General features: G+C 43.8%; 3 protein-coding genes across 7 annotated transcripts; all 3 read left to right on the forward strand.

Annotated features, from left to right (window-relative positions):
* Window positions 1-13,374: 13,374 nt before the first annotated feature.
* Window positions 13,375-19,149, forward strand: LOC141128626 (D-dopachrome decarboxylase-B-like). 2 transcript variants are annotated; one of them, XR_012241725.1, is made up of 4 exons: window positions 13,375-13,540; window positions 16,362-16,537; window positions 17,915-18,009; window positions 18,841-19,149. XR_012241725.1 is itself a non-coding variant. In XM_073616062.1 (3 exons), the coding sequence occupies exons 1-3, from the start codon at window positions 13,433-13,435 to the stop codon at window positions 18,911-18,913; spliced, it is 357 nt and encodes a 118-aa protein (XP_073472163.1). In that variant the 5' UTR covers window positions 13,379-13,432; the 3' UTR covers window positions 18,914-19,149. The 2 variants fall into 2 exon arrangements, 1 of the variants encoding a protein (XP_073472163.1); XM_073616062.1 differs by lacking the exon at window positions 17,915-18,009 and having other exon boundaries at window positions 13,379-13,540.
* Window positions 19,150-100,565: 81,416 nt separating this feature from the next.
* CABIN1 (calcineurin binding protein 1) lies at window positions 100,566-473,198 on the forward strand. Of its 4 annotated transcripts, none has more exons than XM_073629206.1 (38): window positions 100,566-100,695; window positions 113,479-113,529; window positions 113,613-113,705; window positions 115,123-115,236; window positions 117,049-117,183; window positions 120,333-120,513; window positions 132,489-132,618; window positions 137,012-137,161; window positions 137,254-137,540; window positions 138,306-138,471; window positions 144,809-144,942; window positions 147,884-148,101; window positions 149,232-149,310; window positions 149,418-149,605; window positions 149,758-149,910; window positions 151,701-151,895; window positions 163,086-163,322; window positions 169,312-169,465; window positions 173,855-173,970; window positions 177,780-177,941; window positions 199,966-200,172; window positions 201,656-201,801; window positions 202,203-202,461; window positions 212,666-212,926; window positions 215,677-215,828; window positions 216,032-216,210; window positions 223,402-223,578; window positions 254,682-255,004; window positions 260,091-260,129; window positions 331,557-331,670; window positions 409,755-409,918; window positions 424,560-424,656; window positions 430,070-430,675; window positions 447,545-447,619; window positions 467,480-467,726; window positions 468,048-468,197; window positions 471,860-472,074; window positions 472,506-473,198. In XM_073629206.1, the coding sequence occupies exons 2-38, from the start codon at window positions 113,527-113,529 to the stop codon at window positions 472,647-472,649; spliced, it is 6,450 nt and encodes a 2,149-aa protein (XP_073485307.1). In that variant the 5' UTR covers window positions 100,566-100,695; window positions 113,479-113,526; the 3' UTR covers window positions 472,650-473,198. The 4 variants fall into 4 exon arrangements, with proteins under 4 accessions (XP_073485307.1, XP_073485309.1, XP_073485308.1 ...); XM_073629208.1 differs by having other exon boundaries at window positions 216,032-216,123; XM_073629207.1 differs by lacking the exon at window positions 260,091-260,129.
* Window positions 473,199-553,267: 80,069 nt separating this feature from the next.
* Window positions 553,268-561,206, forward strand: LOC141141938 (T-box protein VegT-like). The gene is made up of 9 exons (XM_073629210.1): window positions 553,268-553,406; window positions 554,102-554,249; window positions 554,798-554,900; window positions 555,898-556,062; window positions 556,312-556,458; window positions 556,622-556,692; window positions 558,218-558,306; window positions 558,408-558,585; window positions 558,705-561,206. Exons 1-9 carry the CDS (start codon window positions 553,391-553,393, stop codon window positions 559,078-559,080), a joined length of 1,293 nt encoding a protein of 430 aa, XP_073485311.1. The 5' UTR covers window positions 553,268-553,390; the 3' UTR covers window positions 559,081-561,206.
* The last annotated feature ends 15,510 nt before the right edge of the window (window positions 561,207-576,716 follow it).

Here is a 576,716-nt window from a genome sequence, read left to right on the forward strand (position 1 = left end):
GGGGCACACCCCAAACCGGTCCCTGTAAATGATAAATTAGGGTGGTATAGTGGCAGGTTATGGTAGTATAAGGTGGTATAGTGGCAGGTTAGGGTGGTGTAGTGGCAGGTTAGGGTAGTATAGGCTGGTATAGGGCAGGTTAGGGTGGTATAGGACAGGTTAGGGTGGTATAGGGCAGGTTAGGGTGGTATGGGGCAGTTTGGGGTGGCATAGGGCAGTTTGGGGTGGTATAGGGCAGGTTGGGGTAGTATAGGGCAGTTTGGGGTAGTATAGGGCATTTTGGAGTGGTATAGAGCAGTTTGGGGTGGTATAGGGCAGGTTGAGGTAGTACAGGGCAGTTTGGGGTGGTATAGGGCAGGTTAGGGATCTATGCAGTGACAGCTTGCAGTACCTAACAGCATAGCTGCAGATGAAGACACTCAAGGCTGCTGTGTCCTGATTCCTCACCTCCTTCAGCCGTGGGATCAGCTAGGGTAAAGAAGTCTGTGGGAGGAGTGGAGGAGTCAGCCACATCCCCAGCTCCGCCCACCATCCCCAGCTGAAGGAGGTATTGAAGATCCCCGAGGGTTAGCTTCACCGACTGAGGAGTATTATAGGCAGCCTCCCTTGCACGGCTATGTGTCCTGCTCACACAGCTCCGCTGCAGCTCTGCAAGTGCACGCAATATAGTGCACCATGCAGCGGCGGCCCGGATGTCACCCCTCTGGCGGGTGTTACCTGGTGTGGGCCTCACTCCACGCTCCCCATAGCAACACCACTGCTCCTATCACAAGGGGTAACTCTACATCCATGCCTGGCCCATCTACATCTGATGGTCTGGTTTATGAGAGGGGAAGGCTGGAGGCCCTAGGCTGTCCAAGTAGGGTCATCTCCACGTTATTAAATGCCAGAAGAGCCAGCACTAACAGGATCTACCAGATAATTTGCAGACTACACCTCTTCCCCTGCAGGGTCTTGCAATAACCCAAAGATACATGATATCCTGGGCTTCCTACAATCGGGCTTGGAACTCTTCTTGTCAGTCAGCTCGCTGTGGGTCCAAGTCTCTGCAATTTCTGCCTTTACAGGCGTTTCCTGGGCTAGACATCCTCTTAGGATCATAGCAAGAATCATGAAACACTTTTATCAAGGTTGCAACGGGGAAAAAAATTGCGATAACGATTCTTGACAATTAATCGTGCAGCTCTATTGCAGCTCTATTGCAGCGCTGCAATAGTACAAACTATAAAGTATAAATAAAATAACAGCTCCCACGTGCCTTTATCTGGAGGAATGAGCCAAGCGGCTGTGGCGGGACCCATATATAGTGTACCAAATGGAAATATCCAATTACCTTGTGTATAGGCAGCTGCAGCGTTCCCGGGACGCCTGCACATGAGCAGTAGAGATGCCTTGTGTTAATGCGACGTGCTGTAAACACACATCGCGCTATTGTGACGCGCTTCCGGTTAAAAACCGGAAGTCGCTAAAACGTGACCGCTTCCGGTCACGGACTAAAGTAAACAAGAAGGACTTCAAGAAAATGGCCGATTAATGAGGACATAATGTTAGGGGGTAGAGGTGGAACCCTCAATGGAATCGATATAGAGCAGGATACAAGAAACAAGCGAAAAAGAGAATATTAGGGGAAGGAATTTTCAATTTAACAGAAGTATCATTTACCAAAGAGGAAAAAATTGTTTTAGATAAAGGATTGAAATATGCTCCAGTAAGAAATATGACCAAGTTTGACATCTACGTAGACATTCAAAAATATGTACGAAAATGAAATATCAAAAAATACATGGTGTCCCAACCATTGGAGAAAAAGGCCATATGCAAAGAAGGAGTTTTTCAACACACAACACTGCGAAATAAGTCTGTATTCAATCCACCGGTTAGTGACAATGGTCACATTGACGTTTTTTAAAAAAATGGTGGTACAGGATTTACAACTCGTCATCCAAACCAAGGAAGTATACTATGCTGAACTCAAAAGACAATTAGAAGACAACGAAACGTATATTCCATTGAAAAGTAATCCTACCAAAAGACATAAAAACAAATTGGAGAATCTTGTGGATAAGAGCATAAAGAAGGGCGTATTAAATAAAAAAGAAAGCACATACTTGGTGCCTAGCACCTGTAGGATCCCAATTATATATACGGTTCCTAAGATGCACAAGGTTAATAAAAACCCGCCCGGATGCCCCATTGTCAATGGAATCCAATCGGTTGGGACAAGGATGGTCAGTACTTGGACTACCATTTGCAACCAATAGCACAGAAAACAAAAGCTTATTTGAGGGACACAAAGCATCTGATCCAATTATTAGAAGAAATTAAACTAGAAGGTTCATGTATATTAGCCACAGCGGATGTCAACTCTTTATATACAATCATGAGCCACCAGGAAGCAATTAAAGCAACCCAATGGGCATTGAAACATTTAAGTGAATTGTCAAGGAAACAGCGGACTTTTTTGTTGGAGATGTCAGGAAAGGTCTCCTCCGCTGGTAATATCGATAATTTGGCATGCAGTACTGAGATCCACCAGCATGTGTCTCCTGGCAGTTCGGAGCTGTCAGAAGAGCTCTTTCCTGCAAGTATTCTGTCACCTTTGGGCAGCAGTACTGGCGTCCACCAGCAGGGGAAACCTGGCAGTATGGAGCAGGTATTCCCCTCTGCAGACAGGTGTCACCTGATGTTAATTAGCAGAGCTGCAGTATAAATACCCGGCAATTACACACTTATGTTGCCCTGGTATTGTCCCTGAGCCCTGAACTGCATCCTGTTACTCTGATTCCTGATCCTGAAGCCTGATTCCTGGAACCTGTTGATCCTGTTTCCTGTCTTACACCCGAACCCTGGACACTGGACTCTGAGCCTTGTACCTGACCCGTCCCTCCTGTGATCCATCCATCCTCTCTTGTCCTGTTTATCTCCCTTCCCAGTTACTGATTCCCTGTTTATGACCCCGGCCTGGCTTGACAACGATTCTGGTACTCCCTCTTGCTACATATGCTGGTTGGTTTAATATCACTGTTTGGTTGTTCACGCTGTATTGGTGGTGTGTTCACATATGCATTTTCCTTAATAAACTTACTTTCACCTATTTATGTCTGGTTCACTCTGTCGCAGTCACACAGTTCTGGTCACATCTGGTTTATGACAGAATACCAGGGCCATCCCTGACCGGAAGTGGCTGCACAGGGCAACCATTTTTGACTCAGTTTGGTTGCAAACATGAATGCCGATGAGGTTATTTATTTTTCTCTGCTGGCATCTGAAAGTTGTGATTATTGCCGCCAGGCTTTGAAAGGATGGTCTAGTGACCAGTTGTTTGCCACTATACGTTTGGCTCAATCCCTGGTCAATCAGGGTTATATATTGTTTGGGGAGGTGCAGCCTTTGATCAAGCTATGTACTGAGCTGGCCCTGCCCTGTATTCCAGAGGGCCGTGATGATTTCACTCCTCCTTTTGATTTGAATCAGGTTGTATCCCTAGTATGGCTTTTTGAAGATGATCCAGCCGATTTTTGTGAGCACTATTCAGCCTGTTCCCCACAGGTGATTGCTGAGTGCATTGTGTCTGCTCAGTCTTTTGTTAGACAGGGAGTTTTTAAAGCACAGTTTGTACAACCTATACTTTCAGCATGGTCTGACATGATGCAATCAGCTCCAGCCAAACAAACCATCTCTGCCACCAAACACCAGCCTACCCAAATGTATGTTATCCTATCACCCATGTCAACCTCAATTGCAGCTCAGTATAGGCTGCTCCCAACCAAATACTCATATCCGGTCTCTGCTCCCTGTACCTACCCTGCATTCAATCCACCTGCCGCTTCTGAGCTGCCTACAAACCCACAGGAACTTCCCCCAGCTACTGTTACCTCTTCTCTACCATATCCCAATCCTCCTTTCCAGTCTGCTGCACCCCTCACCTACAGAGCTTCAGTGGCTAAGCCAAAGAAAAAACGAAAGTTTTTTCCAACCAAGACGATCCTGACAGTAACCCAACCTGCCTCCGCACCAGCTAATCCAATCCAGTCTGACGTCCCAGTGCCTGTTATCCAGTTCGATGTCCTGGTACCTGCCTTCCGGCCGGAGGGGCCAGTGTTCCAGCCAGAGGGGCCAGTGTTCCAGCCGGAGGGGCCAGTGTTCCAGCCGGAGGGTCCAGTGCCTACTTTCCAGCCTGATGTGCCCACTCTCCAGCCTGATGAGCCTGCTTTCCAGCCTGATGTGCCACTGTCTGCTGCCCAGCCTGATGACCCGAAGCTTGCTGCCCAGCCTGTGCCCATGCCCGCTGCCCAGCTTGAAGAGCCCGTGCCTGCTGCCCAGCCTGAAGTGCCTGCTGCCCAGCCTGAAGTGCCTGCTGCCCAGCTTGAAGTGCCTGCTGCCCAGCTTGAAGTGCCCGCTGCCCAGCTTGAAGTGCCTGTACCTGCTGCTCCGCTTGATGTGCCTGTTTCCCAGCTTGATGTGACTGCTGCCCAGCTTGATGTGCATGTTCCTGCTGTCCCACTTGATGGGCCTGCTACCCCACTTGATGCGCCTGCTGCCCAGCTTGAAGTGCCCATGCCTGCTGCCCAGCTTGAAGTGCCCGTGCCTGCTGCCCAGCTTGAAGTGCCCGTGCCTGCTGCCCAGCTTGAAGTGCCTGTGCCTGCTGCCCAGCCTGGTGTGTTCCTGTCCGCTGCCCAGCCTGGTGTGTTCCTGTCCGCTGCCCAGCCTGGTGTGTTCCTGCCCGCTGCCTAGCCTGGTGTGTTCCTGCCCGCTACCCATCCTGATGTGCCACTGCTTGCTGCCCAGCTTGAGGTGCCCGCTGCCCGGCTGGACACCATGGACTTTCCCCAGCAACGGCTAGTTGGAGTGTCCGGAGGTCACTCCTTCGAGGGGGGGGTACTGTCAGGAAAGGTCTCCTTCGCTGGTAATATCGATCATTTGGCGTACAGTACTGAGGTCCACCAGCAGGTGTCTCCTGGCAGTTCGGAGCTGTCAGAAGAGCTCTTTCCTGCAAGTATTCTGTCACCTTTGGGCCGCAGTACTGGTGTCCACCAGCGGGGGAATCCTGACAGTATGGAGCAGGTATTCCCCTCTGCAGACAGGTGTCACCTGACGTTAATTAGCAGAGCTGCAGTATAAATACCCGGCAATTGCACACTTATGTTGCCCTGGTATTGTCCTTGAGCCCTGACCTGCATCCTGTTACTCTGATTCCTGATCCAGAAGCCTGATTCCTGGAACCTGTTGATCCTGTTTCCTGTCTGTTACCCGAACCCTGGACCCTGAGCCTTGTACCTGACCCGTCCCTCCTGTGATCCATCCATCCTCTCTTGTCCTGTTTATCTCCCTTCCCAGCTACTGATTCCCTGTGTATGACCCTGGCCTGGCTTGACTACGATTCTGGTACTCCCTCTTGCTACATATGCTGGTTGGTTTAATATTTTAATATTTAATATGGTTTAATATTTAATATTAGTTTAAATATGTTTGTTTGGTTGTTCACTCCTGTATTGGTGATGGGTTCACATATGCATTTTCCTTAATAAACTTACTTTCACCTATTTATGTCTGGTTCACTCTGTCGCAGTCACACAGTTCTGGTCACATCTGGTTTATGACAGGAGAGTTTGAAGTACTGTCTATCGCATACTTATTTTTGGCATAATAGTAATTATTTTAAACAAATTAAAGGCATTGCCAGCGGGCAAAGTTTGCCCCAAGTGTAATGAACATCTTTATGGCTCAATGGGAAGAAAAAGCCATCTACCAAGACATGCCGAAGGAATTACTCCTATATAAACGATATATCAATGACGTTTTTTTCGGTCTGGAGAGGTACGGAAACCTCACTAATACATTTTCTAAATAAACCTAACTAGAACAATCAGAGAATATCATTTAAGTGGGAACACGATACAAAACAAATACATTTCCTGGACCTCACCATATCAGTGATGGAAGGAAAATTCAAACCTAAAACTTTTTTTAAAACGGTTGACAGGAATGGGTACATCCCCATGAAAAGCCCCCTGGTTATTAAATGTGCCGAAAGGTCAATTTATGAGGCTGTAAAGAAATTGTACGGATGAAGAGGATTATAAGGAACAGGCCATTCTAATTAGCCAAAGATTTCTTGAAAAAGGCAACCAAGAAGCCAATATTAAGCATCAAATAGAAATGGTGAACGCAGTAGACAGAATATCTCTAATAAAAGACAAGCCAAAACAGAATGTTTTCCAAGATCACATGCCCATTTTTCTTAACTATGGAGCACAATATAGAAAAATAGAAAAGTTGTTCAAAAAGCACTGGCCCATACTTACCACAGATAGGCATCTTTAGTCAAATATTACCAGCTAACCCAAAGTTTACATATAGACGAGCCCCAACCCTATTGGATAAGATTGCAAAGAATATAGTAGACCCCTCAAAAGCACCAGATTTTACTTTTTTCTCAGGTTTTTTACTGTGCAGGCAATGTTATGCATGTGTTAGGATAAAGAGAATACTAAAAAGGATAAGTTTGTAGCTACTGCAACATGGAGGGAATATCAAATAAGGGATTGTATTCATGTAGAATGGAGGGTGTGGTCTATGCCCTCCAGTGCCCTTGCTGATATCGGTAACACATACAAAATATTATTAAAGAATACCCTAAGCACAGTATTTCCAAACATTACGCAATACATCACAACAAAGACCCCTCCTCTCTTCTATTTTGGGGACAGAAAAATACCATCCACAATGGAGGGGCACTAATAAGGTCAAATCTTTGAGCCAACATGAGTCCTTCTGGATACATGAGATGCAAACATTATACCCATCAGGACAAAACATTGAATTCGATATTCATTGCTTTATAAACGATTTCTAAGGTCATATTTCTCTATATATTTCAATTCTCTTTTTCATTTATGTGTGTCCTTTCACATTACATATATATAGGATGATTCTAATTACTTCTGGATTGTTATGATATATTCTCTTCATTATCCTGTCATTATATATTTTTTTAGTACCTTTTTTTCATATATTTAGTAATTTTGGAATGGATATAAAGGATATTTAATTTGCGGTATCATGAACGATCCTGTATTACTTTTTATGAAGATCGCTATACATTTTTTTAAACATTTATTTTTGATGATTTCCACTTTTGTAATAGATATTGTCCCGATGTCTACAGATATATTTGCTAATTAAGCTGTATTTATTCATTGTTTATGTTATTCCAAAGATATCTGGTTGATATCGATTCCATTGAGGGTTCCACCTCTACCCCCTAACTTTATGTCCTCATTAATCGGCCATTTTCTTGAAGTAATTGGATATTTCCATATTGTACACTATATATTGGTCCCGCCACAGCCGCTTGGCTCATTCCTGCAGATGAAGCCACGTGGGAGGTGGCAGAACTAGTAGAGATGGAGCCTGGTGGTGGACTTTTAGCGCAACTGACTGAGACTGTTCTGATTTTATTATCAATGCTTTTAATCTTGTAAATAAATGTGAATTTATTGCTAGCTGGGGTGGAGAGGTTTTATTTCGAATCCCTCGGATACTGCACTATAGGAGGCACTTTTCTCGTTTTTTTCCATGTATCTCTGCATCTAACGGTCATAAATGTGGATTAAGGTTTGAAGCAGTGCAGTGGTTGGAAACCTATACCAGTCATAGATCGTTTTTTATTCCTTGAGCAAGTAAAGATCATTGAGGATCCCTTGGAGGGAGTGTTGGCACAAAGCGCAAGGCCTGCTTGAACCCTTGCAGGGGTGTGTAAAGTAGGTGAGCGAGCATTGCATGTGGTGGTGGGAGCACTCTGGATAAGGAGGTTCTTTGAAGAAACATCACATACATTTTTTTCACATCAGTTGAAGAATTTTTCTGTTTTATTATTTGAACTTTTTATTCTATGTAATTATCACACATATATTGCAATCAGCTGTTATTTTGTTTATACTTTATAGTTTGTACTATTGCAGCGCTGCCACACTTTCTTTTCTTATATTGTTATCTGTGGGAGCACAATAGTGACAGCTGCAGCAATCTTAGGTTTATTATCAGTTTTATTATCCATTTATTTCTACTTAATAGAGCGCCACTACTTTCATTTCAGGCTGCATTGGTGGACACGGGTGAGGCTGCATTGGTGGGCATGGGTGAGGCTGCATTGGTAGGCATGGGTGAGGCTGCATTGGTGGACACGGGTGAGGCTGCATTGATGAGCACGGGTGAGGCTGCATTGATGAGCATGGGTGAGGCTGCATTGATGAGCATGGGTGAGGCTGCATTGATGAGCACGGGTGAGGCTGCATTGTTGGGCACGAAAATTTGAAATTTTGAGCCCTGGTATATACTACGGTACACGATATAATGAGTGGACATTGTTAGTCCGCCCACTAGTAACCAACAACATGATCTTCTCCAAGGCAGCCACAACTTTTTTACTCCTTAGCTGGTGTTCTGTGAAAACAGACAACTCGTGTACCATAGTGTATATACGCTGACGGTGTTCTGTAAAAACAGCCAAGTCATTGAAATCTGCAATTACTGCTGCTGGAGAGTCACCAGAAGTGACGTAACTGGAAATTTTGACGAGTTGGCTCTTTTGACAGAATACCGGCACCCGACGATCTGCTCTGCGGATTACAAAAGAGAGCCTTGTGTAGGTAAACAAACACAGGGCTCTCTTCTGACAGCAGCAATGAGCTGTTTTGTTTACTAACTGCACAGCAGGAAGTAAAAAACAGCACATTGCTTAGTAAAAACACCTCACACATTACACGGTAACACATGTTGGCCACACATTTAACCCCTTGATCACTCTAGATGCTAACCCCTTCCCTGCCAGTGCCATTAGTACAGTGGCAGTGCATATTTTTAGCACTGATCATTGTATTAGAGCCCTTTCACACTGGGGCGGGGGCGTTGTCGGCAGTAAAGCGACGCTATTGTAAGCGGTGCTTTACTGTCGGTATGCGGCCGATAGCGGGGTGGTTTTACCCCCCTGCTAGCGGCTGAGAAAGGGTTAAAACCACAACAAAGAGCCTCTGCAGAGGCGCTTTGCCGGCGGTATAGCCGCGCCGTCTCATTGATTTCAATGGGCAGGAGCGGTAAAGGAGCGGTATACACACCGCTCCTTCACCGCTCCGAAGATGCTGCTGGCAGGACTTTTTTTACCGTCCTGCCAGTGCATCGCTCCAGTGTGAAAGCCCTCGGGGCTTTCACACTGGAATTAAAGCAGCGGCTGTTTTGGGTCGGTTTGCAGGCGCTATTATTAGCGCAATAGCGCCTGCAAACCGCCCCAGTGTGAAAGGGCCCTTTGTGTCCCTGGTTAACAAAAAAGTGTAAAAAGTAGCATTCATTTGATTGGCCAGAATAATAAGCTATTCTGATCGCTGAAATGAATTATCGCTCAAGCGCTAAACGTGCCTAGCGTTAACATGCGTTTATGAGCATTTTTAATTGCGTGAAGCATTTTTTTGGTCAAAACACTGCTGCTCCTGGATGCACTGGTCCTGTTTTTTTTTTCCTGCTTGTAAATGCCCCTGCCACTAAAAATTCAAAAATTTTACGTGTGCATAGACACATAAAATAACATGGAGGGGTGTTTGGAAGCAATAAAAAAAATGTGTGCATGAGGCCTAATGATCACAAGGCACTGTGAGATGCTATTGTACACATACACACATTTCCGGCTGGGGTCAGCAGCCAGGCTCTGTGTATATTTGTAAAGGCAACTGTCAGGTTTCATGTGGAAGTGATATGAGCAGTTCTGAAGTCACCATTCTCTTCCACAACTGTTGCATCATATCCCCCCCCAACTGTTGAAGGTGGGGTCAGGGTGGGGTCGAAGGGGACCCCGTCAGGTAGGCTGTACGGGGCCCCATGATTTCTAACAGCCCTGACTGTCTCCATTGAGTTTGCATGTCCTTACATTGGCAGACATCCCAACCTGCAAAAACTCATTTCAGGGAGGTGGCGCTTCGCACCCGTAAACGCCCAAACACCCCCATCCCCCCCCCCCCCCGCGACAAAAGATTTTTGAAATCATTTTTTCAATATTTTTTCGCAGTGCTTCTGGGGAAGGGTGGGTGGCAGTGGACGGTGTCAGTAGTTTTTTATTTTTAATAATTGATTTTTTTACAATTTAATTTGTTTTTAATCTTTTTCACAATGCTTTTTGGGGGGAGGGGGTTGGGGCAGTGGTAGGCAGGGGAGAGTGGTGTCAGTAGTTTATTTTATTTTTTTTACACTTTTTCATTTTTTAGAATTTTTTACAATATTTTTTGGGGGACTTTGGTGTAATTTCAGGGGTCTAAACCGATCCCTGACATCTCCCTTTTGAGACAGACAAAGGGACTGAGGACACATTCCCCAGTCCCTTTCTCAGCACTAAAGATGAATGAACAGGAGACAGCGGCTCCTGTCCATTCATAACCTGAGCAGAGTAAAACACAGTTTACTCTGCTCAGTAATCACAGGACACAGGAGCAATCTCGCTCACTGTGTCCTATTACTAGTTCCCCCCCACATCTGGCAGGAGAGGAGAGGAGGGGAGGCGGCTGCGGGGGATGGAGAAGGACATGGAGGGGGCCGGAGGAGGAGCACACAGGGAGCAGCTGAGGATGATCGGTGCGGCTGGAGGAACAGCTGTGATTACCGATCTCCCTGTATAGCTTTTCAGCCGTCAGCTGCGGGAGGGAGAGAACGAGAAGCGTCTGTCAGCTAAAAATCTATACAAAGGAGATTGTGATCACAGCTGATCCCCGCCGCACTGATCATTCCCGGGAGATCGGGAGGTGCTTGCGGGTGTGCGGAAGCCACCGCAGAAATGCAGGAGTCTCCCGCACCTTCCGGGAGACTTGAGATGTCTGCATTGGTTAACTCCCACACTCTAAAGGCAAGCTGGTAGGTTTGTCTTTAGTTTGTGTTTCTATGTGACATAGGAATCTTAAAGTGGTAGTAAACTAATTTTGTTAATTTGTACATACAGGTAAGCTTATAATTAAAGAGGAACTGCAGTCTGCTCACATAATTTATAATAAAAACATCTTTGCCATTCTGAAGCTCCCCTGCAACCATTTTGCATATCATTTTATATTTACTGTGATTTTGTAGCTGCTGCCTGTTCACTTCCTGGATTAACACAGACACACAGAGGCACACCTCCACCTCTGCAGCCCTGCAGGTTTCATTGGCCCTCTTGTGACTCATCCCCCCTCCCTCCCTGGCAAACTCTCACAAGAGAGAGCTGTGCATGATGTCATAAGCCTAGGCTAATGACCAGACAAGAAACAGGAAGTGGGCTGTATAAGGTATTTACTGGCAGAAAAAAATTGTTTTACTATCCAAAGTTAAAACAACAAGGGCAGAAGATTTAATAGATGGAAAGTTGAAAAAATGACTGAAGGTCCGCTTTTTCAGCTTACCTGTAGGTACAATAAATATATTCTCTAGCTCTGCACCATAAACGAGCCACAGAAAGGTATAGATAGTATAGTATTATTTTAAATTCCTTAAAAGCACTTACATATCATGTGTAAGATACAGCAGATTGCAGCGCAGTTGGGGGAAGAGGCAGAGGCCGGTCCGTCACTCGATTTGTGATTCAAGAAGCGCAGGCAATCTGCTGTATCCAACACATGATATGTAAGTGCTTTTAAGGAATTAAAAACAATACTACACTATCTATACCTTTCTGTGGCTCGTTTATGGTGGAGCCCCATTTTTACAGACTATATGAAGGGGAGCTGTGGATATATATATCCAAGAATATAATTGAATGAGGATTTCATTATTTATGCCATCCATGATTGGATTGAGGTCCGGCTAACTTTGGAAACAGTTGTATAGAGCTGTTTGTGGCTTGGAAGAGTTCAGCCAAAGGAGGAAGGATCCCTTTATTATATGCCTGATGGTCACTTTGTGGCCAAAGATATCTGGTGAGCACATTTATATGACACTTCGGGTGAAGCACTTTATTTCAAAATTTGAAGAACATTGCACTTTAGGAGGCACGGTGTTGGAGTTTTATTTAGAAGACCTGAATTACCACATAGTTTTATTTATAATTTAAATTTTTGTTGGACTTTTTTTGTCCATATGATTTATGATTCACTTGCTGATTTGACACTTTACAAATTTGTTTTATATGGTATTATTTTATGGTTCACTTGCGCCCTTTATCACAGTTTAGTGCTGTATTATTATTTATTATTATTATACACAATTTATATAGCGCCAACAGTTTACGTAGCGCTTTACAATGTAGAGGGGGACAGCACAATTACAGTACAGTTTCATAAAGAAGGGACAGAAGGGCCCTGCTCGTAGAGCTTACATTCTAAAGTGAGGGGGTGGTGGTACAAAAGGTAATAGCTGTGGGGGATGATTTGATGGGGGGCTCAGGGACAGTTCTTAGGTGGAGGTGGGATAGGCTTCCCTGAATAAATTAGTTTTCTGGGATCTAAAGGTAGACAGGGTAGGGGCTGATTGGACATACCAGGGTGGGGAGTTCCAGAGGATGGGAGAGGCTCTGGAGAAATCCTGAAGGCGAGCATGGGAGGAGGTAACAAGGGAGCTAGAGAGCAGGAGGTCCTGGGAGGAGCGAAGGGGACAATTTGGGCGATATCTGCAAATGAGATTGGTGATGTAGCTGGGGGCGATCTTGTGGATAGACTTGTATGTTGTGTTTAGTATTTTGAATTTTATACAGTATACAGTACATGTAGGGTTGCTTTTCTTCAAGCCAAACCCGAACACTTTTGCGGCACAGGGCAATTTTTAAAATTTTTTTTTGCAGTAAACACTATAGTATTATAAAATACCTGGGACAAATTTGGGCGCCCCAAGGGGAGTACTAATGTAGCGCACAGAGTGTGGCCAAGTGGGTGTGGCCAAAAAGCTCTTGCTGACATCATCACCCCGCCCTTCAGTGATGCCAAAACTGCCCCTAAACAGCTGCCCGCAGCAGCAACAGATTTGTGTATGACTATCTCGGTTACTTGGGGAGCCACAACCTGGTCTGAATAATGTGTCTGGGTTTCATGTGGACTGAAACCCGGACACATGATTCAAAACACGAACTGTCCGGGTGAATCCTGGACAGGTGGCAACCCTAAGTACATGCTTGTAATACCTATTATTAGAAAACACTGCATTAATTTTTAACATAAGTTTTTTCTCTATAATCCACCAATCAATAACAAAATATTAACTTATATTGCATTCATGTACTAGATTTCTGTAAGAAAGTATCATCTTTGAGCATGAGGTGGCAGATCTGCCTGTTTCTTTCTCCATAGCTGTGTGTGCCTGCACCCTTAAAAGAAAGAATGCATCGCTTAAGAGGTGTAACAGAGCCCAGCCAATCAGACACTTCCAGTCTGTACTTTATGAATGCTGGTTCAGCTGCCATTCATCTTTCTGTGTGCATCAAAGAGGAGTCATGCCTTTCCTGGAGCTGGACACCAATATTCCCCAGAAAGATATTGCAGAGGACTTCACTGAAAAGTTGTGCTTAGCTGCAGCATCCATCCTCAGCAAACCTAAGGAAGTGAGTAGAGCAGCAGGCCAGTGTACTGATTGTATTGTCATTTATTGGATGAAAAAATCAGAAAATTGGATTGTCTATCAGGAACTGCTGACTGTTGCAATTTATTCATCATAAGCAGCAAGCTTTCAGATTTGGGTAACAATGATTTCTTTTATTTCAGCTGGAGAGGGATAAGGACACCTGTCATGTTTTTCTTGCTGTATTTGTCCCTGATATGCCCCGTTGCGACCTCACAATTTGTAGTCGCAGGCAGAATTGCAGTGATTCTGCCTGTGATTCCGAATTGCAGCAGAATGCATGATGTGCGTTCGTTTACCAGCATCCTGTAATGGCAACCCAAACGTAATTGAACTGCGTGGCAAAACGTGAGTTTAAAAATCGCTCTAAACTTGTTGGCCAAAAAAGGAGCAGGAGCTTCTTTTGGGTGACAAATGCACATAGGGTAGCCCATTGAAGTGAATAAGCAAAATCACGTGAAAAGCGCACAACAAAATTGAAAGTGGGCATGCTTGGTTTTTGTTCTGCGATAAGTGAATGGGGCCTTAGGGAAATTGTCCCTATTTGTCCTATTCAGGCCCCATTCACACAGGAGCCTCCGTCTTGCAGATTCTGCTTGCTGAGTGGGGGGGGGGGATCTGCTGAGCGGGCGGATGACAGGTACCCGCTGTGGACACGGACACAGTCCCGCTCTCCTCTATGTGGGGTTTTTTTTCCATCTGATCTGCCAGACGAATGGAAAATTGGATCACCGTCCTTCTGGATTGTGCGGGCAGGATCAGATCGGATGGCGGCAGATGTCAATGGACTAGTATCCCCTGCTCCATTACTGGAGGGTCCGATCAGGTCCATCTGAAAAACTGACAGGGGGACCTCGTCGGAAAGGACTAGTAGGGCTGGTAAAAGGACTCTAAGGGCTAGTTTACACTTTCTTTAAAACATGGCTTTGGACACACTTTGTTAAAGCTCTCTGAATACCAGTCAAAGCTCCTGTCACTAAATAAAATGGTTAGCTTACAGTCCTGTTTACACCTTGCTTTTGCTTGGGGCTTTGGTGGAGCTTCGATGAGGCTTCAGTGGGGCTTCAAGCAACGTTTGCCATAGACATCTTTGGAGGCTTTGAAGAAGCTTTGAAGATGCTTTGAAGCACCACTAAAGCTACATGGGGTATAATTTTTTTTTTAAGCAAAGCCAAAGCAAAAGCAAGGTCATCCGTGTGCACAGCCTATTGCATTAGGGTGTGGACCTTTAAGTTCAAACACATGCATGTGTATATACTTTGATGGTGTCAGTAGCGCAGTGGACGGTGTCAGTCATTTTTTTTATTTTTTCGAATTTTTTTTTTTAATTATTATTTAAAAAAAAAAAAAAAAAAAAATAGAAGCCCCGTCAGGGGGCTTTGCTGAAATATAAGAGGTTTAAACAGGGTGAATCTGTGCCACACAGGGTGATTAGGGTGTGCCCAGGTACACCTGGCACACCCTGTGCGCACTCCTATGAGCAAGGTGTAAACAGGACTGTAAGCTAACCATTTTATTTAGTGACAGGAGCTTTGAGTAGCGTTCGCAGAGCTTTAACAAAGCGTGTCCAAAGCCTTGTTTTGAAGCAAGTGTAAACTAGCTGTTAATGTGTGTTGAAGCCGAAGCAAGTGTAAATGAGCCCTTAGGGTCCTTTCACACAGAACGGATCCGTGATGATCCGTCCCGTGAACATCCGCTTGCTCAGCGGGGATCGCTCCGTTGATCCCCGCTGAGCCGGTGGATGACAAGGCAGTCCCTGCGCCCTGTCAGATCTTCGCTCTCCCCTATGGGGGGATCAGATGAACACGGACCGTCTGTCCGTGTTCATCTGATCCGCTCTGCAGATGGATAGAAAAATAGGATTTTACTCCGTCTGCAGAATCGGACAATAGCGGGGACGGATGATATCGGGTGTCAGCGGATATTCATCCGCTGACGCCCGCTATCCCATAGGGATGCATGTATGTCCGTATTTCATCTGAAAATGGATGAATGAAATACGGAAATACTGTCCGCACGTGTGAAGGGGCCTTACTGTTATCACTGAGCATGAAGTGATAATCCTTTTTTTCCAATAACTTCTCTTTATGTGATATATTGTACAATATCATTTTATTGCATATAATTATCTACTTTGTACCACTTCTTTTTTTTTTATATTGATCTTCCAATAAAATCTTTAACAAAAAAAAATTAAAAAAAGTTTTTGAATTAGGACATAACCTTCTTTTTTATACTGCAAATAGGTTGCACTGCCTACTGGGCAGTGATAGTGTGGAAATAATTTTCTTTGTTGGGCAATAAATGAGTTGGTAAAAGGTGACTGAAGAAAATCAATTGCAGTTGTGTAATTTCATGACATGGATTGGAGGTTACTGTAGTAGACCCAGACACATTAGTGGTAAAGGTCGGCCTTATCAGAATTAATGTAGAGTACACATGCTGGGTCAGGGATCCATCGAAGTTCTGTATAGTCCTTTTGCTACAGTGAACAGCAGTGCTGCCATATAGTATATATCCTTTGTTCTTAAGTAAAGTATAATTGATACAAATGTTTACCCCTTGATGTGAACCTGCATTTGCTTTAAAATGTGCATAATTTATTTTATTTTTTTTCTGAATCTGTGGTGCGGCCATATTGCTGTTTTTTTAAATGGACAGTAAAAATTTTTATTGCAATGGTTTCCCACTTGAGATAGCAATGGCAGCCCAGACTGGAGACTGAAATGACACAATTGCTAGATTGTCTCTAATTTTATGCATACCAACTTGTTTTTCTTTTTTTTAATTTCGTTTTTCCCTAGAGCGTGAATGTCACCGTCAGAGGTGGAGCCTCTTTGATAATTGGTGGCTCTCCATCACCATGTGTCGAGCTGATAATCTCTTCCATTGGTATAGTGGGAACAGCAGAACAGAATAAAGAGCACAGTTCAAAAATTTTTGAGTTTCTGACCAAAGAACTTGGCCTGACACCTGACAGGTAAAGTACCTGCTGAAAAACATATGTCTTATGGTGAGGTCTCAGATTGAAAGGGTGGGAAGGAACTCTGTAATGCTTAAGCTGGGTACACTCGGGCCGAAAATGGTCTGTTTGGCAGGAACTGGTCAACTTTCCGCCCTTTTCTACAGCTTCTGTTGAATGAGCATGCTGGAAAGAGTGCTGATACGTAGCACAATAGCTCATCGGAGAAGGTCATCAGCACTAACATTGGATGGGTTAGTATGGCGATCTGTACCCCCTTATGTTTTTTGTTCAGCCTGCTGGGTTGAATGGAAAAAAAAAAGTGTGTAGTGTGTACCCAACTTTATTAAACTGACCACCCAATCACATGGAATAATGCAAATTGAGGCTGTGTTACTATGATGCTGTATTAAGATAAACCGCATTCTGCTACCGTTGGAAATGTTATCTTTTAATTGTGAACTGATTGAAAGGAAGATTTTCTTACTTTTCTCCCAGAGATCAGGCATTGCAGCAAGTCACAAGGTGAGAGACTGCAGCATGGGCTAATCTGGATCAGACATATGTAAATACAGCCAACTACTGCACTGGCGCCAGAGTTCACAGGATTGTCATGCCTCAAGCAGCATTTCAGTCTATAAAGTAGTGGTTGACCCTAGCGCTAGGCTCACACCTATGCTTTCTGTTGCCTGCATTTGCGCACTGTGGGCTAAGATGCGTGGGGGTGCAATTTAGAAGAAATGGCAGCCCCGCCCATCTTAAGAACAGCACAATTCCCCCCCCCCCCAGCACAAGTCTGCTCCCCTTCCAAAGCGGCCCTGGGGTGACTCCCATTATTACATGTTACTACACAGGGGTCCCCTCTCCTCCAGTACTCATGGAGCTCCACCCGGCACCAGGCTTATGAAAGTCCCAGGGATCTGGTGTGCTCCACCCGCTGCCATCCCCCTCTGGTGATCAGTATGCTGTCACCGGCACTGCACACTCCTATCCAGTCTCTGTATTGCAGCCAACATCTCCCTGCCAGCTGCAACACAGACAGGATCGTGGTGTATGTGGTACCTCATACATGCTGCACAAACTGTGGGGCAGAGGCAACCGTGCTAGTGCGCCTCCACTCGAGAAATCGTGGGACAATTTGTCCTATTTTCCGTCTGGCAGATCGGATGAAAATAGACAGGCAGTCCGTAATCATCCGATCCCCCCCATAGAGGAGAGAGGTCTCTCTGACAGGTCCATCCCTGCACGGTGTGCAGAGACGGACTTGTCATCCGCTGGCTCAGCGGGGATCAACGGAGCGATCCCCGCTGAACAAGCAGATGAGTGAATACAGATCTGCAGGTCTGAAAGGGGACTTAAGGTTTTATCCTCCTGAATCTAATATTTTCTTTTCAGATGGACACTGGTTTGTTGAATCTACAGTACCTGTCAGCTTCTTATGTCTCTGTGATTACAAAACATCCGCTTCCAGCTACAAGACTATGATAAAGGTGTCGCTCTTTCAGCAGAAGCTATTATTATTATTATTATTACACACAATTTATATAGCCGCAACAGATTTTGCAGTGCTTTACAAAATAAAGAGAAGCACAACACTTTCATTTGGTTTTGGAATGACTGACAATTATAGTGGTGATTTATTAATGTTCCAATGGCAAAAAGCATACAATTGAAGTGCTAGCTTTGAGTAGTGTTGGCTTCCAGATTCTGTACATTACTTAAATGATATTTGTGAAATTTCCTTGTCAAAAGAAGTTTATTGAGTATACAATGTTATAAAGATACATAAAGTAAGTTTACAAGGATCTATAAAGTAAGCTCATTGTTTTACAGTAGGGTTTATATAGGTAAATATCATGAAATTTCAAATATTAAACATTGGGTTCACGTAAACCTAAATTAAAGATATATATCATTTCCTTAGTTACTTTTGTAGGTATTTAAATGATTTATACCTACTATACATATTGTTTACAAGTAGAGTGTATATAGGCCAAATAAATTCTGATAATGAGCTTTAATCGTAAGGTGGAGAAAAGGAAAGAGAAAGAAGAAAAAGGGTTGAAAGGTAGAGGTATGGTCCACAAGGTTGTCCCGCTCGTCAGTTTATTATTCTTTTTAGTTCTCTTTGAAGCCTTAGAATGGGTGTCTCTGTAAATCATTTAATCTGTTACCATGGCAACAGGACAGAGTCATTGAAGTTTGACAGGAACTGTTGTTTTATCCAAGGATGCCAAAGTTTTTCAAATTTTGGAATTTGAGATATTTGTGAAATTTCAACCATGTTCCCTAACATTTACTTTGGCCTTTTTTTCCTGTAGGATTCTGCTGCGCTTTCAACCTCTGGAGCCTTGGCAGATTGGGAAAGATGGAACCGTTATTACATATTTGTGATGCCTTACTAATATCGAAGAGTATACAAGATGTTCTATTGGAAATCATTTCAAGATATTCTTTATTCTAAATATAATATTCATGATCTTTACATAATGAAATTAATTCCTTGCAGATTAGAGAACATCGGGACCAGAAGTTACAAAATCTGTTTGTTGTGCTTTTTATGGCTACATGTCAATGAGGATTTACACACTAACTGTATGCTATGTATATTAATAAAGCATTACAACTGATGTTGCGCATGTGTAGTGCCTTATTATGTCCTTTATTTGCTTTCTCATGCAAACTGCCTTACAGTTCTTCCAGAAAAATAATTGTAAGAGCATTTGAAAATAATGGCAAAAAAAGTTATCCCTAACCAGAAATAGTCTGTAAAGAAACAGGACTGAATCCCCAAAAAATAGGCTGAATGTAACTACATCCATGCAAATTTGGTAGCGTGTCTTATTTGAAGGGCACTTACCATGCAGGAATCATGACATGACCACAACTAGTGAAATCCTAACCAGTTTCCTTGATTCTAAAGAATTTCTATGTACATGTGCCTTCATCAACTGTATTATGGGCTGATCTCAACTAGGAATGAGCCCAAGATACTTGGGTTTGGTTCAACACAGCTTTGGCAATCTGGACCCCAAATGAAGGCAATTGGAACAAAATCTTAGAAATCAGTAATGGCCATGGGAGCAGAACCCCAGTGGCCTGGGTGACAAATATTTTTTACATTTGTTATACTTTAGGGAAATTGACTTTTCAGGCAGGTTAAAAAAAAAAAAATCAATGCACATATTTTTGTTGAAAAAATGTGCATTTATTATTTTTTCTTACAGGCGCCTGTAAAGCCTTGCACCCATGATCAGTGGATCACGGGTGTGATGTCAAGCTCCTGCACACCCTGCCTCCAGCTTCATGCCTGTACCTCAGTTTGGGCTTTCATTTAGAAAGCTGGAGGAAGAGTGGATGGAACTATGATTGCACTGATCGTAGTCCATTGAGCACTACAAGCCATCTGCCTTGGTGTAAGATGGGACTTACTTAATAGTTTATTCATTCACAGATCCCTAAATATAGATGTAATATGTTCTAAAGGTGAACTTGGCATTTAACGTGTAACATTGTAAATACAAACATCCCTTAAATGACATGCTTAGGGGTTTCCTTGAAGCCTGTACGTGGTTTCACTGAACATTTTGATGCTAAAGGGACACTAAATTGCATGTATAATAATTTTTACTTTTACGCCATACATTGGCTTACATGCAGCAGCAGCAACCCAATATGGCTGATTTCCAAAAGAAAATTGCTTTTGATAGGGGGATATTTTTTTTTATTTCTTTTTTCAAAGACACTGATTGCTTGGTGTAGTAGTGATAGACCATAAATGAGCGCTGGAAGTAGCAGGGACAATATAACTAAAATCTATTGCAAATTATATACTTTGAAAAAATTATGCTGACACTATCAACTTCCTACAAATTGCCAAATAGTGTCTAAACCAGTCACTTAGCATAGTATGTGATCATCTTTTCAGTACCACATTGTATTATGTACAAAGTTTAAAGCTGATCTCTGGCTGTATTTTCACATTAAATAGTTTGTTTAGGGGAGCTGGCCCAAACAAACTATTTGCTATACTAAAGCGCACCCGGTGAGTGCACTATATAAACTGTATGTAGCCTCAGCTACAAACAGTAATACAGCAGTGAGTGAGATGAGACTTTCCTGTCTCACACCCGGGAAAAAAAAATAGCATCATGCCGAGTGGCGGTCAGCTATTCATAGGCATCTTTGTATTTTCTCAGGGAATACAAAGCTTCCCCTGATTGGCTGAGTTGGAGAGCTCGGTCAATTATGTCATGATCCCTGACTCTGCCAATCAGAGGAAGCTTAGTATTGATATTTGTCAAAGTTCCCTATAAATGGCTGAGCACTGCTCAGCCCAATACTATTTTGTTTCAGGTCGAGACAGGAAAGTCACATCTCACACCCGAAACTCACTGCTGTATACTATATGTAGCTGAGTGAGTGCACATGTTAGTGTAGAAAATAATTTGTTTGGGCCAGCTTGGCCGAAACAAACTATTTTTAAAGTGAAAGTAGAGCTGGAGATCAGCTTTAAAAAACATGTCAACCTCAATTGCATCAAAAACACAGGACAACATCTCAGAATGTGACAGTTAAGACAAACTAAGAAAATGGCAGTGCCATTTTTAGAGACAACAGCCTGCAAGCTGTTTGATTGGGGTCCGGAGGGGCAATGCAAGAGGGGAGATAAGCAAAACATTTTTTGAACAGAGTATGATATTTCAAGCAAAAAAAGGGGGAGAATAAGATAGTGAAAGCACAGCATCAAAAAGGAAGGCACCATAAACCAAGCAGTTTAATTCAATCAATTACATTTATTGAAATTTGTATAATAACAAATTTCCTATATAGAACACCTTATTACTTAAGAAAACAAAATCATATAACATGTACAAAACATTATTAAAAAGACAATTCGGATTGTCAACCCATATGCTGGAAATTCTTTGATATAAATAAATATCTAAAAAATCTCCAAGAATTCCAGCTAATATATAAAGTGCACACTGACAGCATAAGATGGCAAAGTGCCGATTCGCAGATATTATATGGAAGACAAAAGTGATCAAAAATTTAAATTGAGATAAAAAATTTAATAATTATTATCAAACAAACGCTGATTATAGTAAGTCCACTGGAGATAACTTTTCATGTATAGCAAAATTGCGTCTCCATATAATCATGTGTATTATGATCAATCATATGTTTGAAACAACACGGATTTTTTCAAAGCAATATTTGAATAATTGTATCAAGCTGCAGATAATATTGTTCCAATGTGTTGCAAACAAGTAGTGCCAAACATAAGATATTTCTTGAAAACAAAGATGAAGAGTGGGTCCTTAATTGAAAAGGACATACACGGCTGTTGAAAAAATTGATTTTATCTTCACAGCAGTCAGTTTCTCTCTATGTTGGTTAATAAATAGCAGGATATCTATTTATCACGGCAGCTAAAAATGCAATGTCATTGTTTAACCGTCAAATCACAGAACCCGTTATACTTTGAAATCACAGAGAAAACGGAGATGGAAAATAGATCCCTGTTTATGAGGTGCATACACGGCTATTAAACAGTCTTGTTTTGTTTTCACATTAGTCGGTACATCTCTGTATTAGTTGATAGATATTAGGGTATCTGTGAATGTAGCAACTTCCCAGCAGCTAAAAATGCAGTCATCATTTAACCGTCAAATCACAAAGAACCAATATACTTTGAAACAGTGTATGTCTGCACTGAAGGGGGGTCTGCACTGAAGGGAGGGGGTCTACACTGAAGGGGGTCTTCACTGAAGGGAGGGGATCTGCACTGAAGGGAGGGGGTCTGCAATGAAGGAGGGGGTCTGCAATGAAGGAGGGGGTCTGCACTGAAGAGAGGGGGTCTGCACTGAAGGGAGGGGGTCTACACTGAAGGGGATCTGCACTGAAGGGAGGGGGTTTGCACTGAAGGGGGGACTGCACTGAAGGGGGGGTCTGTGTAACATGCAGGGGGTCCAGAGCTGTGGGGGATGTATAATGTATAGGGGTCCAAAGGTGCAGGGTGCTGTGTAATGTAAAGGGATGCAGAGGGCTGTGTAATGTAAAGGGGTCCAGAGGTGCAGGGTGCTGTGTAATGTAAAGGGGTCCAGAGGTGCAGGGTGCTGTGTAATGTAAAGGGGTCCAGAGGTGCAGGGTGCTGTGTAATGTAAAGGGGTCCAGAGGTGCAGGGTGCTGTGTAATGTAAAGGGGTCCAGAGGTGCAGGGTGCTGTGTAATGTAAAGGGGTCCAGAGGTGCAGGGTGCTGTGTAATGTAAAGGGGTGCAGGGGGCTGTGTAATGTAAAGGGGTCCAGAGGTGCAGGGTGCTGTGTAATGTAAAGGGGTCCAGAGGTGCAGCTGTGGAGAGGGGGTACACAGTAGTGACAAATAGATATTGGGGTATGCAGGGGGCACAGTGGGATGTTTTTACATTTTAACGAGGGGGGTGCCAAATATAGGATCCGACCCGGGTGCCAAATGCTCTAGGTACGCCCCTGCTGTTATGTTGTTTCAAATGAACTGAGGTTCGATGAACCATGGATTGATTCTATTGGATGACTGCCAGAGAAAAAAACACACTCACTGTTTTGTTTTTTCAGTAGAGCTAAGGTTCAATGAACCATTGATTCACTCTGTCAAATGTCAACCAATAAGTTGTATCTCATTCCTCTGAGAGTATCAACTTAGAACGCTGCTATAGGTAGGGTTTTGCTAAATAGAACTAGTTCTCTTTGCGGTGCCAGGTTTGTTCTTTAAGCCAGAGACGGGGCCGGCCGGCCTAATTCAAAAAGTCTCTTTTAGTGGTATTACAGCTTGTGTGTGGGTTCCATTCCCGGATTGATGATGTCACTTGATTGACGTGTTTCGTCCTCCAATCAGAGGACTTTTTCAGAATAGAGAGGGGTTATGCAAATGCTCCTTTTATCTTCCTGGTTTGAACTTCAGTGAGCTCCCAATAAAGTTGATTGTCATCATGTTTTTCCACTTAAATCAGGCACAGACTAGGTATTTACAATGGTAAAGGATTTAGCATACTTATAGACGTTTAATGATGCCATCTTGTGGCCAGATCCCATATTACTTTTATTTATTCAGTTTTTCATATATTGCATGATAAGGAGTACTAAATATCATTTTCACAAATGTTGATAATAAAATAGAAAAATAAATAAATAAACAAACTGAAATAATGACAAAGAGCTAACAGAATGAAATTTAGACAGAGAAAGAGAAATGTTATTAAGTCTAATTTAAAGAGCAAAGTTCATAATTGTTGAATATTTAAATCATTTTAATACTAAAATTGAAATTAAGATTTAATTATCAAGGAATACTTTGAGATTGCATTCAATGTTCAAACCTTTCGGTATCACACTATTTAAGTTATCTATCCAGAATTTTTCTTTCCGTAATAAAACTTTGTCAAAATCACCTTGTCTAGGGGGAAGATCTAATACAAAGATCCATTCCCTTTACTTTAAGGCCATCAGTTTTTCCTGCATGATGATCTTTAAAGTGTTGTGCTAATGGATTTTCTCTTTCTTTGTCACCATCCGTTAAATCCTTATTCGGGGATTTTTTTATATCTCTCAGGTGTTCACCGATGCGGATTCTCAATTGACGCTTAGTTTTCCCTATGTAAATCTTTTTACAGGGACATTCTATCATGTACATCAGCTTGGTTGTAGAAAAATTAATGATTTTTTTTATTTTAACAGTTTTCTGTTGATCCGCATTGGTGAACATCTGAGTCCTGTCAACGAAAGGGCAGATTTGGCAATGTCCGCAGGAGTGCATGCCTGTGAATTTAGGCATATCTGTCAACCAATTAGTTGGATTTTCTCTTTTGTGTTCTGAATAAACCAGAACATCATTTAGGTTAGGTGCTCTGCATGCTGTCATTTGGGGCTTTGGTCCTATTATCTGTGAGATAGAAGGGTTTGCTGTGAGAATATACCAATGTTTTTCTAAGGTAAATCTCAACTTGTCCCATTGTTTTCCATATTTGGTAATTAACCTTATGTTAGTGGAAATACCTTAATCTTTTTTAGTTACCCCGGGACCTAGTAGAGATTCTCTATCTACTTCTATTGCTTGTTTCTTTGCCCTACGTAACACTCTGTGTGAATAGCCTCTGTCTCTGAAGTGTTGTCATTGTTGTTTAATTTTATAATGAATTCCAATAATTGGATTTCAATTCCACCCCAGACGATCAAAATATTGTTGATGTACCTTAGCCACTGTAAAACATGGCCAAGGTACATTGACGATACATCGACGATATTTTGATCATCTGGGGTGGAACTGAAATCCAATTATTGGAATTCATTAAAAAATGAAACAACAATGACAAAAATATCAAATTGACATTTACTTCTGATACCAAAGAAATTTCCTTCCTGGACTTAAATATTGAAATAGATGAAAATCATTTAGTCACACAAACGTTCAGGAAGGAAACAGAAGCAAATACACTTCTCTATGCAGAAAGTCACCATCCAGTTCCTTTGAAAAACAGTATCCCTGTCGGTCAGTTTCTTCGAATTAAAAGAAACTGTTCTGGCATCAATTTCATAAAGAAGAATACCAGATGTATAAACGCTTCAGAGAGAGAGAGGCTATTCACACAGAATGTTACGTAGGGAAAAGAAACAAGCTATAGAAGTAGATAGAGAATCTCTACTAGGTCCCAGGGTAACTAAAAAAGATAAAGGTATTTCCACTAGCATAAGGTTAATTACCAAATATGGAAAACAATGGGACAAATTGAGATTTACCTTAGAAAAACATTGGCATATTCTCACAGCAAACCCTTCAATCTCACAGATAATAAGACCAAAGCCCCAAATGACAGCATGATATCTATCAACTAATACAGAGATATACCGACTAATGTGAAAACAAAACAAGACATGCACCTCATAATCGGTGATCTATTTTCCATCTCTGTTTTCTCTGTGATTTCAAAGTATACCGGGTTCTGTGATTTAACAGTTAAACAATGACATTGCATTTTAGCTGCTGTGATAAATAGATATCCTGCTATTTATTAACCAACATAGAGAGAAACTGACTGCTGTGAAGACAAAATCATTTTTTTTTAACAGCCGTGTATGTCCTTTTCAATTAAGGACCCACTCTTCATCTTTGTTTTCTCTGTGTTTTCAAGAAATATCTTATGTTTGGCACTACTCGTTTGCAACACATTGGAACAATATATTCTGCAGCTTGATACAATTATTCAAATATTGCTTTGAAGAAATCCGTGTTGTTGCAAACATAAGATTGATCATAATACACATGATTATATGAAGACGCAATTTTGCTATACATGAAAAATTATCTCCACTGGACTTACTATAATCAGTGTTTGTTTGATAACAATTATTTAGTTTTTTATCTCAATTTAAATTTTTGATCACTTTTGTCTTCCATATTATATCTACGAATCGGCACTTTGCTATCTTATGCTGTCAATGTGCCCTTTATATATTAGCTGGAATTCGTGGAGATTTTTCAGATATTTATTTATGTCAAATAATTTACAGCATGTGGGTTGACAATCCGGGTTGTCTTTTTAATAATGTTTTGTACATGTTATATGTTTTTTGTTTTTTTAAGTAATAAGGTGTTCTATATAGGAAATTTGTTATTATAAAAATTTCAATAAATTAAATTGATTGAATCAAACTGCTTGGTTTATGGTGCCTTTCTTTTTGATAGTGTGCTTTCACTATCTTATTCTCCCCCTTTTTTTGCTTATAATTAAGGCACAACCACACCGCACAGGTGAGTCAGTGGATTCTCTATCCCTCCTTCAAACGGTTTACCGTTTTTTTTCTTTCCTGCTTTATGATATTTCAGAATAGCAGCCATAAGTATTGTATAGATGTTTTGTACATTATGCAAGCATTATTTCTGGCCACTATATTGTATCCAGAAGAAAAAAAAATCTATTATGCCACAGTTAAGGGCCAGATATATTTCATGGATATACTGCACACCATGTAAGTGTTTTTACTTGGCCTCAATCGAAGATGGAGAGACTTGGTAGGTGACGGCATAATATATAAGTAAATTACAGTGAAAATTAACATTTCCAAAACCTTATAATAAAAAAAAATTGTGTATTTGATACTAACACCAGCTCCCTGTTTCTGTCTTCCTTTTCTAAATATTGTGTGGAGCATATGTGAGCCTTGGCCTGTCTTACAGTTGGTACTGTTTTTGTTAGGAGGGAGCATCAAATGTTTAAAACCAGAGGTAGGGCACTAGTTAAGTGAAGGGATGGACCATCAATATGGGCACTTACCAGTACCTAAGGACTGAAGAATGTAGGGGTTATATGTTAGGATACAATGTGCACAGGGAAGGCTAGGCTGTTCTGGCTGTGTCACTGATATTTTATATCACTTTAATTGCACAGAGATTTGATAAAGAAGCAGGGGTGACTAGGCATTTCCTGTCTTGGAAAAAGATTATATTAATACTAATGTGTATTATAGATTCCTCTACACAAAGATTAATATTCAACTAATATATTGCAAAAATGGAAAATTTATATCAAATACTTACCGTAATTTTCCTTTCCTGATAGGCTCCATGGCAGCAAACGTGTGGGTTAGCCCCCACCTCCATAACTACCCAATAGGATCCCTCTCCCATAAATCTTTGCTCTAGGCTGCTATCCATGTTCCGTAACTAGCCTACTCCAGACATTTGGGAGGGACTCCTGCTGCCATGGATCAGGAAAGGAAAATTATGGTAAGTATTTGATATAAATTTTCCATTTTCCTGACAGGCTCCATGGCAGCATACGTGTGGGGAAATAACTCGCCAAACACACCGGGGTGGGCAAAAATGTTTGAGCAAAGAAACCAAAATTTATTTAACATTGTTAACCGACAATACTTGTAAACCAAAATTAATGGATGACAGAGCAGCTGGTTCAACACAGTAGTGAGAGACAAATTTGTTAATAGAAGACCAAGAGGCCGCTCTACAAATGGTTTCAGGTGCGACATGCTGAGAAGCTGCCTAAGAGGTCGAGATACTCCGGGTCGAATGAGCCGTTACTGCCTCCGGAGGAGCCAAGTCCTTTGCCTTGTATGCCCTCTGAATGGTCTGCACAATCCAGGAAGAAATGTATCTGACCGAAGCTCGCATTCCCTCGTTTTTACCATGGAGAAGGATGAAAAGAAATTCTGTTTGTCTGAAAGGAGCTGTAACCTCCAGGTATTGTTTTAGAGTGTGGCCTACATCAAGAGGATGAAAATCTTGATTATCTGTTGTTTTAAAAGTAGGAAGCACAATCTATTGGTTTTCATAGAGGATTGAGGTCACTTTAGGGTTTGACCCTAACATGGGAATCAACACTGCTCTGTCTGGAAAAAAGGTCAGAAAAGGCTCTTCTAAACCTAAATTTCTAATTTCTGAAACTCTTTTGGCCGAAGTCACAGCTACTAGAAAAGTGGTCTTGAGCGTGAGGTCTCTTGTGGAAAGAAGTTTGTCAGGATCTGATCCGAGATTGGAGAGAAAATCCAAGACAAGAGGGAGGTCCCATTTGGGGAACCTAAGTCTTCTTTGAGGTCTAAGCCTGATAGCTCCTTTAAAGAACTGACGGACCAACGCATGATTTGCCCATGAAACTCCTGTGAAGGCTGAGATGGCTGAAACTTGAACCCTTAGTGAACTGACTGCTAAAGACATGTCAAGTCCTGATTAAAGAAAACTCAGTATGTCTTGTACTGTTGGAGAGTTACAAGGATTCGCCCTGGAAGACATATGATCAATGAATCTAGACCATATACACTCATATACCCTATTAGTACTTTTCCTTCTGGCACTGAGAAGGGTTGGAATAGCTTCTTCAGGACAACCCAGGCCTTCCCCTCTCAAGAACCACACTTTGAGGTGTAGGCAGGATGGACGCGGATGTAACGTTGTGCCTTGAGACAGTAGATCCGGCCTGAGAGGTAGGGGGACTGGGTCTTGATAGCTGAGGAGTGATAACAGAGGGAACCACGGCCTGTTGGTCCAGAAAGGAATCACTGCAATGATCTCATCTTCTCTGTTCTGAGCCTCCAGAGAAATTGAAGAATCACCGGTACCGGAGGGAAGGCATAAGCCTTCTGAAACCTACACTGATCTGAGAGAGCATCTGTCCCATATGCTTGAGGGTCTCTGAACCTCGAATAATATTTGGGCATTTTGTGATTGCATGGGGAAGCAAACAGATCGACCTCTGGAGACACTCCCAGGGTCAGAAGCCACTCGAACTCCTGTCTGTGGAGAGACCACTCGTTGTCCATTTGAACACGCGAAAGGAAGTCTGCCTGTACATTCTGAATCCCCAGAATGTAAACCGCAGAGATGTTGGACAAGTTCTTCTGAGCCCAGCTCATTATTGGCTCTACTTCCTGTATCAGAGACCAGCTGCGAGCTCCACCTTGCTTCTTTATGTAAGCCATCGCGGTTGTATTGTCCAACCTTAACATTACTGATGAATTCATTATTAGATGGCAAAATGCCAGGAGTGCCTGAAAGGTGGCCCTCAGTTCCAGTACATTGGAGACAATCCCTCAAGCAGGGGAATTCTATCTGCCCTGAGCCACTTCTGAAAGGCAGTGAGCGCCCCATCCCCGATTGCTGGCATCCGATGTTATTGTGACCCATGAGATGGGAATGATCGAATGGTGATTGCGAAGATTTTTCCCTTGAAGCCACCATAGGAGAGACGTTCTCAAGGTTAGAGTAAGGTGTATGCACTGGATTTGGTTGGAAGAATCCCAATGTTGAAGGAACCCTTTTTGGAAGGGCCGAGTATGCCATTGAGCCCACTTCACCATAGGAATGGTGGCTGTCATTGTGCCAATTACTTTCAGGCATTGGAGAGCGGAGAGGTGAGACGATGCAAGGGCTGCGTGTATTCTGTCCTGAATCACTCCAATTTTCTCCTCTGGAAGGGAGATGGTGCCTTCCATTGTGTTGAAGTGAGCCCCTAGAAACACCAGGGATTGTGTTGGCCCTAGATGGCTCGTCTCTAAATTCAGAAGCCACCCAAATTCTTGCAGGGTGGAAATGACTAAGCTCTTGTGCTCTAAAAATTGGTCTTTGTTTTGAGCTAGGAGAAGTAGGTCGTCTAGATAGTAGTGTAGACGAACCCCCTTGATGCGAAGAAGAGCTACAACAGATAATAGAACCTTGGAAAAGACCCGAGGTGACGTCGTTAGACCGAAAGGTAGATACATGAATTGCAGATGCTGATCGCCTACCGCAAAGCGGAGGAATTGTTAGATCGATTGAAACCAACCAGTCTCCCAGATACTACTCCAGATGTACTGACTGTTGGATTGTAAGTAAGGATTCCATTTTGAACTTTTCCTTCCGGTTAAAGGAATTGAGATGGGTTAAGTCTATGACTGGTCTCCATGTACCGTTTTTCTTCTGTATCATGAACAGAGGCGAATACATGCCTCTGCCTCGTTCGTATTCTGGAACAGGGATGGCTGCGCCTTTCACCAATAAACAATTCACATAGGTTAACAGGACCTGCTTTTTCTCTTCTGAACCTGGAAGAGTTGTAGGAACAAATCTGAGTCTTGGGGCATTGTTGAAGACCCATTTGTGACCGGAGGAGACCGTCTTGACGGTCCAGTAAGCCCGAATTGAGGCCTCCCAGACATGCCCGAAGTGGCAAAGACGAGCCCTCACCTGGCATGCCTGAGCGGGCCCAATCTCAAAAGGACTTAGTGGAGTCCTGGTTGCCAGAGAAACCACCTTTTGTGTGTTTTTTGAAAGAGGATTGCCTAGATTTCCAGGACCCTGAAAACTCCCGACCAGGCCTGTAGCTGCGCGCTTCCCTAGCGCAATCAGAATTTTGTCTTCTAGGAAAAGATCGTTTCTGATTTTGTAGGCGCTGATCTTGAGGGAGGAAACCAGACTTACCACCTGTGGCCCGGGTTATGGCACTATCAAGCTTGTTGCCAAATAGTGAAGTTCCTTCAAAAGGAATCCAGCACCAAGCTTGTTTGGAAGCCGTATCCGCCAACCATGGACGGAGCCATAAGGCACGACGTGCTGAAACAGCCGCCAACATAACCCGGGACATCAGGCGGATGACATCAATAGAGGCCTCCCCAAGAAAGGCGGACACCAGCCTGATCTCCTGGATAGGAGTATCTTTAGCCGTTTCAACAGAGATACCCCTTAGGAACTCATCCACATTGTCAGACCAAGATTCTATAGCTTTGGATACTGTCGCTATCGCAGGTACTGGCTTGCATGCCATTCCTGACATCAGGTAAATCCTTTTTAGATCTGAATCAATCTGTCTTTCCAAGGGATCTTTAAAAGATACAGTGTCTTCTAAGGGAAGAGTTACATATCTTACTAGTCTCATCAGTGCTGCATCCACCAAAGGAGCTGACTCAAGGTGTTTTACTTCCTCTTCCTTCAAAGGATTCAGTTTCAAGACTTTTGATTGCATGGAACTCTTTTTGTCCATCTTGCTCCATTCATCAGATATGATGTCCCCAGTTCAGAGAGAAAAGGAAAATATTGTCGCTCCTTATTGAGCTGCTTAAAAAAATTTTCTCTGTTTTGGAGGGGAAGTAACAGGGTCTTCCCACTTCAAAGCCTCTCTTACTGCTTTCACCAAAGAAGGGACTAAAGCGTATTCAAACCCCATGCCAGGATCTTCCAGATCCGATTCGCTGTCTGAAATAGGAGCAGAATGGCGACTTGGCTGGGAGGACTCCCATGTCTCCTGTACTGAACCTTCTCCCACTGGAGGGCATAATGGGTCTGATAGGGATTCACAGGGCTGTTGAGCCTCTCTTTCCTGCAGAGATTCTTTCACAACCCGCCTCACCATAGATTCTAACCGCTGGTCTGCACCATCCCTCTCATCTGCAGCTTTAGAGAAGCAGTGATCACAGAGAGATTTGTCTACTGGAACAGGCATCCTGCACCCCCAGCATGATTTTTCTGGTCTCTTGCTAGAGTGAGATGAAGGGGGGTGGGGAGGATTTTTACTGCGCTGTTCAGATCTGGAAGAAGATCTATGATGGCTAGATCTGGAGGAAGATTGCCGGTGGTGTGATTTTGATGACCCCCTTCTTTTATGGGAACTACGGTGTGGATCAGACCTAGAAGGGCTGTATAGAAAGAAGCACAGAAAAGATAGAGACAGGAATCAGCTAGTGTCTTAAAATCCTACTCTCAATCCAGATAGACAAGCATAACTGCAAACATACCTGCTACAAACGGGCTGGCCACTAGGAGGCAGTAAGGAATCCATGGTGTCAACACAATAGGAAACTGCAGAGACAGATTCACACATCAGCTGGCTGACAAAAGACCTCAACCCCCAGGCAACAGAGCTTGTCTTACCTTGAACCGCCAAGATAGTTGCCCTGGGAAGTCGCCGTATCACCCACAAACATTCCCAGGGCTCTGCAAGCTTTCCACAGCTTTTAAAAGTGGCGCCCGTGACGTCATCGACGGCGTCAGACGCGAGACACTTGCGCGCAAGCCTCGACTACGTATCGGGCCCGCGCATGCGCAAAGCGAACGCCGGTACCCGGAAGTAATAGAGAGAGCGGCTGCTGGAACGCAGGAAGCGTCTGCGCCAGCTAGGACACCAGTGATGAGAGAGAAACACAAGAAAAAGGTACAAACAACACATAAACACTGCTGCCATATGTATACATATATAAAAAACGTACCCCTCCACCTACGATCACCTGGGCCGAGGGAACCGCCACACACACACACACCAGACTTGGCAGCAGATAATGGTCGCCTGGAACATTAGGCAAACAGACCGTGTGCACATAGATGAACCAATCCCAATCTTCAGCGCTACTCTGCTATACACTCCATACCCTGCTTAACAGTCAGGGCCTATCGGAGGAACAAATTTGGCACTCGGCTGATTAGATCGTAGGGAGGTTATCTTCAGGTAGGATTACCAACACCTAGTCCTATGGAGGAGGACAAAAAAGGAACATGGATAGCAGCCTAGAGCAAAGATTTATGGGAGAGGGGTCCTATTGGGTAGTTATGGACGCGGGGCTAACCCACACGTATGCTGCCATGGAGCCTGTCAGGAAAATTATTTTTTCATAAGGTGAATTTAAAAGTGCATCTCCCTTGGCTATGAAGCCCCATCTGCTTCCGGATCACGGTCCAGAGGCTACTGACAACCTTTAAAAAAGCAATGCCATGCTTCGTCGAAGCCTGTTTTAACCCCATTTTTGCAATCACTCTACAATTGCGAGGGCTTTTGTGGCGCTTCCCCATTGACTTGAATGCATAGCATATAAGTTGGGTCAACTTAGCCAGAGTTGCAAATTACCACAGCTGTGGCATTTAAACATCCCCCTCAGCCTGTGGGACTGCTGTGAAAGACTGAATCCAATGAGTGTCCAGTCCATGCTGCTTGTGAGACAGTTTCACACTGAGCCGATATTGACGCTTGCCAGAGCCGGTGAGTGTGTGAAACTGTCATGTAACTGAATGCATAAGAAAAAATCAATACAGGGCTGCGTATGGTGTAGGTAAAACAGCAGCCAACACAACTATAGACCCAAGTAGTAAATATAAATGTGAATCTCTACAGATTCCTGTGGCGTCATTTATATATGTGTGCGTTTGGACTTTATTATATATTGGTTCTTACCAATTTGTGTTTGAACTGCTGTCTGTATATTTTTAGTTGGATACTTTGGTGATTTCTTCTCTCAACACTGTCTCACCAGTTCTATGTATTGCACATTTTGCCCAATATTTTTTCCCACTATGATATGACTATACACCTTATATATATCTTTTTCAATTCAGGTTTAAGACACTGAATTTTTATTATAATTTTATATATTTTTTTGGTTTGTTTTGGTTTATAGCGCTACACTGACTGTCAGTGCTGACTGTCAGTGCCCATCAGTGCTGCCAATCAGTGCCACTAAATGCTGCAAATCAGTGCCAATCAATGCTGCCTATCAGTGCTGTCTATTAGCGCCAATCAGTGCAGCCTATCAGGGCCCATCAGTGCTGCCTATCAGTGCCAATCAGTGCTGCCAATTAGTGCCCATCAGTGCTTTCTATTAGTGCCAATCAGTGCCGCTCATTTCTGCCTGTCAGCACTGCCAATCAGTGCACTGAGTGCAGGGATGGAGTGATGAACTCAGCAGCCAGGCACATTATCCATGGGGGGGCTGGCCTGGTGGGGCACAACTGAAATCTGTTGATGTTTATTAATTCCATATGCCGATCTTTAGTATAATAGGTAATCACCATACTATTTACAATAAACTACTGGAGGTAAAATAAAAAAGTGTCAGTAAAAGGCCTGCCGCTAAGCACTGTTTCTCACACCACAAAATAAAAAGTGCAGTGCTAACTTACTGATCAATAACTTTTTTTTTTTTTTCAAATATAAATTTTATTTATTTTTTGAATGCCCAACATGGGCATAGACAATACAATACAATACAATACATACACACAATGGGAACAAGAAGAAAGGGAAAGGGAGGGGCATAATTGATTCATCATATGAAGAGAAGAAGAGGCATGTTCATTTGCATTGCTAGTTATTAGTACACATTAGATAATCTCCAACAGAAGAGAGTAACCAGCAGAAATTCTCAGTCATCCTACCCCTCCACTAACCTCCAATCGCCTTCCACCCTACTCAGGGAAAACCTCAGTGCCTAAGAGGGAAGGGGCATCAGAAAAAAACATAAATAATACAAAAAAGGGGGGGGGGGGGTTAGAGGGATAGAGAAAGAAGGAAGGTATAAGGAGGAAAACGGGGCAGTTGTAGGGAAAGAGGGGGGGGGGGGGGGGCTCTGGTTGATTCAGTACGGCCTCGAATTTTGCAGTAACTGGAGAATTGAACTTATCAGGTAGTTCTAAGGGTGATGCCCTCAGAAGACAGAATAAATTGATGCCACAGTGCCCATGTCTTTTTATACTTTTCCTGTTGGTGTCTCGCAGTAAGCACCAGGTCTTCCATTCTACTAATCTCCTCCACCCTCCGAACCCATCCCGCCACCGTTGGTGGAATTTGACTCTTCCATTGAAGTGGGATACAGGATTTAGTGGCGTTAACCAAGTGACGTACAATGGACTTTTTATATCTTTTAGTTGATATTGTATTCACGTGTAAAAGAAATAAGGCCGGGTCATTTTGGATATTATATTCTGTGAACCTTTGAATGGTTGCCCTGACAGTGGACCAAAAATATGATAGCTTCGAGCAGGACCAAAATACGTGCAATAACGTACCCCTCTCCGCCCGACATCTCCAACAAAGCGCCGAGGTGTTCGGATAGTAGGTATGTAGGGCTTGGGGGGGTTAGATACCACCTCGTCAGGAGCTTATAATTAGTTTCCTGTATTTTTGTACAAATAGAGGATTTTAGCGCAAAAGTTACAATACGTTGAATCTGGTCCAATGTAAACGTACAGTTCAGATCCCTCTCCCACTTACGTAAGAAGGTTAGATGCGTGTCATCCGTCGGGGTAATGAGAAGGTTATACATTACGGACAGCGTTCTCGCGAGTACACCCTCGTCTGAGCAGTATTCTTCAAATACCGTCAAAGGTCTGGCAAACTCTTGCGGGTTAGGTATAGATGCGAGAAAATGTCTCAACTGTACAGCTGTCCAGAATGATAGTTTAAAGGGGCCTGATTGGATGCTTAATGTCTCTACGGAAGGCCGAGAATTGTCTATCAGGAAGTGTCTTGCTTGTGTGCGTTTTAGGTTAGATAAGGCGTTCGTAACCTGGGGGTCTAAGCCTGGAGAGAATTGCGGATTTCTTATAATTGGATAGAGCGGAGAATTAGGCGTAGACAGTGACTGCAAGAGACATGTTTGTGATCCCACACGGAGCGTCGTCCCTGTCAGTGGGTGTCTTTTGTCATTTACCCGAAGATATTCGTAGCACCAGAGAGCTCCCCGTAAGGGTACCTGCACTTGGGCCTGTTCGATATGTGTCCATAATTTAAGGTCCTGGTGACGACACCAGTCTATAATTCTACCAAGATGTACTGCCTGGTAGTACTTTTTCACATCTGGGACAGCCAGACCTCCGGAAATCTTGGGCATAGAAAGTAGGGTACAAGATAGTCTCGGTTTCTTGTTTGCCCATATGAATTTGTTGAATTGGCTATGTACCTTTCTGAAATAAGATGTGGGGATCGTGATTGGGAGTGCCTGTAGTAGATAAAGGAATTTGGGTAAGATGCACATCTTGATAAGATTGCATCTACCGAACCAGGAATGAAGGCCTTTACACCAGGACATCAATAGATTTCGAGTTTTAGTTAATAAGGGAGGAAAATTTAACTTAAAGATGTGAGTGAAATTTGCTGGGACCAAGGTACCTAGATATGTCAGAGCTGTGGATGTCCAATTAAAGTTGAAACTTGAGCAAAGTGTTTGCATTGTAGGTCGTGGTAGTCCTATACCCATGGCCTCCGACTTGTTGTAATTAATTTTAAGATTAGATATATTGCCGTATTCCTCAAATTCCCGGAGAAGGTTTGGATGGGAGATTACTGGGTTTGAGAGGGAAAACATCATGTCATCTGCATATGCAGAGACCTTGTACTGGGCACCCCCAACCGTTAGGCCCTGAATGTCTGGGTTATTTCTAATTTTGCACAAAAGTGGTTCCAACGAGAGGGCAAAAAGAATGGGGGACAGCGGGCAACCCTGTCTTGTCCCATTCGTAATTTGGAAGGGGTCTGATAAAATTCCATTCACTTTAACTTGAGCTGTGGGGGTATTGTAAATTTGGGTAATCCATCCCATCATCTTTTCTCCCAATCCTATATGTCTGAGGACTGCAAACATATATTCCCAATTGACCCTATCGAATGCTTTTTCAGCGTCAGTGTTTATAAAAACTGAGGGCGTATGGGTCTGGTTGGCTATATATATCAGATTTAGTACTTTAATTGTGCTGTCTCTAGCTTCCCTAGTGGGAATAAAGCCCACCTGATCTAAGTGAACTAGAGACTGCATATGGTGAGCTAAGTGGGTTGCTAGGATCTTAGTAAACAGCTTGAGGTCTGTGTTTAACAGGGAGATGGGTCTATAACTGTTGCAGACTAGGGGGTCTTTACCCTCTTTTGGGATGACTGTAATGTGAGCCCGCGTGGTGTCATTTGAAAAGGTTGCCTTGCGTCCTATTGCATTAAAAAAGGATACCATGTGAGAGCTGAGAGATGAAAATAGCGTTTTGTAATATGGGAGGGTAAGACCATCTGGCCCAGGGGCTTTACCAGGTTTGGCCGAGTTAAGAGCTAATGTCAGTTCTTCTTGTGTTATCGGAGTCTCTAGTTCTGCTATCTTTTCTGGTGTTAATGTAGGGATCCGGCTGGAGGACAAATATGCCACCGTCCGAGGCTGTGCCCTTGGTATGATCGGTAAATTGTAGAGATTTTCGTAATATTCTTTAAAGGAGTTAGCTATTTGACGTGGTAGGCTGACTTTCATATCTGTTATCGTTTTAATATGGGGATATATGTTTGCATCTTAAGATCTTTGACTGGTCTGGCCAGGATCTGTCTGCATTTGTCTCCTGATTCATAAGCAATGAGGCGACATCTTTGTAACGCTGCTTTTGCCTTATATCCGAGCAGGTCATTTATTTGATTGCGAATGGAGTTTAGTTCCGCCTCCACCAGGGGGTCGGGTGAAATTTTGTGTTGTGACGCAGTAGTGTGGAGTTTGTTAAGGAGCAGTTCTAGCTGCTCCCCGTTCTCTCTTTTTACCCATGCGCCGTGTTTTATGAATATACCCCTGATAACCGCCTTGTGAGCCTCCCACACCGATCCCGGAGTGCAGTCCGCTGTCGTGTTTGTGTGAAAATAGCATTTCAATTCTCTGTTTACTTCCTCTAGGACTTCCGGAGGCTTTCGTTTAGTCGCCTCCTTTAGTCATTGTCCTTTGGCCTATAGTCGACTCCTTAACAGCATGTAGTTCGCTATGGGGAATCAGGAAAAAGTCTATCCTTGTATGTAATTTATGGGGGGGGGGAGTAGAACGTATAGTCCCTTTCACCCAGATGTTGGAGGCTCCACACGTCGATAAGCTGGTTTTCATGTAGGGTTTGGTGATAAGTTTACGAGCCTTAGTCGATATGGAGGACGATCCCTAAGAGGTGTCCACATTTGGGGCTAACGGTGTGTTAAAGTCTCCCCCCAATATCAGTTGGCCTTCGCGAAAATTAGCTAGTTTAGAGAGGGTGTGTTGCATGAAAGTAGCTTGACCTTCGTTCGGGGCATATATGGTCGCCAGCGTCAGAATCACATCTCCAATAAGACCCTTAATAAATTTATATCTACCTTCCTTATCCACCATAGAGGCCCGAGGAGTCCATTGTATTTTACTTGACAGGAGGATGGAGGTTCCTCTAGATTTAGTCTTGTTAGTAGAATGGTAGGTCAGAGGATAGAATCTATTTTTAAGGACTGGCAACCGGTCCTCTTTAAAATGTGTTTCCTGAATAAAGGCTATATCAGCCTGAGCGCGTCTTAAGTCATTCATCAAAATACGTAGTTTCTCTGGCGTATTGAGGCCTTTTGCATTTACTGAAAATATTTTCAGGTCGTCCATCCTCAACCAGAGCAAGGGACGGGATAAAAGAGGAAAGGAGGGACAGGGAAGGGGAAACTAGCTGCGGGTGTACTGTAAGAGGTCTCTATAAAGTGACCTTAAAAAACAAAAAAAAAAAAAAAAAAACAATATCTTATATCTGAAAAAAATGCAGCTATAGCAGGGGAAACGAACAGTAGGAAGAAGAGGGGGGGGGTATCTACTACTGCAAGCAATATGCTTGCGTTAGCACGTCTCCACCTATCTCAATCAAGAGACCTGCTGGCCTATGTGGGGGAGTAGCTGGAGAAGGCCAAGGAGAGGTGCCCCCGACCCATCCCGCCCAGCTCAAGCCCTAGGAGATACATAAGTTCGGCCTCTCTCATCTTGTTCACCTGTCCTCCCCCAGTTGCCCCCGACCCCCGGTTAAAGGGGCCCAGAGGAGAGGCGAAAGAGGGAGAGAAGAACCCCCATCCAACACCCAGGGTCTCTGTTTGGGTTAGTTTTGCGCACAGAGGCACCCTCACCCTGAACATCCTAGACTAGTTAGGGGCGGTGGAGAGAATATCACGGGCCTTATATGAGCTTCATAGGCATGCATCTATACAGTAAAACCACAATGAGTTCCATTGAGCCAAACAAAAATCAAAACAATATAATAACCAGTGAACACTTTAGCGTTTCCATCTGTAAATAATAAGAGATTAATTGAATGGACTTCAGCCCACCACCTTGTAACAGATTATCCCATAGATATTTAAATATTTGACACAATATAGGTTATCATTCAGCCTAGTGCCGTTAATTAGATGAACAAGCCGGTTTGGCATACTGTAGCATAGGATACTTCACGTAAAAAGGAGTGAGTGGCAGACCAATCATCTCGTGCGTACATGTTACCTGGTGTAATATATTTCCTGAGGCAATCTAACATATACCTGTGTAAAAACGTGAACATAAATAAAACATATAACAAAACCTGTAGTGGAAGAACCATCAAACTAATTGCCGGGTATCCCCGGAGGCAATGAAAACGGGGGGGGGGGGGGGGGGAGTTACACCTCATGGTCATCCCCATCCACACCCCCCCCCAGGATCAGCCACCAGATGTATTGATCCGAATGGTGAAGGCTTCCCCTCCTAAGCTCGACACATTCAAAAGTCAAGTTCACCCCCTAAACCCTGCCCCCCCACAAGACCCCCAGTCTTCTGGATCTCCTAGGGGACAGATACTCCGACCATCCAGGATCTTTTGCCATATGTCCCCGGGGAGGAGGAAGGACCAGCAGCAGTCACAGTTATCTCAGTAATAGATCCGGTAACCCCAGTCTAAGCAAGGTGTATCTGAGACCCCCCACCTCCAGAAACAGGGGGTGTGGTAGTGGGGGATTATTCCTGGCAGGGGATAACTAATCCGTGTGTCTGACAATGGGGCACTCCTGGGGCTCGGAGAAGGGGGGATCTCAGCAGGAAGGGGGTAAACAGTGAAATTGAACGTCCTGCATCAGGGGAAGGTAGCAAACCCTCATGACTCATGTGTCCCGTCCGGTGTAGGCGGCCGAGATCTTCAGCGTTGCCTCTGCGGCCTCGGCTGGAGATTCCTCTGTGATGACTGTGGGCTTGATCGACCCCTCGTTTGTGGCAGGAACGTCAGCCAGTTCGGGATCTGAAAGGGAGGTGTCTCCAGGAATGTAAAAAGGGTTGGTAAGTCCCTCGGAGATCGCAGCTGAAATGATCGTTGTCCTCTCTTGAAAATTACCGATAGTGGGTATCCCCAGCGATAGGTAGCTCCTTGTCGGCGGGCCACCTCTAGCACTGGACGGAGCACAGCTCTCCTCTGCAGGGTGGCTCGGGAGACATCTGGTAGAATTTTAACCAATGCTCCGTCAAAGTCTACATCTCCCATTTTTTCCTTATGGGAGTAATGATGGAGGCGGCATATAACGTCCCTTGGTCTGTTAGGGTCTTGTGATCTCAGACCCAGTGCTCGATGTATGCGGTCGAACTCCATATTCTGTGGAAGCGGGTCACCTGGAAGTTTGAGGAAGATAGATATCGTGGTGACGGCTAAATCTTCTGGTCCCATTGCTTCTGGAAGTCCGCGCAGACGAAGGTTATTACGTCTGCTCCGGTCCTCCATTTCTTCTTGGTGCAGTTGGAGCATCGTAGCAGCGACCACGTGGGCATCCTGGAGATGTTCTAATTCTGAGACCCTTCTCTCTAGGGCTGTCACTGAGGTCTCGCCTGCCGTCAGTCTTGTGGATAGTGAGTTCAGTTCTCCTCTCACCTCCTGCATGTCTTTGCGGTGCTGTGCCTCTATGCGGCCGATAAGGGATTCTATGTCCATCTTAGTGGGGAGGGCTTTAAGCAATGCCCATATCTCCGCATCACCTCTGGCGCCTCTAGAACTTAATAGAGGGGTCCCCGATCCGGATTGCAAAGCGGCAGGGACATCTGAATAGGAATCCGAGTCCATTCCGGGAAGGAAGAGGATGAAGGGGAACTGGCATAAGAAGAATAGACCTGAAAAGTAGGATGTCCTCCACTGTGCTTCACTTCCTAATTATGGGGTAGGGGGTTCAGGGTCCCCGGAGGCGCCCACCCAGGAGGACCAGATTTTGTCGAACTTCCCCGGACATTGCCTACTTTCATATGTCAATCTATATAGGGGGAGTACCATATTCACCGATCTTTTCCACGAGGCCAGTGTAGGAGGCTCTACCAGTTTCCATCCCAGTAAAATTTCTCGCCTAGCGTAGTACAATGTGAAGGTTAGACACAGTTTACTATACCTATCTCCCTCAACATCCTCAAGATGACTGAGCAATAGTATTTGGGGATCCACCGGTAAGTTTGAGCCTATGACTTTGCTCAGTGTGGAGGCAACTGCTGACCAAAAAGGTCGGATTTTGGGACAAGACCAGACCATGTGCCAAAACGTGCCCACTTCCTGTCTGCATCTCTGACAGTTAGGGTTTCTTTGATGGTAAATGCGCGCCAGTCTCTGTGGGGTGAAATACGCTCTGTGTAGGAACTTAAATTGTATGAACCTGTCTTTTGCAGCGATCATGGAGGGAATGTAGGAGATTAAACACTCCTTCCATTCCTCCTCGTCCAAGGAGGGAATATCAACCCTCCACTTTTCCCAGGTTTTAGTTAATTTGGCATCATACTCCACTGTAAGATAAAGATATAGTGTTGAGAGAGGCTTCCCCATCACACTGGAAGTCAAGAGCCGTTCAATGGAATCTGGTTCCAGAATGAGGGGGGCTGGAAACTGCGCTTCAAAGGCGTGTTTCAGCTGCCAGTACCTAAATTGGAAGGAGGACGGAATACCAATGGATTGCCTCAGGGCTTGGAAAGTCATAAGCCTACCACCTTTAACCACATGTTTTAATGTAAGGATTCCCTTTTTCGCCCAGAGAGAGGGGTCCGGTATACTGTAAAAGTGGAGGAGCATAGGGTTACCCCATAGGGGCATGTGAGGTGAAATATGATTGGGCTGCCGATATATTTTCCTAGCCTCCTGCCAGACCCTCACGGTGGTTCGCATCAGAGTTGTCATGGACGGATTGGCCCTGAGTCCACGAAACGGGAGATTGCTCAGGGCAGCAAAGGAGCCCAAAATGGCCGCCTCAAGAGTGACCGCCGGATTCTGTGTGGGCTGGGAGAACCACCACCGAATCGTGACCAGAACAGCTGCCCAATAGTAGATTTGAAAATTCGGCAGTGCCAGACCCCCCCGAAAGCGGGAGATATAAGATCTGCTTGGCCAGCCTGGGTGGCCTCCCAGCCCAGACAAATTGTATCAGCAGACTCTCCAGCCTTCGGAAGAAAGTCCTAGGGATGTGTATGGGTGTGTTACGGAAGAAGTAGAGATACTTGGGAAGGTAAATCATTTTTAGTAAATTGACTCTGCCAACAGGGGTCAGTGGAAGGGAGCGCCAAGCAGCACACCTAGCCGTAAGCTGTGTCATGAGTGGTCGCAAATTGTTGTCCATGTAGTCCTGGACTTTAGCGCTAATTTTAATCCCCAAGTATTTGAAGTCATCTACCCATTTGAGCTGTGGGTGTGGTACCCTGGGGGTCGAGGGATGGAGCGGGAAGAGAACCGACTTGTCCCAATTAATGCAAATCCCCGAATAGCCACCAAATTGGTTAATCAGATCCAGTGCGGTCTGCAAAGAGGACGAGGCGTCCGCTAAATAGAGCAGAGCATCGTCCGTGTACAGCGATATCTTCTCCTCAATTGGACCTACTTGAAGTCCCCTCACCCCAGGATCAGCCCTCAGCAAAACAGCCAGGGGCTCCATCGCCAAAGCAAATAGGCCCGGGGAGAGGGGGCATCCCTGTCGCGTGCCACGAAACAGTCTGAACTTCCCCGAAAGGCATCCATTGGTATGTATTCTAGCTGAGGGGCAATAGTATAACAAGCGGAGCCATTTCGTGAAACTCGGGCCAAACCCGAATCGTGATAGCACTTCCCATAGATAGCCCCACTCGACGGAGTCAAAAGCCTTCTCCGCGTCAAGTGAGGCCACCGTTCCTTTAGTCACCTCGTCTGCCCTGTCTATGTGAGTGTGAAGGCGTCTGATATTAATGTCAGTTCCCTTCCCGGGCATGAAGCCCGTTTGATCCCTGTGGATGAGGGCAGTAATGACCAAGTTAAGCCTATTGGCCAATACCTTTTCCAGTACCTTTGCATCTATGTTCAAAAGGGATATAGGGCGATAAGAGGAACATAACGTGGGATCTTTCCCTGGCTTAGGGATCACCACTATGATCGCTTTGCTCATTGTGTCCGGGAGTTTTTCGAGACGCGTCGATGAAGAGAAAAGGCCCTGAAGTTTATCAACTAGTTCTGTAGCATATTGTTTATAAAACTCCACAGGGATGCCATCAGGTCCCGGAGTTTTCCCTGTCTGCATCGATTTAAGTGACCGGAGTATCTCCAAGGACGTAATTGGGGCGTCAAGCTTGTCATGATACGTTACTGTAAGAGTTGGAATATCAATGTCCTCTAAGTACGCTACCAGATCCTCTCTTCTGTAGTCTACCCTGGACCCGTAGAGAGATTCGTAGAATTGCGCAAAGCAGCCATTGATCCCTTCCGGTGTATGGATCAGCTGTCCCGAGGAGTCCCTAATATGTGAGATGCTCATCCCTCCCACCTGTTCCCTGGAAAGCCAGGCCAACAAACGGCCTGACCTCTCTCCCTGCTCAAAAATCCATTGGGATTGGGCCAACATTTTCTTCTGGGTAAGAGTGGGACGGAGACGAACCACCTCCTTCGTCATAAGTTGCAGATGCGAATAGTGCACAGGATCTCGAGTACGAACAAAAAGAGCCTCTGCACTACTAGCCTCTCTCTCCGCCTTAACCAAGTCCGCCCTACGCTCCCGACGGACTCTGGCAATGATGGTCTGGTAATGTCCCCTCATCGTGGCCTTGAAGGCATCCCACACAACCGTGGGGTCAGCTGAGCCCACATTTACGGGCCAGAAGTCAAGCAGTTCCGTTCTGAATTGGGAGTCTACTGCAGTGTCTGAAATCCAAAATCTGGAGAGCCTCCATATCTTTTCTACTGTGCCCAGGGAAAGGTCCAAGGACAACAACAAGGGTGCATGGTCGGAGATTCCCCTAGGGAATATTTGTATGTCCGTGACCCGTGGGAGGACCGGGATCCCTGCAAAGACCAAATCTATGCGGGAAAACGTTCTGTGAGAGGCCGAGTGGCACATGTATGCCCTGGTCTGGGGGTGACGCCACCTCCAGACATCCGTCAGGCCATAGGTATCCGCCCACTCAGCCAACCCAGGGCAATGATGTCCCGCAGGAGTTAGCCTGTCAAAGTCCGGGTCAGGGACCAGATTAAAATCACCCAATATAACATTATTGTCAGATGCAAATTCAGCCATCTTGCCGGTGATCTGATTGAGCACCAGCAAGGAAGCCGGAGGGGGCAAATATAAGCCCACAATAGTCCACGTTAGAGAATATATTTTAGCATGAATAATAACATACCGACCGTCAGGGTCCAGGGCCAAGTCCAGAAGCCGAAAAGGAAGTGATTTCAATACCAGAATAGTAACACCCCTAGAGAAAGTGGAGTGCGTAGAGTGGTAATGGTGACCCACCCATGGTTTTTTTAGGGCCAGAACCCTACGTCCTGTTAGGTGTGTCTCTTGGAGCACACATATATGTGGGTTATAAGTTTTAATGAATTGGAACACCAGGGAACGCTTGACCGGGGAATTCAGTCCCCTGGTGTTCCAGGAGATGATGTTAAGGGAGGACATGTCTACCAAGAATAATAAGAGTGATAGGAGTAATGCTGGTCACGGCTCCTGAACTGGACCCCGGGACCCGAAACGGACACATCTGGAAACAGTGCAATGCTGATAAGTCAGGTATTTTGGTACAATTATAAAACAAAAACAAAACCAAACTAAAAAATACAGGAAGAGGATACCAATATCTAAAGTAGATAGAACTTGCCCCATTAGGGGAACTTTCCCCACACCCAACCCCCCAAAACTGGGGCGGGTTTCAATCCCAAAAGTATTCAGCTCGCCGGCTGCAACAGGGGGTCCGTGGAAGAGGCGAGCCCACCCCCCCGAGGCTTCACACGGGGAGAGGAAGCAGCAGTTCAAGCGGCTTTCCACACACGAGATCTCCGCTTGTGATACAGCAGGCTGTGAGGACCTAGAAAGTTAGACGAAGGGGATTAGCCCATAATGCGGCCTCACAGTAAAGTCGATCCATCTTTAAGAGGATATACAGAACAGAAACTCCAACAGTCCTCAATGGAAACAGCAAGTGTACAGGAACTGCGTATCTTAACGGTCTCCTGACCAAGTTCTTTGGCAGGGGCATTAACTGAAAGTTTCCCTGGTAGGGATAGTGAGCATCCCCCCTCAGATCCGCACACAGCATAGATTGAACTGGACACAACCTGTGCAACAAAACTGAATCATCAATGTGGTAGTTCGTGTGGTAACTCAGACCTGGGCCCAGGTTATGGTGGGTAAACGGTGAAAAGGGTCATACAACACATACCAGGTAGACCTTCATCGAATCTGTGGTAGGGAGTCCAGCCAGGCAGAGGCCTCTCTCGGTGTAGTAAAAAAACGAGTTGTCTCGCCGTCCTGGACTCTGAGGCGAGCAGGGAAGAGTACACTGTAGCGAATGCTGCGTGATCGCAAAGCCGCTTTAACTTGGTCAAAAGACTTCCTGAGTTTCTGGGTCTCTACCGAGTAGTCCGGGAAGATCATCAGCTTAGTGTTCTGGAATCTGAGGTCCCTGACATTTCTAGAAGCGCGGAGAACTTCGTCTCTGTCTCTGAAGTTGAGGAGACGGAGAATGAAGGTGCGGGGAGGGGATACAGGAGGCCCCGGCTTAGGCGGGATGCGCTGCGCCCTCTCCACCGTGTAATAAGGTGACCAGCGGGCCTCAGGTAGCAGGTCACGCAACAGACCCTCTATGAGGGAGGTAGGGTTATTCCCCTCCACCCCCTCTGGTAAACCAACAATGCGAAGATTATTACTGTTCTCCGCGTACTTGGCTCTGTATTCAAGGGCCTTTACTTTGGTTTGAAGCGTACGGAGTGATACCCCATGTTCCACAATGGTGTCTTCGGTGGTGCTCAGTCTTTGCTCCGTCTCGGTGACTCGCGATCTGATTTTATCTATATCTTGGCAGATTAAACCCATATCCAGCTGGACAGCTTCAATTTTTGTTGTTAGCGTGGATTGGCAAGTGGCGATGGCCGCCATGACGTCCGCCAGCCAGGGGGGCCGAGAGTCGTCCGACTCCATAGTGGTCGTCTGCGAGGCTCTGTGGGCACTGCGCGTAGTAAAATCCTCTGGAGAGGGGCAGGCGGGCGTCTGAGGGGAGTCCAACTGTGGTGGAAAAGTCAACCTCTTGCCCCCTTTACTATATTTTGCGCTGAAATTACTGCATCTCATTCAGGTGTTAGGGGGCCCAAGCCGGGCAGTAGTCAGCAAGTGAGTGAGGGAGCCTGTCTGCAGGGTCAGGGGCAGTCAAGCAGTAGGTATGGTGCAGTGTGTGTCCCTTTAACAGTCTTTCCTCTCACCTGCAGTTATATAATGTAGAAGCTGTCCACTTCAGGCCTCCACAGGCTTATCAGAGTATTCAGCCCAGCCGGCTCCCCCCACAATCAGGAGGACAGGGGGTGAAGGTGCTCCAGAAATTGTTCCTCTGCACAGGCAGATGTCCCCCACCGTCTCAGGGCCTCTTCCTCCAGGCCAGCAGGATCAGGATCTCCCCGACGGGTCCGGACCTTATGGGAAGGCCGTGATTGCGGCCTTGTTACCCGTGGGGGGGAAGGAGAGACCAGGCCCAGAGCACGGCCTATTTGCAGTGCAGGGTCAACTCACCCACCCCCATTCGCAGTCCATGGCAGCCGGTAACGTGCAACAGCAGGGGCGATCGCGCAGGGGTCCCGGCTCGCCGCGCGGCCCATCAGGAAAGAACGCGGCTTCGGCCTAGTCGAGCGGGAGCGCACAGCGGCGCCAATTGCGGCCTGGGAACAGAAATCCTCCTCGCTCCTCACTTGACAGGGAGTGCCTGGGTCCCCCCCGATCAGCTGGGGTGAAGGTTGTGGGCAATTAGGGTCGATGGATCCGGATTTGGAGTTCGGATGTGCGGAGCTCTCTGAAAAAGCCGCCGCTCACAGCGCCATCTTGGCCACGCCCCCCAGTATCACATTCTTAAATGCATAATATATACAGCATAAGGGAATTGGTCAGATTCTAGTAGGTCAGTCGACCCAGAACTGCCCCAGCCCCCACAGCCTGTGGGAATTATAGTGAGTAAATGTGGCGTGGGGGGGGTTTAGAGAAGGGGAGGGAAGTAGGGGGGGAGAGCAAGGGGGCGATAGGGAAGCAGGGGGGATAGGAGGGGAGGGGGGAGGAAGGGCCGGGCCATCCACCACAGATACCCATCTGATCAAATAGTCCCATCTCAGGCCATGAGCATCGATCCAGCCCCACCAGATCTTATCAGACTTAGCCAGCCAGTTTCTGCTCTCGTAAGTAATTTTATACAGTGGCAGCACTCTGTTAACTGCCAGGAGGCCTTTGTGGGAAGCTCCTTGCCCTTCCACCTCAGTAAAATTTCTCTTCTAGCCTAGAATAGAGCAAAGGTGATGCAAAGTTTGGTATATCTATCCACTTCTACATCCTCCAAATAGCTCAGGAGGAGGACCAAGGGATCCATAGGGATCGTCACTCCACAGACGTCTGTTAGGGTATCTGCCACCTCCTGCCAGTATAAGCGAAGCCTAGGGCAAGAACAAACCAAGTGAAAGAACGTTCCCTGTTCCAGGGCACATCTTGTGCAAAGTGGGCTAAGGTAAGGGTAGATTTTTGCTAGCCTCAATGGGGTGTAGTATGCCCTATGTAGGAATTTCAGCTGAATGAAGCATTCTCTGACCACAATCATGGAGGGGATGAATGAGGAGACAGAGTCCTCTCAGGCTTCCTCCTCCAGATCAGGAATATCTGCCTTCCATGTACCCAAGGAGATAGAGGTATTAGCATCATGGTCCACTGTTAGGTTTAAGTATAGGGAGGACAGGGGTTTCCCCATGACACTTGAGGTCAGAAGGTGCTCAATCGAATCTGATTCAAGCGTCACTGGGGTCGGGAACTGCGAGTTGAGTGCATGACGGAGCTGCCAATATCTAAACTGGAGAAAACCTGGGAGACCATACTTCGATCTAAGTTCCTGAAATGACATGACTTTCCCCTGCACCAGCACATGTTTCAGAGTAAGGATTCTGCGTTTGGCCCAGATCATTGGGTCAGGTATAGTGTATAGGTGGGGGGCCGCCTCCAATGTCACCGCCAGGTTTTGCCTGGGTTGGGAGAACCACCATCTCACCATAACCAGCACCGCCGCCCAATAGTACAGGGGGAAGTTCGGAAGTGCCAGTCCACCGCCAGAGAGTGGGAGGTAGAGAATACATCTTGCCACTCTTGGAGTTCTGCCCGCCCAAATAAAAGAGGTCACTACACTGTCCAGTTTCTTGAAAAATTATTTGCGAATAGGGATCGGGGTCTGTCTGAAGAAATACAGGGGTTTAGGTAGGAAGATCATTTTAATTAAGTTCCCCCTGCCTACCGGTGTCAGTGGAAGATTTCGCCATGAAGCACATCTTTTGGTGAGTTGATCTAGTACGGGGAAAACTTTCCTGGTCAGGTATCCCTCTGTCGTGGAGCCTATCTTCACCCCCAAATAAGTGAATTCCTTAACCCATTGTAGTGGCGTTTGTGTGTCGGGGCGGGCATTGACGAGTTGAGTAGGAACAGTACCGACTTGTCCTAATTTATTTTGATCCCCGAGTACTGACTGAAGATATCAAATTCAGTCAGTGCGGAACATAAGGAGGTGGAGACATCAGCCAGATACAACAGGGAGTCGTCTGCATATAAAGACAGCTTTTCTTCCAGTGGGCCACCCGGATGCCCCGAACCCCTGGGTCCATCCAAAGATGAACAGCGAGGGGTTCCAAGGCTAGGGCGAATAACGCCGGTGAAAGCGGGCCTCCCTGACACGTTCCCCTCTCCAAGGAAAAGGAGCCCAACAATGTCCCATTGGTGCGTATGCGTGCTCTAGGATGGGCATATAACATCTGGAGCGAGGAGATAAATCGGGCCCAAAGCCAAACCCGGAAATGTGGGTGTGTAGGCGCCGGATGTTTATGTCAGTGCCCTGGCCCAGCATGAATCCCGTCTGGTCCGGGTGTATCAAGGCCGTAATGAGGTTATTCAACCTGTTGGCAAGAATTTTAGATAATATTTTGGCATCCACATTAAGGAGGGAAATTGGGCGGTAGGAGGAACACTGAGTAGGGTCCTTCCCAGGCTTGGGAATGACCACTATCACTGCATCACTCATTGAGTCTGGGATTAGTCCCGACTCCACTACCTGGGACAGTAGGTTCTGAAACTTGGGGGCCAGCTCCTCCACATATGTCTTATAAAATTCGACTGGAAACCCATCAGTGCCCGGGGTTTTCCCCGCCTGCATCATCTTAAGTGCAGCCTGTATCTCCTCTAGCTTAATGGGGGCGTCTAACTTTTTTTGCCGAAGCAGGGGTGAGTACTGGTATGTCAATACTTTCAAGATAGTCAGTGAGGTCATTCAGGTCATAGGACACACGGGAGCTATACAGTCATTGGTAATATTCTGCAAAGTGGTGGTTAATGTCTTTGGGAGCAGAAAGGAGGACACCATCAGGGCTTTGAATCTGTGCAATAGATGTCACTCCCGACTGCTCCCCGGACAGCCAGGCCAGCAGATGCCCAGTCTGCTCAAAAATATGCTGGGATTGATGAAGTATTTTCTTCTGCGTCAATTTCAAACGGAGAAGAAGGGCCACCTGGGTCAAAGACTGCAAGCGGGCATAGTGTTGGGGGTCCCAAGTACTAACATACAGGACCTCTTGTTCAGTCACCTCTTTCTCCACCCTATCGAGGTCTTCTCTACACCTCTTCCTGACCCCAGCTATGATTAACTGATACTGCCCCCTAGAGTAGGTCTTAAAGGCGGTCCCATATGGTGGTCACCGCAGCCGAGCCCGGGTTTACTCTCCAGTATGCATCCAACTCGCTGCGAAACAAGGGGTCAACCTCCGCATCCGAAACCCAGAACCTGGAGAGCCTCCAGAGTCTTTCGGATGGGTCAGTCGCCAATTCCAGGGTCAGAAGCAAGGGGGCATGATCCAAAATCCCCCTAGGGAGGATTGCAATGTCTCGGACCTCAGACAGGACAGGCGCTCCTACATAGGCCAGATCGATCCATAAAAAGACCCTATGGGATGCAGAGTGGCAGGTGAAGGCCCGAGACAGAGGGTGTCTCCACCTCCACACGTCAGTAAGGCTGTAAATGTCAGCCCAGGCCGCCAGGCCCTGACGAGCAGCCCCGGCAGCCACGCATCTATCCATGTCGGGGTCCAGGACAAGATTAAAATCCCCCATCAACACCGCTCTGAGGGTAATTGCGCCAATTTGGCAGTAATCAGGTTCAGCAGTTTAAGAGAGGCAGGAGGCGGCAAGTATAGACCCACCAGGACCGACGGGATATTGTGGATTAATGCATACACCATAACAAACCGACCCTCCGGGTCAAGTATCATATCTAGGAGTTTAAAGGGGAGAGTTTTAAGCACAAGAATACTAACCCCCTTAGCGAAATCGGAATAGGTGGAATGGTAATGGTGGCCCACCCACGGTTTCTTGAGACTGAGGGTTTTACTTCCAACCAGATGCGTCTCCTGTAACACACATACATGGGGATTGTGTTTTTTGATAAACTGAAACACTAAGGAGCGTTTAATAGAAGAATTCAGACCATGTGTGTTCCAGGAGAGAACGTTAAAGGTAGCCATGGGAATGCAGTGATAAATCACAGTAAGGAGTGTTAGGGTGGATGAACCAGGGGTCTCCCCATCCGACTCGGGGAGGTCCGAGTGGGGAGCCCCGCATTCATAGCAGTGCAGGCAATTCAAGAGAATAAGAAAACATAAAATCGCGCTAAATAAAAGGTGAAAATATGATCACGCACTAATCGATCAAATAAACGATCAATACCTAGTGTGTGATTGAAGTGAAAAAAAGGGTACACATTGAAAATAATTGAAGATTAAGTATCCTCGTGTGAAAATGTCCACCAATGTTCCAACCACAGTGTGATGAACGAAATTGTTAAAATTAACCGCAAAAGAATATCCAATCAACAATCAAAGAATGATCAATAGCAACACGAGGTGACGTCAGTGTGTCGCTGATGTCACCTCGTGTTGCTATTGATCGTTCAGCAGGATGGGTCACCCACCCCCCCCCCAACAGCGGAGGAGAGTCTGTTACCCCAAACAAACACTGGTCCTACGGCCAGACATGAAGGCCATGTGAAAGAGGCGGTCTGCCCCTGTCAATCCAAACAGTCAAAGGTGCTGAAAAAAATTTCCGGCACAGAAGAGGTAGCGTGAAACTCCTGGGGCCCCGGGGGCACAAAACTTAATGGACAGTCAACAGAACTCCAACCAAAAAACAGAATACAAATGGAGCAGGGGAAGGGGGAATAAAGGCAAAAAGTAAAAGCAAAACTTGCGGGACAAAGGGAGTGCCAGCAGGTAGATTGCAGGATATGAGGGGACATTCTGCTGTTCCGTGGTGGGTGTGCCTACCCCCCCCCCACCCCACTTGGCAGGACATTTGGGGTTCAGTAAAAAATGTGTGAGGGGTATCCGGACAATAAAATGTCATGTCCACAACAGTTCACCTCCACTCACCGTGATGACCACTGCAGACGTCAAGACTTCTGGATCCCAATCAGTCAAACAGGACGGTGGAAGGGACAAGAACCAATGAGAAGCAGGGGATCACAGCTATCCCCTCGATCACCGGCCTCCAGGCAATGCACTGAGGAGTCCAGGGTAAACAGGAGTCACATGTGGTCACTCTGGCGACCCGGTAAATGGAGTAGGCAAAGATCCCCATCAGAGTAGCAACTGAGGGTTCAGATCTTGCCTGCTGGTAGGATGTTCATTGATAAAGGCATAGGTGTAGGACATCAGCGTTGCAGAGTGTTGGCCCAGATGGCCGCCTCTCTGGGAGAGGTAAAGAACTGGACCCAGTTGCCATCTTGTACCCGTAACTTGACAAGGAAAAGCATACTGTACTTGACCCCTTTCTCTCGGGAGCATGGCGCGCACCTGGTCAAATGATTTTCGCTGTCTCTGCGTTTCAACAGAGTAGTCAGGGAATATGAGCAGTTTGGCATTTTCAAATTTTAATTCCCCCTGCAAGCGTGCTGCACGAAGCACCATGTCCCTGTCTCTATAGTGGAGGAGCTTAAAGGTAAATGTGTGTGGAGGTGCTCTCTGCGGTTGGCATGCGGTGGGCTCGTTCAAATGGAGAAGTGTGGGGAGAAAGTCGCCCTAGGGAGGAGGGAGGGGAGTAAGCGTTCCATAAAGGCTACCAGATCCAATCCCTCAGCCCAGAAGACGCAGATTGTTGTGGCGGTTACGATTCTCGGCATCTTCCGCCCTGGCCTCAAGGATTTTCACCTTAGATTTAAGGACCTGTAAATCCGCATGGTGTTCTCTTTGTACATCCTCCGTACCCGACACCCGCCTCTCCACCTCGGCCACCCGCTCCCTGAATTTGTCCATGTCCCGGCGGATGAGGGCTGTCTCCGTCTGCACATGGTCTATTTTCACTGTTAGGGTGGATTGGCATGTGGTGATAGCATCAGCATCAGGGCATCAAAGGCTGCGGAGCCGGCCTGAATGGTGCCGTCAGACGGAGCTGGAGTCTGAGTCTCTATGTGGCAGGCCGAGGCGGCAGCAGGCCTAGGCTTTGGCGGGGTACTCACTGCGTCGTTACACTTCTTTTGGAACCCCTTCTTGTTCCTTTTCATTTCCCCCGCACTCCGGAAGGCAGTCCGGAGGGGGTTGAGGCAGATTTTTGTCTTTTTCACACTAGGATTAATGCAGGATTAGATTCCGGAGAGGGAGCCTCACTACAGCACGTCTGCTCCCAGCGCCATCTTGGACACGCCCCCGATCAATAACTTAACAATAATGGTGGAATCCTCTAATGTATGGAAACCTCATTAGGCTTCAATATTACGACAATACCGTCTCTGTTACGCAACTTCACATATAATACACATCAAACTGAAAATAAGACATACTGTATAAAATGAAACTTAGCAGGGATGGTGGAAACCTCTCCTATATATATTGGCTATTAAAAAAAATGTCTTCATCAGGTTAGGCCAATATGTATTCTGTTACATATTTTTGGTTAAAAAAAAATCGCAATAAGCATATGTTGATTGGTTTGCGTAAAAGTTATAGCGTCTACAAAATAGATTTATGTCACTTTTAATCTGCAGCATTTCATTCTTGGGCTAGAAAAGCCCTGTGATGTGTAGTTAAGCACCTATTGGAGGTGATTACAGGTCATGTAAGCAACAGTGTTAATTTTATCGACTAAAACGACTAAAACATTTTAGTCGACTAAATGAATATTATTTTAGTCGACTAAAATACGGCTAAAACTAAAACAACTGAAATTACTAAAATACGACTAAAACTAAAATGGCATTTTAGTCAAAAGACTAAAATGGGGACTAAAACTAATATGCCATTTTAGTCAAAAGACTAAGACTAAAACTACATTGAAGTTTGACCTCAAAATTAACACTGGTCTGTAGTACCTCAATGTAATAATAAATAACATATTAGATTTTTCACTCCAGCAGTATATAATGAGTTTGCAAATTGTAGAGAATTGTTAACTAATGCATTACAAATGAATTACACCCATTAGATTTTAGACAACTAAAATGAGTTTTAGTCAACTAAAATATACTGGAGATTTTAGTCGACTAAAACGTAGGACTAAAATGTACTGGAGATTTAGTCGACTAAATATGACTAAAACTAAAACAATTGCAGAAGACTAAAATGGGACTAAAACTAAAATGCCATTTTAGTCCTAAGACTAATGCCCTGTACACACGGAGCGTGTTGTCAGACATTCCGACCGTGTGTGGGCTCCATCGGACATTTTCCATCGGATTTTCTGACACACAAAGTTTGAGAGCAGGCTATAAATTTTCCGACAACAAAATCCGATCGCGTCAATTCCGACCGTGTGTGGCCAGTTCCGACGCACAAAGTGCCACGCATGCTCAGAAGAAATTCCGAGACGGAACAGCTCGGTCTGGTAAAATTAGCGTTTGGAATGGATATGGCACTTTCGTCACACTGCAATGTTTTAAATAGTTTAATACAGCGCACTCTGTTCATCTTTATAATGTGAGAAGAATGAAGTAGTTTTGCTGCTCATATTCACACAGACTTCTCACAAATTTCTTTCTTTATTCTTTATCGGGATTCCCTCAATATATTTTGATTTGTCACATCTGAACACATTTTTTTCTTGGTTGTTTTTAATTTTTTTAAATTTTGTTTCAAGGCTGTTTAATTTTTTTTTGGGGTTTGTATTTTTATCAAGACTGTTTTTTTTTTCTTTTTTTTTGGTTTTTACTCTAGAATATTTTTGTGTGTGTTTTGTGTGTCAAGTTACCACAACACCATTGATATCTTGTATTATTTAATCTCAAGGAGATTGTTTGGTGTTGGTGTCTCAATGTGTTAATTTCACATTGTATTTTTGAAATGTACCTGCCTCCTCACAAACAAACTGTCCTTTTTGAAGGAAAACACACATAGGCGAGTATAATTGAAACAAAAATTCCTTTATTAAGGGCTCAGAACCAAAGAGGGAGGCAACGCTGGAAAAACAGCTGCAATTGGCAAAGCCTTTGGCCCCCAGGGCACACATCAATTCTTTTCCAGCAAAATTGGTGGCCTGAGGAGTCCATATCTAAGGGAGTGCAGTCTGGTCCAGAAGTCCCAGAGATCATGAAAGCAGCAGATGACATGTATGTTCCCAGGCTGTGGTACTACAAGAGGCTGCATATTAAGCCAGACCAGACTGAACCCAGGGCCATCACTCTCTGGTCTTCCTTAGACGCTTCCTTCCACGCTGTGGCTCTGGTGTTGTAGATGTGGCAGGAGGAGGAGTAGGACCTGGAGGAGGAGGAGGAGTAGGAGTAGGACCTGGTGGAGGAGGAGGAGGATGACTATGTGTGAGGTCACAAATGTGGGTAGCACATGTCATTTGGCCCCTCAAGCCCTTATTGAGAGCTTCCAAAATTAGGAACTCACACAGGAGTCATTGGCCCTCCTCCATCTGCATCATTTTGCAGGCAGTTATGCCAGCAAAGTCCTCCTGCACAGTGTGGGGGGTTCTCAGGGCCTCTGTAGCCTTCCAAAAGAGGCCTATGGCAGCCTCTTCCAGGTTACTCCTCTTCCTGGCACTTTGTCTTTGAAGGTGTAGGAGAGGGACCTGGTTATCAGGCAGCCTGCTTGGCCCGGCCACCTCCTGGCTGAGACTTCCCTGTGTATGAAAAAGGGACATGGTTTTAGTTTTTGCTTCATCAATCACAATCATAAATTAGTACTCCTAACTAACATCTATTTAACATCATTGATTGGACAACCAGCAATATTTAGAAGAATGCTATACCTGTCTCAAGCTGGGCTCCTCCACATGTTGCTGCCTGGAAGGCCCAGGTTGGGTGTCAGAAGCCTCAGCTGGGGGGGGGGAGGAAGCGTGGAAGGAAGAGTGGAGAGTGCTGACATGGGTTCAGTCTAACCTGCCAGAAAATGCAGCCTGTCATAGTACCACAGCCTGGGGACATAGATGTCATCTGCTGCTCCTGATCTCTGGGAATCCTCGACCTTCTTGTGCTCCCTTAGATAAGTGCTCCTCAGGCCACCAATTAGAACCTTCAAATAGGTCATGTCTGCCGTGGGGATCACCGTCTTTACAAATTCCAACAAATTATCCAGCGCTGCCTTCCTCTTTGTTTGGTTCTTATATTCAGGGTGGTTTATCTGCCACAGACAGGGCAGCTCCCTGAACATATCAATGAAGATTGGCATAAAGTCCTTATCTTTCAAGATATCCATTTTCACTGCAAGACACAACACAAGACAAACCCTAATGTCAGCCTAAAGTCTACTAAACTTGTGCAAATACAGGCCTCAATCTAGAAGCAGTATAGGCCCAATGTTAAATCTTACCTTCGCTATCACGATCGGCGCCTCCGTTACTCCTTCCTCCGCTCACAGATCGTACATACTACACACGCGTCTTACGCTTTATAGACACTGCGCATGCGTGAAACTCCGCCTGCCCCGACATTCTTTCTAGTCTATTCCCCATGCCCTCTCGTTCGTCGCAGTGGGGGAAGAGCATATGGCGGAGACACAGCAGGTGTCAGATAATTACACCAACGGGGAGGAGGAGGAGGAAAGCCCGGAGCCTGAAACGTACAGATCCAGAAGGAGAAGATTTAAGGCATCAAATATGTCCTTTTGGGAGATGTTGGAGATGGTCGACATAATGAAGAGGGCCGACTATGACGGGAAGTATGGACCTTACCCCAACCCCAATGTCAGAAAGGCCAAAATCATGGCGAAAGTGGTCAAGAGTCTGCACCGGAATTTCGGGGTACGACGATCGAAAGATCAGCTCAGGAAGCGGTGGTCGGACCTCAGATTAAGGGAGCACGAGCAGTACAGAAAGATCCGGAGAGTGCTGCAAAAAAGTAAGTAATTGTGCTGTGTTGCTATTCTTTTTATGTTTATTACGTTCGTGCTGCTCCATGTGCTTTTCTTAACTGTTATCCATTTCTAAATGTGAACTTTCATGTTCATGGGCACATTATTCGTTAGTTGGTTGGTTGGTTTTATTCCATGGTTTTGTCCATATGCATTTGGCCACATTTTTTAGGGCCTACTTGTCTGAAACTAATTTGGTTGGGTAGATGGGTTTGTAACTAGAATGAAATGCAAACTAGATTCTGTGTAAGGAGAGGACACTCAGCAGCAGTTTTCACATCTGGACGCCGGAGCACTAGTGTGGGACACAAGAACACTCTTTTTATTAGGGGGCCCACACAGGTGCTCCAGTGTATACTATAGGGGTGTCTCCATCTGTGAAGCTTGTACAAGACAGGTAAAGTATTCAAGCTTGACAAAGGACAAGAAAAATGCTACATCTTGGAACTCTGGCCACAAAAAAAATTGTACCCCATTTCCAAACAATGTTTCATATTTATAGTTCTGCCATCAAATATCTGTCTGCTAAGTATACCATTTTTTTTTTACATAGGGGAGAAAAGACTCGGAGGACACCCCTCATCCGAGGAGACCAGAGACCCCCCACCTCTGGAAGAAGGGGAAATCCACCCAAGACAAACAGAGCAGGAGGAGGAAGACGTGGTGGAAATTGGCACCACAACAGGGGAGTGTCTGCGACCACAGGCTCAGGTAAGAGATGGATGCCGGCATATTTATAATACATGTTTTTTTTGGTTTCTATCTTTTTAGGTGATCCAGATCCTTTCACCTCGGAAAGTGCACAGATCCTGATCGGGGAGATCATGGGGTGTAATAGGGACTTGGAAAACATCAAGAAAAACATCAATGATGTTCTTCAAAAAAAAAGGAACATCATTGATGTTTTGGGGAGAGTTTAAAACCCCTCCAAATCCCTTTGTTTTTTGGTGTGCTACAATTTTGTAACATTATTTGTCAAATTGGAGAAAAGCCAAATTTTGAAGAGGCACACAGTGTGTCAACATGTGCTATCTGCCATCACGGGAGATCAATGGACGCGTTTTGGGGGTGCAACCCCTTACTCAATAATAAAGTAGCTGAGAGGAAGGGGTTGCACCCCCAAAACACGTCCCTTGATCCCCCGTGATGGCAGGTCGCACATGTTGACATTCAGCTATTTGTGTGCATCTTCAAAATTTAGCTTTTCTGGGGGTGACTTCACCCCATCTGAACGCAGAATAATCCCTGCGAATATCAAACACAGTTTATAAATACTCATGTCTGATATTGCCTTCAAGTTCTACCAAATGTGAACTTTGTAGGTTCAAGATTTGTGTCTTTCTTGTTGGTTTTAAACATGCCTGTTTTATCTTAAATGGACATTTCTTTTTTTTTTAACATAGAAGTTTATTTAAATTTTCACAACAAAAAAAAACAGTTCGCTTCGTATTAGATTTGATTACAGATGACATGCATAGAACATTTACGTGACTTGGTATGAGTAGGAATCAATTGACACAGTAGTTATCCATTTCAGAAGAAGGTATTAATACACTCATTAAGGATATAGATATATGATGTACGTGTAGGGGATCCCACCTTTCACTTTAGAACATCCTCGCCCATCTGTGTATGGTTTTGAGAAGTCCTGGGAGCTAGTCACCGCCAATCCCCATGGGCCCGAACCCCACATTTCATTCAATAGACAGGTGTTTGGCCCTCACCCATGCTGCCCAGATTTTCTCAAATTTTTTTGGACAGTTCCTGCCCATATACGTCATTTTATATAATGGTAGTGCCTTATTTACCAGAGATAGCCAGAGTTGTTTAGTGGGCGGTTGGGATTGATTCCACTGCAGTAGGATTGCTTTTCTGGCATATAGTGTGGTGTAAAAAATGAATAGTTTCTTCCCCCATGAAACTTCTAGAAAATCACAAATACCTAGTAGAAGAGGTATTGGGCTGTATGGGACTTGCAGTCCCCCTATAGAATTGATATCAGCAAGTATACTTTGCCAGAATTCCACCACTCCGGGGCAGGACCAGACCACATGAAAGAAATCGGCATCCCCAGACCCACATCTAGGGCACCTCGCTATTCTATCAGGGTATATTTTCGCCAGGCGTATTGTAGAGTAGTAGGCCCTATGTAGGAATTTCAGCTGCATGAATCTATCCCTTGCTGAAATTGTCAAGGATAGGTATTGTTGGATTCCCTCTTCCCAGTCCTCGTCCGTCAACTCCGGAACATCCACCCTCCACCGCTCACATAGCTGGGAGACTTTAGACGTATCTCGAGTCACAAGTAGGTTATAGACGGCGGACAGTGTTCTTCCGCCATCCTGGTTTTTCAATACACTTTCTATCGGTGTCTCCTCCAGAGTCAGCGGGCCGGGGAACTGGGATCGGAACGCATGTCTCACCTGGAGGAACCTGAAGAACATATGGTTGGGTAGATCCTTTTCTCTTTTTAAAGCATCAAATGTGACTAGTTGTCCCTGGGCAACTATATCCCCCAGGGTCGTGATTCCATATCTGGCCCACACAACCGGGTCAGGGATGGAGTGAAAGTGAGGCAGGCGGGGGTTACCCCACAGGGGAGTTGCTGGGGACCAATTATTAGGTCCCCGAAATAGCGTATTAACAGTGTCCCATACCTTAAGGGTTGTTTTTATGGGACAGGTCACAACTGGGTTGGATCTGGGGCCTCTATGCACCAAGTTCCTCAACTCTGCATAGGAGCCGATCAGCGCCGCCTCCAAGGAAGCTGCCGGATTAGCCGTCTCTTCTGAGAACCACCATTTTACCGTTACCAATACTGCTGCCCAATAGTAGTTTAGGAAGCATGGTAAGGCCAGACCCCCCAAGGTCCCTGGTAGTTGCAATGTTGCCCTGGCTATTCTAGGAGTTTTCCCATTCCAAATGAATGAGGTGATAATGCTATCTAAATGTCGAAAAAAGGTAATTGATATGGGGATCGGGGTTTGTCGGAATAGGTATGTAAATTTAGGTAAAATTGACATTTTGATTAAGTTGACACGGCCAATCGGGGTCAGTGGTAGGGTTCTCCATGTGTTACATCTTTGGGATAGGTGGTGAACCACGGGGTTTAAGTTTAAGCTGATATATTTTTTTAAGTCTAGGTGTATTTCTACCCCTAGGTATCTAAACTGGGAAACCCTACGGAGTTGTCTGCCCGTCTGCAAGGGAGTAGACCCCGCCCGCAGGGGAAACAGTATCGACTTTCCCCAGTTGATATATATACCAGAGAATTTCCCAAATCTATTAATTACCGAGAGAGCCTCCGGTAGGGAGGCACCGTCATCTTTAAGATAGAGTAAGGTGTCGTCAGCATATAACGACACCTTTTCCTGTAGAAGACCCCTCGGAATTCCCCTAACCCCGGGTGTGGCCCTGAGAAGGGCAGCCATCGGCTCCATTGCCAGGGCAAAAAGGCCCGGCGAGAGCGGGCACCCCTGCCTGGTTCCCCTACCCAAAGGAAAGGTCGGGGAGAGTACTGTACCTGTGCGAACTCTGGCTGTAGGGGCCCTGTATACCATCCCGACCCAGGAGATAAAGACCGGGCCAAACCCGAATCTGCGGAGGACCTCCCATAGATAGCCCCACTCAACAGAGTCGAAGGCTTTCTCCACGTCTAGAGAGGCCACAACTTCGTCTCGGGTATCCTCCTCCCGGAGGCCAGGACAGCAAACAACCTACGGATGTTTATGTCTGTGCCCTTTCCAGGCATGAAACCTGATTGATCTCCATGAATTAGATCAAGTATTATTTTGTTTAACCGCTAGGCCAAAATTTTGGTTAAAATCTTCGCGTCCGAATTAAGTAAAGATATAGGTCGATATGAGGGACATAGTTGGGGGTCTTTCCCGGGCTTTGGCAGGACCACTATGATGGCTTGTGACATGGATTGTGGAATCTCCCCAGTACGCAGGGTCTCTGTAAGCATTGTGTGCATCCTAGGCGCCACCTCGCCCATATACTGTTTATAAAATTCAGGAGGTAGGCCGTCCAGTCCCGGTGTTTTCACCGTTTGTAAAGAGCTGAGAGCCCGTTGGACCTCCTCCAAGGTTATTGGAGCTTCGAGGTCCTCCCGTGCCGCAGCCGTGAGGGTCGGAAGTGTTATTTCGTCTAGGAATTCCAAGAGTTCCTTCTCTGAGTATTGTGCCCTAGATGAGTATAGGGACGAGTAATACTCAGCAAAGCAAGCATTTATCCCCACAGGGTCTGATATTAGGGTGCCGTCATTCTTACGGATACGAGCTATGGTTGACACAGGGGACTGCTCCCTGGCCAACCAGGCCAAAAGCTTACCTGTTTTTTCCCCTTGCTCAAATATTCTTTGAGTTTGGGCTAGTTGGCGTTTGTTTGCCTTGGCTACCCTTAGTAGCATTACCTCCCGATAGGCAACCTTCATGTCTTGTGCTATAATAGGGTTGGCCGTGAGGGTGTATCTGGTCTCTAAGTCTCGGGCTTTGGTCTCTGCCTCTTCCACCAGCATCTTATTATTTCTGCGCTCTCTAGCTATGGATGACATATAGCAGCCTCTGATGTATGCTTTAAAAGTGTCCCATATCATCCCCGGAGTGGAGGAACCCGCGTTGGTCAACCAAAATTGTTTTATCTCTTTTACTATCTCAATTTCTATGGTAGGATGTTCAATCCAGAATCGGGAGAGTCGCCAGATTCTGTCCGCCTGTGGAGTGGAGGTTTGCAGTATGCATAATAGCGGGGAATGGTCAGAAATTCCCCTCGGCAATGTATCAATATTTATAACTTTGGGAAGCATGGGTGAGCTTGCGTAAAGGAGGTCAATACGTGATAATGAGTTGTAGGAGGAAGAGTGACATGTATAAACTCGTTCTGTTGGATGTTTCCAACGCCACACATCCTCTAATCCCAGCACCTGCGCCCATCTAGTTAGCGCAGAGTCTGTAGCTGGGTCCGGGGACATTTTATCTATTGACGGGTTAGGTGTGATATTAAAATCCCCCGTGAGAATTACATTATCTGTGGGGAATTGCGCAATTATAGTAGTGATCTTCTGCAGTAGGGAAATGTTAGCCGGTGGAGGCAAGTATACCCCCACTATGATCATTGCCAATGCTTCTATATTAGCGTGGATTATTATATATCTACCTTCTGGGTCTATGAGAATATCAAGGGGTTCAAAATTGAGTGATTTGTGGATCAATATACTAACCCCCCTGGCGTAATTAGTGTGTCCCACCCATGGTTTTTTTAACCCCAACACTCTGCCCCCCATCAAATGTGTCTCTTGAAGAATACAAATACTGGGCGTATATTTCTTAAGATATTCAAAAACTAGTGAGCGTTTAATTTTGTGATTAAGACCCCTTACATTCCATGACAATATTTTCAGCTGAGCCATATCTCAATGTGGTATATATTTCTTTCGGAAAACCATGTATTATTAGAATATATAGATAACTCCTTCCCATCCCTCCCCCCTCCCTCCAAGGGACCCATCCTCCACCCAAGGACAAAGACCAGTCTGGCAGCCTGAAGTATGTATCCTATGCCTTTGCTATTGTCAAGCCATCTATAGGAGACTTCCCTTAAATTATGAAGCGAAAAACAAAGAACAAAAATTAACTTTAAACAACCTAAACAAAACGTCCCTCCCATCCCTCCCCACACCCCATTAATTAAACCTCGGGGTGTTTGAGTACCCATAACAAGCAAAATAAAAGAAAATAAACAGGAGGAACCTCCTAGGGGGTGGTGTGTAGCAGTTGGCACACCTAGGACTTAATTATCTTAGCGTGAGATCAGAGACCGCACTACTCACTGCATCTGCAGGCCTATGCTGATAATAAATAACGAGAAGGGGAGGGTAAAATAAAGATTCCTTATAAAAAAGGAAGGAAAAACCCGGAGAAGGAAACCAAAACAAAAAGGAGAAGTATCCCCCATATCCAGGGCCCCCTCCCTTCCATGTGGACCTGAGCAACCTGTCTGCGCTAGAGCAGCCATTAGCACTTAGATATTTCTAAGGGTACAATCTTAGTTACAAACTATGGTAGTTTCTATAAACCTAAAAAGTAAAAGAAAGTTGGTTAAACAATAGAAGCAGTCACTTAGCATCCTCTTGAAGAGTCAGACCACTTAACAGAATTCCACCATTAACCCTTCCCTCCACCACCCATCTCCAATAACAGGATGAATATTGGTTATGTGGGGCACTATGTCTCGCATTCTCCCCTTTTCTCTTTTCTTCCCATCAGCCCTGGAGTCAGTAAATACAGCAACAAAGTTCCATGAGTCCATACCGTCTGTCAGGACTGCCAACATCCGAGTAGTCCCTTTAGGGGGGGAGAGAGGAGCCCTAGGACAAAAAAAAAAAAAAAAAAAGAGGGGGGAGGGGAATACATTCCAGCAGTCCATATTTAACGCACCCCCATCAATCCCCCCATTCCCTCGACACAGGACTGTTCAGCAAAGCAAGTATCCATCCCCTATTGCCTGGTTAGTTGTTCGGCAATACTCCCCCCAGATAATCAGGCCCCTCAGGATTCATGTATGCCATAGTGCCCGGACAGCGTGTCATTTACCAATAGAGGTGGGGATTATTAGAGATAGCAAACTGTAAGTCTTATCACCGGTCATCACCAGGTAGATGGAGGGTTAGGCTTGGCGCACTCCATATGCCGTATCAGTGATTGCGTGGCAGGGATTCAAGCCATCTGGCTGCTTCCTCCGGGGAGGTGAAGAATTTAGTAGTTTCGCCATCCACTACCCTGAGTCGTGCAGGGAATAACATGCTGTATTTTAGTCCCTTAACGCGCATTTGGGCCTTGACCTGATCGAACGTCCTGCGTTGCCTCTGTGTTTCCACGGAGTAGTCAGGAAATAGCATTATCTTCGCGTTCTCAGTGCGCAGCTCTCCCACTTTCCGTGCCTCCCTTAAGATCAGATCTCTATCTCTAAAGTTCAATAAACGACATATGAAGGTGCGTGGAGGTGTTCCCGGTGGGCCCCGAGTTGACGGCATTCTGTGGGCTCGCTCCACCGCAAAGTGTGCAGAGAATGGTGCCTGCGGGAGAAGGTTGCGCAGCAACTGCTCCGTGTAAGCCTCCGGGTCTCTTCCCTCCGCCCCTTCCGGAAGTCCCACCAAGCGCAGATTATTCCTGCGATTTCTGTTTTCCTGATCTTCCGCACGCGATTCCAGCGTTTTCATTTTAACTTGCAGTATACGAATGGAGGCGCCGTGATCTCGGATTTCGTCTTCATTCTCCCCTACCCTCCTTTCAGCCTCCGTCAGCCTGTCTCTGTATTTGTCCATATCCCTTCTTATTAGGCCCATTTCTGACTGTATTTGCTCTATTTTGGTAGTTAGGGTAGTTTGACATCTCGTGATAGCCTGCATTAATGCTTGAAACTGATCCTCTCCCATCTGGGAGGACTCAGCCTGAGTGTCTGTGTGATCTGTTTGCGAGGCCATGTTTGAACACACTACTCCCCGTGGGCCCTGTGCTGGTGGCGATGTATTAGGGGCCTTTTGTTTCTGTTTCTGGGCGCCACAGGTTCTTCTTCGCATGCCCAGTTTTCAGTCTGCCAGGTATTATTATGTGACAGGTAAGGGTCCCTCAGCAGCCAGTTTACAGTATATATCCTCCGCCCTCCATATATCCCCGTCTCTCTCACCTTCCAGCAGGTCTTGTCTTTAGTCCCTCCGCCTCTCCCCTCCGGAGGGCACCTCCGCTGGGCGTGTAGCAGCCCCTCTTCCGCCGATCGCGGCACCTGAGGCTGGGGATCGCGAGTGCCTCGTAGGCCTCAGAATGGCGGATCCCTTCTAGATTAATGAGCCGGCCGAGGGCCTCCGAGGCGGCGTGTATGTCTCTTCTCTTCCGCTCCGGGCCTCCCCCTGCCTCCCAGCGGCGCCAGCCACAGCGGATGGATCGATGCGGCCACTCCACGGCCGTTCACGGCACCCGAGGCCGGGGATCGCGAGGCCGCACAGGCCGCAAGATGGCGGAACGTCCCGAGCTGGCCGAGAGCTTACAGCAGCTTCATCCGACGGTCCACACCTACGATTCTCCTGCACTCCGCCGCCGGTAACAGAGCACCGCCACCCCAGGTCAGTTTTTAGAGGAATCTCTCGGGTTTAAGGTAGGATTCCTATGGATGCAGTAAGGGACGGCGGAGCTCCCTCAGATTCCTTGTCCGGCAGTGTCACCCGGGAGCCGAATTGCAGTGTTGCCAACCGCCCGTAGATTTACGGGCAGCCCGTAAAAACGACCCGTTTTTCGGGGCGCCCGTGAATGCCCGTTACGGGCACCGGTGCCCGTAAAAATGATGGCCGCGAGCCGGCCACGCAACTGCGCATGCGCCGTTCCGAAGCCGGCCGGGCTCGGGAAAGCTCGTACGCGCTTGGCCGGGCGGCGCATGCGCAGTAACGTAATACCGCCGCCCGGCGCCATTTTCGAATCGATCGAGCGCGGCCGCAGCAGCAAGGCAAACTGACAGCTGAGCTGAGCCTGGCGACTCTGCCCTGTCATCCAGTGCATGACTTGGCTGGCTGCACACACAGGAGGTACGGAGAGCGAAGCTGTGGGGGAGAAGGGATTGGGATCTAAAGGAGGACATTACTGGGACTGGAGCCGGAAGAAGTAATATGATGGTGAATAGAGCATATCAGTCTCTGTCCCTGGGCCCTGGCTGCATGGCATATGCAGGGGACAGAGACTGATGTGCTCTATTCACCATCATATTACTTCTCCAGTCCACATCAGATTCATCAGTGTGCTGTGTCCTCCTCCTGTACCCCTTTCACCTCTCCACAGGTCAGGGCAGAGGTGAAAGGGGTACAGGAGGAGGACACAGCACACTGATGAATCTGATGTGGACTGGAGAAGTAATATGATGGTGGACAGGGGAGGAGGCTGCTGTGAGGATGTGTCCTGTCCGCAGCCTCTGTCCCCCTCCTGTAGTATGTCCGCAGCCTCTGTCCCCCTCCTGTAGTATGTCCGCAGCCTCTGTCCCCCTCCTGTAGTATGTCCGCAGCCTCTGTCCCCCTCCTGTAGTATGTCCGCAGCCTCTGTCCCCCTCCTGTATCATGTCCGCAGCCTCTGTCCCCCTCCTGTAGTATGTCCGCAGCCTCTGTCCCCCTCCTGTATCATGTCCGCAGCCTCTGTCCCCCTCCTGTATCATGTCCGCAGCCTCTGTCCCCCTCCTGTAGTATGTCCGCAGCCTCTGTCCCCCTCCTGTATCATGTCCGCAGCCTCTGTCCCCCTCCTGTAGTATGTCCGCAGCCTCTGTCCCCCTCCTGTAGTATGTCCGCAGCCTCTGTCCCCCTCCTGTAGTATGTCCGCAGCCTCTGTCCCCCTCCTGTAGTATGTCCGCAGCCTCTGTCCCCCTCCTGTAGTATGTCCGCAGCCTCTGTCCCCCTCCTGTAGTATGTCCGCAGCCTCTGTCCCCCTCCTGCAGTATGTCCGCAGCCTCTGTCCCCCTCCTGCAGTATGTCCGCAGCCTCTGTCCCCCTCCTGCAGTATGTCCGCAGCCTCTGTCCACCTCTTGTAGTATGTCCGCAGCCTCTGTCCACCTCTTGTAGTATGTCCGCAGCCTCTGTCCACCTCTTGTAGTATGTCCGCAGCCTCTGTCCACCTCTTGTAGTATGTCCGCAGCCTCTGTCCACCTCTTGTAGTATGCCCGCAACCTCTGTCCACCTCTTGTAGTATGCCCGCAACCTCTGTCCACCTCTTGTAGTATGTCCGCAGCCTCTGTCCACCTCTTGTAGTATGTCCGCAGCCTCTGTCCACCTCTTGTAGTATGTCCGCAGCCTCTGTCCACCTCTTGTAGTATGTCCGCAGCCTCTGTCCACCTCTTGTAGTATGCCCGCAACCTCTGTCCACCTCCTGTAGTATGTCCGCAACCTCTGTCCACCTCTTGTAGTATGTCCGCAGCCTCTGTCCACCTCTTGTAGTATGTCCGCAGCCTCTGTCCACCTTCTGTAGTATGTCCGCAGCCTCTGTCCTTCTCCTGTAGTATGTCCGCAGTCTCTGACCATCTCTTGTCTCTTATCATGTCTGCAGTCTTTGAGGGGATCCTAGAAAGGATTCAAGAGTGGGAGCGCTGCCGGGATGGGGGTTACGGGAAGAGACAGACACGTGTGGACTGTGGAGAGGAGGCTATAGAATAGCCACCAAGCTGGACCCATCTGACTGAGCCCTGCTGGGTGCACCTGAGAGGAGGTCAGTGACAGCGCCGCCAGGCCAGTCTGGGGGGGTCACTGATGTAAGGCGGAAGTAAATACAATAATGTAAGGGGGCACTGATATAAAGGTTCCCCCCCTATATTAGTAATCCCCCCCTTACCTTAGTGTATTCACACTGCGGAAGGTGGTCTCTGGTCACCATCCTGCAGACTCTGATGTAAGGGGGAACTCTCTGCTGGCCGGGTTATAGTAACCTGACCTTCATGTAAATTGAGAAATATGTTTTTTTACTTTTGTTTAACTTAAACACATTGCTAATAGCACTAGCTATGTGTTTATAGTTCAAATATTAATATTTGCAATGTTTAGCACTAAAAACAGTAATTTTAGGCACTTTTTTTTGCAGTGTCAGTAAAAAATGTGGATCTGCCAGTAAATTTCATGGGTTTTTTTTGCCAGTAAAAAATGGGCACCGTTTGTAAATTTTGACGTTCTGCCAGTAAATTTCACTTCGGGGGGTTGGCAACACTGAATTTGCCACCATCATCCGGCTCCAGCTTTCCCCGCCTCTGTGCCCGGTCTCAGCCACAACCCCACGGGGCAGTAAAAACTGTTATTAGTCCACAAACTAATGGATTTGAAGGCCTGCAGTGTGCGGAGCTCTATCCCAGACGTCCTATCTGGTCGCCATCTTGACCACGCCCCCCCTTAAATGGACATTTCTACTTTTTCTAATGTGACCCCAAAAATTGTTATACAACAAACATGTTGGTTTGTTTTAAAAAAAAAAAAAACCTTTTCTAAATGCACATGTGATTGTGCAGGTATTAAAAAAAAAAAAGATTGTTAATCAAGAATGTGTGGATTATTGTCTCAACGCTACACTTTTGTGGTTTTCTAATTGCTGTTTTCTGTGACAATGAGTGTTATTTCCTAAGGGCAAATCCACTTTGCACTACAAGTGCAGTTTCAAGTGCACTTGTGGTGCAAAGTGTCTTTGCCTTTAGTAAATAACACCCAGCAGTGCTTTGTAAGGTTACACAATCACGCCATTTTCAGGACTCACCACATTTCTGTCAGGGTCAGCTAAAACAAACACAAGCAGTAAATGTCACCAAAGATTTGCTTATTTTTTTTTTTATTTGGAAAAGGTTTTACACATTGTCTGGCATATTGATAGCCCCCCTACCCGCAAAGAATTCAAGGTATCTTAGCCGGACATCACGGGCACTCAGGGGGGGCAAGCCAGGACGGCCACTTTCAAGAGCCGTCAGGGTTGGTTCATTTTGAATTCCGGCCTCAGGCCCAACTGAGCCAGCATAGTTGGCAGAATGTTGCCGTAAAAAGTTGTGTAGAACACAGCACGCCAGGATAATGTGATTCAGTTTGTACTCCGCCATATGTATGGGTGTAAGAAATAGGCGGAACCGGCTGGCCATGATTCCAAACATGTTCTCCACCACTCTTCTGGGTCTGGCCAGCTGGTAATTAAAAACCCTCTGGTCTGGGGTGAGGGTCCTCATCGGGAATGGCCGCATAAGATGGTCCCCCAGCGCAAAAGCTTCATCCGCAACGAAGACAAATGGGAGTCCTTCCACATTGTCTTCTGGAGGTGGCAAGTGCAAGCTGCCATTCTGGAGATGCCTGTAGAACTCTGTCTGGGCGATGACTCCACCATCGGACATCCGGCCATTCTTCCCCACGTCCACATACAGAAATTCATAAGTAGCCGACACCACCGCCAACATCACAATACTATTGAACCTCTTATAATTATAATAGTACGACCCCGAGTTGGGTGGTGGGACGATGTGGACGTGTTTCCCATCAATTGCCCCTCCGCAGTTAGGAGAGTCCCACTGCTGGGCAAAGTGGGAGGCCACAGTCTGCCATTCCTGTGGCGTGGAAGGAAACTGTGGAGTAAAACCAAAAAAAAAAATATTTTTGCACATAAACATGGAAAGCAGATTAGACACAAACATTCTTGGCCAACATCAAGATACCATTTATTTATGGGAAGTTTTAAAGACCAAAGTATAAGGTACACCTATCAGATTCACCCTCCCCCCCCCTCTCATGGGCCATTTGTAACATTATAGAGGGGGGACTCTTGGACAGGTAACCCTCTCCACTTCATTGAGAGATGAATGCCTAAATAATGGGTATTACTTTGGCCAGCCCCTCCTTAGTTATACTATTGACAGCCCACTGGACAGGTAAGAAGTATCATAATACAAAGATATAAATACACACTGTACACATTTGAGCACATTTGGACATTCTGCTATTACCTATCAAGATAATAATAGTATACAAAAACTTGAAACAATACCATTTGAAAGTATACAGGCAGGCCCTTGCACTACATGCTTCGGGGAATTCATCCATAAATCTGAGCACAAAAGAGATGGGTATAGTGTGTATGGGTTTGGCAAAGTCAGCAGATAGATGATTGAGAATAGATAGAGAATTTGTATCAGCTGACTTAGCAGTTGGGGGGAGGGAGGGTTCCAAATGATTTGAGGACCCCCCAAAAAAAGCCTCTGGCTCTCTGCCTGAATTTTAAGCACCAATTACATTTCAAAACATTTTAGGGGTGTTTGGGGTAAAGCACTACTATGGAGCTGATAAAATACATTGTTAAGTGACTACATGAGGTGAATATAGGGCAGGAGACCATGCTGGGGAGGTAAGTGAAGGCAAATATGTATGAAGGACAAAAAAATAATTACATAAAAATCCAGCATGCATGAGGACAAACAGGACATTCACAGCATATTACAATCATGGTAATTAGGGAATGAGGAAAGAAATACAATATATTAGCAAACATTAAATACAATAAAATGTGATGTTAAAGGATAAAGATCTTTTTTTTTTTTTTTTAACAACAAGGTTGGTCTTTATTAAAAGAAGAAGTGGTTCACATTGCATTTACAAGGCATGAAATATTGCAGTGGATACAGTCATGAGAGAACAGTAATACATTGGCAGTGCACAGTATATAACATACATAATGGAAGATCTCAGATCTAATCCCAACTAAATCGTAGGCAGTGTTCTTTTCACCCGTATTCAATAGTGAAAAAGGAAGGGGGGAGGGGGCAGCCAGCGGCCCCACCAGGACAAGTCTAGACATCTGCAACATATAGGGAACAGATGCGTAGATGTACCTACATGATAGTGTGATTTACATAGGTTCAGACCATGGCCTCCACACCTTCTCAAATTTTTGGGGACATCCTCTATTCATATATGTTAACTTGTACATTGGCAGAACGGCATTAACCGAGGCCATCCAAGATCCCATTGTGGGTGGGAGGGGGGAGGTCCACTTCAGCAATATCTCTTTTTTTGTATAAAAGAGTAATAAGGAAAGCAGGAGCTTAGTATACCTAGGTCTTTGGTCATCGTCCTGTATGCCCAGTAGGGCCAACTCTGCCGTCCTAGGTAACTGCAGCTGAAGACGTATGTCCAGAAAATTAAAGATATCAGACCAATATTGAGAGAGTCTAGGACATGTCCAAAACATATGTATATAGGTGCTGTCTGTGGATTGGCATCTTGGGCAATTTGGGGATCTCTGCGGGTAAATTCTGTGCAGTCTCTGAGGCGTAAAGTAAATTCTATGTATGAACTTGGTCTGAGTCAATTTGTCTCTGGATGATATCACTAGTTGGTAGTTATCCTCAAAACATTCCTCCCAAGTCTCCCTGTCCAGAGATGGGATATCAGCTTTCCATTTATCCCACAATATGTCCGCTCGCAGCAGCGTCAAGTATAGTGCTGAGAGAGGTTTCTGAAGGGTTTCCTGAGCTAGGAGTCCTTCCACCGCATCCACCACAAGGATAGGCGGTGTCTGAAATTGAGCCCGCAAAGCGTGTCTCATTTGATAGTAGCGAAACAGCATCCCCATAGGAAGGCCATGCCTCCCTCTCAGGTCCTGGAAAGAAATCAGGACCCCGGAGGAGACAATATCCCCCAGCACCTTAACCCCATAACGGGCCCATAATTGTGGGTCAGGAATTGTTCTAAAATGTGGGAGGCCCGGATTTCCCCATAACGGGCAGTAGGGAGACCATTTATCTGGAGCTAAAAAACATTTCCTAGCCACTCCCCCATACTCGTAAAGTGGCCTTAGTGGGACCTAGAAGGGCAGGGCTAGATGAGGCTCCCCGATATACCAAATTTCCAAGCTCCTTTAAGGAGCCCACTACCGCCGCCTCTAGGCAGACTGCAGCATTGGCCTTAGATTGTTCAAACCACCATCTAACTGTTACCAACATGGCCGCCCAATAGTACACCAACCAATTAGGTAGGGCCAAACCTCCACAACTGATAGGAAGTTGAAGGGTCGATCTAGCTATCCGAGGGGAGGATACTCTCCACAGGAAGGATCCAATGCAGGCATCTATCTCCCTGAAGAAGGACTGGGATAACCATTCAGGGCAGTTTCGAAAGAAATAGTTGAGCTTAGGTAAATAAATCATCTTTAAAACGTTTATGCATCCTAGCAAGTTAAGAGGGAGATTAGTCCATTTGATACAGTGGTCTCTTAAGCGTGAGAGTATAGGTTGAAGATTAAGTCTTCGATAAGACCGTAGATCGCGCGATATTTTAATGCCTAAGTATGTAAATTCCTCCACCCACCTCAAAAGAGGCTGTTCCTTCAAGTCCCTGGCCTGCACGTCCAGGGGGAAAAGCACAGACTTCGACCAATTGATACGGATCCCCGAAAAACGTCCAAACTCATCAAAAATTTAAAGGGCCGCCTGCAGTGAAGAGTCCGCGTCTTGCAAATATAGGAGGGCGTCGTCCGCATAAAGGGATATCTTCTCCTCCAGAGCGCCAACACGGAGTCCCCCAATACGACAAGAGTCACGAACCAGTGTTGCCAGTGGCTCAAGAGCCAGGGCAAACAGACTGGGGGACAATGGGCAACCTTGCCTGGTTCCCCTCTGGAGGAGAAAGGCATCCGAAAGGGAATCATTTACCCTGATTCTAGCTCTAGGAGCCCTATACAACAAACCCAGCCAGTGAAGAAGTTTGGGGCCCATCCCAAACCTTCTCAACACCTCCCATAGATACTCCCACTCAACGGAGTCAAAAGCCTTCTCCGCATCGAGAGAGGCTATGACTCTTGTGCCTGCATTATCATGAGTGGCAGCCAGGTTTAGGAAAAGTCGGCGTATGTTGATGTCGGCACCCTTCCCCGGCATAAACCCAGTTTGATCTATATGAACAAGGTCTTCTATCACTTTGCCAATCCTCCTGGCCAGAATTTTGGCCAGAAGTTTGGCATCAGCGTTAATAAGAGAAATAGGCCGGTAAGAGGCACATTCTTCAGGGTCCCTGCCGGGTTTGGGCACCAACACCACAATCGCCTCAGAGAAAGAGTCCGGTAGTGCATCCAAAGTGACAGACTGCTGCATCAGTGACCTAAACCTAGGCACCAGGAATTCCTGATATACAGAATAGAATTCAATAGGAATTCCATCTGGCCCTGGGGCCTTCCCTTGCTGCATAGATCCAAGGGCTTCTTGTACCTCCTCCAAGGAAATATCCTGGTCTAACTCAGCACTTTTTTCTGGTGTCAGAGAAGGAAGAGGCACCTGGTCTAAATGTTGGGTCAATTGTGAGTAATCAAAGGCTGCTCTAGAGGAATACAAAGTCTGGTAGAATTCCAGAAACCTCGCACTGATATCTGCCGGGGCTGTTAGGAGTCTGCCACTTAAGTCTTTCAGTCTACCAATGCGAACAATGGTATGCTGTTCCCTGGCGAGCCAGGCCAACAGCCTACCATTTTTATCTCCGTATTCGAATACACGCTGTGCACTATCTTTTTTTTTTTTCTTTTTTTAAATCTTTATTTATCGTTTTTCAATACAGATCGTTTCCCACCGGGGGCCTTCCAATAGTACAAATCATTATATAAATTCAGAAAATAAACAAGCTTGCCCCCCGCAACCGCCCCCGCCCCCCTCTACCCTCCCGACCACCCTTCCCTTCCCAACCCTGCAGGACGTTCCTCGGTAGGTGCATATCGCTTCTTACCAGCTCCCTTCCAAATGAAAATCCCTTCCTTGTGATACCATTTTTATATAATCTCCTTTAAATAGGACCATGATCTTTTGAATTTAACCCAACCTGTCCACTTCCCCATATGCTTCGAATCCTCGTCAGGTTCCGTTCCCCACCGGTCTAGGCATTCGACATTAAATATTTCGTTAAGGCCAAAGAGCCAATCTCGCGTTTTAGGGCTTGATGGATTCAGCCAATTTAAAGCGATCTGTCTCTTAGCCACGTCTAGAATTATAGGGACCAGAGAGGATTTGTAACTCTTAACTGAATCCTGAGTCCCATGGAAGAGGCAGGCCTATGGATCTTCCTCGATTTCCCTCCCCGTGAATTCCTTTGCCAATGACAGGATTTTTTCCAAAAGGCCTTAATGACGGGGCATTCCCACCAGATGTGGGCCATTGTGCCCACAGTTGGGCACCCCCTCCAGCAGGTGTTGACCTTTGTCCCATCCAATTTGCTTACTCTGTCTGGGGTGGCATACCATCTTGCTAGGACTTTATAGTGAATTTCCGTTCTCCTATTGTCTAGTGCTGAGTGGTGAGCCAATCTCAAAATTTTTTCTATCGTGTTCCTATTGCACTGTGACCCCAGTTCTTGCTCCCACCTTTTAATGTAAGGGGGCACCACCTCCTCCTGTTCCGCTCTCAATATTCTGTAAATTTGGGCAATGACACCTCCTGAATACTCCTTCGTACAGAGTTTCTCCAGCGGTCTGAGCTCTTCCATACTTCTAAGTGGCTTCGGTAGTTTTCCAATAAAATGGGAGAGCTGGAGGTACCTCCATCTGTCCATCACCCAACGTTCTGATTCTCTGCTCAATTCCGTGAAAGTGCAAATTTTCCCCTTACTAATAAAAATTTTCAGTTGAATAGAATCCTCTTTTAACCAATTCCCTCCCACCTCCCTCATCCCTGGTTCGAAAAATAAATTGTTTTTCATATATAACAACGGTGAATTATATGACCATTTGTGCTGTGTATGTGTTCTATCCCAATATTTAAACGTGTTTTGAGTTAACAAAGATGTGTTAGTGCTGAATATTCTACATTTTGGAGGGTTCCATAGTGAATGTGCCAAATTATTATTACTTAAGGAGAACTCGATGTTCACCCACCGCTTGTCTGTCCCTTTCTTGCTCCATTCAATGACCCGTGAGAGCACTACAGCCATGTAGTACCTATTAAAGTCTGGTACCGCTATTCCCCCTTTTTTTTCCCTCTACTCAGTGTTGCATAGGAGATACGCGGTTTATTGCCACCCCAGACAGCTTCACTGATTAAATTCCTTAAAGCCTTCAAGAAATACCTTGGCAAAGGAATCGGCAACAGTTGGAATTTATACAAAATTTTCGGAGTGATCATCATTTTAACCGCATTAGCTCGCCCAAACCATGAGAGCGGCCTAGACCGCAACCTTCTTACCTCTTGCCTGATTTCATCTAACAATGGGATGTAATTTTTTTGAAATAACTCTTTAATGGTGTTGGCTAGCTTAATTCCCAAATACCTGATCTCCTTTTTCCAGGGGAAGGGAAATACTGCAGTTAAATTGACTTCTTCCTGCTTAGTTAAGCTGATATTTAAGATTTCGGACTTACCCGGGTTAATTTTAAAATTGGAAACTTCTCCGTATAATCTGAGGATTCGGAGCACATTAGGGAGGGTTATTCTGGGGTTTGAGATAAAAAATAAAACGTCGGCGGCGAATGCTGCCAGTTTATGCTCCTCCATTCCCACCCTCACCCCACTGCAGTCAGGACTGTTCCGAATGGAGGCCAGGAGGGGTTCGAAGGACAGGACAAACAAGAGGGGGGAGAGCGGGCACCCTTGCCTTGTTCCGTTTACCATCCCGAAAGATTTTGAAATGGCCCCGTTAACCCTTACAGCTGCTGTTGGGCTACTGTATAGAACCCTGACCCAGGAGATAAACCTAGACCCAAACCCCATGGCTTCCAGTGTATTCATCAGGAACCCCCAGTCTACCCTGTTGAATGCCTTTTCAGCATCTATCGACAGGAATAGAGCTGGGGGTCCCCCGCGTCTACAGAACTCCGACAACAGCACCGCCCGCACCCCATTGTCCCTGCACTGTCTTCCGGGGACAAAGCCGGACTGGTCTGGGTGCACCAGGCCGGCCATACATCCCTTCAGTCTATTGGCCAACACTTTGGCGTATAATTTAACATCCGCGTTTAACAGGGATATGGGCCGGTAGCTTGAACACAGCCTAGCATCCTTCCCTTCTTTCAGTATCAAGGTTATCGTAGCGGACAATGCCTCGCCTTCCATCTCACACCTGGTGCCCAGGTCATTCCAGTATTGACACAGCCTAGGGACCAGTAAGTGTTTCATTTTCTCTAAGTAGATGGTAGAAAAACCATCTGGACCTGGGCTCTTACCCTTCGGGGAATCTCTCAGGGCTGCTAAGATTTCCTCTTCCTCGATTGGTTTATCCAAGAGATCCCTATCCTCTATGGGCAGCGCCGTTAAGCCTGCTTCTTTTAGGAATCCCCTACTCCTGGCTAGCCGGGCACTAACCTACCCCCCCTTTTGTCCTATAGAGTAAAGATCGGCGTAAAATTTTCTAAACTCCTCTGCCATGCCTCCGCTAGTCACTATCTCTTTCCCTCCTGTGCTATTTATTTTCTCGATAAAATTCCGCCCTCTTTTTTTCCTGATTAATCTAGCCAGATGTTTACTCGACTTGTTTGCCCATAGATATTTGTCCCTGGTTATTAAATTGATGGCCCTCTTAGCATCCTGCTCCATCATGTCCCTCAGCTCCTCCCTCCCGGCAACCATTAAACGGTAACGGTCCTGATCCTGCCCTTTGGCCTTTTTGTGTGCTTGTTCTAAACGGAATAAATCCTCTATCAGTTTTTCCCTTTTTTCCTTCCTTTTTTTTTCCGACCTGCTCCTATGGATATAAGAGTCCCTCGGATATAGGCTTTGTGCGCCTCCCATAGAATAGAGGGTGATACCTCACCCGTATCGTTTGTATTGAAGAAAAAATTCACCTCATTCTGGATCTACTCTAACACTTCGGGATCCCTGAACAAGTCCTCATTCAGCTTCCACGAAAGAGAACTTCTCCCCGCTTCTGGGAGCTTCAGCCTCATCGTGACAGGGGCATGGTCTGAAAGGGTCGTTATTTCAATTCTAGTTTCTACAACCCCCTCCAATAAGCTATGGTCCACAAATATGTAGTCCAGTCTGGTGTAGGTCCTGTGCACAGGGGAGAAGAAGGTGTAATCCCTCTCTTTAGCATGTTGCACTCTCCACACATCCATTAACTGGCTGTGGAATAATTTCCGCCTAATTGCCCCTAATGACACCCTCTTTATCCCCTGGGCACGAGACGTACTATCCAGAGCGGGGTCCAAGCAGAAATTTAAATCCCCTGCCAAGACCACCTCCCCTTCCCTGAATCCTAGCAGTTTCTCCAACACTTGTCCCAGGAAAGTAGTTGGGCTTCTATTAGGGCAGTAAACATTAGCCAACGTGAACAATCTTGAACCAATAGAACCTTTTAGAAAAATATAGCGACCTTCAGGGTCTGTTAATCTGTCCCTTACTGAGAAGTTCGATGCCTTAGACAGCCCTATGGCGACTCCCCTAGATCCCCTGTCAGGGGAGTCCCCATAAAACCATTGAGGGATCCTTGGGGAAAACAACCTGACCCCTGTATCAAGGGTCAGATGGGTCTCCTGCAAGAAGACTATGTCCCCACGTAGGAGACACAGTTCCCTCAATATTTTGTGTCTTTTCTTGGGTGAATTTAACTGTCAGGAGACTAGTAGACCAGACTGTGTGGACTGCACAGAGATAACCCAAACGCATGTAAATGAATAAATAATATTTATTAAAAATAAGTGATAACTCAGAAAATACAAACAGTGCAAACCAACACAACAAACCCACAGCAAACAATAGTATATACAGCAAGGGGCAATACCAGAATCACAGATGTCAGCCAGGCCAGGGTCATACACAGCAGGTAAGCAGGAACAAGGGATAAACCAGAAGCATAAACGTTAGCCAAGCCAGGGTCATACACAGGACGTCAGCAGATGGGTAAGGACGGGAAACCAGCAGGAAGGGGAGAGGATGGATGGTAAAGCTGCAGGGTAGGGATCCAAGGGAAACAGGAGGGACAAGAACAAGATGGGCCTGGGATAGGGATCGGATCGGATCGGATCAGAGCAGAGCAGAGCAGGACAGAGCAGGTTCACAAACAGGATACAGGCATCAAGGCACAGGGAGAAAGATACCAAGGCGAGCATGTGAGGGCTTGCCGGGTATTAATAGGGCTGCCTATAATTGGCTTCAAGTCACACCTGAGCGCAGGGAGTGTTGTCTGCTCCATACTGCCAGGATCCATCCGCTGGTGGACATCAGTACTGCGGCCAAAAGATGAAGTGACACCAGCAGGGAAATATTCTCCTGACAGTTCAACACTGCCAGGAGACACCTGCTGGTGGACCCCAGTACTGCATGCCAAACGATATATCTTACCAGCGGATGGACCCTTTCCTGACATTAACCCTTTTACATTATAGGATATAAATTTGATCTCAGGCATAGCTAATGGGGTGAGCGTTTACCTCTGTACTCTGCTCCTCACGAACACATCCTGCAAATACCCCCTCCCACCTCTTATCCCCCCCTCTTATGCCCCTCCCACCCCTTCACCCCCCCTCCCTTTCCCCTCCCCCCACCCCAATTCCCTCCTCCCCATTCCCACTCCTCCCCCTTCCCACCTCCCCCTCCAACCCACCTCCCCCCCACCACCCCATGGCGCTCGCTTCGCCAAAAGCCCGCCCATATGGAAATTCACCCATTCCACACTGCGGAGCTTCTCCCCCAGAGGTGAGCTCCAGCACCGGCGTCCAGCGCCTGCCCCTCCCAAGGAGGGGGAGACACAGGAGATGGAGGCTCGGGGCGTCCCCTCCTGGCGATGCACCCCCACCACCACAACACCCCTCCCACTCGGACCTTATACAAATTATTTTATATTATTTAGAGAAGGCCTTCTAACGGTCGGCCTTCCCAATCCCTGCTTTTTATTCAATTTAAACTAGAGTCCACAGTACATTAGTCCTCGTGCATCTGAGAATGGCCGACCCCTTAGGGGAGGGAGGGGGGGTGAGGGGGAGAGAGAGAAGAAGAGAGAAAACCCCCCCCACACTCTCCTCTCTTCCCCTACACCCCCCCCCCACCGTCACCCCTCCCTCAGTAATTATAACAAATCAGGGACGGGAATGCCCAGGTTGTTACAGAAGTCTTGCATCTCTTCCATGTATCTCATTCTATAGGATCTTCCATCTTTGGTAACTATCAGGGATGTTGGAAACCCCCAACTATATTTTAAATTTGCCCTCCTGAGTTGATCAAGGATTGGTCTCATCTGTCTTCCCCTCTCCAAAGTGCCCGCTGATAGATCAGTGAATATCTGCAGATCTTTGTTTTCAAAGTTTATTGGAGGGGCCCCTTTTAATTTCTTCCAGATTTTTTCTTTGTCCTCGTATTGATGAAATTTGATTATAACATCTCTAGGGGTGTCTTGCTTTATATGGGGGGGCTTCCTTATTCTGTGGACCCTGTCAATCCTTAATACTTCGTCTTCTCGCCTGCCCAGCAGTGGGTTAAAAATCTTCCTCATCTTCTCTCCCAGATCCTCATTTTGTTGTTCCGGGATAGATCTGATGCGTAGATTTTGTCGCCGGCTATGGTTCTCCTGTTCCTCCAATCTAAACGCCAGCAGACGGTTTTCGTTTTGCATCTTCCTGACTTGTTCTTTTAAGTCTGATATGTCCTTGGCTTGAGTACTTGAGGCCTCTTCAGCCTCCTCTACCCGGCAGAGAAGGTGTCCCATGTCGGATCGGACATTTAAAATCTCCTCTTTTATCACGCTTTCTAGTTTTTTTTCCAGTTTAGTGAGCATTTCACTCATGTCTAATTTACTCGGAACTAGAGCCATGATTCTTTGCTCCTCGGCCGCGCTACATGCAGACGCCCCCTCCAAATTCGGCTCTTCGTGAGTTCTGTCACCCTGTCCCCCCTTTTGTTTCTGTTGCTCCTTCCTCTTTATACCTGGGTGTTTCACCTCCATTCCTGGGCTCTTTGCACTTGCTTCCTTTAAATATTTTTGTATAGAGCTGGTGTTTAAGCTCTCTCTTATGGGATTCCGCTGATCTTGATGACCGGCCTCTCATACTTCCGCTCCCTGTCCCGGTTCACCCCTTTTTGTGGTTTAATGAAAAGGCGTTTCACATTCCCCACTCTAAATGCTTTCTGTTTAGAGATCTCCTCCCCCCATCAGACCGTAAGGGTGAAAGGTCTGCTGTACCCCTGGGGGCTGTATTAGGTCTCTGAGGTGGAAGTGCCGTTTTCTTCCTCCTTCCAGGCCACAGAGCGCTGAGAATGGTTATCTTGTGACTACTGCTCTCAACAGATCCTATCCCGGCTCAGGGACCGTGTTCGGGAAAGAGAAAAAAGCCCCCAGCATCAAGGGGGGTGATAGGGGCAGGGCAGTCCCCACAAAGGGCACACTCAACAGATGCTCAACCTCTCAACTCAGATGTCCACTTCTGACTAATAAACAGAGGGGAGAAGCCAGAGAGGCCCTAGTACTCCAGTCCTTTTTTAACCGGGCCTGTGGCAAAAATAACAATGAGCCCTAATTGCATACGTTTTCCTGATCTCCCAGTCTCACATCAGGTGATCCAGATTGAGCCCGCAAAGTTCATACCCAAGCTTATCAGTTAATATACAGTGGGATCAATGAAGCCTCTCCTACCTTGCTTCTTCTTCCCAGACAGCTGAGCGATGCAGTGGATCCTTTAGTTACTTGCTTCCTATTGCAGCGCCCAGCGCTCGGTTTAGACTAAGAGCTGCAGCTCTGCTCTGTGAGCCCCATGACCGGGACTCATGAATTGCTACTACCGGCAGTTCACAGCTCCGGGCGATACAAGGGGGAGGGTACACTGAGGACGGCCTCCACTGATGTCCGTAACGAAAGGACACTTCAGGGCTACTGCCGCGGCTTCGGCGGGTTACGGTGGGGGGGAGAAGTGGGAGAAGTGGGACAGATGGGGAGCCGGACGCTTGCTCCTATGCCGGCCACTCGCGGTCTCTCACCCAGCGAGGCATCTCCGAGGCTCGTTGGCGCCCCGTCTCACAGCTCCCTTGGAGCCGGTGCTAGACTCCTCCCCTGTGCTGACGTCAGACGCACATCACGTCAACAGTGGGCCCCATCGACGCTGTAACGCTCTAACATTGATTTCTTGGTAAGTTCAACCCTACAGAGAGACAGCTCCCTCAAGACATCCTGCCAGTGAACATAATGAGTCTGATCGGGATAACACACAAATTCCGCCTCCTTCTCCCTAGAACATTCCTCCAACAACCTTAGAGACTGCACAGACTGTCTTTTTTTGGCAGATATACGAGTCATGTATTCACCCCTCAACCAAGCCTTAAAAGCATCCCATTGTACCATGGGCCCAGCGGATTCAGCGTTGTTTATCCAAAATCCACATAATGCCTCCTGAAGTTCCTCCTGGATCTCCGGGTCCGCAATCCAGAACCTAGATAGTCTCCATATCCTCTCACCCACCTCAGGAGCAAGTCGGATAGTTACTGAGACAAGGGCATGATCTGAGATACCTCGTGAGAGGATCTCTGCAGAGACCACCCTCTGCAGAAGTTCGGGGGAGGCAAAGGCCAGGTCTACGCGGGACATATTTCGGTGCGTAGTGAAGAGGCAGGTGAACACCCTATCAGAGGGATGAAAGTGTCTCCAGAGGTCTGTCATGTGGAAGGTAGATGCCCAACGAGCAAGGTCCTGTTGCTGGGAGCCAGTATTCTGCATCCTATCCAATCCCCCATCTAAAGTCATATTAAAGTCTCCTATAAATAGGACATTGTTAACGCTGAACAGTGTGATTTGTTGCATCAAAATATGAAGTAGGCCTACGTCCGCTGGGGGGGGGATAAACTCCTACGATGACAATGGGGGTCTCTTCAATCAAAGAGTGTAGGATAATATATCTACCTCCGGGGTCAAGGTGAACGCTTAGCAATTGGAATTGTAGGGTTCTGTGAACTAGCACACTAATTCCCCTTGCATAGTTTGAATATGACGCATGATAGTGGGAGCCAACCCATGCCCTCTTTAAACTAAAGGGTGCGGGAAACCAACAAGATGCGTCTCCTGTAAGATCACCACCTGTGGGTGGAGTTTACGTAGGTAATTAAGTACAAGGGATCTTTTCACCGCCGAGTTTAATCCCCGCACATTCCATGATACCACTAAGCAATCCGGCATGACACAGATGCAAATAAAATAAAAGGAACAAAATTAACACTAAAGCACACTCCCTCTAGTAAGGAAGCACGGCTCCAGCTCCCCGGAGGGGACAAAAAACCCATCCGAGGTCACCGGAGACACGCTCCCCAACATCACACAATACACCCCTGCATAAGGAATGTGCGTGAGGTGGACACGTAACATAGCACATTAGACCAACCGCAACCTGAAAATAAAAAAAGATTAAAGCCCCTAAACAGCTCCCGTTTCCCAAAAACAACCCACCCCCCCACCCCCCACCCCGCACCCCCTGGAACATTGAGGAGCACATGAATCCCATAACCCCAAAACAGGTAACTGGTAACTTAAGTTGAGGTCGTGCAACCAGGGCGAACCATCACAACACCCCTAAAAACAGTGGAGTTAGATTGTGGAGTGATTGTTAAGGAGAACAATAGTGGAATCGTTTCGTTCTTCTCCTGACTAAGCAGGGGCACCTTCTTCATAGTCCGTTACATTAGCATAAAATAAAAGAATGTGGAGCTCAGAAAAATGGAAACCAGTGAAAATAAATGAAAAAGAAAGATAAAGAAACACCAAGCAGTCCAGCATAGGCATAGCAGAGTGGCTGCAACATTAGGCAGGGCTTCCGCAGCAAAGCATTAAGGCAGGTAGTGACGAAGCTGGTTCTACTAGGCCCCAATCTGACTGTAAGTATACAATCCTCCCGGCGTCACTTCTCTGTATAGGAACTCCTTCACAGTACATATATGCAAATAATCCAGGAAAGACTACACGAGGAGGGTCAGTTCATCAATTCCAGGATAGCGAAAGTTAGTAGGACAGTACAGGCTTGTAAAGTAATAAACTGCAAGTTATCACAGGGAGACTTACGGTGGAAGGGTCTCCAGCCACACTGATGCATCCTTAGGAGAGGTGAAGAAGTGGACCGTCTCACCGTCAACCACCCGCAGCTTAGCAGGGAATAGTATACTATATTTCATCCCTCTCCTTCTCATCTCCGCCTTAACTGTGTCAAAAGAACGACGCTGTCTCTGAGTTTCGATGGTATAATCCGGGAACAGCAGAAGTCGCACATTTTTATAAGGGAGCTCACCTGCGGCTCTGGAGGCCCTGAGTAGTTCATCCCTGTCCCGAAAATTTAGCAGGCGGAGAATGAAAGTACGTGGGGGTGAACCCTCAGGTACCGGGCGGGGGGGCACCCGGTGGGCTCTTTCCACCACAAAGTATGGGGAGAGCTGAGCTGCTGGTAACAAGGATCGCAAAAGTTCCTCCGCAAACAGGGCCGGGGAGCGCCCCTCCGCTCCTTCTGGGAGCCCCACAATCCTAAGGTTGTTCCTCTTGCTGTGGTTTTCCGCATCTTCCGCACGATACTCCAGGGCTCTAACCTTCGTCTGAAGAGTGCGGATGGAGGCATCCGCTTCCCCTATCCGCCTCTCAGTCTCCGAGACCCGCGACCTGATCTTATCTAAGTCCTGTCTTATGATACCCACATTTAGCTGAACCTCCTCTATCTTAGAGGCTAGGGTAGTCTGGCAGGAGGCGACGGCCGATTGGCAGGAGTTTATAGCCTCCATAAGGTCTACCAGTCCCGGTGGAGTATCAGCAGGGCCTGCCTCGTGTTCAGTCTGCGACGCCATGTTGCTATGGCGCGCAGGGGATCTTATGGAGCGGGATGTCGGGCTCTCCTCCTCCGGAATATTCGGGGGGAACTACAATTTCTTACCCCTCTTTTGATAGCCCGGAGTCCTGGAAGGCATCCAGATGACTCAGGGATGTTCTAGACCAATAAAGCAGTATGGATCAGATTAGCGGATCACACTCCAGGAGAGCTCAGAGTAGACGTCCGTTCAGTCCGCCATCTTGGCCACGCCCCCAAGGATAAAAATCTTACCTTAATATAATCCTTCTGCAGGACCTGTATGATGGCAGAACAGGTCTCTGGGATAATGATCCCCAGAGCCTGGGGGGAGATGCCTGTCGAGAACTTCAAGTCCTGCAGGCTTCTCCCCATCGCCAAGTACCGCAGGGTGGCGACGAGCCTCTGCTCCGGAGTGATGGCTTGCCTCATGCTAATAGAAGGGGTCAGCAAAGCCAACAAACGGTGAAATACGGGGCCCGTCATCCGGAGAAAGTTCCTGAAATCATCAGGATTATTCTCACGGATCTTACGGAGCAAAGGTATATGACAGAATTGGTCACGCTGAAGCAACCAATTCTGGGTCCATGAACTCCTCCCCACCCTGTTCATGGACTGGGCTTGTGTCAAGGTCAGGACCCCAACACCAAGCCCCCACACATCACGAACTCTACGAGGAGTACGTATACGCACCATGGCTAAAAAACGGTCGGCTGCTCAGAACGAAGTAACAGAACGCACTGAAGAACAGCAAGGCCTGTGAAGAGCGACCTGAAAAACAGTAACGAGCGGACAAGATCGCACTGAATAGTACAATACGAACTGACTGCACGCACTGAAGAGCAGATACAAACCCACAAGCACAAACTGAATGGCAGAAAACGATCTGAAAACCACGAGTCTGAAAAAGCGCAAATTGTCTCTCACCAAACTTTTACTAACACGAGATTAGCAAAAGGAGCCCAAAGGGTGCCGCGCTTGGTTCTGAAATGGCCTTTTCTAGTCTCGTCGTACGTGGTGTACGTCACCGCGTTCTTAGCGAGCGGAAATTCAGACAACTTTGTGCGACCATGTGTACGCAAAACAAGTTTGAGCCAACATACGTCGGAAAAAAATCATGGATTTTGTTGTCGGAATGTCCGATCAATGTCCGACCGTGTGTACGGGACATAAGATTTATGCCCCATACACACGGTCGGATTTTCCGATGGAAAATGTGTGATAGGACCTTGTTGTCGGAAATTCCGACCGTGCGTAGGCTCCATCACACATTTTCCATTGGCTTTTCTGACACACAAAGTTTGAGAGCAGGCTATAAAATTTTCCGACAACAAAATCCGTTGTTGGAATTTCCGATCGTGTGTACACAAATCTGATGCACAAAGTGCCACGCATGCTCAGAATAAATAAAGAGATGAAAGCTATTGGCTACTGCCCCGTTTATAGTCCCGACGTACGTGTTTTACGCCACCGCGTTCAGAATGATCGGATTTTCCGACAACTTTGTGTGACCGTGTGTATGCAAGACAAGTTTGAGCCAACATCCGTCGGAAAAAATCCTAGGATTTTGTTGTCGGAATGTCCGATCAATGTCCGACCGTGTGTACGGGGCATAGAAGTAAATCGAAATTTGCTGCCAAAATTAACACTGGTAAGCAACAATCCCTTGAATTCATAGAGCATGGTGCAGGTAGATTTTGTGAAAGTGTCTCTCATGCATTCTAAAAGTGGTGAAGAATGTATATACCTTTCTAGAACTTGTACTCGAATTTGGCTCATGCTGCGCCACTTTTAGAATGCATGAGAAACACTTTTGCAAAATCTGTCTCAGCCAGTCTTTCTCTCTGTATGCCAAAAGAGAGTTGGTCTTAATTAGCTCTACTTTTACATTTGGCGCATTCAACGAGAATGTAAACATAGTGCATTCAATGGGACACAATGTAAAAGTGGGTCATTTTAGAACTACCTGAAAAGTGTAGCAAACAGTGGCGGCCCGTCCATAGGGGGCGCCTGGGCGACAGCATCTCCCCCTTCTGCCTAGTGTCACTGATCTCTGCTCCCTGTCATCGGGAGCAGAGATCAGTGTAGTGACACACACAGCCCATCCCCCCTACAGTTAGAATCACTCCCCTAGGACATACTTAATCTCTCCCCGCCGCCTAGTGGTTAACCCCTTCACTGCCAGTGTCATTTACACAGGAATCGGTGCATTTTTATAACACTGATTGCTGTATAAATGACAATGGTCCCAAAAATGTGTCAAAAATGTCCGATGTGTCCGCCATAATGTCGCAGTCCCGATAAAAATCGCTGATCGCCGCCATTACTAGTAAAAAAAAAATTATTAATAAAAATGCCATAAAACTATCTATCTATCTATCTATAAAACTACCTATTTTGTAAACGCTATAACTTTTGCGCAAACCAATCAATAAACGCTTATTGTGATTTTTTTAACGAAAAATATGTAGAATATGTAGAAGAATACGTTTCGGCCTAAACTGAGGAAAAAAACATTTTTTTTATAAAAAAAAAGTAAAAAATAATGCGATTTTTTCAAAATTGCCGCTCTTATTTTGTTTATAGCGCAATAAATAAAAATTGCAGAGGTGATCAAATACCACCAAAAGAAAGCTCTATTTGTGGGAAAAAAAAGGACGTCAATTTTGTTTCGGAGCCACGTCGCACAACCGCGCAATTGTCAGTTAAAGCGATGCAGTGCCGAATCGCAAAAAGTGCTCTGGTCAGGAAGGGGGTAAATCCTTCCGGGGCTGAAGTGCTTAAAAAAAAAAAACCCAAAAAAGGTCCTTAAGTGCACTGTGTTCGGACGCCGGACACAGTGCACTTATGGGAAGCACCACGTCTATGCAATCACGAGATTGCAGACGTGGTTTTATATTACAATGTAATAATAGAAATAATGCGCTTCAATCATCCTGACACCATAACAACCATGGTGCCGGGATGATTGAAGCCCTAACACCAGGTGTTTGGAGTATCTTTTTCTGCTGATTGTTAAACTTTCGAGAATATACATATTTCTATTGTTGTGTAGGATCTGGGCCTGCTGTCCCTCCATCCCTCTCTCTCCATCCCTCGTTCATCTCAGACACTAACCACACCACCTTAGAGCCACGCCCACTATTTTGCTGAAATCACGCCCATTTTCACCAAGTGGGAGGGGTCAAAAAGGAAGAGCGGGGTCTGGTGCCCCCCCCATCCTAAAACTTCACCAGCCGCCACTGGTTGCAAATGCTTCATGAATTTGGCACAATACATTAACAAGAGGGCTTAGTGCCAGAAAAGTGGCAGCTTTATTGAATTCCCCACAATGTGTTACATTCTACACTATGCATGGGATTAACCAGCTTAATAAAGAAAACCACACCATACATGCACAGAGTTTGAGGCCTTGTAGTCTAGTGGCCTTCTTCAGGTACATAACATCAGTAAAGATTCTAAAACCTCAACAGACACCTACAGTGATGGGCTAAGATGTGTATTTCTTCATACTCAGCTGTTTGGTATACTTAAAGTGGTGTTCCGGCTGAAATTATACTTTTTAAATAAAAATACCCCTATAATACACAAGCTTAATGTATTCTAGTAAAGTTAGTCTGTAAACTAAGGTCTGTTTTGTTAGTTTATAGCAGTAGTTTGTTATTTTATAAACTTTTATAAACTTGCAGCAGGCCGTGGCCATCTTAAGTGTGGGCATCTGAAGCCAGATTGTATTTCTTTCTGGATCTCATCCTTGCAGATCTCGCACATGCTCAGTGCAGCACAAGCAGTGTAATAGGTTTCAGGTCAGGTTTCCATAGCAACGGCAGTGTGAGAGGAAGTTGCCGCCCCTTCCCAGAAGGCATTGCAAACAGAAAATGATGCGATGGGCCACGGCCAGGGAGGAGGAAGTGAAAAATGAATACAGCAGATCTACAGTAGGTGCTGAGGAAAAAAATTTAAAAATATCCAATTCGTTTACAGTGAACAGTTTAGTGAGGGATGCTGAAGAGGTGTAAAAGTGGGTGGAACGCCACTTTAACTCTTTTAAAGTGGTTGTAAACCCTTACACACCACTTTTCCCTACAGTTAAGCCTTTAATAAGGCTTACCTGTAGGTACTGAAAATATCTCTTAAACCTGCACGGTTCAGGAGATATTTACCATATACACTTGCGCCGATGTCATTGACGCATGCGCACCGAAGAAAGGGCACGATCGTGCCTTTTCTAAATGGCCCGTGTGCATGCGCAGGAGTGACATAATGCAACTCCGGCCAGTCACAGAGCCGGAGTCCACGGCCCTGGAAGAAAGAGGGGTGAAGATGGATGCGGCCACCAGCGGGGACATCGTGGTGTTGCCTTATGAGTTTATGTGAAATCTCCATTAATAGCTGTAAAATATTGTAATTATGAATATATTTTATTTAGCTTGTATCTACGGAAGGCGTGTAACATAGCTTCACAGAACTGTCTGTTAGATAAACAATTCAGTGTCTAAGCTTGTGTATACAAACAATGGGACCCAAACCTCATTGTTCTACACATACTCACTTCAAAGGATCCCATCTTTGAATATGCAATGAGGGGCCGTGGCCAGTCCGTCATGTATACTTAATTTCCCTGAAAATGTAATCTACTTAGAAGGTTAAGTTTTCTGCTCAAAATAGTCTGGGACAAGGATTTGCATTAAAGGGGGCTGACTTATGTAAAGTATAGGGATTGGAGATGTAGCCAGTCCTTACCCAGGATTAGAGAGGCCCACCAATCAGAGCCACGCCATGCCAACCAATGAGGCATCAGCTTGTAATGATATACACAGACTAGATAGGAGGGAAACACACACTCTCTTGTGGAGCGGTCACCCGAATGGAACCTTTGTGGGACATAGCCTGGTAACTATTGGAACTAAATATATTTATCTTACGTCTTTTCTGCCCTACTGTTTGTAGATTAAGGTTTTAAGGAATATACTCTGTATTTCTTCACGTAATCCATGATTTTTACCCTTTTCCTGTGCAATTAGATTGCTGTGCATTAGTCTAGGCCTACTTTACTATATACCAATACATTTTTGTTATTGTGTTAAAGCTTTCACTCTTGGTCAAAGAACTCTCATTTAACCAAGTCATATCTGAGAGATATTAAATCTCAAATATATGTAGCGCTGGTAGATTTCTAATCTACCGCTTATATGTAAATTTAATGGATCATCTGTGCTATACATTGTTCAGGTTTAATCTAAGGTAAGTTTAGCCTCTGTTCCAGCTTGGCTGTGTTGCGTGCAGTTCCACATTGCGCCTGTAGTGTTGTTGTCATCGTGGGTCAATGTTGGAAAGCAACAAGCTGAAGTGTATGAGTGCTCTTCTGTCCTGGAGATAACTCGGCGGAGGTGGTCCTCCGAGATGCATTCTGGGAGAGGGTATTTATGGGGCAGACGCCATGTTTCGGGGAGCTTTTTGCCTCGTGGCCCTCCTGGCCTAGAGGTATGTGTCAGTGAGTGCTATCTCGTAGCCCTCCGGCTTGGAAGGTTACGCCGTTGCAGCCGGGCGGGTAGGCCCAGAAGTCTGTCTGGGGCCTGCTACTGCTGGGATGGTCTTGTGCTGTCTGTCCTGCGGGAAGAAGCTGGACAATTGAGAAGAATCCAGGGGAGGACCCGTCTTGGAAGGGACCATGCGGAGTGCTGGTCTGGAGAGGGGCCTGGTGAGTCAATTGGAGGACGCATCCTAGATTGCCCTACCACACAAGTACTGCCGGGTCGGCTTAAAGGTTCTGGTACTGTGTTTGCTGTTCATCGAAAACTACTACATCCTGTGGCAGAGGATCGTATGAGTTTGTCCCACCAAAGTCTGTGGCAGAGACTTTTTGTTCGTGCTGCGTTCCGGCTGCTAGGTCAGTGAGAGAAACCTATCCGGGCGGGCAAAAATTTAATCCTAAACTGAGGATACATTCATTCTAAAGATTTAAATTCCTTGACGCTATGCCAAGAAAAAGTATTTGAACACCCCTGCAACTCTCCTTCTACCTTTTTCCTGCTACTTCTTCCAGTTATCCTCATTAAAGCATTGAAAAAGTACTTAAGTGACTGGTGCCTACATTGCCTCGCAGTAAGCTCAACGGAGACCCCTAGACCCGGTGTTGGTGAAATTACAGGTAACAAGGTGACGGTAACAGCCCGCTTTAATTCAGCAGCTCCACCGTGAGTTAGTGCTACAATGCTAGACCGAGAGATTGTTGGATATATCGTTTTTTAACAGGACATGTCAGTTCTTAGACTACAGACAGTGGTCATGCATTAGCCTGTACAGAAATTGCTGACAAAGAAATGTGAAGATTTACATTACTAACCAAAGGGAGCTATATATACTTTTTCCTTTAGCCATCTTCATTGGCTGCCACGGGATGATGTCACTCCTGCGCATGCTCCGGAGGCCACCATTCTGGCACACAGAAACAGTGCCTACTTGCTTTAAATTACTAAAATTAATTTAAACATTTTTACTTTGTTTTATCTTGTGATGTTTTTTTTTTTAAATGTTTTTTTTTTTTTAAATAAACAGAAATATTGCTTTGGTTTTAAATTATTATTATTATTTTTTTTTTTTTTTGCGTGCATGAGCAAGTGACTGTTGAAAACGTTTTCTTATGAATCGTTATTTTATCTCACAATAGTCTCAATTCATTAACCTATAATGCATGTGTAATTTGCAATATTAATAATGCTTGTTAATTTCAGCCTGTGAGCATTCTTGTGATGATATTTGTGAACTGATTTTTACACAAAAAAATGTGTCAGATAATAAAATACTTATATATACATATACATAAAAATGTAAGTTATGCCGCGTACACACGGTCAAACTTTTCGGCTACATAAGTCCGACAGCCCGTCTGACAGACTTTTGACGGACTTTTGGCGGACTTGCGGCAGACTTTCTAACGAACGGACTTGCCTACATACGATCACACAAAAGTCCGACGGATTCGTACGTGATGACGTACGCCGGACTAAAATAAGGAAGTTGATAGCCAGTAGCCAATAGCTGCCCTAGCGTGGGTTTTTGTCCGTCGGACTAGCATACAGACGAGCGGATTTCTGGGTCCGGCGTAGTTACGACGTAAAGATTTGAAGCATGTTCCAAATCTAAAGTCCGTCAGATTTGCGGGTGAAAAAGTCCGCTGAAAGTCCGGGGAAGCCCACACATGATCGGATTGTCAGCCAGCTTTGGTCCGTCGGCGTCCGTCGGACTTTTGTAGACGAAAAGTCCGACCATGTGTACGCGGCATTAGTGAAAACACTGCATGCTACATGCTTTTATAAATTGCGCTTGTCCAAAGAAGTGTTTCCTAGTAGAACTTCTCTTGGCACAGTGCGTGTAAGTGACTGTCTGGGGATTTATATCTGCAGATGTTGCTGCGCTCAATTAGACACAGGCACACCATCCCAGAGGACAGTCCTATACTCAGCAACTCTCATGAGGCATTCATCAAATATACAACAATAAAGCAGGATTCCCTTATTTTGCATCCAGTTACTGTGCATTATGTGTGTTGTTTTAAGGCTCGATTCACACCTATGCATGTTGCTTTTGAGCGTTTTTGGAGGTTTTTTTTTCATGCTTGCCGCGTTTTTGAGCCGCGTTTTTGCCGCGTTTTAGCGGCGTTTTTGCCGCGATTTGCGTTTTGCGTTTTTTTTTTTTTCATTTTTTTTTTACAGTCTTACAAAAAAATTACAAAAAAAAAAAAAAAAAACGGCAAAAACGCACCAAAAACGCATCAAAAACGCATCAAAAACGCTGCAAAAAAGGTGCACTTGCGTTTTTGATGCTTGTCCATTGAAAACCATTACATGCAAAACGCTGCATTTTGCATGAGAAAAAGTCCCCGACCCTTTCCAAAAACGCGGAGATACAAAAAAGCATTGATGTGAACATGTTCCATAGGAACCCATGTTAAAAAATTCCCGTGCATTTCTGCAAAATGCAAAATGCATCAAAAAACGCGCTAGTGTGAATGGGGCCTAAAAGTGTATCTAAATGCAAGAAAAAAATTTAAGATATTGTAGATGACCAGTCCTCAGATTTGGTGGCTGCATTAGTTTTCTTTTTTCTCTTATTCTCACCTGGTGATCTTGCCAGTAACACACTTATTGTCTCAGGGTGACAACACTGCCCCACTTTACTGTGACTATGGAGGTGTTGTGTTATCACCCTAGGGCAGGAAGTGTGGCAAAACTACAGAACACCTCTCTCTCTTCTCCTCTCCGTAGCAAAGTGGGAGGTGTTCTGTATTTCACAGAGGGAACTGGAAACAATGTATAACTGATGAGAGTACAGAACTGGCTAACAGCTCACAGGATTTCTGGCAGGATTAACAGGTATTTTTTTTCACTGATCGAACAGATAGAACAAAACACTTTTAGTGTTATACTTAACAGAACAAAAGCAAGCAAATAAATTCATTGTTAAAGCTGTATTTAACTTAAAAGAGAAATACATGTGTGCATCCAGCAGGTAATCGCTAGCTCTGCGGACAGCCATGGATAGCTAGCCACTAACAGGTGGAAAAAACAGCTGTAGGAATCAGGCAGACCCTTGTACTACATGTTTTTGATAAATCTGAAGACAAAAATCTGCAGAAAATCTAATAGTGTGTATGGGGTCAAAGACCTCATTTACAATACAGGGAGCATACTAAACTGTATGTCTGTGGCTGTGTTTTCCCACATGGGAATGCACAAGTGTTCCGTGCATCCCCGTGCAGGCAGTCCCATTGATGTCAATTGGGACACAGCAGCTGCATGGACATAGCTGTTGCTTCCAATTTGATATCCATGTGGGTGCAGGTGTGTGTGCTCAAATGGACACTGTGTAATGCTGGCCATACACTATACAGAAAATCGGCCGAAAAATCGTTCGTATGGACACTTCGTTCGTTTTTCGGCAAGTTAGTGGGTACAAATCGATAATCGTTTGTGACGTTTTTGTGGAAAAAAAACGAACGGCATGTTTGGAAAATTTCTGCCGAACGTACGATAAATTGCAAGGTTAATGTGTTTCCCGTCCGAACTGCCTGCACTAGGTATATGTAAAAAAACGAACACAAAATTATTTATTCATGTCCACTGAACAGATTATCGGTCATTATATGATGGCATGATCGTTTGCGGTCACGGTCGAACGTTCGTTTTTCGAAAATGGGTTCGGCCGATTTTCTGTATAGTGTATGGCCAGCATTAGTTCGAAACACACACCTGCACCCACACAGATGTCAAGTTGGGAGCATTGGCTGAGTCACCATTACAACAGATGCCAGGAACAGGGGCTGGGGCGCTCTCTGCTTGACAGAGGTAGCCCAAGGCATATGGAGCTTTCCTTCTAACAGGACAGTCTCCAATGTTCTGGAACTCCGGGTAGTGTTCTGTGCTCTACCAGCCTTTCACCACTTAACAATAGGAGCCTCAGTCCTCCTAAGACTGGACAACACGATGGCAGTCTCATACATCAAGAGACAGGGGGGTACTTGCAGCCTCTCCTCGTTGAAGGAAGTAGAACCCATCATGTCCTGGGCCCAGAAGAACCTGGCCAACCTGACAGCTGTCTATCTCCCTGGAGTCCAGAACGTTCAGGCAGATTTTCTGTTGAGAGTTTCTCTAGACAACGAGTGGACTCTCCACCCCGAAGTCTTCAAGTGGGTCCTGTCCCTGGGAGTCATTCCGGAGGTAGACTTGTTCGCCTCCCCATGCAACTTCAGACTAGAGAATTACTACACAAAGTCTCGTTTTCCTCCAGGATTTCCGGGTAGATACTCTGACAGACCATTAACGATTCCACGGGGCCTATGCCTTTCCCCCGCTTTCTGTCATTCTCTGGTTTCTGTTGAGGCTCAGGATGGAAGAAGCAGAGATAGTGACAATAGTTCTGTACTGGCCAAACAGGTCATGGTTTCCCCTGCTGATGCAACTCAGCCTCCTGGACCCAGTTCCTCTGCCTTCCAGACCAGATATCCTATCCAATGGCGTCACTAGGGTTGGTGTCACTTGGTGCGGTAAAGCATGGTGTCACCCCCCTGTGTATCCTGCTCAGCGCCCTGCAGGCAGTGCACGGTCATGGGGCGCACCCCAAACCGGTCCCTGTAAATGATAGTATAGGGTGTTATAGTGGCAGGTTAGGGTAGTATAAGGTGGTATAGTGGCAGGCTAGGGTGGTGTAGTGGCAGGTTAGGGTAGTATAGGCTGGTATAGGGCAGGTTAGAGTGGTATAGGGCAGGTTGGGGTGATATAGGGCAGGTTAGGGTGATATAGGGCAGTTTGGGGTGGTATGGGGCAGGTTAGGGTGGTATGGGGCAGGTTAGGGTGGTATAGGGCAGGTTGGGGTGGTATAGGGCAATTTGGGTTGATATAAGGCAGGTTAGGGTGGTATAGGGCAAGTTAGGGTGGTATGGGCAGTTTGGGGTGGTATAGGGCAGGTTGGGGTAGTATAGGGCAGTTTGGGGTGGTATAGGGCAGGTTAGGGATCTATGCAGTAACAGTCTGCAGTACCTAACAGCATAGCTGCAGATGAAGACACTCGAGGCTGCTGTGTCCTCGCCTCCTTTAGCCGTGGGATCAGCTAGAGTAAAGAAGTCTGTGGGAGGAGTGGAGGAGGCAACCACACCCCCAGCTCCGTCCACCAACCTCAGCTGAAGGAGATATTGAAGATCCCCGAGGGTTAGCTTCACTGACTGGGGAGTATTATAGGCAGCCTCCCTTGCACGGCTACGTGTCCTGTTCACACCGCTCCGCTGCAGCTCTGCAAGTGCACGCAATATAGTGTAGCAGCGGCCCCGGTGTCACCCCTCTGGCGGGTGTCACCTGGTGCGGGCCGCCCCCCCTTTCTCTAAAAGTTGCCTTCTTGGTGGCTATAAGATTGGCCAGGAGGGTCTCCGAAATCAGTTCTCTGGGATGCAATGAGCCATTTCTAACCTTTTTTCCTGATCGGGTAGTTTTGATTCCTATGTTGGGTTCAAACCCCAAAGTTTCATCTGTGTTTCACGACAATCAGGAGATTGCTCTTCCAACGTTTAGATCTACCGGAGATTCCAGTGTTCATCCTCTAGATGTCGGGAAAGCTCTGAGTCAGTATCTAGAAGCTACAGCTCCCTTTTGTCAGTCTGACCATCTGTTTGTTCTTTTCATGGGAAGAATAAGGGAATGCGTGCCTCTTCCAGATCTATCACAGCATGGATTGTTCAGGCCATTCAGTGAGCCTACAAGGCCAAGGGCTTGGCGCCTCCAGAAGCGTTGACCGCTCACTCAACCAGAAGCGTGTCTACATCATGGGTGGCTTCACGTCACGTGGCTCCAGACGTTATTTGCAAAGCGTCCTCGTGGTCTTCAATTAACATGTTCATGGTGCACTACTGCGTAGAGCCAGCCTTGTTATCTTCTGTTCAATTTGGTTTGTATCTTGTATGTTGATGGTGCCAGTTAAACCTTTTTTCTTTTGTCCAGCACTTTGCCCACCCGGGTGTGTATGGCTAGTTTATTTCCCACACATAGGCTGTCATGGAGTCTTTCAGGAAAACGGAAAATTTCTATCAAATCTGTCAGGAAAGGAAAATGATGATAAGTATTTGATAGAAATTTTCTCGTGCAGGCATGATCCCAAGGTGCGCTATGTGTGTTCATTGACACACATAGCACCGCGTGGCCCCACCTCCCACCTCCCACCTCCCACCAATGGCTCGATCTGAGGAGAGAGAAAGCTGATGCTCTCAGGTGCAGCATTTTTACATCACAGAGCTGCTGCTCTGAGGTAAAGTTCCCCTTTACATCACAGCCCACAGAGTTCTCTCTTACATCAGAGTCCACAGAGTTCCCCTTTACATCAGGTTCAGCAAGGTCCCCCCTTACAGTGTAAGAGGGAACTCTGCAGACCCTGATGTAAAGGGGAACACTGTAACACCTGATGTATAAAGGGGAATGCTGCAGACTGTGATGTGAAGGGAAACTCTGATGTAAGGGGGTCTCTGGTTACCTTAGCCCACCCCCACTTATACAAGAGTACACAGAGTTCCCCCTTACATCAGAGTCTGCAGGATTCCCTCTTATGCCCCGTACACACGGTCGGATTTTCCGATGGAAAATGTCCGATCGGAACGTGTTGTCGGAAATTCCAACCATGTGTGGGCTCCATCGGACATTTTCCATCGGATTTTCCGACACACAAAGTTGGAGAGCAGGAGATAAAATTTTCCGACAACAAAATCCGTTGTCGGAAATTCCGATCGTATGTACACAAATCCGACGGACAAAGTGCCACGCATGCTCAGAATAAATAAAGAGATGAAAGCTATTGGCCACTGCCCCGTTTATAGTCCCGACGTACGTGTTTTATGTCACCGCGTTTAGAACGATCGGATTTTCCGACAACTTTGTGTGACCGTGTGTATGCAAGACAAGTTTGAGCCAACATACGTCGGAAAAAATCCTAGGATTTTGTTGTCGGAATGTCCGAACAAAGTCCGACCGTGTGTACGGGGCATTACAGTGCAAGGGGTACTCTGTGGACCGTAATGTAAAGGGGAACTCTGATGTAAAGAAAATGCTGCAGACCATGATGTAAGGGGGATTACTGCGAACTCTGATGTAAGGGGGTCTCTGATCACCAGAGCCCCCTTACATCAGAGTCTGCAGAATTCCCCCTTACATCACGGTCTGCAGCATTCCACTTTACATCACAGTTCCCACTTACATCAGGGTCTGCAGCATTGGCCTTTACTTCAGAGTTCCCCTTTACTTCATGGTCCGCAGAGTTTCCCCTTGCACTGTAAGGGGGAATCTTACAAACTCTGATGTAAAGGGGAACTATGATTAAAGGGGGGATGCCAGCAACTTTGATGTGGGGAGTTTCGGCGACAACTCACGTACCATAGTGTATATACGCTGGCGGTGTTCTGTGAAAACAGCCAAGTCATCTAAATCGGCAATTATTGCTGCTGAAGAGTCACCAGAAGTGACGTAACTGGAGATTTTGACGAGTTGGCTCTTTTGACAGAATACCGGCACTTGACGATCTGCTCCGCAGATTACAGAAGAGAGCCTTGTGTAGGTAAACAAACACAGGGCTCGCTTCTGACAGCAGCAATGAGCTGTTTTTTTTTTTTTTTTTTAACTGCACAGCAGGAAGTAAAAAACAGCACATTGCTTAGTAAAAACACCTCACACATTACACAGTAATATATGTTGGCCACACATTTAGCCCTTTGATCGCCCTAGATGTTAACCCCTTCCCTGCCAGTGTCATTAGTACAGTGGCAGTGCATATTTTTAGCACTGATCATTGTATTAGCATCCCTGGTTAACAAAAAAGTGTAAAAAGTGTAAGTTAGGTGTCCGCTTATTCCATAAATATATCCCATAGTTTTTGGACGATATAACTTTTAAACCAATCAATATACGCTTATTGGGATTTTTGTTTACCAAAAATATGTAGCAGAATACATTTTGGCCTAAATTTATGAAGAAATTAGATTTTTAAAAAATTTTTTATTGTTTCTTTTTTTCAACATTTTCGGAACCGCAGAGGTGATCAAATACCACCAAAAGAAAGCTCTGTTTGTGGGGGAAAAAAAGGGACATACCTTTTACTTGGATACAGCGTCGCATGACTGTGCAATTGTCAATTAACCACTTTGCGCTTGCGCTATAGCTGAAAGATGTCTACAGGGCTTAAAATGCAGGGCTTAAAATGCCGTGAGGGCATACATGGATGTCCTCCCATTCTCATGCCGTCCGCGTGCCTTAGCTGATCACAGAGCAGGGTGAAAGGCCAATCACAGCTGGCCCTTTACCACGTAATCAGCTGTCAGCCAATGACAGCTGATCACGGAAGCAAACGGTTTCCGGATTTTTATTTTTGTTGCACCCTCTTAGGTAGGTGCTAGAGGAGAGTATAGTTTTGGGTCTTTCTGCTTACCAGGAAGATGGTCAGGTAAAACTTAGAGTGCTCTCTGCCTACCAGGGAGCAGGATCTATTAGTTAGGTCTGCTCATTGTGCTCAGGTTCAGCTCAGCTTGTTTGACTGTCCTACATTGGTCCAATAGGGAGGCATATTTGACAGTGGGAGGGGACCTTTGTTACAGTCCTGGCTATTGGCAGAGGAAAAGTGCTGCATTGTATGCTGGGATACTGTATAAAAGCCAAGGGCACATGTGGTCAGAATTAGTTGAGTCGAGGAGCAGAGTTCAGGAGGGAGGGGGTGGCTGCCCTCTCCTCCATGGAGACAGTCATGCGGCCTTGGGTGGTCGACCCAAGGGCCTAGAGTCAGAGTGAAGCTGAACTCAGAGGTCCTGCAGAGCTGACTGGAAGTTAAACACCAACAAAGATCTAATTCTGCCTACTGTGAGTACAGATCTGTGTCTTTGGGGCCTGTCAAGTGAGGGTCACCCCCTTCAGCTAGAAGTGTCAGTCAAGCAACCGAGTGGAAACCCTTAGCAACCAGCTGCAGGCAACCAGAGTTACACTCAGCAAGCCCTACTTGGACAGTGCTACATTTTCTTCATGCTGTCAGCATGAAGAAAAGAAACAGCTTCTGTTAGAGGGACATCGGTCCCTTTAGTGATCACCAGTGCTGCTAATCAGTGCTCTCCAGTGTGGCTAATCAGTGCCCACCAGTGCCACCTATCAGTGCCCATGAATGCAGCTGTCAGTCAGTGCCCATCAGTCCCTCTTGATGATATCAGTGCCCATCAGTGCCACCCATCAGAGCAGCCTCATCCGTGCCTCCTGATCAGTGCCCACCAGTGGCGCCTCATTAGTGCCGCCTATCAGTGCCCATCAGTGAAGAAGAAAAAATTACCTGTTTGCAAAATTTTATAACAAAATATGAAAAACATTTTGTTTTGTTTTTTTTCAAAATTTACGGTCTTTTTTTGTTTGTTTAGCAAAAAATAAAAAACCCAGCGGTGCAATCCGGGCCATTTCTGACACATTGCTTCTATATATAAATATCTACTTTTTTTGCTAGAAAATTACTTAAAACCCCCAAACATTAGATAGATAGATAGATAGATAAATAGATAGATAGATAGATAGAGATATATATATATATATATATATATATATATATATATATATATTTTAGTAGAGATCCTATAGAATAAAATGGTGGGTGTTGCAATTTTTTAATGTCACACGGTATTTTTGCAGCGGTTTTTCAAACGCAATTTTTTTGGAAAAAAAAACACTTTCATGAATTACAAAAAAAACAAAGCACTGAAGTTAGCCTAATTTCTTTATATAATGTGAAGGATGTTATTACGCCGGGTAAATAGATACCTAACATGTCACACTTTAAAATTGTGTCTACCTGTGGAATGGCAGCAAACTACAATGCTTAAAATTTTCCATAGGTGACGCTTTAAGCGCCTTTTACAGGTTACCAGTTTAGAGTTGCACAGGAGGTCTGGTGCTAGAATTATAGCTCTCGCTCTGACATTCACAACAATACCTCACGTGTGATTTGCCGTTTACATATGCGTGCGGGAGTAATGTATGCGTTTGCATTTGCACGTAAGCAAATTTCTTATTTCTCTTATTTTTTTTACACATTTTTTTTTTTTGCACTAACTTAATTGCTGAACAACATCCCTCATTAAATAAATAAATACCCACTGATTGGGATTTTAACAGCAACAAAACCACTGATATATGTAAAAAAGAAAAGTATATTGGTACATATAAAATGGATCAGTCACACATGTGATGATCTAACAATCATGAACAAACAATGCAAATAGACACATGGTAGATTCATTGCAAGCAAACAAAATAGGATTCTAGATAGTGTCCGAAAACAACTCTTCTGTACCCGACGCATTTCAGGTTTAAGCCTTTCGTCAGGGGTATTAGATAAGAGAATGTATATTTAAATATTTGTCTATTAAAGAAAAAAGAGACATAGTAGCATTGTGACAGATTGTGGCGGACATGTAAGCTGTGGACATAAACCATGCTAATGGGACACGTACCAAAATTGGATAAAACAATGGTGCAATGTTCTATGAGCTATGCAAGCAGGAATCGCAAGGATCACCGCATAGGATGGCGTCAAATGGAGATCTCCGACACCGCCCCCAAGGGCCAAAAACAAGATGTCCCACGGAGGTCCCCACACTGAATTGGTCACAGATCACAGATGGTATAGGAAACAAGGACAGGGGCTGGATACAAAACAAGAAAAAGAAATAAAAAGAAATAGAAAGAAAATTGGTATAATATTTCCCAGCTGGGTTACTGTGATGGCAAAAAATAATAATAATAATAATAATAATAATAAACAATGCGGCCGTCCACAGACTAAGTGTGACAGTCCGTATAGCATATCAATAGTTCCTAGGTAGATGAACAAATCAAGGGGTGGGAGGCAATATATTTACTGTATAATTTGGTGAGCAGAAACCCCCTTACATCAGAGTTCCTCTTTACACCAGAGTCCACAATATTCTTCCGTTAACCACTTGAGGACCAACCGCCACAGTTATACTGCAGCAGGTTGGCTCCCCTGGGCGAGCCGTCGTAGCTGTACGTCGGCTGCTTTAAAAGCACTAGGGGGCGCATGTGCCCGTGGCGCGACGATGGGGCCGATGTCCACCGGGCACCCATGATCGCTCCCGAGAGAGACAGAACGGAGATCTGTCAATGTAAACAGACAAATATCCGTTCTGTCAGGGGTAAGGAGACTGATCTGTTGTTTCTACTGCTTAGGAGCAGCGATCAGTCTCCTCCCCTAGGCAGTCCCATCCCCCCACAGTTAGAAACACCTCCCTAGGACACACATTTAACCCCTTGATCTCCCCCTAGTGTTAAACCCTTCCCTGCCAGTGACATTTATACAGTAATCAGTGGCTATTTTCAGCACTGATCGCTGTATAAATGTCAATGGTCCCAAAAAATTGCCAAAGTGTTCGATCTGTCTGCTGCAATGTCGAAGTCATGCTAAAAATCACTATCATCGCCATTACTAGTAAAAAAAAAAATAAAAAAATAAAAATGCCATAAATCTATCCCCTATTTTGTAGATGCGATAACTTTTACGCAAACCAATCAATATACGCTTATTGTGATTTTTTTTTTTTTTTTACCAAAAATATGTAGAAGAATATATATAGGCCTAAACTGAGGAAGAAATTAAAAAAAAAATTGGGGGATATTTATTATAGCAAAAAGTAAAAAATATTGTTTTTTTTCAAAATTGTCGCTTTTTTTTTTGTTTATAGCGCAAAAAAGAAAAATCACAGAGGTAATCAAATACCACCAAAAGAAAACTCTATTTGTGGGGAAAAAAGGACATCAATTTTGTTTGGGTACAACGCTGCAGGACCACGCAATTGTCAGTTAAAGCGACGCAGTGCCATAACGCAAAAAATTGCCTGGTCAGGAAGGGGGCAAATCTTCCGGGGCTGAAGTGGTTAAAAAAGAAATTGCCGTGTTCAAGTGTTCGGGTTTGGCTTGAAGAAAAGGTGACAGCCCCATATGTAATTCCCTTCCACAAGCGGTGGTCTCAGCAGGGGGCATTGATAGTTTCAAGAAACTATTATATAAGCACCTGAACGACCACAACATACAATGATATAAAATGTAATACTGACATATAATCACACACATAGGTTGGACTTAATGGACTTGTGTCTTTTTTCAACCTCCCCTACTATGTAACTTGCATGGCAATCAACGTGCTATATCTAGGGCTGTGCTGCATAAATGACAAGACACCATGAAAATGACTTTTTAATATAACTTTATTACTATACACAATAAGTGACCATAACCAACGCAGCAATAGAAAAGAGCATTGCACATGCGCAGTGGCGGAACTGAGTGTCGGGGACGCGCAGTGGGGCGAGCACGTAGGCCGCTGTCTCCTGTACGCTCTTTCCTCAGATGTGTCTTCCGGTTTACGCTGCTCTAGTGGGCGTGTTTCCAAAGAGGGGTCGTTTGATTGGTTCTGTATTGGCCTGACGTTAGCCTACGGCTGCCAGTGATAGTGCTGGGTGAATGTGGTCCCTTATGAATGAGTGCTGGAGGTGGTTGCCGTGGTGACCGTAGGTGAGTTTCCCGGTAATTCTCCGTGGAGGAGACATGAGCGGACACTATAATGTACTCGGACCTCCTGGACGGAAGTGTGAGCCGGGCCCGGGGCTCATCATTGAAGGACTTTGATTGGCTTGCAGTCTTCTTCTGATTGTTCTGTGACAAAGACATGAGTGTGTGCAGCTTAGATAGAACAGACACTATTAGATCAATGTGTGTTCATCATTATCACCTACAGAGCTATGGCTGCATTCTGTCCCTCATAGGACAACTGGACTTATATTGTGTCCTTGCTGTCACCAGTTATGGGGGGGAAGAGCCCTGGTCTCATCATAGTCAGTGTCCCTGGTCTATTCATAATAGTCAGTGTCCCTGGTCTCATCATCTTAGTCAATGTCCCTGGTCTTATCATCATAGTCAGTGTCCCTGGTCTCATAATAGTCAGTGTCCCTGGTCTCATCATCATAGTTAGCGTCCCTGGTCTCATCATAGTCAGTGTCCCTGGTCTCATAATAGTCAGTGTCCCTGGTCTAATCATCATAGTTAGTATCCCTGGTCTCATCATAGTCAGTGTCCCTGGTCTCATCATCATAGTTAGTGTCCCTGGTCTCATCATAGTCAGTGTCCCTGGTCTCATAATAGTCAGTGTCCCTGGTCTAATCATCATAGTTAGTATCCCTGGTCTCATCATAGTCAGTGTCCCTGGTCTCATCATCATAGTTAGTGTCCCTGGTCTCATCATAGTCAGTGTCCCTGGTCTCATAATAGTCAGTGTCCCTGTTCTCATCATCTTAGTCAATGTCCCTGGTCTATTCATAATAGTCAATGTCCCTGGTCTCATCATCTTAGTCAATGTCCCTGGTCTCATCATAGTCAGTGTCCCTGGTCTCATAATAGTCAGTGTCCCTGGTTTAATCATCATAGTTAGTATCCCTGGTCTCATCATAGTCAGTGTCCCTGGTCTCATCATCATAGTTAGTGTCCCTGGTCTCATCATAGTCAGTGTCCCTGGTCTCATAATAGTCAGTGTCCCTGTTCTCATCATCTTAGTCAATGTCCCTGGTCTATTCATAATAGTCAATGTCCCTGGTCTCATCATCTTAGTCAATGTCCCTGGTCTATTCATAATAGTCAATGTCCCTGGTCTCATCATCTTAGTCAATGTCCCTGGTCTCATCATCTTAGTCAATGTCCCTGGTCTTATCATCATAGTCAGTGTCCCTGGTCTCATAATAGTCAGTGTCCCTGTTCTCATCATCTTAGTCAATGTCCCTGGTCTATTCATAATAGTCAATGTCCCTGGTCTATTCATAATAGTCAATGTCCCTGGTCTATTCATAATAGTCAATGTCCCTGGTCTCATCATCATAGTCAGTGTCCCTGGTCTCATAATAGTCAGTGTCCCTGGTCTCATCATCATAGTCAGTGTCCCTGTTCTCATCATCTTAGTCAATGTCCCTGGTCTCATCATCATAGTCAGTGTCCCTGGTCTCATCATAGTCAGTGTCCCTGTTCTCATCATCATAGTTAGCGTCCCTGGTCTCATCATAGTCAGTGTCCCTGGTCTCATAATAGTCAGTGTCCCTGTTCTCATCATCTTAGTCAATGTCCCTGGTCTCATCATCATAGTCAGTGTCCCTGGTCTCATAATAGTCAGTGTCCCTGTTCTCATCATCTTAGTCAATGTCCCTGGTCTCATCATCATAGTCAGTGTCCCTGTTCTCATCATCTTAGTCAATGTCCCTGGTCTCATCATCATAGTGAGTGTCCCTGGTCTCATCATAGTCAGTGTCCCTGTTCTCATCATCATAGTTAGCGTCCCTGGTCTCATCATAGTCAGTGTCCCTGGTATCATCATCATAGTCAGTGTCCCTGGTCTCATCATCATAGTTAGCGTCCCTGGTCTCATCATAGTCAGTGTCCCTGGTCTCATCATCATAGTTAGTGTCCCTGGTCTCATCATAGTCAGTGTCCCTGGTCTCATCATCATAGTTAGTGCCCCTGGTCTCATCATAGTCAGTGTCCTTGGTCTCATCATCATAGTTAGTGTCCCTGGTCTCATCATCATAGTTAGCGTCCCTGGTCTCATCATCATAGTCCAGCCTTTCTCAACCTTTTCAACACAGAGGAACCCTTGAAATAGTTCTCCAGTCTCGGGGAACCCCTGCTAAAAATTAGAAATCTACAACTCGTGATACATTAGTGTGATGGTCAGTGGGAAGAATGGTCCTTACACTTGTGGTCATTGGGAAGAATTACCTCCTTACAGATAGCTAAAAAGATCAATGGTGGCGGTGGGAACTTATCCGAGAGGCAGAAATGGTCCAATTTTGAAGGAACCCCAGCAACCTCTGGAGGAACCCTAGGGTTCCACTGAACCCTGGTTGAGAATCACTGTTATAGTTAGTGTCCCTGGTCTCATCATCATAGTCAGTGTATGGTCATCAGTGCTGGTGGTAGAAGTAACCCTGACAGGAAAGAACTATTAGTACTGTCAGTGTACTGTCCATAGCACTGATGATACAGTATATAGTCATTAGTAGGGATGAGCTCAGGTACAGGGCTGGCGCTACCACTAGGCAGACTAGGCAGCCGCCTAGGGTGCAGCCAGGACCACTGGTTTCCCTACTTTCCACCTGGAGCTTGTCAGTGCCTCGTTCTCCGTAGTTCAGCATGTGGAGGGCACACACGGTGAGAGCACACTACCACGGCCAGCCGCCTCAGCTCCACACACACACACACACAGAGCAGCGTCTTCGTGGGCACTCCGCCCCCAGTCTGCCTTCACTTCCTGGGTTGTTTGTCACTGTTTACTGAAAGTGAGGAGCGAGGGAAGTGTGGCAATCCCTTCCCAATAATAAGGGGAGGCTGTCCCTCCCCGGGGCGGGAACACTTGACGGGTGACCATATGTACGTCATCCTGCCTCTACTTGGTCACTTGAGCCCTGGGACAGCACAACACACAGGTAGCCATTGGCCACGCCCACACCTGCTATTGATTGGCCGTGGCACAACAAGCACATGACTGGCTGCTCTGACGGGCTGTTTATTGCTGACATAGGATTTCATGCAATGTGCCTGCCTCAGCTCTCTCCTCCTTGTTTTTAAGGGCAGCCCTGAGAAGCTGGCACTAACGGCCAACGCAGTGAGTGAAGTTCTGGCACCTGTCCCACTGGCCCCCCCACCACCTGTCACACTCTCCTCCACCTGTCGCATTGGCCCCCCACCACCTCCTGTCCCACTGGCCCCCCACCACCTCTCACTCTCCACCTGTCACATTGGCCCCCACCTGTCCCACTGGCCCCCCGCCACCACCTGGCCCCCCCCTCCACCTGTCACATTGGCCCCTACCTGCCACCCTGGCCCCCACCTCCTGTCACATTTGCCCCCCACACTGGTCCCCCACCTGTCACTGCTGGATTTGGATGTCTCTTTGCTAGATAGGGCTGTCTCTTTGCTGGATTTGGCTGTCTCTTTGTTATATGGGGATGTCTCTTTGCTGGATTTGGCTGTCTCTTTGGATTGGGCTGTCTTTTTTATATGGGGGGTGTCTCTTTGCTGGATTTTGCTGTCTCTTTGGATTGGGCTGTCTATTTGCTGGATTTGGCTGTCTCTTTGATATATGCATGTTTCTTTGCTGGATTGGGCTGTTTTCCTTCTTTTTTATTATTTTTTTTCTGGATTGGGTTCTCCGCTGACAGCTGAATCTAAAGAACACACGCCGATAATTAAAAATTATGAAAAAAACAACCGAGGGGTCTCCCCCCAATGCATACCAGGCTCTTCAGGCCTGGTATGGATTTTAAGGGGAACGCCAAAGTTTTTTAAAAAAAACGGCGTGTGTCCCACCCAAAATCCATACCAGACCCTTATCCGAGCAGGCAGCCTGCCCCCCCTCCTGAACCACACAGGCCACATGCCCTCAACATGGGGGGGTGCTTTGTGGTGGGTGCTCTGCCCCCCCCCTCCAAGCACCTTGACCCATGTTGTTGGGGACAAGGGCCTATTCCCCACAACCCTTGACTGTGGTTGTGGGGGTCTGCAGGCAGAATCTGGAAGCCCCCTTGTTAAATGTGTACATGTACCCCTACTAAAAAAAAAAGTTCCTCGAAGTAGATCCAATGTCAATCACGATACTTGCTAGACCCAAAAAGGAAGAAGAAAATTTTAAAAAATCTCCAGCCCGGACGAAGGCTCCCGCCGACTGCCCGCTCCTCTGTCTGACAGGGCTTGAATAGCTAAGGGAAGGAGTTACCCGCTGACATCACCAGGAGGCTGTGATTGACGTTGGATCTACTTCTATTTTTTTAAAATAAAGGAATAGTCAAAAACTGTGTGTGTTTTTTATCTTTGACACTTTTTGATGAATGAGTAGGGATACAATGTACCCCTACTCATTCACATAGGGGTGGGGCCCGGGATCTGGGGGCCCCCTTGTTAAAGGGGGGTTCCAGACTTTGATAAGCCCCCCCACCTGCAGACCCCCACAACCCTGGGAAGAGGCCCTTGTCCCCCTGCTCCAAAGCACCCTCCTCCCCGAAGGTTGAGGGCATGTGGCCTGGTATGGTTCAGGGTGGTGCTCACTTGTCCCCTCCCTTTTCTGACACGCCGGGCTGCATTAATTTTGGGGGGAACCCTACACTGTTTTTTTAAAAAAAATTATTTATTTATTGTTATTTTTTTTTCATTTTGGCGTGGGGTACCCGAAGGGCCTGGTATGCAATGGGGAGGGACCCCACGCTGTTTTATTTTCAAAATGTTTAATTGTTAATTGCCGGCATGGTTTCTTTACATTCAGCTGTCAGAGGGTTCACCGCAGACAGCTGATGACTCATCTGTTGAGGATGCGGCGGCCAGCTTCCCGGCCCGCTCCTTAGCAACCAGCTACATGCAATAAATTACTGCATGAAAATATGCAGTAATTACCACATTATCGAAACTTTATCACAAAATTCTTCGTGAATTTCACTTTCAAAACTGATTTAATGCAAGAGCTAATTTAATGCATTTTATATATTGTTATTTATCTCTTAAATACCATTTCTGAATTGACCCCTATTTGATTGGTCTTTTTAGGTCTTCAGGGCACAGCCAGAGATTTTTGTTAAATTTGTTTTTAGGGCCATGTCCAATGGGCATTTTCGGGGTCTTGCCTGATTCCGTTAGTGGTGGAATTTTAGCATTAACATAGTTGTATACTGTCAATTAAGGCATTGTACACTTTCAAATGTTTTAGTTGTGGGTATTAGTATAGTTCTATTCCCTGTGTCGTTTGTTTGCTAAGCCATGACACTACAAACTGCAGCCATAACATGTGAGCGATTCCCCCTATGTCTATGCATTAATTTACCTAGCTTGTCCCTATTTACAAAAAGGCAACTTCTTGTTTAAGGTCATTCTCCCATGCAACGGGGCTGTACTGCTCGTTTTGTCTAGTGGTGCACAGAAAGGCTATACTCAAAAAAAAAAAAAAAAAAGGCCCCATACACACTATACAACTTTTGTTGTCTGATTTCCTTTAGATTTACCAAAACCATGTAGTGCAAGGGCCTGCCTGATTGCATACAAATTGAAACTCTTAAGGTTTGACCTCCATATTATATGGTTTTGGTAAATCTGAAGGAAAAAATCTACAGAAAATTCTATAGTGCGTATCCCGCTTTAGATGCGCCACGGATTTGTTTATAATTTGTGACCACAAATTGGAAGTAGATGTTACATAAGGCAAACTGCAAGAGTTCTAAAAGAAACTCATTCCGTGCACCCATCATGAGGTAATTCTGATCTAAGAAGTGTGCTGTGGCAGCTAGGCCCCATGAACGGGGTATTGAAGTATATAGAGATTCTACGTCGATGCTCGCCAAAATGGCCTCAGGTAGTATAGAAAAATTATCAGTTTGCGTTAGGACATGTTTTGTGTCTTGTATATATAAAGATAATTTTGTTACCATTTCTTTTATTAATACCTCAAGGTATTTTCCTGTTTGTTCAAGGGGCCCTTTGATGGCTGAGATTATTGGACTCCCCGGTTGATCCTGTGATGACTTGTGGATCTTTGGGATGACGTAAATAGTTGGTGTATTGTATTCAGACACTGTAAGATGTTCACATTCTTTCTTGGAGAGTAGGTTCGCTTCCAGGGCCAGCTTTAGCTTATAGTTGAGTTCTTGTACCAGGTTATGGAATGGGTTGTAGTCCAGTTTTTCGTATGTAGACTTGTCATTAAGTTGTCTTCTAATTTCACTTTCTTATTTGGTTTCGGATAGAAGTACAATATTTCTCCCTCTATCACTTTTCTTGATAAACATCTGCAGTGCTTCTTTTAGTTCCCGCAGGGCCTGTCTTTCATCTCTGTCAAGATTATCATTGGTCCAGCCTGTCCAGTCAAGGTGGGATAGATTCTCTTGTATCAGGTCCAGGAAGGACTTAAGCCATTTATCTTTTTTGAAGGGAGGCATCTTCGTAGATTTTATCTGCAATTTTGCATTCCTCCTCCAAGGTTCCTGGGAGGCAGCCATTACTTCTGGTTCGTCCTCCTTTCCACAACATAAGGAAGTCAAGGTATACTTGATCTTGAGTAGCATTTTGTTCAGGTGCTATCTCTTCAATGTTAGGTCTCTGATGTACTTGTTTCAAGTAGAACTTTCTTAAGAATAAGACTGTCTTTTATAGACCTCAAAGTTATTCATTGGGCTTGTTGCGGAGAAAGATGGACCTATTTTCAGTAGCTTCTTGTGTCTACTTTGTAGGTTGAAATCTGAGAGATTAATGATGGTGTTGTCAGTTGAGTTCATACTTTCAGGCGGTATATGATTTCTTTCCATTCTATGGTCAAATTTAGTCCTTCTGCTAGCTGTGCATCCCTGTCCTTGTCTATTCCTTCCTGAACTCTCTTTCATTCCTTTTGTCTTTTCTGTTTCCTGCGTTTTTTAGAATTCCCTTTGTTGGTGCAGTCGTTTCTTGTGACGACTGCTCTTCTTCTAAAAAACCCCACATTGCCGTCATCTTCTTGATCAGTGTCAGATACATTAGGGTGTTTACTTGATAATGATCTAGAGCCCAGGGGTGGATCCAGAGTCTAGTCTCGGGAGGGGCACTGCCAGAAAATCCGTTTTTTTTTTGTTTTTTTTTCATGTGGGCAAATTGTGGGAAACGGCTGGTGTTGGCGCTTCACTCATCCCGGCACCATGGTTGTTACGGTGTCAGGATGATTACAGCGCATTAATTCTATAATTACATTGTAATATAAAATGAAATAGTTCAACTCACCATAATGCAGAATCAGTTGGAGCCCTGAGTGTGTCACTTGCCGCGTCACCTGCCACACGTTGTGGATTGTCACTTGCCACACGTTGCGGATTGTCACTTGCCACGTCGCCTGCCACACCTTGAGGATTGTCACTTGCCTGTCACCAGATGCAGATTGTCACTTGCCACATCACCTGCCAAACCTTGCGGATTGCCACTGCGCCACATCACCTGCCACACCTTGTGGATTGTCACTTGCCTGCTAAGGTAGTGTTTTGGTTGTCTCTTGCTGTGTCCCAGACTCTCAGAGTCAGGCAGCAGAGAGATAATGTAATCTCTCTGCTGCCTGCCCAGTGAGGGCAGAAGTTACTACAGGGATGCAGGGCTGGCAGTGAGAGATGATCTCATCTCTCTGCTCCCCCGCCCCTGGCTAACTGATTGGCCAGCTGCCACACCAAGCCTGCTCTCTCACCTGCCAACACACTGAGCCACCTGGCAGCCCGCCCACAAACCGCGCCGCCCGGTCCGCCTGCTATCGGAGCCGCCGGCTATCTCACCCGCCCGCGGAGCCGCCGGCTATCTCACCCGCCCGCGGAGCCGCCGGCTATCTCACCCACCCGGTCGGCAACAAATTTCTCGGGGCTGGCAATTGCCTCATTGCCCCCCCCTGGATCTGTCCCTGCTAGAGCCTCTTTTAGATTTCCTTGATCTGCTACGACCTCTTGAGTTGGAGAGATCAAAGATTTCCCTTTTTTCCCAGTCTTCAACATTCCTCTGGAACTTAGATTGTTTAGTTAGTTTAAGGTTTCTTTGTACCTTGTTGACTTCCTTTTTTAATATCTCATTATATTTGTCAAATTCCTGCTTACCATTAAATGGTTCCAGTTTTTTAAGGCTTTCATCTATTTGGACTTGTAATTCTACTAGTTGTAATTTATCTTCTTCCACTATTAGCTTGATCACCTCAATGCCGTAGTCAATGCAAGTTTGTTTCCATTTTTGAAGGAATCTTTCGTTATGTAAATGTTCTGCAGGGATCACCCCTTCACGTAGTCCTCGTGGGATTATTTTTCTTTCGTTGTATGTTACTAATGACAGAATGTCCCATTTGCGATTCAGTTGTTTAATGATTAACTTTTGATGTTGCTTAAATAGTATTTTAATAGCATCGTCATCTGATGGTATCTGTGCCTGTGGATTACTTGAGAAGGATAGTCGAATTTCCTCTTCAATGTCCTCACCAATTACAAAAGCCATATGTGTTTCTATTTGCCGTCCAGAGTAAAAATCACCTCTACACACACACACAGCCACTGCAGGGATAGATGTAGTCTGCCAATTATTAATATAAATAAATGTAAGGTAGATTTGGTCCTAGAAAATCTGATGTGATCCAAAGGGAATCAAGATATGAATATGTGATGAAGGGGGAGGGTTCAGATCATCTTATCGGACCAAGGTAATGAGTGAGTATATCACTCAGTACATTCAAAGTGCCAACTCACCTGAATAGGGTGGCGTCCTTTCCTATAGTCCCGAACTCGGCGAACATGCAGAAAAAAGTTGAAGGGGAAGAAACCCAAAGAGCTCGAATGGGAAAAGGGGATTGGGCAGGCAGCGGTCTTCTCCTTATGGTATCGAAACGTTTATTAGTATCAAAGATTATTAAAAAGGCAGACTACATATAAATTTAAACATTTAAGAACACTGTTGCCACTGGTACATAGACATACCCAGATTAGTTTGCACAGTGTAAATGTCCATGCACAAGACTGCTGGACCATGCGGAGGAACTGGTCTTGCGCTCGGAGTATTGGTGGATTAGGTAAGTATATCTCCGCTCTGAAAAGTAGCGGACCTCAAAAATTGGATTTTAAAGGCAATTGAAAAAAAGATAAATATGTATGTATATGTGTATCTGTTTACAATTGTATTATAATATAACATTTCCATGTATGCATCTGTGCTTTTCTTGTGGTTTGTTTCTACAAGAATTCTGTTTTTATTTGCTGTATTTTGTAACAATACATTTTTGTATATTTTTTTTATATATAATTTCTTTATTATTTATTTTTTTCTTTTTTTCAAATGCCTTTAAAATCCCATTTTTGAGGTTCAGTACTTTTCAAAGTTTTAAGGGATGATGGCAATCCACACGTCAACCTATGGGAGCCTATTTATTATGTATATCTCTGCTCTTTTCACCCCAGACAAAAACGAGCAGTTACCCCATGTAGTGTGGGCACAGCAGTTCTTCTTTAAAGCATGTGTACATCAATGTCTTGTATTTTCCTGACATGCATTGTTAAGGAATCAGGAACGCATTGTTTGGCTTTCACACTGGATTGTATGAAGCAATGTTCACACGTGCGTATAGTTACTTTTGCATTAATGAGGCAAGAAGCACTCTGAGCTTGGGGTAAGTGCAGCGGAGGTGGCTGAACGGGATGCACTGTGAGAAGAATGTGAATGGAGAAGGCTGGGACAAGAAGTAAGGTTGCCAGGAGAGATTTGCAGTGCAGGTTGCCCTGAGGTAACAGGGTACTTACCTGTCCCCTACTCCATGCAGAACTCTAATCAGTGCCAGCTGATACACGGAAGCCTTCTGTTCCAGACTTCCTATGCAGCTCTTTGTACTAGGCTCATGGCATGTCATATGACCCAGTAAGGGAAGTCAGGGATGTAGTGGTACTGGTGGGCCCTTTACTCATTATTCCAAACACTGTATATGTAGCTGTATTTTCAATGTATATATTGTTTCTGGCCACTTTCCTTATATAATTAGTGAATGGTCACTGGGAATTCCCTGTGAATGCTTGCTACACACAACATCAAAGCAATCCATTTTCACTAAAAGCCCTTACAAGCATACTTTTTGTGCACTCATTTGACTCTAATGCCTGTGTTCCCCGCCATGCACTATGGAAGAAGGAACCATGATGTGTGGCAGTATACACAGGCACCTATCAATCCTAGAAGTGCTGAATGCCAACAGTCTTACTGAGGCTGAAGAGATGGATTGGAGGTAGGAGAAAAAGGCTGCCAGAGAGTTGAGTATACTGTTTACTATTGTTGAGTACTGGTGGTAATATCTTTAGACACCTGACAGTCTCATTAAAGTGGAACATTACCCATAACAGCTTGATAAAAAATAATGTTCTTTAGCAAGGAACATACATTCCACATTATTATGCTACTAAAAAAGTGTGTGCTGTAAATTGCCCCCAGCATTGCTCCTGTCTCTTTTTGCTGGAGGCTGCCATTTTGTTAAAGGCCAGAGCCCCTGAATAGCAGTAAATCATAAAACGGAACTAAACCCATCAATTTAACAGTTTCAAAAAACAGTTACATTTATGGAATGCTGGGGTTGCTGTCACATTTGCTTATGTTCTCAACCAAACTGTCAAACCATCCAATGGCTGGTGTCATAACTGATCACTTGTGCAGCATCATGGCAGTTGCAGATCAAACAGAAGCAGCTTCCTTGGCTGTAAAGGATAGGGGAGTTTTATTCTGCTTTAAGGCCCCTTTCACATGTGACTGTCCATTTTTATTCCTCTGTTTGCTCAGCAGGGATCTCTCCGTTGATCCCCGCTGACCTGGCGCATGACAGGTCTGTCTCTGCACACTGTGCTGGGACGGTCCTGCCAGAGATACCGCTCTCCTCTATGGGGGGATCGGATGATTACGGACCGCCTGTCCGTTTTCACCTGATCTGCCAGACGGATGAAAAATAGGACATCCATCCGTCTGGATTTTGCAGGGTGAGACAGTGTATTAAAGGCTTTAAAACAGTTTAGGCACTTTGTTTGAATGTTTTACATAGCTATACCTGCAAAAGGGGCCAGCCTGAAGTAATAATTCGACCTAATTTTCTGACTAAAGTTCCACTTTAACAGAAATTCTAAAGCACAGATCTGCCTGTTTCTTTAACCCACCCCCTAGGGAGGGTGGGGCAGAGGTGGTTTAACAATAGTTTGGTTAGTTAGGAAGAACTGTAGACTTCTAAGCTCACAAGGGAGAAGAGCGCAGATTAGGGCCCCATGCACACTGTATGCTCCTGAGGCTTTTTTCTCCTACATGAGTTTAGCAGCAGCAAAAATGAGGTAGAAAGCTGCACTTTGCATGGTCATTAATGCACGTTAGCTCATGTTCCGGTGTCTGGTGTTAATACATTCTATTGCCCAATATTCTGGCAATTAAAATGGATTAACGCGGGATCGCACCTATCGCTGATGCGCATTAATGTGCGTTAAGGAGCTTTTGTTAAAAAGCTCTCCAAAATGCACAAGTGATGTTTTTTTTACTTTTTGTTTCTGCCTGTAAACTCCTCTGCCACTAAACTACTGAAAACTCTTACTTCTTCACTAAATGCCTATAGTTTGCATGGACGCATAGGCTAAGTTAACAGTTAAAAAAAAGGTTAAAAACTAAAAGAAGCAGCTTCTTTGAGCTGCACTGTGCATGAGGCTTAAAAGCAGAAGGTTTTTTGATCTTAATGCTTTCTATGCATTAAAATAAAAAGGCTTCTGTGTTTAGCAGCCTCCAGCACCCCCTAATACCTACCTGAGCCCCATCTCTCTCCAGCAATGTCCACGTGCTACTCGACCATCCGGGGCTCTCCTCCTGATTGGCTGCGACAGCAGCGGCGCCTTTGGCTCCCGTGGCTGTCAATCAAAGTCAATTAGCCAATCAGGAGAGAGAGAGGGCAGGGCCGAATGGCAGCTCCATGTCTGAATTAACACAGGGAGCTGTGACTCGGCTCGGGTGCCCCCATAGCAAGCTGCTTGGTGTGGGGGCACTCGACAGGAGGAAGGGCCCAGGAGCAGCGAAGAGGGACCCCAGAAGAGGAGGATCCAGGCTGCTCTGTGCAAAACCAACTGCACAGAGGAGGTAAGTATAACATGTTTTTTATTTAAAAAAAAAACAAGACTTTACAATCACTTAGTGCTCTTAGTGGTAAAAAGTGCTAGTTTTGAGCGTTGTTTGTACTTGCTTTTAGGAGCATTTAGCGTTTTTTTTCTGCACTCCAGAAAAAGCTCACAGTGTATAGTAAAAGCAGAGTACACCATTTCAGTACAGGAGAGGGCCTTCTCAATTATAATAAATTAAAATATAATGAAAGTATTATTAGAATGTGTTGCATGTGTTTCATGAGGGTATTAAAACTTCACAAAGATTTATAATATACTAGTATACCCATATATTTCTCCCTAATCAGACATTGTTTCAGCGGGATATATATGACATTGGTCATACTAGAGCTCCAGGCAGAAGATGAAGAATTTGTCAGGAGTTCTAATGAGAACTGATCATATGAGGAGGAGCAGAGCTGAAGCTGATCAGAAGGGTAGAGGAGGTACAGTAGGACTGGTGGGGGACTTACAAATGAAGATTTATGATTTATACTCCTTTTGTATGGTGTCAGAATCCTCCAGTGAAAACTGAAGTTGCAATATGGAAGATTCTCTGTTTGCTTGTTATAGTAATTACAAAAGACTAATATTTGTAGTTCATCCATATCAAATATCTGTATTTTTTTCCTTTCAGAATGGATTCCTGTCTTTTGCAGTAGTACTGAATACAGAATATTACAAGATGGTAAATCTATTTCTTCAAATGAGCCGGTATTGCGGAATATTCAATAGACCACTTACCCACATTTTGTGTTATTTTTCTGCTAGATCCGAATAGCTGCTTTAAATGCCACTTCTGCAGTGGAAGAAGAACATGAAGAAACTTTAAAAGGTCACAAAACACAGACAAAGGAAGCTCAGGTAATGGAAGTTAATTAAAAAAGGGGAGGGGGGAATTGCGCTAGGTGCTAAACAAAAATGATGGAAATGATGAAATAAAGAACCGTGAAGGAAATCCTGCAGCTAAAACCCCAAAACCCCAATACAAGGGCACATGAAAAGTATATCAAAGATAAAACAGTGTAGTGCTGGACTGGTAATAAGGTGAACATATAAATTATGAACACATGTGAATTATTGTATTACGACCTAAAATTATTAAGTCACAAAATTAGAATATAATAGTGAAAATCAATAAGTAAAATTAGCTAGTGTAAAACCATACCCTAAAAGATGTATACAAAATGAAACACAAGTGCAAATTAATAAAAAATAAAAATGACAGGCCATTTCATTTTCCCTGAGAGTATCCCCTCTACACCGGTGCCCCCGTTATTGCGGATTAACCATCTAGCGAGGAGACTGACAGGAGAATCTGAGGAATCCATTGTGAGACATCTCCAGGAGTCCACCTTCCACTTCTAAGCCTGTTTTGACCCCCCTGAGTAAGGGCGGTCGCAGGCTCTCTGGTAAGCCTCCAACTTTATCATCTGGTGGCGGGTTGTACTAGCGGTGGATCATGTAACTCCGGACCCTGCATTGGCTTTTTTGTGGACTTGTTTTTTTCACTAATCACATTTATGAACTTTATTTTTCACTCATCACATTTATGAATTTTATATTTTATCTTTTATTAATTTGCACTGTTTCATTTTGTATACATCTTTTAGGGTATGGTTTTACACTAGCTAATTTTACTTATTGATTTTCACTATTATATTCTAATTTTGTGACTTAATAATTTTAGGTCATAATACAATAATTCACATGTGTTCATAATTTATATGTTCACCTTATTACCAGTCCAGCGCTACACTGTTTTATCTTTAATGGAAGTTAATTAAAGTGGTTCTAAAGGTACAATGTTTTTTACCTTAATGCATTTTATGCATTAAGGTAAAAAACCTTCTTCAAGCACCCCCCCCTCCCCCCGATATGTATCTGAGCCCAAAATTGATCCAGCATGTGCACAAGAGAAGCGGCTCTCCCTCTCTTCTCATTAGACAGAGAGGCAGGGGCTATTGGCTTCTGCTGCTGTCAGTCACAGCCAGTGAGGAGGAATATTAATGACCACACACAGCTGGCTTGGTATTGAGCACGCATGAGTGCCTCTTGCTAGGGGGGCATTTGGCAGGGGGGAGGAGCCAGGAGCGCCGACTGGGGACCCGAGAAGAAGAGGATTGGGGCTACTCTGCACAAAGCCTTTCACGAAGCAGGTAAAGTATAACATGTTTGTTTTTTTTTGTTTTTTAGCTTTAGAATCACTTACATTTTTTGCATTAATTGGTGTAGTCAACACATCATATAACTTTATCACTTTAATCAATTATGTTTGTAGGAAGCAGAGGCATTTGCACTTTATCACAAGGCCTTGGATCTGCAAAAGCTTGACTGTTATGATGAGTCTTCACAGGCCTATCACCAGCTGCTTGACACCCGTCTTTTGCAGGAAGTGAGTATATTTTGCTATTTGTCTCCAGGATGAAGCCTTTTTTGGGTGAAATGCATTGGAGTGGGTGTATAACAGGCAGGATTTCATGCTGAGGACTTGAATCTGTGTTATTGAAATTAAGGATTTTTTTTTTTTAATGTTTGAGTTCACATGAATCCCAATTGCATGCTATTGTCTTTATTTACTGAGCATGCAGTCATGCCAGAGTCTGTTTACACCAATAAGGCTAAATAGTAACCACAAAGTAGCCAGTAAAGCCTAGTAGTACACACGATCAGAAAATTGGACGAAAAATATCGTTAGTAGCTTTCAAGAGCCGGTCACGAGTTTGTCTGAAATTATCCGAAGGGACAAACATGAAACTTTTTCTCATATGATACCAGATCATACGATTTTCATTTTATCAGCATAGTTTTCGTCTGAAAAAAATCAAAAATACAAGACTATGCATGCTCGGAAACAAAAGAATACATTACAGTATAATACAACACATCTGAAGTTGTATTCTGTTGTAAGAGGATTTTCGCAAGTTGAGTAACCTCTTCATTTTCGATATGAGACTAGCATGCAAGAAAAAAAAAAAACGATCATTTATTCGATATTCTTATTGCCTTAAGACACTCATTAGGAGAATATAACATTGCTAAGGAGAGTGTGTAGAAGGTTGTCATGTTGGCGAGAATAGTGAGCATCGTTATGAGAAAGAATGTTAAAGGATACGTTCACCTTTCAGGGTGTAAAATGTAACGAATGGCCTGCCCCCCACCCTACCTAATTCACCAATCTGACAGGTAGCAGGGCTCTGTCCGCCTGGCCGCGTCACTCATTCAGAGTCCTGTCAATGGAATACTACAAGGTCCCGCAGCCTTTGCGGAGATATAGATCTATACAGCATCTCATGGTCTGGGGCTGCATGATTGCTGCCAGCACTGGGGAGCTACAATTTATTGAGGGAACCATGAATGCCAACATGTACTGTGACATACTGAAGCTGAGCATGATCCCCTCCCTTTGGAGACTGGGCTGCAGGGCAATATTCCAACACAACGACCCCAAACACACCTCCAAGACGACCACTGCCTTGCTAAAGAAGCTGAGGGTAAGGTTGATGGACTGGCCAAGCATGTATCCAGACCTAAACCCTATTGAGCATCCTCAAATGGATGGTGGAGGAGCGCAAGGTATCTACCATCCACCAGCTCTGTGATGTCGTCATGGAGGAGTGGAAGAGGACTCCAGTGGCAACCTGTGAAGCTCTGGTGAACTCCATGCCCAAGAGGGTTAAGGCAGTGCTGGAAAATAATGGTGGCCACACAAAATATTGACACTTTGGACCCAATTTGGACATTTTCACTTAGGGCTGTACTCACTTTTGTTGCCAGCAGTTTAGACATTAATGGCTGTGTGTTGAGTTATTTTGAGGGGACAGCAAATTTACACTGTTATACAAGCTGTACAATCACTACTGTACATTGTAGAAAAGTGTAATTTCTTCAGTGTTGTCACATGAAAAGATATAGTAAAATATTTACAAAAATGTGAGGGGTGTACTCACTTTTGTGAGATACTGAATACTGTGTATATGTACTGTATATGTGTGTATATGTGTGTGTGTGTGTGTGTGTGTGTGTGGTATATATACATACATACCTACCTAGAGGATTTGGTCTAGCTATGTGTCCTTTTTTGTTAATATAGCTCTCTTGTCTCGTTACAATGAACCCTTCACTATGCTGTACTATTTCATTACTTTTTTGTTTATATTGTTTTCTATGAAATATGTAGCATATCAATTATGTCCTGTATTTTCAGGCTGCCCCAGTGACTGATGAGAAGGAAGGTCTTAAACATCCTGGTTTAATGCTTAAGTATTCAACATATAAGAATCTGGCACAACTTGCGACGAAAAGAGAAGATTTGGAAACTGCAATGGAGTATAATCTTGAGGTACAATGTACATTCATATTAATATAAAATTATTTTAAAAAAATATAAAGTTGATTATTTACTAAGGAGGAGGGTTATTTTATTCCTTCATTCTGCTCCTTATTTTATCTTATTTCTTTATAATTTTCTCCTAAAGATGTTTAAGCAATTAATATAACTGTTTGTTATGTACGTAATTCTTATTTTTTTTGCATAAAATGAGTGTTTAACCACTTCAGCCCCGGAAGATTTCTCTCCTTAATGACCAGGCCTTTTTTTGCGATTTGGCACTGCGTCAGTTTAACAATTGCACAGGCGAGCGACTTTGTACAAAAACAAAATTGATGTCCTTTTTTCACCACAAATGTAGCTTTCTTTTGGTGGTAATTGATCACTTCTGCGATTTTTATTTTTTTGCTCTATAAACAAAAAAAAGCGGCAATTTTGAAAAAAAAAAAAAAAAAATTTTACTTTTTGCTATAATGAATATCCCCAAAAATTAAAAAAAAAAAAAAATTCTTCCTCAGTTTAGGCCAATATGTATACTTATTTTGGGTAAAAAAAAATCACAATAAGGGTATATTGATTTTTTTTTTTTATTTATGGCATTTTTTTTATACTTTTTTTTTTTTTTTTTTTTTACTAGTAATGGCGGTGATCTGTGATTTTTATTGGGACTGCGACATTGTGGGGGCCAGATCGGACACTTTTGACACTTTTGGGACGATTTATACAGCGATATAAATGCTATAAAAATGCACTGATTACTGTATAAATGTCAACACTAGGGGGTGATCAAGGGGTTAACTTTTTTATGCATAAAGATAAAAAGCTTTCTGTGTGCAGCAGCCCCCCTTATACTTATCTAGATCCAGCGATGTTGCACGAGAGACTTGGCTGTCTGGGATTCCCCTCCTCAATGCCTAAGACAGCAGTGAGGCGCTATTGGCTCCCCCTGCTGCCAAAGTCAGTGAGCTAATGAGGAAAGAAAGGAGGCGAGGCGGGCCACAGGTCCTTGTCTGAATGGATACAAGGAGCTGCGGCTCGGGTGCTCTCATAGCAAGCTGCTTGCTGTGGGGGCACTCAGCAGGAGGGATGGGCCAGGAGCACCGAAGAGGGACCCAAGAAGAGGAGGATCTGGGCTGCTCTGTGCAAAACCAACTGCACAGAGCAGGTAAGTATGAAATATTTGTTTTTTTTAACAAACATAAAAAAATTAGACTTTAGTATCACTTTAAGGAGGAATAACCTGTGTGGTAATCTTAGTGAATCCTATTGATTCATTGATTGAGTCATTAATGCTGACAGTTGATAGAGATATGTGGAATTTCAGTACCTGCCTGCTAATGAGAAGGATTTTTCATAAACAATCCAGATAGTGGCTGTAAATCACGTTACAAACTAGTTATATGTACTGAGATACCCTGTGCATCTTCTAAAGCAGGCAAGACAAACTAGTGTTTTATGAGCCACATGTATCCCTCTAAGGCTGGGTTCACACTGCAGTACAGAGCGGCTCACAGCAGGAGTCCGGTGCGTCCCTGTTCACTGTTTTCAGGTCCGATTTCAGTCTGAATTTTTGACTGAATTCGGACCTGAAAGGGACCAAAAGACACACAGGACTCCTGTGCAATTTGCACCGGTGCCACTCCGGAGATGTGTGAACTGGCTCCATAGAGAGCCGGTCACAATCTCCAGACATGCGAATTGGATGTGGAGAAATCCTCCACATCTAATTCGCAATAGTGTGAACCCAGCCTAACTCTGCAGCCCTCAGTGTTAATGAATGTACCCCCAGCTGTTTTTCATTTGATGGGGACATTACCCTTCCTTACATAATTTGGCTTCAAAATACTTGAGTAAATGTTTTTTAGTGAGGATTCTCAACTACTTTAGTGTTCTGACTTGGTGGCTTTCAATAAAATCCATATTATTTGATCAGTCTTTTGGGTGGTAATGTGTTACTTAGGTCCAGGTTCCTCTTCTCTGTGACAAATCAAAATATGGATTTAAAATGAGTAGTTAAAGCGGAACTTTACCCATAACAGCTTGATAAAAAATAATGTTCTTTAGCAAGGAACATACATTCTACATTAATAATTATGCTACCAAAATTAGTGTTTGCTGTTAATTGCCTCCAGCATTGCTCCTGTTTTTTCTTGCTGGAGGGGCGACCATTTTTCTGAAGCCCAGAGCCCCTGAACAGCAGTAAATCCACAAAGCGTAACTAAACCTATCGATTTAAATGGTTTCAAAAACAGTTACATTCCTGGAATGCCGGGATTGCTGACTGTTACATTTGCTTGTGTCCTCAACCAAACTGTCAAACCATGAAATGGCTGGTGTCATAACTGATCACATGCGCTGCACCATGACCGTTGTAGATCAAATAGAAGCAGCTTCCTTGGTTGTAAAGGATAGGAGGGTTTAATTCCGCTTTAAGGCTGTCATCGGATCGGCCTTTACAAACATAGCAGTGCCTAACAATAGAGAGCAACTGAGCATGTGCAAAGCAGGATGAGACTGTGTATTACTGAATTTTAAAGAGTATAAACACTAATTTTTAACGTTTTACATAGCTATACCTGCAAAATGGGCCAGCCTGAAGTGGTCTAGCAGGACTTCATTTTATGACTAAAGTTGCACTTTAAAGTGGTGTTCCGCCCCCAAAAAAAAAATTTAAAGCCAGGAGCTACACATACTGCAGCTGCTGGCTTTTAAAAATAGGACACTTATCTGTCCTGGAGTTCAGCAATGTCAACACCGCAGCTGATGTTTCCATCAGCTGTCTGGTGCTGCCGCTGCCATTGCGGGTAAGGATACCCGGCAGTGTAGCCTTACGGCTTCGCGCCGGGAACCCTACTGCGCATGCGCGAGGCCTTGCTCCTCTCTCCTACTGGCCCTGCAACAGGGAGAGGAGGAGGGAGGAGGAGGAAGCCCCAGGGTCATGATACAGGCTGCGGCCCGGACTCCCGGAAGTGGGAACATGTTACCTGTCAAAGATAGGTATCCTGTCCCCCCTCCCCCCCTGAAAGGTGCCAGCTGTGGTGCCGGAGGGGGAAAGGAGACAAAAGAGCGGAAGTTCCACTTTTGGTTGGAACGCCGCTTTTAAGGTTTTTTCCACACAATTTTGTTTACTTTTGCTTGATCATTTTCTGTTTATTTTGCAGGCTGTCATGCTGGACTCTACTGATGTTAACTTGTGGTACAAGATCGGTCAGTTGGCACTTCGCCTTGTACGCATTCCACTGGCACGACATGCATTTGAAGAAGGACTCCAGTGTAACCCTGATCATTGGCCTTGTCTGGATAACCTGGTCACTGTCCTGTATACAATCTACGATTATAGTAGTAAGTTTTGCCCAAACCAATAATTGAACTTAGACTTGGTGAAGGGAAAATTAATTAAAAAATGATGGTATTGATTTTTTTTTTTTGATCAATACATGGCAGAGAAATAAAGGGCTCTAAAGAGCATAGCACTGCACTATGATATTGCTATCTCTCTCTCTGGTGGGCTGAGTCACCTGCTGGTATTTTATACCTCCTGAGGACTCCAGCACTGTGAGCTCCTGTCCTATTACCTAGCTCTGCTTCCACTTTTTGTGGGGGTGTAACTCCCTCATTAAGAGGGTAATCAACTCTCAATGGTGGCTGGTATCAAGCTTGAAACTATCAAACTCACACTATTCGTGTTCTTAAGAGCCAGAAGTGACTGAGGCTAAGCTTAGCCTTAGGCTAAGTTTAGACTTGTGTCTAAATCGCTGCACCTCTGAAAAGCAATTCATGTTGCTTTTTAGAGGCATTTGACAGGCGGCGAGGAGGCGATGTGACGCCTTCTCACTGCCTGTTTTAACCCCGTAATTGCCGCAACAATTGAACATTGAATGTGGTTGTGGGGCGTTTGTGGCTTCCCTATTCACTTCTCACAGGAGCTGAGGAGCTGTGTAAACACCACATCTACTGCTTTTGATTAAAAGGGGGGGGGGGGGGCTAAAAATGCAACTCAACTGCGTGTCCTAACCCCCCTTCACCCCCAAACAGACTAAACAAGCCCTTAAAGGGAGACCCTTGCTTTTCCTAAAGAAGAAAATAATATAGTATATAAACTTGCCATACAAGGTTAATATTTAAAATTGCTTTCCATGTCAATATGCAGTTGCTGTCATTTTCTTACATGCCATGACATTTAGTGCAATATTTCAATTTGGAGGCATTCTGTGCACCATGTATGGAATAACCACAGAAAAGCACGGTAATTTCCTGCTTCTGTGATTGGCTTACTGATTTTCTTTTCTTTGATTTGCTGAGCATTATAAGAATTGTAAAAAGGCTTGTAGGGCTTAGTGCTATGTATAGCAACATGTTAGTTTTTGTAAATATATATCATAATTTATAGGAGCAGCATACAGAAAAGATCAGTATATAGTCAGTTAATTGCAAATCTACAATGGGGACGGAAAGTATTCAGACCCTCTTAAATTTTTCACTCTTTGTTATATTGCAGCCATTTGCTAAAATCATTTAAGTTCATTTTTTTCCTCATTAATGTACACACAGCACCCCATATTGACAGAAAAACACAGAATTGTTGAAATTTTTGCAGATTTATTAAAAAAGAAAAACTGAAATATCACATGGTCCTAAGTATTCAGACCCTTTGCTGTGACACTCATATATTTAACTCAGGTGCTGTCCATTTCTTCTGATCATCCTTGAGATGGTTCTACACCTTCATTTGAGTCCAGCTGTGTTTGATTATACTGATTGGACTTGGTTAGGAAAGCCACACACCTGTCTTTATAAGACCTTACAGCTCACAGTGCATGTCAGAGCAAATGAGAATCATGAGGTCAAAGGAACTGCCTGAAGAGCTCAGAGACAGAATTGTGGCAAGGCACAGATCTGGCCAAGGTTACAAAAAATTTCTGCTGCACTTAAGGTTCCTAAGAGCACAGTGGCCTCCATAATCCTTAAATGGAAGACGTTTGGTACGACCAAAACCCTTCCTAGAGCTGGCCGTCCTGCCAAACTGAGTTATCGGGGGAGTAGAGCCTTGGTGAGAAAGGTAACGAAGAACCAAAAGATCACTGTGGCTGAGCTCCTGAGATGCAGTCAGGAGATGGGAGAAAGTTGTAGAAAGTCGACCATCACTGCAGCCCTCCACCAGTCGGGGCTTTATGGCAGAGTGGCCCGACAGAAGCCTCTCCTCAGTGCAAGTCACATGAAAGCCCGCATGGAGTTTGCTAAAAAAACACCTGAAGGACTCCAAGATGGTGAGAAATAAGATTCTCTGGTCTGATGAGACCAAGATAGAACTTTTTGGCCTTAATTCTAAGCGGTGTGTGTGGAGAAATTAGTCACTGCTCATCACCTGTCCAATACAGTCCCAACAGTGAGGCATGGTGGTGGCAGCATCATGCTGTGGGGGTGTTTTCTTTCTCGAACATCACGGGACACAGAGCCACAGTAATTACTGATGGATTATATAGGGTATCACTGGTGATTGGACACTGGCACACCCTATCAGGAAGTTCAACCCCCTATATAATCCCTCCCCTTGCAGGGATACCTCAGTTTTTACTCCAGTGTCTTAGGTGATGGACGTGTAAAGATGTGCTGTGCTGAGCTCCAAAGGGAATTTCCTATATCCTATACTGGGGCAAGCCAGGCAGACCGGATCCATTCAAAGTGTCCTTTCTAGGCCGAATTAGATGGTACCCGGGCCTCGTGTCCGAAGAAACGAGGTTTTACCTGTAATGCTTCTCTTTTTAGAGAGCTGGACCCCGCATATTAGAAAATTTTTTTCTAGCCTAATTTCTAGCCGGGTGCTTTACGGGCCCAGAACGGCAGGATCCCCCTATTCGTAGGGGGCCCCTCATTCTAGTTTTTTACCGAAGGTGGTTTCTGATTTTCATTTAAACCAAGACATTGTTCTGCCTTCCTTTTTCCCAGATCCCTGTTCTCCGGAAGAGAGATCTCTACATCCGTTGGATGTAGTAAGAGCAGTTAAGGCCTGTCTCGGGGCAACTGCTCAGATCCGCAAGATGGATGTTTTGTTTGTGCTGCCAGAGGGTCCCAATAGAGGACAGGCAGCGTCAAAAGCTACCATTTCTAAATGGATTCGACAATTGATCATTCAAGCTTACGGTTTGAAACAGAAGATTCCTCCGTTTCAGATCAGGGCACATTCCACAAGGGCTATTGGTGCTTCTTGGGCAGTGCATCACCGGGCCTCTATGGCTCAAATCTGCAAGGCCGCAACCTGGTCTTCAGTCCATGCATTCACCAGATTTTATCAGGTGGATGTGAGAAGGCATGAGGATATCGCCTTTGGGCGTAGTGTGCCGCAGGCAGCGGTACAGGGTCCTCAGGTCTGATTGCACCCTACTTGGTCGTGGTTCCCCCCCCCTCAGGTAGCTTTGCTGTGGGACATCCCATCAGTAATTACTGTGGCTCTGTGTCCCGTGATGTTCGAGAAAGAAAATAGGATTTCTTTTCTCGGACATCACGGGACACAGAGCCACAGTAATTACTGATGGGTTATAGGGTATCACTAGGTATTGGACACTGGTCACACCCTAATCAGGAAGTTCAACCCCCTATATAACCCCTCCCCTTCCAGGGATACCTCAGTTTTTACACCAGTGTCTTAGGTGTTGGACGTGTAAAGATGTCCTGTGCTGAAGCTCCAAAAGGAATATTCTAAGATCCTATACTGGGGCAAGCCAGGCGACCGGATCCATTCAAAGTGTCTTTTCATGGCCGAATTGGATGGTACCCGGGCCTCGTGTCCGAAGAAACGAGGTTTTACCTGTAACGCTTCTCTTTTTAGAGAGCTGGACCCGCGGATCAGAAAATGGCTTTAAACTTCCTAATTTCTGGCGAGGTGCTTTACAGGCCCAGAACTGAAGGATCCCCCTACTGATGGGGGCCCCAGTCTCTGACGGTTTTTCCACAAACGGAGCCCACCGTGAGAGGCGAAGGCTGGGTCTGTGTAAACTGAACCCTGCGGCCTGGATAAGGTAAGAGGAGATTCCACAGAATTTTAATTCTAGTGGCTTTTCTCCTTTAAGGTGAATGCATGCTGTGCCTATTGTGACCACCGGGGGCTGCCAAGAGCACAAACCTTTTCATGTTTGATCTGTCTCAGCGTCTGCTGCATTAGCTCTTCCTCCAGCTCCAAAGGTAGATGGTGGGGGGTTTTCTCTGCTGGGATGGTCCCCCCAGGCTAGGGAAAGGCTCAGGTATGCTGTAAGGCGGGTGAGACCGCACTGTCACAGCCGCTGCCGCCGCCGCCACCGAAGCCGCATTGCGATGCAGGGCCCATCACTGCCGGCCTCCTCCTTATTCCCCCAACCCCAGCCTCCCTTCAGGCTTGTCAGAAAGGGTCGGCTCGCGCGGGAAGCGCTCGTTTTTCAAAAACGAGGGGGGGAAGGGGGGGCGGGCCGTCAGCACAGCGTCAGCGTGCCCAGACGCCCACAGTGCCAGAAAGCATGGCCATTTAAAGCACACTGTACAGGTGCTGTGAGCTTTGGAGAGACACAGAGCTGACAGTCGCATGTAAGGTGGGACACAGGCATTCCCCTAGGCTGCATTTACTAAAGAACACCGGACTGGGCATTTGGTAGCAAGGCTTTTAGCCAGACTACATCGCTCAGCAGTCAGTGTTCGCTTTTGATACCTCACACCTTGTTGCTTTGCACTATGGGTAGAAGAGGTTCAAGCACCCCAAGAACCAGAGGCACTAGGGGCTCTCGTTCAGGTTCTGAGGACCCCCTGTCTGCTACACCATCCCCTCCTGAGGGACCAGGGGCAGCTGGACAGGGAGAGCCATTGGGGTTAGGGGCTACATCTGCTGCCGGCACTTCAGCCCCTGTGTACATTACACAAGAAGTTTTTTCCTCAACCATTTCTGGATTAGAGAAAAAGCTAATGGCCGCGATTACATCTTCACGCAGTGAAAGAAAACGCACAAGGCCTTCCTCTGCTTCCCAAGACCCTCAGTCAGAGGAGCTCTGGGATAAAGGAGATGAATTCCTTTCAGAGGATCGGGATGGGACAGATGATTCCTCTTCGGAGGATTCAGGTGGAGAGCGACCCTCTGCGACTTCCCAAGAGGAGAAAGTCTTAGTGCAGATCCTCACTGGTTTGGTCCGCTCCACATTTAAGTTGTCCCTACCTGAAACTACTACAGAAACCTCTTCTGCTTTGGGGTCACTGAAACCTTTCCAAGCAGCACATGCTTTTCCTGTTCATAATTTACTTGAAAAGCTGCTTTATTCTGAGTGGGATCACCCAGATAAGCGATTTCTTCCGCCGAAAAAGTTTTCTACACTTTATCCTATGGAAGAAAAGTTTATTAAGAGGTGGGGAATACCGGCCATTGATGCGGCCATTTCCTCTGTAAATAGTAATCTGACTTGTCCTGTAGACAACGCTCAGATGCTCAAAGATCCTGTGGATAAAAAGATGGACTTCTTATTGAAAGATGTGTTCTCTTTAGCAGGATCAGTGGCCCAACCTGCAGTAGCAGCGATTGGAGTCTGTCAATACTTAAGAGACCATGTTAAACAGGTCATCAAAGTATTACCTGAACAGCAGGCCCAGGGGTTTGCTAACCTTCCTGCGGCTTTATGTTATGCTGTTGATGCCATTAGAGATTCTATCGTGCAAACCTCTCGCCTCTTGCTTGGGTTGGTGCATATACGTAGAATCTTATGGTTGAAAAACTGGTCAGCCGAAGCACCATGTAAGAAGCTACTGGCTGGGTTTCCCTTCCGTGGTGAAAGGTTGTTTGGAGAGGACTTGGATAATTATATCAAGATGATCTCCTGTGGGAAAAGCACTCTCTTACCTGATAAGAAGAAGAGTAAGCGTCCCTCTTTTAAACGGACTCTTTCCCCAGCGCCAGGGGCATCAGCCTCCAGGCAGTCACGAGGGTCTCCTCCGTATGGGGCAAGAAACAAGAGTCAACCCCAGGGACACAAGAAATCCTGGGGGAAAAGGTCTTCTAAGCAAGACACTAAGACCTCTTCATGAAGGGGTGCCCCGCTTGCTCGAGTGGGGGGAAAGACTGCTGCAGCTCTCAGGGCCCTGGCAGAAGGACTTCCAGGACAGATGGGTGACCTCCACGGTAACCTTAGGGTACAGACTGGAGTTCCAAGAATGTCCCTCTCCTCGTTTCCTCAGATCAGGTGTTCCCAGAAAGCCAGAAGAGAAGCAGTCGCTCCTTCTAGCGATAAAGCGACTTTTGTCGCAAGAGGTCATTGTGGGGGTTCCCACAAAGGATCAAGGATTGAGACTTTGTTCCAATCTTTCTATGGTCCGAAAACCAAATGGGGACGACAGACCCATTTTGGATTTGAGAGATCTGAAACGATTCCCAAGGATGCAGTCCTTTCGTTTGGAATCAATTCAGACAGTAATCTCCGTCCTGCAGGGAGGAGAATTTCTGATATCAATAGGCATCAGAGATGCAGGCCTATATGTGCCCAGTTTTCCTGCTTAACTGAAGTGTCTGCAGGCAAAGATCACTGCTCTAAGGGAGCTGATTCTGACAGTCAGGGCCAAGAAGGGTCTTTCTGTCCGCCTTTGTATAAGGCTGCAGGGGAAGATGGTGGCTTCATTCGAAGCAGTTCCCTATGCGCAGTTCCAAGCAGAACTGTTGTAACACAGTATTCTGTTGACCTGGAACAGGAAGGTGCAGGCATTAAACTTTCCAATGCACCTATCGCATGCGATGCGTCAGAGCCTCAGTTGATGGCTCATACCCGAAAACCTACAGAAGGGGAAATCCTTCCTACCAGTTGCCTGGGATCCTCTTGCAGGCAGGACGGATGCGTTGGTGATTCCGTGGCATCGGCTCTCACAGATTTATGCATTCCCTCCCATTCTGCTACTGCCACGGCTCCTTCGCAGACTCAGGCAAGAAGGGAAGTCGGCACTTCTGGTGGCCCCCGTTTGGTCCAGAAGAACCTGATAAGCAGAAATAGCAGGGATGATGGTGGGTTCCCGGTGGACCCTACCGATACACCCAGACCTGTTAGCTCAAGGTCCGGTGTTCCAGCCTGCCTCACAAATGCTAGATTTGACGGGTGGGCTATTGAATCCCACGTTCTGAAAAATCGTGGGCTTTCAGGTCCTGTCATATCTACCTTGATCAAGGCAAGGAAGCCAGCTTCCAGAATGATTTATCATAGTGTCTGGAAAGCTTATGTATCCTGGTGTGAATCCAGGGGTTGGCATCCCAGGAAATATGTCATAGGTAGAATTCTGTATTTTCTACAATTAGGATTAGAGATGAAGCTGGCCTTGAGTACCATCAAGGGCCAGGTGTCGGCCTTATCAGTGTTGTGTCAACGGCCGCTTGCTTCGCATTCTCTGATCCGAAACTTTATACAGGGGGTGATGCGTCTTAATCCTCCGGTTAAGGCGCCCCTAAACCCCTGGGACTTGAACTTGGTTCTATCGGTGTTACAAAAACAACCTTTTGAACCAATACGTCAGATTCCTTTGGTCTTACTGACGAGGAAACTAATTTTCCTGGTAGCTATCTCTTCTGCTAGAAGAGTATCAGAAATAGCAGCTCTTCCCTGTAAAGAGCCTTACTTGATTATACACAAGGATAGAGTGGTACTGCGCCCTCATCCTAGTTTTTTTTACCGAAGGTGGTTTCAGATTTTCATCTAAACCAAGACATTGTGCTACCTTCCTTTTTTCCAGAACCTTGTTCTTCGGAAGAAAGGTCATTACATTCTTTGGATGTAGTAAGAGCAGTCAAGACCTATCTGGAGGCAACTGCTCAGATTCGCAAGACGGATGTCTTGTTCGTGCTGCCGGAGGGTCCCAATAGAGGACAGGCAGCGTCAAAAGCGACCATTTCTAAATGGATTCGACAGTTGATTATTCAAGCTTACGGTTTGAAACGGAAGGTTCCCCCGTTTCAGATCAAGGCACATTCCACAAGGGCTATTGGTGCTTCTTGGGCAGTGCATCACCGGGCCTCTATGGCTCAGATCTGCAAGGCCGCAACCTGGTCTTCAGTTCATACATTCACCAGATTCTATCAGGTGGATGTGAGAAGGCATGAGGATATCGCCTTTGGGCGTAGTGTGCTGCAGACAGCGGTACAAGGTCCTCAGGTCTGATAGCACCCTACTTGGTTGTGATTCCCCCCCTCAGTTGGCATTGCTTTGGGACATCCCATCAGTAATTACTGTGGCTCTGTGTCCCGTGATGTCCGAGAAAAGAAAATAGGATTTTTTATTACAGCTTACCTGTAAAATCCTTTTCTTTCGACGGACATCACGGGACACAGAGGTCCCGCCCCTCTTCTAATACACCTATACTGCTTTGCTACAAAACTGAGGTATCCCTGGAAGGGGAGGGGTTATATAGGGGGTTGAACTTCCTGATTAGGGTGTGACCAGTGTCCAATACCTAGTGATACCCTATAACCCATCAGTAATTACTGTGGCTCTGTGTCCCGTGATGTCCGTCGAAAGAAAAGGATTTTACAGGTAAGCTGTAATAAAAAATCCTATTTTTTTAAAACCGCTTACCTGTAAAATCCTTTTCTTTCGAAGGACATCACGGGACACAGAGGTCCTGCCCCTCTTCTAATACACTATATTGCTTGGCTACAAAACTGAGGTATCCCTGCAAGGGGAGGGATTATATAGGGGGTTGAACTTCCTGATAGGGTGTGCCAGTGTCCAATCACCAGTGATACCCTATATAACCCATCAGTAATTACTGTGGCTCTGTTTCCCATGATGTCCTTCGAAAGAAAAGGATTTTACAGGTAAGCTGTTTTAAAAAATCATATTTTTCAGCTGCAGGGACAGGACGACTGGTTGCAATTGAGGGAAAGATCAATGCGTCCAAGTGCAGGGATATCCTGGACAAAAAACCTTCTCTAGAGTGCTCAGGGCCTCAAACTGGGCCGAAGGTTTACCTTCCAACAAGACAATGACCCTAAGCACACAGCTAAAATAACGAAGGAGTGGCTTCACAACAACTCTGTGACTGTTCATCAATGGCCCAGCCAGAGCCCTGACTTAAATCCAATTGAGTATTTCTGGAGAGACCTAAAAATGGCTGTCCACCAACGTTTACCATCCAACCTGACAGAACTGGAGAGGATCTGCAAGGAGGAATGGCAGAGGATCCCCAAATCTAGGTGTGAAAAACTTGTTGCATCTTTCCCAAAAAGACTCATGGCTGTATTAGATCAAAAGGGTGCTTCTACTAAATACTGAGCAAAGGGTCTGAATACTTAGGACCATGTGATATTTCAGTTTTTATTTTTTAATAAATCTGCCAAAATGTCAACAATTCTGTGTTTTTCTGTCAATATGGGGTGCTGTGTGTACATTAATGAGGAAAAAAATGAACTTAAATGATTTTAGCAAATGGCTGCAATATAACAAAGAGTGAAAAATTTAAGGGGGGTCTGAATACTTTCTGTCCCCATTGTATAATAATTGCAGCACTTCTGTGAACTTGATGATACAATTTCCACCAACTGTAATATAAAAAGTCTACACACCCCTGTTAAAATGTGAGGTTTCTGTGATGTAAAAAAATTAGGCAAAGATAAATAATTTCAGAACTTTTTCCACCTTTGATGTGACCTATAAACTGTACCACTCGGGGTGGTACAGCCCTCTTCAGACCACCCCACAGATTTTCAATTGGATTCAGGTCTGGGCTCTGGCTGGGCATTTACAAAACTTTAATCTTCTTCCTTTGTTGATTTGGATGTCATGCTGAAAGATGAAGTTCCTCTTCATGTTCAGCTTTCTAGCAGAAGCCTGAAGGTTTTGTGCCAATATTGACTGGTATTTGGAACTGTTCATAATTCCCTCTACCTTGACTAAGGCCCCTGTTCCATCTGAAGAAAAACAGCCCCAAAGCATGATGCTACCATCACCATGCTTCACTGGTCGTTTGGTGTTCTTTTTGTGATGTGCAATGTTGTTTTTGCGCCAAACGTATCTTTTTGGAATTATGGCCAAAAAGTTCAACCTTGGTTTTATCAGACCATAACACATTTTCCCACATGCTTTTGGGAGACTCCAGATGTTTTTTTGAAAAAATTTAGCCATGCTTGGATGTTTTTCTTTGTATGAAAAAGCTCCCGTCTTGTCACTCTACCCTATAGCCCAGACATATGAAGAAAAAAAGAGAGGCTCCCTTCATATCACGTAGAGCGTGGTGGCCCCATCCCTATCAATAGGAAAAAAGAAGGTAACCCCCTCAAATGGGACTTTGACAGACCACCCACTCAGAAATAGATAAAATATAATCTTTAATGATATAGAATAAAAGACATATAAAATCTCCATATGACAAAAATGCACAATGTGTATTACATGGAAAATAAAACAAATACTGTACACATGAACGTCATACAACGTGAATGCCCAAATTCCCGACGCGTTTCCGGTATGAAGTGTTCAAATACCTTCCTCAGGGGACGAGGGTTCAAAAAGTTTTTTTACATATATATTGATTCCAGTGTGATGATTCCATGTATAGACAGGCACTGAGAACAGAGAAGTCCGTAATAGTATTACATAGCTCTCAGACTGTAAATATTGGGCAATTCCTGTCAGGGTATGAGGGACAAACAGTCACTGGAGCCTGAAGTATTAGCTGAGTAACCAAGGGATCAATATCCAGATGTCCCACAACGGATATGTCAGGTGTAACAGTCTGGCGTGTAACGTGTGGTGGCTTGATCCGTGCCCCTGAGTGGGTGGTCTGTCAAAGTCCCATTTGAGGGGGTTACCTTCTTTGTTCTAGACATATGAAGAATACGGGAGATTGTTGTCACATGCACCACACAGCCAGTACTTGCTAGATATTCCTGCAGCTCCTTTAATGTTGCTGTAGTCCTCTTGGCAGCCTCCCCGACCAGTTTTCTTCTCGTCTTTTCATCAATTTTGGAGGGACATCCAGTTCTTGGTAATGTCACTGTTGTGCCATATTTTCTCCATTTCATGATGACTGTCTTCACTGTGTTCCATGGTATAGCTAATGCCTTGGAAATTCTCTTGTACCCTTCTCCTGACTGATAAATTTTAACAATGAGATCCCTCTGATGCTTTGTAAGCTCTCTGCAGACCGTGGCTTTTGTGACTAAGAAAATGTCAGGAAAGACCTACTAAAACAACTGAACTTTATTTGGGGTTAACCAGAGGCTCTTTAAATGATGGCAGGTGTGTACTGACTCCTATTTAACATCAATTTAAATGTGATTGCCTAATTCTGAACACAGCTACTTCCCCAGTTATAAGAAGGTGGGAACACTTATGCAACCACATTATTTTATTTTTTTATTTTTACCCCCCCCCACTGAGTTGTACAGTTTATAGGTCGCATTAAAGGTAGAAAAAAGTTCTGAAATGATTTATCTTTGTCGTCTCATTTTTTTTTTACATCACAGAAGCCTGTGTAAACTTTTTATATCCACTGTAGTTGCATGCTGACATTTGGGGTCCATCCTAATGGTAAGCCTCTTTGACCACATTTGGTAAAGGTGGTGGAGACTGGCACCACTGACCAGTCTCACTCATAGTGCTGCATTATTCATTTACTGTGTTAAAGACTGAAGTTGCCTCTACACAGAACACCATTCTCCTTGCATTACACAATTGGTGGAAGTTGTATCCTCAAGTATACAGAAGTGCTGCAGTTATAAATTTACAATAAACCGACTTTATAGTGGTCTTTTCCTAATGCTGCTCATATAATTTATGTTGCATTACTGTTCACATTGATACTATTGGTTTGAACTAGCGCGTTTTAGTTTTGTTAGTTTTTATAATTTGACATTTGTTATGTTCCAGACTTATTTAAAACAGAACTTTACCCATAACAACATGATAAAAAAGAATGTTCTTCAGAAAGGAACGTACATTCCACATTAACAATTATGCTACTAAAATAAGTGTGTGCTTTAAATTGCCTCCAGTATTGTTCCTGTTACTTTTTACTGGAGGCTGCCATTGTGCTGAAGCTCCGAGCCCCTGAGCAGTATACCTTTAGGCTGTCAGCAAATCGGCCTTTACAGTTTACAGGGTGAGACAGTGTATTACCGGATTTTAAATAGTATAGGCACTTATTTTTAATGTTTTATATAGCTATACCTGTACAAGGGCCAGCATGACATGATCTAGCTGGACTTAATTTTCTGACTAACATTCCAATTTAACTGATTTTACAGTTTCATTCTTCAACAAAGTGTGTGTTGGGCAGTACTCTGCATGATAAAAATATACTAAATGTATTGTTTCGCATGAAAATGTTTTCCCCAGACTGTCTGTACTTCATCTGTAAGGCTCTGGAGAGAGACTGTCGCTACAGCAAGGGCCTAGTACTAAAGGAGAAGATTTTTGAGGAGCAGCCATGTCTTAGAAAAGACTCTTTTCGTATGTTTATGAAATGGTAAGCATATCTAACTATTTTAGCCTTTTTTTATGATGGTTCTGGCACTTTCCAATTTCTTATTACTATTAATAAACTACTTAGTGGACTTGAATAGGACTATGAGTGCCCTTTTATTTTGTATAAATGTTAAGGGTTTTGTTTTGTGGTTTTAACAGCTCTCTGATACGCAAATCACTACTGCTTAGGGCATATACTTAAGAGCAAAAATTTAAACCTCCAAATTTTGTCTACATATCTATAGCTCCCAACCATTTTGTATATTTTACTGTATACTAACAGTCTTTGCACAGAACACTAATCACTCCTTAGTTCCAACATTTCTCTGGCTTATACTTCAATTGTACCACATCTACATCTTATTTCAAAAGCTCTTACTTCCCGCAAGACCAACATCCCTTGCACCAGGGGTGGTGTCCAACCTTTTGACTTTCCTGGGCCACATTGGAAGAAGACTAATTGTATTGGGCCACATTTGCTCAGGTGCGGCAGCCCATTCATTTGAATGTGCTGCTGTTTTTGCTTTTCATGCAGGAAAAAGGTTCCTGCACCATTTTTGAACTGCAACGGCCGGAAAATTGCATGGTGCTTTTTCAGTAACGTTTTTCAGTAATGCAAAAAGAAAAACTACAACGAAAAACTAAACAACGACCATCACAAAAAATCGATAGCAGTTGTACATTCCCACAGTACAGTCTTAAAGAGTAGCAACCGCCTTACATTAACGTATAAGTAGGGAAATATCCAACATCAATAATACAGATCAATCAAAAGGAATATACCAATAATGGAGGATCATACTTAGCGCTACTCAGAGCTCTCTACACACATAAGTACAAAGGGGATCAAAAAGGTCATAACAGTTACTAAACAAAAAAACAAAAACAAAGGAGCAGTACCACCGCCGTAGTCAGTGCAAATAAGATATACATTTCAACTAGAGAATGCCTCTCTTCTGTGTGCTTCAGTGACCCACATCCACTAGTTGTACCGCCCAGTCGATCAATGATAAACTTTACCACTATTAGCATTAACGCGTACTGCGATTAAGGATGTGCCATGATGTAACATGGTATGTAGCTATTCGCCAGCACACCAAGGATCATCAATTTCGTCCAAACGGTTTTTATTCAAAGAATGATCACATCACAAAATGGTGCAATGTTTCGGAGCCATGCAGGGCCCCTTCGTCAGGCATGTGTTGATGCCTGAGGAAGGGGCCCTGTGTGGCTCAAACGTTGCACCATTTCTTGATGAGATCGTTCTGTGAATAAAAACCGTTTGGACGAAATTGATGATCTTTGGTGTGCTGGCGAATATTTACATATCGCGTTGGTACCAGTATCCAACTGGCTGTCGCTACAGCACCCAATACCTTCAGAGCTTATTCCTGTATGATGGAAATATGGACTATGATGTAACACGGGGTGCCATTAAGGATGATTGGCAGCCCTGCGCGTCTGTAAAGAGCAGGGTCTTTTGGCTGTGGGTGCAGAAGGAGTTGCGATACCCGCAACCACCAGCAGTAGTGTGAACCTAGCCTAAATTTATGGACAGTTTGTGAAAGTTGTGATTTTTATATGGCTGTGAATATCTGTTATGAACATTCATGGACAGATGTAGAAAATCATTGTTTTACAAACTTTCCTTGAATGGTATTTGCTGTGAGGGGTGGTAGAAGGGAGGTTGTGTGCAGAGGGCTTTGGGGGGAGCAGCTTAGGTCTGGGGGGGCGCAGCCCACCTCAACACAGCATCCTCCCCAGCCCCCCACCTGATACAGCCACATTTACTTGCTTTCCCTGTGCTGCCATGGCTTCTATGCAAATAGGTATACATGGCATCCCCTGCAACCATACATGCTAGCTGCCGTGGCTTCTCAGCTTGCATGCGGTTCTTCCAGACATGCCCTGGGCCACATGCGGGCTGTGGGTTGGACACCCCTGCCCTACACCTAATAGAGACTAACAAATACCTCAAATCATTTGCTGATTGTTCTACTGTATATCCCATGGGCAAGGTGTGGAGTGCCACAAAGCTGCTCTTGGGGATTAGGCACCTTACTAAATACACCCAGCTCTGGTTAAAAAATTCCTTTCCTGAGCTGTTTATACTGGGATTGTTTCCACAATGGAAAAGGACACCTGTTGACACTATCTCTTAAGTTTACAAAGATGGCACCCTTAAAGTGGAACTAAAGGCTGTATTTCAAAAATTGTGAGAAGACAGGTTCCTTATTGCAGCAGAGAAATGCAGTGTCTTCGCTGCAAAAAAATCAACCTACCCGCCTGCTTGCCATCTTCTTTTGAGTGTATACTGAGCTGTGCAAGCACAGCTCCGTTTACATTTTGACACGGATCATTGTGACGTTGTTACTGAACTTGCGGGGAAGGGACCTCAAACCATCGATGGAGGAGCAAGTATTGTAGACTTTAGTTCTGCTCCAAATTGTCCAAATTTCTTCAAATTCCTTATAAACCAGCTGAAATTTGCTTAGTGGAGCTGGGAGGAAAATGTCAACAGCACAGCTGCTGCATCCTGTCAGAATACAAAAGACCAGCAGAAGGATTCATCCTTCAGTGATGTATAGTGTGGATGGAGGTAGATTTTTGGTTTATTCATTCACAGAACTCTGTGAATGAATGACGTGGCCGTGTGGGTGAAGCCACGTACAGCTGCACTGTTTTCAGGATCCCCTGTCCATTGTCACGGAGGGGATCGCAGGGAGATGGGGAGGGTGTTGAAAATGTTACACCCCAAATACAGGTGTAACATGTTCAAAAAGGTGAACTTAGTCTTTAAGTGAGGAATCCCAGTGTCTCAACCAGTTAGTCTGTTGAGAGTTTAAAGTGGTATTAAAGGTTTGGCTTTAAAAAAAAATAATAACAAACATGTTATATTTGCCTGCTTTGTGCAAAGGTTTTGCACAGAGCAACCCCAATCCTTCTCTTCTCGGCTCCTCCGCCTTGACCAGTGCCCCCAATAGCAAGTTGCTTGTAATGGGGGCACTGGTGCCTGCTCACTCACGTTCATAAGACACATAGAACCGCAGCTCGGCTCTATGGCTGTGATTGACAGCAGTGGGTGCCAATGGCTCCCACTGCTGTCTCAGCCTATGAGGAGAGGGAATCCCAGGACAACCGAGGCTCTCGTGCACATCGCTGGATGGAGATGGAGCTCAGGTGAGTTAAGGGGGGGGGGGGTTGTGGGGGGAGCAGCACACAGAAGGTTTTTTACCTTCATGCATATAATGCATGAAGGTAAAAAACCTTCAGCCTTTACAACCACTTTAATTCTCTAAATGTACATATTTTCTGATGCAGTATTCTGCATTTTGCCTGCAACGTAAAATATTGTCTATCAATATAATGTTGGAATGATGCCTCAGATATTTGATGGGAGATGCTTGTTATTTCTTCTTTATATTTCTTCCTTGTTTCCTTTTTGTTTAATTGGTGGTGTTTGGACAGTATATTACATTCTTCTCAATATTTTATATCTACTACATGATATCTAGCCTTTGGAAGCATATTGTTTCCATTCACTGCTGTAACTTGGATATGTGTACTGTCTGTGCTAAGCTGCACACATTCACTATAATTCCATGTATTCTGAATGGTACAGATGGACAGTATTAATAACTTTAAAGTGGTTGTTACCACAAACCTGTAAATCACTACCAGCCCCTCTATTATAGCTAGGCATACTACACTGTATAAATGTTTTATTAAAATGAAGCATGTAAATACCTTTTTTAGAGCTATCTTCAGGTCGGTCATGTGACTCGTGGCCGCTCTACACCTTCGATCCAGGGCTACTGCGGGAGGGACCAAGATCTCCCTCTGTTGTCAGCCAGGGAGGTCACATGGCTACTCAGCCCCTCCCTGTAGCCCTGGATCTAAGGTGTAGAGTAGCCGGGAGTCACATGACCGGCCTGAAGATAGCTCTAAAAAGGTATTTACATGCCTCGTTTTAATAAAAAACTTATACAGTGTGGTATGCCAGGCTATAATAGAGGGGCTGGCAGTGACCATTTCTAATATTTTAATTCTACTAATAGCGGCGGAGGGGAGGGCAGAGACACAGACACGGAGTTGACAGGCAGGGAGGAGGGGGAGAGCAGAGCTGCGGATGACGAAGGGATGTAAACTGACCAAGGTAGTCAGGGCTCAGCAGCCTTGATTATCGTGGTCGGCTCACAGAGGTGGACACAGGAAGTGGCAGGATCAGCCAGGTTTTTTACAGTTTAGAGAGGGGCTAGTTACACAGCACAAGCACTGTGATGTTTAACCTGCTATAAGGGAACAGGATCCATTTTTTTTTATAGGTTAACAAACACTTTAAGTTGTCAGGAGCGTCTGAGTCATAAAATTTTTTTTTTGTATTTACTGTGCAGCGACATTTCTATTCATGACGTGGATGTCGGTGAGGAAGAGGCAAATAAAATTGTGGAGGAAGCATTAGAATTGCGCAGAAAGAGGCAGGCTTTAAATGTGAAGAAGCAGGAGCCTGATTTAAAGCTGGTTCAGCCAATCCCATTTTTTACGTAAGTCTTATTAATTTAACAGAGGTGTTTGTATAAAGGAGAATTTGTAACAAGATTGTCAATTGGGATAATATCTACTTTTTTGTTTGTAGTTGGAAGTGTCTTGGTGAAAGTCTTCTGGCCATGTATCGTCACCTCACAACCTGTGAACCCCCTCGTCCTAGTTTGGGAAAAAGGATAGACTTTTCAGACTACAAAGATGCATCACAACCTCTTCCTGTTCCCAAGACCTCCTCTCCAATAAGCATATCTACAGATGCACCCAGCATCTCGACTCCCAAAACACCAGTTGTCCCAGCACCAGAGCCAGTTTATGCAGTTTCCTCTGTCACTCCTTCTCTATCTTCTCAGAATATCAATGATTTGTCCACTGCACAAGGTAACCAATATTATGTTTTATTTCAAATGTACCAGTGGATCTCACAGAGGTACAGAAGGACACATTAAATGTGTAGTCCTTATAGGAACACATACACTACCTACATTATATAAAAATAAATAGCAGAAAATAAAGGCTCTGCTCACAAGATCTTGCAATCTAGTTCATATTTTTGTGTTTGGGGAAAAATGAAGATCAGTCTTTCTGAAATATTCTGGCCTAGTTTTTCCATAAAATTGTGCTGTAGTCAGACTTCCTCTAGAATGGAATGGCTGAAAATTTAATGCAACAGATTGAGCTCAAGTATTCTGCAAATAATATATTTGATATATATATCTGGTAAGGGAATTAAGTAGGTATATATTTGATAAAATTAAACAGCAGCTCCAGCGACAACTGGTAATGGTCACCTAGTAATGATATCTAGGATACTATGCAGACGTACTAGTCTTTGTCTTCTCAGTTCACCTTAATCTGGTTTTATAAAGCTCCAGTGTAGCCAGATTTAGCATGCTTTTCATTGGGCTTTTGGGTAGTGAGGTATCATCCGATGGGTGGAACCTCGATGAACAGCAGTAACTATTACTAAACTTCTTTTGCAAGGTGCTTGTGTTTTCGTTTATTTTGTCTAGTAACGGGGGTTGCTTTTGTAAAATATTGAATTTTATTAAAGAACCTGTATTGGAGATTTTTGTAGGATCTCTATCAATGTGTTAAGCTACTTAAGTTTCCAAAGTAACATTTTTTATGTTTGCATTAAATTAGATCAATTGGCAAGTGACAAGAGCAAGAAAGGTGTGAAGAGGAAGAGGGTGTCTGAGGATGCCGGGGAAACTGCTAAAAGACGCTCTGCCCGGGTCCGTAACACTAAATGCAAAAAGGAGGAGAGAATCGATTTTCAAGAATTGTTAATAAAATTCTTGCCTTCCAGGTATAATTGTAGTGTGAATTATATAGTGTACTTGCCTCAAATAACTAATGCATTCAACATAAACGTTCATTTAAATGTATTCATAGCAGTGATTGTAAAGGCTAAACATTTTTTACCTTAATGCATTCCCTGTATTAAAGTAAAAAAAAAAATGTCCCAGTCTCACTCGATCCAGTGCTGTGCCGGTCTGTAGCGGGCTGTAGCACTTCCTCTCTCCCTGCATTCACAGATCAGGTCAGTCAAATCCTGCGAGTTGTGGTGGGACCGAGCCATGCCGTGTGTTTCCATAGACACACACAGCCCGGCTCGGCCATGAGTGATGCAGGGAGAAGAGGAGGAGCAAGAGTGCCGGCAGGGGACCCCAGAAGAGGAGGTTTGGGGCAACTCTGTGCAAAACCATTGCACAGAGCAAGTACAGCATGCTTGTTATTAAAAAACAAAAAAACAAAAACCTCCTCAATTTACTTTGTGAGCACCAAATACATTTGCAAACCCTGTTATTTCCTTGTAAAAATTGTAGTGACATCATCACTGTGCTGTGTATAGCCTGAGCAGAGCTGTGGGAGGGACCCACCTACTATAGGCTGCCTGCTAGAAAACTAGAGGAAGGGGAGGAAGCAAGACCAGCCATTCTGCAAACAGAGGGCAGCATTGACTGATCTTTATTACAGTAAACACCTGCACAGAGGCAAATAATCTACAGATCTGGTAGAAATACACAAAGATTCAAGTAATAATATACATGCTATTCATATTTAGTCAATGTTTGATTATTCTGGAGTTAAACTTTAAACCCTTGTCTACCAAGGTCTGTTTATAAACATCCTGGTATTCAAGGGGTTAAAGCAAGCGTATGGCTGCATTTTTTTGTGCGTCCATTTGGGACTGTGCAGACATGAATCTGTGTTTCCCTATTGCCCTGTTAGCAATGATTTCTAGAAGTCACATGTAACAAGTCTCTCGTTTTTGACTGTCTCTTGAAGCATGTCCCCAGTCTCCTGTAGCATGTTCACAGCCACTGAAAGTTTCCTGCAGTATATCCAGTCTCTGACCAGCTCTTGTGTCATGTCCACAGTCTCTGACCATATCCTTTTGTCTGCAGCCTCTGGCCATCTCTTGAATCATGTCTGCAGTCTCTGACTATCTCTTGCATCATGTTTACAGTCTCTGATCATCTCTTGCATCATGTATGCAGTCTCTGACCATCTCTTGTATCATTTCTGCAGTCTCTGACCACCTCTTGTGTCATGTTTTAGGGGAACCCCACACCAAAATAATAATAGAAAAAAAAATGTCATGGGGTCCCCCCCAAAATCCATACCAGACCCTTATCCGGGCATGCAGCCGGGCAGGTCAGGAGAAAAACCAAGAAAAATGGCTATGATATTGTGTGTTTGCACTAAAATAATTTTGGTGTCTTTTTTTATACTCTTTATAGTTAATATACGTCTTATGCCACGTACACGTGGTCGGACTTCTCGTCGGAAAAAGATATGACGGCTTTTCCGACGGGATTCCGCTCAAGTTTGCCTTGCATACACACGGTCACGCAAAAGTTCGCTGAACTTACGACCGTCAAGAACGAAGTGACGTACAACACTGCGACGACCCGAGAAAATTAAGTTCAATGCTTCTGAGCATGCGTCAAATTGTTTTCGAGCAAGCATAGGAAGACAATCACATTTTCAGATAGGAACTTTTTCCGCCCGAAAAATTAAGAACATGCTCTCAATTTTTTGCTGGCTGGAATTCGGCCAGCAAAAGTCGGATGGAGCATACACACGGTCACATTTTCCGACGAAAAAATCTCATCGGTCTTTTGCGGGCTGAAATTTTGATCGTGTGTATGCGGCATTTTTCAAACCTAGTCCAAACATCCTCAAAGCTTGGTAGGGCATCCTGCAACTAGTGTTTCCTGAGGAACCAGTGCTTGCTGTAAAATACTTCTTTAGCTCACAGTACTTAAAGGTTTTTGTTTTTTTAACTTTTGCCTACAAACGTAACCTTTATATCTTGACCATTCTTGAACATCTCCTATGTTAAGTTCCTTCCTCCCTGCTACCCATCTGTGCCTCTCAACCGTCCCCCTCCTCCTTTATTGCAAGCAATTACTAGAGATTGCTGTGTATTAAATAGCAGGAATAGCTATGAAAAAGCAAATGGTCTGCAAGGGTCATTTAGTGACACAGTGTAACAATGTATTGTTACACTATAGTTACTATTTCTATCATATATAGATCAAAGGTATGATATTCGATCTGCATTCATCGTCAATTAAAAAAAAACCTTACAAGTTAAAAAAATATGTAATTAAACCAAATCGCGCATAATGAACTCCTTATTCCCCTTCTCCGCTTTGGCTATTATTTCTCTGCTGATTTTTATTTCAAATTTTTATAGCATATTTATTTTTTTTTCATTATGTTTGTTAATTTCTTCGTTTTGCATCAAATAATGTGCAAAGTAAAAAAAAAAAAAAAAAAAAAAAATATATATATATATATTTGTCAGCACTTCCGGACCGCCCAACGTGTATATACGTCGCTACTTTGACGTTATATACCGTTGTTATGGCAGCAGCTATCTACAATAACCCCGGTATATTTTTCCTGTTTCACATAAAAGTGGTCCCAGTGGCGGATTCACTACAGGGTCACTTTTATGGGCGGCGGGAAAGGTGCCCCCTCTCCTCCCACCACTTCCTGGTCATTTATGCTGCTTACCAGAGAGATCAGCGGCGGGGGGAAACGATCCAATCCGGTATACTGATGGGCAAGAAATCGAGTTAGGGCAAGATGGCCCCCACTCGACTCTATGCCCTTGGAGGACCGGACCTGTCACTTCCGACCTCCGGCCTTAAAGGGTCCATTTTGTTTTATGTATAAAAACAAAATTACATTATTTTTTTTTATTTTTATTTTTATTGCTTTTAAGTGTAAATGTGAGATCTGAGGTCTTTTTGACCCCAGATTTCACATTAAAGAGGCCCTCTCCTGCTTATTTCTATTACAAGGAATGTTTATATTCCTTGTATTAGGAATAAAAAAGTGATCAAAATAATTTTTTTTAAAGGGACAGTGTAAAAATAAAAAGTAAAATAAAAGAATTTAAAGCGCCATGTCACGAGCTTTCGCGCAGAAGCGAACGTATACCCAAGTCACACCCACGTATCTAAACGGTGTTCAAACCACACATGTGAGGTATTGCCCCAATTGTTAGAGCAAGAGCAATCATTCTAGCACTAGATCTTCTCTAACTCTAAACAGGTAACCTGTAAGAAAAATTTAAGGCATCACCTATGGAGATTTTGTCGCCATTCCACGCGCGCGCGCAATTTTAAAGCATGACATGTTTGGTATCAATTTACTCAGTGTAACATAATCTTTCACATTAACCACTTCCATACAGGGCATTTTCACCCCCTTCCTGCCCAAGCCAATTTTCAGCTTTCAGCGCTGTCGCACATACAACTCTGTACCAAAATGAAATTTTTATCATTTTTTTCTCCACTAATAGAGCTTTCTTTTGGTGGTATTTGATCACCCTTGCGGTTTTTATTTCTTGCGCTATAAACAAAACAAGAGTGACAAGTTTGAAAAAAACACAATATTTTTTACTTGCTATAATAAATATCCACATTTTTTTTTTTTAAACAAATTTTTTCCTCAGTTTAGGATGATACGTATTCTTCTACATATTTTTGGTAAAAAATATCGCAATAAGCGTATATTTATTGGTTTGCGCAAAAGTTATAGTGTCTACAAAATAAGGGGATAGATTTATAGCATTTTTATTATTTTTTTTTTTCTACTAGTAATGGCGACGATCTGCGATTTTTATCGTGACTGCGATATTGCGGCTGACATATCGGACACTTTTGACACATTTTTGGGACCATTCACATTTATACAGCGACCCGTGCTATAAGAATGCATTGATTACTGTATAAATGTGACTGGCAATGAAGGGGTTAACCAGAAGGGGGTGCTGTAGGTGTTAATTATGTTCCTAGGGAGTGATTCTAACTGTGGGGGGAGGGGACACACAAGGGAAGGAGACCAATCGGTGTTCCTCTGTACAAGGAACATACCATCAGTCTCCTCCCATCTGACAGGACGTGGATCCGTGTGTTTAAATACACAGATCCACGGTCCTGCTTGGTTACCGGGCAATTGCGGGTGCCTGGCGGACATCGGGGTCACCGGGCATGAGCACCGGGACCCGAGTGACGCGGCAGGTGCGCGTGCCCCCTGGAGGGCCTGGACCGTCATATGACGGCGGCCCAGGATAACAGCTGCACCGTCCCGCCGACATATGACGGTGGGCGGGCAGCAAGTGGTTAAACAAAAAAATTGGGCTAACTACTGTTTTCTTATTTTATTATTCAAAAAAGTGTATTTTTTTTCCAAAAAATTGCGTTTGTAAGACCGCTGCGCAAATATGGTGTGACTTTCATTTTATTCTATAAATATATATATAAAATGTTTGGGGGTTCTAAGTATTTTTCTAGCAAAAAATACTGATTTTAACTTATAAACAACAAATGTCAGAAATAGGCTTGGTCCTTAAGTGGTTAAATAAGTTTGACATACTTTGCACCAGAAACATAATTTTAGCATCATTTTTAATGGGATGAATAGGAAAAAAAAAGTTTTAATCTTTTTGTCTATAGATTCCATAGAAAATGAAATAATTTTTACAAGACAATATTGCCAAAAAAAATATATTTTCCCCCGCCAATAATGTATCTATGTATTTTGTTATATTACAGTGGAAGTCCATGCAAAAACTAAAATCCCTGCATCTATAGCCACCAACATTCTAACATAAACCCATCTAGCCCTGAAAAGAAAAAATGAGTATACATACCTTTTCTGCAGGCGATCCGACCCGATCTCCAGCGGCGGAAGCTCTGCTGAGTACATGTCCGACGACGACTGTGAAATGAATGGGAAGTGACGTCACCCATAGTTACTATGGGGTTTCCGTTGACAGCTCAGCGTGGGATCAGAGCTTCCACCGCTGAAGATCGGGTCGGATCGCCTCCAGAAAAGGCATGTATACAGATTTTTTCTTTTCATGGCTAGATAGGTTAGGGTTATAATGTTGGTGGCTATAGATGTAGGGATTTTAGTTTTTGCATGGACTTCCACTTTAAGTAATGACAACGTTGATGCCAATGCCAAGTGAACAGGCCTATAGTGGAAATGTAAAAATGTATCTGATCCTTAAAGCAGAGTTCCTCCCATTTTCTGCACTTTCTCTGTAATGCATCCCTTTAGCTCATCCTTTTCACAATGTCATTTTTAATTTTTTTTTCCTGTTTGGAAATACCTTTTTTTCTGTTATTTCTTCTTTACTTCCGCCCGTCCCGCCTAGGCAATTACGTCACTAGGCAATTTGCAAGGGTTCCCGGGATAGCGGCGGCATGTATCCCAGGAATCCTTGCGAATCGCCTACTGCCGAAATCTCGCACTATTGGAAGAAGGAGAGCCGCGCAGCGGCATTACTGCGCATGCGCGAGATTGGGAGGTGCATGCCTGGTATCCATCTGCACAGGAAATGAACACAGGAGGGCTTCAGATGCCCACAGCTAAAATGGAACCTGCCTGCTTCCGAGATCTCTGAGTAACAAACTATTTCTAAAGAAAGTAAACGCCCATAAAATATGACATGTTAGTAATGTTCATGTACAATTTTGGACAATTACAGAGCAGTGTTTAAAGAAAAAAATATTTGGGGGACTGGAACCCTGCTCTAAGCAGTATAAAGGTATGAGAGCTGAAGTGGTTAATAGTTAAAAGATCGATGTCTGCAGTATTCTGAGTTTTATATTATTTTAAGGAAGATCCCCATTTGCTTGTGTTCCATCTGCCAGCAGTGAGTATGCAGTTACAACAATGACAAATTATAGATTATGGTATCTCCAAGACTCCTCCTGCTTTCCATGGGCCTTGGTTGTTCATAACTAATGAGCACATGTGTCTGCTATATATTGGTCTATAAACTTTCACAGAGCAGTGAGTTATTATTTAAAGTGACTTCATAACATTAGGACATCTTTTGCTTGCTGCCTGAAGACATGACATGAGACAGATCATATCCAGATTTCTCCCTAAAAATACAAGAGGTCTCTGATATGATATGCTGGTTTCATAGCATGTGTGCGCTAGATAAGATGCCGTTGTTAATGCACATATAACATCAGGTTTGTCTTTGAGTAAATACAGGTGCAAATTTCTTTCAAGGTGTTCACTTTCCCAATAATAATAGCTTTGATTTCAGTTTGGTTAGTCTTGCTGACCTTGTATATTTTATTATTCTGTGTTTCCTCTAGGCTTCGCAAATCTGACTCAGAGGAAGAAGAAGATTTTATCAGCAACTATGAGATACAATCAGGCATAAAACGGAACAAATTCCAAGCTGGTGATCATGTGATGTCAAGTGATTCCACTACATTTATGGAGTCAGGTCTGAGGCAAATTGCATTGCTGTAATATTAAGGCCTCATGCACACAGGACGTTTTTACAGCTGCTGTTAGGGGCATCTGACGGTTTTTTTTTACTGCCTCTAAACGCCCCTTCATATTAGCCTATGTGTCCATGCACACACAAACATTCAGAGGTGTTTGAAGGCATAAGCTTTTAGGGGCAGTAGATAAAAGCAACAGCCTGTGCGATCAGGAGCAGAGGCTGTTGAGCTGTAAAAACGCAAAATGCAAAAAAACTCGGCTAAACGCTGTAACAAGGGTTTAGCGTTTTTAGGCATTTTTACATTATAGGGAGTGTTTTTAGTGAGAAAACTCCCATAAAGGCTATTCAAAAACACGGCTAACAGCATGTTTTTAACGTTTTTTCCTGGCTGGCAGCAGCGCTGGCATTTTTTAAACGTCCTATGTGCATGAGGCCTTAGGCTTGTGTACATGGGCTTTTGCTCAAGTCAGAATTGATTTTCTGTTAATAGTAATTCAAGTAATTGTATACCCAGTGAAGTGAATAGCCTCAGGTTATACACAGAGATTAAACAAATCCTCTTACATACGTTTTACTTGTTTCTCTGCAGTCTTCTATACCTCCCTTCAAAAGTACAGAATTGTGATAAAATCCTTCATCTGTCAGGAGCACAGAGGTTGGGGCAAAGTGCTGCAGTTAGAGCTCTTGTACATTGTGTGAGAGCTGATTGGAGGAAAGGGACACACCCCCTTCACACACAGTGGAGGAACAAAGGAAGGATATAGAGCTGTCCTGAATAGACAAGCTGTGTGCTGAGCTCCCTCATCACAAATTTATCTCAGGTGTCAGGAAAACTTCTTATACGTGACAATTGCTGATAACAGAGGAATGAAGCACCAGAGAGAAATGACACCTAGAGCTTTAGAGAGAGACAAGTAAAGACTGCAGATATACAGTATGTGTTTGGTTCAGATTTCATGACTGATGTTTACAACCACTTTAATGAATTCTCTGCATCAATATAAAAAAGTACAGCTTTCCCTGGCCCCCCTTTATACTTATAAATACCGCTCTATGGTCTTGGCTACCGTGCTGCAGCTCAGTTTCAGGGTCTTAGTAATCTTCTAGCCTTGGCAATCTTTATGTTGAGCAAAAATTTTTTTTTTCCGATCCTCAGACAGTTCTTTGCCATGAGGTGCCATGTTGAACTTCCAGTGACCATTATGAGACAGTGAGAGCAATAACAGCAAATTATTCACACCTGAGACCTTGTAACACTAAAGCCGCGTACACACGGCTGGAATTCCTGACAGAAAAAGCCAGATGGGAGCTTTTGGTCGGATATTCCGACTGCGTGTATGCCTCATTGGACTTTTTCTGTCGGCATTTCCGACAGACTTAGATAGAGAACATGCTTTAAATCTTCCGTTGGAGCTTGTCCCGTTGGCAAGTCCGACCGTGTGTACGCCTCATAACGAGTCACATGACACCCGGAGGGAAAATGGCTAATTGGGCCCAATTTGGACACTTAGGAGTGTACTCACTTTTGTCGCTAGTGGTTTAGACATTAACTACTTGCCACCCGGCCACCTTCAAATGACAGCGAGATGGTGCGGCTCTCGTTCTGGGACACCGTCATATGACGGCGTCCCAGAACAGCCACTCGTCTGCTAGAACACGGCGCGACCCCGATCTCAGTAAAGAGCCGCGTCCGTGGCTCTTTAACTATGTGATCAGTTGTGTACAATCACTGCCGGTCACATGTAAACACGGAGATGCCGGTAATTGGTGCTTCTCGTCTCACACTGACAGTGTGTGTGGCGAGGAGAGCTGATCAGCGGCATCTCCTCACAGGGAACAACAAAACATGTAATCAGGGCACTGATCATCAGTGCCCTGATTACAATATAGCGCCACTATGTCACCAATCAGTGCCAGCAATTAGTGCCCACCATTGCCAGTAATCAGCGCCCACAAGTGCCACCAATTAGTGCTCATTAGTGATGCCAGTCAGTGCTGGCTATCAGTGCCGCCTATCAATGCCCATCACTGCTGTCCATCAGTGCCGCCTATCTGTGCCACTCATCAGTGCCCATCAGTGCCACCTATCAGTGCCCAGAACTGCGGCATATTAGTGCCTCCTCATCAGTGCCATCTAATCAGTACCCATAAGTGCCGCCTCATCAGAGCCCATATGTGCCACCTCATCAATGCCCATCAGTTCAGCCTATTGGTGCCCATCAGTGCTGCCTCATCAGCGCACATCAGTGAAGGAGAAAAATTACTTATTTACAAAATTTACTGAGAGAAACTAAGTACAAAATATATTTTTTCAAAATTTTTGGTTATTATTTTTACTAAAAACAAAACAAAAAACCCAGCAGTAATTAAATACCATCAAAAGAAAGCTCTATTTGTGTGGAAAAAAAAAGTCATGTGGGTACAGTGTAGCATGACCGCGCAATTGTCATTCAAAGTGCGACAGCGCTAAAAGCTGAAAAATGGTCTGGGCAGGAAGGGGGGGTGTAAGTGCCCTGTAGGGAAGTCGTTAATGGCTGTGCTGAGTTATTTTGAGGGGACAGCAAATTTACACTGTTATACAAGCTGTACACTCACTACTTTACATTGCAGCAAAGTGTCACTATTTTAGTCTTTTATTTTTACTCCCCCCCCCCCCCCCCCCCCAAAGATTTCAGTTTGTTTTTTAATTGAGTTGTACAGTTTATAGGTCACAATAAAGGTTGAAAAATGTTCTGACAGTATTTATCATTATCTCATTTTTTTACATCACAGAAACCTGACATTTTAACAGGGGTGTGTAGACTTTTTATATCCATTGGATCTAATTATTTTTATTGATAATATTTGCTTACTCTGTTCCACTGAAACATACATGTTAGGTACACATAGAATTTTGTAAATTAAGCTCTGGCTTCTTTTTCATGTACTGTCATTACAGAAAAGCAAGATGTGCATCAATTTTTGTTGGATAATCTGGAAAATGGTGGTATTCTGGAGCTCTTGATGAGATATCTGAAAGTGATTGCTCAGAAATTCTTAGTGAAGTGGCCCTCAGGTCTAGCAGATGTTGTGCTTAATATTTACAATAGCTGGAGGACGCACAGTAGTGGACTACCCAACCCACTGCTCAGGGATTGCAAGAACCAGCACATTCGGGTAAGAAGGACAGCAATCTTACATAGATTTAGGGCAGCCATGTTAAACTGGCGTTTCTTTTGCTGCCTACAGCACTTATACACAATCAATGGTGTTTATTTATTAAAGCTGAAGAGTGCAAAAATCTCTCACTTCTGCATAGAAACCAATTGTCTTCCAGGTTTTATTGTCAAAGTTTAATTGAACTAGTTGAGGTTAGAAGCTGATTTGGTTTCTCTAAACCTCTAATCTAATCTAAATCGTGTACAATAACAATAAGTGGGCAAAAGTAGTGACAAAACTATTTTTGGAAAACAGTACGGTGCCGCAAAGTTTGCGTCGCACTGATTGGGACCCTCCTATTGCCGGCAATAGGCTTCCGATTCGACATGCGTTTTGACCGGTCGAACGGGGACTGAGCGTCAACATAAGGAAAATTTACTTTTTAAGTTTAGTTTAAATATTTCTTGTAGACATTTGAAAAGGTAATCTTGCAAAAACATAGGTGTAAGACACTCAGTGTAAAATGGTAGGTTTATTGTGCAGGACCAATATCTTTCAGTTAGGTATGAGGAGCAAGAGTTCCTTGTGAACAGTGCTCTTATGAGAGCAGAACTCAGGATTGTCTAATGCATTACAAGATAATTCTATGTTTCTGAAGGGAGGACATGGTTATAAATATCTCCTTTACATTGCTGCGATAGGCAACTTTTTGACTGGCATAAAAGCCCCATTCACACCTGAGCATGTTGTAGCTCAGTGCTCTAAAATGTTGTACAAGCCAATGCTTTTTAAATGGTCCCTGATCACTGTTGAACATTCAGACGGCGGTAGCGGAATGCCTGAAGCTCCAAATTGGCTACTCTTGAAAATAGAATTGGGCATTTTTGTCCTTACTGGCTTCAGTGGGGGCATGCAAAAAAAAAAGTGAGAAAACACATTGCAAACATTTAAGGCGCTCCCAGATTCACAATATTAATGATCTATGGCGTCAAACATGCACAATCCTGGCCCTTGGAAGCTATTGTACAGCACTACACTCCAAAAAAAAATATAACATAAAAAAATGCCTCAAATTTGCCTACATGCCTCCCTCAAGTATGACTTGGGGCTAAATATCACTTATCCCTCTTCTTCACTGTTCTTTACAGGACATGATGGTTATGAGTTTGACTTGCATGGAGCTTCAGCTAGACCAATGGCTTCTATCGAAAGTTAAGAATGGCACAGGTATTGATTCAATGTTGCTTTTTGTACAGAGTAGATTCCACAGTCATATTATCATGTTATGGCACATTTGGATATGTTTGCTTAAAATAGCCTTCTTGTCTGTGTAGCATCTCCTTGGAAGTGTCCTGCTGGAGTTGCTGGAGACTGCTTTGGAGCCGAGTTCTCTGGATCTCACTTTATGGAGGATCAGATGATGATGGCTTTTGCAGCTTCTCAGCGTGACCTGTTTCCAGATGGCTGGCTCAATTATGTAGTGAGAGTGTACTGGCTGAAGGCAAGATTCTTGGCTCTCCAGGTCAGTTGATTGATATATGCTGGTATTGTTTCACTGAAGCTTTTTTATTATAATTATTCTTATCCATTTCATTTTGTTATATTCTTCTTGATGGATTTTGTTTAAAGAATATTATGTTGTTAATTGCCTTCATGGTTGCTATTTCTAATTAGGGGGACATGGAACAAGCTTTAGAAAACTTTGACATCTGCACGGACCTCTTTCAAACTCCAGAAGCTAGAGAATACAGACTGAAAGAAAAGGAACAATCTGTGACAATAAGACTACCAAATCTACAGCTAGACTCTACAATTTCTGTGGAGGAGGTTTGTACTTGATTTACAGTTATTTCTGGCTGCACTGCCAGTTATTGGTGCCAGCAGGACAATATGCGATTGTTCTTGCGTTCTCCCAGATTTATTGTCAAGTGCCTCATTCTCACTTTAGTATTACCTCAAAACTGGGATAGATGCTATCGCTGACCAATAGCAAAATGCAGTAGGGGGCTGGCCCCAGTACTCTATTCTTGGAGGCTCTAGATGAAAGTTGAATTGACATGCGGGCACCTGGAAGTACCTGCTGTAGCATTAGACTTAGATAAACTTATTAAGTACTAACTAGCTAACAACAGACAGTGGTCTTGTGCGCTAAAATAAACTCTCTAAAATTCCCTGTTTGTGAAACCATTTGCTGCTTGACTTAAAATGGAAGTGATGGCATTTTTTTTTTAAAAAAGCTTACAAGTAGACAGACAGTTTATTGCAGAAGAGAAGACAGAAAACAACCCAAAAGTGCAAAACAACCTGCAAAATGAACACTCCAGAATGAGAGCTAAAGTCAATATAATGTACACCTAAAAAGTTAAAAAGGTTGTGAAGCCTATTTTTTTTTTAATAACAAACATGTTATACTTCTGTGCAATGGTTTTGCACAAAGCGACCCCAAACCTCCTGTTCAGGGTCCCTCTCTGTGCCACCATAGGAAGCCACTTCCTGGGGCTCACATGCAGGCATGCTCCCGAGCCAGACTGGGTACGTCTGTAGACACAAAAATCATGTCTGGGCTCCGAAGCCTGCTCTCTGCTAACAAGATTTATTGATAGCAACAGGAGAAAATGGTTCTCACTGCTGTCTCTCTCTCTTCTCAATGCAGGGAGAGAGCCGCTGCAAACAGGTACAGTGCTGGGTTCATACCATCGTCGCATGCGGCTCCCAGCAGGGGTCTGGTGCATCCTGGTTCATCATTTCAGGTCAGATTTCAGCCCGAATTTTTGGCTGAATTCGGACCTGAAACGGACCAAAAGACGCACAGGACTCCTGTGCAAATTTGCACCGGAATGCAGCGGAGATATGTGAACTGGCTCCATAGAGAGCCGGTCAAAATTTCCTGCTATTGCGAATTGGATGTGGAGAAACTGCATCCAACTCGCAACAGTGTGAACCCAGCCTAAAAAGCATTATTAAAACCTTTGTTAATTTTGTATTTTTTTTTTAAGAAACCGTTACTATGAAATACCTTATTAAATCACCTCACGGCTTGCACCAAAATAATAAAAAATAAATATAATAATCTAATGAAACCAGATGTGCAATTTACAGAATGGAATGCATGTCCAGATTCTCATTCAAACCCCAGTGCCATTGTGCCAGGCTTATATATTCAATAGGTTTACTGTTGGCACAACTCAGAAAACCTACCATTTTCTGTCAAGTCTTGTGGAATCTTGCAAAGATTCTAAGGCTATGTTCACATCTATGCATATGCGATTAACAAAAAAGGAGTCTGACCATTGCAGCAAGCAGCATTGGAAGGCAACATATGATATTGAAAAAAAAGCCATGCGTTTTGGAGGCCCGTTTTCCAGCGAGTTTTGTGGGTTTTCTTGCATGCCTTTTTAGTTGTTTTGTGTTTTTCAGATGTGTTAATGTTAAAAACTTAATATAACACCCTTGCTGACTGCTAAATATATCTCTGTGTGCATTAAACAGTTGCTTTGTGAATTTTGCTTCTGTTGTTGTGCTAATTAAGATTTTAATCTAATATGAAAATTATAGATTATCTTTTTAAAATGTTGTTACAGTTGTCTAGTTTTCCACTGATGTGTTTTTTTCTCTAGATTGAGAATAGTCTAAAGTCTCTGGAGAGATGCCAGTCACTGGAGGAGATCCAACGATTACATGAAATAGGGGACTACTCTTCAGTGGTTCGGCTAGTGTGCCCTACGCTGTGTATGAGTGGTTACAGCCGGTCTAAGCACCTTGACTTCATGACCTCCCCTCCTGAACGGCCAGCCCAGCTGCTACTTATGCAGGTGACTAATCATAGCTTTTCTTCTTTATAAAGAGAAGAGCATAAACACTTATGTTTGTGTATGTGACACAACTCATATCCTCTATAGTATTAAAGCTAAGTGACTATTTTACATTCACATGGGGGATTCTGCCTCCAGTTCAAGATCCCACCCCTAGTGCACTCATTAGACTTTCTTCTATACCCTTTGCACTTCTGTCCGTTTTGCCTGCTTCCATACCCTCAGCAGTCCCCTCCTGCACATACTGCCGCTGTTGTATAGTCTGCAATCCCCTTATGCACATACTGCCGCCATCATACCCTCTTCACTCCTTTTCTGCACAGACATACTGCCTACTTGTCATATCCTCCTCACTTCACTGCTGCACACCTTTCTTGCTGTTCTTTTTATTTGCACTCCTCAAGATACTCCATACACAGTAGATATTTATTTCTTCAGCGACTTCACTTAAGGCTTCAAAAATGATGCTTGAGCTAATGTATCCTCAGCAGCAGGAGACAAAACGATTGACCGCACTCCAAGGATAAGGAAAATTGCTTTATTGGTATAAAAACCAATGCTCGCCTCTGTGCTGTCAGGATGCTGTAACCTCGATGGTTTTTCATGTTGGATGTTTTTATACCAATAAAGCAATTTTCCTTATCCTTGGAGTGCGGTCAATCGTTTTGTCTCCGGCATCAGTTACCCAGATCACAGACTGGACCTGCACCTGATCATTAAGGAAGATATTACCATCACCTGGAGCGGCGTTACTCCCGGTTTGTTGTTTGCTGCTATCCTCAGCAGCAGCTTTGGAGGCTGTACCTGGACCCCACTGGACTGGAAGATTGCAGGGTTAGCCTGGAGTATGTCCTTTGAGCACTGAGTTCTGTATTGTGGTGCTTCCTATACCTTCGTGTACTGTTGATAATTAGCAGAGCACTATCCAAATCTAGAGCCATGGCCTCTGGTGTGTCAGTCTTTCAGGACTCTCCTAGAGTGTAAAGCTAGTCGCTACTCGCTACTGTGCAGTTGCAAACTTGTTTTTTACTGCCAGCCGCTGGTTTCACTGTGGTAACCAGTAGGACTGAGTGATTTGAGCACTGATGTCTTTAGTGTGGCGGAGCATTGCTCTGTGCTTTATCTCGCATCATCCCGCTGTTTGTTCTGCTTCTGAAGAATCTTGTAAATCATCTAATCTCTGGTCTTGTTCCACTGCCCACCTATAGTGACTTGGTCACATTCGACCATCTGCGACTTTCATTAGCACTAGCTGCTTGGATTTGTGAGTACGCAAGTCTTTACCTCATCTTGGACCTAATTGTTGTCCGCTACACGTGCATCATGCCTTTTCAAAGACACACATAAAAAGTACTGCTTTGCAGGGTACTAATCCATACAAGAAAAACCTCTTACTTCCTCCAAAGGGTAAAGCCATCCAGTGGAATAACCAAGTAGTATGGTTCAGAAGGGGAAAGGGCCAAATGCTTGGCCCCACCCTTTCAATTCATCTTTCCTGGCCACGTAGGCCGAGTACCTGGATGAGGGTCTGGTATGAAATATAGGTGTAACCCTACACCAGTACACATTTAAACAGTTAAAAAAAACAAAAAACTTTGGGTTGCTCCTATGTTTCACACTAGACCCTCATCCAGGAATCCAGCCTGGGTGGCCAGGAAAGGGTGGGTAGTGGTGTGTGTTCCCTTCCCTCTTGAACCATACTGGGCTACATGCCTAAGAGGATACCTTGCAAAGGTGGGGGGCAGTAAAGAACCCCCCCTCCCCCTCTTTTCAAGGCACCTTTTGCCCATTTACAGGGACAAGGGCCTCATCCCCAAGAGGATGTGGGGGTTTGCAGGGGTGGACTTATCAGAAATGGTAAGGCCCCCAGATATGCAACTCCCCAGGAATATGAGTACAGGATACATTAGTACCCCCCATTACTCATTCCCCCAAAAAATGAATAAAGTAAATAGACACCCACACCACGAAACCTGAACCTGAAGCTCATCCCTAATCACCATGTAATACTTAAATGAAAGATGCATTTTCAGTGATCATCATAATCATTGGAGACTTGTCGGATTTGATCAGCAGAGCAGTTACCCTATGTACAGTGAGGGGAAAAAAGCATTTAATCCCCTGCTGGTTTTGTACGTTTGCCCACTGACAAAGAAATGATCAGTCTATAATTTTAATGGTAGGTTTATTTTAACAGTGAGAGACAGATTAACAACAAAAATATCCAGAAAACACATTTCAAAAAAGATGTAAATTGATTTGCATTTTAATGAGTGAAATAAGTTTTTGATCCCCTATGAATCGGCAAGATTTCTGGCTCCCAGATGTCTTCTATACAGGTAACGAGCTGAGATTAGGAGCACTCCCTTAAAGGGAGTGCTCCTAATCTCAGTTTGTTACCCTTATAAAAGGCACCTGTCCACAGAAGAAATCACTCAATCAAATTCCAATCTCTCCACCATAGCCAAGACCAAAGAGCTGTCCAAGGATGTCAGCGACAAGATTGTAGACCCAGACAAGGCTGGAATGGGCTACAAGACTATCGCCAAGCAGCTTGGTGAGGGGGTGACAACAGTTGCAATTTTTTGTTAAATGGAAGAAACATAAAATAACTGTCAAACTCCCTCAGTCTGTGGCCCAATGCAAGATCTTACCTCGTGGAATTTCAATCATCATGAGAATGGTGAGGAATCAGCCCAGAACTACACGAGAGAATCTTGTCAATGATCTCAAGGCAGCTGAGACCATATCACCAAGAAAACATTTGGTAACACACTACACCGTGTAGGACTGAAATCCTACAGCTCCTGCTAGGTCACCCTGCTCAAGAAAGCACATGTACAGGCCCATCTGAAGTTTGCTAATGAACATTTGAATGATTCAGAAAAGTACTGGGTGAAAGTAATGTGGTCAGATGAGACCAAAATCAAGCTTTTTGGCATTAACTCAACTCGCTGTGTTTGGAGGAGGAAGAATGCTGCCTATGACCCCAAGAGCACCATCCCCACCGTCAAACATGGAGGTGGAAACATTGTGCTTTGGGGGTGTTTTTCTGCTAAGGGGACAGGACAGCTTCACTGCATTAAAAGGACGATGGACAGGGCCATGCACCATCAAATCTTGGGTGAGACCCTCCTTCCCTCAGCCAGGGCATTAAAAAAGGGTCATAGATGGGTATTCCAGCATGACAATCACCAAAACACATGGCCAAGGCAACAAAGGAGTGGCTCAAGAAAAGCACATTAAGGTCCTTGAGTGGCCTAGCCAGTGTCCAGACTTTAAGCTGAAGGTTCGAGTTACCAGACGTCAGCCTCAAAACCTTAATGACTTGGATCTGCAAAGAGGAGTGTGACAAAATCCCTCCTGAGATGTGTGCAAACCTGGTTGCCAACTACAAGAAACGTCTGACCTCTTTGATTGCCAACAAGGGTTTTGCCACCAAGTACTAAGTCATGTTTTGTGAAGGGGCAAATACTTATTTCGCTCATCAACATGCAAATCAATTTATATTCCATTTATTTTGAAGTGCGTTTTTTGGGGTTTTTTGTTATTCTGTCTCTCGCTGTTAAAATAAACCTACCAGTTACTGTAGAGCATGGGTCTCAAAGTACCAGCCCGCTGCCCATTTACGGCTCACGGAGCGGTTACAAATGATCCGCAGCACTTGCCACTTAGCTTGCAGCCACTAGCCCGTGCAACGCCTGCAATAGAGAATCACACAAGCCGCAGAAGTCACCGCCTGATTCCTCCTCCCCATGTCCCCCGCCGCCCGCGGTCGCAGGTGACCCCTACCCTGCTCAGGAAGAGCCTGCTGCTGCTAGGTCACTCGTTAGTAATGTGATTGGGCGGACCTCGGGGAGGAGGTGAGGTTAGCCTTGTCAGTGGACCCATCCCTCTCAGGTGCATGCAGATGTGAGAGAGCAGCACGGAGAGTAAGTCACCAAGTTAGTGTGTGTGCAGCAGTGTACTGCTGAACTGTAAATTGGACTCGCTATATTGAATCTCTTCAGATGGGACAACTGGCAAGCTGACATGATGGAGTTACATTGTGTTCCTGTTACACAAGTGAAAAGAGGGGGGGGGGTTGTGTACGTGTGTGTGCGCGCACATGTCTGTGTACGTGTGTGTGTGTGCATGTCTGTCTTTGTGTTTGTGTGTGTGTGCATGTCGGTGTGTACGTGTGTGTGTGTGTGTGTGTGTACATGTCTGCGTGTGTGATATATACACATGTGGGGGGGGGGCGATTGCATACAGGTGTGAGGGGGGGCTGAGTGCGTACAGGTGTGGGGGGGGGGCTGAGTGCGTACAGGTATGAGTGGGGGCTGAGTGCATACAGGTGTGAGGGGGGGCTGTGTGCATACAGGTGTGTGTGTGGGGGGGGGGGGGCTGAGTGCATACAGGTCTGAGGGGGGGCTGAGTGCATACAGGTGTGAGGGGGCTTAGTGCATATAGATGTGAGGGGGGCTGAGTGCGTACAGGTGTGAGGGGGACTTAGTGCGTATAGGTGTGAGGGGGGCTGAGTGCGTACCTGTGTGAAAAATTATTCTCAACTATGAGGTTTAATATATCTAGAAAAACGTGTTGTGCTGTCTAAATATGTGAATCAACTTTCAAATATAATGAATAATAATCTGGGCCAGAAATAGCGGTGACGTCAATACGCTCGTGAGAGTGCTAGGATGATTTTCGTTTCCAATTCCTGTGATTACAGTCTTGTTGTAAGTAGTTTTTCCCCAATCATCTTTCAGGACAGCACCATAGAGAGACACTGGCTCCTCCCCACTTAGGAAACACTGCCTTTCAATTCAATATTTAAATCTCACCGTCCCACCGGCCTCTCAGTTCAGGTGTTTCCTCCAGTGGGGAGACACTGCTAGGGAGCCGTGGCTGGACAGTCAAAGAGGCTGAATCCAAAATATTCTGAGGAGGAGGGGGGAGTCGGGTCTCTCTACCTCTCTCGCTCTCTCACGCTCTTTTCAGTCAGATAAAGGCTGGGGAGCCGCTGTTACATGTTTAAAACTGGTTTGGCGTGCCTCAGCTTCTCTTGGGGAAGGAGGACAGCTGAGGAGGTCCGCGTTCTTCCACCCAGGGGGGCGCTGTGGGAAGTGCACCGGTTCTCTCTTGCCTGTTCAAGCAGCCAGCATGTGAAGCTCTATGGCCTGGCCGGATGACGGGCGACGTCAGTTCCGGCGAGGGCAGGAACGTCCAATCCCGCGTCTTCCGGTTCTGGGACAGCAAACGGACCAAGCGTTCGGCTGGTGCGACCCTTTTTCTTTGCTGTAGAGTCAGCTGTTGGGGGCACGATCAATCACTATCCTCAGCGGACATGTCGGAGGCAGAGGTCTCACGAACTGCTCCAGGAGACAATAACACTAGCCATGCTAAGGTAAATGGAACCCTGGGGTGGTGTTCCCTTACCTAATCCTGATAGCTTCACGGGTGTGTTCCCCTCACTGGTGATCGGGGGGAAGGGGAGTGTGTCTGGGACCCTGGTGGTGGTTGGTCCTGGGGGGGGGCACTCCTGGTGGTCCTCTGTAAAGGCACTGGTAGGATTGGGCATTTATGGCAGCTCTCTCTCTCTCTTTTTCAGAAAGCCACAGAGAAAAGCAAGTCGCCTCATGGTTACAAGAGAAAATGTCCCTCTTGTAGAGTCAGCTTGGGGGAATCCTGGACCAAGGCACTCTGCAAAGAGTGCATTGAGGATTTAGTCATGGAGCAGGCCGCAGAACAGAGTACAGATCTGGCTGCATCCGTCAAGGAGCTTTCTAGCACCTTTCAGTCCTTTAAAGCACTTTTTTCTAGCTTCCAGTTGCCGCAAGCCCAGAGCAATCCTTCACCAGTGCAGCAGAGTGTTGCACCTAGCCCAGTGGACACTCCTTCTGTTAGTGGAGAGAGACCAGGGGGCTCCAGAGAGGAAATTGAGGAGGAGCCAGACAGCCCCGCTTCAGATTCCCAAGGGGAGTCGGATGCAGAGGAGGTGGATGGGGAATCCACAAGAACCTCTTGCTATAAACTTTCCCTTGACGAAGTGGAGGATCTCTTGGGAGCTATAAAGAAAGAATGTAAAGATCCTGAGAGTAAACCTTTCTTTTCAAGGGCTTTGAAGCAAAGGTTTCCCTTTGCAGAAGAGGAGACTCTAGCCTGGAATAAATCTCCTAGACTAGATGCTGCCTTTTCCCAGGTTTCCAGGCATATGGATCTGGCCTTCAAGGATATGGGGGTTCTTTCAGACCCATGGACAGAAGGATGGACTCTCTTTTGAAGAAGTCCTAGGATTCATCGCAGGGAAACCTTAAGCCTGCCATGGCGGTCACAGTAGTCGGATGCAGAGGAGGTAGATGGGGAATCCACAAGAACCTCTCGCTATAAACTTTCCCTTGACGAAGTGGAGGATCTCTTGGGAGCCATAAAGAAAGAATGGAAAGGTCCTGAGAGGAAACCTTTCTTTTCAAGGGCTTTGAAGCGAAGGTTTCCCTTTGCAGAAGAGGAGACTCTAGTCTGGAATAAATCTCCTAGACTAGATGCTGTCTTTTCCCAGGTTTCCAGGCATACGGATCTGGCCTTCGAGGATATGGGGGTTCTTTCAGACCCATGGACAGAAGGATGGACTCTCTTTTGAAGAAGTCCTGGGATTCGTTGCAGGGAAACCTAGGGTAGGTAAAGCAGAGGAATCTAATGAAACTGTTTGGTCATTTTGTGATTGTATATGAAAGAATCTTTTAAGTGTAAGGTTTCTTATAAATCTGTTGAGATCTTTAAACAACTGGAACAAATTGGGTTGTGTAGTGGGAGAAAAAGTAAGGCCTATACTTAACAGGGAAATATCATCATCTGTTAATGTGTGGGATGATAAATTAAACAATTTTATAGTTTCTGTAGTTTGGTGCTGGTGTTTTTGTTTATGTTTTTGTTTTCTACATTCTCCCATGCATCCTCGTCTATGTATTTTCTTTTTCGACGACGTTTGGGATGGAAGCCCCTGTCTAAAAAAAGGAGAAAAGGACAAGGAAGCCGATTGTGCAGGTATTTCACCATTTTGAAAGTCGCCCATTAGGAGATCAAAGGAAGAAAGGGGAAGAAAATTATTGGTGTCATTATTGTAACCAATAGATGGTGCAATATCAGAAGTATTGGGTAGGGAGATGGTAGAGCGAACAGGGGGAGAAGTGATGGATGAGGCGATAATGGAACAGGATGAAGCAAAATTGGGGGGTGTGTAGAAGATATAGTGGAAGGTATGTCAGAAAGTTCACTGACTGGGGATAAATGACTGTTGGACTTGACAGATGTTGTGGCTTGATTGATGTTAGGTAAATGTTTGTTAGGGGGACCTTGGGGTCTATGTCTAATCTTGGGTCCATGTGTGTGCAATGCTCTTTGAGGTAAAGGATTAACTCTCTGTGGATTAATATCCCTAATAGGCTTTTTAGAGGAGGAGAAAGAACCAGTATTGAGTGTGGTTGCTGAAGGAGATACCTTACGCTTAGTATAAAGCGCTTTATCAGACACCCTGGAGAAGGGTAAACGTTCATGAGGGCCGATATGGAATTATTTTTCTTCCAAGAAAAGATATTTCCTTTGGAGTAGTCATTTAGGTCCCTGTGAAACTTATTGAGTTTGGTTTCAATGAGGGTATTCTCTATGGCTTGCACTTTACACCTTGGTGGTTGCTGTGGTTAAATTCTCCCATTATTCATTTCATTTTTATTTCTATTTTTATTTTATTGTATTTTATGTTGTCCGGGTAGATCAATGGATTTTCATTTTTCATTTTTTATCCAGTTGTAGTATTTATTATTCATTGTCATTGCCCATATATTTTATACATTATCATATATTTACACCACTTTATTGTTTAGCAGATATGGATTAATATTCCATCTTGCATTTCCTTGTCCCTATAATGCCGTGTTTTAGAGATCTTTCCACTTGGCCAACTAGCAATAAGTAGCAGCGCTAATTACCTAAAAAACGTACACCCGAAATGATATATAGAGTGACATATATGATTAAATATATGTGAATACACAACAGCTCATAAACAAAATGGGTTAAATACACATAAGAAAACAACTCTAAAAAGGCATCATCAAGTCCATTTAGATATAAATGAGGAATTATATAATCCTGTGATAGTATCTCCCAAGTGATGTTTGCTGGGTAAACAAATGAGTCCTCCACCGCACCACTGTGATAACACCAGTAAATATATATGCTTACCACAAGGCAAGCTCAAATAAGCTTGTGACCTTAACCCGGTCGGGGCCTTTAAAAAGAAGGGATGAATGGAGGCGATGATCCACCACACCACATAGAGGAGTCGTCCCCGTAAAACTTTTCATAGACACTTCCAGAGCACCGGAACACAAGTTACTCAAGGGGTCCCCTATGCCTCTCACTGCTTCTGCTGCCCCACGAATCAGGCAGTGGCAGTGAGAGGCATAGGGGACCCCTTGAGTCCCCTATGAATTGCAAAGGGGGAGATGCCTCTCACTGCTTCTGCTGCCCCACGAATCAGGCAGTGGCAGTGAGAGGCATAGGGGACCCCTTGAGTAACTTGTGTTCCGGTGCTCTGGAAGTGTCTATGAAAAGTTTTACGGGGACGACTCCTCTATGTGGTGTATCATCGCCTCCATTCATCCCTTCTTTTTAAAGGCCCCGACCGGGTTAAGGTCACAAGCTTATTTGAGCTTGCCTTGTGGTAAGCATATATATTTACTGGTGTTATCACAGTGGTGCGGTGGAGGACTCATTTGTTTACCCAGCAAACATCACTTGGGAGATACTATCACAGGATTATATAATTCCTCATTTATATCTAAATGGACTTGATGATGCCTTTTTAGAGTTGTTTTCTTATGTGTATTTAACCCATTTTGTTTATGAGCTGTTGTGTATTCACATATATTTAATCATATATGTCACTCTATATATCATTTCGGGTGTATGTTTTTTAGGTAATTAGCGCTGCTACTTATTGCTAGTTGGTTTGTTGGGTGTGTATCTCACTTGTAGCGGCAGCTTTTTGGATATAATTTTTTTCAATAATAATATTTTTTCAATATTTGCTATTATTCACTTTATAATTCATCACAGCGCGGTATTTACTGTTTATATTTTCCACTTGGCCAGCTGCGTGTTGTCTCGCAGCCGGCGCATATAAATGCCTCTCCTCCTATTCCCTATAACTACACTTGAGAAAGGAGCGCGCATGCGCCCCATGGACGTTGCGAATGCTCTGAAACGCGCTGTGTTTCCCTCACTCAACTGACGTCACACGCTGGCTCCGCGAGCTGTCTCTTCCTTCCCCTGCATGATCGGCTGTTCCCGTCCTGGTTCCCTGCCATCATTGCAGCCACGGACCCATGACACTCTTCGAGCTTGTGTTTGAATTCGCAGCCATACCATCTGTTTTCTACCTGTGGAGAGCTTTGTTCTTTGCTAATATGTAAGTGGCTACTTTTCTTTCATTACATGGAATAAAGCACTTTTACTTAGAGGCGCTCCTCTCTCTCTTTTGTTTTTCTAGTTTTCATAGAGGTCAAGAAATTGTTTTACCTACCTTCTGTTCGAATCCTGTGAGGGAACAGGAACATATTTTCCACAAATTGGACATTAGAAGGTGCGTCCTTCAGTACTTAAATAGTACAAAACAGTTTAGGAAATCCAATTCTTTTTTTTGTGTTATTTTTAGGGGCTAGGAAAGGGTCCAGAGCCTCTAAACGTTCGATAGCCAGATGGTTGAGGTTGGCCCTTAGTCAGGCTTATGTAATCGTGGGTTGGAGCACCCAGAAGGGTATTAAAGCACATTCCGCCAGGGCCGTGGCGACTTCTCAAGCAGAGTGGGCTGGTGCTTCTCCGGAGCATATCTGTAGAGCTGCATCGTGGTCCAGTTTTGCCACGTTTGTGAAGCACTACAGATTGGACCTGCTGTCAGCCAAAGACCAGGCCTTTGGGCGTAAAGTGCTGCAGGCAGTAGTCCCTCCCTAAGGTAAGGTGCTCGATTATCCTTTCTATGGTGCTGTCCTGAAAGATGAATGGGAAAAAACTGAGTTACTTATCGGTAACATCCTTTTCCAGGAATCTTTCAGGACAGCACAGGTACCCACCCAAATTGTTGGCTATCTATGAGAACTCATTGCATGAGAGCGTCAGGTAAGATAAAGATTTCTATGACGTATTCTTCTGTCTCCCCAGTTGGCCGGAGGTACTCTTGAAGAACTGAGGGGCCGGTGGGATAGTGAGATTTAAATATTTAATTGAAAGGCAGTGTTTCCTAAGAGGGGAGGAGCCAGTGTCTCTCTATGGTGCTGTCCTGAAAGATTCCTGGAAAAGGATGTTACTGGTAAGTAACTGTTTATTTAATAAATGCCAGTTTTTTAATTAGGACGCTGCGCAATGAGTTTCCTTTTTTTCTTATGATCGCTGATTGAATCGGCCTCTGAGGATATCCTGTGGCTACATCTTTGGCTCGTTTTCACCGATTCCCTGCTGGGAGGCTGGATAAGTCAAGCTGATCTGCACCTAATGGGAGGGGTAATAGAGCTCACAGATGCAAGTATAGACCTTGATAGGTCTTTGGATCTGGTAAGGAGACAATTTTGCCGGATATATTCAAGCACTGGATGTTGCACTTGTTTAAGGATGTTTGCAATTTAATACTATGGACTTTATTGTTTATATGATTATTCATTATATTTGAAGGTTGATTCACACATTTAGACAGCGCAGCATGTTTTTCTATATATTTTTGGATGTTGCTGGGTACAGTGTTGTGAGTGCTGCTGTTTATAATTTATTATTAATTCATTCATTTTATTCACATACACCAAGCGCATTATATATTTTTTATCCATTAATAAATCTAGCACCAGGTCTAGGCTAACTGTTGCCCATCTCTGGGCTGTTTTTAGGGTCTCAACTGCTAACTCACTTAAAGCAAACTTGGCTCATTTAACACAGAGCAAACACTGCCAAGCATCTGGCAGTAAGCAGTGACTAGTAGCAAGCAGTAATTACCACTGTATATAGTTTAATGTTGTTTTTGAAGTTTGAAAGTTTGCATGCAGCACCCATGGGATATGAAAACTTGTCCAGTGGCCCTCAGGTAATTTGAGTTTGAGACCCCTGCTGTACAGGAAATTAATCAAATACTTATTTTGACTTGACTCCCTTGTTTCTTCTTTTTAGGATTCCTTACTGAAACTCTCAGATTTCAGACAATGCTTTGAGTGTTCAGAGGTTGCACTGAATGAAGCCATCCAACACATGATGAGCCCGACATCTGGCTCACCTAAGGAGGAATGGGTTGCCACAGCAACACAGTTACTCACGGGGATCGAACTGACTTTATCATCTGACAGCTGTACTTTGCAGGAACCCACACTGACTCCACGTCTTGTGCGTCTCAGCAACAACCTCATACAGGTAGTAAAGCAGAGATGCACATAGCATGCTTCTGCATTGAAATAAATACAGCACATCTAACATATCCGTTATCAATATAAAGAAGAGAACCTCTTTAATCAGTGGTAAAAAGTGTTGTGGTTTTGTACATATTATCTATCTTTATTTAGTATTGTCAGTACTTGTAAAATATCAAACATCAAATATGAATTTTCTCTAGTCTTTGATTCATCAGGTAGGTGGAGCTCTTTTAATTCTTTTCACATATTGCTTTTAGCATGTGTAGTAAAAAGCATGCTCCCAGAGATAAAAAGCTCATCATGACATTTACATAAAAAGGTGAATGAATCAGAGAATTGACTTCCCCCTAAAAATCTTCAGTCTCTAGGTTTGTCAGATAGTATTTCCACTGCTGGTCATTGTGGTTCCTGCAGTCACTACATCACCACTGTGTTCTATAGTTACATATGAGTTATTTGTAGGAACCGCAGCATCCAGCAAAGAGCATGTTACCTGACACACCTGGAAAAAGGCAGTTGTTCAAGAGAGCAAAGACTGCCCATAGGAAAGATGAGTATAAGTTATGGACTCGTAACTTCAGGTGATTGGACATTGGCAAAACTTGAGGACACACCCCCTGGGTGCCCTGTCTTTAACCCTACCCCACACTGTAAGTCCACAACTTTTTGCTAGCTCCATAAGATAATGGTCCTCATCTTCCATAAAAGAAATCTCTCTTAACCACTTCAATACCAGACACTTTCACCCCCTTCCTGCCCAGGCCAATTTTCAACTTTCAGTGCTCTCACATTTTGAATGACAATTACTCATGCAAAAAGTGAATAAAAAAGTCAGGCGCTTACCACACAACCTCAGCTTCTCAAAGCAAATCCAACATAAACCACATAAATATAATATGTTCTATACATCAATCCATAGAAATCACTTGATATGCAGAAAAAGAAAAAAGTCCATAAAAAATATGAATAGTCCTTTCATAAGAATCTCCAACCACCAAGTCTTCTGATTATAAAGCGCATAAAACTCCTTCAATTAGTGCTCCACCAAAGTGTGTACAAAATGCACATTTACCAACCATACATGTTATATATGCCTTGTATGCTCTTTTAAGGGTCTCACCCATTTTTGTTCCTCAAATCACAGTTGTGATAAACCACAAGTATACGGCCACATGCAATTGCACCAACCACTGGCCCTCCGGATCTCCTTTTCTCATTCCCAACCACCGGGACCTAGGAGAAAAATGTCATTTCTGAGCTAGCGTGATATTGTTTAATAAAAGTTAAAGAAAATATAAAAGCAATTTTGCACTTACATTGTATGGTGCTAACGTCAGCACCAACATATACAAGTATATAGTGTGGAGAAAGGGCAACACCGCTGCAGGTGATATTAATCCTCCCACTAATGACTGGGTGCTGGTCCAGTCCCTGGTCTGAGCAATCCAAATAAGAAAGAAAGAGTGATGAGCCTCAATGCACCAGGAGCTTCCTGATGACGCTGGTATACAAAATTCATTGAGGCTGTGCGGCCGCCATCGTTTACGCCACTTCCTGTTGGGTTCGGATTAGCCTTTCCGGTTGTTGGAACGCATGCCGGCTTGGACCGTGCGGCCTGCAGGACAAAAAACCAGGCTGTATATGTTGGTCCAAGCAATCCAAATAAGAAAGAGTGATGACTGCACTCCAGAATCAGAGGTACAAAATTGTGTTCCCTTTTATTCCATAAAATCCAAAACCTAAGTCATAACACAACGTTAACCTTGGCTGTGTCTGTCTGTATCGTTTTATGACTTGATTCATGTTTTGGATTTTTATTGAATAAAGGAGAACACAATTTTTTACCTCTGATTATGGAGTGCGGTCATCACTCTTCTTTCTTATTTGGATTGCTCTGACCACGGACTGGACCAGCACCCAGTCATTAGTGGGAGGATTACTATTACCTGCAGCGGTGTTGCCCTTTCTCCACACTATATACTTGTATATGTTGGTGCTGACCTTAGCAAAAGTACAAAATTGCTTTTATATTTTTTCTTTAACTGTTGATAAACTATGTCACACTATCTCAGAAATTACATTTTTCTTCTAGGTCCCGGTGGTTGGGAATAAGAAAAGGAGATCTGGAGGGCCAGTGGTTGTGTAAATTGCATGTGGCCATATACTTGTGGATTTTCACAACTGTGATTTGAGGAACAAAAATGGGTGATACCCTTAAAAACATCCAAGGCGTATATAACATGTATTGTTAGTAAGTGTGCATTTTGTACACACTGAGGTGGAGCACTAATTGAAGGCGTTTTATGCACTTTATAATCAGATGACACGGTGGTTGGAGATTCTTTTAAAAGGACTATTCATATTTTTTAATGGACTTTTTAAATTTTCTGCATATCAATTGATTTATATGGATTAATGTATAGCACATATTGTATTTATGTGGTTTGTGTTGGATTTGTTTTGTGAAGCTGAGGTTGTATGCTATTTTGAGGTGGATATCCACTTAAAGGGGCAGCTTCACGCATTAAAAATTATTATGGTTGGTGCCACAATTTACACACATTTTTTTACAAATTACTCGTGCAATACTGTACCCAAATGATATTTTTATAATTTTTTTTTAGAGTGAGATAGAGGTTCTTTTGGTGGTATTTAATCACCGCTTGGTTTTTCATTTTTTTCTTATATAAATGAAAAAATACCAAAAAGAAAAATATATATATATATTTTAGTTTCTGTTATAAGATTTTGCAAATAAATAATCTTTCCTCATAAATTTAGGCCAAAAACGTATTCTGCTACATTTATTTGGTAAAAATAACCCAAATCAGGATATATTATTTTGTCAGTGTGAAAGTTTTAGAGTCTACAAACTATGTTATATATATTTTAAAATGTATAATTCCTGATGTACTGTGGCCTATCTCATTTCTTGAGGCCCTTAAATGTCAGGACAGTACAAATACCCCCCAAATGACCCCATTTCGAAAAGTAGTGAGTCCAAGGTATTTAGTAAGAGGCACGGCAAGTTTTTTAAGTTGTAATCATATGACTAGTGTGGCAGTGATCATGGACACTAACTGGTGACAGTATTAAAAAAAAAAAAAAAAATTATATATATATATATATATATATATATATATATATATATATATATATATATATATATATATATATATAATTTTTTTTATTATTATTTTTTCACCTTTTTCAAAATGTTTTTAGTATTTTTTTTTTATTTTTTTACATACTGTGACCAGAGCAGTACAGTTTCACCATAGTCTCCTCTCGCATTATTAACTTACTAACTGACATATCAGCATGGATGTCGCACCACTTCCTTAAACTAAATCTCTCTAAAACTGAGCTATTAATATTCCCCCCCGCCTGTGCCCCCCTTCATGACTTTTCCATCAAAATCAATAATGCAACCATCAGTCTCTCCCCTCACGCCAGGGTACTAGGTGTAATCCTAGACTCTGACTTGTCATTTCAGCCTCAAATCCAATCGTTGTCAAAAGTTTGTAGAATTCACCTCCGTAACATCTCTAAAATTCGCCCCTTTTTAACAAATGAAACCACCAAGCTCCTCATTCACTCCCTTGTTATCTCTCGCCTTGACTATTGCAACTCCCTTCTCATTGGCCTGCCTCTCCATAGGCTATCCCCTCTCCAGTCTATCATGAATGCTGCTGCCAGACTTATCCACCTTACCAACCGCTCCGTGTCTGCCAACCCTCTCCTCCAATCCCTACACTGGCTCCCAATCACCCAGCGAATTAAATTCAAAATACTAACCACAACATACAAAGCCATTCACAACTCTGCTCCGAGCTACATCACTAATCTTGTCTCCAAATATCTTCCAAATCGACCTTTACGCTCCTCTCAAGACCTCCTACTCTCAAGCCCTCTCATCTCCTCCTCTCATGCTCGTCTCCAGGATTTCTCCAGAGCCTCTCCCATCCTCTGGAACTCGCTACCTCCACCTGTCCAGCTATCCCCTACTCTTGCTACCTTCAGGCGATCCCTGAAAACTCATCTCTTCAGGAAAGCCTATAACGTCTCTAACTAATCTTTTACCACTTCCATCAGCTCATTCCCCACAGTTACAACCTTTTATACCACCTGCCCCACCCTATTAGATTGTAAGCTCTTCTGAGCAGGGCCCTCTTAATCCTCTTGTATCTTATTGTATTATAACTGTATTGTCCCCCTTTTATATTGTAAAGCGCTGCGTAAACTGTTGGCGCTATATAAATCCTGTATAATAATAATAATAATACTGCTCTGAGAAGGTGACCAGGTGTTTTGTTTTGTTTCACTATTGCAGTGAAGATCACTGTTATAAGCGATAATTTTTATGAACGGCATCCATTCATGCGCAATTGTGTACTATTGTGATAGCTGTGATTGGCCAGAGCTATCACATGATACATGTCCACTGTGATTGGCCCCTGTAACATGTGATCACTGTGACTAGTCACAGAGATCACAATAGTACACAGTGAATGGCTATGAATGAAAGCCATTGTGTACTATCGACATGTGATCGATGTGATTGGTCAAAGCGATCACATGGTAGTGGAGCCGGCCAGTACATAGATCTGTCATCCAATGTGTCCCGTGGACACAGCCTGTGACAAATTGTACTGCTGCGTGGCCCCTAGGGTGCGCATGAGGCGCATACCTGGAGGATGTCATATGACGTCCACCCAGGGTGGTAGTGCTACTGCCTGTTCGTTATTTTATGTAATTTCTTCAATCAGCTATTCGCTGTCTTCTAATACAGCAATAGAAGTGATGCATCTGGATTAGTGCAACTTCAGTAAAACCTTGGGAACTGTGCCTGAACCCCACGCTGTGAGGATGGTCTGTAATGTTGCATAGAGGCACTGGATGCTGCATGGAAACTTTGTGCAAGCTGTAAACGCTTCAGAAGACCCTTTCTGTGTGAAAACTTTGCTGTTTTCTTTTGACATGCTGCAATGAAGACAAACTTTTATCTGCATAGCAAGTGCTGCTTTCATCTTTTAGAACTAACTTGTCAGCTAATGATTTGATTCAGCCATGGCATGATCATTTACAGTAGCTATCCTGGGTTACAAGTGTAGTGATTATACGAATGCTACTGAATTTGATAATCTGTCGGGGTGCATTGACTTGCCCTCTAATGGCATCCAGCTAAATATTACCACATACGGTGCTGTTGGGAGGTCATGATGGCGTGTGCACCCATCAATATAATAAAGGGTGCATCTCTGCCTGTATACTGTTGTGATCTTTTGGACCCGGAGTGTGCTTATACATTTCACCGGTCAAAACCACTTTCATACTTTAGCATTCGTAATCTTCAAATGATTTTCAGCCATAGAAGCATTGTACAGTAGTTTAAATAGACTAAAGCAGGGAAGAAGAACTCCAGGCAAAATAACTTGTTAAAAATCTGCTGGGTTACAGATAAATAAAAGCGGAACTTCACCTACTACAGGAAGTTCAACTGATTTTGTTTGTCTCCCACCTCTTCTGTGTGTATTATATATTTTATTTGCCTTTGCCTTTGTTGTGGTTGGTAGGAGTTGTGGGGTTACATTGTAAAACTGTAAAACCTCTATAAAAAATATCTGAAAAAAAAAATACATACATGTGAACTTTTTTTTTTTTAACCTGCCAAAGGATTTGTTATAGTTGGCCTGGGATCTCTCGGAAATCTGTCCTCTATGAAACCTATTTCCTTGTTTAGCTTTGCAGCTTTCAGTTCTGCCTCTAGTCCATTTGTTAAATAATTAAGCAGAAAGCTGTAAATCTGAGGAAGAAAATTAAGACTTTCTTGACTATGCAATGTGGTAAAACATTTATTCTTGTAAAGCAAAAGAATTGCCAAACTAACATATTCTTTGGCTGGTAATACTGCTGCTCTGCTGAAGTTTTACCTTGCAATTGCATATTTCAGCCAGTCGCGATGACATTTTTTATGTTCTTTTTCTCAGCTAATAGACTGCAGTATGGCTGTGCAGGAGGATACTAAGGAGCCATCTGTGTCTTCCGTCCTGCCTTGGATTATCCTCCATCGAATTATCCAGTATGAAGAGGAGAACTTTCGCTCTATTTGTCAGCGGCATGGACGGGCAGGCGATAAGGAAGGTAATGTTAAATTGTAATAAAAATGGAAATTGAAGTGTCAAGCTACTGCTAAGAGGTCCAGATACAACTTTATTCCAATAAAAATTGTTGATTGAACACAATGTGAATGAACTAGAAGGGAGGTTTGGTTGCTGACTGGATTGTCCCTTCAGTTTCTGTTTTTGTTACATTGCACTACAAGCCAAGGAGACAGTGGGAATACTCTGGGGTGTAGAGGCCACTTCCCCAGGAACCAGGTTACAGTATTTACATCAACAGCAATACTTTAAGATAGCAATAACCATTTGCATCCAGTGTTATTTTTCCACTCTCCTCAACTGTTTTAAATTGTGTCCTCCATATAAAGATGCAGCATTGCTAGGTACAGAAAATGAAAGCACATCACAAGACTATAACGCAGTTCATTTCCAGCTAGATCTTTACTAGTGATTTGCACATATTCATAAGGAAGCATTAAAGCGGATTTCCACCCGAAAGTGGAACTTCCGCTTATCTGCCTCCTCCCCCCCTCTGGTGCCACATTTGGCACCTTTCGGGGGAAGCGGGTACCTGTTACCTGTTTTTGACAGGTACCCTGTCCCCACTTCTGACGTCCCTCCCCGAAGCGAGGTCTGGCTCCCTCCTCCTTCCCTCGCTGCTGGGCCAGTAGGAGAGGGCAGCCCATTCACAAAAGGCACCCTGCTGTCAAGCCGAAAGACTTGACGGCCAGGTTCCCTTACCAGCAATGGTGGCAGCAGCACCCGACAGCCAATGAAAACAATGGCTGCAGTGCCGACACCGCTGGACTCCAGGACATCAGAACATCCTATCCTAATATTAAAAGTTAGCAGCTACAGTATGTGTAGCTGTTGACTTTACATTTTTTGAGGGGGAGGCAGAACTCAGCTTTAAGTATTCAGCAAGAATTGAGTTGGATATCAAGCAGTAAATTATTACCTTGTCAGGAATAGCACCATGTGGCCAGTGCATAGTGTTCAAAGTATTCCACATACCACTTCTATGAATAGTGATGGGCTGTGTTTATAGGTGACACATAACTTGGTGGGGTCTGCCTTACACTGGTTATCATTCTCTATGAGCCTGCATCAGTCAGACCCTGCCCAGTTGTCTGCATTGTAAAGACACAGCTCAGCATTGTTGATAGGAGTAGCAGTGCTGAAGGCTCTGAACAGACAGCCCATGTGGTACACAAATGCTATTCTAGGGATGACAAGGTACTCACGGTTGCTTGAAAGCCACCCCGCATTTACCTCATGCAGATTTTTTTTTTTTTACATAAAGCAGTGTTATTTTTTTACTTTACAAGTGGGGTGGCTTATAGAGGTGAATAACCCCTCAAGGCAGAGTGGTGTGTTTGCAGCTGCTGGGACACATATTTGCGCTGCACATAGAAACAATGGATTCTGGAATCATTGCTATCACACATGGACTGTGTTAGAATTGAGATGGAATATTATTGCAGGATGAACACCACAAAACAGGTAAGTGCAAATTATTTAGGAGGAAAGAAACTTTACTGGTGCCAGATAATTGGTTTCCAATAGCAACTTGTAGTTACAATCAAATTGAACGAAATTGTCAACTCAATGTCTTTACAGCATAAAACTGAGATTTTTCTAACTCAAAATCTTCACAATCATTTGTGAATGCTTCTGATGCATACGTATGTTTTTTTATAAAGCAGATGGTAACCAGTACAATCAATGAGTAGGGGATAAATTCCAAACCATCCTGCGCTAATCAAACTGAACGTAATCAGCAACTCAGTGTCTGCACAGCATAAAAATCAGTCTATTATAAAAGGCAGGGGTAAAATCCAATGTACAAAAAAGTCCACGCATTTTAACCAGTTTGTTGAGATTACGCCCCCCCCAAATAAAATTTTTGCAGCATACCAGTCATTTGATGTGGTAGTTGTGTTTGCTTTTTTATTTTAGTCTCCTTTTTTCAGGCCTCTTTACTTATTTTCTTCTGATGATCCTGCCAGTGACACGCTTTATGTCCTCATTGTACTGTATCTGTTGTGGAGCCACCCTAGGCTGCTCCCCTAATCTGGACTAAAAACACCTCCTGTTGGCAATTACATAGCGGGTTATTGCTTTCTGTTCAGTCCACATGGTGACAAGGATACTGGATATCTGACTGAAACAACAGGTCAGATATTTGTTGTTCTTGCAGAAGATGTACTTAAAGAAATCTGGTGCACATTATTTAGGGCATAATGTGTAACATGCTCCAGTACCAGTCCCCGCAACTAAAAATATTAACAAACAAAGCAAACAAAAGAAAAGTTTTAATTATTAATAGTTTATAAAATATAAGTGAACAGAAAAAAATCAGCAGGAAAATGATAATGAAATGGAGAAAGAGAATAAGCAGTTAATTAAGGCTGATTAGAGTAATTTAGGGGTTAATAAGGGGTTAAATAGAGGAACATTTAATAAAAAAAACAAAAACAAATGTTTTTTACTTAAAGGATGCTTGAAACTGACTTCATCTGCAGATGGAAGTTCTTTGATCTGTACATAGATAAACAAAAAGAAAAAAAAAAACAATGTTTCTTTTTATTTTTTTGTTTCAGCTGAGCAATGTTTTTGATAAACATTAGGGCTGCTTTTTTTTTTTTTACAGCTCCAGTTGGGATGACTTTGTTTACTCTTCAGCTGTCAACAGAGGAACCCCACTGACAGCTGAATGAGTCAACGGTTGTTAAGGACGAGGTGGCCCCGCTCCTTAACAACTGATAATTTCTGGCTTCTTCTTTTCTTTTTTTTTTACATTTCAGCTGTCAGTGGGAGAATCCCGCTGACAGCACTGAGCCTGAAAGCATCGGTTTCAGGTATGGGAGCATTTGCACGAGTACCGATACTCATGCAAATGCTTAGTATCGGCACCAATATCAGCTCTCTGCTCACGGAGCTCTGAGAACCAAACAATCAGCAGTCTTTGATCGCACAGTTTTTAGTCTTAGAGCCAGATGCAGCATCCACATAGGTAAGTATGATTCCTTAAAAAAATCCCATACTTCTCTTTTAACCGCTTCAGCTCCGGAAGATTTTACCCCCTTCCTGACCAGAGCACTTTTTGCGATTCGGCACTGTGTTGCTTTAACTACCAATTGTGCGGTCGTGCGATGTGGCTCTCAAACAAAATTGACGTCCTTTTTTCCCACAAATATTGCTTTCTTTTGGTGGTATTTGATTACCTCTGCGATTTTTATTTCTTGCGCTATAAACAAAATAAGAGCGACAATTTTGAAAAAAACGCATTATTTTTTACATTTTGCTATAATAAATATCCCCCAAAAATATATAAAAAAAACATTTTTTCCTCAGTTTAGGCCGATCGTATTCTTCTACATATGTTTGGTAAAAAAAAAAAAAAAAAATTGCAATAAGCGTTTATTGATTGGTTTGCGCAAAAGTTATAGCGTTTACAAAATAGGGGATAGTTTTATGGCATTTTTATTAATAATTTTTTTTTTTTACTAGTAATGGCGGCGATCAGCGATTTTTATTTTGACTGCGACGTTATGGCGGACATGTCGGACATTTTTGGGACCATTGTCATTTATACAGCGATCAGTGCGATTAAAAATGCACTGATTCCTGTGTAAATGACACTGGCAGTGAAGGGGTTAACCACTAGGGGGCGGGGAGGGGTTAAGTCAGTACTAGGGAGTGATTACTAACTATAGGGGGGATGGGCTAGCTGTGTCGCTACTCTGATCACTGCTCCCGATGACAGGGAGCAGAGATCAGTGACACTTTTCACTAGGCAGAACGGGGAGATGCTGTTTACATCAGCATCTCCTTGTTCGTCCTCTCCGTGAGGCGATCGCGGGTATCCCCGCAGCGATCGAGTCCGCGGGACCCCCGACACGACTCACGGAGCCGGCGGCGCGCACGCAATGGCACAGCTGGGAATTCAAATGCACGTACCTGTAAGTCTATTTGCCCAGCCGTGCCATTCTGCCGACGTACATCGGCGTGCGCCGGTCGGGAAGGGGTTAACCAAACGCCTGATTTTTAAATTCCTTTCTTTTACTTAGCACAGTTTCCTTGAGCTGCACCACTAAGGCAGCCAGTGTCTTAGTGAATATATACTTTTCTGTGCTTTTGAAATGTTGGGATTGTATCATAAATGTCTCCTGTTTGCTGTGTTGTGAAGTGCTTCCTCATTTTTACTGACGTATGGCATGGGTGCAAACCACTGCATTGCCAAGACATACATACGGAGCTAATGTAGGAAAGGATCTTCTGAACAGTAAAAATAGAATTTTCATATTCATACTTTATTTTGATTTGCATGCAAGTCAGAATAGTTTCTTGGGATATAAGAAGAACCATTGTATTTCTTTATTACCTGATGTAAGAAGGTCTCTTCTAGGAGATTCAAGCACTCCAATGCTCCCATCCTCCCTCATGTTGCTGAACGCAGCCCATGAGTACCTGGGCAGAAGATCATGGTGTTGTAACTCTGATGGAGCCCTTCTCAAATTTTATGTAAGTTATTGTATACAGTTTAGAAATAGACTGGTGTTCAGTCACACCTAACTTGATGTTTCTTTTGTCAAGAAAGTGAAGGTTGTTGTAAACAACCTACAAATAGCAAATGTGCATCCTTAATAAATGTTCATCTGAATTATAAGAATTAACCCAAAGAATACATTTAAAAGACTATAGATTTCCCTAAAAATGAAAAAGAATCCTCATAAGATCTGCTTTTACCTGTATGAATAATACTGTATAAACCCGCTGCATCTATAAAAAAAAAAAAGACAACCAATGAAAAGCACAATGTTTATTTAGCACCCTTGTATCTATCAGGCAAGGAATTAAACAAAACAAAATACAGCTTATCCTAATCCTACAGTACAGGAAACAGGCAAAGAATTCATAGGCCCTGGAGTATAGTCTCGCACTTTCCGGTGATTGGACACTGGCAAAACTTTTGAGGTGATGCCCCCTTGGGACCTTCCTTATAACCAAACTACTCCATGAGTTTTCAGTTTTTTGCTGGTGTCCTGGAAAGCACACAGCATGTACAAGCCATAAAGATTACCAAAACAAAGAAAAACAGTAATTCTGGAACCCAAGTATTGGGTTCCAATGTATATCACACATTCAAGACAATATGGCTTAATCACAAACCTTTCAAAAACATGGACACCTGCCCCAAGTAGGTGTTAGTTCAATAGCTGTGAGTCAAACAAATTTCACTTGTAGCACTAGTAAAAACCTGAGGGGTAGTGCAAAAATAACAAAGGGGAAGAGAAAGAAATGAGAAAAGAGTGTGGAGTAGTCCGGAGCAACCCTATAGAAATGCATATGTGGTATAGCTAGACATGTGCTGAGAGGGCCAGTGAGACACTTCTTAGCCCTAGGCATCCCTCAATTTTTTTTTCAGCAAATCAGAGGAAGAATACAAAATGCATGCTGTCCATAAAAAAAAAACAAAAAACAAAAAAAAACAAAAACATTTCTGTGGCTTCCTGTTCCAGAGCAAGAAGTTCTCCCATTATTTTACCATTTTATCATGGGGTTCTGTAACTCTTCAGTCATCTTTTTCACTGCCTTTAATACCATAAAAGCAGTGCATCCGGATTAGTGCAACATCAGTAATACCTTGGGAGCCGTACCCAGACCCCATGCTGTGAGGACGGCCTGTACTGTTGCTTTGGGCAGTGGATCCTGCATGGGCGCTGAGGCACTTAGTGCAACACTTTGTAGTCAGCTACATGGTGCTTTACAGGTCCAAGGCCATGTCCATCACTATGGAAGTTAGACCCCTTTTGGGTTATGCCCACCATGATGGGCGAAGCCTGGACTTTATATGCAATTCATCTTTGAGGACAGGTAAGATAGGATCCCCCTGTATCTTTAACCATTACGGGGCTATGTTTGAAATGTATTCACTTTACTGTGTAAACGTTTCACACTTGGCACTAAATATTCAAATACTTAGAGCTCAGTCTCAGGTGAATAACCAGGTGTGAAATCACACCAAAGTCGCACACTTTATTGTCACTTCAGTCTGGGTCCTTATAAAGTACTCAGGCACTTCCTGTCTCCCTTTCACCACAAGGTTTTTTTAAAAGATAGTGTACACCCAGGTTTCTGCGTACTCCTTTCCAGACACACTTACCCTATATTCTGTACCCCACAGGGGAATACCCTCAACCGTAGCTATGGCAGAAACCAGGTGAAAGGGAGCCATGGCTAAACCTCAGGCGAGCATTTGTTCTGCTGAAAGCCAGCACAGCACTCAACCTCAGAGTGAAAATGGTTCTCTTGTACTGGAGCAGGAACCGGTTTTTAACACGTCTAGATCTGATTCTAGCTCTATCTCAGGCACGCTACAAGCGGTCTACCTGACAAAAGCAGAATTTTCTTAATTAATGTCACAATACCTCCAACAACTAATGGCAATATTACAGCTGACTCTATTTGAATCGGGTTTCAATATACTTGCCCTAGACAAGGCAGTCACAGAAAGGAATGTCAAGGATAAAGAAGCAGTATTAGAGGAGGCTGCAGAAGATTTTTCTCCCCCAAGCTTTTTTACACCTGAAGTCAGAGCTTCAGGCTTGGCAATGTTTGTTTATGTGAATAAGCTCCCTACTACTATGTGCAAAAACCTCAAGCGTTGTAATTCTTGATTCTCCTCCTTGCCAGGCCCCTTTGGGCACAAAGAGACCATCAAAAACTGGTAGGACATTCCCCGTGGATAAACAAATAGACTGGACAATCTATGATTGGATCACTTCAGAAAAGATTTTCACTCCTCCAAAAATCTTTGCCAAGTTGTATCCAGTGGAAAAAAAGTTCACTAAAAGGTAGCCTGTTCCACATAGCACATATAAACTATTAATTCATGAATTGTGTAAATTCTCCTAAGTACAATGAAACAAAATAAAAAAATGTATATACCATATAGAACCAAGAAAAAAGTCCTTGTGAGAAATTCATAAGAAAGAGTCCCAATTCCCAAATAGAAACAGGCAAAGTGACTACTCTAAATTATCCAGTTGTATATAATATGGATCCAGATAATATGTGGGACCCCACCGATGCACACCATCCTTAGGTGAAGAGGAGGCTTACTGGAAGGTTATAGATTGGTCATAAACTGCTTTATATGAAGATGCCTTTTTTAATCCAACCTCATCCAAATGTACCCACACATCATAACAGATGATATTTAAATCCTTCACATTGGTTACTTCCAGATTGCTCCACGAGGACTGATTGTTTATAATGGTTTAAGCATCCATATCCACATGTAAGAAATAAATAAGCCTCCCATGGTGCAGTATCAATTATTAAAAGGAATTTATTGAATAAAATTGCACTTACTCCACTTCAGAGGTAAAAACAGCCTTGTATTACAAACACGAAAAAGCCCACCTCAGGCCTAGTTCTTGCCATCCCTTTCATTCATATGAATTTTACCTTACCTCTAAATTCTATATCTTGGAGTACAGTACAGGATACCCTTCCTTCTATTTCTTGGTTACCCTACATTGCTTGCTGCAAAGTTTAGGACTCGTAGAGTGAGGAGTGGGTTATAGGGGGGAGCGCCCAGGGGATGGGTCCTTGAAAACTTTGCCAATGTCCAATCACCTGAAGATATGTGCCTATAATTCAGGCTCTATGAATTCTCATCCTGTCTCCTGTACTATACCCCAAGATATGGCATTTACAGGCAAGTCAAAATTCCTCTTTTTTTTTTCTTCTATGGTGAAATAGGTACTTTTGTTTTATTTTGAATGATAGAATTGCCTTCTGTATCCCATTGTGGAGATTTCCCTTCACTTCCCGTCCCATAGCCAAACGGGAAGTGAGAGGAAATCCCCCAGATCACCAGAACGAGTGTTCCCTTTGGAAGATTTCCCCTCTGTTACTTTTCTGGGGACAACCCAAAAGTTGGGATTTTCTTTTACTTTCACTTTCAATGATAATAGTAAACAGGACAAATAGAGAGGGTGAATCTCCTTAACTAGGCACAGACAGTAATACAAACTGACAGGTGGTCTAATCCCTCTCCACTCTATCCAAAACTAAAAAAAAAAAAAAAAAAATGCCTTTAGTTATAATTTAATTGTTTTCTGCAGCCCTTCATCTTCCTCCTTTTCAATTAGACCACAGGTTTTCTTTCTGTAAAAAGGAGTCCCAGCAAGATGGGATTCTTGCTGTACCTGGAAATCCCCTTTTAAAGTGCTATTAAAATGCACCTTTTGGCTTTGTTTGGAATAATTGGTTTGTGTTATAGTAGTTTTTATGCACCTTATCTTTTCTTTCAACCTACTTAGTTACGTGTTCTTCTGAAAGAACTGGCCGTGTCCACCAATAACGATGCCCATCCGTTCAAAGAGGAACTAGAGACAGCTCTGGAGCAGTGTTTCTACTGTTTGTATGGCTATCCAAGCAAGAAGAGCAAGGCTCGATATCTGGAGGAGCATTCGGTTCAGCAGGTGACTGTTTATAGAAGGGTGTATTCCAGGGACAACATTTCAAGTCCTGAGGTACTAGCCAGGCCTTAAGGGTTACTTGCCACCAGTTTCTCCACCCAACCCCTACCCTGCCCCACACCTAAACATGCCCTCATAAATTATCTCATGAAATGACACGTAAATGTTTTATGCAGAATTAAGTTACAAAAATAAATATTAACAACAACTTTATCAGTGCAGCCTCACCTGTACCCCTCAACGCAGCCTCACCTGTGCCCATCAACGCAGCCATATCTCTGCCCATCATTGCAGCGTGACCAGTGCCCACCAATGCAGCCTCACCTGTGCCCATCATTGCAGTGTGACCTGTGCCCATCATTGCAGCCTCACCTGTGTCCATCGTTGCAGCGTGACCTGTGCAGAGGAAGAGAGAAGACGGTCGGATCATCACAGGGGAAGAGAGTGTGGAGGAAGAGGAGAGCTGGCCGGGATAGCTGGCTGTAACTGCTTAAATTCGAATTGCCTCTGCTCGCGGTCACACACAGTCCCGCCTCCTGACCCAGTGCCTGTGACAGACAGACAACACATCCACACCGGCATTGGACCGACGTTCTGCCTGTCACAGGCACTGGGTTAGGAGGCGGGACTGTGTGTGACCATGAGTGGAGGCAATTCAAATGTAAGCAGTTGTGGGCCATCCCCGCTCTGTGATCCAGCCAGCTGTCTTCCCCTGTGAGGATCCGGCCGCCCTCTCTCTTCCTACACGCTCTCTTCCTATGTAATGATCCGGCCACCCTCTTTTCCTCCACGCGCTTTTCTCTGTGATGATCTGGCCGCCCTATCTCTTCCTCCATGCTCTTTTCCCCTGTGATGATCCAGCCACCCGCTTTCTTTTTTCACGCTCTCTTCCCCAGTGATGATCCGGCCACCCTCTCTCTTCCTCCACGCTCTCTTCCCTGTGATGAACCTGCCGCTCTCTCTTTTCCTCCACGCTCTCTTCCCCTGTGATAATCCGGCTGCCCTCTCTCTTCCTCCATGCTCTCTTCCCCTGTGATGATCTGGCCGCCCTCTCTCTTTCTCCACGCTCTTTTCCCCTTTCATGAATGGGCCACCCTCTCTCTTCCTCCATGTTCTCTTCCCCTGGGCAAACGGCTTTCATTCAACCCCGCCTTCCGGCAGTGCTCGCCCCCCCCGCTCCCAGGCAGCCTACGCTCGCCAGCCATAATTTTTCACTGGCAAAATGCGAGTAGGTGAGTGGAAAATTTGAGGGCTGATGTATGCATTTATAGAAATGTATTTCTGTGTTATACAGTAGTCATTTTTTAGAGTAAGTACTGTCAACAGTCTTACTAGAATTTTACATAAAGAGTCATTGATGAGCTGAGATAAAGTACAAACATTTTAGGCAAGTGTGAAAAAATGCAGTAAATTAAGAATGTTTCAGAAATAGAGGTGTTAATAGTTTATCTTTATCACTTACCAAAATGGAAAGTAAATGAACAGAAGGGAAATCCAAATCAAATCAGTATTTAGTGTGACCAGCCTTGCCTTCAAAACAGCATCAATTCTTCTAGGTACACTTGCACGCAGTTTTTGAAGGAACTCGGCAGGTAGGTTGTTCCAAACATCTTGAAGAACTAACCACGGATCTTCTGTGGATGTAGGCTTCCTCAAATCTTTCTGTCTCTTCATGTAATTCCAGAAAGACTCAATGTTGATATCAGGTCTTTGTGGGGGCCAAACCATCACTTCCAACGTGTTCTGAAGCTGGTTCTTAATGACATTAGCTGGATGTTTGGGGGGGTTGTCCTGCTGCAGAATAAATTTGGGCCAATCACATGCCTCCCTGATGGTATGGCATGATGAATAAGTATCTGCCTGTATTTCTCAGCTTTGAGGACACCATTAATCCTGACAAAATCTCCAACTTTGTTTGTAGAAAAGACGCCTCAAATTTGCAAAGCACCTCTCCACCATGCTCTCCAGCTCTTCATGAACAAACTGCCTCCTGCTACAGTCAAATATTTAAAATTTTGCCTCAGCCCAGAGCACCTGCTGCCATTTTTGGAAACCAGGCTAGACCACTCAATTATGCACGAAAACCTAGGAACTGGGGTGCAGAGAAATGGCAAGAGGTGCTCTGAGCAGATAAGTCAAAATGTAAAATATTTGGCTGTAGCAGAAGGCTGTTTGTTCGTGAAGGGCTGGACAGCATGGTACTCTGGTGCTTAAAAGGCAAGGACATCTGCACACCAGACTGGAGAAAGCTGGAATATGCCTCACAACATACAGTACCTTGAAAAAAAAAATCATACACCTTGAAATATTCCACATTTTGTCATGTTACAACCAAAAACGTAAATATATTTTATTGGGATTTTATGTGATGGACCAACACAAAGTGTCACATAATTGTGAAGTGGAAGGAAAATGATAAATTGTTTTCAAAATGTTTTACAAATAAATATGTGAAAAGTGTGGTGTGCATTTTATTCAGCCCCCCTGAGTCAATGCTTTGTAGAACCACCTTTCGCTGCAATTACAGCTACAAGTCGTTTTGGGGAAGTCTCTACCAGCTTTACACATCTTGAGAGTGACATTTTTGCCCATTCTTATTCTGCAAAATAGCTCAAGCTCTGTCAGATTGGATGGAGAGCATCTGCGAACTGCAATTTTCAAGTCTTGCCACAGAGTCTCAATTGGATTTAGGTCTGGACTTTGACGGTTCCATTCTAACACACGAATATACTTTGATTTAAACCATTCCATTGTAGCTCTAGCTGTATGTTTAGGGTTAACCAAACCAAAAACCCCTGAGGAAGGCACATGATCCCTGTGCCGAACAAGCGTAGGGGAGGGGCCAGGACGGAGGGAGCAGCATGGAGTCTGTACAGGAGTAACATTTCATACCATACTCCGTACCTATTTCAAACTGTCATTTTGGAAGCTGATTTTAGAGCGGTGCACTGACGCACCAGCAATATGTGAGTACCCCAGTGTGGGGAGTGTTATTCTTTCAATAAACTTTCCCAACGGTATCACACTATATAGTTTCTCTTTTGTTCATTTCCACGGAGCTGTATTAAACCAAGCTGGAGATTAACGACTGGTAAATCATTGCTGAGCCCGGGGGTGGCTCCAAAGTGTGTTTGGACTCAGTGTAGCAGCTGGGTCACACGCTCTGAGGTGAGCACATTAACCTAGGGGGGGCACTGAAATGCACCAGAGCGTGGTTTGCAGCTCTGGAGAGTTTTGAGCATGTTGGATTACAGCATATATGGACACTGTTTATATGCACTAATTGGATGCTGTTATAAGGGACTTTTCACATATCACTTTGGGATCATGTACTAGGATATCCTTCTTGATCATTATAGAGCACTAAGCACTTTATATAATTGTTTATGCACTTATATATTCAGCAATATAGTGTATATGTATATATATATATATATTTATTTTTATGCACATTGCACTTTACATGTTTTGCTTTGTATGGATTCACTATAATTGTTATGGTATTCATTCACTTATATACCAGATTTGAATTTGCATAAATTTATTTGTTGTTTATTTTTTATATACATCTCATACTCCAGAGACAATACAGTATATTGTGTTCACTCTAGCGCTGCGCATATTTTCTATCATTGTATGTTTAGGGTTGTTGTCCTGCTGGAAGGTGAACCTCCACCCCAGTCTCAAGTCTTTTGCAGACTCTAACAGGTTTTGTTCTAAGGTTGCCTTGTATTTGGCTCCATCCATCTTCCCATCAACTCTGACCAGCTTCTCTGTCCCTTCTGAAGAAAAGCATCCCCGCAGCATGATGCTGCCACCACCATGTTTCACAGTGGGGATGGTGTGTTCAGGTTGATGTGCAGTGTTTTCCGCCACACATAGCGTTTTGCTTTTAGGCTTCAATTTTGGTCTCATCTGACCAGAGCACCTTCTTCTACATGTTTGTTGTGTCCCCCCACTTGGCGTCTCGCAAACTGCAAACGGGACTTCTTATGGCTTTCTTTCAACATTGGCTTTCTTCTTGCCACTCTTTCATAAAGGCCAGATTTGTGGAGTGCACGACTAATAGTTGTCCTGTGGACAGATTCTCCCACCTGAGCTGTGGATCTCTGCAGCTCCTCCAGAGTTACAATGGGCCTCTTGGCTGCTTCTCTGATTAATGCTCTCCTTACCCGGCCTGTCAGTTTAGGTGGATGGACATGTCTTGGTAGGTTTGCAGTTGTGCCATACTCTTTCCATTTTCGAATGATGTATTGAACGGTGCTTTGTGACATGTTCAAAGCTTGCGATTTTTTTTCATAACCTAACCCTACTTTAAACTTCTCTACAATTCATCCCTGACTTGTCTAGTGTGTTCCTTAATCTTCATGATGCTATTTGTTCACTAAGGTTCTCTGACAAACCTCTAAGGGCTTTACAGAACAGCTGTATTTATACTGAGATTATATTCCACACAGGTGGACTCTATTTACTAATTAGGTGACTTCTAAAGGCAATTGGTTCCACTAGATTTTAGTTAGGGGTATCGGAGTAAAGGGGCTGAATACAAATGCACACCACGGTTTTCACATATGTATTTGTAAAAAAAATTCAAAACCAATTTTCTTTTCATACATCAGGGGACACAGAGCCTTAATAGTTTACTATGTGGGTTATAGGCCACCTTCAGGTGATGGACACTGGCACGCCCTAAGACAAAAAAAGTGCAATCCTTATATAACTCCTCCCACTACTGGGAGTACCTCAGTTTTTTCGACAGTGTCTAGGTGTTGGTCACGGAGTAAAGATGTGCTGAGCTGAGCTCCTCTGGAGCAATCCTTGCTGGGGCTAGCTATGCAGATGGATCCATTCGAGGTGTCTCTCCTGTGTACCCAGGCCTCGTGTCCGAAGAAACAAGGTTTTTGCCCGTGAATGCTTCTGTTTTGAGAGCTGGACCCCGGAATCCAGTACTTTTTGGTATTAAGGCCATAAAGTTTACTGCCAGTGGTGCTATTGCAGGTCCAGGATTGTGGGTTTCCTCGAGGATCTCCAGCTCCTGAAGGTTTAACGGAACCCACCGTTAAGGGTGAAGATTGGGTCTGTTGGTTTACCACAGAAAACCCTGCGGCGGGAAAGGTAAGTGGAGTTTTTCTAAGAAATTTTTAAAATTTTCTTATGAATTGTCTCCTTTAAAGTAAATGTTGTTATTCCTAAGTGTCACCACTGGGGGCTGTACGGAGCACGTACTTTCTCATGCTTTGCTCAGAGATCATACTGTGTCACAGAAGCAGCGGACTCTTTTTCTCCAGCCAGCAGGCAGACCGGTAAGTTTGGGGGGTTTTTGCTTCCTCCAGACACCCCCACCTGGGTTGAACTCTTCCCCTCTTTGTGATGCTGAGTATAAGGGAGAACTGAAAACAATCGGCAATGCCGTTTTCTTTCACAGGCCATACACGGGGCGGCTTCCGGGTCTCCTCCACGCCATCCCTCCCTCACTCACAAGCCGATCCAGTCGGATCAGAGACCCGTGCTTGCGTGGGAAAACTTTTTTTGAAAGAGGAAGGAGCAGAGGGAGCATGAAAGAGGTTGGTGACACAGGCATTTCCTGCTTAACACATTTACTATTTGCATGAGGCTGAGCATTAATAGCAGCGGCAGTGGCTGGACTATTGTTCAAGCAGTGGATGCGATTTCTTCTGACAGTACCTCTGCTTTGTGCATCGGGCTAAGGTCAGAAGGGGGGTTAAAACAACCCCAAAATAAAGCTAATAGGGTCCCCCTCAATCTCTGGAAAACCTACTCATCTCTACAAATGGCATCCTCCTCTGAGAGAAAGTGGCTGGTCAGAATCAGCATCGGGGCCATGAAATGTTTGCAACTGTTTTCAACACTGCAGCCCCTGTGTATTTTACCAAAAGATCTTTTTTCCCTCAGTCATGATGGGTTTAAAAAAAAAAAAAGTTTAGCGGGAGAGGAACTGAGGAAGTAGGGGCAGGAGAAGACGAATGCCCTCAGGGGACCGTGGTGAGGCTGATGACTCCTCTTCTGAGGTGTCAAATGTGGGAGAATCAGCTGGTTTCAATCTTAAGATTGATGGTGCAATTTCTTGCTGTGTATGGTCCGCTCCACATTTATGCTCCCTTAACTGAGTGTTTGGGTTCGCTAAAGCCTCCTCAAACTGTGCATGCCTTTTCCTGTCCATTTATTGTTGCAAAAGCTTTTTTGTATCTGAGAGGATCTCCCAGATAAACATAATTTTTCCTCCTAAAAAAGTTTTTCACACTTTATCCTATGGTGGAGGAAATTCACTAAGTAGATTATACCAGCAATTATCGCTGCTATATCCTCTGTGAATAAGAGCTTTTGTTCGGCAAACAATGCTCAAATGCTTAGGCATCCAACAAATAAAATGTTGGAATTCCTGTTAAAAAACCCCCAAAAAACACTTTTTTCTCTGGCAGATTGAGCAGCCTGCACTGACAGTAATTGCTTAATCATTGTGAGGCCAATTTAACAGGTGTTCAGGTATCTTGCTCAGCAGGCCCAGGATCTGGCAGCTTTATGTTTGCAATAATTGCTTTGTGAGTTTCTATTGAAGAACCTCCACAAGGTTCTCATGCAGGTGCTTGCTTATAAACTAGCCAAACGCACAACTGCTGAGATGCCTACGGCCACATCACCCTGAAAGCGCTCAATCTCGTCTGATCTCAGAGGCTTAGCAGGGTCAGGCCTGGTTAGTACCTGTATGGGAGACCGCCTGGGAATACCAGGTGCTATACATGGTTCTGTGCACATTGTTGCCAACACAAACAGCTAAACGCATGAGTGTGGGAACGCAGGCCAGCGGAGGATAAACTTCCTTTCACCATGCCTCCTGGCTAGTCTTCCTTTTGCGGTGAAACAGCTATTTGAAAATGTTTGGATAATTCATCCAAAGAAATTCTATTGGAAGAAATACCCCCTTTTGCCATTTAAGTAAAGGAGTAAATATATTTTAATTTTTAAAGCTCCTTCCTTTGTGCCAGGGGCATCAGCCTCCAGGCAGTCACGATGGCTTCCTTCGTCAGGTTCAAAAGGTAATCCTCAGAATTAACCCCAGGGACAAAAGAGGTCTTGAGGGAGGAAACCTACAAGATACTGAAGCCTCCTCATGAGGAGGCGCCCCGCTCGCTCAATAGGGGGAATTCTTCTGCAGTTCTCAAGGATCTGACAGGAAGACAAATAGGGGCTTCCTCAATAGCTCCAAAGGTACAAGCTGGAGTTCCAAGAGTTCCCATCTCCTCCTTTTTTTTCCTCAGATCAAAACATTCCTAAGAATCCAGAGAAAAAGAAGACTTTCTCTCAAGCATTGGACCATTTTTTTTGGCAAAAGTGGTCATGGTGATCTCCATGTAAGAGGAGAGGTTGGAGTTTGGTTAAATCCAAATGGATATTCTGGATCTCAAAGATCTAAACTCTTCCCTGCTCACCAGAAATTTCTACGCTTTGAGGTAGAAAATCATTTCCACTTTGTAGCTCTACCTTTTCGGACTAGCTACTGCACCTCAAGTGTTTATAAAGATCTTAGCTCCTCCTGTAACCAGGTTAAGGGCTCAAAGTATAACGATACTAGCCTACTTAGACGATCTACTCTTGATAGATCAGTTGGTAGCCCGTATAAACCAAAGTCTGGTCACCACAGTCAGCTACCTGGAATACTTGGATCCTCAACCTAGAAAAATCCTCCTTAAAACCATCAAGGAAATTGCAGTACTTAAGGCTGATCATAGATACAGTCCAGAAAAGGGTATTTTTGTCCCAGGAAAGAATTGGTTCCTTTAAAGGAACTGATTTGGTTGGTTAAAACAAAGAAGAATCCTTCTATTCATCTTTGCATTAGTTTATTGGGAAAAATGGTGGCTTCTTTCTAGGCCATTCCATATGCGCAGTTTCATTCAAGACTGCTGCAAAACAGTATCCTGTCAACTTGGAACAAGAACGTCCAAACTCTGGACTTCCTGGTGCGTTTATCCGCCAAATTGCATCAGAGCCTCAATTGGTGGTTAATATCCAAAAATCTTAAAAAAGAAAAATCCTTTCTACCGGTTACCTGCAAAGCAGTAACAGATGCCAGCCTTTTGGGCTGGGGAGCAGTCCTGGAAGAAGTATCTATCCAAGGGAAGTGATCCAAATCAGAGTTGACCCTGCCCATCAAGATTCGGGCAGTACTCCTGGCCCCAAAGGCCTGGACACTCAGACTACGGAATTATCCTGTCAGGATCCAATCCGACAATGCCACAGCTGTGGCTTATATCAATCACCAAGGGGGCACGAGAAGTCGTGCGGCCCAGAGTGAGGTGAATCATATTCTGTCTTGGGCAGGAAACAACATTCCTTGCCTATCGGCAGTTTTCATTCCAGGGATGGGGCAGGTGGACTACTTGAGTCGGCAACAAGTGTTCCCGGGAGAATGATCCCTTCACCCCAACATCTTTCTGTCAATATGCCAAAAATTGGGAGTTCCGGACATGGATCTGTTTGCGTCCAGGTTCAACAACAAGATCGACAACTTTGTATCAAGGACAAGGGATCCAATGGCATACGGAACAGATGCCTTGGTCTTTCCATGATCTATGCATTCCCTCCTGTTCTGCTGCTTCCGCGTCTCCTATGTAGGATCAAGCAAGAGGGAAAGGAGGTGATTCTGGTGGCCCAGGAGATCTTGGTTTGCCGAGATCATAAGGATGGTGGTAGGGGACCCTTGAACCCTGCCCCTGTGGCCAGACCTTCTCTCGCAAGGTCCGGTGTTCCATTCCTACCTTACAAACGCTAAATTTAACGGTTTGGCTATTGAGACCCACATTCTAAAGGACCATGGGCTGTCAGCTTAAGTAGTTTCTACCTTGGTTAATGCTAGGAAGCCGGCCTCCAGAATCATATATTATAGAGTCTGGAAGGCATATGTCTCCTGGTGTGAATCCAGGGGTTGGCACCCCAGGAAATATATCATAGGTAGGATCCTTGACTTCCTACAGATGGGATCAGTAATGAAGCTGGCCTTGAGCACTATCAAGGGCCAGGTGTCGGCCTTATCTGTGTTTGTTTTTTCAATGACCACTTGCTTCACACTCTCTGGTTCGTAACCTTATCCGGGGGTAACGCGGATTAATCCCCCAGTTGAGTCACCCCTAAACCCTTGGGACTTGAATTTAGTCCTGTCAGCTTTACAAAAACAGCCTTTTGAACCGATTCAGGATATTCCCTCGATCCTCTTCACAAGGGAAATTAGTTTTCTTGGTTGCCATATCTTCTTCAAAGAGAGTATAAGAGTTGGGTGCTCTTTCCTGTAAAGAGCCATATTTGATTATTCATAAGGATAAGGTTGTATTGCGGCCTCATCCTGGTTTTCATTTAAACCAGGATATTGTTCTTCCTGCATTTTTTCCAGAACCTTGTTCTGTGGAAGAAAAGTCACTACGTTCTCTTGATGTGGTAAGAGCGGTCAAGGTCTATTTAAAAGCGACTGCTCAGATTTGTAAAACAGATGTTTTGTTTGTGTTGCCGATAAAAGAGGACAGGCAGCATCAAAATTACCATTTCTAAATGGATTCATCAAGTGATTGTTCAAGCTTATGGTTTAAAGAGGAAAATTCCTCCTTTTCATATTAAAGCGCACTCCACCAGTGCTGTTAATGCTTCTTGGGCAGTGCATCACCAAGCCTCCATGGCTCAGATCTGCAAGGCCGCAACTTGGTCTTCAATCCATACATTTACCAGATTCTATCAAGTAGATGTAAAAGGTCATGAGGATATCACCTTTGGGCGCAGTGTACTGCAGGCTGGAGTATAAGTCCTCTAGTCTCTTGGTGCCCTACTTTTGTTGTGTCTCCCTCCCTTCAGTTGGCATTGCTATGGGACATCCCACATAGTACCTACTATGGCTCTGTGTCCCCTGATGTATGAAAAGAAAATAGGATTTTTAAAACAGCTTACCTGTAAAATCCTTTTCTTTGAAGTACATCAGGGGACACAGAGGTCCCTCCCTTCATGGTATACACGTGTATTGCTTTGCTACAAAACTGAGGTACTCCTAGTAGTGGGAGGGGTTATATAGGGAGTGCACTTTTTTGTCTTAGGGCGTGCCAGTGTCCATCACCTGAAGGTGGCCTATAACCCACATAGTAACTACTAAGGCTCTGTGTCCCCTAATGTAATTCAAAGAAAAGGATTTTACTGGTAAGCTGTTTTAAAAATTCTATAATCATTTTCCTTCCACTTCACAATTATGTGCCATTTTGTGTTGGCTTATCACATAAAATACATTTACATTTCTGGTAGTAACTTGACAAAATGTGGAAAATTTCAAAGGGTATGAATACTTTTTCAAGGCGCTGTACTGTAAAGAATAAAACTTATGAATTTCACACCATGTGAAATAAGCCTTCCAATTATGATGATACACCTTTGAAAGGTTGACTTTCTACCCATAGTGTCTGAAATGCTCCGGTCCCTCAGGACCTGGGCTTCAACAGCTATGCCATCAAAGCCAGCAGCCATAAAGTAGGATGGAATATCAAACCCTAAGACAGCAGGTCCAGTTGTTCCGGAAGAGCCCAGGACTTGGTTGCCAAGAGGTCTATAATGTTTGCATACCAAGATCTTGGCCAGGCCGATGTGATCAGGATCACCTGAATGCCCTCAACCTTTATCCTGCGAGGAAGGAGATGAAGTGGAGGAAGGCATAGATCAGAGAAAACTGATCCCAGGAAGTCGCCAGTGTATTCCTGGCACAAGATGCAAACTTGTCAAGTTGGCATTGTCTGACTGCTCCGTTACAGGAAGACCCTGAAGGCAGCCAGACCAGTGCGAGAGGGCCAGCTGAATCATCTGAAGTTACAAGTTGTCCTTAGAGACTCAACTTAAGTATTTACAGCATTGGTTTGGAACCATGGCTGACTACAGAAGGTGTAGCACCCAGACAAACCTCTCCAGTTTTAGAAAAAAAATTACAGTATTCAGAATTGCCGTTTTTGGCAATCTGAATACTTTGAAGTGCAAAGGAGGGATTTGGGGTCTTTTAGACCCCCCCGATTCCTACATAAAGAGTACCTGTCACCACCTTTTACTTTCACAAGGGATGTTTAGATTCCTTGTGACAGCAATAAAAGTGATCTTTTTTTATTTTTTTAGTGACAATGTAAAAAAATAAAAATAAGAAAAATAAATATTTTTTAAAGTGCCCTTGTCCCCGCGAGCTCGCGCAGCAAAGAAAACGCACACGTAAGTCATGCCCGCATATGTAAACGGTGTTCAAATCACACGTGAGGTATCGCCGCGATCCTTTCACATTATACAAAAAAAATTGGGCTAACTTTACTGTTTAGTTTTTTTTTAATTCATGAAAGTGTCTTTTTTCTTAAAAAAAAATGCGTTTGAAAGACCGCTGCGCAAATGCAGTGTGACATAATATATATATATATTCATAAATATATATTTATATACACAGTGTTATATTGCAGCCATTTGCTAAAATCATTTAAGTTCATTTTTTTCCTCATCAATGTACACACAGCACCCCATATTGACAGAAAAACACAGAATTGTTGACATTTTTGCAGATTTATTAAAAAAGAGAAACTGAAATATCACATCCTAAGTATTCAGACCCTTTGCTGTGACACTCATATATTTCCATTTCTTCTGATCATCCTTGAAATGGTTCTACACCTTCATTTGAGTCCAGCTGTGTTTGATTATACTGATTGGACTTGATTAGGAAAGCCACACACCTTACAGCTCACAATGCATGTCAGAGCAAATGAGGATCATGAGGTCAAAGGAACTGCCTGAAGAGCTCAGAGACAGAATTGTGGCAAGGCACAGATCTGGCCAAGGTTATGAAAAAAAAATCTTCTGCACTTAAGGTTCCTAAGAGCACATCCGGCCAAACTGAGCTATCGGGGGAGCAGAGCCTTGGTGAGAGAGGTAAAGAAAACCCAAAGATCACTGTGGTTGAGCTCCAGAGTCGGGAGATGGGAGAAAGTTGTAGAAAGTCAACCATCACTGCAGCCCTCCACCAGTCGGGGCTTTATGGCAGAGTGGCCCGACGGAAGCCTCTCCTCAGTGCAAGACACATGAAAGCCCGCAAGGAGTTTGCTAAAAAAACGCTTGAAGGACTCCAAGATGGTAAGAAATAAGATTCTCTGGTCTGATGAGACCAAGATAGAACTTTTTGGCCTTAATTCTAAGCGGTATGTGTGGAGAAAACCAGGCACTGCTCATCACCTGTCCAATACAGTCCCAACAGTGAAGCATGGTGGTGGCAGCATCATGCTGTGAGGATGTTTTTCAGCTGCAGGGACAGGACGACTGGTTGCAATCGAGGGAAAGATGAATGTGGCCAAGTACAGGGATATCCTGGACGAAAACCTTCTTCAGAGTGCTCAGGACCTCAGACTGGGCCGAAGGTTTACCTTCCAACAAGACAATGACCCTAAGCACACAGCTAAAATAACGAAGAAGTGGCTTCACAACAACTCCGTGACTGTTCTTGAATGGCCCAGCCAGAGCCCTGACTTAAACCCAATTGAGCATCTCTGGAGAGACCTAAAAATGGCTGTCCACCAACGTTTACCATCCAACCTGACAGAACCAGAGAGCGCGGATGAGCTCGGGCATGTTTGCATGCTGCACGTGCCGAGCCCACCAGGAACTCAGCACTGCACAGCGCTAATCACAAGCAGTGAGACATTTCCCGATGTGCGGCTGCAGAGACCGGAAAATGTCTCACTGCTTGTGATTAGTGCAGCACATTGCTGACTTCCTGGCGGGCTCGGCACGTGCAGCATGCGAACACGCCGGAGCTCATCCTTACTGGAGAGGATCTGCAAGGAGGAATGGCAGAGGATCCCCAAATCTAGGTGTGAAAAACTTGTTGCATTTTTCCCAAAAAGACTCATGGCTGTATTAGATCAAGAGGGCGCTTCTACTAAATACTGAGCAAAGGGTCTAAATACTTAGGACCATGTGATATTTAATTTTTTCTTTTTTAATAAATCTGCAAAAATGTCAACAGTTCTGTGTTTTTCTGTCAATATGGGGTGCTGTGTGTACATTAACCACTTGCCACCCAGGCCAATTCTGACATTTCTCTCTTACATGTAAAAATCATCATTTTTTTGCTAGAAAATTACATAGAACCCCCAAACATTATATATGTTTTTTTTTAGCAAAGACCCTGGAGAATACAATGGTGGTTGTTGCAACTTTTTATCTCGCACGATATTTGCACAGCAATTTTTCTAATGCGTTTTTTGGGAAAAAAACAGTTTTGTGTTTTAAAAAAAAAAAACAGTAAAGTTAGCCCAATGTTTTTGCATATCGTGAAAGATGTTCGCCGAGTAAATAGATACCTAACATGTCACGCTTCAAAATTGCACACGCTCATGGAATGGCGCCAAAGTTCGGTACTTAAAAATCCCCATAGGCGACGCTTGAAATTTTTTTCCTGGTTACATGTTTTGAGTTACAGAGGAGGTCCAGGAACAAAATTATTGCTCTCGCTCCAACATTTGCGTCGATACCTCCCATGTAAGGTTTGAACACCGTTTTTATATGTGGGCGGGACTTATGCGTTCGCTTCTGCATGCGAGCACATGGGGACAGGGGCGCTTTAAAAAATTTTTTTTTTTATTGTTAATTATACATTCTTTTTTTTACTTTGACACTTTTTAAAAAAAAAAAATTTGATCACTTTTCTTCCTATTACAAGGTAATTAAACATCCCTTGTAATCGGAATATGACATGACAGGTCCTCTTTATAGTGAGATATGGGGTCAATAAGACCCCACATCTCACCACTAGGCTAGGAAGCCTGAAATTAAAAATAAAAAAAAATAAACTGATCGCCGCTTCCCAGCCAAAGTGGCGCCATTGTTTTGAAGGCAGAGGCCAGGCGTGACGTCATAACATTGCACCCGGCCTCCGACGATCATAGAGACTCCGGCGACCATCTGGTCCGTAGGAAATCTCTATGATCAACATCCGGGGCCGGCGGATCTTCTATCCGGCTCACCGATCGTATCGGTGAATCGGTAGAAGCACCGGAGGGAGGCGGGAGGAGGGGAATGATCCCCGTAAGAATGATCAAGCGGCGGAACAGCTGCTATGATCGTTCTTATGGTGTAGGGAATCGCCGGCAGAAACCGGCAATATCTGAATGATGTCTGTAGCTACAGGCATCATTCAGATATACCCGCTCAAAGTCCGTCATGTCATATGATGGCGGGCGGGAGTGAGGTGGTTAATGAGGAAAAAAAATGAAACTAAATGATTCTGGCTGCAATATAGCAGAGTGAAAAATTTAAGGGGGTCTACTGAATACTTTCCGTCCCCGCTGTGTGTGTGTGTGTGTGTGTGTGTGTGTGTGTGTGTGTGTGTGTATATATATATATATATATATATATATATATATATATATATATATATATATATATACAGTGGCTTGCGAAAGTATTCGGCCCCCTTGAACTTTTCAACCTTTTGCCACATTTCAGGCTTCAAACATAAAGATATAAAATTTTTATTTTTTGTGAAGAATCACCAACAAGTGGGACACAATTGTGAAGTGGAACGAAATCTTTTGGATTTTTGAAACTTTTTTAACTAATAAAAAAATGAAAAGTGGGGCGTGCAAAATTATTCGGCCCCCTTGCGTTAATACTTTGTAGAGCCACCTTTTGCTGCGATTACAGCTGCAAGTCGCTTGGGGTATGTCTCTATCAGTTTTGCACATCGAAAGACTGAGATTCTTGCCCATTCTTCCTTGCAAAACAGCTCGAGCTCAGTGAGGTTGGATGGAGAGCATTTGTGAACAGCAGTTTTCAGCTCTTTCCACAGATTCTCGATTGGATTCAGGTCTGGACTTTGACTTGGCCATTCTAACACCTGGATACGTTTATTTGTGAACCATTCCTTTGTAGATTTTGCTGTATGTTTGGGATCATTGTCTTGTTGGAAGATAAATCTCCGTCCCAGTTTCAGGTCTTTTGCAGACTCCAACAGGTTTTCATCCAGAATGGTCCTGTATTTGGCTGCATCCATCTTCCCCTCAATTTTAACCATCTTCCCTGTCCCTGCTGAAGAAAAGCAGGCCCAAACCATGATGCTGCCACCACCATGTTTGACAGTGGGGATGGTGTGTTGAGTGTGATGAGCTGTGTTGCTTTTACGCCAAACATATCGTTTTGCATTGTGGCCAAAAAGTTCGATTTTGGTTTCATCGGACCAGAGCACCTTCTTCCACATGTTTGGTGTGTCTCCCAGGTGGCTTGTGGCAAACTTTAGACAAGACTTTTTATGGATATCTTTGAGAAATGGCTTTCTTCTTGCCACTCTTCCATAAAGGCCAGATTTGTGCAGTGTACTACTGATTGTTGTCCTATGGACAGACTCTCCCACCTCAGCTGTAGTTCTCTGCAGTTCATTCAGAGTGATCATGGGCCTCTTGGCTGCATCTCTGATCAGTCTTCTCCTTGTCTGAGCTGAAAGTTTAGAGGGACAGCCAGGTCTTGGTAGATTTGCAGTGGTCTGATACTCCTTCCATTTCAAAATGATCGCTTGCACAGTGCTCCTTGGGATGTTTAAAGCTTGGGAAATCTTTTTGTATCCAAATCTGGCTTTAAACTTCTCCACAACAGTATTACGGACCTGCCTGGTGTGTTCCTTGGTCTTCATGATGCTCTCTGCGCTTTCAACAGAACCCTGAGACTATCACAGAGCAGGTGTATTTATACAGAGACTTGATTACACACAGGTGGATTCTATTTATCACCATCAGTCATTTAGGACAACATTGGATCATTCAGAGATCCTCGCTGAACTTCTGGAGTGAGTTTGCTGCACTGAAAGTAAAGGGGCCGAATAATTTTGCACGCACCACTTTTCAGTTTTTTAATTGCTAAAAAAGTTTAAAATATCCAATAGATTTCGTTCCACTTCACAATTGTGTCCCACTTGTTGGTGATTCTTCACAAAAAATTAAAATTTTATATCCTTATGTTTGAAGCCTGAAAAGTTCAAGGGGGCCGAATACTTTCGCAAGCCACTGTGTATATATATATATATATATATATATATATATATATATATATATATATATATATATATATATATAATATATATATATATATATATATATATATATATATATATATATATATATAAATGTTTAGGGGGTTCTAAGTAATTTTCTAGCAAAAAATACGGATTTTAACGTGTAAGTAACAAATGTCAGAAATAGGCTTAGGTATGAAAGGGTTTTCACCATGGGCGCTCAAGTCCCGCAGAATGCCCAATTTAGCTAGAGTCCGGGCCCTGGTGCCTCAAACTCATGTCCACTGAGTTTACATTAAAACTATTTCCCCAGGAGTCGAGGGAATGACTTAAGATGAGTAAAAATAGAACAAGGAAAATAAGGGTAGAAGAGGGTAGGTAATGAAGAGTGACTCAACCGCTCCAGGCAGTTGCCCTCTCAGGTGACTCCTGTAGTACCATATGTATATTAAAATATATTAATATATATTAAAACCAGGATCCCATATTTTGTTGAAAAAGGTGATTTTATCATCCAGAATAGCCGAAAGGCATACATTGACCATGATCCACAACAAAGCCTTTAGCAATACAATGGAATTGTGGGGGCTTCCAAGATCTGGAAATAGAGATTCTTGCTACTACAAACATAAATGCTATTAATCTCCTCGTCTGTCCTAACGTCTCCTCCACTGGGCGACCCAGTAATGCCTGGGCTAAGTGAGTATGTGTAGATCTAAATTGATGAATGCTTCCGCAAATGTCCTAAAAAAAAAAAAAATTCGGCAAGATTTGGGGGACCTGCGTGAAAGCGTGACCAAGCACCAATTGGGGCTCTCTCGAGATGGGAACTGGGGGGCAGAGCTCAGACGCAAAGTCTTCCTCTGACTAAGATGTTTATGACTCCGGCTTCTCCTCTCCCCAGCTCTCTTTTCCTACCCCCCCCCGCCCGTCACTGTATGATTCCTCGTCAAAGCCTTATATTTTGATATATTGCTGTTACTCTCTATATGAATATTAATGTACTTTGTACCTTGCTGTTCTTCTTGTGGTTGTGTCTGATAAATAAAAACTTTTCTGTTAAAAAAAAAAAAAATTATGAATGTTTGCCAATTTGTCCCATAAGTTTAATGTGAAAGACAAGGTTGGGAATAAGATGGCATGTCTGTCTTTGGCCTGTTGCCACATCAAGTGGCTGATCAACCTTGTTAGATGGATGGATGATTCCAGTTTCATTTATAGGGGATGCTGTTTTTGATGAAATCTAATTAACTGGGCAAATTGTGCAGTGTAAAATATATTTTACAATGTACGCGTATTCACCCGAGATCTCTTATCTCCCCATATGAAGTTAAGCTGTTTCTGTTGAAATTTCCTAAGGTCCGACATTTATCGCCACCAGGATAGTTCTAAACTAGCATAATATCCTCAGTAAAATAATCATTTTTTATGGTGTACAGTTGGCCAAACCAAGATGGGGGATTCGTCCTCCAGTTGTTAAGATCCTTAGTAAGTTTTCATTATATTGGGGGGTCATTTTTTTGGTGCAAGGTATGTAAGGAAGAGGCTAAATGTATGCCCAAGTAAGGAAGGGCAATGGATTGCCGTTAAAAAAAAAAGGTATTTTGTATAGCTTGGACAACGTGGTTCTCCAAAGAAATGTTCAACACTAATGATTTGGAATGATTAACCTTAGGACCGGATATAGAAGAGAAGTGTTGCAGATGAGAGTATAAATTAGGATTTGAGATGATCTGGGAAGAGAGTAGCATTAGTATGTTGTCTGCAAACAAGGTGCATTTGTGTTCCCGATCCCCACAGTAGATACCTTGTATGTCAATGTTATTTCTGATCTTTATAGCTAAAGGTGCGCCAAATATTTTCAATTGGTGAAAGCCTCTGAAATGCAGGTAGGCCAGTTAAGCTCGTGTACTCTTCTACTATGAAACCATGTTGTTATAGATGCAGTTTGCATTTTAGCATTCTCCTGCTGAAATATGCAAGGCCTTCCCTGAAACAGATGTCGTCTAGATGGGAGGTATACTGCTCTAAAATTTGGATATATCTTTCAGCATTGATGGTGCTTTTCCAGATGTGAAAGCTTCCCATTCTATACAAACTAATGTACCCCATACTATCAGAGATGCAGGCTTTTGAACTGAGCTCTGATAACAAGCCAGAAGGTTTCTCTGCTCTTTAGTCCGTAGGACATGGTGCCCAAAAAAGAATGTAAAATTTAGATTCATATGACTACAGAACAGTTTTCCACTTTGCAACTGATCATTTGAAATGAGCTTTGGCCCAGAGAAGACAGTGGTGTTTCTGGATCATGTTCAGATATGGTTTCTTCTTTGCATAATAGATCTTGATCTTGCATTTTTGGTGGCACGGCGAGCTGTGTTCACAGATGGTGATTTTTGAAAGTATTCCTGAGCCTATGCAGTGATGTCCATCACAGAATCATGCCTATTTTTAATGCAGTGCTGCCTGGGGGCCTGAAGATCATGGGTGTCCAATATTGCATTTCGTCCTTGTCCCTTGTACACAGATATTTCTTCAGATTCTCTGAATCTTGTCACAATATGTACTATAGATGATTACATATTTAAAGTCTTTGCAATTTTACGTTGTGGAACATTTTTTGGAAATTGTTCGATAGTGTTTAGACAGAGCTTTTCACAGATTGGTAAACCTCAGCCCATCTTTACTCCTGAGACACTCTGACTCTCTAAGATGCTCTTTTTATACCCAGTCATGTTACTGAACTATTGCAAATTAATCTAATTGGTTGCAGAATGTTCATCCATCACTTGTTAGTGTTTTGCCTGCTTTTTGTTGCCCTGTCCCAACTTTTTGGAGACTTGTTGCTGCCATCAATTTAAAAATTACCTTATTTATTTAAATTATACACTTTCTGAGTTTAATCATTTGATATATTTTCTATTGTGAATAAAATATGGGTTTATGAGATATTCAAATCATTGCATTCTGTTTTTATGTAGAGTTTACACATTGTCCCACCTTTTTTGGAATTGGGGTTGTAGAATCCTTCAAGGCATTTACTAAGAAGCTCAGGACACTCAGAATATCTTCTAGAAGCTGCCAAAGGCAGATTCTCTAGAATGAGTATCTGCTTCACCCAGACCTTAAGGACTTTGCATACTCTTAAAGCAGCCTTCAGGTAGCTGCAACTTTAGTTTAATGCAACCCATCCACCAGGAAGCCCATTGCTGTCTTCTGTGTCAGAGACAACCATGGACCCTGAGGTTCTTCCTGAGAAGACTCATCTACAGGGGATTCCTGATTCCCAATGGCTTCCACTTCTTCCTCCTCCTCCTCCAGAGGATTTTCCTTCAATGCCTCTTCCTCCTGCAAAAGGGGAGGAGAGTGCCCATGTTTGCATTTCAGACGTTTTGGGGCTAGTGGGAACTCCGAACTAATCTCGTAGTCTAGAAATGGCTGCAGACGATTCATTCCTTGACAAAAAAGAAGAGGAGGATTGTGCCCCTGAAACAGTGGAGACACTAGATAAGGGCAGGCATTTAGAGCTAATCTGGCCCATAGGGAGTCATTATAGCACAAACTTTGCAGGGTGAAATGTCATACCTGGTGAAGGAATCTGGGAGCTCCCACTGGTCTTCCTCATTTCTCTGCCTGCAAGAAGCAATAGCTTGCTGAGAAATGAAAGGCCTGCAACCCAGCTGGAAGTGGCCACTTAGCTGAGTGGAGTGTTGGCCTATGCCAAAATACTAAAGAGACAGAAACCCCAAAAAATAGCACATGGCCCTGTACTTGCTGTGCCCCAATGGTGAGAAGATAGCTCAGCTAGTGGTCATGGAAGGCAAGATGGCTAAAAAGTCAGACAGATACTGTTGAGCAGTGCAGGCAAGAATCCCTGTATAAGTAAATGGGACACAAAATGGCTGACCTCTCCTGTGCCCTAAAACACCACACACAAGGGAACACGCTGTATGTCAGAGATCTCTGCCCACAGCATCAATTGCTGAATATCAGCTATAGCTGGGAGGAGTTGTGCCTGGGCGGGGACTCCAGTCCTTTTTTTGGCCATAGTCCTGAATGTAGAAGCATAATGTAGTAATGACTATTACCAATGGATACCAGCTTGATGGATTTGGGCAGAGTTTGGGACCCACTTTCGGTACAGGGAACCTGATCACTGCAGGAAAGGGCAATTTTTCTTGCTCTCCTGCATTGGTCGACACTTCTGAAGGGTCTCACTGTAAGGGTTCAATCGGACACCACGGTAGTGGCATCCATAAATCCTCACCAAGAGTCAGGTAACCCGGCAGGAAGTGGATCTCATCCTGTCTTGGACAGATCTTTGTATTCTTGTTCTGTCTGCCGTTCACATTCCAGGAGTGGTAAATTGGCAAGCAGATTCTCTCAGCCATCAACAATTATCTTTGGGAGAGTGGGCCCTTCAACAGGAGGAGTTCAAGGAACTCTGTCAATGGTAGAGCACTCTGGATGTGGACTTTCTGGCATCCAGGTTCAATGCAAAACTGGACAGGTTTGTCTTCAGGACCGGGGATCCAGGTGTTTGCGGTGGATCCTCTGGCGACACTCTAATATATATCTTTCCACTGTTGCAGGTTCTACCTCGACTGCTTTGCAGAATTTTGGTAGAATTCCTATGATTTTAGTTGCCCCAGCTTGGCCTAGAAGATTGTACTTTCCCTGTATTGAGAACATGTCATTGGACAGTCCTTGGGTCCTTCCGGATTGTCGCGTCAGATGGTCATGACAATCATGGCCCAGTCCTTCATCCTTCTTTACAGTCACTGACTTTAATGGCATGGCCATTAGAAGCCAGTCATGAGAGACAAGAATCTCTGATTTTGTTGTTCCTGCCCTTCTAAAGGCTAGAAAGGTGACTTCTAGGAAGATTTACCACAGGAATTGGAAATCTTATATTGCTTTTTTGTTAGGCTAGGCGTTTTCACCCTAGTCTTGGGTTGTATCTTGGCCTTCCTCCAAGTGGCAGTTGATGTGTTACTGGCCTTGACTACATTCCACAGTCAGATTTTGGCCCTGTCTTTCTTTTTTTTTTTTCTTGGTAGGAGACTGAAATGATAAGGTTGGCCTCTCTTTATATCTTCACCCCGCGCACTACTGGAAGTGGGATAATGCCAGGGGACAGGAGAAACAAGAGTGTCAGTAGATGTTGATAGCAGAACCCTGGATTGGAGGTGCGGGAGATCCAGTAGAACATCTGGTCAGGAACAGCTGAACAGCGAGAAGAACCAGTGGAGGTTAAAGGGGAACTCTGGTTATACTGTAGATTTGGGAGACAGAGTCCACTAATGCTCCCCATGAGCTTGCGACAGGAAGGACTGCAGCCGATGCTAAGTGCAGCCAGTGCAGGCACTGTAATAGCGTGGAGCCAAATCGGAGGCAGAAGGAAAGTCATAAAGGAAGCCAAGGTCTGTAGCAAGGTACAGAATCCTAAGCCGAGGCAGAGTCATGGATGTAACCAAGGTCAGGGAATTGTAAGCAGCAATATAGGCAGAACCCAAGATCAGGTCAGAGGCAAGCCAGTCAGTATCAGGATATATTCAGAGCACGATCAAGGCACAGCATATAGCTAAAGACCAGTCAGGACTGACACTGGATTAAAACATCCTTTAGATAGGCCATCTGGCGCCAACATGTGACTGTGGACGTGATCTTGCGTATGCGCTCTCAGCCACTCTGTAGGATCTCAGTTTGGTACTTTCTGCCTTACAATAATAACAGGTAATCCAAAAATCCTACTTTTACAGTGATTACTTTTTTTCATATTTTTTTTGTATTTAGGGAGCATTGGGGACACCTTAGGGCTATCTGCAAACATGTCAATTTGTTCTCAGGGTGGTGTAGAAATATACTGTTCTTTTGTTATTTTTAGCCTCAGTTGAGGGTGCCTAACAAATCTTTCAGCTTGGTAACTGTGTAACTCTCTTTTTTTTCCTGTAGGTGGAGTTGCTCTGGGAAGATGCACTTATTTTGTTCGAGTACTTCAAACCAAAGACTCTACCAGAATTTGATAGCTACAAAACCAGTACAGTCTCTGCTGATCTAGCAAACCTGCTAAAGAAGATGGCCACAATTGTACCTCCATCTGATAAGCCTAAATTGAGTATGGACATTGTCTCTGCTTACATTGATGGCACAAGTAACAAGGTATGGAAACTTAATTTCTTGTTATGTTTGTGTCCCAGTTACACTATACAACCGCCGGATCTTTTACATGTGGTGGAGGGTGGTCCACCACCCCCTACCGCTGCCTGCTGCCACCTGCCACCTTCCCCAACTCTCCCATTCCACCGGGCAGCCCAAGACTAAAACTGGCAGTCAGAGAGGCACACCATAGAGATGAAGGAGGAACTTTCGTTCCCCGATCATCTCAATGGTGTATAAAACCAGAAGTGCAAGGATTTTGCCACTTTGTTTGGGTTTGTTAACGAGCCTTTACCGGCTTGTAAAGCATCTGATCAAACCAATCTCAGTTTGATCAGATGCTTTTGAGGGCAGAGGAGAGACCTGGGGTCTCCAGATCTCTCAGTAAAGAGGACCTATCAAGGCCCATGCTGTTCATCTCTTGTGATAGCAGTAAAGTGATCAAAAAATGTAAATAGCCAGTGTCAAAAACAAAGTAAAATAAAATGAATAATAATAATAAAAATGTAAAACGCCCCTGTTTCTCTGCGCTCATGTGCAAATAAATATGTAGGTCCTGCACACATATGTAAATGGTGATCGCACCACAAATGTGAGGTATTGCCACGAATTTCAGAGTGAGTAATAATTCTAGCACCAGACCTCCTGTGTAATTCTAAACTGGTAACCTATGGAGATTTTTAGGTACCGTAGTTTATCGCCATTCCATTGGCGTGCGCAATGTTAAAAGTTCACTTTTGGGAATATGTTACATATTTCACTTGTTTTTAGCGTTGAACATGTAATATGTTTCCAATGCTGCAACCACTGCCCGATTTACCCCCACACCCCAGCTGATCGCTGGTGTAATGCTTAAGGCTCCAAAAAAAAATTATTATAATAATAAATGCACATTTTTTTTTACCTGCAAAAAAAATGTGCATTTATTTGTTTATTTATTTGTTAAAGTGAACTTACCCTTTAAAGTATGACATGTTGGGTATCTATTTACTTGGCATAACATCATCTTTTATATTTTGTCAAATAATTAGGTATTTTATTGTGTTTGTGTTCACTAAAATTCATTAAAGTGCAATTCTTCCCCAAAAATTGCATTTGAAAAACCGCAAATAGCGTGTGACATAAAATATTGCAACAACAATTTTGCCTTCAGAAAATATGTCATGTTTGGGGGTTCCAAGTAATTATCTAGAAAACAAAAATGCAGATAAATGTGAGAATTGTCAAAATTAGCTTGGGCAGCAAGTGGTTAAAGTTTTATCAAGCACAAAAATGCAGATTTTAGCATTTGTGCGAAAATAAAAAAAAATTCTGTGGTAGAAAAGTGGTCCTAACTTTCTTTGTTTTTCTTTTTTACATGACAACACAAAATAAGCACATCATGTCAGCCCTGCTTATTTCATTGCTAATGGATTACAACATTGTTAGGGTTTACATACACTTTAATAATGGTAATCCTTTTACTAGCATGTGCCATTTCTTTTAGGTGCCAGCTCTTCCAGAAGGTGCAGATGATTCCCCTGAAGTACTGAATGAAATATATTACCTTCTTGCTGATTATCATTTTAAAAATAAGGAGCAGTCCAAAGCCATTAAATTCTACATGCACGATATCTGCATCTGTCCCAACAGGTGTGTCTACAAATCATTACAGTTTTACAGATATCTTGTCTGACTTTGTGTTAAGCACCCAGAAATGCTTGGGCTCCATTCACACTAGTGTGACATGTCATGCGAATTTGAACACACAAAGTTGCATGCCAAGTCGCAGCCCATTGATTTCTATGGCCTGCATTTTAATCTAGGTGACTTAGTCGCAGTGACTTTGAAAAGGTTCCTGCACTACTTTAATGGGACTTTCTTTTAGTGCAAAAGAGTGTAAAGTCTCATGAATATCACACTCAAAATCGTGCGACTTTGGAATTGCACTAATGTGAACGGAGTCTCAATCCCTGTTTCCTTGTCACTTTGTTTTTTGGAGTTGGCCTTTTAATACCTCCTCCCTTCATCCTTTCCTTTCACTGTGCCCACAGATTTGATTCCTGGGCTGGCATGGCCCTAGCAAGAGCAAGCCGCATCCAGGACAAACTAAATTCTAATGATATGAAGAGTGGCTTCATATGGAAACATGCCACTGCTGTGTTAAACTGCTTTAAGCGAGCCCTGGAAATTGACAAATCGAATCTGTCCTTATGGATCGAGTATGGCACCATGTCCTATACTCTGCACTCTTTTGCTTCCCGTCAGCTGAAACAGTTGATCAAAGAGTTCCCTCCAGAGGTGGTGGCGCAGGTAAGATGCTTCATCATGTCATTAGACATGTTTGACTGTATTGAAGTATGCAGTTTGTGGATTTTTTTCTCTGGTGACTATTAATATATTAAATTTACAGAACCCTTGACTAACAAATGGTGAAATAAAACCTTTTGTGGAATAAACTACCTAGTGTGTAGTGAGTTTTCATACAGTCTGGGCATTCTCTTAGGAATTGAGAGAGAGGAACAATAATCGTAATCACCGTGCTTCATTGTTGAGTCCATATTATAAGGGATATTAGCTATGCAGTTTTTAACATATACAGTATTTGAAGATAATTCCAATGAATTGCTTTTTTACAGAAGTCTTTTTCTGCATATTGTACTCCGTTCGAGTGAACCTTTAGCCAGACTTTGCCATTTAAAGTGGTACTAAACCTCAGACATGAAATATGAACAAAGCATATCCCTCCTATAGTATGCACTTGTCTCAATTAAAAGCACTAAGTGTCATTTCTGTCTGCTGCTTCATTCCACTTCTATCAGCATGAATCACTGCTGACAAGTTTTGCAGACAACAAGAAAAAAATGGTGACAGGGGAGGGAGCTCCAGCAGATAGCCAGCCAAACACTCTACCTGTGAGCTATGTGAATCCCTTCCTTTCAATCAGCTCCCAGACCTTTCCTCACTGAGCTCTGCAGAGTGTAACTTCAGCTTTCCACCCCCTTTTTTTGAACTCTCAGAAGCATTATTAATTCTGGACTTTGAACAGATGTAGAGAAGAGAAGACTGCAGATAGATAGGTACAACTTATGTAGGCTGATTTATTTAATCTCTATGTATTACCTTAGGATAATCCCTTCACAGGATAAATGTAACATATGTTTAACAAACAGTAAGACTTAGTTTACTTTACACTTACTTAAGCTACAAAGTCAGCTGGATTGGAGTATATACATGCTGCTGCAATGCAATGCTTTGCAGTGCCACAAAAATTATCCCCTCATCACATTCACTAGGCAGTACTGCAGTTAAAGCAGTTCCACCCGTTTTTTAGTTTATTAAAAGTCAGCAGCTACAAAAAGCATAGCTGCTGACTTTTAATAAACCGACACTTACCTGCCCCACAGTCCAGCGATGTGGCTGCCCGGAGGCTAGCTCCTCTCCCTCTCCTCGGCGCCGTCATGGTAACTGTGGGCACATAGCCATAACAGCATACAATGGAAAAGGTCGACCCCTATATTGCTACAGGGATCAAATAGTGGCTACTTGAAGCAACAATAAGTCAACACCAGGGTATGTATATATAAAAAACAATAATATTTATTAATTTAAAACTGCTTCAACATGCATCAAATGCATCCATATGCAGGGCTTGTAGCTCATGCACAAGATGTGCACCACCAGGTGCAGCAATAGAACACTGTCCTGGTGGGCACTGTGGTCAGTGAATAATCATCAAACAAAAGGAAAAACCACATAAACCAGAACACATAACAAGACAACAAACAAGTGACACATATATGACACAAACACAACACAGACAGTCCGGACGCCGGCTTGATGCCTTTCACAGTGAGGCTGGATAACAATACCCCAGTGTTACTACCATGAATACCCCAATTGGGTAGGAGACATGGGGATACACACCGTGTGTTGTATCAGACTAGGGTATTTCCAGTGTCACTGTGAAGACTCCCCCAGGAAAAACTAATGGCTATTGATGATACTGGTGAACGGGGGCTAATTGAGCATATGTTGCTGGGTAAGGGGTACTGACGCCCAAGTGTAACTGGAATCAATGGACTGTTCCCTGTCACAGATTCCAGAGGCTCTCCCCAAAGGCCCTCACAAGATATAGCGTGCAACAGCTGATAGCTGTAGTTGCCTCTTAGTTCACCAGCTAATTAATTCAAGCACACAAAGCAGTCCAATCTCCCCGCTGGAACATCAATCAGTCCATTATTTAATCATACAATGATGTAAACATGTGTCACTGGGCATGATGTGCCCTTAGTGCTGGTATGGGCTGATGCTGCACCCGCAGGTACAGTTGGACAAGTGTCTATAAGCAAAAGTAACAAGTGGAGACTGAGGGGGGTTAAATGGAAGCAGGATCTACATTACCACCCAATCGGTCAGCATGCGCGGATCACTTTGTTGATGTCTTGATCCCCTTCACCACACTTTGGAGTTATCCTTAATGCTTGTGTATGGTGGTGCTGTCTTTGCTTATAGCTGTACCTTCGTTGGAGGCGCGGGGTTGGTGGAATGAATCCACCGTGGCTCCAATATGGCAGTGAAGCAAAGGGACCGGTAAGGGTGCTCTTCCACTCTGTTTCCCCGACACTCGTCTCCTGCTCCGTGACGATAACCAATGGGGGAGTAGTAGGCGTGTCGTCCGGCCGGCGTCACGTGACCGCTGTGACGTCAACGCGTTTTGCTTGACCAATCAGCGTAGCTTCGTCTGGACTAGGCGTGTTTAGGAGCTGTTATCCTTTTAAAGGTATCCTCATTGTTATAGCTCCGCCCATAGTTGTCATCAACCTTATGAGTCCGGGCAGTGCCTCCGCCTCCTGATTGAGATGATTCACCTGCATATACAGAGCGCACGAATAGGAACCCTTCACCCTCCATCTATTCTATTCATGCCTTTTTAAAGGAGTATTGTTCACAGAGTTCAAAGTCCTTCATTTCATTCTTTGACAGAGCCTGTTCATAGTTGGTATAGGCTAATGATGGTTACAATCAACAACTATTACTATTACATTATTCTATTTAGTACCGTTTGTGCTCATTCATTTGCAGATAAGCACATCGGACTATTTCTGGAGGTATTTCAAATTCTATCCATTCTTTTGTTTAAAGGGACACTCTCAGAGGACCACAGAGAAGACAGGACTTACATAGAGGATATCGACTGCACCATAACAAAAGACATGTAAAGATGCAAATATGCAAAGAAGCAAAAAATGCAAAAGTGCAACACAGGCATAGACACACAATATTATTCCAGTCTAAACCATATAAATTGAATCATATAGGTCAAACTGCAATCATCAACCTGTAGTCATTATGGATCATATAGTGAGGGGGGCAAACAGGTCATTTGGGCCTATCCTACATATATAGGTGGGCAGCGTACTGGTTGTAGTGTATGCTTATTAAAGAGGAAAAGAGCTTCTGGGCTGTGATGATAAAAATATATATAGTTTAATTAATGAGTTCCAGATAATAAGATATAAATCAGGAACTGTAAATTAACATATATTCGGTAACAGTACATCCCCATCCCATTTTGTGGGAAGTTATTGCATGCTGAATAATTGAATAATTTTCTTCTTTTTGGTTACATAGCCATAACAGCTTATGGCTTCACGGCCTGGCCGCCTAGGGGGCAGGAAGTGGGACAGGAAGTCCCACGAAAAAAGGGTACACACTCCCCCCCCACTTTTGGGTGGAACTCCACTTTACATTCAGCATATTCAAGTGGAAGGAACTATGCCCAACCGCAAGCCAAAGGCTAGGCTAGCATTTGCAGAATGGTATCCCTATTCAAAAAGTCAGATCAGCTGTGAAAAAAACATGCATTCATGAGATGACAGTATCGCCTTTTAAATGCCTGTCACCATGGATTGCCCTTCAAAGAGCGATGCATGTGTAAAGGTGCCCTAAAACAAGCCATCATTTGCATCTGTAGTTATAGGCATTGTGGAGAAGGTATTCTTGGAGGTCCCTTTATATCCTCTGGCAGAAGAATCTTGGCAGCCTCACAGTCTTTTAACTGAAACTTAGAAATTGGCTACAGAGGCCAGTGCTGACTTTTAGGCTACATGCCCACGGACGTTTTAAAAAACGAGCTGCAAAGCTAGTACCAACGGCAGGAAAAAAGGGGCGTTAAAAACGCGTTTTTTTTTTCACGTTTTGCATTGGCGTCAATGCCTGTTTAGTCACGCTAGCTTTCAGCCACGTTTCTCTGTCTCTATTCAAAATCAATGGTTCCCTATGGAAGCCCATTGATTTGAATAGAAGTCGGATCACGATGATCCGACTTTCGGTGCGACTTGTGTGCTGAGAATCTTGCAGGGGAACCCTGACAAAATTTTGCGTGAGGTTCCCCCCAAGATCCATACCAGACCCTTATCCGAGCATGCAGCCCGGCAGGTCAGGAAAGGGGGGGTGAGCGAGCGCCTCCTCCCGGACCATATCAGGCCGCATGCCCTCAACATGGGGGGTGGGTACTTTGGGGTGGGTGGGGCCCCTGCGCCCCCCCGCCCCACCTTAAGTACCTTGTCCCCATGTTGATGAGGACAAGGGCCTCTTCCCGACAACCCTTGCCTGGTGGTTGTCGAGGTCTGCGGGCGGGGACTTATCGTGATATGGAAGCCACCTTTAACAAGGGGCCCCCAGATCACGGCCCCCCACCCTAAGTGAATGAGTATGGGGTACATCGTACTCCTACCCATTCACCTAATTAAAAAAGTGTCAAAAGTAAACACACTACACAGGTTTTTAAGTATTTTATTAAAGCAGCTCCGGTTCTTCTCCTATCTCTTCTGCTCTTTTGCTGGATCTTCTCCTCTCTCTTCTGCCCCTCTCTTCTGCTCTTTTGCTGGGTCTTCTGCTCTTTTGCTGGGTCTTCTCCCCTCTCCGGTTCTTCTCCTCTCTCTTCTGCTCTTTTGCTGGGTCTTCTCCCCTCTCCGGTTCTTCTCCTCTCTCTTCTGCTCTTTTGCTGGGTCTTCTCCCCTCTCCGGTTCTTCTCCTCTCTCTTCTGCTCTTTTGCTGGGTCTTCTCCTCTCTCTTCTGCCCCTCTCTTCTGCTCCTTTGCTGGGTTTTCTCCCATCTCCGGTTCTTTTCCTCTCTCTCCACTATCTTCTGCTCTTTTGCTGGGCCTTTTCCCTCTGTTCTTCTTCCGATGTTGACTCAACGCGATCTCCCGGTGTAATGCTGGGTCCGCCGTGTGCAATGACTTATATTGGCATGGGGCGGGGCCACCCGATGAAGTAAGCCGGAGGACACGCCCCTTGTGACGTCACCGCCCATCATGCCCTTTCATTTCGCTCTGAGGGGCGGAGTGAAACACATTGGGGGCGTGGCCTGGCAGGAGCCCAAGCTGAGACTGCCATTCATTCCAATACCAGTGGGTCTGCATTGATGTGTGGCTTCATGGAATCCATCCTTTGCTCAACAGTTGTTTCAGCCAAGACAAGCTCCTTCCCTGGCCAGTGGTGGACACAGGATTGCTTTCCCTTGTAGCCTGAGCGGCACACATTTTCCTTTACTGGTTCACATTGTGTTTGGCGGTCAGAGTGTTCACTCGATCGGGAGCCCATCTTAACAGCTTTTGATCATAACTAGAGACCAGGAGCTCTCGGTGACAGCTTGGTCACTGTGCTGAGAGTATGCAGCAAGCACATTCTCGGCACAGCAACCTCAGTCACCATGGACATACAGTATATGTGTGGCATGTGGGTGTTAAGGCCCACCCTTTTGTCAACGCACTAAGGCTTCAGGTGGTCAGCAGAAGGTTAACAGTTTTCTGCTCAATGTTTTAAGCTATAAAATGCTGAGGGGTTAATACTGCTTTGATGTCCATTGTCTGGGCATAGGTGCACTTTAACCATAGACCCTAGGTATGATACTTACTTCCAAAAGACTCCATCAAAGTTTTTTTTTTGCCAACAACTCCTAGCTGCAGTCGCTGTTGTCAAAAATGAAACTTCTGATCAGTGTTTGTAAACACTGTTCAGAGTCTGTGATTCAGAAATACAATATAACATCTATTTATTTACTCTATTTAATTCATATGAAGCTTAAAAGGCTGACCTTTGATTAAAGAACCCTTAAGTCTCTTGCACACTGCAGCTTGAAAAAGCTCAGTAGAGCTTTTTTGTTTTTACTGAGCTAAAATACAGCCCATTAATTGTAATGTGTCTATGCACACACGCACGTAAACAAGTGTTTCTTCAGTAAAAAAGAAAAAAGATGCTTTTTTGGTCAGAAATTTACGCCTCCTGCGTTTTTGTTTTTTTTGTTCTTATTTTTTCAATTCTATTTTTGTAAACATTATTATTTAAACTTTTTGATACTTTCCAGAGTCATAATTTAATGGTCATTATATAAGGTCCCAATTACAGTTGATACCTTTTTGTTTACAGTAACGCAAGTTTTTTTAATAATGAATACTGATGAAATTTTAAAAAGTGCATTTAAAGTGGTTAAAGTGCATTAAAGTGGTTGTAAAGCCTTACATATACCCAGTTAAGTATCTGGCCTCAGGTAACACACAGAGATTAAACAAATCTTCCTATGTAAGTTGTACCTGTTTATCTGCAGCAATTTCTTCTTTAGATTGTTCTAAAAACGCCCAGATCAAAGGGTTTTTTTCTTCTCAGCTCTGGCAATAGGGGTGGGAGAGCTGACATCACACAAACTACAGAGCACAGAGTTCCCCGATATCTGACAGAACATTCGAGGAAGGGGACATACCCCCCCCCCTATACAGGCTTACAGGCTCATACAAAAATACAGCGCTAAGGCAATGTGTCACCTGCTGTGTGCCAGAGGGTGTGGGCCATCTCCTGGGATGCTGTTGTGTTGGGAAAAACTATCAGAAGTGACTGTTGACAGAGAAAGAAGCTACACTCCGTGCTTTGGATTCAGGCTAGTATAAACACTAGTGGGATGTTCTGTGTTAGTTTTTCATGTCTGAGGTTTACAACCGCTCTAAAAAATTTTTGTTTTGTTATTTGTTTAAGATCATTGTTTATAGATTGCATAGAAAATAAAATAATTTCTTTCTTGTTCATTGAGGAAAACAAAGTTTTTAACCTTCGAGTTATACTGCTGTCTACAGGATAATTGGGACACTGGCACACAAAAAAACTGTAGGCCAGCTCAGGATACCCCCTACTACTACCAGTGTACCCTCAGATTTTTGCTTATGTCCTGGTAGTATATACATCTTTTCTTCAGTTCTGCTAGTAAAAGTTTAACCTAATTTTACTGGCACTTTTTTTTTTCTTTAAACATTTTTCTTCAATTTAGGACTTTTCTCTACATCATTGTTAGGACTGGTCTCTTAAATTGGACCAGCCAGGCATGTAAATCTTTAACCCTTTGTTGGGAAAGGCAATCCTTCTCATCTAGTTTACAAATGATAATGAAATTTGCCAGCACATTACAGACTGGGTTTATTATAGCAAACGCAAGTCCCCAGGCTCCTCATAAACAGGGAGCACTAATATTGGCCATACATCATGAAATTTTTAATCCGGTTCCTAATGACCTGTCTATAATTTGCTCTGAAAGGCCCTGCCACCACCCCCTACCTGGCATCCTTTGATTGAAAAATCAAAGGAACTAGATGGAGAATTTTTTTGGATGAACAGCTGCTGCATCCAATTGGATGCAGCTGCTGAATCTGAGGTGACGCTTGTGATTTTGTTACTAATCTTACTAAAAATGCTGTAATAAACGGGAGACCACTTCTGCCTTTCATGTCTGGAGGGACCCCTGGGGATGCACCATTTGATATTGATAGTTGCTGTTTGAAGATTTGTTCTGGATTACTGATCTCCTGTACATTAGGATCTGGCGCACCCTACTAAGTGATTTATGATGTGTTATCACTCTGTTAGACCATATAATTGATTAAATATTCTACCCTTTCCTCCCTGAATTTCCCTGTATGAGATAAAGGAGTTCCATTGGCTGGTTTCAGCGTATTAGCAGTTGGTGTATTTTCAAGAACAAGTGCTGAGGATTTCACTAATCTGATCTTATTCACATGTACTCCTGAAGAAAAGTATTTGAAATGCGTCGAGTTGGCATGTGGAGTCTCTTGTAAAATCTTCTCATCTAATGTGAACCAAAGATTGACGTTGTTGAAATAAATTTCTTGATTTTGTGCTAGTGTTTGTGATTTTTCTATATATCTACATAAAAAATCCACGGCTACCCAATCTTGTTTGTATGCTTTTGGATATTCTGTAGGTTCAAGACTGTGACTGTTGATATCCTCAATGGATGAGAAAGGAAAAAGAATTTTCTCTGGTCTGAAAGTGGTATATGGGGGCAGTCGCTAACTGGTTAACATTACCTGTGCTTGTCCCCTATCGCCGCTGCTGTTTGCACTGGCGATAGAACCTCTGGTGGCGCTGATAAGATTCAGTAGGGAGGTTATGGGACTGACGTTTGGGGGTCTGGAGGTAAAGGTATCTCTGTACACTGATGACATGTTGATTTACTTGTCGGATCCTCAGTCATCTCTCCCAGCCCTGCTGGAAATGTTTCCGAGGTTTGGTCACTTCTCTGGGTTCCAGGTCAACTGGGACAAATCCCTTCTATTTATGATAGACCAAGCAACATCGATAGTGCTACCTCCCTCTTGTCCCCTACAAATAGTCAGCTTGTTCCGATATTTGGGGTTATGATACAACAACATATCTCCTCCTATATAAAATTTAACCTAGATCCTCTTATCAGAAGACTGAGATCCACATTAAAGAGGTGGACCAATCTCCCTCTAACATTACTAGGTAGGATAAACATTTTTAAAATTATCTTTTTACCACGATTTTTGTATATCCTGAGTAATTCACCGGTATGTCACTAAGGTCAAATTTAAGGAAATAGATTCAATCCTTACCACTTTCATTTGGAAGGGGGGAGCAGTTAGGATTGCTAAAAACACCCTACAGTTGCCAGTAATGGAGGGCGGACTGGCTTTACCCTGCCTTCAAACCTATTATATCGCCTCGCAGTTGGCCCATGCGCACTGGTGGTTTTATCCTGAAGCCAACAATGCGGCCACTGCCCTGGAGGCAGCTATACTTACCTCCTATCAGTCCCTTCAAAACCTGATTCATTGTATGTTCTTTAGAGGGAGAGAGGGTATAACTATACTAGCAATGACCTTACGGATTTTTAGGCTCACTAAAATGCTGTCATCCAATGAATGCAACATATACTCACCAAATACCTCACTATGGGGGAATCCAAATTTACAGGAATTCTCCCGCAGAACTGATTGAGGATTCTGGTGTAAACGGGGGGTGAAAACAATCATGCATCTATTCTCGGATAATATGTTCTGTTCTTTTGAGGAATTTCGTCGGGAATATAATCTACCCCGTACGGCCTACTTCCTATATTTGCAGATACGTCACACTGCAGCAACGCAGTTTGACCTTCGTAACATAGTTGTTCAACTCTCACCGCTAGAACGATTACTGACTGGCTCTTCTCACACCAAACTAGTTTCATCATATTATAGATCCCTCTTGCATTCTACAACTCATAGGCTCAGCAGTACGGCCAATGAGTGGAGTGCTGACATCCCTGAATTGACGGAGGACATCTGGCAGGAAGTTCTTCCCCTCCAGGTTCCCTCTGTCATTTCTTCCCGGGACAAGGTGATACAGACAAAATTACTATACAGATCCTACTTTACACCATGTTTACTGTATTAATTAATTAGATTACCCTCTGCATTATGCTCTTGATGCGGCACGGCTGATTGCACATTCTTTCATCTGATGTAGGAGTGCACTCCAATTAGGAAGTTCTGGTCGGAGGTCACGACCTTCATCAGCTACTTAATTCAGATACCCAATATCTGTAATCCTATACCGTGTTTACTGGGTTATATTGATGATGAAGGTATATCTAAAAATGTACAAACCTTTCTGCGCATAGTATTGTTCTATGCTAAGAAATTGATGTCCATCCATTGGAAGTCCCAATCCTCGCCCACTATAGCCTTTTGGCTCACTACCATTAATCATGCTATACTGTTATATAAGTTGACGTATGAAGCCAGAGGATGCCCAAAAAGAATTCCTAAAGATTTGGGGTTCTTGGGTCAGCTCCGAAAGTACCATACCACCTGCTCCTTGAAAGACTAAATGAAGCCCCTGATCATTGATTGGTTCCAATTAAGCAAAATAGACATTTGACCTTTAGGTTGTTACGTATTGACTAAATGTATACCAGTTTACCAGATTTTGTAATGGTTTGAGCGATGTTCGCTCCATGTACAGTTTTGTTTACTTTACTTTGTTTTCTATGGAAAATAAATAATAATTTACTTTAAAAAAAAAAAAACATTACCTGTGCTTTGCAGTAAAGACAGTTCACAGAAATAGTCTTTCTGTAATTACATGCAATAAGTTGTGCTGCTTCTGGTTGCCAATAGAATGATGGCTTAATTAATTAATAATTCTATATTCATTTGTAGTTAAAGGAACGTCGAGACAGCATGCTTGAGACAGCCAAGCAATGTTTTATGTCTGCTTCTCGTTGTGAAGGAGATGGAGATGAGGAAGAGTGGTTAATTCATTATATGTTGGGCAAAATTTGTGAGAAACAGAAATCCGCTCCAGAGCTGTATCTGCAACACTACAAACAGGCAGCTCATTACCTGCATGAGGAAGCAGCTCGTTATCCGAAGAAGATTCACTATCACAATCCTCCAGAGCTGGCCATGGAGGCTTTAGAGGTAACATGTTCATCTTTTATATGTTTCCAAAATATTGGTCTTACTGCAGACCACAGGGCTATTCCTTAAGACCACCTTTACAAGATCTAGCTGCAGATCCATTCAGACTGAAACTGTAACCCAGGTAATTTCTGGTTTGTGCAGAACAGTCAGATATACAGGACTTACAGGTGATCCAGGATGAAGCACAAGGCCCTGTTCTATGAAAGTGTCAGTCTTGTCACCTTGACTCTTAGTGCACATGGTTGTTGCATGCTGTTCAAGTCAGTTCCTCTGGTGAGCTAAACTATGAAAGCCCTGGATCTGGATATTCAGTGGATCTACACATAGCATTTATAAGGCAGGCCATACACTATGCAATTTTCTTTCCTTCAACCACGGGTTGAAGGAAAGAAAATTGCTTGATTTCCCCATCAACACAGTCAATGTTGATGAGGTAATCCCTCCCGCAGCGCTATTCTGTTCTGCTGGAGGGGAGCGCAGAATACAATGATCACTGCTAATGGCTATAGCTGGCAGTGATCAGTTTAAAAAAAAAAACAACAGGCTGGTTATATTGATGTCAATCCATAGATCGACTTCGGTGCAATCTACCCACTTACAGATCGAAATTTGGCCAGTTCGTGCTGAAGCGGACGAATTTTAATCTGTCTGTGGCCGACTTAAGACGTGGCACAAAACCCAGTAATCACCTGTATTAGGAGTGTATTTTTTTCATACGTGTGGAGAATAGTGTTTCTCACTGGATGGCAGGAGATTCCATAAAATATCATGCTTTTAGTCTAGCATTATAAAACTTGTTACCTTTACAAAAGTACATGTCCAGGGTTGTCAAACTCAATTTCATGGTGGGCCGCATCAGCAATATGGTTGCCCGCAAAGGGCCAGTTGTATCTGTAAGACTAGATATCCAGAGTTCCTCACCCCCCCCCCCCCCCCCCCCCCCCCCCCCCCCTTACCTTGTGCTGCTGCTAAGAAGAAGCTGGGGTGGAGCTGGGAAGCAGAAAGTGCAGAGTCTGGAGGAGAACCAGAGGAGGGCTGGAGTCAGCTGCCGGAATCTGCTGAATCCTGACACCAGGGGAGGCGGAGATGAGGGGGTGCTGCAACTGCACTGCAGTTTACCAAAAATGTAAATATTGCAGAATATACAGCCTCATGCTACATAACCAAGCTCAATTTCATGCTGAATAAACTAAATTATTAATGTATCTTAAATAGAAAACTATCTTTATATAGATTTTTACTCCAAAAGCATCTTATTAAAATAAATCTGATAAAAATCAAAAAAAATCCGATTTAAATAAAAAAAAAAAAAAAAAAATATAATTTTTTTAGATTTTCTAAAAAAATCATTGATTTTTATCCACCCTGGTGTCCATTCAGAAAAGAGATATTTACCGACCCTTCCCCTACTCTCCACACCCCTGTACACCCGCCGGAGCCAGAAGGTGGGCAGTGTTGTGATGTGATTTACATATGAATCCAGGCAGGTTTTCAAATACCACCCCAATTTACATATTAATGCCTGTGCAATTATCATGTAAATAGTGGCTGATTTACGTATGAATGCCGTTCCTATTTATTTGGCAATTACAGAACAATGCCCTGTGTGTCTCTTCCTTTAGCAGCTGAAAGCTAGTGGAAGATGGGAAGAAACCGTCTTTCAGCTGCTGTAGAGAGCTGCACAAGGCATCCTTCCGGTAACTAAAACCCCCGCCACACCACACTGGTACCCCTCCCTGTATGGGCCCTCCTGTGTGCCCAGGCCCCCTACAGGAGGACTTATGGTACCCCCCTATCGACGACCCTGGGTGGGATCATCTGGTAACTCAGATACTCTGATCTGGGAACTGTCTGCATTTTAGGTTTTACAACAGAAGCACCACCTGCCAAAAAGAGGTTGTTGAACATGATTATGGGGCAATACAAGATATAAGATAATAATACAGTTTACAGAGATGGTTTAGAAAACCTGTTGCTATCGTAAAGGAAACGTAATAAGTGGCGCTTTCTAATCCTACGTTCACATCTCTGCGGGTGCAGGAGCGCAGTGATTCCCACACCCACAGTGAAAACGCACTGCTTTACCGAAACACATTCTGAATGGCACCCCCATGCATGTAAAATCTCGTGCGGGAACTGCAGGGTAATCGCATGGTCAAAAAGACCATGCGATTTCCCTGCGCCCTGCTTTTTCTTGAAAATTTTCATGCACCTTTTTTTTGCAGAAATGCAGGCACGGCAGCCCATTTGTTTGAATGGGCTGCCATGCCAGCCCAAACACGGCACGCACAAATCTCGGATATGTGAACCTAGGTTAAAAGCTGAACGCCTACCTGTTTGGCATGAATGAAGAAAATCTTTGGTTGCTTCAAGTGCTACAAGGTGCGGCTTTTCTCCCTCCAAAAGCACACTTCGCTGCAGGACAGTAATCAATAGGAGCCACCTCATTCAGCAGGAGACATGCTATATAACACATTCGGAAATATCAGATATCGTCGCTGCCTGTAGCTCTTGAAGAAACCAAAGATTTCCATTGCTGTCCGCCAAACCGCCTGTTTTTTTATACAGTGACACTCGTTGAGTTTCTTTAGGATAGCAACAGGGTGGGCCCCTTTAAAATCAGGCCTTAGTTTATGTATAAAGGAAGGTATAGTGAGCTATTTTCATTTTAGTGCCAGATATCCCCTGATATAGCTGTAGGTGCACAGAAAATACATACCTGTACAGATTTATACTATTTTTAATAGGTGTACTTCCGTCTTCATGCCTCCGTCTTGAAACTGCTGGAGAAACCTGTCCATGAGCTGGATCATAAAATGTTATTCGCTGTCATGAAAGAAGCTTCAGAGGGGCCATTCGCCAAAGGAGAGGAGAAAAATGCACCTAAATCCAATGAGAAGTATGTAGTTATCTAGATAAGTATGCATGTAACAGCTTTTTACATTACATATTTGCAGATACTGTGTAAAGGTGTGGTCTATGTATGAGTATGCTATTGTCTGTGTGGTTATGATTTTATTTTGATTAGGGTTATTGTTATCATTTCTCGTGTACTGTACATCAAGTGGTGTTTACGTATTTTAATTTATTCCTGTAAAACAGGGAGAAGCATAGTACGTTGGATGAGGACTCCCACTCTTCGGCTGGGACGATGCCGGGTCCTGGAAATTCCATGCCCTCCTCCTCTGGTCCAGGTCTGACATCTCCACCTTACACAGCCACTCCGACTGACCACGATTACATCAAATGTAAACCCCACCGTCATCAGGCCACGCCGGACGGTACAGTCCCCCTTCTCAATACCACCAGCGCCAGGCAAAGCTCTGAATGCTGGGGAGGTGTGCTCAGGGGAACATCTTCTGGCCATCACCCACAGCTCTGGCTGGCATACTGGGTGACAGGGATTTCTTGCTGTTAAATAACCTGCTTCTCATTCCCCTCTGCTGAAAGCATTGCTTATGCCATGCTCATAGTCTGTCGTAAAGGCTTCTGCTGTCGCAAATGCCAAACTCAAACGGGATTAATAGAATTTTACCTGGCTGACACAAATGCTAAAAAAATCTACATCTAAAATTGCATTTGTGATTGATTAACTAGAAAGATCACATATATTATTTACTATGACACTCATAAGGCTAGATTAGAGTAAGGTAGGTGGGGTAAATTATATGGCAGATAGACCATAAGGAAGAATGTCTGTTCCATCAGGGATATTTCAAAAGCATATTGAAAGGTTGTTTATTATTAGTTTAGCCATATACATAGAGCTGTATCCAATAGTTTCATACATTTTATATTCTGTGTCTTCTAAGGTCGACTCTGTCCCGTTTGGAGGAGGCACCTACATTCCTGAATTCCCCTTTTTCTTTCTCGCTGGTGGGGGGAGATGCATGCTGATGGATTGGATTGTCCTCTTGCTTGGCCCAGTACATTCAGTGCTCTTCAACTGAACTATATTAACATTACCTTTGTCATACCCCTGTCTGTGAAATTTCACTCAAATGCATTCCATTCATTCATCCATTCATTCATTTATATGACTATAATATAAAGTGATACACATTCCAAATACCCAAAACTTCTAGTGATTTTTTTTTTTTTTTAACAAAATCTATATAATGGATTCGAGTTTTATTTTTTTCCTGTCCACTGGACACCCAAATGATGTTGCTGAAGTGCTGGAAAGCACAATTTGAAATGTCACTGAGCTGGGCAATACAATTCTGTATTTGTGGATTCCATGCACCTGCAGACGTGTTTCCTGTTATTTGACGCTGCCTGAGTGTATTGCAATGTGTCTGTTACTCAGGGATCCACTGTTGCTTCTCACCTGTTGTTCCTTGCCTCCCTGCTTCACCTACGGCTAAGCTTTGTCTTGCTTTTTAGTGTGACTAAAAAACACAGTTAACAGTAATTCTTTGAGGTTCTGAATGAATTTTCTATGTATACTGGTAGCCTTTGGCATGTTTGCTTGTCAAATTATGTACAAGTATTTGTTTTTCTGTCTGAATACATAGAACTATTATTATAGGGAACTTATTTTGCAAACTGTTTACATGGTGGATTGCCTTCTCTGTTGGTTGCAGATCATTCTTATACTTTTCTCATCTTGTTCACATAAGCAGATTAACGTGATTTATTATAATGGCGTTGATTTACTAAGGCCGGGTTCACACTGGTACGACAAATGCTCCGACATTGGGAGCTCATGTCACATGACGTGTAAAAATCAATGTTTCCCTATGGGAGCCATCTTAACTGGTCGGACTTTGAAAATGCTCCCTGCCCTACTTTGGTTTGATTTGATCCTACTTCAGCCCATTGAATATCACTAAAGTCGGATCGCTGTCTTGACTGATCCAACTTTGGCATGCGACTTGTGCTCTGATGATCTTGAAGGGTAACTCTACGACAATTTTTTTTCTAAAAACGGCATGAGTTCCCCCTCCAAGAGCATACCAGGCCCTTCGGTCTGGTATGGATTTTAAGTGGAACCCCCATGCTGAAAAAACGGCATGGGGGTCCCCCCCAAAATTCATACCTTATCCGAGCACACAGCCCGGCAGGTCAGGAAAGGGGGTGAGGTCAAGTGAGCACCCCCTCCCCCTCCTGAACTGTACCAGGCCACATGCCCTCAACATGGCTCTCAACATGGGGGGGGGGGGGGGGGGCGGTGCTTTGGGGCAGGTTTTCAAAGTAATTTATTAAGGCAGCTCCATCGTCTCTTACCATCTGTTCTCTCCTCTTCGGTTTTTCTGTGTCCTCCGCTGATGTCTTCTGCCTCTGTCGGTTGTTCTCCCCTCTCCGGTTCTTCTCCGTACTCTCTTTGGTTCTTCTCCCTCAGTCCGCTGTCTTCTGCCAAGTCTCCTCCGCTGTCTTCCTGCTCTTTTGCTCGGTCTCCTCCGCTGTCTTCTCCCTCTGTTCTTCTTCCGATGTTGACTTGACACTCTCTCCCGCTCTAATGCCGGGTGCGCAGTGTGCCACTACTTATATTGGCATGGGGCGGGGTCAACGAAGGCACACCTCTTATGAAGTCACCGCCCATCATGCCCTGGGCGGTAACGTCATAAGGGGTGGGGCCTCCAGATGACGTCACACAGTGACCCCCGCCCCATACCAATATAAGTAGTGGCACACCGCGAACATGGCATTAGAGCGGGAGAGAGCGTTGTGTCAACATCGGAAGAAGAACAGAGGGAGAAGACAGCGGTGAAGATCGGGCAAAAGAGCGAGACGACAGCGGACAGAGGGAGAAGAACCGGAGAGAGAGCGGAGAAGAACCCGAGAGAGAAGAAGAATCGACAGAGGCAGAAGACGTCAGCGGAGGACACAGAAGAGCCAGAGAGGGGAGAACAGATCGGAAGAGATATAACGGAGCTGCCTTAATAAATTATGCTGTCCTAGGGTGACAACAACCCCATACTCATTCACATAGGGTGGGGGCCAGGATCTAGGGGCCCCCTTGTTAAATGGGGCTTCCAGATTTCGATAAGTTCCCCGCCCACAGACCCCCATAACCAACGGCTAGGGTTGTCGGAAAGAGGCCCTTGTCCTCATCAACATGGGGACAAGGTGCTTTGGGGTGGGCCCCTGCCCCAAAGCACCCACCCCCCCATGTTGAGGGCATGCGGCCTGGTATGGTTTGGGAGGGGGGGGCACTCGCTCGTCCCCATCCCTTTCCTTACCTGCCGGACTGTGTGCTCGGATAAGGGTCTGGTATGGATTTTGGGGGAACCCTTAAAATCCACACCAGACCGAAGGGTCTGGTACACTCTTAGAGCGGGAACCCATGCCGTTTTTTTTCTTTTAATTTGGCGTGGAGTTCCCCCTAAAGATTCATACCAGACACAGTGCCTGGTATTGTCGGGGATCAAAGTCGGATCCCTGTTCATTGAAGTCGGACGAATGTCGGACTTCAAGTTGCAGGGCAAAGTTGAATCCATAGTGCTACGACTGTCGTGTCGTACCAGTGTGAACCCAGCCTAAAACTGCAGAGTGCAAAATTTGGTGCAGCTGTGCTTGGTAACCAATCAGCTTCAAACATCAGCTTGTTCAGTTAAGCGTTTCCAAAAAAAAAAACTGGAAGCTGATTGGTTTCTGTGTAGAGCTGCAACAGATTTTGCACGCTCCGGTTTTAGTAAATCAACCTCAATGTTTATAAGTGTACATAGCCATTTTTTCATTGTTGATCAAAAGGCCAACTAGGTTAGTTGATTGGTGGGTTTACCGTAAAGTTGCATGTTAAGCAAAATTTTATCAGGACTGCATTCTGCCAATGAAAGGATATTTCAAATTTAACATATATAAAATAATTTTTAACATTCAAAGTAATAGAAATGGCTAAAATTGGGTTTTGCATGTGTACAATTGTGATCCTGTTTACACTCTGTAGAAATTAATGATCGAATCTTCCATACACTGACAAATCTTTGTGTGTGTCAATGGAGGTGAAAATGCAGTGAAAACCCTAGTTTGCCTGTCAGCATACCTCGTAGGGAATCTTAGACCCTTTTACACTGAGGCGCTTTTCAGGCATTTTAGCGCTAAAAATAGTGCCTGAAAAGCGCCTCTCATGCCTCCCCAGTGTGAAAGCAGAGTGCTTTCACACTGGGGCGATGCGCTTGTGGGACAGGAAAAAAGTCCTGCAAGCAGCATCTTTCAGGCGGTGTAAGAGCGCTGTATACAGCGCTCCTACACCGCCCCTGCCCATTGAAATGAATGGGCATTGCTTCTGAAGTGCCTGAAAAGCGATTCGGAAGTGCCGCAACACAGGCGCTTCTAACCCTTTGTTCAGCCACTAGCGGGGGTTAAAAGCGCCCTGCTAGTGGCCGAAAAGCGGCGCTAAGACAACGGTAAAGCGCCGCTAAACGTAGCAGCGCTTTACCGCAAACTGACCACCGCCCCAGTGTGAAAGTACACTTAGAGAGAATCTGTCACTTTGTCCATCAATACCAAAATGACAGGTTCTTAAAACCAACACTACCTTTCCCTTGCTCACCTGCCATTCTGTTCATGCGTTGCAGACTTTGGAAACACACTGTGTTGGGTATGAGGGTGCATGTGATCTTTTCCCCTTTCTAGGATGAAGTCCTTGGGTCTGAGCAGCCAGTCACAAGGCCCACTCCCTGTCACATAGGTGAGGGGTGCAGGCCATTAACCCTCCGTTAGCTCTGACATTGGCCGACAGAGAGCTTTCAAGTTCAAAGTTCAAGGTTTTCTAGTCCCATGGCTCCAACAGATGGAGAGCACGAAGGTGAAATTATAAGTGGGTGGCAGTTGAGCTTTCAAGAGAATCTGTCACCTTATGAATTTTTTTGCAGTATCAAATTTCAATAAATCTTAATAGCGTATCATAACTGAGTGAACCTGTGCAAAAAAAAATACGGTCCTCCCCATTTCTCTCATCATTTCAGCATCCTGTATGCACCTGTGTGCGTTGTTACAACGCACTGTGTAATTTATTCAAGATGGCTAATCTGGCATACAGTGTTTAGATTGTAGATTGGTATAAATTACCATAATAAAGTGTAAAATAAGAAACCCCTGTACTAGACTTAATTAAAGCTCTGCAGTGGTACAGCTGTGTGCTTTTTTTCACTGTACATTTATTGTATTTCCATTTTTAAATGAATATTAATTGTCTTCTAAATGTGAATTACATACACTCTTGAAAGATACTTCCTAGTTTGCTAGATTGCATTCATTGTATACTACAGTATCAGTTGTAATATTAAATGGAAACTTATTGAGAACCTGAATACAGTGCACTGTTATGGGCTGCTATCTATTCTTTCTTTGGTTATATATATGCTATTCTTGTTTGTTAAAATAGTAATAAACCCAAAAGCAAACATGTATTGTATTGCAGCTAACCAATTCTCCAATGTGGTGGCATTAGTTTTCTTTTTTTAGGTTTTCCTTCTATTTTTATCTGGTGATCTGGCCAGTAAGTCTGTTGTTTTACAAAAAGAACAAGCTCTCTTGCAGTTAGAGGGTTGAGACAAACCATTTACCACTGACAGAGGTGCTTACAAAGATTAGCTTTTATTTTTTTATGTAAAACCTTTAACCCAAAAGTAAAAAAAAAAAAAAGTTGCTGTAACTGCTCACAAAATATTAGCTGGAGTTTGGTTTTAATTTGTTAGTGTATTTAAATCTTCTAGTTTATCTAACACACCACCTCCCTCAGACTGACAATGCTGCTGTGCTCATTCATCCAGGGTGGGGACACTCTAATACAGGAGGTGTGTTACTGGCCAGATCCCCAGGTGAATACAGAGGGGGAAAAGCCTAAAAAAAGAAAACAAATGCAGCCACCACATCTAATGACTGGTAAGCTGCAATATTACATTTTTTGTTTTATACCGTTTTTGTAAGAACTAGCCCAGTAGATTAATGCCTACTGGTCCACAGACAATTATACATTAAGAGCCTCTTCATACTGAGCTTTTCTGAATTTTTTTGCTGCATTTTAGTACATGCAGATAGGTGTTTTCAACCATTTTCTCTTTCTAAGGAACAGTGTTACTCAGAAGTACGTAAGGTGGTAATTATTATATGTACTTCTAGCAAAAGTGCTAACACTGTCAAATTTTAGCATTTGGTTTTTTTTTTTTAATTGCAGCATTTGATAGACCATTATAACACATGCATATTAGCAATCCATTAACATGGATGCTAAACAATATGTATGTTTGTTTAACTTCAGATTATACCTTTTACATAAGTCAGTTAAACAGTACCAATATTCTTGCATTTCACCATGAGTAGATTGATTTGTTTTATATCAGTTAACATTTTAATAAGCCTTTCATTAGACAAATAATTACAGAAAAAAAAAGAAAACATTTATTTTGATACAGGTCTGCTGCATTATTTACTAGACCAATGCTTCTTTAAAATGGACCTGAAAGTGTATGTACATCCTAGCATTGAACTTATTTGCTATCTTTTATTAGGTTAAATATGTAATTGAAAGTGTTTTATTTTATCTGTTCAGTAAGTGCTAAACATACTTGTTTATCCTGCCAGAAAATCAATGAGCTAATAAATTAGTTCCTATGCTGATCGATGTTCTTTGAAACCGTGTTATCAGCTCTGCTCAGCTCGCTTCTGTGAACTACAGAACACCTACCCTCTGTGGAGATGAGTGGAGGGATAGGTGCTCTGTAGTCTTAACACACATCCTGTCTTAAAATGGCACGCTGCTCCTCCAAAGATACAGTGAGTAAGTGTTGTCACCCTAGGACAGCAAGTGTGGTACAGGATCACCAGGTGAAAATAAAGGGGAAAAACGTAAAATTAAAAGAAACAAATGCAGCAACCACCCCTAAATACTACAGCTGCAATGTACTATATTTTTTATGGGTTTAGATACACTTTAATAACCACTGTTTCATCATGTGCATGCTTAGAAGGTAGTATCAATGGTGCACCTCTATAACAAACTGCTGTTTCTATGCCGTATAAGAGGATCTGCAACAGGCAGGGGTTCTTGTTCTGTTCTAGACTTTTATTACCCAGTGTGTGGCCCAAAGTTGTAAGGAGCAATTACATAGTAATGTAGCATTATTAGAAGTGTTTATTAGGTTTCTGTGCATGATGTTTCCCTGTTTTTATGTGGTGTTTTATAGAATGCGATTGACATTAGGTAAAACAAGTAGAGACATAGAGATGTTTTGTGTGTTGTAATGGGAGTAGAGTGCTACGTAACTATCACTCTATTAATCTATCAATTTGTATCCCGTGTCTATTCAGGTCTACTGTTTTTTTTCTGGATCTAATAATTCTCTGTTCTACTGTAAGTCAAAGTGATTCATTTTTGTGCTGCTGGAGGGTGGCAGGTGATGGTAAAGGCTGTTTCGTTGTTCTTCCTGTCCTTTGCTCATGCAGTTCTGTGTTAAAACTTCTTACTGGTGGAGGGTATTTGGTAGCTGGAGATTTTTACTCATCACTTCTTTCTCACTTTTTAGATCGCAGCCAGGACAGCATTGCAGTTGTGCTGTCGGACTCTAGCTCGACACAAGACACATTCACAGAACCAGCAAGCTCTCAGGACAGCACCAAGAGATTGTTCCTGGAAAAAAGATCCAACTACTCTCATTCTACAATACATTATAAAGATGTCCAGACACATACAGATGAAAGAGGCAAGCTATCTCTAAAAAACAAAACTGTTTACTTGTGTAACTTCGGTCTTTACCATAAAAAAGGTGGAGTATAATAGACAAGATGGTAAAGTTAGCAACACAGCAAGGAGGGTACCTTGAAGCTAACAGAAGCTAGTGCTCTTAAAAGACTTAAAAAACGTACTGTGAACAAATTACCAGGACTAGTTGGCTTACACCTGAGAGTCCTCAAAGAACTTAGCCAGGTCATTGCTAGACCTATATTCCTAGTCTTTTAAAGAGAAGTATGGGCTATGATAAAAAAAAACAAAAAACTTATATTCCCCTACGTGGATGCAAAATTGATCCGATGCTACATCTGTCCCCCACTGACTCTGCTCAAAGAACTGAGCCATCAAACATCCCGGTCGCTCAGTTCTCCCCCTCCACTCTGAGTAGAGAGCTGTGACTATCAGTCAGTAGCTCTCTGCTTTGCCCTTCCAGCACTGGAGTTCTGGGCTGTGGAGGGGGCGGGGTGGGAGGCTCTCAACGCATCACTGAAAGGCTGAGCCAGGTGTCGGTCCAGGCTTCTGGGCGGATATCAAGCATATGGTCGGGATCTTTTCAGAGTCTGGACCAGCTCTGTAATATCAGAGTTGGCTGCAAACGGGTCACAGGAGTGCAGAACGGACTGCACTTCTGTGACCCTTAGGTGAAACAGACAAAATAACTTTGGTTATACTTCTCCTTTAAGGACAGCTTACTGATCGGCATGGTACAAGTAGACTGGTGGAAAGCTAACGTGGTACCAATATTCAAAAAAGGGCCGAGATACATACCTGGTAACTACAGGTCAGTCAGTCTAACATCAATAGTTTGTAAACTATTGGAGGGGATCATAAAGGACTATATACAAGAATTTGCTGATGAAAATAGTATTAGTTAGTTATTAGTATTAACCAGCATGAATTTATAAAAGATTATTCTTGCCAGACCAAACTATTAACTTATTTTTCTATGGGGAAATGAGCTGTAATATAGAGGAAGGCCTGTGGATGTAGTGTTCTAATAGGGAAATGGCGCTGTTCAAAGACAATATATATGAAGAGGTGAATTCTAAAAATAAAAAAGTGTGTACCAGAGTCCAACAACAAACTTGGTGAAAATTCCTGTAAACGTGCTAAACCCTTTTACAGTGTATATGTCATATGGGATGTGAGTGTGCAAATCACCAAAACATTTAAAAAGTGAAAATAAACATAAAAAACATAAAAAACTGGTATGAGTGACACTAAAACATATCCACATTTAAAAATCCCACTGACGTGCCAAGTGACACCAAAAATTGGCAACTATAATTCCTCTGATGTTGACTGGAAAAATCAGAACATATAAATACAATAAATATATATATATATATATATATATATATATATATATATATATATATATATATATATATATATATATAGATGTGCAGCAATCAAAAAATGTATAAATTTGATAAATTAGTTTGTGATTATGTGCAACCAAAAAACGTGTAATAATTTTATGTGCACCAATAAAAATTGTCCAATAAGTGTGAAAAAAAGTCCCTGTGTACAGATGGTATGTGTATCCAAGTGATCCCCAGCAGGTTTTCAGTACTGATGTTATCCGTTTTTTGTTAGGCCCCCACTTGTGCCCTCACTCACCGAACGCCCAACCCCTGCAGGGGTAATGGGCATATGTGTGTAGATCCAGAAAGTGGAATCCTGAACAGCCGATATCCCTCTCTCAGGGTCCGTGATCTCCTTCCCACTTAATTCGCTATAATCTTCAGGAGCAGCAGCAGTTGAGCCAAGGCAGCCCTCCCAGAGGCAGACAGGAGAGACAGAATCTGTTTATTTGCAGTCTTCTTTCTCAGCTGTCAGTCATAGGCTGGATCTCCCTCCCCATCACCTTTTTAGCTCTAGAGGGATATGCTTTGTTCATATTTCTTGTTAGAGGTTTACAAACACTTTATATTTTCATGATTGTGTGCAGTTACTGTAATCGCCTCCTCAGGAGATTTACAGCCTATATGGGGGGTCTTCTGAATCGGGAGAGGCTGAACCCGACAGGATGGATGGATGGATGGAGAAGAGAAAAAAAAATTTAAATAAATAAGCATAAACTTTAAAAGGCATCCGGAGCGAGGACGAAAAAAGAACTTTTTTCGTCCTCGTTCCGGATGCCTTTTAACCACTTAAGGACCGCCTCACGCCGTTGTACGTCGGCAAGGCGGCACGGGCAGGCAAAATTACGTACATATACGTGATTTGCCTCCCGCGGGTGGGGGGTCGGACCCCCCCCCCCCCGGTGCCCCAGGCATTCCTGTTTTGTCCCCCGGCGATCGGAGGTGAGGGGGAGGCCATCCGTTCGTGGCCCCCCCCTCGCGATCGCCGCCGGCCAATGAGAATCTTCCTTTGCTGCTGTATGCTAAACAGCAGCAAAGGAAGTGATGTCATCTCGGCTCGGTATTTTCCGTTCCGGCGCCGAGGAGAGAAGACATCTATGTGAGTGTAAAACACAAACACACACAGTAGAACATGCCAGGCACACAAAACACCCCGATCGTCCCCCGATCCCCCCCCAATCACCCCCCCCCCCCCCCCCCCGTCACAAACTGACACCAAGCAGTTTTTTTTTTTCTGATTACTGCATTGGTGTCAGTTTGTGACAGTTACAGTGTTGGGACAGTTAGTGTTAGCCCCCTGTAGGTCTAGGATACCCCCCTAACCCCCCCTAATAAAGTTTTAACCCCTTGATCACCCCCCGTCACCAGTGTCACTAAGCGATCATTTTTCTGATCGCTGTATTAGTGTCACTGGTGACGCTAGTTAGGGACGTAAATATTTAGGTTCGCCGTCAGTGTTTTATAGCGTCAGGGACCCCCATATACTACCTAATAAATGTTTTAACCCCTTGATTGCCCCCTAGTTAACCCTTTCACCACTGATCACCGTATAACCGTTACGGGTGACGCTGGTTAGTTCGTTTATTTTTTATAGTGTCAGGGCACCCGCTGTTTATTACCGAATAAAGGTTTAGCCCCCTGATCGCCCGGCGGTGATATGCGTCGCCCCAGGCAGCGTCAGATTAGTGCCAGTACCGCTAACACCCACGTACGCAGCATACGCCTCCCTTAGTGGTATAGTATCTGATCGGATCAATATCTGATCAGATCTATACTGGCGTCCCCAGCAGTTTAGGGTTCCCAAAAACGCAGTGTTAGCGGGATCAGCCCAGATACCTGCTAGCACCTGCGTTTTGCCCCTCCGCCTGGCCCAGCCCACCCAAGTGCAGTATCGATCGATCACTGTCACTTACAAAACACTAAACGCATAACTGCAGCGTTCGCAGAGTCAGGCCTGATCCCTGCGATCGCTAACAGTTTTTTTGGTAGCATTTTGGTGAACTGGCAAGCAAGCACCAGCCCCAAGCAGCGTCAGGTTAGCGCCAGTACCGCTAACACCCACGCACGCACCGTACACCTCCCTTAGTGGTATAGTATCTGAACGGATCAATATCTGATCCGATCAGATCTATACTAGCGTCCCCAGCAGTTTAGGGTTCCCAAAAACGCAGTGTTAGCGGGATCAGCCCAGATACCTGCTAGCACCTGCGTTTTGCCCCTCCGCCCGGCCCAGCCCACCCAAGTGCAGTATCGATCGATCACTGACACTTACAAAACACTAAATGCATAACTGCAGCGTTCGCAGAGTCAGGCCTGATCCCTGCGATCGCTAACAGTTTTTTTGGTAGCATTTTGGTGAACTGGCAAGTACCAGCCCCAAGCAGCGTCAGGTTAGCGCCAGTACCGCTAACACCCACGCACGCAGCGTACACCTCCCTTAGTGGTATAGTATCTGAACGGATCAATATCTGATACGATCAGATCTATACTAGCGTCCCCAGCACTTTAGGGTTCCCAAAAACGCAGTGTTAGTGGGATCAGCCCAGATACCTGCTAGCACCTGCGTTTTGCCCCTCCGCCCGGCCCAGCCCAGCCCAGCCCACCCAAGTGCAGTATCGATCGATCGATCACGGTCACTTACAAAACAATAAACGCATAACTGCAGCGTTCGCAGAGTAAGGCCTGATCCCTGCGATCGCTAACAGTTTTTTTTGTAGCGTTTTGGTGAACTGGCAAGCACCAGTGGCCTAGTACACCCCGGTCGTAGTCAAACCAGCACTGCAGTAACACTTGGTGACGTGGCGAGTCCCATAAGTGCAGTTCAAGCTGGTGAGGTGGCAAGCACAAGTAGTGTCCCACTGCCACCAAGAAGACAAACACAGGCCCGTCGTGCCCATAATACCCTTCCTGCTGCATTCGCCAATCCTAATTGGGAACCCACCACTTCTGCAGCGCCCGTACTTCCCCCATTCACATCCCCAACCAAGTGCAGTCGGCTGCATGAGAGGCATTTTCTTTATGTCCTCCCGAGTACCCCTACCCAACGAACCCCCCAAAAAAGATGTCGTGTCTGCAGCAAGCGCGGATATAGGCGTGACACCCGCTATTATTGTCCCTCCTGTCCTGACAATCCTGGTTTTTGCATTGGTGAATGTTTTGAACGCTACCATGCACTAGTTGAGTATTAGTGTAGGGTACAGCATTGCACAGACTAGGCACACTTTCACAGGGTCTCCCAAGATGCCATCGCATTTTTAGAGACCCGAACCTGGAACCGGTTGCAGTTATAAAAGTTAGTTACAAAAAAAGTGTAAAAAAAAAAATATATATATATATATAAAATAAAAAAAAATAGTTGTCGTTTTATTGTTCTCTCTCTCTCTATTCTCTCTCTCTATTGTTCTTCTCTTTTTTACTGTATTCTATTCTGCAATGTTTTATTGTTATTATGTTTTATCATGTTTGCTTTTCAGGTATGCAATTTTTTATACTTTACCGTTTACTGTGCTTTATTGTTAACCATTTTTTTGTCTTCAGGTACGCCATTCACGACTTTGAGTGGTTATACCAGAATGATGCCTGCAGGTTTAGGTATCATCTTGGTATCATTCTTTTCAGCCAGCGGTCGGCTTTCATGTAAAAGCAATCCTAGCGGGTAATTAGCCTCTAGACTGCTTTTACAAGCCGTGGGAGGGAATGCCCCCCCCCCCACCGTCTTCCGTGTTTTTCTCTGGCTCTCCTGTCTCAACAGGGAACCTGAGAATGCAGCCGGTGATTCAGCCAGCTGACCATAGAGCTGATCAGAGACCAGAGTGGCTCCAAACATCTCTATGGCCTAAGAAACCGGAAGCTACGAGCATTTTATGACTTAGATTTCGCCAGGTGTAAATAGCGCCATTGGGAAATTGGGGAAGCATTTTATCACACCGATCTTGGTGTGGTCAGATGCTTTGAGGGCAGAGGAGAGATCTAGGGTCTAATAGACCCCAGTTTTTTCAAAAAAGAGTACCTGTCACTACCTATTGCTATCATAGGGGATATTTACATTCCCCGAGATAACAATAAAAACGCTAAGGCGAACGCAAGCGGCGGTCTGTCGTCAAACGTAAACAGCAATTGCACCATGCATGTGAGGTATCACCACGAAGGTCAGATCGAGGGCAGTAATTTTTGCAGTAGACCTCCTCTGTAAATCTAAAGTGGTAACCTGTAAAGGCTTTTAAAAATGTATTTATTTTGTTGCCACTGCACGTTTGTGCGCAATTGTAAAGCATGTCATATTTGGTATCCATGTACTCGGCCTAAGATCATCTTTTTTATTTCATCAAACATTTGGGCAATATAGTGTGTTTTAGTGCATTAAAATTTAAAAAGTGTGTTTTTTCCCCAAAAAATGCGTTTGAAAAATCGCTGCGCAAATACTGTGTGAAAAAAAAAAAATGAAACACCCACCATTTTAATCTGTAGGGCTTTTGCTTTAAAAAAATATATAATGTTTGGGGGTTCAAAGTAATTTTCTTGCAAAAAAAAAAAAACTTTGTAAAAATGTAAACAATAAGTGTCAGAAAGAGCTTTGTCTTCAAGTGGTTAGAAGAGTGGGTGATGTGTGACATAAGCTTCTAAATGTTGTGCATAAAATGCCAGGACAGTTCAAACCCCCCCCCCCAAATGACCCCATTTTGGAAAGTAGACACCCCAAGCTATTTGCTGAGAGGCATGTCGAGTCCATGGAATATTTTATATTGCGACACAAGTTGCGGGAAAGAGACAAATTTTTTTTTTTTTTTTTTTTGCACAAAATTGTCACTAAATGATATATTGCTCAAACATGCCATGGGAATATGTGAAATTACACCCCAAAATACATTCTGCTGCTTCTCCTGAGTACGGGGATACCACATGTGTGAGACTTTTTGGGAGCCTAGCCACGCACGGGACCCCGAAAACCAAGCATCGCCTTCAGGCTTTCTAAGGGCGTGAATTTTTGATTTCACTCTTCACTGCCTATCACAGTTTCGGAGGCCATGGAATGCCCAGGTGGCACAAACCCCCCCCAAATGACCCCATTTTGGAAAGTAGACACCCAAAGCTATTTGCTGAGAGGTATAGTGAATATTTTGCAGACCTCACTTTTTGTCACAAAGTTTTGAAAATTGAAAAAAGAAAAAAAAAAACGTTTTTTCTTGTCTTTCTTCATTTTCAAAAACAAATGAGAGCTGCAAAATACTCACCATGCCTCTCAGCAAATAGCTTGGGGTGTCTACTTTCCAAAATGGGGACATTTGGGGGGGGGGGTTTGTGCCACCTGGGCATTCCATGGCCTCCGAAACTGTGATAGGCAGTGAAGAGTGAAATCATAAATTTACACCCTTAGAAATCCTGAAGGCGGTGATTGGTTTTCGGGGCCCCGTACGCGGCTAGGCTCCCAAAAAGTCCCACACATGTGGTATCCCCATACTCAGGAGAAGCAGCAGAATGTATTTTGGGGTGCAATTCCACATAGGCCCATGGCCTGTGTGAGCAATATATCATTTAGTGACAACTTTTTGTAAATATTTTTTTTTTTTTGTCATTATTCAATCACTTGGGACAAAAAAAATAAATATTCAATGGGTTCAACATGCCTCTCAGCAATTTCCTTGGGGTGTCTACTTTCCAAAATGGGGTCATTTGGGGGGATTTTGTACTGCCCTGCCATTTTAGCACCTCAAGAAATGACATGGGCAGTCATAAACTAAAAGCTGTGTAAATTACAGAAAATGTACCCTAGTTTGTAGACGCTATAACTTTTGCGCAAACCAATAAATATACGCTTATTGACATTTTTTTTACCAAAGACCTGTGGCCGAATACATTTTGGCCTAAATGTATGACTAAAATTGAGTTTATTGGGTTTTTTTTATAACAAAAAGTAGAAAATATAATTTTTTTTCAAAATTTTCGGTCTTTTTCCGTTTATAGCGCAAAAAATAAAAACCGCAGAGGTGATCAAATACCATCAAAAGAAAGCTCTATTTGTGGGAAGAAAAGGACGCAAATTTCGTTTGGGTACAGCATTGCATGACCGCGCAATTAGCAGTTAAAGCGACGCAGTGCCAAATTGGAAAAAGACCTCTGGTCCTTAGGCAGCATAATGGTCCGGGGCTCAAGTGGTTAAAGTTTATGTTTATTTAATTTTTTTTCTCTTCTCCATCCATCCATCCATCCTGTCGGGTTCAGCCTCTCCCGATTCAGAAGACCCCCCATATAGGCTGTAAATCTCCTGAGGAGGCGATTACAGTAACTGCACACAATCATGAAAATATAAAGTGTTTGTAAACCTCTAACAAGAAATATGAACAAAGCATATCCCTCTAGAGCTAAAAATGTGATGGGGAGGGAGATCCAGCCTATGATTGACAGCTGAGAAAGAAGACTGCAAATAAACTGATTCTGTCTCTCCTGTCTGCCTCTGGGAGGGCTGCCTTGGCTCAACTGCTGCTGCTTCTAAAAATTATAGCGAATTAAGTGGGAAGGAGATCACGGACCCTGAGAGACGGATATCGGCTGTTCAGGATTCCACTTTCTGGATCTACACACATATGCCCATTACCCCTGCAGGGGTTGGGCGTTCGGTGAGTGAGGGCACAAGTGGGGGCCTAACAAAAAACGGATAACATCAGTACTGAAAACCTGCTGGGGATCACTTGGATACACATACCATCTGTACACAGGGACTTTTTTTTCACACTTATTGGACAATTTTTATTGGTGCACATAAAATTATTACCCGTTTTTTGGTTGCACACAATCACGAACTAATTTATCAAATTTATAAATTTTTTGATTGCTGCACATCTATATATATATATATATATATATATATATATATATATATATATATATATATTTTGTATTTATATGTTGTGATTTTTCCAGTAAACATCAGAGGAATTATAGTTGCCAATTTTTGGTGTCACTTGGCACGTCAGTGGGATTTTTAAATGTGGATATGTTTTAGTGTCACTCATACCAGTTTTTTATGTTTTTTATGTTTATTTTCACTTTTTAAATGTTTTGGTGATTTGCACAGTCACATCCCATATGACATACACACTGTAAAAGGGTTTAGCACGTTTACAGGAATTTTCACCAAGTTTGTTGTTGGACTCTGGTGCACATTTTTTTTTTTCCTGAGAGGGGGAACTTGATGGTGGTAGTTAATGTTTCACAACAAGTTCAGGTATTAGTCCATGTAAGGATAAAATGATGCTGAATAAATGGAAGGCAGCCAGTCTATAAAAGCTAGAAGAAGCTCTGGAACAATAAAAAAGAAAGAAGGACGGCGCCCTCTAAGTGCAGCATGTATGTTAAAAATATTTATTACAATAGATAAAAACACTCACGTTTGAGTTGCTAAAAACCAGCATGTAAAGTAGTTTCATCCGCGTGCTCTCGGGGGATGTGGGTGTCACGGGCCAGTGGGGGGGTTCCTGGGATGTGAGTCCTGTGACCTGGGTCCTGGTAGCTGTTCCGGTGGTGCCGAGGGTCCTCAGAGCCTCCGGGCGGCCAGGATATCGGTCATGGATCCTCCATGGAGCGCCGTGCTGACCTGCGTCTTCACTTCCGGGAGCGGGGTGAGGCGGGCGGTGCTTCGCGTTCTAGAACAACAACATGTATTTTCGTGGTGGCCCGCCCATGGTTTCTCACAGGTTCATCATCTTCTTAGTTCCCACACTTTTCCCACATGGTCCTCGTTCCAAGAGACCTACAAAGCTTCTTCAGCCAAACTCTTCCGTTATCTTCAGCTGCGGCACTGTATAACTTTCCTCTGGTGTCACGACACCTTTCCGTATCAAAAGACTGCCTTTAAACGCACCTCTCTGCACTGTCTAGGTGCCCTAGGCACCATTTCTATGATTTACTCTTCACTCAATGCCAACAGCACCTCTACCTCCCTCTCCTATGTGCTCAAATAGGAACGAGACCTGTCCCCCGTTGACCTCGCAGACTGGAGTATAGCCTGGTCCAGCATAGCGCAATGCTCCTTTAACACAGCCACGTTGGAGGCTGCTTATAAGGTCGCCCTTCGCTGGTACTGAGTCCCAGCCTGCATTGCCAAGTCAAACCCATCCTATATTGATAGATGCTTCCCGGGGTGTGGTCAGTGAGGAGATGAAATGCACATTTGGTTGTCCTGCCCCTGCCTCGTGGGATTTTGGTCAAGGGTTTTTGGACTCCCATCTACTGTCTTCCACGTACCCTTCCACAAGGACCCCAAACTTGTCCAATTCCAGGCCTTTTCTCTTACCAGCAGAAACTAGCTACCTATCTGTTTATCGCAGCTAAGCGCCCAATAGCAAGGGCCTGGAAAAAGCTGGCTGTATCATTTTTAGAGGTGAAGAGCACCTTGACGACTCTTATGATCCACGAAAAAATTATCATTATCCTCCACGACTCCCATGCCAAGTTTCTCAGTGTATGGGCCCCATGGTGGTCCTATGCGTTTCCAGTTCTATACCTGACCAGCCTAGGCCTCTCAAACTAATATGACCTTGACCCCATCCCCAGCCTGGGGGGAACTTCCTTTACCCCTTCTTCGTTCTCCTCCTAGACCTTTCTTCTATTTCTGGTCCTTTTGCCAATCACTCTGTTCCTCCCTCCCTCCCTCCCCCCTGTTTTTTTATTTTTACTGTTTATCTTATTAATTTCTTTGTCCTGTTCTTAGTTTGGTTTTGTTTACTCCGTTTTCATGGATAGGTCCGCTCCCCTGTCCACCTCAGCCCCTGAGTCTGAAGGCTCAGGCCTCTCGTGTTGGTCTCTGGCCCCGGCCTGAGGGTTACTATTGGTTTATAGTTTACATTCTATAAGAATTTTTTCTTCATGTTCTTGGGTGACAATCTGTATTATAAGATAAAAATACCCAAGCACTGCTATGAAATTAAGTTTATAAAAAAGAAAATAGGAGCAGCTGCAACTATTCAATGGTGATCTGACACTAAATAATTTGTGAAATAAATTAGGAATAATAGTGCACTAAACCTAATTATATAATAAATGTGTATAATACACTGTGCAAATTAAATCAGTGCAACAATCACAAGCACATATAGTGTATATACATTATTGCAACCACATGCAAGTCCACATGCAATCCAAAATAATTATACAGATTCTTCTGTGATGAAAACGTGTAATCACTCCTTTCCAAAATCCGTGCCACACATTAATAGAAACGGGTGATAAGGGGGGGCGTGGTCTGAGCATGGCTGGGTGAGGACGCATGATACACAAGCTCCCGGCTCTCCACTAGCTTCAGGCTAACTAGTTCTGTCAGGCTCAGCATCAGCAGCATGTACTCGGACAGACAGCGGGAGGCTAAGACCTCCCGCAAGGCAGCTGGAGACTAAGACCTCCCACAAGGCAGCTTAAGCTGGTGAATTACAACCAGAGATCCCGCAGTATTTCTCGGCAGCTCAGGGTCCAGGATCTGGGAGTAAGAACGCAGGTACGCAGAGCCAGACTATTGGGAGCCCGTCGGTACAGACAACCCAGGCTCTGCTGACTGTAAGGATGAGTGCGGACGCTCCCCAGGATACCCCGCAGAAGTCACATCTACCGCAGACACCGATAACAGCTGGATGGCTTCCCCTGCAGTATGAAGGTACGGGATGGTAAGTTCAAAGGAGGAAGACCTAAAGACATTGATACAGGCAGTCCCCAACAGGGCAGACATAGAGGCTCTTATCCACAAAATGGAAGAAGCTCACCATAAGGAGCTGCAAGAGGTGCAAGTGGAACTACAAACAATATCAGATCGTCTGACGGATAGCGAGACTGCATCGCATGCTTTAGAACAGCGGGTGGCTGTATTGGAGAGAGATAGGCTTTCTCAGATGGATACCACAGTGGCACTACAACTACAGCTGGAGGACCAAAGCCGTCAAAATAACCTGCGGCTACGAGGCATCCCAGAAGCTACAGGTCAAGAAAATCTTCAGGACATGATAAGATCTATTTTTCAAAAAATGTTAGAGGACACTGTACCCCTAAAACTGGATCTTGATAGGGTCCATAGAGCATTGGGACCTAGGTTCTAAGTGCCCCCCAGATGCAATATGCTGTTTATACTATTACACACATAGGGAGGCTATGCTTAGAAAGGCATGGGAGGCAGGATCGATAGACTATAAAGGAACGCAGTTGAAAATATTACCTGATTTATCAAGAGCCACATTGCAGCGTAGAGCCCTGCTTCGCCCAGTCTTAGACCGGGTACGACAGTCAGAATATACCTATCAATGGAGATTCCCATTTTTGGTTTTGATACGAAAAGACACTGCTTCATTTTTGCTTTGATCCCGGGCTGACTTGTCGGATCTTTTTTCATTTTTGGATATTGAGCCATTTCCATTTCCAGACTGGCTGCAGTTATTCTCGCGAACAGTCGCATGGGGGCCATGGCTTTACAGATAGACTTAACAACATACCAAGCAAGGAATTGAGGAGAAGCCTTGACCTGTTAATTCAGACAGATTATAAGGGCCCTCCCTTATAAAATATAAAATGTATAGTGTATAGGGGGAGGGGGAAAGGAATATATGATATATTGAAGATATTCCTTCCTCTTCTCGGGGTGTCTGTGTTACGAGAGTGGGGTATAAGAAATGCATACCCTCTCGATAATGTCTCTTAATGCTAAGGGACTAAATACCCCTGAAAAGCGAAGTATACTTCTTCAAGACTTCAAGAAACAGTTGGGGGTCAATATAACATTTCTTCAGGAAATGCATTTTAAGGAGAACGGTCTTCCTCTGCTTAGAAACAGAGCCTTCCCAATGGTCTATCATGCTGCCAACTCTGTTGCTAAGATGAGAGGGGTGTCTACCTTGATTTCCAGTAAGATTCCATGGTCATGTTCAGAATCTTTACTGGACACTGGGGGTCAATATTTATTTCTTAAGGGTAAGATTGGGGGGGGGGGGGGGGGTAGGAGTAACTTTAGCCTCTTTCTATGCCCCTAATACGCAGCAGGATCTCTTTTTCAGGAAACTCTTGGATAGGCTTCCGGGATTCTTGGAGGGTCAGTTGATTTTAGGGGGGGGACTGGAATATTCCCCTGACCCCTAGGGAGGATACCTCTTCCAGGGTCTCATCTGCGCCTCCAGATCTCTGGGGTGCTTCACAGAGCGAGACTAGTGGATGTGTGGCGTTTTTTCCACTCTGGGGAAAGAGAGTATTCTTATTATTCAGCTCCACATAAGACATACTCTTGCATTTTGCATTTTTTTTTTTATTCCACATAATCAACTGCATTCAGTGGTTGAAGCCACCATCAAGATGATCGCTTGGTCAGACCATGCGCCAATATACTTGGAATACAACATTCTAGATAGCCGACCCCCCAGTCCTGCGATGTGGAAACTTAATGAAAGCCTCCTACAGGACTCCTGTATTGGAGGATGTCCGTAGAGAGGTGACATGGTATTTTCAGTCTAATGATACACCTGATTGCGTTTCCGGAGTGATCTGGAAGGCCCACAAAGCAGTGATACGGGGGGTCTTGATTAAACATGGAGCTAGGATTAGACGAGAGAAGCAAAGCTAACATTTTTATTAACAGATATCCAGCTGCTAGAGGTTTTGCATAAACAGGCTCCTACTTTGGTTGTGGAACGGGATCTTTTGACTGCCGGTAGACAGGTCACAGATCTACTTTTATACAAAGCTAAAAGCGCAACACAAGTGGGACGAAAACAGAGCTATGAGTATGGTACCAAATTCTGCAAATATCTAGCCAGCTCCCTGAGGGAACAACAATCAAAGACATATGTCCCAATAATTATGGGAGCTGATGGTGACAAACTTATGCTGCCTTGAGAAATATCTCAGAGATTTAGCAACTTACAGTCAAACTCCCCGGCCCAGACTGCGGTGGACGACTACTTGGCATCTTCTGGAATGCCTAGTCTTACGCCCACCGCACAGCAAGAATTGGAATTACCAATTACAATAGATGACATTCAGGAAGCAGTGAGTTCGGCAAAAAACGGGTGAGGCCCCTGGCCCAGATGGTTTTTCTGCTCAATATTATAAGCTTCTTTTCCCTATCATAGGACCTTATCTTGTAAAAATGTTTAGTGGGCTGGCAGACTCGAGCTCTTTCCATACAGAATCTCTGAAAGGCTTAATTACAGTACTGCTTAAAGACGGTAAAGACCCATTGCAATGTGGGAGTTATAGACCTATATCTTTGTTAAATGCAGATCTGAAACTCTTCACTAAGATTCTTACAAAATGGCTTCAACAACAACTCCCCTCCCTGATCCATTTGGACCAGGTAGGGTTTGCTCAGATGAGGGAAGCACGAGATAATACTATTAGGATTTTGAATTTGATTCATGTAGCTAATTCATCCAAAACCCCATGTGTATTTTTGGGGACAGATGCAGAGAAGGCCTTTGATCGGGTTAACTGGCAATTTATATTCTCGGTCCTACGATATGTAGGGGTGGGAAATAGTATGCTCCGGTGGATCTCTAGTATATACATACACACATATATATATATATATATATATATATATATATATATATATATATACATATATATATACACACTGAACCAACCGCCCAGGTAAAGGTGAATGGCGTTGTGTCCCCTTCTTTTAGGGTTACCAACGGGGACTAGGCAAGGATGCCCACTATCGCCACTCCTATTTGCTCTGTCTTTGGAGCCTCTACTTTATAAGATCTGATCAAATCCAGATAATATGGGTTTGTCAGTTGAAGGAACGCAGTATAAGATCTCGGCATATGCCAATGATATGCTTTTTTCACTGACTAACACGATGATATCCCTCCCTAATCTTTTCCAAGAAATGAAGACACATGGCTCCTTATCTCATCTTAAGATCAATCTTTCGAAATCAGAAGCTATGGGGGTTGCAATTCCCAATGATGTGCTGAGATCATTGAAATCCAGCTATAAATTTAAATGGTCAGACCAAGCCCTGAAGTACCTAGGAACTCTTATATCAGTAAATCGTTCATGTACTTATAAGCTCAATGTATCCACCATTATTACACAAAGCACAGATTCTTTTGGAGAAGTGGAAGAGAGGGTTTTACTCCTGGTTTGGGAGGTGTAATATTATTAGCCACTTCATCCCCGGAAGAATTTGCCCCCTTCCTGACCAGGCCATTTTTTTGTGATACGGCACTGTGTCACTTTAACTGACAATTGCGCAGTCTTGCGACATTGTACCCAAACAAAATTCATGTCCTTTTTTTCCCCACAGATAGAGCTTTTTTTTTGGTGGTATTTGATGACCTCTGCCGTTTCTATTTTTTGCGCTATAAACAAAAAAAGAGCGACCATTTTGAAAAAAACACTATTTTGTACTTTTTGCTATAATAAATGTCCAAAAAAAAAAAATCTTTCTCAGTTTAGGCTGATATGTATTCTTCTACATATTTTGGGCAAAAAAAAATCGCATTAAGCGTATATTGATTGGTTTGCGCAAAAGTTATAGCGCCTACAAAATAGGGGATAGATTTATGGCATTTTTATACTTTTTTTTTTTTTTTACTAGTAATGACGGTGATCTGTGATTTTTATGGGGACTGCAACACGGTCATCGCGCCCTCAGGGCCCGTGCATGGGCTCCCGGGACATGCTGCAGACGCGCGCCTGCTACAGCATCCTAAAGAGCCGACGAACAGCTACGGCGGCTCGCGCATCTGTGCCAACCTGCTGCTGTATAACTGCAGCGGCTGGTCGGGAAGGGGTTAAAATGAATGTTTTACCAAAGTTTTTGTATATATTTCAGGCGTTACCTGTTGCTATACCAAAATATTATTTTAAACAGATACACTATCTCCTTAGCGGATTTATTTAGGCACACAAACATCCAAAGATCAGAAGATCCTTGCTGACCCTACCTAAACAATATGGTGGGCTAGCGGTACCTGACCTGTACAATTACTATCAGGCAGCTTTTTTGAGCCTCCTGATTGATTGGAGTCGGCATAGGGACTGGAATATATGGCCAGGACTAGCGCAGGCACAGGGTAGTGTTTTACCATAAGGAGCCCCCTGGTGCTTTTGCGATCTTTCGTCCAAGACACATCCACTGAGTAGGACCTACGTTACGTATGTGTTTCGGGCTTATCTCGAAAGACAAATTATCGTCAATAGACTCCCCATTATTCCTCATTTTCGTGAACCCACAGTTTGAGCCAGGTTTGAGAAGGGGGCCTTTTGGGGTACTGGTGGACCAAGGGTTCTTTCAGGCCTATCATTTTGCGACATTGGGATCATGGCCTACGTTACAGATGATGACATCAGAATCCACCCAATATCAATTAGATTTCTGGCAAGCGGTGCAGCTGAGACATTTTCTTAATACTTTAACCTCTCCAGGTAGTTATGTGCATAATCTAACACCATTTGAAGCATATTGTAATGGGAGTAGTCCACTTCCTCAAACCCTCTCAAAGATGTATGCTCTGCTGGCTGCACCTCCAGAGGACTTCGAACTGCCATTTTTTAGGAGATGGGAGCTGGATTTGACTTTGGACTTTTTCGAAGGAGCAGTGTGCTAATGTAGTACACAATATATTTCAATCTTCAATTTGCATGAAAATGCAGGAAACAAACTTTAAAATCTCGTCTCAATGGTACCGCACTCCGGCTTTTCTGCATAGATGCTACCTGGATATATCCGATAACTGTTGGCGTTGTGTGGAAGAGAGTGGGACTCTACTGCATGTCTTCTGGTCCTGTCCCAGAACTGTGGGTTTCTGGAGGGAGGTCTGAAGACTTATCCAAGAGTTTAGTAATCAGGAGATCCCTGAAGACCCGGCTCTCTTTTTATTACATGACTCTAAAATCCCAGCTAAGAAGTATAAGGAATCTATTTTATGTCATCTTTTGAACGTGGCTAAATCTTGTGTCCCACTTACCTGGAAGCAAACATAACCCCCAACTGTAAGAAGGTGGCTTAAAAGATTAGAGGAGTTGAATCGTATGGAAGACTTGGTTTGGACAGCATAGCAGAAACGAGGGATATATCTGAAAACATGGTCCCTATGGAACCTGTTTATGAATTCAGAGGAGGGAAGAAGACTTATAGATGTGAGTCCTAATAATTGAAGAAATAGAGATGCAGTCTTGGTGCCCTCAGACCGGGAGGAGATGCATAGAGGGGGGGTTGCTTTTTTTTTTTTTCTTTGGGGGGGAGGGGTTTTCTTTGAGTAAAACGGGTAGGAGGAGATGGTTTGATATACAAGAAGACCCCCCAAAAACCGGGACACTTTTCAGAATCCTGGATATGGGGTTGTGTTTCTGAGTACATGACCAAGGGGAGATAGTCGTTTTGGATGTATTGGCTATATGTGTTTTTTTTTCACAAACATTTTATTTGATGAATGCCAGTAGTACATAAAGAGGCGGATTCCTTGAAACCTTAACAATTACAGACATAACAGTTGTGTTTTTTATGCTTTAGGAAGTTGAACCTGATGTATAGGAGATAGGTATCAATGCCTTGTTATGAATGATTTTGTTGTAAACTGTATTCATTGATCTTTTCCAAATAAAAAGTATAATTAAAAAGAAACAGGTGATAAGGAAGATAGTTGCCACCACCTTTATGTGCAATGCCTCCTCACCTCAATGAAAGACCCCCTCTGGTCAAATCATGCTTTAGTAATAATCCAGGAGATCAGCCACATAGGGAGCGAAAAAACAGCTGTTTGATCAGAAATCCTCAGAGCTCCTCCCAATACACTTTGGAAAACCAATCCTCCGAGTTTAATGCTCAAAGTAAACGAAAGCTCGTCATCGCACAAAATTGTAAAACAATACTTGTTTTATTTAAAATAAATAAATTCACTCACATTTTGTACATCTTGTAAAAAGCCTTGTATAATAAAATTGCTCATGACCGCTCTCCTCCTCACTGCGCTTCTGAGGATACGAGCCACCAGCGCCTCTCGATGCGTTGCATCACAGGTCATGTGACTTTCTCAAGGGAATAGCAGAATACATTTTGGTCTAAATGTATGACCAAATTTGATTTTATTGGATACGTTTTATAACAGAAAGTAGAAAACGTTTTTTTTTCCAAAATATTCAATGTTTGTGTGTTTTATATCGCAAAAAATAAAAAAACCCAGTGATGCTCAAATACCACCAAAAAAGCTCTATTTATGTGAAAAAAAGATAAAATTTGAGTACAGTATTGCATGGCTGCGCAATTGACAATTAAAGTAGCACAGTGCTGAATAGCAAAAAATGCCCTGGTCATGATGGGCGTAACACCTTCTGGAGCTCAAGTGGTGAAACTGCGTAGCGGGTTCTTTACTGAATGATAAAAATGTCCCTTTTACAATCAATGGTTTCAGCGGGAAGTTTTGATCATTTCAAAAAAACTTTTAGATGGACATCTTAGGGAACACAATATACTGGGATATGGGAAGTGGTAGAGGCTTAAATATACACACTCAACCACACAGGTTGAACTGGATGGACTGTTGTCTTTATTTAACCTTACTAACTATGTAACTAAAACTACTGTAAAATTCCCTGCTGGGGAGGGACCCTTCTGTTGGCTAGTCAGTTTATAATCCCCCTACAGTGATACATAAAATGAATTCCATCTATCGAAACCTAATGATATGTTTTTGCTACAACCTACAACCATAAGTTATGTTTTTAGTTTAACCATTTTAAGACCAGGCCGTTTGACACTTTTTATTTTTCGTATAAAAATCTTTTTTTTTTTTTGCTAGTAAATTACTTAAAACCCCCAAACATTATATATTTTTTTAAAGCAGAGGCTCTAAAGAAAAAGCAATTTCTTTGGAAAACATACACTTTAATGAATGTTAGTGCATACAAACACAATATATTACTCAATTGTTTGGCAAAATATAAAAGATGAAGTTACTCCAAGTGAATAGATACCAAACATGTCACGCTTTAAAATTCTGCACCCCTGTGCAACAGTGACAAGCTACGCCTTTACAGGTTACCACTTTAGATTTATGCAAGAGGTCTGTTGTTTAGAATTAATGCTCTTGATCTGACGTTCTCTTTAATACCTCACGTGTGGTGCGATTGCTGTTTGTGTATGCGCGCAGGACCGACGCACATTCACCTTTTATTACAAGCACACAGGGACGGGCGCTTTCCAATTTTTATTTATGTATTATCTATTTTTACGCTGTCTCTTTTTTTTTTAATCACTTTTATTGTTGTCCCCTGTGATAGCACTGTGATAGCACTAGGCAGTGACAGGCACTCTTTACTGAGAGATCTGAGGTCTATTAGACCCCAGCTCTCTCCTCTGCCCTTAAAAGCTTCAGATCATACCAAGATCGGTATGATCCGATGCTTTTTTAAACCACTAATGGTTTGTTTACAACCAGCAAAATCGGAAGTGATGAAATGCTCATTGCTTCCGGTTTCTCGGACCATAGTGCTGATCAGGGACGTTCCAGTCCTGATCAGCTCTATGTTCAGCTGGCGGAACCGCTGGCTGCACACTCGGGTCTCCAGGTGGGAAGGGAGAGCCGTGGAAGGGGGGGCATTATCCAAAATTTCTCAAAATAAAAATAGTGTTGGCAACTTGCCACCTTTTCTGGAAACAATTATTACTAGTTATGCCTGTAAATATTAGGCAGAAACCCTACCAAGATCATCCAGTATTTTCTTTATATACAAACGTTTTGTTTTAACTCTTTCCTGTCTAGCAACTGAACTAGTCCCATTAAAGCGGAGTTCCACCCAAAAGTGGAACTTCCGCTCATTTGTCTCCTCTCCCCCTCCGGTGCCACAATTGGCACCTGTCGGGGGGGGGGTTGCACAGGATACCTATACCTATAGATATCCTGTTCCCACTTCCGGGAGTCCGGGCCATGGCCGAGACATCACCACGGGGCTCCCTCCTCCTCTCCCTGTCGCAGGGCCAGTAGGAGAGAGGAGCGGGGCCTCGCGCATGCGCAGTAGGGTTTCCGGCATGAAGCCGTAAGGCTACACTGACGGGTACCCTTACCTGAAATGGCGGCGGCAGCACCTGACAGCTGATGGAAACATCAGCTGCAGTGCTGACATCGCTGGACTCCAGGACAGGTAAGTTTCCTATTGTTAAGTTAATACGGCAGTATGTGTAGCTGCTGGCTTTTAATTTTTTTTTTTTTTTAATCGAAACACCGCTTTAGCTTGGTGCCTTGCTTATACAGTACTGACAAGTTTACAAAGTTCAGACACCAAAGGTGTAGTGTTGCCCTGTTGGCCTATAAGTTCTTGTGCCCTAGTACCTTACTTTCTCTTCTCTTTTCCCTTCTGTTTTACTCTACGTAGTATAGTATATTATCATACACCTACATTTTTCACTACTTTGTCTTTGATGAGTGGCAAGGCCTCAAACAGATAGAAACCATATATAGTTACATAGTTGGTGAGGTTGAAAAAAGACACAAGTCCTCATGTGTCTCTTATGGACCGGGATATTCAAGTCTCGGAAATCCTCCAGTGCATTAAAGACTTGAAAGTAGGTAAACGACCTGGTCCGGATGGCTATACAGCGCTTTACTACAGGAAGCTAGCTGACGTTCTAGCCCCACATCTGACAGCTATGTACAAATCTGTTAAAGATGGCCAGACTTTTACATCAGATCTTTTAACCACTAACATAGTTGATGGTTCCTAAACCTCACCGTGATCACTCCTCCTGGGCTAACTTTAGGCCTACAGTGCCTTGAAAAAGTATTCATACCCCTTGAAATTTTCCAATTTTCCACATTTTCCTTGTGAAGTGGAAGGAAAATTATAAATGGTTTTCAAAATTTTTTATAAATAAATATGTGAAAAGTGTGGCATGCATTTGTATTCAGCCCCCTTTACTCTGGTACTCCTAACTAAAATCTAGTGGAACCAATTGCCTTCAGAAGTCACCTAATTAGTAAATGGAGTCCACCTGTGTGTAATTTAATCTCAGTGTAAATACAGCTGTTCTGTGAAGCCCTCAGAGGTTTGTTAGAAAACCTTTGTGAACAAACAGCATCATGAAGACCAAGGAACACACCAGACAGGTCAAAGATAAAGTTGTGGAGAAGTTTAAAGCATGGTTAGGTTATAAAAAAAATCCCAAGCTTTGAACATCTCACGGAGCACCGTTCAATCCATCATCTGTATGGCACAACTGCAAACCTACCAAGACATGGCCGTCCACCTAAACTGACAGACCGGGCAAGGAGAGTATTCATCAGAGAAGCAGCCAAGAGGCCCATGGTAACTCTGGAGGAGCTGCAGAGGTCCACAGCTCAGGTGGGAGAATCTGTCCACAGGACAACTATTAGTTGCGCACGCCACAAATCTGGCCTTTATGGAAGAGTTGCAAGAAGAAAGCCATTGTTGAAAGAAAGCCATAAGAAGTCCCATTTGCAGTTTGCGAGAAGCCATGTGGGGACACAGCAAACATGTGGAATAAGGTGCTCCGATCAGATGAGACCAAAATTAAACTTTTTGGCCTAAAAGCAAAATGCTATGTGTGGCAAAAAAACTAACACTGCACATCACCCTGAACACACCATCCTCACCGTGAAACATGGTGGTGGCAGCATCATGTTATGGGGATGCTTTTCTTCAGCAGGGACAGGGAAGCTGGTCAGACTTGATGGGAAGATGGACGGATCCAAATACAGGGCAATCTTAGAAGAAAACCTGTTAAGCCTCGTACACACGATCAGATTTTCCGCAGACAATGCATCAGACTTTTGTCCGAAGGGCGTGTGCCAGTAACTTGTCTTGCATACAAACGGTACACAGTTGTCGGCCAACAAACACGAACATAGTGACATGCTACGTGGAATTTCAGCTCTTGAGCGCCATCCTTTGGGCACCTTCTGCTAATGTTGTGTTTGGTGAGCATTGATTCCGAGCACGCGTGTTTGTACTTTGCACTTTTGTGCGATGGACTTTTGTACACACGATACGAAAATCTGACAACAGACCGCCAAAAATGTACTAGCCTGCTATCCAACATTTGTCCGCGGAAAGTCGGCCAACAATTGTCTGATGGAGCGTACTAACAATCGGATTTTAGGCATACAGTCTGTCATCACACAATTCCTGGATGAAAATCCGATTGTGTTTACGAGGTTTTAGAGTCTGCGAAAGACTTGAGACTGGGGTGTAGGCTTACCTTCCAACAGGATAACGACCCTAAACATACAGCCAGAGCTACAATGGAATGGAATTTAGATCAAAGCATATTCATGTGTTAGAATGGCCCAGTCAAAGCCCAGACTTAATCCAATTAAGAATCTGTGGCAAGACTTGAAAATAGCTGTTCACAGACGCTCTCCATCCAATCTGACAGAGCTTGAGCTATTTTGCAAAGAATGGGCAAAAAATGTCGCTCTCTAGATGTGCAAAGCTGGTAGAGACATCCCTAAAAAGACTTGCAGCTGTAATTGCAGCGAAAGGTGGTTCTACAAAGTATTGACTCGAGGGGGCAGAATACAAATGCCCCCACAGTTTTCACATATTATTTTGTAAAACATTTTGAAAACCACTTATCATTTTCCTTCCACTTCACAATTATGTGCCACTTTGTGTTGGTCTATCACATAAAATCCCCAAAAAATACATTTACATTTTTGGTTGTAACATGACAAAATGTGGAGAATTTCCAGGGGTATGAATACTTTCAAGGCACTGTATATCCCTTATTAACATAGATATGAAAGTTATGACCAAAATTTTGGCCAACCATTTAAACTATTTCCTCCCCCGCTTAATTAAGAAAGATCAAGTTGGCTTCGTACCACAGAGACAAGCAGGGGATGCTATTCGGCGAACAACATATAGCTCATAGCCATTCTTTAGAATCAATGCTTTTGTCTCTTGATGTGAACAAGGCATTTGATACTTTGTCATGGCCTTATCTAATGTCCGTACTTCGCCACTATGGTTTCAGAGCCTAATTTTTGCGATGGATGACAGTGCTGTACGACTGCCCCCGGATTTAAGATAAAATATTATGGATTTGAGTCTTCTATCTTTAATATTGAGAGGGATACCCGTCAAGGTTGCCCACTCTCCCCACTCCTTTTTTTTTTGCCTCTGGAGCCATTGGTGGAGGCTGTTTGTTCCCAACTAAGATAAGGGGTATTGATATTGTGGGCTCTTCTAATAAAATATCTTTATTTGCTGATGACATTTTGCTAACTTTAATCTCTCCCAGAATCTCTTTACTGAATCTACTATCTCTATTAGACGCTTTTGCATCCCTCTCTGGACTTCGTGCCAATTCTTCCAAATTTAAAGCACTATCGGCCAACCTCTCTCTTCCAGTCCTGACGAATTTTAAATTGGCCTTTCCATTTCACTGGCTCTCTTTGCCGTACCTGGGAATTCATTTTGCGTCGCCTTTTGCAGGACTGTATCAGGCCAATTTTCCACCTTTTGTTCAAAAGACTGTCTGACATGTTATCTTCTTGGTCCCACTTACCATTGTCTTGGTTCGACAGGATAACTGTAATTCGTACTTTATTTCTTTCGAGTCTCTTACCCATTATAGTCCCTTCAAACGTTTTGTGTATACACCAACGCAAGCTTTTACAGTTTATATGGGGGTCCACTCGTCCTCGAATCAGTAAAAAAAATTTGTACGCTCGAAGGATCAATGGTGGCCTACAGGCTTATTATACTGCAGCGAACATAGCACCGTTATTCCACCTTCATGAAACACATCGACTACCAGTATGAGCCACAATTGATCCCACCCGCTGCGATTATGGCACTTCCCCATCTCCCTCTTTTATGCCTTGTTCATTGCCCGCTTTTCTCTCCAGGCTTCAAGAATCTGGCTCAATTTTCCTGGTGGACTGCTAACAGATTCACGGACATTCATTCTTTACTTCTACTAGGATTTTGACATTTGACGCTTTACGTTCTCATAATATCCCTCTACATGAACACTATAGCTACCTGCAACTTAGGCATTTTCTCCAACAACTTATTAAATCCTGCTTACCTACTCCATATACTCGGACCCCTTTTGAGAGCCTATGTAGATCTAGACCTCCACTCCTGGGCCTTAGATCGCTGGTTTACTCATCTATAATTTCTGCAAAAAAGCCTCAGTTGAGACCCTATCATCTCCAAAGGGAAAAAGAACTGGGGAGGAGTTTTGATTCGGAGGTTTGGCAGGTTATGACTATAACTCTTTCAAAGTGTTTGTTTGAAAAATGTTCTCATATTGGAGAATGCCTATAAAGTATTGTATAGGTGGTATTATACACTGGCTAGATTGGCCCGTTTTATCCCAACTTACTCTCCTCTTTGTTTTTGGGGCTGTTCAGAGGAAGGCTCCATGGCACATATTTGGTGGTCATGCCCGAAGGTGTGCAGGCTATGGGTCAGAGTCTACATACTCTGTAACTTATTTCATGTTAACCTCAAATGGGACCCTTATGAAGCCCTTCTTGGCAAACCAATTGTTAAATTGCTACATCCTGAACGTCAACTGGCCCTACATCTCTTTACTGTAAGCAAATAAACCATTTTGAGGGCTTGGAAGACTCCCACGCTTAATTTTGAGGCTGTCAAAAATCGTATGAACGATTTTATGGTGAGTGAGAAACTGACGGCCATTTTCTCGGATTCGCATGACAAATTTCTTAGTTTGGTAACCATGGATTACTTATTCTCAGCCCTCCCGATTTGACAGCACGTGCCTCTCGATTTAATGTTCCACCGGCGCCCTCCCCGTAGACTCTTCTCTCTCTTCTCCTATTTTCCCCTTGGTCTTTTTTCCCTCTATCAGGTTTTCTCTTCTTCCGTTTCTCTTCTTCCCTTTGTTTCCTTTATCTCCTCTGTTCAATGTTCAAGCCGCGAGGTATTGCCCTGGTCAAGATAGTTATATTGATAATATTATGTTCTCTATTGTTTTTTTTTTTTTTTTTCTTTTTAATGATGTATCCTCCCTAATAGGGACTCCTATGTCACAGATGCTTTCGTTTAGATAAGAAAGGACACTTTTGTTTGTAGGCATTATATGACCTCTATGATGCCTCAGAAAGCTATTGTAGGACTTCCCTTTTTCCTTTTTGTTACCTGGAACATTATGCTTGAAATCTGTAACGCCATTGTATAGGTCTCCCTTTTATTATTATTTATCTTTGTTTTTTTTTTTTTTTTTTTGCTCTGTTTGTTTACTACATAATGTAACCATCTAATTGCTGTCCTGATTTGTTTGACTATATCTTAATAAATTCTTTGTAAAAGAAAAAAGACACAAGTCCATCCAGTTCAACGTGTGTGTGTGAGCGTTTATGCTAATAGTACATTGTATACCCCTGTATGTTGTGGTTGTTAAAGTGCACATCTAATAGTTTTTTAAAACTATCGAAGCTCCCTGCTGATACCACTACTTCTGGAAGAGAATTCCACATCCTTACTGCTCTGACAGTAAAGGACCCTTTATGCAGTTTAAGGCTAAATCGCTTCTCCTCTAATTTTAGTGAATGGCCGCGTGTCTTTTTAAATTCCCTTTCACTAAAAAGTTTTTTCTCTATGCTAGGGTCAACAGTACGGAATTTGTACATTGATATCATATCCCCTCTTAAGCGTCTCCTCTCCAGAGAGAATAAGTTCAATGCTTGTAGCCTTTCTCCATAGCTGAGGTCCTCAATTCCCTTTATTAGCTTTGTCGCTCTTCTCTGGACTCTCTCTATATTTAAAATGTTTACAGACTAATGTGATCCTTGACCTGCTACAGTGTCCTACCAATTTTTGTTGGGTAAATTGTGCTGTGTCAATCCTGCTATGTGCAATGACCACCATCTGGTGGCGGTTTGGTACTGCAGCTGTTTAACAGTGCTCCACTTTATATTTTAAAAATTGTAGATGCAAGGTTGTAATGGGGGTACAGTTCAATTTGCTCTGTGGTTTTGAGTGGGTAACTGGCTTTTTTTTTTAATGGCAGCCATACTTGCAGATCAGTCGTTTGCAGCACTCCTTTTCTACTTGTTTTGAGCAATCTGAGCTCACCGCATCCCATCTCTGGATAATCTATCTATTCTGGGTTCCTTTGAGGCTATATTTATTAGGTGATAGTGAATACAAAGTCAGAGTTCCTTTTCAGATTACGCAGCCACCTGTAAAGGTACAGTAATAGTATTTTTCTTTTGCTTCTCTTTTCTTTTTCACTTCTTCCCTCATGATCTTATATAGAGACTAAGTAGCATGAGCTTTGTTCATCCCTGTACAAAGGGGTTAATAACCAGAAGTTTGCTTTTTGCTTCCATTAAATAAAGTATTATTCTTCTTTCTGCACAAAGGAGAGCTTTAACTCGTCATAGGAAATTTACTAGAGATTCCTTAACAATTATTTACCCTAGCCTAATAACCTTTTACTACTCTCAAAAGCGGGCTATTATTTATGTGTTGTATAAACCCTTAAAAAAATATTACTTCATGTATTATTTGATTTTTCCGTTTCCTGGAGTATAAAGTACATATAGCAATTTGTCCCATCTTTCTAGGAGCTGCAGAAGCTGAGATACATTATGTGACAATGCAATATTTGCACATCAATTTCTTACCAAAAAAGTGGCGTTTCATTTTAGGAATATACAGGCACACTAACAGCAGTGCTGTTCCATATGCCGTGTCTGTTTGCAAGTTCACAGAGTGGCAGTACTATTTATTATGAAAGCCCTGTGCCATGTTCTATATACAGTTGTAAGTTTATTGCTGCTCCCAGCTGGTAAACAGTCAGGACATGAGTGAGCACAGCAGCACAGGAATAGCGCTGCTGTTGTTGTGCCTGTGCTGTTCATTTTTAAACTGGCACACCTCCTACTCTGTATTCAGAATGATGGCGCTTCTGTCAGGAAAGCGCATAGAGCTTGACACAAGTGCTGTCAATCATTCATTTGTTTCCCTGAAACGCTGTGGCCAGAAATCATTGAGGGAACCATGAATGCCAACATGTACTGTGACATACTGAAGCAGAGCATAATCCCCTCCCTTCGGAGACTGGGCCGGAGGGCAGTATTCCAACATAACGTCCCCCAAAACACCTCCAAGACGACCACTGCCTTGCTAAGGAAGCTGAGGGTAAAGGTGATAGAGTGGCCAAGCATGTCTCCAGACCTAAACCCTATTGAGCATCTGTGGGGCATCCTCAAACAGAAGGTGGAGGAGCGCAAGGTCCACCAGCTCCGTGATGTCGTCATGGAAGAGTGGAAGAGGACTCCAGTGGCAACCTGTGAAGCTCTGGTGAACTCCATGCCCAAGAAGGTTAAGGCAGTGCTGGAAAATAATGGTGGCCACACAAAATTTCAACACTTTTGGGCCCAATTTGGACATTTTCACTTAGTGGTGCACTCTCTTTTGTTGCCAGCGGTTTAGACATTAATGGCTGTGTGTTAAGTTATTTTGAAGGGACAGCAAATTTATACTGTTATACAAGCTGTACACTCACTACTTTACATTGTAGCAAAGTGTCATTTCTTCAGTGTTGTCACATGAAAAGATATAATACAGTATTTACAAAAATGTGAGGGGTGTACTCACTTTTGTGAGATACTGTAGCTGTAATCAGTTGATATTTCTTAATTTATACCAACTAAAAGTAAAGGGCTATGCTTGATCATCAAAAAACTAAAGGCCTACACTTAATTCTTTCCTAGCATTAGCAGGTCAAATACTGCACTGTTTACTGAATGAAACATACAGTAGATATAAAAAGTCTGCACAAAAAATGCTAGGCTTTTGAGATGTAAAAAAATACGACCAAGATAAATCACTTTTGATTTTTTCTTTGATGTTACCTATAATATGTGCAATTCAACTAAAAACAAACTGAAATCTTTAAAAGGGAAAAACAAACCTTACATGAGGTGGTCGCATAAATATGCACTTCCTTTCCCCCGGGCTTGGATCCGGAAGTGGTCCGATGGAGGCCTCTATAGGACTGGTCATTTTTTGACCCCTAGAGGCCCATTTACTTTGCAACATTGTCAGTCTAAACTGAAAATGCCTCCATCTGAGACTTTCCGTTTCTACCAAATTTCCCACTTCCTACGGTCTTTAGGACCAGAGGCCCTCTCGGATCCCAAGGTGCTGAAAAATGGTGCACACAGGATGCGAGTCATAGAGGTCAGGATTTCAGAAATTTCTGGCTTTTACTGGACACCCCTGACAAATTGCCTTATATGCAGGCCTGGGACTCTGATTTGGCTTCGGAGAGGGACTTGGTGGAAAGTAATGACCAGATGTATCTGGTCCTTTCTTGTCATTTGAGGCTCGCCATTGTGCTTCTGCGCTTTCACTCTCATGGCACCATGTACCATATTTGTTGGGAATGCCCCAAACTGCGGGACTTCTGGAATAGGGTTTTTGCCCTAAGTAGGAAAGTCTCAGGGGCCTCGGTACCTAGGAGGATGCAGCATTGGTTCCCCAGCGTCTCTGCACTGAAAACCAAGCGATCGAACACCACCGATCACTCGATTTTCACAGCTCCGTGACCTGAGAGCTGAAGACTGTCAGTCACAGCTCTCTGCTCTTCTCCCTCTTCGCTCATTGGAGCGCTGAGCTGGGGAGGGGGCGGAGTGGGCCATCTCAGCGGCTCACTGAGAAGCTGAGATGGGTATCAGTCCAGGCACCTGGTGGATCCAGACTCCCATTGTCGGGATGACACGGTGCTTCGACTGATATCCGTGACATCAACAGAAAGCGGACCTCAGTACGCTCGCTGCTGAAAACGGGTCGCAGGAGTGCAAAATGAACTGCACTTCTGTTATCCATAGGAGAAGCCCAGCCAAACGAGCTTTGGCTGGACTTCTCCTTTAACCAGCAGAGCAGCTCTCCTCTTCATCACATAGACTAATCTCTTTTATGTTCTTGGCTGCTAAGCTCACTATAGCTCGCTCATGGAAACAATCTTCTGTCTCAATTTCTATGTTCCGGCATAAAGTGTCCTGGATTATGCTCAATGAACATCTCACCAGCAAACTTAACGACACTTCAAAACTATTTGAAAAGGTCTGGAACCCATGGGCCAGCTATGTTGAGATTGACCTTTAGAGATCTAGTGACTGTGTGCTTACTTGCCATACCTTGTTCTTTTTCCTCCAGATTTCCCCTTCCCCCTTCTCTTTTTTTCTCGTTTTGCTTCTGTCTTCTTCCCTTTACTTGTTCTCTTACCTTGAATGCATTGTTTTATGTCTTCTCCAAAGGGGTTTTTTTTTTTTTTTTTTCTTCACAATTTATGCTCTGTGGGAGCAAGGAGTATTGAATTTCATCCACTGAACTCTTGTTTGAAAATCCGATGGATATGTTACAAATGCTTATTTCTTCAGGATGGTCGTTCCTATTTCTTATTGTGTGGTTAACTGCTGGTTTTATATTCTTTGGATGTTTCTTGGTTCTTACCTACTCTGTTCTGTCCACTGAGCCTCATTTCTATAATGTTTAGCCAGTGCTCTGGCTTCGCTTTTTTATGTAACTTTGTATTCTACTTTTTCAACATGATAATAAAAAAAGATTGAAAGAAATATTCACCCCTTAAACTAATACTTTTTAAAGCAACTTATGATTTTATGGAAACATTCAGTCTTTTGGCGGTAGGGGTCAGTATGGCACATCTAGCCTTGGGAATCTTTGCCCAATCTTCCTTGAAAAAGCACTCCAAATCCATCAGATTGTGAGGGCATCTCCTATGCACAGCCCTCTTCAGGTCATCCACAGATTTTCATTTGGAGTCCGGTACAGGCTCTGGCTGAGCCGTTTAAAAACTTTGTTCTTCTCCTGGTAAAGGATTTGTTTATTTGGGGGTATGCTTTGGGTCGTTGCCGTGCTGAAAGGGGAAATTCCTCTCCATTCTCAGATTTTTAGCAGAGGCTTGATGGATTTGTGCCCAAATTGACTGATATTTGGAACTATTCAGAAGTTCCTCCACCTTGCTTCTATCCCATATCTTTACTATGTATGTGTTTTTTTTGGTGATGCGCAATCTTGGTTTGGCATACTTTTTGGAATTATAGGCAAATAGTTCCATTTTGGTCTCATCAGACTATAACAGACTCGATGTAGGTTTTTAGTAGTGTAGTATAGCTGGGCTTGCATGATCTTTTTAGTTAGAATAGGCTTCCATGTTGCAACCCTACGCCAACCCAGACATATGAAGAACACAGGAGTTTGTTGTCATATGTAGTACACAACCAATACTTGCCAGAAATTCCTGCAGATCTTTTACTGTTGCTATAGGCCTCTTGGCAGCCTACCAAACAAGTTTTCTTCTTGTTTTTTTTCATTGATTTTGGAGAAACATCCAGTGTAAACATCTTGGTAAAGTCACTGTTGTGCCATATTTTCTTCACTTGATGATGACTGTCTTCAGTGTGTTCCATGGTATATCTAATGCCTTGGAAATGTCTTTGTACCCTTCTCCTGACTGATATCTTCCAACAATGAGATCCCTTTGATGATTTGTAAGTTCTTTGTGGTAGCTTTTGTGGTAAGAGTCAACTCTTAAATATCAGATAAATCCTCCTAGAACAGCTGAACTTTATATGGGCTTAATCAGAGTCACTTTTTGATGACAAGTGTGTATTGAATATTATTGAAAAGTGGTTCTAAAGGCAGGATTTTTTTTTTTTTACCTTAATTCATTCTTTGCATCAAGGTAAAAAGTGTTGCAATGATTGTATGGCACCCCCCCCCCCCCCCCACACACACACACACACACTTTCCTTTTAACCACTTTCCGCCCGCGCTATAGCCCATAGCTACAACGCAGGTCTCCAGTTCTGGGAGGAGGTCCCTAGACCTCCTCCCACGTGCGCACCTCCCCTGCACCCCCTGGGGTTTTGGACACAACTAATCACAGATCAGGATACAGGGCCAATCACAACGGCCCTTTACCATGTTATCAGCTGTGTCCAATCACAGCTGTCATAATGTAAACAGCGGTTTGCCGGTTATCTGCTCTTATCGGCTCTCCTTTCCTCACACAGACAGCATGTGAGGAAAGGAGAGACGATTTCTGGGGACACAGTGAGTACAGCATTTACACTGATAATCAGTGCAGCCTCGTCAGTACCCATCAGTGCAGCCTCGTCAGTACCCATCAGTGCAGCCTCATTAGTGCCCATCAGTGCAGCCTCATTAGTGCCCATCAATGCAGCCTCATTAGTGCCCAGTGAAGAAGAAAAATTACTTATTTACAAAATTTTATAACATTTTCAATCTTTTTTCCTTTATTTATCAAAAAATAAAAACCCTATTTCATTTGAGTACATTGTTGCATGCCTGAGTAATTGTCATTCAAAATGTGACAGCGCTGAAAGCTGAAAATTGGCCTGGGCAGGAAGGGGGTGAAAGTACCTGGTATTGAAGTGATTATTGCTGGGCCGTGAAGGAGCCATAGCATCATGTATGCATCCACCTAGGGTTTGGCATCTCCTGCCATTATGAACAACTGTGTCAGTTCTCCAGTTAATACAGGTCTGTCAGTGGATTGTCACCAATGAATCTGTGAAATTAATGTGCCTGTGATAAAAAGAATGAGTTATGAACAAGCTAAATCGTATATAGGATACGTTGTAGCCATATCTCACTTGTTTAGTAACTTTCATGTATCTTCTTTAACAAATTAGGTTTAGGAATGATTGACTTTTTTTTCTCCTACGCTTCACATTTGCAGGTAAAATGGATGAACAGATGGATCAGGCAGACACGACCAGCTTAGCAGAGCAAAGAGCAGGCCCCGAAGTGCAGACATCCCCCACCTGCACTACTCATGCAAGGGTTTTGGTTGCACCATTGTCTGACCCTAAGAAGAAGCCTGAAGCTACTGTGGAGGTTTCGGAATATCCCCTAACCCTACCTGAAGATTCTGAGGGCCAACGCAAAGTCTTAATTGAGCAATGCACCACTTCCTTCAAACTTTGTCTAAGCCGTTTTCCCCAGCATTACAAGAGTCTGTACAGGCTGGCCTATCTGTATACTCACAGCCACACACACCAGGTAAGATAGACTAATGATCATTTAGATCTCCCTATCAAATGTTTGCCCACTCATGAACAGAATGATTTTGTGAGTTGGAAGCACCTTACTGATGTAGTTTTGCTTTAAAAAAAAAATCTTACAGCCGTAAGCCTGGAACATACATACAGAAATTCAGCCGGTTCAGCAGGAACACTTATGCTGGAAAACCTGCATTAGATCAACGCTCACAGTGTTGCAAGCACTGATCTGTGTATTCTGATAAAGGATGGGGGTGGGGAGAAACAGAGAGATCCCTGCATCAAGATTGCTTGTGTTAATGCAGGGATCTGTCAGTTTTTGGTTGAATGGAAAAAAATTCTACATATATACTCAGTTTTAGTCAGATCAATGTAAACTGTTGGGTTGATTTACTACAGGAGAGTGCAAAATCTTGTGCAGCTGTGCATGGTAGCCAGTCAGCTTGTTCAATTAAGTTTTGACAAAAAAAAAAATCTGGAAGCTGATTGGTTTCTCTGCAGAGCTGAACCAGATTTTGCATTCTCTAATTGTAGTAAATCAACCCCAATGTTTTTACGTGCTGTATCTTTCTACAGCCAGCCAGTTCACATCACTTCTGTTAATATTTTACAAAACAATACCAAAATCTGCCGGTGCTGAATAACTCCTGAGCTTAAAAACACTTAAAATATGGGGATACATCCCTCCAATGTTCAGAATTTTTAAATAATCATATATAAATAAATAGGACAGAGCATGTGGACAATATAGATAATGCTGGTAATACCAATCTACTGAAAGGGTTATGAGGTCACACTCAGGCAGATCCATTTTTATCATAGGCAGTTCTCAGCTACACATTTCCTCTGTGGGGAACTCCTCTGTCACTCCCCTCTGCGGAGACATTACACATCACATCAGTCAAATGGTAGTAGCCAAAAGTGAGCCTACATATAGACCCCTTAGTTATAGGAGGTCTAAAAGTGCTTGATTATTGTGAGGACTACATCTGTCTCTAAGCAGGGCCAGCCAGACTGAAGCTCGATGGATACAAAGGATTAAACTCACAAGCCACTTCAGAACTTATAGGGTCTCAAGGAAAAAAAACAAAAAAACACAAATAGTGCTTGGTGCTTCCCTTTAATAAAACGTCATAATGCCATTAAAAACACTTTACAACCATCCAGATGCTGCATCAGTATTAAAATTCTCTCTCCGTAAAACTACAGTGTAGTTAGCCAAAAGATGTGATGCCACAGCTGAAAAACGCTCTGTGGAGAACACCGGCGGCTTCAAAATCACAGCATGTTGAGGTCATCGGGTTGGCTTCACCTGACACGTTGTATCCATACGGGCCTTCTTCAGATGAGGGGAGGTCCGAAATGATGCTCACGCTTAAATAGACTGCCAGGAGGGTTGTCATAGCAACAGATAAACAGACCACAGGTCCGCTCTGATGATTGCAACGGAACCTTATATATTTATTTTATCAGCAGAAATTTCTTACTAGACACAATGTCATCAAAACTAAAAAGCCAATTATTTCACTGAAATAAGAGAATATAAAAATAAAGAATAATAGCCTATCCTTTTACCCGAGGACATATACTCCAAAACCTTGGCCCCTAATTCTTATAAACATGTAAGCTTAAAAAAAAGGGGAATAGCTAAATAAAGTGAATTAAAATATAAAAATGTTCCGTATGGAGAGGGCTTTATTTTAAAACGCATGTTCAAAATATGTTGCCAAAAAAAACAACCACAGAGGAAAAAACAGGGCATGAAGGGATGGCCCAACAAACAGATCAGTGGGGGAATCAACAACAAAGATGACAGCAAGGGCCAAGTAATTGTTCAAGCACTGTGACAAAAACCAATAGCAATCTGAAGGGAACCTAATTAAATAACCCTTCTGCTACTAAAGCCACGTACACACGGGCCGAATGTCAGGAGACATCGGCAAGTTCAAAAACAAAAACTGCCAACATTCGGCCAGTGTGTGTGCCACCCTGTCCAACAGAAATTGGTCGTTTGGCTGGCTTCTGTTGGACAAGCTTGCTGGAAAAGCAACAGTCGACCGACTCCTGATATCAGAGCTCTCCGCCAATGGTGGAGAACGCTGATCGGAGTGTTCTGGTGGGGGGGTCGTCCCTTTGTCAGAAATCAACAGCTCAACAGAGGAGATGGCTATACTAACTTTGCATACCGCTGGGTTGAACTAAAAAAAACTCATAGCGTGTACCAGGCTTAAGTGCTGTCACAGATCACTAGTAAAACAATTGAGGTTGTGCCTCAGTGTCAGTGTCTCATAACTTCCTGTACTCCCAAAATTTGTTATGGTAAATACTAAAATGATGTGACACATTGTGTGTTCTACAGCGTTTTTTAAAGAGGAAGTACAGCCAAAGCTCATTTGGCTATACTTCTCCTGTGGATCACAGGAGTGCAGTTCATTCTGCACTCCTGTGACCCACTTTCAGCTGACAGTTGGCTGACTTTACAGAGCCGGTCCAGGTTCAGATCGCAACAATGAAGCCGGGATCCGCCCACATGCCTGGACTGGCACCTGGCTCGGCCTTACAGCGAGCCACTGAGAGACTGAGTCAGCTGCTCCCACCCCCTCCACAGCTCAGCACTCCAGTGAGCGTGGGTGGGGGGGGGGGGGGGGGGCAGAGCAGACAGCAATGACTAACAGTCACCAGCTCTCTGTTTAGGGAGCTCTGAGAACTGAGCAATCAGTGGTCTTTGATCTCTTGGTTCTCAGTGTTAGAGCCAGGGGGGGACAGATGCAGCATCGGACTGATGCTGCATCCACCTAGCTAGGTATGACTCTCCAAAAAAATAGTCCATACTTCTCTTTTAATGTTGTTAACATGCCCCCTCAGTCTCACTCGCAAAGATCTGGATGTATATCCCATGTACTGCAAACCGCAGTGACATTCCAGCATGTAAATCTTGTCCTCAGTAGTACACTCTGGGTGGCTGAGCCTAGAAACTCTTTATTCCTTTTGAGGTTCGCAGTGGTGCTAGTGCAGGCTTTGCACCTTTCACAGACATAAAATCCATAAGGAGAAACCTGCTTTTTAGGGGGGTTCAATCCACTCAATCCTGATCTCATGTGACACCTTTGATTTTTAGTTTAGCTGAAGTCAGGCTGCAAATTTCAATCTTCAGATTATTCATAACAGATGTCTGAGGTAATATAACTATTACAGTTCATGGGTTTGAAAAATATTTTTGCTACAAACCTTACTTCTTCTACCCTAATAACAAGGTCAAGAAAAGCCAAGCTGTTTTTTCCACTTCTTCAGGATAGCGTGATTATTCTTATCATTCTCATTCATCTTTTGCATAAACCGGTTTCATCCCCCTCCCAAAAAATAAAAATATCATGTACCTTTTGTAACATCTTAACTCCTTTGGTCTGTCATTCAAAACATACTCTGATTCCCATCTGGCCATAAAGATATTCGCCCACATGGCAATTCATTATATTTGCTGATAAAATTTGTTGTTACACCAAAAATAATTATGCTGAAGGCCAAAAAAAAAGATATTCCAGCAAAAACCTCCTCTGTTTTCTTTAAAAAGATGGAGAAAAAAATCAATGCCCATTTCACCAAGGCAATTGCATCATCATGCTCAATGACGGTTCATAAGGAAATCGCCAGTTGCTAGATTACACGGCTCTTTGACCTAAAGAAAAAAAATACATGGCTTTTCACATTTTAACCTATCTAGAATCTGTAGAAGATTTTTTTTGTCCTGGACATAGGCCCCCCAAAAAGTTCTTTCATTGATTACACTGCTTGTAACATGATCTGTGAATGGGGAGAGTCAGCTCAGTTTGATTTTCTCCCTTAGGCCCCTTTCACACTGGGGTGGTAGGGGGCGTCGGCGGTAAAACAGTGCTATTTTTAGCGCTGTTTTACTGCGGAATTCGGCCGCTAGCGGTGCGGTTTTAACCCCCCGCTGGCGGCTGAAAAAGGGTTAAAACCATTCTTATTGCCGCGATATAGCCGCGCTGTCCTATTGATTTCAATGGGTAGGAGCAGTTTAGGAGCGGTGAATACACCGCTCCTTCACCGCTCCAAAGATGCGGCTGACAGGAGATTTTTTCTTCTCCTGCCAGCGCACCGCTTCAGTGTGAAAGCCCTCGGGCTTTCACACTGAACAAACAGCGGAGGCTGTTTTGGGGCGGTTTGCAGGCGGTATTTTTAGCGCAATAATGCCTGCAAACCGCCCCAGTGTGAAAGGGGCCTTATTCACCGATTAATCCCCACAATGCTAGTGAAGTTACTAAAGCTGTAGAGCTTGTTCTTCATTTTATACTTGCCACTCATATGTCAAATTTATTTTTATTTTCTTAACTTTCTAAATGTGTGTTCCCAAATTCTGTTAAATTCCTTTTAAATTACCATTATATTCAATTTTTTACTTAGATATTAGTTTATATTATTTGTGCATATCACAGAGGATGCAATGATTATTGTTAGAAATACTAAACATTCTAACAAAACCTTGTCAATACTAATAGAATGTTTTTTGTCTGATGACTGTCTTAGCAATTCCACCTCAGAAAAAAGTTGTTGAAAGTACCACCACACGGTTTTATTTTTCACTTAACATCATATTGAAACATGAAGTGTTTGATTCTTATATAATGTGTACATGCCCTTTAGGGGGGCATGCAAGAGCTAGTGGTGAAAGTGGTGGTAGCAGTGGGTGTTATAAAAATTTAATGGTGAAAATAAGCAGTGAGAGAACCTAATGGCACAGGGGCTGGAGGTGAAAGAGGGCAGAGCTTAGGGTGGAGGGAGGAGAAATGTAATGCTTTGAGTTTTTATCTTGGGGAATGCAGCACAGCATTGATATGCACAACAAAAATGGGGGTAAGAGGGTAAATAGTGGAAAAGAACAGTGTACCTGTGTTTATAGAAGCAAGAGCTGGTGCATTAGAGGAAATGAGCAAGACATCTAAGATAAAGAGTAGAGAAGAGGTGCCTTTGTAATGGAGATAGAGGGGCATTTTATCAAGCTTAAGTGTATAATATATTTAATTTTTCCAATAGTCTTTGATCATGTTTTTGTTTTTTTTAAATGACAGAAGAACACTTTGGCAAAGTTGGGCAAAGCAAAAAAAGAAGTAAGTTACTAAACCTATCTTTTGTTTTTTAATTTTTTTTATTTAAAAACATGTACATTAATAAAAATATGTATAATTGCTCACCCTGGGAACGCAACAAAAATGGCTGCTTTTTGCTAGAGCTCTAGCACTACGGGGATAGACAAACCAGCTGGGGCATCATTATTGCATCTACAATGGGGAAGATAGGGTGGGCTCCTACGCCGACCCGTTTTCCACACACTCAGCTGGGTTGCAACCTGCCTCAGATCTTCCGAATGCAGTCTGCAGAGACCCTTTCCCAAAGCATGCAGGCCTCACCACAGCACTCATCCCAAGAGCTGACGGCGAGCACAATTAATGGCACCGATTTACCATTGGTCCTTGAACTTGTGCAGCAGATGCCCAAACTAAATGACCTTTTTGGTTTTGCCTCAGACATTAAAACTATGCTATCCTCAGTAATTGCTGATATGCGCGAGGACCTCCGCTCGGTAACAACTCAGTTAACGGAAGTGGAGCACTCCACAGCCCCCCATGAGGAAGTCATCTCTGAGCTCTATCAGATGGCTACATGCAACAATCTTCAACTCAATGAAGTGCAAAGACATGTTGAAGACCTGGATAATCGAGGTAGGCAACAGAATCTTTGAGTGAGAGTCATTCCGGACTCAGTAAAAGTGCCCCAGATCCCACAAGTGTTGAAACCCCTATCTATTGACCACCCAGTTAAACCGCCTCACTCTCTGGTGGACTTTGAGACAGCACATCGGGTTCTGTGGCCCTGCAGGTGTTAGATGGATCCACCGAGGGATATAGTGTCTTGTTTCACAGACTATTTGCTTTAGAAAGAAGTGCTATGTACGACACGGAAACAGGAGGAACTTACCTTTAGAGGTGTAGGTCTACCAGGATCTCTCTACAATCACACACCATGATCGGCAATCCTTTTGACCCTTGTAGGATGTGCTCCGGGACCAGAAGATCCCATACCAATGGTGATTCCCATTCAGCCTGAATGCGATGGACCTGGAAAAAACGGCGGTACTCCAATACCCTGAGGATTTCCAGCAGTTCTGCGAGACTCTATGCATTCCCCTCACAAAGGTACCAAAATGGTACTAGGAATTCCAGCTACCAGACAGCTGGCTGCTTCAACAGCCAGCAATCAGCGACAACCTGCTAGGGGAAGACAGCGCTCCTGCTGGAGTCAGGCAAGGAAAGTCCGACCGATGGGGCTGGTCTGCTGGCCTTTCCCTACCTGTAAGTCCTTGAGTTCAGTTGTTATCAGCCATGGAGACCTATCCTGCTTTGTCCATTCCTGTCTCACCACTCATTACCTGTTGTGAGTCACTTTGTAAGTGCGTTATTTGCTGCTTCTCTCATTGGTGGTGAGCCTGGAGTGCATCTCCACTGGTGACTTTTCTGGTCTGTCCTTTTACAGATTTTTTTTTTATTTGCCCATTCTCGACTATAGGTTTTATCCGTACTCTCTTTTACCTGACAAATGTGTTTCATTATCCTGCGAAGCTACCAGTTATATTGGGGCGCTTCTGGAAAAGCTATGCTCTCCTTGCTAGGATATGCCTGGATCCCATGGAGCTATAATGTCTTTTTCATGCCTATTTGATGATTTACCCGGGTTTGTAGCATGGGCTATAAGCCTGGTTCATTCCTATAACTCCTTGTACCTACTAACCGAAGGTTGATATGTTGGAAATGTGCTTGCGTGAACCATATTAAGCACTGCTACTTTGCTATATGGTGGCAACGAAGTACTGATCTCTGTTATTCACAATGTGGGTTACTACATGGTGCTTTCTGACACTGGGGATGACGGGTGTAGAACGCTTCTTATGGGGCCCAGTTATACTAATGCTGATACTGTCTTACATGAGCTTTTGGCCCATAGCGGTCCTACCCTGCTGCGCTGGAGGGTTGAGTACTGTGCCGGCCGCGGAGTATTTCCTGCTGTACTTATTGTCGTTCTTGCCTGCTGATTTTTTAGCTGTTAACGTGTTGTTCTCACTCCTTGGCCTGTTGTGGAGAGCTGGAAGGGACTATCAGACCCTTACTAACCCTTAGCTTAGTTGAGCGTTATCTCATGTACAGCCCAGTGTGGGTTCTTAGCTGTGGCATGTGGTTGCACTGTTGATTGGTTTGTATATGGGTTCTGGCTGTTGGCAGAAGGCTCTCCAGGCAGAGCATGTATACATGGGGGTTTGTTTCTTTGCATGTACAGTATCTCACACAAGTGAGTACACCCCTCACATTATTGTAAATATTTTATTATATCTTTTCATGTGACAACACTGAAGAAATGACACTTTTCTACAATGTAAAGTAGTGAGTATACAGCTTGTATGACAGTATAAATTTGCTGTCCCCTCAAAATAACTCCACACACAGCTATTCATTTCTAAACCGCTGGCAACAAAAGTGAGCACACCCCTAAGTGAAAATGTCCAGTTGGGCCTGATTAGCCATTTTCCCTCCCTGGTGTCATGTTACTCATTAGTGTTGCAAGGTCTCAGGTGTGAACAACAAATATCAACAGCGCTAAAACGTGGTCATGTGGGGATAGGAAAGGGTCACAGTATGTGGTGTGGAGTCTAAGCCCAGTGCAGCTGGACAGAAGCCATAGCTGGAGGATATGGATAAAACAAAGCAAAACAAAACGATCCAGTGCTCAATGGGTTAGTGGAAAAAAACTGTCTCACAACAGGCAGGTGAACATAAGTACATATAGTTTATTCAGTAATAGCCATAAAATCCAATCCTGTTGTCAGATAAGGAGAAGTGGAGAATGATAAAGGATAAGCAGACTTACAGTATCACCAGAAGTCCACAGAGTAACAAGGGGCTAACAACATCCAGATCTGGGAGACAAACCTTGCTGCAGCCAAGTGTGCAGACCACTCACCAATGTGTGTGGCTGGACATGCTGGAGAGGAAGGAGGAGGTGGAGGCAGCAATCAGCAGGGAGATGGAAACATGAGCTCTGTGTGTCACATGTGAGCAACACCAGACCAGCTGGAGTGCTGACAGGAAGAGGAGAAAATACCGCGATGCTGCAATTAGCTTCAAGCTGCTCTCTCCTGGTGTAGCTATACGCTTGGGTTGTTGCTCACAGCTGTATGAGAGTATCCTGGGATTATGTATTGACCAAAAGAAAAACAGCCAGAGCTGGAATGGCTGACATAGGGGATGGTCAGCAATGCTGGAAGTTGCTGGAGGTTGTAAAAGCTTGACTACCTCGTTGACTGTGGTAACACGCAAGCTACTTTGCTGCCTTGACAATGCGTTTCGCGTGCATGCACTTTTTCAAAGTCAAGGAGATAGGCAACTAGGAAGTTTAAATAGTATAAGAGGGCGGGGAGTTTAGTGGAGCAAAGACAATTTGATACCTAACGTTAACCCCTCGTTGCTCGGGAGATAACCGTTAAAATATATATATATATATATATATATCTCTACACAATTTAATGTCATTAGAAAAAATATATTAAAAATTGGAAAAATGAATCGATTAATTAATATATATATACACATTCACATAATGGGCTTGCAATTCATAAACCCAAAAAACACATAATGGTAGCAATAATGAAAAAAAAATCAACAAACCCAAGAGGTGTACCAGCGAATGATTCTAAAAATATTTACACAGATACGAATTGAAAGCTGTACAAAAATGGAACAATGTCCTAAAAAAACATTGAGCAATGACCTAAAAAGACACGGCTAAAAAATACACTAAATGTTAATTAACAGTTTTATGTCAATCAACAACAGAAAATAGATACTGTGGCCAATAGAATCGAGAGTGAAATGGGGGGTTTGTTGGGGGGGGGTTAAGGAAGGTGTGGTGAGGAGAGGAAGAGGTGAGAGGGGAGGGGAAAGGGAAAGATGGGAGAGGAGGAAGGGGGGAGGGGAAGAAAAGGGGGGAAGGGAATATGTGAAGGGACTAAACAAAGCTGCATGTTTCCAATTCCTCGTTTAATCCCTTGGGGGCAAGAGAGTCAAACATATAAATCCAGAATACTTCCCTCTTGCATAAAAGGGAAAATCTCTCATTTGCGGTCAAAATTCCTTTTGGGATGGTCTCTATAGCAAATACTTCCAGGCATTTAATATCATTATTGTGCATACGATGAAAATGCCGTGGAACGCTGTGTTCAACACATCCTTTTTTTAATGAATCTGCGGTGATCACCGATTCTTGCGCGTAGAGCACGGGTAGTGCGGCCCATGTATAAAAGGCCGCAAGGACATTGTAAAACATAGACAACAAAATCGGTAGAGCATGTAATAAACTGTTTAATTATATATGTTTTGCCTATATTGATAGTGATCTTATTGCTGCCATGAGTAATAAATTGACAGGTCAGGCATCCTCTTTTTTTGCACTAAAAAATGCCTGTCCTGTTATCAAAATACGATCTGATGTCTAGAGGGGATCTGGTAGACTTGTTTGTCACTTTGCTTGGTACTAATATGTTTTTTATGGTCCGTGCCCTTCTAAAAATTACTTGGGGGGACTTTTGGTCATTCTGGAGCCAGACGCTTGTCTAATAATAATATCTTATCATTTTTTTTTATTATTCTGGAAACTGACTTAAAGTGGATGTAAACCCGAAATTTTTTTTTTTTTTTTGATGTCCTAATGTAGAGCAGAGGTGTCAAACTCAATTTTATCGTGGGCCGCATCACCATTATGATTGTCCTCAAAAGGGCCAGTTGAATCTGTAAGATTAGATGTCTAGTGCATCCCCTCCCCTTACATTAGATGTCAAGAGCCACCCCACCATCAGAAGTTGAGTCCCCTACTCTCCCTAATATCACAGTCCACCCCCTTTCCTTATGCTGCTGCTGGGAAGTAGCTGGATGCATTGCTTGAAAGCAGAAAGTAGTAGTCTGGAGGAGGACTACCCCTCCCCGACGCGTATTCGGCACAGGGGGTTCCCTGGATGCAGACAGTGTGCATTTGGAGACCGAGGGCTGGAGCTCTCCTGCAGCTGCAGGAGAGGTGTGAGGGCCACATAAAAAGGCCTGGAGGGTTGGATTCGGTCCGCGGGCCTTGTGTTTGACACCTGTGATGTAGAGTATAAGATTTCCTATCATTTGAGCCCAGTTTTGCCACAAAGAGTTAATCCAGCTCTGAGCAATCCTCTTTTATTGTTCAGTGAGATAAAACTTGATAGAGAAAAACTTTGTCAAATCCTCCCCCTTGCTGTGAGTGACAGGTGATTTACATATCTGGTGCACTAGCCTAAGACTTGCATTATTTTTAAATTCCCACCCCCACTCCTTTCTTCAGCAGCTCTGCAAGGATTGGCTGTTCCACACCTCAGCACGCTGAAGTCATGTGGTTACTTTCCTGTCTTTTCACTGGATGCTAGAGATCATAGCAGAAGTTCAGTGTAAGAAATACACAGGAGAAAATGCATATTGACAAGGGGAGTGTAGAGGTGGGCGGGGAGTCTAATGACATCACGACTCCACCCACCGAGCTCCAGACAACAGGGGAGACATTTGACAGGTAAAGATACATGCAGGAGGCATGTATATCCTTATAGATAACCCCTATGGCAGTAGTTTAGAAAGGATGACATTGGGTTTACATCCACTTTAAACTTGTCGTTAAAGGTAGAGACAAATCTGACTGTATGGATGTCATTAGTTTCAGCTGAAATATTCTTTATAGAGGGAGGGTTCATGAATGACAAGAAAGCATCTTGCACCAAGTCCCATGGGTATCCCCTTTCCTCAAACTTGAGTGCCATCGAGCCACTCTGTGAGACATAGTCATCAACTCTTGAACAATTTCTCCTCAGTCTGTTAAACTGTCCCCTAGGAATATTCTGCTTTCATGTGGGGTGGTGGCAGCTGTTGAAATGTAAGTAGGAATTCCCACTGGTGGGCTTGACGTGATTCTTGATAATGATCCTATTATTATCATGGGTCAACACTAGGTCCAAAAACATCAACTCGCTGGAATCAAATACATGTGTGAAGGTCAAGCCAAAGGGGTTGGCATTACAATGAGCTACAAAGGAGGGGAACACATCCGGGCCACCACACCAAATGAGCAGGATGTCATCAATATATCTGCCGAAGAACACAATGTGCTCAGCAAAAGAGTTGTTGGCCCAGATGTGTCCCTCCTCCCAGTAACCCATCGTCAGGTTGGCGTATACAGGAGCAAAATTTGTCCCCATGTTTTTTTTTTTTTTCCACTTACCCATGGAGCGCTGGATCGTTTTGTTTCAGTCTCAGGTGTGAATGGGGAGCAGGTGTGTTACAGTGGGGATGGAAAGTATTCAGACCCCCTTAAATTTTTCACTCTTTGTTATATTGCAGCCATTTGCTAAAATCATTTAGGTTATTTTTTTTTCATCATTAATGTACACACAGCACCCCATATTGACAGAAAAACACAGAATTGTTGACATTTTTTCAGATTTATTAAAAAAGAAAAACTGAAATATCACATGGTCCTAAGTATTCAGACACCTTGCTCAGTATTTAGTAGAAGCGCCCTTTTGATCTAATACAGCCATGAGTCTTTTTTGGAAAGATGCAACAAGTTTTTCACACCTGGATTCGGGGATCCTCTGCCATTCCTCCTTGCAGATCCTCTCCAGTTCTGTCAGGTTGGATGGTAAAAGTTGGTGGACAGCCATTTTTGCAAAATCTTTTTTATTAAATTTTTCATAAGCATACAAAATTAGTCCACGCAGGGGCCAAACCTTGCCCACGCAGGGGCAGTTCTTCTGATGCGGCAACATACCGCAACAGGGCACAACATACAACATAAACAAACTAACTCATACTATAACCCCAATGTGGGGAGAGGTTCAGTTCAGGAGAAATCTGGAGAATCTGTGCTCAAATTGGTTCCAACAGGAAATGCAACATGAGAGTAGTTGGGTCAATATACTAACAGACTAGAGATATAGTGTTAATCTAGGAATTGGTTACTGCATCAGTTGCCGTGGTATTATCATCTAGCCAACAGGTCCATACCTTCGCAAATTTTTGTGGACAACCTCTGCCCGAGTAGGTGGCTTTATACAGGGGTAAACTGGCATTCACTAGGCTTTTCCAGAATCTGACAGAGGAGAGAGACGATTGTTTCCAGTTCATCGTAATGGCCTTACGAGCATAGTACAATAGCAGGGATATGAGTATTTTCCTGGCTCTGAGCATTGACAGTTGTTCCACCAGCCCCAGCAGACAATATTTATGATCATAAGGAACACGAGTCTTAGTGACCTTAGCAATCACCTGGAGTACTTCTTTCCAATAATGTTCGATTGCTGGGCAAACCCAAAAAATGTGGAAAAAGTCACCCGGTTAGTAGGAGCAACGCCAGCACGCCGGAGAATGCAGCGGCAATATGTGGTGCAGCCTGTGTGGCATGTAGTGAGCTCTATGCACAATTTTGTATTGGACCAGTTTGTCCCTAGCTGAGACCAGAGGGGAGAAGGGAAAGTCCCAAATCTCCCTCCAGTCGTCCTCGTCCAGCTCCGGTATGTCCCCCACCCATTTCCTGCGGAGGGGGGGGGGTAACTCAGGGCCAGCAGCAACCAGCAGGGACCCGTAGAGCTGAGACGTGGGTTTCTCCAAGCCCTTCACCCGAAGGGTGGATTCGAGCTCCGAGTATGCCAGTTCAACTGGTTGCCCTAAGAACTGACACCTGTAGGCATGAGCGATTTGAAGATACCTAAAATGGACCCATGCAGGCACATTAAATGTGGTGCGTAAAATGTGAAAGGGGGTGAGCTCCCTGTTGGTAATAACATGCTCAAGGGTCAGTATTTTGTATTTGGCCCAGGCCTGTGGATCCGGGATGGTATTGAACTGTGATAGGTTAGGGTTCAGCCACAGGGGGGTGTGAGGAGACCAGGAGTTTGGCTGGGGTGCCCTCAGCACCTCACCCACCTTCCATGCCCGGTGGACAGCCATTTTTAGTTCTCTCCAGAGATGCTCAATTGGGTTTAACCACTTCAGCCCCGGAAGGATTTACCCCCTTCCTGACCAGAGCACTTTTTACAATTTGGCACTGCGTCGCTTTAACTGCTAATTGCGCGGTCATGCAATGCTGTACCCAAACGAAATTTGCGTCCTTTTCTTCCCACAAATAGAGCTTTCTTTTGATGGTATTTGATCACCTCTGCCGTTTTTATTTTTTGCGCTATAAACGGAAAAAGACCGAAAATTTTGAAAAAAAATGATATTTTCTACTTTTTATTATAAAAAAAATCCAATAAACTCAATTTTAGTCATACATTTAGGCCAAAATGTATTCGGCCACATGTCTTTGGTAAAAAAAATGTCAATAAGCGTATATTTATTGGTTTGCGCAAAAGTTATAGCGTCTACAAACTAGGGTACATTTTCTGGAATTTACACAGCTTTTATTTTATGACTGCCTATGTCATTTCATGAGGTGCTAAAATGGCAGGGCAGTACAAAACCCCCCCAAATGACCCCATTTTGGAAAGTAGACACCCCAAGGAAATTGCTGAGAGGCATGTTGAACCCATTGAATATTTATTTTTTTTGTCCCAAGTGATTGAATAATGACAAAAAAAAAAAAAAAAAAAATTACAAAAAGTTGTCACTAAATGATATATTGCTCACACAGGCCATGCGCATATGTGGAATTGCACCCCAAAATACATTTAGCTGCTTCTCCTGAGTACGGGGATACCACATGTGTGGGACTTTTTGGGAGCCTAGCCGCGTACGGGGCCCCGAAAACCAAGCACCGCCTTCAGGATTTCAAAGGGCATACATTTTTGATTTCACTCCTCACTACCTATCACAGTTTTGAAGGCCATAAAATGCCAAGATGGCACAAAACCCCCCCAAATGACCCCATTTTGGAAAGTAGACACCCCAAGCTATTTGCTGAGAGGCATGTTGAGTCCATGGAATATTTTATTTTTTGACACAAGTTGCGGGAATGTGACAATTTTTTTTTTTTTTGCACAAAGTTGTCACTAAATGATATATTGCTCACACAGGCCATGGGCATATGTGGAATTGCACCCCAAAATACATTCTGCTGATTCTCCTGAGTACGGGGATACCACATGTGTGGGACTTTTTGGGAGCCTAGCCGCGTACGGGGCCCCGAAAACCCAGCACCGCCTTCAGGATTTCTAAGGGCGTAAAGTTGTGATTTCACTCCTCACTACCTATCACATTTTTGAAGGCCACAAAATGCCCAGATGGAACAAAACCCCCCCAAATGACCCCATTTTGGAAAGTAGACACCCCAAGCTATTTGCTGAGAGGCATGTTGAGTCCATGGAATATTTTATATTTTGACACAAGTTGCGGGAAAGTGACAATTTTTTTTTTTTTTTTTTGCACAAAGTTGTCACAAAATGATATATTGCTCAAACATGCCATGGGCATATGTGGAATTACACCCCAAAATACATTCTGCTGCTTCTCCTGAGTACGGGGATACCACATGTGTGGGACTTTTTGGGAGCCTAGCCGCGTACGGAGCCCCGAAAACCAAGCACCGCCTTCAGGATTTCTAAGGGCATAAATTTTTGATTTCACTCCTCGCTACCTATCACAGTTTTGAAGGCCATAAAATGCCAAGATGGCACAAAACCCCCCCAAATGACCCCATTTTTTGAAAGTAGACACCCCAAGCTATTTGCTGAGAGGCATGTTGAGTCCATGGAATATTTTATTTTTTGACACAAGTTGCAGGAAAGTGACAATTTTTTTTTTTTTGCACAAAGTTGTCACTAAATGATATATTGCTCACACAGGCCATGGGCATATGTGGAATTGCACCCCAAAATACATTCTGCTGATTCTCCTGAGTACGGGGATACCACATGTGTGGGACTTTTTGGGAGCCTAGCCGCGTACGGGGCCCCGAAAACCCAGCACCGCCTTCAGGATTTCTAAGGGCGTAAAGTTGTGATTTCACTCCTCACTACCTATGACATTTTTGAAGGCCATAAAATGCCCAGATGGCACAAAACCCCCCCAAATGACCCCATTTTGGAAAGTAGACACCCCAAGCTATTTGCTGAGAGGCATGTTGAGTCCATGGAATATTTTATATTTTGACACAAGTTGCGGGAAAGTGAAAATCTTTTTTTTTTTTTTTTTTTTTTTTGCACAAAGTTGTCACAAAATGATATATTGCTCAAACATGCCATGGGCATATGTGGAATTACACCCCAAAATACATTCTGCTGCTTCTCCTGAGTACGGGGATACCACATGTGTGGGACTTTTTGGGAGCCTAGCCGCGTACGGAGCCCCGAAAACCAAGCACCGCCTTCAGGATTTCTAAGGGCATAAATTTTTGATTTCACTCCTCACTACCTATCACAGTTTTGAAGGCCATAAAATGCCAAGATGGCACAAAACCCCCCCAAATGACCCCATTTTGGAAAGTAGACACCCCAAGCTATTTGCTGAGAGGCATGGTGAGTATTTTGCAGCTCTCATTTATTTTTGAAAATGAAGAAAGACAAGAAAAACATATTTTTTTTTTCTTTTTTCAAATTTCAAAAGTTTGTGACAAAAAGTGAGGTCTGCAAAATACTCACTATACCTCTCAGCAAATAGCTTTGAGTGTCTATTTTCCAAAATGGGGTCATTTGGGGGGGGTTTGTGCCATCTGGGCATTTTATGGCCTTCAAAACTGTGATAGGCAGTGAAGAGTGAAATCAAAAATTTACGCCCTTAGAAAGCCTGAAGGCGGTGCTTGGTTTTCGGGGTCCCGTACGCCGCTAGGCTCCCAAAAAGTCTCACACATGTGGTATCCCCGTACTCAGGAGAAGCAACAGAATGCATTTTGGGGTGTAATTTCACATATTCCCATGGCATGTTTGAGCAATATATCATTTAGTGACAACTTTGTGCAAAAAAAAAAAAAAAAAATTGTCTTTTTCCCGCAACTTGTGTCACAATATAAAATATTCCATGGACTCGACATGCCTCTCAGCAAATAGCTTGGGGTGTCTACTTTCCAAAATGGGGTCATTTGGGGGGGGTTTGAACTGTCCTGGCATTTTATGCACAACATTTAGAATCTTATGTCACACATCACCCACTCTTCTAACCACTTGAAGACAAAGCCCTTTCTGACACTTTTTGTTTACGTGAAAAAATTATTTTTTTTTGCAAGAAAATTACTTTGAACCCCCAAACATTATATATTTTTTTAAAGCAAATGCCCTACAGATTAAAATGGTGGGTGTTTCATTTTTTTTTTTCACACAGTATTTGCGCAGCGATTTTTCAAACGCATTTTTTGGGGAAAAAACACACTTTTTAAAATTTTAATGCACTAAAACACACTATATTGCCCAAATGTTTGATGAAATAAAAAAGATGATCATAGGCCGAGTACATGGATACCAAACATGACATGCTTTAAATTTGCGCACAAACGTGCAGTGGCGACAAACTAAATACATTTTTAAAAGCCTTTAAAAGCCTTTACAGGTTACCACTTTAGATTTACAGAGGAGGTCTACTGCTAAAATTACTGCCCTCGATCTGACCTTCGCGGTGATACCTCACATGCATGGGGTAATTGCTGTTTACATTTGACGCCAGACCGACGCTTGCGTTCGCCTTTGCGCGAGAGCAGGGGGGGACAGGGGTGCTTTTTTTTTTTTTTTTTTTTTTTCTTTATTAATTTTTTAATTTTTTTTCTTATTTTTAAACTGTTCCTTTCATTTTTATTTCTTTTTTTATCATTTTTATTGTTATCTCAGGGAATGTAAATATCCCCTATGATAGCAATAGGTAGTGACAGGTACTCTTTTTTGAAAAAATTGGGGTCTATTAGACCCTAGATCTCTCCTCTGCCCTCAAAGCATCTGACCACACCAAGATCGGTGTGATAAAATGCTTTCCCAATTTCCCAATGGCGCTGTTTACATCCGGCGAAATCTAAGTCATGAAATGCTCGTAGCTTCCGGTTTCTTAGGCCATAGAGATGATTGGAGCCATTCTGGTCTCTGATCAGCTCTATGGTCAGCTGGCCGAATCACCGGCTGCATTCTCAGGTTCCCTGTTGGGCCAGGAGAGCCAGAGAAAACCATGGAAGACGGTGGGGGGGGGGGGATCCCTCCCACTGCTTGTAAAAGCAGTCTAGAGGCTAATTAGCCGCTAGGATTGCTTTTACATGAAAGCCGACCGCTGGCTGAAAAGAATGATACCAAGATGATACCTAAACCTGCAGGCATCATTCTGGTATAACCACTCAAAGTCCAGCAACATACCAGTACGTTGCTGGTCCTTGTATTGTAAACTTTTTTTTCATGCAGCCTGTGGGCTGAACGAAAAAAAGATATTGATCGGTGGGTATGCCCACCATTAGAATACCTCCCTTCATCCGCCCACTTCTAATGATGGGCATACATGCACCATTTATATATGCCGAAGCATGGGGGCATCCTCCCGCAAAAGGCAGGAGCAAATCGCTCCTCCACCCACTGCTGCCCCCACGCTTCGGCATATATGCTGAAGTATGTAACTGTGGTGGTGAAATCACCTCCAACAGCGCTGGAGTCACGGCTTTATATATCGTGGGAGCAAACGCTGTTGCTGTCAAGATAAATAAATCCGCGCTGCAACTGAATGGCGTACCTGCTAAGCAAATGATGGTTAACAAAAAAACAAAGTAACATTACAGTATAACAGTAATACTTACCATACCTGCAAAGCAAATACAAAAAAAAACATAGTAAAAAATAAAACATTTAACGCAACCTGTGCCTACCTAAAATATATATATGCCGAAGCATGGGGGCATCCTCCCGCAAAAGGCAGGAGCAAATTGCTCCTCCACCCACTGCTGCCCCCACGCTTCGGCATATATGCTGAAGTATGTAACTGTGGTGGTGAAATCACCTCCGACAGCGCTGGAGTCACGGCTTTATATATCGTGGGAGCAAACGCTGTTGCTGTCAAGATAAATAAATCCGCGCTGCAACTGAATGGCGTACCTGCTAAGCAAATGATGGTTAACAAAGTAACATTACAGTATAACAGTAATACTTACCATACCTGCAAAGCAAATACAAAAAAAACATAGTAAAAAATAAAACATTTAACGCAACCTGTGCCTACCTAAAATATATATATGCCGAAGCATGGGGGCATCCTCCCGCAAAAGGCAGGAGCAAATTGCTCCTCCACCCACTGCTGCCCCCACGCTTCGGCATATATGCTGAAGTATGTAACTGTGGTGGTGAAATCACCTCCGACAGCGCTGGAGTCACTGCTTTATATATCGTGGGAGCAAACGCTGTTGCTGTCAAGATAAATAAATCCGCTCTGCAGCTGAATGGCGTACCTGAAAACAAAAAAGTGGTTAACAATAAAAAAACAAAGTATAAAAAAATTGCATACCTATAAAGCAAACATGATAAAAACATAACAATAAAACATTGCAGTATAGAATGCAGAACAATAGAGAGAGAGAACAATAAAACGACAACTATTTTTGGTTTTTTTTTATTTTATATTTTTTTTGTATTTTTATTTTTTTATTTTTTTTTTATTTTTTTTTTTTTTTTTTAAACACTTTTTTTAGTAACTTTAACTTTTAACTGTAACTGTACCAGGTTTGGGTCTCTCAAAATGCGATGGCATCTTGGGAGACCCTGTGTTAGTGTGCCTAGTCTGTGCCGTGCTGAACCCTACGCTAATACTCCACTAGTGTATGATAGCGTTCAAAACATTCACCAATGCATAGACCAGGATTGTCAGGACAGGAGGGACAATAATACCGGGTGTCACGCCTAAATCCGCGCTTGCTGCAGACACGACATCTTTTTTGGGGGGCTCGTTGGGTAGGGGTACTCGGGAGGACATAAGGAAAATGCCTCCCATGCAGCCGGCTTACTGCATCTGGTTGGGGAAGGTGAGGTGGAGCACCGTCTGGATACAGAAGGGCTCTGACGATCTCTTCCTGGAATTTAAGGAAGGATCCAGTCCGTCCTGAAGCTCTGTATAGCACATGAGCATTCAGCAAAGCCAATTGAAATAAATAAACAGACACTTTTTTGTACCAGCGTCTGGCCTTACGGGCAATTAGGTACGGCGCCAACAACTGGACGTTGAGGTCCACCCCTCCCATATTAAGGTTGTATTCGTGGACACAGAGGGGTTTCTCCACAACACCAGTCGCCGTAGTAATTTGGGTCGTCGTGTCTGCATGAAGGGAGGTAAGAACGAAAACATTCTTATTGTCCCTCCACTTCATAGCGAGCAAATTATTATACTGCAAGCAGGCTCTCTCCCCCAGCCTAAGACGGGACTCTACAAGCCGCTGGGGAAAGCCCCGGCGATTAGGTCGCACGGTGCCACATGCTCCAATCTGATGATCAAACAAGTGACTAAAAAGTGGCACGCTCGTATAATAATTGTCCACGTACAAGTGGTACCCCTTTCCGAATAAGGGTGACACCAAGTCCCACACTATCTTGCCAGCGCTTCCTATGTAGTCAGGGCAGTTTATCGGCTCTACGTGACTATCTTTGCCCTCGTAAACCATAAATCTACATGTATAGCCTGTGGCCCTGTCACAGAGCTTATACATCTTGACCCCGTATCTGGCACGCTTGCTGGGAAGGTACTGTTTGAAGGACAAGCGGCCAGAAAACTTAATCAGGGACTCATCAACGCAGACAACTTGATGGGGGGTAAACAAGTCTGCAAAACGTTGGTTGAAGTGGTTTACGAGGGGCCGAATTTTGTAGAGCCGATCGTATGCAGGGTCTCCACGAGGACGACAGAGTTCATTGTCGTTGAAGTGCATGAACCGCAAAATCTGCTCGTATCGTGCCCTGGCCATGGAGGCAGAGAACACGGGCATATGGTGAATTGGGTCAGTGGACCAATATGACCGCAACTCACTCTTTTTGGTTATGCCCATGAGGAGGGAAAGGCTCAGAAAGATCTTAAATTCGGAGACCGTAATTGGTCTCCAATCTCTGGCAAGGGAGGACTGGGGAATAGTGGCGATGTGTTGACCAGCGTACAAATTGCTTTGGTCCACAATAGATCTATAGAGATCTTCGGTGAAAAACAGCGAATAAAAATCCAGTGGCGTAAAGTCAACTGTTTCCACCTGAATTCCGGGTTGGCCAGTGAAAGGGGGAAGTACGGGTGCTGCAGAAGTGGTGGGTTCCCAATTCGGATTGGCGAATGCAGCAGGAAGGGCACTATGGGCACGACGGGTCTGTGTTCTTCTTCTTGGTGGCAGCGGGACGCTACTTGTGCTTGCCACCTCGCCAGCTTGAACTGCACTTATGGGACTCGCCACGTCACCACGTGATACTGCAGTGCTGGATGTACGACCAGGGTGTACTAGGCCGCTGGTGCTTGCCAGTTCACCAGAAGGAGTAGCGGCACTAGTACTTCTCTGCTCCATACGAGAGCCCTGCGGTTCTTGCACTTCAAGGACAGAAGAAGTTCGGGGTCTGGTACGCCTGACCCTAGCAGGGACCACAACTCCGTCGTCAGAGCTATCTGTCATGGAGCCGCTGTCCTCTACAGGTTCGTATTCTGAGCCCGAACTTGACAGATGAGTGACTTCCTCTTCACTATCTGTCATGCTCAGAAACGTGTAGGCCTCTTCACTAGTGTACCTTCGATTTGCCATTTTGGCCTCTAAATTTAGGGGTACACTAGTGAGACTCACAGGCAAAAAAGCTCCTGACTGTTAGCGACTGATTCAAAACGCTACCAAAAAACTGTTAGCGATCGCAGGGATCAGGCCTGACTCTGTGAACGCTGCAGTTATGTGTGCTTAGTGTTTTGTAAGTGTCAGTTATCGATCGATACTGCACTTGGGTGGGCTGGGCAGGGCTGGGCCGAGGAGCAAAACGCAGGTGCTAGCAGGTATCTGGGCTGATCCCGCTAACACTGCGTTTCAGGGAACCCTAAACTGCTGGGGAGTATAGATCTGATCGGATCAGATATCGATCCGTTCAGATACTATAGCACTAAGGGAGGTGTATGCTGCGTGCGTGGGTTTTAGCGGTACTGGCGCTAACCTGACGCTGCCTGGGGCGACGCAGACCTAAGCTGACCCTAAAAATGTAATTTATATCACCGCCGGGCAATTAGGGGGTTAAACCTTTATAGGGTAATAAACGGCGGGTGCCCTAAAACTATAATAAACTGTAATAAACTACAAAAAACAAACTAGCTAACCAGCGTCACCCGTAACACTTATACGGTGATCGCTGGTGAAAGGGTTAACTAGGGGGCAATCAAGGGGTTAAAACCTTTAGCGGGTAGTATATGGGGGTCCCTGTCGCTATAAAACACTGACAGCGAACCTATATACTTACCTCCCTAACTAACGTCACCTGTGTCACTAATACAGCGATCAGAAAAACGATCGCTTAGCGACACTGGCGACGGGGGGTAATCAAGGGGTTAACTTTTATTAGGGGGGGTTAGGGGGGTACCCTGGACCTAAGGGGGGGTACCCTAGACCTAAAGGGGGCTAACCTAACTGCCCTAACACTTCTAACTGACACAAACTGACACCAATGCAAAAAAAAAAAAAACTGCTATTGGTGACAGAGTGACAGGGGGTACAGGGGGGTGATCGGGGGGTGACAGGGGGGTGAAAAGTGTGCCTGCGTGTTCTACTGTAAGTGTAGTGTTGGTGCACTTACTTGGATGTCTTCTCTCCTCGGCGTCGGATCAAAAAGACCGACTCGAGGAGAGATGACATCACTTCCTTTCCCTCTGTTTACATTACAGAGGGAAAGGAAGCATTTTCATTCGCCGGGAGCGATCGGGAGGGGGTGGCCAACAATGGATGGCCTCCCCCTCACCTCTCATCGCCCGCGAATGAGAGCCAACCGCCTATGGCACCGGGGGGGGGGTCCGATCGGACCCCCCACCCGCGGGAGGCAGATCACGTACAGGTACGTGATTCTGCCTGCCCGTGCCATTCTGACGCCGTATATATGCGTTAGGCGGTCGGCAAGTGGTTAAGTCAGGGCTCTGTTGTGAAGCCACTCCTTCATTATTTTAGCTGTGTGCTTAGGGTCATTGTCTTGTTGGAAGGTAAACCTTCGGCCCAGTCTGAGGTCCTGAGCACTCTGGAGAAGGCTTTCGTCCAGGATATCCCTGTACTTGGCCGCATTCATCTTTCCCTCGATTGCAACCAGTCGTCCTGTCCCTGCAGCTGAAAAACACCCCCACAGCATGATACTGCCACCACCATGCTTCACTGTTGGGACTGTATTGGACAGGTGATGAGCAGTGCCTGGTTTTCTCCACACATACCGCTTAGAATTAAGGCCAAAAAGTTCTATCTTGGTCTCATCAGACCAGAGAATCTTATTTCTCACCATCTTGGAGTCCTTCAGGTGTTTTTTTTAGCAAACTCCATGCGGGCTTTCATGTGTCTTGCACTGAGGAGATGCTTTCGTCGGGCCACTCTGCCATAAGGCCCCGACTGGTGGAGGGCTGCAGTGATGGTTGACTTTCTACAACTTCCTTCCATCTCCCAACTGCATCTCTGGAGCTCAGCCACAGTGATCTTTAGGTTCTTCTTTACCTCTCTCACCGAGGCTCTTCTTCCCCGATAGCTCAGTTTGGCCGGACGGCCAGCTCTAGGAAGGGTTCTAGTCGTCCCAAACATCTTCCATTCAAGGATTATGCGGGCCACTGTGCTCTTAGGAAGCTTAAGTGCAGCAGAAATGTTTTGGTAACCTTGGCCAGATCTGTGCCTTGCCACAATTCTGTCTCTTCAGGCAGTTCCTTTGACCTCATGATTCTCGTTTGCTCTGACATGCACTGTGAGCTGTAAGGTCTTATATAGACAGGTGTGTGGCTTTCCTAATCAAGTCCAATCAGTATAATCAAACACAACTGGACTCAAATGAAGGTGTAGAACCATTTCAAGGTTGATCTGAAGAAATGAACAGCACCTGAGTTAAATATATGAGTGTCACAGCAAAGGGTCTGAATACTTAGGACCATGTGATATTTCAGCTTTTCTTTTTTGATAAATCTGCAAAAATGTCAACAATTCTGTGTTTTTCTGTCAATATGGGGTGCTGTGTGTACATTAATGAGGAAAAAAATGAACTTAAATGATTTAAGCAAATGGCTGCAATATAACAAAGAGTGAAAAATGTAAGGGGGTCTGAATACTTTCCATCCCCACTGTAAATTTGGTGTTATCGCTCTCTCATACTGGTCACTGGTAGTTCAACATTGGCACCTCATGGCAAAGAACTCTCTGAGGATCTGAAAAAAATAATAGTTGCTCTACATAAAGATGGCCTAGGCTATAAGAAGATTGCCAAGACCCTGAAACTGAGCTGCAGCATGGTGGCCAAGACCATACAGCGGTTTAACAGGACAGGTTCCACTCAGAACAGGCCTTGCCATGGTTGACCAAAGAGGTTGAGTGTACGTGCTTAGCGTCATATCCAGAGGTTGTCTTTGAGAAATAGACATATGAGTGCTGCCAGCATTACTGCAGAGGTTGAAGGGTGGGGGGTCAGCCTGTCGGTGCTCAGACCATACGCCGCACACTGCATCAAATTGGTCTGCATGACTGTCGCCCCAGAAGGAAGCCTCTTCTAAAGATGATGCGCAAGAAAGCCCGCAAACAGTTTGCTGAAGACAAGCAGACTAAGTACATGGATTACTGGAATCATGTCCTATGGTCTGATAAGACCAAGATAAACTTATTTGGTTCAGATGGTGTCAAGTGTATGTGGCAGCAACCAGGTGAGAAGTACAAAGACAAGTGTGTCTTGCCTACAGTCAAGTGGTGGTGGGAGTGTCATAGTCTGGGGCTGCATGAGTGCTGTCAGCACAGCACTGCGGAGCTACAGTTCATTGAGGGAACCATGAATGCCAACATATACTGTGACATACTGGAGCAGAGCATGATCCCTTCCCTTTGGAGACTGGGCTGCAGGGCAGTATTCCAACATAACAACCCCAAACACACCTCAAACGACAACCGCTGCCTTACTAAAGAAGCTGAGGGTAAAGGTGATGGACTTGTGATGGACTGGCCAAGCATGTCTCCAGAACTAAACCCTATTGAGCATCTGTGGGGCATCCTCAAAGGGAGGGTGGAGGAGCGCAAGGTCTCTAACATCCACCAGCTTCATGATGTCGTGATGGAGGAGTGGAAGAGGACTCCAGTGGCAACCTGTGAAGCTATGGTGAACGCCATACCCAAGTGGGTTAGGGCAGTGCTAGAAAATAATGGTGGCCACACAAAATATTGACACTTTGGACCCAATTTGGACATTTTCACTTAGGGGTGCACTTTTGTTGCCAGCGGCTTAGACATTAATAACTGTGTGTGGAGTTATTTTGAAGGGACAGCAAATTTACTCTGCTATACAAGCTGTACACTCACTACTTTACATTGTAGCAAAGTATCGTTTTTTCAGTGTTGTCACATAAAAAGATAAAATAAAATATTTTAAAAAATGTGAGGGGTGTACTCTCTTTTGTGAGAGACTGTATGTTTTCTGTTTGCATTTCTGTCCTTTTGAGCTGGTTTGAGCCCCAGCTGACGCCACTCTTTCTCCCCTTACCCCCTTTTTTTTTGGGAGAGGAGAGTCGGGACGTCATGTTGGTGTCAGGCAAGCTTCTCTGGAGGTCCCCTGGGGGAGTCCATGCTGGTGTGGAGAGGGGGACTAGGAGATCATGGAAAACTGTGCTTAGAAGTGGCTGACCGTTGCTTGAGAGGTGAACTGAACCTGGTGTCTTTCTTCTATAATACGGGTTATTATCTGAAGTGAATGCATTGTTATACTGTAGAGCTGCACGATTCTGGCTAAAATGAGAATCACAATTTTTTTGCTTAGAATAAAGATCACAAGTCTCACAGCATAACATCTTTCACATTATACAATAAAATTGGACTACCTTTCCTGTTTAGTTATTTTTTTAATTAAAGTTTATTTTTTCCAAAAAAATTGCGTTTGAAAGACCGCTGCGCAAATACAGTGTGACAAAATATTGCAATGAACACCATTTTATTCTCTAGGGTCTCTGCTAATATATATATATATATATATATATATATATATATATATATATATAGGGCTGCAACTAACGATTATTTTCATAATCGATTAGTTGGCCGATTATTGTTTCGATTAACCGGTTAATAATCTTAAAAAGAAAGTGTGGTGTATAATTTAGTTAATATGTAAAGTTTTAAAAAAAGGCAATTTATTCTTGTATATCTTTATGCAGTGGTAAATATAAATAACCAACTATATGGTTAGGGAGCAAAATATCTAATCCACTCTGAGAATAACAGACAGAAGAGATATATAGACCCCTTTCACACTGGGGCGGTTTGCAGGCGGTATTGCGCTAAAAATACCGCCTGCAAACCGCCCCTAAACAGCCTCCGCTGTTTGTTCAGTGTGAAAGCCCGAGGGCTTTCACACTGAAGCGGTGTGCAGGCAGGGCGGTGAAAAAAGTCCTGCAAACCGCTTTTTTGGAGCGGTGAAGGAGCGGTGTATTCACCGCTCCTTCACCGCTCCTGCCCATTGAAATCAATGGGATAGCGCGGCTATACCGCGGCAATACCGCGGCTATAGCCGCGCTGTACGAGGGATTTTAACTCTTTTTCGGCCGCCAGCGGGGGTTAAAACCGCACCGCTAGCGGCCGAATACCGCTGCAAGAACGACGGTACAGCAGCGCTGTTGTACCACCGACGCCCCCACCACCCCAGTGTGAAAGGGGCCTTACTGTATATACTATTAAAATGTGAATCTGGTAAATATCATCAGACTCCGAGATCAAATTTTTTTAGTTAACAATGTCTTCCTTCAAAGCAAAAAATGTTATTTTAAGAACGATTTTCTAATCGTTAGTGGGGTAAAAACGAAATTCATTTTCAACCACAGTGACGGGAAAATTTTGAAACTTCTTGGTCAAAGGAATTTTCAGACAGTGTATGTGGTTTTTGTTCAGAAATTACATTCATTTTAAAAACAGAATGTTAAAAAACAAGTGAAAATTTCAAACAACATTCTTTCATTCAGCGAGTGTACAAAGATTTTTCGTCTGAATATTTTGTCTGAAAATTGATCGGTGTGGCCAGCATAAGGCTCGGTACACACCTATGCAGTTTGCTTTTGATCTGTTTCTGCAGTGCTTTTTGCTGTGTGTTTTGACTTTTGCGCACGTGATTGTGCTGCGATTTGCGTTTTTGCATTTATTTTTGGCCAATTTGTTGTTGGGAAGATTAAAAAAACAAAAACTGCTGCAATAATTACATGCTTTTCTGCAGCTTTTCCATTGAAGCATATTGAACCAAAAAAAAGCACCGTTTTGCATTAAAAAAAAGTCCCTGACCCTTTCCAAATACGCAGCAGCTGAAAAAAGCATAGATGTGAACGTTTCCCATAGGAAACCATGTAACTGGACTGTAGTGCGTTTCTGCAAAAAGCACCAAACACATAGACGTGAACCAGGTCTAAGACGTTTAGTAACATAATGGGGTTAAAAAAAACTAAAATTAGCCCTTTATAGTACAAAGAAAAACAGATAATCACTACTGTAAGGGGTTCATTTTTTTTACTGTAGTGTAAGTAATATTTACAGTAGCGATTATTTGCTCTTTTTGTACTATAAAGGGCTTATTTTAGTTTTTTTAACCCCATTATGTTACTGGCTGATTAATCAATTATGAAAATAGTAATCGATTAATTTCATAATCGATTCGTTGTTTCAGCCATATATATATATATATATATATATATATATATATATATATATATATATATATAATGTTTGGGGGTTCTGAGTAATTTTCTAGCAAAAAATATTGATTTAGCAGTCTTTAACTGGTTAAACTGACCTTATTTACAGACCAAAATTCATTCCTTTAACCTGTTGCCGACCAGCCGCCATCGTTATACAGCGGTAGGTTGACTCCCCTGCGCAAATCGCTGTAGCTGTACAGCGGGCGCTTTAAGGTGTATAGGGGGCGCCCGCCGCGTGGCGTAGTAGCTAATACACGTGCCCGGCGGTCGCAATGTGCGTCGGGCACCCACGATTGCTCCTGAGAGAGACAGAACGGAGGTCTGTTAATGTAAACAGACAGATCTCCGTTCTGTCAGGGGAGAGGAGACAGATCTGCTGTTCGTACTGTTATGCCCTGTACACACGATCGGACATTGATTGGACATTCCAACAACAAAATCCATGGATTTTTTCCGACGGATGTTGGCTCAAATTTGTCTTGCATACACACGGTCACACAAATCTGTCGAAAAACCTGATCGTTCTGAACGCGGTGACGTAAAACGTGTACGTCGGGACTATAAACGGGGCAGTAGCCAATAGCTTTCGTCTCTTTATTTATTCTGAGCATGCGTGGCACTTTGTGCGTCGGATTTGTGTACACACGATCGGAATTTCCGACAACGGATTTTGTTGTCGGAAAATTTTATAGCAAGCTCTCAAACTTTGTGTGTCGGAAAATCCGATGGAAAATGTCTGATGGAGCCCACACACGGTCGGAATTTCCGACAACCGCTCCGATCGCACATTTTCCGTCGGAAAATTCGACCGTGTGTACAGGGCATTAGAACACACACTGAGGGAACACATTTAACCCCTTGATCGCCCCCTAGTATTAACCCCTTCCCTGTCAGTGACATTTATACAGTAATCAGTGGCTCTTCTTAGCTCTGATAGCTGTATAAATGTCAGTGGTCCCAAAAAAGTGTCCAATCTGTCCGCCACAATGTCGCAGTCCCGCTAAAAATTGCAGATCGCCGCCATTACTAGTAAAAAAAATAATAAAAATGCCATAAATCTATCCCATCTTTTGTAAACGCTATAACTTTTGCGCAAACCAATCAATAAATGCTTATTGTGATTTTTGTTTTTGTTTTTTTTTACCAAAAATATGTAGAAGAATACATATCGGCCTAAACTGATGAAGAAATTAATTTTTTGTTTGTTTTTTGGATATTTATTATAGCAGAAAGTAAAAAACTTTTTTTTTTTTTCTTTTCTTTTAAATTGTCACTCTTTTTTTGTTTATAGCGCAAAAAAAAAATACAGAGGTGATCAAATACTACCAAAAGAAAGCTCTATTTGTGTGGAAAAGGGCATACATTTTTTTGGGGTACAGCGTCGCACGACCACGCAATTGTCAGTTAAAGCGATGCAGTGCCGTATTGCGTAAAATGGCCTGGTCATTAAGGGGGCAAATCCTTCCGGGGCTGAAGGAGTTAAACTAAAAGAATGAAATGCTACAATGTTTCTCTTTATCTCCATCAAAGCAATGTTGTGATAAACTTGGCAGGCTGCCTGATTGTTTTTTTGGGGATTTTTTTCACAGCTATCAGTAGTGAGCAGAGAAATGCTGTTTAAAGATCGTGAGGGGGGTTGAATCGTGATCTCGATTCTTTAACGATTCTCTATAACGATTAATCGTACAGCTCTATTATAAAGTGTATCAAATATAGCTTATCACGGTTTTAAACAGCATTTACTAAAAAAGGTATTAATTTGCCATAAGAACAACATTTTTTTGAATATTAGGACTGTAAACTGATAAACCGTGCAGCTACTTCCTTTGCCTACACATTAGGCAGCCCATAGATGATTTGATTTTCTTTCCTTCTACCACAGGTGGAAGGAAAGAAATTGCTCTATTTTCCCACCAACACAGTCAGTGTTGTTGGGGAAATACCTCCCACGGCACTATTGTGTTCTGCCAGCAGGGGGCGCGGGGAGTCGAATGTAAAAAAAATCTGACAGGCTGGTTGTACCCAAGTCGATTGATGGATTGACTTGGGTACAATCAGCCTGTCCATACATGGATTAATTCTCAGGCTGGTCCTCGATGAACCGGCCTACTTTCGATCCATGTGTGGCTGGCTTATCTCTGGATTTTTGCAATTGTATTGTTACTTGCAGTTGGTAGTTAATGACCCCCCAAGTGATGGCAGCATTATTTTCAGTTACTACCCAGTGATTACATTATCTGGGGAGGGGGGGGGGGGGCTGCATTGCTCTCTGATACATTGCTGGTTCCAACAATCAGGGGAACCTGGAGGGGTTCTGTGTATTCCCCAGAAAATCAGATTATTTCAGCTCCTATGACCATGGAGAGGGGGGTCATTGTTTTCTGATAAGCAGCCCTATAATCATAATGGCAGGGTGGTAAAGTTTGCTCACTCTCGTTTGGATTGGATTTACCAAACAAGTACAAAAGTGATATTTTGTATATGGACTTTATGCAGTTTTGAACTTCAGGAATAAGTCACTTGATTTGTATTATACTTTTGTTATTCACTAGCAGTGTTGTTTGATGAGTTTTTTCATTTGTATTCAAGTATATTGTCAGATGCATTTTTACTTTTACTCGCTGTGTGTTCACAAAGGGGGGTATGCTTTATTGTCATGACATTTTGAATTTGTTTATTTCATTAAGTTGATTTATTAATATCAATCTGGTTTGTTGTAAAAGATTGTTTATTTCGTTCGTTATTTGGGCAGCACTACACATTTTTAATTTTTAAGTAATAAAAACTATGGATGTAATTTTTCCCAAACACAGGACAGGAATTCAAAGGAAATGTTCCTAGTAGGCTGGATTATGATGAACTGGTTAGTAGGTCCACGGATCTTTGCTAGTTCATTTTGGGGAAAACAGTTGTACGGGACACCAGGGATGGTCCTGGAACACCTGTATATCACCACTGTTTGGGTTGTGGTACCTTTATAGGGGCGACAAGACTACAGTTTTGGAGTATGCAGGGATTCTCACCCACGGAGGGTGAGGGCTTCCGAGGGGATCTGGGAAAAGGGGAAAACTGAGTTGTAGTTTTCCCAGGATTATTAAGTCCTCATATGAGACCCTGAAGTCTTGCCTGTAGAGGAGGGCTGAAAGGCCAGGAAACAGTCAGCAGTTGTTTGTGAAGTGTGTGAAGCAGGACATAATTGGGAGGAAGAGAGTTAGACTCATTGTTACTGAGACATTGCTGGACCCCCAAAGCAAGCCAGGACTTTAACCCTGTGGAGGGACAAGTTTTATTGGTGGTGAGCCCTTATTTTGGGATACCAGAGTTATGGGCAGTTTTTGTTTAATTTGCTGAAGAAATCTGTTTTTGTTTGCTTGCTTTTGAAAGGACAAGTAAAGACTGTTTACTTTTACAAGTGGCTGGCCAGTGTTCAAGCCCCAAAGATCATACAATTCTTTTTCATTACTGTGCAACACCTTTATTAAAAATCTAAAATAAGAGGGCGCCATCCTTTAAAATTAGTAGAAATAATACATTTATTAGTAAAATGTAAACCAGAGTAGCTGCCCCTTTAAAGTGTAAAATACTTCCAATATAGAGAAAAAACAAAAGTAGGCGCTAGCCCTTCTATGCAGGTTATGAACAATAACCTGTGATTGAATAAATCAAATGTTCTTAAATATGATATAAAGTCCAACTGTGTTAGATAAAGAAAAATCCCCAATCACTGTGATCTTTTGAAATCAAATGTAAATTTCTTCTTTATGCATAAAAAGTGCTCTTCCACGTACCCAGGTGAAATTGCACTCACCAGATGGTTGCGGCCGACAAAGCAGCCAACAAGCCTTGTGTGTTAAGTCTTGTACACGGAATTTCAGATCTTCTCCATAGGAGTCCAAATGTCAGCCAGCTTACGAATGTTACTATTGTAAATTCTCATTCACAAAAGAAAAACTCTGGACAGAAAACCCAGAGATAATTTCATAGTGTAGTAAGTTTTATTAAAAATGGTAAAACAACAAGCATTAAAATTGCACTCACATTTGGCAGGTGCCAGTGGGGCACCTACACAACCAGCTCAGGTAATCTTATCCCTCGCGCCACTGCTTGTTTTCCAAAAGGCGACATGCGTTCCAAGAGACTGGATCCAACATGGGGGAAAGACCAGATGTGTCCTTACCAACAAAGCCTCAATGTATTTCACGCGCTGCATGTCCTCAGAAAGTTCTATTTGTGTTAAAAAAATGTTTATAAATTTCATTTGTGTACAGTGTTGCATGACCGTGCAATTGTCAGTTAAAGTAACGCAGTGCTGAATAGCAAAAAATAGCCTAGTCATGAAGGGAGTAAAACCTACTGGAGCTTAAGTGATAATGAAATCTCAGGTGGCATTTCACTTTTCTCAGAAGGCTGGCTCCATTATTGTTGCTTGCCACAGAAGAACTATACAGTGGCTATGACGAGAGTGAATTGCCCTAAGACACATTATATGCCTGTGCTTGCAGAAGCTTCATGCACTGAAAGTCTGCGTCGGGAGTTAGCAGACACAGAAACGCAGACACAAAAGAACAGGGATGGAGATTGGAGATCAAGAATAGAGCAGAAGAATGAGCACACTGAAGAGGATAATGGAGGAGCAGAGCAGGAGAATAAGGTGAATGAGGGCATAGGTAAAATATCACCCAGAGAAGAATGGACTCAAAGCATGCGAGTGGAGAAAGAGTCTTAGACCCCTTTCACACTGGGGCGCTTTGCAGGCGCTACAGTGCTAAAAATAGCGCCTGCAAAGCACCCTGAAAGAGCCGCTCCTGTCTGTTCAGTGTGAAAGCCTGAGGGCTTTCACACTGGAGCGGTGCGCTGGCAAGACGGTAAAAAAAGTTCTGCTAGCAGCATCTTTGGAGCAGTGGATATACTGCTCCTCCACTGCTCCTGCCCATTGAAATCAATGGGGCAGCGCGGCTATACCGCCGGCAAAGCGCTGCTGCAGCAGCGCTTTGCGGGTGGTATTAACCCTTTTTCGGCCGCTAGCGGGGGCTAAAAGTGCCCCTCTATCGGCCGAATACCCCCGCAAATCTGACGGTAAAGCGCCGCTAAAAATGGCGACACTTTACTGCCGACGCCCCAGTGTGAAAGGGGCCTTAGTCTCATCTGGCAAAAGAACGTTCTTCCAAGTCTACCACATGCTGCTTTGTGAATTCCAAAAGTGTATTCTTATTTTTTTCTAAGACCTCTTTCACACTGAGGCGCTTTTCAGGCACTTTCACGCTAAAAAAGCGCCTGAAAAGTTCACGAAAACCTATTTCCATTAAAATCAATGAATGCTTTCACACTGTGGCAGTGCACTAAAAAAACGCCCCTCTCCATTGAAATGAATGGAAAGCTCTTCAAAAGCGCCTGAAAAGCTCTTCAAAAGCTCTCAGTGTTTTACTGGCAGTTTAGAAGTGCCTCAGTGTGAAAGGGGCTTTAAGACTGCTTTCACACTGAGGCGCTTTACAGGCGCTGCAGCGCTAAAAATAGCACCTGTAAAGAGCCTCTCCTGTCACTCAAGTGTGAAAGCCCGGGTGCTTTCACACTGGAGCGGTGTGCTTGCAGGACGGTAAAAAAAAGTCCTGCAAGCAGCATCTTTGCAGCGCTGTAGGAACGGTGTATACACCGCTCCTAAAGCGCCCCTGGCATTGAAATCAATGGGCAGCGCTGCCAAACCGCCACTGCAGCAGCGCTTTGCGGGTGGTTTTAACCCCCTTTTCAGCTGCTAGCGGGGGCTAAAAGCTCCACGCTAGTGGACGTTTAGCACCGCTAAAACAACGGTAAAGTGCCGCTTGTTGTGAATGCACCCTTAAGCAATGGCTTTTTTTTGGCCATTCTTCCATAAAGCCCCACTCCCTGGAGAGTGTGGCTTAAAGTGACCCTATTGACAGATACTACCGTCCCTGCTGTATTTCATTGCAGCTCCTTCAGTGTTCTCTTTGGTGTTTTGTATGTCAGATTATTGCCCTTTTTGTCCAGTCTATGAGTTTTGGTGGGTAGCCTGCACTTGTCAGGTTTGAAGTGGTGCCATATTCTTTCCATTTGTTATAAAAGATTTAATGGTGCCGTGGGATGTTCAAAGTTTGTAATATTTTTTTTAAACCCTAAACTATTATTCTCTATAACTTTGTCTCTGGCCTTGTTGCTTGCTTAAAGTGTTACTAAACCCAGGACCCTGCATTCGCAATATCTGGTCTCCCACAGTACACAGAATATGGAAGTGCAATTAATTTAGTAAATATTAACTGCTAAATACTTTTTCTCATCAGCAGTTAGTGCAGTCTTGTGACATATCAGTGTCCAGCCAAGCACTGGTTAAAGCTTGTAGAATGGGTTTTCTGACAGACCTATGAGACTGCAAGACCCCTGACCCTCTATCTAGACAGTGCTAATTGGCCCTGTGCTGATCACATGCATCCTCATAAGGAAAAAAAACAAAAACTATCTAGCAATACACATCAAACGGGGGATGTGCAGCCTGACTCCATAGACTGTGTTATCAGGAAATTATTAGAAGTCAGTGGAAGGAGGGGAGGATCAGAGAAGACGGGATCAAATAGCCTTTTTACACAATGCGGATGATTAACCCCTTAGGTTCCACAATGAGTATACCAAGCATGCTTTACTGCATACAGTGCCTTGAAAAAAGTATTCATACCCATTGAAATTTTCCACATTTTGTCATGTTACAATCAAAAACGTAAATGTATTTTATTGGGATTTTTTGTGATAGACCAACACAAAGTGGCACATAATTGTGAAGTGGAAGGAACATGATAAATGGTTTTCCAAATGTTTTACAAATGTCTGATATGTGTGGCGTGCATTTGTATTCAGCCCCCCTGAGTCAATACTTTGTAGAACCACCTTTCACTGCAATTACAACTGCAAGTCTTTTTGGGGATGTCTCTGCCAGCTTTGCATATCTAGAGTGAAATTTTTGCCCATTCTTCTTTGCAAAACAGCTCAAGCTCTGTCAGATTGGATGGAGAGCATCTGTGAACAGCAATTTTCAAATCTTAGCATGGATTCTCAATTAAATTTAGGTTCGGACTTCGACTGAGCCATTCTAACATATGAGTATGCTTTGATCTAAACCATTCCATTGTAACTCTGGCTGTATGTTTAGGGTTGTTGTCCTGCTGCAAGGTGAACCTCCGCCCCAGTCTTAATTCTTTTGCAGACTCTAACAGGTTTTCTTCTAGGATTGCCCTGTATTTGGCTCCATCTTTCTTCCCATCAACTCTGACCAGTTTCCCTGTCCCTGCTGAAGAAAAGCATCCCCACAAAATGATGCTGCCACCACCATGTTTCACTGTGTGGATGGTGTGTTTTCAGGGTTCAGTGTTAGTTTTCTGCCACACATAGATTTTTGCTTTTAGGCCAAAAAGTTCAATTTTGGTCTCATCTGACCAGAGAACCTTCTTCCACATGTTTGCTGTGTCCCCCACATGGCTTCTCACAAACTGCAAATGAGGCTACTTATGACTTTCTTTCAATAATGGCTTTCTTCTTTCCTGTGGACAGATTCTCCCATCTGAGCTATGGATTTCTGCATCTCCTCCAGAGTTACCATGGGCCTCTTGGCTGCTTCTCTGATTAATGCTCTCCTTGTCCGGCCTGTCAGTTTAGGTGGACAGCCATGTCGTGGTAGGTTTGCAGTTGTGCCATACTCTTTCTATTTTAGGATGATGGATTGAATAGTGCTTCCTCTGTGAAATGTTCAAAGCTTGGGATATTTTTTTAGAACCTAACACTGCTTTAAACTTCTCCACAACTTTATCTCTAATCTGTCTGGAGTGTTCCTTGGCCTTCACGATGCTGTTTGTTCACCAAGGTTCTCTAACAAACATCTGAGGTCTTTCCAGAACAGCTGTATTTATACTGAGATTAAATTACACACAGGTGGACTCTATTTACTAATTAGGTGACTCCTGAAGGCAATTGCTTCCACTAGATTTTAGTTAGGGGGGTATCAGAGTAAAGGGAGCTGAATACAAATGCACGCCACACTTTTCACATATTTATTTGTAAAAAAAAATTGAAAACCATTTATCATTTTGCTTCCACTTCACAATGATGTGCCACTTTGTGTTGGTCTATCACATCCCAATAAAATACATTTATGTTTTTGGTTGTAACATGACAAAATGTGCAAAATCTTAAGAGGTATAAATACTTTTTCAAGGCACTGTAGACAGACTGATTTTACTGTTGTGGGTTTAATAACACTTTAATGGTGTTGCAGATTACTGACACTGTGTGACATTTTGATTGCACACAGATGGACCTTATGCGGCCATCTTATTATGGGACTTCCGAAGTTAATTGGTTTGACCACATCTTTTTTACAGTATTCATATCAAAGTTTTGAATATTTATAAATTATCATTTCTGTCACACAAAAAAAATACTTTGCATCTTCAAAGTTGTAGGCATGTTGTGTACAAAGTAAAAAATAGTGTTGGCTGCCGGTGACTCACACACACTTATGTTGTGTACAAAGCTCAAAAAAATACATTTTAATTCCAGACTGTAATGTAACAAAACAGGACAAAAACACCAAGGTGGGTGAATGTTTGCACAAGGCACTGTAGATTATGTTGGATGCTCTCCAGCCAGGAAACAAGTTAGACTTTAGCATACTTGCTGCAACCTTTGATGCACACTGCGAGAAGCTCACAGTGTGCAGTGAAATCAGAGTAGGCAATTTCAGTACAGTTGAGGAGTCTCTACAGCTGTGAAAGACTGAAGGTAAGGCTGGAGTTCAGTTTTACGTAATGTATTTAGAAACTATGATCAATAATGTATCCTTGGTCTTGCTGATCAAATTGAGAAAGAGCTTGTGGGTAAATGCCAATTTTACATGTCAGGCCTGGAAGGGAATACCCCAGGGTATTGCCTAAATTTGCACTGCTTGTGCTTTGTACTCCACTGAAATCTTGCTAATCAAAAAACTTCCAGCAAGGTCCATGAAATCAATATTAATCTATTCTTATGTAGTGCAGATTTAGCATCTAAATAATGCTTATTGATTGAACCTCAGATCTATGAATCTGGTGTTATCAGAATACGCTGTTAAATTCTTACATGGTCATATATCCATTTTCCTGACAATCTGAATCAATAGTAAACTGTTCTCAACTAAAAATGTGTGTATAGCCAAATCTTTTTTGTTTGGATAGTGTAGGAAAAGATTAAAGCCTTGTAAAAAGATTAAAGCCTCTACACACTACTACTTTTTTTTCTTTTCTCATTCAACCCAGCGGGTTGGGAAAAAAAAAGGAAACTGACAGCTCATGTCGAAGCCACTGTCATAACAATCCAATTGCAGCGATCTCCCCTGCTGTGCTATTGTGTTCTGACAGGGGCTCCCACCGGAACGCTGCATTGGCTGGGAGCCGGTCAGCAGACTCACACGGACTGAATGTCGGACGGTTTCTATTGAAACGGCCAGTGCCACCCGACACTGTTTTTTGTCTGCATCCCTGCTAGGAAAATAAACCTTTTTTGTTTATTCTGGTGACCCCTGTCAATGAGATAGAAAGGAAAGAGAAAGACAACATTTATACTACAGTGCAGCGCTGCTCAAAACTATTGCATACATAGGTATATGTGGATCATCAATAATTACCACACACATATTGCCAAAATCATTATTCATACATAAAGAGCTTGCATTGTCAAAATGAAATCTCCTGCACTTTAACATGCCCATTTCACCAAATCAGTGGGAGTTTCCTGGGCATTCCACCAGGTCTCCCTAACCTAGCTTTGTAAGGCCACCACTTGGTCTTCTGTTCACACCTTTTCAAAGTTCTACCAGATGGATGTTTAATCCTCTGTGAAAGCAGCTCTCAGCCTCAAGGTTCTTTTATTTGGGCCTGTTGGCACAGTTCTATTTGCCTGTTTGTTCCCCACCCTTCTCAATAATTGTTTGGGGACATCCCAGGGTCTATGAATACTTTGCCTGTGTCCTGTACTGTATTAAGATAAGAGAAACTTTGACTTACCTGTAATTTTCATATCTTGGAGCACAGTACAGGGCCACCCTGCCTTCCATTCCTTGATTACTCTGCATTGCTTTCTACAATACTGAGGACTCATAGAGTGGGTTAGGTTTATAGGGAAGGCGCACAGGGCCGTGTCCTTACAATGCTTTGGCAGTGTCCAATCACCTGGAGGTGTGAGCCTATAATCCAGGGTCTAGGAATACTTTGCCAGTGTCCTGTATTGCATTCGGTATACACTCGGTATTGCATTTGGTATATAGATACGGTAAGTGAAAATTCCTCTATTGTGTGTACCAAATGCCTTTGCAGACCCAGATATTACCTTGTAAATATAGCAGTTACATCATTAATGTGTTGTACATAGCCTGAGCAGAGCTGTAGGAGGGGCCAAGCAGGTCCACCCACTTCAGGCTGTTTGCAATAAACTACAGGAAAGGTCAGATATAAGATTGCACCGATACTAGTATCGGTGCCAATACCAAGCATTTGCACGAGTATCGGTACTCGTGCAAATGGTCCTATGCTTGGTCCGATACCTGTTGTATCGGACCAGGCATCCTCAGTGTAGCGCGGGGGGGGTGCAGCCTCACAGGTGCTGGGTGCAGCGGCGGGCGGGAGTTACAAGCACCGATCTCCCCTATAGCTGTGTCGTCCTCTTGCTTCAAGTGTCGTCCTCCTCCCTCTCTCCGTGTCCTCCTCCGGGTCCCCCTCTGTGTTCCGCGGGTCCCCCTCTGTGCTCCACATGTCCTCCTTCGGCCCTCCCAGATCTGTCAGGATGGAGAGTGGAAGAAGGAGCCAGTATATATGTCATTTACCAGCTCCTTTTTTTTCCGAATGCAGTCAGTGATCACGGTCTGTCCATTCATAACTGAGCATAGTAAACTATGTTTACTCTGTCTCCTGTCCATTCAACTTCAGTGCAGCTGAGGCTGCAGAGAAAGGGACTGGGGAATCTGTGTCCTCAGTCCCTTTTCCTGGCTCAAAGGGGAGATGTCAGGAGTCTGTTTAGACCCCTGATATCTCACCAAAGCCCCCCCCCCCAACAGGGCTGATAAATAAATAAAAGAGAATTATAAATAATGAAGGGTTAAATTGTAAAAATAATAATAAAAAATTAATTAAAAAAAACACTGGCACCTTCCAGTTTCTCTATCTTAAATCGTTTGCGCAGGAACAATCTCCGTTTTGTGAGGTTTCCTGAACACGCATAGGGCACTCAACCAGAAAAATTCTTATACTCCTGGCTACGGGACAATTTTGGTACAGACACACCCTCTTTCTCCTATGTTATCGAGCGTGTGCACTGTACCCCTCCACGTCCCCCTTTTGCAGGAGCCCCCCCACGATCCATGATTGCACAGATCCTTAACGTCCAGGATAAAGTTGCCATTCTACGCCTTGCCAGAGAGAAAGGTCCTCTAAAGTACAATGGTATTACCATCTCAGTCTATCCTGACTTCTCAGCTGACGTCCAACGACAACGCACATCCTTTGCGGCAGTAAAGGCCCGCCTGCGCACCAAGGTTCTTTCATACGCTATTTTCCTGCTAAACTGCGTGTTATCCATGATGGCAAAGCTCACTTTTACACCAACCCTAAAGAAGCCATGGCGTGGTTAAACGATCGTTATGGAGTTTAACCGAGGCGCAGGGCTGACTGGTTGAAGATGGCCAGTGCTCCCTACAAGCACCCCTTATGCTCCCTAATTACAACTCCATTACATTTTGCCTCTATAGACAGGTGACGGGTTTGCACACCTTGCCTTTATATGTGGTATATACTCCTCAGGATAACGGTTGCCCTTCCCCCTTATGTTACGAGTTTGATCCTACTGTACCCAGCCTTCCCAGACTGGACCTCTATATAATCCTCGTGGTCATGTCCCCCACATTGTGGAAGGCATACTATCCTTTACACACCCTTCTAACTGTAACTGTCTACTATCCTGAAACTGGACCCCTTTAATGCTGGAAGCATTTTTTTCCCCCTTTTTATGATGTTCGAGAGCCAAGCCGGAATCCACACTACCCCCATACCAGTTGGCGTGGCCACGGGACAGTTCCCACTTCGTTTGAGTGAGGGTTTTTTTCAGTTCGGGGACCCAAGGCTCGCTATGTTTGGGATGGCCAAGCGGGGAGGGTGGCATGGGGTTGTTTTTCATGAACTTCCTACCTTTTTTCTTTTTGTGGTGGTTCTTGCTGGTTTTGATACTTAGGTTTGGTACTAGAGGTCGACCGATATGGGTTTTTCTGTGGCCGATGCCGATATTTAGAAATTGGGGCGGCCGATGGCCGATATATGTTGCCGATTTTTGCGGCCGATATTTTAGGCCGATTTTTTTCTTTTTCCCTTATCTCAGAAAGTCTAGGGTGGAGAGGTGGGGAGGAGGTTATTGTTTAGGGTAGAGAGGTGGGGTGCAGCCTATCAGTGTCCATCAGTGCCACGTCATTAGTGCCCACCAGTTCAGCCTGTCAGTGTCCATCAGTGCAGCCCATCAGTGCCACCTCATTAGTGCCCACCAGTGCAGCCTATCAGTGTCCATTAGTGCCCATCAGTGCAGCCCACCAGTGCCACCTCATTAGTGCCCACCAGTGCAGCCTATCAGTGTCCATCAGTGCCAACCAGTGTATCTCGTGAGTGCCCATCAGTGCCACCTTATCAGTGCCCTTCAGTGAATCCCATCATTGCCCACCAGTGCCAACCAGTGCAGCCCAGTGTCCATCAGTGCAGCCTAGTGCCAACCAGTGCATCTCATCAGTGCCCATCAGTCCCACCAGTGCATCACATCAGTACCCACCAGTGCATCACATCAGTGCCCACCATTGCATCACATCAGTGAAAACCAGTGCTTCACAGTGCCCACCAGTGCATCACATCAGTGCCCACCAGTGCATCACATCAGTGCCCACAAGTGCCAACCAGTGCATTACATCAGTGCCCACTGCCCACAAGTGCCAACCAGTGCATCACATCAGTGTAGCCCATCAGTCCCACCTCATCAGTGCCCACCAGTACAGCTCATAAGTGCCCACCAGTACAGCCTAATAATGTAAAACTGCCACCTCAGCAGTGCCCACCAGCGGAGCGCTCCCAGCTCCGTCCCGTCCCCTCGCCTGGCCAAAGGCAGCTCCACTCGTCTGACGTGCTGCTCACCCCGCCTCTGCCGCCGGACTACAATCCCCAGAATGCAGCGCGGCCGGTAACAGCCAATCGGCAGCTGCCACTGCCGACTTCTTCCACGGACAAAAAAAAAAGTCAGCAGACAGTTGCCGTGATAGCAGCCATTTAGACTAGACAGCAGGCGGCCGGGGGGGATTTCCACCCAGCACGCCCCCGCCTCAGATCCCTCACAGACGGCTTTTTTTCCCATAATAATCGGCCGATGCCGATTTCTTTAAAAAGGCGAAATATCGGCCGATATATCGGTCGACCTCTATTTGGTACTTTGGTTTTTCATGTATATCTGTGCTTCCTTCAACTTGAATAGTGCCTTACACTTGTTGTTATATGCCTATGCTCTTATCCTGTGTGGCATTACATGCAATGTTATATCTCTGCTATCTGCCCCCTGGATGTCAATTATGTACCGTTTGACTTACTATGGCACGACCGCTAAAGATAATTTCCTGGAATACTAGAGGGTTGAACTCACCCCAAAAGCGATCTCTGGTATTCTCTGTCCTGAAAAAATATCGCCCCAAATTATTTGTCCCCAGGAAACACATGTTGTTGATTCTAAAGTGAGGACCCTCAAGTGGCCATGGTTAGCTCAATCCTATCATGCTACTCATACAGCCTACTCTAGGGGGGGGTCTCTGTTATCGTACCTACCCAGGGGTGTATCAGATCATGCCCCCCTGTCTGTGGATCTCGTTCTTCTTACAGGTTCTGGACTGAGTGTGTGGCGCCTAAACTCTCAATGATTGGAGGATGAGATAGTACAGGGGGAATGTAGGAAGGGTAATGTTGAATACTGTAATAAGAACTCCGTTACAGTGGACTCACATACGGAATGGGAGGCCTTTAAGACCATTACTGGCATTTTATTTAATAATACCCAACATCATACTGTGGAATTTGGAGATAGCCATGACCTCTGCTGAATTTTCCTATGCTTCTGACCATACTTCAGCAAACAAGGACACCTGGTTGCAGTGCCGTAGGGGATATGAGCTCTGCCTGCTGGACCTTACGCAAAAACGCATTCTACATATAACCCAAAATTCATTTGAGCATGGTAACAAGGCTGGATGCCTCTTAGCTTACTTGACTAGACCTGAACACTCCCCTATTTCTGTCCCTCGGATCTTGACTACACAGGGCCAGATTAGTGACGCTCCTAGGGATATCATGGAGACATTTCTGGACTTTTACAAGGACCTATACTCCTCCAGAGCAGATTACACTGACTCTCAACTAAATGACTACCTGGCCCAGATATCTCTCCCCTCCTTTTTGGTTGAAAGGCGTGGGGAACTGGAGGCACCTCTTTCTGTTACAGAAGTCGCGGTGGCCATTTTGCAGCTGCCAGCACATAAGACACCAGGCTTAGACGGCCTCCCTGCTGAGTGGTTTACCCAGTTTCAACACATAATATGCCCATTTCTTTTGCATACGTATAACAAGGCCTTAGACACTGGAATTCTCCCTCCCTCTGTGCGGGAAGCTTTGATTATCCTATTACTGAAGCCACGTAAGGATCCTTTTAAAGGGGTTGTAAAGTTGTTTTTTTTTTTTTTTTAAAATAACAAACATGTTATACTTACCTTCACTGTGCAGCTCGTTCTGCACAGAGTGGCCCCGAACCTGGTCTTCTGGGGTCCCTCGGCGGCTGTTTCAGCTCCTCCCCGCAAGCATTTACCACCTTCATGCGAGCTCCCTCGCACGGTGGTGAGTGCTTGCGGGCGCGCTCCCGTGATACAGCCGGCGGCTATAGCCGCTCGCTGTATCACTCGGCCCCGCCCCCCGGCGCGCCGCGTCATCGGATGTGATTGACAGCAGCGCGAGCCAATGGCTGCGCTGCTTTCAATCCATCCACTGCAGCCAATCAGCGACCAGGCTGAGCTGCAATGAAGCTGACGAGGACGAGGAGCGAAGATTCGAGGCGTCAGGTAAGTAAAACGGGGGGGCTGGGGGCGGCGGTACTGTCAAAAGTTTTTTCACCTTAATGCATAGAATGCATTAAGGTGAAAAAATTTTTACCTTTACAACCCCTTTAAATGTGACTAATACCGCTTGATCTCTCTGTTAAAATCCTCGCCAAAGTCTTGGCCAACCGTCTGGGTGCTGTGGTTGCGAAACTGGTCAGGAGCGATCAAGAAGGCTTCATACCTGGTAGATCTACGAGGATGAATATCCATAGTCTGTTCTGGGCCATTGTATCTTTGGATACATGCAAGGCCTTAGACAGCGTGGAGTGGCCTTATCTTTTTCAGGTATTACGGCGGTATGGCTTCGGCCCCCGCATTATAGCTTGGATAAGACTCCTCTATACCTCCCCACTGGCCCGTATACGAGTTAATTCCCATTATTACAGATACTTTTCCCATTACTAGGGGCACTAGGCAGGGGTGTCCATTGTCACCCTCCTATTTGCCCCTGGCTATGGAGCCTCTAGCTGTGCGCATTCAAAGCTCCCGGCTGAATATGGGCCTCCCTATTGCCACCATAGAGGAGCGATTTCACTATATGCGGGTGACACCTTTAGTCTACCTGGCTGACACCCAGGACTCACTGGGTTCCAGGTGAACTGGGACAAATCCAATCTTTTTCCTTTAGACCTTGATGCAACTCTGCAGATTCACCCGTACTCCAGACTACAGGTAGTGCCCTCTTTTAGATACCGGAGGGTTATAGTGCAGTTATCCTTATCCCTCTATATTGAAAATAACCTGTGTCCCCTATTGACCCAATTACAACTACAAACTAAGCTGTGGATGGACCTACCACTAGACCTCATGGGAAGGGCCAATACCCTTAAAATGATCTATTTACCCAAGTTGTTATATATTCTAGCCAACTCCCCATGTAAAATCCCCAAGTCAATTTTCAGGCGGATAGATACAATCTACACGGTGTTCTTGTGGAATGGTAGGCACCCCAGAAGGCGATGGAGACGTTGAGGTGCCCGACGCATGTGGCGGCTTGGCGTTCCCTAACTTCTATTTATACTATTTGGCCTCCTAATTGGTCCACATTCATGACTGGCTGCACCCAGTTGCAGCGAACGCCTGTACAACCACTGAAGGAGCTATCGCCTCCTCTCTAGAGACCTTTCCATGACATTATATACAGAGGGTGAGTTCCGGCCCACCCAGGCACATCTATGCTAAGTACCTCGCTCTCCCTGTTTAAAATAAATGTCTCAAAAATTTCTACAGAGTCTTGATCGGCCTCCCCAAACAACCCTCTGTGGTTCAATCCAAACTTGAAAGAACTGTGCTCTATACCTGACCCACAACATTGGTACTCTAAGGGAGTTAAATACTTGTGTCATCTGTATGACACACAGGGATTTAAATCCTTTCAACAGATGCGCATTGATTTTGACCTACCACGCTCATATATGTTCTTTTATTACCAACTCTGTCACGCTATTCGCGCTAAGTTTGGCTGTTTAGAAAATTCTGTCCACATACCTCAGAGAAAATACTAAGACACCCTGACCCTACTAAACTTATCTCCACATACTATGCTGCCCTTATGACTGACTTTAACCCTAGATTGCGAGTGGCTCAGATAAAATGGGCCTCTATGGACATTACATTTTCAGATGATGACTGGTCAGAATTCAGTGACACATACAAAATCTCCGTAATTTCTTCCAGGGATCGTATTATAAACATAAAAATCTTTAACCTATCCTACCTTACTCCTGCTAGGTTACACAAAATGGGCTTGGCTCCCACAGCAGACTGTTTTCGAGGATGTGGTCAAGTGGCAGACTTTTTACTCTGTCTTTGGACCTGTCCAGTAGTCCAGGACTTCTGGGTGGAGATGGGGTCTTTCATATCATCGGCAGTAGGCCTCCCAAACATTCTCCACCTGAAAAACTGCCTCCTAGGCATTTTTGGTGATCTCCACATTTCAAACCCATGCTAAGAGACTTCTTCCCATCTTATACTTCTACGTGAAGAAAGCCATTTTATTGTCCTGGAAAGGTTCACAGGTACCTCTAAAATCCCTCTGGTTAAAATTGATTAATGACTCTTTACCTCTATACAAACTCACATTTGAGGTTCGGAAAAGAACCAAAACCTTTAACAAAATATGGGGCAGATTGCTGGCTAGCCCTCTAACCCTTACTCCAGGATAGATACACTGCTGTATACTGTTCCTGATCGTGCAGTGCACCTCACCATGTTAACCCCCTGGCTGCCTCACAAATGGAGAATTGCATGTTTGTCATTTCCCGTAACCTTGCTGTTAATCACAAGAGACATGTAAATTGAAATCTGTTTATTGAATGTGTAAATGTATTACTGCAGATGCACTGCTATGAATAACCAAAGTTTTTTCTTTTGTATGCTGGTTTATAAAACTTAATAAAAAAATATCTTTTAAAAAAAAAAAGAAAAAAAAGTGAGGGATTCCCTAGAGTACCCATTGGAACCTATCATTACTATTCTTGTTCTAGCGACAACCCAAAATTTGTGATTTTCTTTTATTTTCAATTTCATTAATAATGGTAAACAGGACACATTTCCTTCATGAGAGCACAGACGGCAATAAAAACTGACAGGTAATCTAATTCCCTCTCCATTCTGTTAAAAACATATTTTTTTAAAATTTGCCTTTAGTGATACTTTGATAACCATGAGATAGATTGATCAATTGGTCTCTAACAATTTCTCTTTCAGTGTCTTGGCACTTTTCAGAGTTAGTTCTGCTATGGTTTTCTTTTTCTATTCTTAGCTTTGCGCAAAGAACTTGGAATGCTCGGAGCAGGGCAACCATCTCCTTGTCACAGGACATCATTGATCAAGCAGAGAGGGGTGTAGGGAGAATCTAGCAGAAGGGCTGTCAGTCACCCATCAGGATTGCATGAGGAGCTCTAATGTAACACAAGAATTGGCAGGGAATCTCTCCACTATTGTTCTGACTGTTTGGATGCTCTTGCATGGAAGGCAGTATGTTTGTAGTGATTCATCTCATATATGGGGTGGCAGACCCCTGGGAGCACAGCTATCCTCCTACAGTCTGTCAAGCCCTGACACTGGAGTTAATGCATGCACTGCCCACACATTCTATACACCAGCAGCTCCAACGAAAAGGGGAGAAGTGGACACATTACCTAATCTCCTTGTCTGATTTTATTTGTTAATGTAAAATGCTTTATCTGTTAAATTCAAGACAGTCAGTTTTGTTATTAGCAGAAGGGATTACTGACAGACTGTGACTGTTATCAGCAGCCATGTTGGGGCTGATTTACAAAAACTAGAGCAAAGGTGAAGCAATTTCCCTTAGCAACCAGATTTCTAGCTTGATATGAAATATTGATATAGGTAAGGGCTAACTTTTGGTCCAGTTTTTGTTAATAGATCCTAACATGGGTTATTGTGTCTTTCCTGGAATTAAAGGCTTTTAGTTTTTTGGGGGGCCAGTATTTCAAATACACCATATTGTCAAAAGTATTGGGACGCCTACCTTTACATGACCTTTAATGGCATCCCAGTCTTAGTCCGGAGGGTTCACTATTGAGTTGGCCCACCTTTTGCAGCTATAACAGCTTCAGCTCTTCTGGGAAGGCTGTCCACAAGGTTTAGGAGCGTGTCTACCATTTTTGACCATTTTTCCAGAAGCGCATTTGTGAGGTCAGGCACTGATGTGGACGAGAAGGCCTGGCTTGCAGTCTTCACTCTAATTCATCCAAATCTCTTACATTCCATTCAACTCATCTGGGAAGGCTGTCCACAAGGTTTAGGAGTGTGTCTATGGGAATGTTTGACCATTCTTCCAGAAGCACATTTGTGAGGTCAGGCATTGATGTTGGACGAGAAGGCCTGGCTCGCATTCTCCACGCTAATTCATCCCAAAGGTGTTCTATCGGGTTTAGGTCAGGACTCTGTGCAGGCCAGTCAAGTTCCCCCATCCCAAACTCGCTCATCAATGTCTTTATGGACCTTGCTTTGTGCACTGTCCCAAATAATTTGGTGGAAGGGGGGTTATGGCGTAGGGTTGTTTTTCAGGGGTTGGTCCCTTAGTTTCTGTGAGGGGAACTCTTAAGGCGTCAGCATACCAAGACAATTTCATGCTCTCAATTCTGTGGAAACTGTTTGGGGATGGCCCCTTTTTGTTCCAACATGACTGTGCACTAGTACCCAAAGTAAGGTCCATAAAGACTTGGATGAGTGAGTTTGAGGAGGACGAATTTGACTGGCCTGCACAGTCCTGACCTCAACCTGATAGAACACCTTTGGAGTGAATTAGAGTGGAGACTGCGAGCCAGGCCTTCTCATCCAACATCAATGTCTGACCTCACAAATGCTCTTCTGGAAGAATTGTCAAACATTTCCATAGATGCACTCCTAAACCTTGTGGACAGCTTTCCTAGAAGAGTTGAAGCTGTTATAGCTGCAAAGGGTGGGCCAACACAATATTAAACCCTACAGACTAAGACTGGGATGCCAATAAAGTTTATGTAAAGGCGGGTTTCCCAATACTTTTGACAATATAGTGTAGGTTAGAGAGGCCTCAAGAAAAAACATATTTCCTGTAGAAGAGTATGCTGTCTCTGTTTTGGTGCAGCAGTGAATAAACTGAAACCCATGGTCAGCTGATTTCTGTCGCATGGTGTTTTAGAGACAATTATACTTAAAGTAGATCTTATACATTCTCTGGAACCGTAAAACCCATGAGAACATGACATGCCCATGTTTTGTGAATAATGTTTTTCCTGCTGCGTTAATGAATAGTGAGGCATCAGTAAGATGGGTTGACTGTGATTCACAGTCCAATCACTCTGAACAAATGCATTAGGTTTGTTATTGCACACTGCTTTCTAAATTAACTTATAAACAAGCAGGAGCATCCATGATATCAATTGTTCTTTAAATTGTTGTTCTGTGCAGTTATATGCTCTGCTATGATCGTTCTTATGGTGTAGAGAATAGCCAGCTAAAAAAGCTGATATCTGAATGATGCCTGTAGCTGCACCCATCATTCAGATATCCCCGCACAAAGTCAAGGACGTCGTATGACAACCGGCAGGCGGGAAGTGGTTAAAACGCATTTTTTTTAACACAAAGTTGTCCGTTTATACAATATTTCTAACACATAACATGTACATACCATAAATGACACCCCAAAATAGATTCTCCTACTCCTCCTGAGTACGGCGATACCACATGTGTGAGACTTCCACAGCCTGGCCACATACAGAGGCCGAGTACAGCCAAGTATGGCTGAGCATGGCTGGGTATGGCTGGGTATGGCCGAACATGGCTGGGTATAACTGAGCATGGCTGGGTATAACTGAGCATGGCTGGGTATGGCAGAGTATGGCTGGGTATCACCGAGTATTGCAGGGTATTGCAGAGTATGGCAGGGTATCGCCGAGTATCACAGAGTATGGCTGGGTATTGCAGGGTATTGCACGGTATTGCAGAGTATTGCAAAGTATTGCGGGGTATTGCACAGTATTGTGGGGTATTGCAGAGTATTGCACAGTGTTGTGGGGTATTGCAGAGTATTGTGGAGTATTGCAGAGTATTGCACAGTGTTGCGGGGTATTGCAGAGTATTGCAGAGTATTTCAGGGTATTGTGGGGTATTGCAGGGTATTGCACAGTATTGTGCGGTATTGCAGAGTATTGCACAGTGTTGTGGGGTATTGTGGAGTATTGCAGAGTATTGCACAGTGTTGCGGGGTATTGCAGAGTATTGCGGGGTATTGCAGAGTATTGCGGGGTATTGCAGAGTATTTCAGGGTATTGTGGGGTATTGCAGAGTATTGCACAGTATTGTGGGGTATTGCAGAGTATTGCACAGTGTTGCGGGGTATTGCAGAGTATTGTGGAGTATTGCACAGTGTTGCGGGGTATTGCAGAGTATTGTGGAGTATTGCAGAGTATTGCACAGTGTTGCGGGGTATTGCAGAGTATTGCGGGGTATTGCAGAGTATTGCACAGTGTTGCGGGGTATTGCAGAGTATTGTGGAGTATTGCAGAGTATTGCACAGTGTTGCGGGGTATTGCAGGGTATTGCAGAGTATTTCAGGGTAGTGTGGGGTGTTGCAGAGTATTGCACAGTATTGTGGGGTATTGCAGAGTATTGCACAGTGTTGCGGGGTATTGCACAGTATTGCGGGGTATTGCAGAGTATTGCGGGGTATTGCAGAGTATTGCGGGGTATTGCAGAGTATTTCAGGGTATTGCAGGGTATTGCACAGTATTGTGGGGTATTGCAGAGTATTGCACAGTGTTGCGGGGTATTGCAGAGTATTGCGGGGTATTGCAGAGTATTGTGGGGTATTGCAGAGTATTGCACAGTATTGTGGGGTATTGCAGAGTATTGCACAGTGTTGTGGGGTATTCAGCAGTGGTGGTCACTGGTCATTAACCTCGCCTCAGCCTCCTCCCCTCCCCCAATCCAGCCATTTATGAATCTGTTTTTTAGTGTTTACTTACACAAGTTCAGACTCAGAAGTTATGAGTCTGAACTTGTGTAAGTAAACACTAAACAACAGATTAAGAAAATGGCTGGATTGAGGGAGGGGAGGAGGCTGAGGCGAGGTTAATGACCAGTGACCACCACTGCTGAAGATCTGAGTCAGAACACTGGCACACATGACACTGGCACTGCACTCTTCTACCTTTCAGATTGAATCCAGCAGCCTGAGCCAGCCAGCCAGGCAGGCAGCAGCTCCTCAGCTCGGCTCCGCTTGAGGTAACAGACAGCGCGCCTCCCTGCGCTCCTCTGCGTCCTCCCACCTCGCCTCCAGCCGTGAGTGACGTCACGGCACTGGCAGAGACTACGGGACTCCTCCGTAGGGGAGTAAACAGTGTAGTTGTGTGCTGAGGGAAGGGAAGGGAGGATCATGCAGGAGAGCACAAAGGCAATTTGTGCAGTGCAGCTGGGCACTGTGTATGCACTGTAAGACAGTATTATTGTACACACTGGCGTGGCAGAACTTCACCTGCAGACTGCGACCCCCCCCCCCATACCAAATGGTACCGCCCAGGGCACGTGCCCCTTCTGCCCCTGCCTTGTAACGGGCCTGATAGCAGCCATTTGCTAAAATCATTTAAGTTCATTTTTTTCCTCATTAATGTACACACAGCACCCATATTGACAGAAAAACACAGAATTGTTGACATTTTTGCAGATTCTTTAAAAAAGAAAAACTGAAATATCACATGGTCCTAAGTATTCAGCCCCTTTGCTGTGACACTCATATATTTAACTCAGGTGCTGTCCATTTCTTCTGATCATCCTTGAGATGGTTCTACACCTTCATTTGAGTCCAGCTGTGTTTGATTATACTGATTGGACTTGATTAGGAAAACCACACACCTGTCTATATAAGACGTTACAACTCACAGTACATGTCAGAGCAAATGAGAATCATGAGGTCAAAAGGAACTGCCTGAAGAGCTCAGAGACAGAATTGTGGCAAGGCACAGATCTGGCCAAGGTTACAAAAACATTTCTGCTGCACATAAGGTTCCTAAGAGCACAGTGGCCTCCATAATCCTGAAATGGAAGACGTTTGGGATGACCAAAACCCTTCCTAGAGCTGGCCGTCCGGCCAAACTGAGCTATCTGGGGAGAAGAGCCTTGGTGAGAGAGGTAAAGAAGAACCCAAAGATCACAGTGGCTGAGCTCCAGAGATGCAGTCGGGAGATGGGAGAAAGTTGTAGAAAGTCAACATCACTGCAGCCCTCCACCATTTGGGGCTTTATGGCAGAGTGGCCTGACAGAAGCCTCTCAGTGCAAGACACGTGAAAGCCCACATGGAGTTTGCTAAAAAAAACACCTGAAGGACTCCAAGATGGTGAGAAATAAGATTCTCTGGTCTGATGAGACCAAGATAGAACTTTTTGGCCTCAATTCTAAGCGGTATGTGTAGAGAAAACCAGGCACTGCTCATCACCTGTCCAATACAGTCCCAACAGTGAAGCATGGTGGTGGCAGCATCATGCTGTGGGGGTGTTTTTCAGCTGCAGGGACAGGAAGACTGGTTGCAATCAAGGGAAAGATGAATGCGGCCAAGTGCAGGGATATCCTGGACGAAAACCTTCTTCAGAGGGCTCAGGACCTCAGACTGGGCCGAAGGTTTACCTTCTAACAAGACAATGACCCTAAGCACACAGCTAAAATAACGAAGGAGTGGCTTCACAACAACTCCGTGACTATTCTTGAATGGCCCAGCCAGAGCCCTGACTTAAACCCAATTAAGCATCTCTGGAGAGACCTAAAAATGGCTGTCCACCAACGTTTACCATCCAACCTGACAGAACTGGAGAGGATCTGCAAGGAGGAATGGCAGAGCATCCGCAAATCCAGGTGTGAAAAACTTGTTGCATCTTTCCCAAAAAGACTCATGGCTGTATTAGATCAAAAGGGTGCTTCTACTAAATACTGAGCAAAGGGTCTGAATACATAGGACCATGTGATATTTCAGTTTTTCTTTTTTAATAAATCTGCAAAAATGTCAACAATTCTGTGTTTTTCTGTCAATACGGGGTGCTGTGTGTACATTAATGAGAAAAAAAATGAACGTAAATGATTTTAGCAAATGGCTGCAATGTAACAAAGAGTGAAAAATTTAAGGGGGGTCTGAATACTTTCCATCCCCACTGTATTTGTACATGTTGATTATTAGAGAGAATAAATTCAGTTCCTCTAATCTTTCCTCATAGCTGAGCTCCTCCATTCCTCTTATCAGTTTGGTTTCCCTTCTCTGCACTTTCTCCAACTGAACTGCATATTCCAGATGAGGTCTTACTAATGATTTGTACAGGGGCAAAACGATATCGCTCTCTCTGGAGTCCATACCTCTCTTAATACAAGAAAGGACTTTGCTCGCTTTGGAAAACGCAGCTTGGCATTACATGTTATTATTGAGCTTATGATCTACCAAAACCCCCAGATCCTTCTCCAACCCGGGTTCCCCCAGTTGTACTCCCCCTGGTATGTATGATGCATGCATATTCTTAGCCCCCAAGTGCATAACTTTACATTTATCAACATTTAACCTCATCTGCCGCATAGTCACCCAATTAAACAGTGCATTGAAGTCGGCTTGTAAATTGGAGACCTCCTGTAAGTTATTCCACTGCATAGTTTGGTGTCATCTGCATAGACTAAAATTGTACTTTTAATCCCAGATCCTATATCATTTATAAAGATATTGAAAAGTAAGGGTCCCAACATTTGGCGTACACTCAGTGGCGTAGCGTGGAATGGGGGCCGAGGCCCCGGGCGCAAAATTTAGGAGGGTGCAGCATCCGCTGCCAGTGTCACTCCGTCCTAATGTGTATGGACGGTGTCACTCGCTGCGATCCAGCCGCCATGTTCCGGCTCAGGGATGGGCAGCGGCTGCCTGGTTATTGGACAAAAGGGGTTATGTGCGGTGGCAGGGCTGGGTTGCTTCGGGAGTCCCGCCTCTGCCTTGCTGTTTGAGCCGCCTCCGTCTTCTCCTCCTCCGCACTGGACTGGATCTCCACTTTCCCCATTGTGGCAGCCAGCCTGGCACTGGCGCGACGGCGCTTGCTCTACCCCAAATGCACACGTGATAAAATTACATCTCCGGGAATCTTCCTGACCAAGTGAACTGTGGTATGTGACACAGATGTACAGTACAATCACACAGTGTACACCACACACATACACAGAACATCACCCTCTCCCCCACTAATCTGCAATGTCCCTCCTGTCCCCACAATGTTCCTCCTGTCTCCCCAATGTTCCTCCTGTCCTCCCACTTGTCCCCCCAATGTTCCTCCTGTCCCCCACTTATCCTCAGTGTTTCGCCTGTCCCCCACTTATCCTCAATGTTCCTCCTGTCCCCCACTTATCCTCAATGCTCCTCCTGTCCCCCACTTATCCTCAATGTTCCTCCTGTCCCCCCAATTTTCCTCCTGTCCCCCCACTTATACCCAATGTCCCTCCTGTCCTCCCAATGTTCCTCCTGCCCCCCCACTTATACCCAATGTCCCTCCTGTCCTCCCAATGTCCCTCCTGTCCCCCCAATGTTCCCCTGTCCCCCCACTTACCCTCAATGTTCTCTTGCCCCTCACTTATCCTTAATGTCCTTCCTGCCCCCCCCCCAATGTTCCTCCTGTCACCCCACTTATACCCAGTGTCCCTCCTGTCCTCCCAATGTCGCGCCTCTCCCCACATTTATCCCCAATGTCCCTCCTGTCCCCCCAATTATCCCCAACATTCCTCCTGTTCCTCCAATGTCCCTCCTGTCCCCCCAATTATCCCCAACGCCCCCCCTATTCCCCCAATGCTCCTCCCACTTATCCTCAGTGTTCCTCCTGTCCCCCCACTTATACCCAATGTCCTTCCTGTCCTCCCAATGTTCCACCTGTCCCTCCAATGTCCTTCCTGCCCCCCCAATTAACCCCAATGTCGCTCCTGTCCCCCCAATTATCCCCAATGTTCCTCCTGTTCCTCCAATGTCCCTCCAATTATCCCCAATGTTCCTCCTGTCCCCCCAATGTTCCTCCTGTCTCCCAAATGTTCCTCCTGTCCTCCCACGTATCCCCAATGTCCCTCCTGTCCCCCCAATGTTCCTCCTATCCCCCCAATGTTCCTCCTGTCCCCCACTTAGCCTCTGTGTTCCTCCTGTCCCCCACTTATCCTCAATTTCCCTCCTGTCCCCCCACTTATACCCAATGTCCCTCCTGTCCTCCAAATGTTCATCCTGTCCCTCCAATGTTCCTCCTGTCCCCCTCACTTATACCCAATGTCCCTCCTGTCCTCCAAATGTTCATCCTGTCCCTCCTGCCCCCCAATTATCCCCAATGTTTCTCCAATGTACCTCATGTCCCCCCAATTATACCCAATGTCCCTCCTGTTCCCCCAATGCTCCTCCCACTTATCCTCAGTGTTCCTCCTGTCCCCCCACTTATACCCAATGTCCCTCCTGTCCTTCCTGCCCCCCCCAATTAACCCCAATGTTCCTCCTGTTCCTCCAATGTCCCTCCAATTATCCCCAATGTTCTTCCTGTCCCCCCAATGTTCCTCCTGTCTCCCAAATGTTCCTCCTGTCTTCCCACGTATCCCCAATGTCCCTCCTGTCCCCCCAATATCCCTCCCAATGTTCCTCCTATCCCCCCAATGTTCCTCCTGTCCCCCACTTATCCTCAATGTTCCTCCTGTCCCCCACTTATCCTCAATTTCCCTCCTGTCCCCCCAATGTTCCTCCTGTCCCCCCACTTATACCCAATATCCCTCCTATCCTCCAAATGTTCATCCTGTCCCTCCAATGTTCCTCCTGTCCCCCCACTTATACCCAATGTCCCTCCTGTCCTCCAAATCTTCATCCTGTCCCCCAATTATCCCCAGTGTTCCTCCAATGTAACTCATGTCCCCCCAATTATCCCCAATGTCCCTCCTGTTCTCCAAATGTTCATCCTGTGCCCCCAATTAACCCCAATGTCCCTCCTGTCCCCCCAATTATCCCCAATGTTCCTCCAGTGTCCCTCATGTCCCCCCAATTATCCCCAATGCCCCTCCTGTCCCCCTAATTTTCATCCTGTCTTCTCACTTATACCCAATGTCCCTCCTGTCCTCCCAATAATCTCCAATGTCCCTCCTGTCCCCCAATTATCCCCAATGTACCTCCAATGTCCCTCATGTCCCCCAGTTATCCCTCCTGTCCACCCAATGTTCCTCCTGCCCCCCAATGTTCCTCCTGCCCCCCCCCCCCACTTATCCTTAATGTCCCTCCTGCCCTCTGTGTTCCTCCTGTCCCCCCCCCCCACTTATCCCCAATGTTCCTCCTGTCTCCCCCCCACTTATCCCCAATGTTCCTCTTGTTCCCCCCACAATATTCCTCCTGTCCTTCCACTTATCCTCAATGTCCCTCCTTTCCCCCCAATGTCACTCCTGCCCTCTCAATGTTCCTCCTGTCCCCCCACTTATCCACAATGTCCCTCCTATCCCCCCACTTATCCCCAATGTCCCTCCTGTCCCCCCAATTATCCCCAATGTCCCCCCGTCCTCACAGTGTTCCTCCTGTCCTCCCACTTATCCTCCTGTCCCCCACTTATCCCCATTATCCTCACTTATCCCTAACCCTATCCCAAATGTCCCCTCTCTCCTCCCACTTATCCCCAATGCCCCTCCTCTACTCTCACTTATCCCAAACCCCCCCCCCCCCCTTATCCCCAATGTCCCTCCTGTCCCGCCACTTATCACAAATGTCCCTCCCTCTCCTACTTATCCCAAATGTTTCTCCTCTCCTCCCATGCATCCCTAATATCCCCTACTTATCCAAAACATCCCCCCACTCCCCCCACTTAGCACCAATGCCCCCCTCTCCCCACTTAGCACCAATGTTTCAACTCTCCCCCAAGTTAGAAATTAGCACATTGCCACCCCCCCCCATTTAGCACTAACGCCCCGTTAACTTGGCACCAATATCGTCGCCTATACCCCCTCTTTGCACTAACGCCCCCTCTCCCCACCTAACATTGCACTCCTACTGTAAGTTGTAGCTGCTCTGCTGTAGCAGCCCCTCTCTCTGATACTTTGTAGGTGGGGAAGGAAGGATTTGGGGGTGAGAGGAGAGCTCTGTACTGGAAGGGGGGGTTGTAAACTGTCCTGTGAGACATGTATTCTTGAGCCCTGCAATCTGTACATAGCACACTCATGAACTCTGCAGTGCACTCTCTACACAGTGCACTTCTGAACTCTGCTCACTCTGCATAGTGCACTCCTGAACTCTGTGCACTCTTGAGCGCTTCACTCTGTATATAGCGCTCTCCTGAACCCTGCACTCTGTACCTTGCACTCTGTACATAGTATAATCGTAATCTTTTCTCTTTGTATATAGCACACTCCTAATCTTTGCACTCTGTACATAGCACACTTCTGACGTCTGCACGGTATACGCAGTTCACTCCTGAACTCTGCATGAAGTGCACTCTTGAGCTCTTCACTCTGCTTGCAGTACACTCCTGAGCTCTTCTCTCTGTATGAAGTGCACTCTGAACTCTGTACTTAGCGCTCTCCTAAACTTTACATGTAGGGTACTCCCGATTTTTGCACTTGGTACATAGCATAATCTTGATCTTTGCACTTTGTATATAGCACACTCCTGATCTTTGCACTCTGTACGCAGCACACTCATGCACTCTGCACTCCTGAACGCTACACTCTGTGCAGAATGCACCACTAGTATTAACAATGCCCTTTTATTACTCTCCCACTGTTAGGCAGTGGTGGTGTGGTTAAGGTCCTGCACTTATTCTCTGAGAAAAAACGCCCTGCCTATAGTATGTCTGCAGTCTCTCACCATCTCCTGTAGTATGTCTGCAGTCTCTGACCATCTCCTGTAGTGTGTCTGTAGTCTCTGAACGTCTTCTGTACTATGTCTGCAATCTCTGACCATCTCCTGTAGTATGTCTACAGTCTCTCACTATCTCCTGTAGTATGTCTGCAGTCTCTGACCATCTCCTGTACTATGTCTGCAGTCTCTGACCATCTCCTGTACTATGTCTGCAGTCTCTGACCATCTCCTGTACTATGTCTGCAGTCTCTGACCATCTCCTGTAGTATGTCTGCAGTCTCTGACCATCTCCTGTACTATTTCTGCAGTCTCTGACCATCTCCTGTAGTATGTCTGCAGTCTATGACCATCTCCTGTAATACATCTGTAGTTTCTTACTGTTTACTGTAGAATCTCTACAGTCTCTGACTGTCTTCTATAGTATGCCTGCAGTTCCTGACTGTCTCCTGTAGTATGTCTAGCACTAAATAATATGCACAACCCTTATGTCTGGGTTATTATTGGCTGCCTGCTCTGCTGTATATAGGTGCTCCTTGTTATTTACAACCTAAGCCTCTGGCTGCCCGCAGCCTTTTATTATTGGTTGATACTGAGAAGATATCTCTTTGACTACTGTAATCAAAGAGATATCTCAGATCTAACCAATAATAAAAGGCTGCAGGGAGCCAATCAGAGGCTCAGGCTGTCAGTGGAGGAACCTGGGCCACGATTCTTGGGTTCTAAAAGCCCACAGGTTAAGGGGTGCAAATGACTTGCCTTACCCCAGGTGCTAACAACCCATGCTACACCACTGGGTACACCACTGATAACCTTTCAGAGTAAGAATCATTAACCACTACTCTCTGAATTCTGTCTTTTAGCCAGTTTTCTATCCATTTACAAGATGATCTTTCCAAGCCTGTAGACTTTACCTTACATATTAGCCATGTGTGGGGAGAACTGTGTCAAACGCTTTTGCAAAATCCAAGTGTACCACATCTACAGCCACCCTCTTGTTTTACTTACCTCTTCATAAAAAGAATCTGATTTGTTTGGCAACTTCTGTCAAACAAATCTGATCCTGAATCCTGAATTTAGTTCCTGGAATTCAGGTTTCATTTTGCTGTGCCCAAACTATTACCAGCATTTGCAATAAATTCCATGCACGCTGGCTCTGTTTTTTGTATATTTGATCTTTCATGTTGTAGAATTTAGGGCAGAACACATGATGGATTAGTAGACCTTTTTGCACATGTGCAGTATTTTTGACTTGTGTTTAGGGCATAATAGATTACAGATACATTGGGTGAACTATTGGCCAAATAGTGAGTGTCTCTTACTGTATATTTTATTGCTGATTTACTAATACCCATCAACAAGTATAGCAGACAGCTTGCATGTGTGCTGTAGTGTAGGTAATGCTGTCTTATATCTGTGTGTGGGCTCTGCGTGGTTTGGCTGAATGGTTTCTTTACAAATGGCTTGGCTGGCGTTCTGTACACAATTTATTATTTGACACTGCTTTGTTTTGGTAACAGAAAAACATCTCGGAGTAAGCAGCGTTGTCTGTGCCCAGCTCTTCAGTTTCACTTGAGGAGTGTATTCCTGTATCCTCCAATGTTAATGCAGGAAGCCACAGTCAGACAGGGTAGCATTAGGTAGATGATAAGAGGGTCAGGGACAACTGACTACTTGCAATACCAATGTGTAGCGCCCATGCATGTGCAGATCACTTAGTGGCAATTGTAACTCATCTGACATTCAGATTTAATGTATCTGTAATAAAGCGTTTGTTAGCCCAAAAAAATATATATATTGAACCTGTTTTTTTTTTTTAAAGCGTGTTATACGGCACAGTGCTTGTGCTGTGTAATTTGGCCACCTGTATCACCTGAAATACCTAGCTTATCCTGCCTGGCTATTCCCTCCCCTCTGTAAACTGACAATAATAAGGGCTGCTGAGCCCTGACACTGTGGTCCTTTTACGTGCCTCCATCATCCAAAGCCTGCTTTCCTGTGTCTGTGCGCTCCTCTGTCCTCCTCCCCCTCCCCTCTCTGCCTGTCAGCTCCCCACTCTGCCTAACCTGCTCTAAATATAACAGTGTTTTCCTCTATAGTTCACGCTGATATATAACACTAAGCTCCCCAGTGGATGTCATTCATAAAATATGCGGTATAATAGCTTATTTCAGATCACCTTTCGGCACTCAGCTGGCTGCCCGCTGTTCTGGTCCCCTCCTCTTCTTTGCTGACGTCAGCGGGTGGGTTTCCCAGCACCTCCCCCTGCAGCTATTGCATCGGGAGAGGAGATCAGTGTATATTGAACTGCATTAGTTCACTTTGACTGCAGTATATTGAAGTACTTTAGTGCACATTTACTGCAGCATATTAATGCGCGTTAGTGCACGTTTACTGCAGTATATTGAACGTTAGTACACGTTTACTGCAGTATATTGAACTACGTTGGTACACGTTTACTGCAGTACATTGAGGTACGTTGGCGCACGTTTACTGCAGTATATTTAGGTGCGTTAATGCATGTTTACTGCAGCATTTTGACGTGCCTTAGTGCACTTTTATGGCATATTTTTGACGTGCGTTAGTGCAGTTTTACTGGAGTATATTGAAGTTCATCAGTGCAGTTTTACTGCAGTATTGTAGTGTGCCTGTTGAGTGTGTCAGGTGCATAGCATTTCAATTTTTGACAGCAAGGCCAATTCTTGCTTTTACCAAGAGTAGTGTTACGGTGTGAAGGTACCACCAACACCCAAAGCCCAATTTTTCCATATGACTTACATTTTTTACAGCAAGGCCAATTCTTGCTTTCATGAAGAGTAACTCTATAGGGTTATGGTGTGATGGTGCCACCAAAACCCAAAGGCCAATTTTTCCGCACCTGTTACTTCTATCCAAAGTCTGCGAAATAGACACCAGAATTTATCCAAAAAATCTCTAATCTTGTTCCGAGTGCACTGAATTGTGGCCTCATCATACAAACTGGCTCCCCAAGCCGTTGTTTAGAAAATAAAGAAAGCTTGCAGGTAAAATGTCATTTTTTGGTCTTTATAAATGTAATTTTTACTGCAGCAGGTTCTATGCACGGTACAGATGCACCACTTTACAGACAGACTAAGGGCACTCTCCAGGCACTATAGTTAAAGGAATTTTTCATTTTTAGTTATTTCACTTTAACCACTTGAGCCCCGGACCATTATGCTGCCTAAGGACCAGAGGTCTTTTTCCAATTTGGCACTGCGTCGCTTTAACTGCTAATTGCGCGGTCATGCAATGCTGTACCCAAACGAAATTTGCGTCCTTTTCTTCCCACAAATAGAGCTTTCTTTTGATGGTATTTGATCACCTCTGCGGTTTTTATTTTTTGCGCTATAAACGGAAAAAGACCGAAAATTTTGAAAAAAAATGATATTTTCTACTTTTTGTTATAAAAAAAATCCAATAAACTAAATTTTAGTCATACATTTAGGCCAAAATGTATTCGGCCACATGTCTTTGGTAAAAAAAATGTCAATAAGCGTATATTTATTGGTTTACGCAAAAGTTATAGCGTCTACAAACTAGGGTACATTTTCTGTAATTTACACAGCTTTTAGTTTATGACTGCCTATGTCATTTCTTAAAGGTGCTAAAATGGCAGGGCAGTACAAAACCCCCCCAAGTGACCCCATTTTGGAAAGTAGACACCCCAAGGAAATTGCTGAGAGGCATGTTGAACCCATTGAATATTTATTTTTTTTGTCCCAAGTGATTGAATAATGACCAAAAAAAAAAAAATATTTACAAAAAGTTGTCACTAAATGATATATTGCTCACACAGGCCATGGGCCTATGTGGAATTGCACCCCAAAATACATTCAGCTGCTTCTCCTGAGTATGGGGATACCACATGTGTGGGACTTTTTGGGAGCCTAGCCGCGTACGGGGCCCCGAAAACCAATCACCGCCTTCAGGATTTCTAAGGGTGTAAATTTTTGATTTTACTCCTCACTACCTATCACAGTTTTGGAGGCCATGGAATGCCCAGGTGGCACAAAACCCCCCAAAATGACCCCATTTTGGAAAGTAGACACCCCAAGCTATTTGCTGAGAGGCATATTGAGTCCATGGAATATTTTATATTTTGACACAAGTTGTGGGAAAGTGACACTTTTTTTTTTTTTTTTTTTTTTTTTTGCATAAAGTTGTCACTAAATGATATATTGCTCACACAGGCCATGGGCATATGTGAAATTACACCCCAAAATACATTCTGCTGCTTCTCCTGAGTACGGGGATACCACATGTGTGGGACTTTTTGGGAGCCTAGCCGCGTACGGGGCCCCAAAATCCAATCACCGCCTTCAGGATTTCTAAGGGTGAAAATTTTTGATTTCACTCTTCACTGCCTATCACAGTTTCGGAGGCCATGGAATGCCCAGGTGGCACAAAACCCCCCCAAATGACCCCATTTTGGAAAGTAGACACCCCAAGCTATTTGCTGAGAGGCATGGTGAGTATGTTGCAGCTCTCATTTGTTTTTGAAAATGAAGAAAGACAAGAAAAAACATTTTTTTTTTCTTTTTTCAATTTTCAAAACTTTGTGACAAAAAGTGAGGTCTGCAAAATACTCACTATACCTCTCAGCAAATAGCTTGGGGTGTCTACTTTCCAAAATGGGGTCATTTGGGGGGGTTTTTTGCCACCTGGGCTTTCCATGGCCTCCGAAACTGTGATAGGCAGTGAAGAGTGAAATCAAAAATTCACGCCCTTAGAAAGCCTGAAGGCGGTGCTTGGTTTTTGGGGTCCCGTACGTGGCTAGGCTCCCAAAAAGTCTCACACATGTGGTATCCCCGTACTCAGGAGAAGCAGCAGAATGTATTTTGGGGTGTAATTTCACATATTTCCATGGCATGTTTGAGCAATATATCATTTAGTGACAACTTTGTGCAAAAAAAAAAAAAAAAAAAAATGTGTCTCTTTCCCGCAACTTGTGTCGCAATATAAAATATTCCATGGACTCGACATGCCTCTCAGCAAATAGCTTGGGGTGTCTACTTTCCAAAATGGGGTCATTTGGGGGGGTTTTGAACTGTCTTGGCATTTTATGCACAACATTTAGAAGCTTATGTCACACATCACCCACTCTTCTAACCACTTGAATACAAAGCCCTTTCTGACACTTATTGTTTACATGAAAAAGTTATTTTTTTTTTGCAAAAAAATTACTTTGAACCCCCAAACATTATATATTTTTTTAAAGCAAATGCCCTACAGATTAAAATGGTGGGTGTTTCATTTTTTTTTTTCACACAGTATTTGCGCAGCGATTTTTCAAACGCATTTTTTGGGGAAAAAACACACTTTTTTAAATTTAAATGCACTAAAACACACTATATTGCCCAAATGTTTGATGAAATAAAAAAGATGATCTTAGGCCGAGTACATGGATACCAAACATGACATGCTTTAAAATTGCGCACAAACGTGCAGTGGCAACAAAATAAATACATTTTTAAAAGCCTTTAAAAGCCTTTACAGGTTACCACTTTAGATCTACAGAGGAGGTCTACTGCAAAAATTACTGCCCTCGATCTGACCTTCGCGGTGATACCTCACATGCATGGTGCAATTGCTGTTTACGTTTGACGACAGACCGCCGATTGCGTTCGCCTTAGCGCGAGAGCAGGGGGCGACAGGTGTGCTTTTTTTTTTTTTTTTCTTTATTATTTTTCTGCTTTTTTTATCTTATTTTTAAACTGTTCCTTTCATATTTTTTTTTTTTAATCATTTTTATTGTTATCTCGGGGAATGTAAATATCCCCTATGATAGCAATAGGTAGTGACAGGTACTCTTTTTTGAAAAAATTGGGGTCTATTAGACCCTAGATCTCTCCTCTGCCCTCAAAGCATCTGACCACACCAAGATCGGTGTGATAAAATGCTTCCCCAATTTCCCAATGGCGCTATTTACATCCGGCGAAATCTAAGTCATAAAATGCTCGTAGCTTCCGGTTTCTTAGGCCATAGAGATGTTTGGAGCCACTCTGGTCTCTGATCAGCTCTATGGTCAGCTGGCTGAATCACCGGCTGCATTCTCAGGTTCCCTGTTGAGACAGGAGAGCCAGAGAAAAACACGGAAGACAGGGGGGGGGGGCATTCCCTCCCACGGCTTGTAAAAGCAGTCTAGAGGCTAATTAGCCGCTAGGATTGCTTTTACATGAAAGCCGACCGCTGGCTGAAAAGAATGATACCAAGATGATACCTAAATCTGCAGGCATCATTCTGGTATAACCACTCAAAGTCGTGAATGGCGTACCTGAAGACAAAAAAATGGTTAACAATAAAGCACAGTAAACGGTAAAGTATAAAAAATTGCATACCTGAAAAGCAAACATGATAAAACATAATAACAATAAAACATTGCAGAATAGAATACAGTAAAAAAGAGCAGAACAATAGAGAGAGAATAGAGAGAGAGAGAACAATAAATCGACAACTATTTTTTTTTATTTTATATATTTTTTTTTTTTTTTGACACTTTTTTTGTAACTAACTTTTGTAACTGTAACCGGTTCCAGGTTCGGGTCTCACAAAATGCGATGGCATCTTGGGAGACCCTGTGAAAGTGTGCCTAGTCTGTGCAATGCTGTACCCTACGCTAATACTCAACTAGTGCATGGTAGCGTTCAAAACATTCACCAATGCAAAGACCAGGATTGTCAGGACAGGAGGGACAATAATAGCGGGTGTCACGCCTATATCCGCGCTTCCTGCAGACACAACATCTTTTTTGGGGGGTTCGTTGGGTAGGGGTACTCGGGAGGACATAAAGAAAATGTCTCTCATGCAGCCGACTGCATTTGGTTGGGGATGTGAATGGGGGAAGTACAGGCGCTGCAGAAGCGGTGGGTTCCCAATTAGGATTGGCGAATGCAGCAGGAAGGGCACTATGGACACGACGGGCCTGTGTTTGTCTTTTTGGTGACAGCGGGACACTACTTGTGCTTGCCACCTCACCAGCTTGAACTGCATTTATGGGACTCGCCACGTCACCAAGTGTTACTGCAGTGCTGGTTTGACTACGACCGGGGTGTACTAGGCCACTGGTGCTTGCCAGTTCACCAAAACGCTACCAAAAAAACTGTTAGCGATCGCAGGGATCAAGGCCTGACTCTGCGAACGCTGCAGTTATGCGTTTAGTGTTTTGTAAGTGTCAGTGATCGATCGATACTGCACTTGGGTGGGCTGGGCTGGGTCGGGCGGAGGGGCAAAACGCAGGTGCTAGCAGGTATCTGGACTGATCCCGCTAACACTGCGTTTTTGGGAACCCTAAACTGCTGGGGACGCTAGTATAGATCTGATCGGATCAGATATTGATCCGTTCAGATACTATACCACTAAGGGAGGTGTATGCTGCGTGCGTGGGTGTTAGCGGTACTGGCGCTAACCTGACGCTGCCTGGGGCTGGTGCTTGCCAGTTCACCAAAACGCTACCAAAAAAACTGTTAGCGATCGCAGGGATCAGGCCTGACTCTGCGAACGCTGCAGTTATGCGTTTAGTGTTTTGTAAGTGTCAGTGATCGATCGATACTGCACTTGGGTGGGCTGGGCTGGGTCGGGCGGAGGGGCAAAACGCAGGTGCTAGCAGGTATCTGGACTGATCCCGCTAACACTGCGTTTTTGGGAACCCTAAACTGCTGGGGACGCTAGTATAGATCTGATCGGATCAGATATTGATCCGTTCAGATACTATACCACTAAGGGAGGTGTATGCTGCGTGCGTGGGTGTTAGCGGTACTGGCGCTAACCTGACGCTGCCTGGGGCTGGTGCTTGCCAGTTCACCAAAACGCTACCAAAAAAACTGTTAGCGATCGCAGGGATCAGGCCTGACTCTGCGAACGCTGCAGTTATGCGTTTAGTGTTTTGTAAGTGACAGTGATCGATCGATACTGCACTTGGGTGGGCTGGGCTGGGCCGGGCGGAGGGGCAAAACGCAGGTGCTAGCAGGTATCTGGGCTGATCCCGCTAACACTGCGTTTTTGGGAACCCTAAACTGCTGGGGACGCTAGTATAGATCTGATCGGATCAGATATTGATCCGATCAGATACTATACCACTAAGGGAGGTGTACGGTGCGTGCGTGGGTGTTAGCGCTACTGGCGCTAACCTGACGCTGCCTGGTGCTTGCTTGCCAGTTCACCAAAATGCTACCAAAAAAACTGTTAGCGATCGCAGGGATCAGGCCTGACTCTGCAAACGCTGCAGTTATGCGTTTAGTGTTTTGTAAGTGACAGTGATCGATCGATACTGCACTTGGGTGGGCCGGGCCGGGCGGAGGGGCAAAACGCAGGTGCTAGCAGGTATCTGGGCTGATCCCGCTAACACTGCGTTTTTGGGAACCCTAAACTGCTGGGGACGCTAGTATAGATCTGATCGGATCAGATATTGATCCGATCAGATACTATACCACTAAGGGAGTCGCATGCTGCGTGCGTGGGTGTTAGCGGTACTGGCGCTAATCTGACGCTGCCTGGGGCGACGCATATCACCGCCGGGTGATCAGGGGGCTAAACCTTTATTCGGTAATAAACGGCGGGTGCCCTGACACTATAAAAAATAAACGAACTAACCAGCGTCAACCGTAACGTTTATACGGTGATCAGTGGTGAAAGGGTTAACTAGGGGGCAATCAAGGGGTTAAAACATTTATTAGATAGTATATGGGGGTCCCTGTCGCTATAAAACGCTGACGGCGAACCTAAATATTTACGTCCCTAACTAGCGTCACCAGCGACACTAATACAGCGATCAGAAAAATGATCGCTTAGCGACACTGGTGACAGGGGGTGATCAAGGGGTTAAAACTTTATTAGGGGGGGTTAGGGGGGTACCGTAGACCTAAAGGGGGGTAATACTCACTGTCCCAACACTGTAACTGTCACAAACTGACACTATGCAGTAATCAGAAAAAAAAAAAAAAAAAACTGCTGGTGTCAGTTTGTGACGGGGGGGGGGGTGATTGGGGGGCGATCGGGGGGGGGGATCGGGGTGTTTTGTGTGCCTGGCATGTTCTACTGTGTGTGTAGTGTTGTGCACTCACATTGATGTCTTCTCCCCTCGGCGCTGGAACGGAAACTACCGAGCCGAGGGGAGATGACATAATTTCCTTTGCTGCTGTTTAGCATACAGCAGCAAAGGAATGTTCCCATTGGCCGGCGGCGATCGCGAGGGGGGGGCCACGAACGGATGGCCTCCCCCTCATCTCGGATCGCCGGGGAACAGAACGGGACCGCCTCGGGCACCGGGGGGGGGTCCGATCGGACCCCCCACCCGCGGAAGGCAAATCACGTACATGTACGTGATTTTGCCTGCCCGTGCCGCTTTGCCGACGTAAATCGGCGTTAGGCGGTCCTTAAGTGGTTAAGCATCAGTAAATCACTGCTCATTTAAAAATGATGTTTTTTACAAACTTTTTTTTTCATTGATACACTCTATGCTCTTTGTATGCCCAATAATTAGCTTCTAAGCCCTCAAAATGGGCACTTTAGATTTTTCCAGTTCAGATCTAATAGATTTCAAAGGGGTTCGTTATTCGGCTCCACAATTTTCCCAATGTTCTGGCATGAACCGAACAGGGAGTCGTTCGGCCCATCTCTACAGATGAATAAGTACCTAGAGAAGCATGTGTGCCAATGACATGGATAGACATTTTCAGGGAACCATTTCTAAAGCCTGGTACACAACCCAGTGGCCTGAATGAAAAAATAGCGATAGATCGCCATACTAACACAAGCAATGTTACTGCAGTGATCTCCCCTTCCCCCCGGCCAGAACACATGGAACAGGGCTTACAGCTCACGCTGATTGGCTGCTGGTAGGATTCTGCTTTCCCAGCATGCCCGTTTGATAGAAGCCGGTTGCGAGACCGATTCCTGTCAGATAGGCAGATATACATACGTACCGAATTTCGACCGGTTCCTGCATGTTCTAGTTGTCTATGCAATAATAATACAGTCAATTTTTGTAATCCTGAAAGTCTTCCTGAATAGGAGACAAAGTAACAAAGAGATGAAATAAGTGGGGATAAGCTAGAGGTAGACGTATAAGAAATAGAGCAAAGAAGAAAAAAAGGTGGTCAAAGTGGAAGTAAACCCTCGTATCGTTTTCAGCCAAGGAAGCTGCCATCTTGGCCTCTGTTTAATTTTCAACTGCTATGATGCTGCACATGTGATCAGTTATGACAGCAGCCATTGAATGGTTTGACAGTTTGGTTGAGAGCACAGACCAATGTTACAGTTACATTCCCAGCATGTGTCAGAAATGTAACTGTTTTTTGAAACTGTTAAATCAGTGGATTTACTTCCGCTTGATGTATGGGAAGGCATGTGGAAAGGGAAGGGGATGAACTGAAGGATAAGGAGGAGAGGAGGTTTTGGAGAGGTGGGAAACCAGTCAACAGAGAGATTCTGGTCCATAAGTACTGAGGGATTGCCTTGTGATCTGTGTGCTTGAGACAAGCTGTTTATATTCCCTGGAATGTTCAAAGTCTGTCCAATGGAACCACTTACAACTTTTTCTGCTTAGTGGTGCAGTCGCCATCAGATCTCCATGTCGCAGAATTCAATGACTTTATTGAGTTATAACTGTATAGCCGGGGGGGGGGGGGGGGTGATTCTTGCTTCCATAGTAGGAGTGCAGGCCCTAGTTGTATTTAATACACTAACAATAAGGATAACTGATGAGCAGAAAAAAATGGTCAGAGTTATAGATAATGTACCTATTTGAGTAATAAAACTTTTTTCTCAGGAAGCTGCCATCTTAGCCTCTGTTTGCTCTGAAGTTGCCACATTGCTGCACATATAATCAGCTTTGACACCAGTCATTTGATGGCTTGACAGTTTGGTTGAGAGCACAGTAGTGAAGTACACTAATTACTTTTAATAAATCCCCCCCAATGTCTTTATCCATATGTATCTTTAATGACATTTTACATATTCAAATATTTTTGTTATTTAAATAGGCATTAGTATAGTTCTATTCCCTGTGTTTGGTTGCCTTACCTTGTAATGCTGGTTTCACATGTGGCTGCAGTTTGTAATGTCATGGCTGATCGTTCCCCATATGTTCATATACTGCTTCAGCTCTCATGTCCCCCCAAAAGGACAAGACCGCTTCCTGTTTCTTGTTCCACATTTGTGAAGCATGCACAGGATGTTGTGTGAGTGCTAATTTAATGCAGGGGTCGTCAACCCCCGGACCGCGGCACACTACCGGGCTGTGGCCTTTCTGCAGCCGAGCCGTGGGTGCGGACGGCCGCCATGAGACACCTAAAAGCAGTTACAACGTTGTCGGTGATAAAAACAAAAATAAAAGTCCAGACAGGAAATGGCTGCAAAAGCTAGCTTAGGAGACACTTGGGACACTGTCAGTAAATTAACCATCAAGACCGCCACAATCACAACAAAGGGGGCATTAATGAAAAACCACAAGGATTAAGTGAAAAAGGCATCTTGATGATCAACAGTGTACAGGGACTTCCTACTGGTGGAAAGTGGTTAAAGTGTATCTCAACTCAGAAATAAATATTCCTTAGATGTAGTGTGTGTATTAGTTTTATTTTTTCAGGCTTTTTTCCCTTTAATTTTCATGTGATATTCCACAAATAACGCACTTTTGTTCCTTCATGTCTTTGCTGATTTCTCCATTGTGTCTGGGGAGGCAGTGATGGTTGTTATACAGGTTAAACTTCAACATGGTTGCCTTTGTTCACCTCTATTACACCGTGGATTAATGGGATTAGTAGTTTACACAATAAAGATAGGGTCTTTTGTGTTTTCTTTTAAGCCCACAGAAAGTGACTAGGGCACTGAAATTTTGGCAAGATCAAAAAGTATTTAGAAAATACAGTGCTCTGCTACAGATACAATCATCAGCACAATCCCAGCTGTCCCAGCGGCGGGTGCTGACTCCTCTAGTGGTTTTTTCTCCACATCAGAAGCAAAAGTAGAAAGAAGGAAAGTAGCTGCACTCTGGATTGAAAGCCACCATAGTAGTTTTATTGAACAGCCCAGTGCAAGGCAGACCACCTGGACTCCGACCTTTAACGTGTTTTAGTTTGCTTAGTTGTAGAGTATTTTTTTGTACTTACTGAAAATGTTCTTGGCATTAAAAGTGAAAACTAGTTCAGTCAAAAAAATAAATAATAATAATTTTAAAAAAAATCAGCCACCACACCTAAGAACTGGTAAGCTTTTGTGTTTTGGGGGTTAGATAGATACAGTATGCTTTAAAGAGTATGTAAATCTAACATTTCATATTCCTGGTATGTGCCTGCTGTACCATGTACTTTTATGAAAAAGTATCCTGTTCTCTTTGTATGGCTTCTTTTGTATGAAATCCCTGCTGCTCCTGCCAGTCCGTCTGCTTTCCTATTAAAAACTGTAGCTGTGCTGGGAACTCTAATGGTCAGACATGTCCTGACACCCACACACCCACACACCCACCCACACACACACACCCACACACACACACCCACACACACACCCACACACACACACGCACAGCCATTCACTAGGAAGATCAGTGTACTGCTGCTTCTCCTCCCCCCCAGCTCTTATGCAGCTGAGAACAGAGGGAATGTGATCACTTATTAAATTGGGAAAAGGGGTATTTATAATGTTTTTTTTTTTTTATCTATACACAAATGCTTTGCCTTTTGTTTCTCTTTTAAACTCAATGGGTTGTTTTACAAGGTGAGGGCTTACATATACTTTAATCTTAATGACATGGTTCTAATTTCATGGATTAGAAGTGGTGGTAGGGCTGTGCCTCCTTATTCCACATGACAGATCTGCAATTTTGTTCATTTAGATTAGGAGAATGATTTGTGAATGTTGTTTTCATGTGTCATATGTTTTAGGTTTTTCTCATTTATTTGTAGGCTCCATTTGGTTGAAAATGTTATGTTTGTCAGGTCAAATATGTTGAAAACGTCAACAGTATCTACAGTTGGGTCCATATATTTTTGGTCATGGGCACAATTTTCATACTTTTGGATCTGTATGCCACCAGAATAAAATTAAAATGAAACAATCCAAATGATTTTGAAGTGCAGACTTTAAGCTTTAATTTAAGGGGTTGAACATATCAAGTGCAAATTTTAGGAACTGCAACCATTTTTTTACACAGTCCCTCCATTTTCAGGGGCTCAAATGTAATTGGACAAATGAATATAATCATAAATAAAATGTTCATTTTTAATATTTTGTTGAGAATCCTTTACTGGCAATAACTGCCTGAAGTCTGGAACCCATGAACAAGACTGGGTTTCCTCCTTTCTGATGCTTTGCCAGGCTCTAACTGCAGCTATCTTCAGTTGTTCTTTGTTTGTGGGTCTTTCTGCCTTTAGTTTTGCCTTCAGCAAGTGAAATGCATGCTCAATTGGGTTGAGATCAGGTGATTGACTCGGCCATTGTAGAATATTCACTTATGTTCCTTCAAAAGTTTCTGGGTTGCTTTTGCAGTGTGTTTTGAATCATTGTCCATCTGTACTGTGAAGCGCCGTCCAATCAACTTTGCTGAATCTGGGCTGACAGTATATCTCTAAACACTGCAGAATTCATCCGGCTGCTTCTGTCTTCTGTCACATTATCAATAAACACCAATGACCCCTTGCCCCTGGAAGCCATGCATGCCCATGCCATCACACTGTCTCCACTATGTATTACAGATGACATTGTGTGCTTTGGATCATGAGCTGTTCCATTTTTGATGTTATTTGGCTAAGTCTAATCTGGCTTTTCTATTATTTAGGCTTATGAATGCACCTTGCGGTGAACCCTCTGTATTTGCTCTCCTGAGGTCTTCTTTTGATTGTGGACTTTGACAATAATACACCCACCTCCTGGAGAGTGTCCTTCACTTGTCTGGATGTTGTGAATGGGTTTTTCTTTACCATAGAGAGGATCCTGTGATTATCCACCACTGTTCTCTTCTGTGGACATCCAGGACTTTTGAAGTTGCTGAGCTCACCGGTGGGTTGTTCTTTCCCCAGAATGTACCAAACTGTTGTTTTGGCCACTCTTAATGTTGCTGCTATCTATCTGATAGATTTGTTTCATTTTTTAAGCCTTACAATCGCCTGTTTCACTTGCATGGACAGCTTCTTTGAACGAATGATGTAGGTTCACAGCAATAGATTCCAAATGCAAATACCACACTTAGAATCAACTCCAGACCTTTTAGCTGCTTAATTGATGAAGAAATAACGAAGAAGTAGCCCACACCTGGCCATGAAACAGCTTTTGATTCAATTGTCCAATTACCGTATTTATCGGCGTATAACACGCACTTTTTTCCCCTTAAAATCAGGGGAAAATCGCGGGTGCGTGTTATACGCCGATCCCCTGCGATCCTGAGCTGACAGATCTAAAAAATCGACGACCGCGATTTGAAAATGGCGCCGCCGGCGCCGAAATACACAGATCCGGTCCTCGGCTCTTCTCGGCCACTTTCGGCTTCACTCGACGCCGGCCGAACCTAGCCGAGTGTACTCGACTAAGTTCGGATAGCTCCGCTCACAGTCACGCCCATCCCGGGCGGGACTACGAGTGGAGCCGAAAGTGAACGAGAGCCGCCGAGAAGAGCCGAGGACCGGCTCTGTGTATTTCGGCACCGGCGGCGCCATTTTCAAGTCGCGGTCGGCGATTTTGAAGCCCAGGATGGCAGGGGATCACTGGGGCAAGGCTGCACTGGGGCAAGGCTGCACTGGGGCAAGGCTGCACTGGGGAAGGCTGCACTGACAAGGCTGCACTGGGGAAGGCTGCAGTGACAAGGCTGCACTGGGGAAGGCTGCACTGACAAGGCTGCACTGAGAAGTCTGCAATGATGAGCATTTAAATGTAAGTTTTTTTCCCTTCATCTTCCCTCCTAAAAGTTTTTTTTCCTTAAAATTCCCTCCTAAACTTGGGGTGCGTGTTATACGCCGATAAGTACGGTACTTTTGGCCCCCTGAAAAAGGGGGGGGGGTGGCTAATCTTAAGAGCTGTAATTCCTAAACCTTTCCTCCGATTTGGATGTACATGCCCTCAAATTAAACCTGATAGTGTGCACTTTTAGTACATATCCATTATATAACTATAGCTTGAATATGTTTTGGTAAATACCCGAAAACTAAAATTGTGCGTGTGTTCAAATATATATGGACCCAACTGTATGTGACGTACTTTTATTTCTACATAGCTGTATAATGCTGACAATTTCCCCAAAGTGCTTTGCAGAGAACATTAACTGTCCATACTCACAATTTAATATTCCTATCTCAGTTTTACTGTAGAGCTGATCTCTGGTGAAGGCCAGTTAACCTACCAGTATGTATTGGATTGTATAAGGAAAGACCTGGAGAAAAGCCAGACATGTGCAGAAACATACAAACTCAGTGCAGACAGTGACATAGGTAGAAACTGAACCCAGAATCCTGTGCTGGAAGGAAAGGTAGTTCTTACTAGTCATTCTTACAGTGTCTATGGTTAGAGCAAGTTGGTTTGTGTAATCCTCTCTAGTGGTACAATCTGAACTCTTCCAATGTACAGGAGTTATTTGACAAAAGAAGATCATCAACATTATTTCAGTTAAATGGGTTATACAATTCTTGGTCAGTTTTGATTGTTTTATCCTGGTTAAGCAAGGAAATTCAGCATTGTGTCTAATGGGTGTACATGTCAGATAGAACAAAAACATTGTTGCATGGTTTAATTTAATGGGTTTTTCAAAAGCCAATGTGTGGGTATCTTTACACTACCCAGTCACTGAAAGCTATGCTTGAATCTCTTTACCCGTAGTGTGTGATCAGTAATCCCAGCTGTGACAGAGAGCAGAGAACACGGCCTTTCAACTGCTAAAGAAACTCATTGACTGTGATGAAACCTGATCAATGTCGTATGGCATATCCATATTTATGTCTTATACTATACAGTGCCTTTTCCTGGGAGGGACAAACTGCAATTTCCAATGTCTCCTGTCTCTGATCTGGCCCCAACCATATTCTTTGCAGAGTAGCATTGGTTGCCGGTGCTGGAATCTTCTGTTTTACAGTACCCAGCCCAAGATGCAGCACTATATTCTAGGGATGAGGTTATGCAGAGTAAGTGGGCAGAGCTTTTGCATCAGGGAGAGGCCCTGATAAAAGGGCCCATTGGGCTGTATGAGAAAAATCAATAGATTCCCCCATCGACACTAAAGAGCTGGGTGGAAGAATCTCCCACTGCGAGCTATTGTAATCTGACAGGCAGCTAGCGCCCAGCTGGCTGCAGTCATTGTCCTGCCGACTTTTTTCTGCCCAGCTCTTTCCATTTTCGAAGTTTATAAAATTGGGAGGTATCGGCAAGGTCACCCGCAGCTTGAATTTCAGTCAAAATTCGAGCCATGTATCGCTAGCTCTTATTCACACTTAGAACACCAATAGGCAAAGGGAAAAAAACATATCGTAATTTAATTGCACCGTTACCTATGTTTTGTCTCACTTGCTACTGTGTGCACTTTAGACTTTAGTGTAAGAATTATATGAGGGCTCTTCAAAAAGTTTCCACACTTTTTTAAACTGTTTTTTTTTTTTTTTTTAAAGAATTTCAAAAACAAATTGCATCACTTTTCTACATAGTCACCTTCCTTTGCAATGCATTTTTTCCAAGCGTTGTACCAACTTTTTAATGCCATCAGCAAAACTCCTCTTGCCCTCACCGTTTTCAACAAAAAACATAAAAGTGTGGAAAACCTTTTGAAGACCCCTTGTTTTTGCTTCAGGCCCCTCGTTCTGTTGAGACACCCCTGCCACCCAAACAAACTTTTAGCATTTGGGGTGCCACTTTCACCATAATGTGAACAGTTCTTAGAAAAATGAAAAAGTACTAAATACTGAAAGCAAGGGCACAGTAGAGCAATTCTGCCTTGCTGCCTCCCACTCCAGGAAAATGCTAAGTTTCATATTAATAGCAGAGAAATCCTTGGTATGAACAATACAAAATTATAAAAAAAATACATTAGTAAAGTACAGTAAAATCATTTTCTAAAATCGGGCTACATGATCTGGTTGTCCTGCTTTCTTCATAAGATGCAACCTCAGAAAAGAGGTGCTGCAGAAGCTCAAAATGGGTAACATGATATAGTCATATGACACTGAGAAGTGATTTGCTTTGCGTAGGTATGACGCAAGTAAAGTACTATTCAGCCTGTGTTAGCAGAGGTAGTGGTGGAGAGGCGCTGGGGTCACTAGAGGTTTGAGTGATTTTGAATGCAGTGCCACCACTACCGCACAGGTATTATTATATCTGAACAGAGATTTAGCGGGTAAGATGTCAAGAATACTGGCTGCTGAGCAATAGTGTAATTGGTTAAGTACATTGATTAGGTTAAATATTGCTACAGGTGTAAAAAAAAAAAGTTTTCTTGGACTTAGTGCACTTATGCAGTCATTTAAAACAGTACATTATGTTTTATTGCCTAATTAGTGTATAAAATGTCTGAAGGCCTACTTTGTGTTACCTTTCCACTATCTCCTGCACATCCAAAAACAGACAGAATGGGAGGCAATACATCATGGGTAATATTACCACATGGATCTGTGGTGTTACACAATATTGCCATGGTAACATGGGCTACTGACATGTATAACATGGAGGGAACTCTGCTTTAGGCTGGGTTCACATATGAGCACGCAGCGGCTCACAGCAGGAGTCCGGTGCGTCCCTTGTTCACTGTTTCAGGTCTGATTTCAGGGCGAATTTTTGGCTGAATTCGGACCTGAAACTGATCAAAAGACGCACAGAGCTGCTGCAGAGATATGTGAACCGACTCCATAGGGAGCCAGTCACAATGTCCTACTATTGCGAATTGGATGCGGGTTCCCCGCATCTGATTCCCACTAGTGTGAACCCAGCGTGAATGTTCATTCTTTCTGTTAACACTAGAAGACCCTGTCTTAAACATTTTTCGTGCCTATAGAAGATGTTCCTTCCTTTAGAGCGGAACTTTACCCATAATAACTTGATTAAAAATAATGTTCTTTAGCAAGGAACATACATTCCACATTAATAATTATGCTACCAAAATTAGTGTGTGCTGTAAATTGCCTTCAGCATTACTCATGTTTCTTCTTGCTGGAGGCTGCCATTTTGCTGAAGCCCAGAGCCCCAGCTGTAAATCATAAAGCAGAATTAAACCCATTGATTTACCACTTTCAAAAAACAGTTTGATTTGATGGTGTCCTCAACCAAACTGTCAAACCATCAAATGGCTGGTGTCCTAACTGATCACATGCTCCATGGCAGTTGCAGTTCAAACAGAAGCGGCTTCCTTGGCTGTAAAGAATAGAGAGGTTTAATTGCACTTTAGCCACTTGCCGACCAGCCGCCGCAGTTGTACTGCGGCAGAATGGCGCGGCTGGGTGAAACGACAAGGCGCGAGCCCTGCTCACCCACGGAGCCGATGCGAGTGCCCGGCGGTCGCGATCACCGCCGGGCTCCCACAATCACTCGGGGCACACGGAGAACCGGGAACTATGTGTGTAAACACACGGTTTCCAGTTCTCTGAGGGGAGAAGTCACAGATCGTCTGTTCATACAGAGTATGAACAGCGATCTATCTCTTCCCCTACACAGTCCACTCCCCCCTTCAGTTAGAGAACACACTAGGGAACACAATTAACCCCTTGATCGCCCCCTAGTGTTAACCCCTTCCCTGCCAGTGCCATTTTTACAGTAATCAATGCAATTTTATAGCACTGATCGCTGTAAAAATGCCAATGGTCTAAAAAATGTGTCAAAATTGTCTACCATAATGTCGCGGTCCCGATAAAAATCACAAATTGCCACCATTACTAGTAAAAAAAAATTTAATAAAAATGCCATAAAACTATCCCCTATTTTGTAGACGCTATAACTTTTGCGCAAACCAATCAATACACGCTTATTGCAATTTTTTTTTTTTTTTTACCAAAAATATGTAGAACAATACATATTGGCCTAAACTGAGGAAAGAAAGTTTTTTTTTATATATTTTTGGGGGATATTTATTATAGCAAAAAGTTAAAAATATGCGTTTTTTCCAAAATTGTCGCTTTTTTTGTTTATAGCGCAAAAAAATAAAAACCGCAGAGGTGATCAAATACCACCAAAAGAAAGTTCTATTTGTGGGGGAAAAAGGATGTCAATTTTGTTTGGGTGCAACGTCACACGACCGCGCAATTGTCAGTTAAAGTGACGCAGTGCCAAATGGCAAAAAGTGCTCTGGTCAGGATAGGGGTAAAATCTTCTGAAGCTGTTGAAGTGGAGCTCCACCCAAAAGGGGAAGCTCCACTTGTTTGCTTCCTCCCCCTTCCGCTGCCACATTTGGCACTTTTTGGGGGGAGCGGATACCTGTCAAAACCAGGTACCCGCTCCCACTTCTGGGTAAGATCGCTCGTAATCGTTGAGTGGCGATCTACGGAATTTCCAGCCCATCCTCCTCCCCCGAGAGACACTGGTCCCAAAAGACATCGGGGCCATTTAGAAAGCTTTCACTTCCTGTCTCCCTTAGTGAAGATGCCCAATGCCTGCACTCGGAGCTGATGAATGGATCAGCTAGGGGTGCCGACATTGTGGGCTCCCTAGACAGGACAGGTAAGTGTCCTTGTATTAAAAGTCAGCAGCTACAGTATATGTAGCTGCTGACTTTTATAATTTTTTTTCCCCCCCAGGTTGGAACTCCTCTTTAAGGCTGTTAGCAGATCAACCTCTACAAACTCAGCAGTGCCTAAAAATGCCTTTTGTGTCATTGAGAAAAATGCAAGGCATTCTGTCTGAATTGTACCTGTGCCAATCAAGCGATTCCCCCCCCCGTAGTTACAGCAAGGCAGCCGCTCGACATGGGAACTGAAAGATGGCAAGGATCACTGTAATAAGGATCTGCCAGGTATGGAATGTGCATACTTACATAGGTCTAAGCTGGACCAAAATAATTGTGCAAAAACATACCTTAAAGTGGAGTTCCACCCACTTTTACAACTCTTCAGCATCCCTCACTAAACTGTGCACTGTAAACGAATTGAATATTTTTAAATTTTTTTCTCAGCACATACTGTATATCTGCTGTATTCATTTTTCACTTCCTCCTCCCTGGCCGCGGCCCATCGCATCATTTCCTGTTTGCAATGCCTTCTGGGAAGGGGCGGCAACTTCCTCTGTAACTGCTGTTGCTATGGAAACCTGACCTGAAACCTATTACACTGCTTGTGCTGCACTGAGCATGTGCGAGATCTGCAAGGATGAGATCCAGGAAGAAATACAGTCTGGCTTCAGATGCCCACACTTAAGATGGCCACGGCCTGCTGTAAGTTTATAAAATAACAAACTACTGCTATAAACTAACAACACGGACCTTAGTTTACAGACTAACTTTACTAGAATACATTAAGCTTGTGTATTATAGAGGTATTTTTATTTAAAAAGTATAATTTTGGCCGGAACACCACTTTAAGTTCAGATTTCACCTGTTCATCTTTGCAAAGAGTGATGCTGATGTCCCAGAACTAGTATGCAGTCCATGTGTGAAGAAATGGCAACTGCCTTCTGAAACATCTCATGCAGTTATTTTGCCATGTCATTGATTTCTTGAAATTGTTCTGTGACAGACAGGAAGCATTCAATCAGATTCAAACTCCGGATTTAAAGGATTGAGTAAAACTTCAGTTTCTTTTTTTGCGATTTTACTTATGATCTAGGGTTGTCATAAGAGGTTATTATTAAAATAAACTCTAATGGAGAATACTGGGCCCTTTACCCATATCAACCTTTTAAATGTCAACTTGTCCTAACCTGCACTGGAATACTAAGAGGTGGAATCTGATTGGTTGCTACGGATCTCTGCCTTCTCTTGGCCAGATTTTAGAACATATATATATTTGTTGTGGAATGGTATTAGTTGATTTTGAAATCTTTGGATGTTATAACAGTAATCGAACTCTAGGGGACTGGTTTGCCATCTATTTGATACCACACACAGTGTTTCTTTCTATACCTAATTTATAAAGCAAATATGTGTTCTTATTGGGGGAATAAAATAAATAAATATATATATATATATATACATGCACAGCATATACCCAAAGCAGTATCTGTTTCATCCTGTCTGTTGTCTCCTCAGAACTTGCAGTGGGCCCGAGACGTGTTGCTAGGCAGCAGTATCCCGTGGCAGCAGCTGAAGCACATGCCAGCGCAGGGACTCTTCTACGAGAGGAACAAGACCAATTTCTTCAATGTAAGTTTTGTGCTGTGTATAATAAGATGGTCAGAATAAAAATGGGTTCTGTTGAAAGAGTTAACTGGACACATGAGTCATCTATTTCATTCTTATAGAATGGAGCTCAGGTTAGCTGAGTTTCAAGTTAATGAATAAAGCCTAGGTTCACATTGGAGCGATTTGAGAGATCAAATCGCATGACAAGTCGCAGCCTATTGGAGGCAATGGCACTGTTCCAATCGGTGCAACACCGATTTTGCGGCGCTGCACTGATTTGCAAAGGTAGTTCCTGTACTACTTTTGCCGATTTCAGCTGCAACTTCAATAGACATCTGTGCATGAAGCCACACATATGTCTATCAAGTAGCAGCTGAAATCACGCCGACCTTGCTACTTTGAAATCCCGCTACTCAAGTGAAGTAGCGGAATTTCAAAGTAGCATCAATGTATCAATGTGAACCAGGGCTAAAGGTGTGTTTTTATAAAAGCTAGAGGGAAGGCATTGGTAGTTGCAGTCCAAAAACAACCAGTCTGATGCCTCCTTTCATATATACTAAGGTATGCTGCAAAATGACAGGCAATATCTGATTGTTGCTATATGCAATATTTCTGATGATTTCCAATTACAGGACACTTGTCATATTAGGCTCTATTCACAGAAATGCGTTTTTTTTCTTTTTTTTGCAGAATTGCAGGACATTTTTTTAACATGGGTTCATGGGTAGATTTCAATGGAGAAGCTGCAGAAAAGCATGTAGTGCGTTTTTGCCGCAATTTTCTTTTTGCGTTTTTTTAATCTGCCCAACAACAAATTTGTCAAAAAAAAAAAAAAAAAAAAAAAGCATAACAAAATGCAAATCGCTGCAAAATCGTGGTAAAAAAACAGCAACTAGCACTGCAGAAACACTCAAAAGCAACATCATAGATGTGAATCGAGCCTTAGGAAAGGTCCTAAGCTACTAGCAAACTGAAAAACTGTCTCCTAGAGCTGTCTGGACAAACCTTTAATTTTCAGAGATCTCAAAAACCTGGGCCACTCAAGTAGGCAAATGCCTACTTCAAGGACCCTTATCTTTAAAAAAAAATACAGTATTATTAAAACTTTATGCCCCTCTCCATGACCAGGCAATTTTTTGCGATATGGCACTGCGTTACTTTAACTGACAATTGCGCAGTCATGCAACGCTGTGCCCAAATAGAGCTTTCTTTTGGTGGTATTTGATCACCACTGGGGTTTTTATTTTTTGCACTATAAACAAATAAAGACAGGCAATTAAAAAAAAAAAAAAAACAATATTTTTTACTTTCTGCTAAAAAACCTATCCAATGAGGAAATTTAAAAAAATCGAATTTCCTCAAAAAATTTAGGCCAATATGTATTCTGCTACATATTTTTGGTAAAAAAGAAATCCCAATAAGCGTATATTGATTGGTTTGATCAAAAGTTCTAGCATCTACAAACTATAGTATATAGTGGATTTTTAATTTTTTTTATATACTACTAATGGCGGCAATCAGCGACTTATAGAGGGACTGTGATATTGTGGCGGACAGTCTGATGCTTTGTGGAAACCAGTGACACTAATACAGTGATCAGTGCTAAAAATATGCACGGTCCCTGTACTAATGACACTGGCTTTGAAGGGGTTAAACATCTTGGGTGGTCAGAGGGTTAAATGTGTGCCTAACCAATATTTTTGTGTACTATATGTTTTGTTTTTACTAAGGGATCTGATGGATTTTTTTCCCTGCATTGCAGGGAAAGCAAATCCATCATATTCCTGCTGACAGAACAGAGCAGAGCTCTGCCTTGTTTACATAGGCAGAGCTCTGTTCTCTGTCTCCCTTTGTCGATCAGCGGACATCCATTGGCCGACACCCACTAATCGGCTTGTGCCAGATCAGGTACTAGGTATGTGTTCCTTTGTAGGAGAGCCGCCTTATTGCCGTACACCTAAGTGATGCGGTCGGTAAGCGGTTAACATGTATTTCTCTGTATTTGACTGCAAACCATGTGATCCAGCAAAAGAGACAGTGAGGGCCACATTCCTCTACGACTCCTGTGCATTCCCTTGTAGTGTGATTTGGCATCCCTTTAATTTGAATAGGCTGCAAGTCGCACCAGAACACACAAAAAGTGCACTACTTTTGAAAGATTGTTTCCCCAAATTGCATAGTACTGGGGTACCATGCAATTTGGTACCTGCATATGCACGGCATTTGCAATCTGCGTTTTGGGATGTCGTTAAGAATGTATTGGCACCTGCAGCAAACTGTAAAAGCAGTGCGTCTAGAATGCAGTGCAGGAAACACGCATGGAACACGCTTTTCCGCACTGCGTTCTGGTGTGACCTGGCCCTTAAAGGATCAGAGACAAACTATAACCCTGCCAGTTGTGCTTGAGCGCAACAATTTGTTTTTAATTAGTATACTGAATTATAGTTTTAGTTATTAAATGTATTAACTGCATTCAGTTACCAGAATACAATTGGGGAAATCCAGTAAAGTCTTAACATGACTTATCTGGCAGTTTTGCCCAATTAAAGGCCTTTTTCAATTTCAAAGATCCCTGAAGCTCGTTTCGATAGCTTGTTGAAAGTTAAGAGGTTGCTCACCATACTAAAATTCTCGTACGACAGAATACAACTTCAGAAGTGACGAAATGTGTTGACTAGTTTTGTATGTGTTCTTTCATTTCTGAGCATGTGTAGTCTTGCGCTTACGATTTTTTTCGTACGAAAACCATACTAATTAGACGAAATTCGGACGTTGAGTTCACGTATGACAAAAATTGAATAGTCTGCACATCCAGCTTTTGTCTGACGAAAAAACAAAATTGGCTGTTTAAAGCACCATACTAGCGATCCGAAAATCGGCAGATCGTTAGTCGGATGAAATTTTACTTCCGATTTTCGTATCGTGTGTACAGGCCTTAAGGCCCCTTGAAGACGAAACGGATCCACGTGCTCAGTGGGGCATCTATCCTCTGATCCCCACTGAACAGGCGAATGACAGGTCTGTGTTCACTCCACTATGCAGAGCAAACATAGCCCGCTCTCCTCTATGGGACGGTCATTTCCATTCGATTGTCATCCGATCGTCATTCGATCCGCCTGTCGGATGGCGAACATATCACCATAAGTCTGTTTTTAGTGTATTTTATTGGATTGAATGCCCAGCGGGTATGAATGGTCACCGGACAGCGAATGAGAGCCGCCCCACTCTGCCGTCATTTGTCTATACAGCGAGCAGGAGGCGGTTAAAGGAACACTTAATATAAAGTACGTAATTTTCAAAACTTTTTATTTTATAATATTCATAGAATTATATTTACACACACACTTCCAGAAGATCATTAGAACTTTACAGTAAACAATACACATTTTTGTTTATGAGTAGATACATTGAAATACAAAATTGTGAATATTATTCCTACTTCTTTCAAGTAATGAAACATTTGCAACTATATTCAAACTGAAACTGCCAGAATCTGGAGCAACAGTGCATGGCAACCAATCCCCTGTCATTTTTAAAGCTTAAAGAGGTTGTAATTCCTCACATACACCCAGTGAAATAACTGGCCTCAGATGATACACAGAGATGAAACAAATACTCCTACATACGTTGTACATGTTTATCTGCAGCCATATCTTCTCTACAGCCTTCCACAACACACGTTTCACACAGGGGCGGATGGCTACAGAAGAGGGCAAATTTTAAATTGACGGGCCCGTGAAATCGCCCATCAACATTGCAAAACCCTCCCTTCATTTGTTTAAACACACCCCGCAAAAACGTGTAGTTTATTGTTAAAACAACCCCTAAGTTATTAGCTCTGCCCATCAATTTAAAATTCGGCCTCTTCTGTAGCCATCCACCCCTTACACGATATAACAGTAATACACCCGCCCCTTGCAGAGTAACACGAGCATCGGGAGCGTGCGGCAGCATCTGGCACAATGTCGTGGTCATTGCACAGGCGCCGTGTACAGCTGACTCACAGCTGTTCATCTTCGGCTATATTCGGCGGCTCCGTTGTGGTTCGTGCTGCGCCTGCACAGTACGGGGGGGGGGGGGCATTATTCGCCGGGGGACCTTTATCGGCAGGACACCGGCTCATAGACAAAAAAACACAGAGCTGAGTCTGAGTCACATGCTGTGTGCTGGAGGGGGCTGAGGTGTGGGCTTTTATCAGTGACTCATGCAGATATAAAAGGGATCAGAGTAGAACCAGACTAGGTGCTTTGAATTCAAGTTACAAACTAGAGGGATTTGCTTTGTTTACTTTTCATGTCTGAGGTTTACTAACGCTTTAACCAACTGCCAACCACTCTCCATAAATATACTGGGAGTGGGCGACAGGTAGTGGCACAGTCATGTACATGTACATCACTGGCCGCCTTCCGGGTTTAGGGTGCACGTGATTGAACACAGCACAAGTTTGGCAGCAAATTTCAGCCAATGATTTTGGCTGAAATCAGCTGATCGTCTGTGTCCAATCACGCACAGAGTCTGTGTTTACAAAAACATAGAACTCTGTGTACAGGGAACAGTGATCTGGCTGTTTCTTCTCCCTGAAAAGCAGGGAGAAAAAAAAGGCCAGATCAGAAAGTAATAGCAGCACACAGTTAACCCCTTGATTGCCCCTAGATGTTAATCTCTACCCAGCCAATGCCATTAGTACAGTGACAGTGTACAGGATTATCCCTGATGACTGTATTAGTGTCACTAGCGACATCAATGTTAGTAAGTGACCCTTCCAGATAGTGTCTGTTAGCGCCAGATTGCCTGCCACCCTATCACAGTCCCACTATAGTTCAATGATCACCATTACAGTATAGCGTCTATAGCTCCGTAACTTCCAGTATATATAACATAATTTGTAGATGTTAGAACTTTCGCACAAACCAATTAATATACACCTATTGGGACTTTTTTTTTACATTTTTTTTTTTTACCAAGTAAAGCGGTATAATTTATAGCAGTATAATTTTTTTTTTTTTTTTTTATTGGATATGTTTTGCAACAGAAAGAAAATATTGTTGTTTGTTTTCCAAGTTTTTGGTCTTTTTCTGTTTATATAGTAAAAAAATAAAAAACCCAGTGGTGATCAAATACCTCAAATTCCATCAAAAAAGGCTCTATTTATCTGAAAAAAATAATATACATTTAATTTGCGTACAGTGTTGCATGGCCACGCAATTGCCAGTTACAGTAGCACAGTGCTGAATAGCAAAAAAGGTTATTTAGCAGGTGAAACCTTCCATAGGTTAAAGTAGTTGTAAACCTCAGATGTGAAATGTGAACAAAGCATATCCCTCTATAGTGTGTACTTGTCTCAGTCCAGAGCACTAGGTGTCATTTCTGTCTGCTGCTTTGTTCTTCTGCTAACCGCATGAATCATTTCTGACAAGCTTTCCTGACACCAAGAGAAAAAAGGTGACAGGGGAAGTAGTTCCAGCACACAGCCTTTGATTGCCAGCCTCAGCTCTTTTCCTGCGTGCTGTGTAAATGGAGTCTTTTCCCTCCAACTAGCTTTCCTTACTGAGCTCTGCAGAGTGTAACTTCAGCTCCTCGCCCCCCTGCTTTCTGGAAGCTCAGACAAGCTGTATAAATTATGCGCTTTGAATGACTGAAAAGACTGCAGATAAACGGATAAAGCTTATCTAGAAGGATTTCTTTAATCTCTGTGTATTACCAGAAGCCAGTCACTTCACTGGATATATGTAAGGCTTTACAAGCACTTTAACCACTTAAGGACCAGCCTCGTTTTGGATTTTAAGTGTTTACATGTTTAAAACAGTTTTTTTTGCTAGAAAATTACTTGGAACCCCCAAACATTATATATGGTTTTTCTTCTAACACCCTAGAGAATAAAATGGCGGTCGTTGCAATACTTTTTTTTGCACCGTATTTGCGCAGCAGTCTTATAAGCGCACTTTTTTTGGAAAAAATTCACTTTTTTGAATAAAAAAATAAGACAACAGTAAAGTTAGCCCAATTTTTTTTTATATTGTGAAATATAATGTTACGCCAAGTAAATTGATACCCAACATGTCACGCTTCAAAATTGCGCCTGCTCGTGGAATGGCGTCAAACTTTTACCCTCAAAAATCTTGGACGTACATCGTTGTGCGGCGGTCCGGAAGTGGTTAACTGAAAAAAGTTAGAAGCTGATTGGTTGTCGTGCACAGCTGCTTCGGATTCTGTCGCCTCCAGTTTTGATTGAAATGGAATTAAACCCAAAAACAAACATTTATTATATTGCATCTTACCAATTCTTAGATGTGGTGGTTGGATTTGTCTCTTTTTTTTGGCTTTGTTTCTTCTATTTTTATCGGTGATCTAGCCAGCAAGTCTGGATCCGTTTATATGGATGAGACAAACCATTTAACACTGTCAGGGGTGATTAAAATTAGCAGCTTTTATTTATTCATGTAAAACCTTTATCTGAAAAGGAAAAAAATGTTTGCTGTAACTCATCATAATGTGTGAACTGGAGTTTGGCTTCAATTTGTTAGTGAATTCAAATCTGCTAGTACATCTAACACTACCCCCCTTCCCCCCAGACTGCTGCTGTCTGCTATGTCCCCTGTTCTTCATCCACAGTGGGGTCACACTAGTACAGAATGTGTGATACTGGGCAAATGACCAGTTAAAAATGGGGGGGGGGGTTTAAAAAAGAAAATAAATGCAGCCACCACATCTAATGTTTGATAAGCTGTAAAATATTACATTTTCAGTTCTGGATGTAATACCACTTTAATTGCCCTCATTATTTCTTTTTATGTTTTAATATTTACCTTAATCAAATGTTGTAATGTAACTTTCTTAGCTATGTTTGCTTGCCAAATCTTATTACATATACTAACTTCTAGAGTCTCCCTCTAGTGGCTCTCTTTATATCACTGCAGCTGCTCAGCATCCTTGATGAATTTAAGTGAATATAATGGTATCCATATGGAGAGGCTATTTGCAGCTGGTTAGATCAGATGATAAACTAACAGTGTGAAACAAACCGTATGTAATACAGTGTGGCTTTGTAGGAAAAAAATCCTGACAAGCAAATGTGACCCCCATGCATATACAGTATCTCACAAAAGTAAATATACCCCTCACATTTTTGTAAATATTTTATTATATCTTTTCATATGACAACACTGAAGAAATGACACTTTGCTACAATGTAAAGTAGTGAGTGTACAGCTTGTATAACAGTGTAAATTTGCTATCCCCTCAAAATAACTCAACACACAGCCATTATTGTCTATACCGCTGGCAACAAAAGTGAGTACACACACTACTTTACATTGTAGCAAAGTGTCATTTTTTCAGTGTTGTCACATGAAAAGATATAATTAAATATTTACAAAAATGTGAAGGGTGTACTCACTTTTGTGAGATACTGTATATATATATATATATATATATATATGTATATATATATATATGGGAGTCACATATACAGCAGGTAAAATAAGTATTGAACAGGTCAACTTTTTTTTTTACCACATTACAATTACACACTTTAAAAGAGAAGTAAAGGAAAAAATATTTCCTGATTAATACTTACCTAGGTGGATGCATCATCGGTGCCCTGGCGCCTCTACACTGAGAACCGAGCGATCGAACACCGCCGATCGCTAGATTTTGACAGCTCCATGAGCAGATAGCTGCAGACTGTCAGTCACAGCTCCCTGCTCATCTCCCTCATCGCTCATTGGAGCGCTGGGCTGTGGAGGGGGCGGCCGGCTCAGGCTCTCATTGCTCGCTGTGAGGCTGAGCGGGGTGTCAGTCCAGGCACCTGACGGATCCAGACGCCGTGGTCGGGATGACGCAGTGCCTGGACTAACATTGGTGACGTCAGCAGAGAGCGGATTCCAGTCCGCTCTCTGCTGAAAACGGGTCACAGGAGTGAAGAACGAACTGCACTCCTGTGACCCATAGGAGAAGTAGAGCCAAACGAGCTTTGGCTGGACTTCTCCTTTATTACGTAGATATACAGAATGTGCATTGTGTTGCAGTACAAGTCATTTGTATCGGCACCCCAATACACATATACTGTAGCTCTTAAAGTGTATGTAAACCTTAACAATGAACTAGTCTTATGTGCTACCTTGTTGGTCTGTTAAATATACAGTTGGAAGTATTTTGTTATATCTGTTCAATATGTGCAAAAAAATACCTGTTGGTCATTTCAGAAATTCACAGCTGTGCTGTGTCCAATGTCCACTTGCTGTCTTATCACAAATAGGGTAATTAGCCCACCCAGTCCTTATCTTGGGGCTACAGAATGATTAGCCTTTATGTTGTGGGGATGGGAGAGGGGGAGTGATTTAGTGGCAAGAGAAATAGGGGCAGGTCTGACAACCCTTAGTCCACAACAATGCTCAGTGTTGTCACTCCACAACAGGCTTTAGGAATGCATTTCTGGCAGATTAAGAGGAATTTTTCTGTACTTGCAGGATCTTTAAAGGGATAAAACATGGGGGTATGTGCACGTATTGCAGAGATGTACACCATATGTTGTGTTTTGTTTTTTTTGCCTTGATATGGCTTTTATTTTGCCTTGACATACCCTTAAAGCAGAGTTTCCTTAAAAAAAATTTTTTAGATGTCAGCAGCTGCAAATACTGCAGCTGCTGACTTTTAAAATAAGGACACTTTCCTGTCCCGGGGTCCAGCGATGTCGGCACCTGAGGCCGAACCGTCCCTCGATCCTCGGATGCTGCTGCCGCCATTCTCACTGAGGGAATCAGGAAGTGAAGCGTTGCGGCTTCACTGCCCGGTTCCCTACTGCGCATGCGCGAGTCGCGCTGCGCGTCTACACTGGTCCCCGTTGTGTTGTGGGAACTGTGTATTTCCCACAACACAACGGGGGTGGGCGGGGAGTCTGCGGCTAGCTATACCCTGAAGTGGGTGCAGATACCTGTATTAGACAGGTATCTGCACCCCCCTGAAAGGTGCCAATTGTGACACCGGAGGGGGGGAGGAATCCGATGAGCGGAAGTTCCACTTTAGGGTGGACCTCCGCTTTAATAGCAGAGTTGCTGTACTGGAAAAAGTGATATAGACACATTTTTAGCTGTTCTGCAGTATTTTAGCAGGCCATTCAAAATGATCGGGCTACCTTAGCACAAGAAATGTTATTGCTCATAATGTCTATTTGAAGGAGCCCTCAGTGATAACTACATGTCACTATTGGCAGAGATCTAGGAAGGTTAAGTTATTTGCAAGTCTTGACTTTACTGTAAAAGTACAGATTGACCCCTCTATATCCTATCTTCAAATACCTGCTATTGGTCGGTGAGGCTGCACATCTCATTACAGAACAAGTGGTAAGGCAGAGGACGGAGAGATGGAGCTAAGCTATGATAGGCATTTTTATGCTTAGCATATAGCTCCATAATTGGTGTCAGTAGGAGACTTAAGGGGTTAAAGACCCCCTATGCAGAAAAGAATGTCACTTTGCCATGCTTGGCTAAGGTGACGGTGTCTCTTTATGGTAGAATTCCATGCAAACAGCTAAATGAGCAGATACATTTTATATATGGGAGCTGTCTTACCTGCCAAGGGTTGTATTTCTGTCCATCCAATCTTGACATCTACAGAATCTTAAATTGTATATAAAAAATACAATTAAGAAAATATGAAACTGTAATCAAGCAAACCTAATCGGAAAGTGAATTCCTTAAATACAGTTTCTTTAAGGTGGTATTGTAGGTTTTCTGGTCACGGCTGACTTCTGACCAGTAATGCCATTAAATTAAATGTTCAGTTGTTGGTTTGTTGCACCCTTTTGCCTACACTGGCTGTTAACTTAAAGTAGTAGAATGCAAAAGTAAGGTTACATAAATGTATTATACCATATATAAAACTCCTTTGCTAACTTTTATAGCCAAAAGCAGTTATCTGTGGATTACCTGTAAGAAGCATTTAGGAATGAAAGGATGGGTCTCTTCTGCAGAACACACAATTCATTTTTGGGATCTACAGACAGCCTCTGACAACTGTCAAAGATGACAGAAGAGTGTTGTATAAAGATCACAACCTTTAAGTCTGTGTGAGGACAGTTTTACATTGCTTTCTAGTGTGGTCACTTTATATAGACTCTTGTAAGAAGTGATGTGCAATAATGTCTGGCAGCCAATCAGGGACCACATAGTATAGTGTAGTATGAAAAAGTGATGGAATGTCAAAGATTAACTCCAGGCAAACAGGTAAACACCATATATAGGAACTGTCAAATGATGTGTATTCCGGTCTGTTCAGTCCAGCTCTGTCACACAGCACAGCCAGTCTGGATACCTGATTTTTCTGTAATGCGATTAAGTGATGATTACAAGACTTTTTCTGCCCCAGCCTGTAACTGAACAGTGAAAAGAGAAACAGCAGACTGATGGGCTCATATCTCTGTCAGTCTGCTCTCTCTTACTATCAGTATTCCCCTTGCACTGCAGCATCACTGACTGGCTCTTTATGCTGCTTCTCCCTCTCCCAGTCTGTGCTTTGCAGTACTGAGACTGCAGAAGGCTGATACCATGATATATTCAGGTACTTACACTGCTTCTATATTAAAATACATTTAATGATGTATTAGAGCCCAACTGCTGGAAAAATAGGTTTCCCCATGCTGTGGCACTGTGACCATGTTCCTGATGTTATCCAGGGCCGTCTTTAATATTGATTGGACCCTGGGCAAAACCCCCCCCCTCACCCCCCACCCCCACCCCCACCCCATGCAGTTTTGCTCTCCACCTGCTCTGAGACATACAATAAATAGCAGCTAGACTCAAAATCAGTTTACTGAATCAGATCAGGCAGCTATTGCGATTGGTTGCCAAAGGTTACAGTGTATCATTACCGCTCATTGACTGGTTTCTAGAGGTTACAGCACACATTACGGCTCACTGATTAGTTGCTAGAGGTTACAGCACATGATTTCTGCTTGTTGATTGGTTGCTAGGGATTACTGTGGATATGACCTCAGGGGGGCATGATATACATATAAATGCCGCTGGCCGCCGTTACTTACATATGAATGCCGCCTCTATTTACATATGAATGACGGTAATTTACATGTAAACACAGGGTCTGCTGGTGAGTCATCTGTACACAACAATAGGGCAGAGCTGCGCAGCATTAGTAGCAGCACTTCACACTGAGATATTGGGACACAGCACGGGACTAAAACCTCAAGGGATGAGGGAATTTAAACCAGGATAGTTGTCAAGTATGAGGCAGCTGCTTTGGGCCCCACAATAATGACAGGGCCCCTTTTGCCCTGCCTTAAAAACGGCCCTGATGTTATCATACCCACAAACATGCTCTGGATATGAAGACGTCAGGAACAGTCCAACACAGGATCATGGGGGAGCGTTGTTTCTGGAGGATCGGGTGAGTATACAGCTTTGTCCTCTCCCCTTGACAAAACAAGCGGTTAACCCGTGCAGCGTGGGCACAGCCCCACTGCATGGGAAAACTTTTCTTTTTGCCCAGCTAGGCTTTAATGATTACAGAGCTGCATTGTTTTTTTTTATATGTTTGGAGTTCACATTTAACCCAAGATTAGCTTTTTTTTTTAGGCAAAACCATGTTAGGTTTGGAGGTCTAGTTCATTGAAAGTTCTAAAACTACAGGTAAGTTTCAGGTGAAATAAAAGATGGATGTTTGTGACAAACTTTTAGGAATAACAGTGAGATAAGTGATTTATATTTTCTGTAGCTGTCACACCAGTATAGTGCCATGGCGTGCCGGCAGCCTGTTAAAATCAGTGACAGGCTAAAGGGCACCATGATGGGACAAACATACACATTTGCCACATTATATGCCCCTAATGTACAACAGCTTACGTTCGTGGACCAAACCCTCTCAAGGTTGGCAGATTTCAGGGAGGGCAGACTAATTTTGGGAGGGGACTTCAATATTAGCCTGGACCCGGAGATAGATACCTCAGCGAACAGATCTACTCATTCCCACTCCTTTTTAAGACACTTCCGGAAGACGCTCCAGGGCCACACATTGACGGACTGCTGGAGAGCTGTGCATGCCTCCGAAAAGAGATTATAGCTACTATTCGAGTGTCCACAAAGTGTACACTAGAATAGATCTGCTACTGGTGGACCAGGAAACTCTGGACTTCTTACTAGGGACGACTTCTTACAGATCACGATATCCGACCACGCACCAGTGACACTTACATTCTCACTAACTAAAGCCCTAGCCCACACAAGGACCTGGAGACTGAACGAGAACTTGTTAGATGACTTAGGAGTGGCAGCAGGGGTGCAGGAGACTCTGACCCATTATTTCGTAGAAAATGCTAATGGGGAGGTGAGCGTTGGCATTTTATGGGAGGGTCATAAGGCAGTGGTTCGTGGCACTTTTATTGCCTTAGGAACTAAACTTAAGAAGGAGAGGCAGGCGGACTTCCAGAGAGTACTACAGGCATTACAACAAGCTGAGATTGGTCACAAACGAACGTCAGACCCCGTTGAGGCCCGATGCTTAAGCGAACTAAGACAGCTTTTCTCAAAATTGTTAGACCGCCAAATAAACCGCAAACTACGCTACATGGCTCACATTTATTACGAGCACGGCAACAAGTGTGGAAGGCTACTGGCTCGAGCTCTCCATAAAAAGAGGCTCTTGGCACATGTTCATAAATTGCATTCCCCTACGGGAGCGCCGACACACCACACCTCAAAAATAGCATCTATGTTCCAAGACTACTATGCGACCCTGTATGATTTGGACTCCGCCTCCTCTCCGACAGATATAGCCCTTAAAAAATCTAAGATAGCAGACTATCTCTCTAAGGTTAAAGCGGGGTTCCACCCAAATTTTGAACATTATCTGTATGTATTCTCTTCCTTGCCTAGATGCTGACATGCCGTTTAAAAAAATTTAAATCGCCGTAATTACCTTTTATTTTTCTATTCTTCTTTGCACTTCCTGGTTCTCCTCCCGTGGGAGTAGGCGTGTTTCTAGCCTCTCCCAGACTCCTGGGAGCTAGTCTCAGGCTTCCCAGGATGCCACTGAGCATGTGCGGGAACGAGCGGTGAATGCTGGGAGCACAGCATTCACCACATCCAGGAAATAAATGCTTGTGGGCTTCAAATGCCCACAATGAAGATGGAAACCGCCTGCAGTGAATAATATAAGTTATTCTTTCCGCCGAAATCTGACACAGGCGGACATATTACACACAATATGTGAGTATGTAATGCTGAGAAGAAAAGTTTGTGAATGAACTCAAAAAAAAAAAAAAAAACGATAGATAGGTGGACCCCCGCTATAAGCTCCCTACAATATCGGTAGAACAAGCAACGGAACTAGAACACCCAATCACTACACAGGAATTATTGTTCACGATAAAGTCTCTACCCACAGGCAAAAGCCCTGGACCTGATGGCCTCACCAGGGCATATTACCCCAAATTCTTCGACACATTGTAGGGTCCTCTTTGCACCCTCCTAAACTCTTTATCAATCCAAGGAAGCCTCCCAAAGGAGACTTCTCTGGCGCACATTACAGTACTCCCAAAAGAGGGGAAGGATCCCTCCCAGCCAGAGAGTTACCATCCAATCTCCCCGCTGAACACAGACCTAAAAAATTTTTCTAAGATACTTGCTAATCGTCTTAAACAACTGCTGCCTGAATTGGTATATGCGGACCAGACGGGCTTTATAGTGGGAAGGGAGGCCAGGGATAATTCTAATAGGGCTCTCCAGCTTGTCCACTGGGCACGTACACGCGATCAGACGCCTCCATACTTGATTTTGTCCACAGATGCTGAGAAGGCATTTGATCGCGTGGACTGGGGCTTTCTACAAGCTGTGCTCCAGAATACTGGCTTGGGTCCGCATATGCTACATTGGATCTCAACTCTATACGCGTCCCCCACCGCCCAGGTAAAGGTAAACGGCACTCTCTCTACAGCATTCCCCTTCCGGAACGGCAGGAGACAGGGGTGCCCGCTTTCCCCCCTTCTGTTTGCACTGGTTCTTGAACCACTGCTGCAGAGGGTCAGAGATAATCCAGATATTAGGGGAGTACAGGTGGGCTCATGAGCACAAACTCTCCGCTTATGCGAATGACATATTATTCCATGTTGTGGACCCCTTAGTCTCGTTGTCGAACCTGATGAAAGAACTAACAGAGTATGGAGAGGTTTCTAACTTCAGGATAAACTACTCAAAGTCGGAGATTTTGCAGATTACCCCCCCCCCAACTAATTCCCTAAAGGGATCTTTCCCTTTCAAGTGGTCCACACCCTCTATGAAATATTTAGGCATTCAGCTTACAGATAAACTAGAATCCTTGTACTCATGTAATTATATTCCCTTGTTCAAACAGATCTCCCACGATTTATCAACATTTGGACAAGGCCCTTTTCACATGGGTGGGCCGGACGAATATCCTAAAAATGACCATATTGCCTCGTATTCTTTTCCTCTTGCAAATGATACCAATTAAATTACCAAAATGCTTTTTCACAGATTTGCGCAGCCTCTTTATTAAGTTTGTATGGGGTGGTAAGAAGCCACGTCTTGCTATGGCGACACTACAAAGATCTAAATTAAGGGGGGGACTGGGCATACCCAACATAGGTCAGTACTACCAAGCGATTGCCCTACAACGCATCCTGAACTGGAAGTTCCATGCCACTCTTAAGCTGTGGGTTCCCCTGGAGAAAACAATGGCGGGACGGGACCTGTCGTAGGCGCCCTGGGTCCCTGTAGGGGATAGGGGGCTTTCTGATTGGGTCTCCCCACTGACACTGCACTCCCTGAAATTATGGGATGGAGTGAACGCACGCCTAGCTCTGGCGCCGCGGACGTCTCCGCTGGTGCCAGTGGGCGGATACCCGTGGTTTCCTCCGGGGGAACAGAAATCCTCACTTAAAACATGGACATGTTAGTTTGGCTAAATTTTATAGAGGGGGGCTCACTGACCTCACTTTCCACCTTACGAGAACGATATGGCAGCTTCCCCTTCTGGAGACATCACCAGCTAGAGACTTTTATAGCCAAATGTACCAGACAGGCACCGATCAGAACCACTCTGACAGAGTTCGAAAATATGAGGATGTCCACAGAACCTATACCTCACATGATCTCGGCACTATATGGACTATTGGAGACAGCAACACCAAGCCCCAAAAACCAGTTTATCAGAGAATGGGAAAGCCAATTTGAATTCACAGAGGAACAGCTCTATCACCTATACCGCCTAACCCACACGAGCTCGATAGATTCAAAAACCCAGGAAAATAATTATAAAATTCTATCGAGATGGTACAAGGTACCAACTACCCTGGCTAGAATTTTTCCTTCAGCTTCTGACGGGTGCTGGAGGGGATGTGGAATGAAAGGTACGTTCCTCCATATTTGGTGGGTGTGCCCGAAGCTGACACCGTTCTGGGATATGGTTGCTAAACACATTTCAGATTGTATGGGCATAGAAATCCCGGCTTTGCCAAAACACTTTTTACTCCACGTCCCTCCCATGCCCTTGTCTCGTTATAAACGAAGCGTTCTCCCCCACCTCCTCAATGCAGCAAAACGCTTGATTCCTATACAGTGGAAGAGCTCACATATCCCAAGCGAGACTGACTGTTTGGGGAAGGTGGGGGAGATCATGGAGGCACAAAGTTGGCTTGCCACATGCAGGAACACTCGTGAGAGATTTGACCTAACATGGTCAGCATGGAAAGCCCACGTACATGACACAACGATAGCATCATCTAGTTTAGATGTAGCTCTACTTACCCTAGCAGATCCTTCCTTTGGGAATCGTGTCCAGGCGAACCATCCCTCAACCTCTTCGAGGTCTGTTTAAAGCGGACCAAATACCGCAATATATCCGGTGAGACCAGTTCCATTTACTCTCTACTCCTTCTTTGGCTTACCATTCTTTACTCATCCCTTTTCTATTCATACTCCCTTTCCTTTTCTACCTATTCGCCTTGTTATGGTTGTTAAGTGTTAAAGGTTGTGTTACAATCTCAGTGTACTTTTCACCTCCTTTGTAAACCCTCTGGATGGTCAACAGGTTACTGACTGCGCCAGGTTTTTTCGGGTACACTTATGTCAAATGCGTAGCGGGAGCCATGTGCACACTGTTTACGGGCCTAAAAGCATATAGACACTCTACCTCCCCCCCGAATGGAGGAGTGAGGCCTGTCCATAGGGATTGACTGTCCAGGACAGGAAGGGTGCTTTTGTAGCTGATGGATGTGGGCATGCCTCCCGATGCATATAATTACTGATTACATCTTGACCGGATAACGTGATCCCTATTGTAACTCCCCTTTCCCCCCTCCCCTTTTATTTTTTTTTCTCCCTCTTCTCCCCTTCCCTTCCCCTTATCCCTCCCTTTTCCCCTGTCTACTTGTTGGATGTTATCCTGTTGTAAGTCATTCTGTGTTGTAAAACTTAAAAATGAAAAATAAAGATTATATAAAAAAAAATCAGTGACAGGCTGCTGGCTGTACGGACCTCCAAATGCATCCCTGAATGTACATCCATGCGGGTCTAGGGCACGGATCTGAATGCATTTTATCTACGTTCTGATCCATGCATTGGACTCTGTGCTGACAGCTACAGAAGATATGAATACCATTTCTCGCAGTTATTGCTGATAGTTTGTCACAAACATCTACGTTTTATTTAACATGAAACATGAAAGCTGAACTTTAGACAAGCTAAATTCATAATAGAAATACATATAGAAGACCTGTTTATATGCCAGAACGTTTATGATTCTGTTCAGCTACTGATTCACACACTCTTGTCACAATATACAGCCAGAAAGTGACTTCACCATCTAACATTTGTGTTTAGACTTTTTCTTTAAAAGTAGACCTGTGATAAACTGACTTTAATACAGAGTCACTAAATCCAAACAGGCATGCAGGTAAGGATTTCTGACAGAACTCTTACTTTCCTAATATAAACACTTGTTCAGGGTTGGTCAGCCTAAGGCCTCATGCACATGGGCAGAAAAAACTGCTTTTAAAGGCATTTTTCATGTTTTTGCCTCTGATTGCAGCTCCATTTTATCCAACATGTCCATGCACATTGTGGCTTTAGATTAGTATTTTAAAACAGCGTTCATGGGCAAAAAAAAAAAAGCCCCAGACCTGCATTTGGAGAGGAGCTTACTGGTATAATATACACATATAGGTGCATAAACGTGTGCGTATGTGTTTAAATGTATTCCGGTGGCTATAATGAATATTCTGGCCTAGAGGATCTGTTAATACTCAAACACTACTAACCATCATACGTCAGTGAACATGTAATTATGTGCCAACCAAGCATTTTTTTAAATTGATTAAATTAAAAAATGTTAATTGTGTGTATGCCATACCCTATTTGTCCTGAATTTTTACTGAAAATTAGTAGTGCACGTCCTGGTATGTAAAGGGTGCCTAGTCTCTACTGTGTAAATTTGTATAAAAAATTGCGCCAACTCCTACAAAGTGCAGCAGCCAACACAACAACCTGACCCGTGTAAATGTGTAAGAAAATAATAAAGTGTGGCGCTAAAAGGTGATATGATCTAGCAGGTATTAATACCAAAAGTGATAAGTAGATGTGCACAGTCCCGGGGTATGTGCAAAGAAAAGTTTGGTGAAGTAGGTATTAGAAGGTGGTAATCCCCATAGATATACCAAATATCCTAGTGATGATCCTAGGAGTGTATGGAGGGATGATATCTTCCCCACCCAAAATATCTTATAAACAAAAACCAGCAATGGTAAAATTACATGTGCAATAGTAAATTACATGTGCAATAATAAAACTCAAACTTTATATCAACAATGAGTGAAGGCGGTGGGGTGATACCCAATGAATCAATATTGGATAGGATAACTTAACTTTTACCAAAGTGTTAAAAAAAACAAAATGTATGGAAAATTGGGAGTAACACAATAATGTGTATTAAGTAATCTACAACCCTATAAATAGACCAAAAAATATGAAATTAAAAGTCCATCAGGGTAATGAATATAAGGATGACTTTTAGAGTCCACCACCATATGATGGGATGATTCTGGATTGTTTCACTCTAGGTGCAGACAGTCCTTTTAAGTGTGACAAAGCAGGAACTGTTGGCGGTATCCTTGCACATAGGTCAATCCTTCCCCTAATATGGTGATATTGGCTCAAAGAAATTGGTGTACAATGCCCTTACCAGACAAGGTGGACTCACAGGCCCGTGGCGGTGAGTCAAACGAGCTTGTACCGTCAAGCGGTGTGGGGCTGTAAACCCGTAAGATGGTCTCGGATAGGATCTCCCCTGGTATCGCAGGATGGCATGCCTCTAGCCCAATAGAGCTCGACCGATGTCATCTGGAGGTATATCCTCGGCAGGACTCAGCTGGGATCCCGGATCGGTCTCGATCCTCAGACGGTGAAAGAGGTTTCATCAGCAACCATTACCATGTAAATGGGCAGAAAGAAGGAAAAAACTTCCACATAGTGTAAATCTTTCTCAAACGTAACAACGTTTATTAAAAAAGAAGGAACTTTTGCAGACAATACAAAAATTGGGCGGTAAAAACTTGGCTCAAAGTAGTATGAAATTGCCAAAATTTAAAATGTTGCGCAGTGGGTGATGGTAGGGGTAAATGCATAAGATCCCTTTTGACGCGTTTCGTCCTCAAAGACTTCTGCTGGGGTATTTGGAAGTTTTTATAGGTATAGTGGAAGTTTTTTCCTTCTTTCTGCCCATTTACATGGTAATGGTTGTTGATGAAACCTCTTTCACCGTCTGAGGAGGTATACAGCTTCATAGAGGAGGTATATCTGCCGGTTATTGCTTTTCTTACAACATTTGAAGTCACTGAGGTATTGCTTGCTGGAAGGGAATCTGTACTTGTGGCCCTGCAGTGCATGCATCCCCTGCTTCTGCTTCATTTAATTCTGTGGGTCTGAGCTTCCGCCACCTTTTCTACTGCTTCTTGAATATTCTCCTAAAAATCATAAGATCATTAGGGATGAAGCTCTGACATGAGGAAGCAAAGCCCTGATCCTCTACCAAGATGGCTGCCTCCACACAGAGACACAGTGTGGACATAGCTCCCAACTGTCCCTGATTTTGAGGGACTGTCCCACATTCAGAACAAAGTCCCTCTGTCCCCTTTTCCTCCTCATTTGTCCCTCATTTTAGTCTAATCAATAAAGTTGTATACAATGTGCACTACTAATCTATCAAAAAATATTTTATAGTGCTAAACCTTTCATTCAATTAGAAAATTGCTGCATTTCTAAATTCCAAAAGCCAGTATAAAAGAATAGTAGTGGTAAAAAAGCACTTTTAGGTTTAACCGCAGTTTTTGTACAATTCTCCTGTAAGGGGGCATCACAGGGTGTGTGTCCTATGCCTACATACTTTTGCTAATAAGTGTCCCTCATTCCCATCTCGGAAAGTTGGGAGGTATGTGTGGATCCTGAATATAGTAAGTCAGTAATGGGGAATAGATCAATTGCATGGAGTCTATAGGTAACATTAGTCACTAGTATATAGTCTAATAGCGGCTCATGGATAGCTGAAGTTGTTAAATCATTCCTATGCTTGACATCAATGTACAATCTTGCACATGCCACATGAGAAGGGCTACACTCATAGACATACTGTAGCTTTTGACATATCTTTGGTAAAGGGCAACCCACAAAAAATGTGGAAGTTTCCTATCTGTCCACGTGACTTTTTGTTGCAGGGTGTGTTTGCTAAAACATTCCTGTCTGAAATAGTTTACAGTCATAAAAAGTGTCTGAATCTCCTGTGCTGGAAAAATTCTATCCATATATGGCCATGAGGAGAAGTGCGGATCAAATTTAGTGTTCTACCTCTTGGCTGTGTAGTGCCATTGTGATAATTTCTTATCGTGACAATATGAAGCTGTATTTATAAAAAAAAAAAAAAATTCAGAGTTGTTCATCCTACGAAACTTCATGCACACTAGTTTTGTGCACATGCTGGAAAAATTGATTGTTACTAGGCTATTTTCTCTCCAGGTTAGATGCTCTTCATTCATATAGAATAGCATGAATCGGGAGAATACCATATTATGACCACTGTATGGAGCTGATGATCATAGTAAAGAAGTATTTTCTATGATCATCAGCTCCATGTATTGGCCGTAATGTGGTATTTTCTGATTCATGCTATTCTGTATGAACAAAGATTATCCGACCTGGGGATAAAATGGCCTAGTAACATTCGATTTTGCCAGCATTTGCACACAACGAATGTACATCTCCTAAATTTCTGCTTTTAGCCTAAATTAATGGATATGAAAATTAAAAAGGAAACATGCCTCAAGATTGGCTTAAAAGAGCTGAGTTCTTGAGAAATTGTGTTAGATCAAGCACATTATTTCATGGATTTCATCAGGCCTGGAAATGCTCCTGCTTATACAATGTTGGCTGTAGAGTAAGCCTTCTGTTGTAGATTTTGTTGGAAACAAATTATTTTTGTCTGGATTCTTTAAGCATATGTCTTTTTTGAAAGTTTAGCTACTAAGTGCAATAAAAACATAACAAAACATTCATTACTCAAATGATAAAAGTTATGTATATAGACCATTTGAAAATCCACACTTGATGACCTTTTCCCCTTATGTGCAAACAGTTTTAACATAGCATGTTTTAGAATAGTCTAATGCATAGCTTCATCCAGCAACAATACATTCATTAAGCTTTTTTAATTTAGGTCTTATACACATGGCCACTTTCCTCCTTACAGCATAAACATAATGGAATATTTTGGTGCCCAGGAGCCCCTGGTGCTGCGTACAGCCACCCAAAATCGTAAGTGGGTGTAGGCGGCTGTAATTAGGTATGGGCCTCTAGTTGCGCAAAGAAGTTTCAAGCTCAGACTTTGTCTTCATGGCCTTAAAGAAGATATAGGACTAGAGCTGCACAATTAATCGTTAAAAAGTCGTGATCTTGATTTAACCCCCCTCACAATCTCTATTGCAGAGTTTCCCGATAAGTGTAGAGACTTCTCTGCTCACTCAGCTGTCAAAAGAAAAAAAACAGGGCAGTCTGCCAAGTTTGTAACAACATTGTCAGTGTTAGTAGATAACTAGAAACATTGTAACTCTTCCTTCTTAGATAAAAAGGGATAAACTTCTGTGTGTAAATGCAGGAAGTTTAACCACTTAAAGTCTAAACCTTTTTCTGACACTTGTTTCTTACAAAGTTAAAATCAGTATTTTTTTGCTAGAAAATTACTTGGAGCCCTCAAACATTATATATATTTTTTCAACAGAGACCCTAGGGAATAAAATGGCGATTGTTGCAATATTTTATGCCACACTGTATTTGCACAGTGGTCTTTCAAACGCATTTTTTTGGGAAAAAATACACTTCAATGAATTTAAAAAAAAAAACTTAACAGTAAAGTTAGCCCAAATTTTTTGTTTACTGTGAAAGATGATGTTACGCCGCGAGAATCGTGATCTATCTTCTAAGCAAAAAAATTGTCATTCTCATTATAGCCAGAATCCTATTTAGGACTAAAGCTTTTTTGGCCCTACTTCTCCTGGGGATCACAGGAGTACATTTCATTCTGCACTCCTGTGACCTGTATTCAGTTGGTTCATGCTCTAGAGAACTCCCGAATTGAATGCCTCACTGGCAGCTGGCCCAGCCTCTCAGTGTGCCGCAGAGAGCCTGAGCTAGCTCCCTCCCTCCACATTCTTGCGCTCCAGTGAGCGCTGGAGGGGCAGAACAGAGAGCCGGTGACTGACCGTCACTGGCTCTCTTTTCACTGAAGACCAAGAACTGAGCAATCAGCAGTCTTTAATTGCTCAGTTCTCGTAGAAGATGCGGCAGGGGACAGATGCAGCATTGGATCAATGATAAGGGGGGAACTGGGCATTGCCTAAATATTCGTTGCTAAAAGGTGTTTCTCATTCCCACTCCAGAAGGTTGGGGGGTATGGTCCTGGCTGTTTCCAACAATAAAACTACCACAACAGTCAATAATAAAATGTTATAAGCTTTTCTGTGATCCTTGTCATAACAAACTTAGTTTGGCAGAACTGAATCTGTGAGGGCAGTAATATTGGAGCTATCCTTGCAGTGTTTGTTAGGTGGAGGCTCTGGTGCGAACATCCTAATCCTATCTTTTAAGTCTCTGACCTGGAAAATGCATGCAGGGTAGAAGTGCAGACTTTTCTGCCTGAATTCTTGTTCCTAGGCAAATGCTTTCCTGGAAGCCAGAGTCAGCATCTTTTCAAGTTTTCAAGCAAGGCAGAAGGCAGGGCCCCCATATTTCTTTCCTATTTTTAAAGTTTGGCTCAAGACAAATAAGGAATTATGATTTTTCTCTAACTTTAAATTGGTGCATGCTTGTTCTGGCTGAGTGACTTAGAAAAATGAAGGGCCTGTTCACGTTCTGCTTTTTTCAGACACATGTAACTGCAAAGCAGCGGTGTGAATGGCTGTCATTGCGTTTGGAATGCATTTCTGAATACATCCAAACACATTTAGTTTGAACAGACCCTAAATCCAGGTATAGCCAGACAACAAGTATTTTCAGAAGGAGATGAACATTAGCAGATTGTGCATTTTTCATGGCATGATTGTTCTTTAGATTCCTGGGAGTATAAACCAGGGGAATTTTGGAAAATTGTGGGTATTCCACACCACCGTAAAGAGTACTTGTCACAAGTATGTTTACATTCCTTGTGACAGCTATAAAAGTGATTAAAAAAAAAATTAAAGCAACAGTGTGTAAAAATTAAAAAAAAAATTAAAGTGACCCCGCCCCCGTGCACACATGCAAACAGCAAACGTCCCCTTGGTGAGGTATCACTGCGAACATCAGATCATGGACAGTAATTCTAGCAGTAGACCGCCTATTTAAATCCAAAGTGGTAACCTGGCTTTAAAAAGGCTTTTAAAGCATCGCCTACAGATAGTAAAATTTACGTTGTTTGTCAGCGTTGCACAGGAATGCGCAATTTCAAATTGTGACATGTTTTGTATCTATTTACTTGGCGTAACATCATCTTTTATATTTTACAAAAAAAAATTGGGTTGTGTATTGTATTGTTTTTTTTTTTTTGTTTTTTTTTTTTTTGCATTAAAATTAAAAAATATATTTTTTTTTCCCCAAAAAATTGCATTTGAAAAAATACTATGTGAAATAAAAAATTGCAAAACTAATTTCTAGCAAAAAATACTGATTGTTGCATGTAAACAAAAAGTGCCGGAAAAGGCCTGGAGCTCAGGTGGTTATTTAGCAATTAGAAGCCAATGTTTTTGGATACTTTTAGTCTTTTACTGAGTTTGGGAACCCGTCTTTTGCACAACAGCCATCTTCGGTTAGATTTGGAGGCACAGTTAAATATAAAACGTGCCAGTATGCCTTTTGTCACTCTCCATGAGCACATTATCAAACATTTTATGACACACCACAATAAAGCTGAGGTGTGAACAGCTCTGCTGCTTGCAAAAAAAAGTATTGTACTTTCCCACACACTGGGGAGCTACTGTAGATGTGAACCCAGTTCTGCAGGAGCAAAGTGCGCTTTTTAGCTGTATTCATACTTTGCATGTTGGAAGCTATTCAGGTGTTTCATATCAATATACAAGCTAATAGCAAGTATGTGCTGACGACAGTGGGGGGAGCGTGCATTTTGCAGTAAAGGTAAATAAATTTATACCTACTGCTTAAAAAAAAGGGTGTAAATGGTTTATGTAATGTAACTTAAAAACAAGAAAAACCTTATACTGTAGGTTCTTCTACCCCTCTACCCCCCCCCCAGCCCCTCACCTGCCTTATACTGACCTGTCCATGATCTCTAACATGTCGCTGATGACTGTACAGCTATTGTCAAAATCTTGTGAGCCGGCCCGCTCATGCACTGTGCATTAACCCTATGGAAAATAGGGCATAGAACATTAGATTAAATGGAGAGTGTTACTTGGGTGCAATATCTTGCATTATCAGGGATTGATAAATATACAAATAGAAAGGGGACTGGGGGCAGGGGAACCTACAGCATGATTGAAACTGCACCAGAGTGTCAAATGTTTAACATATGTGATTTGTGCCTGAGCAGCTCATTTCAATTTGGCTCACATTTTCTGACACTGATGATTGGACACATCTGAAATAATAAAGGACGACACCTTTTAGCACACAGTATGTAGGCAAAAGTGCATACCTCTGTGATGGCCCCGGGTTACATGGACCACAAAGATCTAATATGCAGGAAATCATTGGACAAACCACACCAGTGCATTTTTTTTTATTTCTCTTGTATAATGGATTTACAAGATATCAAATGCAGTAATCTAGAGGTTGGATAAAAAGTTTAGTGTAGTGCGGTATAACACTTTTGGTAGTAAAATAGTACATTTTGTGTGGAGATGTACACATCAGACCAAAAAGAGGGACAACTGAGGCTGTACAAGGGACAGATGGATTTGGTCTTGAGGGACATTCCCTGCAAATGGGGGACATTTGAGAGCTGTGCACATTGTAACTGTCCACCAAAGCTTTTAAACTCTTTTTTATTGCCAAGATGTACAATAAAGAGACAACCCATGTGCTCAACGTGAGTGTAATGAAATACAAAATTCGATACACACATATTAAGTCCAAAACTGCATATACAGTGGCTTGCGAAAGTATTCGGCCCCCTTGAACTTTTCAACCTTTTGCCACATTTCAGGCTTCAAACATAAAGATATAAAATTTTAATTTTTTGTGAAGAATCACCAACAAGTGTGAAGTGGAACGAAATCTATTGGATATTTTAAACTTTTTTAGCAATTAAAAAACTGAAAAGTGGTGCGTGCAAAATTATTCGGCCCCTTTACTTTCAGTGCAGCAAACTCACTCCAGAAGTTCAGCGAGGATCTCTGAATCATCCAATGTTGTCCTAAATGACTGATGGTGATAAATAGAATCCACCTGTGTGTAACCAAGTCTCTGTATAAATGCACCTGCTCTGTGATAGTCTCAGGGTTCTGTTGAAAGCGCAGAGAGCATCATGAAGACCAAGGAACACACCAGGCAGGTCTGTAATACTGTTGTGGAGAAGTTTCAAGCCGGATTTGGATACAAAAAGATTTCCCAAGCTTTAAACATCCCAAGGAGCACTGTGCAAGCGATCATTTTGAAATGGAAGGAGTATCAGACCACTGCAAATCTACCAAGACCTGGCTGTCCCTCTAAACTTTCAGCTCAGACAAGGAGAAGACTGATCAGAGATGCAGCCAAGAGGCCCATGATCACTCTGGATGAACTGCAGAGAACTACAGCTGAGGTGGGAGAGTCTGTCCATAGGACAACAATCAGTCGTACACTGCACAAATCTGGCCTTTATGGAAGAGTGGCAAGAAGAAAGCCATTTCTCAAAGATATCCATAAAAAGTCTCCTCTAAAGTTTGCCACAAGCCACCTGGGAGACACACCAAACATGTGGAAGAAGGTGCTCTGGTCCGATGAAACCAAAATCAAACTTTTTGGCCACAATGCAAAACGATATGTTTGGCGTAAAAGCAACACAGCTCATCACACTCAACACACCATCCCCACTGTCAAACATGGTGGTGGCAGCATCATGGTTTGGGCCTGCTTTTCTTCAGCAGGGACAGGGAAGATGGTTAAAATTGAGGGGAAGATGGATGCAGCCAAATACAGGACCATTCTGGATGAAAACCTGTTGGAGTCTGCAAAAGACCTGAAACTGGGACGGAGATTTATCTTCCAACAAGACAATGATCCCAAACATACAGCAAAATCTACAAAGGAATGGTTCACAAATAAACGTATCCAGGTGTTAGAATGGCCAAGTCAAAGTCCAGACCTGAATCCAATCGAGAATCTGTGGAAAGAGCTGAAAACTGCTGTTCACAAACGCTCTCCATCCAACCTCACTGAGCTCGAGCTGTTTTGCTAGGAAGAATGGGCAAGAATTTCAGTCTCTCGATGTGCAAAACTGATAGAGACATACCCCAAGCGACTTGCAGCTGTAATCGCAGCAAAAGGTGGCTCTACAAAGTATTAACGCAAGGGGGCCGAATAATTTTGTACGCCCCACTTTTCATTTTTTTATTGGTTAAAAAAGTTTCAAAAATCCAAAAGATTTCGTTCCACTTCACAATTGTGTCCCACTTGTTGGTGATTCTTCACAAAAAATAAAAATTGTATATCTTTATGTTTGAAGCCTGAAATGTGTCAAAAGGTTGAAAAGTTCAAGGGGGCCGAATACTTTCGCAAGCCACTGTATAAAGACTAGTTGACCAGTCCTGAGAAATACCGTGACAAATTACCCTCTGACTGAGTAAAATTAGATTGGAAACATAATCATTTTTTTGCATAGTACACAATTATGTTCACACATTTACACATATACTAAATACATGCTACAAACACTTCATATATTAGTCGTGGTGAGAGTGCATGAACACCAGGCGTCCCACACTTTTACCAAAGCTTTTATTGCATGTTACACCATGATAATATGGTATTTATGACCGTGATGCTGGGTTTCAGAGTTCTGCTGCCCGTACACTATTTGCCTTGTTTTAGAGTTATACTGCACTTAAACCATTTTGCCTAGTTTAAGATTTATGGTGGCTATACACATAGCAATTTGATTGCCTAATACTTCAACTTTATTTTCTGTCAAAATTGAAAAAGAATCCATGATTTTCAGCTGGCAATCCATTTGCAGGAAACCACAGCAGGGAATCCTACACTTTGTTGGATTGTAGGATGGGGTTCTTTTCTTGATTGAATTTTGCAGTTATTCTTTCAATTTTGTCTGTAATCACTTTATTATGATTTTGTACAAAATAGTAATACAAAAAGTACAAAAGACTGGGAAAAAAGCAGTGATACAATAGTAATTTCACCAGGGTATAAAAAGACAGATCTAAAGGGTAATGTAACTTGCTCCTGCAAAGATTGTGTACATCCTGTGGTACATAGGACAAATGCTGACCAACTAGAAGGAAAAGCAAGTGATCAGTAAGAACATTTCTCACAGGACCACAAGTGACCATAGGAGACAGGAAATAGCACAATACAGAAATCAAATACCGTATATACTCGAGTATAAGTCATTCCGAGTATAAGTCGAGGCCCTAATTTACCACAAAAAAATGGGAAAAAGTTAGTGACCCGAGTATAAGACGAGGGTGAGAAATGCACAGCTACTGTAAGTGGAAAAGAGGGTCAACAATGCCCATTTGCAGCCTCACTGTGCCCATTTGCATGCCTCACTGTGCCCATTTGCAACCATAGGTCCCCCGAACTTCAAACTCAGTAGTTAAGGGTTCCTAGATGCCCCCTAGCTGCAGCCAAAATTTGGGGTCTCTGACCCCAAATGGTCCCGAAATGACATTGCTGCAGATGGACACAGTTGACCGACTTTGGGGCCCCGTATCTCGGGGCCACTTAGTGCTAGGAACCCCAAATTTAGTGTGCAAACCCAGTGGAACTATAAAATATCCAAAGCTGGGGTTCCTAGCACCTAGTAGCCCTGAGATACGTGGCCCCAAATTTGGTTCAGAAAATGTCAAGCACTTTTCTGCAGCAGAGAATGACATTTTCCGAACCGATTTTGGGGCCCCGTATCTTGGGGCCACTTAGTGCTAGGAACCCCAGCTTTGGATATGTTATGGTACCAGTTCCACTGGGTTTGCACACCAAATTTGGGGTTCTTAGCACAAAGTGGCCCTGAGATACGGGGCCCCAAATTCGGTTCAGAAAATGAAATTTTTTGCTGCAGAAAAGTGCTTGACTCGAGTATAAGTCGAGGCTCTTTCAGCACAAAATAATGTGCTGAAAAACTCGACTTATACTCGAGTATATACGGTAACCAAATACAAAGTTGAACCATTTATACCAGTAAGTTACCAATACGGGGATACTCCTGTAAACTAACAGTCTGAGAATGACAATCTGAGGAAATTACAGGGGGTGCATACTGTACAATAGCCATTGAAAAGAGCTGGGGTATTAGTGTGGGATGCTTAATACCAAAAGTACTATGGTGGTATAGATGAGTAGATACTGGGCTTGAGGCGTGTGCTAAACAATCAGTATGTTAGAGCAGGTATAAAATCCAAAAAAATATGTGTTCAGCTGTCTGGGATCTCATTAGAATAATACATCAATTCTGGATAATAAAAGAATACATCCCAACCATCCCAACCATACAATATGTCATTGAAGCAATCAAGTTGGTTCTTAAAGCTGAACTCTTTTGTTAGACTTTACATCGCGGATATGCAATTAGCGGACCTCCAGCTGTTGCAGAACTACAAGTCCCATGAGGCATAGCAAGACTCTGACAGCCACAAGCATGACACCCAGAGGCAGAGGCATGATGGGACTTGTAGTTTTGCAACAGCTGGAGGTCTGCTACTTGCATATCCCTGCTTTACATAGTTTGTTTGGGCCAGCTTGGCATTCGTCGGTTAAGCTATATAAGAAGACTCTCATCCTTTAAATTTAGCCAAGAGCCTCATCCCACATCATTAAAAAAAGGCCTCTTGTCCTACATTAGCTGATTGGAAATGGGAAGTGAACAAAATCATGGAAGCAGAAAGTTGGGTGCATGCCGTTAAAGCAGAAATCCATCTGTGGCTACATACAGCATACCGCACTGTTTTCCGGGTTTGAACCTGTAAATGGCTGAACACTGCTGTGATAGACTCTGCTATGTTCCGAGTATGAGACTGGAAGTCTCAACTCGAACCCGGAAAACAGTGCGGTATGCTATATGTAGCCGTAGCTACATACAGTTTATACCGCACATCCAGCGGCCTCACATGTTGAAGAGGGACACGTAAAGTCTACCAAAAGGTGGAGTTCTGCTTTAACGGCATGCACTCAACGTTCTGCTTCCATGATTTTGTTCACTTCCCGTTTCCAATCAGATAACGTAGGACAAGAGGCCTGTTTTCAATAATGTGGGAGCAGGCTCTTGGCTGCATTTAAAAGGATGAGATACTTCTTATATAGCTTAACCAACGAATAAACATCATGGAATTGAAGCTGGAGCGGAGTTGACTGAACTGGTTTAAGGGTTGTTTTCTTTATCCATGGGGTGATTGCCTACCCAAATGCTCAGATCTTTGGGCGGGACCACCAAAGATGGATGAAGGTGCCTTGTTGGGGGGGAAACCCCGCTAGCAACTAGGGTCAGTACGTGGAAACATCTGAGCTAGGCGGGAGGGGATTCTGTACCATCTAGTTAAGAATTTGTAAGAGGATTCCTGCATGTGAGTGCTAATAGAGAAAACACGCCTCGAGTGTATACTTTTCTGAATCTGAGGCAGGGAAAACTCGATCTCCAGTTCATTCTCCCACTCTCTAATGTAATATGGAGGTAACTGAGATTGGACCCCAAGTACTAGTTTATACATATATACGAAAGCGGGTGTCTAGAGTCTTGGGTGAATGTACCAGGTCTCAAAATAAGAAAGGGTGTCCTGTGAATGACGTTTGGGATGTAATTTTTATTCTTTTTAGTTAATACATTTATTTCAGTCTGTTAAATCAATCAAAGTTTGCAAGTAGATTTAATTTGTTAACGGTAGATGGCCTTCATGCTATTGGTCATGTTAGTGATAGAAAGTGGTTAAAGGAGATCTATGGTCACAGCACACACTTTATTTTATAATGTCCGCATTGTAGTAGCAATACAAACAGTTATTTTTAATAATCTAGTATACGATTGCGTGAATAATCTCCTTTCATATTTTGAGGTCGGCAGGCCATCTTATTCCACAAGTTCCTAAATTCTCTGCATGCTTTGCAGCTTCTCCTCTGTAGTTTTCTCTCTAAGGACTACATATCCCATGAAACCTTGTGGCCTGCAAACAGTGATTTTTGTACTGACTCCGCCTCCTAAAATTCCTTCTCTCAGCAACTCTGTAGTTCAAATGCCTGCTCACAGAGCATAGTGAATATGGGGTTCATTTACTAAAGCTGCAAAATCAGTCTCACTTCTGCATAGAAACCAAGAAATCAGAAGAAATCAGCTTCCAGGTTTTATTGCCAAAGCTCAAAGTGGAAGTTCACCCTAATACTAAAATCTCTAAATCTACTGGCGTCCACAATCTGAGGCTGCATTCACACCTGAGCGTTTCAAAGTCACGCATTTTTGTGGCAATTTTGCAGTGATTGTGTACAGGTCACCAATGTAAAAAGCAAAAAAATGCCTGTAATCTGCCCCAAAAAAGCTCATGTTTTTTTTTTTAGCTTAAGGCGTTTTTCAGGCGTTTTGCTTCAGGTGACAAAATGCTCAGATGTGAACAGGTGCCATTGAAATGAATGGGATTTTGCTTGTTGGGCGTTTTTCAGGCGTTCTTTCGGGCATTTTATGAGTGTTTTATGAGCTGCAAACGCTCAGGTGTGAATGCAGCCTAAGACTAACCTATCTAGCCCTCTAAAGAGAAAATGTGCTAATTTGCGGCAATCATGAGCATTGATGGGCAGCACTGATTGTGGGAATTGATGGGCACTGATTGCTGGCACTGGTAAGCACTGATTGCTGGCACTGCTTGCTGGCACTGCACTGCTGGGGCTTTATTGTAATCACGGCACTGATGATCAATGCCTTGATTACCTGTCTTGCTGTCCCCTGCGAGGAGATGCCGCTGATCGACTCTCCTCGCCACACACTCTGTCAGTGTGAGGTGATGAGAGCCGATTACCGGCACTTCCGTGTTTACATGTGACCGGCTGTGACTGGACACACCCGGTCACATGGTTAAAGAGCCGCGTCAGCTTACAGAGATCTACAGAGATCTTACAGAGAATGGGGTCGCACTGTGTCCTAGCAACACAGTGCGGCCGCGTCCCTCTGTCATTTGACGGTGGGTGGGCGGCAAGTGGTTAATTTGACAAGCTGAGGTTAGAAGCTGATTGGTTTCTCTGCAGAAGTGAGACAGATTTTGCACTCTCCATCTTTAGCAAATAAACCCCTATGTGTCACTGAATTTAAGGAAGTTAATTATGGGAATCTTCACAAAGTAAGCCTTTTCTTAACCTTTTCAAGGAGGAACCACTAAAATAATTTTTATCTCTTAGGGAATTCCTTTCTAAAACCAATTAATCAGGGGTCAATTGGAAAAATTCTCCTCACATTGGTGGTAGGTAAAATGCCACCCTTACAGTGGTGGACAGAATGCCACCCTTAACCACCTAAGGACCAAGCCTCTTTCTGAGATTTGTTGTTTACAAGTTAAAAACAGTATTTTTTGCTAGAATTACTTAGAACCCCCAAACATTATACATTTTTTTTTCTAACACCCTAGAGAATAAATTGGCGGTCATTGCAATACTTTGTCACACCGTATTTGCGCAGCGGTTTTACAAGAGCACTTTTTTTGGAAAAAATACACTTTTTTGAATAATAAAAATAAGACAACTGTAAAGTTCGCCCAATTTTTTTTTTTTATATTGTGAAAGATAATGTTACGCTGAGTAAATTGATACCCAACATGTCACGCTTCAAAATTGCGCCTGCTTGTGGAATGGCGACAAAACTTTTACCTTTAAAAATCTCCATAGGCGACGTTTAAAAAATTCTACGGGTTACATGTTTTGAGTTACAGAGAAGGTCTAGGGCTAGAATTATTGCTCTCACTCTACCGATCATGGCAATACCTCACATGTGTGGTTTGAACACTGTTTTCATATGCGGGCGCTACTCACGTATGCGTTCGCTTCTGCACGTGAGCTTGGCGGGACGGGACACGTTTAAAAAAAAAAAAATATTTTTTTCTTATTTATTTTACCTTTTATTTTTTATTTTTACACTGTTCTTTTAAAAAAAAAATTGTGTCACTTTTATTCCTATTACAAGGAATGTAAACATCCCTTGTAATAGAAAAAAAAGCATGACAGGACCTCTTAAATATGAGATCTGGGGTCAAAAAGACCTCAGATCTCATATTTACACTAAAATGCAAAAAAAAAATGTTGTCATTTAAAATTTTTTTTTAAAAAATGGCTTTAAGAGCTATGGGCGGAAGTGACGTTTTGACGTCGCTTCCGCCCTGCAATAGTATGGAGACAGTTGGGGGCCATCTTCCTCTCACTTGTATCCATGCCACTGACGTGAAAGGATCCGATTGCCTCCGCTGCTGCCGACGGCTCCGGTAAGCGGCGGAGGGCACCATAGTGTGGCGGAAGGGGGACCCCCTCTTCCGCCGCCGATAAAAGTGATCGTTCGGCGAATCCACTATTATCGGCCGCAGAGCCACTATTATCGGCCGCAGAGACCACTATTATCGGAAAGCGTACCCCTGGCTGAAGAAGAGGATACTGGGGTCATGGCAGTTAGCTGCTGCCATAACAACGGTATTCCTCTTCAAAGTTAGGACATTTCCCGGCGCGCGGTGGTCCAAGACCGCTAAAAAGATCATTGGTGTCTTGCTGCTGGCTTTGCCAAGTGACCTGTGTCCTGGAACTATGCAGGCACTATCAAATTAGAAGGTCATTCAGCCACAGCTCAAAAAACCCCTGCCAACCTCTGAAGGAACTCTAGTTAAGAATGGCTGTTCAAGATCATTCAGATTAACAGGCGTAGGCTACAAATAATTGAAATATAATTTGAAAATGAATGATTTTGAATTTTGTCGATATATATGCTTTAAAGTTTCCTAACATGTATGTAGTTATAGGGCGTACACACTGTCGGACTTTGTTCGGACATTCCGACAACAAAATCCTAGGATTTTTTACGACGGATGTTGGCTCAAACTTGTTTTGTCTACACACGGTCGCACAAAGTTGTCGGAAAATCCGATCGTTCTAAACGCGGTGACGTAAAACACGTACGTCGGGACTATAAACGGGGCAGTGGCCAATAGCTTTCATCTCTTTATTTATTCTGAGCATGCGTGGCACTTTGTCCGTCAGATTTGTGTATACACGATCGGAATTTCCGACAACGGATTTTGTTGTCGGAAAATTTTATCTCCTGCTCTCCAACTTTGTGTGTCGGAAAATCCGATGGAAAATGTCCGATGGAGCCCACACACGGTCGGAATTTCCGACAACACGCTCCGATCGGACATTTTCCATCGGAAAATCCGACCGTGTGTACGGGGCATAACATGTATGACCAGCAATAGTGTTGATTATACTTTGGTGCCCCTTCACATCATTGTGGTATGTTACCACTTGCACATTAACATCCAGTGTGCCATGTATGTGCATCGCTAAGAGTGCCCATTGTTTTGAATAGGCTGCCAACACATCACAACATACCTAAAACCACTTCTTGTGGAACACACTGCACCACAAAGCACAGATGATTTAATCTTATGTAAACATAATGCATAGGTGTAAAGACAGCCTAAAGCCCCATACACCCAATCATCCAGTGGCTGCGAGCGCTGACCGGTGTGTTCTGTTGGCGGGGGGCAACCCCCCTGTCAGAACCCAATAGCATAGCGGGGAGCTCGCTTTACTAACATTGCATGGCTAGTACAGAGACCTCCTCCATTTTTTTTCTCTGTTCAGCCTGCTGGGTGTGTACCAGGCATTAGGGTCAGTTTAGGTAACTGTTCCCTTTTGTGGTGTGATGAATTCATTTTTCTGTTGTGAGAACTGTAAATTTTTGATAGTCGTTTGCACCCAAAATGTGTGTACCAATGTTTCTGAAATTCCCATGCAATAAACAACATTTTTCAGAAGCCACCTCACATCCCATACTGTGAGCTACCACCATACACTTGAATTTCCTTTTTGAGTATGTGATGTTAGTATTGTACATGGCTTGTGTGAATGGAAAAAACAGATGGAAAAAACTGACATTTAAAAAGAACTGTTATGCAAAAATGTTACTCATGTATTTTCGTAAGATATTTATCTGTGTACGTTTACCAGAGAGCATTGAAATGACCTCAGACATGTTTGGATCGCAGCATTGTTCTGTGCGCCAAGGTCAAATTTTTAGTAAAATATTGGAGGCTTTATAGTATTGTGCAAAATTGTGAAAGCAAACAGTCAGAAACAAGTAGTGTCATGGTCTACAGTGATCGCAAACAACTTGTTAACATCTTGTCAAGGATTTTTTTGAGAATGTATTCAGGGTAATGCAGTATGTATTTGTGTTTTAAACAAGCAACTATGCGTTTTCCTATAGATTGTAACAGTTTTGTGCTAAATACAAAGTAAAGCTTTTAAAAGTTTTGGTTGAAGGTTGGGAAAAACAAAGTATCAATGCATGTTTACCTATGCAATTTAGATGTTTTTATTATTATTATTATTATTATTTAAGTGAGATTTCTCTTTGCCTAATCTTTCCAGTGTTTCTACTGGCCTAACTGTAATAATGAGGGTTAAGCGTGTACGGACATTTGTGTGCTATCTAATCCTCATCAGGATTCTGATGCAAGGCTGCACAAATGATCCATATAAAGGAGATTTAGAGGATATTCAACTCTGTTAGCGGCTCACCTGCCATGTTCATGCATGTTGCGGAATGCACTTCAGTGTCAATGAATTGGAGTAACTGAAGGAAGACGTCTGTTGAAACAGACCATCTACAGAGCTGTGATGAGTGCAAGAAAATATTGTTAAGTCCCAGACGCAGTCTAGATAGCCATGTATTTATAACCTTCCTTAAGGTCAGGGTTGCTCAATTCATGGCCAGCGAGCCACCTATGGCCTGCAGAGCCTTCTGATGTGGCCCATGACCTCAAGCTCGGGGATGGCGGGTCGGCAAGCCCAGATTCTGATCAGCGGTTTGCCACCCCGACATCCCAGAGCATCAGACTGCAAAGAGCCAGCGCTGGCAGTGCAGGAAGCAGGCAGCCTCAGAGGGAACAGGAGCTTCCTCTGCTTCCTCTGTAGCACCCACTCCTGTCCCAGGCAGAGTGATTCCAAGTGCATGTTGCCTGGGACCGTTCTAGTGGGAAATACAAGGGTTTTGGTGCGCTTTCAGAAAGTGCACGACACCCGCAAGATGTAGTAGAAGTCTGTGGCAAAGTGCAGTTAAACTGCAGGAAAGCCACAGGTACAATGCACTGAACCAGCGGTAAACCCCAATGCATCAGTGTAAAAGCAGTCTTAGGGCTTGTTCACACTTGACTAAATTTCTAACGCTCAACAAACGCTCCTATAGCATTTGTATGGCGTTAGTATGGGCGTTAGACAGGCAACAATGAGCTTTAGTATGGGCATTAGACAGGCGTTTTACAAGCATTAATGAAGAGTTAAAAATTCTCCCCAAATGCCCTATGGGCAGTTTTGAAGTGTTTGATGAGTGTTAAAACTGCTCCACAAATGCCTATTCCATTACAGTAAATGAATGAATCTTAACACCCCGCAACTGCCTGCCAGAGCATTTGTGAGGCGTTACACCAGACTTAAATGGGAGGCGTTGAAAGGCTTCAAACGCCTCCTGACTCGACATGGGGCTTCAATTTTGAAGCGACACTAGCGCTTAGTGTGAACAGTGCAATGTTCTGTCTATTGTATCTTGTGCATAGGTGTTTTAGGGGCCTTTTTAACACCTCTCAAATGCCTGCTCTTAATGTCAGTGTGAACTCAGCCTTATAAGGGACTCAGGACAGTAAGGGCTTGTTTACATTTGTGGTTTGGGGGGGTGGTAAAACCCCATAGTTCATTGTGGCCCGTGATTGGTTACCAAACCACATAAGTGGCCTTCGCTATTCAAAAGGTTGAGCACCCCTGCTTAAGGTATTAGTCCCATTAACTCCCCTGGGAAATCCTCAAACGTTGAAACAGAAAGAGTAGTAGCAATGTGGCACAGATCAGAGGAGAGATTTCACAGTCCCTTATTTTTTATTTAAAACTGTTTTTCCAAGGGTCCTCTAAATAGGTGAGTTGCAGGGGCAGGCCGATGATGTCCTATTCAGCCAATCAGAGGAGGCTTTGTATTCATTCACAGAATACGAAGCTGCCTGTGAACGGCTGAGACTGACTGCATTGTTTCTAGGTGTGAGAGGGGAAGTCTGTCTCGCATCCTGAACCCAGCACTGTGTACTGTATGTAGCTGAAACTAAGCGCCGTATATACAGTGCTTGGAGACACCACAGCTCTTAGTTAGGAAGAAAGTTCATTTGGACCAGCTTGGTCCAAGTGAGCTGTTTAAAGTCACAGGAAACATGGAAATCAGCTTTAAATTGAAGCTTTCTGCACTCAATAAGCCCCACTTGCATTAAATATTTGGCCATGCAATGTGCACAAATCAGCTGATATAAACTTTCAGCAGCATGACACCTAAAGTTCTGCAATTCAGCCATTTGCTATATCTCAAGTTAGTAAAGCAGACAGTCCTGGAATCACAGCATGTTTTTTGTTTTGGGTTTTTTTTTTTCTGTTTATAGAGAATTTTCCCTAAGAACATAGAATGGACCTACTTTTCAGTTGAGTCTTTACCATCCCGGGAGATATATTCTATGCACTCTCACGTCCCAGCATCACCTCTAGGTTTACTGCTGTAAGTGGGATACTGCATGTCAGGTTCCTCACTCCTCCCCTCTCTATGGCGCCATAAAGCAATTCAGTCTGTGTGACTCAGGAGAAGGAGGTCATGAATGTTTTTATTTACAAACATTCCATGACAGGTGGTCCTTTCTGAATATTTCATTTATTCCAGACCTGGCAGCCAGAAGTCATATGGGTGAAGTCATATGGGCTCTGTAGATAATGATTTAAATCCCTCTTCATTCCATAAAGCTGATTATCAGATCGCAAGTGCGTTCTCAATAGCCGATAGACCAAGGAAGGAAACAGACATCCAATAGTGCAGACCGCTTAATTCATATTTATTATTAAAAACAAGTATTGCACTTTCATGTAATCCATAAAATCGGGCATGGTATAAACACAGGCAAAATACTGTTCTCTAAGATGACATCCAAGCCCGCCCAGCGTGATGATGTCACTGCCCACCTGATGCGTAGCACCCAATTGGCTTTCTCAAAGGATCCTTTTTATATACAGTGGGGATGGAAAGTATTCAGACCCCCTTAAATTTTTCACTCTTTGTTATATTGCAGCCATTTACTAAAATCATTTAAGTTCATTTTTTTTCCTCATTAATGTACACATACAACAGGAAGGTTGAGACTTTGAGTGAGGTGGGCAATTGAGGCCAGAGGGTCAGTCACCATTGCATAAAACCATTTTATTGATAAACAATAGTGTAGTGACACAGTAACAGTCCCAGTGTGGATATACCGTCAGGTCATGTACAGATAACATCCTGATTGATACATTGTAAAACATAATAAATAAACCCCCAAAATGATGCAGGGCAAATAGTCCTTAAAAGGTGAAACGTCCATTTAAAATGCACAAGGTCACAAAGTAGGTAAATAGATACCTGCTGGTATGTAGACCTAGTAAAAAGGGTAATGGTTTGGTGCATGTTGTAATCCCGATGCGTTTCGTGTATCAAACACTCTTCAGGGGCGGTTTTGCACCAAAGTCTAAAAAAGGGGAAAGAGGGGGGTTCAATAAGTAAACTTCAATATGTATTGTGCAAAGACAAACGTATGCATGTAGGGGAGGCAGAGAGCCACTGACCCCAAATGGATACTCACATGCCGAAGGAGTGTGAACTCTAAAGGGGTCCGCGGTCAATGAGTCCGGTCCGGGAGGACACCTTCATTTGAGTCCAGTTGTGTTTGATTATACTGATTGGACTTGATTAGGAAAGCCACACACCTGTCTATATAAGACCTTACAGCTCACAGTGCATGTCAGAGCAAATGAGAATCATGAGGTCAAAGGAACTGCCTGAAGAGCTCAGAGACAGAATTGTGGCAAGGCACAGATCTTGCCAAGGTTACAAAAAAATTCTGCTGCACTTAAGGTTCCTAAGAGCACAGTGGCCTCCATAGTCCTTAAATGGAAGACGTTTGGGACGACCAGAACCCTTCCTAGAGCTGGCCGTCCGGCCAAACTGAGCTATCGGGGGAGAAGAGCCTTGGTGAGAGAGGTAAAGAAGAACCCAAAGATCACTGTGGCTGAGCTCCAGAGATGCAGTCGGGACATTGGAGAAAGTTGTAGAAAGTCAACCATCACTGCAGCCCTCCACCAGTCGGGGCTTCATGGCAGAGTGGCCCGACGGAAGCCTCTCCTCAGTGCAAGACACATGAAAGCCTGCATGGAGTTTGCTAAAAAACACCTGAAGGACTCCAAGATGGTGAGAAATAAGATTCTCTGGTCTGATGAGCCAAGATAGAACTTTTTGGCCTTAATTCTAAGCGGTATATGTGGAGAAAACCAGGCACTGCTCATCACCTGTCCAATACAGTCCCAACAGTGAAGCATGGTGGTTGCAGCATCATGCTGTGGGGGTGTTTTTCAGCTGCTGGGACAGGACGACTAGTTGCAATCGAGGGAAAGATGAATGCGGCCAAGTACAGGAATATCCTGGAGGAAAACCTTCTTCAGAGTGCTCAGGACCTCAGACTGGGCCGAAGGTTTACCTTCCAACAAGACAATGACCCTAAGCACACAGCTAAAATAACGAAGGAGTGGCTTCACAACAACTCCGTGACTGTTCTTGAATGGCCCAGCCAGAGCCCTGACTTAAACCCAATTGAGCATCTCTGGAGAGACCTAAAAATGGCTGTCCACCAACGTTTACCATCCGATCTGACAGAACTGGAGAGGATCTGCAAGGAGGAATGGAGATCCCCAAATCCAGGTGTGAAAAACTTGTTGCATTTTACCAAAAAGACTCATGGCTGTATTAGATCAAAAGGGTGCTTCTACTAAATACTGAGCAAAGGATCTGAATACTTAGGACCAAGTGATATTTCAGTTTTTCTTTTTTATTAAATCTGCAAAAATGTCAACAATTCTGTGTTTTTCTGTCAATATGGGGTGCTGTGTGTACATTAATGAGGGGGAAAAAATGAACTTAAATGATTTTAGCAAATGGCTGCAATATAACAGAGTGAAAAATTTAAGGGGGTCTGAATACTTTCCCGTCCCCACTGTATGTGTATATATATGTATAATTATTGCACTTTACACTTTAAGAGTGTTGACTTGAAAGCACTTCACTATTTTTTTATTAATTTTAATCCTTGATACAGCTACGATTACTTTCACAGGAGAAACTTCAGATTCTCTCATCTCCTACTCAAACTCTCCAGTCCAGTCCAGAAGCTGTTTAACCCTCAGCTTTTGCATGAGAGTCCTGGTCACGATGGTAGCCTCTTTCAAAGCATCTCCATTGGCACATTTTCACTGCAGACCTCTGTAATACAACATTCTGTTGCTATTGGACATGTCGATCTGATCTCTGGACAGACTCAGTCGTCGCCGAGGATCAGGTTATGGATAGGGCAGACATTGATCCAGGTAGCACTAAAGGGACTGAAATCTGTGGAGCGGGTATTGATGATGTTTCCAGCTACTCTAAAGCTTATATATGTCGAAATTGTGTCCTAGGTTTGATGAGGATACATTCTCATATAATATAGATGCTTCTTTCTTTCACCATCAACATTCACTGCTTACATGCATCTTTGTGTGAAACAACAAGCTTATCTGTCAAAAGGTCAAATAAGGTTACTAACGCCCTCTAGGTAACCCCAACACATGCAGCCTGGTGTGATGGTAAATATGAATGACTTCTTCACCAGTAGATAAAACCATATCAATTGGACAAGGTTTCACTATGCCTGTTTATCACAAGGAATTCTAAAATCAAGTCATATTGGTTAGGGATATAGACCTGTGTATAGGCTGTCTGAACACTTCTTAACAATTAATTAAATTATTTTATTTTCATGTTAAATTCTGCAAGGCACACCAATTTGTATTAATTACTTGGAATATTCTGTCTTTTGGCTGAATTAAGAATTGGAGTTTTCTCCATGTAATTCAGCTACAGTGAACTAAGGCACCATAACACATGCAAAATAAATACTAAATATCACACAGTGGATATAAAATGTCAGGTTTCTGTGATATAAAAAATTAGACAAAGATAAGTAATTTCAGAACTTTTTCCACCTTTAATGTGGCCTATAAACTGTACAACTCAGTTGAACGACAAACTTAAATCTTTTAGGTGGAGGGAAGTAAATGAGATCCCTCTAATGCTTTGGAAGCTCTCTGCGGACCATGGCTTTTGCTGTAGATTGTGACTAGAAAAATGTCAGGAAAGACCTACTAGAACAGCTGAACTTTATTTGGGCTTAATCAGAGGCATTTTAAAGCAGGTGTGCACTGACTCCTATTTAACATGAGTTTGAATTTGATTGCTTAATTCTGAACACAGCTACATACCTAATTCTAAGAGGGTGTGCACACTTATGCAACCACATTATTTTAGTTTTTTATTTTTACTTCCCCTCCCCTAAAAGATTTCAGTTTGTTTTTCAATTGAGTTGTACAGTTTATAGGTCACATTAAAGGTAATAAAAGTTCTGAAATGATTTATCTTTGTCTCATTTTTTTTACATCACAGAAACCTGACATTTTAACAGGGGTGTGTAGACTTTTTATATCCATTGTACATCCTGAAATGAGATGACCAAAGAGGAACTGGTAGAATCCAGTAGTAAAATGGTCAACTTTTAGAAAAACTATAGATCACACAAGCACACTGGTGCCATTTACCACTATTTACCTTCTTACCAACATTTAAAAATATACAGTGTGTTTTTCCGATATTCCATTTAGATTCCACCCAAATGCATTGCTTCTGCTATGAATCTCACCCATGAATATCCCAAGTTCCGGGTTGGCACTTTTGATTCCCTTTCCTTCCCTCTCTTCCTTCCCTCTCTTCCTCCCCTTTTCCTCTTTCTTCTCTCACTTCTTCTCTTTTTCTTATTCCCGTAATTTTATTTGTCTATCTGTTCTTCAGGCCTTTCGGTCTGTTTACATTAATATGTGGGTTGTTCTCTATTTTTTTCAACTACGAGACAATTCTGTGTTCCATCACAACTACAGTATCTCACAAAAGCATGTACAACCCTCACATTTTTGTAAATATTTTATTATATCTTTTCATGTGACAACACTGAAGAAATGACACTTTTCAACAATGTAAAGTAGTGAGTGTACTGCTTGTATAACAGTGTAAATTTGCTGGCAATAAAAGTGAGTACACCCCTAAGTGAAAATGTCCAAATTGGGCCCAATTAGCCATTAACCCTCCCCGGTGTCATGTGACTCGTTAGTGTTACAAGGTCGCAGGTGTGTTAAATTTGGTGTTATCACTCTCTTTCTAATACTGGTCACTGGAAGTTCAACATGGCACCTCATGGCAAAGAACTCACTGAGAATCTGAAAAAAAGAATTGTTGCTCTACATAAAGATGGCCTAACCTATAAGAAGATTGCCAAGACCCTGAAACTAAGCTGCAGCACGGTGGCCAAGACCGTACAGTGATTTAACAGGACAGGTCGACCAAAGAAGTTGAGTGCATGTGCTCAGCGTCATATCCAGAGGTTGTCTTTGGGAAATAGAGGTATGAGTGCTGCCAGCATTGCTGCAGAGGTTGAAGGGGTGGGGGTCAGCCTGTCAGTGCTCAGACCATACGCCGCATACTGCATCAAATTGGTCTGCATGGCTGTCGTCCCAGAAGGAAGCCTCTTTTAAAGATGATGCACAAGAAAGCCTGCAAACAGTTTGCTGAAGACAAGCACACTAAGGACATTGATTACTGGAACCATGTCCTATTGTCTGATGAGACCAAGATAAACTTATTTGGTTCAGATGGTGTCAAGCATGTGTGGCGGCAACCAGGTGAGGAGTACAAAGACAAGTGTGTCTTGCCTACAGTCAAGCATGATGGTGGGAGTGTCCTGGTCTGGGGCTGCTTGTTCATTGAGGGAACCATGAATGTACTGTGACATACTGAAGCAGAGCATGATCCCCTCTCTTCGGAGACTAGGCCGCAGGGCAGTATTCCAACATGATAACGACCCCAAACACACCTCCAAGACGACCACTGCCTTGCTAAAGAAGCATGTCTCCAGACCTAAAACCTATTGAGCATATGTGGGGCATCCTCAAATGGAAGATGGAGGAGCGCAAGGTCTCCAACATCCACCAGCTCCATGATGTCATCATGGAGGAGTGGAAGAGGACTCCAGTGGCAACTTGTGAAGCTCTGGTGAACTCCATGCCCACGAGGGTTAAGGCAGTGCTGGAAAATAATGATGGCCACACAAAATATTGACACTTTGGGCCCAAGTTGGACATTTTCACTTAGGGGTATACTCACTTTTGTTGCCAGCGGTTTAGACATTAATGGCTGTGTGTTGTTATTTTGAGGGGACAGCAAATTGACATTCTTATGCAAGCTGTACACTCACTACTTTACATTTGAGCAAAGTGTCATTTCTTCAGTGTTGTCACATGAAAAGATATAATAAAATATTTACAAAAATGTGAGGGGTGTACTTACTTTTGTGAGATACTGTATATACAGGTTTTATTTTGGCAATGGGATTATATGGAAATGTCTATATGGGATCATGTTTCTTCCCCAAACAGTATGTCCATGTTATGCTTTCTAGTAGGGGTGCAACGGCTTAAAAAACTCAGTTCGGATAATACCTCGGATCAGAGTCATTGATCGGATCATTTTTCGGTTCAAAAAAAAAAAAAAAGACAAGACAAATAAACATAACCCCCACTGTAATATCCACAATCTCCCCCACTGTAATATCCACAATCTCCCCCACTGTAATAGTCACAATCTCCCCCACTGTAATAGTCACAATCTCCCCCACTGTAATAGTCACAATCTCCGTCCCCACTGTAATATCCACAGTCTCCGTCCCCACTGTAATATCCACAATCTCCGTCCCCACTGTAATATCCACGTCATCTCCCCCACTGTAATATCCACGTCATCTCCACCACTGTAATATCCATGTCATCTACTCCCACTGTAATGGACATCTCCCCCACTGTAATATCCACATCTCCCCCCACTGTAATATCCACAATCTCCCCACATCCCCCCCCACTGTAATATCCACATCTCCCCCAGTAATATTCACATCTCCCCCACTAATATCCACATCTCCCCCCACTGTAATATCCATATCTCCCCTACGATTGTCTGCTTGCTTGTTGAGGCGGGTGATGATGACGTCAGCGCACCACTCACCTAGGCCGCCGCCAGGTGTATCAAGATGGCTGCCGCTCCGGAGCTAGGATGAAGCCGCTGCCTTTCCTAAGGCCGAGGCAGTGGACCGCGTGTGTGCCGATAAGCACCACTCCATGTTTCTAGATAAGCACCACTCCACGTTTCTCTCAATTGGGCACCACTCATTCCCTTGGACTCTATGGACATTCCCATTCCTGTTATTTCACCAGCATAGTAATTTTTATGGGAGATTGTCATTTATTTCTGTTTTTGCTTTGTACAAAACGTAAAGTTGTTGTAAACCCTCATATATACCCAGTAAAGTGAATAGCCTCAGATGATACACAGAGGTGAAACAAATCCTCCTACATAAGTTTTACTTATATATCGTCTGTCTTCCACTTTCTACACTCATTGGAAAGTGCAGATCATGTTAGAAATCTTTCTTCCTCTTTCAGCAACACATAGGGGTGGGTGGGGAGTCTGGATTTACACTGTGTGGGAGCTGATTGAAGGAAAGGGACACGTCCCCCTCTGCATAGACAGAGGAATGAAGGAACATGCAGAGCTGTAGTCGGAATAGACAATCTTCCTCTAAGCTCCCTCCCCGCCACAAATTTTCAGCTACTGCTATCTCATGTGTTTGAGAATTTGTCAGAAGTGACTGATGCTGATAATAGAGGAATGGAGCACCAGAGAGAAACAGGCACTTAGAGCTTTGGAGAGAGATAAGTAAACACTACAGATATTAAGAAAAAGTGTGTAGTGCCAAAAGTAAATGAATAGCGATGAGATGAGAATACTGTGTTATAAATGGACAGCGCATTGAAATCAAGAGGTCCTGATAACTATTGGACGAAAAGCTTCGGGGAGCAGACACTAGTGCTGTCCGATTCCGGGTCGGCAGTGGCACCCATTGTCATATGTTTTTATGATTCATTTAATTTTGGCTTTTAACTTACCATTCCAATAAATATGACAATATGGAGACTTCATCTGGCTCCCGGTGAGCTTTATTTACTACAGCTACATCTGGATGGTGCGCGTTGCTGAACAGCCTTTCTCACAACAGATGGCGGATCTACACTGAGTGCGTGTTTGCTGCTGTAAGGACAGCCAGCTTTTCTGGTGAATGTCCATTTCCCAGGCATGCTGTGGATGATTCTGGAGCACTGTACTGGATCACCTCTTCATTTTTGAAGTCACCGACAAATTTTTGTGCACATCTTTGCTCTGAACTATTTTGTTTTCACCTATAAGTTTATATTGCTGATCTTAGCATGGGGACTGTACATTTAAATCTATTTTTCACTACATTGGTTTTTTATTGTTGATTTCTATCCAAATGATTGGTCTATACTATATATATATATATATATATATATATATATATATATATATATATACACACACACACATATTAATCTTAATTTTTTTATTTCACTTTAGCATTTTTTCACTTTAAACACTTTTTTTGGACTTTATTTCTTTGTGCTGTTCATTTATAACACAGTATTCTCATCTCATCGCTGTTCATTTACTTTACTACTACACACTTTTTCTTAAGAATATTTATAAGTTTGGTGTATTACTTATCTGTGTCAGCTGCCGCCCCACCACAGCGCAGAGATATATCTTTTTTATTTCTGAAACACTATAGATAGATGTGCTTAGGTCAGATTTCATGAATGAGTTATACAACCAGTTTAAATAAATGTTTGGGGTTTTTAATTCTTTATTTAAAAAAATGTAATAACCATTAATAGTGATACAATAGGTGAATACAAACAAGGTTTACAGACAGCATTAAAGCAATAGGCCAAGTTCCTTCCAATAACATACATTGCCTAAAGGCTGATGGCCGCGGATCCATGGTGAGTATATGCTGTATTGTGGAGAAAGTCACATAGGACAACATGACTAACAAGTACATACCGAGAAGATGGCACAAATTGGTAGGCACATAACTAGTATGAGGTGGGGGTAAACAAAAACCTCATATGGTATATGAAATTACAAATCCCATCATGCCTCTGCTTCTAGGAGTCATGCCTGTGATTGTCAGGGTCTTGCAATGTCTCATTGGACTTGTAGTTTCAGCACAGCTGGAGGGCCAAGGTTGCCTACCCCTGGTATAAGGCAACAATGTCCAGATCTCCAAGCAGTTGCACCAAAGGTCAGCACATACCGAGTAGCTTTTTATCTTGATTTTGAGAGAGAGAAATCGACACACTGGGTGTCTAGGAAAAGGGGAGAAAGTTGGAGAAGCAAAAAAGGAAGTTTGGCGGGGTCGACGGCTCAAGAAGTCTGATTCCCATATGGGCGTAATCTCAATTTAGGGGTAGGTCAAATATTCATCTGAGAAATAGAACAAGTCCCAGTACAGTCTTGTCCCTCAGGGCAGCGGTCAAGCATTTCATCTGTTGAATATCGCTCACTCTGGCAAACCATTGCGACACTATAGGTGGGGATTTTTGTTTCCACATGCTGGGGATGAAATGAATATGCTTACCTCTAGAGCTGCACGATGAATCGTTATTGCGATCTTGACTAAAGTGTTTCTCTTTCTATGCCAAGAATTCTCTCTGCTCTTCTGAAGACACAGAAATCAAAAGAAAGGAAGGAAAAAAACGGGCAGTCTGCCAAGAATCAAAACATTCTTTATCAGTTGAACTTAAGTATAAACATTGTAACAATTTGTCAATGGAATAGACTTTTTGTGTGTAAGTGAAAAAAGTTGAACCACTTAAACACTAATCCTTTTTCTGACATTTGTTGGTTTCAAGTTAAAATCATTTTTTTTTTTTTTTGCTAGAAAATTACTTAGAACCCCCAAACATTATATATATTTTTTTAGTAGACACCCTAGAGCAGTGATGGTGAACCTTGGCACCCCAGATGTTTTGGAACTACATTTCCCATGATGCTCAACTACACAGCAGAGTGCATGAGCACCATGGGAAATATAGTTCCAAAACATCTGGGGTGCCAAGGTTCACCATCACTGCCCTAGAGAATAAAATGGTGGTTGTTGCAATATTTTAAGTCACACTGTATTTGTGCAGTGGTCTTTCAAATGCAAATTTTTTTGGAAAAAATTACTTTAATGAATTAAAAAAAACGAAAAAAAAACAAAAAACTAACCAGTAAAGTTAGCCCATTTTTTTTTTTTTGTATAATGTGAAAGATTTTACGTTGCGAGAATCATGATCTTTTTATTCTAAGTAAAAAATCGTGATTCTCATTTTGGCCAGAATCGTGCAGCTCTACTTACCTCTAAAAATATACAGTGCTATAATATACTGTAGATGTCATAAATTCTACAGCAGCAAAACCACTTTTATCAATTAAATTGTTAAAATGTGTATTTATATAGTTTTGTACATCAGACCTAAAAAAATAACCATTGAGAAAGAAAGGGAGATTTGGATTCCAAAGAGGAACATTTGGTTGCTAGGAAAACCGTAGTTTCTTTTATGGGTCAATATTTCCTTTCTTCATCCTTGCCAAAATGATTTCACATGTAAAAATGACAGTAGCCAATGTCCTCTTGAATCTCTCATGACTTATTTAAGACAGACATTAGAATCAGATGTGCAATGTTATAGCAGGGAAATGGAAAAGTTTAAACTAATTAGGAACTCAGTCTGGAACTTGGAAGTGACATTTTTACATCCTTTGCTGTGTACATTTCTTTTTTTGGCTCATGAATGCAATAATTAGTTCAGAAAAATGGTTGATCAAGTACACAAGACGAATGCAGAAGTGGACCCTGGTGTAAATGTACAAATGGAAATGTGCAATATTTAAAACCATTTTACTTTAAAGAAATATTGTCAGCTTGCTACTACAATAGAAAAATTCAGTCTAGGGAGGTATAACTAATCACTCTAAGATACCCCCGCTGGTTGTTTACATTTCTCCTGCATAGTGGTGGACAGCTTGATTTCAGGATGGCTTTGATTAAAGCGGGGTTCCACTCAAATTTTTAACTTAATCTTACCCCCTTCAGTTAATTGCATAGATGTTCAAATGCCGCACGAACAAATTTTTTTTCGCTGTAATTACCTTTATATTGTACTTTATTGTGGCACTTCCTGTCTCTCCTCCCATGGGAGTAGGCGTGTTTATTGCCTTTCCCCGGCGCCGCACGGTCTCCTGGGAGCTTAGTGTCAGGCTTCCCAAGATTCAGTGTGGAAACAATGATCATGCGTGTGAACAAGCTGTGAATGAACAGCATTCACCTCATCCAGGAAATCAATGCTTGTGGGCTTCACATGCCCACAAGCAAGATGGAAACAGTCAGCATCACATTTTTTAAGTTATTCTTCAGTACGAAAACAGACAGAGGCGGAAATATTACACCCAAACTGTGATTATTATTATGGGATTAGCAAAGTGTCTCAATGACCTAAAAAAAAAAAAAAAAGATTGGTCGCCGGACTCCCACTTTAAGGCCATTCTGTTATTGTTGCTAGGTACAGTTCTGTGACATCTCACAGACCTGTATAAAATCATTTAGGAATATCATTAGAGTATTCTGATAAATAGAATGTAGGATCAGGCAGAATTAGATAGAAAAACACGAATGCTGATAATGAAAACCAGTGGTTCTCTGATGCGTAATGCAAGTTATATCCTACTACGGCTTACTTTACATAGCAACATGTACAATTATGTTGGTTTCATAGTGTTTGAAAACAGCATAATTCTTTTTAAGATGGACTTTTCAAAGATCCAGAGACAATCCACCCTATTTCCTGCAAGTCAGAAAAACTGTAACCCTGATCTTAATTCAGTGAAATCTGAAAGATCTGCTTCAATTACAACATATACCACACCATATACGTATGTTGAACTGGTCTGTCTTTTTAAAGGCTATGACACTAGCGATTCTTACCTGCTTCCATGACTGGCCTCCTCGTTGGCCAGAAGAGCAAGGCGTTGCTCAGTGACATTCTACGATGTTTCTACCAGTGAATGATCGGTGCCTTTTTCATCCACCCAGCGGAGTGACACACAGAAATGGGTGGGTATTTTTTTTTGCACCCCTTAGCGATTTTGGCACTGGCAAGTCATCACCAGTGTGCCATGTCCAAACAGTAGTAGTTTCCTTTTTTGTGCTATATTGTTGAAATAAAAAAAGTGAATAGCAGTTGCCAGTTTTATAGACAGCCAGGTATGTGGGGGAAGACAATGACCTTTCTTTTCATCTCCTTGTTCTTCACTAGTAGTGCATAAGCTTGTCATACCATACTGTAGTAATACAGTTAATATTTTTATTGGTCAGAAATAAATGCCAAGGATGTGAACTCTTGTAAGATTGAATAGCTTTTATACAATGGTAGTACCCTAAAAACTTTTACAGCACTAAAAGAGGAGTTTGATATACCAGATAGCTCACACTATAGCTATTTGCAAATTAAACATGCTTTAAAAGCTCAGTTTGGGGAACAAGGCCCGGTGTGGAGCACCTCCCCCATATATGAAAGATTAAGTAAGTCCGGAGGACCTAAGGGATCCATAGCGGAATTCTACCAGCAGATATGCAGAAACAATATTATAAGTTCAGAAAACCTTAAGTGCAGAAGTAAGTGGGAAAAAGATTTGGGTAGAATTGCGGATGACCAATGGAAAAAGATATTGGCAGGAGGGAACCAAGCCTCAGTCTCGCCCGCCCAGAAGATGTCATACCTAATGCTCTTACATAGAACATACTATACTCCCAAAAAACTGTTTGAATGGGGGCGGAGGGGGGATGCTAAATGCCCTAGGTGTCAAAATACCGGGGACTTGATCCACATGATTTGGAAATGTCCAAAACTTTATCGGTATTGGAAAGAAATATTATATACCATAAATAAGATCTTCAAGTTGCCACTTAAAATGGACCCAAAACTGTGTATCTTGGGAGTGGGGGAGAGGTTGGGGAACACTAAAAATAAAGTAGTACTAAGATGCCTATTCCAGGCAAAGAAATTAATAGCGCATAGATGGCAAGCAGAGAAACCCCCCTCCAAAGACGATTGGTTTAAAACGGTAACGGAAACAATATGGAAGGAAAAGGTAGTATACGCAAGGAGAGCAAATTTAAATGAATTTAAAAAAATTTGGATGCCTTGGTTAGAGGAAGTGGGTTATCCCGTGTAAAATGTACGTAGGAAGAGCTAAGGTAATGGAGGTACGATATTAAGTAAATAGGAAGGTGGGGTAGGAATAAGGAGTAAATAGGGGGGAGGGTAAGAAGGGGTATAGAGGGGGAGGGGGTAGGGGGCAAAAAAGGGTGAAATTGGAAAGTAATGTTTTCTTTTTTTTTATTTTATATATATATATATATATATATATATATATATATATATAAGGCTTTGTATAAGTTGTATTTAAGAATTGTTGTAAAAAAAAAGAAAAAACATATTTGTTTTTTATATGTCTTGGAAAATCGAATAAAGATTATTTAAATTAAAAAAAAAAAAAAAAAAGATTGAATAGCTTATAATATGTGATGTAAATGATTTAGGTTTAATTTATAACTATGATCTGATAACCTGATGCTGGTTGTTGGGAGGGTATTCGGCCCCTCCTGTAGCTTTCCACAGTGCCTCTGTGTTTTGCCCTGTGTGCCTGATCTTGATGCCCTGATTCTGTACCTGTTGCCCTCTACCTTGTATCTGTTCCACTGATCCTACTGCTGTACCTGTTCCCCTTGTACTTGATTCCTACACTGGTTCCCTCCTGACTAAGGATGAGCTCAGCCACGTTTGCAAATGGCACGTGCAGTGCCCGATAGCAGGTCGGCACCGCGGAGCGCTAATCACAAGCAGTGAGACATTGTCCCGATGCGTGGCTGCAGAGATCGGAAATGTCTCACTGCCTGTGATTAGCGCTGTGCAGTGCCGACTTCCTGGTGGGCTCCGCACGTGCCGTTTGCGAACACGCCTGAGCTCATCCTTACTCCTGACCCGTCTCACCTGCTGTTCCTGCCTTACCCGACCTCCCTCCTTGCTTATTTTTAGTGTAACTTGGGTACTTTGCAAATCTGAGTACACACATGCCGACAATCAGCCAAAAGCGGTCAGTTCGTCAGATACCGGCCAACTTTTGGCCTGTGTGTACAGCTCTCACGACCGGCTTCTGTCGAATGAGCATGCTAGAAAACCAGCATCCGATCAGTGCTGGCAGCCAATGGTGGGAAGATCGCTGCACGAACATCGAATGTGTTAGTATGGCGATCTGTAAGCTTTTTTTTTTCGTTCAGCCTGCTGGGTTGAAAGAAAAAAAACTTCCTGTGTGCACCCAGCATTAGTTAGTTTTTTTAGAACATTTCAGTTGTGTTTCACTTTTGCTTGTATTCTGTTTGCGGGGTTGGATGGCTTTTGCTGTGTTAAGTCTTATTTCGAATGCACTTAGTTTGGGTCTGGTCTTCTTTGTACAGCTACGCCGATCTTGTCACACTTGTTTTTGCTGGATATCAGCATTTGATATACTAAAATGGTCATTGACAGTTTGAATCCGTTCAGCAGGAACCGGCTTTGTACCATGTATGAGTAGGCTACATATACCCCCCCCCCCCACGCCCACCCGCTGAGAGAACACAGTGGCTTGGTGGGAGGGATTCCCCTATCAACACTGTCTGTGTTGAAGGAGGAATTGTAGGACACCAATGGTTGCAGGAAAGAAATTCAATCCGTCTGTGCATGTTGGATAAAAGGGAATTATCTTGGGGTGTGATTATTTGAAAAAAACGTAGCCCTCATGTAAGGAAAAGTAATGGAGGGTTACTAGAAAGTAATGTAGGTTGGGGCAAGATTTGAACAACCATTTGAATGTCTGACTAGCACTTTCTACATTTCCCTCCGAGCAGCCCATCTGTTTTTCTTTCCTTTTGAGTCATGAGGAGACGTCCAGAAGAAAACAGATTGTTCTTCAGTCCTCCTACATGAAGCCGCATGTATATTTACTGGCATTGTATATTGTTGCAAAATTCTCCACAAATGTATAGAAAACATGTTATAAGAGATATGGAGACCGCCATTGTTGACCTGTCCTTTTGAAATTTATAATTGCCTGCCTGTCATACTGACCTCATCTGGCTTTACTACTTTGATTCACTGACCTGGAACATACATAGTGCCTTGAAAAAGTATTTACAACCCTTAAAAAAATTCCACATTTTGGCATGTTACAACCAAAAATGTAAATGTATTTTATTGGGATTTTATGTGATAGACCAAGACAAAGTGACACATAATTGTGAAGAGGAAGGAAAATAATAAATGGTTTTCAGTTTTTCTTTGCAAATATGTTAAGTGTGGCGTGCATTTGTATTCAGCCCCCCTGAGTCAATACTTTGTAGAACCATCTTTCGCTGCAATTACAGCTGCAAGTCTTTTTGGGATGTCTCTACCAGCTTTGCACATCTAGAGAGTGACATTTTTGCCCATTCTTCTTTGCAAAATAGCTCAAGCCATTTCAGATTGGATAGAGAGTGTCTGTGAACAGCAATTTTCAAGTCTTGCCGCAGATTCTCAATTGGATTTAGGTCTGGACTGACTGGGCCATTCTAACACATGAATATATGCTTTGATCTAAACCATTCCCTTGTAGCTCTGGCTGTATGTTTAGGGTCGTTGTCTTGCTGGAAGATGAACCTCCACCCCAGTCTCAAGTCTTTTGCAGACTCTAACAGACTTCTAAGATTGCCCTGTATTTAGCTCCATCCACATTCCCATCAACTCTGACCAGCTTCCTTGTCCCTGCTGAAGAAAAGCATCCCCACAACATGATGCTGCCACCACCATGTTTTTACGGTGGGGGTGGTATGTTCAGGGTGATGTGCAGTGTTATGCCTTGTACACATGATCGGATTTTCCAATGGAAAATGTGTGATAGGACCTTGTCAGAAATTCCGATTGTGTGTAGGCTCCATCACACATTTTCCATAGGAATTTCCGACACACAAAGTTTGAGAGCTTGCTATAAAATTTTCCGACAACAAAATCCATTGTCGGAAATTCCGATCGTGTGTACACATATTCGACGCACAAAGTGCCACGCATGCTCAGAATAAATTAAGAGACGAAAGCTATTTGCTACTGCCCCGTTTATAGTCCCAACGTACGTGTTTTATGTCACCGCGTTCAGAACGATCAGATTTTCCGACAACTTTGTGTGACCGTGTGTATGCAAGATAAGTTTGAGCCAACATCCGTCGGCAAAAAATCCATGGATTTTGTTGTCAGAATGTCTGATCAATGTCCGACCGTGTATACAGGTCATTAGTCTTCCGCCACACATAGCTTTTTGCTTTTAGGCCAAAAAGTTCCATTTTCGTCTCATCTGACCAGGGTACCTCCTTCCACATGTTTGCTGTTTCCCCCACATGGCTTTTTTGCAAACTGCAAGTGGGACTTCTTATGGCTTTCTTTCAACAACGGCTTTCTTCTTGCCACTCCTCCATAAAGGCCAGATTTGTGGAGTGTGCGACTAATAGTTGTCCTGTGGACAGATTCTCCCACCTGAGCTGTGGATCTCTGCAGCTCCTCCAAAGTTATCATGGGCCTCTTGGCTGCTTCTCTGATGATTGCTCTGCTTGCCCAACCTGTCAGTTTATGTGGACGGCCATGTCTTGGTAGGTTTGCAGTTGTGCCATACTCTTTCCATTTTTGGATGATAGATTGAACAGTGCTCTGTGAGATGTTCAACGCTTGGGATATTTTTTTATAACCTAACCCTGCTTTAAACTTCCCACAACATTATCCCTGACCGGTCTGGTGTGTTCCTTGGCCTTCATGATGCTGTTTGTTCACTAAGGTTCTCTAACAAACCTCCGAGGGCTTCACAGAACAGCTGTATTTATACTGAGAATAAATTACACACAAGTGGACTCTATTTACTAATTAGGTGTCTTTCTGAAGGCAATTGGTTCCACTAGATTTTAATTTGGGGTATCAGAGAAAAGGGGGCTGAATACAAATGCACACCACACTTTTCACACAGTTATTTGTAAAAAAAAAATGTTGAAAACCATTTATCATTCTCCTTCCACTTCACAATTATGTGCCACTTTGTGTTGGCCTATCACATAAAATCCCAATAAAATACATTTACGTTTTTGGTTGTAACATGAAAAAATTTGAAAAATTTCAAGGGGGATACATTTTTAAAGGTACATATGAGAAGTTTGAGCCCGGGTTCACACTACAATGGGCTGCGGATCGCACAGGAGCGCTGTGCGTCCCTGTTCCCCGTTTCAGGGACGAATCAGGGCCGATTCTATGCCTGAATTCGGCCCTGAAATGGAGCCAAAGACGCACATCGTTTTTGTGCAGTGCGCTCCGCAGCCACCCCGGAGATATGTGAACCGGCTCCATAGGGAGCCGGTCACATTCTCCTGCTATGCGAATTAGATGTGCGGAAACGCACATCTAATTCGCATAGGTGTGAACCCGGGCTTACTGTTTCTTCAGCTTTGTTGATCTGTGTACTGAAAGGGTTTTAGCATTACATAGTCCACAGGAAAAAGAGAGATACGGGACCCAGCCTACCTTTACTGCAGGAATACCAAGGATATATATCTGTAGGCAAGTGGCAGATTAAGTGATTTCACCCGGTAAATATCCTGGGAAATTCTAGTGAAATTCCCTTTCATTTGAGGAAACAGCAGAATCGACTTAAATGTTTAAAGTGGTGTTCCAGCTGAAATTATACTTTTTAAATAAAAATACCCCTATAATACACAAGCTTAATGTATTCTAGTAAAGTTAGTCTGTAAACTAAGGTCTGTTTTGTTAGTTTATAGCAGTAGTTTGTTATTTTATAAACTTACAGCAGGCCGTGGCCATCCTAAGTGTGGGCATCTGAAGCCACACTGTATTTCTTCCTGGATCTCATCCTTGCAGATCTCGCACATGCTCAGTGCAGCACAAGCAGTGTAATAGGTTTCAGGTCAGGTTTCCATAGCAACGGCAGTTTGAGAAAGTTGCCACCCCCCCTTCCCAGAAGGCATTGCAAACAGGAAATGATGCGATGGGCCGCGGCCAGGGAAGAGGAAGTGAAAAATGTATACAGCAGATATACAGTAAGTGCTGAGAAAAAAAATAAAAAAATATCCAATTCGTTTACAGTGCACAGTTTAGTGAGGGATGCTGAAGAGTTGTAAAAGTTTCTTTTCTTTACTTTAAGTTTCTGGCCTTATTTAGGTTTGTTCACCTCACAGACAATAGACATTTGCATAACACTTTCCTTTGAACAGGAACTTCCTCAACTGTGGCTTTGCATCCTGGCAAAAAAAAAAAAAAAATTGAGTGGCGTCCAGGGACCCTACCTTCCCTCTATCTGGGGAGGCTCTAGATGCCAAAATAGACAAAATCTACTTTCTGTCCCCGCGCCCCCTCTCTGGGGACTTTTCATATTAAGAAAACACAGATTTAGTTTATTCCATGCCCTGTGGGGCATTGGATCAGCTAGACAACTAGGCAACTAGCAATTTCAGATGGAGGTCAGCAATCGCAACCCTTTATTTATATCCTAGCAGGTTTACTTTATCAAAGAGTGGAAGAAACCCCATCTGAGCAGCCACAATCTATCTGCTGAGGTTTAATGCTGGTAAAAGTAGCAGGATTGTGGGCAATATTCCTGTCTGCGTACAGCACCGCTCTATGCAATGGTATCATTTTATTTGATGGAAGCACTGTTTGTGTAAATGGCTTATATTCCATGTTTATGCTTGTTACTATAGTGAAAACTTCAAATTTGTTCATACTTGCTGAATGTCTGATTATATATCTGTATTCATGTGCCAGAATCTTTGTGAGCTTATTTGCACACATAGTAAGCGTGACCTATTGTACACTGTAGGTGGCATCTCTGGTAAAAATCCAACATTATCTATAGATTCCAATGTTTTTTTCTTCTGCGGTATTGAGAACTAGGATTTACAGTAGCGATGTTAAACAATTACTAAAAAAAGTTGTATAAAACATGTCCACTTCATTTGAATTAAAAAAAAAAAGAACTGTGAGTAATAACTGTACCAACTTGCCCAGCACTGGGCTGAATTGTTGCACATGCATCGGGCTTGGACCTAGAGAATAATGGTCATCTCAGTCCTACGCTCAGTGTATGTATCTAGAATGGCTGTTAAACCATTCTTTCCTGCAACCACGGGTTGCAGGAAAGATAATCGCTCCCATTAACACAGTCATTGTCGATGAGAGGGAAACCCTCCCATGGAACTATTGTGTTCTCCTGGTGGGGGAGGGGGGCAGGAGGAGCCGCCCCGGCCAGGAGATCATAACGGGGATTATTGCTAGCGGCTATAATTGCATGAAGAATCACACATATTGGTTGTACCCAAGTTGATCGATCGATCAAACGTTGGTACAATCAGCCTGCCAATACATGGTTTGAATCTCGGCAGGGACCAGACGAGATTCAAAACGTCTGCTGGCTGTTTTACTCTCTGTGACTGGGTTTATTGTTTCTAGATATTTCAGTACATGACAGAACACCACCAAATTTAAAGCAGAAACCCAGCCAAAATTAATTAAAGAAAATAACCCAAAAAACATTTTTTGCTGGCAATATTTGCCTTTACTCTGAGGCTGTACATACCCATATGGTATGGGTGCTTTCACGGTCAGCAGTCAGTGCTTATATGCATCTTTGTGTGTGACAACAAGCTCATGTGAAGGTCAGAAGAGCTTACTAACACCCCCTAGTTAGGCCCTACGCAGCCACCTTGGTGTGATGATAAACATTAATGGTTTCCTAATGGTTTATCACAAGGAGTTTTCATCATCAGTCATATTAATCAGGAATATAGGCCACTTACTCCTAATGGGTAAATGTTCTTTCAAAAAAATATGTAAAGCTTGTCGTCCTCACTAAATTGTAAAATAAAAGAACACTAACTGCCCTAACCTGCTGAGCAGTGGGCAAAAGAATTTACTTACTGTTGTGCTTCTGCATCCTGTGCATGTTGCGCATGCATTAGACCTGGCCCTAGAGAATAATGATCATCTCAGTCCTAAACTCAGTGTATGTGTCAGGAATGGCTGTTACTTTCTGTGGCTGTTTGTAACTCTTTTTTTGTCTGAAAACTCAGTGTGGGTGAATCTTCTAGTTAGGACTTCATTTGCAAATGTGAAAAGTTGAGCTTGTTACGGGCAAAGATTGTGTTCTTGCATCTCTTGCGTCTGCTCATTTTTCTTTCCTACATCAGAGGTATATTCTTTTGTTGTGCAAGGTTTTATGAATCTGCATTTGCTGCTTCTCCAGATTGAAAAGGCTTAAATTGTCCACAGCCCCCTTCCCCAGCAAAATCTGATGAAGAGATGCCAATGCTTCTGATTCAGTTGGTGATCCTCTAGACTAGAGAATTTTTGTTAGACACTGAATTTCTGAATCAGAGGATTCTACTGTTCCCTCCTCTACCACGATGTCTGGGTTCTTTTACCTAGATCAAAATGTTTCACCAAAGTGCTTCCTCCATATCCCCTATTTGTTGATTTTTTTTTTCTATCAAGACTGGAAACACCCAGACAAATAGAGCTCTGTGAGCTGGCTTAATTGCTGCTTAGCAGAGCAACAGTGTAATGCCCTGTACACATGGTCGGACATTGATCGGACATTCCGACAACAAAATCCATGGATTTTTTCAGACGGATGTTGGCTCAAACTTGTCTTGCATAGACACGGTCACACAAAGTTGTCGGAAAATCCAATCGATCTGAACGCGGTGACGTAAAACACGTACGTCGGGACTATAAACAGGGCAGTAGCCAATAGCTTTCCTCTCTTAATTCATTCTGAGCATGCGTGGCACTTTGTGCGTCGGATTTGTGTACACACAATCGGAATTTCCGACAACGGATTTTATTGTCAGAAAATTTTATAGCAAGCTCTCAAACTTTGTGTGTCGGAAATTCCAATGGAAAATGTGTGATGGAGCCCACACATGGTCGGAATTTCCGACAACAAGGTCCTATCACACATTTTCCGTCGGAAAATTCGACCGTGTGTACATGGCATTAGAAGGGTTTCTTAAGATGACCATTCATGGGAGACCAAATGTTCAATATGTTTGTCTAACTCAGATTCCAGTTTCTGGCCCCACAAGTCTTCTTCTATACCCTTGGGCATAGAAGGTTCTAAACAGCATTGGTATTCTAAGGAAACAGAACCTTCAAATAAATCCACATTTGCATGAAGATCTACATCCACCAGCTCCATCAGAGTTGCCTAATGACTTTCAAAGAGATTTAGCCAGCTCAAATACTGAACCCATGGGTTGGAGGTTGTATCCAAAGGTTACAAAAGAGAGCATGTTTAATTCTGTTTACAGTTCCGAAACCCAAAAGAGGCATGTTGGACTTAAAGGCTAGCTTCTTTTGTCATCAAAAGTTTTGAATATAATCTACTGAGACATTTATGGTTTCCCTTTATTGTGGAAACTTCTTAGCATCCATCGGCATAAAGTCATCAGTAATTCTTCCATTTCCAATGGATAACAGCTGCTATCATTTTGTGGCCCTTCATTTTGGCTGCGTCCCAGCTCCAAGAGCATTCCCAGAGGTCCGCGCAACAGATCTGGGTCGTCTTGATCTTAGAGCTATTCCAGTCATTGGATACCTGGACAATCATATGCTATGAGACCCTGAGTTACTGACATTGGACTCCAGTATGTCTTTCACAATGCAGACCATGGGGGACTCCAGATGGATCCCGAACTTCAAGAAATTATCTCTGTTTCCGTCATATCGCTTAGAGTACTTGGGCATTCTCCTGGACACCTCTCAGACCCAGGTATTCTTTCTCCAAAGGAAGTTAATTAAACCAGCTTAGAAGTCGTCTAATTGGCTCATATCCACTTCAGAACTTTGCAACAGAACATTTTCACAATGTGGAATAAATCCGTTTTTATTTCGCTGGACAAAATGGTCCACTTTCATCCTTGAACCATGATCTGTCATGGTGGCTTCTGTCCATGACATTTTTGGAGGGAAAGGTTTTCTTTCCATAGTGTTCGTTCACATGACAGCCAGAGAGGCAGTGAAAGCAGGCAATTGAGTTTCAGTTTTACTCCCCTGGGACCCCCACACCACCCCTCACCAGCCACCCAAATATAGAAGGGCATGCAACCGCTCACGGCTGCACATGTGCCGCTGTTGCAATGCTTTGCGTCGTGGCCACAGCAAAAAAAAAAAGAACCATGTGAGGCATTTGACAGGTGGCACTGCCTATTCAAATATATGGGGCTGTGTTGCAACCTTGTGCAATGCACTTGGTTGCTGCACAGCGGTTTAGCAATTCTAGGGTTAAAACAGGCACTTAGGTAGCAACAAATTGCCTCCTCACTGGCCATCAAATGCTCTTTGAAAATGGTTCCACAGCAGATCTTTTTTTTCAGAAGGTGGCAAAGGCTGCTGTGCATCAAACAGACTGGAAGATTGGCAATACAGATGCCAACTTTAACTGGAGTTATGAGTGATTTGTCTTTGCTGGATCCCCTTCCCGCTTCTGACTGGTCATCCGGTTCAAGTTCAAACAGACAATGCCACAGTTATGGCTCACAACAATCATCAGAGAAGCACCAGGAGTGTAGTAACAGCAATGGAGGTATAAACTCTCTTGTTGTGAACAGATTCTCATATTCCTGCAATTTCAGCAGTACTCATTCCCTGGGTGAAAAACTGGCAGACAGATTTCCTCAGCAGATAAATTCTAGACCAGGGGAATGATCTTTCCATCTGGAGGTGTTCTCCACATATGTCTGTGTTGGGGAACACCTGGAAGTGGAATTGTTAGCATTTCAGTTCAAAAACCAGCTGGGTAGGTTTGCTCCTAAGACATACAGTAGGACCTGACTACAGATACAGCAGATGCATTTCCTTTGCTGAAGCATTTACCTTGTCTGCTTCAGATTGAAGGTGAGAGCATTCCATTCCTTCTCATAGCTCTGATTTGGCCTTAGGCCCCTTTCACACTTATACGACTTGTTCCACGATTTTGTACTGCAAAATTGTATGACAAGTCATTCTCCATGATTTTCAATGACTACCATTCATATTGGCACGACTTTAAGTCGTGCCGACTTCAAAGTAGTCCCTGCATTACTTTGGTCCAACTTCCATGCGAGTTGATGTTCATAGACCTCAATGTTAAACCATCAAGTAGCATGCAAATTGTACCTGAATAATATAGACACGATTTCAGAACGACTTTGTAAGCACAAGCTGAGAATGGTTAATGCCAAAGTTGTGGCAAAGTCGTACAAAGTAGTACTGCTCCCAAATCACAGCAAAATCGTGGCCACAAAATTGCGGTAAAATCACGCGACTTTGAAGTCGCACAAGTGTGAAAGGGGCCTAAGAGAGTGTCGATCTCTTTCATTTTTTAGCAGACACTCTGGGGTTGATTTATTAAAACTGCAAAGTACACAGAAACCAGTTAGCTTCCAGACTGGATTTTTTGTCAAAGTTTAATTGAATAAGTTGAAGTTAGAAGTTGATTGGCTACCATGCAGGGCTGCACCAGATTTTGCACTCTCCAGTTTTAGTAAATCAATCCTATGTGACCTCTACCCGATTGGGTAAATTTATCCTAAAGCGGTATTAAATCGAAAAGCAGATTGTATCAGTTTACAGAGTTGAGACAAACTCTAGCAGGGGCGCTTACAAGAATCAACTTTTATTTATTTATGTAAAACATTTATCCCAAAAGGAAAAAATGATTTGCTGTAACTGCTTATAACGTGTGAGCTGGGGTTTGGCTTCAATTGTTAGTGTATTCATATCTGCTAGTACATCTAACATTCCCCCCCCCCCCCAGACTGACAATGCTGCTGTCCAAAGGTGATCCCTGTGCCTATTCATCCAGAGTGGGGGCACTCTAATACAGGAGGTGTGTTACTGGGCAGGTCATCAGGTGAAAACAGAGGGGGAATAAAGCCTAAAAAAAGAAAACTTTTGTAGCCACCACATCTAAGGATGGGAGAGCTGCAATATATAACATTTTTGGGTTTAATACTGCTTTAAAGCAGAACTCCGGGCAAACATTTTTTTCTCCCTTTGTAGTGGGGCTGTGCCCGCACTGCAAGAGTTAACTGCTCGTTTTGTTCTAGGGGAGAGGACAGTGGAGATACTTACCCGACCCACCATACTCCCTGCACAAGACAGGTCTGGCACCCCGGCACTCCAGCAGTCTTGAAAATGGACTGTTGCTGACATCCGTGTGCTCAGAGGACATACAGGAACAGTCCACTGCTGGGCCATGGGGGGGCGCAGTTTTCTAGTGGATCATGTTAGTATGAACTTTGTGTTCACCCCTAGAAAAAAACAAGCAATTGACCCATGCAGTGTGGGCATGGCCCCTCTGCATGGGAAAAATAAATTTTGCTCGGAGTTGGGCTTTAAAGAGCGATCTTCCACTCTACTCCTCTGTGGCTGTTGAAACCCAGGTTCTGAGAGACAGGCATTTCAGATCATGTAATCCTGACCATGTTAAAGCGGAGTTCCACCCATTTAAAAGTCAGCAGCTACAAAAAGTGTAGCTGCTGACTTTTAATAATCGGACACTCACCTGTCCCAGGGTCCAGCGATGCGGGTGAACGAAGCCCCGCTCCTCTCCCCCTCCTCTCTGCAGCACCGCCATTGTAACTGTGGGCGCGCGGCTGTGGCTTCACAGCCGGGCACACACTGTGCATGCGCGAGCCACGCTGTGCACTGTGACTGGCCAGGCAGTCATCTGGGATCTTTGACATGTCCCAGAAGATTGCAGGGAGGGAGGGGGGAGAGGGAAACTTCCTTCCGGCTCCGCAGAGCCCCAGAAGGATATCAGAGATGGGTGCCTCTGAAAAGATGGTATCCACTCCGCCCCCCCCCCCCCAAAAAAAAATGACTTGCCAAACGTGGCATGTCAGGGGGTCACCATCACTTAAAGCAGCAGTTCCATTTTTGTGTGGAACTCTGCTTTAAAGCTAAGATCTTCTTTAGGCGAAATTTCTCATAGAAATGGAAGACTTATTTTCACTTGAGGGTTTTCCCATGTGCTTTTTCAGTAGACTGTATTCGTTCCTTCCTGCAGTTGGAATCAGAAAAACATTTGGCCCTTAGCACCATCAAGGTTAGGGGTCTTTAATGTCAATTATTTATCATGTAATTTGCTGATTCATCTTATCCAAGGGGTTACAAGTTTCTCCCCCTGTTAGGTCTGCACTCCCACTGTGGAATTTAAATCTAGTATTGTTGGTGTTACAAAGAGCTCCTTTAATACCGTCTCGGAATATATCTTTGTCATTGCTATAACGTAAGTTAGCCTTTCTTGGGTCGCCACTTCAGGCTGAAGGATTTCCTATTATCCTGCATTACCATTGTCCTGTAGGAAGCCCCATTTGTTCTTACACAAAGACAAGGTTGTTTTAAGACATAGAACCTCCTTTTTACCAAAGAGGTTTCTGCTTTTTCTCCTTAATGAGAATATTGTGCTGTCCTTCTTGTGTCAAGCACTGGTTCACCCCAAGGAAATTTCTCTCCATTGATTAGTCAGCATCCACAGATGCTAGTTTTGGTCACGAGGTTCTGTAAGCAGCTATTTGATTCCCTTAGGCCCCATTCACACCTGAGCGTTTTGTAGCTTGAGGCTGGGTTCACACTGGTCCGACAAACGCTCCAACATTGGGAGCTAATGTCGCATGACGTGTGAAATTCAATGTTTCCCTATGGGAGCCGTCCTAACTGGTCTGACACAAGTCGTTCCGACTTTAGAAATGCTCCCTGTACTACTTTGGTCCGACTTTGATCCTCCTTCAACCCATTGACTATCATTGAAGTTGGATCAAAGTCGGATCGCCGTCTCACATGATCCGACTTCGGCATGCGACTTGTGCTCAGATGATCTTGAGGGAGAACTCCGCGTCAAATTTTATATAAAAAACCGGCATGGGTTCCCCCTCCAAGAGCATACCAGGCCCTTGGGTCTGGCATGGACCTTAAGGGGAACCCCCCTACGCCGAAAAAATGGCATGGGGGTCCCCCCAAATCCATACCAGACCCTTGTCCGAGCATGCAGCCTGGCCGGTCAGGAATGGGGGTGGGGACGAGCGAGCACCCCCCCCCCCCCCCGAACCATACCAGGCCGCATGCCCTCAACATGGGGAGGTGCCGCATGCCCTTTAATAAGGGGGCCCCCAGATCCCGGCACCCCACCCTTTGTGAATGAGTATGGGGTACATCGTACCCCTACCCATTCACCTAGGGAAAAAAGTGTCAATGAAAAAACACAGTACACAGGTTTTTAAAGTCATTTATTAGGCGACTTCGGGCGTCTTCTTCCGAGTCCGGGGGTCTTCTTCTGACTTCGGGGGTCTCTTCAGCGTCTCCTCCCGGTGTCCTGATCTTCTGCCGGCTCCTCCGCTATCTTCTGCAGCTCTTTTGCTAGCGGTGGCCCGGACTTCTGCCTTCTGCCTTCTTGTCTTCTTCCCATGTTGACACGACGCTCTCTCCAGCTGGAATGCTCTCTGAGCGCTCCGCAATGGACTTATATAGGCGGTGACCCCGCCCCTTATGAGGTCACTGTCCCAGGGCATGCTGGGACTGTGCCGTCATAAGGGGGCGGGTCAACATCACCTGGTGACCATGCCCCCTAAAACGTCACAGTCCCAGCATGCCCAGGGACTGTGACGGCATAAGGGGGCGGGGTCACCGCCTATATAAGTCACATCGGAGCGCTCAGAGAGCATTCCAGCCGGAGAGAGTGTCGTGTCAACATGGGAAGAAGGCAGAAGGCAGAAGTCCGGGCCACCGCTAGCAAAAGAGCTGCAGAAGATAGCGGAGGAGCTGGCAGAAGATCAGGACACCGGGAGGAGACGCCGGAGAGACCCCCGAAGTCGGAAGAAGACCCCCAAAGTCGGAAGAAGACCCTGGAGCTACCTAATAAATTACTTTAAAAACCTGTGTACTGTGTTTTTTCATTGACACTTTTTCCCTAGGTGAATGGGTAGGGGTACGATGTACCCCATACTCATTCACAAAGGGTGGGAGGCCGGGATCTGGGGGCCCCCTTATTAAAGGGGACTCCCGGATTCCGATAATCCCCCCGCCCGCAGACCCCAACAACCAACGGCCAGGGTTGTCGGGAAGAGGCCCTTGTCCTCATCAACATGGGGACAAGGTGCTTTGGGGTGGGGGGGCGAAGGGTGCCCCCCCGCCCCAAAGCACCCACCTCCCCATGTTGAGGGCATGTGGCCTGGTACGGTTCGGGGGGGGTGCGCTCGTTCGTCCCCACCCCCATTCCTGACCGGCCGGGCAGCGTGCTCGGATAAGGGTCTGGTATGGATTTGGGGGGGACCCCCACACCGCTTTTTCGGCGTAGGGGGTTCCCCTTAAAGTCCATACCAGACCCAAGGCCCTGGTATGCTCTTGGAGGGGGGAACCCATGCCGGTTTTTTTATTTAAAATTTGGCGCAGAGTTCCCCCTCAAGATTCATACCAAACACAGTGCCTGGCATTGGTGTGGATCCAAGTCAGATCCCGGTTCATTGAAAGTCAGACGCATGCCGGCTTCATGTCGCAGGGCAAAGTCGGATCCAAAGTAGGATGGCTGTCGTGTCGCACCAGTGTGAACCCAGCCTGAAGCTACAAAATGCTGGAGGGGGGAAAAAATCAATTATCCTCTATGGAGATGGTTCACATCTCCACTCCAAAACACCTGAAGCCAGAAGCTCCAAAATGCCTGAAGCTGAAACAAGTTCTGGAACTTTTTTTAGGCAGATTTGGGCCTTTTTGTGCTGTTTACATTGGTGACCTTTTGACCTGTACAAAATTGCGGCAAAAACGCATCAAAATCGCACGACTTTCTGCTTCTGCTTTCACACTGCTGAGCTACACTCAGGTGTGAATGGGGCCTTAGTTTCCTTTTGTTTAGACTTTTTTCTTTTTGTTAGGCTGGTTACCTGTTTTCTTTGGGTATGGGATACCCTTCAGTTTGGACTCTTTTTGAAAGTCCATAGGTTTCTTAAGTCGGCCATAGATGGATCGAATACTGGCTGAGATTTGAACCATGTATGGGCAGGCTGAATGTACCCAAGTTGATCGATCAACTTGGGTACAAGCAGCCTGTCGGATTTTACTGTTATAGCTGCTAGCAAAAATCACTTTTTATTACCATGTGTCCACCATTGGGAGATTTTCTACTACTTTCTTTCTAGAAATCTTAGAACAGAAAATGGAGGAAAATCTTAGAGTTTGTAAACCTAACATTTCATATTCCTGCTAGTGCCTGTTGTACCATGTACTTATGGTATCCTGTTCTCTTTGTATTTCTTCCTTTTTGTGAAATCCTTGGTGTGCCTTCCAGACCCTCCGCTTTCCTATTAAAACTGACAAGACTAGGCATGAGAGCAGAGCATGGTCAGTTTTCTGGCTGTGCTGGGAACTCAGCCTGTTCTCCAATGATCAGACTTGTGCTGACAAACACCCCTGTACACCCATTCACTGGGAAGATCTGTGTGCTGCTGTTTCTCCTCCCCCAGCTCTTAGCTCCTTATACAGCTGAGAGCAGAGTGAGATGTGATCACTTATAAAGAGGGTAAGGAGACCTTAAAGTGGAAGTTCCACTTTTGGTTGGAACTCCGATTTAACATAATATCTGCCCAACAGCGTGCCCTCTTAACATAAAATGGAAAAAAAGAAACCCCCTAGGGGTGGGACTTTTTAGGCACTACCACATAGACAAAAAATTGTAGAAAAATAGAAAATATTTATTGACATACCATAGATTAAAAAATTATTATATAGCACATAACCATGGATACAATTAAATATACACAAAAATGCAAAGTAAATAATACAACTTCCGTAGCCTCCCTGACGGTATTCCCGAGTGTGGCTCGGGGTTAAATTTCAGCACCATTAGCGGTAACCCGGAGCCACACTCGGGATTGCATTGCAGGATCCTGAAGCGGTATATTTACCTTGTCCCCAGGATCCTGCAATGTCCCCCCGCGGTGTCTGCGGGCTCTGTCCTCCGCCCGAAGCCTCTCTGTGCCGGGCTCTGTTCCCTGCGAGCGTTGCGACGCACGGGGGCGGAGCCTGGCAGCAAATTCAAAAACATGTAAAAATCATAACACATACAGTACTGTATGAAATTATTTCACTTTCCTTTTGTCCCCAGTGCTTTGTCCAATGCCCTGCATGCAGTTTTATATTATATATACGGTTCTTTCAGTTTGGAAACTTGAGATTGTCCATAGCAACCCAAAAGTGTCCCTTTACGTCAAAAGTGGCTTTAGACCAGCTAGAAAACAGCAATAGTAAATTTGAACACTTGCAGAATTGAGCGATAGTGAATCGTGGGGAAATTTTTTTTTTTTTTTTTTTTTATTTATATTTATTTATTATATTATAATTTATGATTTTGTGTTTCAAACTTTATCATACTCGAGATGTCTACTAGACTCTTGGTGGACAGATATAAGTGTGTTATTGCTAAGAATTACAGGCCTACAATATAAAACGCCAAATTTCTATGCAAAATAATTGTACCGCTTTCAGACGCAAAAATCTGAAATAATCATACCGCCAGGGTGGTTAAGGAAGTTTGTGATCAACTTCTGTTGAGCAGGAAAAGCCACGCATGGTTCAAAACTTGGCTAGTCCCTTCTCAATGAGTTGAATTTCAAACTGTGTATGGCCAGGTTATGTATTTTTAGTACAGGAAGGGAGCCTGTGCAGCTGTGTAAGGCTGGAGTTCAGCTTTAAGTGTATTTTTAAAAGCAACCAGTGTAAGTACCAGAATTATGCCCCGTACACACGGTCAGACTTTGTTCGGACATTCCGACAACAAAATCCTAGGATTTTTTCCGACGGATGTTGGCTCAAACTTGTCTTGCATACACACGGTCACACAAAGTTGTCGGAAAATCCGATCATTCTATACGCGGTGACGTAAAACACGTACGTCGGGACTATAAACGGGGCAGTGGCCAATAGCTTTCATCTCTTTATTTATTCTGAGCATGCGTGGCACTTTGTCCGTCGGATTTGTGTATACACGATCGGAATTTCCGACAACGGATTTTGTTGTCGGAAAATTTTATCTCCTGCTCTCCAACTTTGTGTGTCGGAAAATCCGATGGAAAATGTCCGATGGAGCCCACACGCGGTCGGAATTTCCGACAACACGCTCCGATCGGACATTTTCCATCGGAAAATCCGACCGTGTGTACGGGGCATTAGACTTGATATCGGGCTTCCATGTACAGCAGAGCCCAGAATGGTAAAGGAAGAAAAAGTGTAAGGAGCCAATCAGTTGTGCTTCAGTGCTTATGTACTAACAAAGGACACACTAAATAGGGCAAACCGATAAATGATCAATGTGCTGCTTCTTCTTTACTGTCAGGGGCAGAGACATGGTATGGTATTAGTTAAACCTAAACTCCCAGGAATTATCTGTAATTTAAACTTACAATATGGCAGCTTGGTTACATGTAATTAATACAGTCAGAGCTGTCCTGTCCTGAGTGCTTCTAGGAAATGTGCAGCGCTATGAGCAAACAAATGTCGAGAATGCGTTTAGAAGCGTTTTTTGCATTGCAGTCAAAAATGTAACTCCATTAAAGATGCCTATAAACGAAACGCGGCTAAGCGCGAGTTACTGTGTTTTCACACATTTACAAGCTGTTACAGGCATTTGGCGTTTCAAATTCCTCTGAACATCCGTCCTGAACGCATTTTTTTTCTTTACAAAAAATACTTCTAAACTCAACTGCCTAGAAACGACTATAAACGACCCTGTGTAGATGTACTGATAAGATAACATAGAGGAGAGTTCAGGGGCAACTAAAAAAAGCGCCCAAATGCTCCTACCCTTTTTTTGGTCTGCACTGGAATTGGATCGTATGGGTGTTCACACCTATTCGATCCAATTCCTGCACCATTTTACAGTTGGCACTGCGATCTGCGAAACGATCTACCCCGCTGACGAAGTTCTTGTGAACATAACGCGTATGGGGGAGGAGCCATGTCCTGATGTCACCCGCTGCCATCCTGGAATCCTATACCCTCAGTGTCTGCTCTGGTATGCCCTGTATATGTGAAGCCCTTGTGAGTATACATTTTTGTATTAATAAAGCCTTGTAAAAAAAAATGTCATCAGTGAGCACTTAGATTTGCTTTTCTTTTACCATACTTGCCCCTTGGGATATCGGTCGGTGGATAAGCAATGATGAGCAGGTGTTTTCTTGTACGTGCAGAAAAGCTTTAAACCCGGTAGCCTGGTAGATAAATGGACCGTAAAAGACCAGAGGTGCACGGAAGTTTGAAGACAGTGCCAGGACCATCACCAGAAAGTATGGAGGCTTACCGGAAGTAGTGGCCTGAAATGGCATATGCCATACAGGTCAAAGAGGCTTAGTGACCAACAGGTCTAGATGTATTATCCGGTCAGATGTCTTCATCACACAAACCGTGGGGGGGAAGAATTGGTCAGCACGACGGTAACGGTATTTCTACGAACCTTCCAGAACGGCACACCTGAGAGATGAGGGCTCCTCCCTCCTCTGCTGCCACTTCCAGCAGTTTCCTAGAAGAAAGGAAACTGCTGGAAGTGGCAGCAGAGGAGGGAGGAGCCCTCATCTCTCAGGTGTGCCGTTCTGGAAGGTTCGTAGAAATACCGTTACCGTCGTGCTGACCAATTCTTCCCCCCCCCCCCCACGGTTTGTGTGATGAAGACATCTGACCGGATAATACATCTAGACCTGTTGGTCACTAAGCCTCTTTGACCTGTATGGCATATGCCATTTCAGGCCACTACTTCCGGTAAGCCTCCATACTTTCTGGTGATGGTCCTGGCACTGTCTTCAAACTTCCGTGCACCTCTGGTCTTTTACGGTCCATTTATCTACCAGGCTACCAGGTTTAAAGCTTTTCTGCACGTACAAGAAAACACCTGCTCATCATTGCTTATGCACTGATATCACAGATTTTTTCTTTGGTGTTTTGGACTTTATATTTGAAATTTGTTTTTGATGTTTATTTGATTTGAACACATATATGTATTATTATTTTGCTTACCAGTCACTGTCACATGTGCTCACGTGGCATTTTTTTGGTTCACATTGTCATTTTGTGATGTCATTTTATGCTTAGTTTTTCTGCTTATACTTAACAATAGCGCCACACTTCGAATTTTCTGTTGTTATTTTTGTCCCTGAGTCTACGGGTGTGTTGGCTGCTTCTTTAGTTTGTTTTTAGCGCAGCGCTGTACCACATTTTACAGATATCGGTCGGTGGACCTGGACCCTACCGGGAGGTTATACCCGTATGGGACATGCGTTGTTGACCATCTGTTAGCTCAGTGGTCCACACCTAGAGGTGAGGGAAGCGAGTGCTCTGGAGGTGGAGGGAAAGTCACTCTAGCATTGGAATTTTATCTTCTCACGTGGAATATTTGCTTGCTGGGACTGTTAGTCCACTTTCTGTTTTTCTCTGGATTTATATGGACTTTTTATCACATTTTGTATGTTTTATTGAGCCCTGATATGCGCTGCACTCCTTTGTATATCATTTCTTTTTGGATTATGCAAAAGATCTTTTAGTGTTCAGCTGTATTTTATTGCTTATCTATACTATTTGTGCTGATTGTATTTACTTATATTTACCCTGTTAGAGAATGGCTACAATTGTTCTGCATGGTCTTATGGTATGTAAAAATATAGCCACCCTCTTTCGCTCACACCTAAGATGGAAAATTGACTTTTTGCAATGTGTATAGAGGAGTGCAAAGCTCGTTCCAAACAAACAGAAGTGAGGGGGGAAAAGGAGAGGTTCAGGAGCTTGCAGGGTTGGCTGATCAAAGAAAAAAAAAGACGATCCATCTACGGCCAGCTTTTGTCTACAGGCTGGCTTTGCTTTCTGGCTCAGCAGTGAAATTCTCAGGACCGGATGGACAGAAAGACAACTCCTTTGGCAGTTAAAACAGACCCATTCTGTTTATTAGCAGGTTACCTGGAGTTTTGATTTCATAAATGATAGTTGTGTCCCCTGTTTGGAGTGTGTGTGGTGGAAGGAGCAAAGTGCAGGTAGATCTCCAGGTAATCCTGTGAGAGGTGGATTGCAGTGAGTGCAGGTAGATCTCCAGGTAATCCTGTGAGAGATGGATTGCAGTGAGTGCAGGTAGATCCCCAGGTAATCCTGTGAGAGATGGATTGCAGTGAGTGCAGGTAGATCTCCAGGTAATCCTGTGAGAGATGGATTGCAGTGAGTGCAGGTAGATCCCCAGGTAATCCTGTGAGAGGTGGATTGCAGTGAGTGCAGGTAGATTCCCAGGTAATCCTGTGAGAGATGGATTGCAGTGAGTGCAGGTAGATCTGCGGGTAATCCTGTGAGAGATGAATTGCAGTGAGTGCAGGTAGATCCCCAGGTAATCCTGTGAGAGATGGATTGCAGTGAGTGCAGGTAGATCTCCAGGTAATCCTGTGAGAGATGGATTGCAGTGAGTGCAGGTAGATCCCCAGGTAATCCTGTGAGAGGTGGATTGCAGTGAGTGCAGGTAGATCTCCAGGTAATCCTGTGAGAGATGGATTGCAGTGAGTGCAGGTAGATCTCCAGGTAATCCTGTGAGAGATGGATTGCAGTGAGTGCAGGTAGATCTCCAGGTAATCCTGTGAGAGGTGGATTGCAGTGAGTGCAGGTAGATCTCCAGGTAATCCTGTGAGAGATGGATTGCAGTGAGTGCAGGTAGATCTCCAGGTAATCCTGTGAGAGATGGATTGCAGTGAGTGCAGGTAGATCTCCAGGTAATCCTGTGAGAGATGGATTGCAGTGAGTGCAGGTAGATCTCCAGGTAATCCTGTGAGAGGTGGATTGCAGTGAGTGCAGGTAGATCTCCAGGTAATCCTGTGAGAGATGGATTGCAGTGAGTGCAGGTAGATCTCCAGGTAATCCTGTGAGAGGTGGATTGCAGTGAGTGCAGGTAGATCTCCAGGTAGTCCTGTGAGAGGTGGATTGCAGTGAGTGCAGGTAGATCCCCAGGTAATCCTGTGAGAGATGGATTGCAGTGAGTGCAGGTAGATCCCCAGGTAATCCTGTGAGAGATGGATTGCAGTGAGTGCAGGTAGATTCCCAGGTAATCCTGTGAGAGATGGATTGCAGTGAGTGCAGGTAGATCTGCGGGTAATCCTGTGAGAGATGAATTGCAGTGAGTGCAGGTAGATTCCCAGGTAATCCTGTGAGAGGTGGATTGCAGTGAGTGCAGGTAGATCTCCAGTTAATCCTGTGAGAGGTGGATTGCAGTGAGTGCAGGTAGATCTCCAGGTAATCCTGTGAGAGGTGGATTGCAGTGAGTGCAGGTAGATCCCCAGGTAATCCTGTGAGAGGTGGATTGCAGTGAGTGCAGGTAGATCTCCAGGTAATCCTGTAGCTTATAATGCTCCAGAAGGGAAATAGACAGTAATATTAGATAAGGGACATGGCTATTATCTTTCCTCCCCAGCTGAGATTTGGATATTTACATTGCTTTCATTGTGATTCATAGTGAAATGATCAGCTGTCATCCTGATCATGTGTCAGCTGTTTATATACAGTGCTACATAGTTGTCATTGTGTGCATGTAATGTGTACACAAGCACTGAGTTAATACATGCAGCAAGCTGTGTACATGTATGGGGATGGATGGGGAAGACTATGTGCACAGCATGCCAAGGGTGCATATGCATAGAGCGGTCCCTGCATATACAGGGAGTTGTTTGTATACACACGATGTATGTACACAGCTTGCTAGGTGCATTAGCTCTGTGGCTGAGTGCGTGGGTGTACATGTGGGAGGATACACTGCCTTTGTGTGATTGGTGGCTCCAGGCTATGGGCGGCCCCAAGGAAGCTCACATACACACAGATCCACACACACACACACACACTAACAAGCTGGACTAGTGCAGGGTCAGGAGGGAAGAGGGGAGTGCGTGGGTGTGAAGCGGAAGGCTGTGCAAGATACAGACAGCCTGTCACTGCTGCTCCTTTCAGCCCCTGGTGCTGCTTCCTAGGCTGTGCCAGGCCAGATCTGCACACCTCCCCTCCCTGCCAGCTGCACCCAACTCTGGACTAGCTTCAAGTCATTGTCAGGGATGTACGACTGGAGGGGCCTTTCTTCACTGTGATGGTGAGTTTCTCACCCTTCCCTCATCTTGGCATTCCCCCTATTTGTGTACAATCACCATGGAGAATGACACGTCAGTAAGTGGGTCAGCCTTGGAATAGGAATATATTCTTGTATGTATAAATCTATTTCTTCCTAGTGATAGTGGGTAATCGTGCTTCTCTCCTCTGTCTACCTATCATATAGTGTGTGCGCCTCTTCTCAAAGTTTGGAAGTGGGATTGGCCAAGCAGTGCGAAACAGACCCCCACCTTTTTTTTTTTCCATTATTATTATTATTATAGACTGAGCAATAGCCAAGAGGTAGAGAAGCCCCCCCCCCCCCTCCCAGCTCATAGCATATGAGCCATGTGTTGCTGCATGTGAGTATGTATGTATGTAGATATGTGTAGGAGGGGAGACCTGGCTTCCCTTGGCTCAATGACTTGGGCTATAAATAGCTCTTGTTAGACTTTTAAAAGTTGTGTAATGACAGGCCCAGCCTTCCCCTGTAAGTGCAGGAAGTGAGGGCACTCATCAGCTTTTCCTTTTCTCATACATCTTTTGGCAGCTTTTTCATCTTGCTTTGCATCCTCCGTTCATCCGTCTCTTGTCTGCTTGTTTTCCCATCTCTTGTGTGATGCTCTAGTCTTCCTGTCCTCTTGTGCTGTAACTCTGTTTATCTCTCTCCCCTTTTCCCCTCCCTTTTAGTAGCAAGGCTGGCTGTGTTCCTGTGTTTGCTGTTTGGTTTTCTCTGCGGGTGCACACACAGGAAAAGAATGAATTATTCAGCAGCATTGGACTCTCTTAGCTCCCTAAAGTCTGGAACTGATGCCTTTCAAGTCTGAGAGAAGGCAAAAGCTGAACCTGTTCCAAATCATGGACATCTCTACTTTCCTGTACTAGGAGCTCCCTTCCAATGGTGTATGTATACCTCTGGCAGGGAGCAGAACGCCGTGCTGCTTTAAATGGATCGTCTTCATATTGGCCAGATTTTAGTCCAAGTGAATTAAGGCTGCAAGTAGTCAAATCACTAGGATGCACAGTGCATGTATAGCTGGGGATATTGCTTCAGCTTGTAGAAAAGGGTTATAGACCCGGGAAGATTAGCAAAGGGATTAAACAACGGAGAAGAAGTGAGTTCGTCAGCCGTGTCAATATTTGGATAGAAGAAAGGGATTTCTCTTTAGCTGCAAATGCATGCAACAGATACCTCCCTGACGGAGCAGAGCATGTGCCAGCTTGGTAAAGTGTACAATCTCAGGGTAAACATTCCACAGGTCTTCCTGTAGGCTGTGTCAGGTGTGTTAACTTTAACTTATGTGATGGTATTCACAGAATCATGCCTCACCCAGAAGCTACACATAATACATCCCCCTGCTAGGTAAGGAATGTGTCCATTCCAGCTTGTTCACGGTGTCTGCCAGTTACACCTTTTACTGTCACCAGCCCTGTATACCAATGACATCACTGTTTGGCCTAGCATTAGCTGGCAGAATCTTGTAACTAAACCTTCTTGCCTGTATCCATCTCCAAAGCCAGGTCTGGAGAAACATCTAATAGACTAGATCAGTGATCTCCAAACTGTAGCCCAGGGGCCAGATGTGGCCCTTTGCTTGGTTTTATTTGGCCCTTTTGGTTCTACTCCCCCAACTGTCAGCAACAATGGGGCATAGTTCCTGCCACTCTATTCCTCCTACTAGCACCAACGATGGGGCACTAGTCCTCACTGACATCAAGGATGGGGCACTAGTCCTCCCACTGACGCCAACGACGGGGGCACTAGTCCTCCCACTGACGCCAACGACGGGGGCACTAGTCCTCCCACTGACGCCAACAATGGAGGGCACTAGTCCTCCCACTGACGCCAATGATGGGGGGCACTATTCCTCCCACAGACGCCAACTATGGGAGGGCACTATTCCTCCCACCGACGCCAACGATGGGGCACTATGCCTCCCACGATGCCAAAAATGGGGCACTATGCCTCCCACGGACGCCAAAGATGGGGCACTATTCTTCCCACTGATACCAACGATGGGGCACTATTCCTTCCAACGATGGGGCACTATTCCTTCCAATGATGGGGCACTATTCCTTCCAACGATGGGGCACTATTCCTCCCCCTAATACCAAAGGGGCATTGTTCACTCCCACTGACACCAGGACGTTTTCTAGCTCCATTGGCCACAGTTTGCCCCACTTAAAGGTTTTAAGGACAGTAAACTGGCCCTTTGTTTACGAAGTTTGAAGACCCCCTGGACTAGATCTATTTTTTTTTTTCATTCACCATGCTAGTATATACACTACACATACACGTTTGTTTATATTTGGTGTCACCATAAAGATTGAAAATGCATTGCTGGTTGCCTTCATGAATGCAACAGCCTTATAGCTTCATCTGTCTAAATGCAAGCAGGCGAATCGGCTGAGATCTACAAAAAAGAGAGAGCTAAGCTCAGGTAGAGTCCTATTCTGAGCAGAATTCAGCATGATGTCATCTGATCTAACTCCTACAACAATCCAGCACTTACCGTAGTGTCTCAGCAATCCAGCTTCTGTTGGGAAGACGAGGTATGGAGAAAGCCCGGGATGACTCAGACACAGGTACACAGCTGGAATGGCAGATGGTGCTGTCAGGTTGTACATATGTTAGGGGTCATTGCTTTAATAACAGATTTTTCTTTTCTTGGGTTAGAAGTGCAGCATACATACTCCCAGTCAGAGGATCTGATTTCTATTTCTTGTGTGTTAGTCCGAATTCTCAGAGGGAATTCATAAGGACACATAATATATTTGTAGAAGTACATTTGATCATATTTTTCCCACAGAGTTTGTAGTTTTGTCATCTGATTCCTGCGTTCAGTAATAGCACCCTTGTATCTGCCACTGCATAAATATAGAGTGAGAATTAGAAGTAAACGCTAGTCTCTTATCCCCCATTGTCTCTCTCTCCCTCCTCCCACACCCCTTCCACCCACGCCAGCTCGATCAAGATGTTTGGGTGGCTTACTAATTAGGCACAATCTAACTAACCCGCAAACGAGCAGGAGAGCCCGCCAGATTATACGTAATATTTGGGGAGCAGTACAGAGAGGCAGTGGGGAGTTACAGGATGGAGACAAAATAAGAGCTGCCAAACAAACCCAATAGAATATACAGTGCGATAGGATGTACTGAACCAAGCTGATCATGAAAATCATTCGATAGGATCATTGAAAAAGATCTGTGCACACTTAAAAGTTTGCATTTGTTTTACTCGGCTTCTTTTGTATGTCACAAACAAATATTCTAAATGTTATTTCCTGTTTCCCCTTGTGACTTTGCAGTGCACACCTCTTATGATTCTCAACAAGTCTCAGGGGACCTGGTTGGAACCTGCACTAAATCAGGTGCCATTTCCTAGTACACATGTTAAAATAAAATGTTGTTTAGCCTGCTGGGGAGGTCGCTGAGGAGGAGGTCTCTGTACTAACTATGCAATGTTAGTACCCCCACTGTGCTATTGTGTTCTGACAGGGGGACGCCCCCCACACCAGAACACACCGGTCAGTGCTTGCAGCCATTGGCTCAGAGTGCAGATCAGATGCCGATCAGCTGCTGCTTTTCCAGCATGCTTGTTCAACAGAAAGATCGGCTTCTGTCAGACAAGCAGCTGTAAACATGGGCCAAATGTCGGCCTATTTCTACTGTAACGGCTGATTTCAGCACGTGTGTCTTTGGGCCACTTTCACACTGGTGCGCTTTTTATGAGCTTTTCCAATTTGCCAGCACACCTACCAGCTAGCCTGCAAGAAAACCAAATTGACCCTATCTGACAAGTCACGTTAAAATCCAAAGGGTTTAGTTGCACACGTTTGTAAATATATGTGAAAGCCGCAGTGCCTGGCCAAGGCTCCTCTGTATACTGCGGTCCTAACTCTTTATTTGAGAGTCTCCAAGTTGGAGTACATATAGCAGTGGATACATTAAGGTCAGGTTTGCCTGGAGGGAGCCCTCTCCTCCATGAAGGCACAGGGACACACTGGACACCCCGCAAGAGCACAATGACACCTCATCGCATCCAATGTGTTAGCAGTGGATAAATGAACTACTTCAGCTCTTTGAACGTACGACGTATGTCCAAAGAGTGAACCTGTAATCATAAGCTGATAGCTTATGATGATTTCCATGAGGAGGTCCACCATTTCCTGGCTGGTACAGCCACGGGACACATCTAACTAAGCAGGTCTTTGCTTGGTTAGATGTGTGAAGGGCAGGGGAGATATTGAGGTCTATTAGACCCCTAATGTCTCCATAAAGACTACCTGTCACCTGCCCAATGCTATGACATGGGGGTTTATTAACCCTTTGTGATAGCAATTAAGTAAAAATAAAAAAAAAAAAAGTATAATGTATTACATTTTTTTTAATTGCTATAACCCTTGTTGCTCTGCACACATGCCCAAGCGCAGCCCAGGGTGCACACTCATATGTAAACTGAAGTCACACCACAAGTGTGACGTATCGCTGCAATTGTCAGAGTGAGACAAATAATTCTAGGACAGGAGCTTCTGGTTAAAGTGATTGTAAATGATCACCTTGTAAAACAACCCATTCAGTTTAAAACTGAAATAAAAGGGAAAACATTTGTGTATAGATAAAAAACTCATTATAAATACCTTTTTTTGTTTTTCCTTTTTTTTTTTATAAGCGATCAAATTCCCTCTGTTCTCAGCTGCATAAGAGGTGGGAGGAGGAGAAGCAGCAGTACACTGAGCTTCCCAGTGAATGGCTGTGGAAGGGGGGCGTGTTAGGACAAGTCTGATTATTGGAGGAGAGCACAGAGAGTTCCCAGCATAGCTAGAGAACTGACCACGGTATGCTCTCCTGCTTAGTGTGGTCAGTTTTTAACAGGAAAGCAGAGGGACCTGCAGGATCACCAGGGATTTCACATAAAGGAAGCAATACAAAGAGAACAGGACACTTTCTCATACAAGTACAAGGTACAGCAGGCACATATCAGGAATATAAAACGCTGGGGAAACAAACACTGTAACTCTAAACTGATGAGCTGTAAAAGCTTTTAAAACATCATGTATGGAGATTTTTGAGCACCGTTTTTTTATGTGATATCACGGACGCACACAATTTTAGGACTTGGCATGTTGGGTATCTATTTACTCAAGGCAACCTCGTCTTTTATATTTTACCAAAATGGGTATTATATTGTGTGTGTTTGCACTAAAATTAATTGTATTATATTTTTAGCTGAAAATTTGCATTTAATAAAAAAAAAATTCATTCTACAGAGCCTCTACTTTCAGAAAACCTATAATGTTCTGGGGGGGGGTTAAGTCATTTTATTGCCAAAAAATGAAGATTTTTACACGTGTGCAGAAAGTGAAAAGTTTAGCTCTAGAGCTGAACAGATTAAGGGCAGGTTTGCCTTGGAGGGAGCCAACTTCTTCTTAAAGGCCAGCACTAAAGCGGGCCTTGGGTCACATTTTCGTTATGAAAAGTATTTATGCTTGCCCTTCGCTTTTTCTTTGCGTCTCCCAAAAATGCTATTAATATTTATAAGTATTGAGTTATTGCAGTGTTTACCTAAAATTCATTTTTTGCTGTAACTAACATTTGTACATGCTTGTGTTCATTGCTGTTAGGGTAGATGAAATCCCCGTACACACCGGTGCGACTTGACAGTTCCAAATCCCATGACAAGTCCCACCCATTGCTGGCAATGGACCCATTCATATAGCCACAACCCATGTCGCAGTGATTATGAAAAAGGTTCCTGCACTACTTTTTACGGATTTTCATTGCAACTTGCATAGATTTCTTTTAAACCAAGTGGCAAACCGCAATGAAATCGGCAATGCAAATCGCACTGATGAACGACTTTGAAATTGCGCTGAAGTAGCACGATTTCAAAGCTGCACTGTTGTGAAACGGGGCTTACTACTAAAATCATTTTGCCTCCCTTCTTACTTGAGATCCAGGTCAGTGATGCGATGTACAGAGACAAAAGGGTCAGCATGATAGCCAGGCAACTAGCATTTTCAGAAGGAAGAGTCAGAATTGGCAATATTCATTTTTGTCTCATGACAGGTTTGTGTTATTGATATTGACATAAAATAACACCCACCCAGGTAATACACTGAGTTCAGGGTGTGTGATAGACTTGTGTAAAGAAGCAGTAAAGCACAACCATCGTGTAGCACTACAAAACAGTAAGGCCCCTTTCACACTGGGGCACATCGGTGGTAAAACGGTGCTTTACTGTCGTTTTAGTGGTGGTATTTGGCCGCTAGCGGGGCGGTTTTACTCCCCTGCTAGTGGCCGAGAAAGGGTTAAAACCATGGCAGCGCTTTGCAGTCGATATAGCCGCGCTGCCCCATTGATTTCAATGGGCAGGAGCGGTGTATACACTGCTCCTTCACCACTCCAAAGATGCTGCTAGCAGGACTTTTTTTACCATCCTGCCAGCGCACCGCTCCAGTGTGAAAGCCCTCAGGACTTTCACATTGGAGACACAGCAGCGGCTCTTTCAGGGTGCTTTTGCAAGTGCTATTTTTAGCGCTGTAGCGCCTGCAAAGTGCCCCAGTGTGAAAGGGGTCTAAGCGGAGCCAGCTTATGTAATGCGTAAATATGGCTCCGCTATGTAAATATACCATTACAAACACTAAAGAAAAATCAGGTTTTTAAAATCTTAACACACACTGATAAAATTGTTTACATCAAGTAGATTTGTTTCCAAATGTTCATGTATGTATAATGGCAAAATAAAAACATTTTATATATGTTCATTTTACAAAAGCCTCTTATTGCAAAATGTCATTTGCATTTTTTTTAAATATATTTTTATTTCTCTGGCTTTCAGGGAATCTGGCGGATACCTGTGGATGAGATAGATCGCCCCGGCAGTTTTGCTTCTCATATGAACCGTTCCATCGTTCTCCTTCTGAACGTTCTGGCCCAGCTCAAAGACTCCAACACGCTACTGAAAATCTCTTGCATGCTACAGAGGACCCCCGATCAGGGGAAGTGAGTGTCAGCCTCAGTATCTATTGCCTTTATTACTCTCAGAAATGCAGGACCAGCAGTTTTAAAGCAGACATGTATTACAATATGCATCATGTAATTACTTCCAATCCATCCTTAAAAGTTACAACTGAGGGACCAATAACCACTGAAAGCGTTCAGCATACCATTAGTGCACTGTGGTTAATTCACTTGTGTCCAGGTGAAAACAGCTGAACTGGCTGCTCTAATTATATTACATGAATACACTTTCTGTAAATGACATTATCGCATTATTTTAACAAGGCCTTGAGCCCTCAGAAGAATTCTATCAGTTGGATTTTGCATGCACTGCAAATCATTTGCTATCATTTTCCACACAAGTTTTTTTTTTCTTGCTCCTTATGTACCTTATGCAAACTAACAGAGTAAAGCCTAGTACACACGATCAGAAAATCAGACAAAAAAATACCGCTTTCAAAGCGATTGTACGATAATATGTACGTTAGTACACAACTTTCAAGAGCCGATCACGTCAGTTCACCTGAAATTATCCGAAGAGACAAACACAAAGCTTTTCCTCGTACCATACCAGAACGTACAATTTTCGTTTAAGCAGTACAGTTTTCATCCGAAAATACAAATATAATGCAACACATGACATTCCGAATTTTTATTCTGGTCTACAAGAATTTTCGTAACTTTTGAAACCCTTCATTTTTGATATGGAGACTGACATGCAAAAGAAAAAACAAACAATCATTCGTCCAATAATCTCATCATGTGTACCAGGCTTTCCAGTCATTTGAGTCATGGTTTGGCTTTGGTAATCCACTTATTTCTAATGTTTCAGCAGATATCTTCAACACAAGCCTTAAATCAGCTAAATACATTTCAGGTGCATCAAAAAAGTTGTCCACATTCTGAGTAGGAGAGCCCGTACCCTGTTGTCATTCTGCAGAGAGGAACCTTTGCTCTCTGCATGGAAGCAGTGGTCACTCTGATGAAGTCCAGCACACCTCCTACCAGATCAGAGCAGGATCTCTCCAATTAGCAGGCAATGTGAGCTTTGCTGATTGCAGAGCTATAGATCTGGTTCAGTAGGGGGCATGTCAAACCTTGACAGAGAGACCTCTGCTTGCACAAAGAACAAGGGTCCTCCGCATACTGGCAGGGGAAAGGCTTTTTTTACCCATTCTGTGGCTGCTTTCTAAAGAAAGCAAACTGTTAGGCTGCTTTCACACTGGGGCGGTAGGGGGCGTCGGCGGTAAAACAGCGCTGTTTTACCGCGGTATTCGCCCGCTACTGGTGCGGTTTTAAACCCCCTCTGACAGCTGAAAAAGGGTTACAACCACTCATATAGCGCGGCTATAGCCGCGCTGTCCCATTGATTTCAGTGGGCAGGAGCGGTTTAGGAGCGGTGAATACACCACTCCTTCACCACTCCAAAGATGCGGCTTGCAGGAGATTTTTTTCTTCTCCTGCCAGCGCACCGCTTCAGTGTGAAAGCCCTCGGGCTTTCACACTAAACAAACAGCGGAGGCTGTTTTGGGGCGGTTTGCAGGCGGTATTTTTAGCGCAATAACGCCTGCAAACCGCCCCAGTGTGAAAGGGGTCTAAGACTTTAAGCACTTTTTTGCGCCTGAAATGTATTTAGCAGATTCAAACTGAAAGCTCAGTTTGGCTGTAAGAAAGTACCCATGTAGTAACCCCACAAGATCACTACAACAGTTAGACCCCTTTCACACTAGGGCTTTTTTTTTCAGGTGCTTTAGCGCTGGAAATAGCCTTTGCTAAGCGCCTGAAAACCACCTCCCATTCATTCAAGTGTGACTTTTCACACTGGGGGGGGTGCGCTTGCAGGACATTAGGAAAAGTCCTGCAAGCAGCATCTTTGGGACGGGTTGGGAGCGCTGTATTTAGTTGAAATGAATGGGCAGCGCTTCTGAAGCACCTGAAAAGCGCTACCGAAGCACCGCAACACAAGAGTTTTTAACTCCTTCTTTGGGGTTAAAAGCAAACCGCTAGCGGCTAAAAAAGCGCTGCTTAAACAGCACTTTGAGTGGCGCTTTAGCGCTGAAGCGACCATGGCCCCAGTGTGAAAAGGGTCTGAAGTATGGGGGTCAGAAGATGAGGTGCTTGCCAAAGTTAATGCAGCACTGTTTAGCAACACACCTTCCTGACCTTATTATAAGCAGAATTTTAAGCACAGTTTGGAGATTGTAAGTTGTAATACATTTATCTGTCATGCAGCACAACTGATTCCACCACCTATCCTGGGTGATGGTGCAAGGAGCAATGGAGTATAACTCCTGTATACAAAGCCAGATTTAGACCTGGGGGGGGGCCCTGAGGTGCTTCAGGCTCTTATATACAGATTTGGTTTTTTAAAATACATGTCACCACCTCATTTTAAGGTCACACATGCCCACACACACGCAGTCATAGTGCTCTATGTGTGGTTTGCTTGAGCCGCTAAAATTCATTTTTTGAAAAACGATACAAGATCTCAGTCCAGAGGTTTTCAAATGATGGCTGACAAAATATTACTTCCCAAGATACATGTAATATAAGAAAATAAGTTTTTGCTTTAATCTAAATGTTTTATAATTATTTATTTTATATATATTTTTTTTATTGTTTTATATAATTTTTGTATGGATGGGGGTTGTCCCCACCCCCCCCCCATCCTTGTCTGTATAGATGTATTGAGGAAGAGCCTGGTAACATTGTAATGAACCACTTCCCAGCAAATGAAACTAAGCCTCAGGATAGAGTATATTTTTCTTGGTAGGGCTGTTTTTAATCAGCAAAATTTTGTTGATCAGCCAGTGATTTTACAGATTGGATGTAATGCCTGGGTTGACAACAGCTGCCATTGATCTCCTCTACCCCATCTCAACTTACACGTGCTTTGCCTTCTACAGTATCTCACAAAAGTGAGTACACCCCTCACATTTTTGTAAATATTTTATTCTATCTTTTCATATGACAACACTGAAGAAATGACACTTTGCTACAATGTAAAGTAGTGAGTGTACAGCTTGTATAACAGGGTAAATTTGCTGTCGCCTCAAAATAACTCAACACACAGCCATTAATGTCTAAACTGCTGGCAACAAAAGTGAGTACACCCCAAGTGAAAATGTCCAAATTGGGGCCTAAGTGTCAATATGTGGTGTGGCCACCATTATTTTCCAGCACTGCCTTAAAGAGGAAGTAAACCCTGATGGGTTTTACTTCCTCTTTATTTCCCTGCAAAGGTAAAGCATAATGGGCTACTATGCATCGCGGATGTCGCCGCTGTCCCCACAAGCAGGGAGCTTCCATCTTTACCCCTCTTCCTTCCGGGGCCTGTGACTGGCCGGAGTCGCGTGACGTCACTCCCACACATGCGCACGGGAGCCGCCAATCAAGGCATGACCCCTATTAGAAATGGCACGACGTGCCCCTTCTAAAGAGCGAATGCGCCGTAGTCATCGCCACTTGTCATTTTAGTAAATATCTCCTAAACCGTGGAGGTTTAGGAGATATTTCAAGCACCTACAGGTAATCCTTAATATAGACTTACCTGTAGGTAAAAGTGGTTGTACAGGGTGTACAACCACTTTAACCCTCTTGGCCATGGAGTTCACCAGAGTTTCACAGGTTGCCACTGGAGTCCTCTTCACTCCTCCATGATGACATTACAGATCTGGTGGATGTTGGAGACCTTTCACTCCTCCACCTTCCGTTTGAGGATGCCCCACAGATGCTCAATAGGGTTTAGGTCTGGAGACATGCTTGTTCAGTCCACCACCTTTACCCTCAGATTCTTTAGCAAGGCAGTGGTCATCTTAGAGGTGTGTTTGGGGTAGTTATCATGTTGGAATACTGCCCTGCGGTCCAGTCTTCAAAGGGATGGGATCATGCTCTGCTTCAGTATGTCACAGTACATGTTGGCATTCATGGTTCCCACAATGAACTGTAGGTCCCCAGTGCCAGCAGCACTCATGCAGCCCCAGACCATGACACTCCCACCACCATGCCTGACTGTAGGCAAGACACACTTGTCTTTGTACTCCTTACCTGGTTGCCGCCACACACGCTTGACTCCATCTGAACCAAATAAGTTTATCTTGGTCTCATCAGACCACAGGACATGGTTCCAGTAATCCATGTCCTTAGTCTGCTTGTCTTCAGCAAACTGTTTGAGGGCCTTCCAATTTGATGCAGTGTGTGGCATATGGTCTGAGCACTGACAGGCTGACCCCCCACCCCTTCAACCTCTGCAGCAATGCTGGCAGCACTCATACGTTTCCCAAAGACAACCTCTGGATATGATACTGAGCACGTGCACTCAACTTCTTTGGTTGACCATGGCGAGGCCTGTTCTGAGTGGAACCTGTCCTGTTAATCTGCTGTATGGTGTTGGCCACAGTGCTGCAGCTCAGTTTCAGGGTCTTGGCAATCTTCTTATATCCTAGGCCAGGTCCAGACTGGGACAAAAAATAGGCCCGGGCATTTAAGACTGAGCAGCCAATTTTTCCAGGAACCGGGCAATTTTTCTAGGAACCGGGGGGTGGCTGGTGTCGGTGTCCTCCACACTGTAATGTACAGGGGACACTGTGATATAATGGGGACAGCACTGTAAAGGGGCACTGTAATGATTACAGTGCCTCTTTACAGGTAGGCCCCTTTATATTACAGTGCCCCTGCAATTATCCCCCCCCCCCCTTTTCTCTGTAATCACAGTGACCCTTTTTACTCTCTGCTCAGTGTGCAATTCCCCAGCTCCTCCTGCTTCCTTACATCAGAGCCTGCACAGACCCCCCTTACATCAGAGCCCCCTTACATCAGAGTCCGCACAGAGCCTCCCTTACATCAGAGTCCGCACAGAGCCCCCTTACATCAGAGTCTGCACAGAGCCCCCCTACATCAGGGTCCACACAGACCCCCCCTTACATCAGAGCCTGCACAGACTCCCCCCTTACATCAGAGCCCCCTTACATCAGAGTCCGCACAGAGCCCCCTTACATCAGAGTCCGCACAGAGCCCCCTTACATCAGAGTCCGCACAGAGCCCCCTTACATCAGAGTCCGCACAGAGCCCCCTTACATCAGAGTCCGCACAGAGCCCCCTTACATCAGAGTCCGCACAGAGCCCCCTTACATCAGAGTCCGCACAGAGCCCCCTTACATCAGAGTCCGCACAGAGCCCCCTTACATCAGAACCCCCTTACATCAGAGTCCGCACAGAGCCCCCTTACATCAGAGTCCGCACAGAACCCCCTTACATCAGTGTCCGCACAGAGCCCCCTTACATCAGTGTCCGCACAGAGCCCCCTTACATCAGTGTCCGCACAGAGCCCCCTTACATCAGGGTCCGCACAGAGCCCCCTTACATCAGGGTCCGCACAGAGCCCCCTTACATCAGGGTCCGCACAGAGCCCCCTTACATCAGGGTCCGCACAGAGCCCCCTTACATCAGGGTCCGCACAGAGCCCCCTTACATCAGGGTCCGCACAGAGCCCCCTTACATCAGGGTCCGCACAGAGCCCCCTTACATCAGGGTCCGCACAGAGCCCCCTTACATCAGGGTCCGCACAGAGCCCCCTTACATCAGAGTCCGCACAGAGCCCCCTTACATCAGAGTCCGCACAGAGCCCCCTTACATCAGAGTCCGCACAGAGCCCCCTTACATCAGAGTCCGCACAGAGCCCCCTTACATCAGAGTCCGCACAGAGCCCCCTTACATCAGAGTCCGCACAGAGCCCCCTTACATCAGAGTCCGCACAGAGCCCCCTTACATCAGAGTCCGCACAGAGCCCCCTTACATCAGAGTCCCCTTACATCAGAGCCTGCACAGAGCCCCCTTACATCAGAGCCTGCACAGACCCCCCCCCCATTACATCAGAGTCCCCTTACATCAGAGCCTGCACAGACCCCCCCCTTACATCAGAGCCTGCACAGACTCCCCCCTTAGATCAGAGTCCAAACAGACCCCCCCTTACATCAGAGTCCTCTTACACCAGAGTCTGCACAGAGCCCTCTTACATCAGAGCCCTCTTACATCAGAGTCCATACAGACCCCCCTTACATCAGAGTCCGCACAGACCCCCCCTTACTTCAGAGCCCCCTTACATCAGAGTCCCCTTACATCAGAGTCCGCACAGAGCCCCTCTTACATCAGACCCCCCTTACATCAGAGTCCATACAGACCCCCCTTACATCAGAGTTCATACAGACCCCACTTACATCAGAGTCTGCACAGAGCCCCCTTACATCAGAGTCCATACAGCCCCCCCTTACATCAGAGTCCGCACAGACCCCCCCTTACTTCAGAGCCCCCTTACATCAGAGTCCCCTTACATCAGGGCCTGCACAGAGTCCCCTTACATCAGAGCCTGCACAGACCCCCCCTTACATCAGAGCCTGCACAGACTCCCCCCTTAGATCAGAGTCCAAACAGGCCCCCCCCTTACATCAGAGTCCTCTTACACCAGAGTCTGCACAGAGCCCTCTTACATCAGAGCCCTCTTACATCAGAGTCCATACAGACCCCCCTTACATCAGAGTCCGCACAGAGCCCCTTACATCAGAGTCCATACAGACCCCACTTACATCAGAGTCTGCACAGAGCCCCCTTACATCAGAGTCCATACAGCCCCCCCTTACATCAGAGTCCGCACAGACCCCCCCTTACTTCAGAGCCCCCTTACATCAGAGTCCCCTTACATCAGAGTCCGCACAGAGCCCCTCTTACATCAGAGCCCCCTTACATCAGAGTCCATACAGACCCCCCTTACATCAGAGTCCGCACAGAGCCCCTTGCATCAGAGTCCGCACAGAGCCCCTTGCATCAGAGTCCGCACAGAGCCCCTTGCATCAGAGTCCGCACAGAGCCCCTTGCATCAGAGTCCGCACAGAGCCCCTTGCATCAGAGTCTGCACAGAGCCCCTTGCATCAGAGTCCGCACAGAGCCCCTACATCAGAGTCTGCACAGACCCCCCTTACATCAGAGTCCATACAGCCCCCCCTTACATCAGAGTCCGCACAGACACCCCCTTACTTCAGAGCCCCCTTACATCAGAGTCTGCACAGACCCCCTTAGAGTCTGCAGAATTTCCACTTACTGTAAGGGGGAGCTCTGTGGACCTTAATGTATAGGGCAATCATTTTTTTAGGCTGGGTTCACACTAGTGCAATGCGAGAACCCTGCAAATCCACTGCAGGTTCCTGCATCGCACCCAACTCACACGGCAGTTTACACTGCCATATGCGAACTGTTGGGGAGTGTCAATACATCATTAATGACACCCCCATTTCAGCTCGCATATCGCACTGCGAACTGACAGTCCAGACCTGAATCGGATTGCATAGGTGTGAACATCCATGCAATCTGATTCTTGTGTGGACCAAAAAAAGGGTCCTGTGCGAGTTTGATCCGAATGCAGTGCGATATCAGCCATACTATCTGTATGGCTGAAATCGCATTGCATGGACATCGCATGTGATTTGCACTGCAGTGCAAATCACATGCGATATCGCACAGCGCACCAGTGTGAACCATGCCTTAAGGGGGAAACTCATGTAAAGTGGTGTTCTGAGAAGCCTGATTTAGGCCAGGTTCACACTAATGATTCCCCAGTCCCTTCCTCTGCAGCCTCAGCCACACTGAAGATGAATGGACAGGAGACAGCGACTCCTGTTCATTCATAAACTGAAGCATTGTAAACAAGGTTTACAGTGCTTAGTAATGCATAGACAGAGTCACTGACTCTGTCCATTCAGAAAAGGAAGGAGCCAGAAAATGACATATTTACCGGCTCCTTCCTCTGCTGCCATCCTCACAGATCCGGGACATTGTGGACCGGAGGAGGACACATAGAGGGGAAAGGAAAAGCACGGAGGGGGACTGGAGGAGCGCACAGAGGGGGACTGGAGGAGCAGACGGAGTGGGACTGGAGGAGCGCACATAGGGGGACCAGAGGGGGAAGGGAGGAGCACAGAGGAGGACACTGGACAGTTGGGGGTGATCGGTGTGGTGGTGGGGGCAGTTACAAGCACCGATCTCCCTGTATAGATTTCAGTAAAGCAGCTGAAAGCTGCGGGGGGGGGGGGGGGGAGCTGCTTTATTGAAATTTATACTGGGAGATCGGTGCGATTACAATGTTCAGTTATGAATGAACAGAGTCACTGACTTTGTCCATTCAGAAAAGGAAAGAGCCGGTAAATGACATATTCACCGGTTCCTTCCTCTGCTCTCCATCCTGACAAATCCTGGACATTGGGGGACCGGAGGAGGACAGAGAGGGACTGGAGGAGCACACGGAGACTGAAGGAGGATACAGAGAGGGACTGGAGGAGGACACATAGGGGGAACGGAGGAGCACACAGAGGGGGACTAGAGGAGCGTACGAAGGAGCACACGGATGGGGCCTGGAAGAGGACACATAGGGGGAACAGAGAAGCACAAAGGGGGGGGACCGGAGGAGGACACACAGAGGGAATGGAAGAGCACAGAGGGCGACTGGAGGAGCACACAGAGGAGCATACGGAAGAGGACTGGAGGAGCGCACAGAAGGGGACGGGTGGAGGACACGGAGGGGGACGGGTGGAGGACACGGAGGGGGACGGGTGGAGGACACGGAGGGGGACGGGTGGAGGACACGGAGGGGGACGGGTGGAGGACACGGAGGGGAACGGGAGGAGGACACAGAGGGGGACAAGTGGAGGACACGGAGGGGGACAGGTGGAGGACACGGAGGGGGACGTGTGGAGGACACGGAGGGTGACCGGAGGAGGACACGGAGGGCGACCGGAGGAGGACAAGGAGGGGGACCAAAGGAGGACGCATAGGAGGAATGGAAGACACATAGGGGGAACAGAGGAGTGCACAGAGGGGGGGCAGAGGAGGACACAGAGAGGGAATGGAAGAGCATGGAGGAGCAAACGGAGGGGGACTGGAGGAGCACACGGAGGGGGACTGGAGGAGCACACGGAGGGGGACTGGAGGAGCGCACAGAGGTGGACCGGAGCATACGGAGGGGGAATGGAGGAAGCGCACAGTGGGGGACCAGAGGAGGACACGGAGTTGAAACGGAGGAAGACACAGTGGACAGTTGGGGGTGATGAGTGCGATGGGTAGTTACAAACACCGATCTCCCTGTATAGATTTTAATAAAGCAGCTGAAAGCTGCGTGGGGGGGAGGGGGGAGCTGCTTTATTGAAATCTATACAGGGAGATCAGTGCTTGCAACTGCCCCACCGTCGCACCGATCATCCCCGATTGTCCAGGTATCGGGTCAAGCATCAGAGCATTTACTAGTATCGGTGCAACCCTAAAAAAATAATAATATTTTTCATAAGATAATTAATGGCATACTATATTGCCAGGAGTTATCTGAATGGTGAGACTCTGCTGTTCAAAGGTTTTCATAATCTTTTGTACTTTGGTAACAAATTTTCTTCCTTTCAGCATTTCATGAGAATTCAGTTACATAATGGTTGTGTCAACAGATGTTTTTGTCTTACTCTATGTTTGCTATTTCAACGCATGTGTTAAAATGGCGGATGCAGTATTTGACAAGAAAAGGCTATGCTTGACCAGATTTGCATGCAGTTCAAACAAACCTCAAAGGAATGCAGCTCAGTGCAAAGCAGGTGGAATGCAGACTTTAAGCTGCCATGTGTACTGTTCTTGTAAAAGTCAACAGGATTTACCTGACCTGCATTTTATATGCGTTCCAAATGGTGCCCATCGAGCCGTTACCCAAGTTTTCAATTATTTTTTTTTAACATGGCACTTTGAAAAGGCTGATGGTCTTTCATTGTATAGCTTGTGAGATAAAGCCTTAGTAAGGTCACTGCGGTTCTGATATTGTCATGGATGCCTCTTTTGGGAGAGAACAGTTTCCAATAAACACAAAAAAAAAAATCTAATTATTATTCAGCAGCAAATGAATGTAAATGAGAAAGAAGTTATGATTTCAGTGCTTCTGTTGTAAACTTTGAAATTCATCTTACCCTTAGTAAGATTAATTTCTCCTCAATGCCTATAGGTACAGAGACGTTCACGTTCGGGGCACAGGTTTAGTTTAAGTGTGAATACTAAAGTAATAATATATTCTGAACAATCACTGCAATTACTTTAAAACCATCCCTAATTCATCTTTATACCTATAGACATTGAGGAGAAATTCATCTTACTAAGGGCTTTGAAATAACCTTAAAATACATTTTTTCGCCTAATAAAAATGCCCTCCTTGCCTTTCCACTCCAGTGCTCTATGCTGGGGTAGAGGAGTAATGGCCAAGCCCATTATCACAAATATCTTCAAATAAACTCTGGTGCCCGTTGGATGGCGCAGCCATGTTTAGACAGGCCGGGCAATGGCTATAACAGGAAAATGGAGTTAGGACTGAAGATGGCGGTCAGTAGTACAACATCTAATGTCTTAACTTTTTCTGAGACTTCAGTTGGGCTTTGGTGGAGGCAGGATAGGCTTCTCTGAAGAGAAACGTTTTAAGGGATTGCCTAAAAGTGGATTCGAGTAAGAGATAGACGAGGTATCGAATTCCAAACGGGAGAGGCTCGAGAGAAGTCCTAGAGGCGAGCATGGGAGGAAGTGACAATATTTCAACATTTTTTTTTTCTTTTGGTTAGTGCAGAAAAATAAACACACACACACAGGTAATTTCTCTTTGTGTATCCTTTACTGAATTGTGTTGCTTTGCTGGATTTCTCATACATTATTGCTACAGATCTCTCTTAAGTGATATCTGCTATATTTTTCACTGAATCAACGCCTGAAAGCAGTGTTAATTTAGTCAACGAAAATGTTTTTGTCAAAGTTTTCGTCAGCGGCATTTTTGCAGTGACGAAAACACGAAACGAAAAGTACAGCACATTTCTGTCCACTGACGAAAACTATGACGAAAATCAAATCAGAAAACGGGATGAAAATGTGAGGCAGGGATGTTTACACTCGTACACTAACTTCCGTTTTTTCACGGAGCTCCGCCTGCTTCCGCAATCTGTTCCCAGCAAGTAATAGTGTTCGACTGCACCGCAATGAGATGACTGTCAGAGACCAGAGAGGCAGAGCAGCACTGTGCATTACAGGAATCCCGATGAGACTATGTCACACTCCCAGGTCCTGACTCACGAGACGACCGCGCAGCCAGGTGCCCAGAGCAGAGCAGACTGTGTGAGAGTGTTCAGCAAGAGTTGTGTAGTACAGTACAATTACAGCAGGCCTGAGGCCACCCCTTAGACCACTGTCCGTCCAGAGCACTGTGTGTGCAAAACAGACCTCCTCTGACCACTGGCAGTGGCATCCAGGGCACTGTGGATTACAGGCCATCCTTTAGACCACCATCCAGCACTGTGCAGCATTACAGGCCTTCTCTCCACCACCATCTAGGGCACTGTGCATTACAGGCCATCCATCAGACCCGCCTGAGACCACCATCCAGCACTGTGCAGCATTACAGGCCTCCTCAGACCACTCTCCATAACATATTACATTTTTCACTCCAGCAGTAGTGTATAATGAGTTTGGAAATTGTAGAGAAATGCTTAAAGAATGCATTCCAATTTAACTACATCCATTACATTTTTGGTGACCAAAATGACTTTAGTCAACTAAAATGTACTGGAGATTTTAGTCAACTATAATGTACTGGAGATTCGGTCTACTAAATGCAACTAAAGCTCAAAACACTTGTAGAAGACTAAAATGGGACTAATGCCGCGTACACACGAGCGGACTTTACGGCAGACTTTGCCCGGCGGACTTTTCAACGGACTTTACGATGGACTTTCTGAATGAACGGACTTGCCTACACACAATCAACCAAAGTCCGTCGAATTCGTACATGATGATGTACGACCGGACTAAAACAAGAAAGTTCATAGCCAGTAGCCAATTGCTGCCCTAGCGTGGCTTTTTGTCCGTCGAACTAGCATACAGACAAGCGGACTTTTCGACCGGACTCGAGTCCGTCGGATAGATTTGAAACATGTTTCAAATCTAAGTCCGTCCAACTTTTGAGAAAACAAAGCCCGCTGAAGCCCATACACGATCGAATTTTCCGACGAAATTTCAGTCCGCCGGGCAAAGTCTGCCGTAAAGTCCACTCATGTGTACGCGGCATAAGACCAAAACTAAATCGAAATTTGCTGCCACAATTAACACTGCCTGAAAGAATGCATGAATCTTCTAATGCTGCGTACACACGACCGGACTTTCCGGAAGAAAAGGTTCGACGGAATCATTCCATTGGATATTCCTATCGTGTGTGGGCTTCATCGGACTTTCACTTTCGAAAATTCTGACGGACCTAGAAATAGAACATGTATTAAATCTTTCCAACGGAATCAATTCCTATTGGGAAAACCGTTTGTCTGTATGCTATTCCGACGGACCAAAAACGACGCAAGGGCAGCTATTGGCTACTGGCTATTGAACTTCCTTTTTCTAGTCCCGTCGTGCGTCATCGCATTCTAAACGATCAGACTTTGGTGTGATCGTGTGTAGGCAAATCCGTTTCAGCTGAATTCCGTCGGAACTCCGTCGAAAGAACCGTCAGAGTTTATTCTGCCGGAAAGTCCGGTCATGTGTACGCGGCATTAGGAATATGAGGACATGGAAATTACCCAACATCGTAAACTGCTGGTCAAACAGTTAGTATGTTGAAAAACTGTTTTGTTGGATTCAGTAGGATAGCCCAAGTGTGAAAGATCTGTTGGGAACTATTAATAGAACTGAAAAGGTTGACCGAGTTTGGGCACCATGGTTGGAAATTGTAGACATTGACCATCTGCATGACTGATTTTTACATTCCTTGATGTTTAGATGTTTTAGCTTGCTAGGTATTGTATCCTTCTGGGATTTTTTTATTCTCCCCTCATATTCTGCATATCATTGTGTGCCCATTATTATGTCACTTATTTAATACCTGCAAATTTAATAGGGTAATAGATTACCGGAGGTGTCTGACCCTGACAACCACAGCAGCACATAACTGGCTGGAAATTTTCTAAATATTAGTATATGTACATTTGTAGGATATGATTGCATGAGTATGCCTCCTTAAAGGAGAAGTATAGCCACAGCTGTTTTGGCTATAGTTGTCCTGGGGATCACAGGAGTGCAGCTCGTTCAGCACTCCTGTGACCCATTTTCAGCCGACGATGGGCTAAAGTCCGCTGTCGGCTGACGCCACTCAGCCAAACCAGGCTTGGAAAAGATCCCGATTTTACAGTCGGGATTCGCCCAGATACCTGGACTTGCAGCTGGCTCGGCCTCTCATTGAGGCACAGAGAGCCTGAGTCAGCTGCTCCTGGCCCCTTCACAGCCCAGCGTTCTAGTGAGTGCTGGAGAATCAGACCAGAGTGTCGTTGACAGTCAACGGCTCTCTGCTCACTGAAGACTGAGAGCCAAGCGATCAGCGTTCTTTCATCGCTAGTTTCTCATGCCCCGTACACACACTAGTCTTATGCCCCATACACACGGTCGGACTTGCCAACGGGATAACCTCCGTCTGCATTTCCGACATAAAGATTTAGAACATGTTCTCTATCTGAGTCCATCGGAAATGCCGACAGAAAAAGTCCAATGGGCCGATGGGGCATATACACGGTTGGAATATCCGACGAAAAGCTCCCATCGGACTTTTTCTGTCAGGAATTCCAGCCGTGAACGGATGCAGCATTCAAGTTACTCTAGCAATAATTGCTGTCTTCCTGTCCAGGTGCCCCCCCCCCCCCCCAGGAGCAGACAATTGCTCAGCAGGAGGGATTCCCCTGTCAGCACTGTCTGTGGTAATGGTAATGGGGGAATCGTGAAAATTTCTTTCATGCTAAATTCACACAGTGTATGGCCTGCCTAAGCAAAACTCTGAAGAATCAACTTGTCTTGAATTTCTCCTGAAAATAGCAGTGCATTTCCTGGCACTAGGTGCTCTTTTTCTAAAAGCCTCATAGCTGCATATCTGCAGTTTGAGATTATCTAAGGTACTGCTGCCTCAGACTGCTGGCCTTACAAGATTTGGTTTGAGATTTAGTGAAGTGCTGCTCACTATCATTTTTGCTGGAGACTACCCAAGTTATCTGCCTTGCAAGATCCTTGCTTCTGCTTAATCCACCAGTCTTCAGGTCCCCAGTAATGAGAGGGAAAGCTCTAAAATAAGGAAGCAAAGCCCTCCCTGGTACCAAGATGTCTCCAAAGGCAAACCATGGAAAAAGTATGGAAAGTCAGTAATGGGAACATGTCAGTTACACAAGTTTTTAGACACAACCACCACAATACAGGTCTTCTTTAAGGAGTGATTACAGTATTCGTTAACATTTGCCAGCTTTACACTTGGGGGTCCAGTCTATCCAGGACTGAGCAGCACTTGTCTAGACTGATGATTTGAGTGTCAGGAAACTCCATATCTGATATAGGAAACCACAGCACTTAGGAATGCATTATAAAAGAGAGCATCCCCTGTAAGTGGCAGCATGCAGACTTCTAACAATACACTTAATATAATTAGTTGGATTTTTCTGTATAGGAGTGCTGACTGTTATCATTAGTCCCACAGCTGAAATGCTGCCTCTATTTGCTTTCTTGGTGTCCTGTATTGTCTGCAGGAAGTACATGTTTGATAATGAGAAGAATGTTCCCTCCTTTGCAGGAAGTATTTGCGGGATGCGGATCGGCAGGTTCTGGCAAAGAAAGCTTTCATTCTCACCGTAAAAGTGTTGGAGGACACACTTAGTGACGTGACTGGGGTAAGAAAGGGATATTGCAACTGTTCAAGTTTTTCTGCATTTTTGGTGTCTTTTTCTGTTTTTGTAAATTTAATGTGACACTAAACTATAGTTTTAAAAAAATAATTTTCAAGTATGCAAGCTTATTGTATAAATGTAGGGCTGTTACTGATTAAAATTTTCGTTTTCGATTAATTATAACGCACATACAGATTCAACTACTTTTAGCTGATGTCATGCGTAGCTCCTCCCCCGTACGCATTACATTCACTCAGAACTTCCTCAGCGGGGCGGGGCTATGGCGTCACCCTTCAGTCTATTTAAATAGCTCCGTTGTGCATCAGGGGGACTGATGGGGAGCCAGAGACATCCATCACCTGCTGAGACAGCAAAGTGTCAGCTCTTTGGAAAAAAAGTGCCCTCATCATAAATGTTTCTTGATTGCTGGCTAACCAATCAATGTCCAAGTCCAGGATTTACATAGATGTTTATCTGAATACTTTGACCAGTGAGATCAATCAAATCGTTAGGATCTTCCTCAATTTATGATTTCACGGACATCCACGTCACTGGACTCCTTCCCCCTTCCCTTCGTTAGCAGACGTAGGCACTTGGGGAAGGGGGGAGGAGTCCGGTGATGTCAATGTCCGTGATGTCACCGGATCTCCGACGGAACTCCCTGAAGACCCGGTAGCCGGCAGAGAAGTGAGTACTGATCAAAAGAATTTTGATCGATCAAAAAAATTAACGATTAATCGAGGAATTAATCTTTCATTTTCCCAGCCCTATATAAATGTAATACTTCGGAATGTGCATTGTTTATTGTACTGTTAAAAGTTGTTAATAAACTTTATTATTAAAAAAAAGAAAAAAATTATGCAAACTTAAAGCGGAGTTCCACCCAAAAGTGGAACTTCTGCTTATCTGCTCCCCCCCCCCCCCCCCAGGCCGGTGCCACATTTGGCACCTTTCAGGGGGAGGGGGTAACGGGTACCTGTTTTTGACAGGTACCCTTCCTCACTTCCAGGAGACTGTGGCACCAGCCCTCGGAAGTTCAGCCCCCCTCCTCCATCCTCCTCCACCAGGCCAGTAAGAAAGCATAGTAGGAAACCGGCTGTGGCGCTGAAAGGTTTCACAACCGGTTCCCCTTGCGATGAATGCCACCACCTGATAGCAAATCCGAAAATCGGCTGGGGTGCCGGCATCGTGGGCTCCCTGGACAGGTAAGTGTCCATATATTAAAAGTCAGCAGCTACATTATTTGTAGCTGCTGACTTTTTTTTTTTCCCCAGGCGGAACTCCTCTTTAATATTATATTAAAGGCAGATTTTTTTTTTAATAACAAACATGTCATACTTCCCTGCTCTGTCCAGTGGTTTTTGCACACAGCAGCCCCAATCCTCCTCTTGTCAGGTCCCCCACCAGGGCTCCTGGCCTCTCCCTCCTGCCGAGTGCCCCTATAGCAAGCTGCTCTGTGTGTCCATTTAGGCCCCGACCCCGCTCTCCCCTCATTGGTCCACTAGCTATGATTGAGAGTAGTGGGAGGCAATGGCTCTCGCTGCTGTCTCAGCCAATTAGGAGAAAGAGACCCGGGAGAGCCGCTGCTCTCGTGCACATTGCTGGATCGTGGTGGAGCTCAGGTAAGTATTGGGGGGCCGGGCGGGCTGCCGCGCACAGAAGGTTTTTACCTTTATGCATAGAGGGTAAAAAACCTTAACCCTTTCAACCACTTTAACTCAAAAAAATCCTCTATCAGCCTCCTCCATATCCTCCAAATGAATGTTTTGGCTGCTGTGATCTTACTTCCTGATAGAGGGTGGCTACATTAGTTCTCCACCATATGGAGGAATGCAACCATCCCTTTTTGCTCACTCCGAAGATGGTTTAGTGACTATGAAATGTGTAGGGTTCATAGAGCAATGCACATGACTGCAACTAAAAGTGCAGTGCTAGTTCCAAGAAATCCGAAGTAAGGGGGAGAGGTTTGGGAGCTCACGGAGGATTTTACAAGGAGGCAGATAAACGGTGAGAAATTATTTAATGAAAAATAGATTACAGGGCCATTAAGTAATGGATTTTTTTTTGGAGAATAAGGAAAGTATTTAGTGTCATGTTAAGCTAAGCCTGTATAACAAAGTACACCATACTGAAAGTATTCGCCACTAGATAAAGCAATAACCCTTGACATGATATGTATTACTGCTGATAAGCATATGCAAATGTGAAATTAATGCAGGTATCTATGTTTCGGTTTAGGATGAATATGTTCTTTTACCTATTAAGCTTCCAACAGCAGTAAATGAATGAATGTCCTGATAATATATAATAGCCATGACTAAGGACTGACGCCCAAAACGCATAGGCTGTTTTACAGCTCTGTACATGTATTTAATAAAGGAATAGTATTTTGGATGTCATCCTGAGTGCCGACCATCCCTTTCCTTATCCTGATAATATATGCCTACCCCCATCAGAATGTAGATCTACTATTGTAAAACCAACTGTATTGCAGACAAGCACATATATGTATACTCATATGTATGGTATCTTTGCTGTGACCATTTTACTGCTAGTATACATAGTCACAGGGAAGACACTAGTTACTAAACAATCCCCCAGATGGTGATCACTGTCATGAGAGTGATCATCTGTCTACACTAAAGTATTGTTGCCTAAACATTCTCCTGAACTGAGGGCTCTATTACCATGGGTCTGCAGTATCACAAAGCAGAGCATGAGTAAAATTCTCCACCTTCCCTGCATGTAAAATGCTGTGGAGATGACTAATTACACTTAATTGTATGCAAGCATTTAAACGTAATAAAGAGTTTATGCTGCATGCTGGGAAATCTGTGCCCAAGAAAGGTTCTTCAGCTGCCTTGCAAAGACTATATGTGGGCTTCGTGTGTGTTGCTGTAACTTTATGGAGAAAAGGGCTGCCTCCAGGTAAGTCTACTGTCTGTTTGCATTGCTATATACTGTATGCCCCATAGTTGGGGAAACTCTGATAGCTCAAGCTGGCCATAGGTGAGTAATTTTAGTTTTTTCATTAACCAGCAAGGTGAACAAAAAAAGACTGACCCATTTCCCCCATCCACACATTAGGGGTTGATGGTGGAATCCTCCTGCTGTGTCATTGTATTCTGACAGAAGAGAGACTTCCCTGCCATCAAAATACACTGATCATCTCTGCAGATTATAGCCTGCAGCTTTGATCGAGAGGAAATTTTCAAGCACACCGATTATACAGAAGTCGATCTGTAGAACGACTTCTGTAACAACCACAGTGCCCATAGAGGGATCAAAATTCGTCCGGTCCCTGCTGAACTGGACAAATTTTGATCCATTTATGGGCAGGGACCACAGTTATCAGAGGTGCCTTGATGTGCCAGGCAACATATTTACAAATGCATGTAACTAAATCCTCTGTTTTTAAGTAGTTGAAATGCGGCAACCTTCTGTATTGTTTTTTTGTATATTGTGCCCATGTGCCCTTTTTTTTAATTGCTTCTGACATTGTTACTTTTTTGATTTTATGCAAGGTTCTTGGCACAGTAAATGAGCATGCTTTGAATGGTTTTACGTAATAATGCTGACTTGTAGTCTAATTACACACAACCTGCATCCTGACATAACTACCCCTGTATACTTAAACATGCCACAGAGCACTTTAATTGCTAACCTCTAGGCAGATATATCAATTAACACAACTCTTTAATAAATAATACACCTTTAAATATATATTTTTAAATGTTACCTTGTAAGTACCTTAATCAGAACTGGTATAAGCATCTTGCGCTCCCTGTACAGCAGGGTTGGAGTATCAGAGAAATAAAGAGCAAAAGGAGCCACTCAGTTCATGTACTGACAAGGAGTGTGCTGAAATGAAAGGAAAGCAGAGTGACAGAGAGATGAGCTCATCTATGCTGCTTCTCTTTTCACTGTCCAGTCACAGGCTGGAGTGGGTGCAGGGCGACCTTATAAGAGAAGAATGGGAATATTTTTTTTTTTTAATCATACTTACCTAGGTGGATGCAGCATCTGTCCCCAGCCGGCTCTAAAACTGAGAACCGAGCAATTAAACACTGCCGATCGCTTGGTTCCCACAGCTCCCTGAGCAGAGAGCTGCTGACTTTTTAGTTAGCAGCTCACTGCTCTGTCTCCCCCCTCCTGTGCTCACTGGAGCACTGGGCTGTGGAGGGGGCGGGAGCGGCCAGCTCAGGCTCTCAGCTGTTCGCTTAGAGCCTGAGCCAGGTGCCGGTCCAGGCAGGTGGGCAGATCCCGACTTCGTTGTCGCGATCTTGCCCAAGCCTGGACTGGCTCTGTGACATCAGCCAACAGCGGGTTTCAGCCTACTGTCTGCTGAAAACAGGTCACAGGAGTGCAGAACGAACTGCACTCCTGTGATCCACAGGAGAAGTACAGCCAAACGAGTACTTCTACTTTTAATGATCTTGGCCATAAGACTGAGGACATCTAGTGTCGATAAAAAGTATTGCGGAGCAATCTCCAGATTGAGGATTCATACTGCAGCAAATGATGGTTTTGTTATTTTATCTTTTAATGGGCTGTTTAAAGTTCTGCTATGAAATCAACATCAACCATGTTAAAAGCCCTAAAAATTTTTAAAGGAGTAGAGCAGGCATCACAATATATCTGTTGCTACCTTATTTAGTCAGAAAACCCAGCGCTATATGTGAGTGCTTTATTGAGCAACCACTACTAAGTGTGCTGAACGAAAAAACTACTTGTTGAATCAGTGTAGAATTATTGATACACCAGGACTTTTTCAACATACAGAGCAATGCCCTACCCTAACTCCCTATATAAGGACCTATTTACACCATAAAAGTTGAGCTGCACCAGGCAGCCTTGCCTAATGCAGTCCATAGGCAAGGCAATTTGCCTCAAGTCCTGTGAATTCAGTTCACACAACTGCAGTGGTGTGCGCTGAAAACGGTAGGCAATCCTACATTTCTGTGCAGTGCAGCATGTTGTGATGCACTCCACTACATTACAACACGTTTCAGTGCATAAAGAAAATGAAATCTCGTTTTGTGATATTCCAATAAAGTTACAAGAAAAGTAATCAACGTCTTCTTTTTTAACCACACAATACACTGCACCTTCATAGCGTACACATAGGGCCATGCAGTACTGCGCGGTGCTGGTGTGAATGGACTCTAACGCTAACCCTCCCTGTATCCCCTTATATGAAAGGTATATTATTAATTTGTCTGACTCTGTAATACTTCTTAAATCTGATGAAATGCTGTGGGATACTTGACATCAATTCCATGCTGTTAAATACTGTATGTTGTTAGATGTATAATATGGCATTTTATTTTACTGAAAAATTTTGCTAATCGCTTATGTATATATCACTAATTTTGCATGGTCTCCATTGCTACTAATCTGGGTATTTTTTCAACAGGATTGCCAGAATTCGGACCCCACTTCATTCCTTAAAATTTCCATGACAACAGACGTGTCAGGCCGGCCCACATCAGAGGACCGGAAAGATGTACCACCCAGGAAGAACTTGGTTCTGGGAGAAGGGGTGGTTGCTGGCCCAGAGAATGGGGGCAAAGAAACTGTTCAGGGTCCTGCTACTCAAGCCATGGAAACTGGAGAAGCCAGGATTGTAAAAGAGGCACTGAAGTCTCAGTCTTCTGAACCCATGGACCATGATGGACACTTCTGCAATGCTGAGAAACGTGCAGACCTTTTCCGAAAGGACTCCACTAAGGCTCATAAGGAGAAAGGACCTGAGGGACCAGAGCTATCACTAGAAGAACTTAGCATTAGTTCAAAGCATCATCTACCTGCAGGAAGCAGGGGCCCTGGACAGCATGCACAGCAAATGGAGGATGCACCACACCGAGCCAGCCGCAAACGTAAGCTGCTGGATGATACAGAGGACAGTAAAAACCTGCTTCTCGAAGCCTACAGAGTTTGGCAGCAAGGTCAGAAAGTAACAGCGTACGACTTGGCCAAGATTGAAAATATTATGTGTAAAACGTATATGCTAATAAAACAGGTGAGAAATCTCTTAATTACTGTATATACTGTTCTCAGGTAATATGTGCACCACATGGTAACAATCTGGTCACACAATTGTTACATTGGCATGCTTGTAAAGTCAGAGGCACATCCTCAATTCTATATTATTATCATGATCAAGGTAGTTGCAGGCATTTTCAGGGGCACCAAGAGCTGCCAGCCTACTTAAAGCAGAGTTCCACCCAAAAGTGGAAGTTCCGCTTTAAGCACTCCTTACGGGCGCAGGTACCTAGTTTTAAGACAGTTGATGTTCTCCTCTCCCCCTCCCTCCCTGCAATCTTCTGGGTCACGACGCAGGTCCCAGAAGATTGCCCGGCCATTGAGAAGGCACAGCGAGACTCGCAGTGCGCACCCGGCTGTGAAGCCGCGAGCTGTCACAGCCGAGTGCCAACACTTGCAATGCTGGTGCCGGGGAGAGACGAGAGAGAGCCGGGGGTTCAGGCGTCCACATCGCTGGACCATGGGACCTGTGAGTGTGTGTTTATTAAAGGTCAGCAGCTCCCCTTTAATAAACACAAAAATGGCTGGAACTCCGCTTTAAAGAACACTCTAAGCATTTTAATACCTCACACTTTAAACCCCTTCCTGCCCAGGCCAATTTTCAGCTTTCAGCACTGTCACACTTTGAATGACAATTGGTTAAGCAACACTGTACCCAAAAGAAAATTTTATAATTTTTTTTTTTTTTAGACAGATAGAGCTCTTTTGGTGGTATTTATTCACCACTGCGTTTTTTATTTTTTGCTAATACTGTATAAGAGAATATTACCAGCAATTTTGAAAAAAAAAAGAACATGTTTTCTAGTTTCTGTTAATAACATTTTGCAAATAATCTTTCTTCATATATTTAGACCAAAACTTATTCTGCTACATTTTTTTGGGTAAAATAACCCAAATCTGTGTATATTATTTAGTTTGTGTGAAAGTTGTAGCATCTACAAACTATGGTGCGTATGTGTGTGTATGTATATATATATATATATATATATATATATATATATATATATATATATATATATAATTTGAAACTTGATCATTCCTGACAGCCTATCTAATATTTAAAGGCCCTAAAATGGCCAGGACAGTACAAATGCCCCCAAAATTACCCCTTTTTGGAAAGTAAGCAGTCCAGGGTATTAAAGTGTTTGTTATTTTTATAGGGAAAAAAACAAGATTATACAAACATGTTATACTTACCTGCTCTGTGTGGTGGATTTGCACAGAGCAGCCCGGATCCTTCTCTTCTCTGGTCCCTCTTCAGTGCGCCTGGCCCCTTCCTCCTGTTGATTGCCCCCACAGCAAGCAGCTTGCTACGGTGGCACCCGAGCCGAGTTACAGCTTCTTATGTCTATTCAGACACAGAGTCCGACCCGTCCCCGTCCCCTCTCTCCCCTGATTGGCTAGCTTACTTTGATTGATAGCAGCGGCAACCAATGGCGCCACTACTGTGTCTCAGCCAATCAGGAGGGAGAATCTCGGATAGCTGAGACACTCGTGGACATGAGTACCGTAAGAAGCATGGTGAGTTTTTTTTATGTAATTTTTTTGGAAAATAATAAATTAAATTAAATATGTTTTTGTTTATTGTTTTGTTTTTTTTAACATACTGTCACTAGTGCAGTACAGCATCATTATATGACTGGTGTGGCAGTGATCAGGAACACTGATGATAGTATGTAATATGCCTGTTCTTGAACTTACAAGGTTGGGGATATAGAGGTTGGAATGGTGGCTGATGTTAGTCAGAGCAATGAGGTTGGCATTGTGACAGGTGCAGTGGGGTTCCCTGATAGCTTCCTAGGACTGATTATGTGATTATAGTAGACGGACCCTCCCCATCAGGAAGCAGAAAGTGACTGGGATTCAGGTGTGAGTTTCTGTCAAACAGCAGGAGGTAAACTTCTGCAGTGAAGATTGATTAAATCCTTGCAAGAAGAGATTTTTTGGGGACATTTTTACTAGCAGATATTAGACTTTAATGTTCCCAAGTGCAATTGAATCAACTTGGGAAATACAAGGATAAATACTGGACTTTCTAATTGATGCAATCACTTCAGATGCTACTGGTATCATATAAGAATATTCATTAGTCAGAAGTCTCAGTATTAGCACCCAGGGTACAGATGGACACCTCTGCACCTATATCTATTAAAGATAAAGGGAATTGCAAATGTTCTAATGTACTGTATATGTTATGAATGTTTTTTTTTTTATTTGTATAGTTTTTAAGTGTATATGTCTATGAGAGCAGGCAGTACATATGCAAGCTCTAGTAACGCACAGTCATTAAGGTGTATTCTGTATTCCTGATCTTTTCTCAGCAGTCTATAGACAGATAGTAACTCTCTGCTTATAGTGACTCACCCACTGCCCTCACCACTCTTCCCCTCGCCCACCCACTGCCCTCACAACTCTTTTTCCCTCGCCCACCCACTGCCCTCACTGTTCTTTCACTCGCCCACCCGCTGCCCTCACCACTCTTCCCCTCGCCCACCCACTGCCCTCATCGTTTTTCCACTCACCCACCTGCTGCCCTGACCGCTCTTCCCCTCACCCACCCGCTGCCCTCACTGTTCTTCTCCTCGCCCACCGCCTGCCCTCATCGCTCTTCTCCTCGCCCACCGCCTGCCCTCTTCATTCTTCCCCTCGCCCACCAACTGCCCTCACCGCTCTTCCCCTCGCCCACCGCGTGACCTCACCGCTCTTCCCCTCGCCCACCGCGTGACCTCACCGCTCTTCCCCTCGCCCACCGCGTGACCTCACCGCTCTTCCCCTCGCCCACCGCGTGACCTCACCGCTCTTCCCCTCGCCCACCGCGTGACCTCACCGCTCTTCCCCTCGCCCACCGCGTGACCTCACCGCTCTTCCCCTCGCCCACTGCCCGCCCTCACCGCTCTTCCCCTCGCCCACTGCCCGCCCTCACCGCTCTTCCCCTCGCCCACCCCTGCCCTCACCGTGCTTCCTCTCGCCCACCCCTGCCCTCACTGCACTTCCCCTTGCCCACCCTTGCCCTCACCGCTCTTCACCTCGCCCACCGCCTGCCCTCATCGCTCTTCCCCTCGCCCACCGCCTGCCCTCATCGCTCTTCCCCTCGCCCACCGCCTGCCCTCATCGCTCTTCCCCTCGTCAACTGCCTGCCCTTACCGCTTTTCCCCTCTCCCATTGCCTGCCCTCACCGCTCTTCCCCTCGCCCACCCCTGCCCTCACCTTTCTTCCCCTTGCCCACCCCTGCCCTTCTTCCGCTCGCCCACCCCTGCCCTCACTTTTCTTCCCCTCACCCATCCCCACCCTCACTGCTCTTCCCCTCGCCTACCCCTGCCCTCACCGCTCTTCCCCCAGCCCACCCCTGCCCCCCACCGCTCTTCCCCCAGCCCACCCCTGCCCCCCACCCACACACCCACTTCTGCCCTCACCACTTTTCCCCACTACCTGCACACCCACCCATCCCCAACCATCCACTCACCCCTGCCCTCACCACTCTTGCCCTCACCGCTCTTCACCTCGCCCACTTGTTGCCCTCACCGCTCTTTCCCCTCTCCCATTGCCTGCCCTCATCGTTTTTCCACTCGCCCACCTGCTGCCCTGACCGCTCTTCCCCTCGCCCACCTGCTGCCCTCACTGTTCTTCTCCTCGCCCACCTGCTGCCCTCACTGTTCTTCTCCTCGCCCACCGCCTGCCCTCACCGCTCTTCCCCTCGCCCACCGCCTGCCCTCACCGCTCTTCCCCTCGCCCACCGCGTGCCCTCACTGATCTTCCCCTCGCCCACTGCCCGCCCTCACCACTCTTCCTCTCGCCCACCCCTGCCCTCACCGTGCTTCCTCTCGCCCACCTCTGCCCTCACCGCACTTCCCCTTGCCCACCCCTGCCCTTGCCCACCCTTGCCCTCACCGCTCTTCCCCTCGCCCACCACTTGCCCTCATCGCTCTTCCCCTCGCCCACCGCCTGCCCTCACTGCTCTTCTCCTCTCCCATTGCCCACCCTCACCGCTCTTCCCCTCGCCCACCCCTGCTCTCACTTTTCTTCCCCTCGCCCACCCCTACCCTCACCTTTCTTCCCCTCGCCCAACCCTACCCTCACCTTTCTTCCGCTCGTCCACCCCTGCCCTCACTGCTCTTCCCCTCGCCCACCCCTGCCCTCACTGCTCTTCCCCTCGCCTACCCCTGCCCCCCACCGCTCTTCCCCCAGCCCACCCCTGCCCCCCACCGCTCTTCCCCCAGCCCACCCCTGCCCCCCACCGCTCTTCCCCCAGCCCACCCCTGCCCCCCACCGCTCTTCCCCCAGCCTACCCCTGCCCCCCACAGCTCTTCCCCCAGCCCACCCCTACCCCCCACCGCTCTTCCTCCAGCCTGCCCCCCACCACTCTTCCCTCAGCCCACACACCCACTTCTGCCCTCACCACTTTTCCCCACTACCTGCACATCCACTCACCCCTGCCCTCACCACTCTTACACTTGCCCACCCTTGCCCTCACCGCTCTTCACCTCGCCCACTCGTTGCCCTCACCGCTCTTTCCCCTCTCCCATTGCCTGCCTCACCGCTCTTTCCCCTCGCCCACCCCTGCCCTCACCGCTCTTTCCCCTCGCCCACCCCTGCCCTCACCTTTCTTCCGCTCGCCCACCCCTACTCTCACCTTTCTTCCGCTCGCCCACCTCTGCCCTCACCGCTCTTCCCCTTGCCCACCCCTGCCCTCACTGCTCTTCCCCAGCCCACCCCTGCCCTCCACCGCTCTTCTCCTAGCCCACCCCTGCCCTCACCGCTCTTCCCCCAGCCCACCCCTGCCCTCACCGCTCTTCCCCCAGCCCACCCCTGCCCCCCACCGCTCTTCCCCCAGCCCACCCCTGCCCCCCACCGCTCTTCCCCCAGCCCACCCCTGCCCCCCACCGCTCTTACCCTAGCCCACCCCTGCCCCCCACCGCTCTGCCCCCCACCGCTCTTCCCCTAGCCCACCCCTGTCCCCCACCGCTCTTCCCCTAGCCCACCCCTGCCCCCCACCGCTCTTCCTCCAGCCCACCCCTGCCCCCCGCCGCTCTTCCTCCAGCCCACCCCTGCCCCCCACCACCGTTCCCTCATGCGCGCACACCCACTTCTGCCCTCACTACTTTTCCCCACTGCTTGCACACCGACCCATCCCCAACATCGGACCCCCTTCCCCAGCCTGATTGTCACCAATACACTTGCCACTCAATCCACCTGATCCCACCACCATAGCTATAAAATACAAAAATTGCAGCGCTAATAAACAACACACAATACAATTGCTGGTGAACAGCAATTAAAGTGCAAAAGTCCTTCTTAGGGTGATGATAACCATAAAAGTCAACCACAGATATGTGTGACCATAAATTAGTCCATAAAGTGACAAGTGCAATCGTCCTTCATATGTAGAAGTATGGGAGAAATGGGCACTCCCTAAACAGAAGAAAGTAGCTTGCTTATCGATTACACTGAAGGTGCCTGTGTTGATCTTCAGAAGGAGCCCGCTGTTAATGATGAGTGTTTGCGTCTCTCTCACCACCATACAGTAAGAAATCTAAAGAACAAACTCATGATGTAGTATATCATTAAAATAATATCAAAATAATAGTTGAAGATAATAGGGAAGGAACACCCGTGATGTGGCAAACATAAAAAATCTGTGCATCGCTCCATCTTCCCCACAAGCAATGCAAACTCACCAGACGGAATGCAATATCACGCCAAATACAACCCAATAAACGCAGTAGGGAGTAAATGGAAAACCAGCTTACGTTCAGAGGTGGGAGGAGGACCTGGGACGAACTTTAGAAGACACGGACTGGTCTAACATATGGCTCACATCTAAGTCATCTTCACCCAACATCTTAGCACTGGAGACAAATTATAAAGTCCTAACTCGCTGGTACCTTGTACCCGCTAGGGTGGCAAAATATTCACCTTATACCTCAACTCTTTGTTTTCGAGGATGCCCAGAAATAGGCACATATTTACACATATGGTGGACGTGCCCAGTAATCCAAACCTTCTGGAAGGAAGTCTTCGTGATTGCATCTAAAATATTTAAAAAAATAATACAACCAGATCCATATTTAACTTTACTTAATCTAAAACCGGAATGGTTAACACTCTCTCAATTCAAACTTATGATCCAACTAATAACGGCTGCAAAACAAACAGTGGCCAAGGCATGGAAATCTCCTACATTGGTACTAGCAGAAACAATTCACAGAATGAATAATACAATGTCCCATGCTAAGATGGTAGCCATCGATCAAAATCAAATTCCAAAATTTGAAAAACTTTGGCATCCTTGGATAAAACAACAGTTCCTGTCAAACTTCAATGACTCTGTCCTGTTGCCATGGTAACAGATTAAATGACTTACAGAGACACCCATTCTAAGGCTTCAAAGAGAACTAAAAAGAATAATAAACTGACGAGCGGGACAACCTTGTGGACCATACCTCTACCTTTCAACCCTTTTTCTTCTTTCTCTTTCCTTTTCTCCACCTTACGATTAAAGCTCATTATCAGAATTTATTTGACCTATATACACTCTACTTGTAAACAATATGTATAGTAGGTATAAATCATTTAAATACCTACAAAAGTAACTAAGGAAATGATATATATCTTTAATTTAGGTTTACGTGAACCCAATGTTTAATATTTGAAATTTCATGATATTTACCTATATAAACCCTACTGTAAAACAATGAGCTTACTTTATAGATCCTTGTAAACTTACTTTATGTATCTTTATAACATTGTATACTCAATAAACTTCTTTTGACAAGGAAAACCAGCAGCACTGCCTCCAAATTGTAGTACAAATGGCATATATTATTTTAAGCTGGACATTTTAATAAACAATACATTATGATACCTTGTTTACTTTGGTATTATGATGTGGTGAGAGTGGCTGAGTGTCCCCTAAATACTTACCCTTTGAGATCCTTGGAACAAGTGGATAGTGGAGACAGTGCTGCTGGTATTCCGTATACTCCCTGCTGTGTTTACTGGGTTGTATTTACCGTGATATTGCATTCTGTCTGGTGAGTTTGCACTGCATAAGGGGAAGATGGAGTGATATTCGGATTTGATTGGAGTGATGAGCTACAGAAGCTCTCTTTATTGGCTTCTTCCAGACGTGCATTTGTGAGGTCAGACACTGATGTTGGGCGAGAAGGCCTGGCTTGCAGTTTCCTCTCTAATTCATCCGGGTTGAGGTCAGAACTCTGTGCAGGCCAGTCACGTTCCTGCACCCCAAACTCGCTCATCCATTTCTGGACCTTGCTTTGTGCACTGGTCCAAATCATTTGGCGGAGAGGAGATTTTGGTGTGAGGTTGTTTTTCAGGGGTTGGGCTTGGCCCCTTAGTTCCAGTGAAGGGAACTCTTAAGGAGTTAGCATACCAAGATATTTTGGACAATTTCATGCTCCCAACTTTGTTGGAACAATTTGAGGGTGGCCTCTTCCTGTTCCAACATGACTGCACACCAGTGCTCAAAGTCCTGACCTCAACCCAATAGAACACCTCTGTGGTTAATTAGGGTGGAGGCTGCGAGCCAGGCCTTCTTGTCCACATCAGTGCCTGATCTCACAGAGAGAGGCGTATCCTTTTTCTGCTTTTCTCTTTTCTAGATTGTTGATTGATGGTTGTGTGCGCCAATGGGAACGCTTTTGCTAGTATAAAATTATTTTAAAGTAAATTATTGTCTCCTATAGACAGTCATGTTATTGCTAAGCACGTTGCCTTAGTATTGAGATCTCTATGGGTTAAGCTATTACTATCCCAGAGGAGGTACCCTAACATAGCACCTTTATAATGATGCTTCTTTAGTGTATGGGAGGTAATTAGCAGGAAAAGACATTGCTCTAAGCACTGTTAAATGCCATATTTAAAAAAAAAAATATTTAAAAAAAAAAACCGCCATCAATACCTTTGTCTATTACTCAGTCAATGAGTCTCTTTTATTGCTACAATGCAATAAGCCTTGCCAGTAGATTATTGAAAAAGCAGTCAATCAGACACATTCTCCTATTTTTTAGTAGCTCGACAGAATCGAAAAGCAGAAATGTGATCAGTTTCTGTGACCTACTTGTATTATTCCTTTGCTTGAGGTTTTGTAAATACGCCAAGTGTGCAATAGGTCATAGGAAATTAGACTGATATAAGAAGTTGGGATCTGTGGAAACAACGTTTAAAGCATCAATACATCCAGATTGATATTCTAGTAATAGTACAGTTACGTCGGCTAAGTCAGCCCCAGGGTTCTTGTAGGTTTTTGGGTACTTCAACAGCAAGATCCCCTGGAGAGAATTCCTGACTATATTACTGTTTGGGAGTTGAGAGTTTCCATACCCCTTTGTGTATCCCAACACCTCCTGCTGTATCCTTTTATAACAGTAATGGTCAAACATAGCTGACCTCTATCTATTGCAGAACAAACTGACCACCAAAAGTGACTGGCATCATGGCAGGGTTCACTCTACCTGTTTAGTCTCTTTGTATGATAGAGAATGTAGCAGGAGGTGTGGGAGTGAGTAACTCGGAACTAATAGACATACCTACATTGTTTTGGGGAAAACTTTTTGAAAACCTGTGAAAATAGTAATTGCTGAGTTTGTTTTTAAAAGTTTGAGTTGTAGATTGGTCATCTTGATTCTGATTTTACTACCTAGAGCAGTCTTTCTCAACCAGGGTTCCTCTCGAGCAGTGCTCTCCAAGCTGCAACCCGTGGGCTGGATGCGGCCCTTTACTTGTGCTTATCTGTCCTTTGGGACATTATTCTTGCCACTGATAGAGGCACTATTCTTCCTACTGACACCAACAATCAGGGAATTTTGGTGTCAGCAGTGCACTCTGGGAAGTTGCAACGGCAAAAATGTTCTGAAAAAACAATTTTTACTTGCATTTGCCAGCGAATGGTATCTTGCAGATGTTCTCTTGACTAGTTTTCTTATGTTAAAAGTAGTGGGCAAAACTTTTTTTTTTTTTTTAATTTTGAATAGAGTAAGGGAGGGTATTTAATCCTTGTCAGATTTTTTTTTTTTTCCATGACTCTTCGACAGAATCCGGCTGAACGGCCGGTCACATGATCGGAAAGCTTCCGATTGCAACTAAAGATCGGGAGCTTTCTATTAGCTGAGTCGGGAGTGCGCAGGGTGCGCGCTCTCGGCACAGCTCTGTTTATCTTTAGCTACGCATATATGCAGCACCTCTGTGTTAAGGCCCACCGAGAGACCGCATACATGCGTATGGCCAGTGGGAAGGAGTTATTCTTCCCACTGACCATCTACCTGATGTACCATGAGCTGCAGATGTAGAAATTATTAGCAGGGATTCCCTGAGACAGGAAAGTTATTTCAGTGTTAAGGAGGTTGAGTTCCTCAGTGTTAAAGAGGTTGAGAAAGGCTGACCAAGAAAGACCCTGACCTGGTGCAAACATGTAGTAAGGAAAGTTCAGACTTTGCTGGCTGCATGCTTTTTCTGATCAGGGACTTGCTAAATGATGATGCCTGGATGACAGTCCTAAAGCTTATGTTTGTTTAAAAACCAACCTAGCAAAGGCAGTTCCATGTTCCTGTTCTTACAGGTTCACTTTAGTAACTCAGATACTGCTCAGTCAAGATCACATTTAGGCACAAAACTGCAACAATGCATCTTCTTTTGTGTGTGTGTTTGTGGTTTTATCTAGCAAGAGGGAATTGTTACATCATACATTTCCGTTTTTATTATAAAGAAAAAAAAAAATACAGAGAAGTCTCATGTGTGAAATATATTACTCACACATTTAAAGTGGAACTACACTGTATGTGACCAAAAACGCTATTTAATTCATTTTTGTTATTCAAAGCAAACTCTTCCCATCCATCAATGTCTCCATGCTTTATTTTGTTGAGAAATCACTTTGAAATTCACCTGCCTACAATTTCTGGCTGTGGTTGAATAAGGGCTGATGGTTCATGTAGCATTTACTTTCTGGAATTCAGCCTCCCATAGCTTAGGCATGCAGGCAGGAGGGTGTGCTTAGATGAGAAAACCCCTCCTCCCCTCCTGAAGACTCCTGGGATGTATAACATCATTTTCCTAGGCATGGAAACCCGGAAGTAACTGAAGAAATGTATAAAAAATGTATAAAAAAAAGTTTAAAACCAGTAAATATGATATACTTTCCTATTAATGCCAGCAGCATGAGGATCAAAATGAGTGGATGTTGATTGAGAGAGTGAAGTTCCACTTTAACTAGCCAACTATAGCTATCACATCTGTGTAAAGACTGTTATTAGATCCAATTTGGTGTCAGCAGTGCATTCTGGGAAGTTGCAACGGCAAAAATGTTCTGAAAAAACAATTTTTACTTGCATTTGCCAGCAAATGGTATCTTGCAGATGTTCTCTTGACTAGTTTTCTTATGTTAAAAGTAGTGGGCAAAACTTTTTTTTTTTTAATTTTGAATAGAGTAAGGGAGGGTATTTAATCCTTGTCAGATTTTTTTTTTTTCCATCTGTGTCCCATTGCAGAGTTTTCCCTTCACTCCCTGTCCTATAGCCAAACAGGAAGTGAGAGAAAATCTCTGCAAATTAACTTAATTCTCTAGGGAACACCATAACTAGTGTCTCAATTTCACTTCTGTTACTTTTCTGGGGACAGCCCAAAATTTAGGATTTTCTTTCACTTTCAGTGATAATGGTAAACAGGATAAATAGAAAGGGTGAATCTCCTTAAAGCAGTAGTAAACTTTCTTATTAAAAAAAAAAAAACATGGGCACTGGGTGGTTTAAGCCATAATTTGCTAGTATGCACCACTGTAACCGCTTACATCGTCACCCGGTGTGCATGGGAGTCCTGCCTATGGCATAGAGCTCTGAAGGGACGGCATGAGTATGTCACCTCTTCATAGCGCATGTGCTGGTGACGTCACCGGCTTCATCCCGTTTAAATATCTCCTAAACACCGCAAGTTTAGTTGATATTAAAATGTAACTAAAGGCAAAACCTTTTTTCTAGTTTTCGATAGAGTGCAGAGGGGTTTGGAATACCTGTTGGGTTTTTATTGCGCCCCTATTAAAGAGACACAACCCTCCCTATTTGTCCAGTTTACCATTATAATTAAAAGTGAAAGTAAAAGAACATCCCAAATTTTGGGTTATCCCCAGAAATGTAATGGGGTTAATCTTCCAATGAGGATGCTAGTTCTGGTGACCTGGGGTCCCCAAGGAATTACTTTAGTTTGTAGGGATTTCCTCTCACTTTCTGTTTGTCTATGGGACAGGAAGTGATGGGAAATCTCCACAATGGAACACCGATGGCAAAAGCAAATAAAAAATCTTACAGGGGTTAGAACCCTCTCTTACTTTATCCAAAATGAAGAAAAAAAGTTTCTACTTTAAGAAATCCTGTTTGCATCATCCAGATAATTTGAAAAACCTGAAGCAAATCCACCTAGAAAAAGGGGCTGTAAAAAACTACTATAGACTTGCCCCAAAATACTGACTGGCCTGCTGCATTGTGAATACAGGAGGTCAGGCACTCAGCACAGGTGCCATTCACAGAATGCATTGCATTTTCTGAATGAATGCAAGGCGCTCTCTGATTGGATGAGATGGAGAGGCAGGGCGGTGACATCACAAACATTACATGCGCACAGTGTACAGAGAAGATTCTGTAGGAACTTACTTCCAGCAAGACCCTAAATAAAATGATACTTTATGGCCGTGTTCATGAGCCCTTAGAAATAATTTTGAGTTTGACTAAAGAAAGAACTGGGGAAGGCTCTGAATACTTGTGCAAGGCAGTGCGTGTGACTAAATAAAGTTGAATGTTTCTAAATGCCCAGAGGGTTACAGGCAGATAGAAAACTGAATGTGGTGGAAACTATGCAGCTGTTTGACGCAATCTGTTTCATACGGCTTTATTTATATTGTGTGCATTCAAACCTTGGATTCATATGCATGCAAGGTTTGTGGTTTTTGGTTTTACAGGCACCTCCATATCATTTTCACGTTCCAGCATCATTTGTAGTTTCTCACTCTATGCCTACAGTAGTGGCTGCATTCTGCGGAATCATGATGTTATGACCGACGGCAATTCTTCTATTCAGATTCCAATTTCTAATGAATAAAAATGTATTTGAAATCAAATATTTTTTGGGGCCAGACAGAAACCCAAGTGGTTGTAAACCTCAGACATGAAATATGAACAAAGCGTATCTCTCTATAGCAGGGGTCTTTAAACTGCGGCATGAGAGCGAGGTGTGATCCTTTGCTAGCCTTTGTCCGGCCCTTGGGGCACTATTCCTCCCACTGACCCCAACAATGGGGGAACTATATCTTCCATTGATACCAATGATGGGATATTATTCCTCCTACTAATAGGGGCACTACTCCTCCTATTGACCACCTACCCTGAGGACATATTTATTTTCACTAATGCTGGACCCATGACATTTTCTGCCCCTGCTGGCCACAGTCTGGCCTTCCTATATATATATTATTATAGGACAATAAAAGTTTGGAGACCCCTGCTCTATAGTGTCATTTCTGTCTGCTGCTATCAGCATGCATCGTTTCTGACAAGTTTTCCTGACACCAAGAGTAAAATAGTGACGGGGAAGGACCTCCCCCTGATTGACATCCTCAGCTCTGTTCCTGTGTGCTGTGCGGAGGAGAGTGTGTCCCTTCCCTCCAATCAGCTCTCAGAGCTCTCCTCACTGAGCTCTGCAGAGTGTAAGTTCAGCTCTTCGCCCCTTTTTTTTAAAAAAAAAATCTCAGACAAGCTCTATAAATTCAGCACTTTCAATGGATTTAGAAAAAAGATGGCTGGAGAGAGACAGGTACAACTTACGTGGGAGGATTTGTTTTATGTCTGTGCATCACCCGGAGCCAGTCACTTCACTGGGTATATGTAAGGGTTTACATTCACTTTGAGTTCTTTTGAGTGTATTATGGTTGGTTCTAGCCTTCTCAATGTAGTCATATGTTGCTGGAACACATCTTTACTATATTTACAAGACAAAGGTGATCCTTGGAGAGATAGAATTCCCCGGGGATCTTGTGTGATTTTCAACGTAGATACAACACAGTGCAGTTATCCCCGTAATCAGCTCTTGTTTTGTGGCGGTGTGTTTTTTTAAATTGATATTTCAAGTTATTCCATCGTCTTTTCCCCCATTTTTTTAACTCTGTACATATACACCTGTTTTAAGTACATTGGGGCCTCTTTCACATGGGAGGCTGGGGATAGAAAAAATAGGTGGTTGCGAAACAGTCTTGCTGCCCCCCTGATCACACATCTAAAGCCTACCATACAGCTGGAGGGGGTAGTTCACATTTTGCAACAAATTCAACGCTGCATGTTGAGTTGACAATCAACTCTGCTCCGCAACTGTGAGCCAAATGCTTGGCTCACAAATGCAGCACCTTAGTTCCATTGTAAACTGCCATTTAGCACAAAAAAAAAAAACAGTCATTCACGAGGCTTGCCTCCTGAACACTTGATAACGGCTGCTTAGCCGCATTCTGAAAGACTCCCACTGACGCCAACGACGGGGTACTATTCCTCCCACCGACGCCAACGATGGGGTACTATTTTTCTCCCACTGACGCCAACAATGGGGCACTATTCCTACCACCGCTGCCAACGATGGGGCACTGTTCCTCCCACCGACGCCAAGGATGGGGCGCTGTTCCTCCCACCGACGCCAAGGATGGGGCGCTGTTCCTCCCACCGACGCCAACGATGGGGCGCTGTTCCTCCCACCGACGCCAAGGATGGGGCGCTGTTCCTCCCACCGACGCCAAGGATGGGGCGCTGTTCCTCCCACCGACGCCAACGATGGGGCGCTGTTCCTCCCACCGACGCCAACGATGGGGCGCTGTTCCTCCCACCGACGCCAACGATGGGGCGCTGTTCCTCCCACCGACGCCAACGATGGGGCGCTGTTCCTCCCACCGACGCCAACGATGGGGCGCTGTTCCTCCCACCGACGCCAACGATGGGGCGCTGTTCCTCCCACCGACGCCAACGATGGGGCGCTGTTCCTCCCACCGACGCCAACGATGGGGCGCTGTTCCTCCCACTGACGCCAACGATGGGGCGCTGTTCCTCCCACCGACGCCAACGATGGGGCGCTGTTCCTCCCACCGACGCCAACGATGGGGCGCTGTTCCTCCCACCGACGCCAACGATGGGGCGCTGTTCCTCCCACCGACGCCAACGATGGGGCGCTGTTCCTCCCACCGACGCCAACGATGGGGCGCTGTTCCTCCCACCGACGCCAACGATGGGGCGCTGTTCCTCCCACCGACGCCAACGATGGGGCGCTGTTCCTCCCACCGACGCCAACGATGGGGCGCTGTTCCTCCCACCGACGCCAAGGATGGGGCGCTGTTCCTCCCACCGACGCCAAGGATGGGGCGCTGTTCCTCCCACCGACGCCAAGGATGGGGCACTGTTCCTCCCACCGACGCCAAGGATGGGGCACTGTTCCTCCCCCCGTCGCCAAGGATGGGGTACTGTTCCTCCCCCCGTCGCCAAGGATGGGGCACTGTTCCTCCCCCCGTCGCCAAGGATGGGGCACTGTTCCTCCCACCGACGCCAACGATGGGGCACTGTTCCTCCCACCGACGCCAACGATGGGGCACTGTTCCTCCCACCAACGCCAATGATGGGGCACTGTTACCGAAGCCAGGACATTTTCTACTCCTACAGGCCACAGTCTGGCCTCTCTAAAGTCTGAAGAATAATAAACTGGCCCTTTGCTTAAAACGTTTGGAGGACCCTGAAGTAGCCTATCCAGCACTCATTTTGATGTTGTTGTGTGAAGATATTCCCACCTGACCAATTGGTTGGATATCTGGCAAAAATTCTGTGCTAAATTGTACATTTTCATTGAGTTTACATTTTGAGTTCTTATTTTATAGTTTAACATTGATTTTAATATTTTTTTCTTTTGGTGACTTTAACATACTGTATTTGCTGTAGCAGAGATTCATAATTCTTTTGCATATATGGATTTGTGGATGCTTTCTCCAATAAAAGTAAAAATCCCTGCTATACAGCTGCTGAGATAATTGATAAGCCAAGCCAAGTCCACTGCTAAAGCTATGAGCCGTCTATGGAAGAAAGCAACTTGATAGACTGATCTCAGGAAAAGGGTGGTCAGTCATATTGAGTATTCTTGGGGAAAGGTTATTGCTTTGTCCAGAAATAAATAACAATATTTCTCTATAGGCATAAACATACATTATTGAGCTACCCTAACATGCAGTCAGATCTTGCTTGCATATTTAACAAACTGTCTAAAATGAATGATTAGCTGTACATGTGCATAGAAAGAGACCATCAGTAAAAAGGTAAGTTTTTAATGAAGCAAAGTCTGTATATGTAATAAACAGAGCTAGGAGAGGACACACAGACTGTTAACAGCTTCTGCCCTGCAGCTTGCAGTTAGTGACAAAAACATTGCATTTCTGACAAGATCATCAGGTACCTGTACGTGCTGAAAACATTCTTGCCTGAAAAAAAAAAAAAAACGAATATAACCACCACATCTAAGGACTGTACACATCCTATCCATGCTGATGTGAGTGGTGGAGAGAGTTCCTGGATTCGGATGTTAAGTGCCTGTTGTTGTACAGATCCCTGGCTGGGGTTGTAGCCATCCGCCCTTTCAGGTCTCCTATAACTAAGAGACCAATTTTCTCTGGTAAGAGGCAGCAGTTTTTTGAGAGGTGGAGGTCTGTCTACGCACCCTATTTCACTACAGCAAGTTTTTGTCCCAGTATTCACTCAGCACTTGGGGACACTCATCATTGTGTTTTTGCATGCGTGTTACATAACATGGATGGACTATAATCATTATCGTTTTTGTATAGCCATGGACATTTTTTGGGTTTAATTTTGTTTATCTCTACACTGTTTATTTAATTTATGCTTTGTTATAGCTTCTACAGTTATAGACTTGTCACATTATTATATTTTTCTTTGGTATTTTGAGATATTCACTTGTTGTTTATATAGTCACGCATTATTGAGTATTCCTCACGGACATAGGAAGCATTATCTGTGTCCCACCAACCAAATTAATTTTTTTTTTTATTTTTATGGTGCATTTATACACTGACTAGTATTTAAAAATTAGCTCAGTGACCACTACCTATCCTCATATTTTTATGAGGCTTTTTAGGCACTTGTTTGTTGCCACTCTCAGTTTTTAGCGCGACTTTTTGATTCTTATTAGATTTATGGTTTACTACTTTTTAGTCGCAGCTTATGTAAATTAGTGTAAGCGCAGTATTTATTTTTTACAGTCATATTGAGTATTCTTGGGGAAAGGTTATTGCTTTGTCCAGAAATAAATAACAATATTTCTCTATAGGCATAAACATGCATTATTGAGCTACCCTAACATGCAGTCAGATCTTGCTTGCATATTTAACAAACTGTCTAAAATGAATGATTAGCTGTACATGTGCATAGAAAGAGACCATCAGTAAAACGGTAAGTTGTTAATGAAGCAAAGTCTGTATATGTAATAAACAAATATGACAGCCCCATGTACATACAGAATATCATGAAAAAACATACATGAAAGCTTTTTCAGTTATTAACACACATTGGGAAGGCTTTCTACATTAGGCTGATCACATCTGTGTATATATTTAAGAAGATTAAAGATTCCCTTTAAGAGAGTGTGGGCAGCCTGTGGGTAACAATTAGCAGAGCCTTTTATTTCTATCATAGTCAATAGATAGCAGATCTTCCTGTGTGTAACAATTACTAGAGCTCCTTTGGTTTCATTAGTTTTCAGGCTGTTGCTGTAGTAACATTGCTGTTTTTATTGACTTGGTTGTTTTGTCTTTTAGGTGGATGAAGGTGCTGCATTAGAGCAAGCCATAAAATTCTGCCAACTTCAGATGGGAGCAGCTGCACAGAAGCAGGTAGGTTCTCAGCATTAGAAAGTAGGGGGTTGGTAAGACTTTCTTAGTACATATAATATTACACTTCCAATTTGTATCTCCTGTGTAGGTTGTGGAATACAGGTAAATGCACTATCAGTAAAACACCTATACTTAGCAGATAATACTATCTAATGAGAACTACCATAGGGTGCTTGGCTCATCATGCTTTGTGACATGGGTATATAGCAAGTCTGCTACCATAGAAACATCATAAACCAACAACAAGGAATTATCACTATTGTTCTTGCAATTAAATTCCACAGAGTCATTTTTGGGCTGATCAATAAGAATGCAGCCTAATCAATCTAAAAGAACTAGAGAGTGGTCAGGATTATCGTTTCTTGATCTCTAAAAAGGTTACCATCTCTGTACTACGTGAAACTTTAAAATGGACCCACAGGGAAATCTCAAAAGAAGATTTCTTTTAAAACCTGGCCTGTATGATTTTATAAAATGAGAACTCTGTAAATGGAGTGATTTTCTCCAATAAGCACATTTCTGTATCCCTTTGGTGCCTGGACTCTTGACCATTGCATAGACACATTGGACATTAAGAGATTATTGTCAGGAGACTATTCCGGCAGGGCTCCTGACAGGCTGGTTGTACATTTTTAAAGTGCTATGTCCTATTTTTAAATACCCTTTAATGAATTTTAATGCACAAAAACACAATATACTACCCAGTTGTTTGATAAAAAATAAAAGATGTCACGCCGAGTAAATAGATACCTAACATCCTGCTTTAAAGTTGCGCACACTTATGGAATGGCGACAAAGAATGGTACTTAAAAATCTCAATAGACGATTTAAAAGCCTTTACAGGTCATCAGTTTAGAGTTACACAGGAGGTCGGGTGGTCGAATCATTTATCTCATGTGTGGTGCCAATACCATTTACATGCATGACCTATGCATGCGTTTGCCTTTGTGTGCAAGCATGGTAGAATGGGGCGCTTAAAAATAGTTTTTATTAAAAATGTTTTATTTTTATACTGTTCCTTTAAACTTTTTTTAATTATGTTTATTGCTATCATAAGAAATGTAAACATCCCTTGTGATAGCAATAAGCAGCGGTCTTCTATACTGAGACATCTAGGGTCTATTAGAGATCCTCTGCCCTGACAGCATTTGATCAAACCAATATCGGTTTGAGCAGATGCTTTTTCCAAGCCATAAATTATTTGTTTACATTCTGCAGAAACTAGAAGTGAGAAAATACTTGTCGCTTCCGTTTTCTCATATCATAGAGATGATCGGGGAAATTACAGTCACTGATCTGCAGTATGGTAAGTCGGCAGAACCGCGTGCTTCAATCTTGGCTCCCCGTTGGGATGGGAGAGCCCAGAGAGGCACGGGGGGACGACTATAAAACGCCACCTATAAAACCAATCCAATGGCTAATTAGCCACTAGGATTACTGTTACAAAACATGTAATTGTGGATCAGATGCAGTGAGCAATTCAGATACCATGTGTAATGTAATCGAAGAGGGTATTAGATAAGAATGCTTCCAAGAAAAAATGTAATTATTTTTTTGTTTGCAAGATTCAGTGAATTAACATGGATGGGTCACACTGTTGCTTACATTACTTGGCTGACTGGAATCTGAACGGGAAAATGCTGTTTGCATACAGAGCAATGTTTATGACTAAATACTGAACTGTATTAATATATGGCAATGCAAGTTTAATAATTGCAGCACACTGTCCCATGTTACATAGTTTTATAGTAGGTGAGGTTGAAAAAAGACACAAGTCGATCAAGTCCAACCTATGTGTGTGATTATATGTCAGTATTACATTGTATAACCCTGTATGTTGTGGTCGGTCAGGTGCTTATTTAATAGTTTTTTGAAACTATTGATGCTCCCTGCTGAAACCACCGCCTGTGGAAGGGAATTACACATCCTTGCCGCTTTTACAGTAAAGAACCCTTTACGCAGTTTAAGGTTAAACCTCTTTTCTTCTTATTTTATTGAGTGGCCCTGTGTCCATACTCCCTTCTGCGAAAAAGTTTTATCCCTATTGTGGGGTCACCAGTATGGTATTTGTAAATTGAAATCATATCCAGAGTGAATAAGTTCAGTGCTCGTAAACCTTTCCTCATAACTAATGTCTTCCAGTCCCTTTATTGGTTTTGTTGCCCTTCTCGCTCCATTTCCAACACATCCTTCCTGAGGACTGGTGCCTAAAACTGGATAGCATACTCCAGGTGAGGCCGAACCAGAGTCTTGTAGAGTGGGAGAATTATTGCTTTATCCCTGAAGTTAATCCCCTTTTTAATGCTGTGTTAGCAGCAGCTTGGCATTGCTGAGCCTATCATCTAGGACCCCCAGGTCCTTTTCCATCCTTGATTCCCCCAGAGGTTCTCCCCCCAGTGAGTAGATTGTATTCATATTTTTGCCACCCAAATGCATTATTTTACATTTTTCCACATTAAACCTCGTTTGCCATGTAGTTGCCCACCCCATTAATTTGTTCAGATCTACATCCTGCGAAGAAGTTATTGCCCTACTTAGCTTAGTATTGTCTGCAAATACTGAGATTGAACTGTTTACCCCATCCTCCAGGTCGTTTATGAATAAATTAAATAGAATTGGTCCCAGGTCAGAACCCTGGGGGACCCCACTTTCCACCCCTGACCATTCCAAGTACTCCCCATTTATCACTACCCCCTGGACTTGCCCTTGTAGCCAGTTTTCAATCCATGTACTCACCCTACGGTCCATGCCAACGGACCTTACTTTGTACAGTAAATGTTTATGGGGAACTGTGTCAAATGCTTTTGCAAAATCCAGATACACCACATCTACAGGCCTTCCTTTATCGAGATGGCAGCTCACCTCCTCATAGAAGGTTAATAGATTGGTTTGGCAAGAACGATTCTTCATAAATCCAGGCTGATTACTGCTAATGATACCGTTCTAATTACTAAAATCTTGTATATAGTCCCTTATCATCCCCTTCAAGAGTTTACATACTATTGATGTTAGGCTAACTGGTCTGTAATTCCCAGGAATGTATTTTGGGCTCTTTTTAAATATTGGTGCTTTTCTCCAGTCAGCTGGTACCATTCCAGTCAGTAGACTGTCAGTAAAAATTAGGAACAATGGTCTGGCAATTACTTGACTGAGTTCCCTAAGTACCCTTGGGTGCAAGCCATCTGGTCCTGGTGACTTATTAATGTTAAGTTTTTCAAGTCTATTCCTAATTCTGTCCTCTGTTAGCCATGAGGGTGCTTCCTGTGATGTGTCATGAGGATAAACACTGCAGTTTTGGTTACTGAAGCCCCCCGATTCCCTCATGAAGACTGAGGAGATGAATAAATTCAATACCTTCGCCATCTCACCATCCTTTTGTAACCAGATTCCCTTCCTCATTCTTTATGGGGCCAATATGGTCTGTCTTTTCCAATTTCTTGGGATTTTTTTTGCTCCCCTCCGCTATGTGTGCCTTTCATGTTCTATCTTAGCCGCCCTAATTGCACCCTTATATTTATTGTTGCATTCTTTGTAAAGTTTGAATGCTGATGATGATCCCTCAGTCTTGTATTTTTTGAAGGCCTTCTCCTTTGCTTTTATATGTTTCAGGAGCTGCAGGTAGGACCAACCAAAATAATTTTGCAGCTCTGTATACAGTTGTTTCATCTACATATAAAAGGTGTTGCTCTTACTCCACCTCACCTGTAGGCTGTTTATAATACAGCGTGAAGCATGATGTATTTCTATAGAGATTGCATCCAGCTGATTGTAATGGAAATCCTTTTTCTAGCAGTAACTGAAATGTGTTCCCCAACATATACTGCAACCAACAGTTGGCCGCAGTCAGGTAGACCTCAGTGATTTCCTGCCCTATATTATAGCCAACCCATGGATGATGTCAGTCCCTGACCTCCCAAAGAAAGGCAAATGAGTTTGCCACGCAGTGTGCACGTGACCTAAAGTAAATTAGATTGTATGATTGCTAATGAATAATTTCTTTAAAAAAAAAAAACAATGAAACAAAAATTTCAACACTCAATAATTTTCGGGTAGTATGATCTATATATAAAACTTTTATTGTAATCAGTAAGGCCAGCCATAGATGGAATGATTTGCTGAATTCCCCCATCAACACAGTCTGTTGATGGGGGAATCCCTCCCGCGGAGCCATTGTGTTATCCACCAGGGGTGGGGGAAGCTATCCCTGCCAGGAGAACACAGAGACTATAATAGCCGTTGGCAATAATGGCATGTAAAATCCAACATGCTGGTTGTACCCAAGTTGATCGATCGATCGATCAACTTGGGTACATTCAGGTTCCCACACATGGTTTGAATCTCTGCCAGTGCCTGCTGAACCGGCTAAGATTCAAACCATCTATGGCTGGCTTAACTCAGTGTTTTGTAATAGTACGTTGGTATGGCACTGACATTGCTCCTTTAAAACCTCTTGCAACCTTCTCCTACACCCCAGCTTTTCACAACCAATGCAAGAGACTTCAGTGTTTGGGATCTGAAGTGACTAAAAGTCTATAGTTAGATCATAAACACATCCAGAGTCCTGTGATGTTGCTGCTCTTCTCTTCTTCTCATCTTTGGAACATAGACAACTGCTGAGGGAATCAGACAGTACTTTCACTACTCATTCAAAGGAAAGTTATTGAATTGGACAGTTGGTACTGTTGTGAGAGATTCTGCTGTGTATGGTCAACATAACCTCTGTGATTGTGAGATGCTGAGTTGTGTAACTTAGCAGATGCACTGATCAAAAGAGAGCATATTTATGGCCAAATTGTTTGTCTATGTGTAAGTATCTGATCGAGCTGCACAGACCTTGCTATTTTATAGCAGTATGTGCCATAGCATTTATTCTGCAATCAATAGCCTGGTGCTACAGCCTGTACACAGAGTTGGAACAAGTATTGTATCCTGGACACTTAATAATCAGTGTTCACCATCAGTGATATTTGTATGGCATGAAATAGTAAACTAATCAAACTTTTTTTTAAAGCTTACTTTAATGAGGCTGGGTGTATGCTTTACCTTCCAATATTCTCAGTCTAAAAAGGCGGGCACATATAATTATTTGTGTGGTTAAAGCATATCTAAACCCAAGAACAAAAATTTTATATATTGCAGCTTATCAATCCATGGATTTGGTGTCTGCATTATTTTTCTTTTATCAGACATTATTTCCTTTTTTTACCTGGTGATTCCACCAGCAACACACTTCCTGTCTTAGGACCCTTTCACACGGGCAGACCGATCAGGTCCACCTGTCAGTTTTTCCAGTCCTCAGTCTCCTCTATGGAGCGGCGGGTGTCCACGGACATGTGTCTGTTGACACCCGCCAACATCTGACCTGATCCTCTCCATTGAAAACAGACGGATGGGGACGTTCCCTATGAGTCTGGCAGATCGGATGGCAATCGGGTGTAAATGGACATGTGGTCCGTTTACAACTGCCTATAGAGAAGAGAGGCTGTGTTCATTTCCGATCTGCATAAATGGAGCGGACACGAACCAGCCATCTGCCTGCTAAGTGGGGATCAGCAGACCGATTCCATGCTGAGCAGGCAGACTCCAACAGAGCCCGTCCTGTGTGTGGAGGGACCTTGGGTGACAACATTTACTTGCTCTTCTGTGTCAGGGCAAGAGAAACAAGATAGGGACATGGTTCTGTAGTCTACAGAGGATAATGTAATTGCTAATAGTTAGCACAGGCAGGGAGCCAAGGGGGTGATTCTTCCATCCTCCTCACTTGTGTGGATGGAGGAATCTGTTGTTAATCCACTGGCTGAAAAAAAAAAAAAAAACCCGTCTATGGCCAGCTTTATTTTTAGCTTTAGTTTTTGAATTAAAAGAATGGTATTAAGTGAACTCTGATTTTGCTATCTGGGAGAAACCTTTTGCTATAAAGCCAGGAAATGCTCTTCTGTTATCTGGTGTATCAGTGAGAGCTCTGTGTGGCTTGTGGCTTGCAACGTTAATGCCGTTTGTAAAAAGAGGTATTTACCATTTCCTGAGTGACAGCGCTGTTCTGAAATGGCAAAATAGCTATGAGGTTATTGGCTATGAGAGCGAAGCATCTTCCATGTTTTATCAAATATGATCTTGTCAGAAGCTTCTAAACCAGCATTATACAATTGCTAAATTTCAACATTGCATCCCTGTAAATACAGAAAAGAAAAGTATGATTTCTTGTTACTATGAGTTTCCATTTGGCTTCATGCGGAATATGCAGAATGTCACCATTGCAGGGAAGACAGGCATTGTGAACTGCGCCTGAAATGACCTGTATCTCCGAACTCTCCACTGCTTAAGCCTAGTACAGAATAGAAAAATACTGCTTTAGAAGCAATCGTATAATAATCTGATCGTTGGTAAACAGCTTTCGAGAGCCGATCGGATAATTCTGGATGAACTTTTGTGAAGGGGCAAACCCGAAAATTCTTCTCGTATGATACAAGATCATACGATTTTTGTTTAATCAATACAGTATTTATCAAAAAAAAATCGGAAGAGCAAAACCACGCATGCTTGGAAACGAAAGAATACATTACGATACAATACATTACATAATTTCCGAAATTGTATTCTGTTGTACGAGAATTGTAACTTTAGTAACCTCTTCATTTTTAATATGAGACTAACATGCAAAAAATAAATGATTATTCGTCTGGTATTCTCAATATGTGTACGAGGCTTTAGACTGGAACCTATACTCAGGCTCTGGCACCAACTTAAGCCTAGAGCCTGGATATTTCCCACAGCCTCACTAGGTGAGATCATCAAGGTGGGCATGATTACAGGATATGATCAGCAAGCTTTGGGGACTTGAAAGGCCTATGCATCCAAGCCAGATAGATTCTTCATAGATCTGAAGAGACAACTGTGAATGTCTAACTGCAGGAGCACCTTTTGTATTGGCCTTGTAGAAGGGTGCAGAGACAGAAATTGCTGCAAGCAAAATCGTTTCAGTAAAGTCTACTAATGATATAAGAAGTCCAACAGCATTTGGCATTTACTGTGAGAACTACAATAGAAAAAACTTCCAAGTATTTCCTTCGAACATTGACTAGGCCATGTCCACTCTTCTTGTCAACTCTAAACTGACATTTCTGCTGATCATTACATATGTTGGTATTTTTGTGTACCATTTTGTGCAGGTTTGGGGTACCCATTCATGACAGCATAATGCATTCAATCATAGTGTTCTTCACCTGGCTGATAGGGCTGATCAAAGCTTGAAGTTGTATAAACCTCTCTAGACCTTTCCAATCACATAAAAACATTTTTGTATGTGCTAATACATGTGTTGTATGTGCTTTTGCCTCCTCATGCAGGTTAGCGCTCTGATGCTCTTGTACTGTCTTTTATTCATTTCTGTAAGTAGCTGGCAGTGCAGTATATACAGGACTATTATCTAAAGCAGGCAGGTAGTCAAAGATCACCGGGCAATACTACTATGGCACAATCGCGTGCATTGCATGGCAATCATGAGTTTAAATCAGGTGGTGAGGAGGCAACATATCGCCTCCCCACCACCTGTCAAACAGACTGTTTGCTTTTCAGAGAAGTAGCACTTCTGCTACACTTGTGAATGAGCCCTTAGTTGTATTCGGCAGCGGCACCCTTAGAGCTCATTCACACAAAGTTGGGGGGTGGTAAGACTTGCAGTTGATTAGCGAATTTACCACCCCCAGTCCCTACCCGTTTAGCTGCTGAGGCAGCAGCCAAAGCTGTACACATGCCACAGGAGGAATTAAGCCCCCTGTTGCTTTTGGTGGGTGCTACCGCCTGCCAAACGTGTCCCATTCGAGTAAATGGGGTCACTCTGCAAGTGCCCCGCAATTGCATGATTCTGTGGGGTCCAAGGGGTTAAAGCAGGTGGTAAAAAAGCACCACGATGCTGCCTGCTTTAACTCCTTGTTTGATGTACTACATAAAGCAATGCATTTGCAGAGCGGTCTCATTCACTTAAATGGGTAATGCTTGGCAGTTGCTACATCCACCTACCATGACAGGGTGTATAATTCCTGCTGCAGCTGCGACATGTGTACACCCCGGGCCACTGCAGCTGAAGGGAGTGCGGTTGGGGCATTGGTGGTAAAAACACATGATACCTCTGCATTTTTGATGTGTCTTGTGATTATATATTTTCCATCTGAATACAATCACCTCCTTGTACCATGACCACAGGGTCCTTTTGATTACATGTATGATCTGTGATATACATTTATGCTCTGACTGTATATGATGCTGACAATGTCTCTTTGCAATTCTAGAATTTATTTTGAATGTTAAACTTTCTGAACCCTTCCCCCCTGAGGAAGGTATTGGAACACCTCATACCGGAAACGCATCGGGCATTTGGGCATTCATGTTGTATGCTAATTTACATATTATGGTTTATTTGTCTCATGTAGCACATGTTGTGCATCCTTTTCATATCATATATGTTGTCTTTTGTATTTCAATCTATTATATTAAAGAATACTTTTACATAATCTTTGGGTTGGTGGTCCATACAAAGTCCCAATTAGGGGGCAACCATTTCCATTTCTAGTAAAAGGGATAAGACCACCATGCTCTATATGAGATGATGGGAGCCTCTATTCTGTTTACAGTATTCAAGAGTGTTTTCAGAAACTCTGTAGTTCAGGAGTCAGAGCTGGTGTCGATTTCCATGGTGAGGCTCCAATTGACTTCATCTGCATAGTGGCGCGGGTTATGCTCTCCTCAGTTATGGCAAGTGAGTGCTATGGCTTGGGTCTGGGCATGCTGATCCCGCCTCTAACAGGTATAATATAGCATTCCTTTTGAGGGAGCTTTATCTTTTGGCAAGCTGGATAGCACTGTAACCCGGGCCACAGTTGGCAAGTTGGGGTCCTGTCTCAGGACCGGCGCCTGATAGGCCAAAAGACAACAATATTTGATGAGCAATTGTCAGTTAAAGTAACGCTGTGCCGTATCACAAAAAATGGCTTGGTCCCCGGAAGTGGGTAAATCCTTCCGGGGGTGAATTGGTTAAATAGCATTACACATAAAACTGTCCTGTGAATTTAGGTAGCCCCTGAAGCTGTCGGTTTTTCCCCAGTGCTTAATGTAGAACTCAGGCCTGGATTGAGTTAATAATGGTATCTCCTCAAACCAACCAATTACAAGTCAGATTTAAGTGGTCTGATTGTTTTTCATGGATTTTTGACTAGATTTAATAATCACCTTTGAGTGGTATGGATCCCTCTTACTTCCCCCATACCTATGCTTATACAACCTAAACTTCTCATGGAATAAACAGCTGTAAAATAATTTGTTGCAGGATTATTATTCACTCCATCATCTCGCTCTCCTGTCATTGATTTGTGCCTGTCTGCTTCCATGCACGTTCCTGCTGTCACAGTGCGCAGTGTGAATGAAGTCACATATATTCTGTACTGAGAGGGACTCTGCAAAATACACACACTTATTTTTTTTTTCTTTGAGAACTGGGTTTCCCTGTTGCCATGGCGCCCTCTGTCTTATAATAAAAGGCTGTCCTCCTGCCCTGGCTTCTGAAATCTATCTCGTCACCATCCAGGGCTAAAATGGAGGGGGGGCTGGGGGTGTCATCTGTTTTTTTGTTTTTTTTTCTTCCTCTCCTTTTCTTTTTTTTTCATTCCCAGCGATGCCCAGACAGCTGGCACTATGCCAGGTGGGAACAACCACTACTCCGGAGACAGTGAGGACTGGGAGAGTGAGTCACAGGAGAGCAGAGGCTGAGAAGTAGGGCAGATGTGTGTGTCTATATGAATACATGCCTGTGTGCTGTGCCTATACATATCCTGCTTGTAAGAATAGTCCGTCTTTACTGGGTTTGTATCAGGTATAAATATAATGCATGAACCAGTCAGGAGTGCTTGGTGCATAGGAATGTGTATTATAATAGCACTGAGATCTGCAGTGAATACAGTCTATATTTTTATTGATCTTGCTGCTGTAATTTTAAGACACTCTGCGGCGGATGTATGAATTAGAGCAATGGAAGTAGAATGGAAGAGATCAAGGCTATGGCATCCAATCAGATTTCATTCTTTGGAATATGTATGCTTTGGGCAGTGGCTACAAATTTTCGTCATTTTTAGAATACGCACTATTACGTTGGCGTAACATATAGCATGATATTGTATTAGATATTTGTGTCTGTCTTTTCTGTGCAGCAGTGTTCATCATGCTGGATCTTGTAGTTCCTCAGTAAAGTACAGGACCAATAGGGTGACCATACCTAGTTTAGGGCATCTTTACATGGTATATCTTATTTTATAGGTATAGACACTTAATGGTTGATTTAGGAAAGGCTAATGGACAGTGTACTTTGCAAAGTTACTCCAGAGCTTAGTAAATGAGATAAAGTTTCACTTTGCAAAGATTACTCAGTCACATGCAAGGAAAATAAACCAACCCCCTCCCCCCGTAATTTTTTGCTATTCCGCACTGTTCTACTTTAACTGGTGATTGCGCTGTCATGCAACGCTGTACACAAAAAATATTTCTCTCTCTAAGTATTGAACACATCACCATTTTTCTATCTAAATGTATTTCTAATGGTGTTAGTGACATGAAAACCACATGTCGGTAACGATCCATGCAATCCATACATACACAGAAATCAAAACAAAAAAGTACAGAAATGAAGTTATGTGTATTAAAATGGAATGACACAGGGAAAAAGTATTGAACACACTAACTGAAATTTATTTAATACTTCATACAAAATCCTTTGTTGGTAATGACAGCTTAAAGTCGCCTCCTGTATGGAGAAACTAGTCGCATGCATTGCTTAGGTGTGATGTTTGGCCCAATTCTTCCACACAAACAGTCTTCAAATCTTGAAGGTTCCATGGGCCTTTTCTATGAACTTTGATCTTTAGTTCTTACCATAGATTTTCTATTGGATTCAAGTCAGGTGAATGGCTGGACCATTCTAGCAGCTTTATTTTCTTTCTTTGAAACCAATTGAGAGTTTCCTTGGCTTTGTGTTTGGGATCATTGTCTTGCTGAAATGTCCAACCTCGTTTTATCTTCATCATTCTAATAGATGGCAGCAGATTTTTATCAAGAATGTCTTAGTACATTTTTCCATTCATCCTTCTTTCAATGATATGAAGTTTGCCAGTACTGTATGCTGAAAAATAGCCCCACACCATGATGTTTCCTCCTCCAAACTTCACTGTTGGTATTGGGGTGTTTTTGGGGTGATGTGTAGTGCCATTTGACCCCCAAACATGGTGTGTATTATGGCATCCAAAGAGTTCAATTTTGGTCTCATCTGACCAGATTGTATTCTCCCAGTATTTCACAGGCTTGTCTAAGTGTTATGCAGCAAACTTTAACCACTTCAGCCCCGGAAGATTCTACCCCCTTCCTGACCAGAGCATTTTTTGCGATTCAGCACTACGTCGCTTTAGGTGACAATTGCGCGGTTGTGTGACGTTGTACCCAAACAAAATTGACGTCCTTTTTTTTCCCACTATAGTGGATGCGACCTAACACAACACAATTGTAGCAATGACAAGCCTCCATCCCTAATATGTATACAACAAGAAGGAGAAAGGAAATGGGACTTTGTATGAGGCAAGTCATTGGATTGTTCAATTTATTAAGAAATAGCAAATTACATTAAGGAAAGTGTCAATCTGTAATACAAGACACAATCCAGTGTAATACATTTGCATAAATATAAATATAAAACAATTTTACAGAAGTACAAAATAATAAATAAACATATTAATTACAAAAGGACACTCATCCATTCATAAAAGTTCAATGAACATGATCGATTTTTCATGGTAGGCCAAAATTGTTTAAAGCATCAGTTTGATATAACTCGACGCACGTTTCATGGCTCTTGCCAATCATCAGGAGTAGGGATGAGCCGAACACCCCCCTGTTCGGTTCGCACCAGAACATGCGAACAGGAAAAAAATTCGTTCGAACACGCGAACACCGTTAAAGTCTATGGGACACGAACATGAATAATCAAAAGTGCTAATTTTAAAGGCTAATATGCAAGTTATTGTCAATAAAAGTGTTTGGGGACCTGGGTCCTGCCCCAGGGGACATGGATCAATGCAAAAAAAAGTTTTAAAAACGGCCGTTTTTTCAGGAGCAGTGATTTTAATAATGCTTAAAGTCAAACAATAAAAGTGTAATATCCCTTTAAATTTCATACCTGGGGGGTGTCTATAGTATGCCTGTAAAGGGGCGCATGTTTCCCGTGTTTAGAACAGTCTGACAGCAAAATGACATTTTGAAGGAAAAAACTCATTTAAAGCTACCGCGGCTATTGCATTGCCGACAATACACATAGAAGTTCATTGATAAAAACAGCATGGGAATTCCCCACAGGGCAACCCCGAACCAAAATTAAAAAAAAAAAATGATGTGGGAGTCCCCCTAAATTCCATACAAGGCCCTTCAGGTCTGGTATGGATATTAAGGGGAACCCCAGCCAAAATTTAAAAAAAAAATTGACGTGGGGTTCCCCCTAAATTCCATACCAGACCCTTCAGGTCTGGTATGGATTTTAAGGGGAACCCCGCGCCAAAAAAAAAAAAAAAAAACGGCGTGGGGTCCCCCTAAAAATCCATACCAGACCCTTATCCGAGCACGCAACCTGGCAGGCCGCAGGAAAAGAGGGGGGGACGAGAGTGCGGCCCCCCCCCCCCTCCTGAACCGTACCAGGCCACATGCCCTCAACATTGGGAGGGTGCTTTGGGGTAGCCCCCCAAAGCACCTTGTCCCCATGTTGATGAAGACAAGGGCCTCATCCCCACAACCGTGGCCGGTGGTTGTGGGGGTCTGCGGGCGGGGGGCTTATCGGAATCTGGAAGCCCCCTTTACCAAGGGGACCCCCAGATCCCGGCCCCCCCCCTGTGTGAAATGGTAAGGGGTTACTTACCCCTACCATTTCACTAAAAAACTGTCAAAAATGTTAAAAATGACAAGAGACAGTTTTTGACAATTCCTTTATTTAAATGCTTCTTCTTTCTTCCTTCATCTTCTTCTTCTTCTGGTTCTTCTGGCTCTTCTGGTTCTTCCTCCGGCGTTCTCGTCCAGCATCTCCTCCGCGGCGTCTTCTATCTTCTTCTCCTCGGGCCGCTCCGCACCCATGGCATGAGGGGGGAGGCTCCCGCTCTTCTCTTCATCTTCTTCTTCATCTTCATCTTCTTCTTCTTCTTCATCTTCTTCTTCTTCTTCATCTCTTCTTCCTTCTTCATTTCTTCTGCGGGCCGCTCCGCATCCATGCATGGAGGGAGGCTCCCGCTGTGTGACGGCGTCTCTTCGTCTGACGGTTCTTAAATAACGGGGGGCGGGGCCACCCGGTGACCCCGCCCCCCTCTGACGCACGGGACATGACGGGACTTCCCTGTGGCATTCCCCGTGACGTCACAGGGAAGTCCTGTCAATTCACCGTGCGTCAGAGGGGGGCGGGGTCACCGGATGGCCCCGCCCCCCGTTATTTAAGAACCGTCAGACGAAGAGACGCCGTCACACAGCGGGAGCCTCCCTCCATGCATGGATGCGGAGCGGCCCGCAGAAGAAATGAAGAAGGAAGAAGAGATGAAGAAGAGAAGAAGAAGAAGAAGATGAAGAAGAAGATGAAGATGAAGAAGAAGATGAAGAGAAGAGCGGGAGCCTCCCCCCTCATGCCATGGGTGCGGAGCGGCCCGAGGAGAAGAAGATAGAAGACGCCGCGGAGGAGATGCTGGACGAGAACGCCGGAGGAAGAACCAGAAGAGCCAGAAGAACCAGAAGAAGAAGAAGATGAAGGAAGAAAGAAGAAGCATTTAAATAAAGGAATTGTCAAAAACTGTCTCTTGTCATTTTTAACATTTTTGACAGTTTTTTAGTGAAATGGTAGGGGTAAGTAACCCCTTACCATTTCACACAGGGGGGGGGCCGGGATCTGGGGGTCCCCTTGGTAAAGGGGGCTTCCAGATTCCGATAAGCCCCCCGCCCGCAGACCCCCACAACCACCGGCCACGGTTGTGGGGATGAGGCCCTTGTCTTCATCAACATGGGGACAAGGTGCTTTGGGGGGCTACCCCAAAGCACCCTCCCAATGTTGAGGGCATGTGGCCTGGTACGGTTCAGGAGGGGGGGGGGGGGGCCGCACTCTCGTCCCCCCCTCTTTTCCTGCGGCCTGCCAGGTTGCGTGCTCGGATAAGGGTCTGGTATGGATTTTTAGGGGGACCCCACGCCGTTTTTTTTTTTTTTTTTTTTGGCGCGGGGTTCCCCTTAAAATCCATACCAGACCTGAAGGGTCTGGTATGGAATTTAGGGGGAACCCCACGTCAATTTTTTTTTTAAATTTTGGCTGGGGTTCCCCTTAATATCCATACCAGACCCGAAGGGCCTTGTATGGAATTTAGGGGGACCCCCACATCATTTTTTTTTTTTTATTTTGGTTCGGGGTTGCCCTGTGGGGAATTCCCATGCCGTTTTTATCAATGAACTTCTATGTGTATTGTCGGCAATGCAATAGCCGCGGGTAGTTTTAAATGAGTTTTTTCCTTCCAAATGTCATTTTGCTGTCAGACTGTTCTAAACACAGGAAACATGCGCCCCTTTACAGGCATACTATAGACACCCCCCAGGTACGAAATTTAAAGGGATATTACACTTTTATTGTTTGACTTTAAGCATTAATAAAATCACTGCTCCTGAAAAAACGTCCGTTTTTAAAACTTTTTTTTGCATTGATCCATGTCCCCTGGGGCAGGACCCGGGTCCCCAAACACTTTTTATGACAATAACTTGCATATAAGCCTTTAAAATTAGCACTTTTGATTTCTCCCATAGACTTTTAAAGGGTGTTCCGCGGCATTCGAATTTGCCGCGAACACCCCAAATTGTTCGCTGTTCGGCGAACTTGCGAACAGCCAATGTTCGAGTAGAACATGAGTTCGACTCGAACTCGAAGCTCATCCCTAATCAGGAGTAAGATGCTCTGAAAATAAATCAGTAATATTTATGAGTAGGGATATCCTTTAAACGGAGAAACAATCTCTCAAAATAAAGGTGTGTAACTTACAGTGCGGCCAAATGGTGGCACCCAGCCTAGGATCCAAAGGAAGAAGAGGGACAAGGATGAGTCCTTTTTTTTCCCACAAATAGAGCTTTCTTTTGGTGGTATTTGATCACCTCTGCTATTTTTATTTTTTGTGCTATAAACAAAAAATGAGTGACAATTTTGAAAGAAAAAAAAACAATATTTTTTACTTTTTGCTATAATAAATATCCCCAAAAAAGATAGAAAAAAAACAAATTTCTTTCTCAGTTTAGGCCGATATGTATTCTTCTACATATTTTTGGTAAAAAAAAATCGCAATAAGCGTATATTGATTGGTTTGCACAAAAGTTATAGCGTCTACAAAATAGGGGATAGATTTGTGGCATTTTCATTATTAATTATTTTTTAATATTCTTTTTTATTAGCAATGGCGGCGATCTGCGATTTTTATCGTGACTGTGACATTATAGGGGGACATACCGGACACGTTTGACACTATTTTGGGACCATTGTCATTTATACAGAGATCAGTGCTATAAAAATGCACTAATTACTGTGTAAATGACACTGGCAGGGAAGGGGTTAAACACTAGGGGGCGATCAAGGGGTTAAGTGTGTCCTAGGGAGTTGTTCTAACTGTAGGGGTGGATGGGCTACTACTGACATGACAGCGATCACTGCTTCCGATGACAGGGAGCAGTGGATCTCTGTCATGTCACTAGGCAGAACAGGGAAATGCCTTGTTTACAAAGGCATCTCCCCACTCTGCCTCTCCTCACCGCAATTACGGGCCGCTGGCGAACATCGAGTTCCCAGGACCCGCGGGCACTCTCCCGATAGGCGGCAAATTCAAAGGGACGTACAGGTACGCACATTTGCCTGCCTGTGCCATTCTGCTGATGTACACCTGTGTGCTGCGGTCAGCAAGCAGTTAAATGAGCTTCAACATGCTTTTTCTTTAGCAATGGAGTCTTGCGTGGTGAGCGTGCATACAGGCCATGGCGGTTTACTTATTGTTTTAGAGGCCGGTTTATGTTGATATGATGTTCTATCCACGTCCGGGTTTTGGCCCCAACAGTGCTTACTGGAACATCTAGAAGTTTGGAAATCCTTCTGTAACCAATGCCATGAGTAAGTTTTGCAACAATAAGTTTGCAATGGACTTGAAAGAGCTCCTTACCTTTAACCATCATGAAATGTTTCTTGTGTGACACCTTGGTAATGAGACGCTTTTTTATAGGCCACCAGTTGAGACTGAACCAGCTGATATTAATTTGCACTGACAAAAGGCAGGATTGCTTTCTAATTACTGATAGATTTCAGCTGGTGTCTTGGCTTTCAATGCCTTTTTGCACCTCCCTTTTTTCATGTGTTCAATACTTTTTTCCCTGCGTCATTCCATTTTAGTACACATGACTTAATTTCTGAACTTATTTGTTTTGATTTCTTTGTATGTATGGATTGCATGGATTGTTACCGACATGTGGTATAAATGTCAATAGCACCTTTAGAAATATATTTACTTAAAAAATGGTGACATGTGCAATACTTATTTTACCACCTGTTAGGCCCCTTTCACACTGGGGCGGTGGGGGCGTCGGCGGTAAAACGGCGCTATTTTTAGCACCGTTTTAGCGGCGGTATTCAGCCACTAACGGTTCGGTTTTAACCCCCGCTGGACGCCAAAAAAGGGGTTAAAACCGCTAGCATAGCGCCGCTGCAGCGGCGGTATAGCCACGCTGCCCCAGATGATTTCAATGGGCAGGAGCGGTGAATACACCGCTCCTTCACCGCTCCAAAGATGCTGTTTGCAGGAGTTTTTTTTCTCTCCTGCCAATGCACCGCTTCAGTGTGAAAGCCCTCGGGCTTTCACACTGGAGAAACAGTAGTGGCAGTTTTAGGTCGGTTTGCAGGCGCTATTTTTAGCGCAATAACGCCTGCAAACCGCCCCAGTGTGAAAGGGGCCTTAGAGCTGCATGATTAATCGTGCAGAATCGTTATCGCTGCGATCTTGAAAAAAGTATTTCCTGATTCTTTCTATGCAGAAAATTCTCTCTGCTCTGCTAAAGCTGACAGTCAAAAGAAAGAAAAAAAAACGGGCAGTCTGCCAATCACAACATTCTTTAGCAGTGGAACTTAAGTAGAAACATTGTAACAATTTATCCTTTACATCAAAGGAATATACTTTGGTGTGAAAATGAGGGAAGTTTAACCACTTAAACACTAAGGGTCCTTTCACACGGGACGGATCCGAGATGATCCGCCCCGTGAACATCCGCTTGCTCAGCGGGGATCGCTCCGTGGATCCCCGCTGAGCAGGCAGATGACAGGTCCATCGCTGCACACTGTGCAGCGACGGACCTGTTACAGTGCCGCTCTCCCCTATGGGGGATCAGATGACGACGGATCGTAGAGTCCGTTGTCACCCGATCCGATCAGAAAACGGATGGAAAAGTAGGTTTTTCCTCCGTTACACTTTTTCGGATCGGAGCGGGTCGGATGTCAGCGGACATGTCACCGCTGACATCCGACGCTCCATAGATGTCTATGGAGGGTCCGCTCAGGTCCGCTTAAAAAACTGACAGGTGGACCTGAACGGATCGTTCGTCTGAAAGAGGCCTAAACCTTTTTCTGACATTTGTTGTTCGTTAAAATCTTTTTTTTTTGCTAGAAAATCACACTGTATTTGCGCAGCAGTCGTTCAAATGCAATTTTTTGGGAAAAAATTACACTTTAAAGAATTTTAAAATAAAAACTAACTGGTAAAGTTAGCCCATTTTTTTTGTATAATGTGAAAGATTTTACGACGCGAGAATCTTGAGAGAATCGTGATCTTTTTATTCTAAGCAAAATAATCGTGATTCTCATTTTGGCCAGAATCGAGCAGCTCTACTGTGTGTGTATATATACAGTGTGTGTGTATATGTGTGTATATATATATATATATATATATATATATATATATATATATATATTGTCATACTACTTATGGTGGCAATCAACAACTTAATGGGACTGCGATAGCGTGGCGGGAAATCGGACAATAAGTGACACTGGGTAGCTGACTAACTGCCACTGACATCACCAGTGATGATACAGTGATCAGTGATACTACTATACGCTGTCACTGTACTAATGACAGTGGCTGGGAAAGGGTTAACATCTAGGGCGATCAAGGGATTAAATATGTGCCGAACCATGTGTAATATGTGTAAAGTGTGCTGTTTTTACGAACTGACAGGCTCCCGCTGTGTACAATCACAGTGGGTGCCAGCATGGGGGCACGCATGCACGTTCCCTAAACCCGGAAGTAGGCAGCGATGTACCAGTACGACGCTTTGCCTACAGCAGCTGCTCACCCTCAGTACATTGCGGGCGGGTGGTTAAAAACAGCATTTTTGCTTGCACATAATTGGATGATGGAAGCCAGCAGAGCTTCTGCTTATTTACTAAGCTCTGGAGCAACTGCACTTCCAAAGTGCACAGTCTATTTACCTTTAGTAAATCAACCCACTGGGAGGAGAACTTCTGGGGGAATCAAGGATGGAAAAGGACCTGGAGGTCCTAGTAGATGATAGGCCCAGCAATGGCATGCAGTGCCAAGCTCCTGCTAACAAAGCAAACAGAATATTGGCATGCATTAAAAATGGACTAACTCCAGAGATGAAACGATAATTCTTCCACTCTACAAGACTCTGGTCCGGCCGCACCTAGAGTATGCTGTCAAGCTCTGGGCACCAGTCCTCAGGAAGGATGTACTGGAAATGGAGAGAGTACAAAGAAGGGCAACAAAGCTAATAAAGGAGGTTATTAGCTATGAGGAAAGGTTGTGAGCACTGAATTCTCTCTGGAGAAGAGACACTTGAGAGGGGATATGATTTCAATTTACAAATACCATACTGGTGATCCCACAATAGGGATAAAACTTTTCTGAGGAAGGCACATGGCCACTCATTAAAATTAGAAGAAAAGTGGCGGACATACATGCAATGGAGGACTTGGTGGCCACAGAGAAAGGCCTACACAAGACATTTTCCAAAAAATGGTTCTACTGGCACAAATTCTATTATTCTGAGGAGTACGGAAGGATGGTGGCTCGGCATCCCTGAGGGGGTCGTCTATGGGAGACGTCGGGGGGAGTGGCTGCGACTGGAGGATGGTACCAGCTCCCCGTTCTTCAACTCGCTTCAGCAACACCCCTCCCCCCCTTTTCCTTTTTTTTTTTTTTTTTTTTCTTTTTTTTTTTCTCCCCCTCCTCTATGCTTCCTGTCTCATCTTTTTTCTCTTTCCCTGTACTGTCTAGGTTATCAGCAATAATATGCTATGCCCTTTTTTTTTTTTTTGAGCCGCTCACTCATACATAGGCTGTCCAACCACTTAGACACCTTCCCCTACATAGCCCAGACTTCACTTTGTAATCACAGGTGAACTATAAATGGTCACTGAAGAGGAGGTACTGTCTAGTGAAGAAAACAAATAGTGCAAGCAACAAATCACCTCTTCATTATTTACCTGCTGTCCTGTACATCTACAGATGTTCATTCTGCTCAAACATGGCCCCCTGTTACTGGTGGCTACAACACTAATTATTGGTGCATTGCCCATGTTCATATGCTTCTTTATGTTCCTATTTGTATTTGAAAATGCTTCAATAAAAATGTATTGAAAGTGAAAACAGGCAGTGCAACCCAGTCAGTATGGAAGATGGGTAAGAGAGATCTATTGTAAAGTAGAGTAATACATTGCTTTATAAAGCATCATGGTATTTTTTGCAGATGTATTGATATCTTCATTTTTGTCTGCAGCAACCTTCAGATACTCCAACCACTCCAAAGACTACAAAAGATCCTCGGGAGATAGCGTTCCCATTGCCAGCTGTTTCAGTACAACTCACTCCCCTCAACCTGTCCTCATTCAGTTCAGAGAGCCTAGTGCGACTTTCTGAGCACCAGGTGAAAGTTCGATCATCACCAGCCACCTCCTCATCTCCGCCTGAGGCCAGCCGAGGAACGGGGACCAAAGCCTGCTCTACCATGTCGCAAGCCAACCGCAGTAAGTCTTGGCTTTACCTGTAACGCTTCATCAATGTTATAGACTAGGCTCATATTGTTTTATGTATTCATCTGAACACAGTAACCTCCTTCTATCCCATAATAATTGTCTATACTGTAGTCTGCCTAGAAGGTTAATCCTTGTGCTAATATTTAGAACTGGTACATATATTCTTCAATCCATGTCTGTGCAATTAATCTGAACCTTTACTTTTGACTTTTCCATGTGTGTATTTAATTCCCCTTTACCCAATTATTGTACATCCATATTGTTACCAGTTCCTCCTTATATTGTTCTTTATCATATCTCTTTCCTGAAAAGATGAACATGTAGAAGACACAACATTTCCTCGTCAAGACTCACGTGTAAGCCAACCAGCCAAAGCTGCCTCTATCAGCACAGCATCAGACTCTTCTCATTGGCAATCAGACAGGGTCACAAGCTTTGCCAGTACCAGTCACACAGAGACAGGTAAGTGTGATCTGAGGAAATATGTAAGATACAATTATTTATACAAATTGAAATATGGATCACTGCTTTAGATTTCAATGTGCAGTAATACAGAAGCATCCACTATTCTGCCACCACTGTGAGTGAGTTCCGCTTCATCTTAGTTTTCTGTTTTGGTGGCATTTGGCCAATTTGATATACAGTAGTCATCATTAGGTCATTTATACACAGGTTCGACTTGCAAAAGAGGAGTGTGTGGCTGCAGCCAAGATCCTGATACCTTTTTTTTCAGCCGGCAATCAGCTTTGCTGTAAAAATGAGCCGAGCAACAGGATTAGGGCTTAGACGAGGGCCCCCCACCCCCCACGCCTGGCACAATTCCTGGGCTCTCCCATTCCACTATGGAGTCCAGACCTGCTGTAAGCGGTTGGGTTGGCTGTGCATAGAGGAGGAGGAGGATTATCTTTTCCCCCAACAAGGATTTTGTCACTTCCAGCTTCAGTATTGTGTTTCCCTGGCTGGTACAGCCAGGGAAGCATCTGATCTATGTTTGATCAGATGCTTTGAACAGCAGGGGAGATATCACAGGTCTAATAGACCCCTGACCTCGCCAAAAAGCATACCTGTCATTGGGCAAAGCTATCACAAGGGGTGGTGTTCACCCTTTTCGATTGCAATAAGGTTAAAAGAAAAATAATGAAGTGCAAAAAAAAAGTCATACATACATATACAATAATTAAAAAAATGTAAAAGCACACATGTAGGTCCCTCACGCATATGTAAACAGTGATTGCATGACACATGTGAGGTATCACCGTGAACATTGGAGTGAGAACAATAATTCTAGTTTGAGAGCTCACATTTTAATTCTAAACTGGTAACCTGTACAAAGGCTTTTAAGGCTGGATTCATATATGTTGCGGCCGCCCCGGAGGTGCAAATCAGGTCCAAATTTTTTGCCTGAATTCGCACCTGAATCGGAACCAAAGACGCGCAGGACCCTTTTTAAATGCGAACCGCGGCCGCCCCGGATCTGTGTGAACCGGCTCTATTGAGAGCCGGGCACACTCTCCTGTCATGCAAATTGGATGCGGAAAAAAAAAACCTGCATCCAATTCGGACATATGTGAACCCAGCCTAAAGCATCGCCTATGGACAGTTTGAGATACCATAGTTTGTCACCATTTGCCAGGCATGCACAATTTAAAATTTTGACATGTTTGGTACGTATTTACTCAATGCAACATAACCTTTTATATTTTACAACAATTAGATATAGTGTATTTTTTCCTGAAAATATGCGATTAATGGCTGTGCAAATATTGTGTGACATAAAAAAAATTGCAATAGAACCATTTTATGCTCCAGGGCCTCTGCTTTAAAAAAATATATAAAATGCTTGGGGGTTCCAGGTAATAATATAGCAAAATGCAGCTTTTATATGTACAGTATGATACAGTAGATAACCACATGCATTATTCAAAAAGGAAAAACTCTTCATGCATTATTTTCCCAAATCCTCCCATGGTTTCTTCATAGTGGAATATGCCTAAATGCTTGCTTGCACTAAAAAAAAAAAAAAAATTCCAGAAAATGTTTTTTTTTAATCACTTCTTTTTATCAGTTTTGAAAGGCAAAGCATTTAAAAATATGAAAACAAAACAATTCAATTGGCAAGGCAAATTGCTGCTAACAGAAAATATGTATTTGATAGCTGCACAAATATCTTGCAACATAAACATTGTAGTTACCACCATTTTATTCTCCAGGGTCTCTGCTTTCAGAAAATATATAATATATAAATAAGTGGTTAAAGTGTTTTAAAGCCAATGTTTTTTTTGTACATTTGGATAGAGTAAGGAAGGGTCTAAACACTTGTAATTTTTATTTATTTTATTTTATTTTTTTTTGTTGTCTCTGTTCCTTTGGGGAGTTTTCCCTTTACTTCATTACTCAGTGCGGCAACAGGAAGTGAGGAGACTCCTCTAAGAGGTTCGGGAAATTTCCATTAGAGTGGTTTCACACTGCTAGTGGGTCATGTTGGATGCACACACGTTTTGTCATGTGTTATTTGAATAAGCTGCCATCACAGCACAGCAGACAAAAAAGTGTACCTGCACCTTTTTTTCCCGATGCAGCAGACCACAACATATGGTAGTGCATTACTTTCATTTTTTGTGCGCTGTGACACATAAGCATTGTGGATTTACCTTGGAGTGCCATTCAAATTGAATGTGAATAATGCAGTGGTGTGAAGGAGTCCCTATGTAGTTATCACTGTGACAGGTGTACCCACTAGAAGAGCTCCCCTCACCTCTTGTTCTGGTGACAAATGGAAAATGTTTTATTTCTCATCACTATTTGTACTCTTGACACTAGTTGCCCGGGGCAAATACAGAGGGTGAAGCTACCTAGTGGGAACACAGACAGTAATAAAAAACCTAACAGAGACACAAACTCAGAGTGCAGGGAGGTGTCAGTGATATGAACATTTTAATAAGGATAAAAACACTATCCATATACATGGATTTCTGTGAATGTCAGCATGGAGGTGATAACAGCATGTGGATAGTAGCAGCATAGGACAATCCAATCCCCTATATCCAGGAAAAAAAGCCCAGCAGAAGACCCTCGGCTTATCACCTGTTAGCTGTCACATTGGCATTGGCACACTGGAGTCAACACACAGAAGCTTCCCCGCTCAGTCTGCTGTGTTCCCCAAAGGTACTGTGGAGCGCTCTAACATACAGCAAACCACAAGGGCATCCTAAACAATATACCATAAAATCCGTGGAACAATCCATGTGCAATAAATTTACATGTTAAACGCTTCTTCTTGCACTGACTGGATCATATCTATTAGGCTACAAAAACATATTCCCACCTACAATGCGGCCCCACCTACTCTGTTATTTTACTAAATAAAAGGTCTGCGCTAACAGTTAAAAGAGGCATTTAGCTTAAGGATTGATACATAAAATCAGAATGTGCTATGCTGCTACTATCCTTATGCTAGTATAATCTCCATGCTGCTATCACCTCCATACTGACATCCACATAATTACATGTATGTGGATATTGTATTTTTTATCCTTTCTAAAATGTTCATATCACTGACACCTTCCTGCACTGTGTTTGTGTCGTCATTATTCTAAGTAACTGGATCCTTTCTCAAGATCCTGATAAGGATGCTGCGGTTATGGTGCTGCGTAACCCTAGATGGAGGACATCCTCTTGCCAATACACTCCTGGTTTACATTGAGGACTTGTTTATGGACTTTTTATCCCATATTTGTTTTAATTGTATAGCCTGATTTTTCTTTTATTTAGTGCATGTACTGAGGCTATTGGTTCATTTGTTTTTTTACTGCTATTAACAACCTAACAGGTATTTTATTCCTCCCTAGTTTATCCCCCTTTTGCTAGAGTTGCTTTCATTTATCTATTGCTCACTAGGAGGCGCTGCTGTTCTACTTGCATTTTTTGAAAGTATAAATATTTAAAGTACGTGCTTCACCACATAGTTTAAACATTTGTAAAACCAACCCATAAAACTGCTAATCTATTCGTTTTCAGTTTAATGTTGCTTATGCTGTAATCTGCTGTAAGTTTTTTTGCTCTTGGACTATTTTTAGCACTGTGGTCATGTTATTAGTCACTCTTCTCTTTTTTTTTGTCTTCAGCCTGCAGCTCCAAACCATCACCAGATCACAGTATCCAGCCCAGTAAATCGGAAATTGCACGAAACAAGCCTCGGATTCCCCCACATATGCCAAAGCTCTTCATTCCCTCTTCCAGTGTCAGCAAATTCCCACCAGAGATCACAGTCACACCTCCAACACCGACCCTTCTTTCTCCCAAGGGTAGCATCTCTGAGGAAACCAAGCAGAAGCTGAAGGTAAACAGCACCGACTTCAAATAAAGGAGGAGTGGTAATATTTTAAATCGGGGTTCTGTAATAGAGCATGCGGGGGGGGGATATGGATGTTGACACTGCAGTGTTACTATATTACTAGTAGAACCCTATTTGCCATAAAAAAAATATGCCTAGTCAAAAGTGGGCAGCACCAGGCTCTTTACACAGATTTGTTTACCTCACTGCTTTGTCTGTTTTCTGTAGCCTGCTTGTTGGTAGACATAAGAACAGATCTGGGAGCTGATGAAAAAAAATGTCTCCTCCCATTCAGTAATTCATAGGCTATCCACTCATCCTAAACCTGTTATATTTAAATGTAAAATTTTGGGAATTAACCAATCACAGTATTGTGTATAGGGTCTTTGTGACACTTTTATATATACTTACCCACCTTTCTCTCGAACTTCTCACAGTCTGTCATCCTGTCATCTCAATCTGCTGCCAATGTGAAGAAGGAGACTTTGTGCCAACCAGCTCTAGAGATCTTGGACACTTCCAGCCAGGAATCATCCCTTGAGAGTGACACAGATGAGGACGATGACTACATGGACATCTAAACATTTCATAATATTCACTTCTCACCAACTGCCAAATGAAAATTCTGCCTATGACTCCCACCAGATTGTGCTTGCATGCTACAGCTCCTGGCATGTGGATCGCTTTGCGGATGCCAGTAGCCAAATTGTCATATCACAGTGTGCCAACGCTATGTGCAGGTGCCCGTGACCGGCCTGGGCCCGTGAAGGTCCTTCATGAATTTCAGGCCTGGAAGACCACACAGTAGATATTCCTGAACTGTTGCAGAATTGAACTTTATTTCTGACTTGGATAATATAATTTATCATATTATGTCAGATTATTCTGCAGCTCCAACCTTGGTGCTGACCTGAGAACTTTTGACTCGGTGAAGTTGCTGAAAATCACAGGCTGTCGCCTCCTTTTGAGGTCCATTTTTTAATAAAAAACAGAATGTGATGTTTGTAACATAAACACAAAGGTGTAAATGAAAAGAAGATTACAACATTGACAGAATTCCAAGATATGATATATATGTTGCACAGTTTTTGTAAAAAAAATAAATAAAAATAAAACAATTATATCATTTTCATGGGCTCTTCTAAGAGGTATCTCTACATGTGATAGGTCACCTTTCACCAATAAAGGGAGAGGCTGAACTGAATGAAATGTCATCTACATGGAGCAGTTGTCTGAAGTTGTGCATATGTGTAATGTATGTCTGGCATGTCAAACTGATGTTTTCTTCTTGTCCATTGAAGGACACAAGGGGCTTGATTTACTGAATCTGGAGAGAGCAAAATCTGGTGCAGTTCTGCATAGAAACCAATCAGCTTCCAGGTTTTTTTTTTTTTTTTTTTGTCAAAGCGTATTTCAACATTGTGAAGTTAGAAGCTGATTGGCTGCCATCCACAGCTGCACCAGATTTTGCACTCTCCAGTTTTACTAAATCAACCCCAAAGTCTTTAACCTTTGGGCTACAGCAGGATTTTACACTGGCAAACTACGCCAGCCAAGGTTATTCCCTCCTACTGTTTTTCTTAGCATCCTAGAAGCAATGGAAGTCTTTTCTTCAGCTCTGCTGTGTTAGCGTAACTAATTTTTGCTAGCACCATTTTCTTCTTGCCTAAGGTAGTTTCTGCTTTTCATCTCCATTGTCTGGGTGTAGTTTGGGCTGCAAAAGTCTATCTTTTAACCACTTACTCTTTTAGGTAGACCAATTTCCTTTTTTGTCATCACAGATGATCTCCATATGGATGCACCAGTCTCTTGTTCCACCATCTCTGTCGACTCAGACAGACCATCATTCAAGCTTATGGTCTCATGATCAGGTTCTACCCCTTCCTTTCAAGGCAAACTCGTATCTGCAAGGCTTGTTGGGCTTTTCTATAAGCAAGTTGGATTGCTTACAAACGTCCCCAAGATTAAATCCTTCCTGTGTACCTCAATAGATGAGAAAGAGAAAACTGGATTTTTGCACACACTATAAAATCCTTTTCTTGGAGAGCAGACATGTCCCACCCATTTTTATGATCATGCCGCCAGTACTGTTTTGCCAAAGAAGTGAGGCATGTTGGTAGTAGGTAGGGATTATCTTGTTCTGGCCCACAGCTTTTTTTGTTTGCTGTGTCCAATCCTACTGTAGGTGGAGGTATAACCCAGAGGTTAAAGACTTCCTGTATCTCTCAATGGACTCCAAGAAAATAATTTTTTGGTGAGTAAAAAAAATACTTTAATCTTACAGTATAGCACACAAGCTGGCTATTCATAGACCTTGGGGAAAACCCTCACTGATAACAATAGTGAAAACCAAGAGCAAGGGAACTTGCTCTGTTGAAGGGCTGCAAAACACTCAAACCGCTCAGAAGTGATAATATTTCCCTAGCTCAGTGAGGAGAGCTCTGAGAGCCAATTGGAGGGAAGGGGCACAGCACACAGGAACAGAGCTGATGCTGTCAATCAGCTGGAGATCCCTCCCCTGTCACCATTTTCCTTTTGGTGTCAGGAAAACATGTGAGACGTGACTCGTGCAGATAGCAGAGGAACAAAGCAGCAGGCACAAATGACACTTAGTGCTTTTAACTGAGACAAGTACTGTACACACTATAGAGTAATATGCCTTGTTCATATTTCATGTTTGAAACCAATTTAACCGCTTCAGCCCCGTAAAGAATATATGCATACATATAATTAAACAAAAGTTTTGACTTCAGACAAGCAATATATACATTAAGTACATTGTTTATTGACCATATAGAAGCAGGTGTCTTGGTATGTCACATTAAGAATTTTTGTATGAAGAAAGGGTGGGGGGGAGAAAAACAAGAAGATATGGCTGTGCTAGCCTCACAGCGCCCAAGGAGGATGGAGACTGGCACCATCACCCCCTTATCATGTGAAAAGGTGTGAGTGGGAAGCCCTATTAAAAGCAATGGGAGCCTAACAGCGCTATAGTAGGACCCCTTTTTTTATTTTATTTTTTATAAAAGCCTTAGGAGAAGCAATGGTACAAAAGTAAAATGAATACAGGAATGTTATGCCGCGTACACACAGTCGGACTTTTCGACCGGACTTGTCCGACGGACCAAATCCGGCGGACAATCCGATCGTGTGTGGGCTTCACCGGACCTTCAGTGGACTTTTCCAGTCGCAAATCTGACGGACTTTAGATCTGGAACATGCTTCAAATCTTTACGTCGTAACTCCGCCGGACCCAGAAATCTGCTCGTCTGTATGCTAGTCCGACGGACAAAACCCGACGCTAGGGCAGCTATTGGCTACTGGCTATCAACCTCCTTATTTTAGTCCGGTGTACGTCATCACGTACAAATCCATCGGACTTTGGTGTGATCGTGTGTAGGCAAGTCCGGTCGTTAGAAAGTCTGTTGAAAGTCTGTTGAAAGTCCGTTGAAAGTCTGTCGGACTTTTGTAGCTGAAAAGTCTGACCATGTGTACGTGGCATAAGAAGTAACAATTGTAACAAACAATAGTGTACAATAGTTTTGAGACCACTGAGACTGCAGAAACCAGCAATATCATAAATCAGCATTAAAATAACATGAGTACATAATCATATGGGCTGGTCACAGTAACTTCAATCTTTAGCAACAGGCATGTGACCAACAGTTCTCAACTACTTTTTTTTGTTTTTCGTTTGTTTTTATTATTGACTTTACTGAATCTGGGGAGAGAAGAAAGAAAGAAAAGAGGAGACAGAGGCAGGGTAGAATGTTGAGGAAGTGTGTGTGGGGGGGGGGGTGTCCCCCCCCCTCTCTGCTTCAGTCCTGGTTCACACTGATGTGAATTCTATTCGGATTATATCCAATCCGAAAGGCAAAGATTTGCATGTCATCTGAAAAATCATTGTTTGCTATGAAAGCTGTTCACATCTATGCAGTGTGATTCTGATCTGGTTAAAAGAAGGGGTGTCCTGTGCAGGTTCAGTGCAAATTTTATCTCCAGCTATGCCAAATCCCCTCAGAAATCACAATAATTCGAATTAGAATCGCACCTGTCACAACAGTCATCGCACTGTGAAATCGCATCAGATTCTAACCGCATCAGTGTGAACCTAGCCTTAATAAGCCAATAATTGGATTCTTGGAGGTGTAAGATGCAGCCCATCCTATGATCGAGAAGCCATGGGTGTCTGAGCTTTAGAGAAGAAATATGGCATCGGAGTCTGCCAGTATTTCTTCTCTTGTTCTTTCATAGCCATAGTAGGGTTCACCATTTGCACAACTCTGGCAAGCCAGTGCGATTTTGTAGGAGGCAATGTTTTCTTCCACAGCGCTGATATGCAGGTTTTAGCTGAATTAATCACTTCAGCCATGGAAGGCCATTTTTTGCAATATGGCACTGCGTTACTTTAACTGACAATTCTGTGGTCATGCAACGCTGTACCCAATTCAAATTTGTTTTTTTCCCCCACAAATAGGGCTTTCTTTTGGTGGTATTTGATCACCGCTGCGTTTTTTATTTTTTGCGCTATAAACAAAAAAAGAAAGCCAATTTAAAAAAAAACTATATTTTTTACTTTCTGCTATAAAACACATCCAAAAAAAAAATCAATCAAATTTCTTCATCAGTTTAGGCCAATATGTATTCTGCTACATATTTTTGGTAAAAAAAGAATCACAATAAGTGTCTATTGATTGGTTTGCGCAAAAGTTATCGGGTCTACAAACTATGGGATATTTTTATGGCATTTTTCTTAATTTTTTTTTTTTTTTACTAGTAATGGCAGCGATCAGCGATTTTTAGCAGGACTGCATCATTGTGGTGGACAAAACGGACACCTGAAACTTTTTTGGGACCCAGTGACATTATTACTTAGCAGGAACACAAGATCTCCATCTTTTCCCTGTCAGAAAGGCGATATGCCTTTTTGCATAGGCAGATCGCCTTTCTGCCTCTCGGGGGTATGATCGCGGGTGGTCGGCGGACATCAGGATCACTGGACTTGCTGATTGGCTCCCCTTCTGTCCAATCGGCATGCACCCCCAGTGTCTATTACTTGAAATGACATACAGGTACCCGCCGCAGTACATCTGCGGTAGGCGGTCGGGAAGTGAAAGATGTTTCAGCAGGGAGTTTTTATTTTTTTTGATAGATAAGGAGGTTAGAGCAGGACCCTATTTTACCACCAGTCTGTGCATCTGATTCTAACTCTAGCTCAGGCATGTAACAAGCGGCCTATCTAAGGCAGATTTCTTTGCAACTATGTCATGCTTTCTTGAACCTTATACCAGTGTTTCTCAACTCCAGTCCTCAAGGCGCCCCAACAGGTCATGTTTTCAGGCTTTCCATTATTTTGCACAGGTGATGTGATCAGTTTCACTGCCTTAGTAATTACCACAGCTATTTCATCTGAGGGAAATCCTGAAAACATGACCTGTTGGGGCGCCTTGAGGACTGGAGTTGAGAAACACTGCCTTATACAGCCATCACTGTCCAGAGCTCAAAAGCGCACAGCTTCTTTTCTATCCCCACCTTTTCCACTAGAGTTAGAAGTAGATCTATCTGCGCTAAAGCAGTAGAAATAGACGAGAATAAAGAGAACCCGGAGAAGGTACTAGAGGAGGCCGTGGAAGGGAAGATTTCTAATCCCTGGGCCTCCTATACGCCTGATATTATGGCTTCAAGCAAAATGCTTCCCGGTGTAGATATGCTCAATTCTGCTGTACACAACAGCCTCTGCATAGTTGCACTTGATTCTCCTCCTTTTTGCTATGCCCCCAGGGGCGTAACTACCACCATAGCGACCCATGCGGGCGCTATGGGGCCTGCAGCCAAGTGGGGCCCAGTGAGGATAAGAGCACCACCGGCACAGTCTCCCAGCCAGGGGAAGAGAGAGGAAAGGAAGAGGCGAGCTGTCCGTATCAGCAGAGAGCTGAATTGCCCGATGTAAGAGCTTTCATTAGAACTTCCAGTGTTCCCGGGGCTCACGTCACATAGCTCCACCTTTTGGCCCAGTGCCTTTGATAGACAGAATGCCGATCCAATGCGGGACATGTGACGTCATCAAAGGCGTTGGGCCAAGAGGTGGGACTATGTGACGATGAGCCCCGGGAAGACGGGAAATTCAAATGAAAGTTATTACAGCGGGCAATCCCACTCTCTGCTGATCCGGGTGGCTTGCCTCTTCCTCTGCATAAGTGGGGCTGTATGGGGCACAGGCAGACCAGGCTGTATTGGGCACAGGTCACACTGTATGGGGCACAGGTCACGCTGTATTGGGCACAGGTCACGCTGTATTGGGCACAGGTCACGCTGCATTGGGCACAGGTCACGCTGCATTGGGCACAGGTCATGCTGTATGTGGCACAGGTCACGCTGCATTGACACTAGGGCAGCTGTGGGGGGGGGGGCTGTTTGCAGGGGGGCCCCATACAACATTTTGCTATCGGGCCCTGCTATTTCTAGTTACGCCCCTGTATGCCCCTCTAGGTACTAATATCTGCAAAGTCTGAAGAGACTTTCTATTCATGAAAAAATAGAATAGGCATTATATGACTGGTGTATTAATGAAAAGGTTTTCACTCCTCCGAGAATCATCACCAAGCTATATCCAGTGGAAAAATAATTCACCATAAAGTGGACTGTTCTTGTAGTAGACCCTGCCATCACAGTTTTAGGCCCCATTCACACCTGCATGTGTGATTACATGCAAACAGTCACGTATAGCTTACAAACTCTGTTAGGCTCCCATTGCTTTTAATAGGGCTGCCCACTCGCACCTATTTGCATGATTCCCCCCCACTGAGCCTCTCATAGGTAATCACAAAGGGCTCCATTCGAAAGTGTGAATGGAGCCTTAAACATCTTACTGTCCTTACAGAAATTTAGTGCTTTAGGAATTGGACCTAAATGAGGAGCTAGCTGTTTTCTAGTTGATAAACGCTACATTTCCATATGTAGGATTGAGAAAGTAAAACCATACAGTTTAAGTTAAGAAAGGATTAAGGACTCGTTCACACCGGAAAGAGTTGCGGAAAATCTGTGTTCTGTGCATGTTTTCTGCACTGTGTTCAAAACGCACTGGTGTGCAATCTGCTGCGGATGCCTGCACTGCATACCTCCCAACAGTCCCAGATTGCCCGGGACAATCCCGCAATTGGCAGCTCTATCCCGGGTCCCGAGCACTTTCATTCCAGGACAATACAGTGTCCCGGAATTGCCTCCTGACCCTGGGCTAATCTAATGCCCCATAAAATAGCCCTTGCATCACCGCTGCCACGCACTAGGAGGAGAGAAGCAGAGACCCAACATTCACAGCGGAGTGCACTTTTGAGCTAGGGGCGGAGCTGGCGGTCCCAAGTACGGAGATGACTTTCAACGGGTGCAGGAGAAGGATCAGTTCTCCTATATGCTGCCCCCGCCAGCCCTCCTATCCAGCCTGGCGCTAACTGCATCCACAGTGTAGAGTCAAACAGTCATCCGTACCTAGGACCGCCAGCTCCGTCTCCGGGTCTCTGCTACCACCCCTCCCATTATACTGCCCTCCGCTACCACCCCTCCCATCATACTACCCTCCGCTACCAGCCCTACCATCATACTGCCCTCCGCTACCACCCCTATCATCATACTGCCCTGCGCTACCACCCCTTCCATCATTATGCCCTCTGCTACCACCCCTCCCATCATTATGCCCTCCGCTACCACCCCTCCCATCATACTGCCCTCCGCTACCACCCCTCCCATCATTCTGCCCTCCACTACTACCCCTCCCATCATACTGCCCTCCGCTACCACCCCTCCTATCATACTGCCCCCCACTACCACCCCTCCCATTATTCTGCCCTCCGCTACCACCCCTCCCATCATACTGCCCTCCACTACCACCCCCTCTTATCATACTGCCCTCCACTACCACCCTTCCTATCATACTGCCTTCCACTACCACCCTCCCATCATACTGCCCTCTACTACCACCCCTCCCATCATACTACCCCCCCTCCCACCATACTGCCCTCCACTACCCCGCTCCCATCATAGCTTATCCCAGAACCCTGCACTCTGCACATAGCTCATCCCAGAACCCTGCACTCTGTACATAGCTCATCCCAGAACCCTGCACCCTGTATATAGCTCATCCCAGAACCCTGCACCCTGTACATAGCTCATCCCAGAACCATGCACTCTGCATGCAGCTCATCCCAGAAAACTGCACTCTGTACACAGCTCACCCCAGAACCCTGCACTCTGTACGTAATGCACTCCAAAACCCTGCATTCTTTTATCCTTTTTTTAAAATGAATGTGCTGAGGTTTGTATGTTTCCTTGAGACTCTTGCTTGTGGAACAATAATAAAAGCATATTTTATAGGTACAAGCAAGCCCGAGTTTTGTTTAATGATGCCCCTTAAGCTCCTCCCGCTGTCAGCAGTTTGACCATGCCCACATTTGCCGTGGCACGCTATGCAAGGTTACTTCCTCAAATCTCCCTCATTCTGAAGTTTAAAAGTTGGGAGGTATGCAAAAGTCATGTTCAAAGTCACTTAATCCCCTTTCTGATGCTTGGTTTGAACTTCAGCAAGTCGTCTTCACCACGTCTATTTGCCTAAATGCATTGAGTTGCTGTCATGTGATTGGCTGATTACCTAGCAACTGAACAGGTGTACCTAATGAAGTGGCTGGCGAGTGTAGGTGCATCTCATAACTGCGTCAAAGTACCACATTTTCAGTGGGTAATTAGAATATCATCAAAAAATATTTCAGTAATTCAATTCAAAAAGTGAAACCTTATATATTATATAGATTAATTACACACACAGTGATATATTTCAAGTGTTTCTTTTAATTTTGATGATTATGGCTTACAGCTAGTGAAAACCCAAAATTAAGAAAATTGGAATATTACATAAGACCAATCAAAAAAAAAGATTTTTAATACAGAAATGTTGGCTTACGGAAAAGCACAATCAAGCACAGTAATACCATGATCATTAAACCAGGTATTGGTACTTTTGGCAGTGTGGGCAGGTGACAAGTTCTGCTGGAAAATGAAATCAGCATCTCCATAAAGCTGGTCAGCAGAGGGAAGCATGAAGTGCTCTAGAATTTCCTGGCACACTGGATCTCATGCAACTTGGAATCTAACTTGTTTTTCAGCATGTGCATGAGTTCTTTCCAAGACAATTGTAATATATGAAAGAAAATAAAACAACTCCTGATACCACCACATGGTGGCGCAAAGGACTTTTGTGGTTGGAGTGGTTGTAAAAGCAGAAGGTTTTTTACCTCTGTGTCAATTGTACCTATAGGTAAGCCTAGAACAAGGCTTAACTATAGGTACTGCAAATATCTCCTAAATGTGCTCCATTTAGGAGATATTTACTGTATACTGCACCGATGATGTCATCGGTGCATACGCTCTGAAGGAACAGCCCCCCGTGCCGTTTCTGCAGTAGTGAGTGCCGTGACCGGCGGCGCACGTGCTGGAGTGATGTCACCCGACTCCAGCCAGTCACAGAGCCGGAGTCCGTGGCCCCCAGAAGGAAGAGGGGTGAAGATGGATGCGGCCTGCAGCATGGACTGCATAGACTTCGTTTGCAGGTAAGTGTCACATAATGTGCTAGTATGCAAAGCATACTAGCGCATTATGCCTTTACTTTACAGGGGGAAAGAAAGGGAAAAAAAGCCATCAGGGTTTACTTCTTCTTGAATGCATTCTCTGCATTCAAGGGTAAAAAAAACCTTCTGTGATCAGTCCCCCTGGCTTCTAAATACTTATCTGAGCCCGATGTTGATCCAGTGCTATTTCACTGTCACAAGCACAGTATGAGTGCCACAAGGACAGAGGAATATTTGAGGATTATAATCAAGAAGGAGGGAGGCATCTGGAGGCGAGAAAAAAATTTGCCTTTAGTTATACTTTAGATTTTATTGTAAACCTGGGAGAAAAATGGCAGCAGCCATTTCTGACCTAGCTCTGGAAATGCAAGTTGCCTGGTTGTGATCCTGACACTTTGGCATGGATGTGGAACAAGTATGCAATCAAGAAAAGCCCTTATCTGAATACTTGTTCCAAGTTAGTTCATACTTACAGAAGTATCAGTTATCCAGCGCTCCAGGTGCAGTTTCCAACTCTATCCCCAGCAGCTGGAAGTATCTTAAACTCTTATTACTGTCTGTGCCCCCTGGTAAGGAGATCCCCCCTCTCTATTTGTCCTGTTTACCAATAATAAACAGAAGCGGACTAGAGACTAGCACAAGGCTGTCTCCCAGGGGCCATACATCATTGTCTAAATATTCAAATTTTGCTACACATTGTGGACGATTTCTCAGTCTCATATTTGGACTATTTTTCCTGGTGGGTGTCCTCATTGCTTGGTGGGCTTTGAAGCCCATAGTTGGCTCCCCTCCCTCGGTACTGAGTCCACTCTTTGTGCAATTTTTTGCCCCTGTCTCTGGAACCGTCTGGCTTTTTCTGCTCCTCTCTTACTAGCAGTGTTTACTAGATTGGGCTGGCCTGACCTATCTGTGCATAGATCCTAGCGGTGGTGTAGTATAACCTGTTTCTAGTGGGGTGGTACCCTCTGACCAAAAGAGAAAAACTCTCTCCTGCGCTCAAGTGTCTAGATACTCAGTGTGTGATAAGGCCAATAGGCTTCAGTGGTATCTGCCGTCTTGCAGCCCTCTTCAGAATGTTGGGCATTCAAAAACTACAAAAAGTAAAATAGCAAGTATATACTCACAAACGAGCATGAAATACAGGCATGGACATAGACTGCAGGTATGCAGTAACAGACATCAGGATAAAAATGGGACCGGACATCAGGTGGATACGGCAATGGCTAACGCCTTTCGGGGGCGAGCCCCTTTCCTCAGAGCCTAAGCGGGCCCGCTTAGGCTCTGAGGAAAGGGGCTCGCCCCCGAAAGGCGTTAGCCATTGCCGTATCCACCTGATGTCCGGTCCCATTTTTATCCTGATGTCTGTTACTGCATACCTGCAGTCTATGTCCATGCCTGTATTTCATGCTCGTTTGTGAGTAAATACTTGCTATTTTACTTTTTAATAAAAGCTATCAGTGGTAATGCGCTAGGTCGGTGCGCCCTCTTTTCTTTTTGTTTCTGTGGTACCCTCTGAACCAGTTTCTGGATACTTATAATTGAGACTTATCTCTCTGCAAGACAGTGAGGTCCGTTCTCTTTATTTGCTATCTGTAGAACCTTGACTGTATCCTGAAGAAGCTTAACGGTGAAACGCGTAGATACACAAGGGCTCACTGCACATATGGGACAATGTGTTATGTATCAGTATACATGATTTTTAATTTTTCTGTATTGTTCTATTCATGTTGTGTATTTTTCAATAAATAGTGTTTATTCTCATACTTCTTCGTTGTTTCCTATTTTCTAAAGTCCGACCTAGGTTTACTGCTATAGTACACCTTTTTTCCTTGTTTATTCCTGTTTACCATTATTATTGAAAGTGTAAGTAATAGAAAATCCCAAATTTTAGGTTGTCCTCACTCAGAAAAGTAATAGAGGGGAAATCATCCAATGGGGACACTAGTTCTGGTGACTTGGGGGATTCCCTTAACCGCTTGGCATCCGCGCTATAGCCGAATGACGGCTACAGCGCGGACCTACATTCCCGGGAGGACGTCATATGACGTCCTCCCCTGTGCACGCTCCCTGCGCGCGCCCTGCAGGGCGCGCGCCGGGCGCGTTGTGATCACCGAGTCACTGAGACTCGGCTGATCACCGATCTGTGTAAGGGGCCGGTCCCGGCCCCTTACCATGTGATCAGCTGTCAGCCAATGACAGCTGATCACATGATGTAAACAAAAGATCGGTAATCGGTTTTTTTTTTTACTCACGCTGACAGCGCGAGTAGAAAAAAAAGCCGATCACCGGATCGGATGTGAGGGACATCGGTCCCCAAGTGGAAGAGGCACATCTGCCTCATCAGTGCCCAATAAAAGTGCCACCTAATAGTGCCCACAGTGCCACCTAACAGTGCCCACAGTGCCACCTAACAGTGCCCACAGTGCCACCTAACAGTGCCCACAAGTACCACCTATCAGTGCCCACAAGTACCACCTATCAGTGCCCACAAGTACCACCTATCAATGCCCACCTGTAGTGCCAATCAGTGCCACCTGCCAGTGCTGCCCATCACTGCCACCCATCAGTGCCCATCACTGCCACCCATCAGTGCCCATTACTGCCGCCTATCAGTGCCCATCACTGCCGCCTCATCAGCGTACATCAATGAAGGAGAAAAATTACCCGTTTAAAATTTTTTAAAACAAAATATAAAAAAATAAACTTTTTTTTTAAAAAAAATTCAGTTTTTTACATTTTTTTAATAAAAAGTAAAAACCGCAGAGGTGATCAAATACCACCAAAAGAAAGCTCTATTTGTGGTGAAAAAATGATAAAAATTTCATTTGGGTACAGTGTTGTATGACCGCGCAATTGTCATTCAAAGTGCGTCAGCGCCGAAAGCTGAAAATTGGTCTGGATAGGAGGGGGGTTTAAGTGCCCGGTAAGCAAGTGGTTAATATGCAGGGATTTCCTCTCACTTCCTGTTTTAGCTATGGGACAGGAAGTAAAGGTCAATCTCCCCTATTGGACACAGATGTAAAAAAAAAAACTGACAATGGTTATAGCCCACCTTTACTCTATCCGAAATGAAAAAAAAAGGTTTTGCCTATAATTCTACTTTAACTCTAGGCAAATAGATATCTACACAGATTAAGGCTACATTTGCACAGGAGATTTGGCGCAGTGTGAATGCTGTTTTTCCACCTGTAAGTAGCTATCTGTGGCTGTTTGAACAACCAGTGATTACCTGCAGTGATCTCTGTTGGATGCACACTGCAGCGGCTGCCCTGACCTGTCATTAAAGTGTATGGACTTGGCGAGCGCAGCTGACTGCTTACGGGTGGAAAAACAACAGCAGGAATCAATTGATTCCTGCTGCTGCCATTTGCACTGGGCCAAATTACCTGTGGAAATGTAGCCAAAATTTATGCGAACTCTCTTATCTGCTAGAGAATATGTATTTCTGTCAATCCACTCTTGAGATTTGCATAGCCCTACTACACTACAGCACAACCCAGGCTGTCTGAATTGATTTTTCTCTGCTGAAATTCAGTAACACTTACCCTAATTTCACACCTATGCGTTTTTTAGTGCAGTTTGCAGAAACGCACTACAGTCTATTTAACATGGTTTCTTATGGTACATGTTCACATCTATGCATTTTACGGCTGGTACATTTTTGGAAAGGGTCGGGGACTTTTTTCCCCCGTTTTGCGTGTAATAGGCTTCTATGAAATCACACCAGAAATGCAAGTGTTGTGTTTGTGATGCGATTTTTGATGTGTTTTGCATTTTGCAGGTATTATTTTTCCTTTTAAAACACTGTATATAGCTGGTTGCTATGGAGGGGGGCAGGAAGCTGAAAGCTGAATGTAAAAAAAAAAAAAAAATTGCCAGCAAAAAAATTCACAAAAAAAGATGGCGTCCCCCAGGTCCATACCAGGCCCTTCGGGTCTAGTATGGATTTGGAGTCGACCACCCGCCCCCCCCACGCCAAAATTTTTTTTTAAAATGGCGTGGGGTCCCCCAAAAATCCATGCCAGACCCTTATCCGAGCATGCCGCCAGGTAGGTCAGGAAAGGGAAGGAACGAGGGAGTGGCCCCCTACCTCCTGAACTATACCAGGCCGCATGCCCTCAACATGGGGGGGTGGATGCTTTGGGCCAGGGGGGCTCTGTGCCCCCCACCCCAAAACACCTTGCCCCCATGTTGATGAGGACAAGGGCCTCTTCCCGACAACCCTAGCCGGTGGTTGTTGGGGTCTGCAGGTGGGGGGGCTTATCAGAACTTGGAAGCCCCCACTAACAAGGGGGCCCCCAGATCTTGCCCCCCCCATGTGAATGGGTATCGGGAACATCGTACCCCTACCCATTCACCAAAAAACTGTGAAATGTTAACAAAATACAAGAGCCGGTTTTTGACAAGTCCTTTATTAAATAAGAAGCCCAGAGCCATCTTCTCCCGGATCCGTGATCTCCCAGAGCTGTCATCTCCCAGTGCCGTCATCTCCTGGTGCCATCATCTCCCGGAACCGTCATCTCCCGGTGTCGTCTTCTTCATGTGCTGTCTTCTCCCACGGAGCTGTCTTCTTCCTTGCCGCTGTCTTTTTCAAAACACACACACCCCCCCCCCCCCGCACGCGCTGTCTTCTTCATCGCCGCCGGTTACCTGCTAAAAAACTTTAAAAGCCAGTCTTGTTCTGAAGCTGTCTTCCTCCGTTGTGATGTCCCTGCTGTCTGGCACCTCTTATATAGCTATGGGGTGTAGCCATCCAATAACATCGCCCGGAGAGCCCGTCCCTTGTGATGTCATGTGAGAGGCTGATTAGCTGCCCACATGTGTATGGGATGAGTAGGGTTATTTAAACTGCTCAGTGACGTTATAGCTCCACCCCTACTGATGAAGTCAACTCCTTGATGACATGCGTCTAGGGGGCGGAGCCTGCGTAGTGATGTCACATCACGGCCATCTCGAGACTAGGTTGTCTGAATGCTGATACAGCCAGCACAGGCTTATTGTGCAACACTTGTGAGTGTACCTACCATTATTTATATTAATAAATTATCTCAGACTGAGAGCACTAGATGTTGCCTTCTTGGTGAGACGATTGTTGTTCTGCAGAACCCAAAGAAGGTGCCTGGGATAGAGGCCGTTAAGTGTCCACACCACGCCAGCAATTTTCATTATCCCCAGAGGGGAACATTGCTGATTTTACTTATATGTGAGGTGAGCAGCCTGTGATACTGGTGGAGGCGAGCACAAGTTTTTTCTGAATAATTTTGCACTTTGGGTGAATTGATACATGTTTGGATCCAATTCAGTCAAACACCTGTTTAATTTTATGAACTTTGATTCACTTATTATATTCAGTGACCTTATTAATTCATTATGTTTGCAATTATGAATTCATCAAGTTTATATTTTAAATTTATGTAGTAGCGCAGCACTGTTTTGGTTTATATATTCTTATTTAATAAAGCACTTGTCAAAAATTGGCTCTTGTATTTTATTAACATTTCACAGTTTTTTAACTTAAGCCGTCCTGACGCTGAGTCTGTGTCACTGTCCTGCTCGGCGGCGGTGATGCATCGGACGAACGGAGCTCCCTAGCACATGATAGTGCAGCCCTAGAATCAATACGGTAATGCTGCCCTTTGCTTTCTCCTCGTTTTGTTACCTCCATTTTGCTGTAGGCTTTTTGTGCTGCATGTGTTTGTTGGAGTTTTTATGCAATGCATACTATACATTGCAATACATAGAAGATATGCTTGTTCCGTTTTTATAATCAGGTCTTTTTGTATCACATTACAGATCCTGTCTTTGTAGGAAATCGTTATCCTTTATGACCCTCGGAGCTGTTTGTGCATTGAGGGGTCTCTGCTTTTTCTCCGGCATTTTGGGGGTTTTGTGTCTACTCTCCCCAATAATCCCCTCCATGAATCTGTATTAGGGTAAGCTATGCACATTAGATTAGTTTCTTCTTCACGTCCCGCTTGGACGCGGACCCGCACGGTAGATGTGGCTCTGCGTCCATGATGTGGCGATTATTTTTATAGGGGTCTCTCCTTGTGTAGAGGGACACCAGCCTATTCGGTTTTCTTTTTCTTTTATTTTAGACAATCCCTCATTTGGTTCTCCTTCAACTGGATTCCTCTGGGACAGTGTTGCCCCTCCTGAGCTTGCTCCTTTGGGGTTACACGGTGGGACCAGTGTGGACAGGGCGGGGCCAAACCTACACCCGTTTCCTTTTTGGATTCTCGTGGCATTCTCTGTGTACTTACCTCCGAGACTTTGACAGTGAATTTTCTTTACTGAATATCGCGGTCATCAGTGCCCTGATTACATTAAGTGCCCACCAATGCCAGCAATGATTGCCCACCACTGCCAGCAATCAGTGCCAACTAGTGCCCACAATTGCCACCAATCTGTGCCCACAAGTGCCAGCAATCAGTGCCAGCAATCAGTGGCCATTAGTGAGTCAGAGCTGGCTATCAGTGCTGCCCATCAATGCCCATCACTGCTGCCCATCAATGCTCATCACTGCTGCCCATCAATGCCACCCAACAATGCCTATCAGTGTCGCCTATCCGTGCCCACCAGTACCGCCTACCTGTGGCCAGTGCCCACCAGTGCCGCCCATTAGTGCCCATAATTGTGGCATATTTGTGCCCCCTCAGTGCCACCTAATCAGTGTCCATAAGTGCCACCTCATCAGTGCCGCCTCATCAGCGCTCATCAGTGAAGGATAAAAATGACTTAGTTTCTGTCAGTAAATTTTGGTCTTTTTTTTTTTTTTTTTTTTTTTTTTTTTTTTAGGAAAAAATAAAAAAACCCAGGAGTGATTAAATACCACCAAAAGAAATGTGTGTGAAGAAAATGATAACAATTTCACATGGTTACAGTGTAGCATGACCGCGTACTTGTCATTCAAAGTGTAAAAAAACTGTAAAAATGGCTTAGGCAGGAAGGGGGTGTAAGTGCCCTGTATTGAGGTGGACGCGGCGGACGGCTTCCCGACCCAGTCCTTAGCAATTAGCTATATACAATGAATGTAAAAAAACAAAAAAAAAAAAAAACACACACAAATCGCAAAACAAATATCGTCGTAAAAACACTGTTAAAAAACGCAGAAAGCACAGCAAAGAGCACTGTGGAAACGCTCGAAAGCAACATGCATTAATGTGAATCAAATCTGAGTCTGTGACTGGACAGTGCAGGAGAAGAAGCAGACTGAAGAGCTCATCTCTTTATTACTTTGCTCTCTCCCCCTGCTGGCTATTTGTGCTGCTACTATTTCTTCTCCCAGTCTGAGCTCTGCTGTACTGGGGATTGCAGGAGACTGATATCAGGTCAGATTCAGGTACTTACACTGTTACATTTAACCACTTCCATACAGGGCATTTTCGCCCCTTTCCTGCCCAAGCCAATTTTCAGCACTGTCGCACTTTGAATAACAATTGCGCAGTCATACAACACTGTACCCAAATGAAATTTTTATCATTTTTTCTCCACTAATAGAGCTTTCTTTTGGTGGTATTTGATCACCCCTGCGGTTTTTATTTCTTGCGCTATAAACAAAACAAGAGTTTGAAAAAAACACAATATTTTTTACTTTTTGCTATAATAAATATCCAAAATTTTTTCTTTTTTTTTTAAACAAATTTTTTCCTCAGTTTAGGATGATACGTATTCTTCTACATATTTTTGGTAAAAAATATCGCAAGAAGCGTATATTTATTGGTTTGCGCAAAAGTTATAGTATCTACAAAATAAGGGAATAGATTTATAGCATTTGTTATTTTTTTTCTTTTTACTAGTAATGGCGGCGAGCTGCGATTTTTATCGTGACTGCGATATTGCGGCAGACACATCGGACAATTTTGACGCATTTTTGGGACCATTCACATTTATACAGCAATCAGTGCTATAAAAATGCATTGATTACTGTATAAATGTGACTGGCAATGAAGGGGTTAACCAGGAGGGGGCGCTGTAGGGGTTAATTATGTTCCTAGGGAGTGATTCTAACTGTAGGGGGAGGGGACTCACAAGGGGAGGAGACCGATCAGTGTTCCTCTGTACAAGAAACACACCATCGGTCTCCTCTCATCTGACAGGACATGGATCTCAGGATCTGTGTGTTTACATACACAGATCCACGATCCTGCTCGGTTACCGGGCAATCGCGGGTGCCCGGCGGACATCGTGGCCACCGGGCATGCGCACCAGGACCCGAGTGATGCGGCGGGCGCGTGCGCGCACCCCCTGGCGGGCCTGGAAGGCCATGCCGTCATATGACGGCGGCCCAGGATAACAGCTGCACCGTCCCGCGTCCCGTGGGCGGGCAGCAAGTGGTTAAAAAATAAATTTATTGATATATTAATGACTAGAGAACCACATTTTCCGAGTCTGTTATATCTCCCTGGAGTACAGCTTTAAATGTGGACTTGCACTGATCAGCCAAAACATGACCACCTGCTGTAACATTATGACCACCCACCTACTATTGAGTAAGTCCCCCTTTTGACACCACACCAGCCCTGAGCTATCAAGACAGACTCCACTAGACCTCTGAAAGTATGCTGTGGTACCTGGCACCAAGCCATTAGTAGCACATCCTTTAAGTTCTGTATTGGGCCTCCAAGGATTGGACTTGTTTTTCCAGCACATCCCACAGATGCTTGATGGCTTGAGATCTGAATCGTGTTCTTTAAACCATTCTTGGACCATTTTTGCAGTGAGGCAGGGGGAATTATCCTGCTGAAAGAGACCACTGCCATCAGAGAATACTGTTTCTATGAAGAGGTGCACTTGGTAAGAAACAATGTTTAGGTAGGTGGTACATGTCAATGTAACATCCACATTTTCCTATAATGCTTCCTAGTGCCATCTCTTCTCCAGGTAAGCGGCACACATGCACCTGGCCATCCGACTGAGGTACCAAAAAACTGATCCATCAGACCAGGTCACCTTCTTCCATTGCTCCGTGGTCCCATTCTGATGCCCATGTGGCCATTGTAGGCACTTTTGGCTGTGGACCACTGCAGATCAAGAACATCTCATAAGAGCTTCAGTTTTGGAGTTGCTCTTACCCAGTTATTTAGCCATTGCAATTCGGCCCTTGTCAGAGTCGCTCAAATCCTTATACAAGCTCATTTTTCTTGCTTTCAACACATCACCTTCAGGGGACAACATGTTAAAGCGGAGTTCCAGTCATTTGTTTGTTTATGAAAAGTTAGCAGCTACAAAAAGTATAGCTGCTGACTTTTAACAAACAGCCACTCACCTGTCCCATGGTCCAGCGGTGTACTCACCACAGCCGTGTTCTCCCCGTGTCCTCCCTCAGCGGCGCCGTTATCTCCAATGTGGGCACCTGGCTGTGACAGCTTGCGGCTTCACAGCCGGGTACCCACTGTACATGCGCGAGTGGCGCTGCGTTCTGTGATTGGCCCTGAAGTCTTCTAGGACCTGTCATATGTCCCAGAACATTTCAGGAGGGAGAGCCTAGGTGACCAGAATGGAAGTGGGAGCAGGTACCTGTCAAATTCGGGTACCTGCTTCCCCTCTCCTCCCCAAAAGCTCAGGAACCGGGGAGGAGGCTCTAAAGCGGAAGTTCCACTTTTGGGTGGAACTCCGCTTCAACTTGCTGCTTAATATATTCCACCCACTTTGTATGCTGCCATAATCACAGAATTATGACTTGCTTCTCCAGCTCAACTGGCATTTCCCTGTAGCACATGTAGGGAGAAAATCATTTTTTTGTTGCAGAGACGTTTCAATGTGAAAGAAAATCTCTACAAGTAAAAAAGGGTTGTTATGCTCATTATTAGATGTTATCACTGTTGGATTATTAAAAGTAAACTTTTCATCAAAGAATTATGAATGCCATTGCTGAATTCACTCTGAAAATGCTACTTGACTGGCTGCTAATCTTAACCACTGACTACATTGCTTTCAGAAAAAAATGCCCTGGAGGCTGAGCAAGGTGGCCACTGTGCTGCAGTCCAGGTCAGACACTCAAAATACTGACGCTATGGGGGCAGGATGACAGCCAAGAAACTAGTATTTTCAGAAGGAGCAGTCATAGCAGCCCCAATGTTTGTTCCATAACATGTTCCCTTTACAGTAGCTCAGACTGTGAGATCTTTGATGTAAATGCAGCTTTAGAGCAATGTCATGTGTGTGTTAGCCAACATGACACCTTTCTTAATTAAGTAAGCAAGTCTTGTATCTCCTTGCTCAGCCTGCAAATGATTAGGGAATACTCTGCCTACTGTATGAAGGAAGGAAACAGCAGTCCACTTGCAGAAACACTACATTAGTGGAAATTGAATTCTTTTTCTCATACTGTGTGACAGCAAAAACATCACCCTTTATGTCTATGATTATCTACTCTGCAGACCTCCAATATCTATATTTATTCAATACAGCCAGACAGGCCTACTTGGGTTTATTTCCAGAGTTTGCCATATTATATGGGTTTATATTTTAAGAAAATCCTATTAGGTACATACAAAATCTTTTTTTTCTTAATTATTCATTATGGGGCTTCGACCTGAACCGTCAGTTTTTTTTGTTCAATCCGCTGAGATGAATGAAAAGAAAGTAGTAGTGTGTAGCAGACCCAGTGTCAATTAATGAACTTTAAAAAAAATTTAAAGTGGCATTTCAGTTAAACTCTAACTAAAGCCTGGTACACATGGTACACATGGCAAGCTTTTATTTCATTCAGCCCTGTGCAGCTCACAAGGAGGTCTCTGTACTAACTATGCAATGTTAGTACAGCAATCTCCCCCCGCTGTACCATTGCCGACATCCTAACCTGCAAAAACTCATTTCAGGGAGGTGGAAAACTCATTTCAGGGAGGTGTCGTTTCGCGCCTGCAGTCCACAGTGAGAATAACTAGAATGCTTTACCTTAAGGTATAACTGGAATTCCAATTTAGCCCTGGTTCACACTGATGCAGTACAGGAAACGCATCGATTCCTGTGTTTCCCACACCGCACTGTGTTCATGCAATCTGCTGAACAACAACCCAAAAGCAGGTCGCAAAATGCAGTGCCTTTGCCTGAACCAGATCACGTGGGTGTGAACACCCATGCAATCCAGTTCCAGTGCAAATAAAAATAATTAATGTGGATGCAGGGCAAATTGAGGCATTGATTGTGAGTCGGCTCAAATGCCATTGCACAGAATCACATGTGATTTGCACAGGAATGCAGTGTAATTCCTGTGCAAATCACACGCGGTGTGCAGTGGGAACCAAGTCAAAAAATCCTGTTTTGTAATTGTTCATTAAGGTAGACAGGGTCAGAAGGGATAGGTACACATGCAGCTGAGGGACAGGTATGCCTCAATCACTTATGATTGGCAATCCGCAACTACGGCTTTCTGGTGGCATAGCTCAGGCGAGTTTAGACTAGTATCTGAACATGCCTGAACTCGTCCCTGGTCAGGAGAAGAGACAACTGGCAATCTCATGTACGCAACAATATAACCCAGAAATACTTTTGACCCTGTGTCCCTTAACGAACTGCAAGAAATTGATTTTACAGTAAGTAAAAAAAACGGAAAATTGTATACTCACCTTTCCGTAATTTTCCTTTCCTGTCGCATCTTCATGGCAGCATACACGTTGGGTTGTGACTCCGCCTCCACAACCTGATAGGACCACATAGCTATAAATTAGAGAGCAGGCACCTGCCCCAGTATTCTCCGTAAATATACACACATGTCACCTCAGAGGGTGGGTGATTGTATGCTGCCATGAAGATGCGACAGGAAAGGAAAATTACGGAAAGGTGAGTATACAATTTTCCGTTTTCCTGTCGCATCATGGCAGCATACACGTTGGGGAGTAACTCGCCAAACTGGGTGGGAGTGCAAAAAAAATCAAATTTATTGACAAGGAACAGAAGAATTGGCCTGTATGACGGCCCTCCCAAATTCCACTGCTGTTAAGCGTGCAGCGTCTATTTTGTAATGGGAAATGAAGGTGTTTCTTGAAGACCAAGTGGCCGCTCTACAAATGGTTTCCGCCGAAACTTTACAGTAAGCTGCCCATGAAGTAGCCATTGCCCTGGTGGAATGCGCTCTAAGGTCTTCCGGGATTTGCAAGGTGCTTAAAGAGTAGGTCTTCTTGATGGTTTTCACGAGCCATGAGGCGATGGTACGGGCAGAGGCTGCCTGGCCCTTCCTGAACCCATGTGGGATGACTAAGAGGTTCTCGCATCTCCTGAACGACTTGGTCACCGAGAGGTAATGCAGAACGTTGCCCCTAACATCCAGGGGATGAGGAACGCCCTGATCTGTGTTCAAAGCCGGAAGATCAATCTCCTGGTTAAAGTGAAATGCAGAAGAGACCTTCGGGATAAACTTGTCTGAAGGTTTTAGGGTTAACCTGTCTGGGTAAATCATCAGGTATGGTTCCTTGATAAGTAAGGCTTGCATTTCCGAGACCCTCTTCGCTGAAGTGATGGCAATCAGGAATGAGACTTTTAGAGTCAGGTCCCAGAGGGAGGTATTTTCCAGAGGGGAGAATGGTTCTCCGGATAGAATTTGCAGGACAGTTGATAGGTCCCATGTTGGAAATGAAGGCTTTCTGGGAGGCCTTAGCTTCAGGCATGCTTTCTGGAACTGAACTACAAGAGGGTTGAGTGCCCATCTAACCCCCGTCAGAGCAGAGATGGCAGAGACTTGGACCTTTAGGGTGCTAGATCTAAGGCCTTTGTCTAGGCCTGACTGTAGAAACTCAAGCACTTGAATTGCTGATGGGGAAGACGGATCCCAACCTTGTTCCTGAGCAAAGGAAGAGAACTTCCCCCAGACTCGCTCATAGGTGTAATTCGTGGAAGATTTCCTGGCTAAAAGCAGGGTTTCGACTACCTTCTGTGAACAGCCCTGATCTAGGAACCTAGACCTTTCAGTCTCCAGGCCGCTAGGTGCAATCTCTCTGGATTCGGATGCAACAGCTGGCCCTGGGTTAGTAGATCCGCTGTCACCGGAAGAGGAATTGGATCCGCTGTGCTCAGTTGTAGGAGGGTGGTGAACCAAGGCCTCCGTGGCCAGAAGGGAATCACAGCCAGTACTAGAGCTGCTGAGTGTTTGAGCCTCAGAAGGAACTTGGCAATCAGTGGCGTTGGTGGAAAGATATACCCTAGACGAAAGTTCCAGGTATGCTGGAGACAGTCTGTTCCCTCCGCTGAGGGGAAGGGGTTCCTCGACAGAAACCTTTGACATTTCCTGTTTTCTGGTGTTGCTGCGAGGTCTATGTCTGGATGACCCCATGTCTGGCATATGAGGGCGAAGGCCTGCGGGCTTAGACACCACTCGTTGTTGGAAACGAATGTTCTGCTGAGAGAGTCCGCCAGTTCGTTCTGAATTCCCGGAATATACGTCGCCTTCAGGTCCTGCAGATTCAGTTGAGCCCACTGTATCACCGGACCAACTTCCCGCATCATGGAGATGCTCTTGGTACCCCCCTGCCTGTTGATGTAGGCCACAGCCACTCGGTTGTCCATTTGGATCAGGACCTGTTTCCCTCTCAGAAGAGAGCTGAACGCCAAGAGGGCTTGGAAGGCTGCCTTCATCTCTAGGACGTTTGACACAACATCTCTGGTTCTGAAGTGCCAGCGGCCCTGAGCTGCATAATGTAGGTAGTGTGCCCCCCATCCCTCCAGACTGGCGTCCGAGGTCACTACCTCCTGATGGAGAGTGACTATCTGTTTGCATCTGCTGAGGTTGCCGGAGTGGATCCACCACCGTAGAGATAGTCTGGCTTCTTCCGAGATGCGAATCGGTTGGGACATGGACCATCCGTCCCACTGGCGCAGGAAGGAGGCTTGCAGAGGTCTGGTATTCCATTGCGCCCACCTGACCATTGGAATGGTTGCTGATAAGGACCCCAGCAGGCTGAGGTATGCTCTGGCCGGTAAGTAAGATGCTGGAACCACATCTTTCACCTTCTGAACTAGTAGGGACAACTTCTCCCTCGGTAGCTCTACCGTGTTGGCCCGGGTATCCAGCTCGGCTCCCAGGAAGACCATCCTTTGGGTAGGCTGAATGTTGCTCTTCTGCCAGTTGATTATCCAACCCAGCCTCGTTAGGGTGGAAACTAAGATCTCGCGATGTTGCACGAGTGATTCCTGGCTGTTTGAGAGGAGAAGAATGTCGTCCAGGTAATGGTGGACCCTTAGACCCTTTTCCCTCAAAAAGGCTATTACTGGCAGCAGAACCTTTGTAAATGTCCTGGGTGCCGTAGAGATCCCGAAAGGGAGGCTTCGAAATTGAAAGTGTTCCTGGCCCACCGAGAACCGTAGGAACTTCTGGAATGCCGTGTGAATTGGAATGTGTAGGTAGGCGTCCTGGAGATCTATGGAGAGCATCCAGTCTCCCAAGTTTATGGCCTGGAGGATAGACTGCAGGCTCTCCATCCTGAACGACTCCACTTTGATGGACCTGTTGAGTTTCTTCAGGTCTAGAACCGGCCGAAAGTCCCCTGACTTCTTCTTGACGAGGAATAGTGGAGAATAGAATCCTCTGCCTCGTTGTGTTGGCGGAACCTCTGTTATCGCTTGCTTTTGAAGCAGTTCTAGGATATAGGTTAGAAGGGATAACCTCTTCTCTCCGGGAGGAGGAATACGGGTTGGGTAGAAATGATCTCTTGGAGGTCGATTTTTGAAGGCCCATCTGTGGCCGAAACTGACGGTGGCCAGGGTCCAGGTATCGTGAATGGTCTCCGTCCAAACCAGCCTGAAACTGAAGAGCCTTGCTCCCACTACTGCTGGCCGGACGGGCGCACCTTCAAAAAGGCTTCTGGTCACTGGGAGCGGAGGTCTTAGGTTTTTGGAACTTCATAAAGGAGGTTTGAGGGTTCTTCCAGTTCCTTCTATACTCCTTCCCTGGTCTGTACGCTTTCGCGTCTCTATACCTTTCTGGGAGGTTCCGCTTAAAGGGAGGAGGTCTCTGTTTGGGCCTCCTATCTGAGGGAATGAGCCCGGATTTTCCACCAGTTACTTTGGAGATGGCCGTATCTAATTTTGTCCCGAAAAGGTGCTCACCGTCAAACGGAATACGGCACCAGTTGGACTTGGATGCCGGATCCGCCGTCCAGGGCTTCAGCCACAAGGCTCTTCTGGCCATCACTGAGGCCAACATAGACTTTGAGGCAGACCTGATAGTGTCAACTGAGGCCTCAGCCACGAAATCACCAGCCAGGCTTAACTCTTGTAATGCCTTCACAATTTTCTCTTGGTCTGCCCCCTCTAATACCAGCTTCTCCGTGTTTGAAGACCAACTCGAGATGGCCCTTCCTACTGCCGCGAGTGCTATCGCAGGCCTGCATGCACCTCCGGCCGAAAGGTAAGCCCGCTTGAGATCCGTGTCGATCTTCCGGTCAAGAACGTCTCTAAACGTAACCGCATCCTCTAGCGGGAGGGTAACATGCCTGGCAAGGCGCATTAAGGATGCGTCCACTACCGGAGGGGATACCAGAGGGTTCACTTTAGGTTCCTTGAGTGGGTACAGTTTCTGGAGTCTGTTGTTCAGACTAGATTTTTTCTCTGGCCTCTGCCACTCTTCTTTGATTAAATCCTCCAGTTCATCAATGAACGGAAAGGTTTCAGGCTCCTTTTTAAGCTGCGGAAAATATTTTCTCTGCTTTGGCTGGACATCCTGGGATTCCTCCCATCCTATTGCCTCCTTGACCGATTTAACAAACGGTTCTATGAGGCTAAAGTCGAATCCTGCCGACACCTCCAGGCCTTCATTATCAGATAGGGAGTCTTGCTCCTTTGATGTGCTGGCCCGGGCTGGAGAGGTAGTGGTGGAAAGATCCACATCCGGTATTGAGGCCTGAGGGGCTGAGTCCCCGACTTCTGAGGCTCTCTCTCTTGTGGCCTCTTCTAGGCATCTCTGACAGACCAATTTACCCGGAAGCGCCGCCGCACCACAGATCCAGCATGCGTTTCCAGCAGGACGGGCATGGCGTGCAGGGGAGCGGTGCCTACGTGAGGACGACCTTCTGTGGCGGGATCGACCATGCCGAGAACGTGATCTGGAGCGGCTTCTTCTGCGACTTCCTCTTGAGCGACTCCTCCTATGGTAGGAGCGGCTTCGTCTGTGTCTAGAGCGACTTCTCCTGCGTGAGGATTCTCTATGTCTTGACGCAGACGTTCCTGAGGACCTGGTAGGGCTGACCAATTTAGGTAGCGTTAGAAGTGCTCTCTTTTTCAATCTTCTTACTTACCCACTTCTTCCCCCCCTTACCTAGTCGGCTGGCGGTGATCTGCTGGGGCAGCGGTCTCCATGGTGAATAGGATGGAAACCTGCAAGGGAAAAGATAAGCAGCAATACAGAAGCTGACTCAGCTGGCAGTGGGGGGGGGGGGGGGGGGGTTAAGACCCACCTTTGTAGAGCGTTTTCTCTTGCTGTAGATCGCGGGGCAGGCTGTCTATAGCGTGCAGAAACCATCAGCAGCTTCCACAGCAATGCTGTGGTTTTTAAATCTGCCGCCATTAGCGTCGGACGCCCGCGCATGCGCAGTAGCGCCGCGAGGCGCCCGGCGCCATCTTGGAGACTGGAAACAGCTGAGCAGCGCCCAGAGAGCCGTACTGCGCATGCGCGAGGGCGCCGAGAACGCTCGGCGGTCCCCCCACACACTGCATGGACCACAGAGCCCAGCAGGACACCCCAGGTATGCCGGGAAGGGAGAGAGGAGGGGGGGGAACATGGAGACCGCTGCACACCATGAAGCCTGTTTAAGGCTTACTTTCTTGAGGCCATAGAGATGGTTCCCTGGCCAATCCTCCAGCAAGCCTGTTTAAGGCTTTTGCGGGCTGTTTGCACTTGAAGCCTGTTTAAGGCTTGTCTTCTGGCAACAGTTTAAGATGAGATGAGTGCCCCTGAGACCACCAGAGTGGGGCTCCTTCCATTTAGCTCATTTAGAGGCTGTACAAGAAGGACTTCCACCCAGGAGAGGCTAGAACCTGGCTGGGGCGAAGCGGTAAGGGGGTGCTGATCCGTGCGTCCTGACAGGTGAGGAAAAATAAGAGAATACTGGGGCAGGTGCCTGCTCTCTAATTTATAGCTATGTGGTCCTATCAGGTTGTGGAGGCGGAGTCACAACCCAACGTGTATGCTGCCATGATGCGACAGGAAATCCTGTTTTTATGATCATAAGTGTACACAAGGACCCATTTAGAGCATGAAAGCCATAGAGTTAACCAGCAGCCCAAGAAGAAAATCATTAAAAAAACATGTTACAGCAGATTTAACTTTTTATCTCAGCGGAACCCTTGAAATAATTTTCAGGTCTGGGGAAGCCCTGCTAAAAAAAAAAAAAAAAAAAAATCATTAACCCTTTCCTGCCTGCAATACAGCCAAAACATGGCTACATGTGTCGGGAGGCCATCCATGAACGTCTTTCCATGATCGCACTGCCCGCGCACTACCTGCGGCGTGGGGCGGCACACTCTGTGATCGCTGTAAAGGGCCAATCACAGTGGCCCTTTACCTTTGATCAGCTGTGTCCAATGAAATCTGATTATGATGTAAACAGAAGTTGCTTATTGGCATTCCTTTCCTCACGCTGACAGCGATAACAGGCTTGTGTTAAAGGTACTAATTATCAATGCAGTTCCAACAGTGCCACCTATCAGTGCCCATCAGTGCAGCCTCATCAGCACACATCAGTGAAGAAGAAAGCTTACCTGTTTGCAAAATTTTATAACAAACAATAAAAATGTTTTTCAAAATGTTTGGTCTTTTTTCGTTTGTTTAGCAAAAAAAAAAGAAAATCCAGCGGTGGTTAAATACCACCAAAAAAAGCTCTATTTGTGTGAAAAAAAAAATTATAAAAAAATGTGATTTGGGTACAGTGTAGCATGACCACGCAAATGTCATTCAAAGTTTGACACTGCTGAAAGCCGAAAATTGGTCTGGGCAGAAGGGGAGTAAAAGTGCCCAGTAGGCAAGTGGTTATGTTAGAAAAATGCACCTTGCATCGGTGGACAGGGGGAAAAATGTCTCTCTTACAGCAGTGATTAGAATGCCATCTGTAGAGATAATTGGATTCATGTTGCTAGCTCTGCCAATTGACAATGATACTGGAACTATGCAGGCATCATCAAAGAGGAGGTGAATCAGCCACATCTCAAAGAACCCTAGCAACCTCAGAATTTTTTTTACCCCCCCCTCGCGGCACTGGATTTGATTGACAGCAGTGGGAGCCAATGACTGCGCTGCTATCAATCTATCCAATCAAAAGCTGGGAGCCCGTGGAGAGAAAGACAGCACATCCCCGATGACTGAATGAAGGAGTTCAGGTAAGTAAAACTGGGGGAGCTGGGGGGGCTGGGGGCGGTGACTGCCAGGTGTTTTTTTCACCTTAATGCATAGGATGCATTAAGGTGAAAAAACACGAACCTTTACAACCCCTTTAAGTGATCTTTTAATTCATTAAGGCAGTTCCTAGGCACCTCACCTGAGCAGAGTTTTTATAATGATGGCTGCATGCAGAGGATCTTGGGATTGTCTGAAGTAAGGATAGGCTTGGAGTGTGGTCAGAACAATTGTAGGGCTGGCTAGATCAAAGCCCTTTGATGGGGACCAAAGTAATCAGGTTCTGCATTTCAGGTTAGTGAATTGCCATCAGCAATCTTAATGGAATGTTCTATATATTTATCTCTCCAATGTTCGATAGAGACAGACAGGTGGTGTGGCATGTGATTATTTGAGAAAGAAATCGTATAAGCTTTTCTAAATCCCCATATTCTGGTCATAATTAGCACTACACTAATCTGCACCATGTTCTTATATCAATGAATATGCTTCAATAGTAATGGTTAATGTGGACAAAGTGTTGGTTGACATCCCAGAGGCAGAGGTTGTAGAAACCATACAAATCTCCTTCTGAATGGAACGCAGCAAAGTTCTTATACATCCTTCCATCCACTCTGCACGTTTCCTGGGTTGAACTCTCGATAGAGAAATAACTAATTACCAGGCAGTTTCCCATTCTATCTCACTGAAGCCTTACAGTAGAACTATAGGCAAAACCTTTCATTTTGGATCGAGTAAAGCAGGCTCATAAGCCTGTCTATTTGTTAGCTATCTGTGACCTTTGGGGAGATATCCCTTCACTTCCTGTCCCATAGCCAAAACAGGAAGTGGGAGAGAAATCCATACAAATTAAGGGAATCCCTTTGGGACCCCCAGATCACCAGAACTAGTGTCCCCATTGGAAGATTTCCCCTCTATTACTTTTGTGGGGACAACTCAAAATTTGGGATTTTCTTATACTTTTCACTTTCAATGATAAACAGGACAAATAAGAGAGGGTGACGCTCCCTAACGGGGACACAGACAGCAATAAAAACCTAATAGGTGTTCTAATGCATTCTCCACTCTATCCAAAAAAAAATGCCATTAGTTATACTTTAATGCTTGGCACTTGCCTGTTGGCATTGTCTTGTGTCCATAAAGAGATGGGGAGGGGTGATTACGTTAGAGCCATATGTAATGTAAATGCATGCCTGTTTGTTACCTGTAACTGTGCTGCTGATAGAAGTTCAGGGTTTCTGTGTTATTTGATCACTCTGTTGCTGATTAAATTCAATACCTGGACTTGCATAGGTCAACCAATATGGTGGACATTACATTTTTACTAGGGACAGATTTGATCATTAAAGGTATCTAAAGCAGAAACTTTTTTTTTTAAGGTTTGAATAGAGCAGAGAGGGTTTAAAACATCAGTCTGGTTTTTATTGCTTTGTCACTGCAAGTGGTCTACATGTCCTGTGACCACTGTCATAACTGAAAGTAAAGAGAACTTACATTTTGAGTTTTCAGCGCAGCAATGGTGGCTGCTATATTCAAGAGTTCTGGTTAAAAATCATAGACTTTATCACCACTGTCCTGGGACTTTCTAATAAAAAAAAAAAAGTGTGTGTGTGTACACACACACGTCACTTTATTAGGTACACCTTGCTAGTACAGGATTGGACCCCCTTTTGCCTTAATTCTTCATGGCATAGATTCAACAAGGTGTTGGAAACATTCCTAAAAGATTTTGGTCTATATTGACATGATAGCCTCATGCAGTTGCTGCAGATTTTGTCCGCTGCACATCCATGATGTGAATTTCCCATTCCACCACCACCACCACCACCAAAGGTGCTCTATTGGATTGAGATCTGGTGACTGTGGAGGCCATTGGAGTACAGGGAACTCATTGTCATGTTCAAGAAACCAGTGGTGAGATGATTTGAGCTTTGTGCATTATCCTGCTGGAAGTATCCATCAGAAGATGGGTACTCTGTAGTCACAAAGGGATGGACATGGTCAGCAACATTACTCAGGCCGTGGCATTTAACCACTTAACCTCCAAAAGATTTACCCCCCCCCCCCTTCATGACAAGGCCACTTTTTGCAATACGGCACTGTGTTGTTTTAACTGACAATTGCGTAATCGTGAGACGCTGTACCCAAAAAAAATGTATGTCCTTTTTTTCCCCACAAATAGAGATTTCTATTGGTGGTATTTGGTCATTTTTTATTTTTTGCGCTATAAACAAAGACCGACAATTTTGAAGGGAAAAAAAAATTATTTACTTCCTGCTGTAAAACATATCTGATAAAAAAAAGTTTTAAAAAATCGAAATATGTATTCTGCTACATATTTTTGGTAAAGAAAATCCCAATAAGTTTATATTGGTTTGCACAAAAAAAGTTCTAGCGTCTGGGATATTTATTTTTATTTTTTAAGTTGCTGATTGCTGCCATTCTTGCAAAAATTAAAAATAAATATCCCATAGTTTGTAGATGCTATAACTTTTTTGTGCAAACCAATATAAACTTTTTGGGATTTTCTTTACCAAAAATATATGGCAGAATACATATTTGGGTTTTTGAAAACTTTTTTTTTATTAGATATGTTTTATAGCAGAAAGTTTTGGGTTTTTTTTTCTAAATTGTCGGTCTTTTTTGTTTATAGTGCAAAAAATAAAAATGGGATATTGCAGCGGACATTCAGACACTTTTTAGGGACCAGTAACACGAAGACTGGGTTCACACTTATGCGATCCCAGACATCGCATGTAATCTGCACCGCATTGCTGTGTGATGCAAATTCAGCCACACAGTATGTATGGCTTTAATCGCATCACATTCGCACCAAAATGGTGTAGGACCCTTTTTTGGTCCTCATTGGAATCAGACTGCATGGATGTTCCGACCCAAGCGATCCGATACCACAGTTCACACTGTGTTCTGCGAACTGATTTAGGGGTATCATTAACTTTCTATTGACACCCATAGAGGTTCGCAGATGTCAGTATGAACTGCCTGCTAGTAAAGTGCGATGCGGGAACCCGCACAGGAATCCCATATCGCACCAGTGTGAACGGTGACTAATACAGTGATCAGTGCTAAAAATATGCACTGTCACTGTACTAATGACACTGGGTGGGAAGGGGCGATCAAAGGGTTAACTGTGTGCCTAGCTAGTGTTTTACTATACCGTGTAAGGTGCTTTTACTAGGGGAAGAGATAGAATTTATTCCCTGCTTTGCAGAAGCACAAACTCCATCCCTTCCTTCCTGTCAGAACAGCGATCTGCCTTGTTTACATAGGCAGATCGCAGTTCTGTGTCTGCCTGACGATCGGTGGGTGCCGGAGGACATAGAGTACCCTGCACCCACTGATCGGCTTTCGCTGTGTGTAACCACTGCGGAAGTGGGCTTCCAGCGGCTCACTTGCGGATGCCCCCTACCCGGAAGTGTGTGTGTGTGTGTGTGTGTGTGTGTGTGTGTGTGTATATGTATATATATATATATATATATATATATATATTATATATAATGATCAGGTGCCACCCCATAGCAGTAAATCTGCTATAGGGCGGAATTAAAGTGGTTAAACAATGCTCAAGGGGCCCAAAGTGTGCCAAGAAAATATCCCCCACATCATTACACCACCACCAGCCTGAACCATTAACACAAGTCAGGATGGATTTATGCTTTAAAGTTGTTTACACCAAATTCTGACCCTACCATCTGAATGTCACAGCTGAAATCTGAAACTCATCAGACGAGGCAACATTTTTCCAATCTTCTCCCGTCCAATTTTAGTGAGCCTGTGTGAATTGTAGCCTCAGTTTCCTGTTCTTAGCTGACAGGAGTGGCACCAGATGTGGTCTTCTGCTGCTGTAGCCCATCTGCTTCAAGGTTCAATGTGTTAGGCATTCAGAGATGGTATTCTGCATACCTAGGGTGTAACGAGTGGTTATTTGAGTTATTGTTGCCTTTCTATCATCTTGAACCAGTCTGCCCATTCTCCTCCTGACATCAACAAGCCATTTTCATCCACACAACTGCCGTTCACTGGATATTTTATCTTTTTCAGACCATTCTCTGTAAACCCCAGAGATAGTTGTGTGTGAAAATCCCAGTAGATCTTTGAAATACTCAGACCAGTCCATCTGCACCAACAACAATGCCACATTCAAAGTCACTTAAAATCTATCTATCTATCTATCTATCTATCTATCTATCTATCTATCTATCTATCTATCTATCGTTGTGCTCAAAAGTCTACATACCCTGGCAGAAATTGTGAAATTTTGGCATTAATATTGAAAATATGACCGATCATGCCAAAAAACTGTCTTTTTTTTTATTTAAGGATAGCAGTCACATGAAGCCATTTATTATCGCATTGTTTTTTGGATCCTTTTTAAAACCTAATGATAACAGAAATCGCCCAAATGGCCCTGATAAAAAGTTTACATACCCTAGAATGTTTGGCCTTGGTACAGACACAGAAGGTGGCACGCACAGGTTAAAATAGCAATTAAAGGTTAATTTCCCACATTTGTAGCTTTTTAAATCTCAATTAGCCCTGCTTAACATTGCATGTCAAATTGGCGGTAATTGCCGGCAATGGCACTGTCCAAATTGGTGCGACGCTGCATTTGCGGCGCCGCACCGTTTTTCAAAAAGTAGTTTATGTACTACTTTTTGCGATTTCGGGCAGCGATTTACAGAAACCTGCACAGATGTCTCTGAAATTGCAGCCGAAATCGGGACTGACATGAGGGAGTGAAATTGCGCGAGTTCAGCTGAACTCGCACAGCTTCATTCCTGCAGTGTGAACCTGGGCTTAGTGTCTGTGTATAAGGCTGCTTTCACACTGGGGTGGGTGTTGATGGTAAAATGCCTCTATTTTTAGTGGCGCTTTACCGTCGTTTTTGCAGAGGATTTTGGCCGCTAGTGTTGCAGCGGCGCTTTGCCGGCCGTTTGGCGGTGCTGCCCATTCATTTCAATGGGCTGGAGCGGTGGAGGAGTGGTGTATACACCACTCCTTCACCACTCCAAAGATGCTGCTTGCAGGAGGTTTAACGTCCTGCCAGCGCATCGCCTCAGTGTGAAAGCCCGAGTGCAGAGGAGCCGTTTTGCAGACACTTTACAGGCGCTATTTTTAGCCCAAAAGCGCTTGAAAAATGCCTCAGTGTGAAAGGGGTCTTAATAGTCCAGGGGTAAGCAACTCCCGGCACGCAAAGCCTCTTTTGCTGGCACTCGACTCCCTCCCCATCAGCAGAACAGTGGAGGGAAGTGTCAGTGAGACACTAATGCATTCCAACTTCAGAATTCCCCATGCCGCACCTGCACTAAGGGGGAGGCACTGTGCCCCCACACATTGGAAAACATGGGAAACATTGTTTTATTCTCTAACTTTGCTGTAGCTGCGATCATTAGCTTTTGTCATGGCGAAGATGTTGGGTGCAGTTCTGCTGGGGGGGGGGGGGGGCGGTCCCTGTTTCCAGGAGGATGAGGACTGTCATTGACCACTGCTAAAGCCAATCACAATCCTGCTAGCCCCGTCCACCATCTGGAGGAAGATGACTCAACTGATTGCCCCTACCAATCTCAGGAAGAAGGGATTTCACTGTGATTGAGAAAACCACAATCAGGTGACGATTTGTGGAGTTACTGTTGAGCTTCTGGGAACTTTGTTGAAATTATTCCTGAACCTTTACATCACTTACTACTGAAATCCTGCACTCTGTGTCCCTGCGCCGCACTTTTTCTCAGCTGCGGGGGCCCAACTTATGATCCTGAACACAGGCCCACTGCTTTCAGAAAATATCCCTGACCTGAACTCATCATTGCGCATCCATTCCAGATGCTTGTATGTGACATCACATACATCACATACAAGCACGTGGGCTGGATGCGAGAGTTGGATCAGCAGGATGAGTGTGCCAGGATAGGTAGATGTGCCTCATCTCTGCTTCCTTTCACCACTCTGCTGATCATAGATGAGAAGAGGGTACAGTGGTGGAGCAGATGAGCAGGGGGGTATAGTGATGGGGCAGATGAGTAGAGGGGTATAATGATGGGGCAGATGAGCAGGGGGGTTTAGTATTGGTGCAGATGAGAAGGGGGTTCAGTGGTGGGACAGAAAAGCAGGGGGGTAGCGCAGTGGGGCAGATGTGAAAGGAGGTGTATTGGTGGAACAGATGAGCAGGGGGTTACAGTGGTGGGGCAGGAAAGCAGAGGGGTACAGTGGTGAGACAGATGTGCAGGAGGTACATTAGTGGGGCAGATGAGAAAGCGGGTTACAGTGGTGGGGCAGATGAGGAGGTGATTCAGTAGTGAGACAGAAGAGCATGGGGGTAGGTCGGTGGAACAGATGTGCAGGGAGGTACAGTGGTGGGACATATGAAAAAAAGGGTACATTGATGGGGCAGATGAGCAGCGGGGTTACAGTGGTGGGAAAGAAGATCAAGGGAGTACAGTCGTGGGGCAGATGTGCAGGAGATACAGTAGCAGGAGGGATGAGCATGATTTAACAGTTTAAGGTTAAACCTCTACTCTTCTAATTTTAATGAGTGGACACGTGTCTTATTAAACTCCCCTTCCTCGAAAAAGTTTTATCCCTATTGTGGGGTCACCAGTATGGCATTTGTAATTTGAAATCATATCCCCTCTCAAGCGTCTCTTCTCCAGAGAGAATAAGTTCAGTGCTCGCAACCTTTCCTCATATCTAATATCCTCCAGACCCTTTATTAGCTTTGTACTCGGTCCATTTCCAGTATATCCTTCCTGAGGACTGGTGCCCAGAACTGGACAGCATACTCCAGGTGAGGCCGGACCAAAGTCTTGTAGAGTGGGAGAATTATCGCTTCATCCCTGGAGTTAATCCCCTTTTTAATGCATGACAATATTCTGTTTGCTTTGTTAGCAGCAGCTTGGCATTGCATGCCATTGCTGAGCCTATCATCTACTAGGACCCCCAGGTCCTTTTCCATCCTAGATTCCCCCAGAGGTTCACCCCCTAGTGAGTAAATTGCATTCATATTTTTGCCACCCAAATGCATTATTTTACATTTTTCTACATCAAACCTAATTTGCCATGTAGTTGTCAACCCCATTAATTTGTTCAGATCTTCTTGCAAGGTTTCCACATCCTGCAGAGAAGTGTTTGCCCTGCTTTGCTTATATCTGTCATCCGCAAATGCAGAGATTGAACTGTTTACCCCATCCTCCAGGTAGTTTATGAACAAATTAAACAGGATTGGTCCCAGCACAGAACCCTGGGAGACCCCACTTCCCACCCCTGACCATTCCAAGTATTCTCCATTTATCACCACCCTCTGAACTCGCCCCTGTAGCCAGTATTCTATCCATGTACTCACCGTATGGTCCTTGCCAACGGACCTTACTTTGTACAGTAAACGTTTATGGGGAACTGTGTCAAATGCTTTTGCAAAATCCAGATACACCACGTCTATGGGCCTTCCTTTATCTAAATGGCAGCTCACCTCCTCATAGAAGGTTAATAGATTGGTTTGGCAAGAATGATTCTTCATGCATCCATGCTGATTACTGCTAATGATACCGTTTTCATTACTAAAATCTTGTATTATAGTCCCTTATCATCCCTTCCAAGAGCTTGCATACTATTGATGTTAGGCTAACTGGTCTGTAATTCCCAGGGATGTATTTTGGCCCTTTTTAAAATATTGGTGCTACGTTGGCTTTTCTCCAATCAGCTGGTACCATTCCAGTCAGTAGACTGTCAGTAAAAATTAGAAAACAATGGTCTGGCAATTACTTGACTGAGTTCCCTAAGTACCCTTGGGTGCAAGCCATCTGGTAATGTAAAGTTTCCCAAGTCTATTTCTAATTCTGTCCTCTGTTAGCCATAAGGGTGCTTCCTGTGATTTATCATGGGGACAAACACTGTAGTTTTGGTTACTGAAGCGCCCCAATTCCCTCGTGAAGACTGAGGAGAAGAAGAATAAATTCAATACCTTTGCTATCTCACCATCCTTTTGCAACCAGATTGAGATTCCCTTCCTCATTATTTGGGGCCCATATGGTCTGAGCTCCCATTTTTTTTTTTTTTTTTTTTTATACACTTATATATAATTTCTTGGGAGCCAATGGCTGCACTGCTATCAATCTATCCAATCAAGAGCCGAGAACCCCAGGCAGAGATGAAGAGCGCGTCTCCGCCGTAAGAATTACAGGGCTCAGGTAAGTAAAATGGGGGGGGGGGGGCTAGGGGGCCGGTCACTGTCAGTTTTTTCACCCTAATGCATAGGATGCATTAAGGTGAAAAAACACGAGGGTTTACAACCTCTTTAAGCCATCCAGGACTTTTGTTCGCTCTTTTAAATGTATTTCGCAATGGGATGCACTGGCTAATGCCCTTATTTAATATGCTCTTAAAGCAAACCCATCTCTCCTTCATGTTCTTTGTTTCTAAGATTTTATCCCAATTTAAATCTTCTAGCAAGGTTCTTAGTTTAGGGAAGTTGGCTCTTTTGAAATTCTTTGTCTTTGTGTTCCCCTTGTGTTTCCTATTTGTGTGATTTATACTGAAGCCAATTGACCTGTGATCACTGTTTCCTAAATTGCCCTGTATTTCCACATCCGTGATCAGGTCTGCATTGTTGTATTGTAATCAGTAGATCTAGTAACGCCTTGTTTCTAGTTGGTGCGTCTACCATCTGACCCATGAAATTGTCCTGCAAGACATTTAGGAACTGGCAAGCCTTAGATGAATGCGTGGTTCCCTTCGCCCAGTCTATGTCTGGATAATTAAAATCCTCTATTATAACACTTCCCATCTTTGCTGCTAATCCAAATTGTGATAAGAGGTCCGTCTCCCCCTCCTCCCCCTCCTCCCCCTCCTCCCTCAGGTTAGGGGGCCAATAGCATACTCACTGTATTATTTTCCCCTTAGCTTCATCCCTTTGGCGCTCTACCCATAAGAATTCCACCTCCTCCCTAGCTCCCTTATTGATGTCATCTCTCACATTCACTTGTACAATATTCTTGATATATAGACATACCCCTCCCCCCCCCCCTTTTTTTTTTTTTACCCTCTCTATCCCTGCGATAAAGGGAATACCCTGGAATGGTTGCCAGCCAATCATGAGAGCTGCTGAGTCAGGTCTCTGAAATTCCCACAAAATCTAAATCCTCCGCATTCAACAGTATCTCTAGTTCACCCAACTTGACCGCCAGGCTCCTGGCATTGGTGAACATGCCACATAGTTTAGACCGGTCACATACTGTCCTCTTATTATGTGTTCCGAGATTGCAAATAGGACTTGTTACTATACTTACCTTGGGTTTATGTGCTTTAGTCAACCTACCACTACATGCCCCTCCCCCCGTCACCTAGTTTAAAAACCTCTCTAACTTTTTGGCTATCTTCACTCCCAGCAGATCTGCACCCTCCTCATTTAGGTGCAGTTCGTCCCTTCTATAAAACTGGTGACCGACTGAGAAGTTGGCCCAGTTCTCCAGGAACCCAAACCCCTCCTTACTACACCAGCTCCTCAGCCACTTGCTTACTTCCCTAATCTCCCTCTTGCTTTCTGGTGTGGCTCGAGGTACTGGTAGTATTCCTGAGAATACTACCTTGGAGGACCTTTTCCTCAATTTGGCTCCTAAGTCCCTAAAATCGTTCTTTAGGACACTACATGTGTCTCTGACTTTGTCATTGGTGCCAACGTGCACCATGACAGCTGGGTCTTCCCCAGCCCCATCCGTCCACCAGATCCGTGATGTGCCGAACCAGAGCACCTGGTAGACAGCATACAGTTTGGCGCTTCAGGTCTTTGTAACAGATTGCCCTCTCTGTCCTTCTAAGAATTGAGTCCCCTACCACCAGAATCTGTCTATCCTTTCCCTTTGCTTCCCCCCACTCTCACTGGAGTTCTTCCTCTGGCAGCTAGGAGAGCCCCTCAGCTCCAGCAGTGCTGGTCCCTGACCGGTTTCACTAATGTAATTTAATGGAGCGTGCTTATTCGGATGCTCCAGCCCAGGATCGGCCTCCCCGGCACTTCCCCCTCTATCCTTCCTGACTGTCACCCATCTACTCGTTTTTAGTGTCAGCACCTCTTTGTCTCTACCCACCTCTGTGCTGGCACCTGCCGGGTATGTTCCCGGCTCTCCTTTAGTATGGAGGGTCTTCTCAGTACCGACAGTTGCCTCCCTAGATTCAGAACCTGGGCTTCCAGGGAAACAATGTGCTTACATTTTGCACAGCAGTATTCGCCCTAGATCAGATGATCAAGGAACGCATACATGCCACAAGCATCGTACCTACTAATTTAATGAGGATTGGGGATTATACCCTGTCATTATTGCCTAACGACTAGCTTCCTGACACTAATACTCAACACAGTACACAGGTACTCAACAAGACAACACACAGGTACTCGCCCACGTGCACTCGCAGAAAACTTTTTATCAGGGCCATTTGGGTGATTTCTGTTGTTATGATTTAAAAAGGATCCAAAAAACTGTGATAATAAATGGCTTCATGTGATTGCTATCCTTAAATAAAACAGTTTTTCTCAAGTCGTCTTCCAGGACGGCACCCTGAGAGATGACTGGTCCCACCTGACAGGAAACACAATCAATCAAAAAGGTTAAAACCCCCGCCCCTCCCTGTGCTCCTCAGTTTTTGACTGTGTTTCCCCACAGTTTGTTTTTTTTTCTATAGGACCCGAATCCTGGGGCTGGTGGTCTCCTCCTGGGAGTCGCACTACAAGCTTGAGAAGCCTCTGGGTCCGGTAGGATTTCTGTATCCTTCCTGGGGGGGTTTTCTCCATCCACTTTCCTTAGGGGGGGCAGCATTGGGAAGAGCCCCCCTAAGGACTGAAAGACCCTGGGCACAATGGTGTACCCAGAACTTCAGGGGCCATTACCCTGTCTCCCATCCTTACCTGTGCAGGTTCCGTTTAGAAGAGGAGTCCTGGATATCCTTTGGTCTACGCAGCATGTTGTCTCTTCTCAGGACTAATGAGCGGTGTGTTTAGACTAGCTCTCCCCTCCATCTGTACAGCCTAAGTAGCGGTGTCAGTGCTGGGGGGGTGACAAGTGGCTGGTGCTTCTAGGCATGGGCTGTGAGCATTTCTGACCGCCTAGTCGCTTTCCCCGTGGCTCGCGCGGGCTGTTAGCTGGGGATGGCGCCGTTTGATTAAGCTGAGGACGCCATCTTCCGGCGCTGGGGAGGAAAAGATGTCATTCCTCCACCAGACACTCAGAAGTGACCTCAGTGCGTCCCGCGCCATTTTCCGTTCCGGTTTCCAGCAAAATGGCGGTGTCTGAGGAGGAGGAGGAGGAGGAGGAGGAGGCTGTCCTCATACAGATAAAAGGACAAAGGCCAGGAGGAGCAGGCGCCCACTTCTCCTGTGCAGCTGGGTGAATGTCAGACGGAGGCTATCTATTATGCTGACACCGGTAGCAATGGAGCGCGAGGAGAGGCCCGCAGGGTCCACGGCCATGGAAGAGACCACAGGGGGTGAGTCAGACCGGCCGACAGAGGTTTTGATGGGGAGGGTACTCCGACTCTTTCCTCTGTGTGACACAGTGCCGTTTTTAACCTTGTACCTGTGTATCCTTTGTTTCAGAGGAGAACGCCACTGCCCATGGGGTTGCCAGCCGTCCTGTTAAGTCCTCTACCCGTTCTAAAAGATGCGGGAATTGCAATGAGAAATTACCCCTGGACCATTCGAAACCCTTTTGCTTTAAATGTATTCAGAAGCTAAGGCTTAAGGCTTTTCAGACCTCCCTCAAACCATAGGTGAACCAGAACCGCATACTAGTAAAGAGGGTTCCTCCTCCCAGGGATCAGAGATTTTCTGACGAGGGTCTAGTACAGTCAGGAGGAGGGTAAGGACTCCAAGACCGGCAGACATATCTTTTCAGCCGATGACATGGAGGGCCTTCTTCTCTGAGGAGATACAGGAGCCCGCGCCTCAAGTGTCTGCTCAAGACAGAATGTATAGAGGCTTAGTCAAGCCCCAGTCTAGAGTCCTTCCAGTTCACCAAGCACTTAAATATATTATCCTGAGGGAATGGCAGGAACCTGAAAAGACTTGGAAACGTAGGTGTCCCTTTTAAAGAGGAAGATGAGGAAAAGTTTTTTAAAACTTTTTAAGGTTAGACGCTTCCTTGGCGCAGGTATCCTAACAGTCCAAGCTTTTCTTTGAAGACACTGGCAACATCAAAGATCAGATGGATCGGTGAGCTGAGACCATTTTGCGCAGAGCTTGGGAAGCTAATGCTGCGGCTATGAGCCCTGCATCGGCTTCAACTTGTGTAGCGAGAAACGCAGATACGTGGATCTCCAAGTTAATGGATCACGTATCCTGGACCTCCAGGTCTAAAGAGGTCCTGGATTCTTTAGAAGTGATAGGTAGTGCGGTTAACTACTTAGCAGATGCAGCGGTTGAGACAGTGCGTACAACTGCCAAATCTGGTGCTCTGTTGAACTCAGCAAGGAGAGCCCTGTGGGTCAAGACTTGGGACTGGGATAATTCATCTAAAACCCGTTTGTGTGGCCTCCCATTTGAGGGTTCCCTCCTTTTCGGTACTAGTTTAGATCAGGCTCTTGCTAGGCCTACCGAAAAAGGGAAAAAGTTTCCCATTAAGCCTAAAGAGGACAAAAGGAAACCTTTTCAAGGCCCCCAGGCGAAGAACCGTTTCCCAGATAAGAAGGGCTCCATTAACAGACGTTGGGAGAGACAAGCAGAAGGGAAGTATTCTCTTTTCCAGCCAAAAGTCGGCCGACAAAGTCCCTAAGTGACATAAGAGTAGGGGGAAGGCTTTCCCACTTTCTCTCTCAGTGGAAAAAGATTACGCAGAGCCACCATATTCTCCAGATTATAAGAGAGGGCTACAGGCTGGAGTTTCTCTCATCTTTTCCCCCAAAGTTTCTCTTAACCCACTTGCCCAGTGACTCCCTCAAAACAGCAGGTATTCTGCAGAATGTTGGAGAACTAGCAAAACAGGGCGTCATAGTGCCAGTCCCAGAGGGACAATGGGGTCAGGATTTCTACTCACATCTTCGTTGTTCCAAAGCCCTCAGGGAGGTATCGCCTCATCATAAATTTGAGGAGTTTGAATGTTTTCCTGCGGCACAAGAAGTTCCACATGGAGAGCATTTATACTCTCAGAAAACACCTTCTGAAGGGCGTTGTCAGAGAGCTCACACAGCAAGCACCCGTCTCCATGCAGCAGCTGCCAATGTGCATGCACGGAACCATAGTCAGAGACAAATGAGATCTAGGGTGGGCATGCACAATGGCACCTCTATGCTAACGCGCGCCCGCGAGCGCTTATGTGCTAACGCGCATGTGCCAATGTGCTAATGCCCATGCACGCACTTACGCTGGCGCGAATCCTGGCACACAGCACCCTATATAAACAGAGAGTTTGTCTAGCATCAGTGCTGGATTGTCTTCAGCTTGTTCCTGTGTTCCTGTTGTTACTCTGCCTGATTGACCTTGTTCCTGAAAACCCGGCTATCTTCTGACCATTCTCTTGGATCTCCCCTGCTTGCTGAACCTGCCTCTACCTGCAATATTGACCTTGGCTTGAACTTATTACGGCTCTGCCTCCTGAATCTGGACCCTGCTGCCCGTCTGTTGCCAACCTCTGCTTGTTTCTGACTATGGTTTTGCCTTCTGACTTGGTACCCCGCTGCCAGCCTGTTGCCGACTCCTGCCTGTTCCTGATTCTGCAGTTGATCCTGATCTGGCTCCCACTGAACAAGTTTGGTGATTAGTTTCCACATCTCCTCAGCAGAGGTTCCTGTATCTCCAAGTTCCAGCCTCCTGCCTGCAGGCACCTGCACCCTTTCGTTGCCCTCGCACTCCCTGTACCCAACACCAGGGGTGCTTGGACCGGAACCGTGCAAGAGGCCACCCTCATCATTTCGGGCTCCGCTGTAAGGTACGTGACAGTACAATCCAGCCACATGGAGCCCGAAAAGGGGGCCTCACCCATGGAAGCACTATGCCAACAGATCGCAGCCCTTACCCAGGCAGTCCAGGGCCTACAAGATGGCTATCGTCAACTTGAACAAAGAGCAGAGTCGCTATCTCCAGGCACCTCAGCACATCTGACAGCCACGGCACCTCCACCCTCTGTTCCTGCAACATCAGCATCGGTCCCACAGTAGTGTTGCCACCTCCAGAACCTCGGGTCGGTACTCCTGAGAGGTTCTCGGGAGATCGCAGCAAGTTCCGTGCCTTCAAGAATGCGTGCCAGTTATACTTCCTGCTACAACCACGCACCTTCTCTTTGGAAAGCACTAAAGTGGGGTTCATCGTCTCACTACTCCAGGGTGAGCCCCAAACATGGGCTCACCGCTTAATGGAACAAGCCAGCCCTCTTTTGAATTCCATGGACTCTTTCCTGGATGAAATGGCTAAGTTGTATGATGACCCCCAGTGTACCACAATGGCGGAAGCCAGCCTTCATGCCCTCCAGCAGGGGCGCGGGCCGGTAGAGGACTATGTAACTGACTTTAAGCGGTGGAGTTCTGATACACAATGGAATGATGCCGCTCTCCGCTACCAGTTCCATCTAGGACTCTCTGAAGCACTTAAGGATGAGCTGGCTCGAGTTGGGGTCCCCAGTTCTTTGGAAGATTTGATCCAATTATCCATCCAGATCGATCGTCACTTAAGGGAACGAAGATCTGAAAGGACCAGCCAATTTCGTCCCATGTGGATGCTGCCCAAAGTACCTAGCAGTCCATCTGTTCCTGCTTCCTCACTACCTACCGCCACTACTGAAGCCCCAGAGCCAATGCAGATAGGCCTGCTTCGCTCACCGCTGTCACCAGAGGAGAAGCAGCGTCGTCGTCAGAATAACCTCTGTCTGTATTGTGGGGGAGCTGGCCACTATGCAAGCATGTGCCCTGACAAGACCCGTAAGTGTGACTCCCCTCCTTACGATTCTTGTGTATTGACTTTGACCGGATCTGCTCACATTGCTGTTCCTGTCTCACTACAGCTTCCAGAAGGGGCACTCCGGGTCCAGGCTATAATTGACTCAGGCGCCTGCAGCTGCTTCATCGACCATGCCTTCGTCCAGCAGCACAACATTCCTCTGCAACCAAAACAACAGCGACTCTCCATACACCTAGCTGATGGGTCAGGCATCAAATCGGGACCTATTACACATGAAACTCAACCTTTGTCCATGGACATTTTACCAGATCACCAAGAACTGTTATGCCTTGATGTCATCTCCTCCCCATTATTCCTGATCATTCTGGGAATGCCCTGGCTGCAAGCCCATAACCCCCAAATTAATTGGGTTACCGGCCAGGTGATTTTCCAGTCCTCCTACTGCCTCCAGAACTGTCTCAAGTCCTCCCACCATGTAGTTCCAGTCATCGGCTGCTTTAAATTCGTATCTGAAACCCGGAAACTTGTCCCATATAGATACCATGACTTCCTGGACGTGTTCGACAAACAGAAGGCAGATACCCTTCCCCCTCACTGGGTTTATGATTGCCCAATTGAATTGTTGCCTGGGGCAGAAATCCCTTTTGGAAGGATCTTCCCGCTTTCAGAGCCTGAGCTCCTGGTCCTTAAAGAATACATCAACGAGAATCTTAGGAAAGGGTTCATCCGACACTCCTCTTCAGCTGGCGCAGGAATATTTTTCGTCGAGAAAAAAAGATCATTCCCTTCGCCCATGTGTAGACTACAGGGAATTGAATAGAATAACAGTCAAAAATCGCTACCCTCTTCCTCTGATCCCAGAGCTTTTTCAGAGACTCCGTTCTGCAAAAATATTTACAAAACTAGACTTACGAGGTGCCTACAACTTAATCAAAATCCGTGAGGGGGATGAATGGAAGACGGCTTTTCGGACACGTTTTGGTCACTTCGAATATCTTGTTATGCCATTCGGACTTTGTAACGCACCAGCCACTTTTCAGCATTTTTGTTAATAACATCTTCAGGAACTTCCTAGACTTATTCATGATTGTTTATCTGGATGACATTCTGATATTTTCAATTTCTCTAGAATTACACCGTAGCCATGTGAAGCACGTTTTCCACAGACTGAGACAGAACGGATTGTACGCTAAAGCCGAGAAATGTGAATTTGAACGTCAGACCATTCACTTTCTCGGCTTGGTAATATCAGCTGGGGGGTGTGGCAATGGACCCTCAGAAAGGCCTGGCTATAATGTCCTGGCCACCTCCAACCGACAAGAAAGGGGTACAACATTTTATCGGGTTTTCCAATTTCTACAGAAAATTTATCAAAAATTTTTCTGGTATCATAGCACCTATTACACAACTCACAAAGAAACAAAACCGTTTCCAATGGACCAAGGCAGCTCAAGCTGCTTTCGACAACCTAAAAGGACTATTTACCTCCGCTCCAGTATTAAAGCATCCTGATCCTGCTTTGCCGTACATCCTGGAAGTGGATGCTTCTGAGAGTGCTGTAGGGGCCATCCTGTCCCAGCGTCAAGAACCTAAGTCTTTAATGCATCCCGTGGCTTTCTTCTAAAAAAAAATAGGGTTATAGGAGAGGAATTACAATGTGGGGGACTGAGAACTGTTGGCAATAAAATCAGCCTTGGAGGAGTGGCGGTACCTCTTGGAGGGAGCAGCACACCCAATATTGATCTTCAGGGATCTTAAAAATTTAGAATATCTCAGAACTGCCAAACGCCTCAGACCCAGACAAGTGAGATGGGCTGTTTTTTTTTCACGCTTTAACTTCCATATCACTTACTGGCAAAGGGTCCAAAAATGTCAAACCCGATGCGTTATCCCGCATGTTCACAGAGACCGAAGTTTCATCAGCTCCATATACTATCCTGCAAGCCGGAAATTTTCTGTTAACCCAATCCGATTTTTATATCGCAGATCTGTAAGGCATGCCTGAGAACTTCCTTACCTCCAGGCAGGAACCTGCAAGAAAGAGATGGGCTTTACTGGCAGGGAAATAAAATATTTGTACCACAGGACCTGCGCACTACCATCCTACAGGCCTGCCATGACTATCCTTTGGCGGGTCATTTCGGGGGACACAAGACTATGGACTTGGTTCAAAGACATTTCTGGTGGCCCAATCTAGCAAAGGATTGCAGGGATTACGTTAGCTCTTGTTTAACCTGCCTCTCGAATAAAAACAGTAAAAACAAGGCTTGGGGGTTACTAAGACCGCTGCCCATTCCTGAAAGACCATGGGATAAGATCGCAATGGATTTCATTGTTGAGCTTCCTCCTTCTGAAGGATTTTCATCCATCTTTGTGGTGGTTGATCGTCTTTCTAAGATGGCACATTTTATCCCCATGAAGGGGACTCCATCAGCAACAGTTCATTCGAGAAACTGTTAGGCTTCACGGAATTCCTGGTGACGTTGTTTCTGATCGTGGGGTACAGTTCACGTCAAAGTTTTGGAAAGCATTGTGTGAAGCCCTGGGTATCAAACTCAGTTTCTCCTCAGCCTACCACCCCCAGACCAATGGGCAGACTGAACTACCAACCAAGCGTTGGAGCAATATCTACGTTGTTTTTCCTCCTTCACCCAGGAAGATTGGGCCTCACTACTGCCCCTGGCAGAATTTGCATTCAATAATTCCACCCACTCTACCACAGACCAGTCGCCCTTCTCCAATTATGGATTCCACCCCTCTTTTTTGCCAACACTAGTGCCGGACTCTCCTTTGCCAGCTGTCCAGGATAGACTAAACTTCCTTGTTACCAACAATCAGGTGTTGAGAGAAACCATCTCCAAGGCACAGGAAAATAGTAAAAGATTCTTTGATAAAAGAAGGGGGGAACTGGACCTGAAAACTGGTGACCGTGTGGCTTTCAACAGCAAACCTGAAACTGGCATGCCCTTCCAGGAAACTGGGACCCAGATACTTGAGACCCTTCCCAGTTAAGAGGAAGATTAATCCGGTAGCATTTGAACTCGAACTTCCTGACTCATTTAGGATCCACCCTGTGTTTCATGCTTCACTACTGAAGCCTGACGTAGCGAATCCCTTTCCGGATCATGAAGTGGGACCCCCAGAAGCTATAATCGTGGATGGAGAAGAAGAGTTTGAGATTGAAGCCATCTTGGATTGTAGGAAACGACAGGGGCAGAACCAATACCTGATCAAGTGGAAAGGTTTTGGCCCGGAGGAATATTCCTGGGAACCTGAGACCAATCTCCATGCTCAGAGACTGATACAGGCCTTTCATCGTTCCCACCCAGAGAAGATGGCTCAAATGGGCATCCGGAGGCTGCCCCTAAGGAGGGGGCAATGTCAGAGAACTCGCACAGCAAGCACCCGTCTCCGTGCAGCAGCTGCCAATCCTCGTTCTGCTAATGCCAATGTGCATGCACGGAACCATAGCCAGAGACAAATGAGATCTAGGGTGGGCATGCACAATGGCACCTCTATGCTAACGCGCGCCCGCGAGTGCCAAAGCGCTAATGTGCTAACGCGCATGTGCCAATGTGCTAGGGTGCTAATGCGCATGCACGCACGTACGCTGGCGCAAATCCTGGCACACAGCACCCTATATCAGTGTTTCTCAACTCCAGTCCTCAAGGCGCCCCAACAGGTCATGTTTTCAGGATTTCCCCCAGATGAAACGGCTGTTGTAATTACTAAGGCAGTGAAACTAATCAAATCACCTGTGCAAAATAATGGGTAGCCTGAAAACCTGACCTGTTGGGGCGCCTTGAGGAATGGAGTTGAGAAACACTGCCCTATATAAACAGAGAGTTTGTCTAGCATCAGTGCTGGATTGTCTTCAGCTTGTTCCTGTGTTCCTGTTGTTACTCTGCCTGATTGACCTTGTTCCGGAAAACCCGGCTATCTTCTGACCATTCTCTTGGATCTCCCCTGCCTGCTGAACCTGCCTCTACCTGCAATATTGACCTTGGCTTGAACTTATGATTACGGCTCTGCCTCCTGAATCTGTACCCTGCTGCCCGTCTGTTGCCAACCTCTGCTTGTTTCTGACTACGGTTTTGCCTTCTGACTTGGTACCCCGCTGCCAGCCTGTTGCCGACTCCTGCCTCTTCCTGATTCTGCAGTTGATCCTGATCTGGCTCCCACTGAACAAGTTTGGTGATCAGTTTCCACATCTCCTCAGCAGAGGTTCCTGTATCTCCAAGTTCCAGGCACCTGCACCCTTTTGTTGCCCTCGCACTCCCTGTACCCAACACCAGGGGTGCTTGGACCGGAACCGTGCAAGAGGCCACCCTCATCATTTCGGGCTCCGCTGTAAGGTACGTGACAGACGTGTTTATGGTAACAATAGGTTTGAAAGATGCCTATCTCCACGTCTTTCCAGAACATCAGATTTTCCTCAGGTTCGCAATTGCCTCACTGCAGAGGATTCAGCGCTGGCAGTTTGTGGCTCTTCCTTTCAGACTGGCTTCCAGTCCAAAGGTGTTTACAAAGGTTCTGGCAGAGATGGTTGCCTTCCTGCATCTTCAGGGGGTAGCGCTGATTCCTTATTTAAACGACATTCTGATTTACAACCAGAGTCGAGAATAGCTGCTCTCCGACCTAGCCAGAGTAGTGAGTACCTTGGAATCTCTGGGGTGGATCATCAGCAAGAGAAATCCTCGTTGACGCCTTCCCAGATGAAGGTCTATCTGGGATTCCTGATGGATTCCTCAGAACAGAGGCTGGTCTTACCTCAGGACAAGGTAGAGAGCCTCATTGCAACAGTTGCTTTTCTGTTAGAGGCAGAAAGGGTCTCTTACAGAGGGATCATGAGGGTTCTGGGTTTAATGATATCCTGTATCCCAGCAGTGTCGTGGGCTCGGCTCCACTCCAGGGCTCTCCAGCACTTCCTCCTATCCTCCTGGGACGGAGAGAGAGGAACACTGGACAACAAAGTTCCCATTCCAAGCATAGTAAGGGAATCCCTACAATGGAGGCTTCATCCACAGAAATTGTAGGGGGGTCTCCTTTAAGGGCCCACTTCAGTCCCTCAGGATAACGATGTATGCGAGTTCCTGGGGGTGGGCGGCCCACCTAGAGGAACTGCGAGCCCAGGGTCCTTGGGACTGAGGTCGGAAGCGCCTCCTCCAATTTTTGGGAGCTCTTGGCCGTCGGGGAGGCCTTAAGGGCTTTCAAGGGAAGAATCAGGGGCAGAGAGGTCCAGATTCTTTCAGACAATGCTACAGCAGTGGCATTCCTGAATCATCAGGGAGGCACCAGATCTCGCGCTCTTCTGACTCTGGCACTAGACATCCTTGGCTGGGTAGAACAACGGATCCTCTCTATTTCAGCAGTGCATATAAAGGGAACACTCAACATCGAGGCGGACTATCTCAGTCGACAGCCAAAGTATTCTCCCTGGTGTTCCGGCATTTCAGCGAACCAGAGATCGATCTCTTCGCTCGCAGGAAGAACGGAAGGGTAAAGAGATTCTTCTCTCTCTCCCATGAAGGGGATTCAGAGGGGGTGGATGCGTTGGCCCAGGTTTGGAACTTCCAATTGGCCTATGCCTTTCCCCAGTCGGATCTAACTCCGAGAATACTACAGAAGTTGTATCTCTCAGAGGGCAGTCTGATCCTAATTGCCCCATGGTGGCCCAAGAGGGCCTGGTTTCCAACCTTAAGGAGTTGGTCCATAGCCCCGCCTCAGCATCTTCCTGTTTGGCAGGACCTTCTCCTTCAGGGTCCAGTCTGCCACCCAGATCCTGGCTTCTTCAGGCTGACGGCCTGGCTCTAGAAAGGCAGAACCTGCGGGTTAAGGGCCTTTCTGACAGAGTAGTTGATACTCTCCTGCTAAGTAGGAAGCCAGTTACTAGGCGTATTTATGCAAAGGCCTGGGGTATTTTCTCGCGCTGGTGTCAGGCAAGAGGAACTTCTCAACAAGAAATCCCTGCCATTCTGGAATTTCTCCAGGATGGCGCGGATCAGGGACTGGCAACCAAGACACTTAGGGTACAGGTTGCAGCCTTGTCCTGTTTCTTGGACAGGAGATTGGCTCTAGACCCCCGATCAAAAGGTTCTTGTCGGTCAGAGACAGGCTGTCCCCAGTAGAGATGTGTAGATTTCCGCCATGGGACCTTACTTTAGTTTTAGAGGGGCTAACCAAGGCTCCGTTTAAACCATTAAATCAGATTCCCCTCAAGTTCCTCACTTTTAAGTTGGCTTTCCTTCTGGCGATTACAACAGCCAGAAGGATAAGCGATATTCAGGCTTTTTCAATTAAAGAGCCATTTTTTTCGTTTACTCGATGACAGGGTTATACTTAGGCAGGACCCCCTGTACCTCCCAAAGGTAGCTCCAAAGTTCCATAGAACTCAAGAGATTGTGCTTCCTTCCTTTTGCAATAATCCTCAGAACGAGAAGGAAATTTATTTTCATTGTCTAGATGTCAGACGCCATCTGTTGATTTATTTAGAGAAAGTTAAAGAGTTTAGAAAGTCCAGCCATTTATTAGTTATTTTTTTTGGCCAGATGAAGGGCCATTAGGCATCTAGAGCATCCATAGCAAGATGGATTAAGCATACCATTTCCTTAGCCTATGAGCACTCTGGTACGGCAGTCCCGAGGGACCTTAAGGCACATTCTACCCGATCGCTGGGGACCTCTTGGGCAGAAAGGTCCGGAGCATCGGTGGAGCAAATATGTAAGCAGCTACATGGACAAGCCAGAACACCTTCCTGAGACATTATCGAGTGGAGTTGCTGTCACCTCAGGATCTGGTGTTTGGTAGGAAGGTCCTACAAGCTGTCGTCCAGCCCTAAGGTAGGCCTGAGCTACTTGCTCTTCTCTCAGGGTGCCATCCTGGAAGACGACTTGAGAAAATGACCAGTTACACTTACCGGTAATGTAAAAAATCTGACGTGAAACAATTTTGAAGCTAATCTCCAGGCACAAAAAACATTAAATATTTTCCTTAGTGGCAACAATGGATATAAATCCACTTTGTGTGCATCAAACGCCTTTACAAATCCAAATATTTTTTTCTAAAAGTAGCAGTGATATCGCTGTGCTGCACATAGCCTGTGTAGGGAGCAATGCTGTGGGAGGTTCCCAGTGGCTTCACTCACTACAGGCTGCCTGCAGAAATCGATAGAAGGGGGCGCATGGAAGACCAGTCACCCTACACAAACGGAGAGAGCAGCAGTGACCGGTCTGTATTACAGGAAGTTTCATACTGGATTTCTGCACCGATCTGGAAGAAATGCACAAAACCCACCATGATTCAAGGTTTATTTTAAAGATTTATTCTGCTGTAAAGCACACTTTTGCATTCCTCACTAAGGCGAGGATAGCATGTGCACACCCCTCTTAGATTCTGTGCCGCAGGGCATTGGGTCTGGACAACCCTGCAGCACATCTGTGCACATGCGCAAGGACAAGTATTACAGGTGTCCCAGTACTTTGCTGTTGCGCATGCATGTAAAATATCCTGCACCTACGCAGATGTGACGTTATGAGACCTGTCTGTGCCAGGGCCCAATGGCTCGGCAAAGCCGTTCTGCATATCTGTGCACGCGCCAAAATGGCACCGGGGGGGAGGAGTTGCCATCAAAAACAAGAGCCGAAGTTCCTCTTTAAGTCGGTTTTATTCTAATGTAGATGGTAGTTTATACTTAAGAACTGGCCTCAGTGATTCCCCTTCCATTTTTCCAAAGCGTAATAACATATATTGATACATTTTTGTGACTCTTGCGGGTTTTGCTCTGGGTACTTATATTGAATAAATATTTTATTGGTAGTTTCCCACCCATAAATACATGTTTATAGGAAAACCTAGTGTTTTGTGCCTTCCTTTTATTTTTTTTATTTTTTTTTTTCTTATACTTTTTATTATTATTTAGGATTTGTATAGCACCGGCAGTTGTACAGCACTTTACAAAATAAAGGAAGATGGTAAACTTACAGTACACTTTAAGACGATAGGTTAAGAAGAGGCCCTGCTCCTCAGAGCTTTAAGCAGGCCATAGACAAGTCGAAAATCAAATGAAAATTCTTGATGATCATCGGGTTGTGTAGTTTTCGCATCATTAGGGTGCCAGTTGCAACAAACAGTTTTTGTGCCGCAAACAAAAGTGCCTGACCCAACGTCAGTGCTGGATTTTTTTTTTTTTTTTTTAGAAAAAAGGAAACGATTGTTTGTGCCATTTTTATTTTTCGATCAACAGAACATTCAGTTTTCAACTCATCTATGGCAGGGTTTAAAGGCCTCATGTACCCACGCATCTGGGACCATACAACATACAATTGGGGTGTATTTACCAGCCTGGGAGCCACAGGTGCTGAAAGCATCTACCCATGTAAACCAAAGGCCATACTTGTGCAAACACACCCCTGAGTACAAACATATGCCCCTGGATGCAGACGGCACTGGTGTAAACCTAGACATGTAAATGTGTAAACAGACGTTGATTTTTATGGGTGGCTGTATGCACTACCTGTGGCTCCTGGGCAGGGATATATCTGGATTTTATGTTGTACAGGTTCCGGTGCCAATGTGCATGAGACATAAATGTTTAACAAATGGTAGATCCATGCTGAGTTAGTTTTTATTTATTTTACAATAAATATTTTTTCTGATATATGACTGTGAACAGTAGATTTTATGTTGAAGGCATGGTACCACATTAATTGACAAAATATTTGCATAAATATTACATGTTTGACATACATAGAAATGCACCCATAATAAGGCACCAAATTCTAAACCGGCAAGGACTGGTAATAACATGTCTACAATCATGTATATTAATGGTAAAATTAAAGGGGTCCGGCAACATTCATAAGAGGTAAGTATGTTAGAGAAGTAACAACTGAACTGGCAATAGTTCTTAAATCCCTGACAAGGTAAAAAAAATGTCAACACATATCATAGTAGAAATTGTTCATGATGTCTAGTAGCTCGACGCGTTTCGTGGCTTTAAACCGATCTTCAGGAGCAGACGTATGAATTATCTGCAATAAAGGAATGATTGCGCAAGTATGCTGTGTCAAGGTAGGAGGAATATTGGTAAAAATCCCCCCAGGAACCCATATAAGACAAGCAAACTTACGAATATGTATGCACTGGACAGCATGATGTCAAGGCCAACAGGCCAGCCGATGGCATCAGTAACGGGAGCCGGGAGGGTGCGTCCAACGGCGGCACCCACCACAGGCCACGGACCTGGTGGATCAGGGCGCCTCAGGCTCACCTGGTGTGATAGTGATTGTAATGTAATAAGTGAGTGAATTAGAACAATGAAGCAGTGAATAATAAAATAAACTAGTGTGTACATCAGGGATGTTAAAGTGAGGGTGGACTGGTGGGGAAAGTAATGAGTGATGAAGTAGGAAGGAAATGGTGGTCAACCGGGGGTGAGCGTAGAAGACCATGGTGAAGGGTCAGCACCAAGACACCTGGTAAAGCAGTGGTTCTCAACTCCAGTCCTTGGGACCCACCAACAGGCCAGATTTTAAGTATTACCTTGGGGAGATGCAGACTAGAATACTGCAATCACTGAGCAACAAATTATATCACCTGTGATGTATTTCAGTTATCTTGCAAACCTGGCCTGTTAGTGGGTCCTGAGGACAGGAGTTGAGAACCACTGTGGTAAAGGGAGGAGAAATGAGCTTCACATAAAGTCCCGCCTCCCCCTTTTGTTTGTACCTTGCCGCTTTTGCTGGATCGTTACTTGTTTTTTGTCATTAGCGTTGGAAAGTCAATTAAGTTTTTAAACAGGTAACTCGTTTACATGCAAGTTTCAGAGGTCTGGAGCCATCTGTCCCATATCTTGTTATATTTGGACGGGCAACCTCTATATGTATATATTAGCTTCTTGTATGGTAATGTGTTGTTAATTTCCAGTAACCATGTATTAAATTCAGGAAGTAATTATTGATACAATGCTGGGCTACTGCATATTGGATCAAACGTTGTGGCTTCTTACATGTATGATCTTGAATATCCTCCTCCTTCTCATGATTCTAATGTGCTTTTTCAAATGACTGAATATGTGCTGTACTACTTTGCTTTTACATTTTAATGCCCATTTTGTTGCATTGTATACTATGTTGTATAAAAATACTCTTTTGACCTCTATGTTCTGACACCTTAAAGGAGTTGTAAAGTCTCAAGGTTTTTCACCTTAATGCATCAAGGTGAGAAACCTTTTGTTCTGCAGCAGCCCCCCAAAGCCCCCCTTTTCCTTACCTGAACCCGATCGTTCCAGTGACGAGAACGAGCCCAGCAGCTCCAGCCGCTGTCTCGGGTCCTCATTGGATAGATTGATAGCAGCGGGAGCAATTACCTCCTGCTGCTGTGAATCAAATCCAGTGACACGGGAGCCAGGGGGCAGGGCCGAATTCTTGTTGTCTGTGTCAATGGACGCAGCAGCAGGACTCGGGAGCATGCCCGCAGGAGTGCACCAATGGAATGCGACTCTCTGTGGGGGCACTCGAAGAGGAAGAGCCAGGAGGATCGGGGCCACTCTGTGCAAAACCGTTGACATGTTTGTTATTTAAAAAACAAATAAACCTTTACAATCAACAGATTAATACCCAAGTTGGATACACCTTAGACAATTTTGTTCAATTTTCTTTTAGATTTTCCTTCAACTGTGTAGTGCAGGGGCCTGTCTGATTGCATACAAATTGAAAGTGTTTAGGTTTGACTTCATATTATATGGTTGGTTTAAAGGAAAAAAAAATGTATAGTGTGTAGCCAGCCAGCTTTACCCTCTGTATACCTTTTGTACATTTGGTTGGTTATATTATGATTTGTCTATGAAGCATTAATTCCTGTTGCTTTATTGGTAAATCTCTCTCAATAAAAATTAAAAAAAAAAACCCAGGCCATATGCTATACAATCTAATTATACAATCTGTAGTGCAAGGGCCTTGTTTGTTTGAAAACAAATTGATTTGATTAGATATATCTTCATATTACTTTCTTGATAAAGCTATTGTACAGATTTCAGAAGTGTGGATTGTTGTATAGCCAGCTTTAAAGATCTAAGAAACTGTTTGTTTTGGGGTAGAAATATGGAAGCTGCCATTGCTGATGGTTTTTAAAGTGCAAATAAAAAAACTCTACATTTCACTCATCCCTATTGAGAAGCACGGGATACATTTAACCATGTACTATTTCAGCCCTACACACAGGTTATGCTGTAGGAAAGGTTAATCGACATAAATAAGCATCCTCTCTCCAATTCACACAGGTACTTTTGCCTCCTGATACAATACAGTCTGAAGCTTTGTACCATTACAATACAGCTTCCCCATCTTCACTTCTCTCACTGCCCCAGGAAACCAATTTCATGGCAGCTTTAATCTATCTCAATCAATAGCCATTGTGTCCCACTGGGAGCCTGGAGAAAAGGTGCTAAAGTTTTTGTGTATGGGTTTGAGCTGTCTCTCCCCAGCACTCAATGGCTCCCCCAGCTCCCATCTGCTGCTTGTGGATTGAGTACTGTTAAATATCAGACAGTAGCTTCATTAACACACAAACTCACTTCAAACACACACTAAACATCCCATTGCTGCTAAAGTGTTAACCCTTTCTGAGCTTCAACTGAAACTGGAGTCTTCTAGCTGCATGAGATTTTTCATCGCATCAGAGAGAACAATGGGCTAATAATGTTATAGTGTAAAAACTTTGGTTAGTAATAGTTATACATCTACCGTATCAAGGAAATTAATGTTTTTTTACAGCATAAAAAGGTAAACCGTCAATCTTTCCAATTTTTAACAGAAACTAAGTAATACATATGGAAGTTACCACTGATAACTTGATTCTATTGGTGCAGCCAGTGCTATGTGTATACCTGATGGGTATATGGTTGTTCAAGTTAGAGAGGTCTTTACTGCTCTCCGGTGAGGGGGTTTGAATGCAGTAGGCCTGTGTGCCAAATTAGAAGTTGGGCCCTTTAGGACTCTACATTATACCCCTCAATGCTATGGGCTTGGCAGCTAGCAGTGCCCAGCATGTATGCAGCCAAAGCTGGCACCCCTGGACACCCATCTGTGTAAAGCTCAGTCAGAGGCCCTTTTTAGGCCTGATTCACACTTGTGTAGGTTGAGGTTTGCATATTGCAGGTATATATTTTGCGTTTTTTCAATACACATCTTTAAACCATTGAAGTCTATGGAACCAAAAACCAGGAAAAAAAACTGGCCCTTTCCATAAAATGCACAGATGTGAACATCCAAAGGAAACCATGTTAAATGGACTGTAGTGTGTTTCTGCAAAACTGAAAAAGCACTAAAAAATGCATAGGTGTGAACCAGGCCTTAAACATATGCGGTTTATGTGATCAGCAATTGCCATTTGTGCCCTATAAACACCTGTTTCTCTCAGACCATTCAGCCCAGGTTCACACTGAGCTGCGGGAATGAAGTCGTGCGAATTCAGCTGAACTCGCACGATTTCACTCCCGCATGTCAGTCCCGATTTCGGCCGCGATTTCAGAGACATCTATGTGGGTTTCTGCACAGATGTCAATGTAAATCTCAGCCCGAAATCGCAAAAAGTAGTACAGAAACTACTTTTTGAAATCGGTGCGGCGCTGCAAATGCAGCGTCGCACCGATTAGGGTGGTGTCATTGCCAGCAATTGTCGCCGATTTGACAAATCCTACCAATGTGAACCAGAGTTAACTAGTAGATTTTCTAACAAATGAAAACATTAGTAAGAAAATTCTCATCAGTACTTTCGATGACTTGACAAATGTTTCCTGTCGCATCATGGCAGCATACACTTTGGGTTGTGACTCCGCCCCTCACAACCTGATAGGACCACATAGCTATAAGTTGTAAAGATGGCCCCCGCCCCAGTATTCTCTTATTTTTCCTCACCTGAGAAGGACTGAAGATGTCAGAAGCACCCCCTTACTGAACTCGCCCCAGCCAGGTTCTAGCCTCTCCTGGGTGGAAGTCCTTGCCTGTACAGCCTCTAAATGAGCTAGATGGAAGGTTGACCACTCTGGTGGTCTCAGGGGTATGTGTGGCTCCAGTATAAGCCTTAAATAGGCTTAGTTGTGTGCAGCGGTCTCCATCTGTCTTTTCCATTTTTGGTGCAGCTGCTGGGCATTGTGGTTCTCCCCTGTCTCTCCCCTGTGTGCTCGGGTGTCTCAACGCTTCCGCGCATGCGCAGTAAGCGTTTTTAGGGCGCCCTGGCACGTTTGCCAGGTTCCAAGATGGCGCTGAGCGCAGCTCGGCGCTACTGCGCATGTGCGGGCGGTTCGTGACCCCGGCGGCCATGGCGGTTCATTTAAAAAGCTCAGAAATGTCATTCTCTGATGCCTCCAGTTTCCTGAGCATATCTGACGCTGCTGTCAACTCTATCAGCTCTGCCTCACCTCTGACGCTCCCTCCTTGGGGTAAGTGTTTCTCTCTCCCCCTGATACCTCTGTTTGTTTGCTTGCATGTTTATACCTGCCTGTATCCCTCCAGGGTTTCACAGTTATCCTTTCTATGGAGACCGCTGCCCCAGCAGATCACCATCAGCCCAATAGGTAAGGGGGGGGTGTTCATGGTAAGTAGTGAAGACTGAAAAAGAGAGCAGGATCGTACTAATGCTGCCTAATTGGTCAGCCCTACCAGGTCCTCAAGATCGTCTAAGTCAAGGCGAAGAGAGACCTCACTCAGGAGAAGCCGCTTCAGCCATAGGCGAAGTCGCTCAGCCCACAGGGGAAGCCGTAGGAGGAGCCGTTCCTACTCCAGGCATAGGCATTCCCATTACAGAAGATCCCCTGCTCGTAGACGTCAGTCTCCTGCACATCCTCCCCGTCCAGCGGGGAATGCTTGCTGGGTATGCGGGGCCACAGCTCTACCAGACAGGCTGGCCTGCCGCAGGTGTATGGATGAAGCCATCAGGGAGAAAGAGCTAGTCACTGTGGAACCTACCGGGGTCCCTGCTATGCATATCTCAACTCCAGATGTGGAGGCTACGGCCCTGAGTGCCTCACCATCCCATCCTAGTACATCTAGGGAACAAGAATTCCCGTCAGACGAGGAAGAACTGGAGGCGGCAGCAGGCTTTGATTTCTCGCTCATAGCGCCCTTTGCAAAATCGGTCAAGGAAGCGATTAACTGGGAGGAACCTGAGGAGGTACAGCAGAAACAAAGGAAGTACTTCCCGAATCTCAAGAAGGTACCTGAAGCCTTTCCATTTATAGAGGAATTGGATGCTTATTAAGGAAGAATGGCAGAATCCAGAGAAGAAAGTTAGTCTTTCTAACAGACTTACTAAGCTATATCCTCTGAAAGAGCCCAGGGTAGCTCCCCTGGTTTCCCCTCCAGTGGTGGACGCCTCTTTGATGCGCCTAGCCAGGCATGTGACGCTTCCCATTGAAGACGCAGTGACGTTCAGGGATGTTCTGGACAGGAAGGTGGATACGGACCTTAAGAGGGCCTACGTTTTTGCAGGAGGCGCCTGCAGACCAGCAGTGGCACTGGCCGCAGTCGGGAAAGCTATTTCCGGTTGGTCGCTGAACACTGCGAAGCTCGTTACTGAAAGCGCAGATCAGGATCAGATCGTCAAAGCCCTACAGGAACTCGGTCTCGCAGGAGACTTTGTGGCGGAAGCCTCTGTGGACACCATTAGGTCCACTTCAAGGTCTATGCTAGCAACGGTAATGGCCAGGAGGGCGTTATGGCTTAAGCCCTGGTCGGCCGACCCGGCCTCAAAGTCCAACTGGTGCAGGATTCCATATGATGGAGTTAACCTCTTTGGTGCAAAGCTGGATACAGCAATATCCAAAGTGACAGGCGGGAAGTCTGGTCTTATTCCCTCAGACAGAAGACCAAAACAACAAAGAGCGCCTCTCTTCAAGCGCAATCTCCCGGAGAGGTACAGGGATGCAAAGTCCTATAGGCCTGGGAAGGAGTACAGGAGAACTTGGAAGAACCCTCAGACGTCCTTCCTCAAATTTCAAAAATCCAAAACCCCTGCTTCCAATGAACAGAAACCTTTTTGAAGGTACGTCCGCCCAACCAGCAGTAGTGGGTGCCAGGCTCACAAGATTCGGGTTGGTTTGGGCGGAATTGTTAAAAGACCCATGGACAGTATCCACCATCCGGGTCGGACACAGGTGGTCGTTCAAGAACCGCCCCCCAAGGGGTCACTTCTGCACAACCAAGCTTCCTCTTTCCAGGGAAAAAAGGCTGTCCTTGGTCCAGTACATCCAGGATCTGTTAAGGAAACAGGCAATAGTGGAGGTCGCACCATCCCAAAGAGGTCAGGGTTTCTATTCCCCACTCTTTCTGGTACGAAAAAAGTCAGGGGACTTTCGTCCTGTCCTGGACCTAAAGAAACTCAACCGGTCAATCCGGGTGGAAACATTCAGGATGGAAAGCCTCCAATTGATCCTTCAAGCGATAAATCGGGGAGACTGGATGCTCTCGATCGATCTGCAAGACGCATACTTACATATCCCGATCCACTCAGAGTTCCAGAGATTCCTCCGCTTTACGATAAACAGCTGGCACTTCCAATTTCGAAGTCTTCCGTTCGGGATCTCCACCGCACCCAGGACATTCACGAAGGTCCTATTGCCCGTGATAGCCCACTTGAGAGAGAGGGGATTGAGAGTCCACCATTACCTGGACGACATCCTGCTTCTCTCGAACAACAAGGAGTCTCTCATCCAGCATCGGAAAATCCTGGTCTCCACTTTACAGTCTCTAGGGTGGCTGATAAACTGGAAGAAAAGCAGTATCCACTCCACTCAGAGGATGGTCTTCCTAGGGGCCGAGCTGGACACGAGAGAGAACACGGTGGAACTTCCAGAGGAGAAGATTCCTCCCCTGATTCAGAAAGTGAAGAAGGCCATCTCGGCCAAGAGACTACCAGCCAGAACATGCCTCAGTATCCTGGGCTCCTTGGCATCCACCATTCCGATGGTTCAGTGGGCGCAATGGAACTCGAGGCCTTTCCAGATTTCCTTCCTGCTCCAGTGGAACGATGTTTCGATGTCTCAGTCGATTCACATCCCTCGAGGTGAAGCAATCGTTGCTGTGGTGGACACGGCCTCGCAACCTGTGAAGGTGCAAGCACATAATCACCCCTTACCAGGAGACGGTGACCTCAGATGCTAGTCTGCAGGGGTGGGGAGCCCACCATCAGCACTTCGTGGCCCAAGGCCGCTGGCCATTCAGGGCACAGGACACAGCGTCAAATGTGTTAGAAATGAGAGCAGCACTCCAGGCGCTCCTGTCCTTCGGCTCGCTTTTGAGAGGGAAACATGTTCTTCTAAGGATGGACAACAAGGTTGCGGTTGCCTATATCAACAGGCAAGGGGGCACCAGAAGCAGGTCCGTGATGCAGGAGGTTCGTCCTGTCCTAGAGTGGGCACAACTGAACCTGTTAAGCTTAAGGGCAGTCTACGTTCCGGGAGTCCAGAATGTATTGGCCGACTCGCTGAGCAGGAATTTCACCTCCAACCACGAGTGGTCTCTGAACCCACAGGCCTACGCCCTCATATCCTGGACTTGGGGTCCTCCAGAGATAGACCTGGCAGCAACCCCAGAGAATGCGAAATGTCGGAGATTTCTATCAAGAATACCATTCCCTTCGGCAGAAGGGACGGATTGTCTCCTGCACCCCTGGAATTTCCATCTGGGGTACATCTTCCCTCCAACGCCACTCATAGCGAGGTTTCTCCTGAGACTCAAGGAGTCATCGGCTCTGGTGGTGGCAGTAATTTCCTTCTGGCCGAGGAGGCCATGGTTTACCACTCTGATGCAGCTGAATACGGCAGATCCCCTGCCCCTTCCGTTGTCGCCAGACCTACTCTCCCAGGGTCATCTCCTTCACCCGAACCCGGAAAAGCTACATTTGATGGCCTGGAGGCTGAAAGGGCTAGGTACCTAGAGCAAGGATGCTCCCAGAGAGTAGTGGATACCCTACTCCAGGCCAGGAGGCCTACCACGAATATTACTTATAGGCGAGTCTGGGAGAAGTTTACCACCTTCGCTCAACAGCAAGGTCGGGACTCATCCTCACCATCGGTGTCGCAGGTCCTGGAGTTCCTTCAACTAGGCCTAGAGAAGGGTCTTAGATCAAGTACCCTAAAAGTCCAAGTCTCGGCCCTGTCCGCCTTGACAGGAGTCATATGGGCACAAGATCCCCTTGTGGTTCAGTTCCAACGGGCCTGTCTAAAGCTGAGACCTCCTAGGAAACCTTCCTTCCCAGTCTGGGACCTCTCAGTTGTACTGGAAGCTCTATCTAAGGAACCCTTCTTTCCGAATGAGAACATATCCTTATGGGATCTGACGCTGAAAGTCTCATTCCTGATAGCCATAACATCGGCTAAGCGGGTGTCGGAGATGCAAGCCTTAATGGTCAGTGATCCATATCTGGTGGTATTGCCAGACAGATTAGTCTTAAAACCTTCAGACCGGTTCATACCCAAGGTATCCTCATCCTTTCACTTCAACCAAGAGATTAACCTTCCGGCACTCACCACGGAACAGGGCGATCCTCACCCTCTGGACGTCAAGGGTAATGTCCTGGAGTATCTCTCAGCTACCAGATCCATCAGGAAAATGGAAAGTCTCCTAATCATTCCGCATGGATTCAGGAGAGGTCAAGCGGCATCCTCACGCACTATTGCGTCATGGCTGGTGAAGACCATCAAAAAGGCCTATTCACTGAGTAGTCATCAAGTACCTGAGGGCTTAAGGGCACACTCCACCAGGGCAGTGGCAACCTCCTGGGCGGCATATTGTAAGGTCTCGGCGGAGACAATTTGCAGAGCGGCTACCTGGTCTTCCAGGAACACCTTTATGACCCATTACAAAGTGGATTCCGCCTGCTTATCCACAGTGGATTTCGGAAGATCCGTTATCCAGGCCAATTCTTCTATTCTTTGTTAAATTAGTTTAGTTTGAATTCCCACCCAGTCTTTGCGAGTTACTCCCCGAAGTGTATGCTGCCATGATGCGACAGGAAAACGGAAAATTGTATACTCACCTTTCCGTAATTTTCCTTTCCTGTTGTATCTTCATGGCAGCATACAATCTCCCACCCGTCTAAGGTGATATATATACGGAGAATACTGGGGCGGGGGCCATCTTTACAACTTATAGCTATGTGGTCCTATCAGGTTGTGAGGGGCGGAGTCACAACCCAAAGTGTATGCTGCCATGAAGATACGACAGGAAAGGAAAATTACGGAAAGGTGAGTATACAATTTTCCGTTTTTTTGAAGTGCTTCAAAAAGCATTTGCTTTTAACATTCAATTTTGGAGTGAATGGGCTCCTCAAGCAAAAATCACATTCGCCATTAAAAATTTTTTCGTTTAAGAGGTTTTCCATCCTGGTCCTTCAAAGTTTCTTGTCACTGAGTTATAAAACATTTTATCTCACTTAACAATTAGAAAATAAGACAAAGGTTTTTAAAATGCTAACAGTAGTGAATGAGTTATTTTTCATTTTGCCCTGACATACACTATCATTTTTCAAATATAGTTGGGTTGGTGCAGCACTTTAAACAAAAACTAAACTCAAATATACGATTAAAAAAAAAAAAAAAAAAAATTGCTTAAACTTGCTACAGGTTGGTTGCCAGCTATTACCTTGTAAAATTGCAAAATATTCACTTTAGTGCGACGTGTGAAACAAAACCTAAAAAAAAAAAATAAAAAAAAAAATTGTACAAATCTTGCTGGTACTATTTGCATATACTTCGTAATCTGCTGTTGCCAGCTATTACCTTGTAAAACTAAAATTCCAACATTAACTATAAATGTATATTTGCTTTAAATCTAATCTATCAGTGCAGTGTTTATACACCACTTACAAATCCACTTCCATCAGTCCTTATTATAAAGTGCTTGTTCTGTGTAAAACTTCTCAACACCCAATATATAACTAATCCAAATAAAGTGCTTCCAATATATAACTAATCCAAATAGTGCTCTTCCACCATGCCAAAAATTGCTCTCCACCTCTCCCATTTGAAAAGCCACTCAGCAGATCCTTATGACCGATTATATTATCAGGTCCACAGTGAGCTTTATTAACACCCTTTTATTTCCTCCAGTTTGGCTCCATATGGCACTTTCCCCACTCCGCCTCCAGATACATGCAAATAAATTATCAGGACAGAGACCACAATAATGTAGTATGTTTTATTTTAAAAAAGCCCCACACTTACAGGCTGACAAATTTGGTTAGCGTTGAGAATCAATAGCATCTTCAGGTCTCAGACAAAGTGACTGTGCACTCCAGTGGCCGGAAATGACACAACCAGATGGGACGTCAGCATGTCTCTGCCAATGGTCATTACAGAACATGGAAAATAATCTACCTACCCTTCTAAACACACTAGCTTCCTGCATGCCATGCGAATTCCAAAGCTTCAGTATATTCATGCCTATGTGTCCAAAAAAAGCATGGTTTATCATGGTCTCCAATAGCGCAGCCCACTTTAGCCCCTTGAAGGGATTGTAAAGGTTCGGATGTTTTTACTCACTTAAAGACCAGCCTCGTTTTGGATTTTAGGTGTTTACATGTTTAAAACAGGTTTTTTTGCTAGAAAATTACTTAGGAAAAAAAACAATATATAATGTTTGGGGGTTCTAACACCCTAGAGAGCGGTCTTATAAGCGCACTTTTTTTGGAAAAAATTCACTTTTTTGAATAAAAAAATTAAGACAACAGTAAAGTTAGCCCATTTTTTTTAATATTGTGAAATATAATGTTAAGCCAAGGAGAGCCACTGCAGCAAAGAAGGTTTTTCACCTTAATGCATAGTGCATTAAGGTGAAAAACGTTGAGACTTTACAATCCCTTTAAGCCAGCCACACATGGATCAAAATTCAGACAGTTCAGCAGGGACCAGACAAATTTTAGTTCATGTATGGGCAGGGTGGCTGTACAAAAGTCAATCTACCGATCACCTTCTATAAAACCAGCCTGTTGGATTCCCCCCCCCCCCCCCCCCCCGCAGTCAGCACCACAGGCTATAGCCTTGTCAGCCTATTCAAAATTAAGGGCTGCCTTAACGTACAACACTTGCTTTAACTCAACACCTAGGGTGAAGGGTCCCTCAATATTTCAAGCCATTAGGGACTACTTAAAATGGAAGATGTATAGATTACTGACAAATCATACAGTATTTGCTAGAAAATAAGCAAAATGTTCTTCCATTTGTATAGATTTGAGTGAAACAACAATGTGTGGCGCTCTTAAAATGTGCGGGGAATCTACATTGGTAAATGTAAGATCACAGTAGATGATAGTAACATATAGTGGCATGAATGTGTAAATAAAAATTATTATATATAATGTGACCACAAAAATATTGTGGTTCGTAGGTCTGAAAGTACAGTACAGAAAGTTGTGGATGAGGCTCTTTTATTTTCTCAGGTGGTAAAGCTGTCCATTCCTCTTGGCAAAAAGCCTCCAGTTCCTGTAAATTCTTGGGCTGTCTTGCATGAACTGCATGTTTGAGATCTCCCCAGAGTGGCTCAATGATATTGAGGTCAGGAGACTGAGATGGCCACTCCAGAACCTTCACTTTATCGTGCTGTAGCCAATGACAGGTTAACTTGGCCTTGTGTTTTGGATCATTGTCATGTTAGAATGTCCAAGTATGTCCCATGCGCAGCTTCCTGGCTGATGAAAGCAAATGTTCCTCCAGTATTTTTTGATAACATACTGCATTCATCTTGCTATCAATTTTCACCAAATTTCCTGTGCCTTTTGTAGCCAAAAAGCTAAATTTTGGTCTCATCACTCCAAATGACTGTGTCCGAAGGTTTGAGGCTTGTCTCTGTGCTGTTTAGCGTATTATAAGCGGGATACTTTATGGCATTTGCGTAGTAATGGATTTCTTCTGGCAACTCGACCATGCAGCCCATCTTTCTTCAAGTGACTCCTTATTGTGCATTTTTAAACAGTCATACCACATGTTTTCAGAGAGACCTGTATTTCACCTGAAGTTATTTGTGGGTTTTTCTTTGCATCCCGAACAATTTTCCTGGCACTTGTGGCTAAAATTTTAGTTGGTCTACCTGACCGTGGTTTGGTTTCAACAGAACCCCTCATTTTGTACTTCTTGATTAGAGTTTGAACACTGCTGATTGGCATTCTCAATTCCTTGGATATCTTTTTATATCCCTTTCCTGTTTTATACAGTACAACTACCTTTTCCCGCAGATCCTTTGACAATTCTTTTGCTTTCCCCATGACTCAGAATCCAGAAACGTCAGTGCATCACTGGATGAAAGATGCAAGGGTCTGTTAGGAGTCCAGAAACTAATTGACCTTTTATACACATACACTAATTACAAGCAAACAGATTACAGGTGAGGATGTTTACCTTTAATAGCCATTTAAACCTCTTTGTGTCAACTTATGTGCATTATATCAGGTCATTTGGGTAGTTTCTGTTGCCATTATGATTTAAAAAGAGTAAACACAGTTGATTGATAATAAATGGCTTCAGCCAAACACTAACCATGAGTGAAAGATGTTTTTGTGTTATCAATCATATTCTCTGAAAAATGGCCAAGAAATCATAAATTCTGCCAGGGTATGTAAACTTATGAGCACAACTGTGTGTATATTATTATTATTATAATTATATATATATATATATATATATATATATATATATATATATATATATATATATATAATATATATATATATAATTTTTTTTTTTTTTTTTTTTATTTTTAAGTTTTAGAACAACTTCATAAAACACAAGTGTGATGCCCTTTGGCATGATATTTGTTTATATTTTATAAAAAAAATCTTTTGTAATAAAATAGGTTTTTGAATTTAAATGTTGATGTCTATGGTGGTATCATGAAAGTCCACTTTGCCTCCAATTTTAGGAAAAACTTTTTTGGTTCTTACAGTAATTTTGGGACATAGGTACCTTTTTTAATAGTATGCACCTTTTCAGGTACAGTTGCATGACAATATTACACATACAGGTACATTGTGCAGATATAAGAACCCCCTGCTAACAGAGCAGGAATTAAAGACAAATGACACATGCGCGCACACACACACTCTTGAATATGCCCCCACCCATCTCCTAATACATACCACAGTACAGTGCAAAGCCATAGTTGCTATTATAAGATATAAGGAAGAAGGTCCTCCCAATATAGGTTTCCATGCATAGAAACTAAGCGAATGGAATAGCATCCTGGTACAAGTTCCTTGAATAAAATTGGTAGTAGCTGCTAAAAGCACAGCTCTGATGAAAACAATCATGATCGCAAGGATTCAAAAGGAGTATACATCATTTTCATAGTTTACATGCCCATTAAGCTACATTTTATATATAAAATCTCTAACTTATAGGGAAATGGGGAAAAAAAGGCTACCTTTTTAACAGTTTTTCCCTGTATGACAAATGCTGGGACCCACTGGAGGACCTCCTAGTTGCTGGAGTAGCTGCATTTAACCATGCTGCGAATACCATTGGCAAGAATCTATCAACTCCTGTGGGTGGGATTGACAGCTGTGGCCACTGAGCCCATACACCGCGCAATGACAAGCTGTTGGCACAGCCAGCGATTACTTGTGCGATCATGGCTGGGTCCAGACCTCTGCCCATTCCTCCCTGTAACTCACTCTCCAGATATCAGAAGCAGCAGCAATTCAGAGTGAGGGGAAAAGTCTTCCCCCCGGCTTTGTCATGTGACCTAATCTGAGGGCTACAAGAATGGAGAAGTGCCACTGACAAAGGTGGGCAGAAGCTGTGCTAATGCCATAAGTACTGCGGGACCAACAGCAAAAAAAAAAACTGCCACTAGTGGCTTTAGGATCTGAGGCTCCTTGCAAAAAACTCCCATTACTAGTGACGCCCATATGTCCGTCTCTATTGGCACTAGAAAACAGGACAGAAAAGAGGAATCCAATTGACAAAAAAAAGCCAGACAGAGGTCCTAATGTTTCCCCACTCCAACTCAAGCTAAGACTTCCAATTTAAAAGGGAAGAGTTTGCAACCGAAACAGCCATTTTAGAATACTCTATGAATGTTGGAGTGACTCCCAGGCCAAGACCGGATCTCCAATACAGTGAAGCTGGTTAGGAAGAGCCTAGCCTGGGAGTCCAAAACCAATTACTTCAACTGGAGGTAAAGTACTGGAGACCAGTTTTTACTTTATCAGATTCACTTTAATAGCCAGTCTAACACCGCTATAAAGTAGATCAGTTTATTACTCCCATACAGCTGTAAATAGAACAGGCACCTGCTGCAATGCTATAAATTAAAGTTCTGTGTAGGACAAAGTGCATGTCCACGAAGCCCTTTGAGCATTAAGTCTTTCATTACCAATCAACTAAACTGTTTCCCTAGCGGTGGTAAACTCTCTCAGGACAATGGTAAAAGCCATTTAGAAACATATTAGAGGGTGTGAAGAAGATTCATTTCTATTTAACGCCCCTCAGTTCTATTCAGCATCCTGGAAGTTAAGCCATGAACATAAATCTAAAAGCACTCCACAGTAGTAGGATCATCCAAGTATTTGCCACCCATCTTCTGGAAGCACAGAGGTGCTTCAATAGCTGGAACCAATACACATTTACTCATCTATGTATAATTATTAGAAGGGGCACCAGAGCTATTGATACATTGGTGATTACAGTAGAACTATGGGCAAAACTTTTTCTTTTCATTTGGGATAGAGCAAGGGAGGGCTAATACCCCTGTCAGATTTTTCTTCGCCATCTCTGGTCCATTGTGGAGATTTCCCTTCACTTCCTGTCCAACAGCCAAATAAGAAGAGAGCGGAAATCCCTGAAAATGAAAATAATTTCTTGGGGACCCCCAGGTCATTAGAACTAGTGTCCCTATTGGAAAATGTCCCTTCTTTTATTAACGGGGTCACAGACAGTAATACAAATTGACAGGTGTTCTAATCCCTCTCCACTCTATCCAAAACTAAAAAAAAAAAGTTTTGCCTTTAGTTATACTTTAATACTGTAAGATACCTGGGTATTTCAGTCCCCATGGAATGATCGTGTATTGGTTTCAGTTTGATCGTATGTTGGCTCCCTCAGCTTTGCTCTAGCTCTCATGATCTCTAGAGATGTCTACATGTGCTTCACTTAAAAGGTTTGGCTAAGCATGCATTTTATTCTGGTTTTGTAGTGCAAGGGGAAGGTTAGAACCCCTGTAAGGTTTTACTGCCATCAGGGACTCAAAAAGAGAACTTTACCCTCCCTTACTGTCCAGGTGACAACAATTTCACCAAGCAGAAGTGAGGGCAAATTTCAAAACAAACAGTTTTTTTTGTTCAGTAAAGTAGGGAAGGGGCTACAACTCCAGACAGCTTTTTATTGCTGTTTGTGCCCCTGTTTCAGATTTCCCTTAACTGCCAGAAAACTGTTGTCACCATGACAGTGAGGAGGAAATCTTCCCAAACGAGCCATGAATAACACTAAAAACTTAGTAGGAGTTCTAACCCTTCCCCACTCTACCCAAAACTAAAATTTGTCTGGACATTCACAGAAAAACATACTATTCCATGCTATAGCCAATAACAGGACCAAAAGAAAAGATGCGGGAAACCTCAGATGAGAGAACCCCCGAGAAATAAAGAGGCTACTAAGGCAGCAAAGGACAATATTAGGGTCTGGTAAAAAATTACCAAAGTTTATTCAAGGTAAAGAATAAAAACATTGCTCAAATTACTGAGAATCAATTAATATCTACACTGGTTATGGTTTGTTACATTCCACACTGCTGGGATGGAGTGTGGTACTTAGACAATGGACATACAGACATATAAAAACTAACAAACAAATAACAAAAAGGTCCGGACACCACATTATTAGTAGACCCGTCATCTTGTCTTGTGTTTATAGCTAATAACAGACTTGCAATTCTGCCCCCTGGCAATGGCATATACAATCTGCCATCATTGACATGCATTTTATCTAAAGAAAAACCAAGCACTTAACTGTAGTCATATATAGCCATGTGCACAAAGCTGTTTGGGGGGTGCTAGGCCTCCTTTTATCAAGGTGAGGTACTTTTACACCGTAACCATGAAGCAGGGGATGATTCCACAAGAAGGTCTATAACTGATTATGTTTTGTGTTTTAGCACACAGGTTTGATTGCTCATTCCAAATGGTTCCCACAAATATATGATTTTGGGGGGGGCGGAGGTTCAGCTAGTCTTAAGACTGGCAACAAGAGCACCTCACCAGCTTCTGAATCTGAAACTTGGCTTTAAAGGGCCCATTCACACCTATGTTTGTGCTTATGTGGCAACGTGTTAAGGTGCCTTGGCCTTCAAGCCATTAGAGTACTTATATATTTCTGACAAATTGTACAGTATTTGCTAGAAAATAGGCAAAATGTTCTTCCATTTGCTTAGATTTCCTTAAACCGTTGCTACACAGACATACGATTGATTTGCAAAAGAGAATTTTTCAAGTGTTATATTATAATGCTGAAGTTAATAACAGACTTGTAATTATGCCCCTGGCATATACAATACATTGACAGACAACTTCTCAATAATGTAGGGTGAAACATCTGAACATCTAAACCGCTGCATTCTCAAAACTATGGCATGTTTTCTTTAAATGTCTACCTGTGTATGACCAGCTTAAATGTGCAAGTTCATACCTCCCAACATTTTGAGATGGGAATGAGGGACACCTACTAGCAAATATATGTAGGCATAGGACACACCCCCTGCCACACCCCCTTAAAGGAGAATTAACCAAAAAAAAGTTTAATGAAATCCACAAGTGCTTTTTTACCACTACTATTCCTTTATATTGGCTTTTAAATTGGATGAAAGGTTTAGCACTGGGAAACACTTTTTGAAAGATAAAAAGTGCATTTTATATACAACTATTTAGAGCAGACCAAAATGAGGGACAAATGAGGAGGAATGAGGGACATTGCTCCAAGTCAGGTACAGTCCCTCAAAATCAGGGACAGTTGGGAGGTATGCAAGTTGGAACCTGGAAAGTGGATAATGCAAGGGTGTACTTTTAGTCATCACAAACCCTGCTAGAAAATGTAGATCTCATTAACCGCTTACTTAAGCCCCTTTCACACTGACGGACCGTTCAGGTCTGCCTGTCAGTTTTTCAGGCTGACCCGATCGAACCATCCATAGCTCTCTATGTAGCGGCAGATGTCAGCAGACATGAGTCCGCTGACACCTGCCGGCATCCAATCTGATCCGGTCTGCTAAAAACAGATGGGGTAGTCTGTTTCCATCCGATCGCCCCATAGAGAAAAGCAGGCTGTGTCCATATCCGATCTGCAAAGTGGACACGGACCTTGTCATCTGCCTGCTCAGCGGGGATAAGCGGACAGATCCCTCGCTGAGCAGGCGGATCTGCTTGGGGGAGTCTGCCCCCTCTGCAAGGGGCCTTGCAGGTCTTCTCCCCACCCCAGCCTGCAACTGGACAGTGGAAGGAGAAGCAGCAGATTGATGGGCTAATTTCTGTCATTCTGCCCTTTCCTCCTATCAGCATGCTCCTTGTACTGCAACACATCTGATTGTCTCCCTGTACCCATGCATCTTTTGTGCTTTTTTTTGCTCTTTGTATTTTTTTTTTTTCAATTTCACTAATAAAATGGACCTTAAATATATGAAAAAGGGTTAAAATCCCCTATTAGGTCTGTCTGTATCCTGCTGCTGAGAATCTCCTTCACTTGGGAGTAAATCTCCCCAAAAAAGGGAATTTCCATGTTATACAGTTGTCACTGGAACATTTGTCCCCTTTCGATGATTTACTATTACTTCTTGCTTTGTTGACATCTTAAATTTTGGATGCCCCTCATTTCCTGTCTTCGAACAATCTATTGTGCACCCAAATTTCAAAACCCTTCCATCTTTTATACAGGCACCATGCCAGTCACAAATAATTTTAGGATTCCTGTAGGCTGACGTTGTGCCATTCACCCTTGGTGACAACATAAGGACCACCAAGTCATCTCTGTGGTGACCATAAGTGTCTATATGTATCAATGCAGAATCCACGGTCACTTGCAATCCAGAGATTATATACATACACAGATGGCCATCATACAAGCCTGGTCTGTTACTGCCCTGAAAACATAGTCGACAGGGAATCTGCATTCATTTTTGATGCTAGATTTACCCATCAGACAGCAGTGAGTGAACGGTTTGTGCTTGCACTTCTCTTATCTATAGTGAGCTATTTGTAAAGGCTTCCTAAACCTTGTTACAACAGCAGAAATTTGAATTAATCTGGGATTAAACCCTTTCTAATGTGATTTATAGGTGGTAATTTGTAGCAGATTAGTTTGTAGCCTGCAGGTGGTAGCAGCTCCCAGGGTGTTCCAATCACTTTCTCCAATTAGATAGTTCCAGTTAATTAGAACATGCTCATGCATTTGGAAATGACCTCTCTGAGTGTTATACCCACATACTGAGACAAGAGGTTTCTTGTGCTCCGTCACATCAATAAACAGCCATATGTTCTTGAAAGACAACATCATACACCACGTCCTTGTTTAGCAGCTAATGAACTTTCAGATTTGTATATCTAAGTGAACACACTGTGAGCTCTCTGCACAGATAGTCGCCCAAATTCAGTTCATTTGGATATTCAAATACGTTTTTATTAGTACTGGTATGGGCATAAAGTAACATCAGTGCTGACAAAGACATACACCTATGCTTGCACATATTTAGTCAAGGGAATAGATACGACAAGGTCTCTGCAATAAAATTGTAGTGATACCCCCGCAGGGGCTACTGAAAGTAGTGGTCCACCTGTCGCCCTGCCCTGTCTTTCACCTCTCAGTCACTCTTGAGATAATGAACAGTCATATGCTTGTTTTTATTGTTTGTTTTTTTATTGAGGGGATTTTAACTTGGATGGATAAGGGGTTTATGGGATGCCCGAAGATCAGTATATGATCAACTGGAACCTCTATGTACACTTTACCATACCAGTCTCCTCCAGCACATCACTTGCTTGCAGACTGTTAGGCTCGATTCACACCTATGCATGTTGCTTTTGAGCGTTTTTGGAGGTTTTTTTTTCATGCTTGGCACGTTTTTGAGCCGCGTTTTTGCCGCGTTTTTGCCGCAATTTGCGTTTTTTTTTTTTTCATTTTTTTTTACAGTCTTAAAAAAAATTACAAAAAAAAAAAAAAAAACGGCAAAAACGCACCAAAAATGCACCAAAAACGCATCAAAAACGGTGCACTTGCGTTTTTGATGCTTGTCCATCGAAAACTATTACATGCAAAACGCTGCTTTTTGCATGAAAAAAAGTCCCCGACCCTTTCCAAAAACGCAGAGATACAAAAAAGCATTGATGTGAACATGTTCCATAGGAACCCATGTTAAAAAATTCCCGTGCATTTCTGCAAAATGCAAAATGCATCAAAAAACGCGCTAGTGTGAATGGGGCCTTACTGTTTCTCTCTCTCTCCTGCACAACACTTCACTGATGGTACAGCTAGCACATGGTTAGGCCCGACACTGACAGGATCAGGCTTTAGCAAAAGCCATTTGCAGTCAGGGACCGCTAGTCCCTTTGATCTAGCAGCAAAAATAGGAAAAGTCTTTGGTGCTGGCTGACTTATGGTGGATTACCTCTCCCAGTCAGTCCTCTTCAGGCTCTGCCAGCCCTCCTGGCTGCAGTTGCCTGATTCCACTGCCCATGACATCACAGTCTCTCCCGTTGGCTCTACATCCATCTCAGACTGCACACTCCCAGTCCGCTCCGGCATGCCTCCCAAGCTCTCCTGACTGTGCCTGCCAGTCGGGAAGTGAGAGCAGCTCCCCCCCCCAATACTTACCCGATCCCCCCCCTCGATCCAGCGATGCTTACAAGAGCCTTCGTTTTCTTGGGGACTCACACTCCTGATTGGCTTTTAGTAGCAGGAGCCATTGGCTCCCACTGCTGTCAATCACAGCCAGTGAGCCAATCAGGAGGCGGAAAGGGCAGGGCCGATCCGCACACAGAGCCGCAGCTTGGGAGCGTGCCTTCTTGGGTGCCCCTAGAGCAAGTGTGAATGTAATTTGTATGCATGCCTGGCCCATGCTCATCCAGGATAGTGTCAGTGGATGAGTGGGCCAAGCTTTTCTTCACCAACACCACAAAATCATTCCAAACAATAAAAAGCCATTTTTAAAACCTAGTAAAACGAAGTAAACTATGCAGTCTAAATGGCCATACCCTCAGAGGTGGCTCTTTAATTAGGCAAATAATGCGGTCGTCTATGGCCTCGTGCTCACAGGAATCTTGCTGCCGCCTAATTTGCCTAACACATGTAGCGGGTGCCACGGATCCCCATCCTGCTTTCTCTCTCCGCTGGCAAATGACAGGAGTGGGTCAGAGGAGAAGAGACCGTGCTGCTGTCAGCAACGGGAAGGGGGCTCTCTGTGTTTCCTGCCCATCTCCCCTCCCTCCTCCTGTCAGAGGAGGAGAGAAGAACAGCATGAGAATGGAGTGGCTGTCTGTGTCTGAGTGGAGAGAGAGCTCTTCTCCCCCCCCCTCCCAGTGGTGTCTCCAGCTTTCATATTTAGGGGGGCACATGGGGGGGACAGGGACAAAGGTAGGGAGGCAACTATAAAATGCAAATATATATATAAAGGTTGTCTTGCCACCGGGCCCTGGTGTTCTGCCACTGTGGGGTTCCCCAGCCTCCTCTTGCTGTCCTGCCCCTGCTATTGACAGTGCTGGCCTGGCATCTCTTGGAATTTACAGGCTGGTTCTCCTGTCCTAAGGACGGGAGAAATCAGTCTGTTTTTTCAGTAACTGAGAGTCCTGGTGGAGTCCTTCCTGCAACTCGCTCTTCTCCCTGCCAATGAGGATGCAGGGGAAGGAGCAGATCGGGCGGCCATGGTTGTGTGAGCGCTCACATTATGCAGTGTCAGTGAGCAGAGGGAGGGGGGAGGAATCACCCGCAGGAGCTGACTGGGGACGCTCTCCCTCTCAATAGAGACTGTGTTACTCCAGCAGTGGCCCAAGTAAGATGCAGCGCATCCGCTACGAATGCAAACAAAAAGACATTGCCTTTTTGTAAAAAAAAATAAAAAATTTTTTTAATTGGGGGGGGGCACATGGTGGGGCACAGCATAATGTTGGGGGGTCAGGGCCCCCTCTGCCCCCCCCTAGTGACGCCATTGCCCCCTCCCTCTCCTCCTCTCGCCGTTGTACTCGGGAATGGCGCTTGCCAGCACAGCCGCCTGCTATGTTTCTTCCCCCTCCTTCGTATTGGCCAGGGGAGAAATTCAGTCAATACAGCCAATGAGGAGTGACGTTGCATCTGTGCACGTCACCCCTCACATCCACCGCACGAGGATCTCAAGCTGGTAAGGGCTGCTGCCTAGCTGATGGGCGTGAGTGGGGCCTCATGTCTAAGTTTTGCCTAAGGTCTCACAAAGCCTAGAGCTGCCTCTGGATAATTATTACAAAACATTGTAAGCCATCAATGATGCTAAAGGATGAAACAAGATCTTTGAACAGGACCATTTTATTTTCCATTATTGGCGGAGGGTGGCAAAATAATCAAGCGCGTAAAATGCTTTATTTATGTGCGTTTAGGTGCATTTACAGGCATATGGCCTTCAGAAACATATGAGCCTAAACTCATTCTACTGGCCAGAATATTAATTTATTTTAGCCACTGGAATAAATGTATGCATGTTTTCCGATGCATATGCGCAATAATCATGAAAAATAGATAACCGGGCCATTACACTGACAAGTAGTGGATGTGTATGGGTTATGTTTTGGGAGAATAAGGATATTGTTTAGTGTCACTTCAATGATTGTGCCATTTTGTTACGCCCCATAGCTTAATTTTAAATAAATGTTGGTCTGTACACTTTATTTTATTTTTTTTTGGTCCAAAATTACAATTTCTGCCAGGAAAACTGTAAATCGATATTCCAGTACTTTGTGCTTCTATCCATCGTAAAGCTGTAAGTGACAATGCTGATCAATTTGCTGATGGTTTGAAGCCTTCTACACCTCCTCTCTCTGAAGTGTGAGGAGCAAAGTGCAGCATTATTCATAGAGCCTTAGTGTACCCAGGAGAGCCTTTTAGAAGACAAACAGGCAAAAAAAAGATCTTTAGAAGTTTTAGCAGTGAGGGTGAACTCTGCTGATACAGCACTGAATGGAACTATTGTCATCATGGCTGTGTTCAAAATGTCCCACTGGGGTAAAAATGAATTGGTGATTCTCTGTTCCAAATACTCATATGCTTGTGTTTTGGATACATAGTTACATAGTAGGCGAGGTTGAAAAAAGACACAAGTCCATCAAGTCCAACCTATGTGATACAATAGTCTTCCTTTTGCCAAGTGTAAAATTTAGGGTGATCACAGATGGGTAGGTATGTTAAGGAAATTAATAATTGCATCATATTAACCTCTACATTGAAATATAGTCCCAAGCACTGTCTGAAGCAGTCACATAATCTGCTTTTATTGAGCTGTCTGGCCACCAAGTTTTTTTTTTCTCATAGGTTTGGTATAAAGTAGAATACAGGTAGATGATTGAAAAAACTTTGTCAGGCTTTTGTCTGTTATGTTGGATAAGTTCTCATTCACTTTCTAGCCTGGAAACCTAACAAGGTCAGGAGAAATCCTAGACAGTTGTCATCGAGTGTCCTTATTGAAAGATTTCCTTCCCTCCACCTCCTCTACCATAATTTATAAATTACCTTTTACCTTTAGGATGAATTAGAGCAGAGACTGCGAGCCAGGACTTCTTGTCCACATCAGTGCCTGACCTCACAAATGCGCTTCTGGAAGAATGGTCAAACATTCCCATAGACACACTCCTAAACCTTGTAGACAGCCTTCCCAGAAGAGTTGAAGCTGTTATAGCTGCAAAGGGTGGGCCAACTCAATATTGACCTCTACAGACTAATGCCCTGTACACACACGATAGGATTTTCCGATGGAAAATGTGTGATAGGACCTTGTTTTCGGAAATTCCGATCGTGTGTGGGCTCCATCACACATTTTCCATAGGAATTTCCGACACACAAAGTTTGAGAGCTTGCTATAAAATTTCCCGACAACAAAATCCGTTGTCGGAAATTCCGATCGTGTGTACACAAATCAGACACACAAAGTGCCACGCATGCTCAGAATAAATTAAGAAACAAAAGCTATTGGCTACTGCCCCGTTTATAGTCCCAACGTACGTGTTTTACGTCACCACATTCAGAACGATCGGATTTTCCGACAACTTTGTGTAACCGTGTGTATGCAAGTTCGAGCCAACATCCGTCGGAAAAAAAATCCTAGGATTTTGTTGTCGGAATGTCCGATCAATGTCCGACCGTGTGTACGGGGCATTAGACTGAGATGCCATTAAAGTTCATGTGTGTGTAAATGCAGGCGTCCCAATAGTTTTGGTAATATAGTGTGTGTATGTATGTGTGTATATGTGTGTGTATGTATATATTTTATTATTTATATATTTTATTATATATAATTATTATTTATATATTTTATTATTTATATATTATTATTATTATTATTTATATATTTTATTATTATTTTCTTTCATTTCTATTTTAACGTGAGTTGTTTTACAAGGTGAGGGTTTACATATGCTTTAAATCTGGAAGTGTTAAGGTTACCACATGCAATATGAATGTCACGTGACCTATTTGACGGAAATATTGCATGAGATAATAAAAAATGAATCAAAGTAAAATATTGAATGTGAGGTAAATACTGAAAAAAAAAAAGATAAATTATTAAAGTCAATTCACTAAATAACATACACATTTTGCTGTTCATCACCTGCCAGGAAGCAGTCGATATTTTAGCAAAGTACAAAATAACTATGAGGGGAACTCTGAACTGGTCAGTAAATTAAAAGTATTTCATGTACAGTATCAGTGTGGTTATTATACAATGTATCCGAGTGATCAGTATACAATGTATCAGTATGGAAATGTTCTGCCCTGGGCTCAGAAATGGAAATAAATTGTAACGGAGGAAGATCATTCTGTGAATGAAAACACACCTAGATTGTTTTCAGTTTCATAGTATTTCTTCCTCTGGTGCAATGTTGGCATGTAAAAAACAAAAAAGTGAAAAAGCTCTGCTTCTCTGCCTCCCCTCTCCCCCCCGCCACATTTGACACCTTTTTTTTGGGGGGGGGGGGGGGGGTACATGCTTTTGACTGGTACCCATCACCCACTTCCGGGAGACTGCGCTATGGTGACCACCTCGGCCCCCTTCCTCCACCACCAGGCCAGTTAGCGCGGCTCGCGCATGCGCAGTAGGGAACCGGCATGCACTGTAGGGACCCAGTTGTGAAGCTGAAAGGCTTCACTGACGGTTTCCCTTGCCACGAATGGTGGCGGCAGCACCCGAGAGCCGAAGCATTCAGTATATAGCGCATATTTTTTAGTGAATTGACTACTTTTGAGATAAATACCACATGAGTTACTTTAATGCATGTCATATTTATTTCTAATGAATCCACCCCATTTTCATGAATCGCAATGAAAAAAAATATAATCCTCACCTTTTTACATTCATGCTCCAATTACAAGGCAATAGGTGCAAGACAAATCTGCCTCTCTGGCATATATATATATATATATATATATATATATATATATATATATATATATAATTTTTTTTTTTATTTAAATCTTTATAACCTGGCACCGGGATTTGCCAAACATTGTTGAAATGGGCTTTCTGCCTATGTTTATTTAAAGTGGTTGTAAACTGCAGATGTTCAAAAAAAGACAAGAAAAACAACAATAACCTGCAAGGCAATGGCATAATGTGCTAGTATGCATTGCATACTAGCACATTATGAAATACTCACCTCGGAATGAAGTGCACGTTTAGGAGATATTTATTTGACCTACAGGTAAGCCTTATTATAGGCTTATCGTATTATAGTCTTACCTGTAGGTAAAAATGACCAAGTGGGGTTTACAACCGCTTTAATGGTGCTGTTCTATACCCGATCAGTGGTTTTCGTTTTTAGAATACAGGGAAGGGTAAATCCCCCCTGCCAGTTTGTTTGCAGTCTGTCAGCCACTGGGGATATTTCCCTTCACTTCCTGTCCAGACACACAACCGGAAGGTAAAGGAAATCTCCCAAAGCTTGGTAATTCCTCTCCTAAACAAATGTCTCCAGAAAAGGTGTCCCCATTGGAAAATATCCCCTTACCTCTTGTTCCGGTGACAACGTTCAAACTTTGGAGCTCCCTGCATTTTCTTTCTCACCAATGATGGTCACCAGTAAAAATGGAGGCATGAATTTCCCTAAAGGGGACACAGCTATATATATATATATATATATATATATATATATATATATATATATATATATATATATATATATATATATATATATATACATATTTATTTTTACAGAGGGTCTGTCTGTATCCTGCATTGTGACCTCACATAAAATAAGAGAACCTGCCAAGTTATTATTTCCATGTGTGTCCTGTTGAGATTTCCTTTCATTTCCTGTCCCATAGTCACAACAGGAAGTAAGAGGAAATCCCGCCAAAGTGAGGGAATCTCTGGTAGTCACCATGTGAAAGATGGGTCCCCCCTCCTGTCCTGGCACATAAGGTGTAGGACTTTATTTTTCTTTCTGTGACAACAGGACAAATGGAGAAGGTGAATCTCCCTAATGGGGACACAGACAGCAATACAAACCTAACAGCTGTTCTAATCCATCTCCACTTTGTCCAAAACTAGAAAGCTTTGCCTTCAGTTCTACTGTAAGGTACAGAGTGGAGAGGGATTGGAACCTCTGTCAGTTTTTTTTTTTGGCTGTCTTTGTCCCTGTTAAGTTGGCCATACATTACACAATCTGCAATCTGATTGTACAATCTTCCTTTAGATTCATCAATCCTTTATAATAGGAGGACACATGTAAACAATCCATTCAATGTTATAACCTTTCTGCTAGGCCCTTGCACTACATGACTGATGGTAGATCTAAAGGAGATTGTATAGTGTGTGGTCCACCCTTGCAGCCCCAGTGACTGTTATTGTTGAAAGTAAAAGAAAATCCTAAATGTTGGGTTGTTCCCAGAACAAGAAAAATCTTTAGTGGGACTCAGGGGTTTCCTTCACTTCCTGTGGTGACCAGGGGACAGGAAGTGAATGGAAATCTCCTCAAAGCAACACAAAGGGCAAAATAAATAAATAAACCCTGATGGGTTCTAAAATGAAAAGAATATCTTTGAGTTGTATTTTATAGTGTATGGAGATATTACTAGCTTTACCTGCCCATAGCAGCCATGGAGGGGTGACCTGGATAGTAGTGAAGGAGTAGTAGAGGAGGGCTAAGCACAGACGGATGGAGGATGTGTATTGCAGTATTATGGAGTGTCTGGAACGCTCGGCTATGTGGATTGGAAAACAATGGGTCCAGGGCTGCATGTTTAGACAATAGACTTCTCCCAGCCTCAATTAGAGGAAATACGAGGCCTTCAGTCACTACACACAATGTCCATGGCCCGGGGCGTGTGTATGTGATGAGGAGGCCTCAGTTCCTGCTATACCATATGAAGAGCCACCGAACCGCCCAATTCACAAAACTAAACCCGACTGTCTACAGCCGCCAATACACAGAGAGGACTGTCCGGACATGTATACTGTCCTGAGAGAGATGTATACTGTCCTGAGAGAGGACTGTGTGCTCTCACCGGGCCTTATACACCGACCCCACATTCTACACTCCATACACCCACCTCCGGTATCCGTGTCACTGGACTATGGTGTCCGTTCCCGACATTCCTCCTCTATTCATACTCCATAGAAAATCCCTACACTCACCTGGTTTATGTGTATATAATATCTATAGAGATACGAATAGGTATATAATATAGAGCAGTACATGTATAACCAAGGATATTGTAGATAGACACAGAGATCTCATACAGATACATAATAAAGTGAGGATATATATATATATATATATATCCTCACTTTATTATGTATCTGTATGAGATCTCTGTGTCTATCTACAATATCCTTGGTTATACATGTACTGCTCTATATTATATACCTATTCGTATCTCTATAGATATTATATACACATAAACCAGGTGAGTGTAGAACAGGGGAGATATAAAAGAGGGATAGAGACCTATAAATATATATTATAAAGAGATTGATATACAATACAGAGAGCTGCAGATATATCCATCTCTCTATAATATACATCTCTATCTCATAGATTTATAGATCTCCATCTCTCTAGATTAAATATATATCTATTTATATGTCTCCATCCCTCTAGAATATATATATATATATATATAGATATATATATATAGATATATATATATATCTATATATATATATATCTATATCTATCTATCTATCTATCTATCCATCTCTCTATAGTATATATCTATTCATAGGTCTCCATCTTGTATATCTCTATTATATTTCCATATATTTCTCTCTAATATATTTCTCTCTATATATATATATATATATATATATATATATATATATATATATATATATATATATATATATATATATATATATATATATATATATATATATATTAGAGAGAAATATATGGAAATATAATAGAGATATACAAGATGGAGACCTATGAATAGATATATACTATAGAGAGATGGATAGATAGATAGATATATATTCTAGAGGGATGGAGACATATAAATAGATATATATTTAATCTAGAGAGATGGAGATCTATAAATCTATGAGATAGAGATGTATATTATAGAGAGATGGATATATCTGCAGCTCTCTGTATTGTATATCAATCTCTTTATAATATATATTTATATGTCTCTATCCCTCTTTTATATCTCCCCTGTTCTCTCTATGTATCAATCTCTATCGATATCTCTATGTAGCTATCTCTCTGTATTCTATATCCATGCCTTTATATTATATATTTATATGTCTTTCTCCCCATAATATAACTCTATATATCTCCATCGCTCTATATGACATGATATATCTATTTTTTTATTATAACATTTAGAGCGATATGGACATATAAATAGATATATAATGTAACGTGCTGGATATATTTGTATATCTATGTATATGCCTCCATCTCTATATCTTCATCTCTCTATTACTTATCTATTTTTAATATTATAACATTTAGAGAGATACCGACATATAAATAGATATACAAATATATCCAGCACTTTATATTTATATATCAATTTATATGTCTCCATCTCTCTAAATGTTATAATAATAAAAATAGATATGATATAGAAAGATGGAGATCAAGAGATAGAGAGATGAAGATAGATATGGAGACATATACATGGATATAAAATATATAAATATATAGAAGATGGAGATATAGAGGTTAATACAGAATATGTTTCCAGCTCTTTATATATATATATATATATATATATATATATATATATATATATATATATATATATATATATATATATATATATAATCCATTCCTTTATCTTCATCTCCCCTAATTTTAATAATACTAAAAATAAATATACAATGTAGGAGAGATGGGGACATATATAATATAAAGTGCTGGATATATTTGTATCTGTCGCTATCTCTCTAAATGTTATGATAAAATAGATATATGCTATAGAGATTGGGACATGCATAGCTATACAAATATATCCAGCACTTTCTATTATATATCTACGTATGTCTCCATCTCTATATCTTCATCTCTCTAGATCATATATCTATTTTTACTATTATAACATTTAGAGAGATAGCGACAGATAAAAATATATCCAGCACTTTATCTTGTATATATGTCTCCATCTCTCCTACATTGTATATTTATTTATAGTATTGTGAAAATTAGGGAGATGGAGATATAGAAATGGATATATAATATAGAGAGCTGGAAACCTATATTCTGTATTAACATATATATATATATATATTCTCTCTCTCTCTCTCTCTCTCTCTCTCTGGAGTGTTGTATAGAGAGATGGAGGCCTATAGAGATTGAGAGATATGAAAAATATTTGGAGATCTATAATATAATCTGTAGAGAGATGGATGCCTATAGGGATTGATCTATGATATGGAGACATATGAGAGGGATGATGTGGATATGTGAGTGATGATTGGGGTATATCTGGGACTGATGTGGCCCCCCATGTGTCTCAGCAGTCAGGCCCGCTGTGCTTTGTATTGGCCGGCCATGCCTTGAACCTGATCTTGTTTGTTTTGCAGTGAGTTAGTAGTAAATGAAGGCGCATTTCCCCCGCAGGGTTTCCTGTGTATCAGACTGATGCTAATCAGTGGTCAGCCTCCTCCTGCCCTCCCCCGTCATTACACAGGATCTTCCTCTTTGTATCCCGCACACATCAAAGAGCGGCGATGGGGCAGCAGGTGTGGGCGGGGCCCCATGGACGTGGCTCCTCCCCTCCCCTTTATAAATCGTCCGAAGGGTACTCCAGCAGGTGAGAAGTAGTTATCGGAGAGAGCGGAGGAGACCATGCATTCTATGCCTGGTAAGTAGGCTCCGGGTTATGCCAGCGGACTCTTGGGATTAAGCAACTAACCATTGTAAACTCTTCTTGGAGATGGGATCGAGCTCTACACTTTAAAGGGAAAAGCTAGGATTATTGAAAAAGTTCGGCTGTTGGATTTATCTGTTGCTGGTCATATTGTTATCTGTAGTTATTGGTCATACATGTTTAGGTCCTAATTGTTCAGTGTGATGGGTATCACTCAGACGTTTTTTTTAGCTAAATTGACCATTTGATCTCCAAATCTTTTCATTGAATAAGGAGTATCGGTCTGGATGTGAATACCAACCGTTATGGATTGACTATACATTTTTGTATTTTAATCCAATCTATGATCAATTAGGTGGATGGCAGTTCTTACGTAAATCATTGTATATGCAACATTTCCCAGTAAAGTGGTATCTGGTACCCAGTCTGTGTTATTCCACTAGTAGGTGGACATGCTGAGGATCCAGATTTGGAATGACTTCTCTGCAGCATCAACTGTGGTATTGAAGGGCACATCTGGGTCCAAGGCTTTTGTAGAAATGTGAATCGCCTATTAGACCTCATGAGAATGCATAATCTATGGCTAACAGTGCACAACTGTTTTATTATTATTATTTATTTTTTAAGTGGAGATACAAGCCTGTTTTGTAGCTCTGTAATTTAATGTAATGTTTTTTTCCCCACTTCAGATGCGAAACCAACTATAGACATGGACTGTGTCACCAACCAAGATTCCATGTACTTGCCCAACTCGGTCAGTGCAACCCTGGAGGACCTGGATTTATGGAGGCAGTTCCACCAAGAAGGGACAGAGATGATCATCACCAAGTCTGGCCGGTGAGTGCCTCCATCACAAAGACCTTATGGCAGGGTTTCTCAAACAGGGTTCCTCCAGAAGTTGCTAAGGGTTTCTTAAACAATTTCTATCGCTCAGTTCCCACTGACACCATTCATCTTTTTAGCTATCTGTAATGAGGTGATACTTCCCAATGACCACAAGTGTAAGGAGCATTCTTTTAACAGAATATAACACTAATGTATTAGAAGTTGTGAATATAGTATTTTTTTTAGTTCCCTGAGACCAGAAAGTTATTTCAAGAGCTTCTCTGTGTTGAAAAGGTTGAGACTGCCTTACAGTGAAAATGCATGGCAATGAGTGCTAGTGAAAAAAAAAACCTGTATGTATGTCTTGCACATTGCTTCATACATTTTCTTGCTGCCACAGTTTAAAAGTACAGATGGAGCTTGTTCATCTCTTAACATGTAGTTAGTTATATTATTTATTCAGCCACTAAGTGGTTTAAATATGTACTTTGCTTTTGTAGCGTACAAACGCTATTAGAAACACCATTGTGTCTTCTAATTACAATCATATCTCTTTACAGGCGAATGTTCCCACAATGTAAGATTCGACTCTTTGGGCTCCATCCCTACACTAAATATGTGGTTCTGGTGGATTTTATCCCTTTAGACAACTGCAGATATAAGGTAAATATGAGTAACTTTTAAAATATATAGGCAGTCATAGGCAGTAAAGTCTAGATTCTCTCTACCTGGAATGATTTTGACAAACATGCATCTGAATAAGGGCAGCTTTACATGCAGTGGCGGCCGCTCATGCAGGGAGCAGGGGCGCCGCCCCCCTAATCCATGTGTCCGGCCACTGATCTACATGCAGGGTGCCGAACACATGGATTCCAATTTTTTATTTTTAGAAGCACATGATTAGAGCCAGTAGCTCTAATTGCTTCAAAAAGGGTGGGCTCCGGGCACATAGCACTGTGCTCGGAGCCCACACAGTTGTGTGACATTAATGAATTAATATTCACTAGTGCCTTCTTGTTTCTCCTCTCGGCCAATCAGGAACCGGGTCCTGAAACCCGATTGACTGGGAGTCCCAAGACCTGATTGGCCGCAGGCCCTAAATCCTGATTGGCTGGGAGATGACCACCAGGACTCGCGAGGAGATGCGGGGGGGGGGGGAAGCAGAGACCTGGATGGGGTAAGTGCAGGAGCTGGCGGGGGCCTGATGGGTGAGCGATGGGGGGAGCACAGAACGAGCAAGCGGGGGGTTTTGGCTGGCTGGGGATGCCGTGGCCATGTATGGGCAGACTGGTTGACAAGATGATTGATAGACCAGCCTGTCAGGTTTTTCCCAAACAATCAGTGCTGCTGGCAGCAAAGTCTTCCGCTGTCAGAATACATTAGCACAGTGGGAGTGATTTCCCCATCCACATTGAGTGTGGATGGGGGGAAATCGGATCCTCCTTTTTTTTTTTTTTTTTTTTTTTTCTATTTTTGTTCCACCAGCTGGTTGAACGAAAAAAAAAAAAGATTGCTGTATGGCCAGCCTAATAGCTGGTGCATACAATATTTTTTTCTAAATTTTTAATTTGTTTCAGTAGTGCTTGCTGTTTGGAGAAGCACACTTATTTAACACTTTGTCTGCAGCCACAATACACAATGTTTTATTTTCTTTCAATAGTGGAACAAGAACCAGTGGGAGGCAGCAGGTAAAGCGGAGCCACACCCTCCATGCAGGACGTATGTACACCCAGACTCTCCAGCCCCAGGTGCGCACTGGATGAAGGATGCGATCTGCTTCCAAAAGTTAAAACTGACCAACAACACACTGGACCAGCATGGACATGTAAGCATTTATTAATATTATACAGCATTTATATAGCGCAGACAGTTTACACAGCGCTTTATAACATATGGACAGACAGTACAATTACAATACAATTTAATACAGGAGCAATCAGAGGGCCCTGCTCGTTTAGAGTTTACAATCTAAGATTTTTATTGAATGAGATGCCTTCCCTTGTTCTTGCTCATAAGCCCCCATGCTCCTATAGAATATCATGGTCTTATTTTAGTGCTTCTTGACTCTTTGCAGATAATCTTGCACTCAATGCATCGGTACAAACCTCGGTTCCACATCATTCAGTCTGATGACGTATACAACATCCGATGGGGACTCCTGCAAGTGTTTAGCTTTCCAGAGACTGAGTTTACAGCAGTCACCGCCTATCAAAATGACAAGGTAAGATATAGCACATAAAGTAGATTGTAAGCGTATCTGATACAGGAATGTGACTGTTTATGAACTATATAAAGCACTATGTTTAATGCATTAAATGGCATTGTTAGAAAAAAAATTGTGTATGTCTATATATATATATATATATTCTCCTGCTTTTTCCTAGATCACAAAACTGAAAATTGATCACAATCCTTTTGCCAAGGGTTTCAGAGAACAGGAAAGGGGCAGCAAGAGGTATGTACAGTTTTTTTTACATACAATTTGTATTCAATGTTCATTCACTTACAGGATAACATGCTACTTCAGTTCAAAAAAGCTTCATTCCAGTATGCTTTTTTTTTTTTTTTTTTAGAACTAATTTATGACTGTGGGACCCCATGAAGACTGACTTACAAAGGCTACAACAGATGACTAGCCCCAGTGTGAATGACAGCTCAAGTAGTTTGTGCTCTTAATTTCCACCTGTGGGCAACTAGCTGTAGCCACCGAGCCCTGTACACTTTGTGACAGGTCACCAGTGGCCACAGCTATCGTTGGCTGTCCTCACAGCCAGCTAATCACAACAGCTAATCGTTGACTGTGCCAGCGAACTGTCATTGAAGTGTATAGGGCTTGGCAGGCGCAGCTTGTCGCTCACAGGTGGCAAAATCAGCAGACCTTGCTGGCGCTGTCAATCACACTGGGACTAGTCACCTGTGCAGTTGTAGCCTAAAGAAGTTAAGAATGTTCAAAAGAAAAATTGTGTGATTATTCACTTCAGTTATCCAGTGATATGTAGATGAGGTAATTAAACAGGGATTTTCATGTGATTGGATAATTAAAGTGAATGTTTGTATACACAGCTTGTGTGAACATTCTCAACTTCTTTAGTAAATCTGTCTCTTTATGCATTACCTTTTTTTTAATCACAGTTTTTAATGTTATATTCAGGTACAGTACTTACCAGTACATAAACAAGGCAGTCAAAGTATTGGATTCAGATAGTCAGGAAAATGGCCAGGAAACTAGTGTTTGTTTTTTTTTTTTTTTTTTTTTTTTAGAAGTTAATCAGCTAAGGCTGTCCCATGATTTCTCATGACATGGTAACACCTGTATAATAAAGTTTTAGGTGAAAAACCGCTAACCATTAGTTAATCATGATTTTTAACACTTCTGACTCTAATCCCAATTTATAGCAGCTGGCACCCAACTGTAAGGCCTCATGTACACTGCTGCTGGTTAACGGACGTTTAGGAGCAGTTGGGCATTTTTTTTCAACTGCTCCTGAACTCTCCTCTGTTATCTTATCAGTACATATACACAGGGTTGTTTACAATCGTATCTAGGCAGTTGAGTTTAGAGGCATTTTTTGGAATGCAAAAAAATGGGTTCAGAAGCTGAGTGTAAAGGCATTTCAAGTGCCAAACGCTTCTAAGCGTGGCAACTCGCATTTAGCCGTGTTTCATTTACAGGCCTTTTTCAGTTTTTTCTTTTTATAAAATGCTTCTAAACGCAAACGCGGCAAAATGCCGCTAAACGTGGAAAAACGGATGTTTTAAATGTGGATTACTATCTGTCACGTTAAATCGTTTAGGAGAGGTTGTAAAAACGTCCCATGCACATGAAGCCTTAGAATTCTACTAAAATTATTTTACTTTTTAATTTTTTATTTTTTATTTATAGAGGAAGTCAAACTTTAGTGTATTTAAAAAATCTGCACCTACTTTTGGTGTGAAGCAATTCAGTCTTGCATACATTGAAACTTTTTCTGTTTTCTTAGGGATGACATGTTAAAGCTTCATCCACAAAGTCCTAGCAAGCGCCAGAAAAGAAAGAGATGGGAGGACAGTCCTGAAGCAGAAGATGAAGGTATTTATTTTTGTTTAGTGTGGAATAGATTGGGTGGCTTGGTCCAGCTTGTAAATCATTAAAAGAGATGGACTAATTTTGTTTTTTTCGTTCCCGTTTAGATCGCTCTAAAAACGCTCGTGTGAAGGAAGAGCCTGCTGTGATGCCAGCAGAGGTATATTCCCAGTGGGTTACAGATCATGAAGGAGGTCTTCATCTACACCCCAACTCTCCAGATTTGACAGATTCTCCACACCAGGAGCAGCAGGTTCCATCCTCTTCCTCCAGATTTCTGTATAGGTAAGTGACATTTCTCCTCAGCAACTGCTTTTGTGCTAGGTAATAAATTGTTAGTGTTCTGAGTGTTTATTTTTTCCAAAGAAAATAACATTTCGTACATCTCTATCATTATTCCACAGAAGCCCACAGAGAAGGTGTCCTCAGATCCTTCCAGGTTCCTTGGATGCATGTGAAGTGGCAAGTAGACGCCTCACACCTGATGTTGCTACAGTGCCAGAGTTGGATGCCTGTCAGCTTCAAGTATTTCCTCCACAGCACTCTGTACAGGAGCGCACTAGTGGAATGAACTTTCCAATGGAAACCCCTACACGGCAGACACGGCCCATGTACAGTCCATATACTCCTGACCAGTGGATGGTTCCTACACAGGGGCAGTATCGGCCTATGGGATACTCCTACTCAACAGACTTCAGCACCCAAGGACCTGTGAATCACCCACATAATGGGATGTCAGACTGGAGCCAGTACTCTTTATTTCCTTACACTTGCTGGTAAACAGCCGAAACACAATAACCAAGTTGTGGACTGACAGAGCTCACAATTACCTCTACTAATATATATAACTCTAATTTCATAATTCTTTTTTGTTTCCTCTATTTGTGAGCGGACAAAAATGATCAACTATTAGCACAAGCAACAAAGACAACAAATGTAGCCATCCAAGAAATGCTACTCATATAGGTTGGGTGATTAGGAGGGACTGTATGCCATTTAATTTATTTTATAGACTTCTACTTTAATTGGAGACCAGGTTTTGGACCTATTCGTATTGGTATCTACAGTGCAACAACTTCCAAAGATGGCCAAACTACTTCTAGCTGCTTGCGAACTATTTCCAGAATAGAGAACTGCAAAGTCTCCAACTGGAACTGGAGGATGTATATACACTCCGATACGGATCTCTGTTTGCTGCACACTCATTTAATTTTGAAGCCAGGGACTGGAGACATGTACTCATCTAACAAACCTTCCTGTTAAGAGGTTTTTGCGTCATAAAGCCGAGTTTTTCAGTTATTTCTTTGCACAAATATGTTTCGTTTTATTTTGTGATTATAAATGTTTTCTTTTTTGTTAATACTTTAACATTTGCTTGAAATTTTGCACATTTTCCTGGGGATGTTTTTGAATATGCACGTGCATATTTTTCACCAGCACATGGTATGAGGCACAGTTAATGCAAGAAATGCACAAGGGTCTTGTTGCATGTTTTACACAGGGTTGTGTGTAATGAGCATGCTTGTTCTAACTGGGGGTTTGTTTATGTGTAACCGTTTCTGAGCTGTTTGTTTGCAATATAGAGATTAATGGGGTAAAGACCATATGCAGGGATATATGGCAGCCACAGGTTCAGCAACTTGGAGCAGAGAATAATATAGGAAGTTTCTAATTGGCTGCTATGGGTATAAATCCATGCCTTTTGGCACATCTGTAAATAAAGACTGTATGTGAAATAATAATTTTGGACTATAGAAAGTCACGAGACCCAGCCAATCTATAGTTGGCTTGTTAGATAAGTTTAATTTTTAGATTATGCACCCCTAATTTACCGGTTGTGACTGAGATATGTCCTATGTATAGACTGCATTGTGTGTAAATAGATTTTATTTAAGAAATATTGGACTTTTGTTTGCTAGCTAGGAGCACACCCTTTTAAAGAAGGATGATTTTTATGTACTTCAGTGAATTGAAGTGGAAATGATGGAATGTACATTTTGGGTCACTGTCATTTTACACTTGCAATAAACGGCTAGTATATAACATGCTGTTATATGTTTGAATATCTTACAAAAGGCCAAACCATTCCAAAGGAGGAATTGTATGAAGCTGGAAGTGAGAGGCTTTGCCCAAAATCAGCGGAATTAAGACTTGCATGTTTCCAGTCTGGTTGTCTGCTGCGCCTATCACTCTCTGGTCACATGCAGGAAGTCTGGGAAACATTGTAAACAGATTGTCTTATACAGCAAGCTTCATCTCTCTAACTTTTTTCATTTCCTGAAATGCTTATATATAGGCTGAACATCTACTTGCATCACATTTCTGAAAAGTGTTTTTTTTTTCTTTTTTAAAGTCTAGCAGCTGAAGTGCCATTATAATAAAACCTATTTGTCTTCTGTTAAGTTGATGCCGTGAGCTTTTCTACCACTCCAGCTATCTGCACTTGTTTACCCTTTATGGAGCAAAGCAGTGTTTGCATTTCTGTTAGAAGCCTATTGATTTGGCAATAACTTTGTCATTTTAAGATAATAAAGTAATATTTTTTGTCACAAACAGGACTTTCTAAAGTCAAAATATGTGTCAAACAAAAAATCTAATGTAACAAATGTTTTAAAGCAACTAGGTATAATTCTATTCACAAATTCTAAATGAAATGTAGATTTTTCAATTTAGTGTTTTTGTTATGGTGATGGATATTCAGCGACGCATGTGGGCATTATGGCCCACCCTTTTTGCTGCTACACATGTGTGTTGGACAGTAATAAAGGGGTTAATCTTAAAGAAAAAAAATGCAGAAATAAAGCAAAGGGAAGAAAAGCGTCAATTAGGGCTAATTTAAAATTTACAAAGGCTCGGTTCACATACAATACATGTGAATTAGATGCATTTTGAACCACAACCAATTCGCATAATATGTGAACCAAACTGCTTTCAATGGAGCCGGTTCACATATGTCCAGGGTGGCCACGGTCCATTTTTAAAGACACCTGTGCATTTTTCAGTCCGGTTCAGGTGCGATTTCTAGTAAATATTCGCACCTGAATCGCACCTACAACGTTGGAAAAAAAACACACCGAACTCCTTTTTAAAAGTCGTGCTGAAACTGCAGCTGGATATATGTGAACTGAGCCTAAGTGTTTAAACCAGAAAAGAAAATGTGTATATAAATTTATCAGTGTTGCACAGAAACACCGTTTGCAGACCTCATTAACAGAGGTACTTCACCTGTTACTGAGATACAGAGCAGGATTTTACAGACAGCCTGCAGTCTTGCAAATTTTACAATGCTTTGCACCAGCCAAATCAGGAATATAATGTATTGCTAATGCATACTAATGCAATATAAGTAAGAAACTAGAATAAAATGAGCCCTCTGTGTGTTTATTTTCACATCAATCCTGATACAACCTTTAGGGTAGGAGACGGTAACAAATCCATAATTGGAATAGTTCTGCCTTTTCATTTTATTATAGATCTTTTTTGGGAGTTGGGGGGGTGAGTCACAAATTTTGATTAAAAAAAAAAAAAAAAAGTCTGGTTAAACACCTGGTGTTGGTAGGCAAGAGATGCATTTGGTTTCAAATTCGACGCCCATCTGTAAGTCCCACCACACACATTACAATCCGATTGTAAAAATCGAATTTAGATCCACCAACAACTATGTAGTGGAAGGACCACTCTGATTAGATACAAAGGACTGGATAGATTAGTCAGGGCCCATATTACATAGTTTTGGTAAATGCACAGCAGACTTAACGTTTTAGCATACCACAACCCACAGATGTGAACCTGCACATTGTGGTGTGCTGCTTTGTAAACATTGCTGCCCTCTATTTTGAATGAGCTGCCTGAAGCCTTCAAAGGAGATTTAAAACATTTTGTTTCGGACATAGAAAAGGGCCCAATCCCAGGTTGTTTTTTTTTGTTTTGCTTTTTAATTTGACTGGGTCCCATTGGGGGAATTTCCGATCACTTTGTTTCAGAGACACAACAGGAAAGGACTGGCAATATCAACAAATCTCCTTAGATTTATCAGTTATCAGAACAGTTTTCCCTATTGGTAGATTTCTCCTTATCACCTGTTCTGGTGACTGAACTGTAAATTTTCAGGTTTCCTATTGCTTTCCTTCCTGGTAACAATGAAGCTCTACAGCATGAAAAACAGGCTGCATTAAAACCTGACAGAGGTTCTAACACCTCTCTGATCTTATCAAAACTAAAAACAAAAGTTTTGGCTTCATATACACTCTTGGTATGTATGATGCTGTTGACTGCTTCTTTCTAAAGAAGACGGTTGCATGACCTGTGTTATTGACATGAAATTTTGACCAAATGTTCGTAACGACCTTTGCAATCCATACACACAAAGGCATCCGTTTATGAAGCAGTGAACAGCGGTGATCCAGAGGATCGCCACTGATCACAGTCCATAAAAGGTTTATGGAACAGAGATAATTGGGGGGAGAACAAGTTTGAACACGTTCTCCCGCCGATGATCTCCGCACACTGAAAATCCTCGATGACTGACACAGCAACGTCCAGTTTATGAAGCTGCGATTTCAGCATTTCACTGGCGATCTCTGTCAAAATTCACCTTCCCTGATTCACCGGCTCAGAGGTGGTGAATTGGGGAGTGAAGAGAGAATCCCGGGTGACCTGAGGAGGGAGGAGGAAGATTATTAACTTCCGACTACTTTGATCACACTCCCCAAGACATTAACCATGTTCCCCCTGTCATATTTGTGTGGGTATATATGTATGTACATATATATGTGTGTGTGTGTGTAATAAAGATATACACAAACGTGTGTGTTTTTGTGTATATATGTATATTTATGTAGAGGGACTCTTTATTTTATTAGCATTAACCACGCTGTCTGTGTACTGAGCAGGGACAACTTATCACTGCTTAATAAACTGACATCTCGGTGTTTCAGTGAATTTCTGCTCCTGTAATCTCGTGAGATTCCAGTATCAGGGGCTGTTCTCCAAAGGAGAAGCGATCTACTAAGCTTCATAAAGTGCCATCCAGAGGAGAACGATCTCCTCTGAGAATGCCGGAGAATGAAGCAGTGAAATTTTTTCACTGCTTCATAAACGGACACCAAAGGAACCAAAACAAACAAGTTCAGAAATTAAAGTGGTGTTCCGGCCGAAATTATACTTTTTAAATAAAAATACCCCTATTATACACAAGCTTAATGTATTCTAGTAAAGTTAGTCTATAAACTAAGGTCTGTATTGTTAGTTTATAGCAGTAGTTTGTTATTTTATAAACTTACAGCAGGCCGTGGCCATCTTAAGTGTGGGCATCTGAAGCCAGACTGTATTTTTTCCTGGATCTCATCCTTGCAGATCTCGCACATGCTCAGTGCAGCACAAGCAGTGTAATAGGTTTCAGGTCAGGTATCCATAGCAACGGCAGTTTCAGAGGAAGTTGCCGCCCCTTCCCAGAAGGCATTGCAAACAGGAAATGATGCGATGGGCCGCGGCCAGGGAGGAGGAAGTGAAAAATGAATACAGCAGATATACAGTAGGTGCTGAGAAAAAAAAATTTAAAATATCCAATTTGTTTACAGTGCACAGTTTAGTGAGGGATGCTGACTAGTCGTAAAAGTGGGTGGAACTCCACTTTAAGTTATGTGTAATAAAATGGAATGACACAGGGAAAAAGTATTGAACACACGAACTGAAATTTATTTAATACTTTGTTCAAAATCCTTGGTTGGTAATGACCGCTTCAAGATGCCTCCTGTATGGAGAAGCTAGTAGCATGCATGGCTCAGATGTGATTTTGGCCCATTCTTCTACACAGTCTTCGAATCTTGACGGTTCCGTGGGCCTCTTCTATGAACTCTGATCTTTAGTTTTTTCCATAGATTTTCTATTGGATTTAAGTCAGATGTTTGGCTGGGCCATTCTAGCAGCTTTATTTTATTTTTTCCTTGAAACCAATTGAGAGTTTCCCTGGCTTTGTGTTTGGGGTCATTGTCTTGCTGAATAGGTTCACCCTTTTTTTATCTTCATAATCCTGGTAGATGGCAGCAGATTTTCATCAAGAATGTCCTTGAGACGTTTTTCCATTCATTCTTTCTTCAATGATATCAAGTTTACCAGTATCCTATGCTTAAAAACAGCCCCAAACCATGATGTTCCCACCTCCAAACTTCACCGTTGGTATGGGGCTGTTTTTGGGGTGATGTGCAGTGCCCTTTGACCTCCAAACATGGTGTGTATTATGGCATCCAACGAGTTTAATTTGTCTCCTCTGACCAGACTGTATTCTCCCAGTATTTCACAGGCTTGTCTAAATGCTGTGCAGCAAATTTTAAATGAGCTTCAACGTGCTTTTTCTTGCCTGGTGAGCGTGCATACAGGCCATGGCGGTTGAGTGCATTACTTATTGTTTTCGCTGAAAGAATTGTACCTGCTAATTCCAGGTCTTTCTGAAGCTCTCCACGAGTTGTCATTGGACAACTCTTCTCATAATTCTTTTCACTCCTCTGTCAGAAATCTTGCGAGGAGCACCTGGTCGTGGCCAGTTTATGGTGAAATGAAGTGCTTTCCACTTCCGGATTATGGCCCCAACAGTGCTCACTGAACATTCAGAAGTTTAGAAATCCCTCTGTAACCAATGCCATCAGTATGTTTTGCAACAATAAGATTGCGAAGGTCTTGAGAGCACTCTTTGCCTTTACCCATCATGAGATGTTTCTTGTGTGACACCTTGGTAATAGGCTATCAGTTGAGACTGAACCAGCTGATATTAATTTGCACTGACAAGGGGCAGGGTTGCTTTCTAATTACTAATAGATTTGAGCTGGTGTCTTAGCTTTCCATGCCTTTTTTCACCTCCCATTCTTCATGTGTTCAATACTTTTTTCCCTGTGTCATTCCATTTTATTACACATAACTCAATTTCTGAACGTATTTGTTTTGGTTTCTTTGTATGTATGGATTGCATGGGTTGTTACCAACATGTGAAAATGTCATGTCAATACCACCTTTAGAAATATATTTACCTAGAAAAATTTTGACATGTTCAATACTTATTGTACCCACTGTAAGTCATTTTTGGTGTATCTTTAAAAATCTCAGTTTCAGGTGGATGCCGGGGTACTGAACTACCTGACATTTTCTTATATCTCCTAGGGACGTTTATTGATGAAATCTGTTTTCAAGTTCCTGGGTCTGTATACTTGCTATGGTCATTATCCTGCTCTCCCTGTTGTGTGTGTGTTTTTTTTTTTTCTTTTTTATCCTTTACCTACACAGAGTAGGCATAGAGTTATGTAGTAAATCATTCAGGTACGTAACATCTACAAATTGTGTCACTGTCTTTGGTTACAATGACAATACAGAGCATAAGAGTGTGGACCAGGTGCGTCAAAATCAATTTAGTTGCAGGCTGCCTCAGCATTATGATTGCCCTTGAAGGTGGGTTGTATCTGTAAGACTGTATAAACATCAGGACTTGTTTTTCCCAGAGAATAGATGCAGGAACTAAAACACCATGCCCCCCCCCCCCCCCCCAACCACCACAGCAGGCAGGGATTCATGAGAGACGCTCAGAGGAAAGCTGTCCTTGTAAACAAAGAAGGCTTCTGTGTTTACAAGTGGCAGTGGTGAGCGAAAGGCGAGATTCGGAGATAACAGAATGGAGTTTTGCCACATTTCGGCTGAAAAAAAGCCCTAAGTGTGAAAGTCACATGAAATGGCCTGGTGGCCGGATTAGGCCCGCGGGCCTTGTGTTTGACACATGGTGTAGACAATAGCTTTACGATCATGCTGTTGATATAGTCTTTAATCCTGTGTAATTCAAGTTTCAGAATGTTTAATATAAAAACGTATAGATGTGGAGAATTGCTGGTAGTGGATTCAAGTCATAGGATTTCTAATGTGCAACTACTTGCGAGTTGGATTTTTTTTTTTTTTTACATCCTAGAGAATGGAGTCAGGAATTATGGTAGAGGGAATGCCATACCATAATTCCTGACTCCATTCACTATCATATAGCATAAAAATTATCTGTCAGGACACCTATCTGCATAGTTTGCATGTTCTCCCTGTGTATACATGGCTTTCCTCCAGATACTGAGGTTTCCTCCCACACTTCAAATACATGCCGGTAGGTTAATTGGCTGCTGTCTAAATTGGCCATAGTATGAGTTTGTGAGATAAGGAACCTAGATTGTAAGCTTCTTGAGGGCTGAGAGTGATGTGAATGTACAGTATACAGTGGGAAAATAATGATTTGATCCCCTGCAGATTTTGTAAGTTTGCCCACCTATAAAGAAATAAAGGGTCTATCGTTTTTATCATAGATGTATTTTAAATGCTTGAGACAGAATATCAACCAAAAATCCAGAAAAAACACATGGTACAAATGTTATAAATTGAGTTCAGTTTAGTGAGTAAAATAAGTATTTGATCCCCAAGAAAAACATGACTTAGTACTTGCTGGAGAAACCCTTGTTGGCAAGCACAGAGGTAAGACGTTTCTTGTAGTTGGTTACCAGGTTTGCACATATCTCAGAAGAGATTTTGGTCCACTCTTCTTTGCAGATCTCTTTCTTGGCTGTTGCTTGGCAACTCGAAGATTCAGCTCCCTCCATAAATTTTTCTATAGGATTAAGGTCTGGAGAATGACTAGGCCACTTAATGTGCTTGTTCTTGAGTCACTCTCTTGTTGCCTTGGTGGTATGTTTAGGGTCACTGTCATGGTGGAAGACTGGAAGACCCACCCACGACCCATCTTCATTGTTCTGGCTGAGGGAAGAAAGTTCTAATTTAAGATTTTACAATACATGGCCCCGTCCATTGGCCCCTCAATGCGGCAAAGTCGGCCTGTACCTTTAGCAGAGAAATGGCCTCAAAGCCTAATGTTTCCACCTCTGTGCTTGACTGTAGGGATGGTGTTCTCAGGGTCATAATTAGAATTTTTCTTTCTCCAAAAATGGCAAGTCGAGTTAATGCCAAACTAATTTTGGTCTTATCTGACCACAGCACTTTCTCCCAATCCTTCTCTGAATCATTTAGCTGTTTATTGGCAAACTTCAGGCAGGCCTGCTCATGTGCCTTCTTGAAGAGGGGGATCTTGTAGGCACTGCAGGATTTCAATCCATGGTGCCGTACTGTTACCAATGGTTTTAATTGGTGACTCTGGTCCCAACTGTCTTGAGATCATTCACAAGCTCCTCCCGTGTAGTTCTGGGCTGATCCCTCACTTTTCTCATGCTCATCCTTATCCCATGAGGCAAAATCTTGCATGGAGCAAAAGACCGAGGGCGATTGATGGTTATTTTGTATTTCTTCCATTCGCGGAAAATTGCTCCAGCAGTTGTCTCCTTCTCACCAAGCTTCTTGTTGATGGTCTTGTAGCCCATTCCAGCCTTGTGCAGGTCTACAATCCTGTCCTTGATGTTCTTTGGTCTTGCCCATGATGGTGAGGTTTAAATGGAAGAAAGAGATTCTGTGGACAGGTGTTTTTTTATACACATAATTTGTTGTCGCTAGGAGCACCTTCTTAAATTGACAGGACTAATCTGTGTACCGCATGATGAGCACATACTGTAGCCAGTCTGTGGGAGCGAGAATTATTGTTGGTTGGTAGAGGATCAAATACTTATTTGACTCATTGAACTGCAACTCAATTTATAACATTTGTATTGTGTTTTTTTTTTTCTGGATTTTTGGTTGATAATCTGTGTCTATCATTTAAAATACAACTATGATAACAACTATAGACCCTTCATTTCTTTGTAAGTGGGCAAACTTACAAAATCTGCAGGGGATCAAATAATTATTTTCCTTACCGTACACGGTGAGCCAAAAGTAGGTATACATTACTGACTGGATCATAGCAATTTATAATATGTAGAAATTACAAATTAGATGTCATTTTATTTCATTCTTTGTTTATGAATCATTTCTTTTACTTTACAGATATTGAGAACAATATAGACAAAAGTAGGCACGTATACAGTACTGATTAGGTCATGTTTAGTATCTTAGGTATTACTACAACACGTCCTTGACACTCTTTATTCCTCTGGCAGGCCATAGACGACTCAAAAATCGTTTTCACATCATTAGTGTGCCGCAATTAAAAGTGCCTGCTCCAACATGTTAGATTCCTTTTTTAGAAAAACGAAACAAAATGATGGCACAATCACATGCGCCATTTTAGTTTTCGGATTGGCAGAACATTCGATTTTCGACTCCTCTATGGCCGGCCTGAGAAGCTTGAAATATCCTCCATCCAATCTGCAACATAGCTAGATCCTGTCCCCAACACTGTAAAGCACAAATTCTGGTTACCATCAATGTGGAAAAATGTTTGTGGGAGAAACTTCTTCAATTTATCCACTGTGTGGGGCTTCCTTTCAAACACCTTATCCGTTACTATGTGCCAAAAAAAGATTTTCGTGTGTGGCAGCTAGTTAATGCTGTCAAGTTGCCTGGTCCAACCCGGCCATTGCTCTCAATACCGATGAATGAAAAGAATAATAATAAAATAAAATTCCATGATTTGTCTACCTACTTTTGGCCCAACCTGTATGTAAAGCGCTGCATAAATTTCTCAGCTCTATATACATACCTGTAATAATAAAAATAACTTTTGTATTTGGAGTGTTGAAGACATAAAAGAAGCCAGGGGCTGACTTTCATCATGAGCCCTGGTCTATAGCTAAAATATAACTTTTGGATGGATTGATTGTTTAATTTCTAAAGTATTTTTATACGAGCCTTCTTTTTTTTTCTGAATGCCAGTTTATGTGTTCTGATTTAAGCAGGGAAAGGTAATTAATAGTAAGTCGAGTAATGTCCTTAAGAATAACAGGTCGTCTCGCTATATGCACAGGACCACAGTATCATGCAGAGTAGCCAGTGTGTGGTGAAGGGATTTTCAAATGGGAATGTGAAGGTGTGTATGTGTTCTCCTCAGAGAACAGCTGCATTCACAGGGCTGTGCCTATATGTGGATTGGGAGGCCAACACTTTGATATGCAAAGCTCCTTTTGTCATCATTTACCTTTCTGTCTGTGCTCTTTCCTCTGGGCCTGTTCTTTCTTCCTTTCAATCCATTTCCCCTATACACACTTCTATTCTTTCCTCTAAGGCACTGTGACACAGGGACATACACAAAATGAATCACCCAGCCGAAATGTGTCACACGACGTCACCCCATTCAGTGGAAGACAGGATGTATGCTACAGTGAGGGGAAAAAAGTATTTGATCCCCTGCTGCTTTTGTACGTTTGCCCACTGACAAAGAAATGATCAGTCTATAATTTTAATGGTAGGTTTATTTTAACAGTGAGAGACAGAATAACAAAAAAATCCAGAAAAATGCATTCAAAAAAAGTTATAAATTGATTTCCATTTTAATGAGTAAAATAAGTATTTGACCCCTTTGCAAAACATGACTTAGTACTTGGTGGCAAAACCCTTGTTGGCTATCACAGAGGTCAGACATTTCTTGTAGTTGGCCACCAGGTTTGCACACATCTCGGTAGGGATTTTGTCACACTCCTCCTTTCAGATTCTCTCTAATGCCCCGTACACACGGTCTGATTTTCCGACGGAAAATGTGTGATAGGACCTTGTTGTCGGAAATTCCGACCGTGTGTAGGCTCCATCACACATTTTCCATCGGATTTTCCGACACACAAAGTTTGAGAGCAGGATATAAAATTTTCCGACAACAAAATCCGTTGTCGGAAATTCCGATCGTGTGTACACAAATCTGACGGACAAAGTGCCACGCATGCTCAGAATAAATAAAGAGATGAAAGCTATTGGCCACTGCCCTGTTTGTAGTCCCGACGTACATGTTTTACGTCACCGCGTTCAGAATGATCGGATTTTCCGACAACTTTGTATGACCGTGTGTATGCAAGACAAGTTTGAGCCAACATCCGTCGGAAAAAATCCTGGGATTTTGTTGTCGGAATGTCCGAACAAAGTCCGACCGTGTGTACGGGGCATAAGTCATTAAGGTTTGAGGCTTATGTTTGGCAACTCAAACCTTCAGCTCCCTCCACATATTTTCTATGGGATTAAGGTCTGGAGACTGGCGATGCCACTCCAGGACCTTTAATGTGCTGCTTCTTGAGCCACTTGCTACTTCTTGAGCTGAAATACCCATCCACGTTCCATTTTCAATGCCCTGGTTGAGGGAAGGAGGTTCTTACCCAAGATTTGATGGTACATGGCCCCGCCCATCATTTCTTTGATGAGGTGAAGTTGTCCTGTCCCCTTAGCAGAAAACTCCCCTAAAGCATAATGTTTCCAAATCCATGTTTGACTGCGGGGATGGTGTTCTTGGGGTCATAAGCAGCTTTCCTCCTCCTCCTCCTCCTCCTCCTCCAAACATGGCAAGTTGAGTTGATGCCAAAGAGCTTGATTTTGGTCTCATCTGAGCACATCGCTTTCACCCAGTTCCTTAAACCATTCAGATGTTCATTAGCAAACTTCAAACAGGCCTGTACATGTGCTTTCTTGAGCACGGGGACCTTGTGGGCGCTGCAGGATTTCAGTCCTTCACGGCCTAGTGTTTTAACAATTGTTTTCTTGGTGACTATGGTCCCAGCTGCCTTGAGATCATTGACAAGATTCTCCCATGTAGTCTTCACCGTTCTCATGATCATTTAAACTCTGCGAGGTGAGATCTTGCATATAGCCCCAGACCGAGGGAGATTGACAGTTATTTTGTGTTTCTTCCATTTGCCAATAATCACACCAATTGTTGTCACCCTCTCACCAAGCTGCTTGGCTATGGTCTTGTAGCTCATTCCAGCCTTGTGTAGAACTACAATCTTGTCCCTGACATCCTTGGAGAGCTCTTTGGTCTTGGCCATGGTGGAGAGATTGGAATCTGATAGATTGATTTTGTGGACAGGTGTCTTTTATACAGGTAACAAGCTGAGATTAGGAGCACTCCCTTTAAGAGAATGCTCCTAATTTCAGCTCTTTACCTGTATAGAAGACACTTGGGAGCCAGAAATCTTGCTGATTGATAGGGGATCAAATACTTATTTCACTTATTAAAATGCAAATCAATTTTAAACTTTTTTGAAATGTGTTTTCTGGATATTTTTGTTGTTAATCTGTCTCTCACTGTTAAAATAAACCTACCATTAAAATTATAGACTGATCATTTTTCTCAGTGGGCAAACGTACAAAATCTGCATACACACTGAATATGGATCAGTGGCTTAAAGTAGTTGTGAACGCACCACTGCATAGACACGTTAATAAAGATCATATTATCTACTGACCATACTAGAATTTTTTTTTTTTAATCATCTTTACCATTTTATCTGAATTTAGGCCCCTTTCAGATCTGTGCATTTTAGGTGTGGTACGCAAAAAAAAAAAAATGCATCTTTGATGTACTTTCATTAAAATGCTTGTTCTATAGGAGTTCAATGGTAGCACATCTAAAATGCACTACACCAAAATTGCACCACACACAGGTGAACTGGCCCTTCCTGTGCAGTCACAAGACCACAAAGCACGATTCCTTGTTCTCTTCCAGGGCAGTTAGTTTTAAATGCTTGCGGGCAGTTCCTTATGCTACTCAGTGTGTTGTGTTCCATAAGGGTGATGCGTTACAGAAGGCACGCCGTGCATTGTCACAGCATCCAGATATACTGTATATAGACTTTCACATATCGATACAAAGACATTTAAAATGGTAACATACACTAAAATTATCCCTCCCATATAATTCCAAAGCCAGTTAGCCCATATAAAGAGAGATTCTTTTTTTTTTTTTTTTTTTTTTTTTTTTTTTTTTTTAGTATTTCTGTTTCAATTGATTTTAACTTTTTTTTTGAAGAGTAAGGAATAAACAATACAAAGCAGAGCAGCGAACAATTCTCGCTAGGCTCAGTACATTCAAAAACATAAATACATAATAGAAACGGAAAAGTGATAAAAGAGGGGACATAGAATACCCTTGGCAAAGAGAAAGAACTGACCATGGTCTCCCCTATAATCCCCACTAAGCGGGAGAACCAATATATGAAAAACACCTACTTAGCTTATCCCCTTAAGGAATGAATAAAGGCCATCACAGGGACGGCTTATCAGATCCACCTGTGACATACATAGAAACTTTGAAATATGACAGGTCAAACGTGTGTGACCTCTGAGAAGAGTTCCTTAGATTGATAAGACAATTAGTATACAGTATTCAATTTAAATGACCTCAAATTGTCATACAATTTATTTTCATTTATGGGGGATACCACTCCCCAGTGCTGAAAATCTGTTGAGCATAGGTAGGAAGAATAGGGGGAGGAGGGAAGACTGGTCACAGGGTTACCGATGAAAGAAAGAGAGAAAAGAATGAGTAAAGAAGGGCGAAAAAGAGAAAGTGAGTCCATCCGGGGATCTACCACCGAATGCTCCTGGAGTCAACACCGTATACAGGTGATACTCGAAAAATTAGAATATCGTGCAAAAGTACATTTATTTCACTAAGGCAACTTAAAAGGTGAAACTAATATATGAGATACAAAAACAAAACATACATACTTTCTATTAATGTGCTTTGATACATCACTTTGGGAACATCCAACTTCTTTTGCAATTACCTTTTGAGGCTTTCCCTCCTTATGGAGGGTGTAAATGATGGTTTTCTGCACAACTGTCAGGTCAGCAGTCTTTCCCATTATCGTGATTCCTACTGAACCAGACTAAGAGACAATTTAAAGGCTTAGGAACCCTTTGTAGGTGTTATGGCTTAATTAGCTGATTAGAGTGGGACACTTTGAGCCTAGAATATTGCACCTTTTCATAATATTCAAATTTTCTGAGATTCTGGGGTTTTCATGAGCTGTAAGCCATAATCATCACAATTATGACAAATCACGGCTTGAACTATCTTGCGTTGCATGTAATGAGTCTATCTCATATATTAGTTTCCCTTTTTAAGTTGCATTAGTGAAATAAATGAACTTTTGGACGATATTCTAATTTTTCGAGTATCACCTGTATTTGGGACCTGCAAATAGGTGAGCCGGTGGGACTATATTTTATCAAAGATGGGTTGTTTGTCTTGCAAAACACTCAGTATTTTTCATTTAACATGATCCACATGATTTGTCGTTTCATTAAAGCTATGTCTAAGATTGGACTTTTCCATGCAGTTGCAATAGCGATTTTAGCTGCTAAAAACATATAGTATATTAGGGTCCGTGTGTGTCTTGGTACATTTTCAAATGGTTTATGTAGTAGGGCAATTCTTGCGTCTTTAGTGATATTAACCATCATGACCGAAAAGATAAAATAATGCACCCTCATCCACAAGCGATGCACTTTGGGACAAGTCCACCATGTGTGTAGAACCGAACCTATTTGGCCACAACCCTGGAAGCAAGAGGCCAACGATTCCAGATACATTTTCCAAAAACGCTCGGGGACCAGGTACCATCAGGCATGCACTTTATTGCCAGCCTCTATCAGAGCAACATTTAGAATACCTTTATGAATGCATGTGCTCCATTTACACCAATCCTCCACCTCAGGGGCTATGTCCAGATCCCTCTTCCATGCAGACTGGTAAGATAAACTACCCAAGGGGTTGGCAAAAAGTTTATACAGCATGGAAACACCCCCCTGCAAAGAGGCATCCTGCATGCATCTGTTCTCAAACATGGTACGTACTGCTAAGTCGGGGCTGTTTTTCTGTAATGTTTAAGAAAATTGAGAATTTGTTGTAAGTGAAAATTCTCAGTGGGGTGCATCTCCATGCTATCTATAAAGTTGGATGGGGAACGAATCCCTCTATGGTCAAGATGGTCCCCTATACAGTAAAGTCCTTTATTCAACCACCAGCCAAAGCTTGCTGGTTGCATTCCAGGTGGGAATAGGGGGTTCCCAAAATTAGGAGCCACAGGTGTATGGGTACAGCGCAAGGGCCATCTCCTACAACTGATGTCCCACAGGTGTAGAGTGGGAGAGCTTAGGGCACAAAACTGCTTTGCGAGATTTCGGAGGAATAATATTTTTTTATTATTTCACTGGCCTGGAACAAGTATGCCTCCAGTCAGACCACATAATCAGCAACTTGTTTCAGGTACGTGACTCACACAGTAATAAGGGATCAGTGTTGAGCAATGACAGCTCGTGTATTTCTGTGCAGGTTTTCTCTATCATAGTTTTGACAACAGTTTAGTAAAAGAAAATATTATTTTGACCTATATCTTCAATATAAGTTTTTGTTCTACACCGCCAATAATACTTTGTATATAAAAGCCTTATTTATAGAGAATATAAAAACAATTTATTCACACACATTCCCAGCGTGTTAAAAATGTCTGAATGCAATAACAAGCACCATCTAGGAACTGAACATATTCAATATCAGTAGAGTTTAAAGTGGTTGTAAACTCTGTTACACCACTTTTACCTACAGGTAAGCCTATAACAAGTCTTATCTGTAGGTACCGTGAATATCTCCTAAACTTGCACAGTATAGGAGAAATTCTGTATATGCGCTGTTGCTGACGTCATCAGTGCATGCGCACTGAAGAAACGGGCCGGCTGGTGGCGTTTCTTCAGTAGCCGTGCCGTGACCGGCAGCTCCCGTGCACATGCACGGGAGTGACATTATCGCAGCTCCAGCCAATCAGAGCGCCAGAGCCACAACCCCGGAAGTAACTCCGGTGGCAGATGGAGTGCCGACTCCGATTCAGGGCATCGTTCTGAGGTAAGTATTTCATAATGAGCTAGTTTGTGATGCATACTAGCTCATTATGCAGTTGTCTTGCAGGGTTTTTTTTTCCCGAGATTTACAACCTCTTTAAGGTTACCATTAGTAACTTGTCATAAAGGAAATATGGGGGAAGCCTTCTTATGAAAATGCTAGTTAGGCCGGCCATACACAGTGTGAATCTCGGCCAGTTCAGCAGGAACTGGCCAAGATTCGAACCATTAATGGGCAGGCTTAATGTACCAAGTTGATTGATCAACTTGGGTACAACCAGCCTGCCGGATTCTGTTGCAATTATCGATAGCAGCTGCCGGGCGAAGACAATTGCTGATTCCACTGTCAACACTGTCTGTGTTGATGGGGGAATCATGCAAATTCGCACTGTGTATGGCCTGGCTAAAGCTGGTTACACATTATATAATTTTCTGGTACAATTTTCCTTTAGATTTCCTGAAAAACATTTAATATGAGGTCAAACCTAAACACTTTCAGGCAGGCCCTTGCACTACATAGTTGAAGGTAAATCTAAAGGAAATTGAATAAAAACAATGTGTAGCCAGGTTTACCTAACTGTCACACTGATACAATGGCCCTAATTATTTCTAGTTCATGAAAATAAAAAAAAATAAAAAAGCATGTAGCAAGTAAAGCAAGAACCTTTGATCTACAAATTTATTCTGGATCTGTTAAAAAGGACAATTCCACCCTCATACAAACCCCTGCCCCCCTCTGGAGACCCGTCCTTCAGCATAAAAAAAAGTCTTTGTATACCTTTGCATGCCTTTTTGGTACGTAGGTATCTTCTATTTGGTACACAGATGGAAATACCTTTAGACTAGTTGGGTGGTTATGTACAATTTTTCATTAGTCCCCATTGTTCATGCAGCGTAGTCCGATCGATGGTCAACGTTATTGTATGCAAGAATGTTAAAATGTGTACACATCATTCATCAGGTTACATTACAACTGCCAGTAGGGCTGCGCAGATTCAGTGTATTTGCACAAGTATCGGTACTCATGCAAATGCACCGATACCTGAAACCGATACTTTCAGGCTCGGTTCTTTGAGCTGTCAGTGGGTCTTCCCTGTTGACAGCTGAAGTGTTAAAGAAGTCCGGTAATTGGAGCTATCAACAAAAAACAGCAGCCAGCAATGTTTATTAACAACATTGCTCAGCCGCTGAAGCAATAAAATAAAAAGAAACATTGTTTATTTTTGAATCTTTCATTTTCTTCATCTGTAGATCAAAGGGTTGAACAAATGTTCCTCTGTTTAACCCCTTATTAAACATTAATTTACTCTAATCAGCCTTAATTAACTCCCTATTAGGGATGAGCCGAACACCCCCGGTTCAGTTCGCACCAGAACATGCGAACAGGCAAAAAATTAGTTCGAACACTGTTAAAGTTTATGGGACTCGAACATGAATAATCAAAAGTGCTAATTTTAAAGGCTTATATGCAAGTTATTGTCATAAAAAGTGTTTGGGGACCTGGGTTCTGCCCCAGGGGACATGGATCAATGCAAAAAAAAGTTTTAAAAACAGCTGTTTTTTCGGGAGCAGTGATTTTACTAACGCTTAAAGTGAAACAATAAAAGTGTAATATTCCTTTAAATTTCATACCTGGGAGGTGTCTATAGTATGCCTGTAAAGGGGCGCTTGTTTCCCGTGTTTAGAACAGTCTGACA

Source organism: Aquarana catesbeiana, linkage group LG01 (genome assembly GCF_042186555.1).
Source record: "Aquarana catesbeiana isolate 2022-GZ linkage group LG01, ASM4218655v1, whole genome shotgun sequence".
Lineage (NCBI taxonomy): Eukaryota > Metazoa > Chordata > Amphibia > Anura > Ranidae > Aquarana > Aquarana catesbeiana.

Excerpts from the sequence above, each read along its gene's own strand:
- LOC141141938 (XM_073629210.1), top strand. Across the intron at positions 554,901-555,897 it reads TAGACAACTGCAGATATAAG|TGGAACAAGAACCAGTGGGA; the intron begins GTAAATATGAGT and ends TTCTTTCAATAG. Across the intron at positions 556,693-558,217 it reads CAGGAAAGGGGCAGCAAGAG|GGATGACATGTTAAAGCTTC; the intron begins GTATGTACAGTT and ends CTGTTTTCTTAG.
- LOC141128626 (XM_073616062.1), top strand. The coding sequence starts at position 13,433 with ATGCCTTTCCTGGAGCTGGACACCAATATTCCCCAGAAAGATATTGCA. Across the intron at positions 13,541-16,361 it reads TCCTCAGCAAACCTAAGGAA|AGCGTGAATGTCACCGTCAG; the intron begins GTGAGTAGAGCA and ends GTTTTTCCCTAG. Across the intron at positions 16,538-18,840 it reads CTTGGCCTGACACCTGACAG|GATTCTGCTGCGCTTTCAAC; the intron begins GTAAAGTACCTG and ends TTTTTCCTGTAG.
- CABIN1 (XM_073629206.1), top strand. Across the intron at positions 149,911-151,700 it reads CTACAATTTCTGTGGAGGAG|ATTGAGAATAGTCTAAAGTC; the intron begins GTTTGTACTTGA and ends TTTTTTCTCTAG. Across the intron at positions 430,676-447,544 it reads CGTATATGCTAATAAAACAG|GTGGATGAAGGTGCTGCATT; the intron begins GTGAGAAATCTC and ends TTTGTCTTTTAG.